General features: G+C 41.9%; 11 protein-coding genes and 5 long non-coding RNA genes across 45 annotated transcripts; 10 read left to right on the top strand and 6 right to left on the bottom strand.

Annotated features, from left to right (window-relative positions):
* The first annotated feature begins 26,919 nt into the window (after positions 1-26,919).
* Positions 26,920-58,684, top strand: LOC110355990 (uncharacterized). Of its 2 annotated transcripts, XR_010475703.1 has the most exons (3): positions 26,949-27,404; positions 35,981-36,075; positions 42,733-58,684. It is a non-coding gene; the product is annotated as an uncharacterized LOC110355990 (long non-coding RNA). The 2 variants fall into 2 exon arrangements; XR_010475702.1 differs by having other exon boundaries at positions 26,920-27,404; positions 35,981-58,684.
* Positions 58,685-92,397: 33,713 nt separating this feature from the next.
* Positions 92,398-95,250, top strand: POU3F4 (POU class 3 homeobox 4). The gene has a single exon (XM_065077900.1). The coding sequence runs from the start codon at positions 92,497-92,499 to the stop codon at positions 93,595-93,597; it is 1,101 nt and encodes a 366-aa protein (XP_064933972.1). The 5' UTR covers positions 92,398-92,496; the 3' UTR covers positions 93,598-95,250.
* Positions 95,251-96,042: 792 nt separating this feature from the next.
* LOC110355989 (uncharacterized) lies at positions 96,043-114,090 on the bottom strand. Of its 2 annotated transcripts, none has more exons than XR_010475699.1 (7): positions 110,254-114,090; positions 104,508-104,638; positions 103,770-103,843; positions 99,287-103,322; positions 98,393-98,482; positions 96,890-96,953; positions 96,043-96,511 (listed from the first exon to the last, which is right to left on the bottom strand). It is a non-coding gene; the product is annotated as an uncharacterized LOC110355989 (long non-coding RNA). The 2 variants fall into 2 exon arrangements; XR_010475700.1 differs by having other exon boundaries at positions 104,508-104,588; positions 110,290-114,090.
* A 13,498-nt stretch (positions 114,091-127,588) lies between these two features.
* On the top strand, positions 127,589-133,621 carry LOC135575241 (rho GTPase-activating protein 17-like). Its single transcript, XM_021282319.2, has 4 exons — positions 127,589-127,616; positions 131,735-131,859; positions 132,032-132,778; positions 133,167-133,621. The coding sequence occupies exons 2-4, from the start codon at positions 131,770-131,772 to the stop codon at positions 133,197-133,199; spliced, it is 870 nt and encodes a 289-aa protein (XP_021137994.2). The 5' UTR covers positions 127,589-127,616; positions 131,735-131,769; the 3' UTR covers positions 133,200-133,621.
* A 4,079-nt stretch (positions 133,622-137,700) lies between these two features.
* On the bottom strand, positions 137,701-177,094 carry RPS6KA6 (ribosomal protein S6 kinase A6). 4 transcript variants are annotated; one of them, XM_065077884.1, is made up of 22 exons: positions 176,856-177,094; positions 167,582-167,641; positions 163,919-164,035; positions 161,625-161,706; positions 160,734-160,814; positions 160,109-160,188; positions 157,208-157,314; positions 156,896-156,933; positions 155,296-155,438; positions 154,457-154,527; positions 153,074-153,162; positions 152,932-152,996; positions 150,752-150,854; positions 149,344-149,468; positions 148,938-149,063; positions 148,305-148,394; positions 147,481-147,639; positions 146,878-147,039; positions 146,405-146,481; positions 145,239-145,356; positions 144,154-144,294; positions 137,701-143,296 (listed from the first exon to the last, which is right to left on the bottom strand). In XM_065077884.1, the coding sequence occupies exons 1-22, from the start codon at positions 176,934-176,936 to the stop codon at positions 143,171-143,173; spliced, it is 2,241 nt and encodes a 746-aa protein (XP_064933956.1). In that variant the 5' UTR covers positions 176,937-177,094; the 3' UTR covers positions 137,701-143,170. The 4 variants fall into 4 exon arrangements, with proteins under 4 accessions (XP_064933956.1, XP_064933958.1, XP_064933959.1 ...); XM_065077886.1 differs by lacking the exon at positions 176,856-177,094 and adding an exon at positions 171,564-176,713; XM_065077887.1 differs by lacking the exon at positions 176,856-177,094 and adding an exon at positions 171,017-171,527.
* A 108-nt stretch (positions 177,095-177,202) lies between these two features.
* On the top strand, positions 177,203-196,508 carry LOC110355993 (uncharacterized). Its single transcript, XR_010475701.1, has 5 exons — positions 177,203-178,684; positions 187,451-187,678; positions 191,227-191,330; positions 192,564-192,675; positions 196,279-196,508. It is a non-coding gene; the product is annotated as an uncharacterized LOC110355993 (long non-coding RNA).
* LOC135580718 (uncharacterized) lies at positions 179,500-187,025 on the bottom strand. The gene is made up of 2 exons (XR_010475704.1): positions 186,889-187,025; positions 179,500-179,587 (listed from the first exon to the last, which is right to left on the bottom strand). It is a non-coding gene; the product is annotated as an uncharacterized LOC135580718 (long non-coding RNA).
* On the bottom strand, positions 193,970-240,113 carry HDX (highly divergent homeobox). Of its 17 annotated transcripts, none has more exons than XR_010475698.1 (12): positions 239,849-240,110; positions 236,178-236,323; positions 233,295-233,441; positions 228,026-229,153; positions 223,104-223,157; positions 213,852-213,998; positions 209,851-210,058; positions 207,179-207,258; positions 206,632-206,690; positions 204,367-204,450; positions 201,768-201,890; positions 193,970-200,767 (listed from the first exon to the last, which is right to left on the bottom strand). XR_010475698.1 is itself a non-coding variant. In XM_065077893.1 (12 exons), exons 4-12 carry the CDS (start codon positions 233,439-233,441, stop codon positions 200,642-200,644), a joined length of 1,980 nt encoding a protein of 659 aa, XP_064933965.1. In that variant the 5' UTR covers positions 233,587-233,750; positions 236,178-236,323; positions 239,849-240,110; the 3' UTR covers positions 193,970-200,641. The 17 variants fall into 17 exon arrangements, 16 of the variants coding, with proteins under 16 accessions (XP_064933965.1, XP_064933960.1, XP_021138005.1 ...); XM_065077893.1 differs by lacking the exons at positions 206,632-206,690; positions 209,851-210,058 and adding exons at positions 209,710-209,800; positions 233,587-233,750; XM_065077888.1 differs by lacking the exon at positions 206,632-206,690 and adding an exon at positions 233,587-233,750 and having other exon boundaries at positions 239,849-240,105.
* A 22,731-nt stretch (positions 240,114-262,844) lies between these two features.
* Positions 262,845-435,622, top strand: LOC102090085 (connector enhancer of kinase suppressor of ras 2). Of its 2 annotated transcripts, none has more exons than XM_021282310.2 (24): positions 262,845-263,132; positions 323,412-323,575; positions 343,201-343,403; positions 344,711-344,798; positions 351,443-351,484; positions 354,985-355,104; positions 362,836-362,895; positions 366,577-366,645; positions 377,217-377,363; positions 383,362-383,495; positions 383,593-383,798; positions 387,911-387,997; positions 389,109-389,362; positions 399,154-399,188; positions 403,822-403,870; positions 406,852-406,900; positions 408,174-408,349; positions 409,786-409,859; positions 415,114-415,185; positions 425,422-425,492; positions 426,162-426,265; positions 427,730-428,237; positions 428,572-428,771; positions 429,178-435,622. In XM_021282310.2, the coding sequence occupies exons 1-24, from the start codon at positions 263,066-263,068 to the stop codon at positions 429,391-429,393; spliced, it is 3,195 nt and encodes a 1,064-aa protein (XP_021137985.2). In that variant the 5' UTR covers positions 262,845-263,065; the 3' UTR covers positions 429,394-435,622. The 2 variants fall into 2 exon arrangements, with proteins under 2 accessions (XP_021137985.2, XP_064933945.1); XM_065077873.1 differs by having other exon boundaries at positions 262,846-263,132; positions 426,165-426,265.
* A 181-nt stretch (positions 435,623-435,803) lies between these two features.
* Positions 435,804-449,131, top strand: APOOL (apolipoprotein O like). Of its 2 annotated transcripts, none has more exons than XM_065077883.1 (9): positions 435,804-435,899; positions 437,723-437,824; positions 438,442-438,561; positions 440,065-440,119; positions 440,629-440,727; positions 441,385-441,476; positions 443,160-443,246; positions 444,105-444,261; positions 445,310-449,131. In XM_065077883.1, the coding sequence occupies exons 1-9, from the start codon at positions 435,888-435,890 to the stop codon at positions 445,405-445,407; spliced, it is 822 nt and encodes a 273-aa protein (XP_064933955.1). In that variant the 5' UTR covers positions 435,804-435,887; the 3' UTR covers positions 445,408-449,131. The 2 variants fall into 2 exon arrangements, with proteins under 2 accessions (XP_064933955.1, XP_064933954.1); XM_065077882.1 differs by lacking the exon at positions 435,804-435,899 and adding an exon at positions 436,283-437,365.
* Positions 449,132-452,384: 3,253 nt separating this feature from the next.
* Positions 452,385-460,393, top strand: SYTL4 (synaptotagmin like 4). 4 transcript variants are annotated; one of them, XM_065077875.1, is made up of 17 exons: positions 452,385-452,534; positions 453,298-453,459; positions 453,564-453,779; positions 454,288-454,397; positions 454,532-454,646; positions 454,811-454,918; positions 455,209-455,332; positions 455,440-455,530; positions 455,709-455,812; positions 455,921-456,007; positions 456,329-456,507; positions 456,701-456,803; positions 457,712-457,873; positions 458,643-458,748; positions 459,137-459,236; positions 459,719-459,927; positions 460,049-460,393. In XM_065077875.1, exons 2-17 carry the CDS (start codon positions 453,350-453,352, stop codon positions 460,189-460,191), a joined length of 2,067 nt encoding a protein of 688 aa, XP_064933947.1. In that variant the 5' UTR covers positions 452,385-452,534; positions 453,298-453,349; the 3' UTR covers positions 460,192-460,393. The 4 variants fall into 4 exon arrangements, with proteins under 4 accessions (XP_064933947.1, XP_064933950.1, XP_064933949.1 ...); XM_065077877.1 differs by lacking the exon at positions 452,385-452,534 and adding an exon at positions 452,564-452,898; XM_065077876.1 differs by lacking the exon at positions 452,385-452,534 and adding an exon at positions 452,564-452,955.
* A 330-nt stretch (positions 460,394-460,723) lies between these two features.
* Positions 460,724-467,285, bottom strand: SRPX2 (sushi repeat containing protein X-linked 2). Its single transcript, XM_021284438.2, has 10 exons — positions 465,863-467,285; positions 463,955-464,041; positions 463,670-463,861; positions 463,366-463,542; positions 462,883-463,009; positions 462,660-462,781; positions 462,364-462,543; positions 462,082-462,215; positions 461,884-462,005; positions 460,724-461,579 (listed from the first exon to the last, which is right to left on the bottom strand). Exons 1-10 carry the CDS (start codon positions 465,930-465,932, stop codon positions 461,399-461,401), a joined length of 1,392 nt encoding a protein of 463 aa, XP_021140113.2. The 5' UTR covers positions 465,933-467,285; the 3' UTR covers positions 460,724-461,398.
* A 15-nt stretch (positions 467,286-467,300) lies between these two features.
* On the top strand, positions 467,301-472,636 carry TSPAN6 (tetraspanin 6). Of its 3 annotated transcripts, XM_065077879.1 has the most exons (8): positions 467,301-467,463; positions 467,573-467,761; positions 467,957-468,031; positions 468,607-468,705; positions 468,951-469,106; positions 469,798-469,881; positions 471,621-471,699; positions 471,891-472,636. In XM_065077879.1, the coding sequence occupies exons 1-7, from the start codon at positions 467,377-467,379 to the stop codon at positions 471,687-471,689; spliced, it is 759 nt and encodes a 252-aa protein (XP_064933951.1). In that variant the 5' UTR covers positions 467,301-467,376; the 3' UTR covers positions 471,690-471,699; positions 471,891-472,636. The 3 variants fall into 3 exon arrangements, with proteins under 3 accessions (XP_064933951.1, XP_064933952.1, XP_021140115.2); XM_065077880.1 differs by lacking the exon at positions 467,957-468,031; XM_021284440.2 differs by lacking the exon at positions 469,798-469,881.
* Positions 472,637-473,710: 1,074 nt separating this feature from the next.
* On the bottom strand, positions 473,711-483,455 carry TNMD (tenomodulin). Its single transcript, XM_005500144.3, has 7 exons — positions 483,222-483,455; positions 482,960-483,094; positions 479,067-479,207; positions 478,163-478,264; positions 476,177-476,330; positions 474,493-474,665; positions 473,711-474,196 (listed from the first exon to the last, which is right to left on the bottom strand). The coding sequence occupies exons 1-7, from the start codon at positions 483,438-483,440 to the stop codon at positions 473,987-473,989; spliced, it is 1,134 nt and encodes a 377-aa protein (XP_005500201.2). The 5' UTR covers positions 483,441-483,455; the 3' UTR covers positions 473,711-473,986.
* Positions 483,456-507,676: 24,221 nt separating this feature from the next.
* Positions 507,677-566,852, top strand: PCDH19 (protocadherin 19). 2 transcript variants are annotated; one of them, XM_065077872.1, is made up of 5 exons: positions 507,677-510,182; positions 513,208-513,535; positions 535,251-535,309; positions 538,307-538,476; positions 561,991-566,852. In XM_065077872.1, the coding sequence occupies exons 1-5, from the start codon at positions 508,042-508,044 to the stop codon at positions 562,578-562,580; spliced, it is 3,288 nt and encodes a 1,095-aa protein (XP_064933944.1). In that variant the 5' UTR covers positions 507,677-508,041; the 3' UTR covers positions 562,581-566,852. The 2 variants fall into 2 exon arrangements, with proteins under 2 accessions (XP_064933944.1, XP_021140123.2); XM_021284448.2 differs by having other exon boundaries at positions 538,304-538,476.
* Positions 566,853-567,647: 795 nt separating this feature from the next.
* Positions 567,648-576,047, top strand: LOC110357200 (uncharacterized). Its single transcript, XR_002410718.2, has 2 exons — positions 567,648-567,954; positions 574,951-576,047. It is a non-coding gene; the product is annotated as an uncharacterized LOC110357200 (long non-coding RNA).
* The last annotated feature ends 669 nt before the right edge of the window (positions 576,048-576,716 follow it).

Raw genomic sequence — 576,716 nt, 5'->3', positions numbered from 1 at the left:
CTCTGGCCACATCATTTTTCCCATGACTTCACCCACTTAGATCTGGACACCAGCTCAGCGAAAGAGTACAGCTGGGGCCCAAAGGATGAGAATAACACTCCTAATGTAATAGATAGAGTTGTGACAATTGCTCAGTTGCTCAAAATTAGGCAGATGGTTAAATGTTCAGTTGAGACAATGTCAAAGTGAGAGGCTAAAATTTGGAGAGGGGAAGAAGTTTTAGAAACACTTGAGGATGTTGGGAAAAATATTTCCTTACTGTGCACAGTCCTACAGCAAGTCTGGCTGCAGGTATTATCTTCATCATCTGAAGTCCGGAAAGATGGTGGCTTTTTGTAAGGAGGAACTCTTTGAGAAAGGCTTCTGTAACAGCAGTTATGACTGGTGGTGCAGGTGTGGGGGAGAATCAGGACTGCAGTCTTTAAGGATTTCACTGCGATTAATGTTCAACCAAAACTTAGAGAACGAGTAGATTAGATTTTAGCAGAGTGAAGTTGGGAAACTAAGTGCAGGGTGAAATTCAACATGATAAAGCTGAGGAGACAAAGGACATGGAGGAAATAGAAAGTGTTCAAAGATAAATTAATGTATGCCCAAGGGTTATGCATACCACCTCGCAGTAATTGCACAGGGAATGTTCAAGTTGTTTTTTCTATTTTATTTTTAGTGCCAGTGTGAAGGAACAGAGAAATGTAAAAGTAATCAACAGTGGAAAAAAAGGCAGACACGAGTTATAAAACATCAAATACAGAGCAGGATTGGAACAATTGCATAATGAAGTTGAGAGCATAAAAAGCGATAAGAAAAGCAAAGGCAGCAAATGAAAGGAAACTTTACAGGGAGGTAAAGTAAAATTAGAACAGTTTTCAGGTACAGTGCAGAAAGAAGAGGCTGGAAAAGCAGTCCAGGCATCTGCCAGAGCAAAGGCAAGATATTATCCAAAGAAGTGACTGTGTTAAGAGACTGAGTTATTGCTTTATGATTTGAAAAGTGACTGAGACTTAAAACACCTCATGGAAGATGACAGCATGGAAGAAATAAATCCCAGTGTTTTCTGTACTGCTGTTAATTAGTGCCTCAATGAACCTTTCAGGCAGCATAATGATGGTTGCTGGGCAAGCATCTGCAATAAGCTGATCTGGTCTCAAGGACAAGGTGACACAAATACGACCCTTTGCCAAGAGATCTCCTAACCTCGGTGAGCTAGGGCAGCCACAACCATCCGGCAGATACACACGGACCTGCCAGAACCAAGACTTTCTACAGCAAGTCCTTTCCTCAGGAAGGCCTAACATGATGCAGGTGCCAAAGAAATAGCCTTCAGAGAAGGCAAAAGAGATCTTGAGAACGTTCACAGAAATTAGATTGCCTTGCTAATTCACAGCCCAGATGAGAAGGAATAGAGTCTGCATTTTACTTTGAAGTCATTAAGTCCATCCCTGATGGAAGACTTCCAAACTCATGGATGACTGCGCATAACCTTACAGGTCAGATAGATGTTTCCTGTGTCCCAGGGGACACCATGCATGTAATAAGGTGCACTACACAAACACTGGCTGTGTTGTTCTTCCCAAGCCAGAGCTCTTCAACACCAGAGCCCAGGTGGAGCTCACCAGCAGGGCAGGCAATCTGGCAGACATACTACATCCAAGGAAACCTCCACCTCCTGGTGTCTACCATCAGCTGCACCACAACCATTGGGGAATTCAGGATGTTGTGTTTTCTTTCGAAAACAGCTCACCTCTTTTAGTTGAGCAGTATTTTCTGCATGATAGAGCTTGAAGGACACATTCTCCCTGAATTTAAGATGCTGTTGCAACCTTTCCTTTCATTCACATAATCTCTTCTATTAAAGTAACTCTTCACTGAAGTAGATTCACAAGCAGCTAAGACTGAGTCATTGGGACTAAAATACTGACAGAGATTCAGAAGCCGACCAGGGATAAAGAGTTTCAAAAGCATCCCTCCCCAGACCAACCTTTCTGTCCAAGTCTAAAACAAGTATTAGTGCTTTTATGCTCTTCTCAGGTGGCAATGGCATCAACAGAAGATGGAAAGAATAACCGAGAAGTGTCAGGTTTGGTTCACTGCATTTATTATTTGACTTGCAGGTGGGCGTCAGGCTCTTTGGCCTATAGATAAAGTATGTTTTTTTCCCTTCCTGTAAAGGGCTAATTTAGTCATTGAGAACACGAGTTTACATTTTACTTATCAAACTACTACAACAGGCTCAAATATGATTTAAATGTTCACCAAAGCAAAGATCCCCATCCCTCCCACAGTGCCAGGCATCACTTGCAGGGATGGAGGATGCTGAGCCAACTCCAGGAGTTACTCCCAAGCACAGCATCTTCTCTGCAGTTCTCCCAGCAGCAGAGTAGGACACCAAACTCATTAGCATTTATATCAAGTCGCATCAGTTGTACTTTGAGGCTCAAGGTTATTTTAGAAATTAGAGAAACATCCTTGTTTCAGTATCTTGGTTTTAAAAATATTTCAAAGACAGGAGAATCATGAAGTTGCAGATATTTCGTGCTATATGTATCTTTCTTTGAAGCTGTAAACAAACAGCAGGTCTTTTACCTCATGTGCTTTTCTAAAAAATTGAAGCTACCTGCTCTGTGAGCTCTGGATCTTCCTTTCTGCTGCCACTAGAGGGAGAAACCTATTCCTGGGATCTCATGGCTTCTAAGCTATTCTTGGAATATAATAGAATCAGAAAAATTTCTGTTATATGGAAAAAACATTTGTCTGTTCATGATAAGCATACATAACACAAATGAAGAGGCTCTAAAAATAAAGTGGAATAAATATTTTCTCCCCTTCCCTCAAATAAACTCTAATTACAATCCTCAACCTTGCGAATTTAAACAGTGCTGCAATTGTTCCTCTTTGCTCATAATACAAATCCTTCTACTGTGTTTACTCCCATTGCATCCAGGGCAGGGGAGGCCAAACAGGAAGAGACGAGAATACTGGGTTTCTATGAATATAGGAACAAAGGATGTTTTCTAATGGCTTAAACTAATTCTGATTGGGAAAAAAAAATATATATATATATTAGCTGCAAGGAACACTGGAAATCCATTCTGGACTGAAAAAAATCATGAAGTAGCATCTACATAAAAGAAAAATTCTAGAAGTCTGGATTTGCAAACCCCTCCTTCCTTATCCTAATTCAACTGAGAGACTAAAACTGATGAACACTTCTTATGTCACTATATTTTAAACACTTGAACTAATAATGATTGCTTTTGATAAGTATTTATAGCAGTGCCAAGGTTATTCCACTGTTGTGGAAAATGCCTGTGCCAAACAGTTTCAAACATTGGTGCAAAAAATGTTAAATGAAATCCACCATCCCTCCCCAAGTACAAAATGCAATGAGCAACCAGACCTGGCTTTGTGACACAGAACAAGACAGTCTTAGAGGAGGGGAAAAAGGCCATTTTCCCAGACAATGGAGCAGTTTGCAGATTCGAGGCTTGACCACATTCTTTCAGGGATGCTCACCATCCTTTTTCTCTACAAAAAGGAGCAAGAGCATTTGCGAACATTGTCAATGTTCGCAAATCTTACACTTAATTGAACTGCAGGTGCAAACAATGCCACGTTCCTAGAGAAAATCTTATCCCCAAATTATTCCTTCCTATCCCTTCAAGGCAGTTGCAAAGGGGCTCTGTTAACTAATCATGGAATAATTTTGTTTGGAAGGGGTTTCCAAAGGTTCCCCAGTTGAACTACCTGTTGAAAACAGGGCCAATTTCAAAAGCAGAACCTCTTTCATTCAAGCTTTGAGTACTGACTTCTTCACTTGCAAGGACATGCTGGTGACTCACATTTAGCTTTTCCACCAGGACCTGATAACTTTGCCTGCAAAGCTGCTCCTCAACCAGTCTCCAGCTCTATGGTTGCACCAAGTTACTCCAAAGCAGGTCCAGGACTTTGCTTTGGCTGGAATGACCTTCATGAGGGTTGTTAGCTCATTGCTCCAGCCTGCCAAGACTGTGTCAGAAGGCAGTCCTGTCCTTCGACTTATTGACTGCTTCCCCCAGTTTGATGTCTCCCTCCCAGCCATTTCATTTCTCTGGAGCCACAGTTCCCTTAGGTATGGTGCCAGAAGACTGGCTAAGCCCACACAAATAGGAAAAGCTTTCCCTAGATCATCCATCACAACCTCCTTCTGCCACAGGCAAGTTTAGCAACTAATCTCTCCTATGTTCACAGAGTTTAATTCTACAGAAACCTGAATATCTTGCCTACACAGTTTTAACCGGAAAGCAACCCCTCACCATTTACTCTTTTGTCAGAGTGTCCTACAGTTGGGGCATTGTTAGCTTAGACAATATTTCCTATCAACATATTCAGCCTAAGCTCTGTCTCTCCTCACCATGCACTGGACTAGGAAAACCTTCTTATTCTAATTCTCATACAAATAATAAAAATAACCTGAGATGAGCAAGCCAACTGAAGATTTCCACCTGCAGAGGCTGGCACTGAGGCATGGAGAGGGACAGCACATCCTCCCCTATCAGCTGCACACCTGGGGAGCCAAAGCATCAAGTAAAACAAGCTTTTCTTTTCCTGCTGGTTTATTACTTTTTCAGACCAGCTGCAATACCTCCCTCACTGAATGTGAGGTCATTTTAGCACTGTTTCTGTAAAAGAGGCTGAAAACTAAAACTGATGTTAAAAGTTCTAACTCATCACCCATCATGTCTGCAGTATTTTGAGGTTGTTGTCACGAGGATGACAGGGTTTGGGATTTTAGGATTTAAAAACTTCAGCTATATTTGTCCCATTGGAAGGATTTTCTTCTCCTTCAACGATTTCATATCAGAAAGCACAAGACAACATTCCAGATTTTTTCCCCTTTTGTGTGTATGTGTCTATACACACACATATATAAAAGAGAAGACATTCCACAATGAAGTTTCCTTTCTGAAAGGATTTCCAGCAGCCTTACAAAGTAACAGCACATGCAGGAAGTCAGTCACTCAAACGTTGCCTTTAACTGTAAAGTTTGTGTCAAAATCTGTTCTGAAACAACTCTACAATGTGTACTTCATATAACCCTGAATTACAGGTTAGGCTACATTTTAAGTATGAAATATTAAGTGAGATCATAATAGTTAAATCATTCCATTGTCATTCCAACACTAACTCAGGTTGGCAGAGCTTGTGCTCAATGATGTCACATTTATACCTTGCTGCAGTTGCAAGCAGAGCCCAGTGCGCATAAATTAGCTTTGATTGATGAAAAGTATTAACATTTTTTATTTTTACCTTGGAGCGCACTTTGAATTATCAGTTGCTTTTCAGTGGTTTAAAAATGTGTATGGGTGAGTTAAATGTCAGGTTAAAATATACTGCAGTGACAAACTGCAGATGCATGGTCAACATACTGGAGGCTAAAGGGACCGGAGATGATCAGCTGCACTTTGACAACATCCAGAAAGCCCCATCCAATTTTCAGGTTGGAAAGACTATCAAAGTCCAGCCCTGAAACAACAAGGACAGTTGTAGGATGGATTTCACCGTCCTTCCACACATTAAACACCATCTTACTTTGCATCAACTCCGGCTGAAATAAATAACTCAAGAGCTACGCAACATAAATAACAGCAGAATGGTTAGGGGAAAAAAAAAAAAATCACCTCTCCATCTTCTAAAAACAGCTTCCTTTTGGCTAAGTTGTTCCTTTATATCTTTCCTTGAGAAAGTGGTGATGAACAGAATACTGATGCGGAATCACTAGCAGAGGCTGCCTCAGGAGCATCATTAAGATGCACATTTCTCCTACAACCTCCTGTTTTTCAAGCAGAGAGGAGGGTATTTTCCATCGCCTTTTTCTCAAGGTTGGAGCAGCAACTGCCTGCTCCCTGCTCCTCCTTGTCTATTCAGTTCTCCAGGCTTTCTTTACCCAAGATGTGTCTCTGCTGAGCGCTCCTCAGACTGGAAAACTGTCCGAGCCTTTGAGCTCCCATTGGAAATTTGGCACAACCCAGCACTTGCTCTGGTCTTGCATGTAACTGCCAATATGACCTACAGACACTCATGTGAGGGAAGCTGCATCTAACCAGCCTTCAACAGTCCTTCACTGGGCCACCTCTTAATTTTGGGCCATTAATTCTTACATTCACAAATGCAACTCTTACATCCTGACCAGAGTGAAGCTGAGGAGCACCCACCATCACTCTGCTCCATCTCCAAAACAGAGCTGTGTGGCTCCAGTGAAGCTCTCCTCACGTCACCATGTTTCACATCAGACACACTGAGTTCATGTACATAATGTCTACTACACTCTTTTGAGAGCTTTCTATGGTTTGCCTTCAAATCAGGAGAGACTTAAAGTCAGTTTATGTCCTAAAATTAAAAGACAAAAAAAAGTGAAAGCCAATTTCAAAGGCATTTAGAGGACGACATTACCATGCTCTCCTCCCATGGGCTAAAGCCACTGAGATCTGCAATGCTGTTGGGATTTCATCCAAAGGCTGTGAGAGGATGGGAGGTTTGCTTTTCCATACAAAATTCTGAGGTCCTCTGTAGGAAGAGCTTGAACAACCAAAATACCTTATTGTCCCACATTGCAATGTTTTCCAAATTCCCTGAAACATACAGAATGGAGAAAAAAAAAAGTCTGTTGCTGGTGTTGGAGAAGGGAGTGACAGGAGTCCAAGGCTGCACTAAGCATATACTTATACCAAATAAATGGACAAAAGGTCAAATCAAAGACTATCCACAGTCAAGGTTTATTTCAGGACCCCTTCTTCTATCATTACTAGGGGAGCCACAGCCCTTTCAGAAACAAGCTGTTCCTGCTATTGCTGGCTTTGGACAAAAAGCATACTGCTGCTAACCTCTTACATAAAGTGAGCAGACAAACAGCTGAATTGCTGACCCCTAATGGCCTTTTCCCTGGGATTTGTGGGTTTGCACAAAGAAGCCAACATTTTACATGCAGCCCTCAATGGAGTTTGGAATTGTGCAGAAAGTGTTTGGAGTGCACACTCTTAACCCAATTGTTTGTGTACAATGTTCCTGCTCTCTGATGCCAAACACTGTAGGTCTCCGGGTTATTTTTGATTTTTTTTAAAAAAAATTATTATTTTTTAAGCTGCTTGGCCATATGCAACTTTGAAACCCTATATATACATCCATTCCCATTAACATCACGATATAAATACAAGCCTGCAGGCAGGGACATTCCTCTTTGTTACAGTGCAGCCTTTTTTCAGCTGAGCACTCAGAGCTCCACAGATACGAGCTTCAAAATTATTAAATACTTCTTGGCTACAACTGTGCACATTTTCTGTGACTGAACGCAAGGAGCAGGCAGCAATATACATCAGGTTTATTTTATGAGTGGGAGACATTTAGCAAGAGCAGCTGACTCAGCCTGAGTTTTGAATAAACAACTCTTTTCATCATTACTTGATAATTGATTGATTTAACAGATTATTTGGTACTTCTGTCAACTGCAACATATATAAGATATCAGTAAGGAATTACCACTTCCATTTGAATGGAGAACCACATGCAAACCTCTGGCATAAGGTGCCACGGGGCAGCAAAACAGCATCTTTCCATTAAACCCCAGGCTATGCCCTGCCCAGCAGCCCCCATTTGTCCCCATTACAGCCAGTAAAAATACTCAAAGACCATGATAAAAATATACACTGCAGCAGAGCATTTCAAAGACCACACACTACCTGTTACCAATACACCTTTTTCAGGCATCACCAAGCAATCAAGCCTCGCACCTCAGAGAATGAGAAAGGCTAAGTGATCCAACAGCCCAACTGGTGCATTTACACAAGCCAAGGATGAAAGCACAAACTACTACAATACTCGAATTCAACAATAACAAAACAGCATTCAGGCATAACAGCAGGCACAAAAATGACCATTGTACATTTGGTTTCCAAACATTCAAGCTCTGAGCTACTAAAAACTACAATATAAACTATTCTGTGCTCTTCACCTATACTAAATCCTACCTACATGTTTTTGTGTTAATTCAAAGATATACTAATTGTTGTGAACACACAAAGTACTACCTGGAATAACACTTCAAATGCAAATTAAGAGCTCTGTAAAATTATTGTAACGCAAGAGTACCATGGTTTATTAACAGCAGATTTGCAAGGTTAATTTTCAATTATGTATTTCTTATTAGTTTCCTAGCTGTCTTGCTATTATTAAATTTAAAGAGGAAGGTACTTTCAATGTGTCCAGCTTCTGTGGCATTATTACTGATAATTATTCCTATTTTCCAATTTGTGTTACTCTCGTGTCTTGCAAAATTTGTAATTAATGAGCAAATAATTAGAGCAGCACTTACTAGAGCTGCTTCAGTTAAAGCTGTGTCAGCTTTTGCATTAGGATCCCTATTTTTCAAGGGTTTATAACTCAAGCATAAAAATTCACTCTGTGCAGAGCCCTGTCATAAGAGCTGTCTGTTGAGCATGAGTTTTTGGGTTTAAGTGTTTCTAAGCAGCACTATTTGGTTCCCTTTTTAAGTTATGGACATCTAAAAAAAAAATCTTAAACTTCCAAGGACATTAAGTTTACAGGTCTCCATTTATTTCAGCTCTGATGTCTCTGAAATAAAAAGATTTTATTTTAAGGTGAAGGCATTCACCTTTAAAAATGTGAAACAAGATGCCTCAGCATCTCCAAAGGCCAGAACCAGGTTCTTAATGCCTATGGTCATTAACTTTACAAAACAGACACAGAAGAGAGCTTGACACTCAGGGATGTTTGTGCTGATCCCAACCAGTTAAGTATTCATGCACATACTCAATTAAGGCACATGAGTGGTCCTTAGGAGTCAACAGGCTTGGCCACACTCTGAGATGCCCATGCATTCACCCCCCAATTCAGCAAAACAAAGTGTTGCTTTGGATCTAAGTTTTAGGCTGTCCCTATTCGCTGCAAACTGCTGTCCACACACTTGGGAAAACTGAGCATCACAGAATTCAGTTCTTCAGGATGCTCAGGACACAGTGGTCTGTAAGCCCACAGGGCTTAAAATGCTCAGCATCTTCTTGGGGATATGCCCAGCATCATGCAGTGTCCTGCTGGTGCCAATATAAAACTTGCCACAAAATTGTCCCAACCAATTGCCTGGAAAAAGAAATCCCAAGGGGAAAAGCAGCAGATTCCAAATCACAGAGTTCACTACACACCCCATACGCTTTGCCACAAAACAAAAATTGAAAGTGACAGCTCTAAAAGCAAAGAGATTCTGCAAAATTTAGGTACTATAGGAGAGGTCGTCACAGCTTCTTTCTCTAAACAACCTAGATGGCTGGTCACATATGAAACACTGGATGCACCACTTCACCATTGCCTGGTCCTCCTGCAAAGAGCCTTGGAGCTGTCACCTCGCTCCTGGGAAGCCACTCCTGGAGCCATTTGACCATATTTAATTAAAGCAAGACCACTGTAATTCAGCAAGCAGAGAGTACCAACAAGTCAGAAGCACTGTGCATATCAGATTTAGTCCATTCTACTTAAACTTTAGAGAGCAGGGTGGATTAAGACATTTCCAGCAGCAAAAACACTCACCAAAAAAATCCAGTATTATTGGGAAACATAGCCAGAGATGAGACAACAAAAGAGAATGACAAGACCTAACTTCATCAGACACAGCAAGCCATGGAAAGGAAGATTTGTCTTCTTGAAAATCCAGGTAATTCATCCCTTCATCCACCTCAACAGGAGAGGAGTGGGTACCCCAGTGCACCTTTTATTTACTCGCCTTTGACTACTGTCAGCTGAGGCTCATCACACCCTCATTTGGTATAATTATCTCCTCATGTTTGAGTTAATTTCTAATCAGCAGAACCCATTTCTTAATCTATTAGTCAATCCAGAGCCGCAGCACTGGAGCCCTTTGCCACAATGACTAAGAGGGTGCAAATATACCTTCTCACTGGTGCCATCCTCATGACCAAACCATATCTTATAATATAAGCCCATTCTATCATTAGCAAACCCACCAGTAATTTGTAAAACTCACCAAGTTACACAAAGGCTGCTGTCTTTATTTTTGCAAAGCACATATGCAGAGCCTGGCCCAACTACAGTCGATGTTTTTATTTTTAATAAACCCTCGCTATATAAACCAACTGTTCCTCCTCATTTTAGGTGTCTGTCTGTCTTTCAGGTAAATATTTCCTCTTGCTGACCTACTGTCATGAGCTTCCCCAGTTAAGATTAGTTTGCTAAATTTAGTCAGAGGAATCTATATGTGCTGATATTCCCCAGTTGCTGATGGCCTCACATTTTGACTGTAACCATGGTGCTGCTGGATTTATCATGGCTGCATGGCGCAATGTGTACCTCATTATTCTTTTCTGGCAGCTTTGTATAGCTTTTATTTAGCTGTAAAAATAATTTACATGTCTTGAACATCTGAATTAACGATAAAATAGAACTATGACATCAAGGGCAAGATTTTATGCAAATTTATTTATAAATATAAATCACATTTAGAATGCAAATAACACAAATGTCTTCTTATGAATCGCCCATCTCTTAAAGAAATTAATTCTTTAATTTTTTTTAAGAATAATGCCTTAGTATTATCTATGTAGTTGCAATGTGAATGGAAACTCGGTAGAAAATCCAAAGTGAAATCTGGGTACCCGACGTGTCCGATGAGATCAGTTATGTGATAAGGGTTTTTTTCACTTCTGTGTCACTGACTTGAAATTGGCCCAGGTCACCAGCCTGTGGCACTCCCTGTCAGCTGCTCCCATCAGCTGAATTCTGGCTCCACTGAAGTCACTGGCAAACCCTTGGTTGGCGTTACCAGGGCCATGATGCTCAGCTGTGCTGAGGGATGTACAGGAATCACAGCGACATCACGAGTCCACCTCATAGCGATCACGTACCCATGTCACACACACAACCCAAGAACCCAAGTGCCTGGTCCAAAAGTTGAGTTATTCAAGTATTCCAAAATAACCGTTCTGGGAAAGCCCAGCTACTTGCATCTAATTCCAATACACCCAAGCATCATAAATCCAGGTATTTTTATCATCTTTTTGGATTTCAGAATGCTATAGAAAATATTTTTCAAAGTGGGATACAAGCAATGGAAGTTTTCCTAACTATGAAGCTACTTAGAGTAAATAATTTAACAGTAATTATTTTGATTTCAAAATTATTTTACATTTTGAATATATATATAGCTTAATAAAATTTATTTTAAAGCTTTTGACAGTTCTCTGGTCTAACCTCAGGTTTTTCCTTTTAGACCCTTCATGTTCTTGGTTATTTTAACATTCTCTCCTCTTACACAAGGTCTCTGCTTCATGTTTGTGGGAAAAAAAGTCAATGGCTGGTTTTTTGACTTCCTAATAAAATAATCCATGTGAAGTCTCAGTTTTGACTGATTTTAGTATAACACCCCTTCAACTTGGTGGAAGCAGCATCCAAACCATCTCAGAAATCTCCATGCTTCCCATCCTCTGCCACGCTGAATTCTCCACTGTGTAGTCTTATTCCCATTGCACTTTATCCAAAAAGAGGATAGAGAATTGTTTCCTAAGGAAAAAAAGAAAAAAGGCATAAAAATATTAACTGCCCATAGCCTGCTCTTTCTGTAGCTCTGCTTCTGTGTTGAGGCCAAATACAATCCCATCATCCTAGAAACAAAAGCAAACAGCTGCATTTCGGTATGTCTTGCAGAAGGTTTGTAGACAAAGTCAGTTTTAATCCCAGACATATTTGAATAGTTATTTAAGCATTTCATAGGAACTGATGTGCAATTTCACTTTGCCTCTTGCCTGCCACACAACATTGCTCAGCTTTCTACACATACGGCCGGGGTGAACCACTGGACAAAACCCTTCTCCATTTGCATTTCTCCTGCCTGCAGATCCCAGGCAGCGAAAATCTGCCTACAGAGCACCTAAGGAGCCTTTTGAGTCTCAAAGACAATTTTTAATTATATATTTGGCGATTCGACAGCCAATAGGCTGATCTGGCCACCCACACCTCTAAGGACTTGGTAAGAGTGAAAAACTCAAGTTCACCCATGATTGTTATCGCATCTGCTACTGCTTGAGGAGCATCCCTACTTGCTTGTGAAAACTGTACCTCAGGCTTAGAACCATAGAATCATTTTGCTTGGAAAAGAACTTTAAGATCATTGAGTCCAAAAGTTAATCCAACACTTACCCTGACACTGCAGTCAGTGATTGAGTTGGAAGCACAAGGAATACGGGCTCCAGTAAATTTTGCCTTTCGAATTGCAATAAATAACACGAGTTTTATTTTTATTTTTTATTTTTTTTTGTGTTTCACCTTCCGAGAAACTGCACAGGAAAGAATCTCCAGGATTACAAAAGACAACATTCATAAAATGATCCTCTGGAATTTACCAGGTTGGAAACTTTCTGACAGTGGTTTTAACCATCTCACAAAACTCCTTAAATGAAACATCAATTTTGGTCAAAACACAAGTAAAATGGATATTCTGGTGGATTAATACTGAGGACATACTTCTAATTTTATACATTTAGCTTATCAGAAGTACGATACCTTTTCTAGCCAATTATTTCTTCATCATCATACTCAGAAGGTGTCGTGGTGTTGTGGGCACAATAGAGTCACATTCCGCCGAGCCACATTAATCCTGATATTTACAAGGTAGCAACATCTTCTGTGAAGGGTGGAAGAGCGATGGCTGTGGACGTTCAGCATCACATCCTGGCTGGCACAGGACCAAATGCATCCATCAGGGCATCAAAATGATGTAGAAGAAATGAAGAAATGAAAAAGAAAGAAAGAAAAAAAAAAAAAAGAAGGCAGGTGTATGAATGAGAAATGTCGTAATTAAGAAAAGCCAAGTTAACTGGAGACTGGTTTAACGAATATTTTACATCTCCAGAGGGAATAACACTGTTACAACCTCAGACAGGGCCCGAGGCTCCCGTCACCAGGAGTTCATGTGCTCCAGTCCCTTTGCAGACAATCGCATTTAAACACGTGTTTAAGTACATGGCTGAGCAGGGACAGTTTGTCAGATGTCTATAAAAGCACAACCTTCCATTCTCCCAAACCATATGGGTTTGACTTCCCATATGGAGTGACAAAATAAAAATATATTCTAAAAATAGCTCTCAAAAATGCACTGGCTGAAGGCTGCTTCCTGTGCTACAATTTGATTAGCCTTGTGTTTTATTTCTTCAGCAGTGATTTCAATTTATCTCTGATTTGGAGCATGAAAAGCTGCTTTTATAGTTGTAAGCAGAGGAGAAAAAGGCATCTGGGAAACAAATATAGAGAGCTCTTCTGGCTTTATAGGAGCTGCAGGAACAAGTAAAATGATTTTAGAGCAGCAGAAAACAAAGCGATGCTGGGAGATGATCTATCTTTGCAATCTGTATTTAAGTTCCCTGTCAGCCCCTCTGTGAGCGCAGAACATTACATATTCTGTGCAGCTCCAAAGTAACCTAAAGGAGCCAAAAATTGTCAGTGCAGAGATCCCCTCAGCGGAAGGCATCTCTGCCAGCACGGCTCCCGCCCGGCTCGGCGCGGTGGCCACACGTGGCTCCTGACAGCTCCTTCTGTCCACCACGATGAGAGGAGCCACTTCCTCGGTGTCATGGCGTTGATGGATAATATCGAACACAAACATTCCCATTTGGGCTCTGCTGTAAGCGGCTTCTTATAAATCATATTAAAAAAAAAAAAAGAAGATAAAAAACCCTGGAATTTTTAAATTCCTTCCCCCTTCAGCTGGTTCGGGGAGCAAACCACCAACCAAGCACCCATGGATTGCAGACACATGGTGTGAACTGTGGGGTTGTCCTATGCATGGACTGGAGTCGGACTTGATGATCCTTGTGGGTCCCTTCCAACTCAGGACATTCTATGATTCTATGATCTGCTGGTGGTATCCAAGACCTGAAGCTGCTGTCTTTGGAGGAGGGGAAAGATGGAAGATCACTTTCGGTGGGAGCCTCATACCATCAAGTTCTTACTTGAAGACTTAAGTCTCACAGCTGGGTTTAACAGAAATAACTTCCTCCCCTTGATGCTGGAGGATGCTGGGGAATGGTACGATGGCACAAGCACATCAGCATCCATCAACAACAGCTGGATCTCAACTAGACAAAGCTGATGAGCCCTATATGGGTCATGAGGGGTTTGTATGCTTGTTTTGAGACTGACACAACAAAGTGTCTCAACAAGGATCCTTCTTCCTTTGGAATCTGCTATGGAGCTCCTGTGACTCCAGAAGTTGCCCATGGATGCTTGGGCTTTGCTGCTCCCCGGTTTAGGTTGCTGTTTTAGGCTGAAGACAGGGATTTAACACTCACCCCTACTCCAGTAGCAATGTTTCATGGGAAGCTGACATTTATTTTTCTGGAATATACAGATCTGCCCAAACCATACCCATCCTTGCTGCTTCTGAGAACCCAAGGTGAAGTAGCTGCTCTGGTTAGAGATGTATTATACATTTCCCATTATCTGTATCTTTTGCCAAAATAAGTAAACAAATATATACACAGCAGATAGACAGATAAGTAAACACATTTGTGTTCAGCTTCCCAGGATGATGGAGTAAGTTATCTCTTGCTTTTCCAACATTTCAGTTTTCCCTCATCCATGAGTTTGCTTGGTTTTATGCAAATAATAAGCATGGATTTCCTGCAGGCCTTGACCACTGCTTAAATAATGCATACTCTGGGAGAGCTTTCTGTGTTGCTGTGGCTGAAAAAGTGAAATAAAAGCTACAAAACTTGTGCTTGCAAGAACACTCTGTCCCTCTCCTCAGTGCAGGAGGGGGTAGCAAGCACCGGTGGGGTGGGTTGGGGGGGCAGAGCAGCTCCCAGCTCCTGTCCAGCCCAGAAGATGTGAACAATCAGTGAAGGGCCAACCCCTACAACAGCAGTTTGCACCATCTGGGTACCTACAATGAGAAAAAACAGCCGGACCAGTGGCCAGGAAGCCCACTCTGGGCACCAGTCAGGCTCACAGCCCCAGCATCTGTGGCAATTTGAAATAAAGTTATTTTATTTTATTTTTCTCTCCCTTGCCTATTAAAGCATCAGGAATTAATTTTCCTATCTGAGCAAAAGCTCTACATTTACCCTTAAAAGAAATTTTTATACTATCTAAGAAATATTGAAACCCGAAAAGGGATAACAAAATACATCTAGAGTGGGAAGAAGCCAAGCTGTAACAGCTTTGGAAGAGAAAAAATTAGAAACCAGCTTTTCTCTAAAGAATTTATAGAGGGAAAAACAAACAAACAAACAAACAAAAAAAAAACAAACAAAAAAAACAAACCCACAACACATTGGAAACAATTGTTTACAAAGTTCAAAGTATTTGGCACCCTTTGTTTTGGCAAGATAAGGGGCAACAAATAACATCCACAGTCACAAGGACTTAGTCCAATTTAATTCTGTCAGCAAAACTAATTTTACAGAAAATACATTTATTCTAGGAGGAATCTTTTTCTTGCTACAAATTCATTTTTACATTGCTAATAAGTCTCTTAGCAGTAGATTATAAGTGGCTCTTAAGGCAGGAACAGGCGGGTCGCCCTGAGCGCAGCCAGCGGTCTCTTCTCCGGAAAAAACGTGATTGAAGCTGAGGAGAATTTCGCCTGAGGAGGTTCACTGCAGGTGTTTGTTGCCTTGTCTGTAACCTGCACTGTTACAGAAACTGTTAATAATTATTATATACCGCCAGTCTTCAGAAACATGTTCTAGGACTATTCTGACCTTTTTACCTTGCTTTACATCTAGAAATAATAGGGCATTTTCAGGGCTACATGCCCAGAGAGTAGAAAAGAGTCCACCTGCCCAACAAGCTGTGGAAGGCTCACCAACCTTAAAAATTTGTTCAAAATGATCCAAAAATTCTCTGAAACAACCTAAATGTGACACCTCTTGAGCCAGGTGAACCCTTTAAGGCAACATAAGTTCAGAAGAATTTAATTTCAATAAAAAAGTGACGGATGAGAGATGCAGACGATCAAACACAGCCCTCTCCGGCTGGTACTGATGGGTCCTGAGCTGCCCAGATGTGGCACTTTTCCAAGGAAATTCTGAAAAACACCTGGATTTGCTCTCTGGAGATGAGCAAAAGTTGGATGGAGACAGGAAGACAAGAAGTGGATATGGGAGACAGAGAACTAAAATACTGTCTCTTTGTGGATAAATGCAATTATATCAACTCTACTTGCCTTTGGCACCTCACCTGCACTGTGGTTCCCCGCCACACACTAGGACTGCGCTGGGAATTCATCACTTGTGCAAAGAAAATATTTAGATGATGAAGAAAGAGGATCAGCTTCCAGCTTTGGGTATTCTGGGCAATTCTCTGATTGATTTGTGCATAGAAATTTCACTGAAGGACAGAGATTAGAGGTGTCTGTGGCCAGTCCAGACACTATAAGAAAGCATCTGACCAAGTTACAATCTAAATCCTGCACCCAGAAAAAGGGCTAAATTCTTTAAACCAAGTTATTCTACCTACCTTTCCTCAATTTTTGTTCCAAAGGCTTTGTGGCAATTCGTATCAAAGAGCTAAGTAAATATTTTCTTGCGCTGTGTGGAGGATGATGTCAGGCAGTGATGGAAGTGAAATACTGACTTTGTATAACTGTTTGTACCTTGGATAGAATTGACTCATTTTGTGAGATTATAGAAAATGCATTCTGTGATTATATATTCCCCCAGAGGCCTCATGGAGGTGAGATTATGCATCTCGCAATGTTATTTTACCAGGAAAAAAAATGGACTAAGTAAATAAAAAATCTGCAGGATGTGACTTCATCATGCACTGTTGACATCTGCTTATATGATTTAAAGGATGTTGCTATGAATATCATAGTTGCTAATGTAAATGATGAAGAAATCATAGGTCAATCATATAATAATAAATATTAGCATAGGTTTCCCAAGGCCAGAAACAGCTGAAATGGTAATTGGGATTATGATTTTACTCTTGAATTATGTGATACTGAAAACACTTTGGTCGCTGCTGCTTTCCTGGAACTGCTCCATTAACGCCAAGCAGATGCACTCTCCAAGTTTTTTTTATTCCAAGAAATAATGTCACCTTCTCATAAGGATTATTTTTCTTGCAGGTAAGCACCCACCTCACCCCGTACGATGCTTTAGGTCGCGCTGTTAGAAGGCTGCATTGGGTCCCCATCGCTCTGGGTGCTGGTCTGAGCATGCAGCACCCCAGCTCTGTCACCCACGTCACATACCTTGGGGTAGGGGAGAAAAAGAGGAAAAAAGCCTCATAACTGTGTTGCGGCCACAAAGCATCTAACCTTGTCCTCAACCGCAAGCCACTTCCCTCTTAAACACCAGAATAAAGTGCTCTCAAAACACATTAACGCAATAGCCGATACATTAAATTTGATGAAAGACTGGTCCAAACAATATGGTTTAAATTGACAAAACACCTGAAGCTCATGGCACTATTTATGACAGCGCTGAATTACCCTGGACACAGAGAAGAAGCACCACAAAAAAAAATGTGGCTGCGGCTTCAGTGTAATTCATTTTGGGGTTATTTGGCAACACCTTATGCAGCAAAAACTCACGCCAGCCAGGCTGGTGCTGCAGCACAAACGCTTTCTTCCAGAGGATGAGAGGGTTTATAGTCACTTTAAAGCACTAAATGTCATTCTTCAGCTGCTTTCCCAGCTCCGCACAGCCCTCCCTGCCACGAAGGCTGCATGAATTTGTCCCAGACAGGTCTGAAAGTCAGAAGCTGCCACATGAAAATATTTTCAGTAATAGGAGTTGCTGGGTGATTACTGTATTACCTGGGGATTCCTCCAACCGCTGCACACGGAAGGCTTTGGGAATGCTCCTAGGTCTTATTTTTACAGGGAAAAAAAAACCCTGCAATATAATCCTTTAATGCTATCTGAATATTGTTGGGCTGTTTTCCTTTCATGCTCATACGTCCCCATAGCTGAGCAGTCATGTTCTAGCTGGTGTCGAACACTGAAACACTCCGTATGAAGAAATCTGGATAATGCCACGAGTATTTTAGTGCAGTTACACAAAAGTCTAAAATTAGGTCATAAATTATATAATCTTGCAAGGAAACAACAAATTTAATGACTATGCCAAACCAGAGATAAAAGCAGAGGAAGGAAATAGCATCTTTCTCATTAAATATTAAGGATCAGATCCTTCAAGCATTTCCCAGTGATGAACTCTGCAGGAGTTTGGCATCTGTATTTGTGTGTATTCTATAGAATATGCTTATACATCATATACAAGTGCTGAATGTGATTTATGGAGCACAGACACATAGTAAGTATATTTATAATGCATAAATATATTCCATCAAGAGCAGAGAAGGTGATTAGTGACAGTTTCCTAAGAGGTTTAATCAGATATCGTGATGGCTTATTTCCAGTGTTGCTCCAAAAGCGTTTTTCATTACAGCGCACTGAGAAAGAGCAGGTAAAGGCATCTTTTTTTCACACTTACAGCAGCAGCAGATATCACAGACTCAGACACCAGCCCTGTGCATCCTCGGTGGGATTCAAGAACCCTATAAAAGAAGAAAGATTACTAAGTTATAACAATGGACTTGAAAATTCCCTGCAACCTTTGAATCTCTCCTCCTAATGCTACGGTGCTGCATCCTTTCTTCTAACCTCACACAAGACAAATCTGATTTGATCTATTTAAAATAATGCAGGGGTGAGGTTTTGTGCATAGTCCCTTCAAGGCTTTAAGTGATTCCCTTGGGACCGATGGCCGGTGCTGATGTCCTGAGTATGTTAATGAGAGGGAATGAGAATCTCTGATGGAATAAGCCAGATAGCACTCCTGTCCTCGCTGTCGTCAAAGCTGCTCTGATAACCATGTCCCTTTTTTCAAAGATTTGAGTCATTTGTGGATTGACTATATAATCCTTGTGCTGAAGCCTGGGAAAACTGCTGTTGATGCCCTCGGCAAATTCGTATCCTAAAAAAAAAAGCATGAAAGAGTGTACAAAGTAATTTCAATTCCATAAAATATATTAAATGCAGCACACAGGTATGTAAATGGGAAACTCCATAACTGTAATTTGCCCATTTAGGGCCTGATCTAAAGGCTATAAAAGTTAATTTGAAATCTTTTCATTGATTTTAATGGCCTTTGAGTCGGACCCATACTCACTGCACATCAAGTTTGTTTCAGTGCAACAGTGTATTTATCTAAAACTTGAATTATGTGGATTACAACACATACAGATCCACTGCTTAATGGCCAAAGCCAAAGCTCGTGAAATTTATTGACTTTAGTAACACACGTAAAATCTAAAAATCAAAAGAAAGTCCCAAATAACTATTACACTTTTAAAAAGTGAGATGATAAAAAACAAGGAGGCCTTCTTTTCATTATATACTAATACAATCTAAATGTATTTTAAGCATCATGAAATTCAAATGGAATTTCTCACAATTCCTCATTTCTGACTGCAGCAGTTCAACAAAAAATTACATGTAAATGATTCAAAACCTCTTGAAGAAACGGCATTCTTTTCTAATTTGAGGAGAAGAAAAAAAATATTCCCACCCAAGCTCAGCAAGGGATAACAGTATTACAGTCGCTGCATGGAGAATTTAGCCACTCATAATTCTAAATCCTTCTCAAACGCTTTATTGCTATAAGGTGGCTAATACCAGCCTCTACACAACAGGACTCCCATAGCATTAACCATGAGAGATAGGCTTCCAGAAAGAAACTATAGCAAAGTAATTGTAAATCTCTAATGATGCATAAAACCAAGCTGAATTGGTCCTGAATTCTCAGCATAAAAGAAATGAACCATCAGAAGAACCAATTCTGGTGGCAGTATAACATACCCCGGTGTGGAAACTGTTTATGGTGTTTGCTGCAGTGGAAATATTACTACTAATATGCAAGCAATAAGAATTCATTAAAACAGCCCAAATGCTGCACGTTCTCATGACACCATGTGTGACATTAAAAACAAATCATTAGCCAAAAGAAAACCTCATCTGTACCAAAACGATTCACCATCTTTCTCAGTCATAGCCAGTTGTCTGTACAATTAATTCAGTGGGTTCTGCTTGGTTTTAAACCCATCTTACCTGTCTGAAGCCCTGTCCCCTCCCCTGTTTTGCTCAAGAGCTGTGCTGGGACCTCCAGTGGTGGCTTCAAGGGCACCAAGCCATGGCCAGGGCAGTCCCTGCTGCTGTGCCAACATAAACCCAATGTCTCCCATTTCCTTAGAAGGTTTTGTCAATTCCCAACTGGATAAGCATCCGAGAAAATATTTAAATCCATAATTAATTATACCATTGAATTAATTAATCATTCAATCCACAAACTCTAACAACGAACCCAGCTTATTCCAGAAACCTCAGTGCACAAACCTGGACCTTCACCCGTTAATCCATCACTGTCCAGAGGCAACTTGCTCCAGAAGCAGATTAGATTGATTATCTGAGAGCCCAGAAATCACTTACTCATGCACAAATGAGGCACCGCACATTTCCCCACCCAGGAGCTTCAGCATGGCCATAAACATGATTTTTTTTTGAGATGAGAAGCCAGTCTTTTGCATCTAGAAGATCTCTGGTTTTGTTTTTGTTTTTGGTTTTTGTTTTTGTTTTCTTTTTTCTTTTTTTTTTTTTCTTTTTTTGACACTGCCAAGAGGTATTGCATGGGATGATGCTTTTCTAGCACTGGGGCATCTGTCCACTGAGAACTAGATTGACAAGGCTGAAACGGTTGGGTTTATTTGTTTGATGGTTTCACAACTCTATGAGCCAGACATCTGAAAGCTCGGATACATCATTGCACAGTGTCAAAATCAATGAAGGCACAGATTTGAAATCTGCATACGCGGACAAAAATAGGGCGCATCTGAAATCAATTAAAATTTCTAGGCACTACCTAGAGAACAATATTTATCCATAATAAGCATGCATCGATGTATATCACATTTAGTGCACGGTTTTTAGTGAAGCTGCAGTTTTCAAGTCTTGAATGTAGGACTCTAAGGCTTAGGAATGACTTTTCATTTTGAAAAAGCATTTTAAAGAATGCTCTTACACTAAAAAAAAAAAGAAGTCACTGATTTAAAGTCAAACTAAAATGAAATTAAATGCAAGTGACCCACTGGGGCTTTCTATGCTTGCATTTGCAACCATCTGCATCACATACTACATACTCAGTATAAAACATACCATAACTATGTAGAGGTGTTACAGCCTTATTTATAATCCTTGTGGAAATTATGGGAAGAAAAGGTAAACAATTTTGAGGAGACAGAAAAAAGAAAAACATTGATATGACTCTGTTCCTACTGCAGTTAATGATATTTTCAACACTGAAAGTGGTAGAAAAAGTTAGGATAAGGATAAAAGGTGAAGAGATTAATTTTGCCTATTAAACATCCTCCTTGTTGTACATAAATATATGTATGTATATAACAATAAAGGAATGGCGGAAAGAAATTAACTAGTTCACAGTAACAAATGTCATTGGTGCGACACTGTGAGCATCTTTTTTACTTACTAGGGAGTGCGGGGTTTTACCCTGTAAGCAATTTTTATGGCTGTTCATTTTGGGAAAAAGTCTGAACTACTTGACCCATTGCCCTGAGGATCTCACAGCAGTAAGTGCTACCCAAGATACTCCATCTAACACCTCTATATTCAAAGGTATCTCCATTTTTTCCAATCAAATAAGAACAACCCTAATTAAATTTAAACAAGAAGCTAAAGTGAGATGAATGGTTTATAGGTGCTTCATGCTTCCCTACATCGATTAATAGATAAAGAATTCATACCTCCACCATATTAGTTGACAAACCCTGCTATAATTTATTCCTTGTACATGACGATCTGTAAGCACGGTGCACTCAAGTAGGCACTGAGCTCCAGCTCCCTCTAAATATATTTTGTGCTGGTTGGCTGCACCTACCAGGTATTTACATTCCACAGATCTTGTCCTCATATTCAAAGTTTCTCAATGTGGCTTTAATTTTAAATTAAAGTAGTAGTGGTTATTCTTGCATAGAATGCCGTTATTTGTGACTCAGGTTTGCAACATGGGCTGTTGCAACTGGACCGCGCTATTCCTTGGTGCTCAAAGGACAACTCTGCTGAGGTTTATTTTTCCTTTTGTTTTCCCTGACATTGTCCTGTATATTGCTCTGCTCTGTAAGTGAGCAGCAAATGCAATTTTCTTTCACACGTGGATGATATTTTGCTAGAGCTGTGCATTTACCGCTTCAAAATCAGGATCTTTAACCCAAAACCCTGACCACTTCTAAAGCAGAGCATGAGAAGAAGATATGCCAGGGGCTATGCCAGGGACTGTCATCCAGAGATGAGCTCCAACTTTTGGAGATGGCACTGACTGAACTTATTTTTAAGCTGTTTACTTTTTAGAATAACGCATTTCAGGTTCAGGTATGAATGAACCAGCAGCTGGCAAGAGATGTATACGAGGTTTAATCTGATTCACTGATTATTTTGCAGTTCAAATTTTGCAAGGGGCATCCAGCCCTTGAGACGGATATCCCTTTGTCAGAAAAATGAAAATCAATAAATCTATTCAGAAAAACATAATTTCATTTTGCTTCTTAACCAGAAATTGAGATACACACATTTCTCCCTCCCTACTCCTCCCTGACTTCAATATATCCTGTGTTATATAAGTAATTGTTTTGAACCCTCTCTAGGACACAGTCAGAGACATGACTCCAATAACACATTATCAGTAAAACAAAGCAAAACAGTTTCATGTCCCTGCTGGGTTTGTATATACACTCTTAAATGAGCAGATTCTCTGGTTATTCACCCTGATCTGGTCATTGTATGCTTAGTCACAGCTGTCACAACAGGTGCCCGAGCATCCTCCCCCTTCATGGCACTGTGTTTTCTCTCTAGTTTGTTGTCAAATTCCTCTGCTGCCTTTCCCTGGTGGCTTTGCTGGTCCCTCTCTGGCTCTTCCCAGATTAATCTTTATAATTACTTCTGAAATCATCCAGGGCTCACTGACTCTGGACACAACAACCCTTCATCTTCAGCACCAGTTCTTTACAAATTGACATTGTTCATTCCATCACATGAAAGCAGTTTATCCATCAACTTCGGCCATGCTTTTCTCACCTGGACCTTTCTCCATCTTTCTTGATATCTGCAGTGACCACTTCTCCTAACTGCAATGCACAACAATGTGTTGCAGAATATATTGTGGGACTATGTAGCATTTAGAGGTTTATTCCTCCACTAGAATAGATTATCTGCCCCTATGCAAAACCACATCAGGACCCTCCAGTGAGTTGAGGATTTCCAGATGAGGTCTTGCCCAATGTTATATTTAACAAGAAAATTCCTTGAAATTAATGTTTATGCCCCAAAATATCATCTCTTAACTTCTGTTTCTCCCTAATGTCCTTCAACAGTGGTTTGGGGTTCCCAAAACTGAGTGCAGAACTGCTTCCCTCCTGTTCCACTCCTTTTGCTCCAGATTTATGTACTGCGTTTTCCCACTGAGCTTAGCACTCATTGGGGATCTTTTACTGCTGAAAATCCTGCAAGTTCTTAAATTATCAGCAGTGTGCTACTGTTCACTAACAACGTTTATCTGATGCAACAGCATATCAAACATTTTTAGTCCTTTAACAAATGTTTTCTTAGCTGTAAGCAAGTCTTCTCTGATATTAAAGTACCTCCAAATAAAGAAACACTTTTACATGATTTTTTTTTTGCTATTGTCTTCAAGGAATACAGTGTAGGTTGAGGGCAAAATATACACAACTCAACCTTTTGTTTTGTAGACATCAGAATTTAGAGCCTGATTTCCAGAGTGCTATAACCCATCAGTCCCACCGAATTGCAAAGGCTGGTGAGGGAGAAACTAGACTGAACACCAGCTATGTAACCTGCATCGAAGTCCTGAAGCACTGAAAAGATTGGGCCAAAACATTAAGGCAAAAGCTTTCTACAATTTAACTTCTATAAAATTACACAGGAGAAAGGAATATACTCTGCTTTTGATTCATAGAACAAAGATTCAGTACAGTACTAATACCATTTAATTTGTTTTCTCCCTAAAAACCCATAGTTAGGGGTTAAGACATGCGTTTATATCTCAGGTTTCATCCATTTGGGATTGAAATGTTTTTTCCCTGATTTCCCCTTACAGTCCTGTTTTCCCTGTCCTACAGCACGGTGTAACACCCCTACCGCAATTACAACTGCTTGCAGTTGAGAACGAAGTATTACAAAAATCTTTAATGCATTGCTACCATTTTTAATGCAATTTATTAGCTGACAACCAGAAGTAGATACAGCGTTGTGTAATCATTCAGATTTCTGTTGGTCACCTACACTTTAAAGAATTCAACCTCGATATTGCTACACTTTTCAGCACTTTGGACATATCAATTAACACGCATAGCCAAATTGACTTAAATTCTTGCTGCCTTAAAGCTGAATAGAGAATTCATTCCTCTCTTTTTTATTCTCCCTCTTTTCCCAGATTGCTTTAAAAGTAAATTAATTATTGCTGGTGTGTGTCGCTTGACCCTTCCCGGAATGGGAAATCTCCCAGGCTTGTGTTTGATCACTTGTTAAACTAGAACGGGAGCAGCTCATCTACCCTGCTACGGTGCAAGTCTTCCTGAATGCAGGCACATACTACTCTTAAAGAAAACATAAGTCTACAGTTTTTTCTCCCCGCCTTGTTCTAATTATTTTAATTTTTTACCAAAAATCATTGAGCAGAATAAAAGAAAGCTGGGCTGCTGTCTGCTGCGCTGCTGCTGACCAGCAGGCATCAATTCTCCAAAGGTAAAAGGACGCAATCACTCCCATGGGGCAGGAATCAGGAGTTTCAAACCAGCTCCCCATTTTACATGGTATTTCTATATCTGTAAAACCTTTATGCTTTGCGTTATTAACCTCTTTCTATTCAAGGATCCAGAAAAGGTGGCTGTGTCAGCTACCCAACCTGAAGTTCAAGACCTTTATGGGTAAGGCAACATTTTAGAGCATAATAACTACATAAAATCCTTATCAAAGATTGTCAGAGTTGGAATTACCAGTGGTTATCAGTCAATAATTGTTAGAGTAACTGATGGGTAAGTGGTAACCCTTCACATGCAATTCTTCTGTGGGAATGAGAAAAGCAGCTGGAAGGAATTCATAACAAGACCCTCACAGAGCTCAGAGAAATGTGATGTATAAACAGATGATTATTTCCTGTGGATATTGATGACGAATGAACTGGATTTGGTATGTCTAGGAAGTATCACCACACTCAAAGCCATCTGAACTCCCTGTGGCTCAAGGTAAAAACCTCTTTTGTAACTTAGGAGAACTTGGCACAAAGAACTAAATATCTGGGTCACTAGAAACAAAAAAATTGAATATTCCTCTCACACACTTTTCATTTAATAAGCCTTTCCTGTGGGTTTTCAACATAAGTCATTGATCATTGCAAAGAGTGCTTTACAAGGTAAATTAATTCATAAAGGAGAAACAATAACAAGCGCTAAGTAGCCAGATAAATAAATAAAGTGCAAAGCCTGTTGGTCATCTGGTTGTGAGTCATCCCCAGGGGACTCCCATGTCGGTAAATCAGCTGCTCAGTGAACACTACCAATACCTGCACTCCTCTTGCCTCATCTTTACCTATCCCTACAGCTTTATAAAACATGAAAAATCTTCACAGAAAAAGCAAAGATAACCGATACTCCATTCCTCTGTTGGAAATGAGATAATATATAACAAGATGATAGCTAATTAAATGAGAAAAAATATGCAAAAAATGGCTTTTCCATTTAATTTAGAGAAAACTATTCAGTGCCTTGTCACTCAGTCCAGTGTAATAAACAGCATTCCTAAAAAGAAAGCAAAGCAGGGAGAGTAGAATACCCACGCTTATGGTTAAAGAGAGAAAAGGTTGATTTTGGATAAGCTGATTGTAGCTGTGAAATTGATCTTAAAATATTATTATGGGCATGGGCCAGGTCTAAATATATTACCTGGCTTTTCACAATGCTTCCAAAAAGATTAAATTCTAATGAAAGACATTTAAACAAGAAACACACTTGATGCAAACAAAGATGGAAAAAGAGCCACCTTCCTCCTTGGCACTTCTCTGGTTATTCTTCAGCTTCAGGTATGTCAGGTATATGTCAGTATATTTATGCAGAAAATAGTTTATCAAGCCAGTCAGCAAAACGGAAGTTTGCAGCTGGCTCTCAAGAATTAAAAACAGGGGAAAACTACACTAAAGAAACAATATAATTCCCCATGACCTCACCTTGAGACTAGTCACGTGAACTAGCTTGGATCACAAAAGATTTTGCACCATTAAAAATATTTAGGAGATGGCGAAATTATAGTTTATATCCCAAACTCCCTGCAGTGTTAAACTGTATAAATCCAAAACAAATGTTGCTTCATATTTTGACTGTACATGGAGCTACAACATACATGCATATCTTTGCTCCTTTGATGGTTTTTAACATCAAGAAGGGCTCCCATCACACTGTGAGGACATGCCCTTTGCTGTCCACAGCCTTGAAGTTTAGATGTTTGCCAGAAACATGCCATGAACATCCAAGTAAGGAAAGGTAACAGCCACGTCGGTTTGCAAATACATATTTCTCCCATTTCTACTACCAAAAGAAGAGGGAAAAAAAATAAAAATAAAAATAAAAATAAAAATAAATACATTTATGCAGGGAAATATTCATAGAAATCACAATCTAAGCAGGGGAAATGCTAAATTCAAGAAATAAATTAGTCATTTATACTATGGACTTAAATGTAACCTGAAACATGTTATTAACTCATTGCACACTGCACATGTCTAGGGGCAACAGCCACATCTCCCACTACAGGACTTGTACAGTCCAATTTAAGTACTCACCAAGCACTACCACTATAAGGTGGCCTTACTGAGCAAAGTTTGAGCACTGATGATCTTGGATAGAATAATTTCCATTTGTGTGAGAACATTCTTACAGTGATGTACATCTATGAGGCTACATAAAAGCTGAATTAGAAACCCCAATTTGAAATATGGTATTTCAAAAGTAACAAGGAGTCCTTCCCCTCTCTGGAAATCTCTGGTTTCCCAAGCAAGCGGATGGATTATAATGAGCCATTGTGTATTATTTTCTGTTTGTCAGTGACCCAGTTTCCATGCTGTCTGCGATACTGAAATGGGGAATTAAAGCTCGGGGTAGATCTCCAGCTGCAATAACGCAGCCCTGCTCACCACGTCGGTACCCGGCGAGCTGGGAGCATCGCCCCATCAGCACACAAAACTCACCAACTTTCATTTCTTGGCTTGGAAAACATGACAAATGCCTTTCCATCATCAACCATAATTTCCAACATCAACAAACAGGTGAGTAGGAACATATTAACAAACATGAATTTTGAGGTGACTTCAATAACAGAAATTTTCTCACTTGACAACTCACAAAGCTGGGATGGGTTTCTGAGAAGAATGTATATATTTCAGTTTGTGACCTGGGACTGATTACATGATGAAGTTCAAATGGCTGTTGACATAGAGATTTTTTTGCAGGATTGTTTGATTATTAAAATTAATATAAGCACCCAGTAAGAATATTCAAAAAGAGAGCTGCATTCTGCCTTATTATTAACTTCATAAAATATTTTTTGTTTTCTGAAAATTACGTATGTTGCACACCGATGATCCTTGCAATGTCTCACAAATAATACATTTACACATCATTTAAATCATACATTATAATTTATAGGTTAGTTATTTTATTTTCATGTCAATCAAAATCAGAAGCTGTATGAAAAAAGCTTAGATTAGGTGAAACACGTTTTTCATTGTAAGTTTTAATAAACTGATGACAATATTGTAAGACTTATCACAGAAAAACCTGCCATCTAATAATAAGCTTTTTCCTGTTTATTTACATGTTCCACCTTGTGTTTGTTTGCAAAAAGTTAATAAATACAGCAGAGTTAAACATGTGTAAATATGTGAGTCTACACTGGATAAAACCTGTGACACTGAGCTGCAGATTTACCTAACTAGCGAAGAGTGGATATTGAGATTTCAGCCTTTTTTATTGCAGCACTCAACATCTTTCTGAAGAGGGATTTGATGTTTAGTCCAAATAACTCCTGTAAGGTTGGCAGGGTGAAGACAGCCACCCAAGCCCCATCCCAGCACAGTTTTGAAATGGTTTTGCACTGGCACTGCCTTTGCAGACACTTCAGTTCTGGTGCTGTTGGGTCAGCACAGACAACGACACACGGAAGCCATGCTCAGAAGGCAGAAAATCATTGTCATTTCCTCCTGGGTCTGTCTTGCCCTTAATCCACCAGGCTGGAAGCTCCTAGATGGTGTCCCATGGCTTCCAGCGGTCCCCAGAGCACACGCCTAAGATAGTGGTGGTCCTGCTAGGCAAGCACCATCCAAAACTTTTTAATTCAACATTTTTATTTACATTTCCATTCCTGTATTTGTCACCCAGATCTAACCAAACCCCACCGTGTGAGAAATGAGCCATCTGACAACACAACCATGAACATGGTCATACCATCAACAAGGTTTTCCTCACACACATGGCTTGCAGCACACATCAGAGTTAGCCAGGTGCTAGCTGGCATTAGTTTGCCTTTGAATTCCTGTCAAGCAGCTACACCGTCCCCATAGAAAGGTTATTCTTGACGCATCCTGAAACCCAAAGTGTACCCACATGCTCCAAACCGAAGTGAGCGTGGTCATCCTGACTGCTCCTCTCAAAAGCCTCCCAGCACAGACCAGGACAAAACACAAGTCCCCGACTCCTGGAGGATGCACAAACACAACAGCTCCTCTCTGCTGGCTGCATATGCCATGGTAGTTAAATGCTGACACTACTTACTGCCTCCCTCGTATATGGCAGACCTCCAGCAGCTGTGGTTTCAGGACGGGCTCTGTTAGATCACAGATATTTGTAGTTGTGAAGCCACATCTTGCTGAGATTCAGCCAACCACGGCCATATGGATCGGCGGGAGCACCACTGGTGACACATGCAGGGGCCCTTTGGTCAGATTTGGCAGCATCGCTACCCAGCAGCCCTCCACATCACATAGAGTCACCTCCATAAATCACTCACTACCAGGCATCTCTTCAGCAACCTGGAGCCAGTCCAGCTGGACCACGAGCACAGACCTCCACCTCTTGGCGTTGCAGTGGTGGGCAACGGTAGCAGTGCAGTTTGGACATCATGTGATGCTAAACACTCTCCGTGGTAAAGGGATGCTCTCAGAGCAATACAGGGCACCAGCTCAAATAATCTCAAGCTCTAAATGAGCCCTTGGTCTTCCCACCACCCTTCAAGGAAGCGTAGGGGAACAAGTCCACCTCGACTGACATCAGCCTTTCTGCACAGAGAAACCCAGGTGCTTGGGAAGGAAATTTACCTCTGACAAAGAAGAGAACACCTCTCACACCTGCCCCTGCCAGCACTTTTGATGCCCAGAGCAAATTGTTGCTGTTGTTGTTGTTGCTTTCCTGTGGAAAGGAGCAGCTTAGCCTATATGATTTAAAAATATCATTTGCCTTCTTCCCCGCAGATGGCAAACTCTTTGGTTTCTGCCACCACTAAACATACAAATAAATCATCAAGATATGATCTGCTAACATATTCAAAATGATGTTTGGCCTGGGTATTTTTTTTTAGCTTCAAACATCAATTTAATTTTGTAATGAATACATGCTTCATCTCATAACATTTCATTTTTCATACATTTAGCAAAATTGCTTAACTGATATATTTTTTCCAAACCAGCTTTATTTCTACCCTAAAAAATGCAAATCAAAGACTCGTACTCTTATACAACGTGCAGAATTCCCTACTGTTGGTTCAATTGCTAGATTATAAAATATTCATAATATCCATATTTTTTCACAAAATGAACTGGGTATTCCAACTTTTTAATATAAATCGTGTTAAGATACACAGGCAAAATTTTACAGGCCCCTCTGTGCAGCAGTTTCTATGTGCATTTGCTCCCCTCGCTGAGGGAAACCTCCCCAGCACCCACCCACACGCTGCGCACGCCTTATCGGAAACACCGGTGAGGTACATCCAGCCCTCACTTCATGAGCTTAATGCCCTTTGCAATTCTTGTCTGAGCAGTTGCTCGCTGAAGACAAGAAGACTTATTTCTATTCATTCCCTGTATAATCCACCTTATGAATTTACACCTCACCTACCCGCACATTCAAGGACCCAGAAATACAAAATATTTCCTACTGTGTTTTAAACCCACATCCTCCTGGATACAAGATAAGAGCTGAATAGCTTTGACACTGCACTGGTTTCATATTCATGCGTAAGTTATGGATACAGCAACAGATCAGCACTTCTTTGTGCTTCTCATTGGCTCTGGTTCGCTGCCTTAAACTGCGCCTGAGTCAAGGCCACGCTTTAATGCCATAGACGCTCTATTCAAATACCAGTATGACCACATTTTAAAAGCCACCCTGTACCACTTCATTGCCGCAGATGTCCTTTACATCTGGCAAGGGCCGTTTCTCTGCATGTCAACAGTAATTCAGTTTAACAGCTGTCTCTTTTGACAAGCTTAGTGTCAGACTCTGAAATGACAGGGTGACAGTTTTCCTTTTCTTTAACAGAACATAGTGCAAATTAACTATTTGAATGCAGGATCACTGAACGCCTCCCGAATACAGTTTTCAGAGTCAACTAAATAGGATTTAGGAACCATCAGTATTAACACCCGAAGCTGAAAACCTGTAGGGTCTGACAAATCAAGGCACTTCGCTTGTAATTGAGATTCTTACCTGAAATCTAAGAGTTCGACACCCAGAAAACCTTAAATTGAGTTGAAATAGACACTGGAGGTAAACATTGGGAATTTGCAAACTGGAATGAGAAGTACTTTTCCTGCATTGCATTAATACATAAGAGAATTTTCTGTATATTTAAAATGTTTATTAATATAAACAGCTAATGGTATCACGTGACTCAGCTCAGCTTTCACATAGCACGCTGTGCACACACATTTCCCACAAATGTCAGACGTACAAAAGCCCCTCAGCACAATTTCTCTAGGACTAAAACTATGCCTGAGATAATACTGTACATCTTAATGATTGAAACCTTTAGCATAAAAACAAGCTTATGGACAGTAACAAAGTGCCACCGTGATTTATGAACAACCAGTAACTGCTACAAAGACACCGCTTAATTCTGGTGCAAGAGTCAGCTTTATGAGGCTGGCTGTATTAGGTTCACATAAAAGCAAATTAAAAATATATATGTAAACATTACACTACACATATTTAAACGGCACACTGATGTAAGTTGTATGGTGAGCCACATTGTTGTGTTAACGTGATGCCCTGGCTGCCACGATAGAAGGAGGAAGGATGTTTCCCTGATTTAGTTCTTGTTCTATTGAAGCCAATGGCAGACCTCAAAGCAACTGCAGTATGTCTGGACTCCAGCTCACACAGTTGATGTTCTTTTGAAGAACTATGAAAACCTTTCTGCTGTTTGTTCCTGGGTAAGCAGTGACATCTAAAGTACTCAAACAAACAAACAACAAGAACAAACAAAACAAACAACAACAAAAAATGCAAAACCCCACAAACAAACAAAAAAAACCCACAACCAAAAAAAACCCAGCAACAAAAAAAAAACAGCATAACATTTAAATGCCATTAGTAACTGCTTTTGTTTGCTTATTTATATGTTGCTCTAAGTATTTGTATATGCTACCCATTGCCGTAGCATCTGGGCACCTCATGATATTTAGAAAGATTCACACTCAAATGCCTATTACTATCTCTAAAAGGTAAGCCCACTTATACAAGCTGAAATGGAGATTTCTCCTTACACAGTCTCATAATGCAGCCAAGTTCTTCCTCTTTTATTCAGCTCTTTCTAATACACTATTGGTCATGACCTGCAGAACAAGTCACTTATTGCCAACCACTCTATGGCCAGGTCTCTCATACAGTAAAACTTGCACATCCCTGCTCTGCACAAAGCATATACAATCACTGAAAATACTTAACCTCCCTAAATCTATCATACGCCTGAACACTAATAATTCTATAACTTAAGCTAAACACAGTACTATTCAGCTGTAAATTTTATGGCTACCATCTCCACCTCTTATGAAGTGTGAAAAGAGGCTTCATATCTGTCAGTCTTTGCTCAGAAATGACTTTCGCTGATTACTTAAACTTTCGTTAAATAAGCTTTCCACAAGCTGTAAAAACAGAACACAGTAGGGAAAAAATTGGCTCTCTTTTAAAAGTGCTGTAAAGTCTCTTTTTGAATGAGTAATTAGAAATGTGTAAACTCTTTTATGGATATGTGAGAAGCACACACAAAAAATTTGACATCCCATGCAAGTATTTCTGTGTGCTATCAAATTTCATTGTATTTCACAGAGACCAAAACTATACAGACCCAAAATACACATACATTAGTGGACATGGGTTATTTGCCAAGAAGGAATTTACATACAGTACAAGTAAAATGTCCTAATTTAAATCTACGACAATGGATACTTACATTCTTAAAGAGAAATCAGAGTTGTTTGTCTTTCTGCTCATATTTATACAGATTGCAAAGCTGTTGACAGGGCATGATTTGAGCTGGGCCTTTCCCACTGCCTACTGTTATTTTTATTGCCATTGTCAGCTATCTTTTCCGTATCGAGAATCAAGACGAGATGAAGATGTCCTGATTTCCTGAACCCCTATATATGAAGACAAAGAGACACCATGCAACCCAGCCGTCAGGCAGTAGGGATGCTCTGTCCTCATCCCCTTGAAAATTCCCCCAAATCCTTAGTGAAACCAACACATTTTTCCATCTTAATTTCCCCCCAGCACACACAAGCTGTTCATCCCCAAGCCAAACTCTGCAGATGCTCTGCAACCCCCTTGTACATTCATAGCTTTGGGTCCCTCTCCCGGTCCTTAAAACTCATGCTATTTGTGCTGAAAACTTGCTTTGACTTTGAACCTCATGATCAGCTCCACAGCAGGGGGCCAAGTTACCTAAAAATAAATTAAAGAAACTTATAGACAAGAGGGAGATGGGTGCTACCTCTGCATGATCTCCCACCTCCCCGGGAGAGAGGACAGGGCATCTCAGGGACACCGAGCTGGAAAGCCTCCCCCCTCCAAACTAGTAGGATGTTTGCTTGAAAAGCCAGTGGATGTCACGCTGTGTACACGTACTGTGCACTATAAATAGTAATGTCTTCTATGCTCCTCTCCATGGAAAAAAACGGCAGGAGGGGAAATAGTCTCAAATCTGTGTAGTTTTCAAGCCAAGGAGAGCCAGCCTCATTCCCTGCTCGGCGGGGGAGCCATAGGTAGGGGGTCTGACCCTCCAACCCCACTGAGTCGGAGGAGCCAGAGGAAAAAGCAGGTTCCAGATAACGAGCCGGCGGGTCCTGCAGCCCCCCCGTGAGCAAACCCAGCCCCTCTCTGAGGAAGACACATCCTTACACATAGCTTCTGGCTCCCCAAAGCATCCCTGCTTGAGGGGAGCATGCCCCAAAAAGCAGCTGCTGCCCCTCTAAGTCCCGCAAATTTCCAGCACGGGAATGATGCCAAGGGGTCCCATGGAGAGCAAAGAGTACCGCACAGTGCCCTCCCTTCTCCCAGCAAAGATATTAGTGCCATTATTATTTATTATTATTATTATTTTTTCATCCCCGAGAGAGTGATTCAGACCTCACCTGCAAAGTTCAATAGCCCTGGGGATGGCAGAGCGATGCCACTGCTCCTGCTCCCTGCGATGCCACTCCAAGTGAGTTCTCTGGCAAAGCACTTTCAGGCAGCATTTGGTGCCAAGTCTGTTATAAAACCGAAAACGGTGCAAATGTTTTCGAGCAGAAGAGCAAAATCATGAGAACGCAAAAGCCTTCACATATCTTCAGTGGGGAGAATGTATTTAGTGCTCCCAGCAGCTATCAGATGGGGCAATATAGGCAATTTATTGTTTTGTCAATACCTTTTATTTTGATTTAATAACTTATAAAACCTATGGTCTATCTGCAGCACAAGCTCAACTTTCTTTACACAACCCCACTTAACTTTCAAACACTTTAACTTTCAGGTCAAATCTCTGTCATATTGATAAATGGGTCTATTTAAATTTTTATCACTGAAGAATTCTCTCTGGTGTCTCTTTCACTATCAGATTTCACGCACAAAATAACACGACACTTATTTTTTTGTTATCCACCACGCGCACACAAAAAAAAGAGTCACTACAGAAAGCACAGATGTGGTGGTGAAACATCTGTAATTTGTCTGCAATAGTATCACTCCTACAGACATTTCATACAGAGAGAAGTACAATATTTTCAGGAATAATGCATAAAAATACATAGAAAATCCTACTATAGGCTATATATGCTAACTGCAGACTCTCCTTGTGTTAACAAGTAAATAAGTCTAAGTATTTTGCCCTCATGAGGCATTACTATACACGATATAGAGGCCCCAAGTGAAGTTTAATCTTATTTGGCTATCTGACTATTACTTCATTGGGCAAACTAAGAAAAACAGCTGCAAAGTCAACAAATTTGTAGGTATTATTGTAAATAATCACCTGGTTTTCCTGCCAATAATCAGGACCAAAAATATAATCCTTATAGCCCCAACTGTGCTAGATATGTTTAACCTTTACTTTAAAATGGTATTAAAAGCTGAATACTGTGGCTACTGTAAAGATAGTAAAAACAGATACTGTAGGAATATAACAGTGTTTAATGACAAGCTATGGAGTTCTACTGGAAGAAAAGCAAGAGCATAAAAGGTTAAATAAACAGAAACCACAGTGTTCCCCATCTTTCTTACAGTAACTTTCCATAACTATAAAGCAAAATTTCTGCTATATATAAGTTGATTTCCCAGATCTGTGCATTGAATATTTACTTCTAACTTTAAACTTATGCGAGACCCAAACAAAAACTAATTTGCATTATTAATGATGCAAGTGTGATGCTTAGTCCCTTAAGATTCATAATAGAGAAGCAAATGCTAGAGATTTACTTTCTTTTCTATTTTAAAAGGCAAGTTGAAACGATAAAACTTATTTAATTAACAGAGACTCTATTTATGAATTAGTTGTTTCTGCCAGCAAGAATGTTTTTTAAAAAAAAAAAAACCTGTCTGAAATGAGGCTGAGACTACAAAGAGTCCATTTTCAGCTTGGGAGTCTCGAGGGAAAAATCAAAGAGTTTCTTTCTTTCAGCAGTTTGGGTGAGATGATATTTTGAGATGTTGACAGCTGCCAAACTGCAGGACCAGTGAAGAACCACCAAACCAAAATCTTTTTTATCTTTTTGAATTTTTCTCAATATCCAGCTCAATTTCCTTTTACAGCTCACAACTGAAATTTCTATTTTGTCGAAAGGTTTTTCCTCTCCTTCGATGATTATGTCTACTTCTTTGGGCCAAAAATGAACCTCGTCTCTCCTAAAATTAACCATAAATAACAGAGAACCATTATTACTACTTTTAGTAGTGTTTCTGTTATAATAATGTATTAATTGTCATCCTTTTCTTCCTTCTTATGTGCTCAGTGTGGAACCAAATTCTAATGGTTAATCATCTTAATTGCCTCTATCACACTGAATGCTCTCATTTTGTTTACTTACAATATATTAGTAAAACAGAACTAGACATCTTTGCTCTAATAAACAAATTAGAAGTAAAAGCCAACATTTACAACTTTTTTCTGTTTTTCTGACAGAGCTATTTATTAGATTCAAAACAAGACAGCCTTTAATAAATAATATTTGCAATAATAATAATGATAATAATAATGATGATAATAATAATAATAATAATAATAATAATAATAAACAGCAACAAGAATGCTTTCCATACAGCTCACACTATTCTTCATTTTTCATTTTCTTGCTGAATCCTGTTTCCACTGCTCAAGCCATCCCTTCATTAAATGCGGATCTAACCGGCCAACCCCCAGAAGCAAAGTGGGTGTCCAGATGGCAACACAGTCTTGCCCCCTCCACTCACCAGGTATTTTTCTTTTCTGTTTGAGCCTGAATTAAAAAAAAACCCAAAGCCCTGGGTGTCTGACATCAAAGTGTGGTAGAAGGGAACTATTGGGATGGTGTTCTGGCATTAAGGTGGCGCTAGAAAGGGAGAGTAGATGGGCAGTGAGGGAGCAAATCCTGTTGAAATATGATTAAGTGACACTGAAGATAAGGAAATTCCTCCTTTAAATGTTGATTAAACATAGATTTTTTTTTTTTTTTTTGTGTCTAAATTATAGTTACAGATCATTTTGTTTCTGTCTGCGGTCTCAGAGAAAGCTGATGGTGCTTGGCACTTTCATATCTACTGTAAGTTTATGTTTTATGCTCGCTCACTAAGTACATTTGTAACTAAAGATGAGAACAGGAGGCATAAAGAGATGAATGTGCTATAAAGTACCTCCAGCAGTCTGAGAGGAAAAGCCCACAATTTTCTGGAATATGGTGGTTTCATGCAACCATGCTCCAAATCAAGCTTTCTCAGTCACTATTTACAACTAGGCAAGCCTGGTTTCTGGTCATGTTGTTTGTTACACATCATTTGCCCAAGCAGAAAGTCTGCTGTGAGTATTATGGGATGGAGGAACTTCTTTTTTTTTTTTTTTTTTTTTTTTTGATTCTTTGTGCTAATACAATCAGTCACTTTTTTTTTCCATAAATTACCAATTGTGAGTGAATCATCATTCTTGGCATTACTAGAAACAGGTTTTATTCTCCCATTTCTGTACCAGCCCACCTCCATCAAGCCCAGCCTTTTTCTCTGAAGCTCATTTACAGACATAGAGAACAACCAGCCCTCCTGTTTCCCGGCAGGACAACCTGCGCAAGTGGTGGCCCTTCACAGTGCTATTATTTTCTCTGCCTCCCAAAGAAGATTTAATTCAGTCTTTAAATTCAACAGGATCCCTGGTGGAGGAGGAGGAGGGGAAGGGAGCAAGGGATGAATGAAGAGAGGGAGGAAATACCTTGCATCTCCTTTTGGGCCAATCCCGTGCATTTTACTGAATTTTTCCACAGTTATAAATCCAAGAGGCTCCTCAAACATGTCTCCAAGGTGTGCTGCTCACTCTGCTCCAGCACGAACCAGGAATGGAGGCAGAGAGGGAAAAGCAGGTTTGTGCAGACAAGGCTGGTTGTCTCCAGAAGAGGAGACCTCTGTACCAACCCAGCAAAACTAACTTTATACTCAGATAAATATGTACCATTCTCTGGACATCAAATCTAGATTTATTTTTCCTTTGTGTGGGGAATCCTGGTTCATGCCTGTTGCCGGGATTGGGCATGCGTGATGTGTGCCCATCTAGTATTGCTTGTGGCCAGTCAAAAAAAAAAAAAAAATCACATAATCCACTTCAGGTTTAAAATATAATTTAAACCTGTCAAGTCTCATAACTTCCAAGACGGCAAATTTGCTGTAAAGAGAATGGTTTCCACTTACTAGATTTTATATTCAGATCTCTGGCATGCAGGCTTGCCACCAAAGAAGTCTTTTATGCAAGCACATAATCAACGGAAGCCTTCATTTTCGCTGCGGTTAGATTTAATGTGATAATGAATATTCCAGTGTCAGCTCTGGGTAAACTCATGGAGTTTCACCTCAGATTCCCTCCTTTAAATATCTCACACAGCCACACGCTTGCTGAGTGGTAAATAATTCAGTGGCACCAGCAGAAGGACACCTGAGATGTGTTCGAAATGCAAACGTCCCCGTCTGGCTCATGTCCTGCCCCGCACTCCTTCTTGTAAACACCACAAGACGCGCAGCAAAGAGCACTAAGGCTTTATTACCTATTTATATTTGCTTTTTGCAATGGAGAGCAGACAGAAGAAACGCATGGTTGCAGCAAGGTGCCCGTGGAAAAATCACCTCTGGATGCAGCACAGTCACCCATGCAGGTCCCATTGGGCTCACTGGGTCGACTGGGACATGGAAAGTCGGAGCAGGGAACCTCAGTGGTTTTGTTCCAAACAAATGCCAGAGATGTGAGGAATCCATATTTCCTCACTGGCAACATTTATTTTTATTATAATTTGCAGAACTACTGATGATATTTTGCATTCACTTGAGAGTCTCTCTGCAGTTTGCAAACATTTATCCACCCTGTATGAGGCGAATTCTTTGATGCTCATTTTACAGATGTGGAATGCGGCTGAATTAATATTACTGTGAAAACCTTTGCTGCCAGATTTCCCTGCCTGTATCACTATATTTTACCCTTATTACCTAAATAGGGCTGCCTGGGGGAGCAGCTTTCCAACATAATCGCTAGGAATCTGCTGTTTCTTTGGGCTTTTCACCTATTTTGCAGTTATTGGCTGATGTTTTTCCTCTCCTTCTTTTTTGCCAGTTTCAAGTTTCCACTCCGACACCAAATGCTTTTCTCTTTTTCCACTGCTGTTAACACTAGGCAGATCAAACAAACACAAAAGTGTTTTCTCAAAAAATAATCATTAAGCATATCGTGCAGTTTAGTTCAAGTGACAGCTGAATATTTGTTTCATTAATAAGTAATTTGCAATTAATTCATGGAGTCATTTCTGAAAGAACATTGTGATGTTTCCATGGTTTTAAAGTAGCAAAACACTAGTCATTTTTTGACAAAATTTCAGTACAAATTGCTCATATGCATCCACTGGAAAAATCCAGCCTCTCGTGAGGAGCATCCCCTTGATGTGGGAACACAGCTCCCATTACTGTGAGTGGCGAGGCACCTATGTAAAATATGCAGTATGTAGGGTTTGAATTTCAGGTGCATGGGGGCTCCTGCTCCTTCATTCAAATTGTTAGCAACAAAATTGCTAAAGTTGTGGGATTTTTCCATTTAAGGCTCATATAAAACTCTTTTCGATGCTGAAAGAATAACAAAATCTCCAAGCCTACGAAGGTGAACTTCTGCCTGGGATGGAATAAGCACCGTTTGCATTGACATTTTATTAAGAATTAAATAGCAGTTTACCACCCTTCACAATGTTCTTTCTAACCTTGTGAACTGGCATGATTTGCAAATAAATAACACAGAAAAGTGTCTTTAATTCCAGACACCAGCACCACCTCCAGCCTAAAGCCCAGGACCTGATTGATACCTGGCCAGCAAACGCTAAGGACATTTCTAAGCTACAGAAACAATCGCAATTTTTGCCATATCACCTTCTCAATAACCTTCCCCCAAAATTAGAGGTTAGGGAGTTGTCTATAATCATTAACTGCCTGAAGGAGAGAGATGCATTACCAAAGCAACAAACCTCTAATCAACAGAGTGGGCTCAGTGCAGAAGAGAAAAATAACTCCTTAAGAAGCAAGTTGCAATAGTTTAAAAAAAACAAATCAGATTTGACATACATAGTTAGCACCCTGCAGGTGCAAAATTAAAATGTTGTGAAAAGTGAACATCATAAATTTGTGCCTATTTGGGAATGTAATTTGCTAGAATTATGCTTTTAGATGGAAGTGCTTACAGGTTTTCATATTCAGCAGCAACAGGATCAATTACATTAACAAACAGATACAGCTCTGAATGGACACAGGGAGCTGGTAAAAAAAAAAAATCAAATGTTTGTTTCTAAATTATAAATAAAGAAAAAAAACTAAAACAATGCCCAATTTCAAACTATCCTAAATGAGATTAATAGATTGCTAACTTGGTTGTCTGGAAAGCCAAGTCCTAGACCCTTTTATAAAAGTCTTTAACTGGAAGGGCTTTTTAATTTGCCAGAAAGATCAGCTTAAAATTTATATTTAAAAACTTGATGCAATGTCATAATCTGTGAGCTAAAAATTAATAAAAGTTGGATAAGAGAATCTATAATATGTGACAAGAAAATCTGAAATTGATCAGCTATTTCGTATCTTCCACCGATACACTGTGCTTTGCTATACAATGACTTCCATGAGAAGATGTGGCTTTGCATTGAATGCAATTTTCAACCTATTAGGTTGATCCAGTTTCCACTGAAGTAAAAGAAAAGATTACCATTGACTTCAGCGAAGGCTGGATTAGACTCTTCACATTCACAGTGGGGGAAATAAAATCTTAATGATTATTTATGCCAGAAATTCCAGTGTAGAAAGCAAAACTGGTGCAAAATTGGTGTTGAATTTGAAGAGAAAAATGAGCACAGTGGATATAAAATACGATTCCACTAAAAATTATAAGATTACTAGTTATTCTGAATAAGCTTATAGAAATGCTATAGATGTAATTAAATGGCACAAATAAACTTCTAAAACTAATTATAGCAATGGAGTGATGATTATACAGTTGCATTAAGAGTTAAAATAAAACATGATACCAGATAAATGGGTATATTAGAACGGCATTATTAGATTTTTTTGTATTTATCCACAATCAAGTGTCACCATCCCTTGAAGCTAAGGACAAATAGAAGAAAACAGATAGAGGAGAAAGACTGAGTTCACTTGCTAAATATAGCCAGTAACATCAGGTATTTCTACTAGAAAAAAGGAGAGGTACCAGCTACCAATACATGACTTGCACAACAAATTAAAATTCTTATTCAGAGTCCTACAGCTCCACCAGAATTGACAACTTGTGTAAGTACCAGACCATAAAAGAAGTAAAACTTGAAAAGGATTTACTGCAGAAAATTGAAACGTCCCAGACAAAGCACAATATACCAATAAAGAGCCAATTATTGCAACCATCAATATTCAGCAGAGGAAAAGATACGCAGATTCAATTAGGAAAAAATACAGTCATGCCTATCATTTGGCAGAAGAGCATTACTTACAGATAGGAAAAGGGACACTCGCTTTATTTGTATGTTTAAATAATAATTTGATACTTTATCCATTATGTCAATAAATTAGCATTTAGAAGAAACAAATATATGCACAGTGTCACAACAAGTCTCTTCCTGATTTAAAGTAAGTCATCCCTCGCTTTGCTTTCTCTTGTCTCTGAAATCCATATTGACTTTAAAACATATACGTATGAGGTGTGCCAACTTTTGAAACCCAAGGGAGACATTCACCAGTTGCCAGAAACTTGCTTAAATCACTTACAAACTTACCTGTTTTTACAATTCAAACATAAACCAGACACAGCTTGCATGGGGGGTTTTGTGAGAATTCATCCCTGGGGAACTGGTAAATGCTTCTTTGGGAGGTTCCCTGTTAATAAACACCTGCAGCTTATCCCTATTTTGCAGTCACAGGCTGGTGAGGGTTTCAGTTTATAAGGTCACACAGACTGTGTCTGCCACCCCAGGTACGAGTTGGGCCATTAGCATAATAGAAAGAGCAGGGGAAAAGAAGAAAGAAAGAAAAAAAAAAGAAAAAAAACCCACAAACTAAAAATAGCCTTTTATTCTGCTTTTGCTATAATACTATAAAGACCAACAGAAACATCCACATGCTCAGCTATGCCTTGGCTAAGCAAATCTCATAAATGTCTGAATTTCCCATTATGGCCATGATTTCTAGAGGGAGATGAAATCTTTACCTCTCTCTAAATTGATGGGAGTCTCCCTCCTCCCTTCAAATGCCAGAATATGGAAGTAGGAGACTATCCCTCTGAAGGCTGTATTTTATAATAATCTGATGAGATGCCTTTTGATTTAGGGTTTGCATGAAGGGAGAAAAAAAAAATCCATGTAGTCTGCCAGCTCATCTAACCCAACTTTAATCATTGACTGTGTAGACAGCTATATCTGAGCTAGTCATCTAAAATCCCTTTAAAGTCAATGGTGAGAAATAGATGTTTTTAGGATGCAACTAATTGATTGGAAGGAAGAAAGATCTATCATATATGGAAAAAGAATTGTGGCCCAGAGGGTTCTGCTTTTCCTCATTTACTTTACAGGGAGTTCACACATCTGCATTGTAGTAGTCATCCAAAAGAAGTGAGAAGAATATCACCAATCTCTCCTTTTTTAAAAAAAATCTCTTTTACTGTTCCTCTTCCCTTCTGTTTCTACACCTAGTCTCTCCTGGGACATTAGTTCAATTTTTTATATTATAAGCCCATTAACCCCTCAAGGAAATAGGCTCATTCATCTGATGGTAATGAAAATTTTAGGTCACAGGTGACCACTCACCTGGGCCAGAAGAACTGACCCATCAGGTTTAAAGAACACATTAACAGATAGTTTCATGCCAGTTATCACAGAAATATTCAGAAGAAAACTGCCTACCATTTCACCAGCCTCCCAAGGACCCCTGGGCTCTTCAGCCCACAGCACTCTTGGTCACATCCAAACTTATGATGTTTCACATAGCCTAATAAACTGGGCTGCGATGATTTTCATGAAGACAAAGAGAAATATTCTCCCTCAAGAGGACATGGTATATCTGTCAACTTGAAAATACAGCGAACGTCAGGGAGAAGAAAAATTAATAATAATAAATTTGTCCTCATCAAGTAAAAATCCAATGAAGTCAACTTGAAATAAGATTTGCTAGTCTTGAATATTGTGGAGACCGCCAAATGCCTTTCTTTCGCCAGATCTACCACCCAACGGACAGCCCTGTGTAACTTTGTTCTGCTTTTACAAGCTGGTGAACCAGCCTATTTCCTCTCACCCACCAAAGAGCTACCATTGTACTGAAGATTTTTGAGAAATCCGCCGCACACTCTGACATAAGGGAGTAAAGTTTTGTTTCATGTTTTCCTTATGCCAGGGCATTCATCTTCAAAGTGCCTCGCACGCAACCGGGGAGCCTTAGAAGTGGATCAGGGGCGATTCAAAGAGCTTTGCATGGAGCAGGAGGGGGTTCCTGTTCAAAGCTCTGGCTTCGCGTCTGCCAGAGAAGAGCAGATTCAAAAACCGAAGAGGTCACTTCACCTACCTGTAGTGGGATCTCATATTCAGAAGACTCCAACTAAAAATAAGGGATATTTGGACAGTGTGATAACTGAAAACCCTCTAGGCGATGTTCTTGCCTGTGTTCCCGCACACACAGACACATGCAGAGCAATGTCTCCTTTAGAAAAACAACCCCAAAACTGTAGGAGATATAATGGCCTCCAGAAAACTTACTCACAAATTTGCTCCATCTATAGCATCCTCCTGGTTTGAGCACAAATGTTTCCAATGAGCTGGACCACCACAGACCTCTGATCACACCATCTGAAACAAGGAAACTAGAATAAGCAGATATTTAATATATGATAGAGTGGCAGAAACACAGATTTCTTGCAATTACCCAAATTGATGCCATATAGAGGAAATATTCTACTTTGTTCAGAAATTGGAATTACCTGTTCTGTGGCTGGATCTGGAAGTCCCTGGATAACATAAGGGCTCTGCTAGGATGGGTATTGTCTAAACACAGAGTAATACACAGCTGCTTTGCTTAAATTTGTAATTTAAATGGGAAATAAAGTATGGAAGAAAGTATCGGTCTCACCTAATGGATAGACAACTGAGACAAGGAGAGATGCAGGTTCATTTCGGAACTTTCACAGGCTCCTTTGACTTATATTGTGGTCTCATTAAAATCTGTAAAGCCTTTGGGTTATTCTTTGTCTGAAAGGCACATAACATATACATTTACATTAATACCTGTAACATTTTTTTTGTTAGAGTACCTGGCTTCATTTTTCTTTTAAACTGATTTTAAACATTGCCTCCGCTACCACATGCTTAACTTTGCTGCAGTGCTGACTGCGGTATTTCATATTTAGGGTGCTCACTCCAAGTTTGGTTTATAACAGCAGGCCAATATAGATCAGAAACTTACTGTCTGATTCTACTTTTTATGTAACATTTGTGTCTTTTCCAGATTTTCCTACATAGTAAATGTATTATTCCTTTAAAGCACCTGATCAAATAAATTAGGATCTGGGACATAATCCCAAGATCTTAATTTATTTGTAGAATTATGCCTGTACTGCATGTACTCTGTAGTCACCTATAGTTTAATTTGCTACAAGGCTTTGCCCAAAAAGAGCTGACCATTTTCACACCCTTTCATCCCATAAGGCTGCTAGAACACACACTATGCTGTACAACCGCTTCCAGGCGGTTTCAAAGCCCATATTTGCAATGCGTTTCCTTTTTTCCACATTTTATGCTCACTTTCGTTACTCTTGCCGTGACCTCACCTGGAGCAACGAGGCCGCAAGCCTTCCAGAAGTCTTCACAGAAAGAGCAATTGGTTTATGCCCCATGTGTTTCCCAGGTTCTAAAACAGCATAAAAGTAGAAATGAAGAGCCTCATACTATTTTTTTCTTCCTGCTGTGTGCAATCAAGCCAGAAAGTATCCCTTACTCAGAAAGAACCTGCAAATTCCCTCGGCGTACCTGACCCACCAGCAGTGATCCACCATTAGGACCATTTTCCCCCTACCCGCGCACATCGTTGGTGCTGCGCTGGGTCTTCTCCTGCTGAGCTCCTCCAGCGGGGCTGGAACGCTGCCTGGCTCCACAATGCCTGGGCTGAAAGAAAAAATCCCGAATGTGAATGGAACACAAACCTTTGCCACCAAAATATGTGAATTATTTTTCAAGGACTTCACTTTATGTATTGCAGATTTGACCCCGTATATCTGGGAAGTCTGAAGCGGAAATAGGTTTAACACAGCTAAGAAATAATCACAGGAAAGCATTTTGGATTCAGCCAAGTATGAAGTAAGGCAGCCTGTTTTCTTCAAATAAAGCTGACTCTACCTTTCATTACATTCAACTACATCAATTAGATAGAGCTTTAATGGAAAAGGATTAAAAAGTACAAAGGTAAAACAAACAGCATTACTGCAATGTCCAGTAGGATGAAATGACTTCCTGATGTGCTAGGTATGATTACAGAATTACTGGGGAAAAAAAGGAAGAAAGGAGGAATAGAAGGATTTAATGTACCTTGCCCAGACTCACTGCAACAGTAATGTGAACACAGGACATGGCAGCACACATATTTTGGCAATTAGCCCCCATGTCCCCATGCTGAACCTCATTGCCAGAGCTCAGATCTGAACTCTTTATTTCTGTATTTACCTATTTACTCCTAGCCAGAAAAGCACATTTCATAAATGCAAATTTTTAGATGATGTTTGTTTGTTTACATTTCTTCAAATTGGACCCGTGCTGTTCCAGATCATTGCAAACTATTTACTTCACTCTACTTTTATCCACATTTTCATTTGCAGGATATGTAACATTCAGCTCTATATTCCTTGAAAGTTTGATATCAGGTTCTTCATATGCCTAATTTGGGCTTGATTCAAGGCTGGGATAAATTGTTACAACTCAGATGAAGTCAATAGGAGCACAGCGACTTACATCAGCTTTGTGTCAGTAAATACCGAGGAGATTGATCTCAAACTTTTTCAGAACAAAAGATTTTTGAAGATGGATTAAACAACATAAATGCTGAGCTGTTTTGCTAGACTGCAAATGGCATAACACATGCTTTGTGTGACATCTCTGAATTATCCCTTCGTGGTAATGTTGACATTACATGGTATTGACTCATGGAAGAAGCTTAAATACCCTTTTAAGTTTTCAGGACTCTTTGACAAAGCACTATTTCATTAACAAAATGTTAATGGAATCTAGGAAGCTTGAATATACAGTATAGCCTGATGGTTTCAAGCAGCTCTGTTCACTGACCAAGAGATGTGACTGCAACAGAACAGTGTGTTATTTTTAGGCCAATAGAAAAGGGAGCATCTTGAGCAGGACAGTCCTTGGTGGAGAAAAGAGGACCCAAGTCTGCTTCCACAGGTCTGTCTTCCAGGTACCACTGTTAGAGGGCACTCCTTCAGCTAGAAGATTTTCCTCAAAATCTTGATGCAACTAAATTAAAAATAAAAGAATGAGGCTCTTCAAGAATAAGCAAATACAGTCCTGAATGGTTGCTACCCTAATAATGGTCACACCAGAATCAGACAAGTTTAACCGCTGCACAAGATGAATACAGTCTATGACCAGAGGATCCAGGTGAGCTTCCAGGGCTCAATTTTCCTACTCATATGGAAATGCAATTACCTTAGAAAAGAGAAAGGAAGAACACACAGAACATTGCTCAAAGGTTTCTTGGAGAATACTGTAGGTTTTGGTATAAAATAATTTAAAGAAATTATAAACAGTTTGAATTCAGGGCAATTAAAGGAAGAAAGGCATTTCAATCGTGACTGCAAAGTATTGTGCTCAGCCAAGGACACTGAACTTTGTGATCTCGCTGGGGTCGTGAATTTTCCACATGAATTAACAGATGCTCATTGAGCTGCAACAACCATGCAGGATTTTTATCCTGGCTGAAGATCTGCCCCACGATGTTCACATCCCATTGCCAGAAAAGCATCTCCCACCCGCCAGATAGCATTGGTCAAAGCCCTCTGTGAATAATCACTTTATAATGCCAGACACTCACTATGCAGGGGGTCACTGGTAGCAGGGTTGAAAAAAGGACATTTGGATCTAAAATCACAAGCCTCTGTAGTCAACACTGGAAAAATTAGCTCTGTCTCAAAGGCTCTTATAGACCTAGGAGGATCAACATGTTCAAACAACAGACTGCCACACTATGTTAGCAAAGGTTAGGGAAAGCTGAAAACCTTAAGGCCTTGCAAATCAATCTGTGTACCGCACAAAAGTTTCTCCTCTTCCAAACCTGAGACAAATGCAGATTGTATTCATCATACTTTTAGAAAACCTCTAATCAAAACGTTCTCCCTCTTTTGAACAAGATTATAACACTCCAGAGATACCAAGACAACTGGAAGGCAGAAGTTTTGCAGAACGGGCATTTTGCTTCTAAAACTCCACTTCAACCCAGCTGTGATTACACAGATTTCTAGTACCCTGTCAACTCAATATATTCACACCCATTTTTTTCTTCAGCTGCCATATTTAGCCACAAATGCTGTGACCATAAATTTTAAAAAAAACCCACCTTTTTAAAAAACTCCTCAACTACATCTACAATTGCATTAACATAAAACTCACCAGATGCAATGGGCACTACTTGTTAGGATTTTGCTTTCCCATTCATAGGAAGCAGTTCAGTTGAGTTGAGCTGAGCTGACCTAAGCCAAGCTATAGCCCACCCCCACCTGCCTCCCACTCTGGCACCTGTCCCATCCGCTGTTCCTCAAGGAGGACATTCATTACTCCAGAAGAAAAACACCTGTGTAGTATCAGGCACTGCTGATTTTCTTGAGGTAAGAGAGTATTTACCATCTCTGTAGTACAACTATAAGTATCAGCACTTTTTTTCTTTTTCTTATCTCTGGAAGGGTCTTTAAGTCAAAAGATTAAAGAGCCAAGAAAAGGTATACAAAAACTGATAATCCCAACACAGAGACCTTCCAATCATAAATACTTGTCATTCTTAGCATAATATAAAACTTCCAATATACTGTTCTGTTTCAGGCACATTTAAGTACCCTATAGAAAGTACTTTATGCTGCTATTATTCCTAAAGAACTTCTCATGAGTTTGGATCCATCATCATTCATCATGTCAGCCACTCTATGGATAGTTACACACACTTTGTCTGCTCAGTTTTATCAAATAGCAAATTATTTGTATGGTGGATCTCTCCCTTTTTGGATGTTCAGCAGCCTGACTTGAAACCTTTTACTCTTCAAACACTTTTACATCTGTGGGATTCATAAGCATCCCTATGTAACCACAAAGAGAAAATCTGAACTTGTCTTGAGAGAAGGGGAGAAAACTGGTGGGCGGCATATTGCTGTCATCATCTAGTGTGCGGTTTAATTCCTTTTCCATAAATAACAAAATTTTTGGAAGACCCAACAGAACTGGCGGTTTCAGAAAGCAGCACGCTGGCAAATCCCATCAGCAGCAGAGTATCCCAAGCTGAGCTGTGGGGTTGTTGGTGAACAGAAAACACAATGAATTTCATTCCATAACTTCTCCTGAAGTGAGGTAGAGACAATTACAGTATTTCAACAGGGTAATGCAGCAGCTCAACAAAGCTTCAGCTGTTACCATGGACTGGATAGCCTTGTGCAGACAAACTGGTACTTGGTGGGAAGAGCAGCAAAGGTCTCAGCAGACACAACAGAGCTCACACATAGGAGGCTTCTGAGAGCAACAGGCTAAAATTTTAGTGAGAGGATGGAGCCGTGGGATGTTCAATGTCAGCAAAAGACTTCCCCACAGCAGGCAGCAAGCACACCCCAGTGTGTGTGCAGTGTAGCTACAAAACTGAGCAAGAATCCCCAAAATGGCTGTGGCTATATTCCTCTTCTCAACCAGGGAGAAGGGTGTTTGTCAGGGATGTCTTGGGGCTCTCCTGAGTGTACACAACAACCTCCTTGCATCATCATGACAACAGGCAGCACGAATTAACTGCAATCCACAAAAGTTTTCCAAAAAGCTCTCCTCTCTCATAAATTATGTTGTATACTATTTGTATACTTACAGATAGGAAGGTGTTCAAAATACCCACTCTTCTAGCTTGCATAAATCACATTTTAAATATACACATGTAAGCACATGTATGTGTTAAATCAACATGATTTTAGTTTTTGTACTTTCAGTGGAAATCCCCCCACATTATTGTCAAAACTACAGTTGTTAATTTAACAGGTCTACTGCAAATAAAGGAAAAGCAGAACAAATACTTAGCCTAGATTTATTCAAAACATTATATAGGTTTCCTCTAAAATGTCACATTATTAGATTTTATACAGCACTTCTCTCCCCCTCGATGACTTTTTGCTCTGTAAAAGCTGTGTCAGAGGCATGGTGTGAATCAGAGCAAGCCCTGCGTAGGGAGGAAAGGCTCCCACCACACCCAGAGCCCCAGTCATGCAGCACAGCCACCCCGAGGCCACGCCAGCCCCGTGGGGCATCCGCAGCATCAGCCCCACCAGCTCAGGCTTCAAAGAAACGGAAAAATGGGGAAGCACCTGCTCAGCACATGGACCCTGGTGGGTGGTTTGGGGTCTGCAGCTCCTGCGAGGATCCCTGGCACATGGCCACCCCCTTGGCCACCCTGCATGTCCCTGGAGCTGGAGGTCTCCTCCAACCTGGCACCTTCATGGGCACTGTGGGTCCCAGAGGTGCTTCCCATCTTCAAACATGTCCCTTTGGAGCACTTCAGCCACCTGTTCAGCATAGTAAAATATCCAAACCATTTAATGAGGTTTTCAGTAAAACAATTCCTTTGAAGTCCCTCAGACCATGACAGCAATTAACTCAAGACCTATCTTCACTTTTGTTGTTTTACTAACTCTTGTTCAAGATCAACAACATCACTGATGGTGCAAATTATTTCCCTGCATAAGCAGTAATGGAATGTGTCTCACATCCAGCCGTTACACTCAGCTGGCAAAGGGACCTGATTGCAATTACAGTCACAATGTGTAGTTTCATCAACGTCCCTGGGCTCATCCTGATTTTTTTAATAGCCTCCATTTTGCAGATGTAGGGCCATAAGGCAATTCATTGTGTTTACTACTGGCAGCATTTAGAAATGTAACCTGCTGGCACCTATAGATGGAACAGGTAAGGATGAGATCACAGAATGATGCATACAAAAGGGGTTGGGAACTGTGGCTCCTCTGAATAAAACTATTCCCAAGCACACTCCACTTCACTATTACTTATACACATATTCAAAAACTTTTACACAAATGCACGCAATGTGAATTGTTTGCATTGCAAGTTATTTGTAACAATACACACTGAAAAGCAAGTATGTTATCAGAGTATAAACAAATATAATTTGTAAAAAGACAAATCTGAAATATGAGTTTCTCCCAATTACAAAATGAGAGAAATATGAAATGAGGAAGGTAGCAAGCAATAGATACACAGCCAGAGATCATTAGTCTAACAACGCCCTTGATGAAGAAACTTTTTCAAGGTTTTCTGTTTGTTTTATTTCTGTTTCTCGTGGGGTTTATCATTTGTTTGGGGTTTTGTTTTTAAAGTGAGCAAGAATGAGGGTAAAAGGAAACTATTTCCCCACCAAAGGGCCTTCTATGGACCACGTGGGCCAGCCAGCTGGCTCCAGCCACCATCCTGCAACTTTCTGCCGTGGGGAAGGCCTGTGAGCACACACATCCCATTGAACAAGGTTCAAGACAACGATTCTCACCAGTGACAACACAAATGTCGTGTAGAAAACCAAAGAACACCCGAATCCTTCTCCTTGTGTCATCTGATGATGCCATCTGCATCCTATACCTTAATCTGTTGGCCAGGATTCCATCTCCAGACCTATAAGGTCACAACAACGCACTACTCCAAAGTAAAAAAGACAGGAGAAATAGTTGCAATCTGGAATTTTTATTCTGTGAGAAATTATAATATTTTCATGAGTGCAGAAAGGAAAGGAAATCTTAAAAGATTCGTGCAAAACTGAAGTCATGAAAACTTTTTATGGCAATGTTACATTTTAATAACATGCAGATGTAGTCTGAAAACGTTAAAATGATCCAAACGTAACAAAATATAAAATAAAGTGTATAGTAAACATGAGAACTACACTATAATAATAATAATAATAATTAAAAACCCCTAAAACTGGAACAAATTAAAACATTGCAGTATCATCAAAACAAAACACTTAACATCATACCAACAGAGATGAAAGTCAAATGATGCATTGGAACACCTTTTGTCTCAAAACTGAGTGTAATCAACAAAATTCCTATAGAAAATTTCATTTTTACTCAAACTGCACTTTGGATTCAGAGCTGTTTGAACATGCTTTGACTACCTATACCCAAGAAAATTGCTGCCATCCCGACCTCCTCTCCAAAGGTGATGCAGGCAAATGGAAAAGCGTCACTCGTTCTTACCGAAATAATGCCTAAGGCCTGTGTTTGCTATAAAATTGGTGGTCTCGGCTTATTTCTCAGCAAAGATGATTTAAGGAGAGGTAAAGCGAAGCTATTGTTAGTGAGACTTTCTTACTGTAAGAAACCATACAACAGTGCATTTACTGGTATGCTATGAAATACCATAAATCATTCTGACAACGTGATACTTGTCAAAATAAAGGCTTAAAATACATCTTGGAATAAAATATCCTCAATCTTATTTATTTGTTTGCTCACTCGTGCCATTTGGCTTTTCTCAGTGGGTTTCCCAATCGTTAGGGTGAATTAGTGAGATTCTGCTGTAAAAACATAACCATGTGCATATTCACAGGCTTATACACACTGAATATCTGCATATAGCACTGTACGGCCACTCAACAGAACTAAAAATAAAGCTTTCAAAGGCCACTTCAGTTTTCCTGCAATATTTTTTCCCTTTTCCGGCATTTTTTCCCCTCCCCCCTGCCAAATATTTCACTAATGCTCAATGGTGGCACGGTTTAAGGGAGTCCTGCATGGAAAGCTCCTTCAGCTGCTTAGCCCAACAGCATAAATTTGATCTCGTAATTAGTATTCAGCTCAGCATCTTGGATAGAAACCAATGTTACAGCCAAGAGGTGGTTTAAATCACATAAATCATAGATCAATGACAGAACTCTAAGCACTGGATAGATTACAAAAGTAAGCTTTAGTTAAAAATAGATTAACCATTTCCCTGCAGGAATTCCTTCAAAAAAAGCCCTGAATATAAAACAAATAAAATTAAATCTGATAATTTTTTTTTCTAATGTGTGTATAGACTAGATGAATTGTTCTTTCCCTTGACAGTTACACACTGATTAAAGAAATGTGTTAACATGCTATTTCAATGGAAAATATTGTAAATTGTGGAGACTTTAATTTTTTTTAATGAGCCTTTAATAGCCAGAAAGAACATACTAGCAATGTTGTGTACAGCAGGTTTATAGCAAATATCACAGCAACTAGCAGATACCTCTTTAGTTGCTGTTTTAATTAAAAGGGAAAAAATCTTCCCGAAGCCAAGAAAAATATTTTTGAGAAGGGTTTTTAAAGTATTTCATGTTTTAAATTTTAGCTAGTGAAGTGCCCATTTCTAAGAAGTATCACAACCCATCTGCTATTCTGATTTAAGCACCCATGGGGGTACTCAGCATCTTGAAGGATTGTGCCCAGGATCATCAAATTGTTAAAAGTTCAGTGGAAGAGGAAATACGGGGCTGCATCTCTTCCCCTTGACTAGGGAAGGAAAGAGGCTTTGGTTCCTGAAATCAAATTCTCTGCCGTTGTTAACCAGCATTACACCAAACAGGGGTGCACCGACAGATGCAGATTCTGCCAACCAGGAATCCACCCTGCAAACTGAGAACTGCAGAATACAAATCAAAAGTATGTGCTTGCGCCTGTATATTTGACTGTGTTTTCCTCCCATGAGGTCAGACATTATTGAAAAGGAAAAAAAAAAGAACACCACCACCACTTTTCAGCATGTGAAGGAAAATTTGCATGCCTGTTTTCTTAGTTGCAGCATTGAAAGTGAGAAATGCCTTAGCAGCACCTCAGCCATTCCTCCGGCCAGAGAATTGCACAGTTCCAAGCCATTGCAGCTGGAATAATGTGCTCGAATTCCTCTCCTTGACTGGCAGGCGCACGGGAGGAAAAAAAGCCTCTTAAACACATACAGTCCGAGGCAGTTCAAGCAACATCAAACAGATGAAAAACATCAGGCACCCAATCCTGCCACCTCATATGCCCTCTTTATAACCTCCAAATGCAGCTTAAAATTAGTTAGAAAATGATCAAACAAACTGAGAGAAACACCAAATTCCCTACCCCTGGACTAGCAAATTTTCAGCTCTCCATTTGATCAAAATATGGGAATTCACCCCAATAAAAAGTTGCACAGTTCTTGAACTGGTAAATAACTGTTATAGGCACCATATAATGAAACCAAACTTCCTGAACACCAATATCTGGTTGTATAATTGACTTCCCACAGATCACAAAAAAGTTACTATAATTCTTCTTATCATATGTAGACTTTTAAAAATATATAATACCATTTTATAGGCATTTACATTTGTTTTCAAATACTCCAGCTCCATCAAGAAAAACATTTTTAAACTTTTAGTGCTTCATGGAAATTACTACTAAGAAGAAATAAAAAAGCAAGCTGCTCGATGGCTATTTCAGGAAAAACATTCAGATTTCAAAACTGGCACTCCATGTGATAGAAGACTGCAATATATGCAATCAAGAGACAGATTCAAACAATAATAACTAGCACAGGCTCCAGGGCATAGCAGAATGTGTCATGTGCTTCAGACCCCATCCTTTAAACATCAGCCCTATGAGTAGTTCTGCGGAAAATAGATGGGACTGCTCATGCAAGTATAGAGTAGTCACAGAAGAAAGTTTTCAAAGGCTCTACATTTTCTAAGGTGTTGAGAAATGCATACCAAGTTTAGTAAAACTAAAAAAAAAAAAGAAAAGAAAAAAAAAAGAGAGAGAAAAAAATCTCCTGTAATAAGCCAAATTGTCAGAGAGATGTCAGGGTTAATTTTTAAAGGCACATTTCCCTCCAGCAACAATTCTCTTTAATTATTTCAATGTGAAACACATTATCAGACATGCTTGTTCCCTGTTCTCAGCTCGTAGTGCCTGACACCAGAGAGGTACAAGACGTTATGACTTCACTGATGCTCACACACACGGGTGCTGGGTACGTGCTCCGTGCCAGCCCAGAACACACACGACAGCCTTCCAGTGTGTTTGGGTGGGAATTTACCTTGTTTGTTTTTTTTTTACTTTAAGGTTTAATAGTTGTGTGGAATAGACACCACAGATCAGACAAAGTCCAGTGAGAAAGCCGCTGGCACACTGCAGCACATGGAGCTGCTGCAGGACACAATAACAAATAAGTTAATGAGAAACACTTTATGTTCCTCCCAGGTAGTAAGGGACACTGTTCAGAGACCAAAATAAAACATCATCTCAAAAATACGAGTGACAGTGGTTTAAAATTTCAATATGCAGAAGAAACTTTCATCTAATGAATCAGTTCAGCATATTTGATCAAGTATTTCAGATGGTGAAGGTGGGTTTTCTGTTTTCTAACACCATTTCAAACTTGAGAGGTGTGTATTTAAAGTTCTTAAATATGCAAGAACTCACACCCATCTATTCAACCCTCATTTTGGTGCAAGGGACTGATCCTTTTCTTGAGAAGGAAGGCTGGAAAGGAAGAGGCTTTGGACCACCTCTACCAGATCGGCTGTAATCTAACGGCCTTTTTTATACCACCTACAGTAAAACTCACTATATAGCTAGTCGTAAGATTAAAAGCTTTTCAAGTTGCTATCTTGGGAAATTTCTTCCAAGGAAATTACTACAAAGCCTTGTTTTAGTGTGTTCCCCTACTGTGCGTCCTACTGTGTTTTTTTAATAAGGAAAGTTATCCATCCATAGAGGTGTATCCTGTTCTCCATGCTTGAGTGTCTAACAGCAGGCACATACAGTAGACACTCTGATGTTTTGCCTCTTTAATTTTCACTCCATAATGTTGGTGCCTGGTTTTCCTGACTGCACCTTCAGAGCAGTTTAATTATGGGCGTGCACAGAATTTTGAGAGGGGATTTTCAGCAACAAAAAATTCAGATGTTATGAACAAGTTTAATACATGAAGATATTCAGAATTTTTTACCATGAAATAAAATCCCGCTATGCAGTTATCACAGGATGGAAAGTGTGATAATATCACCAAAAGAAAAAATACAAATACTTCATGACTAAAAGAGAAAAGGGTATAGAGATGCTTCATTTAGTCTTTAAAAGATGCTTCATAAAGATATAGAGATGTTTCATATAGATAAAGAGATGCTTCATATGGATATAGAGATGCTTCATTTCAGTCTTTGAAAAGACAACTGTATGCTAAATATGAAGGTATGGCAGATACATCACCATGCTTTCAAGCAAACAGGACAAAGTCACAGGTTTCTACACTCGAACTCCCAACCAGCCGAAAATAGCTCATGGCACTGAATTTATTGGCCCAAGGATCAAGTCAAGCAGCTCTCCAATAAAAGGTTACCTTACCACTCAAACATCAGACCTGAAATGTTGTGGGTTTTTTTTAATAATAACAGGCTAGGTACTGGGTTATAAATGAGCACTGCTCCATTGACTTCAGACAGGGTATGAAAATTGATTCAATGGAGCACCACCAGTTCTCACCAGCTGAGTATCTGTCCCTCTAATCACAACTAAAAAGATTTTCTTAGTCAATTAAAGGCTCAAAGCCTTTACTCACTCGCACAAAATCCCCGTTGAAGTCAGTGCTAACAATACATTCATTTAAATCTTAACAAACTGCAGCGCGCGCACTGCCTGGTGGCACCGTTAGTGCTGTATATTGAAATACGCGCTCCTGCCATCGATGGAGCAATACGTACTGTTCCATACTGTCTCACGTGGCCCAGGATAATACCTGACTCCCCTCCGATTCTGACACGTTTCTTTAGTAACTGACAAAAAAATTAGCACATTCATTATTTTTGCTAACAGGAGTATGAGCTCTATGAAGAAAACATGTACCTATGCTGACAGAATGGGAGTACTTTAATTTCCAAATTACATACATAAATAAATCAAGCCATATAACCTGATAAATGAAAGATTATGAAAATAGTAATATCCTGCAAAATCTTGAAAGGCATCATAATTCCTCAAACAATTATCTTCTGTCATATTTGCGAGTAGCCCATGTAGTTCAAGAACGGAAAATACAAATGTGCTCCTTTAAAATTCATGAAACCACTCATTCTGTCATAAAAGCAGGCATCTTTCATGGCTACTTATTTCACACAGTCTCATAACTAATACTGACAGATACTTGGAATGCAAAAAAAAAAAAATGAGCACTGGACAAAGAATACGAGCTGCTCAATTCTTACATTTTGATGCTTAAAACAGAAAATAAAATCATATTTTATATACCCTTACAGAATTTCTGGCATAATTAAATTAAAATTCGTAGATAAAAACGAGATTGTACAAGGACTGGTGCTATACTGCTCCCAGGATTGGGCTGTGCTGCATCCATGACAACAGGATGGAAGGTTGCTTTTAATACTATTATCTTACATACCCACAGCTGAATGCTAATGCAGCTATACTGAAGAAATCAAGTTTCAGATCTGTATCCACTGAACTTACATCCACTAGGCAGGGAGTTTAAAAGCCAGGCTAGCATACGAAGACTAATATTATAGCTCTGTCAACTCCCCAAAGGTCAGATATTTCAAAAGGTAAACACAAATATTAATTGTCAGGTAGTTCTGTACTGAAGACCAGAACTGAGGCAAAAATCAGGTTTTGTGACCATAATTTTCTTCCAATTTCATTTTATGAAATGGAGGCACAGAAGAAAACAAAGATTAACTCAGATCAGTTTATGTTCTGAACACTGACAGATGCTGACGCTATTCCTTACTAACATTGCCTCAGTAAGGGTTGTACCTGTTTCCTTCAATGAAGGAGAGAGAAAATGTGTGGGAAAGCAGCTGGGCAGCCTTATTTTCCAGGAGGTATCGATTGATCCATCTTTATCCTGGCTGGGGGATGCAGGTCCTGATCCTAGCTGGCCCTTTGCCTGCAGGAGGAACCTCTGCTCTACCCAGGGGAACAGCAAGTTCTCCCACAGGCACCTCTGGACCTGCCCAGCTCCTTCTACAGACATTGTCTCCAACTTCTCAGTTCCTCTTGTTATGGACTTAAAAACACAGATTGCTAGAAAATCATGAATAGGAAAAAAAAAAAAGGCAAGTTATGTTTTTGGGGGGCAACTGACTTAATATTTTGCAGGTGTCTCCTGTCATAGTCAAGTGTGTGGACATTCTCGCAGTTAAAAACGCCCCATTTTTCAGTGAATGCATTCTTAGAATTACTATACATGAAATAAACAATAAAATAATTAATATAGTAAAACAAATAAAGTAAAGATAATAAAATAATCTGGACCAACGGAACTAAAATAAGGAGAAGAGGCCCTTGTAGTGAAGGCTTCTCAAGTCCATCAGGTGGAGACCAAGCTAGCTATTGTGGAAATGAGAGTTCACTCATAAACCACAACAGAACTGCACTTCCCAAGGGATTTTTACCCCATGCAAAGTACTTTGTCTCTTCAAAAGCACAAATTCAGTGCAGCAGCGAAAAGATGCTTCATTTAAGGAAAAGTAAAAGGTGGCAACAATGGTCGCAACAATCAAAGTGTTGGCTTCTAAGTGGCAGAATGACAAAAAGTTCTAGCACTTCATGATATTGTAATAGAAAAAAGTATTAAGTTGTTAGTGGAAGTGTATTTAAGAAAAGCCCCACACGTGGATGTAATAGAAAATTAATCCTCAGAGCCCAGAAAGTCCCCGAGGATGTAGAATCCATCATGAAGTTACCTCCTGTCCTAGATTTTCTTGTTGCTTGCCTCTGCTGACAACAGTTGGCTTTTCATTAGAGTATTTGATATCAATTTACTCAGACACTGGGGGCAAAAAAGGATTTCACTTTCTTCATCTGAAAGACACTGATCCACAGAATTAGTACTTTGAACAGATGCCAGGGTAAAATAGTGACACATTTTCTAAACTAATAACCACAGGTGGCCACAGCAAATTGTCCAAAACCTCTCAGGGCTGCCCAGGCAGCCATGGGTCTCCTGAATTTCTGATCGTTCTGGTACAGACAACATTCCTGAATGCAAAGGTATCTCCTTCTAGCCAGTTCTTGCTCTGGCTCATATTTCTAAACTAGTCCCATAAAGAAACATCATCATTTTTAATGCCCTCTTTCAGATGATGCCCATCCTTCTGCAGAAGAGAATACAAGGCAGTAACTGCTCTAAGTGTATTTTCAGATTAAAATCTCTCAAAAGAGGTTAGACCCCACGTTAGTAGGTATTAAGAACTAAATTAACTTCAGGCAACACAACAAATAACCCCAGGAGGGGTGTCTACCTCACCTAACTTGACAAAAGAGTTGGCTACCTTCTGCTTCTTACCATCTACAGTGTTGGAAGGACCAACACTGCAAAGCACCTGGAGAAACCTCCATCCGACCAGCAATGACCCTGTTGGCACAAGGTTACCACACAGCTTGCTCCCAACTGACTTGGCATCTAGTAAAACCTCTGGTTCATCGCAAAGAGAGCACAAAACTTTGCCCACTTAGAAATGTTTTCATAGACCTTGGCTCATTCCTTTTTCAAACCTCTATTATATTAAGGGTTTATCACAGAAACCCTTACAAAAAATGAACTTCCCTGAAGTGACTGGTTCTGCACCCACAAGAGGTGTGATTTAGACGCTCAGGCCAGAGCCCAGTCACCTGGTAGGAGGGCTGGCAGGGGACCAGCCTTGGCTGAGACATTGCAGACCTGAGCTCTTCACCGAGCTTCTGCGCACCTAGAGTTCGGCTCAAGCAAGAAGATGACTTTGCAATTGAATAAATGCTTCTGGACTTGCAGCAAGCAGAGCTTGTGCTTTGCTACAGACAGAAGCAGCCTAAATTGGATGTCTAAAATCAGACAGCATCTCTGCATCTTGGTGGAAGAGTGGAAAATTAAGGTGGAAACCTGAAAGGACCAGAAACAAGCCCCCTGTTCATCAGCAAGACACCAATACCACGGGCACATGAGTCTCTGTAGTCAGCACATTTCTGACCTATGATGATTCCTCAAGTGCAGCAACGATCTGTCAGGAATTGGACTATAATAAGGTTAAAAAAAAAAAAAAAGATATTTTTATCAGAAGACTTGGGGATCAAACTGAGACAAGCAATTTATTCCAGCAGAAACCAACACATCACCTGAGAATACTTGCATAGAAGGTTTCTTTCCAAAAACAGAGAGCAAAAGGAAACATAAAAGCATCAGTTATTGCTGTTGCTCCACCTTTTTTAATCATACTACTTTGATGCTCAAATGAGCTTCCTCCCTCTGAAACCCCCTCTCAGGGCAGGTGCACTGTTCATTTGGTACAAGATGTGAAAAACAGTCTGCAAAACTGCAAGACGCGGAGCAGAGCTTCCCCTCTGATCTTCAGCTGCTTCCTGGCCTTCACTGCAGCTTCAGCAGAGACTGAACACAAAACCCCACTTTTTGCCCACAGGGAAAACTGTAAACACTCATCTTTTAACCCACAGTCATTTTGCAATATGGACAACACCCAGAAATGTGAATCCAGCTTCAATCACACGAAAAGCTTTTGTCCTCACATGTGACCCTGACCTGGGGTAGGATCCATGGGAGCGATGATCCCAGGGGTTCTCCCACCCCACGGCCACGGGATGCTCCCTGGGATGCTGAGACCCGACGTACGGGGCTGAATCAATTCCCAGCCCCCGTTATTTCAAGCACCAGTCCAGGCAGGAAAAACGCACAGCAATTAAATCTGCTCGGACACTGCAGCTGGGAGATTTCATTTCAGCCTCAGTTTCTTCCACTGAACATTAGATTTGGTACTTCCAGGCAAGTCTGCTTTTTTGGAAAATGAAAGAGTAAAGAAATTCAGCCTTTTTTTGTGTTTAAAATATACAATTATGTTCTGGAAGCCGGTCTGAATGGTTGGAATAAAAATTCTCAAACCAACTTAATACTTCCTGTATTTGAATAATTTGAGTAAGCAGGCATATAATAGTTTGAATATTTTTATTGGATGCTTTAAAAATAGATGTATGATTTGGCTACGATTCTTTAGTAGTTACTTCAGAAGAATTCTGAGGTCATATTGTTGCTTATGAAAAAAAACATATTCTCTCTGTCCAATAATTTTCCACTTGTCAGCAGTTAAAGCTGTCTTCAACTGTTTTCACTTAAAATGATCTCTCTCACATTTTATTCTTCCTTAAACAGGTATTTCTGTTTTACCCAAGACATACCAAAAATTATTTGTGTTTCTATTACTAATACAGAAGTTTTACAAGGCAGAGAAGTTATGGGTGACATAGTCAGCTGCTCAGGCTGATGCCAAGTACTTTTGAAAAATCCCCTCCATAAACATAACATTGACATTGTTGCAGCATCATAAAATCACAGAGTCAAATCCTGTAAATGTGAAAACACTCAGGTTACTCATCTATGCGTGTCTGCACAGTCAGTCACTTGTTGCTGTGCAGTTCTACCCTCCAACAACCCGAGCTCAGCCTTCCAGTCACATTTCTCTTCCCATCCCTGAAGAGTTTTGGGTTTTGAGAGGTAAACTCAACTCAACCTCCACCCAATGACTTCAGAGATGTTTTTCCCATTTTTTGACCAAATCTCTATTTATTTCTCATAATTGCCTGACAGGCTTTCTCTCAGCGGCATTTGCAGGGTGGAGCAAGGCTTTCCCTCCTCCTCCTCCTCTGGCTGCCTGGTAAACGGCCCATCTGGCACCCACGTGATGGTGTTTGCTACGTGGGATCTGGCAGAAAAGCGCCACACTACCAGTAGCAATCACAGCCATAAAGAGCCAATGACACACAAAGAAATGACTTCCAGATTAGTTTTGGTTTTGTTTTGGTGTCGTTTTTTTTTCTCTGAGATGCAGAGAAAACGTAGGTATAAAACATCTTTTTTTTTTTTTTTTTTTAACTGCAATTTGCAGTGGTAATATTACATGGTTTTGCAGTAATATCTTCAAGCCACCCATTCCTCTCCAGACGCTTTAACCTCACACTGTCTCACCTAAACTCAGCTCCCAGCCTAATGCTTTGTGGGATATGATCTAGAGAGCAGGGAGAATGCTGTAGCCAAGTTACCCCAGCTGAGAGCTGTTTGGGTTTAATACATCCCCTTTAGGATTCCCTGTGTTACTGGGGGAAGGGAGCTATATAAACAGACTTCGGGAAAAAAAATGCATTGCTCAGATTTTTTAAAAGCCGCCTTGGGCAGTTGTAAGTTACATAAAGTTGCTGCTGCTCCTGTTGTAGTTATGCCAAAGTTATCTTAGGTGACTGGCCTAAAGGACAACTCCACACTTGGAAAATCAAGGGGCCTTTTCATACACACTAAATCAGAATATAACTGACAGCCACAAACTAAGACATGACTTCAAAATTTCGTTGCAGTCATTAAGGTTATGCTAAGATTTTTTTTTTTTTAGTTATACAAACGATCTATACTTAAAATCAGAGTAATTACTTGTAGATTAGCAGAGACTAAAAGAAACTATTCTTGTTTCCAGTAGTTGCATTCATGGACTTCATTTGTGTAATAATGTGAATATTTAGCTTTCCTGAGTATTTATTCTGTATACCCATGACTGCTACAAATCCTTCAAAATCTATCAAATTAGCAAGAGAAGATAAAATGAGAGATATTCTGGGGAAAATTACTCCCTTTTCTTAACATTCTTCTTCCCCCCACACACATTCTCAATTTCCCACACACATTTTTAAGGCACTGCAATGCAAGTTTTCAGGAGCTGAATCTATGAGAGAAATCGAAAAGAAAGGATACTTAAAACAATCAAGACAAAAATAAAAATCATCCCTAACTAAATAAAGTGGTAAAAAGTTGAACATCTTTTGTGTCTTTTCTGAGAGAGGAATGATTAAAAATGTACCAAGAGCCATGAATGCCATTTTACTGTCATTTCCTTTGATTAACCTTCACCTGACCTCAATCCCTAAGGCAATTTCAGTTTCTTTTTGTTCTCCCATTTAAATTCTTCTGTACACCAGGTGAGTACATCTCCATCACTACAGAACATTCACGGAGAGCAGATTGGGAAGGATTTCATAGAAACTGTTTGCTCTAAAGAGTCATTTCCAAAACTTTAACAGGCACTGCAACAGGTCACATTTACTCCAAAACTGGGATTTTTACAATCCCCTTGGAATTACATAATGACTTTTCCCAGGTATTAGTTAAAACCACACCAGTTTACACCAGAGCGGGACCTTGGTGCTGCTGACTGGTCCAGACATACCAACCACATCATGTTGGCCATTCTTACCAACAGCTATGCATCTCTAACACTGTCCTTTTCCACATGAGTTATAAAACTGCATGGGAAAAAAGCCAGCATGAATAAAAGCTTAAAAAAATAGATTATAAACTCTTTGCAGAAGAAGCAGATACATCATTCAAAGTTTGCACAGGAATCTTATAGCACAATTCTTTGTTATTTGAAAACTCACTGCTTTTCAGTGAGTCTCAAAATCTTGCAGGTTGAGTAGAAACAAAGAAATGTTCATATACTTAGACTCTGTTTTTCAAACTTCAACCTGTATAATAAAAAAAAGGACAAACTGGGAAAGGGCAAAAAATATCTACAAAAAACATATACGATCTGTAAAATATTCCAGATAATGAAATATTAAGGAGTCTGACCTGTTTAGTTCATCAAAGACTGACTTAAGGGATGAGTCGATCCTCATCCATAAGAACTGATATGATGCTGAAGCTTCTGATAGCACATTTTTAATCAGGAAAGATATGAGACTCAACAATCAAATGAAGCCTAGAATCAAGGTGCATAGTTTTAGCTGTTAGGAACCACCATGAGCCACTGCATCAGCTTGCTTGGGATGAAAAGATACTTCATCACACAGGGCTTTTAGCATCAACCCAAAAACTATTATATAATGTAAGCAGAAGCTATGGATCCAAGGTAGGCTTTGCTCTTCATTGCTGCCAGCCAAATGTGTGATCTGATGGGATTCATAATATCTCGGTTTCGTGTTATTCACCCTAGATGAATTTTAGGGATTTAAAAAAAAAAAAAAATTCCCAAACTGTGACACAAAGCATCAACATTTCTTGCAAACTACCATCCAAAAAAAGTTCAGTTGGGATTGACTATCTTGATTGTAAGCAGGAATCATTTTTAAATGTTTATGTCTTCTGGCATTCTTAATTTTTTTTTCTTGCTGTCTGTAGATTAAAAAAATGAGAGTAAACACAAACCTGTTGGGTTTCAAAATGCTAAAATCATCTACCGTGGCCATGTCCAAACTCTACCATTGCAAAGGAGGTGATTCATTAACTCCGACCCTCTCCCACCTGCAATTAGACTCTGCACAAACCTGCACTTCCTGCCAACACGAAGGAGTTGCAACAAGAAAGTCCTGTTGATCTCAGTCATCTCCCTTTTCTGATCTTAAATACTTAATAATATTCATAAAACGATTAATAGACACTCTTAAAATTCAGCTATCTTCAACTGCGTTCATGCAAGCTCGGCCTCCTTTTCATTTCTAGATTCATCCAGCAAGTGCCACCAGCTCTGCATGTGAGACTGGTTTGTCTAATCTGTGACAGACTCTGCTGTTTTCCATTTTACAACATCTCCACTGAGTTCTCTGGTAAAATGGCCAGCTCTTGACTGACAGATGTACTCACCTGAGAGCGAGCAATACTTAAATGGAGGAACAAAAGGATCAGAAAATGCCTTAGGGAGGGAGGTCAGGTGAAGGTTAATCAAAGGAAATGACAGTTAGATGGTATGCACAGCCCTTGAGATGACATATGTGTATTTTGCTGGGAAATATTTAACCGTTTTACCTCTATTTAGGAAGAAACCAAAATAAAGTGCATATAAGACAAAATGCAGAAGCCATAGATGCCTCTTAGCCCAGCAGAGCTCGCACTGGTGGGATGCAACTTGCCAGCTACGAGGTGAAGAAAGCCAAAAGATGACAACTCTTCATGTGGTTTCATTATTATAAAATGTTTCACTGTTGTGAAATATAACACAGTAACTGGCGAGCTAGGGAAATTCAGTAAAGCTCTCATTTACCTTGCTCCCGTATTTACTCCCAATATTTAGTGGTCTTCTCTCAAAACGGGTGCTGGAGCTAAGGAGGGAAAACTACTGGGGAGCTCTACAGAAATTCATTTGTGTCTTATAATGAACTTGGTTTGGCCATGTTCCTGCTTCATTTGCATTTCCTTTCCAGCAATTTTCATATACTTGGATTTTTCCTTTCAATAGTGCTTTCAAACACTGATTTTAAGCTTGCACGCATGTAGAAAGGGATTTTTAAATACACTTGCCTCAAACATTTAATCATTAGATTTATTCCAATATTTGTTCTCAGTTACTTGGGGAATTAAGCCAATACCACATGACTTATCAATCACAAATAAGTAACACACCCTGATTTCCAATTTCTAGTTTTGATTTAAAAAAAAATGGCCAATAGAACTCATAAAAATTTGACAACAAGTTTTTTATTCTTCCCACAGAATAAAAGGCAAAATTCAGTGAATGAATTATTAACTATTAGTTATTCATCCAGCTCTACTAAAAACTAACCTGTTTCTTTTTTTAGGAATCAAAAAGGTCTTTCAAATATAAGTTGCAATAATGAAATATGGCAGCAGATCTTGAAATGTGCCCTTACCCAGTCTGCAGATATGTAAAAGGTTACAGTACCAGAGTTATTAATCCCCATCACTCTGACAATTGATTTTGAACACAGTCTGTGGCAGTCTTTATAATGCAAGATCATAAATGTTCAAAACTAATTTATTGCTCTTTGTTCCACCTGGCAAAAATATACTGTCAAATTGAGTTGTGTTGACTCAAAGATGCAGATGAGTATTTAAGTCTTATTTCTATCCACATTCATAAATTTGTTTGCAATACCTGTGTGTGGCTAGAAATACTTACAAAGGAGGAAAGAAGGTAGATTATGCTGTCTTTAATCAACAGGAAATATTTGCACAAATAGCAATAGGTTTTTATTTTAAAATTAATAAAGAGTTATTATTTTAATTTGTTACTACTGATATTCTTGGTTTGTGCTCTGTTCCCTGGTATCTGTCAGATTTTCAAATATACACATGTAAAAGCACTTGCTCCATGTGCATATTGACATATATACCAGGCAAGGATTTCCCACAAACCAATGAGGGATATTCAAAACCTTTCATCCTGAGGGCTGCTGGTTTGTTTGTTTGTTTGGTTTTTAATTAGTAATTTCTAGGCCTGAACCAATTCCATTCACACTGAAAATTCCTGAATTTGCCTTTTCTGCACACGGCAGTTGCCACCACCCCTGCCCCTGCCAGAGAGTATAAACCTCCAAAGAGGGACAAACCAGGAGGGGAGGAGGGGAAAAAAAGAAAAGGATCCACTTTACACTGAGTTAACACACTCATTTGTAATGGCGAAGGTTTGTTTTCTAAGGATCAAAAAGAATATATCACAGGAAGTTTATTTTAAGAATAAAATCGTGTCCCGTAGACCAAGCGTTCCAGAATGAATGAATTACAAGTTTTCTAAAGCCTACTACTGAAGCAGGGAACTGAAACAACAAAAATAGATGGGGAAGAAAAACAGAGGAGTTTTTCAACATCAAAAATTGGCTATCCAGAAGTCTCCATTTCTCATAGTCTCTAAACTATCTATTCTCAGTAGAAAGATTAACCTGTAAAATTAACATTCTTTTCAAAATAACCACATAATACTTCTTTAATAACACTTTGCAATGTTACATAGTTTACAGTCCAAGAATATAAACTTCCTCTTTCCATTATCTAGGGGCAGAATCACTTAATTGTCCTGTCAAGTTTACTCCTCTTGAATTATTATTTTTACCATGATATGAAGAAGGAGAGCTATCTGACTGCATGCTACAGCTGCTGCATTCATACTTGTAGACATCGGCATGATATTGAAATTAATTTCCAGTATAAAACAGTTAACAGAATAACCTTAGATAAAGGCAAGTGTAATATTAATTTAATTCTTTTTGTTGGCAATGTTGTAAAGTCCATTGCTCAAGTAAAGAGCACTTTTCCGAGCCTGAGACAAATTAATTTTACCATTCTTCTTCAAATACGGATTTTAAAAGTCAACTAAAGGCTACAACAGCTTTGAAACATTTCAGTGATTGTTTTAATTACCTATCATACAGCTGTGAGACACTGCAAAAGGGAGGGGTGGAGAGAGAAAGGAGAACAACACCTGGTGTATTAGCAATTGTTTTTCTGACATAAAAAAGAAAAAAGGTTTTCCAAGCACTCGGACCAACAAAAAGCTCAGCAAAGTCAACACAGATTATTTTTGTCAGTACATTAATGTGGTATTTTTATTCTGGACTACGTAGTTTCATTCTGTCAATAAGTACTTTCACCGCTAAATAAAACCACCAGATCTCTAAACATTAAATATATGAATTCTGGCAGCTTTTAAACCTTGCTTTTCAGCCCAAAGTTGACGCACACGCTACAATAAGTTGCTAAAGGCACACATGGGGCTTCTTTCTAGGGTCTCATTTTCTAGGAAACAGAAAGCTCTCTGCACTTTTTCATGCAAGGACACAAAAAGGCATATTTTTGGTCATTCCAAGCCTTAATAGAATTGGAATCTAGAGGCTCTGAGGAGTTCTGATGGCCTTTGACACCCTGGCTTCCAGCACCTCCGCCATGGCGGTGCTGGGGTAACAAAAGCCCACTCGCACGTACGGTTGTCATCCCCACGCTACATCTGTTGGCCATGCTGTTAGGAAGCGTTGACCCCATCATTTCACCGTCAACACTGCCGAAATCAACAACAACAAAAAAACAGAAATGAAAAAGGAAACTGGATGTCAAAAGTCAGGTCAGCACATTTTGCTTGCACATGTGTCAGTAAAGATAGAAGGAATCACTGAATTAAATTAAATCAAAGCAAACCTGCTAATTAAAACAGCTAAAATTATGTTTGTGAAGATGTGTGACTGGTTTCCTGCTTATCTGCAAATAAGCTCCCCCCTAATATAAACATGTTTCTATCTCCACTTCATTTATAATAAGTCTTTAGGCAGATTGTAATTAGTATTTTGAGTTTCTAATAGAAGATCTATTGTGTTACTGAAGAAATATTTTTCCTGACCATCGGGATACTTATTATTTCAGCTTCACTCTCAAGGGTTCTCACCTGTTCTTCTCATGCTGGTCAAAGTCTTGTAACCAATTTGTCTGAATCAAATTGTTTGGGTGTGTGTCTGAATACCCTCATCTTCAGAATGCATTGCTTGGAGTTAACCACAAACGCGGGCATTATATTCATCTCCACCTACAAGCCAAACCAGAAATTATTACCAGTTTTGCTTGGATTTATTCTGTAGTTTGCTCTTCATTCAGTGTTGAAAGAACAATCAAAATTACCAAGCTCGGGAGTAGAAGAACAGGGTCAAAACCAAAGTTTTGCACAAAAATTACGCTATTTACAAAAATCAATTTTTTGTTTCTGTTTTACTTATTCCCAAGTTCACAATGCATAATTTTATACAAACCCAATTACATAGCTCAGTGATTTACTGGCAAAGCTGGCCAGAGGAAATTATCTGGCTTTAGCTAATATGTATGCCTATTTACAATCAAAACAAATCCACAGAAAATTGCAAAATGGCCACAAAGAAAAAAAAACAGTCAAGTCGGAAATCCATCAGAATGGATATAGTATGCAAGCTGGAAAAAGTTCACCTTACATTATGTTTTCAGTGGATAACAGCTAAACCGTGGTTACGAGCACAGATCCAGTCTTTCAGATCATGCACTATTTATTTATTCCAGCGTTTAACTTCAAGCACGTACAGAGTTTCATTGACTTGGAAAGCATGATGTTTTCTTTTTGCCCTTTTCCTAATTTTTTTTAAGGCTTAGTTTGTACGGTAAACAGATGCATGGAGGGACTTCAACAGGATTACTCAGATGTTTACAGTTACCCATGGGTTTGAGCAGGATTTTTAGATTCCGGGCTCTAAGGCATTAGGCCAGAGCTGCATGTGTATCGCATCAACAAACGGCTACGTGAGTGTGATCTGATCCTGGTATCTTGAACACGAAAATTGTAACCAGTAACACTGCAATAATGTCTCTGTATTACTTATGCTGACAAATATATTTTTCAGTTGTTGTTGAGACATTTCTGAAACAATACAGAATGCCTTGGGAGGAGCACAAGCTCTTTTTAATATAGTTTGTATAAAGTAAAATTTCTAAGCCAAAAATCATAAATAAAACGTTTGTGATTTTTTAATTGCACAACAAATAATTTCAGATTACTTTATGTATTTTCCCTGCAATGACCACTGGGCACAGCTCACAGTCAGAGATTTTGTTGGATGTGGCCCAGAGTTCATTTACTCTCTTACCTCTAAGCAACTGCCTCCTAAAAATACATCAAATTGCAAATATGCTAAACCCCAAATTTTGCTGTAATTGCATGTGCCAGCACTAAGTCCTACATCAATAAGAAACCCCACTGATGTCAGCATGACTTGTGACAACACAAGATTTCCCTCCCCTCAGTACAGCTATAAAACTGGATCCTTGGTGAGTATATTTGAATTATGTGAATTATATATGATTAAACAGATTTGGATTAAATCACAGCAATAGGCTGTCTTATCAAGAACATACTGTGGGGACCACATTGATGTACAGTAATCAAGGTGACCTTATGGACTTATTACAACTCTGATCAACTTCAGTGGATGAGGATTTTTTTACTCTGCAAAGATCAGGCTGCAAGATGTAAGGAGTTAAAATGCTGCTTTCCTGATAAATAGTTTTCATGCCTTAAAATTATGATTCAGGCATCAAAGAGCAATCTTTCTTGCAGGGGAAGCCAGACTTAGCTAAACTCCTTGAGCTCAATTTCATTCATCATGATGGAGAATATGGCTGGCTGTGCCTTGTCCTAGCATGCAAAAAAAAATCTGAATAAAGGAGAACAATGTCTGAACAAAGAAATCCACCAAAATCCCACCCAATTCAAGTTTGCCCTTTATTACATCACTGTATTATCCCACCTCATTTTTTAAAAGTATTCTGAATATTCCATTTAACCAACAAATTTTTGTATAAATGTACAGTAGGGTGAACCACAGATGACAGAAACAAATTTGTTCCTTGCTGGAGTAGTGGGGGAGACAGCTGAGAAAAGAAGTTGGTGACACAAATTCTACAATAACCTCCAGCTAACCAGAGCTAAACTGTTAACTCCAAACACTTCAGATGATTCACAGGCTGCTGCTCGAGAGCGCGTTCCTTGTGGAAGCTGATACACATCCTCATATTTAATATGGGTAATACTGGCAACCATCGCTACAGGGGTCGTTCTGAGGGTAGGGAGGAAAAAGACCTAATGGCTTTAAAAAAAAAAACAACAACACACAAAAACCAAAAACACACAGGCTGCCAAAGTCTGGGAGTTTGGCAGAGTAACAGAGATAAACTAATCATCAGCACAGCTTTCCTGCACTGAGGCCTTCTGACTTCTGCGCAGAACCCTGTGCCTCTCTCCTGTGGATTAATCAGAAGCTCCTGGATCCATACATAATGTGGAAGAGAAAGAGGGAGAAAAAGGGAAATTAATGGTAACAGGAACACTTGCCTGAAGTTTACTGCAAGTTATATATCAGCTCAAAAAGCTATTTAGCCCGAGATACCATATAAAAATTTCAAAAGGCTTGCTGGGGGTGGAAGACTCTTACATAATCTATTAACACTTCAAACAGTTTGTGCTGCACTATCTCTCATATGGACATGTGTAGTAAACATTATGCTCTGAACCTCTAGGTTCGCATCTGCATTGAGGGACTTGTGTTATGCAGTCAAGCTGTGGTGAAGCCACAGGTCTGGAACCTTCCTCCCCTTTAACATCCACCCTCTAAATGAGTTCCCTACCCCGTCCTCTCCTCCACCAAGGACATTTTTAGTAAGATTGCTGTGCTGCTAATTACATTACCATGGCACCCAAGTACCACACAGTCATGAGACCTACTTCTTTTAGCAGCCCTTGGGTTTGTAGAGAGGAGTTACAAGGAAAACATTCTTAGGTTTGGAGAGCTGAGGCACAAGGTCAAGTCATTTGTCCATCACCACAGAAGATGCACGGGGCAGGAAACTTCTTGATGTGGAGTAGCTGCCAGAATGGATGACATGCCAAACCAGCTGAATGACCACCTACTTAACCAATCACCATGCCCTCAGAGATGGTGCTGGGATTCCAAGAGAAAACCTTGAGCAAATAGAGTGAAATACCTGCTAGTCACCTGCACTCTGCAGCCTCCAGCTATGCCACGAGCCCTCGCAGTGGCCTCACGCTGGACTCATGGCCCCAGGGCCCTGCCAGCTACCCACAGTCCTTCCTTTTGGAGTCTTGGTGTCTTCTTCTGCAAAGGCAGATGAGATGTTTGGGCAACCTGGGCAGGGCTCACCCTGCAGATGGGAGCAGTGCAGAAGCCCATGCCGAGCATCACAGACCATGTGTCCGCTTGCTCTGCAACAAATTTCTGTGGCAAATGTCAGGGAACTCCGAATTTTAACAGGGCCAACTTCAGCAGTCCTCTTGTCCAGCCTTGGGGCTGGAGTTGCCCTGTGTGTTATTCAGATGGCGTTCCCTCCCTATGAGCTTCCTATAGACGATGGTCTGAAATGAGCCACCATTTGCATGGATGTCTCGTGTGTTCTAACTCAGGTGACATTGCCTGAAAGTCAGCTTGTCTGAAACAGCTACTCTCATTCCTCGCAGCTCTTCAAGAGCAGAGCACTAACTTGAAGAGCTATTTTCTCCATGTTATTTCTCCACACAGAACAGAAATACTAATTTCCAATTCCTCTCATCAAGTTCTCCCATCGTTTTCCCTTTGCTTCCTCTAACAGTCTCTTTAGCCGCATGTGTTACTGTAAGAGTTTGGTCATGACTTACTGCAGCCTGTTGTGTGTTCGCCTATTACTGCTATTAGGTCAATTTAAACCTTAAAGATTTGGGGGTTGTTTTGGGTTTGTTTTTTTTGGTGTTGCTATCTCTCACTGTTTTGATGCTTAAACATTTCTTCCTACACAACTTCCACAGCATTTTCGCTAGATAATTATTAAAATATTAAAAAGCAACCACAACAAAACTTGGAGTGAAGGGCTTAAGCCCCACTTGCAGAAAGTACTCCCTGCCCAGTCCCACCTCCACCACCAGCACAATGAGCTTTATGATGGAAACAAGCTCAACTGCAGCAGTTTGACAAGCTCGTTAATTTATTCAATTAACATAAACTCACAGTACCGCTTCCTGAACCTGTCAGCCAGCTGAACTAAGACAGCCAGCTGAAGACTAAGATATATTCCACCACTGAACTATCTTACTGTGTAGAGCTGAGGTCTGTTAAAATTGAGAGTCAACCCCAAATAGCCAGGAGTGAAGGACCTGGGCCAAAGGTGTAATACACTGGAGAGCTCACTTCTGTGGTGAAACTTCTTCAGACCTTTGCACAAAAAGCATGGATGTCATGTTGTCAGTCTGCTCTACATTACTCAACATGCAATACTTACGGTAGCAGACAGATTAATTAATATAGATAACAGAAACTGTAGCACATAATCATAAAAGAGAGCACTGAAATCACAAAGGACTACAGCTTCCCCATGGCACAGTGTTCGGGTTTTTTAAGTGTCCAGTCCCTTTTCAACAGTATTTTTAGGTGAATTGCAGTTGGCCAGATACAGCCACAGATAGTCAGTGGTGGAGACAGAGAGAGAGTAAAGAAAACCTTAGTCCTGACAATCAGTATCTACACTTTAAACTACAGAAGAAACAGCTGCCGAGCTGTTCGTTAGAGAAGGGATTTGCCAAACACACTCCCTGATGCTCCGTTATGCAAGGTAGTACTATGTGTATTCTCTCCCTCCACAGAGATGTAGCCTAAAAGCATTTGTATTTAGTTCTCCCATCCCCCTAAATCTTCCCTACAAAGGACACTGTCACCACCAAAGCTCTGCAACAAGGATCATTTATATATCTGACAACCTTTAAACCCCCAAAGAAAGGGAAAGGGAAGTGGCAAAGCTCTCTGAAGAGCTCTTTGGTGGAACAAGCAGAATTATGAGCAGCAGGAGAAATATGAGTAATTAAGACAACAGTATATCTATATCTTACAGCTGACAGAGGGATGCTGCAAGTTAGCTCTGGGCAAGGTGTTAGCAAAGGAAAGAACTGAGCAGGCTGTTTCTAATGTTCTTGTTGAAAAGCCAGCCCAGGATAAAAAGGCTGAAGGGACAAGTTCATTAAAAAGAAGGAAGGAGGTTGGCTTAAGACAGCAGTTAGATGCAGACTTGTAAGATTAAAGGAACAGGTCAACAGCTATCTGTAACAAGACAAGCAATCGTTTGGGGAGTCAGCCAACGTGGCAGCCTTGCTATTCTTAAAAGAAAACACTCTTAAATTATCTATCCATGGGTTATACAGAAAATTAAAGCTGCAGAATTGCACCATGGCACAAAACAAAGCAGCAGGGTGGACTGAGGCTGCAGGGGATCAAAGGAGAGGAAGCCACAATGTTTTCCAACGAGCAGCCCGAATCAGTGGCTGGTTTTAGGCAGCCAACGTTCACCCAGAGCTGGTGTGGTGGCCAGGACACGACGTCTGCTCCTGCCCATGACCCAACAACCACATCCCCATGCAGGGACCCAAGGTGACGCAGCTGTGCCACCTGGAGCCATCAGGACTGTCACCACGGCACGAAGGGGCCGGATCTGCTCCCACGTCGCAGCTCTTCCGACAAGTGCATCAACTTGATTTCAGCCCCTCCTCCAGCCCCAGCACTCGCCATGCTCCAGCGACTCCCCAGCTGGCAGGACAGCCCATTGTGGCTACAGCAGCATGGTTTATAGCAGCCCCGAGGCTGTGTTTTCCACCTAGTATATGTAAGTGAATTAGTGGAAAATTTGAGCTTACACAAATCACAGAACCAGTGCACAGTTCATCATGGCCAGGCAGCCTTTTCTCAGGGCTGGACCAGAAGGAATGAGATGCAGTAAAGAAACCATGGGCTGCATCCATGGTTCCTGTATTACAACTTGGGTTTGGAGATGGGAAGTGCTGTTAGTCAAGAGGAAAAAAGAAAAAAGACCAACAGCAGTAAATTACCCATATCTACATAGATTGAATGTATGGCGGGCACAGTCACCTGGGGCTCGCAGCCGACAAGATCGATGCACAGATATTTGGCAAGAGCAGCCCTCCTCCCTCGCCTCCCAGGCTCCATCTGTGTGAAGGAGGAGATGGGAATTACACAAAGTGCAATATTTGCACTGGAGAGATGGCAGAGGGGTTGCTCCAAATTTACATTACTGTAAACAAGAGCAGCATTTGTCCAAGTGATAAGAGCTGTAGCAAAGGCAGAGCCAGAGGGCACCAAACGAGGGTCACCAGCTGCAACTGCTGTTGCCACCCAAGAAGAGGAGCTCCAGGTCTGCAGCAAGATGGGGGACAGGGGAGGCTGGGAGGTGCCAAAAATCTCTCATTACTGTTTTCAAGTGATTGCCCCAGTATGTCTCTCACAGCATCTCGTACAGCCAAGCTTCCAGCCATGCTCTGGCTGAGTGCCCCCAAAGCTCCTTGTTCCTGCTATGCCTTTCTTCATTTGCACCTACAAGTCCCAGCCCTTCTCAATCACTTGTGTGGCCCTGTCAACAGCAACAGCACTAAATTATCTAAGAAATACGCCTGGAATACATGCTTTACATCAAAGCACAGCACAGGTGTGTATCTTTTTCCTTTCCTACTTTCTCAGCCAGTTCCGCCATAAGTGATGTGTCTTGCCATTCCTGACCATCACTTATTTGGTGTAGAGTCTGAAGCAAAGGGTTTTCTTGCTAGAGGCTATTCTTTGCCATTTTCTCTGCTATAAAGAAGTGTATGTGCCTGTGTGAGGAGCATGTGTTGCCCTTTCCTACACAAGGCTGAGGGGAAGCTTGCTTTCTGTATATTTCAAATCACAAACCCTAACGACTCCTTCAAATATGCACTGATATTCAGCCCATAAATCAAAATCGATAGTCAAATCCTGCTTATAGATCTAAATCTTTCTTGCACTCTTGTGTAAGACTCTATTATGTACCTAAGGCATCACACTGCCTGTATATTTCTGCCTCCAGTTTTAGCCATATCCTAGCACTGATTGAGAGCACCAGAGTGTGCAGTCCTTAAAAACTCAAAAATTTCTCACTTTCCTGAGCACTAAAATGCATCTAAAATAAGGAAAAATGACCTCCTGTCACTTTGTTGACTTGCCAATGAGTTTATTTACTCACTCATCCTGCAGAAAAATTGTTTAAAGGAAATGCAAGAATGTTTAATATTCCCCAGAAAAGCCAGGCAGAGCTACCTGAGTCTCACCCCTGTGCCAAGCAAAGACAATCTCCAGGCTGAAACGGCTCATCAGCTGCTTTTCATATAAAGGTGAGCATCTTTACAATTCTTTGGGATATATCTTGTTAGAAAGTGAGCTCAGAATTTCATATTATTATCATATTATAGACAGCATTCTTTTGATAAAGGGTCAAAGATCAGGAAGACAAGAAAAATAAGGAAATAAAGCCCAGCAACGGTCAGATCTTTAGCTGGCATAATTGGACACCGAAGTCCACGGAATTGTGTCTATTAGCAGGAATGGGTGATCTGACCCATATGCTTACCACTTTCAAGTATAAAGATTAAAACAACACTCCTAACGGCAGAAATGGGTTATATTACATTTCAGAGAGGCCTGGGTTGCCTAAAATTCTGGAGAAATTTGCAGCCTGCCATCTTAAAGACTTCAAGGCTGTTTACCCAAACTTCTCAATAGCTCTTTCTAAAAAAGGCTGATGAGCAACCATGTTCAGCAACACAGATTTTTAATGTAATCTGTTTATAGTTTTAGAACAATTTCCAGAATAGAACATTTTTTACATGTCCTGAGCCTTTAGCATTTTCACTTTGATCATCTCCCATCATGTTATGGTTCAGAACAGAACGTGATGGAGCCAGGCTAACGAATCTGCCAGAAATGACATCAGAAAGCCAAGTGACCTGGAAAAAAAAGTGCTCTATTTGAGCACCACACTCTTCTTGAACATTTTTCATTATTTTTTTTAAGACATTTTAATTAATGCTTTAGTTTCACTCCTTTTATTTTGATTGCATGAAATCTCAGAGCTTGTTCTTAGAAAAAGCTCCTACTGAAAACAAAAGGAGCCTTATTTGACCAAGGGAAGACTGTAGGAGCCCCTCAAATAACAACAGCTAACAATTCTTTTTGGGGTTGAAGAGTTTAAATAACGAACAGTTTCTTAGGAGGTTAACTCTAAATAATAATTGCAGATTTTGTAGCCTGTGGAAGAGAGAGATTGGTCTTTGACAGAGTTTATATTACTAACCTGATGTGAGCAGACAGTTGCAAAACTGAAGTTATATCAGTGATAAAAATATTATTGTTACATTTAGGCAGGAGGAATTTCATAGTAGCACAGGGCGAATCCCGCTGCCCGCCTGCCCCCCCCATGCAAACGGTCGTTACATGTGAAGACAGGGACTAACATGGCATGACTGATCAGTGGACACACTGACATAGTATGTATTTACTTTAAATATTATTTAGCCCTTCACATTACATTTCACATATACAGCTTGTGTTTCTTTCAAACGCTTTATCTACACAATAGCATTTAGTGCCCTGTTAATTCAAGACATGTTAGAACTGGCAAATAAGTCGGTTAAAAAAATGTTGCAATGATAGCCGCCCCCCTTCTATCTGATGTAGAAATAGATAATTTCTAGTACTAAAAGTGATTAAATTTGGTGCATTTCCAACTTGTATTTTAACAATGCATTATCTTCTGAATTGCTGCATAAATATTAATAGACAGCCTGATATGGAACTTTTGCCCGTAATGCCCTTGGAGAACTATAATCACGGTGAGTGGAGCAAAAGAGATGAGAGAGTGCACTGAAGATGGTGGCTCTATCCTCCAGCTTCACAGGGCTACCCCGGGTCAGGCACTTGCCATGCAGCAGCACAGATGAGCAATATCTCAAAGCCTAGACTTCGTCTAGTAGGAGATGAAAATCCTATAGACATTAATCTGTCTGATATTCATCTGAAATACCACCACCAAAAAAAAAAGCACCATTGATACCAAGAAGAGTTACACTGATTTTTCTCCAATTTAGCCAGACTTAATTTTTGACATAGCGTCCTTTTAAATTTCGTCTGCACGTCTGCTATTCTTATCACCCCCAAAATGATTATATAACATTTATCTATCTGAATTTCATCCCTCTGATACAATCTCATTAAGAGTCACTGTCACTCTGACCACCATTTGAAAGAAGCCAAGTGCCTACAGACCCCCCCAAAGTCATGCTCAGCCTTCTTGAAAACTGGCCAGTTATTTAGGTCCCTATATATGGGCTTTGGGGGCTGAAATTCATGATACCCTTTTGGAAAACCTTTCCGGACAGCCTTTCAGGTCCACATAAACCACCTTTCTGCTTTCTGAGAAAACAACACTAGTGATCTTTGTCATTCTAATGCAAGAACCTCTCTTGAAACCCCAAAATACCAGCAGTAAAAAGCACAAGGAGAAAAGATTTCTGTTTGACAGCACCTATTGCACAGCTATATTTTGGACACCAGTGGACTATGCTAAGGGTTAAGTTAATTTAACTTTCACCAAGTTAGAAAGCTATGAATGTTTAATCACAAATGAACTTCAGTGGGCAGTTTGGTAGCTCATAGACAAATGTTCTCATTTTTATTCTTTATAGGCAGCACTCAAATCATCATAAACCATATTTTAAAGAGGGAGAAATTTCATGAGGGGAGGGAGCTGGTTTATACGACAGAATAAGAGAAAAAGGCAACTTACTGTTTTAAAATTTAAATCCAACAAAATTACCAGAAATCCTGCTGGAAACAGAACACTGTGAATTCATTATTTTGTTTCAAAGTTAGTTTATCATAAATCTGCCCTCTGACACGTAATAACTAGTAACGTTTCGAAGGTTATTTGATAGTAAGTTCAACAGTGTAGGTGACTGAACATGTGAGCTGCATGATAATGAGTCCCAGGGGAAATCAGGCTTTAAGATGCAGGGTGAAGCATCCCTAGGCTTGTATTCAAATGGAAAAAACATATTCAAAAGTTTATTGTTTATCTCCTAAGAACATCAAATAACACATAGTCCTTCGAATCAAATGTATAAAGCATGCTAGAGAACTATTTGCTGGGGGAAAAACGGCCTGATTTGATCCAAATTCAAAAAAACTAATACCTTGCACACTGAAATGCATAGAGTGATTTTGATATAAAAAGTGGAGGGGAGTATTTTGCCTTGTTCTTTTATGGAACTAAAAGGCACAGCAAGTCAGTTTGCTCTTGCATCAGACTCTAGAAAGAGAAGCTAGAAAGCATTAAAACTAGTTTTCAAATCCTCTGCATTTCAGTACAATAGAGTTCTTTAAGTGTGACAAATACAAATTGTGCTACTCATCCTACATTTCGTTTCCAAAGTACATTGGCTGTAATTGATTAATTCGTAGTGTACAAACTAATTTAAAGCCAATTATGAGAGCAAAAGATTCTATTTTTCAGCCAGGAGGTGTGTGACACACACCCCACTCCAGCAGGATAATACAGCCCCATCTCTCAGCTCCTTGTGCTCTTAAATAACAAATCTGATACCGCCCTTTCCAAAGTCAATGGTAGTTTCATTATTAGCTGTGCGGGACGGGACGGGACGGGACGGGATGGGATGGGATGGGATGGGATGGGATGGGATGGGATGGGATGGGAGCACCCACACCTCGCTCACTTGCTCCTGCCTTCCCTGGTCACAGCATATTTCTGTACATTGAACACCTTAAGAGAAACATCTCAGCTACTAAAAGTGATCAAATGTGGCTCCTGCTGTTTGAGTGCTACAACCCTAGCCGTCAAGCACACCAGTTGCCTTCTTTTAACGTGGTTACATGGTCCTCTCTGCAGCAAGAGGCTGTTATTTCATAATGCATTTTGGAAACTGAGAACAAAAGTAGACTTTACTTTCAAGATACCTTTCCATAACCAAAATCCATTTTCTGTACATATTTTAAAATTGTCCTCCTTTTTTAATTCATTACTTAAACTGTTATATACTCTATACTTCAGCAGTGGAAACTTCTGCAGCATATATCTTACTTAACATCACTCTAACAGTACTAACTCTTAATATTACGATGGCTTTTTTCCGAAATCTAACTGGGAGAGGTTTACTGACATGCCACAAATCTCAATTATCATTAAAACACTAAATTCTATATTGTCAAAAATCAGAGGTTGAAATGCTCTTATCCTGACAAGCTCTAAAATATCTAATGAATGTTTGTTTATTTGCTTACTATATTAGTATATATTTCTGACACGGCCATTTTCCATACCTTAACTTTGGGTAAACAACAGCATTTAAATATACACCAAAGGCAAAGATAAATAAAAACAAGCAAACAGGCAATAATGCTGTCTGAAATGCTTTTTACTATTCTTGATGAAGAATTACTGCACAGAAGATGACTGAACCCAAAAATCAGCATAATCTTGAAGGTTACAAAGGAAATATATTTAGAAGAGATGGCAAACTTTCTGGGTTCATTCCTTGAGATATTACGCTAGCCACAGTTCAAATTTTTAATGTTTACACAAGATGTACTGAGAAAATTTGGGCTATGTTAAAATAGAAAAGACATGAAAAATGGTTATTAATACAAATACATTACATAAGAATGATCTAGAACAGATTGCTCTTTAACTTTTTTTATTATTAATGTTAAAAGAAAAGAGTTAAAAATGTACATTGCTAGACTAAGTTAGTCCTGCCCGGTGCTGTTATATTAAAAGGTGCATAAATCAGTGTGCTCCTTTTCCTACGGAGCACAAAGCTCCTGGTTGTCGGAGGTATTTGCAGATCCGCACCGAGCAACTCTGCTCGGGGTCCTTCCTCTGTGTGGTCTTTCAGAACTGTCGTTATCAGCTTTCTGTTTATTATTGTGCTCAGTTTAAAGGGAATTTGCCAAGTGATCCCTGGACTCCAATCTTTAGGCCTGTTGTCAGGACAAATTAATTTCTGTGGAAACCCACTGTGCCTCAGATACCATCTAGGAAATGTAGGATTAATGGAGTCCCTGTACAACAAGCTTTGTAGTGCGGCTGCTGGGGGAGGGGAGAGACTCTTGGAAGGGAGAAATAACAAAAATAAAGCCCTTGCACTTTGGGTTACTTTGGGGGAACTTCACTTTTTTTTTTTTAATTACCTCAATTAGCATCAATAATATTTAAAATATAGTGTAGTAACTGAGTATGAACAGGCAACTTTTTAACAGAAAGAGCAGTGAAGGGAAACTCTATATTACCAACGATGAAGGACCTGAGGTCTAATTATCAATATTTTATATTTTACATGCTCAGGACAATCTCTTCAGTAGGTAAAAACAGGATATTAAAAGAAACAGTCTCCTGTGAATCTTAGTAGAAAATAATGAAACTCAATACATGATCCTTTGAAAAAGGAGTATTAAAGCTGGATTTCCTACAGGGCCATGTCATTACTTTGTTAGCTGACATTTGAGGCTCTTTTTTTCAAAATATATATTATTTCATTGTTAAAATACGTTAAACTGCCACTGTTCTCGCAATAAGTATACAATAAAAACTTACTTTCCTGCCTAGAAAAAACAAGTAATTATTTTTCTTAGTGATGGTAAATTAGAGCTGAATTCAGAGCTGTAACAGGTAAAGCAATGTTTTCCCCTTGTGTTTATTTGGAGAGAGAAGAAAAAAGAAGAGAGAAGAAGAGAGAAGAAAAGAGAAGAAGAGAGGAGGAGAGAAGAAGAGAGAAGAGAGAGAAGAGAGAAGAAGAGAGAGAGAAGTGAGAGAGGAGAGAGAAGAAAGAGAAGAGAGAAGAAGAGAGAAGAAGAAAGAGAAGAGAGAAGAAGAGAGAAGAAGAAAGAGAAGAGAGAAGAAGAGAGAAGAAGAGAGAAGAAGAGAGAAGAAGAGAGAAAAAGAGAGAAGAAGAGAGAAGAAGAGAGAAGAAGAGAGAAGAAGAGAGAAGAAGAGAGAAGAAGAGAGAAGAAGAAAGAAGAAGAGTTCTGTGTTGTATTATATCTTGTGACTCCCCTGTGGAATGGGTGAGCTGTAAATCAGCCCTGGAGTTTGCCTAAAGTGGCACTATAACACTTAATGGATCAAAAAATAAAAGAAAAAAGAAACAAACAAACAAAATTCCTTTAAGGTCAAATGCTATAAGCAAAATTTGATTTTCTAACATGGCATGTTACAATATTAAACTGTTAATAGCAGTGCTAATTTTGCCACAGTGCATTTCTAATGCACTTCTAATTCCTTAGAAACTTGGCAGCTGCAGATGCTGAAGCTGCAGCAGGAGGTTCCTTTAACATCTCTCCCTGGTTTTGCAAACACCTCAGTGCTCACTGCTTTTCCTTTGGAGGGCAAAAGAGGAGCATTGCAAGAAAATATGGGTTTTGTGTGATGCCTCATTTTGTTTAGAATAGCATTTATGGAGAAGGTTCATTTCAGGAGATTATTTTATTAATCTTGAACTCACCTGCATATGAGAACTACTTTCTTTTTATTAAATATTCCAAATGAGTGTATTCTTCGCTAACCAAAAAATTTAATCTTGAGAGACTTTTTGTAAGCCAGTTTTTACTATTACAGAAATTCAATTAACTCCATAATTATAAACACAATTACCATTGAGTGTTATATGTGATTTGGTGGTAGCAGCTACATGGCAAACACATACACTCTGTTGTATGATTGAAAACCTCTAGTGACAACAATCATAGGCAAAAATTCCCAAGGATCATTCTCGTTATTTGGGTTCCGTGCACTGTTTTATGTATACAAACAAATTTTAAATATGCTGTTCACATTTTGGGAATGAAGCACTTGACTCTAGCAAGCATATTATTTGCAACCAGTGAGCTGGATTCTCAGCTGATGGAAAGTTACCCAAACTGGGATAATTTACCTGAAGCATTAGCCTGGCCACATTAACCCAAGTCAAACCCACAGCAAGGGCAGTAAATGGAGACACAGTGATTTATGCATGGAGGGGAAAAAATAAACTAAAAAATTAAAAATAAATGTAATTTAAAACAAAACGAAACAAACACCACCACCACTACACATATTGTGGAGGAAGGGAAACTTTATAAAGTAAAGCAGTGACAATGTGCTGGGTTTTACACCACATGATGAAGCACCAAGTCAGCAAGAGGCCTAGGGATGTTATTTGTGGGTTTTTTTTAGGATTGAGATGGCTAAAAGCAAAGTTTAGGAGTACAGTCATCATAGGCTCTTGCAGGGAGTTGAAGGTGGACTTCAGCCCTCTCGGTACACGTGCAACACTTGCACAAATACCCCAGGTTATGGTCACCAGGCGAAAGTCACCGCTGACTCACTGTTGTCGCATTCTCTGAATATCTGTGACGTCTCCTTCTGATATCACTCGCACAATCTCTGCAATCCCTCATGCAAATCTCCTGTTCATAGAACTTGCCCTCGCTCCCCAAATGTCAATACTTCTATGCCCATTTATGTCAGCTGAAGGCTCTGGCCCCACATACTCCTCTTAATCTAATAAGAACCCATTTCTGCTGACACAGCAATATCTACAGTGATCTCCACCTTCACCTTTTCTTCTTTGTACAAGATTTTTCCACCTACAAGTGCACAGGTGGGCAACACTCCTTCAACACATCAATCAGGGCTTTATCAAGAGATGTCCACGGACTCTAAACACACAAGAAATCAGTGTTTTAGTATAATCACTCCTCGCGTAATTTAAAATCAGAATTACCCATGTGGTTTCTCTAAATAAAAAGCGATCTGCGACCTACAAATCTGAATTCAAAACACGTTCGGGTGAAACATTCAAAATACAAAATGCAGTTACAGCTCAGTCCTTGGTGGATGCTACTCACTACTGTTAAATTATTGTGTGCATTATTTTAAAAGAAGAAAGTGAAGGGTAGTATAAGAACAGGGGTCGAAGCATTGCTAAGGGTTAGGTCTTAACAACAGAGTAAAACATTCAATGTTTTTATCAGAAAACTATACATGCAAATATATATAAAATGAACCATAAAATAAGCTTCGTATGGAAGTCCACGTCTCATAACAAGAACGGTACAAATATTTCATAACATGTCAAACCCACTGCATATGTACATTCACGATTTCCTCACTCCTGGCACTATAACCACAAAAAAGGTAACTTAACAGCCCTGGTAAGAGTTTTCTAGTCTTGGGATATGGAACCTGTGCCTCAAGAACCTGGTTAAACCTGCGATCCTGGTCAGTAAATGAAAATAAGAGGAAAAATGAGAAGACGGCGTCAGAGGTTTCAAAGCAGCGAGACCCCAACCCAGCAGCGCTTGGTCTTCACCGTCCTTTAAAGACGCACCAGACACGTCACCGCAATCAAACCACCATGTGATTTGTTTTCTAAAACAACATCTCGTTCTGTGGAAGAAATTCAGTCTTTACTCCTCTTTAATATTCATAAGGTACGGAGCAACATTAACAGCTAAGTTTTAATTTCAGAAACATTCTGACATTTACAAAGAACAGACTCCTGCCCTGCTTTCACACTATTTTTTTTTCCATTATCACTGTTATTACTGGTATTAGTATCACTGTAGAAGTGAGTAAGAGGTCCTGGACATCTTATTAAAATAGTCTTGATCTACTTCCCTCTTCAGCATCAAGATACATTCTGTTATTTTATAAACAGGAACAATCTTTCTGGAAATTAAATTTGAAGTATTGCCTGTTCCTCTCTTCCTTCTGAAACAGAAGTACTTTTGCTGTTAAAATTGCATGTAAGAATTATTCTGAGTATTGGAAGCAGAGGCAAAAAATATTGACTGTTTAATGCCAAATGCTCCCCAGATCAGCTCGTAACATGGGAAATTATAAAAGAGCAGTAATGAGCCAAGTCTTCAGAATTCTCAGGGAAGTCAAGGAGAAGGATCCCTCACAGAAGCCAGCAGCATCACTCCCTACATCTGTTCACAGTGACCATTTGCTGAAGCACAGGCACACCAGGCTTATGATTTTAGAGAAAAGGGCTGGTTTAGCTGTGATTTTGAGAAAATACGTTGTTGTTTACTACAACAGTTTAAGTATGTATGTTTGTGCGTCAACCCCTTTTCCGTATTCAGCACTAAATAGAAATTCAAAAGAGTCTTAGGCCTAGATTAAATGCTTTCAAAAATCAGTTCTAGGCTGGCATAGGAGTTAACCAGTCTGACCTCATGATTACAGACTAAACTCTTTCTTAGAAAACTAAGTGGAGGAATATTTTATGTTTCAATGATTATTTGTGACAGTACCATCACATATAAAAATGAGAAACCATGGCAATATTTAAGGAAGTTTATCCACGGATATTTGCATGAGGCATTGAAATAGGACTCATTGAGGGGATGGGATATTGTGATATTAAGAAACATTAATGAAAGGTAGTATTCAGTATACAACTCATCCAAACTGTAACAATCACTTTGAATTTCATGTACTGTTGCTAAAAAGAGAATCGTACAACCTAGTTCCCACCTGATTACACCGATTTTTTTACCTCTGGAACCTTAATATCAAGACACAAGACAGCCAGTACTAATTCTAATGGCTAAAGAGCATCTTCCAAACTACCTTGGGAATGATGCAAAACAGTTACAAAATACACTTCTTCAGCTCCATATTCCTGAGGACGGAGTGCATATTTAATGCCCAAGTACTAATGTGCCTTGCAACAGCATTTTTTTCATTCTTACTAGTGTCAATAGCAGTGTAACCCCAGAGCTTTCAAATAAACGTTTGCATTAGTTTGATCATATAAATGTGCTAGCCAGTAATTAAATCCAGTTTGTATTTTTAAAGTGATATTCCACACAGAGCCAAACCGCATTGTATTTGTATCCACCACCTCTCAGTTCTGGGAAATCCATAAATTCATTTGTCAAAGGTAAAAATACTCACGCAAAATTCCTTCTAAATCTTTTAAAATGGTTTGTTCAAACTCTTGACATAGCGTTTTGCTCTAAACAAATTTCTAGACAACCCTGTGATTTTCCATCTCTGAAAACATGCTGTTTCCCCTCCATGAAACTAGAACAGAGGGTCTGAGAGAAAGGAAATTATTAAGCATTCTAGTGGGTTTTTTCCAACAAAAACTAAGATAGAGGTCAATGAATAAGTATGTGCAGGCTGGAACTTAAATCCTCTGGGGTGACTGTAGGCTAATTAATAATTAATGCCAGAGACATGGTGTTTGAAATGCAGATGTGATAACTGGAGGCCTGGCAAAGCTGTTCAGAGGAAGCAGATTTGGATGCTATGGGGAATAGGCACTCCCTTGCCGGCTGGCTCTGAAAGCAGACCTGGGTGCAAAGCAGGGCCTATGGTTTAGATTATATTCCCCTCAGCTGTTAATTACCTGAACCTACTTTGAAGTTTTTCTCTTTTTATCCTCTGCATGAAAAGAGATTGGTTCAGCCAAGGGACTTGAAAAAATGATCAAATACATGGAGTAGAGGAAGGGAATAGAACTTCAGATATAAAAAAAGATAAGGAAGAAAAACACTCAGGGAAACACACAGGAACATATTAGGAACTGCATGAGTGTGGCTCGATGTTTCAAGCGAGTTGTGCTGCTCTAAGTTATTTCAGCCATTAAGTAAACCCCTGCGTGTTTTATGAATAGGCTTGTTAAAGGAATCTCTTGCTATATGTATATAGTTTACATTAATTATTTGATGAAAGTACCATAGGTGATTTCCTCTGCTATTTTTAATTCAATAAAGTCATTTAAAGCTCCTTATGTTTGGGGCTATTTAATGAGGTGTGCAACATTAACAGAATCACCAATGAGCTGTTACTACAAGTGTTAGGATTTTTGCAAAAATCACTCATTTTCACGAAGGAGAGAGACAGGCACAGCTTGGGGTCCCCACTGTCACTGAAAGGAAAGGGGGGAGCAGGTGCCTTCCAGCATCTCAGCCCCTTGAGCCTCTGGGCGGGGGTCCAGAGGGCAAATGCACCATTTTCACAGCAAGTGGGGTGACACGCTGAGCCCGGGTGCGGGTGGGGATGGGGAGGAAGGGTTGGTGGGGAGGACGATTGATGATGGAGATGAAGGCAGGGAGGATGGGGATGCTCCCCGCACCCCGCCGGCATTTGGGGACCACACAAACACCCTCCGAGAGCAAGGAAACACCCCATTTATAAAAGCGGGGAGCTGAGGGGGGTGGTATCTCTTGCGACATCGCCGTCGGAGAGAAAGGCGTCCCCAGGGTGCGCGGGAACGGCCGGGCCGGGAGCCCCGGGGAGGGTGCGGGGTCCCCGGGCGCAGCCGCCCCGCTCGCCCGGAGCCGCCGGGTTCCCGCAGCAGGAAGGGGCCGCTGAAATCTCCCCACCCGTTTTCTTTGTGCAATAACAGATCGTTCCCTTTTCAAAGCGGCTCCAGAGACTCTTTTTTTGACGCTCTTCCCCACTCGTTAGAGTCCGTCCGTTCAAAGGCTTCCCCGGCCAAACTTCCCAGCAACTTCACTAAAACCCTTTGAAACGTGGGGATGGGGGGAAGATTTCTTTTTTTTTTTTTTTTTTTTTTTTTCCTGAAGTACAGTACAGTAAAGCAATCACTCATGAGCTCAGGGCTGGCTGTGTTTAAAAATTAATCTGAAAATGCCTGTCTTCAAGGCGCAGGCGTCTCGCATTTGAGCTTATCACCTTGGCATCTCGGCACAGCTTCTCCAGCTGATGCAGAGAGCCTCTGCATCCCACCTGGTCCGAAAACAAACCTTTTTTACCCAGTTTCTCAGCACTATATTTCACCGTGACGCAAGGGAAACACGGAGCCTAATGCGCAAATACACACCTGCATTATGTTCTCGCCCCTTTGAGGGGTTCATTCCCAAAACTGCCGGGTTATTCAGTCTTGCACTGTTTACCTACAGCTGAACAAAGCCTCGAGGTGAGGATGAGGAGCCTGTCCCGGGGCGGGACCGCCTTCATCTTCCCCAAAACGGGCGTGGGAAGTGCATCGGTGCTCGCGTCACGGGCGTGGGGTGGCCCAAGGAGAGCCACGCCTGGGAGGGAGAAGGGCTTTTAATGAAACCATAACATTCGAACAGTTTTCTATTAAATCCTGCTAATTTTCTAGGTGAAGGCTGTGAAGTGAATGTGAGGAAGCATTAAAAGGGAATTGAATTTGCATTCCTTATGCTACAGGCACATGTTTACATGACCTTTAAAACAGAATTAAAGCTGTATCATCAGCAGCTGTAGGCAATTCACATTACTAAGGCAATCAAATCAGAAGGCTAAACTAACTATAAAACATAAATTAAACTGATAGAGAATCATCCTAATTCACTAGGTTTACTTGCAATTTACTTATCCGCTACTAGTAATTTCTAAACAGTTTGGAGAAGAAGCAAATAGAAAAATACTCGAAGGTGGCACTTAAAAAACGCGGTGTCCTAGGGGGAGAGCCGGCTGTCCCGGGGCGGCAGTCACAGCCCGGGCACGGTCCCCCCGGCGAGGGCCCGTTCCCAGGGGTGCGCGGAGCGCCTACGCGCTGGTACCTGCAACTGCTGCATCGCGAAACCCCCAACTTGACTGGGTCGGCTCAAACCTCCCGGAGTGCCCTTGTTGTTTTGGAAGACCCTCACGCATAGCGTTTATTTTCTAAAACGTGAAATAACTCCATGTCCAACAGAGTTCGCATTGTACCGCTCCCTTCTGCCCTCCTCCCCCGTCCCTAAGAGGGACAATTTCTAATTTCTGAAATAAAATAAACCAAAAATCGATGCCGTCCGTGATTTCATTAAAAGTTTGCAGGGTGCATTGCCCTGGTTCTGCTCCAGCGCTCCCAGGTGGAGCGGGAACGGTGAGCGGCACCGGGCATTCTCCCCGCTGCCCCGGTAAGGCCCAGCCGCCTCCTTCCCCCTCACACCCCCGACTTTAATTTATTCCTATTTATTTCTTGCAGGCGGCGCAGCCGAGGGGCTGCCTCTCCCCCTTTGATGGCGACTCTCCCGTGTGCGCTTCTATTTCTCCTGGGGACCGCGCTGATTTATTGCCCACCCGCCTCCCGCTGAACTCCCCCCACCGTGCCCGGGACTCCCCGCGGCTCCTTCGCCCCGGGGAAGGCAAAGAAAGGAAGGTCCAGGGAAGGGGTGGTGCAGCCTCCAGCAGCTTTAACTGGGCTTCTGGAGGGAAGTAGTGGGGGGAGAAAAGGTGCCAGGAGATGCCAGGGGACCCTGCACGCTGGGGGAGAAGCGGCTGGAGATGGTTCGCCTTCCTTGTGCGGGGTTGCGGTTACTGCTGTGGGGGGGACACTGAAGCGGAGGCAGATGGAAGTGGGGGGAGCAGCGGGGTGTCCCCGCTCCGGCATCACCTGCCCGCCCGAGGTGCGCCGGGGCCGGCCAGCTCCGCGGCCCCCGGAGCCTCGTCCCGGCCGGGTGGAAGCGGGGGGCGGCGGGGGCACCTCCAGCCTGCGGGGCATCGCGGGGAGGGTCCAAGCTCACGCGTGGGTAAAGCCTTTGTCTGCTGGGCGGGCTCAGCAAAACCTGCGCTGCCTCATGTCCCTTTCACACTTCCCTGCATCGCCCAAGCGCGGCTCACGAAGGAAACATCTTTTAGCAACACAGCCTGGCCTGAAAGTTCAGACTTAGTAACAGCCTTGATTGGCGCGACCTGCTTGAAACGGGGAGTAAACTTTCCACCAAGCCGTAAACGTTTCGTCTGTGAGAAAACAAATAATTAGCAGTACTGTCTACGTATTTATACATGTAAATTTAGGAATTATGAGGCGCTTCGAAGTGCAGGAAACATTTAGATCCCCCTGCAGAATCAGCAGCATCACTGGATGCTTTGGACGCTGAATGGTAAAGCTGGAAAAAGGTATAGTTTAAAAATAATAATAAAACCACATTGAAATTGTTCAGAAAGATAACAAACAACAATGCAGGTATTTGTCACCCAAGGAACAGAGCTATTTGTCTTCAATGTCTCGTTAGCCAACAGAGGTTAAATAACATGCCATTTAGTGCTTTTTCAAATCCAACCCACTTTCCTTTGAATATGTCTGAGCAGAAATCTGTCCGTCCAGGAATTGTATTTGAATTATTGCTAGAATTTAGGCAGGGTGGCCTCCGATTTGGCAAGAGAGCTAGCTCCAGTCCCCCTCCCGCACAGGGGCTGCGGTTGTCCATCGCTGACCGCATCGCCCCTGTTTGCTGGGAGCGAACCCACTTCGCAAAAAAAAAAAAAAAAACAACCCAAGAATGAAAGAAGCGCATTCTTGTCATCACGCCTGTTTGCATGGCACGGTGAGGAAAGTGCCTACGTAAAAGGGAAGTGATCCGCATTGTTGTGCAGATCTATTAACTCCTAACGTGACCTCCGAGCCGGCACCCGGTGCAGGAGCCGCCCGGGAAGGCAGCGGCTGCAGCGAGGACCCTGCGCCAGAGCCCACCCGCCCTCTCGCCACCCGTATTTCTCGATTAAACACAGCAAAACCCGACATTTCAATACGTGGATTTAATAACCGGCAAGAGCGGTCCCACGCTAAAAATGTGCACTTTGCAGACACTTCCCGGAATTTTATTTTTTTTCGCGCTCTACTGCAAAACAACAAAATGTTGCAGACAATCCCTGCTACAAACCAACCCAGCTGAAAAATAACAGTGACCTGAACATGACGTGGTAATGCACAAATGAACGACATTTTTTTTGTTCCCCCAGCAAGTACATTTTTCAGATATTAACAACGTGGGAAAAAAAATCATCATCATAGCAGGCGATTCGAGCAAAGGAGCGAGGAGTCGCCCAAAACGCTTTGGAAACCGCAGCAGTTAGAATACAAATGCTATTTACCTTGTGATTTTCTTTGCCCGGGACTGGTTTATTGTCCCTCCCTAAGCCTGGCTCCGGGAGCAGGACCAGCCCAGCCGCAGCAACGCTCCCTCCGTGCCGGGCTTATTACTAACGGGCCGGTGCTCGGAGAGATTTGGGGGGGACTGCATTCATTCTTACATTAGGACTATTTTAATTTGCAATCTGTCAGTCCATCTCCTGGCTGTGGCTCTGAGACGGCAGTGTGGCTGTGGCTCTCCTCCTCTCTCCTTGCACAACGTTTACTCAACGCTCAAGAGCAGCCAACAGAGACCAAAAAAAAAAAAAAAAAAAAAAAAAGAAAGAACTAATTGAGCTTGTGTCGGTATTGGCTAATTTCTGCTAATACTCGGTAAATTCCTCTTTTCCTCTTAACCTTCCCCCACGCAGGTTAGGTTTTCACAAAGCATCTCCGGAGATCCAGGAGCTCTGCTGATGGGTGGCTGGGCTACAATGTTCGTCCCAGCTCCTCGATGTACACAATGAAAACCTTAACTCCTGGCTTCAGAAACGGTTAAATTGCCCTTTCCCAACCCCCACCCCCCGTTATGATTGACTCTGTTTTTAAATTTGCACTTGTTCCCACCAAGCGCAATCTAACTCGTCCTGTCTCTAAAGTGAACTTGTGCTGAAGGTGAAGTTTTCAATATAGAGGTCATGACACCGAGCCACAGCTTACCGCTCCGAGCTTCATGCTGTATTAAACACAATCAAAACGAACCCCTTTTAGACGTTTTTTTTTCCCCTCCCGCAGATGAACAATGAGAAACAAAAAAAATTTTCTCTAAAATATAATAATAAAACCAGCTCTGCCACCACAATATCCTCCAGCTTCTGGGCTTGCTCTCTCCGAGGTCCCCACGGAACCGCTCAGAAACACGCACCCCGCGATTTAGTCGAAGCTCCGAAAGAGGAGCCCGTGGGGTCTGTGCCGGGCAGAGCCGCCCCCGCCCCGCCGGCCCCACTCCCACCGCCCACCGCGGGGACGGGCCGCCCGAGCCACGCACCCGGGTGACCCCCCGAAACTGCGGGTCCCGCCTGTGCCTCCGCCGGGCGAGGGGGACTCGACACAATTACAGCTCCTTCACTTCAAAGAGGGTTTTTTTTACTCTCTATAGCGACTTCTAGCTGCCCCAAGACGGTAGGCTGCCTTCAGCTATTGTGTGATCTTTTTCATGCCAAAGATTTAGCAGAGGGGGAAAAAAAAAAACAGATATTAAAGCGAGTTATTTGTTGTGGAAACGCGGGTCCCTCCGGTGCGGAGGCACCCGGATCCAGCGGGCTGCAGCAAACGGACCAAACCCAGAAACTTTTTTTTTTTTTCCTTAAACTTTAATGGTTTTCAGTCTATGAAAAATAAGTTACAAATTCTTGCAACAGTAGCTTTGCATGTACTTATTTTTCTCCCATGTCCAGACGGGGTCGTCTATTGAATAAGGCTCTTTTATTCTGCATGGGGCAGGGGATTTGTGGCCATGGTCCCCCTTTTATTCCTCTCTCTATGGAAACCCAGATCATGGGGAGAAATATGCGAGGCTGAATAAAGAAAAGCAGCAGAAAGGACCGCTTGAGAGCGGCATCTGTTACACTTGGGAAGTTAGACTGACAGGAAAGAGCTAAAGAAACCCTCTCCAGCAGATTAGTTAGAACAGCAAGAAGATTTAACTATATGCAGATAAAAACACTTTAAAATACACCATCCTCTCCTATAGGCGAGATGAGAGTCCCTTCAGTCAGGAGCGGAGTGCCGCGGAGCCGGGCTCTGCCTTAGATACATTTGCAACAAATATTAAAATGGGACGTTCGGGGTTTTATTTCCCTGCTAGAGACTCTGCTTTAATTAAACGCCGCATCTGAACATCTATTTTCACGGGCAATGGGATTTGAAAAATTGTTTCGCAAGTTAAAGTGCAAATTAATTTTAAATAATTTAGTTACGTTTTTATACAGTGAGGATTTTTTTTTCCTTCCGCGGGCTGCGGTGATATTTATTTCGAGAAGGTTGTGAAGGCGGAGGTGGGGGGAATGGAAAGAAATAGGAGGGGGGGGGAAGAAAAAAGAAAGAGGGCTGCTAATATAACTCCTTCTCCGCCCTCCCCGCCTTTCCCCGCGCCTGCGGCGGGCTCGGCCGCGGTGCTGAGCGCGGCTGCTCCGCTCCAGAGCCCGCCGGTAGGAACGGGGCTCCCAGGGACATTTTTCATCGCGTGCCCTCCCCGCACCGCTCCCCCGCTACCTGAAAACTTTGTTGTTTTTTTAATTATTATTTATTTAATTTCTTTTCCAAGTTGCTCCCCCCCCGCCCCGCTCTCCCCGGGCGCTGCGGCAGGCGCGGAGTGGGCGCGGGTGCGCAGCGGCGGGGAAGCGCCCGGGGACCCGCAGCCTTGGCGACATATCGCGATTTGCCTCCAGCAACGCACCCGCGCTGCTCTTGAACGGGCAGCGCTGCCTCTGCCCCCCTCGCCCGCCGCACCCTGCCCGAGCCCCGGCGAGAAATTATTGTGATTATTATTATTATAATGAGGAAAGCGATGCTACCCGGCTATAAAGGAATCAGAGGAGCGCTCTCACCTTATTTATATCTATTTTCTCATTTTCTTGAATTTTCTTCGGATCTGTCTTCTCAGAGAAACTAATGCCTTAATGACTTTCTGGTAGCTGCAAGCCTTCTTTTATTTCTGCTAAATATATGAAAATGTATGCAAATTTAAATCAAGCTTAACCTAGGAGCTCTTGCAATATATTTAATGGAATTTCAAACCAATAAGGGAACTCTGATGCAGTCTTCTGTAAGTGCAAATATAATTACGCAGCTAGGTTACCTCCAAAATTATGCAGGGAAAGGTCATTTTTTAACTCGGGAGCGGTTCGGAGGTGCCGGGGGTTTGGCTCTCCCCGCCCGAGCCCCGGCCCCGCCGCCGAGGGGCCCCGCAGCCGCCCCGCCGGGGCTCCGGGGGTGCGGGGCTGTGCCCGCCGGGCCCGAAAGAGCCGGGGGGCGCAGCGTTCTCCCCCCGACCCCCCGGGGGGGCTGGGGACCGCACACGCCTCTTCCCCTTCATTTTCCTTCCCTTCCCCCCCGCTTTTTCTTTTTTTCCCCGCAGCCCGCGCTCCAGGCGCGCACCGGCGGCGATATTTCGCGTTGCAAACTTTGAGGAGGCACGACCGGGACGTACTGACGGGGAGGCGGGAAAGCGCCTTTTGGGGCTTTTTAAAAAAATGTTGGTTTTGTTTGTTTGTTTTTCTGGTTTTTTTTTTTCCTTGTTTGGGTTATTTTTTTCCGTTCTCAGCACGGCCCGCGGGAGCGCACCGCTCGGGGCAGGCGGGGGACGCGCGGCTCGGGGCCCCGCACAGCGGCTGCCGCCGGCACAGGGGAGCGCGGACACTGCGCACCGAGCGGCGGAGCCCGCACGGAGCGGCGGAGCGGGGGCGGCGAGGGGCCGGGGCTGGGCTGCGCCGGGGTGGTCCCGCAGAGCTGCCGCCGGGGCGCCGCCGTTTAACTTCTGCCGTGCGCTCGCCCGGCGCTAATCGCTCCCCATTTAAGCCGTGCCCCGCGTCCCGCCCCCCCCGCCCGGCGCGGAAGGAGTTAAGTGGCGGAGCCGCCTCGCGCCCGGCCCCGGTGTCGGCGGAGTGATTCACTTCCTGCCTCGGGCCCCGCGCGGCTCCCGGCGCCCTCGCCCCGCCCTCGCCGCCGCGGCCGGCCCCCTCCTCTCTCCCATTGGCCCGCGCGGCGCGGCCCCGCCAGCCGCCCGCCCCTATTGGGCGGCGCGGCTGCCAGTCGGCGGTCGGCCGCTGCCCGGGCCGCCGTGCCGGTGGATGTCAAAGGCTGAAGCGGCGGCGCCGCCACAGTATAACTCGTGGGGGCTGCGCGGCGGCCATGGCCACAGCCGCCTCCAACCCCTACAGCCTCCTCGGCTCCGGCTCGCTCGCCCATGCGGACGGCGCGGGCATGCAGCAGGGGAGCCCGTTCCGCAACCCGCAGAAGCTGCTGCAGAGCGAGTACCTGCAGGGCGTCCCCGGCAATGGGCACCCGCTGGGGCACCACTGGGTCACCAGCCTGAGCGACGGCGGGCCCTGGCCCTCGGCGCTGGCCGGCGGCCCGCTGGAGCAGCCCGACGTGAAGCCGGGCCGAGAGGACCTGCAGCTGGGCGCCATCATCCACCACCGCTCGCCCCACGTCTCCCACCACTCGCCCCACGCCAACCACCCCAGCGCCTGGGGGGCCAGCCCGGCCCACAGCGCCTCGCTGGCCCCCCCCGCCGCCGCCGCCGCCGGGCAGCCCCTCAACGTCTACTCGCAGGCGGGGTTCGCGGTGGGCGGCATGCTGGAGCACGGCGGGCTGACCCCGCCGCCCGCCGCCGCGCAGGGCTTGCACCCGGGGCTGCGGGGCGAGGGCGGCGGGGAGCACGGCGAGCTGGGCGGGCACCACTGCCAGGACCACTCGGACGAGGAGACGCCGACCTCGGACGAGCTGGAGCAGTTCGCCAAGCAGTTCAAGCAGCGGCGCATCAAGCTGGGCTTCACCCAGGCCGACGTGGGCTTGGCCCTGGGGACCCTCTACGGCAACGTCTTCTCGCAAACCACCATCTGCCGCTTCGAGGCCCTGCAGCTCAGCTTCAAGAACATGTGCAAGCTGAAGCCGCTGCTGAACAAGTGGCTGGAGGAGGCCGATTCCTCCACCGGCAGCCCCACCAGCATCGACAAGATCGCGGCGCAGGGGAGGAAGAGGAAGAAGCGAACGTCCATCGAGGTGAGTGTCAAGGGCGTGTTGGAAACGCACTTTCTCAAGTGTCCCAAGCCGGCCGCCCAGGAGATCTCCTCGCTGGCAGACAGCCTGCAGCTGGAGAAGGAGGTGGTGCGGGTCTGGTTCTGCAACCGGCGGCAGAAGGAGAAGCGAATGACCCCGCCGGGAGAGCAGCCGCAACACGAGGTGTATTCCCATGGCGTGAAAACGGACACGGCCTGCCACGACCTCTGACCGGGGGCCGACGGGGCAGGCAGGACTGCGGGCAGCGCGGATTTTCCGCCGGGGCTTTAACTGATGGTTTCCGAGAGGCGGGAGATGCGGAGCGGGGCGCTCCCCCGCTCGCCGCCTGGGCAATATTGTTTTTCCTCCTCCTCTCTCCGACCTTTCCGCTGATCAGTACACGGTGTTTACTCGCAGACAAGGTTTGTTTTCGGTCTCCGCTAGGACGAAGGAAAAAAAAAAAAAAAAAAAAAGAAAAAAAAGAAAAACCCACGGAAAAATGAAAAAAAAAAAATTAAAAAAACAAAAAACGACAGAAAAGGAAAGACAGACGTGTGCCTATGAATAACCTTCCAGCGCCTTGGTTATATCAGCTGTATTTCAGGTGAATCTGTTTTACAATAGACTAGTTTTGCATTTTTAAAGACTTATATAGCGTTTTTAAATGTCTGAGGTGTTTTACTACAAACTGTACACAATATTTGTGACCTAATTTGTACCGAATTGACCAGTCAAAACGTTTCTCCCTTCCCCGAGCACCGGCAATGTCACCCGGCGGGGCCGGGCGGCCCGTCCTCCCTCCGCTGCCCCCTCCGAGGACACGGGCATCCCCTCCGCGCCCGCGGAGCCCCGCGCAGCCCCGCGCACCCGGCTGCCGCACGCACGGTTGTGAAGAACAGGCTTATTTGTTGCAGCTTTTCCTTTTCAAGAACTTCCCAAGACCGTGAAACGGTCGGGTTACAATCCTGGCCTCCCCCCTGCTCTTTTCCCAAGGAGAAAAAAAATACATTATTTATAAGAGATTTATCCGAAATTAAGCTTCACAAACAAAACGGTGGCATTGGCCAGTCCTTTTCTTTCCGAAGACGAGTTGGGCTTTTTGATCAGCGCCAGACTGAGAGGTCTGTAGTAAAACACCTTTATACTTCTGCGCTTTGGCTTCGGAAATCAGTTTCTCTGTTATTTTGTTTCTATAGTGAAGAGGAATGAGGTGTTTCATGAATTTCTGGGGGAGGGAATGAAAGGAGGGGGGGACAGAAAACGCCCGCATTTGGTTCACGCTGAGTTTATTCCGCGTCACAGGGAGATGCTGGATTTGTTGAAAAGCTTTTCTGAGAGAGAAAAAAAAAAAAAAAAAAAAAAGAAAACAAAAACGAACAGGGAGAAAAACAAAACAAAGAAAAAGTCACTAAAATGCTAGAACCATAACCATTTTTTCGGCACAGGGAAGTGCTGAGCTGTAACCACCCCTCCCCTGGCCCGGCCGTGGATGTGCTGGACACGGGGGTGGTCGACACCCCCGCACCCACGCACGAAGGGGAATTGCTGCGTGTGCTCACGGTCAAGTTCACCCGCTGCACTCGGGGCCACCGGGCAGGACCGGGCCGGGCTCCCCCCGCACAGCCCCTCTCCCTCCCCGGCCTTCAGATTTTTTCCTTTCGACATTTATATTTTTCAAGTATTTTTCAGTAAGCGCTAAAAAAAGAAAAAAAAAAAAAAGAAAAAAAAAAAAGAACTCGACACTGAGGACCTGCCTATTTCTGCCAACTTTATAACTGTACAGTTTTGTATATTAAACGTTTTTTGGAAGTTATTAATTTAAAGAAAGATCATTTAGTTTATTCATTTAGTAACTGATGTATAATAAACGCTATTTTCATTAAAGGTTGCTTTTTTCAACTATTTTATCCAAAATTGCCTATTGCAGTTGCCAACAATTATTTATTTTCAATAAATTCCGCATTATGTTTAAAAAAAAAAAAAGAAAAAAGTTTCAGAAAGAAAAAAAAAGCCTAAATGGGTGTTGGAAATAGAAATGATAACGAAACACACGAGTCGCTGTAACGTTTGGTTGTCGACCAGTTTTAGTCAAGGGGTTTATATTGACGCAATATTTTATTGTTGTAAAAGGAAAAAAAATTAAAAAAAAAAAGGTTTAAATAAACATTTTTACAAAAAGAAAAAAAGGGAAAAAAAAAAAGATGACAGATCCCATTGCGTTGTTTGTGCACTGGCCGGGCCGGGGCTGCGGGCAGCGGGGGCTCCGCGGCGAGGGGCGGTGGGTCCCCCCGGCCTCACCGCCCCCTCCGGGCTCTCCCACCCGGGAAGGGCCGAGACCGGCCCGGGAAAAGGGGTTCTGGGGGGCCGAACCCGGCAGCGCCGTGCGGGCCGGTTACACCTGCCGCGCCGCGGCAGAAAAGGCACTTTTTGGGCTGCGAAAGGGGTTTTGCGGGGGTGGCGGGGCCGTGGGACTGTATCTATAGAGTGTATGTAAATATTTTTGTGTACATATCTATACAATGTGTATCAGTGTGTGATGCAGGCAGCAGCACCACGGCTCTCCGCGCCACCTCCCTCCCGGCTGGTGCCAACCGGGCTCCCCGCAGTCGATGGGGACCTGGCTGGGGTTCCTCCCTCCCCGAACAGCAGGAATCGGGGCACGGAGGGAGTTTCTTTTGTTCCGTCTTTCCCTCCGCACCCCCCGGCCGCCGCCACCGGGAGCGGCTCCTGCGCCCCGACCCCCCGGCTCAGCCCCGGGCCGCCCCCCGCTCCCCTGGGCGGGAAGTGGCGTGTTCGGGAGGAACAATAACAGTTAATCACATCTAATGGGGTGAAACGGGGAAGCTCCATCCCCGGCAGCAGGGTCGGGCCAGGGGAGGAGAGGGGGTGCTGTGGGGGAAGGCAGGAAAGCAGCAAACTTCACGGCATCGCCAGAGAAATGGCCTTTTATTTTTTTCTTTCCCCCCCTCCTGAAGCTGATCCTTGGAGAAAACAATAGCCAACCCTTCTGCGAACAGTTTAGGGGAGGGGAAAATTACCTTTAGGAGTCCTGAGAAGTGACCCGAGCGAGCAGGGAGCTCTCTTGTCTCTAATAACCCAGCAGGCACCTTCCCACACTGGTTACAACAAGCACACAATCCTGTACCTGTTAACGAGAGGGATTTGGGATGTAAACGGTGAGCGATGCTTTGTTTCTTAACCATAAAACTGATTTATTCTTTGTAAAGCTTTGCAAGCTGCAGCATAGGGCAGACACCACGGTGTTGGGGTCAACCGGCCTGTCCCTGTCCCTGTGCTGGAGCAGCAAAGCCTCTGCAGCAGGACAACAACATGCATCTGCTTCAGAAAGGGTCACAACAGAAAGAGAAGGAAATATAGCCCCAAAATCACATTTCTGAGCCTACTCCAGAAACAAAACAAACGTGCACTGAGTAGCACCGGTAGCAAACCAGGAGTAAATGGCTGTGGTTTGTAAACAGCTCCAACTAAGGACACGGAGGAATAGGTTCATGTTGGAACGTACCCTATGTGGTCACGCTGGCTCTTAACATGCAGGGTCCCGAGAGGTAAAGCTCTTCACAGCAGCCCTGGTTTGGTGAAAGGACAGAAGGTGTTTCAGAGCCCTTTGGCTGTTCTGTAAATACAACTACAGCGAGGGCTGGGTTATGTGTTATTTTAAACCAAATTATGATAAGAGAGAAAACGAGATGCAATGAAAGCCAAAATCAAGTACATTTATAAACAGAAGTACTTCAAAGGCAACTTGAAAGCTGGAAAAAATAGGGAAGGAGAATTTCGTTTAAATAAAATAAAATCCCTGCTCGCTATTGCCCATAGATTTCAGTATTCCTGTGAGCAAAAGGAAACTCTTTTGTGCCACCTAATGTTAAGCACAGATCACTGTTGTCTTCTTTGCTGCCCATCATAAACCATCTGCGTGGGGAGGCCGCGGGGTGCTGAGCGCAGCCAGGGATGCTCAGCACCCAAAAGTCCCACCAAACCAGGGGCAGGAAGGGAAAATTCAGCTTCACAGTCACAGATCAGGTTACCTTCTGCCTTTAGGAAATTATTAATAAAAGAACTCAAGAGGGGGCGGAAAGAAGCAAGATATGTACTCATAGGAATGAGAGACTCCAAATTTGGTCGTTGTAATAATAAATTAAACCCCGAATGAGCATATCCAGACTTTATATAAGCTGCCCACCATGAAGCATCTATCTCAGCAGCTTCTGCAAACCTCTGTGCACACAGCAGCTCCCTCAGCTCTCCTCGAGCACCCGTGTGGCCTCTGCTTTGCACACACGTGTCTCCCAGTAGGAAGAGTTTACCGTGTGTACTTAGCAGCCATTCGCACTAATGGAAGATACTAATTTAGTATGGAAATATCTCACACAATCCTTTAAAGAAGAAAGGGTTGAAAGAAAGCATTTCTCTGATAACAATGAATGACGCTGCTTTTGTGATTTTAATGGAGAGAGTTAAACATCTTCAACAATTTTTGAGGCTGAATCTCCTTTGCTTTTCATGTTATATGAAACCGGAGGCTTCCTTCATATTTAAATTTCAAATATTCTCAAGCTGTGCTCTCCTCCCCTCTGGAGGGGGCCAGAACCGTAGGAGGGGGTTCACTTGAAAGCAAAAATCACTACAAGCAAGCAGAGATGCTATTTAACTTCATAGTGGTCTTTACAGATCATTCAGAATATGGACCAGTCTATCCATACCCAGACTACATTTGATCAAGAGGCTTTTAAAAGCTCTCAAAATTAACTACTTTGAGTTTTTAGTAGTTTGTTTTTAAGTGGTGATTCCACAGGTTTGGGCAGAACAGAACTGGTCCTATTGGGCCTGGATCAACGCATAACAATTGTTACTGATTTTAAGGGCAGATCCACGTGTGGATGGAAGCACGTTTAAAATGTAAGTCCTTCCCCCAGGAGCTGGGGAGCATGCGGAGCTACAGGAGGATGCTCTTCAGGCAAGGGTCCAGTCCCAAAACCTGGACAAAATTTATCACTTTACTCACCCGAGCAGTTTCCACGCAACTCAGTGAGCTCCTCCATGCAAATGAAATTATTCATTTGTGTCCCTGCACGAGCTCCTTCAAGGCTCCATCCTAGAAGAAATGTATATACAAGATTTTAGGCAGGTGACCCATCCCACTGAGTATCCCCCCAAATATGCACAGAGATCAGGGCCTACATTTGTACTCACTTTCCTCTTTTTCTAGTGTCCTGTAACCAAGAGGCTGGAAAGGCTCCACAGCAATTACATATTTGGGATATGTGATAGCTGCAGTTAAGATCTTTACGACTGATTGCAGGATAAAATTTACTTCAAATGTGCAAGAGCCCATTTTTAAACCCTGGTCTTTCAGCTGCTTTCCATTATATATATTCTGAAGAATCAAAAGCAATTAGAGCATACAAAGTCTAAATGGTAAATAATTTCCAAATCAAAACCATTATTAAAGTGATAAGCATCTATTTTTGTTAGCACTGTGAGATACAGAAAGGGCCAAACTAAATAACTTTTGTTTTAATGTAACAAAAAGAAAGCCAGACCTCTGTGCCGAGGAGCTACATGAGAAATCTTGCCCAAATGTGTATTTGGTTGAGTCTTTAAGATTTGGGAAAGCAGAGTAAGCAAGAGGACTTAAAACCACCATTTTAAGTGGTGATGTTAATGGTGCCACAGTTTACACACGCTTGTGAAGGGATTTGTCTGTGGATCTGTGACTTGCCGATTCACAGCGAGCACTACGTGCTACACTGGCTTGCAAATATTTGTAAAATCATGTCCTTAGCTGAAGTGGTAAAACAATATTAAATCTTGGAAGGGGATAGAAAGAGGAGAGCAAGGAAGAGCTGTCATTGGTAAAAGCCTGTCAACAAGAAGTTAAAAAGCTAATGCTAAATACCGTCTCTGCAGGCTCTGGTTCTGCGGCGCTATCGATCGCTGGGTCCCGGCTCTGCAGCTCCGCGCAGCTCCAATCAATGTTCTGTGCTGAAACCACACCAAGGCATCTGCTGCTGCAGAAGTACTTTTTTAAATTATGGATATTTCAAGCCGTGACTGTGAGAAGCTGGGCAGCAGCCCCTCTCCTTCCTGCTGCTATTAAAGAACTGAAAACTCTGCTCCATTATTCTGCTGCTGGATTTTATTTTATATTTTTTAAAAATTACGCCAGTCTTTGACTTTTGCACTTCAAGTACAAATAATATCTACCCGATTTAGAATTGCCATTTCTGAACCAAAGTTGTTTTGCCTTTTGGCCATAGCATGAAGTTTTGTTTTGCACATTTTATCTTCAGACTTTGGGAAGGAAAAATAAAATACAAAACAAATGAAGTCAACCCACAGATCTTACTCACCAGAAAGTGGCTCAGGGTGGGGGGGAATGACGACGTCTGAACTCCTCCTGCCATGTCGGCTGGAGCGCAAATGCTGCTCCCTGTTCAGGGCTTGTACTTCTGTCTAGATTATGGGATTAGCCTCTGTTACATCTATCTACAGTTAGGAACTTGTGATCCAGCTAAAGCAGCTTGAAAGGTGCCCAGCAGGTGCTGGGGGTCCGACTCCGCAGCACAAATTCTGTTGCAGTTACTGGGGAAAAGCAGGGGCTGCCCTTGTGCGGGGCTTTCCAGGGCTCCATACTGGAGCCAGGGAAGGAAAAAATAAAAACCTGCCAGAAAACACTTGCACTTGGAAAATTACACACAGCTTTTTAAATTTTTTTTAATTTTCTTTTTCTCCTGAATCCTGAAAATGGAGTTGCTAACACATAAATACAAACGCTGTCAAACCTGGGGTTTGCGATACTTTGCTGCTCCTTGCTCCGTACAGACCATATGGACACAGTGGATCTCTTAAGAAACGCTAATTCAGTGCTGGAATTCTGAGTTTGCAGAAACTGTCCTGTAAACGTCATGGGAGATTACTAAATCTTCAGGAAGATTACAGCTCTGCATACATTTAGACTATTGATTGAAAACTTTGTTACCTTTGATGCAGCTTTCTCACGAAGGAAGCAATTCAGGCATGGGAATTCTGTCCACGTAAAGCTTTCGTAGGGTTGAATCCTTCTGCACAACCCTGCTTTTCAATAGAGTGGGTGAATCTCTCTATAGGTGATGCTACGTAAACCCAGCACGAGTGCAGGAACAATGTGGCATTTTATAAACATGAAATCCTGCCCTGCTCAGCCAAAACTTCTCATAACTGCAGCAGACAGAGGATGCAACACACTCAAAATTATATTGCCATGATAACTTTTTAAATGGAAGAAGTAATAGCATAGGTTTTACTATCTTATGTTCTTCATAGTAAAGCTGTAGTACAGCCTAAGGAAATCTGCCTTTGTAACAAGATCTACAGAGAAATGAATATATGGTAATGTGACTGGCAATGGTTTTCTCAGAAAAATATTCAGTTGCATAGTAAGACAGTTGTAATGGGATTAGATTTTGAGTACAAAGCTGAAGTTCAAAGATTTTTCAGGATGGTATACGAGCAAATTTAAAACTGTGATTTCTGAGGATTCGGTTCCCCGCAGAGGAGAACATTTGTGCCTGAGCATCGCTCGAGCCTGCCTGAGCTGGACCTGGGAAAACCGTGACCCCCGTGCTGCTGCGGACGCCCCAAGATGGGATTCAGACAAGTAGAAAACATGGTCAGGTATGGTCCTGGGCTCCCCCTGCTGCGATCTGTGCTCTTCTGCAGCTGACCCCACGGAGCTGGTCATTCGAGTCACAGAACTTCACTCCAGAACCTGCACATCTAATACTCGGTGCTGGCTCCCAACCCTCTATGCAGGGGCTTTTTGCTTCCTGGGAACAAGTGTTATTGAATATCTCCCAATACCACTGCTCAGACAAAAGTAGCGTGTGGAGAAATTCAAACCCAATTCAGTAAAAGAGAGCACCTGTTACATTATCTTCATCCTAAATCCAGATTAAAAACTAAAGTCTGCATTGGTTTATGTCCACTTCCTATGCTGCACACCAATTTCAGATGACCTCCAGCTACCCCACATCTGAAGCATCAAACTCACTGTGAACCTTTTCTGCTCAGTAAGATTCTTAATCCTTGACCATAAAAGACTTTTTGCTGTTTTATACAAAATAAAGCACATCAAATGAAAGAAAACCAAGCAACCACTTTAACAGGCAAGTCTTGAGAAGGGTTTTCCTAATCTAAAGAAAACACGAGCACAATTCATTCTGACTTGTTGCTACCTCTTGTGCGAATGGAAGGCAGGACAAGGTGGGAGATGTGGCAGGAGGCAGATGGACACCCAGTGTGGCCACAGGAGAGTTAAAAGGGATGAGGCCAGTGGGTGCCCGTTTCCACCCCCATTACAATGACTGTCTTCAGAAGAGATTTATCTCATGCCATTTCTTCCTCTTGCCCCAACCTAAGCCACAAAACCGCAGTATTGGAATTGTAACGCCTCATATATTCTAAGGAAGATAATAGTAAACTGCGCTGCTTTGACCTTTTCGGGATTTCTGCTGTTTGATTCCCTCGCTGTGGCCATCCCTTGTGTTCGCAGCGGTAACTGGTGGGGATGCGTTTGCAGCGGGGGCCAATCCAGCTACAGAATATTGAAAAGGTTAAAGTCTATGTTTATGAGTCTATTAAATGTTTACAGGCTTTCACAGGCTATACCAGGCATTAAAATTATGATACCTCATTCTCATAACAAACACTGTAACGAGAACAGAAAATGGCAAAGCACAAATTCCTTCTGAAGGCAACATTTGTAATGAGAGTACAAAACCAGCACAATATTAATTCACTCCTTTGAAATAGTTAAAAAGGAAGAGATGACACCATGAACCTAAACCACACGTAACACGACACAGTGACAGATCACTCAACCAGAAGGTACCAGTGACCCATCTCACCCATCATCCCACCTCCAACACTGATCAGCAGCAGATGCACCAGTGGAAATTAGGAAACTTAAACAGAGACTAGATGTTTCCAGCAATCCTGAGAGTTTTTAAGCTAAAATGCCAAAAATAAAGCTTTTTGAGACTACTGTCACAGAGCCATGCTGCTGGGAACACCACTCCTGTTCCCACCAGCTCCTTGAGGCCCGCTCAGACCACCACAAGCTCTCTGCTTTGATTTTACACATAACAGTGAGTTTTATAGGCCAATTAAACACTGCGCATATTTTTTCTTTGTAGCTATTCTAGATATATTGCATCTTAATTTCACTGTGTGTTGTAAGATGGCTAGAGTACATTAATGAGCACTGATGAACACGAACAACTTATACCTTCCTCAGTCAGGCTCTCAACACACCCCACACCCCCCAGATCTGTCTGTGTTATTAGTTGTTGTTAGTTAGTTATTAGTCCCCTAATAATAGTTGCTGTTATTACTCCCCAAGATTCAACCCTATGAATACATGGGAGCAGAGTCTTGGTAACACAACAAGGAACAGATGAACTGAGGGCTTCGTTATTCCTGAGCAATTTTACATGAGAAGTGATGAAGGATGACTTATTTATTAGTTTTCCATTCCCATATCCTACAGTTTTGACCAGGGTGATGCAACAGATACCAGTCGTACCATCTCAGCAGCTTAATCCCCAGCAATGTTCCTCCGGCACCACACTGGAGAAATTTAAAGGGAAATTTGAAGCCAAAAGCTGCTGCTAGTGATGGAGAATTTCTCCCCAGCGTGACGAGCAATGCAGGAGAAAGTAATGGAGAACCAGATTTCTTTGAACTGTGAGGGATGGTGATATCAAATAATAAATAGACAGCCAGGCACATGTGAACACACAGAGGATCAAAGGAGCCAGAGGAAGGGCAGGAGCCCGTCCAACAGGTGCTCACCGTACTTTGAAAGGTCCTCTGAAAAGTGGGACAGCAGCAGGCTTCAGTTCAATGCACCCCACAAATTAGCAGGTTTTGATGGCCAGGGAGTAGCCAGAAACCTCAATGGAGAGAAAAAAAAATATTAAATATATATCTATATCTTTCTGCCCTGTTAGCAGGGTCTATGCTTCAACGTTTCTCTCAGCAGCAGAGAGGTGAGAACGGTTGCTGAGAAATAGTGTGGAGTCCCTCAAATCAGTGAAAGTCACAAACTCTGTGGCTCACGGGGCTGCTGTGGATAGCCCTTTCTTCCCCAAACAGTCTGTATTGTAGTATGACCAGCTATGGACTCACAATACCCTTGTAGTATATCTACACATACCATAATGGCTTTAACCACCACCACAGTTCTGGGGAACTACCCTAGTTTTGCACACAAAGCTGTCTACAAAATGAATCCATTCTGATGACTCCGGGTCCCCTGCTACTTTCAACTTGCATTTGAAAAGAGATGCAAGACCAGGGTTAAAACACAGAGAGGAGAAGGCAACACGCATCAGCTTTACCTGGAAGATCCTGATGTGTGACTGATGTTGCACCAAGAAATAAGAGCTCTGGGTGACTGCAGAGCTCCTGGGACCTGGAAAGATGATGGAAACTGGGTGAAAAGGAACCAATGATGGGGATAGTCAAAAGAAAAAAACATTTGGCCAATAAGTTACAAGAAAACATCTTTAGGACGGGCCCTAAAAGGACTATTAGTAGTGTTCTGCTGACATACCCCTTCAGAAACAGCACGATATGCCTGGTGACTTAGAGAAAAAAATAAAGATTAGAACCCCCTACTGCCACTCCTCTTTCAGATAAGCTCACAAACATTGAACGTGTTATGGAACAAACAGGGACAATCCCAGTGGTGCCCCGCATCAATATATGGGATGAAGGGGAAAGAGCTTATGCACCAACTCAGGGGCTTGTAGAAGTAGTGTTTTTATTTGAGGAAGCCGTCAGTATGAAACAAATCCCAACAGCTCAGAACAACGCTCCACTAAGTCTCACCTTCACGAGTTACCAGCACTGCATTTTTTGGTAAGATGCAAGAAAATCCAAGTTGTTGTGGAATAACTTCTCTGATGATGCATCTTTCTCATAACTTGATTAATATTTGGTTTATACAATACAGTTTTAAAAAAATCCTACCCTAAATAATACCCAGAACTTGTTTCATAATGAACCACGAAGGTCTATTCCAGACTATGGACTGGCTGAAAGTTTCCTTTGTATTCTGCTCTGAGAGGTGATACCTGATTTGCAGCAATAACGTTGTGTCTGGGGCCTTCTGGAGCTGTTGTTCTTTGCAGACACTCTTGCGGCATCATGTCACACTGTAACACAAATGCCAAGAGTCACCAAGAACCCTGCAGCTGGCAGAGTCCTGTAAAATGAAACTTCATCAGTTTTGAAGACTTAGCAAGTTCCCCTTTATAACTGATTCAGTTTATAGGTATCAATAACTAAAATCTAATTTATCAACTCAGATTTATTGATTAAAGTATGAGTGAACTGACAGTTCCTATATCATGTATCAAAAGAACATATAGATGAATTCACAGAAATACAAGAGTAATTTCCTCTAAAATTCAACTTTCTCCTTGCCAGGCACTGGGCTCAATAGACCTTTGGCTAATGCCCAGCTTTGTAGTGGTGATACCGTTAAACTCTATAAAGAATGGGTCATGATTGTTGATGAACTTATAAGAAAAGTCTGGGGTACATCCAGGAAAAAGAAAAAAAGAAAAAAATAAACCCAAACTCAAACCCAACTACACACACACATGAAAAAAAGCACTTGAAAAAACAATATTTCACTCAGCAGGGACCCATCCCATCAACTTTGCACTAACGCTGAAGCTCTCATCACCGCAACAGAGCTGTTTCTTGGTCTTTAAGGACCTGGAGATCCAAATAGTCTCAAAGGTCTCAACCTACCCCCTGTAAAACTTCAGATTGTCACCACAAATCGCTGTATTTACACGTATATTGTGGCAGAAGAATAAAGATCATGCTCCTTTCTGTCAGTTGTAAACACATATCCAAAACCTCCCAAATAACAACCTCGTACTCTCGTGAGCTACTCAAAAGACTGAAGAAGAAACTTCTCTTTAAAAAGAGCCGTGAAAACAGAACATGCAAAATCAGTACGTGTTTGGGTTTTTTTTCCCTACTATTACCTCAAACAAATTACTTGAGAAAATTGCACTATTTTTTCATTTTAAAATCACTTCTGATCTGATGGTTGCTAATGAAAAGAGCAGGTCATTAAAATGGCAGTTATTACAAGTATACAAAAAGTAAAAACAAGACATCAAATATAATGATGTAATTGATATTTATCTTATGTTCTGCTATATCACTAACATGCCTTTTTATTTCTTTCGTAATAGGGTATTAAAAACTATATACATAAAGTATTATACGCTGCAAATGATTAAAAATGTAGTGTAGGCATCAAACCAAGATTACTATCACTTAAACGGAAATAAATGATAGAAAATTAACTAATAAGCAGTACCCAGCAGGGACTGAGACACCTTGACAGGAGGAATTGGGTGGGTGAGGAAAGGCGCGTGGTTAAATTCGTCATTGCAAACCTTACGTCCTGAATGCTTTATGAAAACCAGACTTAAAACAAAATCCAATCCCAAAGTAGGAGGTTTATTTCAAAACAACTACCACTCCTTCCCATGCCCTGAGCAGAAAATTTCCTCTCAGTTCTAGAGCACAAATATTTTTTTCCGTAACTTTTTTTGGGGTTTCTCTGAGCTCTTCCACTGAAGCGCGGAGAAGTGCAGCTTGACCATTGATTTTTGTCATCTTGCTTGAATGTGAAAGCACAAATGTAATGTATTCCCATAGCGAATCAGCAAATATACCTGTGTGAATCAAGGCGATGAGGAGAACACAGTGGGATACTGAAGACACAGGCCTTACGATTAGCCAAAAGTTGTACTTTCTTAACGGTGCTTAACACCGACGCGATGGATCTGAGCAATATATTGTGCAAACATCTGGTGCTCCAGCAGTGAGATGGATCATGTGCATGGAGCATCAAACCTGCGAGGCTCATTGCTCTTCCATAGGGGACGCAGGGACGCGCAGCCAAGGCGCGTATTGCTGCTGATCTATTGATTTCGAACCGCGCCAACCCCCCTGCGTCTGGCTGTGGATGTGGAAGAGATGAAGCAACTGGGAAATCAGCAAAGCAGAGAGCTCAGCAGTGCAAATTGCTAAAAATTATTTAATAGTGGGAAGCTGATCTAGCCACCCCCTGGTAATACTGTCAATTAAGTGTATGAAATTATTAATTATCAATAATGAATTGTTCGCATGTGTAAAAATGAATAGAGGAAATAAGAAGAATCACAGCACATTTACAATACGTAAATGTCGGCTGTCTCGGAATATTTCCTCTGAAATCCTTTTTGCTTTCATTAAGAAGTGCATTCATAAACCTATTTTCTTAGTATTTGAATTGCAAGTCAGCCTAGACAGATCAGAAAGTGCCATGAAGCAAACGTATACACTGAAATTCTGTCTCATCCAAGAAGTTACATTTCTTTAAAAAAAATGCAACAAAAAAAACCAGAAAACACACCAGAAAAAAAGCACGGATATGCTTAGCAAGGGCAGTCATCTTTGAAAAAGAGGAAACTAGCAGCACTTGGAAAACATTTTAACAAGAGAAGCACATACTGGAATATCCCTCTCAGCCCATGCTGATGTGCTGATGATTATCAACAGATTGCAATAACTTTCTTACACTGGAGGGGGGAAATAAAGCCAAAAGGAAATGGTAAAGCCACTCTATAAGCAAAGAAATCTTAATGTCTGATACATCATTTATAATTAGTTTTAACTAACATTTTTCAACTATTTCTGGATTAAAAGTGCACTTCTCTTTGCACCTGGAAGGAGGAGATGTCAGGGGAAAAAGCTGTTGGGAAAAGGCACAAAACAGGGTGTGAGAGGCCACTGAGCTCCCTGAACACATGGAGCTGGGGACAAATCCTGGTGTCGTTGTCCCTCCCTCTCCCGTGCGCTGCTTTGCCTTCATTCTATTACAGTAATTAACACTTTTTTCTCTAACTTTACCTTTAAAAGGATGGAAACTTTCAAATGCATGAAAAGCTTTTTTTTTTTTTTTTATTCCGCATGTAGATGAAATCTTGGAGAAAATGCTCAAATATTTTTTGGTGACAGTAAAATAGCGCAACTGTTTGAACACTAGTGCGATTTTTGTGGGTATCTATCAGCCTGGGGGAAACACCTTCCCCTTGGCACAGCATCTGCTGGGGGAATCGTCTCCTTCGCTGTTAACGCCAGTTATGGTCTCCGAGATGCAGGAGGGGCCTTGATTATAACACCACTAACAATGGCATCAGATTATATAGTGTATCACAGCATGATTTGATCAAAATAAATCTTTAGAGACACATTTCCCTCTACAACTACCTTCCTCCACCCCCAAAAGTTTTCAAAATACTCCCACCTGACATATGCTGCAAGCATAGTCAAGTCCACAGTAATTGTTCATCACCAATCACAATGGCATTTTTTTAAACTTATAAATAAAGGCCAGAAATTACGTTGTTTCTTTTTTCCAATTTGGGATAATTTTCCGGTGTTTACTTAGCTGGATTGAAAGGTGACACTAGTTTATAGGTTAGGAAAGCATTTGGAATGAGAATTGTAGCTAATGGGTATGGCTTTCCCAAGACTGGGCTCTAAGAGAGCCAGATCCAGCACAAGGGGAGAGGAGGGGACAGTGGTGGGGACAACTCTGGAACAAGGGATGCAAGCAACTGGTCTTCCCAGTTGGCCAAGTTTTCAAAGCTATGTGCAACAAGTGAAGAACAATGGAAAGCACCAGTTCTCCCAAGGTGTTTGCCATGAGCCAGGAGAAAAGGAAAGGTTTCATTTCTTCTGGAGCGTGGTCTCTGCTGGCACGGGAGGCCATGGGAAATCATAAAATCGTAATTCTAAATAATAAGGGCCCTTTCACGTTAACTTAAAAATATTCTTTAAATAAATTGAGTGTAGTTTTGTTTATAAGGCTGAGCCTTCTGCAGCTCACAGCACTGCTCAAGGGGAAGGAAAAACAATCTTCAGCTGGTGTGAACTGATGGAGCTGGAATTTAAAGGAATTAGGAGCATTTATGCTTTGTAAAGGTCTGCGCCGGAGTTCTGCTCAGGATCGTATGAATCCCTTCTCTTTCAGGAGAAGGGCTTTCTGAACGTCATTCACATTGCCCTTTATTTTTATCCATTAGACAAACAAAATGAATGATCACATTTATGCCGCGGACAGAAAGCAGACCCCACAGGCTATATGTTGTGAAAAGAACTCTTTCTACCCAGCAAGATAATGCTTGAAAAGGTGAATGAAAAGATTTTAGTAAAGAGGAAAATGTCCCTGTAGGACCCTTCCTCATTCTTAGCTCTTCAGTAACGTCAGCCTCACTAATCCATACCTAGCTGTGAGTTCAAATGAAAAATTCATTAACTTTGTGTCCTTTAATTTATTAGGTGTAGCAACACTCCTCATCAGGGGAAGGGCTGAAAGGAGGGGACAATCAGGGCTCTTTTATTCTTTTTGCAAATCTACAGGCTTACAAAGGGAGAGGACCAGTTTGGGAGAAATTACACTCGCCTAATTAGAAGAGCCGCTGTTTGCTCTCACAGGCACATTGAAGCTGACCAAAGGAAAAAAATGTAAAATCTACCAAAGACCTGAAATGGCCACGGCTACAACCACACCAGGACCAGACAACAGCAGAGGCACCTCGGTGACCATTTCATCCCACCGTGGTACATAAAAAGGGAACACGTTAGGAACAAGAACAACAGTGTCTTTTATAGAGTGAATTAAAAGCGAGGTCTGGAGTGCCTACACCACAGCAGGACTGGATGCTGCTTTATATCCGCTACACCAACTGCTGGATGCCTCCTGTACCCCTGTTATTGTAGAGTTTTTCCTAGCAAACTGCCCAGGAAAGCTGAGTTTGGGTGTAGGAACCCAGGGTAAGAAATATAAAGGATTTCTCTTTCTCTGGAGGCTGTTTCACTCCAGGGGCTCTGCTCAGCTGAACCTGGGGATAACAAACCACCCCGTCTTGTTCATCATGTTGATATAAGGATTCAGCTTGATTCACAATAACACAATATTTTGTCCTTACATGACCCTCCCCGGTGTCCCTTCCCTCCCTCTTTGGAAAGGAATAAATAATAATCCTTATTTTCTGCCAGGAAAGGCAGATAGTGAGTGGGGTGAAATGGACTGCAGCCAGGACAGAGCCGCGGCTCCAGCCTGCCAGTCCCAGGACCTATTAGCATTAATGCTTAATTAGTGTTTACATTTTCCGAGCAAAATGTAAACACGTATCTGCACCAGCCAATACCAGCTGTGATGGGAGAGTGATGTTATCCAAAAGTAATTTCCTCTCCTTTCAAAGGGGCATCTCCAGTAGGCAGGACCATAAAACAGCATCTGAATCGCGACACCTCGTATTGTGCATTTACAAAGCGCAGCAGTGAGGTTGTAACACCAGTTATGAGGTAAGATCAGCGACTATTTAGACTGACAAGAAAGGCAAAATAGTAGGAAAACAACAATGACAAAAACAAAAGCAGCCACAAAAAATTGCGACCCCTTTGAGTACACTGCAGCAGCCATATATGATTTCAATTATGGAAATTCAAACTGGCCATATGGATATACTCTTTGAAGCAGTAAATTATTGATACCAACAATTAATTGTTCTTTGGAATGGCAGAAAATTCTGAACAGCTGTAAAAAATGTTCAGAATGAAACCTGAGTCTAGCGGAAGTTAATCTGGGTTTAAATTTCTTTACAGATATTAAAATGAAGTTCAGCTGAGCCAGCAGTTCATAAAATCGTGTTGTTTCTTATGCCCGTATCTTGCTTGCAAAAACGATGCAGATGCTCTGGCTGTCGGCCCCTCTACCCTCAAAACCAATGCCCTATTTACCCAAACCCGTGCATGTCCCTCTGTCACCAGCGGTACCTTCCCAAGGCTGCCTGGCCAAATGTCGCCATCCTCGTACTCCAAGTTCTCCCACCCCGGGGATCACGTAGACAATCAGCTGGAAGGAGAAAGTCACACATCTGAGGATTTTCTGCTGCGATTACTGAAAAAATACATCCGCAAATATTCTCTCTGTCACCGATATTCCTAAAGCCTCTGTCCCATGGGTGTTTGGATGGCAGTTGGTCATGGTTTCATGGAGGATGGGTACGATATGTCGATCACTAAGTGCTTTTTCAAATACTGGGAGTTTGGGAAGTTCTACATCAACTCCTGTATGCCCTACAAGTCAAAGACAAAACCACTCGGTCTCCATTCTCCCCAGGACACTCCTAGAAGGAAGCCTCAGAATACGAGCAAGTTTCTTGAGCAGCAGAGCTGAAGCAAGATGATTTTTCTGGAGGGGGTGCATGGTCCCCCATTTCTCACTAGCCACGTGCCATACTGAAAATCAAACGTGACTGTTCATTTTTACAGCCATAAACTGAGTCCCTCTGGGGTGGTGGAAAATCATCATTGAGAACAAACAGAACTGATGCAAAAAAAATAACCAATATGTAAGTGGCCACCAGTGTTTACATACAACAGCTATACAAGGATAGGTGAGATTTATAAGGTGCTAATGCAGTTACTTAAAGGAGGGAGACTTGAAAAATCTGTACGACATGGAATCATCTCTAAGGTTGAAGACAACCATCCTACAGTGTTACCTAAATAGTGCATAACCTAAAACTATAGAAACTAATCTGGTTACCTGGCAAGAACAAGAGGCCATTCAGGTTCAAGTGAGCAGCAAGGGAAAAAAAGAGCTGGCAAAACCAAAACCAAACCAAAAGCTAAACTAAGTAAGAATAGTAAATAACACTAATATCTTTATCATTTCTTAACATAAGGTAAAATTCAAGTTTTGATACTGTGACAAGGAAAACTCTGAAAGCAAAGGGCACCTGGGAATACGGACATTGACACTGTGGCTTAGATAATCGGTTGTAGTGACTTTTCTTCCAATACAGTCATACATATATTTGCAATAGAGGAATTCCTCATGCAATTACACACATACTCATGACCCCAGGGCCCCCAAGCCAGCCTGTCACCACCACAAGTAGGACAGATAGGAGAAGGACGGTGCAGGACTGTCCCCACAGCGAGGTCAGTGTTATTGCAAACTCGTATGCGGGTACGTGCCACGGTTCCTGGTAAAGCATAAATCACAGGAATTACTATGCAAATATACAATGTATGATTTTTTTTTAAACTGTACTTGTATTCTTCTTTAAAAGTTTAAATTGGACTGAAGTTTTGTGATTGCCCCCCATGCAAGGACAACTTGAGCACGAAGTGGGGTGCAATCTGTCACTGAGGCACTAGAATAACCAGGATAACCACAAATCACAAATGGAAAACTGCAAAAACCTCCTTGGTGAAACGCAAAAAAAAAGTAACTTAACCTAGAAGAACAAAACTATGGGCAAATGCTGTCACCTCACACCAGGAGGAAAGCTTCTGAAAACATATATAACTGTAGCGATGCTTTTTGGAAGTTCATTGCTGTTTGCAGATCTCCCCAGGTGATTAGCGGTACGATGCCAGTCTTGCCTGCCTAGATAATTTTAATCTCCTGCCCGACTTTCTCTAATATAATTTATTTTGCAGGGTCCCGTGGCCCTGAAGTTAGGTGAAAAGTGCATTTCACAAAAGGAAGTCTGACCTGGAGAAGTTTTACAGCCCACAGTTTGCAGGTGACACCCACAGAAGCAGCTCAGTAACCTGGATATTGTCACTCCCATTAACTCTTAACCCTTTGGCAATAACAGCTTCAGGCCACAGCAGCATTTATTTCCACGCCACATCAAGACAGAAAGGTAGATTGTGTCTATGTGAGGGCACAAAGGTTGAAAATTATTTATTAGGAAACGTAACTTTTGCAAACGCTTCACGAGACACTTTTGATGTTTCTGAAGAGCACCATCTGAGCTCATTTTTGGAATAACGTAGCTGGCTCAATGATATCTTCATTTCTTGAAGACAGTTGTTCAGTCTCTTTTCTATACTGTATGTTCCACATTAAGTCATTATCTATGCTGTTCACTCCATTAATTCTGCTAGTTTTATTAGCAAAGTTCTGCTGCCTGGTCCTGTAGCAGTGACAAGCATTTCTAAAAGCTAATCTGACAGATAATGACTCCATTAAGTGTTGAATACTAATTGGTTTACATCAGGGGCCTGAAATTAATTGATGTAAATAAATTAGCACCTGAGCATGCATCACCCCAGCTTTGGATTTTCCTAAATACCAATGATTTTTAAAGCTTGTATCTTCAGCAAAACACATCGGAATATAAACAGACAGGATGAGTAATTAAAATGTGGCAACAAAATAAGACTATCAAGACGAGCTTAACAAAAGATTGTTTACCTATTGATGGAAAGGGTAGTGCCTGCCTGTACAGTCTGTTTACACTGCTCTGACTTGTACAAAAGATACTTTCCTGACAGCTTCCCAAAGATATAATTATCATTACTATTAATAACAGTGCCACTGACCCCCACACCATTACTAAGATTTAGTAAAGTTCTGTGATATGCAGGGAATGAGCGCTATTAATCACAACAAACACCTGCCCCCCCTCCAAAAGTCAAGCCTTCAATTATTAATGCAAGGAATTAATAAAAGTTATTTTGTTTTAAAAGGATAAAACCTCATTATAGTGGAGATCTGTCATTAGAATGACACAAAAAATGACTAATTTCTAAAGCCTGGGAGAGCGATAACATATGTGTGTGTAGTCTGGGCATGTTGAGAGCAGTCAACAGGGTAGAAGACACCAACAAATACAGTCTATTTTTACATACAGATTTACTACATTGACTTTCACCTTTATAAGGAGAATAAAATCTAATATAAAGCAATAAAAATCTGAGAAGAATCCGTATGTCTTGCGAAAGCAGATATCATTTGGAGCAAATTCAGCCCAGGACAATATATGGACAGCGTATGACAATGTATGGACACACAGCTCCATAGTCAGGGACTGCACCCGTGTTGCCGTGGGGATGGTGGGAAGCTTTGAGAAAGCCACTGAGCTTGATCAAAAGACAAAACTTTCTAATGACTCCCATCGATTTCAGATAGGATGCACAGATTATTTTTATATGCACTGAAGAACACTTTGTTTCGACAGAGTTATCACCACTGTGAAAATATTAAATGACTTAAAGTTATCCTGTAAAGGACATTAACAAAATTTCCAAAGGCTGACATGGATTTCATTTTAGTGAGCATTCTATAAATTTTTGTGAGCCCCCAATCAGGATAGTTTCAATGAGATGCTAGCATTTCCCAGTATTTGACTAACAATGCTACTCCGTGTGTGTATATATGTATATGACATTTGCTGGATGGTGTTATGGTCACAGGGAGAGCCGGGGTCCCTGTGTCCCCTCCTGCCCGGACACCTGCACCTTGTGAGGCCCCGACCCCGAAGCAGGAACCCGGCGCTCAGTGCCTGCATGTGTGAAATGCTCCTCTGCAACAGCCACTTTTCTCTTTCCCGCTGTGCTCCTTTAATTATCCTCTTTGATCTAACGCCAAAGAGGCAAGTCATGACAAACAAGGGGCCAGAGCTCCGCGCCACGGTCGTAAATAACAACACAAGTGTTCCTTATCTCACCCCTCACTCATTTTGGGCTGGGATCACGAGGGACGGTTCATCCTGCATTTCAGAGAAGCCGCAGCTCCTGGATGGTGCATTTTTCACCAGCCCAACTCCAAGTTTGAGTTTATCAGCTGCTTTTCAGCCCCTGAACCACCAGTGATTTACCTCAATCAGCACGGACCTGATTCCCACGTGGAAGAGCCTCTGCCTCATCCCTGAGCCCAGGTCCTCTCCTACAGCAGCGAGCCATTTCTGGCAGTTTCATCATCAAGACATCATGAGCCGGGGATTTCGCTGGGGCTGGCAACCCCCACAGAGCAGCTGACAGACAAAAGCCTCCTACACATTCCTCATGCACAACCAAAGCTGGACTGCAAGGAACACCAGAAAAAAAGGTCCTCTGGAAAGTAGCTGTAATAGAACCAGACATTTCTAGACTTGAACACCCCAAGAGATTCCTTATTTCAGAGCTATTAGCCATTTTTAGTAATAAAGGTAAAAGATGAAAGTATTAATAACTGTGAAGGGACATAGGAACGAATAACCTCCTTTGCCACTTACAATAATGCAACTTAAATATAGCTCTGAGTTATTAAGCAGCTGTTAAACATTGCCTTAAGCTAAATAATAAGTCAGAAGCATTTAGTAATATCATATTTTCTGGCACAGACTTCCCTTAAAAGCACGCACGCAAGAACAGCAGAAAACTGCAAAGTATTACCTCTTGGATAACAGTAGAAAAGTTCCATCGTCATTCAGACAAGGGGCCAAAACCAGTTGATACCATTTAAATGCAAAAAAAAAGCTTCTTCCTATGACAAAGCAGCAGAGCCCCTCGACTCCAAAGTGATATCCTCGAGTTAGGGAAAAAGCAGTTACTACCTGCACGCAGGGAGATTTTGTTGTGGTCCATCCTCTTCCCCATTTTCAAAATGTTTTTATAGCAGCTTGTCTCCAACCTCACCAGTGTGAAGATTTTGATCCAGCCACCACCAGTGCAACACTGGAAACTTGTCAAGAGTTAATCAGCAAAAATTAATTATAGGAATAAAACTTTCATGAGTTTCCCTTATCACCAGTATTTAAGAATAGTGGATATTTATTAGTCAGCGTAACAGACAGCAGAGCTTAAAGGATGTAGTTTTCTAGTAGTCACCATACATATGCTTAATGAGAATTCAAAAGACATAATGAATTAGGATTCCCCTTTTGGGCACTGAGTATTTCTTCATTAAATTCTAATGAACTGGGAAGAGTATCAAGTCCGCTCATGCAGTGTATTTTTACCCTTTTTTATTATTATGTTTAGATGCGTTTAGTTAATCCTCATCATCCTTATGACAAAGAAGTGCTGAAAAACAAGTTTGTTATGAATGGAAGGAATATAAAGAGAGAAAAATCAGTAGCACAAAGTACATTAACTTTTTGCTGTATCATACAGAACCCATATCACCCAAACCAGCTATTTACTTTTCTCTTCAAAAATTATGAGATGAAATCTCATCTAGCAATAGGTTACAGCAAACAATTATGTGATCTCCCTTGATTATCACCTTTAGAAAAGAAAGGACTAATTCCTGAAAACAGACTCAACATATAAGAGCAGCCTCTCCCCACCCCTAAATGAGGGGGGTTCATGCAGAGAAATCCAAACTGCTCATCAGAATCAACAGTGAGCGTGTGACACTGACAAAAATACCACAGGAAAAACACCCATCTCATTGAGTAACTATTTCAAGTATGACCATGATGCCACCTGGACAGTGTCCCGGGACAGGAGGTGGGCTGGGCCGTGCACACCTGTACCAGGCAGGTCCCACTCAATAAACCCCAGGAGTTATCAGGTATCTCCGTGTTTGGGGGCTTTTCTAAAAGGCATCAGGCAGTGGAGAGGAATGGGAGCTCCTGTGGCTTTTGGAACTGGTATCTCTACAGCCCAAGTTACTATAAGTAATTTCCTGTAAGTATGTAGTTACCACAAAGAGTAAGCAAGCATTAAAAAAACAAAACCAAAACTGGGTTGGCATTAAGTAAAAAAAATATTTTCAAAAGGGCAGTAAGAGGGTGAAGGCATTTGAAAGAGAGCATGAACACAGCTGCAATAAAAACATGACTTCTCCATACTTCTTCCAGAATTATAGCAAAGCAGAAATTAATTTACGAACCATTTGTTGTCACTATATCCGCACTTTGGGCAAAGCTGCTGCACCACTGGTTTCCCCTTGCATACACTGTGGAGAAGCCCCCGGCCACGCTCCTCTGTGGTGGCAGTCACTCAAATGACAGCAGGTCACCTCGTTGGGGAATGGGCCAGCTCCTGGCACGGTGACACCACTTGTGCAGACCCTGGCACCCCAGCGTGGCCCCTTAATCGCTGCCTCCCACATTGAAATCCAGGGGATTATAACACTTCATCTTCTCACTGACTGTTGGCAAGACAAGCAAAGCAATTAGGCTGTTATGGCAATTTTATGGTGCTTATAAAATTAATTAGCAGCCTATTAATTAAATTTTGTCATTAATAATAATATTATTATTATCTTCTAATTCCTTTTCTGCTCAGGCTCTATTTGCTGGTGGTTTTTTTTTTTGCTTTTTTTGTTCACTTCCAGAGACAGACACAGCCCAACTTTGCTCTCCAGCCCCACAGAGGGCCTGGAGGGGCAGAGCCGGCTTTCCTGGCTCGGCTCGGCTCTTCAGGATGAGCTTGAAGCAGCAAAGCCATGCTCCAGCAGAGCCTTGTGACAGCAGAAGAGCAGAGCTGGTCTGGAGAGCGGACACAGCCCCGGCAGAGCACGTGTGGGCTTTGCTGAGGGAAGCCTTCACATTAACTGCGGTTTTAGGTCAAGGGACAAGTTCTTTTGTTTTGGAGACCTGGGATGACTCTTTGGCTTTTTTGAAACAGATGATGCAGATAAAGCCTGGTGATGCGGAATCTTCCCGAGGAGGTGATTTTGGGAGGATATCATTGCTCAGAGGTTAGGAACTAGAGCACTTGTTCTTTGTGGACACCATCCAGAGTTTTCTTTTGTTTGCTTGTTTGGTTTTTAACTCCACATAGGGAATAATCTCGAAGAAAGAGTTTCATAATATTTTACATTAATCTAAGACCAAAGTGTATTTTATTTGTACACTTGCCAGGATTTTGAAGTTTCCCTCCCAGGCTCCTGTCCTCTTTTAAATTGTCTCCGGAGACTCCTTTGATGCTCCTAGCATGAGAGATCCCACCACCCCACAACACAAGAGATTGTCTGAATTGGAAACTTTCCCAGAACAAGTTTGCTGGTTAAAGGGCTCTATTTGTGATGAAATATAGCTCAATCCACAGGATCTTACCTTCAGGATTCTCAAATTGTTGTCTCAGGCAATGTTAACCAATGCTGCGCTTGACGTGCTCCTCTCTCCCGTAAGAGACACCAAAAGGCTTTGTTATTGTCAATAAAATTCCAGCTGGGGCTCAGCGTGGCTTTGCCTGCTTTGTCCTGGGTTTTCACCGAGTTTTACAGCCCCACGTTTAAGGTCAGCTGGTGCCACGGACGTATCCTGCATGAACATGAAGGGCACGCATGGTGAGGGTGTTCTGCAGGGTGTAGGGGTGCCCTGGCAGCGCTGGGGTGCAGGGTTTAGGGGTGCAGGGGCAGTGCTGGGTTTTGGCATCACGGCGCAGCGCTGGTGGAGCGTTGCCATCTACAGCACTGGCAGCAGCACTGCACATCAGCGAGCAGGACCCGCTCCCTCCATGCGATTCCGTTACTCCATCCCTGGCCACGGGGAAAAAAAAACCCAACAATTTAAAATTTGTTTAGTGCAGGTGTGGGGGCAGTGCACACAAACTCTGAGTCAGGTCCTCAGCTGCACCCAACGTTATTGCGGTTCGGTTTCGAGCTTTATAATTCACTCATTGCTCAGAGAAAACTTTCAACAACATTGAAAGTTTAACTTAGGTTTTATTTATTTAAAACTAAATAACGAAACGTGTTTGAATACCTCAGGCAGGCCTGTTGCCACCACATAGTCCCTCTTTCTATAAATTCAGACCATATCCCTTGGCATTGATTTTTGTTGAGTGATCAAATCCGTTTTGCTTGCTGCTCGCTGAAATGCTGCGTGGAGCAGTGCAGAAACTCGCTGGGGTTTTCCCCAGGCTATGGGAACCTTCAGACTAACCTTCCTGCAAGATCCTACCACCAAAAGAGCCAGTTGTACACTTGTTTTGGAAGCATATTTGCAGGATCTGAGATGCTACATGTCGCTTGTGCTGCAGCCATTATGTTGCTGAAGCCGATGAACTCAAAGCAGCCTCATATTGTGGCAGGGAAAAAGCAAAAAATCAAATGTTAAAACATACTAGTTGGCACAATCGTGGTGAAAAATAATATTTGGAACCTATTATAACTCAACATTGTTGGTGGTAACACTTGATAAATTGCTGTTATATGTCATTTTAAGGGCGAGTTAAAGCATAAGGCACCTATGTTGCTGCTTAACAGCAAAGCCATCCTTTCAACTGAAGTAATTTTAATATAGCGTGTTGTTAACTCCAAAAATCATTTGTCTTTGCAAGTGATGACCTTTCTTTTCTATTAAAGTCTTTATTTTTTTTCTATCTTTCTTTCTTCAAGATTAAAGCTTTGTCGTACTTAAATAACAGACAAAAAACTTCCCAAAGGTTATTGCTTTCACATTTGGCTTTGTTGGGCGACTGATAATATTTCTGTCTATTGCTTCAGACATCAGGACTTTACTGCACTACATTACTCGAAAAATGAGATTTTGGGAGCCCAAACCAAGCCACTGGTTGTGTTAGCTTTCTCCTGTGCTGGTGCAGTCGATAAGCAGCAGAACACAGCGGGATGTTCATCGAAGGGAACATCTGGCTGGCCACTGGCAGCACGTCCCAGGGACAGCCCAGGTATCACCTCCAGAGACAGCCTCACCTGAAGGAAATGCCACAGCCACAATCACCTTCATCCTTCATTTTGCAAAACTGAATTGCACCAAAGGTGGTAATACAATAAGCCTTCACTGGTATAGCAGAAAAATTAAATTTGCCATTATTATGTCTTTGCACAAATCCTCGTGGAAGACTTGGGTTCTATTTGCATTAAGCAACTGTATTTCATATTGCATCGGTTAATACCAATGTCTTTAGAGGTCATCAAACTCAACAGTTAAAAAAATTAATCTGAGAATTTACAGCAGTTAAATACAGCTAAATAATTAATGATGAGGAAATTGAACTTCCCATTGAGATTGGATTAGGAGCCAATGTGGGACACCACTGCTGTAGAGCCTATTTCCCCAGGGAACCTCCCAGCAAAAAATCAGCTTCTTTATTGCTTTCCATATCACTAATAAAATATGAAAGCAAAGAATACAATGAGATTTTCATATCATATTAATGACCTTCAGAATGCAATCAGACTAGCGGCTCTCACTGAGCAATTTGCTAACATAATATAAAATTGTTAATATGATATGAAGGTCACCAAGACAGTACAAAAATGAGTGTAATGACAGTGCCTAACCCAGACCTTGCAGCAAGAAGAACAATTAACTTGCGACTTCACTTTTGCAACTTGTACCTCGTATGCACGCACATCAGGCACAATGTCAACAAGAAGCCGCCCAGTGTCAAGAGGCTCAGGGGGCTTTGTGCTCCCTGGAGTTTTGCTGGCTCAAACCTGGCATAAGAAGAGGAATCTCACAGGCTTTTAGCTCATGTTTCCCCTTCTGCAGAACTGGAAAAATACTTGTGAGAGGTCCTGCCATGCTGACCAGGTGCCTTGAAGTCCCTGAAGGGCCAGGGCTGCAGTAATGTAAACCAGCTTTCTAAAGGAGGAGATGGACATCTCCAGAAAACTCACTGTTAAGGAAAGCTTTGATCCAAGGGGATTTATCGGAAATAAAAGAACAATATTTTTTAATGGAATCGTGCATTTTAAAATTAAAATATTTCAAACTTACATTAGTCATTTTCCTCCTGAATAGAACTGATATGTCTGGAGTCTAGTTTCAGTAGGCTAAACATAACATCCAACTGAAAAGTTCTGCACAACTTTAAAATCGAAGATTTTTTAATTTAAAAAACAAAACCTAAACAAAACCACAAAACTTCATTTTTAAGACATTCTTCTGAAGTAATACAAGAGCCTTCTCCCACATTGGGCTCCTCTTCCAAACCAACCAAAACTCCTCTCCTCCCCCGAACCCACCAAAATTTCAGCATACTCAATATCCTACGATAAAGCCATCTACAGTTTAACAACTTGTTTCACGACAAGTCATCTTGTTTTATTAACTTTGGACATTCTGGCTTCATTTGATGCCTCTCACAGCACTGACTCTACAAGGGACCTTGTCAAAAAATCTTTGGAAAAAATTAACCACGGAGTTATTCTTTCCTCATTAGAGTTTTGTCCAATTATCCCAATATAACCATAACAAAGTGAGGATCTGATTGAAATAAAGGGAAAAGTCTCTGTGAAATCTCTTCTGAACAGCAGGAACAGGCCAGATCAGGCTTTGTTTAAATACACAGAGCTTTTATACAGGTACTTCAGCATTTTGAATGGCAAATACAGTGGGGAAAAGCGTGTGGGAAGTGATTCTTCAGCTATACAGTGTGCACGAGGGTATCTCCTCTTGGAGACTCATTTTACTGTCTGAGTCAAAGCCCCTTTTTATGAATTTTATACTGGAATTGATTGGTATTTAATTAACCTACACTTTATGCCACAGTCAATCTTTAATTAAATGCATCTTTAAGCATAGAATTTAGAGCATTACCAGAATGACTTTAAGTGCAAGAAGCATTTTATGTTTTCCTCATAAACAAGAAACAAGGAATGAAGTGAATAGCTGCTTGAAAGGAGCCTCCTCAGCTGAACGCAAAACTGTTTGCAAGGAACCACCCACCTACAGAGGGAAACATCCCAACATCTCCCATTGGGTGCGCGGATTTACGGAGGGTGAACGTTGCAGTAGCAATGCTTTGAAGGAAGGAAGGAGAGACCCTTTTGCTCCCATGAGTTCTTTGAAGCCTCAAAGCCTCATGTAGCCTTTGAAAAACAAATTCCAGAATGGAAAAAAAAAAGTATTACAAAAATCTTTCTAATGTAAACTGCAGTGATTAATTTTAATATCTTAAGTAGCTAAGTACTGTTGAAATAAGGCTACCTACCAATGAAAAGAACATCTTACTTATATTATAATTTGCAACAAAAGCCTCTTTCCATGCAAGCCTGCATCTGTTTCCTCTGCAAAATTCTAAGCCTTCCTACCTAAAAAAAATGCTAAACATGACAAAGTTTAGAATCAACTTGTTTTCCATTGCCTTGTAATACTCAGCCTGCTCTGTTTACCTGAACTTTGCTCCATAAATACAGGCAAGCATTGTATTTGCTACAATGGTATCACAAATCTCCTGTGCCAGGTTCCCTGTCCCCTCATCTTCCTTCCCTGCCCAAAACCTGATCTCTCCCTGCCAAAATCCAGTTGACTCCCACAGATGGAGGTTCAGATGCTGATGGTGTTATTTGTGCACAGTCTTCCTACCTCTAACTGTTTTCAAACAACCAATTTGTCTATTCTCATTAAAAATAAATATACAAATCTGTGAGCAGGATCACTTCCTTTTCACCCCAAAACAGTGATTCTACAGTTATTATCAATGAATGCCCATGACTATTTTCACATTGATAAACTGCTGGCTATCAGTGAACAACAAATTGTGGCAGGTGGCTCCGAGGCCATGGACATGGCCAAACCCAGGGGGGTTGCAGGAGGCCCCATGCCTGGTTGGGGTCCCAACCCCAGCAGCTCCTGGAGCTGCTTCCCCAACCTCCAGAGACCACCAAGGTGTTTCCCTTGTGCTCAGTCCTTCGTGGCTGAGGGAGATGCTCATCCCAGAGCATCCCAGCACCTGACCAGGACAGGGCATGCATTGTCTGAGCATTGAAGTGAAGAAAATGATCTGGAAAATCCATTCTGTGTGTACAAAACAATGGTAATCAATTTTAATAAATTTTGAACAAGTGATCAAATTTCCAGATTTGGGCAAGCAGAAAAGGACACAAACAGGGTAAAAAAAACACAGGAAAAATCCATTCTTTAAATCTATGTTGTTAATAACATTTACAGTTATTCAGATGCAGTCATTTTCCAAATCTTGTTTACTTTTCAGCATGAATGTTGCTCATTGCACTATACAATGAAAATTAATGATCTAATCTGCTCTGTGATGCAGCGACGGGGTCCAAGGTTTCAAGGATTATCATTTAAATATTTCTTCCCTTACAGCTTTTGTTTTGTGAATAAAACCACCTCTTACAATAAATGATATGTAAAGAGAAACGCTTGCAACTGTATCCGGGCTACATTTGACCACCTGGTTTAGGGAGTTTGACACTAAATACAGGTTGCCACTAGTATGTGTCTATGTAAGTGTATTTTTTGTGTCTGACCTGCATCAGTTGGGCCAAGTCCATCCAAAGCTGATGCTGTGAAGGCTTTGGCAGTGCAGCTGGATGGGAGAGGAACAGGGTCAGGGTAGGAGGCAGCTGGGAGGTTTTGGTCGCATCCAGCTGCTCCCGAGCCCTTTGGGGAATGCAGCCAGGCTCTTCAGTCCCTGAGAGGCTCAGCAGTTCAATGCATCCCAGTGCTGTCACCAAAGAGAAATGTTAATTTTTTAAAACCAACCAGCAAACAAAACCACAACCCCTCCAAAAAACCCCCAACACAGAAAAAAACAACTCCACATCCAACAACCTGACTTGCAGACTCATGGCCTATAGGTACAATAAAACCCCACCAAACAGCTATTGAAGAGACCTGTTACAGTGTCACAACCATCACTGGATCGTCCTTGGTAACTAGATGTGTCCAGGCTCAAAACATCACTTCAAAATGATGTATCGCAATTTTTTTTTTCAGTTAAATAATGCGTCAAAGCAAGCATGTATTTTTTTCATTTTTTTCCCCACATTCTGGAGCATAAAATAATTTACAGCCTTTAATGCAAATAACTCACTCAAACCTAAAAGTTTTCCACTGCTCAGGAAAAGATGCAGTGAAACCCACACACGAGACACCTGCCGCTGAATGATGCAGGTGTCCCTGCTCAGCCGGTGCCCACGGGCTCTGCCATGGACTGCGGCTTGTACAGGTGCTAAAACCATAGTATGTTTAGAGAATAGGTAGGAATTTGCTACGGTAGATCTCTGAAAAGCCAGTAAAGTGAAGTACAGTGTCATACACCCAATAGTTCTTTCCATTTAGTGATGCAATAATGTTGCGTGTGCCAGTTACGCTGCTCTCGGGTTCAAGCCTGCTCACAGGGGTGAAGTCTGTTGGCCAAAAAGCAACATCCATGTGGGATGGAGGTTCCTAAAGTGTAAGTAATGGCAATAAATAACTTCCCTTTATCTCTTAGGAGTGCTTAGAGTTCCAAGATCTCACTCAGGAAATTAAAATTTGGTTTTTATACCAACTAAAGTGAGAAAATAGATATATTCACATGCTGTATTATACTTTCAATAAATCATCTATAATAGAAAGCAAACAATGCATACTTACATACAGCAATACCACTATACTTACCCCACCAAAGGAGGGGAATGGAAACTTCCCTCCCTAGCTCTTATTAAAGGCCAAGAGAATGCTAAAGGCTTTGGCCAAGTTCAAAAAAGATTTCCAATATGTTGTTAACTCATAGAAGGAAATGTGAAAAAGGTTCTGGAGAATTCAGATTTGTTTTCTTCCATTATTAAACAAACGAAAGCATTAGAAGGTTTTCAGCATAAACCTATGAAAAAACAAACAAACAAAACCCCCCAAAAAAACCAAAACAAAACACCCACCCCCTCCCCCAAACCAAAAACCAACAAAACAACACAAACCCCCCAACAAGACTTTTGATCCTGAGAGCTACGTTAAAGTCCACTTTTGTTTTCCCCCCTAGATATGTTGAAGAAATTTATGAAACTTTCCAAGAAGGTGAAATCCTAGGTGAAGAAGTAACGGAAGATGTAGATCAAAGCACAACGAAGGAACCAGACTTCTTAGACACGGGCAATAACTCCTCTCCCATGGCCACAAGTGGTTCTTCTGAAGAGCTAACCACACAACAGGGAACCACAGGAAATAAATCCTGTAATACATTAAACCCTTATTGTAGTCTGACAAAACACAGAAGAAAAAAAAGTTAACTTTCTTAGAGATAAGACCAATTCTGTTGCAAAGCTCCCTGCGTAATCAGTAATGGTCTGGACTGTGTAAGACAGAATACATTCCGAATTCATCATTTGTAAAATTACCTGTATAAAATACCACCTCTACTTCCCTGCTGCATTAAACCTCTGTTTTTTAAGAATAATCTGATATACAACAAATCCCAGCAACCTCTCCCACTGGGCTGTGGTACCTCGGGTAACTCAAAGCTCAGCACAGCTAAAAAAGAACCCATTGAGTTTACTTGGGCAGAAATGCTGATGGTTTATATAAACTGGGACTTTTTCCACAGTGATGACTTGAACTTTTAATTTTGGATCTCTCCAGAGCTTTTAGAATCTGTTCTCTGCAATGTTGTGTTAAAATTTCTCTAATGAATAACATTTAGAATATGTCTCTCAAATTGAGAAGTATTTTATACAACGACAGTCAAGATGTGACAGTAGAGGAAGCACAACATTCCTCTTTTGGAAATGTTGCTCTTTTCTAGCCCTGGATACAATTTTTGGGGAGTTACCACCAAAGTCACTGATCAAGACCAACCTTCTTTTCCCCAAACCTGCACCTCCCAAGACATTGGCAAGATACCGTCCACCTTTCCCTCATGAACAGGTGAGCAGCTGACACAGACTTTGTGTAGAGGAAGAATATTTTTGTTTGTTTTGTTTTCTTCTAAAGCTGATCACAACCTACATCGCACTAGAATCAGCCAACAAAAGGACTTTAAGTAAAACTTAAGCAAAGTTTTAATACTACAGGTCAAGCTTATCCTCCACTATGGAGAAGACAATCTCTTCAGAAAAGTCATCACCATTCACAGGTCTCAAATAACCACTGCAAACTTAGCCTGGAAAATCCCTCATGGAAATCCAGGTCTTCTGCTCCAGCCTAAGAAATACCAAAGATGCATTTGCAGATCTATAACACAAGTAATGGAACTTTGACGCTGTGTGCAAGACAACTTATTTCAAAGTAAATATATAGAAATAACTCTTTTCTTGTAATGTACTTGACATTAAACATACAAATTGTCCTAAACATAAATTATTCAACCGACCAAAAATTCTGATTGTATAAACAAACAAACAAACAAACAAATAAATAAATAAATAAATAAGAGAAAGGGGTGGACAAAATAGTACTGGAAATTCTGAAGATGTTTGTAAGGGTCACCAAAGGTGGTAAAGGAGCCAGAGGAAGAGGGATGACCCAGCTGGCTGCTTGTAGACCCGTATCCCACCCTGTTGACTTTGAGCTGTAGGATGGAGATTCTCACCACATCCAATGTACAAACTCATAGTGATGATGAAATTCTCTCCCCGCCAACAGCAGCTGTTGATCCATGACTCTCATCAGGCTCATCACAATCTCAGCCATATTTAGAGTTTGTGCTTTTGTCATTGTCATAAGCATTTTGCAGCTGTCAAATACCCGACCACTAAGGTGAAAAGAGACCCATTAAATTGTCTTGAAGCACGTTTCCCAGCAGTCACCGTCCTCTTTAAATGAGAACAGTGTACCAAGCACCTCTGGGATACCAGTGCACTAGAAGCACTCATTTCTGGGCATGCTTTGAAATTTTCTTTGTACTATAGAAGGAAAAGAATTGCTCAGGTTTTAAACCCACAGAAGCTCAGGTTTCAATACCTTATCATAGCCCGTAACAGACTTATTTTTTTTCTCTGAAATCCAAGATCTTTCTAGGTGACAAAATAGGAGACCAGAAGTGAACCTGGGAGTCCTGAAAAACGCCAATAACACCATTTCTGCATGAAAACATTTGGTGCATGTCAGTGGGATGTTCTTCACTGTATACAGGAATACAGCTTGCCAAGTGCAACAGGCTCACAGGCTGAGCAGCAACACCAAGAACATCAACTGTTTCACTGCTGCTCTCCCAAAAAAACACCTGCTGGGAAATTCCAATGAGACGCCATTTAATTCCAACATAACGAGTCTGAATAAACGAAATGACCTGCCTTTGTGAAGGATTTTGTCATGCTACAGGTGTCAAGTGCTAACCGTATGTGATTCTGAATGAGGTACACGAGATTTGGAGACAATGCCTGAGAAACAGTGCAGGTAACCAGCAGGTCATCTCATCCTGCTTGGTATTTGTTAGGAACAAGTCGTTCCTACCTCTGTGGATTATTTGATGAATAGAAGCTCTAATTTGTGCTCAGCATCTGGACACTATACATCCATACACAATACACACTTCAGGGTGTTCAGTATTCTGGTCTACTGATAACATTAGTCTTACTAAAAGTTTCCAAAAATATTATTTTCCTTTACTATGGTTTCCATACAAGGAAGCAAAACTGCTTATTTTTTTTCTGTCAACTATTAATTTCAACCTGCTAGCATATGCTAAGCAGAAAATTGCTTCTTTTCTCATAAAACACAGTCAAAACCTTGTTTTCCCATGCAGGGATATAGGGTCTTCTGTAGCTGCCTCTTCCAGGGACAAGCAAATCCAACCAGGATCAAAGACTCTTTGATTAAAAAACCCCACTCTGTTCACATCACATCCTATTTTCAAACGACATAAAGACGGCTCAACTCATTTTCCTCGGACTGCTGCATTAGGTTGAGGTTGAGACTGACTATGCGGGTTTTGAGTCATTATTTGCCGACTTACTAATATTGATGTGATGATTTAGAAGGAATTAACACTACGGATCGTTTACATGAGTAAGTGAAGTTCTTGCTTACAAACCCAAACAAGGCAGTTTCTAACCAGGCCTAGTACTTTGAGAAAAAAAACAAATAAATCACAGTATCTCACACAGAAAAGAGCCTCCTCTACGCAGCAGCGTATTTCTTCAATTTTCACACAGATTTTCTTAAAAAGACATTTCTCAGACATCCCATGGGCAACTGTTCAACGCTTTCCCTGGCTGCAGCTTGCATACAAATCAAATCAGTGCCAGTGCACAGGACAGCTGAGTGGCCCTGCTCAGTTTGCCCCAGAGCAGCGGGGTTTCGGCATCACACCAGCCCTACTGTGAACCCAACTAGCGCCCACCCCTCCTGCATTTCTATCAATAAACCACAAACATTGATTAATGAGTAGAAACTTAAAGGCTGGCATTAGGTCACAACAAAGCAAGACACCTGTTTTCTCAGGTTATCTGTACTGATGTAACAGGGATAAGTGAATTTTGTAGGTTAATCTTGCTGTATTAACAAAATACTATATTATGGACAAACTAATTTTAATCCAGTTTTGACTTTCAATTGTTCCACCGCTTGTGAAAGGTTTGTATCCCCTAATTTGCAGCATTTGAAGAGCTGTGATGCCCAAGCACCACGTGCAGCATTTGCACAGCAGATGCAGAAACTGGACAGGATTCCCTCTCTCCTTATGACATCATGTGTGACATCAGCAAAGCAGAAGATGCCCACGGGAGCAGAGTAAGTACTTGAGGACACTGAGCAAAGGGAAAAAACAGGTTTTGGACAAAACAGTAATTATTGAGTATTGTAAATGACAAGCAGGAATCTTATTTACTGGAAATATGTGCTACACACTAATGTTAGCCCACAGTTCAATCTATGGTAACATGATATTTTTTTCTGTGTGTGTCAAGAATGGGTGTAGGAAGGGAAAATAAAAAAGTGGTAATTCCCAGTTTGATTAGCTATGTGTACAGGAGGAAAAATCACCATTTTTTGCCCAGTCTAGGATAAGAGGTTATAAGAAATTACTAACCCCAGAGTTTCACCTGACAAAGAACAAGCGACAAAGCTCATCGGCCCAGATCCTGTCTCTGCTAGTGGAGAAATGCCTTTGGGGCCGTTGGCCACACGCTTTTGTTGAGTTGGAACCTGGGGATTTTCCTCTCCGGACTGGTGCACACCACTCCCTACACGGGAGGCCACCAAACCGAGTTCTCATATCAAGCATTTTTCACACTTTTTCTTCCAGTATCAAAAGTCTATTTGTGCAGCTTCTAGAAAAGTAATTATATGCAGAGCTCGCCTCACCCAAATTAAAAATTAAAAAGTTGCGCTGGTTATTTTCCTTAGAATATCCCAAAGCGTACATGCTCCAACTGACTTCCACATTTTATTTCAAAATGAAAAGAAAACCTATGTGTCCTGGCAGATCTGTGCTAAAATCTAGCCTCACTGTAGCTCCATATTGATGATTTTTTTCCTAGGAAAGCATCTCAAGCACAACAGCTTCCTTTCAAAACGTTGACAAACATTTCTATGGCTCCTGACTTACAGTGGTGGAAGGTCACCAGCTCAGTTCACACTATTTGAGTCTCTTTTCCACAGACGAAAGGTCTCACTGAGCACTCTGCTTGGAGACAATGATCCATGAAGAGACTCATGGCTTTCCTAGAAAATAAAGTCTGTCTAAATCATTTAAGCAGGAAAACGCCTTCTTCCTTCACGGAAAAAAGTGTCTTTCAAGGCCTGTCTTATCTTTGTTATGAAAAAAAATGCCTTTCATTCACATTGCAGTACAATGATCTGTTCCTACCAGTACCAGACATTCCCTCTCTCCAAGGCCATGTCTCCTAGCATTGGGTCTCCAGCATGAATAATTGCTCGGCGCGGGCCTGGCAATGGGCAGAGCGCAGGTTTTCTTGACATCTCCACAAAGTCACAGTTCACCCCGGCTGGCTCCGTTCCCTCCTGACAGGCGGGCGAGCTGGATTCGGGAAATGGTGCGTTGCAAGGGAAGGTGTCACACAAGGAGAGGTTTGCAATGCGGTAGCACAGGATCATACAGCGAGTGTTTCTGCCAGGATCCCATGATCCGTCAGTGGTGAAGCTCTGAGACTTCAAGATACCTCCAGCTGCCCCATGCCTGGGCATCCTCCAGCCAGCCTGGGGCCACCTCCACATGCTGGTGACAAAGCAGTGTACACGGACCAGAGCCGCTGGCTGTCACTCTCTGTGGCTGCAGCCATCTCTTCTTCTGTCCCTAAAATGATCTATCATGTGTTCAGCTTCACGTCCCTCTTCCAAGATCAGCTAGGAAAAAAAACAAAGCCATTTTTGGCAGAGCTAATAAAAGTAGGATCAAAATAGTTGGTTAGTTAAAGGTAAAATGTAATAATAACAACAACAAAAATTTACATCAGTTGGAATCGATTCACATAATAGCTGATATATTTACAATACAACCCAGACAGAAAGGTCCGCATTTATAAATCACCAGGTAACGTACCAACAAAGAGGGTGTGCAGGAACCCTGGTATTTCGATATTTGAAATCTTTAAACTGAAGAGAATTTATATGAAAATGACAGCTTTAGTTCAACCAGAAACTCGGCACTTGCCGGAGCAAACACGACTGAATTCAACACCACCTTCATGATCCATCATCCCTCTGGCCTTAAAGCACATCATCCACAACTACTACAGTGTCAGAACACTAAAGAAAAGGAGCTTTTTTCCAGTAAACCAGCAATCTCCATGTCCCTGCAGCCAGCTTCAGGAAAGGCCATTTTTTCAGGGCCAGATCGCAGCAAAACAAAAACTTTCCATCTGCCTAAAACAAACCTCCTGGGTGAGCATCTGTCTCTGCTCATGTTCTCAGTCTCTACAATATACTCAGTTATTTGCTTTGTTTTCCTGATATTTAGGATTAAGTTATTACATCTCCAGGTATTTCCCAATAGACATTTTCTTAAATAGCTTACGTTGAAATAGTAATAATCCTTTGGATGGTCCGGCTGATTGTTCCCCTTATTTCTTTTCACTAGGGTAGGTCTGTAAATTAGATCCCTCTTCTCCAAAGTTCTATTGGATGAATGGTTTCATTAATAAGAAAAGAAACAGAAATCGATTCAAGCACTCAAAAGGCTCCGGAGAAAAATAATTTCAAAGGAAAAAGAATTTTGGAAATTTCGAAGTCCAGAGAAAATAAAATGACTTTACCTCTTTTCCATAAAACCTAGCTTAAAAAATAAGGCAAAAAACATACAGCGGGTTAAAGAAACTTGCCAAGAAATGCAAAATTTCAGAGTTAGACACGCTGATTCTCTAGTGTGTCTTTCCTGACAATGTCTTTTTTGGATAACTTTCTCCTCTAAGCCATTAAAAATTTTGTTTGAGGTTTTACTTTCAATTTCCCTTTCCAGTTTCATGCAGCCACTACACTGCATATGGCTTTTTATCTTTGCATCTCAGATAATCTCTTCCTATGACACATCTTTGGAACACACTTGGCAGGGACACCTTTGTCACACCTCTAGCCTTGTTGAGCATCTACATTTCTGGTTCTCAAAGGTTTCGTGTCTTCTGCTGTGGAGGAATGGTGGCTGCAAGGTGTAGTAAATCCAGAGGTACCTCCTTGTAGAAGAGACGCTGGAAAGTACATGCACCGTCTGCATTTCTGCACACTCCAGAAAGGAAAATGCAGAAGAAATGTGTGTTTTATTGACCCCATTGATGAGCAGGACCTTCCCATAACAAGATCTGCAAGCAAACACTTTTGCTGAATAGTCTATAAAGTGTCAGCGGCAGCAAATCATCCTATTCTCAGCTCTGTATAATTTGTAAGGACATTTGAAGGCATGTGCTAGGGCATAAATCATTTACTGTACACAATTGATTCATGTGAAATTTAAGTGAGTTCACTCTGAACTCCAAACAATTACCACTGCGGTGATTTTGTAAAATGTCTCTTCCCTTGGGAAGAAAGCATCTAAATCAAGCTGGGTTTCAAGCCACAAAAATTAATGATAGGTATTCTCATCTCATTGTGCAGGAAGCTCTGCACATAAATCCCCACATCAAGATGAGGCCTATATAATTTACAGCATTATGCAAGCCCCAGATTCAAAATTTAAATTAAAAGCTCACCTAAACTAGGAAAACCTCGCTGTTCTTACAACTAGCTTTTTCACTTAAATAAAAGCAAATACATTAAAATGGCCTGAAAAAAGATGGGCTTATAAAATAACATATCCTTGATGTCATACTGTTCCAGGAAAAGTTTAGTTACAATTGTAAATAGAGCGAACTGTCATTCATGCACCTGGCTGTGGTTCAGAGCAAGGCTGGGTGAACGTGGGCACATGGACTGAGCCATCCTCAATCCGAGGACGAGGACTCAGGTGTCTTCTCCTGGGTTACAACTTCCTCCAGACCATAAATGACTTACACAAAGGTCAACTGCACAACACAAAGCTCCGCAGCTCTAGACTGAGCTCTGCTGGGGCATCGTTACCACAGATTAAACAGAATGGGGTTTGCAGCAGGAGAAGGTGACAGTTTAGCAGATATTTAGCCAAAAAGGTAATTTTAAATCAAAATACGTTTAAGGGTTGTTATATTTACTTACAAAAGTATGCATGTATTACTTTCATTTGCATCATGGTCATTAGTGGTACAGGACTTGTTGCATGCTTAGAGCACATTAAAAAAGTGTAGAATGAAGATTATTTTTTTTCCCTAATTGACTTAAAAATCTACAAGAAAATGTTCACCATTCAATATGTCTAGACTTGAGTATAACGTGCAAGTCAAAACTTCTTTTTTCTGTGCTTGTCTCTACCATCTAATTTTCAGATGTCGGAGGTTTTCACTTAACACGACAGCCAGGGATGAATTTTTCTCCGGCATTTCCAAAGCCGCACCGGCCAGGGACAAAGCCCCGATCTAAGCCCTCAGAGTTACACAGCTGTAAAGCTACAGTAAGTATTTAAAAGGTGCTTCCCTGATATAAAACCAAGCTCAGAACACATGGGTCTCCCAGGACGGCGGGGAAGAGAGCAGGTCTTCATGCCCAGCACTAGATCAAAAAGGCTGTTGGTCAATTCAAGAAGCCTGGAGATGCTTAGTGACAACAAATAAATTATCTTCCAGAACCAGAACCATCCCGAGACCCCAGATGGTCAAGCAGCCTCCACCATGCCAGCATTTCCACCCCAGGGGCTGCCTCGGCAGGGACACGTTGGTGAGAATCCCCCTCCCCAGGCGCCTGGGGGCAGCACGACGTGGCCATCGGCACCGAGCCTGTGGCCAGCCCAGCCCTGCCAACAGCACCCGCTGGTTTTCGTCTATGAGCAAAAAAAGTCACCTCCAGCTCCGGCCACCGAGACGGCTGCTGCTTCGGCCTCACATGCGACGGCTGCTGATGCCACGTCCCTGCCCACACCCACCCCGGTCACCACTCAGGCTGCTTCAAAGGCAAATCCTCAGGGATTTTTAGACAAAAGCAGCAAACCAGGGTGTGCAGCCACCCCATCTGACCACAGCACCTTCGCTCCAGCTGCACAGCAAAGCCCACGTGTGGAAAATTGTCAGCAACGCTCCAAAAACCCACCCCTCCTCCCCTTCCCTCCGGTCCCCTCCTGGCTCCCCGTGACGCCCGAGGAAAGCCAGGGAGCAACAGGAGCTGGTGTCCCACCTTCCTGCCTGGAAATCATCTCCCTGAAGGAAGGATTCACCATCACGACATTTCCGAAGTCAAACCAGAGTCACCCACCCAGAGTCGGCATCACCGTGAGAGCCCAGGCTCAGCGCCCACCAGTGGCTGTCAGGAGGGACCCCCCCAAAACACTGGGTGCCCATAGGGGCACAGAGGGCAGAGCACCCCGGTCTGCACCCTTGGTAAGGTGGCTTCTAACTATGGGTTTGATTGAAAGGGTGAATTAAAACTTGACTTTTTCTGTGGGTGACCTTCACTGATGATGGTGGCAGCCAGGGACCCAGTGGACAGTGCCTGAGGGAGCCCCAAATGTCAGGAGTGACCAAACCCTGCTCCTCCCCAGCACCATCCTGCAGCAAAACATCCCTTCTCACTTAGGCAGAGGATGGAGGAGCTGGTTTGCCATGCCCTGGGTGGGTACAGAGGGTGACCTGGCAGTGTGGGAGGGGGATCCCACCAGTGGCAAGGCTCAGTATTAAAATACAATATGTAAGGAAGAGCTTGAAATCATGGATATGTGCCCACCTCAGCATTAGAAATTAGAAAAGGTTGGCATCTCTTGTTTTACAGCCTGGAGCCAAATGGGTCCACAAAATCCTGTAGAGCAAAACCTTCCACAGCACCAGCAACTCAAGAGGACGGCAGCAGCTCTTCCCCAGTGCTCGGGAGAATTTTACCAAAAAGTACACTTCTGCTGCAAAGCAACCTTGTAAAGCTGCTTTTCAATATTAAAAAAAGTATCTTGTTGTCAGGAAAAAAAAGGTAACTGTCCCAGCTGGAAAGAAGCATCACAAGAAGGATATTTCACAGTTCAGTGGGAAGCTTGCTTGCTTGACTCAAGCCAAAATAAACTACAAAGTCAGCCCCAAAGTATGAGATATCCTATAGTGCAGCTTTCCCAATGGCACCGCGAGGAAACGATGCAAAGGGCACTGTTCATTAAAATCAAAACAGTGAGAATTATCTTGGTGTTTCAGGAAATGTTTTGCCAAATGCTAACAGGCTGAGGAGCATCCCAGACCCAAACCAACACTGGGAACTCTATCAGGTAACTGCTGCAGAGCGAGTGCTGCTCTTGACTTCCAGCCTCACCCCTCTCAGTCCCAACTCATCCCCTGTAGCAAGGTGACCTGCAAAAAGCAGAAGATCAGGCAGCAAATAGTGGTACGAGTCACCCAAAAGGCAGCTGAATATTTACAGGTTCTGTATTTTAAAGGTACATTCAGGTATCTGATACCCAATAACCTCCACCATAACCTCAGTTGCTTTTCTTATTCGCTTCTGTGCACTAAGCCACAGGTAATTTCCTTGTGTGTGTGAACACCCCCCTGTACAAACCTGCCCTATTTATTTATCACAGCCAGTCCTCAAATCGCCGTCTTCTACACAGCTACACCAGCAATCCAGCCAGATGCCTCATCTGGAGAAAATTTATTTTCCCATCTTTTACCAAAAAAGCATCATCTCAGCAGTTCTTTATGTGACAACACTGAACCGGGGCAGCGTGCAGGGATGCAGGAGATGCTCATGGTGAAGTTGAGCTTAACCCCACACAGCACCATGAGCTGGAGCCTCCATACCCTGAGCAAAGCGAAAACAATCTGTGGTTTAATCAAAACTTCAATTGATCCACTTTGTATTTGCTTTCTCTTTGCTTTCCAACAACTTAAGGCATTTTAAAAAAATTAAATACAAAGGCCTTTCCACACTTCAGAAAATTAATCACTTTTGGCATTTATTAGTTATACATTTCTGCTTAAAACATGTTTTATAATTCATTAAAGTACCTCAAAAATTAAACTCTTAACAGCCCTAGGCCCAAAATATGTTTAAGTAAGAAAATTAAGCACAGTAATAAATAGCAAAGAATTCTGAAATATTAATTTGGCCTGTAGCATTTCAAATGTTTATTCTCAATAATTAATTTGAAACCAAGTTTACATTGGCCTTCATCAGTAGTTTGCTGGGAACTTTCAGTTATGTTACTAATTTCCTCAAATTTGCCCTTCTGGTGGCATATTCCATCATTAACAACCATTGCCAGTGCATTTAAATCAATTCTTTCAGCTATTTTTGAGTTTGATCATTTTCCATGAGGAACAGAAAATTAGCAAGAGTGCTAAAGGACACACTCCTGGTTTGGTGCGGGGGGAATTCGTTAGCTGAAGCTGATTATTAACGCCGGGTACATTTTCTGCTCTCCCATCTGAGTCTGAGCAGCACGATGGAAACGCTTATTTTCAGACTGGCACAAGCGATGACATACTTAGCGTCAGAAGTAAACGCATGTGCCCCACACTGAGGCAGCCTCTGATAGAAATAAGTATAAATTAAGATTAAAAAAAGTCCCATACATCCAGGAGAAGTCTCCACTAACGAGTTACTACATTTCCCCCCCAGCCCTTACAGGACACGGTGACACGGGGCAGCGCTGCCTCTGCATCGCCCTTCAGCAAAACATAATGCAGTTTGTTTGCTGGTTTTGTTTTTGGTTTTTAACTTGGCAACGCAAGCTCTGAAATAATTTTCATTCCTAAAGCATTGTCTTAGTAGCCTGATTTAATGTGAACTTGTCTATTGTTGAATTTGTCCCAGATACTGAACCCTGGAGCATCGTAGCATACTACATTAGAATAAATTCCCTAATTAAAACTGCAAACATGTACAAAGTTGTATATACAAACATACACGTGTTTACGTCCCTTTTGTTAGAGTTCAATAGCTTTGAAAGATCACTAAAAATATACACCTGCTCTATTTTAATCTCAAAATATTTACCTCAAAGATCTGTGGCTGCCAGAGGGCAGGAACGCAGCCTTCCGAGCCCTTTTTTCTGAGGTACAAGCACCGAAGCGACCGCACAACGAGAACAGCAAATTAAAAATAGCACTAAACCACATCGGAACTCCAGTACGGTGCTCCTGCCTGCTCATCCCCCGGCCCTGACGGGGCTGTGGCGGTTTCGTACCGATACAACCCCCGCCGGCGTTCCCAGGAGGCGCCGCCGGGGCTGGGCCTGGGCCGGGCCGCGCGCCGCTGCCGCCATCTGCTGGAGAACCATCGTAGATTTGTCCCGGCTTGAAGAGACCCTGAAGGTCGTTAAAATCGTAGAATCACAGAACCATTTCAGTTGGAAGAGATCCTCAGGATCATCGAGTCTAATCATAACCTAACTCTGGCACTAACTCACGTCTCTAAGAACCTCGTCTAAACGCTTCCTAAATCCCTCCAGGCAGGGTGGCTCCACCACTGCCCTGGGCAGCCTGTTCCAATGCCTGACAACCCTTCCCGGGAAGAATTTTTTCCGAATATCCAATCTAAACCTCCCCTGGTGCAACTTCAGGCCATTTTCTCTCGTCCTAGCACTTGCTGCTTGGGAGAAGAGACCGACACCCTCCATGCTACAACCTCCTTAAAAGGTGTCCCCTCAGCTCCTGCTCTCCAGGTTAAACAGCCCCAGCTCCCTCAGCCGCTCCTCTTCGCACTTGTGCTCCAGCCCCTCAGCAGCTTTGTCGCCTCCTCTGCACTCTCCCTAGTGCCTCAGTGTCGTCCTTATGATGAGGGACCCAAAACTGAACAAAGGATTTGAGGTGCTGCCTCACCAGTGCCCAGTACAGTGGCACAATCACTGCCCTGGTCCTGCTGGTCACACTGTTCCTGACACAAGCCCGGATGCTGGTGGCCTTTTTGGCCACATAGGCACACTGCTGACTCATGTTCAGCCAGCTGTAAATTATTTTAAAGTAATCCTTTTTTGTACAATTTGGTTATTCTTTCCTACCTGCCTTCAACAAAATAGAAGAAATTACCACCAGCTCGGAAACTTTTTTGACATATTGCCTCCTACATAGCTTCAGTCACTGCTTTCTTCCCAGCTCAAGGCTCTCCCACCAGGAATCACCAGGACTGTGACCACCACCATTGCTCTCCAGAGCCCTGGGATTTAGAAGAACTGAATGTACTCACAGAAGGCCTGGGCAGGGGCAAGGGAACTACTCTCTGCCACAAAGAGCTTGGTCTTCATTTAGCTCCCTTTTCTTTCCTATTTCAGTTATCAATTTATTAACCAAAACATTTAAAGAAAAATAATCCCCCCCCAAGCCAAAACACAACCCAACTGAAACACCCAATCCTTCCCCGGTCACTGGGGTTTTGCTCACGGGCAGCTCCCTCCTCTGCACAAGCTGCCTGTGCCAGCCCACTCCTGGTGGCCTCAGCACCAGCCAGGCCTCAAAGTGCCTTATTGTGCTTTATGGTGTGAGCAAACATGGTCTGGGAGATGGGCTTTCTTCAGGCAGCTGTGGAAAAATCCTCACTGTGTATTTGGCCTGCGAGAGTAACTGAAAAACATGGTATCTGTAACAGATTTTGAAGACAAACAACAACATAAGTTACCAAATAACTTAAGACTCCAGATATTGCAATTAACTTCAACACTATTGTGGAATCATGGAGCAATTTGAGTTGGCAGGGACCTTCTCAGCTCATCCAGTCCACCCCTGCCATGAGCAGGGACATCTTCACCAGCTCAGGTTGCTCAGGGCCCCGTCCAGCCTGGCCTGGGATGTCTCCAGGGATGGTTCATCCACCACATCTCTGGGCAACCTGGGACAGGCTCTCACCACCCTCATCATCACAAATTTCTTCCTCCTGTCCAGCCCAAATCTCCCCTCTTTTAGTTCACACCAAAGTATCTCCCATTCTTGTCCAGGGATGGGGATCATTACCTGCACACTGAACTGTGTCACTTACCAGTCAGGAGATCAACCCCATTTGGCTTCGCAGTTACAGTTCACACAGAGGACAGAAGAGTTCAATAATCTGCAGCAATTTATCAGCTTAAATCCAAAAATGAAGCAGTGTCAGGACACAGCTCCTGAGGCCTCACAGGGCAAATGCTGACACACACAAGCAGCTCTGAGCAGGTTTGCATGTCACTGTTTTTAACCTGATTACTCTCACTTGTTACCTAAGTGCCTCATTTTCAAAGGACCAGACCTCCGCAGGAAAACTATTTCCTCCTTATATATAAAGTCAAAGCTAAACAGATACCTAAAAACATATAGAAGGCAGATCATCCCACCCTAAAGTAATACATCAATCCTAGCAGTGAATGTATGTTTTATTGAAAGTGTGGCATGAAACACTTGACTGTGAGTATAAATTTGTAAACAGCGCTTGACTGTGAGATTTTTTTGGCAAGGTTTACCAAATAATGCAATTGACAGTACATTTAATTTAGGAATGTTTGCTCATTGGTTTTTATATCTATTTTAAAAAAAGGAGTTGATGAACTTCCAAATCATAAATGATGGATTTTTTTGGTCAATTATAAAATATTATGAATTTGCAACCTTTTTATTCTAGTACTCAAGGAACTGCCAGCTATTTAAAACTGTACCTTTATCATTATTCACAAAGTTTAACAAAAATAAATACAATTTTGAGGTTGTCTTTGGCATGTCGCAATTCAAGGCAATAGTATCTTTCAGCAGCACAGTGCAAAGAAAAAACAACATACCATACAATGCACTACTAGATTCAGCCTTACAAGGAGAAGAGAACGTAGTACAATGCAAACTTTAATGTCAATATATACAGAGCTTTAAAGAAAACATTTTCTTTTTAAAATTAAATGAAATAAATACAATATGATACAAAATCCACAATATGCTTAGAGAAAGAAATGACAGTTACAATATCTGATAACGGGGACCTTTTGTATAGTTCCATCTTTGAAGTACCTCAGAGAGCATGTAATTCATTGCACACTTGTTTTCAATTAATGCCCGTTCATATATTGAGATTTATAGCCAGTCACGTGCCAGAAGAGTTTTAGCTCTAATCAGAGTATCAGTGCAAGATGCCAAAGTGCTTGGGATATCATGACAACACAATTAGCAACTACTGCTCATAAGCCTAATGGAAAACTCACAAAATAGGAACGCTTTGTCCTGCAAAGGAGATCCACCTCGAGCATCTTTTCAGTTTTCACATTAAAAACCCCCAAAACAGGATTCAATGTCATTCAAACTCACTATTAGTAATAATTAAGATTTGGGCAACAGCTTATTAAGAGATATAATCAATTAAATATCTTTTAAAGCTTTCAAAAAAGTTTGCTTTTGTTACATAGAAAAAAATCCCAAGAAAATCAGTCACTGATTATTTTTGGGGGAGACTTTTGATTACATAAGTTACTATAATATTCAAGTCAGTTTTAGCTACACATTAAGGGTGGTGTTTTTAAAAAAATTGTATTAATTCTGTTCCTCAAGGAAAATGTAGGCTTATCCACAACATAATCTGAGGGAGTAAATGTTTAAAAAAAAAATACACTGAAGTAGGGACAAAGAGTATTCAGAATGTACTGAACTAAAGGCGTGTTAATGCAGAAAGATACTATGGTATAAACGACAGTGGAGGCGTGTTACCAACACATATCAAGAAAGTTTTTGAATAAAGTTTTGAGATTTTTTTCTTTTAATCATATAGAGCTCCCATAGGATTACATAAAGACTCTATTATTGCAGCTCCAGAAGCCTTCTGAAAACTTGAAGAAAAACCTGCTTCTCCCTTTCCTCCCACAAGTATTTGCAAACTGGACAGGACTGAAAATTTGAGTGCTACAGAAATACATAAAACCCCATGTTTGCATTGATGCTTTAGCCTAATTTCATTGATACAAATCAGAATAATTACTGTAATATTGTGTAATTCATTTAACTCAATTCTTACAAGCTACCTCAACTGTAGCATTTGAGGGCAGAGAGCTGAGAACTGGACGCAGCAATCTGTCCCTGGAAATGACCGGTTTGTAAGCATATTGCAAGTAACTCCCAATTGCTGAAGTTTGCTAGAGGTAATTTTAACTATTGGATAGACAAAGATCAGCTTTGGACCACGAATTAAAACATGGAAGAATTCAAGCTTGATGTGACTAACTTGGGTGAGGTTTTGGATGCAAGGAGAACATTTAAACCGTACTACAACATAGGCCTAAGCCGGACAGTATGCTTAGACTACCTGCACATTAGGCCCTTCACATGGCCAAAGAGAATTTGCTAGTTTTCGGCATAATGGGAAGAACCACGCAACACGTTAAAACAGCATGTGAGGCCACACAAGCCACAAACCAGCAGCTTAACTGGATGTACCACGGTGATGCTCTGGTGTGCAGGCACCCTTCGTATGCACCACTGGCTGATACCGATGCCGTGGCATAGTTTTTGGATATACAACAGGAATACAACAGAATTCCTTGTTTTTTAATCAAAAGGATAGCTGAAGATGGAAACTGCAATATCCACAGGGTGATAAACAACCATGAGCTGGCTCCAGCTGCAGCCGATGTGCATCTACTTGCTAGCACTTAGCTGTAAATGCCATTACCAAATATCCCAGTAGAAGATATTTTGCTGGCAGGAACAGGAGCCTTATCTAAAATATTGTATTATTTAAGATATTAATTAGATGTCTGGAAATTCCTTCATAAATATTTCATTTTTTAAATTTTTTTTTTTTTAAATTTAAGTAAATCAGTGAGATAGTAAGATCCTAACTAGTTTGTAATCTTGAACCGTGCAGAGATGATATGAAACAATTGACACTAACCTTTCACTCCAGCCAAAAGCATGTTGAAAATAACTGTTCTTCCACTTCAAATATTTAACTGGTTACTCATGAGCAGACCGTGCTACTGTTATATAATTGCTTAACTGAACAAAACCTAAGTTTGAAACAAAGGGATGAGAAATAAGCAAGAAATTCCAAAAGATAACAATGAAATGCTATCTAGTAAGACTGAACTGCAAGTGAACTCTTTTGTATCCCTGCATATCCAAAAAGTTTCAAAGACTGATATGCTGAAATATTCATATTTTCCCCCAATTAAGGATTAAAATTGGCATACCAGGGTACACTGGCCTGTCAGATATAATCAACGTGTTTGTCCATATGTTTTCCTTGCGGTAAGACAACTTTGTAATGTTGCAGTCACCGAAATCTTGCTTTTACCCCACGAGTACCACTTGTGCTAAGGGCTAGTAATGATATAAAAACAGCCAGGATAACTTTGTTTAAAATTCTATGCTAAGAATTAGAAAACCCATCTTGTTTGTGTACTTCTCTTACCGCCTTTGTTTTGCGCACCAAGAACTTAAGTACCTTCAGCTGCTTTTGTGCAAAATGCTTTTAAGGTGCTTATAATGTGGTACTTCTAAGCAAGCTAAAATACCAATCTAAACACTGTTAAATGATTCATGAATAAAACCATTATAGACCAGCTGCTACCTTATGGGAAAGCTGAAGACAATTCAAGTTTGACATTTTCATTGCATTCATCCCTTGCATTTCCCTCTATTCCCACCACAGTTTTCTCTACCGCCTTTCAACCCACATTATACCTTGACCTTGGCTAAGGGGCCTTTATTTCAACCACTTTGAGTTTTTTCTTAGACTGAATTCAAATTCTTCTGGCAGTCATTTGTAAATTTACAAAAAAAAATTATACTGAGAGATTGTAGACAAGAGGTTTACAGGCATTCTTGCTGGCAAAGGTCTTCAGTAATAAAAACAAGGATGAACCAGCTGCATAAGGGGCAGATTTTGTACTGAACAAGAAACTTTACAGGAAGCAGTTGTGTTCTTTGATAAGCTTTCAAGCATTTCAAAGAGGCACCTCGAAACTAGGCACAAATGGCCCCTACAGCTTCCAATATCTACCAAACACTTGAGAAATTTAGTATGGCGTATGTTCTGCGCAATACAAATAGCACACTTACGTTTGCTATATTCATTAAGTCTCAAATCTACATATATTCATACCTAACTATTTGGCCAGATGATCTCCATCTTTCCCCACCACAACAAAAGAAAGCGGTTTATCTATAGTGCTTCTAATGCCACCAAGTTCTTCACCAGTATAAGCAAAAACCAGCTGGCACCCTTCACCTTTTGAGGTCTGAGTTACTACCACCACTCCTGGCAGCTGGGACAGAATTCTCCTGGAAGCATTTTCCCTGTCTCAAAGTGCCAAGTTCTGCCATCACAGGTGTCTTGTCTGAAACAGGAAATCCCACAACAGCAAATCAGTCTCAAATCCATCTGATTTTTGGTCATTTGGATTATCTAACTGCTCACTGTCTAACAGTTAGTCACTAATATACTTAGTATTTAAAATGCTTGCCATCCTATTGTGATAGCACAATTGCATGGTATGTCTAAGACCTTGAAAATACTTTTAAGCTCATCATCGCTGAATGCATTAGTTCCCAGTCTACTAGCAGTTAGCACTGGTTTTGAGTCAGAAAACCTCAAGATAATTCTGGCCCTGAAATTAATTTCCTCTTTGTCACAGCATTCAGAAATAGCTGAAGTCCCAACACCACGAGAGGGAGGGTGAGTGAACGCTGGAGACAGGACAGGACATTGTCAGCAACCTGTCCATAACCGTGAAATTTCTTGCTCAGAATTCCCTTATCTGGGCACACTGCAAGGCTTATTTATTTTCCCAAGCTACCCCTACACTTAGGCAAATAAATTTTGCATTTATGTTCTGTAATATTTGTACATGCGGCAAGAGATTCAGATAGAAGCAACGTTCTATAAAAATCAAATAAATATAAAATAAAATCCATGTACCAAGTTTGCTATAATAAAGTGTCAGTTTTTCTTATATGCCAAACAAACAATATTTGGTATATTCAGTGGAAATGACTGCTGAGAAAACAGCAACATAGTCATTGTACAAATGGATAGATGATGAAAATAATTTTTGGATTGCCTGATGTTTAAGCCTTAAAGTGGTACCAATGTTATTTAGATCCCTAATTTTGGCAGTTTATACACACACTTTCTCCAGCTCAGTGCAGGGCACAATACCATTTGTGGTAAAAACTGGAAATGCTCATTTCCCTGTAAAGGCCATTTGTTAACCAGCATTTCTTTCGGGTCACAAGCGATCAAATTAAGTTTCTTGGTAAAGCGCAAAATTTTACACATCCCTTTTGTTTGTATTTTCACATAAACTTATCAGTTACTGGCACCATGCAAACACAGCCCTTCCAAATTAACACTAATGCAGTTCACACTGGCACATTAGTCAGCTTTTCATATTAGTAATCAACAAATTCAATGAACTGAGTGAATTAAGTGCCCACTTACAAAATTAAGAATTTGTCCTTCACAACAGGACCTAAAGGTGTGAAGAAAACTTACACTGACACTTTATATACAACTTGGTCATTGGCAACGGTCCCCTAAACCATTTTTTAAATGAACCCAGCAAAACTATACAGAACATGAAATAATATTTGCAACAGATCTCTTAAAGGACAGTGTAGAGAAATTCATTATGGTGTACCTGATGTTTAAATTAATTTAACAGATACGGCCTGTAAAACAACACAGTATGAACCTGTGGATTTTTTTTTTTCTTTTTTAAAAAAGGACTTTTACAGAATTCAAGTAGTGTAGCAGGAAACCATAGATGCCTTTTGATCACAGGTCAGGCAAAATAGAGCCACTTATTGGATTTTCCCCTTGCTTCTGTTTGCTAAGGTGTCCCAGTGGATCTATAAGTCTGTTGATGTTAGTTTTTTCATGCTCCGTCGCTGAGCTAAACTTGAGGCTGCAACAGGCTCCAACACCGGCTGAAATGTCTTGTGATTCAGTGCAGAATATGTAGCAGCCATGGCTCCCTAGAGAACAACGAAATACAGAAAAGGCCGTAAAGGTCATTTTTATCAGAAAATACAGCAATTGAATAGTAAATTCTTAATTAACTCTACGAAAACAAACCCACGACTTGTGGCAGGTCATGCATATTCTCTAAAGCCTGTTCTGAAAAAAACCAACATTTATTGCTTAATCCTTCAGGTTTCTAAGCATGGGTATCTGACATTTCTTTTTCTTTCCTATGTATTTCTTTTACATACCTTAGGTGTAGGAGTAACCTTTAAATGTGAGTCAGAATGAGTATCTTCCAAGCAACACTAGCATCAATTTACCAACTGCAGACGCTTACATGGATATTCAGGTCCTGACTTACGAACACAATGTAACTTAAGACCAGCTATCACAGGTCCTTGGTTTTGAATCTAACAAAACTAATGAAGTCAACTTAAAAGCTGTCTGCATACAGCAGAATGTTTTTGTAGGTCAGAATTACAGAACAAACATAAAATACTGGTAGAAAAACTGTAACGCAGCTTATTAATTTGTGTTAGGAAAGCATAATGTGAGCCAGTCAGAAACAAATCCCAAAAGATTTCTTGAACCTGTGGAAGGCTTAGTCTCAGAAAACTGTCTTATCAGGTTGCTGTATGGCCAAAGCTTCCTTAATCTTTGAAAACAAAACATCAAGAAAAATCTTTTCCTTTACACATAGGTTAAAAGAAAAAAAAAAAAAGAGTTTACCAATAATTTGTCTGCTTACGTAACATCAATAAGTATGTACAAGGGAAAACAGAAGAAAGATACCTCTGATTCTAAAAAGTGACCTGATTCACTGCACATCCACCAGCTCAAGTAACATTCAGTCTTCAGGTGGTTTTACCTTTACTAGATGTGGTGCATCTTGCCTGTTGAGTTGATAATGCGGCAGCTGGTCCCTGCAGGCTATCCACGAATGCTTCAACACTTGCTCTGCTGTGTACCGCTGATGGGGATCTACATGAAGCATATGTGATAACAAGTCCTAGATAAAAATGAAAAATACACATATGATTCAGTTAAAATAATCTTATGCAGACTTTAAAGCATTAATTATGGCAGCAAGGAGAAAAGAAGCCTGTGCAGCAGGGATTAACACAATGCAAACACACATTAATCAGCAGATAAATTGGATCACTCTGTGCCTTGACACCACAGAAGTCTGAAAACAATGTGTTGCACTATTTAATCAGTTTAACAGAGCAAGCCTTTATTGTAAAGAAACTTACTGCTGCTTGTGTGTTTAATGTTTCAGTTTGTTTATTATTAATATAAGCTTTAAAAGACTAGAAATCCTACTAAAATTTAGCAGACTGATTTTATGGAAGGAAACTATCTGCGAACTTCTTTCCTCATTCATACTATATATTGGGGTCTGCTGACTACATATCACAATTGAATTTGTATATAGTGATATCCTATCAAAGATTTCCCCTTCAAGGAACTACATAAAGAGCAAAGCCAAGAGAAATGGGCACTTGTTTTTGCTTGTGCAGAAGTATTAGCAATAAGCTACTAATGACAAAGTTGGTGAAAAGAAAAGCTGGGTGGGACAGGCACATAACAGAGACAGGAATAGCTTGAAATAAAACAAAATATGAGTAAGCTGACAGAATGTTCCCTTTAAGAACAAAATGTTAAGCATTCTTAAATGTACAGAAGTGAATGACTTGTGCTAAGACAGCACCAGCCAATAAGTATTCTGTATTATTCCTACTGAAATGAACAATTAGTGCAGTTCAGGAAAAGATTTAATATTAATGCCAAACTTTATGAAAGGTAACACTGGTGACTAAGATGCCTTTATTGCAATAAAGTTTACGGTAATAATAGCAAACCACTGTGTTAAAATAGTCTATTTTATGAAGTCCAGTAGATGTTCATTTGAATACTAGAAAAATACAAGAGCAAAACAAAACACATTTACACCTTTGCTGCATCTGAAACAGTGTCCCAGTTGCCTCCACTTAAAGAGAATTTTCCGCTGCCTATCCGTACCAGGATCTCCTCTGGAGTATCGTTAGGACCATTGGCAAATGGAGTATAGCTGTCGGAAGGAAAAATAAAATGAAATGCCTCGTTATAGGTAAGAAGTTGCAAGAAATTGGTAAAGTCTCATGAATCACTCTGATATCCCACTGCTGACAGAAACACACTATGTGCTACTAAATACTTCTTAGATTAGCATTTCATCTTCTAAACTATATTATTTTATTTTCCCCCGTAACTGTGGTTAATCGAGTAGAATAAATGGGAAATGCAGACTAAAAAGATGTTAATATCTTAATAATGCATTCTAATCAGCACAGACTTCCAAGTTAAAGAGAAATGATTCATAAACACAAATTACACTGGATTACCAGAGCTTGTAAAATAATCCAAACCTGGAACCCAACAGAATGGCCCAATAAAGCTGAAGTAATACCATGTTTAGGGTATGTACAGTCAGAGAACGAGCACGATGTACACACATCTATTATTTGGGGAAAAGCTACAAGAAAATTTCCATGATAGTTTTTTTACTTAAGTGAGTTTGCGAGGCTCAAACCACAAGATCATTAGCTTTGGAGGCTCATAACAGTTTACAGGGTAGAAAGTAAACCCAGTTTACAGGGAACAAATCCTACTGCGAGAACTAGAAAGAAATAAAAAGGCAAATCTGAAAACTGATCTGAATCACTTAAACACACCTTTCAACAATGTCAAGAGTATTAGTATATCCTGGCATTTCCTAGGGAAAATAATCTGATATTTTTCTGTTAGAGCAGAATTCAGAAAATCTTTTATCACTCAGCCACTGAGCGCTCTGTAGCACTTAATGAAAGCTTAGAGGTTTAGGAAAGTTAAGAGGTTACAGGCCAGTGTGTTCTACAGCCCCCAGTCAGGCACTATAGATGAGAGAAGCCTTGAACCTACCTCTAAGCTAAGCCTAGTTTGGGTGAGCATTTACTTACAGCTTCCTGTTCCACTTCAGTATCTTTGTCATTCTGCATTCAAGCCAGTGAGGTAATATCTTACCTTTTTAAGGAAAGCACGGATTCATGCAGCATGCTGGAGTTTCAAGTAAACAAAAAAAGCTAAGAAATGTTTCTCACCCCGCCAGCATTGTGTAGAGAAGAACACCCAAGCTCCATATGTCACAGGCAGCATCATATCCCTGTCTCATAAGAACCTATGAAACAAAGAGTGTTAAAGACTTTTCATATATTAAAAAACCACCCCAAACCAATATCACTACACACAGCCTAAGGAAGGGTAAGTCAACCCCAGGACAATTTCAAAGGCTTGATTATTTATTTTTCAATATACAGGTTACAGTAACTATCCATGAGACTACTTGCTCCCAGAACATCTTTTCTCAATGTTCTCAGACTTACATCTTATTTTTTGAGGGTGGTTTCTGCTATTTTTAAAGCAGGTTTGTTATAAACATATGCATCAGTGTTTAGAAAGTATCCATAATTATACTTAAGGAAAACTAGAAGAATTTTTTTAAGCCCTGCTAAAAAGTGTAAGTATTTGACGCATCAAAAACAGTATAGAGGAAGCTCATGATGGTTTAAGATACCTCTGGTGCCACAAAGTTTGCAGTGTAGCACGGAGTTAGAAGAAGTCCATTTTCTCCTCGAAGTTGTTTTGCAAATCCAAAATCACAAATCCTGATAGAATCCGCATTATTTGAATCATCCGTATATAAAATATTACTAGGTTTAAGGTCTCGATGCACTACCTTTAAACAAAGAAATTTTAAAACCTATAATTTAGAAGTTGTGTGTACATTTTTGTAGGTAATTTATGATTCATAAAAATTATTCTCTATTTTAATAAACTTGTTAACAGTTCTACATGTTATATAAGTTTCAAATAACAAAAAATTCTAGTTCATGTAATAAAAACACCTACTGGCTCATAACGCAACCGAAACTGACATAACCACACGTCAACAAGCACAAGAACAAATATCTGCTGTTTCATAAACTGTAAAAGCAGAGTTGAAAAGGTTTGCCAGAATAACAGGATGAGTTATTTACATTATTCACCTTTGTCATAAAACGCTCACAGATCTTCTTCCCTTCTGCCACAAAAACAAGTCAACCAAAGCACGTAACAAGAGACATTTGTTATTTTTAAGAAGTGTGAATGAAGCTACGTCACAGAAGGAATTACTCACTCCTTGGCAGTGCAGGTAGTCCACAGTCTTCGCTATCGTGTACAGCACAGCGCTCGCCTCCCGCTCCGAGAAGAACTTCTGTCGGAGAATCCGATCGAGTAGCTCTCCTCCCTTCATCAGCTCCGTGACCAGGTATATGAATCTACCATCATCATACACCTGATGAGAAATTTAACAAGTGTATACAATGTAAATATACTCATACATATTAACAAAATATCATCTATAATTATACATCCTGATCTATGTGAAAAATTACAGACTAAATTCACATAGGAACATAAAGCACAAACAGCACAGACTAAAAAAATGTAATTCTGCAACTCAAGACCCTTAAAGCATGAAGTATAAGAAAGCTTATGCGTCATTCTGTGAGACGCTGAGGTAACCGATGGTTAATTTATGATGCGGAATTAAAGTTTTCAGTCTAGGAACTTCTGTAGTAAGAAGAGAGTAGCACTACTGCTCCCTATCGCTCTTCCCCTCCATGGGCAATTTTTAGCTGCTGACACTTTGCATATACAGGACAACTGCTTTTTCAGATTCAGATTACCAATACATTAGCTACTCATTTGAAATAAGAGGAATAGGACATTTCCAACCTTTACATCGTTTCTCACTTCAAGTTTACTAAACAGCATTTAAAAAAAACATAATATCAGGGCAGTGTCATATTTGGAAATACGACTTTACTATGTGTACTGCTCTCCCAAAAAAATTGCAAATGTAAAAGAACTTTAATAAAGCCCAATCAACCCCCCACATCTACATCTATCTACTGACTACTGTGTAATAAGAGGTAGCAGAGAAAAAGTAGTACATACATCCTTCAAAGTAATAATATTTGGATGTTGTCCATAGCGCATGAGAATCTCAATTTCTTCTGAGGGATCTCTCTTACTTTTATCAATTATCTGCAAAAGATAGCAAGGAAAAACAACTTGGCTAAACAACATCTATTTGATAAAGAAATTTTTTTTGTATTTATATTTTAACTTCAACAGAATAAAAAACGCTAGAGTTCATTACTACGTGAATTAATCATGATCAATTCATCTTCCAGCTTCACCCCTTACTCTTTATTCATTTCTTTCTCTATTTTTGCAACCAGTTAAAACTGTATCATGAATGCAGTCTTTTCTGCTCCAATAGCCAAGGAAAGGCAATGGACTGCCTGAAGTGCAGCCCTTCCCTGCAGCCCAGCTCCAGCCTCACAGATCTTATTTTATGTTGGGTGTTTTCATCACACAATATTTCCAGGCCTCAAGATTGTAATTGCAAAGCCAGTTCTTCAAGGTCATAACTTTACCCACCAAAAAAAAGAGCTAAAGAAGGCAATACTCAATTTAAAGAAGTGAAGAACACACTGTTTTTCATTACTAGAAAATTGATGCATTTAAATTGACAAACCTACTACACAATTTCCAAACTGCCACAGTAAAATTTATTCAAAGTACCTTTACAGCAAACTCCATATTTGTAGCTACGTGTATACACCGCTTGCAAACAGAGTAGGAACCAACACCAATATCTTCCTTCAGTTCATAGACATCAGTAAACTGTGCGCTGCTTCCATGAAGTTGCTTTAGAAACAAACACATACAAGCTGTCATCTACAGTAACAAGATGCTCTTCGCTATAATACTGTTTCCAACAGCAAAAGTTTCTTCTGCCTGCCCATACTGTCCCGTTTGAATTCTGCCTCCAGAAAAACAGCAACTCACCTTCTAAATTTCAAAAATATCCCATGCAAGGCATTTTAGTTATGCACATTTTATAATAGTGCATAGAACAGACAGTAAACTCTAAATGTTGGTCAACCTCTGACATGCCAAAAAAGTTTCCCCCAAAAGTAATCGTTACCTGTACTATAGGCAGTATGTTGGTGAGTGGTGATATTTTATGGTCTTCTACAGCAGTAGTTGCAACAAAACTAAATCCTTTGAAGAGCTGATGTGCGTTTGCACTCGGTGGGACCCCTGGAGAATCTGGTGGCACAGACATTTGATTAGCGTGGTGAAATCCTAGCAAGGCTATTTCTTAGAACTCGGGAGAGATATGTTGGAAAAAATATTTTGAGGGAAGGGAAGCAAACACGGGCAACACTAGATATCAAATAAGACTTCTAATCGGTTATCTGCCTTATTTCAACAACACACACAAACATATTCCCAAGGTTTATCTAAAACTGCAAAACACTGCAGAACTAATGTTTGCACACATATTTTTAGGAAGAAGGTTGTTGAAGCACAACGCTACTTATGATAAAGAAACAAAGATTGTAGCCTCATGTTCAAGGAGTGCATCACCAAGAAGAGTGCCCGCAGAGTTTGTGTTTCAGTGGTGTACGTGCTGCTGGCAAGGCAAAGTGAGGCAATACAAAAATATTCAATAACTAATACGACTGAATAATTAGAACCAATCTTTCCTCATATTATATCATGTGCACCCCTGAATTAGCTGTGTGAGATTTCCCAGTAAGCACAGCTTGATAATTCTGTGTAGAACCACAGACATGCTCCAAATAAACACGACAAGTGGCTTTAAAAATTGGATGCAGCAATAAAGAAAAAAATTCACAAAAGAAAACCTGAAGTGTAACTTGACGAATACTAAGCAATAAGTGTTTGCATAGGGCAATAATCTAAGGGATATTTTAAAGCCCAGTTTTCATAAGCTGCTTAAAACCTTTTGAGATGTCTTGGGAACAAACCCAGTACAGGCCCCAGCCCACCGCACATTCTCTCCACCCTCTTCTGCCATTGAAACACCATTTTCTCCAGAGTAAAGTCAAACCCAGCATGGATAAGTGAGGAGAACAGCTCAGTGAAAAAACAACTGTAACGCTACTTTTAAGATTTAATTTTAGTACTGATAGTAATGAACAGGTTCAAGGAGGTTACTTAAAGCACGTCATTGTCAGCAGAATACTGATCCTAAAAATAACCACTGCTGCAATCAAGTGTCGTTTACTTTTAGTATTAAATACTTCTTCCCCAAACACCGCATGTCTGACTATGAACCATGACTAAAAGCCATAATTCAGTTAATATTCTGGGGTGTTTTGTTGGTGAATCAAAGTTCAGTAGAGTATTTCAAAGAATAGGAACCCACCCAGGAGAACATACTACTCTGAGGTACTGGAACCCTGTTGCATCCTTTCCTTTTAATTCTGTGACTGGTTTTTTCTCTTAGTAAGCTTGTTACCGTAACGTGAATTTGACCCCTCTTGTCCCACAAACCTCGCCCATTTGTAACCATGCACAATTACCTTTTGGTGTTTTTGCTGTGAATTCTGGATCAAAACAAAAGGTATCTTCTGGTTTTCCAGAAGCAGGTTTAAATGGGGGTTGAATTTCTCTTCTGAACAGTTTCTAAAGTAGAAGGATAAGATCAGACAATTAAGAGTTAATTAAATTTGGGTGCTATAATTTTGCCAAGCTGAAGGGTAAGTAACTCAACTGTTACTGTTGCATTAAAATAGTTTTCTGAAAGAATGAATAATGTACAGCAAGTAGAAAACCACAAATATATATGGAAAGATTGATTTACTTTCATCTACCTTTGACTTGAAATGTTACCAAGAGTTAAAACACACAGAGGTCTTTTTCCTTATTCTTCTGAATCTACCATATCAGTACTTTTAAAACTACAACAGCAGGCTGCTGTTATACTTATCACTAGTTCATCTTTGGCTTATTCAGAAGAACATAGAGCAGCCATAGTGCAATGTCACCTTCTATCATCAGACCTGGCTCACTGCTGTTCTGTCAGAATCCTGAAAAACCCACCCCAAAGAGAAGACATGGAATAAAGTCTTCACATTTCTAATCTGGGTCCCAGACAAGAGTGCTCTCAAGTGCCAGGCACATCCCTCTTGGCAAGGAACTGCCAATTCTCAAAGCTCTACTCCAGGTTTTTCCTAATCTATGGAACTAAGTTAGGGGAGGGGAGGGAATGGAAAGCAGAATGATGGTTCCTCCTTTTTTAATCCTTTCCACAACATGCTTTAGAAAATTCATTGCCCGAGTGATCTCAAGTCAGCAACAAGTCCCACTTACAGTTAGGAAAAGAAAAAGAAAATTTCATGTCAAATACTGTTGCAGCCCCATGTAAAGTTCAGCAAGTTCTGAGAACATTTTCTTGGCATTTCTCTCATCCTTTCAGACTTCTTTTTGGTGGTTTGTTTCATTTAATCTTCCTACACGCAATGTGTTTTAATTAAAAAACAAACAAACAAAACCCCCAAAAACCCAAAAACAAACCAAAACCACGACCAACAACCAGGGAAGAGGGACCTGAATTATCCCAAAGAAATAATGAGATAAAATACAGATGTGGTCATCAATACCACCATAGTGAAATAACTACAAAGCACTGCCAAATATCTGAATTAAATTAAAAAAAATAAAAGAAAAAAGAAAAAACAAGAAAAAAAAGAAAAACTAAAGAGTTAGAACTGCAGATCTTTCAAAATTCCTTGCTGGTATTTATTTCAACATCAGTCCCTTACAAAAAAAAAAAAAGTAGATAATCAAGCAATAACAACACAGCCTTGTCTTATGAAGTGTACTCACATTAAAGAGTGAAGTTCTGCTGTTACTGAAAACTCTACTCGCTAATCAGGACTCTGTGGCAGATGCTGCATGAACACAGCTAGAAAACCACCTTCTCAGCAGTAAATAAAGAGAAGGATCATGCCAAGAGGCTTTAAAGAAGCAGTTGAGCCTGGTCTTGGCTGGCATTGCAGGTAGTCCCATCAGCACAGCAACATCTTTTTTATTGTGTCTATCCCTTTGTAGGCATTATAGCAAAGGAGTGTTTTCAGAGTGGATTTATTCAATATAGAGCATCTCGGTTTTATGAATGTTACAGGGAAAAAAAAATCTCAAAAGCTTAGAGAACTGCAGAGGAAAAGCACCATGGTGCTTGTTAAAAATTGAAGCAAGCAATCATGAACTCATAGGGACTTCTGATCATCTCAGAGCACCAGAGTCAATACTTTGACTGTGAAGGGAATATGACTGATAAAATAGGAATGTGCTGTGGTTAACCAGAGAGAAATCAAAGAGAATTACAGTGAAAGCGAGTTGCTGCACCCTGCATGGACGCACCAGACGGGCACTGACTGAAGAGCAGGATTCTGGCACACAGAGAACACCAGCATCCTCCTCCCACTACAAAGGCTCTGACAGGCAATTTAAGCTTTAGAATGCTGCAACTCTTAATTATTTAAAAAGTAAATGCTCAATTTATAATTAATACTCTCTATACCATAAATACTACAGCTCTAGGTGCCAAGTAAGATTACAGTAGAAGGCAGAATGTAACAGTCTGTAACAGAATGTAACAGTACTGCAGTGTTTACTGTGTCCTATTCAGATGCAAATACTTATAATGCTACAACAAAAACTAAAAACAGCTTTATCATTGAGATAATTTGTTACTTACATTCCAGTCAACAGTAGAAAAAAAAGGATGTCTCTTGATTTCTTCAACTCCATCTGAACCAGCTCCTGAACAAAGAAAATACCATATTTAACACACTTTGGGGTAAAGTCTTTGAAGAAGATTGCAATAAAAATGAACCCACCTAATCTATTTGATGGGTTCCTTTTAAACAACATCCTCAGAAGACTTTGTGCTTCAGGGCTGAGGAACTGAGGCATTCCAAGTTTTGCTCTAAAGGAAAACAGAAGACAAGTAAAAGGAAGAAATGTATCTTTCTAAAAATTGTCTACATAGACTTCATCACACAACTTGAGGCATCAAGCATCTACTTCCAAGTCTTGCAGAGTGTGCACATTTAACTCATCAGCTTTCAAGTTTCACATTATGAGCGGTTAAAGGAAAAAACAAAACAAACAAACACATAAAAAACCCCAAACAAACACCCCCCCCAACATAAAAAAACACAACAAAAACAAACAAAAACCCCAAAACACCCACTAACTAGAACCACACCAGACCAAAACCCTCAAGCCCCCAAAAACAAGCTTTATGCTAAAAGAGAGCAAACCAATTCTCTCAGGAATACATCTTTTCAGATATCTTCATGTCACCAGTAGGTTAGCACCAAAATACCTCTACCAGAATCAACACCAGAAGAGACTCGCCAAATCCCAAATTACTTGCCCCTGAAGTGATTGCTATTAAATAATAATATTCCTCTAGAAGCAAAAGCCTCAAACAGTAGCTCATTAAGCCATCATGTAAAGCTTACTGACTTTCCTAAGCTGATTTTTACGAAAACAATTACACTTGGGCAAGAAATTCTTCAGAAGTGTAGCATCCCTCAGAGCTCCAGGTGAGGCCAGTGATCTAATCCTTTAACAGGTAATATCACTATAAGTTCAAACCATCATACATTGGTAAGAACAGAGTTTCTCTCACCCCCTTTCCCTGACCATCACCCCACAAAAGGCACAAGGCTCTTGCACATGGTCTGAAGGAAATTATTTGCTAGCTAAGCACAAAGAAAGATGAGAACATGTTTGCCCAACAACTTCACTTACTAATCACCAGTTTACCCAGTTTGTCTTGTTAGATAGCTTCTGTTGCAACTCAGGCAATTGAATATGGAAAATGCGAGCATGTAAGGGCACTCTCCACATATACGTACACAAATAACATCAGATTAACTATTGCTTACAAAATAAGCTGTGCTGGAACAGCAGCAAGAGAGTGTAATAACAACATGAGTGGTAAATCATGCTGGTCTAATTCACTGTACTGATTTTATCTTAATTACACATCTACAATAAATACACAATTTCATCCCTATGACTTTAATTCCTGCAGATACTCAACAGCAGTTCCCTGTTCTGGGATCTGAACATTATTGGGATGATGGGACTTAGCTGTTTTGTTTCTCTTAGCTTAATGCTCTTCAAGTACAAGGAGTTATAACAAGTTGCTAAAACGTCTTTAAAAAGTACATTTACTGACTTTCCAAAAAGTAAGAAGATATACTTACTTCAGTATCATATTCATAGTTTCATTTCGATCTTTACCTTGAAATGGTAGTGTACCAGTAAGCATTTCAAACTGAAAAGAACAAATGTTAATTTAAATCAACACTTCTTGCCCCAGTTGCTCAAATACAGTGTTAAGTGTTGTCCTCTGCACTGGCACTACATTAGACATACTGGCTTGAGCTTGCATAAGTTATCAAAAAACTTCACAAATGTCAAATTTTGCTTTCATTGGCAGTTTACGTGATAACAACAGCGGCAAGTGCAATGTAACAATGATGTAGGAATATTTTACATCCATAAGCTAAGTCAATTAAATTAATAAAAATCCTCTCCATAACCTACTTTTAGATGTTGCTGTACTATGAAAATAGCAGTATCCCTAATACTCAAACAGTATTTTAATTTTAATGTCAATATGCAGCCTGATGCTCTGATACATCATGAAAAAGCCTAAGTGCTAGCGGTGAATGGCTTATTTCACCCATTAAGGGGCTTACTCTTACAAAAATGCAATTACTATTCCATCAAACGAAGTATTCAGTTTTAACTATAAAGTACCATTGAAATCAATATACGAACTGACTGCAACTGTTCTAAACTACTAATGGACTACACGTATGACCTTCGTGGTTCCTGATGTGTAATACTTACAGTGCTAAGCAGGTGAATAATAAAATTTAATCCCATTACTTGCTATTTCAGTAGCAATTCAGTTATTGATTTCTCTCTTACCCAACCATTCATAACTATATCTGGCCAAGCTTATTCTAAACACATTATTTGACAGTCCCGTTAGGCAAACACAGTGTATTTGTGTTGTTAAGCAAGGTGACAGTACCATGAGAACCCCAAAGGACCACCAGTCCGCACTCTGGTTGTGCCCGCGCCTGTTTACCACTTCGGGTGCCATGTACTCTACAGTACCACAGAAAGAATACGCCTTCTTCTCTTGATCTACTGATTCTTTGCTGAGTCCAAAGTCTACAACAACAGCATTACAAGAATATAGCCAGTAAAGAACTTTGGGAATAACAAACAAACCACAACACACACACCAATATTGCATATGGTATTTAAAAAAAATCAAAGCGTTGACAGCTTTTGTTTTCTTTCAGGAATACTGTGCTATCCTAGATCTTCATGAAATGAGAAGCTGGAGATATCTAGAGATACCTCAGATGTTTAGTTTACTATATATCACCAAAACCATTCTGTAAGTTGCATTAAATCAATGGTTAGGCATCAATAAGACTACTCAAAATAATAACAACTCCATATTTGAAATGTTACATATTTAGAGCCTTATGATAACCAAACGTTCTTGTTTTCTCCGTTTACTGCCTGCTTTATTCATGCAAAAAACTGGATACAAGTGAATTTCAAAGAGAACCCAGTCTGCATGGTCTAGCATTACTGAATGATGAATAAATAACATCAGACTAAAAATAATGTTGTTATATAAGACAACATGGTTCTGCATCCTGACTCAAGTTCTACAGTTTGGCACATCTGCTCACTTTACTCCCAGAACACTTTTTTCTAGTCTGAACGATGCCACTGAAGACACAAACCCTTGATCTCAGCCCGACTCGCAAGAAAAGCCTCTCACAGTTTCCTTTTCTCAAAGGGGAAAGGATCGCTTATCAACACCACCATCGATTATGCTTCCCACTTCCAGAAGGAAGGGGAAATTTTAGGATTGACTTGGATTTTAATGTATCACGCAGAATTTTAAAAATGACATTTTATGAACATGATTTCCATTGCTATTATTCTATCAATTCTTTGAAAATTAAAAAAACCAACCACCTTCTTTTTCCCTTAGAATCTAGTAGTAATATTTATCAATTAAAATATATAATTAAATTTATATTCCAAAGTATCACCTGAACTATAATTAAAGCATTCAGAAATTCATCGGAATTTGTGTTCTGAATAGTCAGTCTTTCCTATATATCATTTCCTACAATATATGCATTTCAGTTGTTTCTCACAGAACATTTTTCTGCAATTTTACATGCATCTAAAAATGATAATCCAGAAATGCAAAAAAAAAAAAGGTGATGTTTCATATGTCTTATCGTGCACTGAAATCTCTTTAAACCAAAAGCACTTCTGCTCCCTTTTAAAAGTCTCACAGTCAGCAGCTTCCAGCCTGGTCTATAACATCTTGATCTTCAGCTGGTAAATGGCCAAAACCATCACATACAGTCTCTGACTACCTGAAACACTTCAACAAAAGTACTTAATGCTATATAAAGAATCATTATATAAGGAAGGGATACAGATTTATTAGTAAAAGTCTGTCCAATAAAAAAATTCCTAAACAGCTAACTACTGGCTCACACATATTCCAGCCATCACTACATATCTTAAGCTTATAACTCAAATCTTATACAGAAATTTGTTCAGAAAATACGGTAATAAGTGTTACCCACCTGTTAACTTGATATGTCCTGCTTCATCAAGCAAAATGCTGAAAATTAAAATTCACATTCACCAACACACATAAAAAGGAATGTTTACATGTAACATTTAAAATATAATAGTCTGCAATTTTCATCTCAAGCTTGTTATTAATTTAACAAGCCAATATTATTTCAACTAATTTACAGGGTGGTTTTTTTTTTTACATTTTATGTTTACATAGTCTCACAAAAGTATTTTTAATTTTTTATATCACTATAAGTAGAAAATGCAAAGCAACAAGCAAAATACATGTAATAGTGGTAAAATACATTTTACTTTACTTTTCTGGCTTCAGGTCCCTGTATACAATTCCCAAGCTGTGCAGGTGATCCAAAGCAAGGGCCAGTTCTGCGAGGTAGAATTTCACATCTTCCTCTGTAAACATAACCTAATAAGAACTGTATAGATTTACCTTCTGATCTTGTCTTCAGTTTTAAAACTGCAATCTAAACAAAACAGTCCTGTCTGCCTACATTTCACAATAAGTTTCAGAAGCACCTTACGAACTCATAAGTCATGAATTCACCTAACAGAAGTTAAATACTAATAAAGGCTAATCATCACATTTACAAAAGCACTACCTGCAATACTTAAAGAAAAACATCAGCAGTTACTGGAAAGCATTAGCTAACTTTTAAGGTAATAAATTTAATTGTTATATTTGGTGTTACTGACCCCAGCACCCCTTCTGCCACAATCCTATACAGACTGTTTTCCGCTGCATTGTAAAATTTAGTATATGACTGCAGTATTGGGTGACTGTCTCTGCGAATTCACATTATTTAGAAGGAAAAAATAATAATAAAAGAAAATTTTGAAAAAAGCATGCAAATAAAACACTTCGGTGAAAATAACTATAATGTGAAAATCTGCAGTGGAAGTTGAAGAACCTCTTCTGCTCTTCTTTGGAAAAGAAATTTGAAGAACCCAGATAAGATACTGAAAAACTGACCGATGTTGCATATGGAGCATTTGAGAGACGCATTTCTAACCTAAACGCTTAACAGATTGCGCCTCATTTCATGTATAAGAACCTGCTTTGGCTCTTGTCACGTTCGACAAATTACTGCAGCAGCTAGTAATCTTTAAATTACTGGAACTGAATTTGCTGTTTAAGTGAACTATTCCTTTATTTGTTGAAAATACCAGGAACAAGGAGAACAGCCGTCTCAACTGCAGATTACAGCCTCCTAACAAGACTTAAATTAAAGCAACGGGGCTTATTGCTTTAGTAGTACACTGATCTGTACTTGTAATCTGTTCCACTGGCAACAGAAATATTCCTAATTTCCATAATGATGGGTATTAATGTTGTATGAACAATAACGCTGTTACACTACACAGTTTCACCTTGATTTTCCATAGATCAATGTTGATAGTGTTTTTCATCTATAACCAGAAGAGCAAGGGAAAACCTGTGATAGCATTTGGAGCTGCCAAAATGCACATCTCAGAATGATGCTAAAATGGTAATCTACAACCTCCCCACAACAATTTCATTTAAAACTGCTTTCTGTGTCAAATTAAACATGATGCAAGTCAACTTCATTAAACGTTACCAATGAAAACTTCATTACACACTCATTTCACTACTCAGCTGAAACTCTCATACCTGCATCAGAAGTGTTTAAATAACCTCATACTAAACCCAATTAATGTAAAATAATCCTTGTGTGGAAAGTATGAAATGCCATGGGGAGTTTACCCTCATGTGGATTGTCCACTGCCCTTGTTTTACCAGCTACCTTTGCAAATACATTTTCTTCCTACCAGAAAATAAAAGTCTGTTTTGTTTTTTCTCCTCTATAGACAAAATAAGTGTTTAAAAGCCATCACAGAAGATAAAAAAAAAAACATGTAGAAACTTAACAGTGAGCAAACCTGACAATTATTACTTCTTCATTCACAAAGGAATTGTACTATAGTATTAGGAATTGTATTATAGTAGTATTATGGACAGGCTTGCATCCCTTATTTAAGAATGTTGGCCACTCGGCAATCCCAGCTGTGTCAGTGCAAAGAATCGTTCTTCCTGCTATACCAGAATTTCCTCTATAATTAGACATCCTATATCAAAGCAGAGATTGACCTCTTTCCTGCCTACTGCTCCAATAACCCTTTACAAGTCAGTTTGTTTAAGCTTTTAACCTCCACTCTAGCCTCAAGGTTAATTAATTTTGGGCTCCGTTCTTAAACATGATTGCTGTTTTACCAAGATCAGCTTTTTATAAAAAAGGGAAACAAAGATCCCTTCTCTTTCGCCCATTCCTAAAGTAAAGCTTTATTTTTTACAAAAAGCATATGGGGAAAAAACCTAGCTCATGGCCTTACATACTGGGGATACAACAACGTCCTTCATGTCATGAAAAATCAAAACCAAAACCAAACCAGTCAGATATCCAGTTCTCTCACTGCTTTTCCTATGCATTAGCAATATAAATGTATTTACACTGCTGAAAACACTGAAAAACTCTTACTGTGAAGCTGTTGAGAAATTGCCATTAAAAATTTACATCTTTTATAAAAGGTTTGCAGAATGAAAATCCACGTCTTATAAGTGTGTTCATAATACTTAAGGTAACATATAATAAATATTTGATGACAAACGTTTTAAAAAAAAAATAACTGGCTGAATCATATTCCCTCCTCTGAAGCTCTCTCTCCAGAAAACAAAAATAGAAATGAAAAATTAAAGTTCCAGTAGCATGCCAATGTTAGATGAAGGGAAGTGGTCTCAAAAATACTCAGTGTTCATACTTTGTGAGATTAAGCATTCGGGTCTGTGTTACAGCACCATCCAATTTCACAATGCAGCAGAAATCTTGTAGGGATGTGGAATTCTAGGTGCACCTAAACTGACTATGAGCATCAGATCTATCCATCCGCTTCCTTTATTGCTAAATCTTCATTTACTTCAATCAGGTTTCCAAGCAACAAAACATTTTTAGACAAAAGAGCTGTACTTTGCAGATACCAAATTAAAACTTAGGCTACTAAACAATACACACTTATGGTTCTTAACGTTACAGAATATATTGTAGGATATGTAAAGGAAGTCCAGCTAATTTAGAGACTTGACTATGACAAGGAATATGAGGAAAATAGCTACAGAAGACAATCCTAGAGTGATAAAAAACCCCAACTGTCTAAAACTGAGTGGAAATAAAATTTTAGGTACTTACCTCTTTGGATAATCGCGTGAATACATCTCCTCCCCTGAGAAAATCCAATATTAAATATAGCTTCCCTTCAGTCTGAAAGGCTTTAAAAAGAAAATAAAAATAAAAATTAAAAAAATCAAGAGTCATATCACAAAGATGATCTACAAAACAGATCTGAATGCTTTTACAACCTGGAAATGTCAGTGAAAGGCAATACTTTCGTTATGGAACTGAGAAAATTCCAAAGCACATGAGGTAATTTATGGAATGATCACTTGCTTCTTCACAGAAGACAATCTTAGTCATAGGAGATCATTCAAATACTGTTCTTTTACTTCTCCTTTTGTCAAACAGCAAAACACCAAGTATGTGAATTACTGCCTTTTGGTTTTACTCAGTGAAAAGTAAAAAAAAATTTAAAAAAAATCTCTTCAGAACTTGCAAGAATTTTCCAAATCTTTTATTTCAAGAGAACCTATAACTTGTATACACATGTGTATTTACATTCCTTTTATAGCCCTGCAATTTGAAGTTGCTAGAACCTAATTTGGATACTAAAAACTGACCCTGTAAAACTGAGAACTGACAAGACCAGCTACACCTCCAAGAAACGAAAGAAACTGTACCAAAAAAAAGAAATACCAACCATAGTGCAGTTTGACGATAAATGGATGATTTACTTCTACTAATATATCTCTCTCCATTTTTGTACGAACTCTATCCCGAACTGAGGGGAAAAAGAAAAAAAGACTAGTATCAAACAAATGTATTTAGTGTAATACAAATGGAGCAGAAATTAGCATATAGAAAGCCTTTGCTGTCTAAGGAAATACTTTTCCTTGTTACCGTATTTGTCTGGAACTTTCAGGTGTCCCACGAAGCACAAGCCTTCAGACAGCAAGGCTTCCTTATTGTCTTCATTTTTTTCCAACACATTCCAGTATTTTGTGAAAATCCATATTATTACCAGAAAAGTGCTCATATCTCCCAGGCAGCTAACTTCAACCCCGGAATCAACTATCTGTACTGAATATATATTCTGTCTTTTAAGATTACTTTTTCCTCTTCCACTAGTAGAGTCCCTGTTTACACACAGTGGATTTGCACCCACTGAAGTGTCTTCTGAAAGCCAAACCAGCACGTTAGCTTGCTATGGCACCTATAACTAAAGGGAATGACTTCACATTTTTGACTAGAGTAGAGTTCTAACTTAATGAAAGGAAAAAGGAAAATGGTTTGTGAAATTAATTTGTTTTAATGGAATGAAAAGAGTAAACAGAACTAAATAATGCAGTTTGAAACTTTGAAAGAGTACTTTTTACCACATTACTAAAGTTATTTGGCCAGATTTAAAATGGTTCTTAGACATGAACTTACAAGTTACTCTTGAAAAAGCTACTGTCAGAGAAGACTTATGAACTCACTGAATAATATTTAAGATTAAAAAAAAAGCTTTTAAAAATAAGTATTTGCAAGACTCATTGAAGATACACAGGTGCACTGAAAACATTTGCTGAAGTTTCAATTAAAAAGGTACCTTTTAAAGAAGCTTTTTTCAATACTTTCATTGCATAAAGTTGCCCAGCATCAGGACCGATTATTTTCCGTACAAGGAAGACCTGGTAATATAAAGCCCATTTTGAAAATTACTGCTAAAACAACCTGAAAAAACAAGCATTACTACAACTTTACTTTTAGCTTCATTAACACAGACAAGGAAATAACATATCCCTGGGCCCATCCCACTCCTCAAAAACTCTGAGGAATAAAATACACCAAATATTCATAGCAAGTCTTTTTGCAAGAGTAAGCTTAGCAATCCTACATGCAACTATCACACGGCATTTGCAAACCTATGAATTTCAGACAGCTTTCAGTGCTCTTTCCTAAGAGCACACCTTGAAAGGAAGAGCAAAATTGCGTTTCCTTAATCAGATTAGATTACACGCACCACATTACACTGAAGCATTCAGATTGCTCATAAACTATACATTCTTTCCTACAGCAAACACTTTAAGTAAGTACTTATCAATTAAGTTCTTATATAAATGTGGAGGTTTTTCACATTACTTTCTCAGAGAATGACAAATCTGCCTGCTCTGCCACCTCCTAAGAGATTTTTGAGGTTTAAGACCCAAGTCTCAAATACATAACAGGCTATAGTAATGAATTCTGTGAGAAGGGCAGGACGAAAGCAAGGAAACATCAGCGTTTAAGATCAAAGCACCTTTCCTCTGGAATAGCAACTCCAACAGGTTTTTCTACTCTTTTCTTTCCAGAGGAGTTTTAAAGATAGATGGTATATAACTTGACACTAAGAAAAGCATAATATTAGAGTAACGCAGTACGAACACATGTACCTCTACTGACAAATATTCTAATTACTAGGCCTTTCAATTTACAATGTCTAATGTCTATTTTTCACCTGCTGTGATCATACAACTCTATGCAGGTTTGTTCCTGGCGTGAGATAGAAAAAAAACAACAGCAGAAGAACAGGAACATGGAAACATACGTAAAGCTGATTGTCTACTTTCTAGGTGTTTTGAAAGATCTAGCTTAGAAGTCTGGTTTTAAAAAAGAAATTAGTTTCTTATATACTAGGATTAATATTTTAACTAATGTGTTTCGAACTAGTGACTAAGACATTTGATTTTTAATTTCACTTCTGCAAAGTGACACCAAGTGGCACATTACCAAAAGAAATTACTGTAACAAAAAATTGCCATATTTCTTCTGCATGCTATTTGAATAATTGTTCGCTTTGTCTTCTTAGCTGTAGGCCACTTGACAAATAGAGCAAAATAAAAAACCTGAAATACATTTCTCAGGTTATTTACTTCATTGTTACTTTGGTTCCAGTTCCAAACCACCACAAGCATCCTTCTGTATCTATGTCAATACAGACTTTATATATTGAAAAAAGTCAAACATTCACAGCATGTCAAGTGCCATCATTAAAAGACAAATTGCCATCTCCTCCAGAAGTGTCTGTTGATGTCTGTACCACCCCGGTGCCTCCCAAGCATCAATCTGAGCTACCGAAGATGTGAGGCAACCCCTATGCCACAGATATATTGTCTATTGTGATTCCTCACTAGATGCTGCAAAAAAGTCTTGAGGCAGTTGAAAACACTATTATTTTATTTCAAACAGCCATAGCATTAGGTGAACAGAGCTTGTCAACACTAGAGCTGCTGCACAAAAACCCCCCTAGTTGTGCACCAGGTGAGATCCCTGGCTGTTGGCATCGCTGGTCTCACAGAGCTGCAGATGCCACTCCAGAGGAACCACAAATGTGTCTCTTCAGTTCAAACAAACCACAATTCTCCATGGCAGACCTCCGAAAATGTGCTGCTGACTCACCCCTCTGTCTCTGACACAAGCTGGTGTGCTGCTATAAACAGTGCTCTCTTGGCACCAGAGCAAGACTGGAAAAAAGATTCAATTAGCCAATAACTTCTCAAACGTTCCCGGGGACTCGACTACAGCACTGTCTCCCTTATCCAAAAATGTTCTTGAGCTAACCCCTCCCAGGCTGACTGTCTGGAAAGGTCTATGGCTAAAGACACCGCTTTTCCTCTAAAAAACCCAAAGTCAGAAATGCTGTCATAGTAAAAACAAGTAACACATACCCCAGACTAGCCAGCTGTAAAACAGGACAGATAACTTCCTCCACAACAACGTGATTTCCACAAACACACCTACCTGTACTCAGATTTGTTAGGTTTATACCTAACCTTGTATTACAGAAACAAGGGAAGCAAAACATCAATAAGACAACGCAGGTTCCAAGTGGACATCAGATAAAACCAGAGTTAGTTATCTTACCTTTCCAAATGATCCCTGCCCAAGAACTTTAAGTAGTTCAAACTGTGCTGGATCTGCTTTCTCGCATCCTTCTTTCACATGGTGTGTAATAGGAATTTCTTTTACACTTCCTTCATCCTATTGTTTCAAGGCAAACAAAAATACAACAAAGAACAAGCGTGAATTAAGCAGCTCTTGTTACAAGTACATGTAAATTCCCCCTCTTTTTGTTTGGTTGGGTTTTTTGTTTTATATATATAAAATATTTTAAATTCTAATAAGGCACAAAAGAAAGCTGTTTAAATTAAGAGTTTTCTCATCCATTCTCTCAAATAACTGCATCTAAGATTTCTAAACTTAACATACAATTCTCAAAGAATGCTCATTTCCTTTTGTCACAAATATTACAACTACAGCAAAGACCGATTTTCTTACATGAAAGGAATAAATACACATTTTTAAACCAAGTTCTAAAATGATCCTTCTGCGCTTCACCTCTGTTTTAGCAGCCTTTAGTTTTTCCAGTTATTACTTTTTTCATCTTTTTCTTCCCTGAAATAGCCTTAATGAAAGCTAAATTGGATTTCATCATTTTAGGTAACTGCTGCTTTCCACAGCAGCAAATAGCAAATATGGTCACCCAGTTGTAGCTAAAGGAATACACCTTATTTGAAGAGCATAAATAAGATATGAATAATCTTAAGAACTCTGCAAATTCTTGCATCCAAGAGAAGCACCACGGCTCTGGGGTGCAGAGCTCCTGGAAAGGCTCTCCTGTGCGGAGACCTTCAGAAAGCCGAGGGTAATACTGAGGCAGGTAAAAGATTTAGTGTCCTGTTGACATCTTCCCGTTAATGTCATCTTTATCAAAGCTGGGCACAGCAGCTGCAGTTGTGAAAAGACAAACATCCGTGGTGAAAACAAATCAGATGACGTATTGCAGCTTTTGTGGTGCAAGAGGAGTTTCTGCGAGCCAAAACAAATGAGGTGTCAAAATAAGCACCCTTGAAACTAAAAAAACTGCATGCCAAGGCCTACACCAGCAACCTTGGCTGGCATGGGAAAAGAAAGCAGCATCCCTTAGCCTGACTACAAATACCAATGAATTTCTTGTACACAGCAAACACAACCCAATCACAACAGAAAATCCCATTTGATTTGTGGTACTCTGCTTTTAAGGTATCCAAATGATTAACTGTCCTATCCTCTCTTTATGTCTTCATCTTGAAAGCTGCTCTTAGTAGAGACCAGAAAAATCTGCCTCCCGACCTACTGTGTCTTGCTGTCCCTCAATGGCAAGTACAAACACCACCAGAAAAGCACCCGGCCACCTGATAAACAGTTGGGTTGAGGGAAGAACATGAGTCTATAGTCAGGTTAACTACACACAGTCTTGCTGTCCACAACCACACATTAAAACTTACAATCAGCGTTATCAGACTTGATACAGAAGGATCTAGATGAAAGTCTCTTGCTGGGTTTATACAGAAAATAAGGGTAGAAATCTGGTCATCTAAATGTGTACGTACTTAATGCAATAATTTTTGAAAAAGGAGGCAAACATAAGGCATAGACAGCTAATGCACTGTTGATTGCTTTGTTTGTCCTAAGGGGGAAAGGAAGACCTCAAACTAACATCTTAGTATATTCACAAACTGCAGTCCAGCTGTTACTGCACAAGTCCTTCCCCCTTCCCTACATCTCTTATTTCACACTCTTTCTGGAAGAGTCCCGTTTGTTCCGCCTGTTTCCCACACAAAGGTAGGTATTAACGGATGACACTGCTGAATAACAGTTAATTCTCTAATTCACACTCTAAGCTACTTTATTTCCCTATTTGTTCACAAAAGAACAGCTGACATACACTGATGATACAGTGTATACACTCCAACTGCATTTCATCCATTTATCTTGTTGACTCTGCACATATGTATTCACAGGAAACATGCACAACTTCTCATTTTTTAAACTTTTTGAAAAAATATACCTGGAATTTGAAGAAGGTAAGAACACTAGAATGTCAAGTCATCTGACAACAGATGAAAGCAGCAAGTTGTCTAGTTTTACACAAAGTTGTACAACTGACTTGATGACTGGTTCTTTCTACGAAGTATGTAAATACTCCATTTAAAAGCCTTTTCACTTCATCGTCTTAATTTGTATTCCTTAACACTGTGAACCTTTGCATGAGAAAAGACCTTTAAGACTTCACCTGCTCCTCCTGTTTATCACCCAGCTCCAGTCATTAGCCTCTGACATCACATGTGGTTGCTGCGGAGACTGACACAGGATTTCTAAATGTGAACTGAGGAGAAAAAATGTTTTCCATGCAAATAAAGAGTAACTTGAGATGTACTAAACGAGCTATTTTTTTATGAAGTGTTTTACTTTCACAAAAGGTGTCTGTATAATTTCACCTACTTAACTATCATTAAAGTACTAAAAATCGGCATGACTGAAGTATAAAAAGACCTCTGCATCATCAACAAGAAATGAGCAGGTAAAGTTGAACAGATGTATAAGCCAGTTTAATTCTTGTTTCTCATTTGGCCTTCATGGGCTGCAGATCTGGTTATCTGATTTTGTGCTTGAGCAGCAAATCCATTGGAGGGCTCAGGTACCAGCTCCCAGCGAGTCACCTTGCACGAGAGGTAACAACTCCCAGCACGTTCGACAGAAGACAAAGCTCTGTAAGAAATCGGTGACGGATTCGTGCCACCCGACCTGGTGACAGCGGGACTGGTTTGCAGCTCTGAGCACCGAACAAACACGCTCAGCAACATCCTCTGGTTCAAGCACAGAGACTAAGACAACCTATTGCTCATCTTTGCTACACGGAAGATGACTTTGACTTTGACTGTTTATTTGCTTACGCCACACCAGGAGATGTCCAAGAACCACATTTCTACTCCCAAGAATTTATTCTCCAAATCACTTCCTTAAAAAAGTTATTATTGCAGTACAAAGCAGTGGTTACAGCTGGCAATAAGATCTACTTGATACCTTCTTCCATGATCCTGTTCAAAAACATATGGATATATGTGTGTGGGAAAACAATGGCCAATTTCGCCATGCCAAGTCAGGCATTTCACCACAAGCAGAATTAGCCCGGAGTTTAGTCCAAGATTTACCCAGCACACAGAACACCGATCTGCACATCACCAAGGCACTGGACAAAAAAAAAATAATCACACGCAGCAGGGTCTATCTAGGATATTTTTACACAAAAGTCAAACTAAAATACCGGTGTAAAAACTAATTCTGTTCTAAAATAGCGGGAATTATGTACTTCTAGGTGAATGTACAGCAACTACATTAAAAACTAAAAAGGAGGAAGCGTCAACAGTGTAGTAAAAGCAGCATTAAGCACTCTGTTTAAAAGGTTCAAGGTTGGACTGAACATTTTTGGAGGGCGAGGGATCTGCAAACGCACTCTCCAGAATGCAGGATCTGTTTTCCACGAAGCATCGCCTCATGTGGCAAACCCTCCCAACCAAGGCACTTGCAGGCCCTACCCAGCTACTCATTTTCAGAATCAGCTCTGAGACTTGGAGCCTTTTAAGAACTGGTCAAATAAAATCATCGGTTGAAAAGTTATTAAAGAGCAGGGAATGCATAGATTTTGCTTCAAAACGAACTCGCACTAGTGAGTGTCTAAAACTGACATTCATCAAATCTACTTACATGGTAGGAATATGGTTCACCTTCCTCCATGGGCTCATCTGCCATTTTAAGGCCATTTAGCTGGAGAGGGGAAGGAAGAGGAATTTGGGAGAAGAAAAAGAAAACAAAACATTAAGACCAACAATTTCAAACAAGCAGAGCTCATAATTGAACCAATTTACATTTCAGAGCACACAAATGAAAACTGGTGTTCTTGCTGCTCTAATTTAAAACTGTAGTTTCAGACAAGTACTTCTGCTTAGTAGTTACATTTACCATCTCCCTTGTGTATCATTCAACCTCTCCCTTTGCAAATGCCATTCCGCAGTGTTACTTAATTGGAATGAATTAAAAATTCTTTCTTTAAAAGCTACAGATACCATCCATACAAGATGACACTAATGTAAAATTCTTCTGTTATGCACAAAATTTATGTTACAAATGCTTTTCATAAACCTAAAATCTACTGCTGAAAATTAATTTGCAACTTAAGGATAAAACATTCAAAAGTGATTTCAACTATTTTTGGGCAAGAGGGACAAGTGCAAGGACCAGGAGAATGGAGAACACATACCACACAACTCTTATGCATGAATATAATTACCTATTTCTTTAAATAACTAGATTCTTCTAAAAATTTGCTTGCATCAGAAGTTATTTCAATATCCAACAAATGGAACACTTCAACTTTAATGAAGTACTTTAGAAACTGTAGGTCTGTGTACTAAAATATTTGTGGATCAATTTAAAAATTACACTTTTAAGAGGCAAAAAAGTAGGATATGCATCTGGCCAGAAATTACTAAGTGATTTGCTCTTCAACAAGCACAATACTTGCCAGCATTTGCCTACCCCCCTTCACACACTTCAAACAACAAAGATGTCAAGCCCACAGTAACAGTAAAAATAGCTAAATTTCTAGATAAAGTTATTTAGTTTCAGTTCTCCTTAAGTAACAAACAGTTCAATGCTTTTTAACAACTGAAACAGGAAAAAAATACAGAAATATAAAGGGCATGCTCTGTTTCAACAGGTAAAGCAATACTTAAAAACTGGAAATGCCTGACAAAATGGGTGAAGCCAATTATGGATTTTGCTAGTGATAACTGCTAATTTATTTATACGCTAATTGTTTGCTATCGCTACCTTCACATGGCACAGATCTCGCACAAAAGAATAGAAAAAACATAAGGAAACTCAAACTACTTTTTTCCTGCAAGCTGAAGTTGAAGCACTTAAGTTCTTAGGCTGGGTAATGACTTTTTTCCTTGTACTTCTGAATTTATCTAAAATACACGTCTGTGTGTATGTATACATACTGCAGTGTGGTACGATTATCAGTATGTGAACTGGTAAAACACAGGACCACAAAATCTTGAAATGCCACATAGACCATGCCCCTCTTTAAAAACAAAACCAAAAACTTGACAAACGAGTCAGGCTGAAGGGACAGGTTTGTACAACCCCGACTGTGTCACCTAAACAAATCCAACCACTTCCAAGCAGAGCTTTTAAGAGCTAAGTCCTAAATTGGTGATTTTGATAAAATTAAATCTCCAATTCTTCAATTCTCCATTTTTTTTTATCAAGATACTGGCACTTATTTTGGACTATATCCTCACTGGAAAAAAATATATACATAGATACACATATATAAAGAAAAGTATCATGAGGCTTTGGTTACTTTCACTCTAAGTTTCTATTTCTTTTAGCCACAATTGACACACATACTCTTCCCATTAATTATAACACAGTCTAACCCAGTGTCAGCATATCTAGCACATGTTCATCAGGAATATATATCACACATTGCCACCCTAATTTCTCAAGGCCAAAACCTATTACCCTATTACCTAATAACCTATTACCCTGGATTCCGAAAGCTCCACATACTTATAGAAATCAATGCTACTAATGTGCTACATAACATTTCTTTTTAAAGACATATTTTTTTTCCAAATTAGATCCCGGGAGGGACAGGACACCCACTATACTTGTTATTGGATTAATTAATTGAATAATAGCAAAGTTTGGATCAGAGATGAGCTCCAACATAATTTCAGACACACCACTGCCATGCAATTTCTTTCCACAGTATCACCAGATTACTTTCAAGCGTAAATCAACGTGAGACAAACCAAAGTTGTTCCAAAAACTTGTTTGGATCTAGTAAGAAAATGGGTTTCTACTCCAAGTGCTCAGAAATATGATCCAATTCTTCACTCATGAACTTGAATTTGGAGTGCATTTCACTTTTTCCTTCTTCAAATATGGACATTTTCCAAGGGTTTTTTTTCACTTAAATTTAAGTTCTGAAACCGATACTACCATCCAGAAGAACTGCAGATACGCTCAGAACAGTAGTTAAAGAGCAGGCAATTGGTCACAGAAAACTGGCTGCTAAGAGTGGGGTTTTGAACCCCAAATCAGTGTGTTATTTGATCTACGTAGCTCCTGAGCACGCCATGTAGGCACAGGTTCAGCTTTCTGGCAAATCAAATATAGTAAGTTACTGAATTTTTATAGCAGGTAATCAAATGTCATCTTAATTAACAATTTCCTATCGTACACTTTTCCCCTTCATTCTTGCTCATGGTTTGTTGTGTTGTTGTTTTTTTTCCTGTCCAGTCTCTCCGTAACTACAGAGACTGGGATGTCTGCCAAGTTTTAGTCCCAATAATTTTATGTTCAAGTGCATGAATCTACTTTTATCACCTGATATACACAACTACACTTTTGCTTTGTTTGTTTGTGGAGCCTGGTCACTGTCCATTAAAACAACAACAACCCTATTGGATTTCAACCCAAAGTCTAGTTTTAAAGAACTAGTAGTTTGTTAGTCATTCAGTACCAAAATTTAATGACAAATCAAATTATTCCTGTTCTGTACAGTTACTTATACTGGCCAAGTTTCAGCAACTAGAAGTTTCCACTATCTCTTGTATTAGGCAAAAAATGAACATCACAATTAATGCTTAATCCCCACCTTTATGGAAACCAAATACAAAATTTTGCTTCCACAGCCAACTGGGACCCCTTTTCATAATTTCATCACAAATATTTATGCACAAACATATATAGAACAGAACAATTCTGATGTCTAAGTCATTACTAAATATCTATGAAGGCACAAGTTGAATTCATTATTGAGAATTAGAAAGCATGTCTTTTTATAAAGGCAACAGGTGGAAGGAAGAAAGTATCATTATTCTGAGAGAGATTCTTTCATCCTTGAATCATTTCGCTGTTCAGTAATGCTAAACTACAATTAACTAAACGTCTTAAATATTAACATTAATTAAGACACAAACTAAATTCAGACATTTAGGCAAACGGTATCAATACTTTCCAAATTAAAAAAAAAGAAGTTAGAGAAAGCATTCTGCACTGTTGATCAGTCTAAAAATAACTAAACCCACTATATACATATATTAAATAAAGTTAAGGTCAGACAACCTGGCAGGTAAGAAACTTAGCTCTTCCAGAAGTGGGGGCTGAGCCCCGATCCTCTGATGCCAAACTGTCCCCAAGGTAACACAGCACAATGTGCCTTCTGATTTAAATACAATCGCTGTGTTGGATCCCAGACTGTACCCATCACCTTGGGAGAACATCCAAAGGCTTCTGTGGGCTGGTAAAAGGCTTAACTACTATTGCACATGTTTTCCTTCTGACAATTACAACAGAACAGAGTAATCCCAGCATTACCGAAGATTAGAACCATCTTCCCCCCTATTAAGGATGTTTTAAGAGTTTCCATGGTAAATGCGTTATGGTTTGGTGGATCTACAGGTTTTGGCCAAAAGCAGCTAGACAAATGGTCAGTAAAATCGTTTAACTCCATGGAAAAACAGAAGGAGATTTAAAGCTGGTTCATTCTGCCCTGTTTTCACGCATCTTCACTTAGGCATTCAAACAGAAATAAAAGTTTTACAGAAAAAACAGAACTGGCAATTTTACCATCATAGCATTACTAGAAGCAGAAAGAGTTATAACCACTCACGTATAATCCTGCTTGGCTTCAAACATGTAGAATTCTACATATAGATCAAGAAAAGCTCCTGCACCCTCCGTGGTTTCTCCTTCACTGTGCTTAATTTGCAAAGTTACTGCAGGTCCAGTCACCAGACCTACACCTCTCAATGCTTCCAAATGAACACCAGACAAACCAGTTTGCTTCCCCACATACAAAAGCATTACTTTAAATACTTCTTTCAAAAATCTTGGAGTGGAAGCTTACATTAGAAACCCCAATTGTTTCAAAAAGACTGTGTAAAAAAAAAAAATTTAAAAAATCCTTTAAAAAAAACAAAGCCTGTTAAGACCACATTTATTCCTCAGTTATTTTGAACTACATCTGCAGAGATTTTGCATCATTAATTTAATTAGCAATGCACTGGCCTATTGAATCTTTTTTCCTGAGATAGGTTTGAGAAATCTGGGGGTTCTGTGCACAGCTAAACAGGTGAGGGGGTTTACTTATTTATTTTTTAATGTCTGGAAGTCCCAGCAGGCACCCAGGGGAAGGATGCCCTGCTGATGGTAGCACCCATGTCAGACTCCGCAGGTCTATGCTGAATTTTCTGCTCACCGCCTGCACAAACCTCCATTCCTCAGCTCCTCGTACAAAAGGAAGATTCTTGGTAACTCAAGCTCTTTTTAAACATACCAAGTGAAGGAAGAAGATAAAGCTGTCTACCTTAAAAAACAAAAAAAAAAACCCCCAAACAAACAAAAAAACTTAAACCCATAATCAATTACTAGGGAAAGTTATAAAGCTCTTTTCCTGTGGCAAATAAATCACATATTCAGACAGGACACCAAACCTCCAGCAACATATAATTTTAAAAGAACATTTTGATCCTTCCCATTATCAGAGATCAGGGAGAATTACGTGTGTCTCAGACTCGTCATAGCTATGACAAGCCACAAACCTGACCTCAAGCACAGGGATCATTTAACTAGTGAAGGACTTGGGATCTTTCCACCACTGCCTGTCCAGGAGATGATTTTAACTCCATAATCAAAGGCATAAAGCAGCCACTCGGGTTTATTGGCAGATTAGAGAATACTGGAAAAGGGTCAGATTTAAACCTGGTAAAGATTTAACGTAGTAAGCATAGTAAAGAAGTGCATCTATATAAATATTTAAAATTCTACATATTGACTTAACAAATCATACCATTCTTCTGAATTAGGGTTATGGCAAAGTCTCTCCCAAGCTATCCTGTAGGAACCGAAATGAGCGACCTCGACCAGACCCCGGCTCCTTTTAGAGACTCAGAATACCAGAGCAGATTTCCAAAACAACCTTTAAAAGTGGTATACCAAACCAGAATTATTACTATTATTGTAATGCAGCGCTTTTCACTGCATAAAGACACTCATTGTTTTCTATTTAAGAGTATTAATGTGCTTACTTTTTTTTTTCTTTTAAAGGCACTTTGTTCTCCTGAATCTTTATAAAAACTGTACATTGCTGCAATGGCTGAGGGCACTTAGTATTGTGTGTAACTTGAACATTTTTTTTTCTTAGCATAACACCACCTAATTGTGGAGATTTTCAGAGATGCACAAAACTAGGTAGCTGAGTCATCCACGTCACTGCCAGTAATTACTCACAGAGGAGTTATGCAACTCCTAACGCTGACAAAATGCAGTGGCCTTTGATAGACCAGGCTCAGAACACGCTTAAGAGGATGGACTAATTGCCCAAATCAAAGATGTATTTATTGAAATTGGCATGGGCTACCAATTAGGTACAACAGCAGCACAGCTCAACTGATGAACATGCCCTCTGGAAGGCAGCAACTTCCAACACAGCCCACTTTCCTGGCAGAATAATTGGATTTTTAGTCACTTGGTTGTTTCAGCCTTTTCTTCCTCATCACTGTCAGCCCATTAAGCAATGGATTTCTGAAGTATTCATTTCGTAAATAAATATTTGCGTATGAGGTCAGGTTTATGCAACTCACAATATCCGTGTACTGCAAACAGGAGGCACTTCAGTCAATTACATTTCTTTTAAATGCAGGCAAAACTACTTCTATCAAACAGACAGAAAAATACAAAATGACTGTAATTCTGCCCAGTTCCAAGGATTTTTGAATTTCATTCAGCTTGGTCTATAAAATGTTAATGTTTACTTTAATGTTTCTTTGTAGACTGCAATATTTTAATAACCTGTAACAGTTGATTATAATCAATATCCTTGTACCTACTTCTATTACCATGAAAATACTTCTTAATCCTATATTTAGGAGGAAAGAAGCTCACTGAACATTTGAAGCTTAATCTGCATGACGCCGACCCTTCCTACCCATTCTTAAGGAATTCCCACAGTCGCAAAATTGCTTCCCCAGTGGCATTGCCCTAGGAATGCAAGACCAGACAGGAACAGGATAGCATACAGCCCCAAATGTAATTCTGGGCACTTCAGAGACAACCAATGTGGAAAAAGGGCAAAATAATTAATTCCTAAATTTCTTCCAGCAGTTCATTTTGGTTTTACGCCTTAAAGCATGAACGTGTGTCTCCTATCTTCAAGATTACATTTGTTTTTCACTGGAAACAAAGTTATTTCTAACAACATAATCCTAAACTTAGTCAAGGAACAGATTCCCCAGAGAACTGTTTCTCTGCTTTTTTCCTCCTATGCTGCAAATAAGCACTGTAAGTCAGTCTTCAAACTATACGACAGTTTCACTGGAATACTGCAGACTGTATTTCCAGCAAGTCCAAGGTCACTGACACCTATCAGATTGCCAATGTAAAGCTGTAGTAAGTACTATAGGCTATAATTAATTCTATAAAATTAAAGTGAAGAATCCAAACCGAATTTAACTTCAATGCAAAATAAACCTTTGTTAAACCTCCAAACAATGTGAATGGAGAATTCCAACAAGTGAAAAGTACTACACATTCCTGCCACGCACTTAATATAAAGCATTATGGCAACAACAAATATTTGTTAATTTAATTTGGGAACTTCATACACAACTTGAAGAAAATGGCTTTGGTACAATGAAGCCTCAAAATGCCGTGAGCCAAAGGTAACACAGATGTAACAAATGCGGTGTCTCATTTTAACGAGCGCACAACTGCAATAGTTTTATGCAGACCCTGTTAAGCAAGTAGTTCATGTATGGGCTTGAGGAAAATACAATTTAAAGAAGGCCTGTTGCAAACAGTTGCCTCCAGATTGTACAAACACTGTTTCACTGGGACCTCCATCATCCTCTGCTCTGTTGGTTTCAGGAGCGTGACTTCAGAACCAGCCTCCTACAACAAGCTCACGTCTCTTTATCAGCCCAAGCCCAGTCAAGTTTTCAAAAAAAAGTCACTGAAACGTAACCACCGTCAGCAGAACCACCTGGCTGAGCTTTGCCAGGCTGGTTCCTTCTAACCGCCAAGACAATATTTATGGCAAAATCTGTACACAAAAGCAGCGCTGAACACAACACTCTGAAAGTAGCATCAGCCTCAGTGGAGGGGTATCTGTCCAGTCAAAAAATACTGACAGATGCACAATAACCATAAGTGTTTACATTTCAACTGCAATACTCTTAAGTTGTATTATTTTTAACATTGATGTATCCCAATATTCTTCAAGAACAGATCAAGGGGGCCAAGAAAGTTCTCAGACCTTCAATAACCTTCATACCTTAACTATTTTTTATATTCATATCTATATTATTTTTACAAGCCACTAAATTAACAAATAAGCCATAATACTTCTGCTGACTTTTTAATCCTTACATGTAGTTTCACTAGCTTAATTAGGATTTCTCTAATATTACGGTACAGAGACTGCATTCAAGCATTATTAGATCATTAGAACATTTCAAAGTGTTAAAAAGTCTAGCAGCCACAGTGTAGAAATTCAAGTACTGTAATTACTAGACATGCAAGTGGAACTCTGTAGACACAGCTACAGAAAAGAGATTTCTTAAAAAACCCTAAGAAATGTAAAATCTCATGGTTGTATTCCTATTGCAAGTTACCGGGGTTTTCCTTTATATCTATCATTTTTTATCAGAAAATAAAATGTCAACAAAATTATTTACAGAATATTCTTTCACTCTTCCTAAAACTTTAACCTATGCCTGTTTTGTGTACTTTGTACTTAGAGATGAATTTGCTACAACCTTTTTTACTTAGGATAAGAAAATCCTACAGCATCCCGGAAAGCAAGTCTGACCAGTTTTAGGGAGCTTTATTTAGATAACATCTTCCGTGTGTCAAATACACCTAGGTGTAATCTTTTATTTGTCATACTTGACGATACCTGACACGCAATCTTACGCTTCTGATTGAAAAGTGCCAAAGTTTTAACATACATTATTACAGCATAGCCAGTTTTACCACTTGTTTTTTTAAAAATAGCATTTGTTACTTGCTTACAGGTGCACCTTGAGTGCTAAGTAATACCTCGAAGACACTTGAAGTCTTTCCTTGTTCTTTACAATGTTTAAGCATCCAAACCTCTGCCACACACTCCTGATTCTTTATTTTAGTTGTGTCTAGGAGAGTTATGATATGGTTATTCAAAGAAAAAGCAAAGAGACCTCTCCTAGTGACAACCTACCTGGACACGCATCCAGATCTGTACAATCAAATTTTCAGAAGTTTAAGTAACTTTCTACAGGAGCTACAGCCATAAAACTGAGTTTACAAAGAAATCTCCAGAGCTGTATGTTAACTGGGAACAGACAACTGACACTGACAGGGATAAGAAGGCGACACGAAGCTGGCCGGCCGCTGACACTCTCTCACACGCATCATCCCCACACACCGACTCGGTTCCCCCCGAAACTCCACACGTGTTCCCGCCGCCTCGCAGCCCGCACCGGGAGCGGACGGCGCTTTGTGGCCACCTCCCCAGCCCCGGAGCCGCGGCCGGGCTGCGAGGCGGCGGGGGAGGCCCGCGGGGACAGGCCCTCCGCAGCGGCGGACGCGGGGACGGGCCGCCCCGGACCGAGCTCGCAGGAAGGCCGGTGCCGGCGCGGCTGCTCCGGAGGTGTGAGCAGGCCAGGTGCCCGGGCGGGCGGGCATCCCGCGGGAGGCGGGGAAGCAGTGGCGGCGCCGGGATCCGGCGCGGGGCGGGGGGGTGGCGGACAGACCGCGGGCAGCAAGGCGAGGAGCGGGGGGACCCGCGGAGCCGGGGAGGGGCGGGGGCCGGCGCGGAGAGGCCGGAGGCGGGGGCGTTACGGTCCGGCCGCTCCCTGGCGGCGGCGGGGCCCGGGGAGCGGGAGGCAGGTGCCCGGAGCCCCGCCCGGCCCGGCCGCACACTGACCTCGCCGCCGCTCACGTACAGCTCCATTTTGTGGCAGGGCTCCGGCTCCTCCGCGTCCTCCAGCGGAGCGAACGGCACCATATCCCGGCTCTCCTCTCAGCCGGGCAGCCGCTGCACATCCCCCGGCCCGCGGGCCGGCTCAGAGGCGGCGGGCGGCCGCGGCGGGCCCCGTCCTGCTGCCCATGGAGCGTGGCGGCGGAGCTCCGGCTACTGCTGCTGCCGGCCGGCGGGGGCGGCTCCGCTCTGCGCTCCCCCGCGCACACCCCCCAACATGGCGGCCGGCGGGGGCGGGGCCTGCGCGGCATGGGGATGACGTCAGGGCGGGCCGGAGAATCCCCTGCATGGCGGGGGGGGCGGTGACGCGCGGTGACGCACAGAGCCGTTAACGGTCCCTCGGCCGCGCTGAGGGGACAGGGGTGGCGGAGGGGGACACACGCCGGTCTGCGGCACGGAGAAGGCTGTGGTTACCGGGCGCTGCCCCCTGCCTGAAGGCCGGCGGTGAGGAGCCGTGAGGGGGAGCGGCGCGAAGCTGCCGGGGCCAGTGGGGTGTTCCGCCTGAGGGGACACTGAGGGAGGGGCTCGGAGAGCGGCGCGGGGGCGCTTAAAACCAAGCGAAAGAGGGCAAAAAGAGCCATCGTGTTACGTCAGTGCGGTGCCTCCCAGCTGAGGGATCGCTGTCCCACAGAGAAGTGCCCGGAATTCCCCTGCCGAGCTCCCTCCAGGGATGGCGGAACCCGGGCAGCCCGGCCCTGAGGAGAGAGCTTCTCCTTCCCAGTGAAGGGACAGAGCCGGGGAGAAAACCAAAGAGTTTAGTTTTTCCAAATTCAGTGGTGGCAGGAGATGAAACACAGGCTGGGAAGGGGAAAGCCACAGCCTGGATCCCCCTGGGTTCTTGGTGAGGTGAAAAGCGTGGAGGGAGCGGAGCTGCTGCTTCACCCTGGTTACTGACACCGGGGGTGGATGCCTTTGTTTCCAAGCATGTGTTCAGAGAGAAACACTACAGTATTCCAAACCTGAGAGGGCAGGAAAAACAACATGGATGAAAAAATAATATTTCTCCATCAGTGTGTGATCGTAGGAGATGGGAAACACTAGATGATGCTATCAGAAATACAGCTTTTTAAGGCTACAAGTCATTCATCATACAAGTGTGTACTGTAAGATGCTGTGTGGCTGTAGCCCTTGATTAAATGGGAATGACCTGTTTCACCAAGCCAGCTGTTCCCTGCTGAAGAGTTGCCCATTGTGAATGTGTCGTTGCAGCACCCGCCAACGGGCGCCTCAGCTTCACCATCGCAAACCTGGCCTTAAAACCCTGCAACTCAACCATGGAAGACAAACGTTTTGACCTGAAAAGGAGAGTGTGCACCAGGAATGTTCATCCTTCAGAAAATAAAAAATTATGCAAGAAAATGTATTAATAGGACCAAAGTAACCAGTACTTAAGAGAGAATTTATGCTCTAAATATAGAGCTGTTTCGGCTAGGTCACTTGTAAACATTATTTTTGCAAACATGGAGCTTTTAGAGCAAGTAACTGAGGGAAGATGAAGGGTCAAGGCTCAGCTGCATGGGTCTTTGCTTCACCCGCGGCTCTGTTCATGTAACTGGCGAACGTCCACAGTGAGCCCAGTGGCCAAATCTTTTCTGTGAGATGAAATATGTATGTGCTTGAGCAGCGCCATGAGGCAGATCTCAATTTACATATAAAGGAAATCAAGTGAGAAGTGACTTTTTGAATGTGCTTGAGTGCTCAGCAAGAACTTGTGTCGACAACTGGTGTTGCAGATGGCATTTCCCTGCATCTGACTTTTCCCATTGCCTCAAACGGTAAGAGATTGCAAACCAGTTTTCTGCGTGCCCGGAGTTCAGAGAAAAGCAATAATCAAGTTAGGATTGTTATTCATGTCAAAGACTATAAAAAGGGAAATTAGGATATGTGTAGATATAATAAAGAATGAATAAGAAAAAGTAAATTCAGAATTTCTTTAGGTCTCACAGCCAAAAAAGCAAAAGGTATTCAACTAAAAGGCAACAATAGGTCACTGAAATTTAAAACTTAGCAAGATTCTACTCTCAAATACTCTTTTATAGAGAAATGAAACTTCAACAATATAATAGCAAGTCATTAATTTAGGAAGACCAAGGCCTTTTGTCTTTGGTTTCAAATGAATATTTGAATATTTAGATATTTTTTGTGTCAGATCTCATTTGGTGTGCAGTTTTCAGATGAGAATATCGGATCTCATTTGGTGCACAGCTTTCAGCTGAATATTTTTTATATTCCCCTACCTTAGTTTGTTCAGCAGGTTCTGCCCATTATGTTCCTCACCAGGTCGTATCATCAGTGTGACATTATAACCAATTTTTCCTCGGTCAGGTGCTTTTATTAGATAAAAGTTTCAAAGTAACCAGTTTCTGAATATTTATTCACTTTAACATTAATTCAATGACATGGCAAAGTTGCTGAGAATGGTCTTTTACTGAGCCTAATAGGGAAGGAATAATAATAATAAACAGGATCTGCAGCTTGTTCGGTGTCAGTAACACAGACTCCAACTATCAACTTTGTCCCAAACCAAGATTTCTTCAGAAGAATCCTGCAAACTTTGTGTTCATTCACCCAGAACGTTTTTCAAGAAAGGAAAAATAAGAATGTCATCATCCTCCCCCTAGTTAATGATACCGGAATCCGAACCGTGCTCCCCACAGCCAGGACAGTGCAGCTCCACCCTGGAAAGCAAAGCAGAAAAACCAGCGTGAATCAGGGGATACGTGAACAGTATCTGGTTCAGTGAGATCTCAGAAAGGAAACTACACAAAAAGCAAAGTTTGAGGAAACTGCCCAAGCCAAGACTGAAGGTTTTATTCTGTTTTACGACAATAGAAAAGCCCCTGAAAGAGAACGGGTACAAATTTAGCTTTTGTAGATTATGTTTGAGGCAGACTGTTAACTCTGGTATTTATTGTGAAGGTAGTTTGGGGGGGATACAGTTGATTTTTCAGGGCAGGTTTATTCCAGTTCACCATAATTTCACCTTTAATCTTTTGTACGGCGCGATTTAACAACACTTGCGCAGCTCGAGCAGTACAACTCTTTCCTATTGTGTGGATGAATTTACGTGGGTACAAAGCACACTTCTGTTAGCATGACTCCTTCCCAGACGAGGAAAAAGAACTGTCCTGATGCATCAAAAATGTATAGTTGTGTGCCTGTGTCTGTGCCAGAATTGTTCCAGAGGAGGAACTGGTCTGTATTTGCATTAAGTTTACTGTGGCAAAAACTCTAGTCAATACTGAGTTAGTTTGAATACAAAATAGAAACATTAGAGTCCATATCCCATCCTGTAGATACTGATATTTAAAAAATGCAAATAGAGCGAAGTTTGTTTGTATTTACAGAAATGTGATGTAAAATATAATATAAACAGTGTGATGTTGTTAAACAGTTTATTGTGTGCTTTGGCCCACCCTACAAGGGCAAGAGAAATCAGTTATGTGAAGAAACGTGAGGAATCACTTTTGTACTCAGCTATGGTTCTTCTGAGCGTATAAAGCACAAGTGAAGAGGCCCTTAGTGAACCCCCACTTTGACTTCATGTTTGTATTTTTCCATCTACGTATTTCATCCTCTTGTAGCAAGTTTTTAAAAGCTCACTTATGGATAAAAAAGGAAGCCAATTTGATATGATGGTCCTAGATTAACACCTTAAGAAAGATACTTGGTACTTGCTATTTCACTCTCGCCTTCAAAGCAACACTCTTCTCTCAGGCTATTTTAAGACCACAGGACAAATGTACCAGCAAATTTTGCCACATTTGCCCAAAATGAGCTAAACAAAGATCTCAGCCATATGGAAATACAATTCATTTATCTCTGCTGATCATATGCATTACATAGGGAATGAAAACCTCTGATAGGCACTAGATTTTTTGATGCTCACCTTCATTTTTTTTCATTTCAAACTTTCTAGTTTTCCTAAATTTCAAAATGCATTTTGAATTCAAATGTTCTACAGTTTAGTTTCCTCCTCCCCCTCAAACTGAGTGAAACAAACCACCCACTGACACATCTCAGAAGTTGTGTGGTCAAACCAAAAGCTACATCCAGTCAAATTAAAGATCCAGTATCCCGTCTCCAGCCCTGACCAAGAAAGCAGGTACCAGACAGAAAATCCAAATAAGGTATGCAATAGCTAAGGATACTTCTCCAAAATTTGTTTCCAGCCTCTAGCAGTTCAGGTTTCCTGAGCTAGAGGTGATATCTTGTACAGAATGGTCTCGACGGATATTTCTTCCATCAATTTGCCCAAACCTTCTTGAATGTTTGAATTTTCAGCAACCATAACATCTTAAAACAAGTTCCACAACTAAACCTTCTTGTAAAAATATCTCATTCTGAGCCTACTGCTTAGTTTCATCTGATGTTTGCAAGCCTTATATTGTAAGGGAGAGTGATTAATCGCCTTCTTCACATCACATATATCCCACGTCCACATCCTACCGTGCTCTGCTCTGCTTCCCAGGCTGAAGATTCCTGGGCTGTTTAGTCACTTGTAAATGAAGGGTGGGGATATTCTGGTTTCTCTGCACACATTTTCAGCAGTGATTTGGAAGTAAATATAAAATCACTATCAATAATGTGCACAAATGACATAGAGAAAGGAAAGTAATGAGCAGTCATTAGATATTGATGTTCTTTGGCAAGTGACTTGAAATAAACTATAGGCCTCCCGTGAGGACTGGGTGCGCAAGCAGCGATCGAGTAAGGAGGGAGTTTGGTTTACATCCATGAGCAACACCGTGGAGATGGACACTCAGGCTTTGCATACAGTTTTTAGAAAAGCCACCGCAGCTGTGCTCCAGCCTCTACATGATGACTTACCATGAAAAACCCAAAGGCCCAGCTTTACCAAACCTCATTCTAAGTACTCATCAACAAGAATTTCTTTGGTAATGCAGCTCTTTCCCAAAGACTACCAAAGAGAACTTCAGCAACTGTATTTCTCATATAAACTCCTAAGGCTAAGTGGGCCCAATACAGGTTAGAAAAAGTAATTAAATACTGAAATAAGTTACTGCAGCAGTGTGCATACACCAACAGATGGCAAATCTACCACAAACAATGGATTGTTTATTAATTTATTTTTTTAAATCCAAATCTCACATACTTCTGTATTTTTCAAAACTTGCTTTGCTATTTATCTTCAAACCTGTTTAATCCTTGAAACTGAAACCAAGCCTGAAAATTTCAACTGAAATTCACAGTGAATTTTGCCTCAGAGAACAGAATAAACCTTCATGATGTTCCAATATGCAAATGTATCAACAATAATGAACACTTAAGGAATCAATTGCATCCCAAATGATCGTGATCTCAATCTTCAAAGAAGTTTTTGTGACAGTAGAGGGTGTTGCTTCTGAAATGATACAGAGCCAAAGATGTTGCCAGTTCCTAACTTTAGCTAGGAGCCCACGTATCATGCCTCAAAACAGTATCCTAATCGTCTCAGGTGAAAACTCTTCCCATTTTTGGAAGATTATAATTAAATTCCTACTGAACCATGCTTAGAAAAATGTCTCAGCCTGGAAAATTATATAGGGACTTAGTATCTGTCAGAAATAATTCAGTGGTAGCTGTTTGTGTCTTGCAGCATAAAGGTACTGATTTGAACTAATATATTTAGAAATTGTTTACTCCTTATTGTGGAATGAAAGGACTTGACTGCATGACTAATAGGTACATTACTGGGAATAGCGAGTTGGCTGCTGAATACCACTTCAGTGATACTAGTTTAGGTCTTCAGATAATTGCTGCAGCAGTCGTACTTAAAGAATCCCTGCTCAGGAGGAAGAGAAATCAGCCTGCCTGCCCAACGCACCGCTGTTCTGCCTTCTGGGGTTCACCACAACTCGGATTGATTGCTGTCTCTTCTCCACTATGAGCAAGGTTATTTTCAAGCCATCTTGACTTTGCTTCTGTTCCAATTGGGGCACGACTTGACTCATCAGTTCTTTATTTGGAATGCACATCACATTTCTGCACTTCATCATTTCTCCTCCCAGTGAGGTCACTTGTCTGTGGCCATTCAATACTGCCTGTGAGTGCCCGTTTCTCAGCCAAACTCATTTTCGTACTGTCCTGTGCAAAGAGTCTTGCTTAAAGCCACCATTCAGCCACGCGTGCGTTTTGTGGCAGTGTGACTTTGAGTTCAGCAGGATATAAGCACATGGTGAAAGCTGAGGACGTTCTGAAATACATGTCAGAAGCACTAACCAAAGCCCAACTTCTTTTTTTCATTAAAAATGGTGAAAATATTCATAATAATTTCAATGGGAGCATGATCATTCTGTAAGTAATTGCTATCAGGAATTTAATTTAAACCTCATTTGACTGACATTTCTTGTTTGCAAGAGACCTATTTTAGGAACAATGTCTTGCTAGTGTATCTCTCTTCATCTTAGTCATGACTGATAACAGAATAATCATCTCAACTACTTTTCTTTTCCTGCCTAATGGCTTTACTGCATTTTTACCTACCAAACATACGAGAATAGAAACAATTAGACAAATAACAGTATTACATGCAAATGAGCAGGTAAGTAGCTAGAACTTATTTGAAACTTTGTGCTAGGCTGAGTGTCGGGCTGAGAAGCCTTTACAGTCACATTCTGCTTTGTTTAAAAGATTAAGGAAGGATGCAGTTTTGTCTCTGAACTGTCCCTCTGCGTCACGTTAATACACCTGTATTGAATACAGCATCTCTATGTACTGTAACTCCGAACTGCTCGTTACTTATCTTTCTAATTAACTCCTCCGCCAAGCTCAGTCTTGACCGTTCAATACCACAGCACCAGCAAAGGCAGAACTATTTCTCCCAGTCACATTGTACTTTCCCTGGACAAATCTGAAGCAGTGATTACAATGGCAATTTATCTTTAAACCGTATCTTTTATACCGGGAAATGCCACAAAATGCTTTTCAGTCACTTTGTTATCTTGTTTTTTCTACTGCTTTAATACAAGCCAGCGCTCATGGGGCAGCCGAATGCTAAGTTAAGAAAGGACACTACTTGTGACTGTTTCCACTTCTTTGTACAATTTTCTCATTTGCTGTAAATCTACGAGGACGAGTGATTATGAGTTTTCAACAAGCTACTTTGAAAGAGCTGCTTCTCCTTTTAATGATGAGCTGTCACAGGCATCGATCAGTAGCCATGGCAGAACAGATGAAAGCAGTAAAAAATGACAGATGAACAGACTTCTTACTGATAAGGAGAAAATACAGTCCAGTCATCTGAGAGGCAGATTCTCACCACCTTTAGTGGGAGGAGTTTTTTTAGTAAATGTTGTGTATTGGCTTCAGTGAGAAATGGGAGCACTCAACGGAGGAAGCATCTAATAGAATGAGGTCAGACTTTTAAAGAATGGCTGTTACAGAATCACAGAATCGACTGGGTTGGAAAAGACCTCAGAGATCATTGAGTCCAACCCTTGGTCCAACTCCAGTCCGTTTACTAGATCATGGCACTAAGTGCCATGTCCAATCTCAGTTTAAAAACCTCTAGGGACGGTGAGTCCAGCACCTCCCTGGGCAGCCATTCCAATGCCTGACCACTCTCTCTGTAAAGAATTTCTTTCTAATATCCAGCCTAAATTTCCCCTGGCAGAGTTTAAGCCCATGCCCCCTTGTCCTGTTGCTAACTGCCTGGGAGAAGAGACCAATCCCCACCTGGCTATAACTTCCCTTCAGGTAGTTCTAGAGAGTGATGAGCTCACCTCTAAGCCTCCTCTTCTCTAGACTAAACAACCCCAGCTCCCTCAGCCTCTCCTCATAGGTCTTATGTTCAAGTCCCTTCACCAGTCGTGTTGCTCTTCTCTGGACCCGCTCCAGCACTTCAATGTCTTTCCTGAACTGAGGGGCCCAGAACTGAACACAATACTCCAGGTGTGGCCTCCCCAATGCAGAGTACAGGGGAAGGATCACTTCCCTTGTCCTGCTGACCACGCTATTTTTGATACAGGACAGGATACCGTTGGCCTTCTTGGCCACCTGGCAAGAAGCAAACCAGCAAACCAGACCATTATAGAGTAAACAAATCATCTTCTGTTAACAGCAAAAATAATGCTGGGAGGGGGTACCTTGAAAACCCTAATGAAGTTACGAAAGCTCAGCTCCAGCCTGGTAGAAGTTTACGACATTTCACCGGTTAGTGGGGTTTCACCGACTTTAGAAATATCAGAACTGAGCCCTATAGCTGCCATAGAAGATTTCGAAGATGACGGCAGCAAGGAGCCAGGTCTGGATCCTCCTGCTGAAATGCTGCTGTCACCCAGGAAGGGGAAAAGGCAAAGGATGCATCAAAATGAAATTCTACAGCAATGACCTGGCTGTGCTGTTTCTTTTTAAAGCCTGGAGAACTTCATAAACAGACTTGCTCCTGCTTGAGCAGTGTGAAATGATTTTTTTACCCCAATAATCCCTCTGTCCAAGACTGTGCTGGACCCCTGGACCACGCTCTAGGGCTGGTTTTGCATCTTCCCTCTTTTGAGCTACAACTGTAGCTCAGCTGATCCCGACCCCATCATGTACACGGACAGATGCTGAATACCCAAGAGTTTAGAGCCATGAGTGTATCTTATAGCTGGGAACATAAAGCCCTACTTTTATGCAGTGCTGTTTTTTTTAAAGAATCTTGTAATTCTGAGCATCAACCTTTATCTAATAAAAGGAGGAGGAGGAGCCCTTGATAGTTTTTCCTGCAGCCAACACAATCTAGTACCATCTTGGGAAGGACAGCAAAAAGTAAGACTCTTAAAAAAAGAGGAAGATCTGATTTCTTAATATGAAAGAATAATAAGACTCACTTTTAAAATATGTTAACAGCAATAGAAAGAAAAAAAGAAATAATGTAGGGTTTGTGTGGGAAGGAAGCATATTTAAACCTAAAATGAATGACGTACCTTGTAATTATAGGAACCATTGAAAAAGATAGTCAGAATTAAAACACTTTAAATTATTCACATTGAAATATTAATTTAAAAATTTTAAAGTAACTATAAATGCACATAAACAGAGGCAGATGATAATGGGCTGAAGTTCAAATTGACTCAAAGAAGGAAGTTAAACGAAAGCTAAAATAGTCACTGAGCTCAGCCACGAGGGCTTTAGCCAGCACGTGGCTGGGTGAGCAGCTCCGCAACTTTACATTTAGTGCTAAATTGTGTGTTTTAGAGCACCACAACTGCCTTCCAGCCATGGTTTTCTAAAGAACATGAACTCTGAGAACTCTTAAAAATTTAAATCAAAACACCCTTCCACATTTTGAATCACCAAACAATGGGTGATTCAGCATAATTATTAAGCTTGCAGCAACAGAAGTAACATATTTCTTGTGTTATGACAAAGTCCCCGTTGCTTAATGTGTTTTTATTAGACAGTTATAAAGTATTTTATGGTTTTACAGATATTTTACATCCAGCTATTAATGTTGCTTATTTAGCTTAGTATATGGAAAATGTTTTACTCAGAGCTGATTCTGTCCATATTAACAGCTACGTATAAAACTGTGGACCCATTTAATAGTAAGAAATGTTATTTTTTTTGAGCAAGGTTGATGCTTACGTGAGCCCAGCCCCTTGTAGTGCCCAGGTCCCATTATCAAGTTAGGTGAGATTTCAATGGGGTAAACATGTTGTATCATTTTCCTATACAGGAGAATATTTTTCCTCAAATACTTTCCCTCAAATATTTTCTTCCTGAAAGATTTTTCCTCCATAAAACGTCGGATTGAGTGCTCAGTATTTCATTCTGACTCCCCTCATGTCACACTGATAGATCTGCGGAAAGCTCAGGGGAAATGAAAATTGTCGTTCCTGGTTTGTCTGCTTGTTTGTTTAACTTCAACCCCGCAGTTCTGGCTTCTCCTCAAGTTGTTTTGAGGCTCCGGGGGTGCTTTTTTAATGCTGTCGGCATGTCAAAGTGACACCTACATTTCATTATTGGAAAAAAAGTTGGAAAAAAGAGAGCTTACCTACAAAGCACCTTGGCTGCTGAATGTGACCAGGCGGCTCCTCGCCCAAGCGCAGCTCCAACGTGGGCGATTCATCTGCACAGGCTGGTGGTTCCTTTTGAAAAGCACCTGCCAAAACAACGGCTAATGCTTTGTCTTTTCAGCATATTGAAATATTCACATGGACTGAGTTATTTTCTATTGACACACACCCCAAGGACCTCAGTCCCTCCTACCTCAAAATGTTTCTGGGTAGGAAATTGTGGTTTGAGCTTTTCCCAGGGTCCTTAACCCCCCAAGTGACAAGGAGGTTGATCAGCCCTAGTGCAGCTCTCAGCCCTTCTTTGTTTCTATTCTCATCCCACCCTCTATCTAAAAACATCTTCCTTCCTTCTGTTTTCTCTCCATTAGAGTGCAGCGCTTCTCAATTTGTGTTTTAATTTCTTCTCAGTTCTATTGAAAATGATTAAGCACATCGAGTTCTACAGAAGCGGCTGTTTTGCCTCCAGACTGTCCGTCTTTCAGCTGGCAGCCCTTTCTTAGAGCTGCAAAAACCTTTTTGCTTTGTCCTTCGGATTTCCAGAGAGATTGAGACTCCTCGGGGAGCTCCATTAGTACACGTGGGTTATCGTAATCCTGGTGCAGCACGTGCAGAAACCTCTCAGCAGCCGAGGAAGGTCAATGTCAGCCAGAGAGTGAGCTGGAGATGCTCAGCTTTGCTTCCCACCCGTGCGGCACAGCATCTACTCCGCCAGCGCTGGATGGTCCTTGCAAGACACCCTTAGGGATACAATCCTTCCTTTTATTACAAGTAAGAAATACACATTTATAAGCCTTTGGTTATATTTTAGATGACTAATCAGTTGAAGGAGTCACCAAAAAAAAAAAAAAAGTAAAGTTATCAAGTCAGATCTTGGCTAGAAAATGCTGGAGTGAGTCGCATTCTTTCAGGGCATGAGCTGAACCAGTTCAGTATCTCTGTCCTTGAAATAAGAAACACCTTTAGAAAAATACTCATCAGTGTAAAATTTTGAGCATATGGAATATAATCTGTAAACCAACATTATTAATAAATGAAGGTAAAAAAAGCCTTTAGAATTCTTGAGCAGGAGATTTTCTAATGGATTGTATTTGAATTTTTGCTTATAATTATTATACTGCTTTTAAAAGTCAAATCCAAATCATGGTGGTCGCAAACCTTTGTTTTATCTCCGTTCTTAACATATTTACACCTTGTCTTGGCCTCAAGACAAGGCGAAACTGCATTGCTGCAGTGTGGCTCATGCCAGAGCTCAGGATTTAACTGAACAGTGCTCTTGCTCCAGCCGCCTGGAGCAGGGAGTTTGGGAGCTCTGCCTCTCCGAGCACGTCCCCTCACACCTGCAGGGCCAGGCCAAGATGAGGTGACCCATGTGTCCCCATCTGCCTGCCAGCGTGTCCCCTCCCCTCCTGCCTGCTTTAGAGCTTTCCCTCTTCCTCTACAAAAACAGCTCACAAAGATGTATGTGCAGCTCTGGGGTCTCATCATATTCAACCAAACCAACCAATATTTAAACGTCTTTTTTTTTTCTGGAATGCCAGACGGAGATCATGGTAATTTCCTCTCTTTTCTTGAGACATTTCCTTTATTTAGGAAGCCAAAGGCAGCGATCCCCATGTAGCACGTGGCAGCCGCTCAGTAACGTGGGGTCGGGAGGGGACGGTGAGGAACCGCAAAACCAGCAACAAACATGTACCTTGCTGAGCTGGAATCTGGTCACTGCCTTTTAATTTTTTTAAGAAAAATCAGAAGTTGTTCTTTAATAACTTGGCGTGGTCAGGGTGTTAATTAGACCTGTGGTGCAAAGCCCAGGGCAGCAGAGCCACCGAGGCCACGCTGAGACATGGAGTGTGTGGTGACTCAACCAGGGGCCACCCACGCTTCCCTGCTCATCTATCCCTTTTCAATTCACACAGAGACCTATGAGTGTGTGTATATAAATACACACACACATCATCCATCGACATTCAAATATAATATACTGCCAGGGTTCTGATTTTTTAAATATCTGAAGGATGTGGTATCTTGGAAACCAAATGCCTTGTGTTGCCCAAATCAATTACAGAGTGAATCAACACATCGCTGCAGCATGGGAGCAGCGAGCAGTCGGCGATGCCGGCTGTCCCTGTCCCCATCCCTGTCCCCAGGCTGGGACCTCATCAGGGAACAGCTCTGTCACCTCCCCACTATGGCAGGACGCCCAAGCCAGCGGCTACAGCAAATGATTTAATATCCATTATCTTAAATGGCTTCTTCAGCTGAAAGTTGATTCAAAGACCGGAAAAAAATCGAAACATAACATACAAAGGCGATAAGACACTTCATTGTGAATGTTTGCATGAAATCAGGGGGGTTTATTAGCTGATTGTTGAGCCAGGCTTATTTTATCACTGTTTTTTCAATGTGTCAGACAATAAGCAGCACATACTCTGAAAATTGTCATGTGTGTTCATCCTGTTTCTTGATGAAGAAACAGATCATAGCAGGTGTCGGTTGAGCTCATAGCAGCAATGGCAGCAATAAGTGACTTTTCTAAGCAAGTGCTCAGGGGTTTCTGAGAAGAAATTTTAGATAAATTAATATTTTAAAGAAATGAAACTCAGAAAGCATTAAAATTAAGAAGCCCACCCTGTGCCAAGCGCCTGTGCCAGCCAGGGCACGGAGCTCACCCAGGCTGACTTGGTGAGACCCAAATCCTGCCGCCTGGCAGCCCAGACTGAGCCGCGAATAACACAAACGAGAGCTGAACACGTTCATTTGTTTTAGTTCTCTCAGATCAGTTTTGCTTGTTTGGCCAGCTCTGGGAAAATGCCAAAATTTGAGAAAATGGTCCAAAAATGGGATTATGTAGCTAGGAGTGTGGGTTGCTGAGAGAAGAGATTGCTGAGCTAAATATTTGGCAGAATTAAGAAAACCAGGAAAGACATGTGGGCATAAAGAAATAATTCAATATTAAATTTCTGGCAGAATTCGTGAAATCTGTTTATAGTTCAGATCACAGTGAGCCATTCACTTCCTATTATTGGAAATAAGGTCTGAGGGATTTTGGTTGCAATGGTGTTGCAAGTATTACAGAGTGGAAGCATTAACAGAATACTGAACGCAGGCAGGTTTCCCTGCCGTCCCGTGGGGCACAGCCGTGGGGCGCGGTGCCGCAGCTGCTGTGCGCAGCACAGGACGGTGCATTTCTGCTCTCGGGTACCATGTCAAGGGCTCGGCTGTCCCCAGGTGTGGCCTCCTGGTGCAGTTGTGACTCTCCCACTATAGGCTCTGTTCATCTGTGATGAGGGTGTTTGTGCTCATTGTCTTTTTTTAATTCACTTTCAATTCCCCTCTGTTCCAAGAGCTTCCATGGGGTTTTTGTTCTTTACCACCACCCTTGATCTCCACCTCCTCTCACCTCCTTTCATACTTTGTTCTGTGCTGCCTTTCTTTCCCTCATTCGATCTATATTCTCTTTGCTTTTAGCCTTCACTCCCCTTTTACCCGCTGGCCTTGCTCTCGACCTCACACCAGCATTGCTTGTACAGTAACAAGGGGAAAGAAGCACCTGTGACACAGCTGTGGCCTTGGCTTCCTGAACCAAATGTCACCTGGGAAAACGAGACAAGTCCACATGAGCCTTCCCACCACCCGCTCCCATCTAGACTGCTCCGATGCATAAGCCTCAAACTGATAAGAAAGTTCTTAAATAGGGCTTTATTCAAAAGCAAACTTAGCTTAAGGAGAAAACATCCTCTGATTTGAAATTAAGCAGCTGTTTTGGGAGGGCGTCCCCCCGGACACGTCCCTGACCCGCGGAGCGGCTCAGCCCTGGCACAAGTAGCGACCTGACCACGCGTCCCTGCTGCAGGATTTTTGTTTGCGGTTTTGCAGGGTGCAGGATGGCTCTGCCCATGGATCGCTCTCTGCCTTAGAGCTGGAAAACATCTATTAATGCAACTGGGGAGGGGTGCTGAGGATGGCAAAGCCCGGCTGCTGTGGGGACAGCATGGAAACACAGCGACACCCAGTAAATAGCAAGCACACACTCTCTGCGTGGTGCGTATAGCGTGTCGCACAGTTTTCTGAGTAATTAATTGATATGGGAGAAACAAGGAACTAGCAGAGCCAGAGAGAAAGTTCACCTGGTTTTTGATTTGCGTGGACGTGACAGATGGAATCTGGTGCATCCCTCCAGCAAACAGGCGATGCTGCTGCTGGAGACGCGGCTTTTTGCCCGGCCCCTCCATCCCCCTGCGCGCTGGTTCCCCTCGGAGCGGGCAGATGATGCAGTTGGGCTCCTGCCCAAGTAATAACAGTGAGCTCTTGTTTTTCAGGCCTTCCAGACCAAACGGCAGTGCTGACTCAAGCAAGTGTCAGTGCTTCCCCTCACCATTGCCACAGCGTGAGGCCGGTACCCAAAATCCTGCTGAAGGAGAAGGTAACAGACCATCAGTTGAAAATTTGCATTAAACAGGAAAGAGGAGGAGGCTGTTGGGAGACTGGAGTTACTGAGAATTTTTCTTTTTAAAATAATGTCAAATGAGCTTTCTTTCACTGAAAAATTTTACACAGTCCAAGATTATTCCATATTTCCAGTGAAAAATGACCAAAACCCCAGCTAAAATAATAGATAAAGCCTGTTATTTTTCAAATCTCCCTGGCAGGAAGACAGAGCCTCCCCTTTCCTCCTCCTTTCTTCCCTAGTGAAATAACACAGACAACTGCAAGTGAATAACCAGAAAACCCCCTCTTTCCTGGTGAAAAAACCTCCTTCTGGCTGAAGCCAACAATTATGGAATTTTTCAGACCTTCATACACCACAGCAGGACTCCTCAGATGACTTCAGACAATATTTTATCTTCTTTTTGACATCATTTCTTTTACAGGCATTTCTTGCAGAAACATGATGTTCAGAAAGGGAAGAAAGCAAAAGGGCTGGGAGGCTCCACATCGGGCTGCAGGTCCCTGGGTGCTCCACTTGAATTTCTGCAAAAAGTTTCCTTTAGGTTTGAACAAATCCAGGAAATTCTGTGTTCCTGAAATGTACTTGCATGTTCTTCATTAGCTTGGCAGAAATACCAGATATTTAGTCATGACTTCTGCCCAGAGCTGAACTAACAAAACAACAAAACAAAACAAAACACCAAAACCCAACTTTACAACTGATCTGGTTACTTGAATGCTCTGGTTCAACTTCTGCAGATGATTTTGTTAAAACCAAAGTCAAATCTGAAAGCGTCGTTAAGCACAGAGAACTCCACGTCAAACCTTTCTAGTTTTATTCCTTTCTATGCACATTAGTGGAATTTTCATAACTCAAAGGGCAGAATTAAGGCTGCACTTTCAGTCTGATCTGTGTCCTGATTTCTAAGTGCCAGATTCTTTAATTTAAATATTAGATTTTTCATTTAAATGTAAATAGTTGCTTATTTTCAAACATGAAGCGTGGAGTCAGTTTAAGGCATTTTTCCCCCTTTACTGGGGTTCTTCACCACCAGATGGCAATACAGCTCCAGTCACCGTCCCTGCTCGTTCTTCAAAACACCCAAGTTCAGTGTCACCTATAAATTTGTCACTAAATGTTCATATTTATTTATTTGCATATTTATTTGTCTGTTTCCTACTTCTCTTTTTTTTTTTTTTTTTTTGTCCCCTACCTCCTCGTGTGCAGCCACCGTTGCAGAAATTGGATGTGGCCTCAGCTCCAAGTTTGGCGAGAATTCAGTTGACTTCAGAACACTGAGGATTTTGTTATTTATCAATCTCTGCAGCTGAAGAGCCAGGTGAGCGCAGGTGTGTCTGCACGATCCATGGAGACGCGGCCACAGTGCCAGCTGGCAGCGCCTGCAAACAAAACCAGCCTTGACTGAAGTCAGAATTAGGCTAAACCTCGTTTATCTATCCTTGTTCCAGGGAACCTGTCCTGGACACACGGCTGGTCTCAGGCCTAGCCTGGTAGGGCAGCACCCGCCCACCAACGCTGCTTCACCTGGGATTCCTTACAGTGATTTTCTGGCTGGTCCTGCTCTTGAAATCATGTTAAAGTCTTTCCCGTAGTTGTGGTACCGTGCTGTGGGCTCTTAGGACAGCTCTGGTTTTATTTTCACCACCTACATGTGCTCAAAAAGCAAATCGCAATCAGCACTAATGATTTTCGCCAGATTTCAATGAGTGTGTCAAACCAATGGTGTGGATTGTCGGCTGAGGCCAGAGGCAACAGGATTTAGCTCTGGAGATTTTCAAGGTAGTAAGTTCTCAGAAAGAGTATTGTGATTAACAGGAACTGAGGGCACACATTTATCTTTAAAATAACCAGAAAAACCCAACAGGGAACACTTAGGCATTGACAGTTCACCTGAATTAGTCTAAGCTGTTATTGTTGTATGTTGATTGTTTTCATTAGACATAAATTCATGTTTGGGAAAGGGAGAACACTTTAGAAGTACTTCCAAGGACAGAAGGCTACAAGTTAGAGAAAACTCTGAAAAGCCTCTCTGTAAACTCGTAACAAACCAGTTTAGGACATTCCTAGACTCCTCGCAATGAACAGTTGATCTCTCACAGCATCTGTGTTCCCCCAAAGGTCCCCGATGGCCCCAGCGCTGTGTCTCTCCCACATGGCCCAAACCAACAAAATCTCCGAACAAGGGCCAGCTGCACTCAGTACAGGGTCTCTCTTACAGGTTTGCTGCAAAATTCAGCTAGGATGTTTTGTCCCTATTTCCATTTTTATAAACACAGAAAACTCTGTGGGCTGCTGAGAACCGCAGGTTGGTTAAAATTCAATATTTTCTTCTTGTTAAGTCCATGTGCTGGGTGGCAAATGGCTCTGCGGCCCAGCACAAGGACCGTCCCACACCCGTTTAACCTGTGCGGAAATACAAACCATCTCTAAGTTCTACCTGGAAAATGATTTTATTTGCGTTTGCTGGAGATCCCGATCGTGGCGATAGAGTGAAACGTGCTGACCCGGGGACGCAGAAGGTGAAGGCGCCGGCTCGGACAGTAACCCAATTATTGACACTTTGACCAGGACTGAAATTTTACAAGACAATAATAAATCCAGAAACGGAGAACTTTGTATAGGAAAAGGAGTTAGTTAACCTTTATTTCATTTCTCCATAGTCCCAAACTTGACAGACGTAGAAAAATATCCTTGAGTCTAGTAGACAAATTTACCAACGCTAAATAGCCCTTTACTCTGACCGTTTGGGCCATTCTAGATACATTTGTACAAGCATTACTTCATTTTTTTCCTTCAGTTAAAGGTTTTTCTAAACTAGAAACAATAGACTACAGAGGAAAAACCTGATCTAGCAAAGCATGCATACGAAGGTATCTTCCAAAACTGAACAAAAAAAAATTAGGAAAGCAAACCAACCTTGAGACGCATTTGGAAGAGAAAACGATTTTGAACAATTTGAGGAAAAATTAATTAACTAAAGCCAAGTCAACGCAAATTCTGTAAACTATCTGCAGATAAGTTAAAATATCTATGGCACGACTTTTCACCAAAAAAAATTAAGGCGAAGACCAACATTTTATAGAAAAATAGCTGAGCAGGCTTCTAAAGAAGGAAATAAGCATTTCTCATGGTGACTCTGTTAATACAAGGTTATAAATATCCTTATATATACAGAAAAAAGAATCAATACAAACATATGGAATATTTCACTAGGCATTCATCTTTCAAATAAGCCAAGATCATAATCCTGGACCATAGTGGAGGTACTTCAGGTTAAGATTTATAGCAGTTTCTTTGCTACACATACTGACACAAATAATAGAAATGTAATTTAAATCCTGATTTTCACAGAGAAACTCAGTAATACACTCAGGTTAAAGAGCTTAATGAATTGGTCCAGAAATGATACAGGTTTTAAGCTAATGAATTACGTTTTGCAGGCTAAGGAAAACATCCAAGTGATACAATAACATTTAAACTTCCACAACTTCTTCTTTTTTTTTTTTTTAAAAAACCCCAAACTGATAATTTTAGTGAAACTAAAGCAGAAATTATCATAGCAGAAGATTCATTTCTCTTCATAAATACAGCAGTATATTTGCCAAGGTCAGTTAGAAATCCCCTCATTATGGGCATTTTATTAAATTTCCAAGCCTAAAAGTTACTAGTTTTGCAAGGAGTTAAACTAAAAACAGTATTTGTATGAATGCATTTGACTAAATTTGAAAACTATATAATCAATATATAGTAAGACATAAAACTGAGAGCCAATAAAATATATTTTAGAAGAATTACATTAATATTTTAAGTGAAAATACCTTTTAGATGCTAATCTGATGATCAAGTTCAGTGTATCTGTGCACATTATAAATATGCATTCACGTAGTCATATACGCTCAGTAATTCTAGAAATAATCATAAAAAGGCTAATTTCCCTTGGAGAACACAATTTTTCCCCAATGCAATCCAGCAGATTTGCCAGATCTTTGAACCGTATTTCACACCATTTGAAGCCAAAGCAGCAGCTCTTGTCTCCCAAGGCGCTGACATTTTTTATTGTCATTTTCTTGACTAAAACCCCAGGATCTTCATTTCTGCTACTCAAGGGAGACGCCCCCGTGTCCCCGTCCCTTCCTGCGCATTTCAGAGCGAGAAGTGAGGGGGAAATTACAGGGACCCTGCTCAGACGAACCTTCCCTCCAAAGCCCGGTCTGCATTTCCATGAAACCTTACCTTGCTGCCGATTCCTTTTCATTTAAATCACAACTGCTCCTACGAGGTCTTTCTACATATTGCTATGCAAAAAAAAAAAGCTGAAATAAAACTATAAGGACCTATTTCTGAACTGCAATAGCTCAGGAAATGATAAATACTATTTCTTCTCATTACATTGATGAGACTCATTATCTGACTCTCTGATAAATTAGTTTACGATGTATTATGTTCCAACAATCATTTAGTACCAGAAGAAAGGATAACAACCCTTCCTCACAGTACCTGTACCAAAAATCGCACAGCTGACCATTTACTCCAGCATCCTTCAGCTTTAACAGAAATATTTACTACCATTACTAAGCTTTTCTCCCCAATATCACATCTTTATTATGTCCTTGTCCATAGACAGTGTTTAAGACAAATATGTATGGTACTAAAACAAAAATCCAAGTGAATGTCTCACACTCAGCTAAAAAACAAGCACAAAATTAAAGGATGTGTGTTGCAAATAATTTATTGCCTAGAAAACATTAAAAAAATGTTTTAAGTTCACATTTTCCGTGTAGTTTTAAAGGTGGTGTCATGTTTCAGAGGTAGTGTGTGTAAAATGTAACACAGAATTTAAAATAATTCTTTCCTTAGTTCAGTAATACAGTAAAATGGTCACCAGAACCAAAGCGCTGACCTGAAACCATTTTCCGTACAGGAACATTCTGAAGCATCTCTGTTACAGAAGAGGATTGTTCATTCGTTTAAAAACAACAACCACCACAAGCCCAAGGTTCTGCCCCGTTTGTGTCTGTCGTCTTTTGACCAAAAACGTCAGCTGCTGCCTTTCCGAGACAAATAAATACTCTGTAGTCAGAAGAAAACCCTATTCTGCCACGGAAAAACCCCTATTTTGTAGTACTGCTGCTTATTTCCCATTTGGCCAACATGAAGGAGCTGGGCAGTGGGACTGGAGGTAGGAAATCAAGCATTTGCTTGTAACATTACAAGCTACAAATTCTTTGTGTTTCAGTTATTCTGTGCTATTCCATTTACGCCTATTATTGTCTTTCCTTATTCTGTCTGTATCCTGAGCCCAACAGTCTGTACCCCAGGACAGGTCAGTGCTGCTCACGGGCTGCTTGGAACCGTCATGCCTACGGGAGCGCAGCAGAGATCCCAAATCGGACAGCTGACCGATTGGAACCAGTCACTTCCGTTTCCACAAGAAAGGTTTTCATGATACTGTTGGTTTCTCCTGTCGTTTCAGCTGTACACCCACAGCAGCAGATACGGACTCAATAAGCTGCTTCCCAACCGAAGACAAAGATACACCCAGTACATTCCTTTTTGCACCCACAGGACTGCAAAACCCAGGATCTGCTTGTTGTGTTCAGACTTGTTATTGCCTTAGCGAAAAAGAAATACTTGGAAAGATTAAAGTGCAATGCTGCTTCACAAACCAAGCGCTCAAGAAAACTGACAGTTGTATGGTACCTCTGTTCGTGTACTTCTAAATCTGCCAAAAATGCACCTATTAGAATATTTACCATTACTCACTCCTATTAGACTTGACAGAAGCATCATCTGCAGGGAAACAAAAAGTGTCACAGCTCCAGGAAAAGGCTTTCGTAGCCATGGGAGAGCTCGCTGCCATCAAAGCCTTTCATTGCTCCCCCAGGAGAGCCAGCGCCCTGTCTTGCGTTTAAAGTGTCTCCTCCAAACTACCTTTTCCCACTCTGGTTTCCTCAGAAAGACACAAGTCATCATCCACGTTCTGACAGATGCATTAGGAATAAACAACACCAGGGAAACCATCTTCCACGGACAGAGCAAGTGAGGGCCATCGCAGAAAAATGATAAAAATATCAATATGTGGCACTTCCGCTGAAGCGGTTATTTGAACTACAGAGCCAAACGACCGAAATAGCTTGTTTCTGTCATCATAACACAATTTAGCTCTGTCATGGAAAATCTATGCAAATGATGAATTAGCACTTAATGTGGGCTTTCGTTAGTATCCTACAAACAGAGGAAGTGACCATAAATCAAATCCTAATGCCCCGGGCCCAGAGAGCCACCCCCAGCAGGTTCCTTCATCTGAAGAACTCTCAGAATTTCATCTGGAAATGAGCATCCTGGTGCCTGCGGGTCAGAACGCGATGCCCGGCAGTACAGTGCTCGCAAATTACCAGGATGAAGCTGGAAAGGAATCTGCCAAGTTCTCCCCTATTGTTCTGAACGTGCCAAGTTCTCTCCTATTGTTCCAAGGTCCAGCTGATGGGACCCAAGTGAGCGGGACTGGGATGTCACCTGCAAAGCTGATGAGCACATTATGCTGCCCTGGCAGGGACAGAAACAACCAAGCCCTAAGTGACAAAGGATGTGCTAGTCTGAAGTGCGACACTTGGATATGTATTTTCCTGCCTCTCAAGGATGGTTAAGTGTTGTGTTACATGACCTCACGAGCAAGTGTGTGGCTTTTCAGCCACTGCTGCTGCAACGATTTCAATAACCAGCAATGGTAATATAGCATTAAGCTTTTTGTTTTACACATGGCAGGAAATATATACTAATATATACTAACAAATAAAACACGGACCAGTTATACAGAATTATTCTATACAGGCCTTCGTTATGTAATTTATACTCTTCCTGAATATCCTGTAATATTGTCAAGTGTTTCAGGGTATGAAAGCACGACCACTTTGCTGTTCTGTCTTGTCACCTACAAGAGAAAAGGACCAAAGGACACCATGTCCCCGGGGATGAGGAGGGTGCTGGCTACAGCTGGAGCTTCAGCTGCACATCCTAAAGAGGGACCCAGCCTCCTTGAGAAAAGGGATCTCCAGAATTGCTTCAACTTGGTAGTAGTTCATTCAAAACTAATGCCTTCAATTTGTTCGGCATATAAAACAGAAGCAAGACATAGCAAAATATGAATCATCAATGAAAGTTTTTCTGTATAAGGGTAGATAACTCAGTTGACCATAAAAATCAAGAACTCTCATGAAGAGTATCCTGCCTTCTGTCATGGGAATTTAAGTGAAAGCAGCAGGAAAATAGGACCCAAAGAGTGGCAAACAGGGTCCAAACAGTGGCAAATCACAGTACTATATTTTTTTAATTTCAGAAAAGCTTCGAGGAAACAAGAGGTTTCATTGTCAGTGGCACAAATTTCCTATCTAGAGAGAGCGAAACAGAAAGCATTGTTAACCCAGTAGAGAAAAGCCTTTGTAAATGATGTTTTCAGGGGGAGCAGAATTACAGTTGAGCCCTATCTCACATTTGAGGGATAGTACTGTGATCTTTGCTCACAAACCTGGCAGTGAAAGGATGAGTAACCTGCCACTTACCTCCTGCTTACACACAGCGTCTGCCCTCTCTCTTGGGATTCTACTCCGAGTTTTAACGCCTAAGCTCAAATACAGGCCCAACAGTTTGCTTTTGTGGGGTTGCTCTGTGGAAGAGATGGTAAGAGGTCTTTTGGGAATTAACGGAATTGTAGAGCAGCCAGAACTGTGAAACGGTTTTGTTTTCTTTTTTAAAAACTGCTGCTCTCCGTTATGCAGTTGGCAGGTAACCATGTTATTTAAAGTTCCCCATGCCCAAGGACAACACAGAGACGGAAAAAACCCTGAAACAGAGCTCACTACTGATTCTAAAATAAAAGGTGGACAAGTGATTAGGGATGAACAGACCAGACTGAGAAAAACCTAAAATTGTGAGTTAATCCCAGTATTAAAGAAACATTCTGGATGTTCTGAGCTACACCTTGGGCTTCCCACTGAAATCACGTGGATTACTTACTGTACTACATGAGTAAGTATTCACCAGAGTAAATAATTATTTGGCATAAAATCGAAAGTTCAGGCTTTTCACCAGACTGTGAAGGTATCTGCTTCAAAAATGCTTGCAGAGGAATACTCGGATTAGAAGTTATAAAGCATCAATAATATGGGCATGCACCTACATGCCCTACTCAACTGATCTGCGTCTGCACATCCATTTAATCAGATGAGTAAAAGGGGTCAATGCCAATGACAGCTGGGAAAGAAGAAATTCATTTCATCCCCTGCCTGCAATTGAGCTCAGTGTGGAAATGGCTCCTGTAACCTGGCAGATGCCAAAAACTTCATCAGACGGAGCTTCTTCAGAAACAGGTCACATGGAGATCTCAAAGCTCAATTCCAAACACTCCAATACCTTTCAGAACACAACAACAGCTCTGGCTTTATGACAGTGTCTTGATAAAATGGAGCAAAGTTTGTGAAGAAACATATAACCAATACTGAAAACCATGAACAGAACTTTAGCATTTAGATTTGACAAATAAAAACTGTAACTACATTCATAAACCCCTAAAATAGTAGTGTAAACATCTAATGCCATTGATACTGTGAGAACACCAGAAAGTTGCATTCTGCAGCTATCAGGTTTCCCATATGCATCTAATTTGTTATAACACTTATAACTGTTTCTGTACATTAATAATTTATTGATGATAACTCAAATTTTTCAGTTAACCTTTCAAAGTTTTTTCAGCTATTTTAGTCGGAAAATGGAAGATTCAACAATCTGTAGTCACATAATGAAAGAGAGTTGAGTTTAATTTCAGATTTTCAAAAGGGTTCAAGCACAACTCATAAAAAGCCCATTATTCTATTTGGATCCCAAATTTTTAGTCCACCTACCTGAGTAAAAAAAAATAATAAACAGGACTGGTGAGCAAACGACTCTGAAAGAGAATGACCTGTCTGTTTCATGGGACACATTTTTCCCATTCTTGGATCCCTGCTCAAAAAGACTTTGCCACAGAGCAAGTTATTCTGGAAAGTCAGAAGTTATCCTAATCAAGGCCCAACTCACACAGTTCTTTCATTTACCCAGAACAACATTCGGAATCTCATGACACTGCAGAGTGCAGCCGCGGCGCACTAACTACAGCCACCCTTCAGCAAGGGCTGCTCCACCTTGGGCTTGCTTGTTTGGACTGAAGAACACCGGATAGCGAAACGTCATTCTCTCGAAACCTACACGTTACGTGGGGTTTCCTCTTTGTCAATTAAAAAAAAAATAAATCACAAACTGTCTGAGGCATTTTTCTCTGATAAAGACGACAAGCTGAATGAGGTATCATCAGGCTCTGGGGACGCGTGATTGAAATCCATTTCTTCTAGTTCAGGAGGTAAGTCTGAGAGCAGTGCCTGTGAGTAAAAAATATTACAACACAATATTAATATGTATTTTATGTCAGCATTAAACGTCTGTTAAACATGTAGTGAAAAAACTTTGTTGAGCTTTTCAGTGTTAGTATTGGATGGGCAAAAAAACCCCAAGTCAGTACTGATATATACTGAAAGGAAAAACATTGTCCAAGATGACATACCTTATAACAACAATTCCAGAAGTTACTTAAGTTACTTTAGAAACAGCTCAAAACAAATTTCCCCCTCTAAACTGGATGAAACCAAATGATCTATATTCATTCATTTTACTCAGATATTTTTAACGTGCAAAAGCTTTAAAACATATATACCCATGCTATACTGCAATCATGCAGGAGACAGAACTAGATGCTGCATACAAGATCATTCCAGTGGCTTATTTATTTATCTCAAAAATGTCAAGTTTACTTCTCTTTATATGCAGTTCACATGGTTTTATGAAAAAAATATGGAAAACAATCATAAGCCAAATTTATTTTGGATGTAGAAGTGTTCTAAGTTTCTTTCTTGCAAGTTAGCTTCTACTTTTACCCCCTGAAAAACTGCAGATCATAAAGGTAAAAGGGAAAAAATAAAAGCAACAAAATCTCTTCCTAAATGAAGCACAGAATATTACTGATCCAAGGCACGATCCACCCAAGCATTAAAAGAAGTGCTCCGCATTAAAAGCAGTGCGGTGACACCGCAGAAGCCTGGCTTTCTTCCTAGATCTCACATCTGAGATCTCCCGCCAGCCAAATCCCAGTCCCTCTGTGCACCCTGGTGCTCTGGTTGTCCTTTGATCAAAGTCACACTTCTCTGTCCCTGTCACCGCCTGTCTAGATTGCAAGACCTTCCTTTGCTTAAAGTTCAGCTTTTCTTTGTCTCTAAGGTGTTCTGCCCTGATCAGAATTTGAGCCTCTGGGCACTATGAACAAAATCAAGGGAGTAACTGCACAAAATGACAAACACCTTCCGTGACTAAAACTTCAAGATTTACCTGCTGCTGCTCTTTATCATCTGATTTAATAGCAAGTATCAAACTCCGAGTGAACGTCTGTAGTTCAAAATACTTCTGTTTGTGGTTCTCCAACTCATTCTCAATGAATCGGACTTCTTCATTCTGCGGGGGAAAATGCCATGAACTTCTGGAAATCATAAACAGTGCTGCATCACTTTAATGCCACCTGAACACACCTGTGTTAAGACTAAATGGTTTTAGTGAAAATGAGTAAAAAGGTGTTTATTATGATTCCTGCCAAAGCCAGTATTACGTAAAGCCAAAACATCTACAATTGCAGAATTACAGAACAGTTCACGTAGACTTTGGATAGGAATAGAGGTTTTTGATAAAAGTAGCATAACACTAAACCTGCAAATGTATTATATGACATTAATTTCTCATTATCCTCCACAAGAAACATGTAACAGCAAATTATGTTACATGCAGACAATGCATTTCAGAATGACTGACCATCATTAAAGCATTAAATACTTGAGCCAAAGTTTACACGAACCTTTTAAAAAAAGCCCTGCTTTTTATTTTACAAGGGTGACCTCTAATTCCACCTGAAAATAAAGAAAATCAAGGCCCAGGACTCTTCCTAGAAGTGATCTCGAACAGGCAGACAGCAACTAAATTCCTTTATTACAGCTGGACACTTAACAGAAAAAAGAGGGAAAACAAGCTGGTAATTCCTCAAAGCTGCCACAAATTACAATACAACCTCCTCTGGTGCAGCTGACACGTATCGTGAAGTGTCAGCTCACCAACCTTCCCAGCATCTTTCAGCTATGGAATAAATAGGAATGTATTTACAAAATGAAGAAATATCAATAACGTGCAAGCTGTGGCTAAGAAGGCATTTTTCCAACCTTTGCATAAATCCGTGTCACTTAAGACAAAAATAACAAACTTCTTAATTAAAAATTCAGATTTGATAAGTACTTCAGTTTATTCCGAATATCTCTTCTTCAAAATTACTGATTAGTATGCAAGATCAAAACGCCAAGTCTGTTGATCAGTGTAGAGCCAAGATTAACTTTCTCTGGTTATTTACCTTTGCAAAGATCACGTAACCTAAATAAACAGCTGGCTTTTCAAGATCAAAGTCATGGTGCATTTTTGCAAAAGGTGTCTGCATAGCAGCACCAAATGTGCATCCTTCATAAGACAATAATAATATATACATACAGAAATTGTTAGTAATGATGCACACAGAAAATGAGCATGTAGGTTCACAGGTATTTCACGTGAAGTGTTGCATTTACCAAGGGATATCACAGGCAAGAAAAGAACCACTCTTGTCTATGCAACCATAGGATTAAATAGGTGGGCAGTTATGCCTAAAAAACATTCCTTGATGGCTTGTTTTGGTGGCAGCAAATAATTACATAAGCAAATTTCAACAGTTCACTTATAAGATGGCATTTTGTTTTAATGATGAAAATATATTTGTTTAATAACATAGAACTATGCTCTGATATTCGTGCTAACATTTGCTAGACTGGCTGTAATTCAACTTTAGCTGAAAAAGTTAGACTACACGACAAACTGGAAGGTCTGCAACAAGACTTTAACAACTATTTCTTATTTCTTCCACAGAAAATCCACATTTCTTCAGCCAAAGCATTGCTCACCATATAGTTTTGGGCTATAACACCTCAGAGAATAAGAGAGAAATATTTGGGCTCTCACAAGAAAATTAACAATGCATTTCTTTCAGACAGAGACTTAAAAGTTGCCCATTTAGCAATGCATTGTGCCCATTCAAAGAAGAAATTAAGATTTACACAGAACACACATAGGCACCAAGACTAATCACTAATGTCAAACAACAAACCAACCACCAAGGCTCTGTAGGACATGCTGCCACAACAAGCCTTTCACTGTGGTGACAGGTGACATTAAGAAAAGGTCATTTCTTCTCCGTATTCATCCCCTGCTGTCCTTACCAGGAAAACAATGCTTGAAGGAGTATTTTTTGTTCTGAAAAGATGACCTATTTATTATTTTGGGAGCTGATTATCATTAGTGGAACATACCTGTTTTCTAAGTAAAAACTTCAGCTACATAGGTAAAAACATGCTCAATATATAACACAAACGGCGGCTGTCAGGTGTCCAACTTCCCTCCCTCCTACAACTCCTGCTTCCAGACACGACTTCTCAGATCCCTCATTTTATAATATTCAAGGATTCCAGCTGTTTTGTCGCTTCCCAGAGCTGGCAGCATCATGCTGCACACCCAAGCGTGCTGTAACGCTCCCACAAACAATTCTTGCACAAAAAGGATGTTTTGGTTTAGAGTTGAAATAAGTTGTTCTGGGACACGTGGTGGGAGCTGCAGATGGCGCCAGAGAGAGGAACGTCACTGCTCTATAAAAATGGGATTTTTCCTGCCTCCCTCTGGGTTGAAATACGGGTGCTGTGTCTGTAAAGGGGATGAGGAGACACGATGGACGGTGCGACGTGCCGTACCACAGGGGCAGCAGAGCTGCAGGCTCCCACAAGCCTTTGCTGAATTCCTTGCAGTTGCACCCATCCACGCTTTGTGGGAAGGATTATCTTGCCTAACATGATAAGGCCTAATTACTCACCTTATAATCCAAAAGAGAACTCATTTGATCCACTTCAGAATTACTTATCATATCACTTTCTTCATCATCTATAATTTCTATTTTCTGAAACAGAAGTAAACGGTTCATTCCAAATATTTAAACGCATAGATCAGACAAACAAAAACCAGCCTGTATCTCAAACTGGCATGAAAAGGATGAAGGTAACAGGACCTTTTCCTTGCTTATGAGAAATTCTGCCTCGTGGAGCCCCCGTTAGATGGCAATCACGCGCCTCAGCTGCGCGATGCAGGAGGAATCCACGGAAACCGTCCCTGCTCAGAGCTGCTGCCGTGCTGACCTGGGCTCTTTACAGAGGAGCAGCTCTATCTCACCCCACTTTCGGCATTATGTTGCACATTATTAAATCTCACTACAGCCTGCAAAAAAGCTGCATTTCATCCTGTAAGGCTTTTGTTGAAGATCTCCCGTGGGGCAAAGAAGGCTGGGGAAGTTTATTCCTCTGGAGCAAAACAGACATTATGGCAAATGCCAGTCAAGTCCTGACTGACCTGCTTCTTTCCTAAAAAACAAAGGAGGTTTCCTTTGGCCTTCTCTGGCCATAGAGCAAGTCAAATGCCCTAACGAGAAGAGGATGCTGATATAAAGAACAGATCCAAATGCATCCACAGGGACATTTTCACTCAATTCTCAAAAATTCAAGACCTTTTTATACTGGGTTTCTAAAGGTATCTCAAGCATGGTGTTAAAGGCCAAACTTAGTTGCTGTTTAGAACTTAGAACCTCATCTCGAGTTTTAAAACATTCAAGTATTTACAACTTGTGCGTTCTGTTTTTCTTCCCAACAGAAAACCTTCTTGTGTAAGAAAATGATCTTAAAATATTATTCTGATAGGAGAAAACAAAAGTTTACACATTTTCAGTGCACCTACAAGATTTTATTTGTTATTCATACCTAAGCTAGATCTCAAAGAGACGGAAAAAATTTGAAATAGATAGTGGTAAGAATAGCATTTTGTTTACCAAGAACTCAAAAAGATAACTGCACAGATGAAAGCAGAGATTTCATTGAGTTTTGAGAGGGAAGCAGTGGTTCTGTAAGAAGACAGGTGTTTTTTTTAATGATTTTTCTTTGTTTTGGCAGTTGTAAACATTTATGAGAGTGTATTTAATAAGTTAAAGCAATTTTATTCTGCTTTTTAGTATAATGTTTAACACAATGCAGGCAAGGCCCCACAATGACAAGACATTTTAATGGTTAGTTCTTGATGTGTTATTTTAGAGGCTTCTTCTCTGCAGCCTGTGTGTGTGTGTGTCCTGTCAGCCTGCAGACCAGTCATCACAAATTTCCTCCTGATCACAATGAGAAACCCTTCAGGAGAGGTTAAAGTCTCTCACTCGTAGTACCCACCAAAATCACAACTATGTGTCGAGGGTAGGGAGGGGAAACCACATTTTCTGTGTTTCAGTGCCTGACAAGCCCGCTGAAGTGATAATATTTCAAAGGCTTAACGTCATGAGGATCTGCTGCTGTATCGTACCCTGAGTAACACTGTGATTCAAATATTTTTGGTTTTGGACTCAGCTTGAGGAAAGAGTCTCTAAATAAATGCCAAGCATTCACACACTCTTTCTTATAATGATACATTTTAACATAGCAGGGAAGAGATTAGAATTTCAAATAAGAAAAGGGTATCTCTTATGCAAGTCCAATGTATATTAGCCCAATTTTAACTGCATACACTTAAAAAAATTTGTTACAGTGTTTTCAGAATAGAGTATGAAAAAACTACTCTGATTTCCCCCTCCTTTTATTATATCAAATTCTGCAATGCTGGAGTTTGGCAGACTGGAGAACTGAATCTCTTGGGCATCCTCTTTGCAAACCTTTTACCTTTTGTCATTTTCATTCTGCATCTCCACGGTATGTGCATCACCAGCCTGAGCCTCCGCCTGACGGTATCTAAGGTCACAGCAGGCCACGCAGGTAAACAAAGGAAAGAGGCAGCTACTTCTATTCAGGCAACCACAGAAAATGCGGCCACAGGATTCCAGTTTACGCAAAAGATGCTCATATATTACCAAAAGAAAGAAAACGTTCTCTCTATATCAAGAGAATCTCCTGTTCGCTTTCCCACTTCAGGTTGTGTGTGATTAATTAACACAAATGTTCTTGTTATGTTCTGAGCTATTGTTTAACCTCTGACTGCAAGAAGAGTGCAAGTGGGAACTGGAAGCATCACCTGTTCATTCTGTAGATAACTTTTAAGATAAAAATTACCCTACCACTTGGGGTCTTCTCTCCTCTTGCTCCTTTCCTTTCTTCTAATTTGAGAGAAGGCAGGCTAAACAAAGGGGATATATTGCATTATTTGCCGTGACTCCTCCCTCTGTCTTTCCTTCCTTGTCTCACCACAGGCAATTAAAAATAGCAAGAACAAGTAACTGTGTTTGACTCAATGCGAGTGAGAAAACAAGAAACACCTAAATAAGAAGATACCTGACTTTCTTACAGTACACAAAACCGTTTTATATTATTATTCTGGGGTTTTTATTCTTGCTGTTTTGCTGTACCAGGTACTTACAGAGCGCTACCCAAGCATTGTGCTTTGCGCTCCAGAAAAAGAACACTGGATTGCTGTAATACAGAAATCTGTATAATTCAGTTTCTACCAAATGTGCATAACTCCGTGGTTTAGTATTTTAGTACAGTCTCTTTTAGTGCTCAGCACACTCAGCCAAAGTTCTCAGCTAGTAAAAAACACCAGTGTCAGACAACAACCTCAACAGTAGCAACTAAGGAGGGTCACACAGGTGCAAAAGGTATACGTACCACATTATCAGTAGATACTGGATTCTGGTCATCATCTTTGTGACCAATTTCTTCATTTTGAAGAGATTCGTTTGTCTCTTCTGCAGAAATAAGTTAGTTTTTCAGATTTCATTCAAATTTTACGCTGAAGAAACATTAGTATTCTTTACCACTAAATATGTCACATCTACTAGATACAAAAGCAAAATCATATTATCAATGTCTATTCATAAAAAATACTGGATGTCTTATTCAAAAAGACATCATATCACAAGTACTTCACAGCAAAGTCATGCCAATTGCTACTTAAAACAACAGAAAAACTATCAGTTACTGTACTGCAAGGTAGCAAAACCTTCCTATTTTTAGGTTCAAGTCGGAATATTCAGAAGTGATGAGTTTCACATCCAGAAGTGTGCAGAACTTTTTTTTAAAATTAAAATAAATGACTACACAAAACATCCTGCATGCCCTGAAGTTATAGGGTACATATCAGAATCCCATCTCCTTGCAGACACCGATTAGTTTTAAACCAAAAGCTGATCAAGCAGATTATTTCATTCCTGTACAGCAAAATATTTATTTCTAGCAAACCTCAGCTGCTTCCTTATGTATTAACAAAGTACGCACTCGAAAGCAGAGTCAATCTGATCCTCAAGTTTAAACCACAAGCACTAAATGATTCCATCAGGCCTATGGGCACTGTGAAAAACCAAGAAAGAAAGGCCTATTTCTCCCTGTGTTTCTCAGGTTTCCTTCAATATTCCCCATTAATATACTGTTATGAAGAAAATTATTGACAGAAACAGCAAATCAGGAAATAAAACACAGAGGCAAGAAAATTTCCCTCCTCAGCGGATAAAAACTGGCACAGCCATAGCAGCCTACACAGAGCTGTGTTCTTTTACTCAAAGTATGCATTCAATTAACATATGTTTAAAATAGGTGAGGCATTACGACAACTTTAATGCTTAATTTTGTGGCAGAGTACAGATGTTTTAACATTTACACAATACATTGTAAAAGCAAGTGCCATCAACACTTTAATTAGGTGACTAAAAACATCCTTTCCTTGTCTTTGAGAGTGTGTGTTTTTCTGGTTGTTTTTTGTTTGTTTGTTTGTTTAATAAACTAGGACCAAAAGTTACAGTTCTCAAACACTAAAACAATCACGTATCTGTGGCCGAATAGTCCACGTGATTACTGGTGGAAGCATTTTCCAGGAAGTTCACAATGAGCTGAGCTGCAGCAGTGAAACCTACTCCTCTGAACAGGAGAAAAGAACAGAAATAATCCTTGTAGTAGAATAAAGGAGTGAAAGTGGGATTCCTGGACGCTGTAGAAATTCTGTAGTTTTCTTGTACTTTCTTAAGCTTTGACTCTAAAGTACTCACTCTTACAGCCTTATTTCATGAAAGCCTCGTTGAATAAATGAGGTGTTATTCCTCACTTGAAGCTACAGAGACTTCTGACTCTTCCCCTGTCACCATTTTCTTTCAAGCAGATGTGACTAAATCAGTTCCTTCCACACCTCAGGCAAATTGAGGACTCTTAGATTCTGCATCTCTCTTGGCTTTCCATCACTTGACCCATTTCTTTATCATCTTATTATCTTTGCAGTAGAATATGACAAAGCTATTACAAATTCGTACCCAGCAGTTCTCCATTTTCCTAGTTCTTTAAATTGTTCAGACAAAATGACAAAATCAAGTCTGGCATATTAAGCTGCAACAGCATGCACTAGATCAGACTTTCTTTTAGTTTTGAGAGCAAAGGCTTTATTGATCTTTTCTAATCAGAAGCACTGGGAGCAATTAGCTGAGCTTGCGAGGCTGGTGAACGTGCTGAACAGCAGCTCGTCAGCCCTGGGCCCCGAGCGCTAACGAACCAAAGGGAGAGGGAGAGATCGATTTAATGTGGTCATGCGGTTCTGGGAGGTGGAGTGAAAGGGAATTAAGTCTGAGACAATTATCACCCAAGAACATGCAATTGACTGAGAACACCCAGGCACCCTGGATGTGCAGTTCTGCGGCTTTGCATGCTCCCCTGCTACTGACTTTGATCTTTTCTGTTGGTTTGTTCTTGCTGGTCACAGGCCAGACATGCAGCGCAGGCAGCTGATGGCCGTTCTGCTGCACTGATGTACTGTGGAGCTCTTTTAGCTCACGTCTGAGCTAATACATCTTCTGAATGTCCCTCATCAGTTTAATATCAGGAAAACTAACTGCATAGCTCTGCTCAGCTCAAGGTGGGTTCACACACATTTAGACAGGAATTGTTGGTGTGATTCAGGCAAACGGTAATGGATATTCACGCTGGTTGTGTAGAACTGGCCAGTTAACAGAAAGCATTTTTTAAAACCTGGGAAGTGAGACTCTTACATTTGTACTGTCTGTCCATCTCTCAGTTGCACCAGCAAATTGTGAACTTGTCATTTAACTTTGGATGAATCTGGCAGAAACGGAGGTCTTATGATAAAAGGTTTCTGCAAACTTTGTTATAACAAAACCAAAAAGAATTAATACAGAGAGAAGAAAAAGACCAAACAGTACCTTCCGTGTGGCCAGGGTAGGTAATTGTGACTGGCAGACACTCTTTCAGACGTTTTTGAATGTGTACAACAGAGAATCCAAAGCATGCACACTGCACAAAATTAAAAATATACGCACAGTAGTAACTGCATTTTCAAATACCTTGTGAGCTTCCTTCAGATAAGCAGATTGATACTTCATCATTCCTATCATTATCATCCCCCACTTCAGTAGCAGTTTCCTCTCCTGGATTAAGTGCTGATTTAGAAACAAATTCAGATTGATCAGAGAAATCAGCAGGACCTCCTCTAGGGGGTGGGACCTCAATCCCCATTAAACGATATTTCCGTCTTCGATTCCCAATCCAAGTCTTGTAAGAGAAATAAACAGGAATGATATCAGAAACTATAACAAAAGCAACAGGCCCACAACCAAGTGACAGTAGCACATCTATACTACAGAGACAAGAGTGTAGGCAGCAGTTCAAGGGAGGTGTTTCAAGTCTCAGCAAGAGAAGTTCTGACTGGATTCAAGAAAAAAAGAAAAAAATAATGCTTTATAGTGAGGCACTGAGACAGTTTGTCCACAGAAGTCGTGGCATCTCCACCCTTGGAGGTACTCAGCATTTTACTGGACAACATACTGAGAAACCTGACCTAACTCTGAAGCCAATCTTGCTCTAAATAAAGAGTGGGACTAGGTGACTTTGTCAGGTCTCTCCACACCTAAATTATTCAAGGAATTTAAGATAAGATCCTGGATCCAGGTTCTGCCACTCTGCAGCTTCCACAAGAGGACTAAAGCATCCCATAACTCAAGGAGCCCACCTGTTCTAGGACTGCCTACAGCAGGGAGGACAACATCCAGGGTGGCAGCTCTACATCACTACACTTTGATGACACAACATAACTTGGCAGAACTAAGTTCAGAGCAATATTATCCTTCAGCCCTCTTTGCTTGGAAGACAAATCTTTAAGAAAGATTCCTTGTAGTGAGGTATATAAGAGCATTCTGTAAACAGTGGTGGGAGATCAAACAGGTCCAGGAAGGACCAAGGAACTTGGAAAGCTGTTCATGACCAGAAGGGTATGGATGCTTGAAGTTCATTTTACATCAATAAAACAGACAGTCTCAAAAAAGAAAACAAATTCATATTCAAAATTCTCCAAGTGGATCTGTATAACTGTTCATTAACTTGCCTTGTCTGATAAAGTCTGCACCAAAAATTATTAAAAACTCAAACCGGAGTTTTTGTAGTGAGAATGTAGTGAGAATTATCTGCAACTTTTCACCTCTTTCCTCCCTTTCTTCCCTTTGCATTCCTCAGACATTTCACTTCTCATCCAATTTCAGTTCTCCTGAACAGTTCTTGTACCCGGACACTTTGTTCCATCCAAGTCAGTTCCCTTCCATAAGGTCTGTGTTCCAACAGAGTTTAGCAAGCACGTTAAAATATTATAGCATTTTTTCTTTAAAGATACACTAAACAACATTACTCCGGCTTTATGTCAGAAATACCTGCATTGTTTCTCTTCCCTATCATACTTTCTTTAACTAAAGTTCAGACAGCATGAAAAAATTTAGTAGAAAGTGCTTTGCTTATAATACCTTGATTATCAAATAGAAAAATGAAGACATATTAACAGCAGTCCCAGCTATGAAAGACAGGTTCATGCTGTGTCAGCTTTGAAAAACAGAATATTTTTTAAGGCTGAATCTTTTTAACTAGCTAAAAGATGACATGGTTAACACTAGTTTTGGCACATCATTTTGGATGGGTGATATTTGCTTTTCCAGCTCGTTGACTCTCCTCTTTGAAGAATGCAAACCAGGTACACAGAGAGCTACCTAGATATTTTTGTATGTATTTTACACTTGGGGAAAAAAGAAGAAAAAAAGAAAAAAAACCCACACAAGCAGCCCCTTCCAGACCCTTCCTTTGTAGTTCTAGAAAAGTAGCGTTTATCTGCATAAATCATGAATTTCCATTAGGAAAGATAATAAAAGGGAAAAATGAGGACATCTCTTTAATTGAATTAAAAAAAGTGACATGATACATATATATAAATATTTTGCACAGTTATATAAGCTTATATATAGATATAAAATGCTATTCTTCATATATTATATTTGTTCAAGTGTATTATCTGATATATATACATTAATATATACTTATAACTATTTTGCATATGCTACTTTTTTTTTAATAGCACAAATGGAGAAAGAGTTGCTGGTTGCACACTACCCATAATTCAAGGCACAGTGAAACCAAAGGCAAGAAAGCACAAGAATCGCACGTGGAGAGCTGTTTGCAGAAGTGTCCGTCAGCCGAGCTGCCCCGGCTGCGCAGCGATGCTGCGGTTCACCGGAGCTCCGAGCCGCCTGCACCACTGCCGCGTCCGCACACTGACCTCCAGAGATCAGCGGTTCCTACTGAAGAAAATGCAGGTTGGCAGGTAAGGAGAGAGGCACGCTAAGCTGTGCCTATATGGAGTCCGAAACAAATTTAGGACAGATCCCCCAGAGCACGTGACAGAAAATCCCTGTCCTACAGCAGGGACACACACACTGTGCCTCAGAGAAAGGACACCAGAGCACTGATGGTCACACATGCCCTGTAGCATTAATTCACCTTTACAAAGCAGCAGCTGGTGCTGGACCAACCTGCGCTCAATTCTTGCTGCAATTCCCAAGTCTGCCATGTAGCAGAACCAGAGGCAAGAACAGATACTGGTAACACCACCAGCTACTATGAAGAAAATCATCCTTTTGTCCATTTGTGTGTGTATGTTCTAACACAAGTAATGCTAGAGAGTCTTCTGGAGTCGATCAGAGCCTGGTACACCTGCTCTGAAGACAAAAGTGTTTCAAGCAGATGCTACTGAAAGAGGTGTATGGAACTTCACACTGTCATCCTGCATGTGTCGATACGGGTGTTCTTAAGGGAACTAAGCAAGGGAGGTGAAGCACAAGTGTCAGTCTTACTGTCCTGTGAACAGAGTATTTCACATCCGGGAGTCCACTTTGAGATGCTGTCAGTGTCAGCTTCACCTTTCAGAAAGATACCTGAAGAACTTGGAACATGTGGAGAAGCTTTGTTCTCTACAGAGAAAAGAGCAATTCTTTTCAGCCTCCAAAACTACAGTTTCATTTTTTCATAATTCACATTTCTCAAGAAAACAAGCAAGTAAATAACCAGACTAGTGTTCAATACTGAAAGTAACTTGGGTCCCACTTACATATACTAACCCAAGAGAGACCTTCACAAAAGAAGAGTTCCAAATAAGGGCTTCTAGTTCCACTTTTGTAGCGATGTCAGAATGGAAAGAAAGAGGAGGAAAAAGGAGAACAAAGGCTGAAAGGACTAGTCACAATTGTCATGCCCATTTTGAGGGAAAGGAAGACTCCAATCATGTTTTTGTACTGACTGCAAAGACAGTCGGAGTGTTTTCCAAAGAATGGAAACACTCTGAGTGAATGAGACAGCCCCAGTTTGAGAGGGACACTGGATGTTCTGTAACTGGGGAGACAGTGTCAACAACCAATGCTGTACCCAACCTCCCAGTCTCTGGAAGAGTTCTCAGGAATCAGGTTATCTACACCAAACCTGTACTTTCTACAGCAATCCTTCCACAACACCACCTATACAGACTATGGAAGTGAGCCAGAATTCTTCACAGCACCCTTTGCCCTCCAGCACATCTCACCTTGGCTTCAAGACAGTCTTGTAAAATACTTTTTTCCTTTTTTTAAGCATATTCTTCCATAAGTTTACAATGGCTTTTTCCTATAAGCATTAATGAGAAATGTTTCCCATTGTATCTTTAGAAAGGCTTTTTTTTGTATCTTATTAGCAATATAAATAGCACTTTTGAGGATATCCCTAAAAAAATGTAACACTTTTACTTAAAATCTTATTCAAGTCCAAAGAGAATGTCAAACGACTCGTAGTGCTACTTCTGCTGCTGATCAACAAGACTCTTACCTGAGGGCTTTCTTCTATATTTAGATTGCAGAAAGAGCAAGAGAGCACTTCCCAACATGGTCATTCATTATGTAATACGTGAAATCTATTTCAAGCTTCCTCATGAAATTTTTAAAGGCTTTCATCTGTCCTATTTTTGCTTCTGCGACAAGACAGGGGAAGACTCTAGATTTCTTACCCGCACTATTTCACAGTCAACATTTAATTCTGCAGCCACAGCTTCAATTTTCTCTCTGCAGACTGAGCCCAGGCTGGTCATGCCATTGTCCCAGTATTTCTTTAGGGTAGCTAAGTCTCGGTCACTAAACTGTGTGCGGTCCTGTAACTGTAAGATAAAAAAAAAATACTGTTAGGTTTTTAAAAATTCTGCTTATGCTGTTCATTTGATTTTCAGAGGTCTTGTATACAGTAAGACACACGTTATTTTCTGTCTCTATGGCTTTTCTTCTCTTTTAACTCTCCCTTAAGAATTAATTTTTTTTAAGTTTTTTTTATTTTTTTTTTTATTTATTTTTTTAAAATTCAGGACATCACCGAGTTCCCTGGGATTTGCTTTAAAGGCAATGGCAGCGCTAACTCATGTTTAAAGCACTGCAGCTTTGTTTCTACTCCACCTGATTTTTGAATTCGCTTTATCTCAGTCTATAAGGCCTTCCTGAAAATGGCGTTTCTTCTTCTTGTGCTGTTTACTCTCTCCACCCAATTTATGCAAATTATTCCTTAAGGCTTTTCAAGTTTCTCACTCTCCCCCACCTAAAGTTCTTTTATCTTACTGCAAACTACAATACATGCATAATTCAAAGGATTCTGAGTTCCTAAAGGGAATACTTTAATGTTTATTTGGTGAGCTTCAGAGTTTAAATTGGTTCCACTGTTTATTTGAGAGCTGTCTAAACTCGGTGTGTATATTTCTCAAAATATGTGATAGTGGATTACAGCTCTAAGATGTAACACCGAAACAAATCCTAGACATCCTGCCACTCCTTGAGCTGTTGTGGGCACACAGCAGCGTTCGCCAGCAGAATTCACAAGTTTTATCAGAATTTTTTAGCCCAGAATTTTAACTAAAATCTAGTTTGTTTATACCAGCCCATGTCTGTCATCTCTCCTGCTATTAGGAGTACATAAATGCAACCATAAAGTCTGCTCTAGTAAGTTGTAGCCACGTGCTGAATTTGTCATTATTTCAACAGTTGAATCTTTTAAGACATAACAGTGATGTTAATATCTGAAATCTGGGTTTGCTTGTTTAAAAATTGTTAAAGGTTCGAATGAAATAACTTTAAAATGGAATAAAAAGACATTTTGCAGAACTAGAATAACTAGAAAATCTTATACAGTTACCAATTTCAATATTTGTTAATCTTCAGAATACTGTCAACCCTTGCAATCAGAATATTGTAATCCTTGCAATTTTCTTCTTTTAAAAATTACTAGTTCTGGAAATGTTAGATGCACTAGAGTGTTTCCTTAATATATTAATATAAAATAGGGTATCAAAACCTTGCCTGCTTAAAATAACCCCAGGTAAAAAACCAACCAAACAAATGGTTATATTCAAATATGGTCCACTCCTAACTGCTACCAGGCACTCAGATTTTTTTATTGGCTGTCATTTCACACATTCAAGTACAGAATTAGAGAGGCAGTTTCCCCTCCTGCCCATCAGCAGCTGATGGCTGATGCGGGGAGCCGGCCCCGCAGCGGCTCACACCAGATGCGCTCCCAGCCACGCTCCGGCTATTTGAACCTTAAACAAGTCCAGTTGGCACATTCCCAGGCTGCTCGCGGCTGAGCAGCAACGGGCACTAAGTGGCCTTCACCCTGGGGCACCCTGCTGAGCATTCACCCTTTGCCGATGCTGGTTTTCCCTGAGCTCCAACCTACAAGCCATTTTCTAAGAACAAAAGTACAGTTATCTACTGTATCGCCGTCACCTTTTATAGCTGTTGGTAATACAGACCATTAACTTTGGAAAGCGATGGGAAGAGCTCTTGCTCTGCACAGGGAGAGGCAGTGAAGCGCTGAGGGAAGTCAGAAAGGAATGTGACAACAATACTCAAACATCCAGAAGAAACAAGTCCTTCTGGCCTGGCCTGCCTTCCCGAACACAAAGCGAGCTCAGGGCAACTCCACCTTCTAAAGTATACCAAGCGTTTTTATAAATATCAATAAATAAGTAACATTTTCTGTTGGTTCTGAAGAGTTCATGCTGCCAACACTGCTGTGACAACCTGCCACTCACACAGCTTACTGCAGTCTGCACTTATCAGGATAATAAAACAGAAAATGTATTCATATTTAAAATGCACAGCTTAAAGAAATGCTCTGGAGTGAGGGGTGGAAATCGCCCTGCCCCAGCAAGGGGTGAAATGAGAGCCGCAAAATCCAATAGGTTTAATGTTACTTCAGTTGTAAGGATGTAAAGACCCCAGTTAGTGGTGTCTTCTCTCACCTAATTTGTTGCACTGGGCAAATTAGAACAATAACCAAATAAAGTACAGCTGGTGCTGGAGTAACTTCAGATTTCTGCTTGCTACATGATTTTCCAGTTAGGTAAGAAAATGCATCTCTACTGAAAGAATACAGTGCAAGAATACTCTAATTGAAAAGCTTTCTATTTGCGATATACAAAGGATCCCACGTTAGACAAAAGAGACACAATAACTGACTATAGACAGAGTTACCAAAGGGACAGTATCGCAGGAAGGGTGCGGCAGCTGCTCAGCTTTTACTTACTGAATAAAAGGATTTTAAGTGGAGAAAGCAATGTTTAGTAAAGCCACCTGGCCTTCAGAGATTTTACAGAAAGAAGCAGTGTGATGTCTTTTCCATTTTAGGTGGATATATATAATTCTGATGATCTACTACAAATGTTTCAATGTAATTCTTATTGGATAAAACACCATTCAATGGTTTTCACCTTGCAACTGCTATGTTATTTTGCTACAAGACCAGGGTTGCAGAGTCAGCCTCAACAGCTTAGATCAAAGATGATGTTTTAAAGTTAAGGGAACTCTCCTGTAGCTACATCCCCAAAGAAGTCTTTTGCAGCCACTTACTGTGGAAATGGAGGGGGTGGTGAAGAATTTCAAGTTTTTGTTCTACCTCCTTGTCAAATAACCCCTAGTGCTTCAGGTGACAATATGTATTTTTTACTTTTTTGTCGCTGTTAGTGCCACACCAGGTACTTTATCTTTGCACTTGTTCCTGAAGAGAATCATGCTGATATGGATTGCAGGTCACAGAAGGAAATGAACAAGTTTTTTCAGTCACCTGATATGAAAGAAAAAACAAAAAAACCCCACAACATGCACCACATGAAATAGTCCAAAAAAGCAGGAACAAAACCAAGGGGAAAATCAAGTGCACATAAACACAAGATGGTATGAAAAGCCAGGTGCCCAGCAGGGTTGAGGAGAGCAGCCTCACCGAGATGCCTGGCTCAATTTTTGATCAGCACCGAGTAACCCACTGAACACAGCCAAGCAAGTAGGAACTGAGCCTCTGAGAAGATGAAAGCACCATCTTCAGGAAGGTAAGTCTGGCAGCGAAGCAATGACTGTAATACAGCTGCACAGCCTCTCAGGGAGCGCAGAGGAACATCCACCATCACAGGCTCAGCCTCAGCCCTTCGCTCACTAGACGTGAATAAGACTTCAGCTTGTAAAAAGTCCTGATCCAGACTACCTGCCTGTGTGTAACTGGTAGTGCCATACGCCTTTTCTTGAATTTCTTAGGGAAATCACAGACTATATTAAACTACAGAATCATCCCCTTGACAAAGGTTACACGTAAATGTGACTCCTGCATTACAAGCTGCTCAAAAATTACATCCTGCTTTTACAAAAGCCCATGTCTTTTGTGAGAAAATAAAGCATAGAATTTTTACATTGAACGTGTAACTGCATTTCCATCAATTTAGCTAATAACTTCCTCCTGCTCAGTATCATCAGAGGAACAGAGAAAACAAAAGAAAATCTTACAGTCCTACAGATATCATGTTATGCATCAGTTAGCAGAGAAAAAAATATCAAAAGATAATAGTGAAGAGTGTCGTATTTAGCTCAATACTTCCCATAGCTCAAGATGAGCCAGTAATTCAGTTCATATTTTTACTTCATTATAACAATTATGATTAATACAATTCTCATTTCCTCTCTTCAGAGCCACTGCTTGCTGATTCGAGCTTCACCCTCACAAGTATTAACTGGTGAATTCTTTACATTTACCAGTTCTGTTGCCCACAGTTGGAAAAGCAGAGAAGCTGCTTCCAGCAGAAAACAGACTCACAACTGGCCATGGAGAGCAATCCTTGGGAGCAAATTGAATCAGCAGTTCTGCCAAGCGCAGGGTTAAACCCCGCTTATCCCCTGACCTCTCAAGTGTAATAACAACATTCTTGTAAGAGATGACCCAGTTTATTACAGACATTCCTGGCACTTTGCCGAGTCCCTCATAATATCCCCCGTGCATGCAATATTTGCGGTGCAAATCTAGTGTCTATAATTGGTATGAATAATTGCATTGCAGTGGAGTGTCCTCATCCTGCCTTTTATCAGAGCCTGCTTTTTTAGATCCGTTTTTATGCATCAGTTGAAAATGTTTCAGGCCTCATGCACAAAAGCTATACACAATGTTTAGATTACTAATAAAAGTGAAAAAATTAAAGAACTAGAGCCTTAATATAAATGTAATAACTATTGCATTTATCCATCAGCTTGGCACTGGACATTGTTAACAAAAGTTACATTTATTTAAACTGCAGTGAAATCATATTAAATCAACAGCTCAGTTCTGATGCTCTGTGATGAAATGTTCCAAGGTAATGACTATTTCTAGCAAACAAACCTCTCACAACAAATTTCAATCACTACCGCTCACATGGAGAAACAGCAAATCTCACAGAGTAAGACTTTTTTTTTGGTACATTTAAAACGTTCTTTAAAGTTTAGTAAAAAATAAAATAGAACAAGCAGTGAGACTTATCTCTGATACTCTCTAAAAATCCCAGTATGCCATAAGTTGGAAGAACTTCTTCCTTTAAGTTACTCCAAATAAACACATCCCATCTCCTTGTGAGCCTGTCTGAGGCCAGTTTCGTTAGATAACCACTCCTATACTGGAACTAATGAGTCCACATCTGCTTCTCCAGACTTTTCACATTTTTAATGCTCTCCATCACACTTCTCCACTCCCTCCCAGTCATGTCTTTTCAAGTAGGAAGAGATCTGGCCCTTGTGGCTGTTCTGTGCCTTTGATCACTGTCACTGTTGTATTTTGGGAGGAATGGGAAGATCAGAAGTGCACACAGCATTAAAGGTATGAACAAATCCTAGATCCTTTTAGACAAGCATTGTATTATTTTGCTTTGTTCGCCACTCCTAACGATGCCAGCATTCAGCTCTCTGAACAGACACTACTTAATGTCTAACTGATTTTTTCAGAGGGCTTCCAATTCATATCTCAAGATCTTCTTTGTATGTAATATTAGTTGTTTCTGAAGTAGACATTCTACATATGTTCTCCCTTTCCCATCTACACCATTTATTATTATTCTTCAGTTTATTTCTTTATTTCATTTCCCATACATGAACTTTGAAGGTTTGTATCATCCTTTAACACTACCAGGATTTTTAACTTCATTAAAGCTACACCAGATTACACATTCCTTCAGTCTGTGCTTTTGAGTTCAAGTTTCCCACCTGTCACAAAGCCAACCCCATTTCAGTGGTTCCCATCCTCCTGCTACAGACCTAACCCTGCTGCCTTGGGTAGACCCTGATGTGCATTCAGTGCTGTTCCCCGTGCAGGAATCAGAAGCACCTTTGAAAGCTTTGTTCTTTCTGCAAAAGACACACTGCACCCACTTCTACTCGGGAACACCCCAGAGACTCCCTGGCCAGACATGATTCTCCCCAGGGAAAAAAAAGAAATTAAAATAGAATGCAGCTGCTATCTGTAACTGGAGCAATTCAGAGAGCTGGTTTCTAGATGCTGCCTTTCCACAAATCTCAGCAGTTTTGATATCACATGAGCACGCGGGTACCCACCACAAGATACCTTCAACCTTCTTAGGACAAAGACGTATCAACCTGAAGGCCCCGAGCGAAGCAAACGGTTAGGAGGGAGTTGCTATTGCCAGCACAGGGCAGAAGCTCCAGCAACAAGCTGCAAAAATGGGTTTGGAAAACGACTGCAAACCAAATGGCATCCGAAGGCACCTTTAAACTATTACTGCTAATGCATTATTAGTGCAAAAACTCTCAGATTTCTGGAAGAGAGACTTTTTGTGCCTTTTCCCCACTGGTTAGGTAAGCATGGAATTTGCTCTGATGAAAGCAAGGCTGATAAATATTTCATAGTACCACAGCTTGCACAGAGCCAGAACTGCTTCAATACTCAGCCAAATTTACACCTATTCTGTTAATACATGTTTCTAAACCAAACACAGCTAAGAAAAATTAAAAAAAAAAAAAAACAAACAGGAAAAAAGAAAAGATATATCAGTGCAATAGAACAGTCTAGCCAAAAAAATTAAACTCTGAACTCCAGCCACTCCATAACTCCATGAACGCTCCACTCCATAATTTTCAAAACCAACCTCCAATCCAAACAAACTGGCAACTTGCTCATCTTCTTAAGCTTCTGAACTAGTTTGTGAAATAGTGAATGCTCAGCCTCAAAGTCAACTGTTTTTCAGACAGCAGTTATCATGATTTTTACATAATCTATTAATGTCTTCCTCACACTAGACTGGAAAGTCTGCTTTTTCAGTTCCTGGCCAGACAGGACATTCATTCCAGCCTGCAGGATCACAGTGTACAATCAGCCTAGGTGATTTGTGAAACTTAGGTAAAGCATGTTCTATATTAAAAAGATGCATTTTGTCCGAAATGATAAGACTTGAAGGACACTATTCAATAAGGTATCAAAGGCATCACTACAACACAGTGCTGCTCTAGATCTGGGAAAAATACAAGCCCAGCGTTCCATTGAAACCTTGCATGAACTAGCCCAGATGTTAACATGAAAGACAACTGAAGTTTCATTTAAAATCCCATCCAAAACACACACCGTACATTTAACGTGATTTACTATTCCTGCTTCTGAAGGGCGATAAGCAGAAATAATTGTAAGACCTTAACCTGCTATCTTGATGACTTCATGTTTCAGGCTTGATATCAAGGCCACTAGAACTGTTGCTAACTAGAAATTTAAAAAAGAAACAAAAAATAAGAAGAAGCAAAACCAAACTCCTGCTCTCCCCCCAAAATAAAACTTCACAGCTAAGCCAGGCAGAGCTTACCTGGAGCCAATGTTTTTCATAGTTAGATACCAAGTCGTATCTACTACAAACACCAACCACTGTGCTAAGACATCAGGTGACACACAACCTAAGCGTAGTTAGTACACTCAAGACTTAAATGCAAGGACAAAAGTGAAGATACTTTCCCCCTTTTAATTCTCTTTTAACCAGTATCTTCACTTCTGGTTTTGAATCCTTGTTATCCTTCCACCACCCTGTGAAAAACCAAAAATCAATGCAGTTGTAAAGGCCAATGCACTGCACACACGCCATGACAGAATACAGAACTCTGTAATTTCCAAAGACATTCTCATGAATAACTAAGAGGGTGATATTTCTAGACTAATACTCATGAACAGTCAGGATTACGTCATCTTACAGCATAGCTGAGCAGACTAGAAGAGTTTTTATTTCTCTCTTGATGCAGTTGAAGGACAGGGCAAGGAAAACAAAACATCAAGGCAAAAGATTAAAAATTCAGAGCATCTAAAAGATTATCTTCTCCATTTTAAACAAAATACAGATTAGCCTTTTTACTGTTTGAATGGCAGTAATTGCCATAATCGTAGTCCTACAACCCTATCCATTCTATTTCTGTTCCCTCATGCTCTTTCTTCAAAAGAATTTCACATTTGAAACTGAAGTTTCTGAAGAAGAGCTTTTTCTCTTTTTGTTGTCTTACACCTGTGTGTATACATCTCCTTAAGAAGGCTGATTGTGCATTCAAATCAGAGAAAGTACATCCACAAATCTGGAAACAAATGTTGCCAAACTGGACTCTATTAACCAGCAGCGTTTATGCATTTTATTGATTAAAATGACACAGGATTAAAGGTCAAGAAAAAAATAAATACATAATAATCATTCTCAATAAACAGGCACTTCCACATCCCCAAAGGTTTTGAACTTATTGTGGAAACTCGTTCTACAGCTTGTGTTAGCATGACCACGTGCCTCAACAACGGATCCAGTGCTAGATGGCAGGGGACAGCATCATATGGAATGATCAACAACAGGATTTGTATAAAACTACTGGTTCCTCTGGGAGATGCTCTTACAAAGTGTCCTCTATACAGTCAGAACTAAACAATACTAGAGGTGTGCAACAGTTGAGACCTGGCAAAAGTCCAAGAGAAAACATAATTAATATGATGGTCCTTTGATCCCTACTTATTCAGGAGATGCTACCAAACTCACAGCTTTTGAAGACTTAACAGAAAGACTAAAAATACCAAAAAAAAAGGAAAAAAATACTGGGTACAGCAGGGAGGAGAAGGCAAGGAAAGGTTCTTCCGTTACCAAAGCAGCACACGTGATGCTGCCAGCTCAGTGGTTTGGGGGATTTGCTGGGATGAGTTCTGTCATCACAACAGTCGTCTCCCTAGTTATTGCTTCTGATATAGCTGGACTAATACGTAACAGTCTCTTGAAAGCTTGGCTGTACCACCCACTTGGCAGGTTTAGGGTGTATTTTCAGGGTAAGCAAGCAGAATCGACCTGTTCTTCAGAGAGAAGCTTGCCGACTACCCGTGAATGGAAATGCTGAACAAATGAAAGAGTTGATAGAGGTATTTTCCTGAAAAAAGCTGTTTCATACCTCGTATTATGTTTTGGAGTAATTTGTGAACTGAGGACACCAACGTGGCTGATTCTGCCTAACGTAAAATGACATTTTTGCAGATAAAATAAGATTTGAGAAAGTTACTAGCAATAGCATGGACTGATTCTGTGCATGTGCACAGAGTAAACTGTAGAGGGAGTTACTCTCTCAAGCATTTGCTTGTGTCTCTCAATTAACAACAATTTCACTTTCATTATCAAAAACGTGTTTTGAGCTCTAAACTCTTCATCCTTATCAAATGAGATGTTATATTGCAGTTAATAGCACAATTCACATACCTGACTCAGAATCATGACCTTGACCTGCTTTTAAAGATACACATACATTTTATGGTAACTAAACCATTCTATCTGCAGATGTTTGTATTAGTTAAAGTATGAATGGAAAAATAACGAAACCCCATACCACATAAATAGAATGGACATTTTCAATAGTACAGTTAAATAAACTCTTCATTCTATCACTTGACGCATTAGATATGTAAGTGGAAATATACTTACTGCTCTTTTTCTGGAACAACCTGTAATCCAAGGCACAGTAAGGTTTCCTGAAATCTGCAGAGGAGAAGGGGGAAACAGAACAGAAAACAACAGCAGCTTAGGTTGCTATGATAGCTAAAGAGCAGCTTTCACAAAACTTCAATATTGTGCACTCAATTCTGATAAGAATGTCTTTAAAACAGGTGAAGATTTAAAACCAAAACAAAGTCACACTCAGACTTACTGTTGCAAGACTAAAACTCTAACGACTGTTTCTTTGGGTGAGGGTAAGATAACACAATGGTGACTTGGGTGTTTCTGTACTTTTGCTATCTCAAAACCTGTGTTTCAAAACACAAGTTTGCACTTTCAATTTGTCACAAGATCAAGCAGACTGGAGTTGGCCAGGGCCAAGTGTCTGACAGAACCGCCATTACATATTTTCCAATTACATCCATTAAACTTTCAGAAAAAATACTATCACATTAGTAACTAAGTTATTCAACATCAGATGTTAGGGATTCATGTATTAGCAGAAAAACTAGGGACTTAAGCTTGAGAAGGAAGAGGAAAGGGTATGAAGGGGAGGTCACCTGCCTTGATTCCCATTGCTTCTCCATCCCTCCCAGAGGTCAGACTTTAATAACATTCTTGGACTGTTTTCCATGGTCATCTGAAATGTGTCATAGCTTGGAATATTTTAGGCTTATTTAGGATTCCATACTCATCTTCCGCTGCAGACAAGCTATGCTTGGGAGACTAAACATGGTTCTTAAGAGATGAATCAATCTCAAATCATTACATGTCCTATATGTGTGAGGAAGAAAAATCTACATGCTTCTGCTGACTGTATCCATCTATGCTAAAAGTTTTTGTATTTGGGAAGTGCTCCACCAATGAATCCTGCAGCATGAGCACAGCCAAATATAGAATACCTGGTACAGTTTGTCTAGTGTACAAGTACTTAAGATACTTTTATTCTTCAAGCTTTTAGCTGGAAGTGCTTGGAGGTTACCTAAGGCTAGGTGCTTTCTTCACGGTGAGTTGAGGAGGGCTAGAAATGAACACCCTCCCCTCCTAAGGGCAAGTCTACATCAGCTTTCGTGTCTAAAATACTAATTTCTTAGTTGCACACACATATCTCAGAAACTCCACACAAATAAGTTATGCCTATTACAATTCTGTATCCCCCACAACAGCATCACCCACAGAATCTGCTGTAAATGTGTCCTCGGTACCCACCCAGATGGCTTCCCTTCACCAATTTCAAGTGGGACTACAGAAGAAAGTGTTTTTCTAGGTGAATAATGCAATCAGTCTGGCAGAGCATTAAAGGGTTACAAACATTACATTAAAGGAAGACAAACACACATAAGTTCTGACAGGTATGATGCCAAATACAATCTCCTTTATCTCAACAGAACTGCTTGAAAGACAACATGCACAGGAGTATTCTAAACTGGTTCTAATAAAAAGGCACCACAGTTAGGTTTTTTTGTTTGGGTTTATTTTATGAGATGGATAGTTGTCCTGCATCCACAAGTGTAACTCCAGTCCTAGAGCACCAGCAATGGCTACTGTGAGTTGCAAAATGACAACCTGAAACGCACATCTTCTAAAAACAGCAGCTCTGGCAGATGCTGGACAAAATTCAAGGTACTGGAACACTCACCTGTTGCCAGGTTCTCCCCACTCATGCAGCTGGAAGTATTTCATCCCAGAAATAAAGCGGAGGGAAACCTATGGCAACGGTAACTCTGCTTCTGTTACAAGAATGAGTGTCAGGAAAGATTTTGTCCAAGTCTCTCTAGAGAAGACCATGCGGCTTCCCCAAGCAAAAAACCGTGCTACTCAGACTTAGCAAGAAAGTCCTCCTCTTGTCTTCAAAAGTCTCCAGGGAAGAAAACAAATCACTTCGAAACATTAAAAAATAACCCAGTTTCTTTAAATAAAGCAAACTTGCAGCTCATTCATATAAAGCAGTATCCCTAAAGTGAATCTTAAAAAGAAATAAATATACATTATGTCTATATCCTATTTTGATGTACTGGCTGCAAGGCTTAGGATTTTCCCTTGAAGAAGACAGTTAGATAAATTAGATATCTGTGCTTCAGTGTGCATAACAAAATAACTAAAAATACACATAACTTTCAACAGTATTTTTGTTCCTTGGTGTTGGGGGGAGGAAACCAAGACTAAATCATGATTCAGCCTCAAGGACCATCAAGAATAGCCTCTCCAGTTCAATGTCCTTAAAGCCAAACTAAGAAAAGTAAGTAGGTTGAACAATTTGTTCACCGAAACTGCTCAGGCATTAAAATTGATCACTTTATTAAATTTACTCTTAAGTTACACTAACATTAATTTGATTAAATAAATGAGTAAGGAAGCTATAACTAATTGCTAATTAGATACCAATGTATGACAGTAATTACTTCATCAAAACACAAATCAGAGAGTCTTGACCTGGAAGAAGCATCTGCTTGGATGTTTAACTACTCCAATGATCATGTAGCTCAGGTTTAATCTATTTTTAAATTTAGGACAATTTCCCTAAATGTAAGGATTTCATTCCTATGCTGATGGACAAATTGGCTAAACATGGGCAAGAAAACTAACAGAAACTGGCTACATATGAAAGTGTCATCCTGCGTAAGTTTAAAAGAAGACAGACAGACCTGTTACAAAAATCTATGTCTCTGGAAGGTTAAGATACAAACATTATTAAGCTATAAGGGGAGTGTCTACATGAAATAGTAGTCATACTGGATGTAATTTTAAGGGGAGGACTTGGAGTGCGGTTAAAGTAGTGCAGAACTAATGGTTTCGATAACATTGGTTATCAGCCTAGCAGGGTACACTATTTGTTGTACTGACTTTGAAAGCAGCAGGTGAAATTTTGTCAACGTGATGAAATGAGCATTGGAAGTGCCACTGTCATGCAGCAATAAGGAAATTAATAGCAACCTGTCCAGTTTTTCCAAGGTTTAAAACTGTGGAAGGGCAAGGGATGACACAGGAAACAAGAGCTCTCTCAGTCCAAGGTGCATTCCCAAAGTCAAGGCACACGGGGTGTCTGAGAGACAGGTGTGGAAGTCAAACGAGGTACAGATTATTCCCCACTTATCAAAAAATAGGTACATTTTTATAACAGCGGAAGAAAAAAACAAACAAAAAAAGAAATCCCCCTGTTCTGATCCATATCACACCACAGAAAAAATATCACCTACCATGAAACGTTCTAGCTGCTTAGAAACACACTGTCCCTATGCCCCAAAAATCCCAAATGAAAGGTATTTAACTTTTCATTAAAAATTTGAAAAAGTGGTACGAAATTAATCTCATTGATATTTTTCCAAGAGTGAAATAAAATACCAAGGGCACACAGCTGGAGGTATAAATAATACATTTCACTTCATGAAACTTAAGAAAAATTTTCTTAACTTTTGCAGCTTTACAAGCCCTTTATTGAAGAGACATGCACATTTACAACTTTTCTTCTCCTACAAAACTGGGATGTTAAAAGTAAACAGCACTTAATGAATTTTATAACTCAAGAACAGTAATAGGGAGAACAGGATATGAAGAGCTCACCTGAAGTGCTCAGCTTACAAAAGGCCATAAATAAGAATTGCAGATGTCCCATTTATTACATAGAATATAATCGAGAGTATATATGCTCCTTGAACCTCGTGTTTACCAAGAAAAGCAATAATTCTGGTGAAAAGTGGCACTTCCTTGGACTCAAAAGCTTTCTTTCTTATCCTCACATGATATAGGTGCAAGTTAGAAAAACAAACAAAAAAAAAAACACTTTGCAAAGTATTGTTCCCCATACTAGTCAGGAATGCACAAGAAAAGAAGGTATGTTCTTTACGTGGTTCACTTCCAGGATAAAATAAAAAAGTAATTACAGCCAAATGCACAAAGGTAACACATGCAATATCACACCCTGGCGGTCTTTAGACTTTTAACTCGGTGTCTCTAGACTATGTTGTGCCAGATGGCATAAAAATCCATGAGCAAAAATCAATTTGGATGTGTCCTGCACAACTATCTTTTCTCTACTTATAACAAAAAGAACTTTAAAAACCTGTGTCAGTGTTGTAGCTTCTGAACATCTTTTAGTTCTCCAATTATCTGTGTTTTCCCCTCTCAGTATTAATGAAGAGGTTTTATTGCAGAATAAGGAAATTATGAAACTGAATTGTAAACTGATATTTGGATTAGATGCTGTGGGAGAGGAAGAATATTTGCTCACTTATCATCTCCCACCAACTTAACTACCTTGCACGAGATCCTAATCCCCAACACAAAACAGGCCCAAGACACTGGCAACTGCACAGGGGGTACAGGCAGCGCTGATGGAAGGGCTAATCCAAGGTGACATTAATCAGAACAAGCAACTGTACAGCTCACAAACGACAGCATAAGCCCATGTCCTCCCCTGTGCTGCATGTGAAGCGTATCTACAGAGGAACAACCAAGCATTAGAGAAGTTCTTTTTCTCCGTGATTCCCATGGCAGAGAATTGGGCATGGATTCAAGAAAGTCTTCTACACTTCTCTAGCACAAGGCTGTCGCTGTGACACGCACTGGTGAGCCACATCAGGACAGCACAGGCCTGAGAATGCATCAGCGATCATCAGGATGTTCCTCATGTGACCAGAGTTTACCTACTGAATCCATGAAGCCCACATGGGCCTTCAATATATGACTACTCACTGCAGGTGCATGCTCAGCTGCATCTTAAGTGGTGCCACACTATAGTCCCACCTGTACTTGTGTTTACACAGGGGTTATCTCTATGGAAAGATGTAAACAGAGCACAGCCCACAGAAAGATGAACCTATTGCCTATTAGTTGCAAACTTTCAAAGTAAACAGTACTTATCTACAACCTTGTCTTTAAGGTTTGAAGGCAGAGAGAAACTGACGGATTACCTGGTAATTATTTTGGTTTTGTGACAGCCTCAGTTGACTTGAAGATGTAAAATGAGGAGAAAAGGTACTTCTTGATGGGTTACCACTGTTATATAACGTACTGGATGTTGTATGTAAGGAGGTCCGTGCAGGTAAGTGGTAGTCTCTGTTATGATACAGAATACTGTCAGGCACGTCCCTGGTGTTCACCATCTGTGAACTACAGCTCATGTTTCTTCCTGGCCCAGACAAGGCCGCACTTTGGTTCTCTACTCGAACAGAACTGCTGCTTTCACAGTATCTTGAATAGCTTTGTATTTGTGCTCCCATGGACGCTAGCTCTTCTTCTCTAGCGTACTCATCATCCACGTCTCCAGTTTCCATCGCGATGGACAGACAGCTGCCCTCCACCGAGCAACGCTTCTGCATCGCGCTCCCTCCCACGATTCGCTGAGGTTGATCTGTAACCGCCAGAGAAAACACTTCACGGATTTCCAGGTTTTGTGTGCTACAAGCAGGGTCCCTGGAATTAGCCCTTTGGCCAGGGGGGACATGTGACACAAGAGGTGCGTGTTCCGTTTTTTGTAACCGTTGACATCCCACAGGTTCAGCTTTACAGGGTCTGTGGCAGATCATGGGTTTCTGAGGTAACACCAATTCTGCGGTCTGGACTGAGGAACCGCCGTAACTTTTTTTAGTGTGACTATATATGGAGTTCGCAGAATTCAGTACACTTGTCTGCCTAGATAAAATAATAGTCTTTTCCCCTACTAATAGGGAAGCATTTTTACAATGTGGTACTTGTCGTCCTATAGGGATGTGATGCTGCTGCTGAAACTCTGTATCACTTTTTCCTGGTAGCCGTGGAATAGAGGTTTTATGGATTTCTGCCATAGAAACGTTTGTCTGTTTGGTGGATCCTTGCCTACTGGATGAACTAGCAGGACTGTATATACCAGTAACTATCACATCGTTATTAGAAGAGGTCCAAGAAGACTGCTGGCTTTGGGATCGAGCAATATTTACCACATTTCTAACAGCTGCTTCTGGAGGTACTGAGGGAGTAGTAGGGACAGTCCCTGGGGGAGTGCCGCCAGATTCTACAGCACTCTTGCTGCTCATCTTCCTCCGCTTATTGCCAACCCACGTCTGCAAACAACAAACAATGACAACACACAAAACAAAGCATTAAATAAGCAGAAAAATCAGGCAATTCCATTTTTAGGCAGACCTGATGAAATATTAAGTGTTCAAGTTAACGACCTAAGTCTACAAATACGTAAATCATTTACTGATTATGCAGACTCTGAACAACACAGGGTGGAAATCCATGACTGTCATGCTTAGGATTCATACACTGATACACATGAGAACTCCAGTCTCAATTCCAAAGCCCCAGTTTCTCATAAATCCTGAAACTATATCATGCCTCCTGTCCTCAAGTTACTCTTAAGATTTATTTAATTGACATCCCTGTGACTAATTCCCCCCAATTTACGCTTTTAATATTTAGTACTTCGGGATGCAGAACCATCACTCAGGTATGTAACTGAACTTTTGCAACCAAGTAACTGAGAGATATGACCTTTAAAGCTGCCCTGAAGAGAAAGTGCCAATTCTTGAATTTAGATGAGAGGAAGAAAAAGAAGAACTCTGTCAGACAATTACAAAACAATTTTGTGAAGTATTTAGACCTACCGACTAAGTTCTCCTCTGTCAGCTGCACAAATCAAGATCTGATGTCAAAACCCACTTTTCAAAGACACGGATAGACCAGATTAGGACTACTGGGATTAGATTCCAACAGAAGTTTGTATTATGGATGTTTCCAGAAGTGACAATGACAGTATATGCTTTTGTGTAAAAGCAGAGGAAAAAAATGAAAAATGCCAGTACTACAGCAGTTGTGCACAGGTTAAAGCATACTGCTCTTTTAAACACACAGGAAAGTCTGTCCTGCAAGTAACACACTAAGATACAGCTAAAATAACTGAAGAAGAAGTATTAATTTCAGTATTTGAAGAAAAAGAGTTAATCTGGTGGAAGCATCAGCACTAACACTGGAAGCATAAGCACCACTCAACTGTTCCTGGCAGTTTTCGTGACAAGGCCTGCTCAGTTCTTTCGCCATGGTGTGTCTGTACTGAACATGAGGACCTAGGCGAGCAGGATGCACGTGCCAAAGAACAAAAAGTAAGCTTTTCATCTCTTAAGCTGGTTATGAAAAAGATCAGATACACATATAGAGATACAAAGATAGTGTTTTCTGCACCACTCCGGATATCATCTGCTGCACACCTAAAGCTAAACCAAAACAAGAGCTCAACATCCAGCAACCAAAATCAGTTGATATAATCAATAAACTTTCTGACCTCACAACAAGCAAACTGCACTGAGGACCTGTCCTGGGTTCCCACCTCATCACATGGAAGAAGGGAAGACCTGCTAAGGAAGTAAACACATTTCTCTACAGGAAAATACACATCCCTGCCATACAGAAGTATGCTTAAGTCTCCATTCCATTCTACCCATTTTTGTTGTCAAATTTTATAAAATGTCTACTTTGAGACATGATCTATTGCATGCAATTAAGTCTGTTACTAGTGATATTTTTTTTCTTCTCAAAAGCAAGTTTAAATACACAAATTATAGCCCCAGGTCTCAAGCTGCTTTCCTTTATTACACAAAACAAATTTGGACAACCAAATTTATTTTTTTCTAATTTCTGCTCAGTCAGTAAACTTTCAAGAAAGAAATTATAATTAGAGACACTGCAAATTTTGGGCCAGAAAAAGAGATTTCAGCCCCAACCTTTCTAACTGTGTAATACTAAAATCTGGAGTTTTTCTCATGGTTTTCCTGAAAAGATTTTCATTCAAAAAAAGTCAAATAACTTACTAGCAGTACTATTCACTTGGGATGAAAGCACAGTTTCATTAGACAGCCCAAACCAGATGTGCAACAGCTAAGGAGTCCCATCCTCCTGTGCACATCTCCAGTGTCTTGCTGCCACCATTCAAGCAAAAGCACACACCCGAATGATCAACGAGTGCAACTCTTCAAAAGGCATAAAACTGACTTGGGAAAAAAAAAAAAGGAAGAAAAGAACAAACATTTTGGTGAGGTTAGCAAATTTAACTGGGTTACTCTGAAACTGAATAAATGCAAGAGATGATCAGCACAAGAAGAAAGACGGAAAGAAGAGAGAAAGTAAGTGATACAAAACCTCCCATTTTTAGCACTGGGAGATATTACCCTAGAGAAGAATTATGTGAAACTATACTCTTGGACTAAAAAGGTAGCTCCACATTGTTACTAGCTTGATGGTCATGGTATTAATTTGGGATGTGACAGAGCAGCCATTAAATACAAAATATCCTAAGAAAAGCGACATGAATCTTTGTTTCAATCAAGTTCCCCAACTGGTAAGTTTGGGGAGCACTTTCACTAACACTGGAAGCATTACTGAAATTCTTAACTTCTATTTAGGATGAGAAGAAGTTCCCAGAAGAAAGCAAAAATCCAAATGCTAAGAACTTCACCTGGGATTTATGAGACCCTGATTTTACATTCCCAGTTTGAATCAGGCAGAGCTGGAACTTCAGACTGTCCTGCAATTCACATACACACCACAGTGGGGACTATGATTGGCCATTAGTGTTGACCGTAAGTTTCACCCTAAATCTGAATATCAAATCAAAAATAGGACTTCTATTTTTTCCAACCCAGCTCAAGACTGAAAAACTGGTTGTAGTTCTATGGCACAAGGCTATAGAAATCCTGATTTGGGGAAAGAATATATTAATAGACTTATGACATCTGAATTATAAATCACATTTAGGGTATTCATGTTCCTATTACAGTCATATCTGCAAGTGCCAGCTGCAACTCAAGTATCATTTTGCTAGACACTGTGCAAAGAAGTACTAATCTCTGCTCAAGAGTTTTATAGGAAAAAGAAAGGAAAAAAGAAGAAAGGAAAAAAGGGAGGGATTAAGAGAGGCAAAAAGAAGGAGTGTAAAGAAGAAAAAGGTAAGGTCTTAGAAAAATGTGACAAATGCTGGGTCTTCTTCCATTACACTTCTCAAGTCAGGAGAAAGTAAGTATTGCAAGTGAGTGCTCAGTAAGGAAACAAAACTAAAGGAAAAAGGTCATGATACATTATCGCAGTAAAGGAAAGGGAAATATGAAGATGGAGAGTGAATGAAGACTGCAAGTAGAGGAGAGACTGGCTGCCTCCTCTAGGGCCTTCAATCAGAATAAAAATAGAAACCCAGGCCCTGACTGCATCATCAGCATCCAGATTCCTGTTACATTTGTCTGTCTGTTCCAGGGAGTCTGAATTCCTGGCTGACTTTCAGGACTTCCCACCACCTAGAGCTGAGGAAGGAAGTTTTAATATTTCCAGAGTATTTTGAGGAAGGGGAATCCTGGTAAGATCCGGGAGCAGAAGGGGTCATTATTGTCAATATATCACTGGTATACCACTTAAAAAAAAAAAAAAAAAACAAAAACAAACTAGGCTAGTCTTACTTCTTCCTCTTCAGTGTCCAGTGTTGCAGCAACTCCTGGTAGCTACATTACCATTGTTATTTTTTCAGCTAATGCTTCATGATTTCTATTTCTGCTCTGAGACAACAGCCATTTTCTTGTCTAGTGTTTCACAAAGGGATTATTATTTCCCTTCCCATGGAATTCATAGACTTTGGAAGAGCTCCTGTTCACACTAGTGACATTCTTCTTTTATAAGAAAAGAATGTACTCACTGTAAATAACCATGAGGGAGCACAATATTTATGACTGTGATATGGAATATAAGTGAGACAGAGTGTCAAAAGAAATCTTTCCACCATTATTCCCCCAAATACATTAGGTGATAGCAATTTGTTTAACTTAAGAATAGCTTCCTAAAAACATGACCTTTCTTTGGTACAATACATTGCACAAGGTTTCTAATAGGCAATTTAATAAAAAACAAACAAATAAAAAACCCCAAAACAAAACACCATCAACAAAAGACAAACAAGCAAAAAACCCAAACCAAACAAACATCAGTCACTCCCTGTGCAATCCAGGCCCCTGCTAAAAACAGCAATCATGTGAAGACATTTCAGTGAAAACAAACTATAAACAGGCTCACTGGATAAAAATGAACAAGTCACACAAGTGTACTGAAGTCTGATTTAAGAAAAGTATGAAGTAAGAGGCTCCAGTCCTCTACACAGATTTTACACAGAGAAATGAATGTGTGCAAGTTTAACATACAAATTTGGAAGGCCTCAGTACTTACCCTGACTACACTGAAGTCCAGTTTAGTTTCTTGTGCACACTGTAATATGAGCTGAAAGCAATTTTTACTTTGATTTGTCATTCCATTTTCATAATAACGCTGTAATATCCTTTGTTGTTCTACAGTAAATACAGAACGCAGATTCATCTAAAAATAAAAGAAGATACTCTGAAAATTTGTATAAAAACTGTAATACTTGTAGAATGCACAGGCTCTCATTTATGTTTATTGTGATAAGGCTAAGTGTTGACTTGTTTTCTTTATGGAGTACTTTACCAACACTTTTACTTACTTTCCAAAAAACCCTGTTACAGTCAGCAATAGTGATTCCTTTGTGAGGGACTCAAGTTGAACAGGTGAACTACATGTTTGGAACAACACTGACAGCCTTTCATAAATAAATATCACATTGCGTTGCTAAGTCCAAGAGCCTCTAGTTTCAGACAAAGTTTCTCCCTTAAAAAAAAAAAAAGGCATTAGGCAAAACAGAATAACACCAGCGGCTCGAACAGTATGGGCAGGTTTGTTTCCCCTCCCCTGCCAAGAAAAGAGACAAAATTTGAGATAAAGCAAAGGTGACTGTTTGGCACGAGTAAAGTTTCCACAGTCTCTGAGTTCAGCAAATCCTGCACTCCCTTATGGCCGGTCATGCTACTCCTCCGCTGTGTCAGCACCAGCGCTTCCCAGCTGCAAAGTCAAAGATCAATGACCAGGACTGAAGGCAAACAAACAAAAAGAGAGAAGGGTTTGAGGCCATTCTGGTCATCCAGCCCACTGTGATGTTAGTGCACTAATATTAACATGGAGGGACCACCCAAATCCCAGCCTGTGTCTAGAAAGGTTCAAGCTACTGTGAAACTGTATCCTGAGGCTCTAAATCAGGCTGGCTTGGAACAGGCAAACAGCTGACTGTTACCAAGCACAGAACAGACTCCCTAATCACAAACTGAAGTTTTACGCTCTTGTTATTTGGTCTATGCAGGCAAATATAATCCTCTGGTTATATGTAAGAAAAGAGCCCCAGCACCACAGGATTCCAAGAACAGGGCCTTATTTTGTCCCAAACAGGAGGCTGCCAGCTGAGACAAGCCAAGTGCTGGCCAGAAAAAACCTACATCAAACTTTGTGTCTTGGAAAGAAGAAAAAGGTGACCAGCCACAAGCGATTTTTATCACTTTCAGCACATGTATCAAAATAACGCAGAACAAGCTAAAGAATGAGAAACCACACCATCACCTTGCAGGAAAATAAAAGGAACAGGGGAACCCTTTGTAGCTACAAAGCTTTTAGTTATTGTGTTTGGAAATTTCTGATGGAAAGAAGAGCAGCAATATATTTAACCTTTGCACAAGAACTGCTTTGAGTTCAGAGCAAATAAAATTAAGAGCTCAAAAGCATGAGCAGACACCCAACTCCTTTCACATTATTATAATCAAGATCATTATCCTACATAACGGTAACAGATATTAGACTTCAACAGGCCTCTATGAAGGAAAAGCACCATATACAACAGGACAACATCCAATTTCAGACTCCCTGCCCAAATCCACTCACTCACCACCTACTCATGTCACCAAACTCTCTCCTCTTCATCCCACTGTGATCAGAAAACTCACTGATGTAGAGTGAAGACGAATATCCAGAATTTGGAGTACAATGCTTGTAGGTCAGAGCTCTCACTTCGGAGTTTACTTTCCTCCATATGTCAATAGGCGGTAGAAAAAATCACTAACTACCCAGTTGTAAAAATTACAGTTTTCAATAATACTTAAAACAGAAGATGACTTTTCATCCGCATTTTAAACTCTGTTCCTAGTTCTTATTTACCCTCTCACTCCAGTGCATTTGTAAACGCAGCACTACCAGCTGCATTACAAATCAGGCTTTGCCCAAGTGGTGCCTCCCCCAGAACGTGTGTTCAGTCAAAGTCAGAGCTGGGCAAAGGAGACTCTTGCTCTGAATACTCTGCTGTTTAAAGAAATTTATAGCAAGCAACAGAAGAGATAATTATTAGCCCATTAACAAATCAATAAAGTTAATAAAAATCTACTTTATGAAATTAAGAACAGACTTCAGATCGCCCATGTGGATATGCATGACAATGCAGCCACCAGTTGATTTATGCTGTTCTTAGAAGAATCACAAAATCAACACGTGTTCTTTTCCTCCTGCACAACCGGCAGGACTCAGCTTACACTTTTGTGCCTACTGTTCTTTCAGTACCAGTGGTCCTGTGTTATTTAGTTGAGATCAGTGCCCACAAATGACCTCATCAGAAATAGTTATGAACCTTCTATCTTTCCAGATCCAGATGATGCCCATGATCCAATAGCTTCAGCAGTTCTATACATAGGCTCAGCAAAAAGCAGCATGCTCTCCAAACAGCTCATCAACTGCAATAAAGACTCCTCCAATCACAAGATAATATTCTTTTGATCTTCAGATAACCTCATATGCATTGCCTGAGAGACTTGGCCTAGCTAAGCTCAAGAGAGGTCATGGTCTGGTTTAATAAACATCTCATTTTTGCATTCTCTTTTAATCACTTGTAAACTATGCTTGCCAGGCAAAACACTTGTAAGATTCTTTAGTAGCTTCTACCTTGAAGTCCAGTCAAGTGCACTTCAGATATTCTTGCATTTTCTCTAATATGGGAGATCCCTGGTGCTCAGTGGAAATACATAGAAATGAGAGAGAACTTACAAAGTGCTGACATTACCAAGTGTTACTACTGCTATTAGTATCAAGTGAATCAGTAGGTCACACACTTTCATAGTGGACTCAGTATTATTTAGAACAATCGCAGTACCTTCAAAGGAAATAAACTCCTTTTCCCCAACTTGTGTACCTATGAAGCAGTCCAGTTTCTTCAGGATTTCTCACCTTTGTCTTGAATCTCAGATTCCAAGTTAGAAATGGACACGGATTTTTATCATAATTTCATTTTGATCTTGACTTGCCAAACTCAGAAAACATGCAGTTAAGCTTTTGGTAAGCCAGGTGTCCAGCTGGTTGGCAATACATTGGCACTGAAAAGAGAGTTTATTACAAAAACTAACTCTGTGAAATTTATTAAATTCAGGCAAAGCAATATGCAAACTGAAATTCCATGAACCAGTCTTTTTTTCACTTCAATAAAAGATACGGGTGGCAAAGCAGTATTTTTAAAGATTCAACACCTGCCTGTTCTGAAAATAAATAAGGTAGTTTTGGCCAAGTATCTTACTTTCTACGCAACAGTGCAGAGAACAATCTATGACAAATGAAAAAGCAGTACTTCCTACAACCCTGCTGTGTGTCCTTGGCTAACTAACATCATTCAACTTTCCACTTAGGCAGCCTCCTACTCCTCAGCCTTTTGTAAACCTATCAAGACAGATGTGTTGTTCCTCATTCCCTTTCTAAACTGAATATAAAGAAAAAAAAAAAAATTAAAAATCACAGTAGCAGAAGAACCCGTTTGCTGTGTGTAGTGGTCAAGGAGATGTAAATGTAGTCTAAGTGCAAAGTCAGGGGCTGGGGACACATGAGAGATGGAGTCTGGGAAGCGATGAGAATGAAGGCAGGAACTCCATGCCCTTCAGTTTCTGCGCATGAGCCTCATGAAAGACAATCGCACCAACACACTGTGACCCGTCACGCTGGCTTCTCCTCAGTCGAGATGAAGGTTCTTCTTACAGATCAGCTTCTTCAGACTTCTTTAGCTGGTTGACCAGCTTTTTCCACAGTATCCACCTTCCTTCCCCTGCTGTGGCAGGAGCGAGCACAAGTGGAGAGGGGAGAACAAGGAAGAACCAAAGCCAAGTTTGCTCCTCACATAGAATATTTGCTTCATGAAACAGGTACTTGATGTAAGACTTATCCCACGTGTTTGCCTGAAATGCCCAGTCCTTCCACTCCAGTTACTTTATTCAACTGCCAAAATTAACAATCTCTCCAGGGAGACCTGGTGAAGCCCAGAGATGTATTTTTAGAAACTAATGAAAATAACTTGGTGTCAAGGAGCACCACAAAAGAAAGAACAACAATAAGAAAATAGGAATAATGCTGTGTCAGTGAATTTATGTAAAACGAAAATAAATTCAAGAGTTAATTAGCTGTTCTGCATTGACTACTTGAAAGACCTGGAGGCAAAAAAAAAGACAAAAAAAGCAGCACAAGAAGGAAAAAAAAAAATTCTGTGGTCTAAATTCTGCCTGTAGTGTACAGCATTATAGCCTTAGTGTCAAAAAGTCTCTAAATATTAAGATCGCTGAACCAAGTAAACTTACTTGCAAGGTGATTCTTTATAGCATACTACATTAATACTAATTAATCTAAAAACAGGAAATAAAAATTATACTCTTCTCCATTCAAGCAGTAACAGAAAAGAGCCTTGTATGTGAAATTATAATTAATAAAAAAGAAAATTCACTCAGAGTACAAGCCACCGCAAAGTAACTAAGTGTAGAAATCTTTACAGGATAAACCACTATAAAACTGGCAGGGATTAACACACAGTGATAAAGGGAACAAGCAGTTCCTGAGAGGCGGGTTTTTTTAGACTCAGCACCAAACATGCACTTGTTTGGAAAAAAAGTTACTTTATAAAAGTCTGTAAGCCTATTACTGTTTTAGCCTGACCATCCACAACCGGTACAATATGAAAATCAGCACGCTCCTCAATTTATTTCATTTCCCTCCACAGACCTCCATTGGTACAAATTAAAAAAAACTCTGTGCCAACATAAACCTGAGACAAAACTGTAACTAAAATAAGATACTATATACATAAATAAAACCAGACTGCATCAGTGAGGCTACTACTAGAGCTTCAGAAACCTGAACTGTACCAGAGATCACCTAATTCACTCGCCATGTCCCAAATGCACATGATTTTTTGCACACCCCAAACAGCAAGAAAACAACCAACCAGCCCCCAAACTACACACCATGTGTGGAGACACTGGATGTATATAAAGCAACAACGTTCAATAATTTGAATTTGTAGGTTACTGCCTCCTTCCTACACAGGCCAAAATAGTTACAACTACACGACTGTAAGTGTAATACACAGACCAGCTTGTAAAACTACTTTTAAATATCTATGACTCACAGCGCAGTTGCTTCCTTCTCCACTGCATACAGCATTTGTAACATTGTATTACAGTTCTACCTACAAAATTCAGCCCTTTATTAGGGACAAATTAGACAGCTCTCAGTAACTTACTAATAACCTACAACCACAACCCTGCAGGCGTATGCAACCCATCCTGTTTTACTCATGCAACTGACACTTCTGACTTCAGCTGGATTAGCCACATGTTTTAACTTAAGCATGTACACAAGCATTTTTAAGACCTATGTCAGAAAAAAGGAAAGGAGTACTAAAATGCAGTTTTACTCTGAAAACGTAACCCGCTTCAACACTCCAGTTAGGAGGATAGAGAAGTACTTTTGGTTAGTTACATGTGATCTTACTTAGAATATCAGAAGCCCCATGCTAACCCAACGCAGGGGGACAGGGTTGGGGTTTCTTGCTATTCCCTGGAATGGGGCAACCTCATGTACAACACAAGATTGCCCAGAGGTGAGACATCTCCTGGCACCACCAACTCCCCACAAACTGCACAGCCAGCATGTTTCTTCCTCCTCGTTACCTTTCAAATACTTGAGAACTAAAATGTGACAGGAAAAGGACACCCCATTCAAGTGCCACCATGACTGGCTGTGTTTGGCACTGAAATAGGGCCAACACGACCTTTGAGAGGTGTAAGTCCTGAGGGGAAACAAGGCTTGAACCGTTGTGTAACAACCCCCTACTGCTGTCCCTGTGTGGGGCTCGCAGGCCTCACACCATGAGGCAGCGACGAGCTTTCCTCTCACCCCTCCCCAGCTGCCCCCTCAAAGCCTTCAACTCCACCAGCCCGGCCTCAAGCCCTACCCCTGCACTGACCCGGGGGCAAGGAGGGGCTCACAGCTCAAGGAAGCGGAAACTGGAGATAAAAGCCCCCTGGTGACGTGACCGGCCCGGCCCGGCCCCGCGGGGAACCCGCGGGGAAGCCCCAGCGCTCCCCCGGCGCTGCCGCCTCAGCCGCCGCGCGGGGCACGCGCAGCAGCGCGCACGCGCTCTCTCCAGCGGGCCCCCGCCCCAACCCGTTCACGCGGCGGCGACGCGCGCAGGCGCAGTGCAACCGAACCGGCGCAAGCGCTCGTAGCCCCGCTCCCCCTACCTCCTCAGCGGCGCGCCGTGCGCATGCGCACAGCGTCGGCAGCGGGCGCCCAGCGCCTGCCTGTGCGGGGGCCCCCCGGGGAGGCGCAGTGCGCATGCGCGCCCGAGGCGGCTCGGCAGCCGTGAGCCCGCGCGGCCGCCCTCCCCCACCGCCGGGCCGCCGGTCCTGTGGCATCATCACCATCATCATCATCATCATCACCACCATCATCATCATCATCATCATCATCCTCCTCCGCCCCGCCCGCCTTGTCCCCCGCGGCCGGGGACCCAGCCGCCCCCCCCGGGACCACTGATGCCCGCCCCCCGCCCCCGCGCGGCGCGCCGGGCTTGCCGGGCTTACCGTGCTGTGCGGGGCTGGCGCGGGGGGCTCGGGGCTCCGGATTCAGCCGGTTTCGGCTGGGTCGGTCCCGGCGTCACACAATGAAATCAGCGCCTCCGATCATTAATTCTCATCATGATCGTGACGTCAGCGCAGACAGCGGCCAATGGCAGCGTGAGATCAGCGCCGGCCGGGACAGCGCTCGCCCCCGCCCCCCAGCCCGGGGGGGCGCGCGCTGCGGGCAGCGCGGGCCGAGGGGCCGCGCCGGGGAGCGGCCGCTCAGCGCGGGGAGCGGCGGGCGGGGCCGGGGCCGGGGCCGGGGCCGGGCTGTCCCCCGGGCCCTCCGCGGCGGGGCCGCCTCCGCGCGCAGCCCCCGGCTCCCTCACGGCCCCGGCTGTGCCGCCCTTCCCGCTCACCTGCCCCGAGGCGCTGCCGAGGTCACCGGGCCGTCCCGCAGCCCCGCCGGTGGGCCGGGGGTGGTGGGCATGTGAGGAGACACCCGCCTTTTCAGAGGGAAATAAACTCAAAGAATGCCCTGAGTTGGAAGGGACCCACCAGGTTCATCGAGTCCGACTCCTGTCTCTGCTCAGGACAATCCCAAAATTCACACCATGTGTCTGAGGGCGTTGTCCAAATGCTTCTTGAATAGTAAACTAAATAAAATGTACCATGTTTTACAACCTTTTTATCCTGCTGCTCTCGGCAGGCAAGTAGGTGTTTCTGGTAAAATCTGAAAAGCTCCAGGAAGGGTCAGGATTTCAATTACGTGAAGCTCACAGCAGTCAAGAAATAAACTTTTTATTGCTTGGGGCGAATGCGTTTGGTCTCAGAAGAAAGGAAATGTCCATCTCTTCAGGTGGGCAGCACAGACTCGTCCCCTTGTGGAGGCCGGATGCCTCCTCGCCTGTGTCTTGTCCGCACGCTGTGGTTGTACAAGCACCACAACACAAACTACTACAGGCTCGTAACACTGTGTTACTACAGGAGTGCACAATACAACCAGGTGTATCGAAGCCAGCCCTCAGTCAGGCTGGGTTTCCCATCCAAAAAGAAACCCCGTTAATGAACAAGCGAGAAGTTCAATACTATTCATCCCTACTGATGGATTATGTGATAGAAATCATGTAAAATCATGATTTATTGGCTCAGCTGTAGGAGCACTAAGAAGTCTGAATCAGATTTGAGGCCTCATTGTGTTAATTACAAAGCCTCTAGATATGCCATGTCCCTATCCTGAATAGTTTACACTATAAATTGCAATGCTAAAATATTAAAACAGGCAATTAATTTTGTGTAATGACTTGAATCAGAACTACTGGTAAACATTTCTGCAGGACTGAAATAAAATAATTGCTACTGGTTATTTTTAGGCAGGGAGGAGAAAAGTGCACAATGTGTATTTTAACATTATGGTAAGTATATTGTTTAAAGATTTTAGCACAGACTTCTGACATTTAACTCTGTTTCTCACCACCTGAAGTTTTTTCTATGGTTTTCCACACAAGAAAGCAAGATGTGTTGAATGATGTAATCCACAAATAAAATACATCCTTCTAGAGCATCCTTTAGTAGTTGAATAGTAGTTCATGTTCTGTCGACATTGTAATTACATTTTCTTCACTACTCTGGAAAGTCAATCAGTCAATTAATAAAGCTTAATCTGAACTAAAGATCTTGGATTTCCTGAATTGTTGCCGTAAAGTGCCAGTCTGAATGCACAACTCTCCTGGTGTAGCTGATGTTGAGATCTCCACCTACTTCTGGCAAATTAGGATAATATACCAGGTATGTTGGTATGGTATTTCCTTTATGTCTCCTGCAGTGATCATGTGGTGCAGAAGGAACTGGATGAAGGAGCTGGGCCAGCTGAAAAGATGGTGTTTTTCTGGCTGGGACTGGTTATGTAATGGCTCAGCCCATTGGTGCAGCACAGTTGCTCAATCCAGCACAGAAAACCAGCGTGAGGAAGCAGCTGAGGATGAGGAGAGGGAATCCCTTTGGGTAGCAGCCCCAAGAGTATTGGGTTAGACATAGCAGTAAACACCTTGACTTTAATAACAGGAATTTATGGATGGTCCATGTGTTTTAAACCCTAAATCTTGTACTATGCGGCTTCTTTCCCTAAATATCTTCCCTTTCTCTGTGTGCCGTCCACACTCACCTTGTAAAAATTAAATAGAGCGACCATAAAAACCCTACACCACTTCTAGAGAAAACAGTGGTTTGGAATTCGTGATGGAATGACTCCAGAGAATTTTGGTACACTTTCTTCTTGCATTATCTGGGGGCTGGGAAACAAAAATGGTGAGACATTCTCTCTAAAATCCTTTGAAAAAGCTACAGTGATGTTTGATAAAATATAGCTTATTAAACTCTTTTAAAATGTTGAATAATAGAAATATTTCAAGGGCTCTTATCTGACTAACAATGGGCTCACAGGTTCTTTTTTATAGTTTATATCAAAAAAGTGATAGAATTGTTCTTAAAGGAGACATCAGGTGTGTATTTAAGTTATCAAAGAAAGCAGTGTGCAGACTTGTGACCACATAAAAGGTTTATAGATCACAGTAACAGGAATTTGTTTCAGTATAAAAGCCAAGACTAAGAGCTTAAGAAATATCTATATCCAGCAAGAAGAATATTGAAAGAAAAAAGAGGTAAAGGAACTGTGAAAAAATATATTCATGGTCATGATAGGTGCAGGTGGAAGAGCTGTGCTCAGTAATACATACTTTACAATACAGAAGAGTAAAATGAATGTATAGGTTAAAAACACTGCTGCTGTTCGCAGCAGTGGAACAAGCTCCAGAAAGAACTTCACATTATTTACTTCCTTCCCTGGTATTGCCTCTCAATGAGACAAACCTTGAAGGAAAAACCACAGCAGGATGAAATAAAACAAATATTCTTCTACTGCAACCAGATCCACATGTTTTCTCATTCATTAATAACAGATTTAAATTAACAGGGGCTGGCAAATTGGTCCAGTGGTTTAAACAGTAGCCCGGGACATAAAAGGACTCCTTACATGAGGGAATTAGCATCAAAGCGAGACTCTCTGATGTAGCTACTTTGTATTAGCTCATTAAACTAATTAGCTCAGCTTACTATTAGTTACTTAGCTCAGTATGGGTTACTGCTTCTGCGTGGTGGAGAAAGCCTTTCTCACAAATACCAGCACTGTGCGTGGGTATCCCCAGTTCACCATCCCCACAGGGGATGCGGAACAGGTCAAGAGCCCTGTTTCCTATTCCACAGTTGGGAACCCAACTATAAAATCACAGAATTCTTATCATGTACCAAGATCTTCACCTTTTTCCAGCAGTTCATCCCATTTTCAGGTTTTTAGCATATCGGGTAGGTAAGAGAGGTCTCTGTAACGACGCCCCAGAGCAGAGGAGCTGACGTGTGACCCCAGGCAATGAACCTGAACAATTTTGGCCATGCAGTTTAGAGCAATGGCTGCTACTTCCATTTCTAGGCTTTCTGTTCAATCTAGAAAACACTAAGAAAGGCAATGAGGCAAAACCAATCCACTAAACAGAAACTTCTCTTAGGACAGCTTCACTCAATTCATTATGCTGTTACTCTGGTGATGCCTTAGAGAAAAAGTCTCAAAGCTAGACCTGAGGGTGACCTGACAGGTCAGTGGTGTTTTGGGGAAGGGTGAAAGTGGGGTGGAAAGGAGCACAAGGACTTCTCACCAGCAATTTGTGTTGCAATTTCGTGTGATGTTGCCTGATTTCAAATGAGTAATTTGCCTGTGACGTTGCTGTAAGGCATTAAATCATGTAATTAAATAGCATCAGCCAAAAAGGGACCTCACCTCATTGGATCTGTCCATTCGTCCCCAAAAGAGAACAGCATTGAACTCATGCTTTGGTAACTGTATAGGAGAATCCAATCTTGAAAACCCTACAGTTAATCTAGTGCTTGAACATCCTCCCATTATGAAATTTTTGCTCATATTCCTTCTGAATCTTTAATAAGTTCAACCCTCAGAACAGATTTCCTAAACTTCAGGCTCAAGGCTGACCAAAGAAAAAGCCCCACTTGCTCCTTCGTCACAAAAGTATAAGAGTTTTCTGAGCAGAGTTCCTCAGCCAGTTCTTATGCTTTGTTTCCCCAGCTTCGCTACAAGAACGTTGCATCTGACCATGCCAAAAGCCTGGCTAAAGTCAAGATATATAATATTTACAGCTTCATGTCTCCACAAGGCTCACGAAGGAAAGTTAGATCAGTTTGACATTATTTATTCTTGTGAAATCCAAGTTGCCTGTTGTTAATTTACTTGTTTCCATCAAAGCGTGGATGCTGCTCTTTTTGGATTGCTGCTGTTGGCATTGCGCCGGTGTAGGTCGCTCCAAAAAACAAGTCCTTTGGTTTAGTTGCTGGCTCTTCCACAGATTTCTTGCTTGATGAACACTTGAAATGACAACGATGCAATTTGTCTGTTTTACAGAAAGGTTGTAAAGACACATTAAAGATTGGGAGCCACAGGGGTGTAGTTAAAGATCTGCTAAATCAGGAGGTTCCTTGTGAAAGAGTGATGGAGGAAGGATTACACTATGTAAAACTTAGTAAAAATGTTAAGATGGAAAATTCCACGCAGCACCTTTTCTGCACCTAAGAATGCAGACAGAATTAGTAGCCTTACGAGATTTACAAATTTTACGTCTTCTTTGAACTTGGTTTTGCCACATTAATTAAAATTAGTTGTTAATCCTCACTCAGTGTATAAACAAAGCTCCCATAAACTGCATCTGCAAGTATGTCCCTTCCGCTAGTGTGCAAAAAACAGCTGGTGCTTGTGGAAAAAAAAATTGCAAAAAGAGCCTGGTTGTGTATGTGTTTTAGGGATTTGCTCCACTTTTTTATTTCTTGGCATATTTTTATGAAAATCAGGAGTGCTGTTTCCTTTCATTTTTATTACCATTGATAATTTTTCATACAGTAAACCATGAGAATTATGAACTTGAGGAATGTATAAAAATGCTATACACCAAAAATGAAAAAAAAAGAGGGAGATAATTATTGAATATTTATCTTCCACTCATTAATATTCCTAGCATAGAGAGTTTTATAGTACAAAGAAAAAGTTAAAATAATTCAAAATATAAAAATGAAAACAAAGCCAGTAAAGAACCAGGACGCAAAGAACCAGGGAGGGAACCCACCATTTCTTTTCCTGCCTACGCAATTGACCTGTTCTTAGAAGCCTTTACAAATTAATCCCATATTCTCCTGGATTGTGATGCCTGTTGTACAGAATCCACCAGCCTACTGTTTCAGACTTCATTATCACAGACCTCCTGAAAGGAGGGGTATTTATTTTCTAAAGTAATAAAAACTTATACCACACAAGCAGTAAATCTTATTGGAGCCCTTCAGTTTCCTTTAGCTGACTTAGTTTCTTGGCTGTCCAGGCCAGGATGCAGCTGTATGTTTTTAGTTTAAGTGAACTCTTCAGAGTCTTATTGCTTTTCAGAACATTATAGAAACTTGCTCCATTCCTCCGGTTTTCCTATGGTATCATTCTCTCAATTTTCCTTCTACTGCTTGAAGTGTCCTAAGTCCAATCTGGAGATGCATGGAACAAAAGAAGATGGGTATGGTTCTCACCTTGCTCATGCAGACATCTGTTTGTGACAGCAAGTATCAGTACAGACGGCCTGGCAAATCCATACGGCCCTTCTTTCAGTAATTTAACACCCCGCTACAAGCCCAAATTCAATTGGTAAAATGATTCACCTAAAGGTGATGCACAAACAGTTCTTATTTCCCATGATTTTTTGGAAAAGCAACAGAGAAAATGTTGAGTTGGAATCTTCAGAGCATTTACTAGATTAGGCAGTGCGCTCCTTTCGATTGGTTTAATATTTTTCCAGAGATTCAGTTTTTCCCATTTGCTCAGGTCTCCCACAAGCACACATTCGTCTGCTCCTTCTTTTCTAACTTTTGTGGCACATCCACTAAAGCTCATGCCTATCCCCCTTGTCACCGGCTCCTCACCTTTATTCTGTACCCCTGACTGCCTTGAAAGGGCCTCAAAAGTGTTTTTTCCCCCTCTAAAAATAGGATAAGCACAATGGTTGTTCTTAGTCCTTGGGAATAAAGGAAATATCCATCATCCACCTGTTTCTTCACACGTTTCTCCCTAGTTCTGTTATCTTGTTTGAATTTAGTCAAGCTGACTTTTCTCCTCTGTCACAAGCCAAAGTAGGGGAAAGAAATGAAATGACAGAATGTAGATTAGATCTGATTCTAAAATATATTGTATCATGAAAAGAAAGATGAAGACAAAAGCCATGAGATCAAGAATACAACTAAAATAGTCGTACAAAGCATCTTGCATTCCTCAGTAGCTCCACATTCCTGTTGAAGAAGAAGGGTGAGAATCTGAGGGATTCAGAGGAGATTTTTTGAAGTGGGAGAGCAATGGTAAACCTGTTTACCACAATCAATTCCTGCAAGCAAATCTAAGAGCTGAGGAAATCCATGAGACCATTTCCATCCGTGCTCAGTTGATCCATCCGTCAGTTTGCAGTGAGGGTTCAAGAGAAGTCAAAGCATCGCAGCGTTCATTGCATCATCCTGTAATTCACAATGCAGTTGCCCCACAACTGTCCTACAAAGCACGTGTTCCACACTATGAAAGAACGCAATTTGTAGGCTGCAAAATCAGAGTGTTTAAATCCTTCCTGAACTGTCACTTCCTCAGTTTACTATTTTTTTTATTGTGAGAATAGCAGGAATTTGGGTTTTTCTTCTGGTCTATAGTAAAACACATTTTCAAACTTAACTATTTGACAAAAATTATTTTCTTGTGAATATTTCTGAAAGCACAGCATGATTGCTGAGGTTTTGTGTGACCAAGTATATCAGGTGAAGTGTCCTTCTGGGGAGAGAGCCATTGTGTTTTGTAGATAAAATATCCTGCTTCGTTTGATCCCATAGCATCACATATATTTTGCAAAAAGAGTATGTAAGATTAAATCTTGTCACAAACTGCTATCGCTCATTAGAAAATGATCCTATTAAGAAATATGTTTACAAAGTAACCTTCCATCTCTGTCTTTCAGATAACAACACAATTGAAGTATTGATGGTTTGATGCCAAATAATTTTCCCTCTATACTAACCCTGTCATTTTATTTTATCTACGTACAGAAGAATTTGTTTAAATGCAAATTACTTGTTTCATGAAAGAAGACAATCATTTCAAAGCTTTGCAGGCGCTTTTCTATTAATCGCTATTTGCTGAAACAACCTCTTTAAATGAAATCCTCCTTGTGGTAGGACTACATTATTGTTTCCAATCTGTTTTACTTCCTCCACACATATAATCTTGTTTAATCTCAATTCAGATAAAACAGAATGATGTAACATTAAAGGGAAGATTTTTTAAGAGGAGCGGAAGGTTATATACTTTTCCCAATCGCTGCATCCATCTAATGGCAATATAGTTTGTACTGTGGGGCTCCTAATAGATGCTGCTTCTTGAATAATGATATCCAGAAAATGCCTTTTTATCTCCCTGGAGTTAAGACAAGATGCCAAATCTTCTTGAGATAGAGGCACAGCCACTGCCACCCATGTTTGTTATCATCCATAGTGCTGCTGTGGTGATGCACCTGAAAGCAGCATTTGGTGCAGAAATAGAGTCGTGTCCTTTTTAAAACAAGATAATAATAGAAAAACACAGGATTAATGTGTTGGATCATATCAAAAGCATTTTTAGCCTAATATCCTCTCCCCAACAATGGCTGGCAATAGATGTTTTGTGTTAAAAAACAGGAGTAACTCACATATGGAGTGATCATTTGTAATTCAAGCGATCAGTATTTTAGATGACAGAAATACTGCATTTATTGTGGTTTAATGCACAAAAGATGAGCCATGGGAATTTGAGTTTCCTGACAGCATCAATGTATTGCTTACCAGGGAATTTCCAGCTACGAAACCTTAATTAATATTAATCATCAGTGTTTATCAGTATCAATAACTAATCTTAATCACTGTATTTTCTGATGACAAATATGTATTTCATTATGTATTTAATGCATTTCATAAGTTTGATTATAAAATAATAACATATTTTACACTCACATGGACATTTTGATCCATTATGTCTCCAAAGTCTTGTGCCTTAGGAATCCTGTCACTTCATCCAAAACTATTATTCATCACTCATTCTCATTCCACCTTATTTTTTTCCATATAGTAAATAGAATCAGGGGTCAGAAAAACACTGTTAAACTTGAGAAATAATTCCCTATTTAAAGGTTTCATGTTTCAATAATCTCATTAAGATACCTTTTTATTATCACATATATTTTAGGAGAATATTTTGTAGTACTTGGAATGACTGTAAGTAAAAATAAGCAGCATTACGTTGCTAGGTATGTCAATGTCAGCAACAATGAGTTGTGCTTTTTTATTCTGCAGTGAATAAAACCAGGGCAACTCTGCACCGTGTGAAAGGGAGTCTTATTTACCGTATATTTCGTTCTGCAAACTGGCTTTTCCTAAATGAATGCAGACCTTCAAAAAACACACTAGCACATGCAGATGGCAATATGTGGAGACTGATGTGTAAATTGCTTCCTTTCCGATGGCATATACAGTGACACGTGTAGTCAGGCCACTCTTAAATGCAACAGACACCTGTGGTTTGGAGTATTTTGCCCTTCCAGCATGTGCTCAAATGCAACAGTTTTGAGTCAGAGTAAGGTCAGCACCACCAATGCTCATGATCTCCTGCTGGTTAGTCAGCTTGTCCCTCTGTTTTTCTCAAAAAATATCAATAGAAAAGTCACACAAATGTGTATTTGTAATTAAGCATCCAGCAACTTGGGTTATTTGAGTACATGTGTGGATAGATGGATAGCACTGATTTATGACAGTGTCTTAGCTCACCTGGAATGACTAGAAAAAAATCATTTAAACTAACAATTTTAATCAGAAAAGGTTCAATGGCACCTGGAAAGAGCAGAAAGACTTACATCCTCTTGCCTTTCTGAAATCTTTCTTCTCCCAACCCTGTAGCCCAGGACCCTTTGCCATCACCCCCATGAGGCACCTCGGTCCTGGGTGTGAGACCCTGCCCTGCGGGGAGCACCCAGCCTCCTGGTCTCCGGGGAGCAGCCACCTCCACTCTGCCCTGACACATCATCTGAACAGTAAAACAAGCTTTTTGATATAATATGGCGAAAGAAATAGTAGCTGTTAGCAGTCTATTTCAATAAAGATCCAAGAGCAGAAGCAACCTGTCATGCTACGTAGCTGATGGATTTGCTTTGTGGGCCTAAATCACTGTGTTTATCTTGGATTCACAGCTAATGAAAGGGTGCAGCGTGCTGCAAGCCATGGAGCTTAAGCTCCATTAACTAATCAATTTCTAACTCTGGGAATTGAAAAAACGGAGAGCGAAGCAGTGGTCAGCACAATATCATACTTCTACAATTTCAGAGGAAACAGTTTTTTTAACAGCAACGTGCAAACTAGACCACAAAGGAGATGTCAAGTATCACTTTGTTTGTGGGGCCATGAATGTCTTGAAGAACTAACATGCTTTGGAAGCATAAAGCATGGAAATAAATAAATTAATAATGATTGTCATCAGTTGTAGGTACAGCCCAGCAAACGGTATGTCTCTGATGCTTTGCAGTAAGAGAGATATCCTTTGTATGTCTTAAAAAAGCAGGTAGAAAGGTGGCTTTGTGCTCTACTGCAAACATATTTTTCCCTGAGCTACTTGATATATCTACAGACATGGTTCGATATTGTGCAGGTATGTCATTGTAGTTTGTAAAAGCAGCAGCATAGCACCATTCCCAGGTTAATTAGCTGTGCCCTTCAGCAAGGCTTAGGAAAGATTTGAAAGCTTCTAAAGCCAGGGAGGATTCAAGAAAAGCAAATAGCCCAACTTCTGTGGCAGACTCTATTGCCAGGGATTCGACTTAATCGGGATCTGTGTCAGCTGCATTGATAGGCCTTCATGTAAGTCATTTTATTTTAGGTAAACATTTGCAAATGAACTTTTTGTATTTGTAGCGTCATTTGGGGAAAAAAAAAAAAAAAAAAGAAAGTAATATCTTACTGGCAATATTGTTATCCGAACTCTACAGAAACATTTAGACCTTTCAAACTAAATGTCAAGTTGTTCCTATTGAGTCAAATTCTTGCAAATTTAAGCTAATTACCATACCACTTTCCAAGTCAAACCAGGTCCTTATGCTTTGCTTAAGTGGTATTAATACGTGAATATATGCAGACTGACACAGCTCATCATTTTATGCCTGTAGGAAGAAAAGCAGAAGTTATGAGCCCAAAAGATTTTTTACTCCAGGCAATAAAATTCTTCATGGATAGAAACGTAGCTTTACTATGATAATTTTTCATACATAATTATATTATTTTCCTAAGCCAACAAGAAAACATGATCCAGCTGAAATGACTGTAAGAGAAGGGCCACAACTGACTAGGAAGGAAACCTCAAATAGTAGTTTCTGCTTTTTAACCACGAGGCTGGCACAACAGGCCCATAAAAGGTGAAGACTTGAGTTCTAGAAAAAGGAAATCTAATTCTGTATTGTTTTCTATTGCCCATCCTCTCCCTGTCGCACGTGTGTGCTGCAGAGACGGCTCCCTTGGGCTCTGGTTAAAACGGTTCTCTCGGTTCCTGAAACAGAGAACTCTGAGACTTACTGAGCTCAGGCAGTGGGTGGGCAGCTGTGGTGCCACGAACGCTTGCCCAGATTTTGCATCACTTTATAAGTGCTACACTGGCAGAGCTGCGCACAGAACACGAGGTTAAAATCAAGCCATATTTTAGAGCTATTAATTTGATACCGCTAAAACTGTGTAAAGGGGAATGCTTGTTTTTAGCATAAATATTTTATTTTCCTGGGGAAGATTTTGAAGACATCCATGTGTGGTAAGCTAAAGAATTTGAAAATGCTATCTCGACAAACAGGGTCACAGCCTAGGCTGGCAGTGACCCATCCTAAATCTCATCAAGGATAATAATCTGGATTTGGTATAAAGAGGTAAAATGCTTCTGTCAGCCAGCAATATGACTAGATTATTGCTGGTTGCCAAAAACCCCGTCAGTTTAGGAAGGATATCACAACACTGTTCTTATGAGACACACTGCTTGTGCAGACAAGTACTTAAAATCTCCTTTTGTACTTGTAAAATGTATTTATGTTGAAATAAATGTGTTGAAAAGTTTCAAATTATTCTTAAATGAAGGAGTTGAACCAAATGTCCTACTCATTTGAAATAAGAGGAGAAAGTAGCTTGTTTGCACTGGCATAATGAGAGAGGAGATGAGCAAGCCTTTGGAAAATAAGTCTGCTTTGATATTTTTAGAAAATGTCATTTAACCAGGAGACAGTACTCTATTTTTGAAATCTTGTCTCTGACAAATCCTGGCAAAACAGTAGATTAAAGTCAGATCTTGTGCCTGGAAAAACCAGGCAGCAGCTGGGTGACCAGCCAGTGGGCTGTTCGGATCCTTCTCGGCAGACGCTGCGTCCTCCAGCACTGCACCCGCTGGGGAAGTGTCCAGAACCTAAACATTCAGATATCTTTGCCCAGCTGTCAGCGTTGAACATGTCCTCAGTAGCCACTTAACTTATACCCATGGCTCACAATAAAAGCTTTAAAAAATTCACATAGAAAACCATGCTTCCAGCTCCCAAATGATCTGTTTAAAATACTTGGGCAGCATTTAGATAAAATACATAGATAACATACAGTGCAATTACAAAAATAATTGCACTGACATAATTAATTGCCATATAAAGTTTTCCTTTTCATTAGACGTCTCCAACTACTGGCTGTGAAAGATTGTTTTCTTTTTGTGAAAAGGTGACTTCAGCTATTGAGACTATGGGCTGAAGTATTGCCAAGGAGCCTCGCCAGTAAAACACCTGATTTGGCATGTGTACAGATTTGAAATTACATTTTTATTCTGAAGAGTTCTTTTTGGACATTTTAATTGTGTTTTATTTGGAGATTTGGAGTTGAAACGAAGGATTTGTCTTAGATTTCTAAAAACTGCCCCTGATAGCTCTTTCCACAACATTACTTTAAGCATTTGAATGAATGTGAAACAAGCCCCAGATAAATCTTCCCCAGTTAACTTGAATAAAGCAAAAATTGCAAAGAAACTCTGAGCCTATGGAGACAAAAGTACAGCAAATGGGAAACTAGGAAGTTATAAAATCACCAGAGGATCCTTTTTTTCTTGAGATCACAGCTGGAAAGATCACCAGAATGTGGTTTACAATTCCTGCAGAGTTTTGTTGCCGGTGGTATTTTGATGGCAAAAAACCCCACAACTTTTGCAGTTTAGTATTACACATTTAGAATCCTAGGGGAAAAAAGCTTTCAACGAAGCTTTCAGCCTATACTATTTTTAATGCTAGTGTTTTCTGTGAATAAGTAAAAATATGAAAATTAATTGTGCTGTGAAAAAAACACTAAAACAGCTTTTCCCCTAGGAGATTATAAATATCTGTATATATCGGCAGAATGTTCAATTAACATGAAAAATGTTATGCTAAGTTTCATGATGATGTAGTGTAAGAAAGCAGCGATACAACAAAATTGGTGAGCTATATAAAAGGTGTAAGAACTTTCTTAGAAAGATACATGATTGTAGAAATGTAGGCATTTATTAAAATGATATGATGCAAAAAAGTGGAGAATGTGGCACTTCATCAGTAAAACATGCAGGCAGCATTAAACATAAGCAATTATGTATGTTTTAGTTTAGAATGCAAAATGAACTTATAAATAATAGATGAAACTAGTATTAATAGTTTTAAGACAGAGGAGTGAAATCAATATTTTTTCTAACTCTTTCAAATTAATTTATGACAGCTGCACGGTTACTCCCCTTCACCAGAGAACTAAGAAAATGTTAAATGGGTACCTTATGTGATGAAAAGTTATTATCTCGAGATCAGCCTTGGAAGAACAAGGAAGAAAAGTGAGATAATATTGCAATATATGGCTTAAATTTTTAAACCTGAGCTTGGTGCTGCAGGTGTGAGGGATGACGCTGTCAGCCAGCACCTTTTGTTCCTCTCTGCTGCTGTGGGTGCTCTGTGCACGGCTCTGGATTCACATCACGCGTCCCAAATCAAAAAGGAAATTGGTACCAAGTTCGAAGTCAGTGGGAACTGGAGTGATGAGCTGAGTCAAGCAGCAGGAGCCGTGGACTTAGCTAAACCTAGGGAGAAGTTTTTGTGCTACAATCATGATATTTTATCTCCCTAATAATAAAAAGCAGACCCAAGAAGGCAGGAGGGCTGGAAGCTGAAACCAGTCTGAAAACAGAGTGAAATAATCGCCAAAACCATCGAGCTCTTCCAGACAGAAGGCACAGGGCCTTGTCTACAGGGGCCATGAAATAAGGGTCAAGTTCTTAACAGGTGTCTTGTCTGTCTCACCTTTTCACAGCCCTGTCTCGCAGTGCTAACCACCTACCGAGAGGTTTTGTAGCCAGAAATGTCTGCTGCTGCAACTGCGCTGAACTTAAAAATAAAGCCACAACAACTCGAGCTGCAGGAGATTTTTTCCTTCAGAGAAAACCTTTGCCCTGCAGCCAGTGGGCTGAATTCAACAGGGAAACGAACAGAAGCTTGAGGAACAAAAATAGTAAAACTCAGTGACATGGTGAATTGTTGATGGATGTGTAGCAGGGCTCCAAGGGCAAGGCTCAGTTATGGTCATATCTGGGTTAAAAGAGTCTCCTCTCCTTTTTTAGGCTTGGGTATTTTGATACTTGCAGCCATTAGGGAGCATTTCTAATTATTCTTATAGGCAAAACACAAGCCCCGTTAAGAGAAGAGCTAAAAATGCAGGTTCCTCTCACTCCGAAGAGCCTGTGAAAGAGAAGATGGATTCCTCATGGACACCTGAGAAAAAAAAGCTGTGCTGAGGACTTGAGGACAGGGGTCCTAAGGAAACACTCAATCACTTGGCTATCAGCAGAAACTAGAGAGCATTTGAAGAACTGCTATAACTGCTGAAGACCCCTGAAACAAGGAAAGATGAAAAGCCTATTCACAGATTTTAACAGCGGGGCTGGGGATAGTCTTTGTTGGCTGAATATGTTGTCGAGGCTGTCCTTCTCTGACATCTGGCTGCAGACCTGTCAAGACACTTGACAGAATGGGGGAGACACCACAGATTGGGAGGAGCTGCAGACGGCTGGGGGTTTCTGACACTTATTGGTACAAACAAGGCTTCTGGATGTCAGGTCTTTATTTTGGAGCTGAGCTCATGCAATTTGTCACTGCAGGAGAGTGAGACAGCAATGGAAGCTGACCCTGAAGCACAAGCTAGAGCTTTCCAGTTCTTGGTAATTAGTTTATACCTACCCCTCCTTGATCAGAGCACGTAGTGTCACCTTCTAAAATGGTTTCAGGTTGTCCAAGTGTGTTTTTAAGAGAAAAGGAAAACATGACACTGTTTGCTTCCCAAGCTCTTTAAAAATAAACCTCCTATTGCATGTAAGAGAGAGTGGAACTGTATGGAATGGAGAGAACGGAGGAAGAGTCTTGACAAGTGAATTACCGGAGGAGAACTGGTTGCTAATGTGAAGGCTCCTGGTTAAGAGCAAAGAGTGTGCTGCTGGGATGTACCCGAAAACACGACAGGACATATCACCATCCTCTTGGTCTCTTTAAACGCAAAAGCAAGTTAATTTGGGGAGACAGGCTGAAGGGAAGAGACCTTTTTACTCTGCATCCTCAGTGTTTTACTTATATCAGTGTATTACTACAGAGAGGATCAAAACCTCCCAGCTCTGCATTTAAACCCGATGTGTCATCCACCAGCCATTCACAGACTTATCAAGGGCAGTCTAGGAAGCTTCACGTATTAAATTCCCTGAGGTAAACATGGTGAAGGCTGCAGCAAATGTTTTGATGTTAGGTTAGTTTGGCAGGTATTACTGGCCTACATGAATTTTCTTTTTCCAGCTTTCAGGTTATTATATCTCTTTTTCTGTTCACAATATTAAGGCAACAGAAAATGTGGCTCTAGTCACGTGCGGGGAATATCTCTGTAGTCACTGCACAGCCAGTCCTCCAAGCAAATATTTAGTCTAACTAAACATCATGAATGAAGGAGCTGTTGGAGTATAAAGCAGGAGCATAATCTCTGAGGTTTTAACCAAGGCATTACAAAGACCTAATAATAGCAGGGCTTTGCAGAGATGTTAAGAAAAAGAAAAAGCCATCTTGAGAATGCCTTCAAGAAAAGCTTTGCCTGTCTCCAGCCACTTGGCAATATGAAAGACAAGCTTGGACTGAAAATCACACAGAAAAATGAAGGTGGCATAATAATCATTGTTATAATTTTATGAATCTGACATTCTCCTTGCCAGCACGTCCTGAGTGACCCCATCAGATATCTCTGCAAGGCAAAACGACTCTTTTAATATTTAAGCCCACTTTCAAATATTTCTGTAAGGCAAATTTTACCATGGGATGATGGAGAAGAAGATAACGATGAAGTGCAGAATCATAAAATGTCTTTTCTCAGTGGAGTACTTCTCCACATCATTGGCTGGATTCCACACCAGTGCTCTCCTGTATGAACTTGGCCTTGTCTCTCCTCTGCCACCGGAGTGAATGAGTGTCCCTCAAAGGCAAAATATTCCCATTTGCAATGTTGCTGGACTGCTTCCTTCAAACAATAAATGTTAAACCGAATATACAGACCAAGTTCTCTGAACGGATGAGGAAAATCAACGGGCAGTTTTGTTTCAAAGTCTGCTTTCCAGCCAGCAAATAATGAATAACAAGGGAACCTGGTATCAGTAGTTTGGAAGTTTTATTACTGTTGTCAAGTTTCCCATTATTATTGCTTTTTTCCAAAGTAATATGGTTTACCTAATGTAGTGAGAAGCAGATGGTTTATTGCTTCAAAGTGGTTATATGACTCTTGCAGAGGAAGTGTATTGAACATTTTTTCTGTTTTTATCAAACACATATTTGCCATTTATTTACTAGAAGAAGAAGAAAGCCAAGTATAATTTAAATTGTATACAAATAAATATGGATAGATTGGCAGGAAATGAAACATATCGTAGTAATAAATATTCTAGTATCTAGTTGTCCTGAGAGAAAAGATGCTAAACAGCCACTCAGATTTTTAAATTCATAAATGCAAATAGTTTAGGGCCAAAAAGAGGAGTTATGAAAATGTAGTCTGATCTATATAATACCTACTTAATACAGGCCATTGAGCCATGTGTAATAATTTTGGCATCACACTGACAATTTCTACTAAGATGGAACATATTTTGGAAAGAGATGGTCCAGTTTTGGCTTCAGAAATTCTCATGTTGACCCTGTGACTGTTGATACTATAAGCCCTATGATTTTGGAAAACCAGATTAAGATGGTGAGTTCATTCTGAGCATAGAATTGTCTGCCCAATGCAACAGGATCCCCTCTGAATGTAACAAGCTGCAGGTGAAACTCAAATAGACTTGCTGCAACATATTTTCCTGTTTCTCCTTAGTTTAGTTACCCTATCCAGTCAATTCTGAATTTAGCAGAACTTCATAGTTATTTTCAAAGGAATTCTGTGCAGAAAAATGATAACAAAGGATCTTTCTGCACTTTTTCCCTGTTTGCCACCCTGATGATGTCAAACTGAAGAGATAAATTGTGCAGGTGAGACACCTGTATTACCTATCTCTCTAAAAGTTACGCCTTACCCAAATATCTGTATCCTCATGACGTTTACTCTTCTGCAGGAGGAAGCTGTGACTGGTTCTGGTGGTACAAGTCTCTGTATCAAAGCATCCTGTTCCTTGAATGGCAGAAGCATATCTGACAGGCACTTTTTCAAGGTACTTTCTTCTTGTATCCATCCTTTGAAGACTGTCACAGCGATTCTCATGTTTGAGCGTGCCTCTTATTTGGAGCTGTTCGGAAGACTGCAAACATGTTGGAGATACTAGCAATCAGACTAAAACCAGACAATCTTGTTTCCCAGAAAAAACGCTCAGAAAAAAACATTTGCAGTCCTAGTGAAAGCAACACCTCGTTCATCTTCTGTGGAAAAAATGCATTCCTGTTGTGATTTTGCAGTGTCTTCACAGAAGTCAATGAATTTATATTAGAGAAGAAATATATTCTTTATGTTATTTTTTTTGGTATGGTTTTAGATACATTTGAAATTTACACACCTGAGGTACATTTCAAACTCCAAATATGGCTGCAAAAAGTGATCTTTTTTTTTCCGAGAGATATGTAATTCAGAGAACGCATCTTATAGAAATCACTGTTGATATCGAGGAATTGTAACATACCTGAAAAAAAAAAAGATATTATGATAAAACTGATGGTGAGATAAGATGAAATTAGTGCTGCCTCTGTCCATACTGTATGTGTTTTGTGGCTAAATAGAGGACATCGGTCTCAAGAGATGTCAGAACAGGAGCTTCTGTGAACACCAAAATACACTAAGAAAAAAGTGGTGCACAAAACCACTCAGCAATGTCAAGACATATTTCTCAGCAATTGATTATGAAATAATTTCTCCATAATCCTGAAAAACTGAATATTTATTGCATTTTTGCAATGTTAGCCCTGATTTCCAAACCATGTGTTAAGGGTGTTTTAATACCAAATTAATGTAAGATATTATATGTTATCACTAACACACATTAATAAAACAGTTGTATCACCTAATGGAGCATGAAAAAATGTATACATTTTTAATGAAGCTCCATGTAAAAGCCGGAACAGTAGTGCAACGCCTCTGAGTGAAAGGCAGAGAATGAGTGGATTTCTGTGGGGAAGAACAACAACAACAAGAGACTGACTACAAAATGTTTATTATTATTATTATTACTACTACTACTACTACTAATAATAATAATAACAAACATCAGCAGTAGAAATTAAGCGCGCACCTGCTGTTTTGTAAAGCAGAGGCGCGAAGGCGCGGAGCGCGGTCCCGCCTGAGGCGCTGCCCGTCCGAGGCGCTTCCCTCCTCGCAGCGCCCAGCGGCGCCGGCAGGTGGCGCCGCAGCACGGGGAACTCCCGGCCCGCGGGAAATGGCCGCCCCTGGGGCTCCGCAGCGCCCTGCCAGGGCCGAGGTGCGTGGAGGAAGGAGAATAAGGGCTAATGTGAACACACTTGCACGTGCTGGTGCATATAATATCATGGAATTGTTTTGGTTGGAAAAGACCATTAAGGTCATTGAGTTCAAATGTTAGCCAGTGCTGCCAAGTCCACCTCTAAACCTTGTCGCTAAGAACCCAAGCTACACATCTTTTGAACACCACCAGGGATGGTGACTCTGTCACTGCCTTAGGCAGCCTGTTCCAGTGCTCAACAATCCTTTCCAGGAAGAAATTTTTCCAAATATCCAATCTAAACCCCCTCTGGTGCAACTTGAGGCTGTTTCCTCTTGTTCTATCACTTGTTCCTCGGGAGCAGAGCCTGACCCCCCCTGGCTCCAAGCTCCTTTCAGGCAGTTCAGAGATCAGAAGGTCTCCCCTCAGCTCCTGTTCTCCAGCTGAACCCCCCAGGTCCCTCAGCCGCTCCATCACACTTGTGCTCCAGACCCTCACCAGCTCCGTTCCCTTCTCTCAGCTCGCTCCAGCACCTCAAGGCCTTTCTTGGCATGAGGGGCCCAAAACTGAACATGGTGTTCGAGGTGTATGTTGGAGAAGATACAAGATATGCTCACCAAGTATACTCAACCTGTCTAAAAAACGGAAGGATGGATCTATTATGTCACGCTAGCTGGGAGCTGGCAATGGTCTTCTCCTTCCCTCACAGCCCTCATGTGGGCTGCTCAAAGCACAGGAGGCCTCCAGCTCTCCTGACCCCATGTGAGGACAGCCAGAATCCAACCCTTCAGCTTGTAAACTCAGGTAACACGAAGGTTTATAATTAAATAGGGACGTCTGTTGGTGCCTATCACAAATGCAGGCTGGGAGTTTTGTTCCTCATCGCACAAGCTTTATTGCTCTCATACAAATTCACCACAGGCAGTTTTCTTGCCCTCCATCTTTGAAATGCAAGAGTCTCAAGAGTCAAGATGCAAAGAAGAGATTGTGTGAAAGCAGCATCAGGCAGAACCTAGCTTAGAATAGAACTGATCAAAACTAGTAATTGAGCTACATTCAAATTTTTCAAGAAGATTTTTTTCCACAAAAAGCAGCTGTTTAGGACATGAATATTGCATGATAAAGAACTTTAATGACAACCAAGAGTTCAACAGTAATTTCCTTAGAGATTTTGCTTATATTTTCATTAGTAATATAGATTATAAATGTCCTGAGTTAAAACATTAGATACCACTTTTTCAGGGGATTCATTACTTATTTAACCTGAAACTTCATGCTTATGTTTTCCATAATGCTCTCAAATGGCAATGTCAAGATTTTCTTCAACGAACCTACTTGTAAAGGACTTGGTCCACTGCATACACTTATTTTTTCATCAAAGAATGTGGGAGTACTTGTTACCAAATGCAAACTGCAAGAAATATATGATTGCTCTAAGTGTTAGTATACTATGTTACCAGGTTTGACCATAATCATTAATTGCAAAGTTATCGCTGTCCATGAAATACACAAGAACATTTAACTGCCTCCCATGGTGACCATGAAAATACAGAGAATGATGGTTTAATTAGTAATCCCAGAGATACCAGGCAGTGCTTAAAAGCTGAAGAACTAGCAGCATTATTGCTGTGAAGAAGGAGGGACTCAAAACCTTTCAACGAGTCTGTTCAGCCTTCAGCCTTTGCTGTCACAGATGATAGCAGTGATTATGCCCTGAAATCACCAGATTATTTTATATAGGCCTTTGAGAACAGCGTTGCATCATATAGTGAAAGGTCTGTTTCCTTTCTCTGTTTCTTTGCTCTGATGCCTATGTAGACTTGAGTCAGAAAGTATTTCTCATTTACATGACCTAGATAGAATAATAGTGAGAAAGATGTTCCTTGATCTTTTTTTTCTCTTGATTTGCTGTATTCAGCCTGGAAGAAAAACACAATCATGGGAATGTATTGTTTCTTTTATGTTGGTATTAGGAAGCAATGCCAGGTAGATTGGGGGATAGATCTAGGCAGGAGCCTTGCAATAAATGGGTAGAAAAACACATCGAATAGCTTTAGGGATTACACAGTTTTGCTTATTTTTTAAGAAAGTTCCTGGTTTAGTGACTTTTCAAACTTGATTTGACTAGAATGACCTAAAGCTGACAATAACTGCAAGTGAGGTGATATAAGTCTAGCACAGCTCTGTTCAGAACCGCATCAGTAATAAGGATGATAGCTCAGTGCAACGGGTGCCTTATTCCATGATTGCTCCTTTCAGAGTCGTTACCTCAGCTGGAATATTGGACAACCTATATTAAAAAGGGCTATGAACTGACTTCAGCTGTGGTTATAGAAATAGTCTGAACACATCTTGACTCTATTTGGCCTTATCTGTTACTCAGCTGTACCCATTACTGTGCTCCATCACAGGCTCCTTTTCTGATCTAGACAAGGCTTCCCATGTTGCTGTGACATGTGTGTATGAAATTAATCTTTCTTGAAAAAGAACAAAGCAAGAACTAGAGGAAATACCCAGGCACATCAACTGCAGCTCTACAAGGCACATACTCATGAGATAAGTTAAAGCTCTGGGTTTAGAATTATTTGTGACAAACTATGGCTACGAGCACCGATCTATGCGATGGATAATGAAGCTGAATAAATCATCTGCTCAAGAATGAGAGTTACCATTTTTAACAACTTTAAATATTTTATTCCAAGAAGAAGGAAAAAAAAAGTAGGCAGTTGTTCAGAAGGTTGTAGATTCCCCAAAAACAGACGAACTGTGACTAGTAATAATAAAGAAAAACACAGGAGATTATCTAACAATCAAGGTCTTTCAGCTAAATTATAGTTACTGCCTGTACTAGCACCATGGTGGTGAATAACTATGAATTAATGAAAATGTAAACCATCTTTCTGGTGAGGAGCCTCAGTAACAAGACATGATAAAATTTTTAAAAGTTCTCATTCTGAAAATGGAAGTACTGATTCCAAAATAATAGTTTTGGGCAGCTTTTGTCATGTAAGGACAATTAAAATGAATGGCAGTATGCCCACTGACATTGATGGGCTTTGAATTCAGGTTCATCCTCTTTCAAAAATATGTCAAAATATATTAAAAAAAGTCTGCCAGTCAAGCACGAGTAGGAAATGTGAGACAAAAGGACGTTCACAGAATGTCTGTCAAATTACACGAGTTAGGGAAATAGTCCAAACAATCAGGAATGAAGATTATGTCATGTAATTGTGTCCAAACACTAAATTAATCCACAGCATAACTTACCTCAAATTATTCCATGCCTACATTGAACTTAGAATAATTTAAGAGAGATGATAATTGTGTGAAAAAGAATTCTAAGAAAGCATAGCCCCAAAACAAACAGCTTGTGCAGGTTCCAATAGCTAATGGAAATATTTACTCTGCATATCTCAGTTCTCGTCCACTATTGCCTGAAAAGAGAAGTACTGTGCATTTGAAATCTTTGTCATTATTATGTCTCTTTTAAACAGCTATTTAGACAGAAGTAAAACTGCTGAAAGTCATCTCCCAAAACTCATAGAGGGAGCTGACATGCTGTTCAGCTGGAAACAACCCTCTTGAAGGAGAACTGATGTGAATCCTTTTGGAAAGGAGATCTGTGCACTGAGTACTCAACATACATCATAGAACACTAATCACACTGCTTCCCAAAGCAAAATAAAATGAGAAAAGGATAGAGTGCATGACTGAGCTGAGAATGGTACATCTCTTTGGAGATGTTTCAGGTAGGGCAGGGAAAGGATGCCTGTTGGCATCCTTATCTATATAGACTTAAAGAAGAGCCCTGAAATGGTATAGCATAAATATTCCATTTGTGTTTTATGTTCCCCCTATGAGAAAGAGGGGACTGATCTTAGCTTGGGTAAATGAACCCAGGCCTAGTGAGGCAGACCTGGTAACAATATCATCATCTGCTTACCCCAATGTGCTGGCGGAACTCGGAGCAGTGCGGAAGAAAAGGCACAGGTGAAAGATAACTGACAAGAAAGGTAGAACTGCTTTTTTCTGTCCTTTTTTTTTTTTTTTTTCTGGAATCAGTTTCTCCCCCTAAGACAGAATAGCGGGGCTGCACAATGGATCAAACAGAAAACACGCGCCTCTTCAACCCCATGATGCAGAACTAGTGCCGCATGAGGTGCGAAGAGTCACAAAAAGGTCCAAAAAACACTGTTTGGCATATCTCATAAAAATGTTTCACCTTCCTCTTACGGAAGAGTAGTAAACTTCAGTATTAGGAATATTTAGAACATTTTTGTTCTCCCTAATGAGAGGGAGAGATTGACTAATGGTCCCAGTGCTTTGAATCAAAAGACTTGCTATACTTTTCTATATTAAAGTGCTGTAGTAGTAAAAATTGACTCTTCGGCGCTGCCATTCTTTCGTTATAAAATAAACAGCCCATAGGAGGAAATATATTGACTCTGAATGTGGCCAGAAAAAAGAGTTTTCTTCCAACAGTTATTTTCTTGGGTAAGACTTTTTCTTCTGTGACATTCTGAATTACATGATTACATAGTATAAGACTCCAGCAACATTTTGTATTGTAAAGATGGAGATGCTCAGCATTTTGCCAGATGCCAAGTGTTATTCTGATATTTCTGTCTTCTCTTTGAACTGAGTGACAGTCAGCATATTCACACTGAAGCCAAGACAATCTGCTATCAACTTACAGTACCGATATTTTCCCTGATGAAGATCCCAGAGCTTGTCGGAATAAAGCTCCTTAAAACTCGGTGTCTGGAATAGCGCCAGATCGGATTGCTTTCTGTGTAATATAATTTATTCTTGTGCCAGTCTAATAAGTAGATCAGCGGGCAGAGGCTGTGGTAAGTCAGTCTGTCCGTACTGCACCATTTCCCGGTCTGTGCTCCAGGGTGTTGCAGGCTGTGTGCAGTGGGGGAGGTGCCAGCGCTGATCAAGCAGTGTAATTTTATACATTACTGAATCAGTGCGGGAGAAACCTGGAGGGACAAAGCATCATCTTCTCTTTGGACTGCACTGTAAAATCCTACAGCTCTCTTAGCCCAGCTATGCTCTGATACATTTTTTTTTTCCTCTCCTTTTTCTGATTTTGGTGTGAATGATAAAGTGATCCGATGATGGCTCTCGTTATGGAACCTATTAGCAAGTGGACGCCCAAGCAAGTAGTGGATTGGATGAAAGGTATGGTCATTTATTGGCATGTATTGTCTGTACTTTGGTTCCTTGCAATTTACATATCTGCTCCTGTATTCTTTGTTTTGGGAAGAGTTTATTCAGTTTTAATAATCTGTATGCTGTTTGCACAGTAGTTTTTAAAGACACAGCTGAGGAGAGAAGCTGTTTAAGCTGTGCAGCATGTTGCTGGGATTTTTGCCGAGAACTGAGTAGGGATCAAATGCATTTGTTGGTAAATGCAGGCATAAAGTGTTTGTGTCTCATGGCTCCTTTATGCATTAGACAGTGTAACGTTATTATGTTTGGTTGCTTTAAATTTGCCCTGATTAGCTGTGTTTTGCTCATATCAGGTGATCTGATGCAGTGGCTGTGCAGCACTTGTGTGTAGTTTAGGGTACCACAAGCAGCGTGAGGTGCCGGTGGCTGGACTGGGGGATTCTGCTCCTTTAGTGTCATGTCCTGATTTGTTCAGGCTTCCCAGCCGCTCTTGCTCGTGCCGCCGTTGTGTCCAGCGCATCTGTGTCCCTGAACCCGTCCCCGTCCCTCACTGGCACCGGGGCTGAGCACGGCTTTGCTGGGGAAACTCTTTTCCCGATAACTTGGCAGAATGATGATTTCCATGCACATTCGCAGTTTTACAACACAGCCATGAGCTGTGACATGTTTTGCCTTACGATGCTTGGCTGTGCTGCAAACAGACTGGGTTGGATGGGAGGGTGAAGAATTGTTCGTGATGATAAGTGATGACAAATCTCTCCGGAGTGGGGAAAAATGTATTTCCACAGTCGGATGCATTACTGTTGTTATACATTGCTACTGATGAGCTGTCTGTCTTACAGACAAATAATTTCTGCTAGAAGGGATCTCCATTATATAAGGAGAAGACATGCAAATTGTGTTTGTACCTTACTCATGGAAATGATTTTTGTAATGTGGTTACTGAACTTACTGGAGGGCTGAATTGGATGCCCACTATAATATCCTTAAAGCTTTCAAAGTATTATGATTAATAAGAGAACGGCTTAATTTCATTTTGCTGAAGTATGTCTTCATACTTAACTGAAATTGGGCTGGTGAGGTGCTCACCAGACACATTACAATTATGAGCAAACTGTTCTTTTACAAGCACACTCTATTATGAAGCTAATGGTATCTAAGGAAATGTGCGTAGTTTGTTTGTCAGGTGTTTGTGAACTCAGCTTAATTGGAAGGTCTTAAGCAGGTCATCAGGATGGATCCCAAAACCATTAGATACGGGATTGATTCCCACACTCCAATGTCATTACTTGAAATCAATTCCTAATTCATGTGCAGAGGAGAGTTTTCTGATTCACACCTTTATTTTCAGTATGTTAAGATTTAAAAAGTGGACAGATCATTATGCTATTTTAGCTTATGACTTGAATTATAATGTAAATTAAATGTCAAACTGTGTATAATACTTGTTGCTAAATTTAAAAATGCTTCCTGCTACTTTTTTATCCTTTTCGATGTAGACTAATTACATCTTGGTTAACATTAATCCATAACATGTGTATTGCATAGCATGGGAAGCAAGATGGTCATACAAATAAAAGGTTCAAACATGTGTAGTTGCCTGTCAGTTAAATTTCTGTACAAGGACTACAGGCTGCATCCATAGGGACGGCTCGGGGAGGGCGTTGCGAGCCGTGTGCCCCTGGGCTTCAGCAGAAATAGGGACAGTGCAATGGACACTGAAGTATTCACAAGATTGGTATTTTCCTTGGTAACAAGAGTGCTACAGATCCACAAACAGCAAAACTGCTTATTTGATGATCTTTACCATGCTAATATTACAAACCCCTTCTTTTTTATCCCAGTGTTTACCTTCCTAAAGGTATATTTCAGTTGTAGCCAAAGAAAAGACCTGATGTACACAAATAGAAGCATTGCAGAATTACTTTAAAACTACTTGTGAATCCCTTACTTTACAAAGAAATGCCCAGTTGTTCCCACTGTTTACCTGTCATTTACGTATATTCTCTATGTCAGCTCTGTTAGTTATAGTCATTCTGCTAAGTAGCTCTTAATGCATTAGAGGGGCTGAAGGTCTGCATGGCTGGTAATACTCCAGTGATAAGGTAGCTTTTATGTAGATCTGCTATACTGAAGGGTACACTACTTTGACAGCGTTAAAAGGTATAATAAAGACATTTTAGAAATATTGCTGTGCTATGAATGTGGAATATCACCTTTGCTATAGAAAGCAACATGTCAATAAATGATCCTCTCTCTTGGGAACACATTCAACCAGAATTCAGCTTGGGAAGTGCACCTAATGGCGTGGACAACCTGAAAAGGCCACGCAGGTCTTCAGAAATCGATTCTTGAGGCTTATAGAGGATCTAGAAGTTAAGACTCTAGATACCTGTGTATTAAAGAAATTGTCTTTATACAAAAATTTTTGGTAAAGTTTAGCAAACATGCACCAGAAGGCACTGTGGTTAAAAAAAAGTTTTCAGAGGAGCAAAAAACATCAATTGTGAAGATATTTCTAACAAGAGTTTTTAGTCACTATTCTTTTTTCTTTTTCTTTTTTTTTTTTTTTTTTTTTTCCCCCAATTGAAAATAAAGTAGATTTCTCTAAATGGTTTTCACTTCAGAAAATGAGTAAGCATTTCTCCTGGTATGTGCCCATTTCTTACATAACTTAGATGTTTTCCTGGGGATATGTGCTATGAACCCAAAAGGCACTTCAAGAGAAAGAACTTTGCCTTGCTCCAATTCCATTGTGGCACTGCTGGAAAACAAATGGTACTCATAAAGCTTGCAAGCACATCAATAATCAGAGTAGTTTTCAAACCTGCTCAGTTTTCCCCTTGATTCATTTTAACATACTAACACAAGTAAGTGACAAACTGCACTTCAATATTTCTGTGTGTAACACTTCCACCTGGAGACCTGGAATGTGTTTTGGCCCAGGAATCTCGAATTTACTGTGAAACTCGGTGACGCTTTGCAGTTGCAAACAACTCGTCAGAGGGAGCGCTCAGAAGCCAAAGGCCATCTATTCTAATATGCGTGCACTATGGAAGGTAATCCTGTAAAGAATTTGTGGAATTTTGGGTGGCAGAAGGGCAGTATGATGACTCCTGGCTCTTATTTGCACTTAGAATTGATAAAAGCATGATAGCTTATGTGTTCATTTTAAGTAGAATCTAAAAGGTGTTCTCTGTACTTTCACAAATAGCAGCATTTAAGATTTTGTACTTCCTAAGTGAAGCAGTTTGCAAGTAGGTCATTTAAAATGTAAACTCGTTTACAGTGGAGTGACACCTTGTTACAAATAAATACTAACTTTTCAAAACAATCCAAGGAAATGAAATGAAACACAATGAAATGGAACAGAGCTGTGACTTTCAGATAATGGGATGTTAATAAACAGCTGAAAATTCAAATAAGAAGGCAGTTATTTCTTAAGTACCTGTAAATAATAACTCCACATGGAGTCAGTTATTCAAAGTCTTGGGGACTGACGGTGAGGTTTGCTTGCCAAAACAGCCTGCAGTGGAGGTTTCCCTCGTAATAAATGCTCAGCTTCAGGTACTCATTTCACAACCGCAACTCGGTTTTTCCCCTTTAAATCTAGAATTTCGCCACTCTCAACAGGAGATGCAGACATGAAAAAATAATAATTAATTCAGTTGGTAAACTGATTAACTGTGCTGCACTGATCCTGTGCAGAATAATTATATATTTAGCTGAAGGGTTTTCCTTAGCATGTAATTCCCTGATTTCAAGCTGGCTCATAGAAGAGAAAGGAAAGGAGGGAGGGGGAGATGAGAGCGGGGAAGCTGATGACGTGAGTGGACTTGTTAGCATTCATGTCACGCAGGGCGCCGGCAAACCCCTTCTCCGGCTTCTTTTGCTTTTCATTAGATCACTACCTGTTCTGTAGCACTATGTCGTAACCAGGGAGTCTCCTCCATTTATGGAACATAATGTATAAAATCTTAGAGTATACTGGAGACACAGCTAAATGTTATGATCTACTGCAAAAGCAGCATTATAGGCACTGAGCTGGATGATACTTAGCTTTCTTGATCCCCCTTCGTGACCTTAGAATCCCATAATGCAGGAACTTGACTTCACAAGATACGATTTGAAGCCTGAGTAGATAAACCAGGTCATATCTTATTTAGAAAAATGCAGGTTTTATAACATCTTTTCAGTTCGTTCTGAAGACAAATAGGTTTTGAAGAGAACTGAGGGCCAGATGGCCTCAGAATTAACATTGAATTTTCAGGCAGTTCTAAAGTAAAGCTTTCAACGTTTTCCTTCTACTCTGACCAATTCCAAAACTGAAACAAACCATTTACTGCACATATATACCCATTCTGTCTTTACTAACGTTTTACAAAAGGCCCATTCTTTTCAACCCAAGAGGTTAAGATACCAGACAGAGCTCAGAAGACTGGCAGGGTAACTAAGACCTGGTACCTTCAAGGCTTTAACTATCATCACTTTTAAGTCAACCTGTGTACCACTGGCAGCCTGATAGACAACAAAACACTTTGCTGAGTCTATGACTCCATTTTCAGCCTTCCCAGTAAACACGCAGCCGTAGTTAGTGCCAAGACCAGCTGACCCACAAGCTGAGTAGGGTATTGTACAAAGACATCCATATCTCGAGTCCAGCTGTAGTATTCTATGGAAATTATTTGGCTGAGGTATTTCTGCATCCCCATCACTATTACCTCGTTGTTACTAGGACCTTTCTGAGGACCAGTTAGAAACTGGTCTATGTATCTTCCAAAAACCAACTGGATTAGCACTGTCTCCATAAAAGATTTCAGCAAAATTTAGAAATTTAATGGTCTATATTTATTATCTGGAGACTTAGGGATCTATTCTAAAATTTCCCTATCTATAAAGCAGATACATTCAAACCTTTTAAATAAATGTGATTCTGCTTGCAGAGAGAAATCTGAGCTGAATGAATGTCTCTCAAGTCACATTTATCCAGTGTAACTAATCTTCCAGGTCATTATGTAAAGAAATTTATTTTATTGTCTTGAACCTTAGTATAGGCAGCCAGACAAAATTGTCATGCATTGCTGTGTCTTGTAACCTTTCTATATGTTCTTAAGACACATTATGCAAAATCCCCAACTTTCTTCAGATTCTACCATTATGGGGAGAACAGTGTGGCTATGTAAATTCAGAAGAGATTTCTCCAAAGGAGAGAATTCTCCAAATCTCTGTTATTCCACAATGCATCATATTAGGCAGCAGAATTCAGAATAAATTGGATCCTGTGGGTGACACTTTCAGATCACATTAAATGAGTCACTGAATGTCAAGAAACTGCAAAGATAGTGGATCCTGCCTTGCAAAAATATAATTCCATGGTTTCTTCCTAGACATAATCCTGGCAATGCTTTCTTGCCCTACTAAATCTGGAGCCTAAATTTTTCCTTGCTTTGGCAGGAACGACACCAACACATGTACCATAACATTGGGTGTAACACTTCAGAATTGCTTTTACAAGTCTCTTAAATGTGCACTGTGGCTCAGACGCTTCATGTGCTTGAGTAAAGAAATATTCCTACCTAATGAAATTTCCATACATCTCTTTCTGACGGGTTTAATGTCTTGCATTTCTATTTGTAATGAAAGAAGAAAACGCAGGAGGCACAATAAATATTGCAATGCTTGCATATGCCAGGAAAGTAAAAAGTGTGTTACAGTTTGTCCTGAGGTGTTTTTCAAAATTATTTTAGCACCTACAAAGGTTTAAAAGCTAAAAAGGAAAGAACTTGTCCTTTTAATGCCATTGTCTCTGAGAACAGCTGTCCTGCCGTGCTTACAGCAATGGAGGTTGTGGTTCTGCTGGTGGAATTAGTGACACTAATTAAATGAAGCACTGTAATTAATAAACTATAGTAGTATAGAATATTGCTAAGCAATAACATACATTCATCCTCTCCTCCAGAACGATTTTGTAGATATCTTCTAAATGCTTCTTTTGTAGTTCAGGTTTTTTTTTTTACTAAACATGAAACTTTCCCCTGTTTCCTGATGCCATTGTAGGGATGACAGGAGTTGGAAAGATGGAGCTTCGTGAGTTATCATTATAGGATTCAGAGAAAAGAAAAAAATTATAAGGTTGTATTTTTGAAGAGCCCTAGTGATGAATCAAAATGGAATTATTTCTGATTACCTAATACTCAAGCAGCTCCCAACAAGTATCCTTGTTGACCTTCTATAGTGATGCACTCCGAAGAATTCAAGTCTAATGCAATGTTTGGTTTTTCCTACTTGAATTCTCCAGCAATTGTTTTCCAGTAAAAATGAATTATAAAAAGACTGAGGTGCATGTTAGTTATAATGTAGGTGATATGTTTAAAATAGAAATGTAGCAGTCAGTAGTTTTACAGAATACATTCAGCTTTACTCTCTACAAACACGCCCACCTTTTTCATTCATCCAAAGCCCAGAAAACCTCTATGGATCTCAGGAGTCCTTAAGCAGAAATTGTGTCTTCTGTAACTACACTGAAACTACTACAACTATAGAAAGGATTAGTTTGACACGTCTGATTTTTGCTTTACATGCAGAACTACCTCTCTTTGAGTTAAGACAGACAGTAGTGTCATCAGCTCAATAACTCAGAAACAGCAATTATCACTTGAATGAAGAGCATGTTAGAGCTCTATCTCTCCACCAGCTTCCACTGGTCTCTTTTTGTCCTTCTCCTCTTGTTTATTATTATTATTATTATTATTATTATTATTATTATTATTATTATTATCTAATAGTGTATTTCCTGCCCTTTTCATAATCAGATGGGAAGTAATCATCAGATTGTGAAGTAATTCATTCATTTAATGTTAAAAAATTTCTAACTCAACCCTTAAATATCTCAGAGAGAGTTGCAGTGATTTGGAAGTGAACTGCATTCAAAATCCAGAAGGCAATGAAGGGAGAGCGATAGGAGAAAAGAATGGAAGAAACAAAATAGGGATGATAAAATCTTTTTCTCCCCTCTCCCCAATATTCTCCAGATAGGGTCCAGTCCCTTGCAGGAGTTTTTCCTGTACTGTAGTACAGAGTTGGGGTGATATGCAAAATAACACAAAGCTCAGCTGCTATACTGTACTGTCTGTCCTGAAATGCAAATACTTCTACTTTTTCAAAAATTTATTTTCAAAATAACAAAAACATGTCCATACTAATCATTAGCAGACAACAAAAATGAAGTGAGGTATATCAGAAAGTTTTGATCTTAAGCTCGGCAAACTGGGGGTACTTCTGTATGTTGCGGATGCGTGCAATTCCATCAAGGTATTCTTTTATAAATAAACAGTCACCATTTCAACAGCATCAGATGAATCTGAGCAAGTTGAAAACCACTTGCCTAAAGAGCCTTAGCACAACTTGCGGTGGCTTTAAGGTGCAGCTGGAAGATGGTAAATATTGGTGTTTCACTGATTCTACTTTGAAATCTGCTGTAAATATCAAGGATGCTTCTAACTTCTCTTTCAGAGGGTGAAATGCTGTTTGTCTGGAAGACACAGGGGAGGTGGTTCAAGAATGGTATCTGTTTATGAAATTCTTTGCAATGAGGAGGAACATACAGTAGAGAGGGATGTGCTGCAGTGGGCACGTTCCTGAAACTAGGGAAGACATGTAGGCATCTGTTATTGATCACTCAGCATGAACAACGAGCTTGTGATGACAATGGCCTAAATTACAGAACAGTAAGGAGAGATTTTAATTGCTCATTGCCAAAAGAGTTTAATTTTTCATTGCCAAGCCATGCTGAGAATTTTCCTTAGTTATACAGAAAACAACTTGATGGCTTATAGAGGTAAAATACATCCAAAACAGAGAAAAAACACTTTGAACCTTGTATTTGAATCATATAGTTGAAGAGAACAGGCAATATAAGAGAAGTTCAGAACGAATAGAGAAGTTTAGAATATTCACTGCTTGAATGTCTTAAAAAGAAATGGATCCACTTAGTGCAGTAGCTCAAAGGTGCTGTATTTTCGAACATAAATTTTGGAAAATGAAGAGAATTAGCGAATAATTGATCAAAAATGAAAAAAATCTAAATCATAAACCAGGGAAATCATAACCATACATAGAAAGGCAAGAAATTTTCTCGTGGGAAATAGAAAGGTAGATAATAATTGTTGAAATAATTACAGTTTTCTTAGGAAAATGGAGGAAAACGTTTCTTGAGGCTTTCAAAAGTGGACCTAAAACCACTAGGAGATGTGCTAAGGAAACCGTCATGCACTGAAAGAAAGATGCACTGGGAGATCTTATGAGCTGTTTCTTGTTTTTTTGATCGTTCTCAGAACTAATTATCAGTAGCTTTTGTGGTAGCAGAAGAAATCATTATTTGCATATCAGCAAGTGAGGAAATACTTTAACTAGAAACCAAATTGCTCAAATGATCATTCAATGAAAGTGTTTTAATTCAATCTCTGAATCATTCAAGAAACCATCAATATCACTTAGTATGTGAAAAAAAAGCTTTCCTATTCCCTGTTTATTGTGGGCTGCTCTTTGCATCTTCTCTCCACTGTGAAGCTCCATAAATTTTACATGGCTAAAGGTAGTTTTGCAGTTATTTCAATGATAAGGTCACCTTTGTGAGGTCCTCCAATGTTAAAATAGCATGCTTTATTGTTAAAATCTTATTTTTTATTTCGTATTTTCTTTTATGAAAACCTTTTTCAGTAAAAGGATGTTGATATATAAGGAATCCTGGCATTTGGATTGAATTAATTCCATATAACCCTTGGCATTTTTTCAAAGGCTTTTGTTTTCAAAGGTATTTAAGTACCCCATTAATGTCTTTGATAGGTCTCCAGCTTCCATGTCATATGTCCAGGCAGAAATTCCATGTGAACCAAAGCTGTTTGGTTTTTCCATGTAATGTCAGACCGCCCTGCTGATTGTCTAATGTCACACTTGTTTTTAATAGCTGGAATTCCCATAAAATGATTGATGGACAATATTTCAATATTTGCTTGCAAACTGGTAAGCTGCCACGCCAAAGGGCAATGCCACCAGCAAAATTAAACAGTATGGTTTGTTCTCATAATGAAGCCAACGACAATGGTGAAAGAGCAGAGGGAAATAAGCTGCATCCATGGTTAACCCTGGTAGGCATCTGGGCAAGCCTGAGTTCATATTATCTGTGCAAGCCACACCTGGGACTACTGTCCTCAAGCTGATGAGAAAGTTTCATGAAGAAGATTAAGAAGGCCACAATTATATAGAAAATTCATAAATTACATAAAATACTAACACAATTATTGTAATTTTCCAGCAGTTCGAGATGTACCAGGATTAATTATGATGTGTCTATCAGACCATCGCTAATTCTTACGGAGCCAATAGCTTTTTCTAGTACACAGCTACCATCCCCAAAGCATGATAATGAAGCTCCATGACTAAGCATTCCCTAAATGATAACAGAATTTACATTTTTAGTTTTGGTGCAAAGAAAGAATACAGATATCCCAGAAAAAAAAAAAAAAAAAAGAAAAAGAAAAAGAGCCATTTAGTGAATATGTTAAAATATTGGCCAACTTCTTATTCTAACAAAGTACATTTTGAAGTGGGAACTGTGATTCTTTGGGGAGTTAAAAACAAACTCAGATTCTAGTTTGTGTCCAAGAAGTACAGAGGAGTTTGAAGGTAAGATTATTTCATGTTGTTTCAGTCTGAGGGTCATCCTACCGCTTTCTGTAGGCAGGATTATTCAGTAAACTTGACGTACATGTCTAGATGACCAGTTGTGCTCAGAGACAAATTCACGCGATGCCTCAGAATTATTGGAAATTACATATTTGAAGAAAACTTGTGGTCTTCCCTTAAGGTCCATCCCACCATCTCTTTATCTGTACTAATCTTAGGAAAGGGACATTATCTGAGGTTTGTACTGAAAATATAGAAATTCAGTAGTATTTATAGGTGATAGATGCATTATCATCTGTGTTGCTTTCAATCCGGATGGCTGTCAATACCACTTGTACACTAAACCAGAACAAGAAGTTCTGGTGTTTCTTTATTAATTTGAGCTCATATGAGTGAATCTGGCATACAGGTAAACCTGGACCACAAGTCAAACTAGTAAATGAGACACAACTATGTAAAAATAAATCCATTATTACAGTGTAGCATTCTCTATACAGAAGTGTCAGTATATCTTGTAGACTGGCTATTCTGGGTAAGGTAATAAAACTGATCAAGCACTATAATAAGGAAATATTCTTGAGGGACATTTTGGATCACAGTACATTTGTGCATCGCTATATTCTCTTTATTCTCTCTCTCTTTTTTTTTTTTAATTTAATATTTATAGTGATCTACCAAGAGTTGACACAACCAACTAGTAGCCAGCAAAGAAGCAAGGTTTATTAAAGCCACGCTTATTTCCAACGTTCATTAGTTTCTATTTTGCCTCTGTGCAATTTCTGTTTCCAGCGCCTGTGTTTTAACTCATCAGTTTGACTCAAAAAATAGATAAACACTCACAGACAAGGAGGAGTTGAAAAAAAAACCTACCTAGGGGACGGTTCAAAGAGGATCTAGTAGTCTAGTGCAGTTATAGGCAAATGCAGGTATGACTTCTGATCAAAACCACACAGGCAATCACACATCTGTTGTTGAAAAACACTGCTTATATACAGATGCACTGGCACTGGTTTGCAGATACATCAGATTAGAAGCGCTAATATAAAGTTAAATATTATGTTTATGATTCAGAAAATGATCATTTTTGTACGTCCGTTTTAAACCAAGTCATCATGGTGATGTTTCTACTTTTTTGCTGATGTGATCACATCATGTGATCTAAACTGGGTTTCCAAGAGACTTAGGTGATGGAAAGCTGTCAAAATGCTTTGAAAAACACTGTTAAAACTTGCACGCTCGTCTGCTCTTATTGAAAGCGGGTAGGTAGATTGCATTATCTGCTCTCCCTGTGCTGGGTTGTTCACTTCTGCTTTAAACAACAATCACAGTTCAGTCCACAGCTGGCAATTCAGTTAAGGATAACATTGTCCTTGTGCAGTTTTTACAACAGAGTTTAAAACATCCAACATGAGAGACACGATGTAAATGTAGGGTCGTTATTAACATTCTGCCACTTGTGAGGTTCTTTTTCAACTCAAGTAACCTGGGACAAAGCAATATTTACTGTGAAATAGCAATGGAGACCTGGTATACATTGTGGACTATTAACTTCTTTTAGGCTCTCGTGTGTCCGGTATAGCAGTATTTCAACACAAAACTCTGCTGTTGTGTGGTTCAGGGAATTTTTGGGTTGTTAAAGGGAATGCCCACAGTGACAGACAGAGTTGGTAGAGACTGAAAGAGATGCGAGAAGTTTGAGTATGATGCTGATAAAGGTTCTGAGCTTTACAGGCAATAAGTATTTTGAGAGCAACAACTCTTAGAAGTGACAGGCAGACACGGTGAAATGCAGAGAAATGGTGGTTATTACCAGGAGTGTCTGTAGCACATACAAGTTCTAGAATTCCATTTTGGGTGCTTGCACTTTAGAATCACAATCGTTGTTCCACCATGCAGGGAAACTGCTCCAGGATGGAAGGTCTGGCCAGCAATGGAGTCATTGGAGAAATCATGTCTTCAAGATGGAAGCGTTTTTTCTGCACATATATAACTCTGTTGTGGTTTAACCCATCAGGGAGATGATCAACATTATTCTCATCCCAAATCCTAAACACAGCACAGAAGAAGCCCATTAAACAAGGGGAAAAATCGAAGCCTCTTATAAATCATATTTTCTCTGTTTGGATTTGAAGTGATGAGAATTAAAATTGTGATCTTTATTATTATTAATATGAAATAGTTTATCTGAAGGAATAAATACAATTGGGCCTGTGAAAGTTCAGACGTCTGGTACAAGCATATGGGTTGGGAATCATCAGTCAATTGTTAAAAGAATACAAAAACGTCTTTTTAATGATAGAATTGAGGCCTTCAGGTGGACTGCTCTGTGTAATTCCCTCTTGAAGGAAAGCTCCTTACTATCCCTGCTGAGCCCCGCAGCTCTCCAAAAGCATATGCAGTGCTTGTCAAGTTACTGACTTATTCTGAAACATGTTAGAAGTAGAAAATAACTTACATAGCTTTTGTCAAAACTAATTTTCAGAAGATGTTTTATGGCACACATTTTTGTGTAGTAAATTGTCTTCTCTAAATGTGCGTATGTTGTGGGTCCATATTGTACTGCAATGTCAAGACTTGGTATGAATTTGCTTAGTACAAACATACTAATTGAAGTACAAAAGCTCAGGTGTATACCCAGGAGGGGTAGAAGCCCAGTGAACAGGGAATAAGGCAAACAAGGTGATGGTTATGCCGTGGTCCCTGAGTCTTCCCTGCTGACCCTGAGAATCACTCCTGTGGCCACCCTTTCCACTCCTCCTGCACTTGTGGAGCAACCTGTTTGGCCAAAGGGGCAACCTCTTATCATGAGCACGTGCAGCTTGAACATAATGAATCTTCATTCAGTAATACGTATATCTGATGGTTTTTCACCTAATGATACTGTGTTGCATTATCCCCAAGCCATGATGGAGAGAACCTTTTTGTTGTCTAGGGCCCAACAACCCTTACAGGTATCGTTGATAGGTCACACACTAATCAATGCCCAAGTATTAACCAGGAATCATTTATGGAAACAAAATCACATAGTCTGGTCGTCATAAGCCAAGTACTTTGTGAACCTGAGCCTATGGCAAAACGTTATTAATTCTTTGTTCCTTTTTTAGTGTATTTGGTTTCATCTTTGATTTGTTAAGCTAAAGCGTCTTCACAATTTATTCTACAAGTATGACTTGCTGCAATCTTCATTATACTAGTAATTTAAGAAAAAAAGCCTTAGGCTGCATAGTGTTGAGAATGCCTGCTGTTTCGCAGGTAGCTGTCAGTTCAGCATAAGGAAATAGCTAATTATTTTTAGCAGGTCAATCAGGAAGAAATCTGAAATTCTACAGAGCACCTACAAATCAGTGTCCATTGACTTTAGCTGCAATTTGCCACTGCAAAAATATGTGGCTGAAGAAGAATCTATTGGTAAAAAAGCGTACTGCCGATATTTAACGATATAATCTTATCAAGCCTGAAATTAAAGTAATGCATGCAAATTAACTTCTTGATTTGCATTAGGATGAGGCAGAGAAGGATGGTGAGGAAAACAAGAGGATGTGAAAATAAATCAAAAAAATGTTGTTATTTATATTCTTTCTTGATGTAATAAAGTTTTTCTACAAGAAAAGTGGATAAGAATTATAGAAAACTTCTCAGAAACAGGGCAAGAAAAGCTAAGTAATTATGCTGTGATTTATTCTGTAGTATATTTTTAGAAAATATTTATTAATTTAAAAAGCCTTAAATTACACTTGGGGATGTCAAATCCCTTGGAATTCAAAGGCACTTAAATACTACAGTCTATTTACTTATGGTAAAAAAGCCACTGCTAGATTAAAAAAATCAAAAAAGTCTATAAAAACGTTAGTTTCCTCTATCATGTGGTGCCAGAACAAATTTCAATAAAGTGAAGTATTTTACCATCCAGTCTACTTTTTCCAGTGTTAATTACTTGGATATTTCATTTATTTTCAAGGATGCGACAGGTTAGGTACTGTTACAATGGACTTTTTGGTAATGACAGTCTATACATAGAAACAACCCCCACTTAAATGGAATGATGCCTCATTCTCCTATGTGTCCCCACAATGTAAAGCACTGGTACACTTCCACTGCGAATCACTGTGTCCAACTGTGAATGGATTTGTGCCGCATTGCTTACAAAAACAGTCTGGTTTGGAAACAAAAGGAATTCTCCCTTATTAAATGTAAAGGAAAATCCACTTTAATTTTTCATATTGGATAATTAAAACTACTTTATTCACCCACAGGTGACCCTGAATGGCGCAGTCAGATCAGTGGGAATGCTTGTACAACATGGTGCTGTTTAGTGTTATACCGTGTCCTTGAAAGAACAAACTCAACAAATCAATAGCGTTTGGTGGAACTGAAGTGCCCCAATGGCAAAAGCACTTTTTAAATCTTTTTGAAAAAGAATTAAGGTAAAATTTGTAGACTTGCTGAGCCAAAAACTGTGTTGGCTCTGTGAACTCCAGCACCTATAGGTTTAGCTTGGCTGTAATCCCCAAACAATTTTGGGCAGAAATTCTTGACTCCAGCAAACTCTCATTTAATAGTGGCTTTACAGTTTTACTTTATTTTTTTTTCAGCTGCATTAGTTCACATTTTCAGTGCTTCAAGCGAAGATCAGATCCTCAGAGCTAAACTTACATGTTAAACTATGCATTAGGCACACTTTCGTTATTTAAATATATACTACCTGAACATTCCTCTTCGAAAGAAAAGCCTTTTTTTTTCTTTTGAGTGTAGAAATACAGTTTTCCAAAAGTAACTACATTCTAAATATGTCTTATGTTGCTCCAGTGTCAAAAGAGATGCAGACACAGCAAAAAAGAAGTTAATTTAGTTAAAAAAAATGATGAACTGTGCTGCATTGATTGTGGATAGACAGATGACACAGTTTAAGGTTTTCCTGAGCTCACAGTTCCCTTTATTCAGATTGGCTTGAAAAAGGAGGGAGAATGGGAGGTGCAGCAGGGATGCTGGTGACGTGAATGGGCTTCTTAACATTCACATCACACGGGGCTCTGGCAAACCCCTTTCAATCTTTGTGCTTTTCATTAAATCACTACCTGCTTTGTAGCAGCTTTTTCCTACCAGTGATTCTCTCCCATTTCCATAACACGAACGCGAGCGATGTGCAAAGTATCACCGTGGGATTGACATGCGTACAGGCTTCTTTGATGTTATCCTTAAAAAAAAAAAATCAGCATGAAATTCGTAAAGGAGGAGGAAGAGCAAGATGAGAAAACATCAAATAATGCAATTCTGGAACATTGTGTTTGAACAGCCAACTCTTCTGGAAAGATACAGCTGGGTCTTTGTGATATACGTCATTACCCTGTAGAAAGTGTTGGCCTAGAAGGTTGATCCTTTTCAAAAACAGAAGATGCAAAGATCAAACAAACATCAAAACAAACCAAAGCAATCTGTCCTCAACCAGCACGTACACTAAGCCAAGAAGTGTAGGCACCATCAAGGAGAATTATAGCAAAATGAAGAGTATTCTGCCATAGAACCATTCAAAAGCTCTGTCATCACCTTTGTCAAAACTCCTTAGTCTTCCTTTCTAATGTGCCCTTTTTGCAAGGAAATACGGAATTTTTAGGCAGAAAATTATTCTAACAGGACAGCACATCTCCTCAGCCAAACTTCCAGTATTTCTTTGTGTACTGAGAGTTTAACACTTTATCACAAATTCCAACCTTGAATTCTGAAATCTAAATAAGTATTTAATTACAGACTTTCATACATTTTGCCGGGGGTGCCAGCCTTGAGATGGCAGCAGTAGCTGAAGCCCTGGGGACTTGGGATGGGGAGAGGAGACACATTTGAGATCTTCCTGCCTCCTTTGAAGTGACACAATTATGCTGGTGGCAAAACAGAATCAGGGAATTTCATTCTCAGGGCAAGGATATCAGGTTGTCTTCATGTTTCCAGTGAACAATATTTTTTCTCACCGTCAAGAAGGTGAAAACAATGGTTTCTTTGGGCATTAATTATAGGTGTGGAACTTCCAGAACTAAAGCCATGAGCGATGTGCAAAAACCGAAATTATTTCAGCGGTATGTTGCTTAATGTTGCTCAGAAACTTCCCACTTTTCTCATTCTCTTATCTCCCATCTTACAATGTGGAAGCAGAGAACTATCTCTTCATAACCAGTCTTACACTCAAAAATATTTGTTTTGGCAATTTAATAGATTAAGAATACTATACTTACTTTCTTTTCACTTCTGCACTGCACAGACCTTTAAGACAAAAAAACCTGACACTAAGTGTTGGGCATTAACTGAATACATAGAATTTTCTCATTTCTCTCTTGGTACTCCCTGTGCTGTAGATTTTAATTAGTTCATGGATATGTAGAAAGCACTGGTTTTTTGTGTGTTTCAGTTCAAAACAGGCTACCCATCCTAGCTCTTTTTAATTGAAGAAATGCATGGAATATTTTTTTCCTTTTGCTGTAATAAGTTTATTGGAAAACATTGTCATTTCACACAGACTCCAGCTGTCTGTCCCACCGTGTGATGATGCCTCTGAGTCAGAAGAAAACTCCAGGCAATCCCCAGCATCTCTTCATAAGCTTTACGATACCTCTAATCACAGAACAGACTTTATAGGAATTTCCATCACATCTCTCCCTCTTGATTCTATTTTTTCCTCGCTGATGTCATCTCACATATTTCCTTCGCTCTTTGTGGGCAGCAGGGGAAAAGAAAGAGCGAAAAATTCTTCCGAAGCTTTTTTCCAGGTTTCTGCCATTTGTCAGCCCTTCCACTAATGCTTGTTACAAAATTAAAAGGCATAGTTAGAATGTGGAACACTAACATATTACATCTGAGTCAGAAAACTTCCACTTCAGTTCTGATTTTCTAACCAACTGCTCTATTTTAAGTGTTTCATCATAAGAAAATGAAAGCAAGACATTAAGGGGGGATAAAAAGGAATAAAATTATAAGAAATTTGATTCTGTAAGACATTCTTTTTGTTGATTTTACAGAGATAGACTTGCAAGGGCTCATTTCTCGGTACATTTTGTCCCAGAAGACTGAGTGTTTCGAACACGGGAAGCAGCGTCCCAGCATCCCTAAATGCGAACTGATGTTTGTGTTCTCTTCCTAAAACGTCTGATCTTGCTCATCCTGAATTCAGCAGCTGAATTCAGTCATCTTTGGAGATCAGCTGAAGCTGGATCCACTCTTGTCATCGCCGGTTCATGAACGTCTTCAGAAATACACAAAAGTCCAGCCAAAGTCGCACAATTTTTTCCATTTTCTTGGACCAAGGCAAGAATGTCATCAAAAGCAAAGTTGGAATGAGAACAGAACCTAATAAAAACGTGGTTGCTCTGATAGGCAAACACGTAAATTATAAATGGGATCTCCACTTTGCAAAAGAGGATTGCTATTATAAGCATCATAAAAGTGATACCGGGAAGCTCTAGGGAGCAAGCAGAGTAGAAATCAATACCTGCAGCAAGTGGGCTTTTATGAAGGGAGCTGCTAAAAGAAATGACAGGATGGTCACGAGGGGAGACCCAGTTAAACAGCTGCTGTACAAAATAACTTGGCTGTGCTGAGAGTCAGAAAAAAGTGGTTTTCATATATCAGAGAGAACAGCACCGCTCAGAATTAACACAGTACCTGGTGTATCGGAGTTGGACTGCTCTGGTGGTTCTTTGGGACTCTTGTGGTTGTCCCTTCTGATAGACGACAACTACGTGGAAGGTCAGATCAGAAAAAATGATAGAATGTACTTTTCTGTAGAGGTTTTACAGATACATCTTTTCCTAAATCTTACAGGCTTCCAACTGGCTATATCATTTATCAATTCCGGAAGAAAGCCAACAGATTTGAAGGTAACCTTCAGTAGAATTATAATCTGGCTGGGAAAACAGTCTTTTTCCTTCCGATACATCTGGTGCACTGCTGTGGTCAGTAGCTCATACTGTGTATCTACATCTTCACTGTGGTGTTAATCCCTGAATTAATTGGGTGCAATTATGAACATTTATTATACAATTCAAACAAGTACTCAAACAAGTACATTCGAGTGTCAAACCTTTGCAGACGGGCTCGTGAGCTTGAGTGTGGAGCATCTGGTTATCGCTGTATTTTCAGCAGTTGTGGAATGAGCATGGTTATTATTTAGTAATACATTTACTACAAAATACAGATGGTGAGATCCTCAACAGAGGTTAGGGTCATCCCAGGGAAATATGTTCTGGAAGCTTTTCTTACTGCAGTCTTAATGTGAACTGGATCTTTAATTGCCTCATGTTTTGATATTGTCAATTTTATGTAATGTATGTAGTCAAGAATGATATCAGAACTTGTATTTCTATGAAATTGTCCCATAACTCATAATAGTCACCAGAACCTTTTCTCCCTAACAGCTGACTTGAGCATTTTACAGCCTCCTGATATTCCTTGTTCACATTGAATTTCACAATTATGATTTGGCCAGTTTTCAGAATATAGACTGTATCTTTTTGCATGAGAAATTACCTTTCTCACCAAAAGAACTTCACTCCAAGAAAGTACCTGTGATTTAAGACTCTCCTGTGGCATTTGGCTCACCTGCCTGGAAAATGAAGGTTGGTTTTGCTTACAACTTAAATTCCCAGTAACCATGTTACCAGTTTGGCAGTTATGATAACTCTTCCTGAATTAATTTCCATCTCAAAAGAAGTCTTTTATCCTTTTTCATTTTTGTTTGTTTGCTGATTGGTTGGTTGCTTTGTTTGGTTGATTTTATTTGCTTGGTGGTTTTTGTGGTGTTTTGTTTTGGTTTTTAGCTCGTTCTGGCTGTTGGCAAGAATTCAGTAATGCTTCAGACATTACTGTTTATTTTTTAAATATGTTTGTGCTTTAGGAAAAATAAATTGAAGGTACATCTCATTCTCTAAACATTGTAGGTCTAAATGTTAAGTATGACAGCTGAAAGTCCTCTCCTTTTTAGTTTTATGCAGTTTAAATTTGAATTAGTTTAGATGGTTCCTGACCAGTTAATTTGTTTTGACAGCTCTCAGGGTCACATTTAGTTTATCCCCATAGGTGCCTTGTCTGTAGGAGAACAAACTGCATTTGTCTCATCCACTTGGCTTTGATTTCCGTATTTGTATGAATAACTACAAAATAATAAGAAATAGATTAAATAAAACGTAAAATAGATTACATTAAATGTTTGTACTTCCCTAAAGATCTCTTTATGGACAACAGGACCACTGAGTCTACCAAATGCTGAAAACTTCTGATGTTATTACACCCTTAAAGGGTGAATATATCTTCCTTTATTTTATAACTGCTCTCAGATATTTTCATATGGGGTGTCCAATTTGCCTAAAATAGTGGGACATCAAGTTACTGTGAAGAAAGAAAATGAGAAACCACATGGACTAATAACATAACATCTTCTAATATCACAGCTGTTTGTAAAGTAAAAGTAAATAATAAGCAGAGTTACATGAGCCCGGACATCTCATGAAGCTCATGGCAACAGAAAAAGGGTGACTAGAATGGACTGGGTCCACACAGTAACTTTGTAAAAATATATTCATATATTGATTAAAAACAAACCAAAATGGGCTGAAGTTGATTTACCATTCAAAGTGGTATTTTTGATACCTTGTATCCAGAGTAATTCAGCCACTGCACGCTGCAGCCTTTGCTGACACTTCGGCTGTGTTCTTCCATACAAAAAGAAGTATCTTTCCCTATGACAAACTGCACATCGGCACACGCTATGTAAATCACATCCACTTGAAAACCTCTTTCTACATGTAGGAATATTCAGCAAATTGTCTTAGTAATGGGTGTCTACAGGTGCCAAAGAGGTCTGTCACCGGTCAACGCTTAAAAGATTTCTCAGTGTCTGCAAAGAAGGACCCCACGGGTTTGAACATGAGTGTTGGTGACATTGGGAAATGCATACAGGGTAGAACATAAATTCGAATTACCTGACAAAATAGGCTTTAGCTCATAGCTCTTCCAGCAGTTTTCTCTAAAACACTTCAAGAACCCAGCCAACTAGATAGTGTTTCCATCTGTAGATAAGAAAAGCTGTAAATAGGTTTAAGAAGTGTGAGTCCCTGAAACTTGGTGGAGTTAAGGATCTTGCTTACACAGAAAACATGACCTTAAACTCAAGTTCCCCCCAGCCTGAATTACACACAAAGTGAACACCTTTCACTTGTAAGCTGGAAGCAAGAGTGTGTGGACTAAATGAAGGACAATCAGTTCATATCAAGATCACTGGGGCAAGCAAACCGGCCGGACTGCGCGCCTGCAACTTCCAAGGGGAGGAAAAAAAGACACTGCAGAGGATTGATGTATCTGGCAGTTTTCCAGAATAAAGAAGTTAGTAAAAGCAGTAACGTGCCAAAAAAAGAGACCATTAGGTAAGTATTAAGAATATTAAAAGCAAGAGAAGCAGATGCATAATGTGTGACAGTGGAGAGCGATAGGCTTCAACAGGGGAACAGTGATGGATAAGACTGAAAGCATTGGTTGCAAAGGACAAAAAAAGCAGGTTCTTCTAATGAATCTTTAGGCTTGAAGGCTCTTTACAGGCTTTCTGCTATTCATACTAACACTGACAATACTGGTGGAAGCTTGAAATCAGACAAGGATATTCCCTGGGAAATGGTACCATCCTTTGGCTCATTTGTCTCGTACGTTAGCGGAGATGGAGAATTATTGCAACCACTGACACAAAAGCGACAGCTATTACAGGTGACTGTAATATTTACATAAATTATCAAAGGGAGGAATGGAAACTCACAAAAGGAGGAAGAGAGGAGGTGGAGCTGACGGAGTCTACGCTGATCTTTTTTGTCAGCTTTCCAGGTCAAGTCAGTGAATGAATTCTGAGCAGCCTGGAGTTCAGCAGAGGAAAGACTCATTGTCTTCTCTTCAGACTACAGAAAGAAAAGCATGCAGGCTGGCTTCTCAAACATATTTCCATGAGAGATGCTGTGCACGAATTATAGGAACCAACACCTACTAAACTTCATTTGGATCCTTTGGTCTGACTTGTTAAAGTGTTCACAGGTTATTTAAATTCAGCCCAATGGTTTACATGTGAAAATTGCTTGCAACAGCCCAGTCACATCATAGCAGCCAGTCTCAACATGAGTGGCCGGCAGTCGGTAACCCGAGCAGGGCTGTGTGCCTGACTTGTGTTCCGCAGGTGGCACTGCCATTATGCGTTTATACCAACAGCTCTTCAGGATTTATACAATTATCAAGTTATTCAAATTAACTTTTAAAAATTAAGTCTACTGTAAATAATTGGGTTAATTATTTTATTTCTGTCGAGGTTTGATTGTGGGGTGACAATAAAACCACGGCAGATGTATTGTTAACCCCCTCTGCCCCCCTTTTCTCCCTTCAGCCCCTCCATCTCCCCCCTTCCCAGTAACGACAGGCGATTGGGAGGAAAAGAAGGACAGAGAGAAGAGAGTTGGAAGAATTAAGAATGTTTTACTAGTGCTACCAATAAAAATAGAGAAAATAATACAAAATATACAAAACCAATCTTGAAAGTCCCAGCAACTGCAGAGCCGGCACCCGAAGTCCTGGACTGGACTCTGCAGCCAACTGGAGCTGGATTCAGTCTGTCACTAGGCCTCAGTTCGCAGGGACGACTCGCAAGGTCCTCTCCTAATGTCGGCCATGAGGAAAACGGGCGAGATCCTCGTGATCTCCAACTTTTATATGAAGTATGACATGAATGGGATGCTATACTTCAGTTGGTCAGTTTTTTGGTCACCTGTTTCTCGTTGTTCCTCTCGTGAGATGTGCATCTATTCTCATCCATTTTTATCAATGACCTTGCATACCATTGCTATGTCTACAAAAACATGGATCTGTCGTTTCAGAAAAATGCAGCTAATATGAAGGCTTTAGCTGACAGGCAAATTCACTAAAAGAGAAACTTGTTTTTAACAAAACCAGGACAATTTCATACCTTGTTGGTTTCAACCGTGTTTCTGTTAGTTTCTAAGGCAGTTCATGAAGAGAGAGGTGTGGATGTTTCTGGTGACGGCACGAGCACACGGGGCAGGATGGCTTAGAGAAAGGGCAGTGGGATAGGAAAATGAGTAAAAATGAGACAACAGAGCCTGGGGTCAAGTGAGTCTGAGCTTCCCCGAGGCTTCCGCCTTGTGATTTGGGATTGAGTTTTCAGGGAGGAAATTCAGGCTTGTGTCTGAGGAGGAGGATGTATGTATGTATATGTGTGTATATATATGTGTGTGTGTGTATATATATATATATATATATATATACACATTAGCAGAAGGAATGCCACAAAGTGTAAGGGCCTGAACTGTTCTAAAAATGAGTGGGGAGAGCAATGGAACGTGTGGAGGAGCTTGGACGTGGGCTGGAGCGGTGGGATGAGCCGCTGCTGCCAGTAATGTATATGTATGTGTCTATCTATTTGTATACTGTGCTAAATAGATTTATGATGGAGTCTGCTAAGGAGGAAATAATTGCAGCAAGTGTTGATGCGGGATGAACGCTTGCTGACATGAGTGGGTGTGACAAACAGATGCAATGTGGTGAGACTGAACACATATTTGTGCAAATCTGCGTGAACGAGATGCTGCTGTTGTTTTCCAAATATTGATGAGGAGCTGCTGAAATCAGAGTAGTCAGTCACATCGCTTTGCCTGTTTAGTTTCTGAAATGGAGCACAGATTGAGTAAGTACTGGCTGTTAAACAAAAACAAACCCCACACTCTCTTGTAACCTCATCAGCACCTTGATTTCCTACCATAATCTTCTTCCCAACAGTTTTATATGCCTTCTGCCAAAGGAGCAGCTCACTGAAGTACTTGTAATTTCTCTCTTGGATATTATAGACTAAAAAAATACCTATACTCAGCCCTAGTATATTTGGTATGTGTCTGTTTTTTCATAAATCAAGTATGAATAACTCTATAATTATCTAACGTCCTAGAAGAGTGTAATGCAATAACATTCCAAATCACATTTTAAATTCCATCTTTGTTGTAAACTTTTGTGTATATAATTTTCTAGAAAATGATGATGTATATTCAAGTTAAAATCATGTTACTTTTAGCTGTTGAGGAAAGCACTGGCCCATTATTTTCCATTCCTTTTTCCCGTTCCTCACAATCTACATGCACTGCAGTTAGCCTTTTGTGATAAATAGCTCTGCAGAGAGTGAAAAGCTTGCTCATTTTCTTGGATTTCATCTGCAATCACCTCACAGTTGTTCGGGCTGCAGGTGCAGGAACGTGGAGCCGGTTCCCCCCGCGCTGCGTGGGCGGGAAAGCGGAGCCGCCGGACTCCCTGCGCTGTTGTCACTCAGGTCACCCCTCACCATGGGATCTGCCATCGCCGTCCGCCGCCTTCCTGGTTCCTCGGCGCTCTCTGCAGCTCAATGTCTGTGTGTTTGTGTAACTACTGATTTTTTGCTTTGTTTCTGTTATCAGAACTCCCAATTACTCGGGGTAATTGAAAGGTGATTTTGTTTGGTGTTCTGGCAACATGGTGTGATATTGGAACAGATTTTAAAGTCATTTTCCCTGGAAAAGTAATGACAGCTCTTGCAAATCCAGGAGCTGTTGCAGAAGGTTTGAGGGAATTGAGCTGGAACCTCTGTCAGAAATGGGTTGTCAGCTTTGTTTCAACCTATATTGCGATTTCACTGTTTAGCTCAGATAAATTCAAATCAAGTTCAGTCCATGCACGCTGCCATTTTTGTTGCACAAATAGGTATCTGCTTCCAATACAGGATTTTTTTCCTTAAAAATAAATGAAGCATACTTCAAACATGAGAGCTTAGGAAACAATCATGTAGAAAAGCAAGTATTTTTAAAGTGAGTTGGGTATTAATAGTCAGACGTAAATCTCTCTTAAACTGCAACACGTAGTATAAATGTTCCAGGACTGACTCATACTTTGTATGCTCGCCAAGAATGACGTGAGTAAATATATCCCAAGGCCAGCTCTTTCCCTCTAGCCTATTGTTAACTGGCATTTGATATATTAGCGCAGCATTCATCACAACACTTCAGATAAGGTGCCATCAGGAATCCGGTTATATTTATTTTTAATTCTTTTTCAGACTGTCTCTTTCAGCATTGTTTACAAACTGGAACATTTGACATGAAATAAACTAGTGCCTTGAAATTTCAGGAAGGTGTTGTTATTATAGACACTCACTCAAAGTGTCCATGTTTTAACATTTTTTCAGCTTATATATATTAATACCTCAGCAGTAGTGAGTTTTTGAAGCTGTGAACACCATCGAGATTGAAAACAAGTTTGCTTCATATTTAAGATCCAGAAGATAACCCAAGGGCACTTGTGCTAATGTTCTTAGATGTACTTGGGTTCCAGGAGCTAATCCTGGGCTGGGATTTAAAACAAGGTCTGAGAAACACGCAGCTACTTCACAGAGGCTTTTGGGGCAAAATGAGTGAAGTTGCGTGTTTTAAGTTCTGTTCATTATGTGGAAGTAAAACCAAAGCTGCATACCTGGAAGATTTTATTGTTAGAGAATTTGTAAAAGATTTTCTAAATTCAGAATTTCTAAAAGACTAGTTACAGCTTCAACATTCCTAGTATATTGTATGCAAGGCAATACTCTTGCAATTTGTAATTGGTACAACATCACTAAAAAGTACTATTTTGCCATAGGCCTTGGAATTTCAGAGGAACATGTTCCATTGGCCCAGTTTACATCCTGGTTAGAGCTGGAAGTTGTTCCTTTTTATACAGATAACTTTATCTGGATGTGATTTTTTTGTTATCTTGCTATAGAAAGGGGAATACGGAATTCAAGAGTGAATTTTGTAAGAAAATAACCTTCTCAGGCGCTTGTATCAGCAGAAGTGTTTCCAGCATAAAATCCTGCTCTTTGCTGAAATTGGTACATAAGTGAAAAAGCTGGATCTGTATCAGAGCACCTGCCAAGGGTCCTGCCGAGAATTTCTATTGGGGTATGTTTTTATTGGAGAAAGTGTATAACAAATAGCTGCTCAGGTCTTATCTGCAGATATTCACTGATATTAGGTCTGAATTAGGGTTATATAGGATTTAAATGTTGCTCATTTCCAGGTTTGACTATGCTGAAAATCTTCCACATGCAACACAAGGCAGTTTCTTTACTGAATCTCCAACCATGCTGCTCAGAGAAATAGCTCTTAGAAATCAATCTTAGATGGTGTACAGACTGGAAAGCTAAAATAGACAAATGTAACAGTTTAAAATGCTATAAAGAGTGTTGTTGACAATATCTACATCTGATCATTTCAGCTTGAACATACTGTTTTTCTAAGGCTAGCCTTGGCATTAGGGATTGCTTTTGGCTTTTTTTTTAGTTTTGTTTTTTTTTTGTTGTTGTCATTTTTTTGTTTTATGTTTTATTTTGTTTTTTTTTAGCATTCCATAAGGAATCAGTATAAAGTAAATAAATGAAATGCCTGCAGTGAAAACTGCAGCATAGTGCACACAAATCCAAAAATAATTTCAGATAGATCAGCAAAGTTAACTGACCCACAACAACTGGCTTGGTTCCATCATTCTAGACAGATTTTAAGCTCACTCATTTTATTTCTAGGCTATGTTGCAGACATCAGTGCTACAATTTCCAGAAATACATTGATTCTGAACATACAGATATAGGGAATTAAGACTGCAGCCTTGCTTTCCTTAGTCCTGAAGTGGAGTTCTCTACCACTTGAAGTAAAGTTTTATTAGCTTACGGTGGTATTAGTTTTAAATCTTTCCTATGCATTGATCTCTGGGAAGTAATTTCACTTTTTCTAATCAGAAAGTCATCCTATTCCTCCATGGCCATTTTTTAACTCAGCCCTAATGAATGACGACCAGCTCAGACAGTCCTGGTCGTGATGTTGTTCCAGTCCTGCCAGTGTGGAAAAAGAACCTCTATGGTCCCTCATGTGGAGTGAAAAATTAGATTGAACAGCACAGTGGTTACAAGTTTCTCTTTCTTATTTGCTTGGCATCTTACTCTTACATTTTTTGCATTCATATCTAACAGTACGAAAACACTTTAATTATTCAAGAGGTTCAGTGAACACCAAGAGACTCAATGAAATCCAGTTTTGGAAACCTAAAAGGTTTTTTTGTTTGCTTGTTTGTTTTGTTTTTTAATATTAAGAACAAAAAGCATCCAGTTATTAGCGTTTGGTGATTAGCACTTCACAAAACTTCCAGATTTTATAGTATAAGTGGTTATGCCCAATTTATTCCTTCATAGTGAACAAGGATCACCCCATTGCCTCAGAAATTCAATACATAAAGCTGAGCAAAACTCATTCCCAAACAGCAAACAATCTGTATTCCTGTTGATTTTTGTGTGTGTGTGTGTGTGTGAATATTTTGGGGGAAGGAAGAATGAGAATAATCTGCGAATCCCTCAGTGAAAGACAATTCAGCTGAATGTAAATATAAATATATACATTGTGCTGCTTGATAGACACAGCAACAGTCCCAGATGACAAACCTGATTTAAAACATTAACTTTGAAGCTTCATCAAGTAGGACCCTGAATGGCAGCTGCTGACCTATATATTTCCTGTAAGATCTCTCAAACTTGCTCCCGGTGAGGGGACGGCGGTGATGCCTTAATGGCTTTGTGATTCCGGGAGTTATTCATGCTCCAGTTTTCCCCTCTGTGTTCACGCCAGATGTGCAGCACCAGCATTCTCTGACCGGGCTTTTAAACAACAAAATTTGTATAAATGTAGGTGTATTTGAAACAGAGTTCTATTAAAAGTCCCTAAACAGGAGGAAACACATAATCTTTATCTTCTTTGGTGTTTTTTTTTTTTTTTTAGTTTCTCAATAGATATAAATCGAGTGAACACAAAATTTAACTAATTTCCATGGATTATGGTAGTTTCTCTATAAATATATTAAAGCAACAAGGGAAATGGTTGAGTTTTGAGTAGTTACGCAATTGTTCCAGTTGGTGCTTTTGCAGAGATAATTACAGAGAAATTCTAAATGAAATGTAAGTTTTTCCTGGTCTCTTTTTTCACTCTTAGCTTCTTATTTGAGCAAATGTTCAGGCTGTTAAAATAGCTTGAAACCAAACCAAAAATGTGAATTTTAGAACACACCACGAACTGTTTCAGATATGTGTTGGCTTGAGTCTGAAAGGCTTGGAAGAGGGTATTTGCTCATTTTAATGAATTTTCTGTGAGTGGACTTAGCCAGAACATAAAATATGAATTTAAAAATGTACTATGATATGCAGAATATCAAGTAGAATAGTTCTCCTTCTCCATGTTTTCTTAATTCAAGCCATTTCTGGCAAAGCTATAGAAAACTGCTGAGTTTTGTTAAGGAAAGCGCATTACTTGGGCAGTTGTTGAAGGGAAAATGCGTAAAAATGAATACTGTTTATAAGCAGTTTTTATAGTGTTAACTCTCAAAAATCACTCTTGCTGAAGTGTTATTAGCTGAATAAGACTTCCTTATTTTTTCAGTTAAGAGAGATTCATATATTTTCATTATTATCTGACTTCTCGAATAACGTGTGGGATCATAATAAAGGCAAATAAACCTTGCACGCATTTTATGGTTTTGCCCCCACCGGAGAAAATGTTCCTGAACCACATTGATTTGCTCCATTTTTTTCTACACACTCAGACCATATTTTAACCACTATGAACTGGTATTCATACCACACATTGTTTCTCCTGCCTGCTGATAGATTTTTTTCAGACTGTTTGGCTGTAAAACACATAGTGTGGCTCATATTTGTCAAGGGTGAATGCTGGATTATGTATTTATTGCTACTGGAAACAACCATGTATTTCTTTTGCTGATAAAATGTTTAATTGTAGCCATCAGGCAGCCTGTTGCCAATTTGGAAGTGTTTCTAGTTAAAAATGTATGTTTAAAGAAGCCTTGGCTGCTTCCACTTCAGAAGCTGGAATAGAAACTTTCCCGCTCTGTAAATACAACTGTCTTTGAGTTGCGTGTAGACTTGTTTACCTTACCCATTCATTTTTAAATAAGATTTTATGATATAAAGTTTATATTTGTGTATTTTTATTGTTGGCCTGATTAACTGAAATTTTTGAGTATGCCGTGGAAAGAGAAGAATTAATGTTTTAACTTTTTGATTGCGAATGATCTACTTTGACCTAAAAGCAGAAAAAAAATGGTCGTAAAAATGGATTACCTGAAGGAAAAATTATTTGAGTTTTTTTGGAGTGTGTAAATGACACGAAGCTATGATTTTACATAACAAAATAATTGAATTAATTCATTATGAATTAATACGTGCCAGTGCATGGCATTTATAGTCCATACATTCCCTTGTTTCTGGTCTAGATGTGAGAACTGAAAAGGTAGAACAATCTGGAAAAAAAGTATCATTCCTCACATATCAAAGGCAATGAAATATTTATATTTAATTCTACAGAAATACAGCAAATTGTGATCATTAATAGAGTAATTGCCAACCTAACATTCCTAGTTGCACCCCTCCTGAGGGGCACTCTGAACAGGACGCGCTCAGGCGGACCACAGGTCCTCCTTTTCTAAAACACATTCCCAAGCCTGTTGTCATTATGCTTAAAATTACCATGAAACCTTGGAATATTTGTAGAAGTCGGCATGTAGAACCATGTGAAGACTCTGGGAAATTTGATAATTTCAGAGGATTTGCGGGATCTGCAGGATGAATCAGGTGAGAGTGGTGGTGGGGAATTGGAGTCAGATGGAATGAAAGAATTTTGGAAGAACTAGCTTTATGGAAGGCTAGTGGGAAGTTATGAGTGAAAATAACAAATAGTGTGGGGAACTTTGCCTTCACTTCAAAACCAGAGAAAGACGGGGGTCCTGTATAATTGGTATTTCATGGCGGCATTAAATACCATTTTGGTTGTGACTCCCTGCCTGCCTGCATGGCCAGCAGACATCTGCAGGCAATTTTGGCAAATTCGACTGCCATTTGTGTCCCGTGTCTGAGGAATTCCGCTGGACATCAGCTTTAATGCACAAGCTGTAAAACATTATACTTTGGAGAATTCCATGATTGTGTTTATGCAACATTTCCCATCAAAATAAGGAGCACTATGTATAATTTACCAAGTGCCCCATTAGATATTACATTGCTCTTTTCTGTGCTTATTCAGACATGGAACTGAGCCTGGTTTTGTTTTGAATACAGTAAACTCTTTCATTTTCCTGCTGAGCTGTTGACTTTTTTTTTAAAACCGCATGAAGTCAGTGTTAGGGATGTGGCTGGATTTCAGATGGATGCCATAAGCCAGTTTTAGATCGCTCTTTTAACATGACAATGTATTCAGGAAGTGTAAATAATGAGCTTGCTAATAATATAACGGGAAGCTGATTCTCAGGCTGATATACCTACTTCCATTAAAAGTTTGAATTTAATTTTTGAAATCCTGTCTAATTAGAAAAGATGATTTGCTGATGATAAAATCCCCCTATGAGAGCAGCTGGAGGAATGTCAGGTGCAGTAGGATTGTTTGATTGTTTTTTTAAATATAATACTTTTAAAAGTACCTGTTTCATTTCCAGCAGAGCACTACATAGGTATGGCTATAAAGATGTATATATATATGTGTGTGTATATATATATATATATATATATCTATACACATAAATATATATATATATATATACACATAAAGATGTATATATATATGAATGACTGTATATGTGTATATGTATATATGACTGTAAAGATTGTGCTGGTGAGTTTGAGAGCACTGAGAAATGAAATTTGCTTTCGGTGCGTGCTCAGATCAGTTCACAAGCAGGAGCCCTGTTTTACATGTTCTCTGAGCAGAAGAATATTTAATTCTTGTGACGTTTAAAGAAGGAAACAGGTATGTTGTGTTAAGTCTTGGATGAGATGTTCACTAGACTTTTCCATTTTAAACGCTTTCAGTTACGTTTCATAGTCCTAGCTGATGAATAGCGTAAAGCAATTCCAGGAAATATTTTGGAAAAACTATGGAAATATCAGTTTGGTTTTGGTTAATTGCAGTATCAGAGTTGAGTGCTTTTGTAGGGTCTGGGTGGTTTTTGATCATTTTGTTGCATACAAATAATATGTAATTTGTTATTTACAGCTATTTTGTGTCTCTTTAGTTTTGAAAGTGCCTTTTTCAATATATGTACCTTCACGGGTTTATGCCATAACGCACGCTATTATAGAAAAATCTATTCTGAAATTTTTGAGATGTGAAATGGATAAATGTTCTTGATCACTGTGTTTTGGACTTGTATATGTTAGTTTCATACGCATTATCTAGTAGCATCCTTAAGTGAAAAACTAGCCTTAATAATACATTAAAATCATCAGGTATTTCAACTCAAAAATCCCTTAAACTTCCATTCTCTGTCTAAATAAAGTTCTCTGCTGCTTTGTACTTCAGTGACAGCATGCCATGGTAATTTTTCTTCTTTGCTACTAAGTGTGAGTTTGTAAGATCTGCTCTTTTGATCATAAATGATACCTCTTGATGTTACTGAAACTTCAGTATTTGTAGAGAAGACATTTTAAATAACAACTTAGAAATGTAAGTTCCATTGAAAACGCCAGTTTTCAAACCAGAGTGACTGTGGATTTAATTAGAAAGAGGAACTTCATTTTCCCCGGGGCTATAATGATTCACCATGCTCTCCCTCACACAATAACCTGTTCAACATCCAGTTCTAGGTAGGGACATTTCAGTTTGTTCATAGGTTTTGTTTTTCCTCTAAGAACAAGCGTGTTCCCTACAGTTAAAGTCATTTACTGTGGGAGTTTCCTGTCTTATATCACGATAGGAGCAAGAAAGGGGTCAGTAAATTTTGGTTGAAATATGAAACACCCAGCTACGGCCCTTCTCAGATATTTCCCGTTATTGATTTTGATTGTGTGGTGGAAGTTTTATTGTAACTTTGTTTTAAAGTTTTAGATTAAGCTTGGCTTTGTGTGTGTGTGGACAAAGGGGGATTAAAGCTCCGATTCATTACTGTGCTTGTTGGTGCTTATGGAAGGTCATCTGTAAATACCTCTCTAATGCTTGCAGTCTTCTGGCTGGTGTATGGTCTCCCTAGAACATCACAGCTCTTTGATGCATTTCTTTATTTGGGGAAATATCTTTTTAAGATCTTGGCCTCAATCGCAGCCTCCCTGTAGCATATGCTGAGCATCCTTGTCCATTGATTAGCACACCTTTTGCTGAAGCCGTGGACATCTGACTGAGATATTGTATGTAACTGGTCTTATTGGTTCTGTTGTTGTTCATAAACCTTTACTCTTTATTTACTTTTAGCCTCCTGAGAAAAATATCTCGAAGTCTCAGCTACTTTAGAACAGAAAACTGGCATTCCTGATTCAGTGGTTGGTTCCTATTCGTTATTGCATTTTTATCTTGGTAGCAAACGTGCACAGTTTGTGTTTTTAGCACCAAGGTTGTGCATTGGAGATTAAATGGGTGAACAAAGGCATAGCAATGAGACTTAGAGGATATTGGGCTTATAACTGGGGATACTCAAAGAATTCAGCTAAAGAGAATGAGCAAGTGCCCTTTCCAGCTTTTTCTCTTTTATTTAGAAAATTTGGATTTATTTTAAGTAATATCTGCTAATGAAGTTTGGCTTTGGACCTTTTATTTTTGGTATTACAGCCTATATAGTGCTAGCATTGCTGCTTTTTAGATGCTTTTCTGCATATTAGCTATGACACTGGTGTTTTTCACAGATATTTCAGGTGGAGATCATGATTATTGATGCTTTAATTAAGAAACTCAGATAGTAAACAATATTCTCACATACAAAAATTTAGTCACTCATGTTTTCACACAATATTAAAATTAATAGGTATTATGTAATTAAATTGAGTAATTAGTTACATAATTCAAAGCTCAAAATTTAATTGTTTAACAAAAAATCATTATCCCTCTCAGTAACAAAAGTGTAGCCATATTCCATTTTTTCATATTTAGTACTTAGTAATGCATAGATTTTTAGTATGTACCTTAACGAATCTCTGCTGAAGAGCAAAGATCATCATTTTACTGCTCAATGAACACATAAAATACAGGTTTATATATGTTTAGCTGAATCTCGTTTAATTTAGATTAATAAAATTCAGATTAATACAATTCAAGAAGTCCTCATCTCCCTGATTGTGCCAGGAACACTGTATGGAGGGTTTGCTGTGAAAGGAATTGCTGTGCAAAATATGCCTCTCTCCCCTCGTTTTCTTTCTAGAGGGTTAATTTTAAGCCAGATCATGTCATTAATCCTCTTTCCAACGTGGTTCTGTGCCCGCTCTTACCAGCTCAGCAGATGGGTCGTGGATGCTGCAAGGAGGGCAGGGACCTTTGGAGTGGTTTTGCTGACGGAGGAGAAAAAGTTGCGTAGATTCTCTTGGAGGAAAGATTCTTCAGAGCCTTTAAAGTCATAGCATGACCATATCATTTTGAAAGAAAAAAAAAAAGTGTGTTTTTTGTGATTTTTTTTTCCTATACTTGAGTTGTGGGACTATAGACAGTTGTACAGATCCCCAGATGTGGAGGCAAATTATTAGCGTAGCATAAACCTGTTAGAAAGCTGAGAGAACTGCCTCAATCAGATATCTAACAGCTTTTTTTTTAATACTGAACTTCTTGTGTGGACAGATTGGTGTGGTCTGTACCTCTCTCTGAAATGTTTAAAGTGCAGCAGAATTGCCTTTGATCACACCCCGCTGAAATGTTTGCTGCTTTTTGCCAAAGATGTGAATTGCCTCGCGCGGTTCGGCTTGTCAGCTTGATTTCCACAGGATACCTGTGGCCTCATTAGAGCCAAGTCAACGGATTTCTAAGAACTCTGAATTCTGTAAAATTTTGTGCTTTGGCAGCAAATGAAAGTTCAAGTTATAGTCTGTTTTTAAAGATCAAACTCCAGTCCTAACCCGATAGAAAGCTGCCTTTCAAAGTGCCCTAAAACTGCATCACTCTAAGAAAATACTGGATTTATAGTGATTTCTACTTGATCAAAACAAAACCAACCAACCCCAAAAAATCCCACAAAAAACCATACACACAAAACCTGCAAAGCAACCCGCTCCCCCCTCCCCCACCGCAAAATAACCTGATTCCCCATTCTGGATTCTTGAAACAGTTGAACAGTTGTTCATCATTTCTGCCTCAAGGGAGTCTTGTTGCAGTGGGTGGAAAAAGGGTTCCAAGGATCTTAAAATAAATCCAGATTATATTGGAAAGTGCTGAAGAGAGTGTTTATTACTGTAATATTAAGAGAGTCTTGATGCCATACACACACTTTAACACTAGGACAATTTATAAAACCTCTTTCTCTTATTGCCATCCTGCCATCCTGTCATCCCAGAGTATATTGAATAGAAGTCAGGTAGTTTGGATTATTTATCCATATAAACTTGAAATACGCTGAATGGGAGCAGATCTACATGGGCACTAAACCCCTGTACTCTACTTGCAAGTAAACAGCACAAACACTTTTCGGAGTCCAAATACTTATCCTGGCATTTGAAAAATCATCTGAATTGGTAGTGATAAATTTGGCGGAATAAACCAGTCCCTCTAAGATTCCCCTTTTCAAGGCCAAAAGCTGCTTTTTTGACACTTCAGGCTCCTGCAGGTTTCCCAAAGTGCCTGAGTGCAGGGGGTTTGCACAGCTCAGAGCCTGCGAGGTTTGGTTTCCACGGAATAGTGTTGCTGAAAGGGCAGCTTGGGATCTACAAAAGGGTTGAATGTTAAGTCAGGGAAGAAAATATGAAGATTCTTGGGTGAGCACGGTGATGTTCATAAAAATATAATCACAACCCCACAGAACCTTTGGAGCAGTAGTGAGAGCACAGCATTTGCTGTTCAGCTCTTTTCTTATGCACCTGGTATGTTCTTCAATTTCTTTTGGTTTTTCCTTGCTTTGCTTTCTAATTTTCCGAGGCTTGCAGCAGTTGGCTTTATCTTCTCGCAGGTCTGCAGTGAGAAAAACTGAAGTGGGTAACTACATACAGTATTTAAAAATAGTGATGATAAAATAATAAGTATGTGATCAATAAATTATGAAAAGTACAGCTGATGAGATAACAAATCCAGTTAACAGTATTCTGAGTTCACTGCACGGGTTTGTACGCTGTGTAAAATCTGGCACCCATCTGCAAAGTACTTTGCCTGGTAACTTGTTTCACTAATGCAGAATTTTCCAGAAGGGTACATTTGAAAATATTAAGAAATGGAGTATCCATCATGTCTCCAGGTGCTTTTTCTTCTGTTTAATAACATTCACTGATGCATTTTCAGTGTACAGTTTGTTTGTTTTTTAAAGCAGCTAATTTCCATCTTTTTGTCTGGCTTCAACTTCCAGCCAGTCTTTCACTTCTGAAATTTAAGTGCTTCAGTTCCTGATATTGTCTTTCTTTCAACAGGTACTAATGAATCGTAGCTGTATCACTTCAGTATTCTTTTTTGCTAAGTTAAATGAATTGAGATTATCTAATGATGTTCCTCTAAATCCTGTACCACTTTTATGCATCCTTTTTCTTTTTTTAGCATCCTAAATGCGTAGGCATCAGAGCTGGGTGCAGTATTGAAGTAGCACTTCACCCATGGTACATCATTCCCCTATTTCTGTCAGTATGTTCCTATGTATTTATCTAAGAATCACATTGTCTTTCACCATAAATTAATATCCTGGGGCTTATATTAAGTTACTGGACCATCTCAAGTCTTATTCAGTGTATCTGATTTCCCTGATGTGTGTCCCATTCTGAAGTTATGTCTTGCAGTTTGCATTCCCAAATACATTAAATGTATTTGGCCATTTAAAAAATTGACTTATTTGAACTGGTCCAATTTATTAAGTGATCCAGCTGGAGCTGTACAGTTGCCCTAACATCATCATTACTTACATTTTTACCAATTTCTCTGTCTTCTGTCCATTTTATTTGCAGTGATCTTATATTTAATACCAGCAGAATGTTTTAAGAAAGGATAGAAAGAAGTTGTGGTAATTGTGTGTCAAAAATTAGTCACCTGATAATGGACGTGAATAATCAAGATATATAAAAACATGGTTCCAAGGAAGCAGTGAAAACCTGAAGACTGATATTATTATAATAATACAAGAAAGCAATTAAATGGAGTTCAAAAATGGCTTGCAATGTGAAAATGAGGATTTTCACTCTGCCGCAGAAGCAGAAAAGGTGTAAATACAGGGTGTTGGAACTGGATATGAAAAGGAGAAGGGGCTACAGTGTCTCACGTTATTAAGAGAGCAAAAAATATATGACAGACAATAATAACTGAAATTAGACATCCCTTGGCCTACTTCTCTCTTTTAAAGATCCATTTCAACATCACCTTAGTACAATTCTTCTTTGTATAAACTTCAAATACATGGGAAGGAGGGGGGAAGTAAGAAAAAGAGAAGAATTAAACATGCTTCAGCCTCTTGGTGGTGGCAGCCTCAGCAACGCTGGGGCTCAGCAGTTTGGACTGTGGAGTCACTAACTTCCTATTTTGATAACTGGACGTCATATATTTTATAAGTTCAAAGTGTATAATATAGGATCCAGTTTTATCTATGGCATTTTCTCAATAATTTTTCTGGATACACTTTCATTTTAAAAGAAAAAAAAAAAAAGGTGATCACTCACTCTTGCTAACAGATTGATTATATTCCCTTCGTAACCAAATTAGAAAGCTTTCTGCATTGTTGCTGAGATGCAATCACGGTTAGACAAGATTGTTTCCTAGAGGTGAAGTTTTGCATAATGTCTCAACAGTGTTATTACTCGATCAGGAATCCCCTGGCTTTCCTTTAGAAGCTAATGAATCAGCTTGAATCGTGTGCCTGGGAGTGTGGCTGATTACAGAGCTGAAATCATTCTAATGGCTCCTCTTAGTCTGTTGGTAAAAGCAATTGCTGGCTGGTGTTTTTCAGCAAACTCAGAGCTGGGAAATGTCATTTTAAAGAAATATTTTGCTTAAAATAACATTATTAAAATAACATGCACAAAGAAATGGTGGCTTTAATGCTCTTCCACTTTTTTGGCAAGCCGTGTTTTGGAGACAACGTCTTCTGGACCTGTACTTGGGAGAGACTTTTGGTGAAGATTTAAAAATTACTTCCCTGAAGGGGAAAAGCTATGAAGCTGTAAATGCTTCCTAATATTGTAGATCACTGAAATGGGTTCAAAATATTTGTAAAAGACAAGGATGCACCTTTTAAATATATGCACATTAAGTTTTCTTTGTGGCTGCTCTTACTGAGGCAAGCGTTGCATTTTGACTCATGTATTTTGGGGTTATAGTGAACCAGGAATGTAAAGAAAGGGTTGGTTGGTTTTTGCTATTTCCTTTATTTCCACCTGAGAAAACCCAAGGAAAAGTATTTTTGAACTCCTGGATGGCTCTGACTTGCAGAAGTTATCAGGAGGAGATTGTGATGAGCACAGAGGACTTTGGAGCTTTTCTCACAGAATGCTGCATATTTTACAGGAAGCTGAAAAGAATCTTTCTATGAAGATTTCACTTACACTAATAATACTTCGAATAACAGTGTGGTGGCTGCAGGGCTCTCCCAGGTGGTACCAGAGGGCTTATTACCTGAATTTTATGCTCTGTGGTGATTCTCTCTCAATTAGTCAGTTCCCTTTTATTTATGAGTTATCAGCTGTTTATTAGTATACAGTATCAGGAGTTATTTTTATTGATGCATGTATTTTCAAAGAAAGGGAGCATTTCTAATCATGATAACATGAATTTGCATGTTACAAATTTTTTATACTAGCGATTCCTTGGCAAATTACAAGTTTCTGACAAAGCTGTATTTAGATGATTGTTAGACCATCATGGTTGCAGCAAAGTACTGTCCCCATCTCAGACACTATGTTGCTTTGAGTGCTAAATTTGCACCATGATGCAGACAATGACCCTTCTTTCCTACACAATATGTGACTTTTGCTTAATAATTTGATAAATCAGCATTAGATGATAACTCAGATTTAGCCTTTGGTTTAAAGGCAGCATAGCCAGCACAATGGTGTTGCCACCTTGACCAATGCCTCCTAATGCTAGGGCCCACAGGATGCTGATAAGTGTTAATTGCCCTGACCAACCTCACCTGGGGCTCCCACCTGCCCATTGCCCAGGAGCCTGGTGGGACCTGAGCCTTGGACCTTCAGTCCCTGCCCCAGCCATGGTGTACTGGTTGTGCTGGAGACCTGTGCTGTAAGTAGTTTTTCTCCTGGCTGGTCCCCTTGGATAACGTACACTGTAATTTTGTCTCTTATCCTGTCTCCTTTTGGTCTTTGCTGGCCTCTCAGGAGCTGTTCTACGACTTGACTGTGACTGTTTATGGACCTTGTTACCAAGACCCAGTTCTGCCCATTGTGTTCAGATGTTGGGTTCTGCATCTTGTTCGTGCTGGGATCCCCCTTGGTTCCCAGCTCTCACTGCTCCCTGACACCTGGGGGAAATAATAAAAGTCACCCTGAACTACAGCTCAGAATCAGGAAGAAGCTGTAGTTGTGTAGCACTTGTGTAGTTACACTTTAAAGGCTTGGAGATTACAGAATGACTTATTTGAGATCAGCCATTTAAAGTCATCACAACACAGCAGAAAAGTAATGAATATAAATGACAAATCTGTGTTTTCTTCACAGTGCTGTGATTCGTATAAATGCCAGTCAAGAAGCAAAAGGGTTTCTTAGGTGTTCTCTCCTTTTTAGCAAACGATTTTTTTTTATCCCAAGTTCCTATTGGCAGCAGACGGTTCCCTCTGGAGATTCACTTTGTGCTGCTCCCTGCAGTGGATGATGCTGCTTCTGTCTAATCTTCCCAGAGACTTGGAGGAAGAAAGGACTTTGGGCTGGGGATTTCTTTACCCTCTTCACATGCGCAGTGTGCTACAGTGTCTTAGCATCTGTAGTTCTTCCGTCATGCAATCTAGTGCATGTTATATACTTGTCATACCTGTGCCACCATTTCCTGGTTTGCTTGCCATATCATGCAGATATAGAATCTATCTCAAAGAAGTTGAGGAGCCTATACAGAAATTGTAGTATATAAATAAAATATCTAAAAAAGATTTAATTTTAGATCATATTCGTGATTCTGTGATGATCGCATCTTCATACATAGGCAGGGTTTTGGGGTATTTCCCCATCTTTATTTCTCGTGTGTTAACAGTAAAATCAAGTCACAAACCCCTGCATCCTGCATGCTGTGATTGTGGCCCACACTTCACCCTTTGACTCGCAGTTTTCACATTCTGTTACATTTCGTTTTACTTCAGGACGTTACCTGCAAAACCCCGGAGAGCTAGCGAGCAAAAAAAGGTCAACAACTTGGTTTGCAAAATCTCTGTTTAAAAGTAGGTTTCTCTCCTTGTTTGCTGGAAAACTCAAGTACCAAGAGGCTGCTGAAAAGCAGGACCCTTTTAGCAAGGTCATTACTGTATGTGTTACCTGGAGATTGACTTGCTCTCCATCAAGTGTTGGCATGAAGCATACATGTCTCTTGATATTTAAAGAGAAATTTAGAAACCTTTCAACAGCGGAGATTGGTAATACAGAGGAAATCAGTAATGCGGAGGAAATTGGTAGTATGGAGAACTCCTGTGCTATTGCTTTTGCCCCTCTGTCCCCTTCCTCTTAGTTGTGTCATTAGAACAAAGAATTACGAAATAATCTCAGCGTAGATGTGGGAGCTATTTGGCTGAATTTTAGGCTATCTTTTTTTCTTATCTTTCCATTTTCAAACCTTGAAAGTACTTATCCTGTGGTTTGCCAAGGAGGTTCCCAGCTTCCCTCTTCCCCCTTCTTCCTCAGCCTATTGCTCTGATAGCACATTCCCTGGGAACCACTAATTCAGAAATGAAGTTGTATAGCTGAACCCTGAAATTACTTTAGAGATACAGAAATAAATTCAGGTACAAAATAATTGGTGCTTATGTGGCAGGAGCTGACAGGTCACAGATGAGCTGTTATTAGATTTTCCTGCTGCAGTTATTTAATCCTCTCATTTTTCATCTGTTAACAATAGAGTTGCATTTTGATAACAAGTTTAATTTATCTGCTAATGATTCATTTCAGTGCTTGGATATCTACATCTATTTATGAAGCTGTGGCCTGTACACAGTACAGGAAAAATATTGAAAAAAGAGCATGATTGAGTTTAAGTGCAGCATTCATTATAACCATTTTACAAGTAATTGCCTAATTTGAGGATTATATGCTCCTCTGTTAAACTTTATTATACATAACACCATTTGCCTTTTGTCTGCTGAGTTGAAAATATAATATAAAATAAATAACTCTTTACTGGAGGAGATCGGGAGGATATTCTTTACAGGAATTGTGTCTGGAGCATTGTCTGAAATTGAAGTGTTAGCACACAGTTTATGCAACAAATTGGTGGACAATAAGAAATTGTTACAAGCTGTTTCACTAAAATAATCCTAAAAGTTCTAAAACCAAAGCAAACAAAACACAATAAAGCCTCAAATGTGAGATATCTGAATAAAAGATTATGTATCAGTTATGTCATCTTACGAGAGAGATGGCAATGGAGATAGGAATCTTTAAAAGGGATTATCAGTTGGCTGTGATATACTGGAGACATAAATCTGATTTTTCTGCTCTCCAAGTTTGGTAGAAAGTGCTGTTAAGAATTAAAGTTACATGAATAAATAAGACACATTGGGAGGAATCAATATGGCTTTTCTAAATGGACTCATGCCTCCAAATCTATGAGTTCCTTGTGGGAGATGCTGAGGATGCGGATAATGGTGTCTTTGGTTGATAGTATTACACCTACATTTTCAGAATGATTCTATAGAGAAGATATCAAAATATTGGAGGAGAGAGGCAGGGAAAAGTTTTTGTGGATGAGTACTCATTAAAAACAGCAAAGAAAAGCTAGGGATAAGTGACGAGGTTTCAGTTTAGTGCACTATAACCAATGTGATTACTTGAGTTTTGTGATATGTTGTTTAACATCTTGTGCTGGCTCCCAGAGGAGAGGGGGAGACTCCCCATCTAAGGTGGACTTCTATGTCTGATGTAATAGGTAATTCTTCCCTTGGCACTGTAAGATAGTCTTATTTTTTATAAACCAAGGTTTGTCACAGCTGAATGCTGTTAGAATTCGCTAAATAAGGACATAAATTTGTTTCCTTGTCTCATTCATGAGATATGCAAAAGGAGACTCTGTCCTTTGAAAACTAATGTCTCTACTTTGGTTCACTGGTACCGGATTGTTGCATGTTGTCCATTAATGACTAATTTTTAGAAGAAAATGAAAGAATTCAGGGTGTGTATAGTAAAAGGACATTTCAGACTCTTTGACACATCTGATAGGAGATTGCTACGAAGTCAAAATTACAGATGAAATTAATCTGACATGACTGCCATAATAACAGATGAGCATTAATGAACATTCCCTCTTTGTAGCAGCAGAACATCTTTGCACAATGGCTGGGTCTCTACAAGTAGCACTTCACAATCTTCTCAACAGTGCAGTCACTCTTTCCAAAATTCCTCTGGGCATTCTGTCTCAATGTTACAGTTATAAATATCAGCTCTGACTTTAATTTGTCATGTATAGGGGCCAAAAGAAACCCACAAGCAACCAAAGTGAAATAATCCACCAGCCAAATCTACAAGTGTTTGTGTACTGACTATTTTTTGTGTGTAAGACCTGAGGACCAACACACTTAAAAAAACAAACAACAACAAAAAAAACACAAACAAAAATCACAACAAACAACTAAATTTAAACAAAACTGCCCATCTAATTGTTGGTTACGTCCTGTAATTCTTTGCGCTCTGACACCTTGCTATGTTTTCCTTCCATAGCAAAGCTGAACACTTTCAGGTCTACTTTTGTTAATGCACTTATGGTGTTTATAGTCCTAATAGTTGTGTACAAAGTTTCCCAGGCCTTTAAAAAGAAGTGTATTATAGTTAACTAAAGTCTGAGCTAATAGCAGATCATTTTCTGTTATATAAGAAGCACTGCAAACTTGCTAGAAAAATGTGATAACTTGGGTAATCTGTTAAAATTGATAAATGTGACAATGCCCAATTTTACACTGTATTACCATAATGTGATCTGAAAAGTGCCTGGTTAACCCAGAAATTATGCTAGCAACAGAATTGGTAGCTGTGTATATGCTGAATTCAGTGGCAGTGAATTAAATATCTCCTAAGGCACTTGAAACTTGACAAGGCAAAGGATAATTCTTATGAAAGCTTGTATGAGCAGATGTAGCCAGAAAAGAGACCTGTCCCTATGGGACACCTCACTTGTTATATACAACTGCACTTGATTATTTTCTTGTGTGTAGGTCTGTCATGAAGAAAAACCTGTAGCACTTGAGATTCTGTCATTGTGCCCTCAGTGCTACTATTCCTCTTCTTCATTCTTCCAACAAAGTTTCTTCAGATGTAAAACCAGCAATTTCTAATAAATCTCAAATTGAAATCAGAATTGTAGTGAGTTAAGCAGAAAATGAGAGCACCCTCAATACAATAATATATACTTTTTTTATTCCTGAAAATGTGAAGGTGTAAAACTGCTGAATGCACTGCACTGAACACCTAGACGCAATACCTGTAATTTTTCTGAGTGGTGCTATGATAAAGTTGTTCTACTGATTTGCTTTTGAACTTTAAGATATATTTGTCAAATAAAGGATGAAATGTTGCATCCTTTTAGAAAAAAAAAGTTATGAAGCAACATGCTTGTATATTGAACTGTTCTGTCGATGGATGGGAAACTAAGATGCTTTTCTTTGTTTTTTCTGCTGTTCTAGTTGCTCGCGTTGGTGAGGGAAAGACATGCTAGAAAATGTGAACAAAACAGGGATGGGTAACATATCTTGTGCGTTCTGGGCTTAAAGAAAATCCAATATGGCATTCCAGACTTTGAAAATAAAAAGAGCAAATATAAAAATAATGAAGGCAATCAGCTTTTAGAGCGCACTTCAAGTCGTTTATATTTGTGGCAATATCTAAGCAGTGTGGTTTCGTCTGACAGGAATAAAGCTGATTATTAAGTAACCTTAGATGGTTTCCTTCTTTTCTATTGTAAATCTGTCAAACTGATGACCACACAGTAGCAGTAATCTGTTAATAGTTCCCAGACAGCATGACCTGTTAGTCGTTTGCTATATTTCATGCAATATCTACTGGTCTAGTTCTCAAAGTCACACAGTTCTGTTCAGACAATATTTCAGTCTTTTTATTGACACTGGCGTGTGTCATTGAAACATGTTTATTGTTAATTTTGTTCATGAGCTCGCTCTGCCTGCTATGACTATGAAAATGCAAAGGAGCAGTTTTGATGGAATGTGAAAGAAGCCAAATTTAAAAGAAAGCAGAAAAGAAATATGTGCAGGACGAAGAGGGAAATATGTCATGAGACTTGGAAGGTAAATTGGTAGAGGAGCTATGGAAGAGTTTGGAGGTGGATTTCCTGAGAGACTTGATGTTTTTTGAGACAGAGGGAAGCAAAGAGTGCTTGAGATCAAAAAGAACAGAGTAATTAAACAATAGTTAGAGTAAAAGGGAAAGAGAAAAGGTGTTTGTGTGTGAGAGAGAACTAGACCTTGTGAACTGGAACTGGGAGATAAAGGTAAATTTGAGGGAGATTTTAATCAGTTTTTACTTTTAAGTTCAATGTATAGGGGCAAATCCAGCAACATACAAATAAAATTGGTTTTAAATTTTATGCAGCCTTTGCCCACGTTTTTACCATTCAGTCTCTGTGGGGTCGTGGGGTGAAATCTCAAATCTTCGTGGAAGTCGAGCATGGAATGAAGAGCCTTTCAGCTGCAGCCTGATGCTCTTAAAGACGTCGCAGTGACCTTTCACATCAACGCTCAGGTTCTTGCAGCTCTGAAAGACAGTACTTGCCCTTGGGGAGGGTGTACAGCTGGAAAATGAGATTTCTCTCAGGGTGGTACACGCTTATGGAGACGCAGAAATGAAGAAGCAGCTTATATCTGTTCTGCATCCTGAAATAAGACAGAATCCGGAGTTTGCTCACTGTGTAGTCTGGTTTGGTTTTCAGTTCTAGAAACAATGCTGAAAGGCTTTGTATATTTTTTTGAGAAGTCATAGTTGTGTTGCTTCCTGAAATTTCTCAAAGATTTATTTTTTTTTTGCTGCCTTTGGATGCTGACTTTTCTGTTGACCCATCTATTGATCAGAGATTGAAACCGTGCTGAGATACAGAGTCCTGCAGATTTACTGCAGCAAGAGAACTGGCTTTAGGAGAAAAATGAGAATGCTTTGGGTTAAAATAATTGAAAACCAAGGACTGACAAAAGTTTTATGCCAGGGCATGACCGAATTTAAGAAAAATATAAACTAGAATTTATTATTTTTATCAACTTGTTAATAAAGTTTTTGAAGGGGGTGAACTTTGACATGGTATTGGCACGCTATTTTGCAGGGAGAAAAAATGGGAATGCAGCATACTTGCAGAGTGGAATTAAAACAATTTGGCTGGGAATAGAGTGGACTGCAAAAAGGGGCTGCAAATTGTACGTCTGCATCATTATCGTGCTCTCAGCAGCCACTCAGCTGCACATTAGTAGAAATGGGAACAGAAATTGCAGGTTAGGAAATAGGAGTTGGAGCTGATATTGCAGGATGCAAATGGAATAAACAGAGGATAGCCTAAAAACAGGTGCTGAGATAAAGAAATGGTAGTACAGAGGTCTAAAACAAAAAAAGACAAGGATGTTAAGATGGCATTTGCAAAATGAACAAGACATGTGTGGGAAAACAAGAAGAGTTAAAGAGCAAGTGACAGAATGTGTGAATACATAATACATAGTCATTTGAATTTGTTGGCATGAAGAATGTGATAAAGATGTGGTAGACTGAGTGGATGTAATTTTCCATGTCTCATTTGCAATACTTGGTTGAATTTATTTTGATTATGAACACTTGTGGACTAAAACGCATTAGTGGAACATGTGGCTTGAATGGTGATTATTGCAAATATTGAAAAATTATTTTCAAAAACCAAAGGGCAAAGTGTATGCCGCAAATTTTCCTTCAGTCTTTCGGAGACAATGAAGATCATGGTGCAGGATTAGGTTGTGTGTGTGTGTGTGTGTGTGTGTGCTCCCTTTCAGTCCTTGTTAGAGAAGGTTCAAATTTTTCCTAGTTAATTAAGCCCATGCATGAAAACTGTGAAAAGGCACAGGGCCTGTTTCTAGTCCTCACGCTGCTCTTCCATGTGGGTTCATGAAAAGCACTTTACATGTCCTTGGTTCAGTTTTCCTACCTGTGAAATAGGGAATTATAATGAAATCTGATCTTTGCTTAAAAAAAAGTGCTACATAAGGCTAAGGCATTATTGTTATTATTAATACATATAATAATATACATGTAATAATACATATACACAACACATACTACACCTTGTTCAGCAGGAAAGTGATTGTAAGACTGGAAATATATTCCAGTATAGAAATTTTTCCTTTTGTTTTTTAGGTGAATTTGGGCTCTCCCATTGCTTTTTGTCTGTTGGACAGGCTTCAAATAAGAGACTTGTCATTTTGCGTAGGTTTAAAAAGATGAACAAAAGAGCTCTCCACTCAGTGCTTCTGCCTGTCACTCACTTCTCAGAAGAGTTTTGTCAGAACTGTCTTGAAGAAATGATGCAGTATTGGGAATATTTTGATCAATATTAGACTTTGAGCAGAAACAGTTTTCTGAGAAGCTGCTGGAGTGATTGTTTAGTTGGCTGGAAGTTCACATCAATATATATTCATTTTGAGAAATGAGATCCTCAACAAGGAGCGAGCTCCGAATTCTGGCTGTTCCCCTACCTAGCTTGGTTCACCTTCATGCATTTTTAATTAAAATTTTAAGATTCTCTCAGAAATAAATTTCAATATTCTCAAAAGGAATTTACTTCAGCCTGAAAACACTCCTCAAACTGATGTCTCCATGCAGCAGCAACTGATGCTTTGGAGTAGCTTTGACACATGTGCATGACTATAGAAGCCAAGTAAACACAAGTAAATTAAAAGAAATAGAAGAGAGAATGGGGAGTATCATCATCCTGCTATCGCCTGTTTCTAGCCCTTGGAAATGGAATTACCTTCCCCAGCTGGCGTAGCTGTGCGCTGCCATTTCACACAGATCTCTCTCTGACACAGAACCGAATTCAGCCTTGTTAAGTACAAGAGGAGTTGCATTGACTGTCATCTTTTCTTCGGAAGCAACAGCTAAATTCAGCTCTTTGGGTTAAAAATGAGTAGTGTGAGAAGGCGGCAGATGGCCGTTTGCCTAAGAAGCTGTGGCTTGCGTTTGCTGAAAGAAATTGTAATGTGTTGGCATTCATCGTAATTCAGCTGAACTGGGAGCCTGCCAGAATCAAATCAAAATGTGTTCACAGTATATCCAAAATACAGCACAACCGCCAAGTTTGTAGTAGCAAAATGTAACAACCTGTTTCAGAATGGAACATGAACATTTCCGAATATGCAAAATAAACTCATATGTTGCTTTCAGCCTAGAGTTACCACACCCTTTTAGGGTTTGATTAGGCAAGTACAGCTGAAAAAAAGGGGGAAAAAAAGCCTTGTCCCTTGATAAGATATGCCACTGGATTGCTCGTTCAAACATGTGGTTGATCACTTCAATGGGTCTACCAGATCTGAAGGAGCTGTTGAGTGTGATCATCATCGTGGGACATCTTTTCTGCCAGCACAGTGAACAGAGAATCTATTTTTCTGTCTTTGAGTGAGTGGCATGAGTAAGAGTTCATGTCTGTTATCTTTTGGATACCTGTGTGTCACGGACAACCAGAAATGTATCATCTTCTTGTTCAGTCCTCATCTAAACCACCAGTATATAGCTCAGTACTTTGTATCTCAGCTTATATGCAAAATGCTGGTGACCTTGAGGTAATGATGTTTACTGATACCCCAAAACTGAAGTTAGAAGATGAGGTTTGTGCATTGTGTGTCTGTTTTTTTTGAGAGATTTTTGTGCTAGAACTTCATGTTCCAAACTGCTACAGTGCTACTTATCCAGCTCTTGGGTGGCAATGACCACTGATTCTTCTAAAATGGTGTCCTGGCTCTGAAAGGAGAGGTGGATGTACCTGAGCACCTGCTTTTTGAAGGTCTGAATGTGCTTAATAATAAAACTAATGAAGAGAACATTCATTTAACTACCACCAGTTATCAGTCTGGTCTCCAAGGATTTATTTTCCTTCAGTTCTTGAAAAGCAGCTTCTTGACCTCTTGTCTTTCCACATGTAGAGCAAAATCTCTTTGCTTTCAATTCAGACGCAGTGTACACACCAGCCTGACCTTGCAAAGAGAGACTTGTCTAGGGAAAATGGAAATAGTAATTTCTTTCAGCTCTGTATCTCACACTCACGTCCCTTGGTAGAGCGTTGACAAGTGTAAAACCGGCCACTTGCCCTTCTCTTGGCTCCTCACTGGCTGGAGTTCTTCCATACTGACCCAACTCATCAGTCACGGTCTGGGGGAATTTTTTCTTCTCCTGATCAGTACCTTCACTTTGTCAAATGTGACCAATGTTCTCATCTTCCCATCCCCTCACTTTTTTTTTTCCCCTCAGTCAAATGAAAACCTACAAGTTCAAGTCCCTCAAAAATTATAGAGCATTTTCTTGTTTAAACTAATATTTATCTGCAATTTTAAAGGATTTTATAATAACTTTCTGAAAATATTTTTAAAATATTATGACAGAGAAGATAACATAGAGGTGATGAGACAAAATGAGAAATATTTTTAGTGGTTATCTCGTTTTCTGGAACCAACAACCTACTAGTATTGAAAGGAATATAATCTCTTAACAAGCAGGTGGTGTTTAAATCATATCACTGCCTCTCCTAGAGCGGATGAGACATCAAGAGTGGTGCAATTGTCAGTACTGTAAAAATGTAAATATGCTACCAAAATGCATAATTATGGAGGAAATTATAATAGCACATGTGTATTGTATACCGGTATCATAGGAGACATGAATTCTTGTAGAGGATTTTTTGAATTGGAGGAAGCCTTAAGTGAGGTATAAATTTTCTGTGTGATGTCCTTCCAGAGAGACATGGATTTTAATCTGTGAGATGGATTGGGACCATCTCCAGCCCTTTGGCCATTGTGGGCTCAATCACGCAATGTTCAGTGCACTCTGGCTTGGCTCCAGCAATGCACTTAAGTTGGATTTGAAAATGTAAATATTCCCGTGCAAATCAATTGGAGGATTAGCAATGCACAGGGAAGTGAGGCAGGCACTTAAGTTCTTTGGATCAAGGCCATGCTCACACAAATCATTGCTATAGTCCTTTCTGTGATAAATAATGGCAGGTACCAAGAACAGGACCCTCCAAGAACAGGCCAGGATTGATTAAAAAAATGATTTTTCGAATAGCAGTGTGCTATAAGAAAAAGTGCTTGATTCAGTGAGTTATACAATCTGACTGCTGTTTCAGTTATGAAATTAAACATAAGATACGTCTTAAGGAGATTTTCTGTAATTGTCAAGGATTTAACTGATGATTTCTTAATTCCTAGTGCAACATATCAAAATCACCTTTCTATTACCTTCGAGTTCCATCGACCTACACTTCAATTTCCTTCTCTTCTCTATCATATTTATATAAAAAGGACCACCAGACCTATCAGAGACACTTGGGACTAAACCATTTTGCCCCTGTTCGAAAAAAGATCAATTTGCTTTGCTCTGTTTGTAATACATTTTAAAAAATGTTGCTACAGTAAATTGTAGCACTCTATTATTATCAGAGTAATCCTTCGTTTCCAAGCTTTTATATGTGGATGTAGTTGATCAAAGAGCTTTCTTTCTGGCAGTCCTGGTTTATATGGTTGTTTCTACCTCCACGCTTCTTGTGCCCCTGCAGCTCCTGCCTGCCCCGTCCCCTGGGAACGTGGGCTGTGGTTCCTGGATTGTAAACTGAACTGGAGAACATTCACCTGCCAGGCAATAACCTTTTCTTCTTTTATTTTTTTTCTGGGCTATTGTTCAGACGGATCAGTTCTGCAGTTCAGCTCAACGTGCAGCCACAAAGACATTTGGAGGTAGGAGCTAGAGGCAGAGGAGAGCAGAAAATTGTCTGCTTTAGCAGCTGAATTTTCAAAGCAAAGATGTTTCACACGCTGTTGCAAAAAAGGTTGAGCTTCCCTTCACCTCTGCATGCTTCACCTTCATTCTGCTGAAACAGGCTGATCCGATGCCCTGTGCTGCCATAAAATTACTAATGCAAATGTAAGAGGAGCAGGGAGGACAAGTCGTTGCCTCTTTTGGTAGCAGCATAGTCTGGAGTTGGCTTAAGCCCATTACGGAGATACACCTTTAGGGACATTTTACATTGGGAAAGATAAGAAATAATCATCTTTAGAAGTCTGGTTAACACATCAGATACTTGAAAACTACGAGCTGCTGAGAGGCAGTGAAAAATGTAGTGGCTCAGTAGTAAGGTACATGTATGAAATACAAGTTTTGCTAAAGAACAGAGAGAAACAAAGAGTGATTATAGTGCAAAAGTGTTTGTTGATCAGGGCAAGGATTTCTGGTGGCAAAAATGGAAACATTGAGAGAATGAGGTGATTAAATTTGAAGTCCCAAACTTTAGTTAAATTTTTTGGTAGAGTATAAATTCCTTGAATCAGAAACTCGATTAGCAAGAATATCACAATACAGACATGACAATACAGACTTATAACCACTCTCCATCTGATTTTTTGGGTTTTGTGTAGCCATATGGGAAAGGGGGATACAAGATCACCAGGTTGTTATCTCTGCACTTAATTAATTATAACTTTTGTTCTTTTTTTTTTTCCAAAGGAGGAGCAATCAGAATAGCAATGAGCCTTTCTGACCCTTAGTGGTGGAGTCACTTAGTGCAATATAACTTACATGACTTGTGAAATAATACAGACCCTGAAGCCCTCTAGAGGAAATACTAATTTTTCATCCTGTCTCTGAAAATGACTAAACTAAGTCAAGGACATTGAATTTTTGTAAGTCATTTTTAACACAGTCACAGGTCCTTCGTGTTTTTTAAGTTGGGATCTGCAAATTGATCATAGTTGAACTAATAGCATTGCTAGATGTGTCTTAAAGGATATCATAAATTGAATTTTTCCAGTCCCATTTATATGTTTTTAGGGAAGAGAAACACTCTGAATAGTACTGTCAATTAATCTACACTATAAAATTACTCAAGTTACATTCTCAAAAGTTGTTTATATGACAAAAGGATAATAAAGGGAAAATCCAAATTCAATCTTAGGCAGCTACTGTATTTGAGATCAAAATGACACTTTCTTGTTTCTGAAACTCTTTAAATTCTTAATTGGAGAGACCATGAACAAGGTTGGGGTGTGATGGCAGAGTTGTCTTATCTACAGCAGATATCTTTACTAAAAAAACAAGAATCATGATACACCTTATATGGAAAATATATGACATAATTACATGCACTTGCCAATTGAAAGTTATCAATAGTTTGTGCTTGCTTCAAGAAAATCATCCGCTTAGCATTTAATTTTTAGAAGCTTATAATTAAGTTTGTGGATTTTTTTCCTTAAGTTGCACAATGTGAATAGTGCAACTTGAAATGATTTCACACAACAGAATCAACTTCTGTAATTATTTTTGTGTACTTGTTTTGGTTTACTTTTTTTGGACTAGAATTAAGATTCAGCTTGTCAGAATGGTTCCTACTGGTGCTCGAGTTTTGAGGGAGTGGGGATGTGGGTGTGGGGAGGGCTGGTTGTTCTTGGATCCCTGCTGAGCCAAAGGTTTGTGTCCTCTGGAACAGCAAACAATTCCAGCACCACAGTGACTAAAACTACTCATCAGATTCTCTTACGCCATAAAAATGCATCTGTGCTTCTGGCTGAAGCAAGTTGCTGCCCTTTACCTGGCCAATCCTCTTAACACGGGTGCTGAGCACTCATGTGAAAGCTTTTTCAAGTGTTCTTTTTGCTTTTGCTAATGCATAAGAGTTGGAAAGAGGAAATCTCTTGGATCCAGCAATGCTTTTCCATGTTTGCTGAGAGAGGTTGGAGTGGCCAGATTTACCTGTTAATGTACCAAGTGATATCACAGGAAAAAACAATTGTAGCAATAGGTGATAACAGTGAATTTTCACTGAGAATTAGTAATATCCTAGGAAATGAAGTTGTCTTTGTTTCATATGGTGTTTCTAGAAGTCCAGAAAAATGGCAATTTAGAAAAAAGCTAATCAGACAATGATTTCAAGACAAAATGTTTTGTAGCTATGGAAGTTGCATCTAGTTCACTCTTCTGACCTTTTTTTTTTTTTTTGCGTTATTTTAGCCTTCCCTGCTTTCTTTCTTATCACAGCTATTTTTTTAATACAGAAACCTGTAATTCTTGGATTTCTTTGTATACTCACTTTCCCCAGTAATTTATTGTTTCTGCATTATGCTGCCCAAGGTTCCCAGCCCTGTTATCTTGGGTTATGCTCAAAGACCAGGAGCCTGCGGCTCTGGTGTCGAAGTGCGGTGATGGGAACAAACCACTTCTTAAGTGTGGCTTAAGGAGTTGACTAACCTCTGTCTTTCCATGTTGTGGTCTCTGGCATACATGAAAAATAAACCAGAGAAAACCAGGAGAGACTTTTCTTTTTTGAGACTTTATTGGCAATGGCTGGTGGGGAATGTAATCAGAAATGATATTTCATATTGTGCTGCTTTTGCTGACATAAATTAATTTATCTTGCTCGGTTAATAGAATGTATTGCTCTGGCTTGTTGGGTCTGAGTTGTTAGTGAGTTAATACATTTACCTTTTCACCAGCAGCTCTAAACAGAGGATTTATAGACAGCTTTTATTACTGGCACACGACTACTATGTATCTCTTACTCCTTCTCTGAAGTCTTGAGAAAACAGCTTCAGTTCTTTCTGTATGAAGAACAGAAAAATAACCAGGATTGGTTCAAGAACTGCGTTTTCTCTCATTTGTTCTCTGGCAGAAGTGGCCTCTAAAGCTGCACCAGTGTTCAGGTCTAGATGGAAACCGCAGCCCTTCAGTCTGATCCTTTCTCGTCAAACAGATTTAAATCTCAGGCGCTAGTCCTGACCTACAACACTTTTTTGCGTGCTGCTGCGTGAAAGATTTAATCATTTTAAGCATATTGAAAAGTAATATTCCAAACACCAGTGTGTGTGATATCGTGTGGGTTTGAAATGTTTTGTAATCACTAGATTTTACTTTTTTTGTTGTTGTTGTTTAGAATTACCAATAACCTTATTGCTTTGTTGGGCAGATTAATTTTTTTTTTTTATACATTGAGCTGTAATTGTATTTTATTCATGGACTTCTGGCTATACAAATCTTTAGATATATTAAAATTCTTACCAGTTTCATGTTACTTCATAGAAGTATTTAAGCTTGGATAAACTATGGCCAGATCAAATGGCAAAACATTTAGAATTCAGAATTAAAACACAAAATAATAGTGATTTAAGATGTAACAATATTTTTCATCATGTAGCTGTAGCCAGAGGCTTAATCTGTCTTAATCTGATGCTTCATGAAAGTGGTAGTGAATAAAAATTTCTAGCTCTCACTCTGTTCGATAACAACTATAATAAATTTGTCTGGCATCATCACGTAACATAAATACTTAGAATAAAAATGGGTAAACATAAGAAAAGAAAAGCTGCTTTCTTCAGTAGGATTGACAGTTTGATTTCTTTTTTCTGTGATTTCTTGCCATTTGTCTAGTTTTCTTGTTTCACACAGTTTGTATTGATAAAAATAAGAGTTCCTAGCATGGGACGGATTTTACAATTAATCACCAATTCCTGACTTATAGCCAAGCTAATCACAGATTGCTAGAGCTAATTCCTCCAAACTGCTCGAGTAACAAACCTAATTTGAGATCATCCAGATTTGTTGATTCAACAGGACGTGAGCAAGAGCTGCGCTCCTGATCCACAGGACTTTCCAAGTCGCCAACCAAGAGGTGCTCCCACCAAAGCTGCTAAATATCCCTGAAAAAAATCAAATCCTGGCCTTTTTTTTAACTTGAGGTGATCTGAAAGCAGATTCCCAATGATTTTTGGCAGCCCTGTAAGGAATGCTTAAGCCTACCTTGTACTCCTAGGATTTGTATCTTGTAGATGTTTAAACCGAATATCTTTGAATTTGGTCCTAGACTTGTAGCAGAAATTGTGTTGAGGAGGAATCTTATTTGTTTGAGCTTTTCAGTATAAATGTCCGCACTGGATTTGGCTGTTCTTTTGATAGGATTTTTAGTAAAATATGTCAATGAAGAAGAATGAAATATATTTTGGCACTGGAACACCTGTAGCACTTTTTGTTTGGTTCTTCTGTGTCAGCTCTGACCACCGCTCAGTTTTGCAAGCATGAGTGCTCATGGACAGAGAACACGCTCTGTGGGTTCTGGCCATCCTGTTACAGGTTAACTTTCTTTAGGATATTTTGCAGCCATATATATGCCTCAGAAAATGTTACTTTCTTTATACGTGTTTTGGCTAGGAAGTCACTGTTCCGAGGCATCTGTGACACTGGATGGTTTGCACTATGATTGTGAACTAAACTTAATGCAGAGCCCTAGTGCAAGCTTGTCAGAGATACTTTCAGGGTAGGATTCATTTAACTGAACTTTAAATGTCTGCTACATGATTATATGAATTCTGTCTGACAAATTACTTTTTCTCTCTATTGATTAGTTGAGACAGACTTGTTATCTCTTCAGTATTTTTTATCTTCATGTTTTAGATAGGGCCAAGTGGGGCATAGCTCTATTACTTGTACAAAAACGTGGTGTGATAGTTTTGTTTTGTGTGAGGCCTTTTTTTTTTTCTTTTCAATATATTTCGAACTGTAGATTTTTGAAGGTCAATCTGTGATTAAGACTTTCCTGTGGGGAGTGTAAGGTGGATAAGTCATCAGAAGCCAAAGGAGCTTTCCGTTATCTTTATTTGTTCTAGTACTTTTGCTTTTATGATCAGTCCCTCCATTCAAGAACATGGTTAATGCTGTTCCTTCTTTATTAGAATTTCTGACCTTTCTAAAATGGAGACAACAGGGGCCTGAAATAAACTCAGCTTGATGTGCTTAGGCTCTAGTGAAGGAAATAATACTTGATTTTCTAATATTTTTCTTTCCACCCAAGAAGAGTTCCCTTTTACTGGTGGTGTTTGGTGTGTCTCTTTTGGGGTTTGTTTTTTTGTGTGGTTTGGTTGTTTTTTGGTTCTTTTTTTTGTAGTTTTTATTTTCCCATCAGTTTTGGCAGCAGATTAATAATTACTGCAAAAACACCATCTTGGAAACAGAACTGGAACAGGCGCTCTGAATCACGTACACCACTGCCCTCCAATGCGGGGAGACAAGACGACAACCTTTGGCACTTATATTAAAAAGGAGGAATTTGAAACCTGATTGCATCAATTCTCCCCTTCTAAGCAACTCTACCCCTCATGCATGCAGGGCAGATGTTTTTTTTTTGACTGTTAACCTAGAGATGTTCACCAGAGTTGTTCTAATGCAGAGGTATTTGCTCTTTCATGACGGGGAAAGGAGATTTGAGAATTTGATTATGCTAGTTCTGCATTTTGATTTGAGTATAAATCAAGAAGATTCTTCTAAATATGGATATATTTTTTGCCTCATGAACTTATTTTATATTGTCTTTGTAGCTAATACTAAAAGTTATTTTTTAAACTTTGGTATATATTCCAGGATGTCCGGAGCAATGGCTGGGATGGTGATCACATTTGCTATCTCAGCAAATAAGAGAGAAAACTAAGGGAAGAATTGTCAAATGTGGCTTTCTTGTGGTGCAGCTTGAAAAGCGTGTATGTTGGCACTTGTGCCAGCTTAAGCATCTGCTCTTCCATCCAGTGCTGTGTTCCACCTCATCTGGAACAGTTCAAAACAGCCGGTAACAAAAGGCGGGAGGTGACCATGGGGCAGTTTCTGAGCCAGTTCACTACACAGCCGCATGTGTAAAATAAATGTAACGAGGCAGTTTCAGGGTCCAAGTATTCTCAGCTTAGTCACCCTGGGGTGTAGAAGCGTTTAATCAAATAAATGGGGGGTAAGAAGTTGCCAGCTTTTGGAGGTTTGCTGGGGCTTCCAGATCATTCTTCAGCCGTGCTGCTTCAGAAGTGACTGGAGGCTGTTGTTGTATCTTTATCAAGGAGAAAATTAATGAGGCTAAGGGAAGACTTAAATTTTTATTAGCATGGGGAGCTAATAAAGACACTTCCGTGTTTCATCACTTTTATGGGAAATTCATCCATAACAGCACCAGAGACATGCCTCGAGGTTAAGATTCCTGTGAAATGTGACAGCAAGGAGCGTGTTCTTCTGTCCGAAAATGTGAAACATTCTCTGAGCATGACGCTTTTCTTCCAGAAACCTCTTTAATGTCAGGTCTAGTTCCAGCAAGCTTCTTGAAAATGGTGTTTATTACTTCTGTGGTAATACCGCAGTTCAACAACACCTGTCAGTTTGTCAGGAAAAAGTTAGAATGTCTTTACTTCCTATCGTTCAGTCATAGGTAATGAAGGCAGAGCTATATAAAGTCATTTACTTCATGTATGTGAATGTCAATTTAAGAGTGGTGGCATATCATTAAATCGAATTTTATAGGTGCAGCAGTTTGTTCATTTGTTATTAACACTGCTTGACACATCCCCTTACAAAAACCTCCTCAGATGCGCTCAACTCTTAAAATATTAATAATTTCAGTACAGCTCTTTAATTGATAATATAGTTACATTGGAAAAATGCTGCTGAAAAGAGCTTGTAGTTATAGACCCTGAGGTTATGGGAAAGCCTGTTGCTTTGACCATGCTAAAAAAAATGTATATATAAGTGAAATAAACTTACAGGGAGGATATAGTACTCCCATTGGTTTTGCATATGGGATAGGATTTGGGAGGATGGTTTGTGTCCCAGCCATGCAGAGGTGACTGTGATGTTTGCCCTTACAGAGGAGGATGCTTTGGAGGTGGGGAAAATAAAGAATATTCGTATGTTTAGGCATGTGCAGCAGATTTTTAAATTTTTGAAGATTATGTCCTTTTTACCAAAGGCCCTGGTGGCCGAGGAGATCTGCTGTTGCAAGTGAAGCTCTGACCTGTTCTGGGGAGAGAAGAACCGAGGTCAGAAACTTCTGTCTCCCTCGGCTCCTGCTGTCGTGACTTCACTTCCCTGCGGGGACAGAGGGGACAAAGCTGCCGAATTCATGCAGAGAAAGTACAAGAATGGGGACAGCGTGGAAGGAGGAAAAAAATGTCACCCTGGAAATGGAAGCTGGCAGTCAATGAAGGGAGCTGGAGATACACAGGGTTTTGCTAAGGGAAAAAACAAGAGTTTTGTGGCAAGACTTGCACAGTCTTACCCAGAGCTCTGAGGCAAGTGGAAGAGTTTATGTCCAGTAAAGTTCAATCCACTTGGAAGTCAACGTTTTCAGTGTCAGTTGGTGTCTGGGAAACACTCATTCAAAGCACTGATCCTGCTCTGGCTGCTGTTCATTCAGATGATGGATCTGTAAAGTCAAGTAGCAGAAGTCTGCCTGTATTTGCATCTAGAACTTCCATCTGTGTCTAGGTGAATGTTACAGTGACGCAGAGAACTCATCTGGGAAGCAACATTTAAACACATTATACTTGCACAGTCAAGCGTTTAAAGGTCAGATAATGCCAGAATTGAGGGAATATTTTTTTCAGGATAATCTTAATTCTTTTCTTTTTGTGTGTTTGTGTATTCATACTATCACTTGTGATTTTTTATGTAGTTTTTGTATGGAATTTTGCCATCTAGCTACTATACTGTATGTATATATGCTATATATACATACAATACTGCTGTAGATCAGTTTTGTAACAAGCAGGCTTAAAGGTACAAAATCCTGCATATACTTTCTAGATTTGAGGCTGTAAACTTTAGGCAAGTTTCCTTCTGAAATGCTCCGAGCTTGGTGTTTTAGAGTATTTTCAAACATATTCCCTTTCTGAACTGTCACTGTATGAAGATCCTTTCCTCCAGGCACTCTAAACATTGTTCTTTCCTCCTGAAAGGGCCTAAGGACAAACAGCTGATATTTGAGAGTCACTTTATTGTGAACACAGGCCTGAGGATTACGCCTTTTCTTTATTTAGACCGAATGATTCTTAAAAAGCTTTTAACGTCATTGACAAAAATACCTGCCTGATGATTTTTGTTGTTACAAGTTATGCAAGAATTGGAGAATATCCACTGTGCCAAAGCCCAGTGCAATAAATCAAAGAAGTTTTCTGATCAAGAACACCCATGAATCCATGAGGTATTCAATAAAGTTGCATTTAAGAGAAGGCATGTGTTCTCCACCTACTTCTCTCTGTTAGCCGACCAAGCAGTTTCTTCCAGATCCTTCTAGCTTGCTGCTAAATAGCAGTTTATATAGAAAGTACCACTTGTAGCTTTTTTTAAAAACAAAACTAACCAAAAGCTTTTTCACTTTTTGTAACAACTACTTAGGCTGAGCCTGTAGATGCTGTTAAACACTGGATATATTTAAGCAGATCTGCATACATAAACTGAAGGTTGTGAGAGGAGCAGAAGTTTGTGCTGCCTTCCCCAATTAATCAGATAATTTTCAGCACAGAAATGAGAGTTTCCTTGTTTTTTCTAACAGCAAATACTTAATTTTCTGGACTTGCAAGTTGCTTTGCCTAGCAAGAGGAGCCACTGGTGGAATCATCAAAGTGTCTCAGTCCTGTTTATTTGGAAGGTCATGTGTTAGGTCCCTTGCGAAAACCAGCAGGAATCAAACATGTTTATTTTCTTACGTTCCAAACCTACTTTGGCAGGTTTCCTCTCTGTGCCTCTTCTCAAAGCACACACAGTTTCTGGTTGTCCTTTACCTTTTTTCTTCCCTTCTTTGCAGTGTACCTCTCTTTTTTTAAATTATTATTTTTTTTATCCTTGTCAGCCAGAGGCATGTTCAGTACAATCAGTTTTCTTTTGAATTATTAGATGACCCTGGTGGTTTACAGCTCGACTCACACTCCTGAGCCGTAGGTACCACTGACGGTGTGTTCCTGTTGGGCACTCTGGTCATATTATATAAAATATCTGCCCTCACAAACAAGCACAGTCACCATTTGCATCTGCCTTCTCTGAAGGACACAGCAGCTTTAGTGGTTTTCCTCCAACATCCAGCACAATGTTTGAAAATTGATTTTTGTCCCTGTTTTACTTTGATTTATTGGTTTTCACAAGCCACCATTCTGCAACCACAGAGATACGATTGTTGTACAGCTTTTATTAGTCAAATGAGATACATTAATAGGAATATTAATTTGCTTTTGGCAGACCAAAGCATGATCCTTCTGAACAAACTGAGATCATTCCATTGACTTTCAGGTTTTGTCCTTTAGACCCAGATTCCACAGACGCTTGTATCTGAACCCCAAATTTGCTGTTGTGTATGAACCTTTGTGCAGTTGTGATTTTTGGTATTCTATGTGCTTTTTATTTTTAAAATTATTTTAATTAGGAGAAACATTAAATATTTTATCAGATCCTTAATTAAAATGAGTTTGATTTCTTTCTATATTCTACTTTTTTGCCACCCAGCTGTGAGTGGACTCTCGCATGTCTCACTGCCAAACTACCAAAGTCTGGAGTGGTAAATGCATTTCCACTGAGCTGTTCTTCTGTTTCATCCTAGACCCTAAAAGCAGAATGAGCAAGATTGCATTTTTCATAAGGGAGTGGATCATTGCATGTACCCTCTTCTGTCAGAAGAGTCACCTCCCGAGAGCAGCTGTGTTTGTGACAACTGAACTGGCGGGGACCTTCCCTGTCTGCCCTCCCGTCACCCCCGGCCCTGCCAGCTGCCGCGCTTTCTCCTCTGGGAGCAATGATGGAGTACGGACAAAACCATCCTTTGGGCAGGAGTTTTTAGGATAGGTTACAAAACCAGCATAGTTTGTGATAAGTAACAAAATCCACTAAAATCTGTGAGAAAGGAGAAGCAAGTAGATGTAATTTATGGGGAGATTTATAAAAAATTTGACATGACAGACTTTTAAAGTTGGATCATGCTCGACAAAGTTATCATCACCAGATTGCTGCCCTGGCTGCATCATTTGTCCTCCTGCATGGAGAGCAACAACCTGTGCTTTTCCTTCTTTCAGCTTTATAGTAATTCTTTTCAATATCTTTGTCTAATGTCAGAGAGAAAGGGACAGATTGTTATGTAACGTGGCAATTACATTTGTGCTTTTTAATGTAAAACAAACATGATGTTTGTTGACATCAATGGAAAGATTCATTTTAATCTCAGTGGGCCTTATTGTCCACAATATGTACCATCTCTTTTGTGATGTTGGCTCTGAGTTAATACTTAAATCTGATTTTAGCTGGCTCTACAGAGAATTTTTTATAACCTGTTGGTTTGCTTTGTAGTTTTAATTATCCCTTTTTCTTGATTGTGCAGTTCTTTTCCTGCCTGTTCTCCCTATTTTTTTTTTCCCGCTTCCTTTCTTTTTCACATTTTCTTGATCTAGGCAATTCCTACATTCTTTATTTGCCAAATCGAAGTTTGCAGTCAACATAGCAAAGATGCCTGATTTTCCTTTGCTCTTTAAATAGAGAGAAACTCTTCCTTTCCATGCAGATGGGATCAGCTTGCTTTACTTAAAAATGGAAAAAGACAATATAGAAGATTTCTCATAATGGATGTTAAATCTCAGCTTTAAAATAAAGCACACCTATTTAAATACTTTTCCCTGAATTAATTTATTGCAAAATGACAGATTTATCAGTTAGTTACAAACTGTACCCAAAGAACAGTAAGAATTCACAGAAACAGAACTGTTAAGCCTCTGTGTTTGTTGCCTGACTCTGACACCGTGTAACTTGGGAATAGTGGTTTAATTTTATTTATTTACATTAAAAAAAACAAAGTTAATGCCCCTTACTTCTTTATAGTTATGACTGTTAACTAATTTAAGCCTTATCTGTAAACAGAAATTATATCAAAAATTGCATAAAGAGCACTAATGGGGCCTAAGTGGCTTGAGGAAATACATATTCCATTTGGCTTTGGTGAGTCAAAATGGTCTCATTCTGTACTACGTCTAATTGCATCTTTTGATATTTTCATGCTAAAAACAATTATAGTCATGAAAATAAAGAATGGAAATACTGCTGGCTAAATTCTTCATAACACCTCAGACTTATCAGACACAAAATTTTACATGGCAAGAAAAGGACAATGGCATGCAATACCTAGTGTCGAGGTGGAAATAGAATCAGAGATCAATGGACAAATATTTCCTTTCTTGTATTTTCCCTGTGTATTTATTGGATGCTGTCATGCTATGAGACAGGCTGGTCCTTTAATGATATATTTCTGTATTCTGTTGTCAACTGCTATACTGTTTGCACCACTAAGTAAACGCCTCCTAAAGGTGCCCTGGGGAGCTATTACAGAGCAGCATGAATAATACAAATTTCATATTTTGCTCTTCTGCCATACATTCTCTCTGCCACAAAGGCACACTTAATACTTCTGGCTACAGTTTTTATAGGATGTCACATTCATTTGGTGTTTTCTAAATATTTCTGAATACTACAAATGCTTATTTGTGGCCACTGCTATTAAAATTTTCAATTAATTTGACTCACATTTGATCAAAATTTCATTTCTTGTATCAGTTTCAGTGACTTTTCTGATTACTTTTAGGCAAATAGTCCCTGAAACAAATCTGGAAGGCAAGGGGTTTGGAATTTGATCTGAAATTGTTTCGAAGAATTATTCTTGAGCGAACAGGGAACAGAAATGTGTAACAGCTCTGATTCTCAAATGGTAAATAATAAATGCAGAACTCGCAGTGACCAGTTTTCAACCAATCCAAACTGAAACATACTTACATAAAATTATTTGAAATCATTTAAAACCACAAAAAAGTGTGGAGAAATAGTCTGCTGTTTGCAGACCAATCCAGAAAAGAGAAAAGGCTTAGATGTTAGTTACAAACTGCTGATTTGAGTTTAAAAGAAAAAAAATTTGGACTTGAAAGAATGTAAAAACTGGCGTTGGGTGCAGCAGAGTTCGTGTCGGTGGTTACTGAGCCTGAAAACACTTGCTAATCAGTGGTAGCCACACTGTATGACTTTGAAGAGTCCTACAAGAGGAACACCAGGAAGAATCTGTTCCTAATCATGAGCTAAACTTATATTTAGGTCTCTGTGACATCATAAGAAAAAGATTTTCTGTAATGTCACTCTCTGTGCTTCTTTGTCCTTCCCCCTGGCTCCCTAAGAAGTACCATGAAGGTTTAAAGTTAGTATGAAAATGCTTAAGAATGTAAAAACTAAATCTGTAATATAAACTTTTCTCTTTAGTGTTATGCGTTATTCTATGTAAGTTAAAGCATTTTTTGCACATTTTTCAGGATAGATCCAGACAAGTAACTATACTCGTATTCCCAAGAAACCTATATTTATGAATTACAGAATTATGATTGTCTTCATTCTGAATGTGCATTGTTTTGTTTGTTTCTTCTCAATAGGCCTCGATGACTGTCTCCAACAATACATAAAAAATTTTGAAAGAGAGAAGATCAATGGCGAGCAGCTGCTGCACATCACTCACCAGGAGCTGGAGGAGCTGGGAGTCACACGCATTGGCCACCAAGAACTGATCCTGGAAGCGGTTGATCTGCTTTGTGCATTGGTAAGGGATTTCTTGCATCACCCTCCTTAATAATTTGGGTGTATAAATTTCCAGCCCAAAACTGAAATAATGTAGACTGCATCCACAACGATATGCTTGTGCATACACGGTGGCTTTGCTTCATTAAAGGACAGACATCCAGAGACTTCTTTTTGCTGTAAAAATACTGTATATGTAGACATATCTCCATTTTATGATTACACATGATGATCTTTTATTGTTCTTCCTCTAAGTTTATTGGTCTTACATTCAAATACTGTTGACTAGCACTACTGATATCCATATGGTTCTGTAATTATATGCCATATGCCCTCGTATTTCACTGACATTTGCCACACTCTTCTAACCCAAGTAGACCTGAGTGTCTTAACCATGCCAGCATTCAAAAGGATGCTACTAAGGAGCCAGAAGGTAATGCTAATTAGACTGGAAGATCATTTAAAATGAGCTTTGAGACAAGACTGGAATGATAAAATTGACTTTAGATAAAGTGCAGATGTATGTCAATTTAGAGTGTTTTGATTTGTGTGTGTGTTGGGTTTTTGTGTGTGTGTGGTTGTTGTAGTTTGGTTTTCTTTGTTTGTTTGGGTTTCTTTAGTAACCCACAAGCATCTAAATGTGTAAGAATGCTGTTTTCCATGTAACGGGTTATTCATTCCATTAGCCTCCTAAAAGAGTCTTTGATGTCAGGAAATTATTTTTTCCTCTCTTATTTAATTCCTACTGACTAATAAAATGTAATGTATTAATTCTAATGAAAAAATAACTTATTGTAGGTGAGCAGGTGAAAGGATATTGAAAATAAAGTATAATAGTAAAATTATGAAGGACTCAGTATTTTACTTCTTTAGCAGGTATTCTGCTTTTGCACAAACTCGGTTATCCTGGGGGATTTGGATAAGATAAATTGTCTCCAACAGGGAAAGTGGCACTTAGCAGTATAATAGAAAACAAGTGGGAAAATGCACTTGATCTATGAAAAAACAAACAGTACAAAGTACTTTTTATTATGCATATGCTTCTTGGAAGTACCTATAATTAGAAAACATACTTCATGTAGCTTGCTATCTGTTCTTACAAACTAAATGTTAATATATGTCAAATCCAAGAAATGCTTTTGGCCTTGATGAAGCCGGACGTGTGAACTGCTGTGATCCGCACAGCCCAACAAACTGGGGTGACTGGAACCTCAGCAGCCCACCATGTTCCATCATCACAGCACCATGTCCTGACACAGGGCAGAAATAGTAGACCCGAGAAGTTTCCTCTGGACAAAGAATGCCCTCTGGTCAGCTGTGCCCATTAGGAGGACCCTTGCTGAATTTTGTTATCCTTGTTTTTTCTTTTTCTCCCTAAGAAGCTGCAGTTCTTCAGCGCTGCCCTGCTGGTCCGTGGTGCAGCTCTGCTCTCACTGTGTCTCATGATTCTTTCTTCTTTCATAGCAGGACGGGGATTTTCCAGCTCCTGGTATCATTTATTTAGCCTCCTGCCTTTCAGCCCTTACCCTTCCTTCCTCACTCTGTCTCTCAAATGCCTGCGTGGGTTTTTTTCTTTCTTTCTTCTTTTTTTTTCTTCCGCCCTGCTTCTAATTTTTTATCTTGGTGCCCTTTCCATGCGGTTTCTGCTGAGCGCAGTCCCTGCTGCCTGCGGCTCTGCTCTTGGGGTTATTCTCTCTTTCTGACATTTCTGCCCAACACATTCTTCAATTCTTGCAGCTTTTATCAAGCAAGGATCACAACTGAAAGTTTTACAAGAATATGCATAGCGTCTATTTTTATTCTGTAATAATTTATAAGATTTTTAATCTATGTAACCAAAAAGCATCATGAAGAATTCCTCTTAATTCTTTTAAATAATGTCAGAAAGCGAATGGTAGGAGATCTGGTGCTGCCTTTATTCACATCTGAAATACATTTCAAAATACTACCATTTTATTCTTGTTCTGTCCTAAATCTTGAAACATTAATAGATTATTGCACTAAAATCTGACTGCTGATTGAGTGATTGGTGAAAATTGCGATTTGGGGTTCATCACTCTAGTGGATTTTTAGACTAACTAGCCTAAAAAAATCTTAGGGAAGACTTTATTTAAAAGTAATTTTTAAAAAGAGTGGAGGGGAATCTGTGTTTTGCTTGAACCCATGAACAGGAACTAAGAGATAAGAAATTATTTGAATTTGAATGTCTTAAGGAGCATTCTGTCTTACCCTTGATTTCCTGAGTCACATTATAAGCGGACTTAATACGGTTATGGGCAGTGAGAATGCAGCCCCAGTCAGCAAGACGCTGTAATATGTTAATGCATTGTGTGTGTTTGTAAGTACGGACAGGGTTCATAGAGGACAACGTAAGTATATTTGTAGATTCATATATACATATACTGGGGAAAAAAAAAAATCAAAACTTGTAATGAAACAAATTCAGGGGAAACATCAATTGAAACAATCTGGTCTAAAATTCCGTGGTGTTCCCAGTCCTGTGCTGGCTGAGCACCCACATCCCATGCACACCCTGTGCTCTTCCTGTCTGGATCACAGAGCCGCATTCCTCTTGATATCAATAAATGCCAGCACAACTCTGTGCTCTGTGTATTATCCACTCACTGGCCCATGCCAATGAGCATTGATTTTTATTTTTTATTCCCCCCCCTCCCCAACCCGTACATGGGTTTCTTAATAGATTTCTGTTTGGCTATTGGCAGCATCCAAGTGATGTGACCTATTTCTTCCAGGCAGTATTAGCAGGATGTTCTGCTCCATCTTCGCTAGCTGGGTTGTGTAACGCTTCAACAGCAGCATCTCCAGCGTACTGTAGAAATCTCTCAGGTGATCTCAGGCTCGGTGATGCATCAGGAATTCGGCTGCACGTTGGTCCTGGGTTTAGCTACAGAAAAGCGATGTGGCTTTGGTAAACCATGAGAAATTGGTCTATCTGAGCTCAAGCTCTTGGACCACGCTGGAAGTGCTGGTTGTGACGCTGTATTTTCCATCTGTGCTCCCTGAGGCATGCTGACCCATACTGAGGGTTCTATGTGCCAGAAAAATCAAAATAAAGGAGGCACATCCTGTGGTTTTAATACCCTGTCCTAAACTGCATATTAGCTAGACTTTCAAATGCAAATTATCAAAGGCAGGGAAGGTTTACTTGTAGAATCTATCACACATTTGTCCTCAATATGTTTTTGTATCCACTTCTCACAAATAAACGTAAAAAAAAAAAAAGCTGATAATGTCCTGATTAAATGATTCAAACCATAATTTTATTTCTCAATAAAATCAGAAGAGATGTTACTAGTAAATACAATCACAGATCATAATTTTTCTTTTTAAAGCTCTGAATTCAGAGCTTTCTTTAACTTCGTATTACATATGAGAATCTTATCGTAAAAAGATTCTACACTGGACGAAGCCAACCTGCAGTTGGAAAGAGGTGGAAAAAAAGTAAACAGAGGAAAATAAAAGTACTAGCTACACCTGTGCATAACAGAAGTGGCAATATGGTGATATAGAAGTATATGTATTTGACCTTAAAAAGAAAATAATTTAAAATGTTAGAATAATCTAGGTTTTGAAAGGATAAAATTCAAGTCCAAAAGGTGAGAGTATCTTTCATTGTAGGAGAGAGAATACTGGCACTTTCTTGGGATTGCTCTGGGTTGAATTGAAGTGCTATGAAAGGAAAAGTCATAGGTGAGCCATACTTTCAGCTTCAATTCTTTGCCTATTCTAGAAAGACATTTTTGAGTAGTGTTTTAATTATGAAGAAAATTGGGAATGATGGCTATGGGGAAAAAAATTCTGTCAGCAGTCCATTCTTACTAGTGCAGTCAGAAGCTGCTCTGCAATTGTTTATTTGAAGTGACCTAAAAAACATCTATGGACTTAAAAAGTGCAGGCCATTTAGAATTTGGAGTGTAAATTTATTAAAGCTGAAATATGAATCTGGGTGTGTATTGGAGGACTAGTTGCACAAAGGCTGACTCTGAATAAGTAGTAGAGCCTGGGGAAAATAACTCTTTGATAGACAGTAAAATATATTGGAAAGAAGGAGTATTTTGAGGTCAACATGGGTTGCTGTTCAAACCTATGCAAGTAAATTTAATTTCATTAGGGCAGTATTGGAGTCGGTATGTTGTTAAGACCCTCACAAATTAAAATATAAACAGTCTAGTGGAAAGAAAGGCTTTGATAATGACTGGAAGAAAAATGAATGTAAAATGAAAAGCATGTTCAAATATAGATGGTATCTAAAGTAATTAAAAGCACTGTTAATTCATAGGCATTCAGCTAGTGAAATTAGGCGCTGTGCTGTGATAGCGTTCAAGGAGAAATAAAGATTAGAACATTTCTCTGTCTGCAGTTACTGCAGAATTTAGCAATCCAAGCATGAGAGATTTTCTGCTAGAAGGCAAAATAAAGTCACCTGTGGGTCAACATGTTTATAACAACTGCAGTGAGTGTCATTTGCTCACATTTTTACTACTTTAAGAAAAAAAACCAACAAAACCTGTGTGGGACATAGTTACCAAATATGCGCTTTTTTCCCCCTAACATTTTTCTAACATTTTCTTTATTAGGCATCTCCTAAGCAAAATTGCCACAGTAATAGTAATTTGTTGGTCAGATGGAAAGCAGTTTGCAATAATTCATTTTGCAGTATGCCATGCTGAAGATGAAGCAGCGAGTCTTCCATAGCTGCCTCTGTATTGACACTGTTGTTTCTTATGAATTAAAATTATTCAAGTTTTATTTAAATTAATACTATTTTTAATGGCCATACCTACAGTTATCTCTTTTGAGATCCTTTTCATCTTTCATTCTGCTGATGCACTTGTTGGTTTGTAAATATTGAGAGTATATTGGGAAGTATTTTTTCTTTCTTTACCTGACATGTAATCAAGTTTCATTTTTAACAAATAATTCAATGTGACAGATACTTATTTCCCCCCACATGTCAGAGGTTATTCAAAGGTAATTATTCTAGACTAAAATCTTCATTTTATATATATATTGATGCTTAAATAGCTGGAAATAAATCTTTCTTTGCCATGGAATGCCATCTCATGGAGAGATCAGGAGAGACTCCATCTCCTCAGTGTAATGAGGAACCGGGCACATACATTATTTTTGTCTATACAAACATACATGCATCCAGAGAGCTTTATTAATCATAATTGAAAAAGAATTTCAACTTTTGGCAGTCCAGCATTATTTATTATGCTGTGCCAAACCGCTGAATTAATAGTATAGAATGGGTTAGTTAATTATTCCACATATTAGAGAGGATGTATCATCTTTTGCTTAGTTTAATTAGCTGCTTAATTATTTTTTAGACTTTCAGATAATGCAATTTGGAAAAATAAACTATTCTAAGGACTGTCTGTTTTTTATCTTTTTGAAGTCTGTTGCCAACTTTTGCATTTTCAAAAATCTTTTAGGATCAGAACATTAAGGAAGATAATTAAGTTTGTACAAACGATTCGCAGTAGCCTCAAGTACTTTTGTTCACAGGTAATTTACATGTGCGTGTGTATAATTGTTTTGTCTTGTCAGGAAGGTGTATATACCAGAAACAGAATAGGAGTTGGCTGCGTTTTACTCAAACTTCAGCTGCCTGCATATTGTCCAAAAGGGAAAGAGTAGGAGCGAGTGGGCTGCAGGTCAGGTGAATTCCAGTAGGTCACATCTAATTCTTTTCCACAAATAATGCATCCAATCTTTATGGTATTAGGTTATCTATTAATAACTTCAGATCAATTATTTTAGGCTATAAGTATTTCTGTGTCCTTCCTACTTAAGGCTGGGTAAGAAAAATTGGGTAAGGTACAAATTTGCTGTATTGACTCCTATTTTGACTCCAGTTGCCTGTAGAGCAAGACAATGTTAACACATTAATGAGAGGAAAGAGGCTCTTGTTTCTCCTGTCTTTTTGACATAGTTGAGAGATTACCTCTTGTCACACAATAATTGTTTTTCAGAAAATAGAGAGAGACAGGGTCCATTCACAGTGTTAAATCTGTTCCAAAGGCTGTAACTTTCTTCTGAAAATGCATCTATTTCAGTAGCGCTGAGAATGAGGATCCTGACCCATTGCAGGCCAGGCTGGTGAATACACCACTACAGGAACTACCGCAGGCTAGTGAAAAGTCAATGTACTTATTTCCATTTATAAACTTATGAAATAATCCATTTTTAATAATCCATTACTACCTCCTATGACTGGTTATGTGTCTGGGTAAACTCAGTGGTATTCTGTCAATTAATGTTTTGTGCCTTTTCATAATATGAGTTACTGTCACTCACTGGCAGAGAACAGCACACTGCAATATGTGCAAATAAATTGTATCACTACTTATTAGGCCAATGCAGTGGCAGAAATATATGCAAATGAATAGGTAGGCTAATTATATGGTGTTGAAATACCACATGTGTCCGATGCTATAGACCAGGGCAGGAGGGAAAATACTGGCTGAAATGCAATCCAAATGGTGTTGGTACACAGTATAATTTGTGTATATTCCTCTGGTTTAGGGGATGATAATAGTACATTCATTTCTGACATCATTTGGATTTCTTTTGAGGTTTGGATCTGGAAGACAATGTTTTTGTCTGTAATTTCAGCCCTTCTGGATGTTCGGTTCCTTCAAGGCTGATGATAGTGATCACAATTACTGTTGGGTATAAGGAACGGGCGCTTTTCCTGTGTAGTGGCAGAAGGAAAACCTACATAATAACACCTGGTTTCACTTCATGGTTGTTTCTGCTGAAACCAGCTGCTGTAACATTGCGTGTTACAGCATGAAGTGGGTGTTTGTTGCTTCTTTTGCTTTGATTTCTTTGTGCTCCTGAGGCATCCTTCATTGCACAGTTGTCTAATTTGCTAAAACCAGTGCACAGCAATAAGCAAGAGGCCAGATTCTGGTTTTAATCTCATTCCCCTGCTGCCTTGCACCAATATTCTGAATTGCTCTGTGTCAGCTCTTGTGTCCCATGCCACGGACTAGCCAAGATTTGGACACTTGACCTGCTGCATTGTCTGCAGCAATGTGGAGATACCCCATGGTTTCCTAAGGATACTTACCTGGCCTTTGTGGGCTAATTAGAATTGATATATCCAATTAAGTGGATATGATTTATTACTTTCCCTAGAATTTTTTTGTGAAATGTGTGGAATAGCTGCTAGGGACACATGAATAAGTTGTGCAACAGAGGACTCGTGTTTTCTTTGTTATTGTTTTATTTCTAGACTAAAGGAATGAAAAAAAAAGATGCTTGTAATATTTGGGTCCTGTGTCATGTCTTACCTCATGATAAAATGTGTTGCTAGATTTCTACATTGCTTTTGAGAACACTAGAGTGTATTTGATTAAAGCTTGCCACAAGAGGAAATCTTGTGAGAAATTCTCATCAAAGCTATGCAAACATCATCTCTGAGATAAAATAGTACTTCACACCTTTATTTTTCTATTTCTGCATGATATTTGTGGGTGACTTTGAGCTGAGAATGGATTCGTGCTCTTTCAAATCCTTGAGGAAAGTGGACATTTAATTTTTTGCAAGACTGTTAAGTACAGGAATAAAAGCCAAGTGTAGGAGTTGGTGTGATCAGGTGAAACTGTTTAGGTCACTCTTTTATTATGTTATAATACCAGTAGTAATGCTGTCATACAAACCCACATGTACTAAACAGCTGTCATAGCCTTTTATTTTAAGAATCCCTGCTTTTATACAGAATGCCATAGGCTACAGAATATATTGTCTTCAGTAAATGTGATTTTCAATAACAGTGTTATGTCATATGGTGCTTAATACTAAGCAACTGTGTCTTTCTCTTGTGCAGAAGGGGATGTTAATTTGGCAATTTTAGAGCTTTATAGCCAAATCCATGCAAACATTTAAAACAAAGTACAGTGAAACTTTTATGAAAATTGACTTAGGTAACTGAATCTTGACAAGAGCATTTGGGTGAATACTCTGGGTTTTGAGAGTTATGGAAATAACACTGATTGTGGACAGTGCAGAAACACTGGACAAATTCATAAATCTAGTTGGACAAGTTGTTCTGGGATTTGTCTGTGGACTACCCTTAAGGTTTTGTTAATTGTTGACAGGTATGTTAAATTTTGGAACTGATTAAAACCTTTCTGTGGCTGAAAATATCTGTGGTTCTGGGCAGCTCTGACAAGCTAATTCATTGTTCGTTTGCTCTTTATTGGCTGACATAAAACATAATTACTGGTTGTTGATGCAAATCCACATTAATTTACTGTGCTCAGACGTCTGCGTGTGCACTGACTTGTAAAAACAACTCATGTCAGTGGCTTAGATGGTCTTTATCCTTCTTGTTTGAATTCCTCATGCACAAGAAGGGGGGAAAGCAAGAGGTGGCAAAAAACCAGCTGTTTAAATCCTGGGAACTTTTCAGTTCTATCTGGCGTTGTCTTGTGTGTTCTACACATTTAGAGCATTGCAGATATAGGCTTCATGTTAAATAGTTCTTACTGCTGACTTCAAATCACTGTGACAATAAATGTCTGGAAATTGTTGGCCTGCTCTCATCACGCAATTTTGAAAAGTTAGCGCTCAGTTCAGTAAAGTGTAAAAATACAGACTTCCAAAGTATGCTGTGATTTCATAAAAATGCCACTAAAACCCATGCTTTTGTACAAGAGTTAAACTCAGTAATTTTAAGTTCTGAATTCTGAAGGACTCAGTTGTATCTCTCCTGTTCTGATCTTTCGCTGCAAACACAGCAATGATGCATTAAGCGGGGTGTATTGAAGGAAAACGTACTGTTTTTCTATAATCATGACTTGCAGTACAGGGGACTTGCCCTTTCCATCAAACACTAGTGTGTGGCTTTGGTGTATTGCTACCTAACATTTAATTGTATACTATTGCATTAAACATTTAAATATATAATTTAAATCCATTAGCCAGCTGCAATGGATGGCTTAGCATGCTTTATTAAAAGTCATTACCAAAGCTGTTTGAAGTCTCATAATGTCTGGGAGTGAGAAACAACCAAATGGGAATAATTCTTAAAGCAGGTGATGTTTTTGTGATTGCGTTGCCTTTGTCTGCACCATCTCACCTCATAGCACCTGTGGTAACATTTGGCAGTTTTGCACAATCGCAACTAAACTTGACAGAACAGTAAATCCATGAGGATCCTGGGGTGGTCAGGAGGTCACCAGTGGGGTGGAGCCTAAACCAGTGACTTTTTGGGAGAAAATCCAGAAGATCCGTGGGGAGAGGCATCGGTACATGGGTGATGACAGGTCTGTGCCTCCCCTCACCCAGAACACATGGGCACTGATGGACAGTTCCTTGGCTGAATCCCACTAATTGATCCAGACCCGGTTAATTACATTAAATAGTAGCGGGAAGGTGTATCAGATTAAGGGGGTACAGGATTCTATTTTTGGAACGAAAAGGAAGATTAATGAGGACCATTGCAGAAAGATATTTACTTTCCCCATTATATATAAAAAATATCATTCCATTAACATAATATTCAAATTTCTTTAAAATAACCCAAAAGCTCAGTGATATACAGATATTTTATTGGTTTGTTCATGTGTTCAAAGTCTAAAACATCAAAGAAATTATTGTCTCTATAATGATTCACATAAAATACATTGGTAATTCTTAGTCTTTTAATGAAAAATAGTTGCACTTCTACTTATATGGTAGTTTAAATAATTAAGTGTAAACAATATTATGAATATTTAAAATTAGCTTTGAATTTTTTTCTGCGGCTGTAGATATTTCACTGGAAATTATTACATTTATTGCTTATGTGTCTCATTTGCAAAATCATCTTTCCCTTGCAGAAAGCAATAGATAATTTTTTCTTTAGTGATTCCTGATTTGAAATCTGGTATAATTTTAACATGGAACCACCAATTCTGCCAGAACTGAAGCTAAATGTCTGATCTAAGGGAACTGGTCAGTGTCATCATTTTATTTCCAAAAGAAAAGCCTATCATTTATTCTCTGAACTTTTAATAATTCACCATCATTTAAAGTTCTAATTTTGGCCTATGTACTGAATCTCTTACCCTCTAATCTTGCATTTCTACCTTATATTTCATTTTAAAAGCTATTTTAAAAATGAAAATATTAGAATTCCTATGATTGGATGGTTGGTTTTTTTTAATACAAAACTATGATTATTATAAAATAAATAACAAAATTTAATTGGTTGCGAGGTTTCAGTAACAAATAATACAGGTTTGATGTTGGACAGTGTGCTACACTTGTGCAACCTCATTAACTTCTGCTGAGCAGCACGTGAATGAAGATCAGAGAGTACTGGCAAGGTACAGTATAGACTTGAGATGTTTTGTCCATGACATAAAGCTGGTGGACTTTCCCTGGAATGGAAAAAGGAAATTTTGAGAAGAATTTGGGTGTAATTTAGGTACTTCTAAGAGGGACGTGACGTTTGGGTAGTTGTGGCGCACGCTGGGAACCAGCAGTTGCAGCCCGGTGAGCACTAATGTGGCCAATACTTGGTAGCACTTTTTAAAAGTCACCAGCCCATGGTCTAATACATTTTTGGAGGTAATATCTCCTAGGTCATCCTTTGGTCTTGTTTATTTATCACAGTATCCCCAATCAGCATAATCTGCATTGCTTGCTTTGTACACATATGGAAGAGGTCAAGCCATCGCAGATGTCTGGCTTACACAGGGTTTTTTAATTGAAGCCATATGCAGATCAGTCCTTACTTCGTACTGAGGGAAAGTAATTGGAAACAATTTATCTTGTGACGTGAAAAGAAGCCGCAAAATAGCCAAACTGCCTTATTCCTCTCTGCTCTGGCTTTTGTGCTTATCAGAAAAGCGACGCTGCCACAGCTTTATCTTCCTAGGGGCGTTTTTTCTGAGAGTTGCCATTGAAGCTGTTAAATATGCACAGATGTCAGCTTGACAAAGGACAAACAGTGTGTGGATGGTGCGGTACGTTCACCGTTTTATGTCAGTGTGCTTGCAAGAAGGTTTCGTTATTTCATGCTGATGTAATATTAAGGTTTTGCTCAAAAAAATGCGAGAAAACATTAAATACATTTTGAAAGGGAGAAGACTTTTAAAATGCAAATTCACTTCCAGGGAGTTTAGATCTAAACTTGCTGTGAAGATGGAGTTGAGCAGAAGCTGTGAATTTAGAAGTACAGCGGGAGAGGAGTTACGAACAGCTCAGGGTGATGCTCCTGGAGTTCAAAGCTGTAAAACATTCTCTTCCAGATAAAGTATTATTGTAAGCACAGGTTAGGATCAGGCTCTGCTGGTTCTGGAACTGAGGGTTTGTTGCTTCCACAGAAATAAATCTCCTGATGGTTCAGGGGTGGAGATGTCCGCACTACGCTTTGCGGCTGAAATGAGACATAAAATCTCCTTTCAGAGGGAATCTGTGCTTTTCAAAATTGCTGTTCTTAAAACTTTTGTGAGAACGAGTGTTAACTGAACAAATAGCTCTTTCAATGCTTTAGATGATTCCAAGCAAAAAGTAGAATATATAAACCAGCTGATCCCTGATATGTCTTTAGACAATTTCAATATAACAACTATCTTCCACATCTGGAGCACATATTTTGATCTAGAAAATACACAAGTTTGTTTTGACTGGATATTGCTTAATAAAATCTTTAAACTAGCATTCTGTAGTCCCTGCTATGCACCTCCAGTTTTAGTTACAGTTTTAAATAGATATATTTCTGTTCAATAAATGAGATAGATAGCAAGGTATACTTATTTAGACTATTTAAACCAGGAAAAAAAATCAAGTACTTGCTGAACGACTGATCTAAAGCTGCAAAGAGGAATATACGAAAGCCTTAGAAGTTATAAAATAAATAAATTAGGAAAAAAAAATGAAGAAAACAGAAAAAGTATATGGAAAAAATGAAATTAAGATATTCAGAACGTGGCCAGCAGACTCAGGGTGAGAGTGGCATGATCTTTATTTGGATGTATTACAAAGTGAACATTCTGTATGTTGAAAAAAGACCAGTGGCCCAAGTCATCTGGGACCAGATGTTGTGCCGTGATATTTTTATTTGCATAAAAGTACCTTCCTTTATACTTGACACTATTATGGCAACAAGCAGTCTACGTAATTGAATAGCAGATTTCATGTTTTTACACACCTTAAGCAAAAAATACATTGATGACGTGTCATGATGTGCTGGATCATATTGCGTGACCCCATTGTATGATGATATGATTTAAAAATGCATTTTAGGAAAGTATATACTTCTCACACTGATTAGCCTGACAGAGGTACTTACGTATTTGATTTGTTTAATGTTGTAGGACATTTTTGAATGCCTGTGCTGTGTATAATTAATTTAATTTTCTCATACTACTTTGTATTTTAGATACTTGTACCATAGTAAGATTTTCTCATCCTTGTACATAAACAAACATTAAGATGTTCCAGCTTATGCAGGCTTACCCAATTAGAGAGAATATTTGGATATTACAGGATTTAAATCCCATTGGCTTCCTTGGGATCAAGCAGGCCAAGGTGATTTTATGTAGCATATTCAGAGACCTGTAGCGAGAGCTTCAATGGAAAAGCTACTTAAAAAATGTTTAGGAGGGCGATAAGAATACCGGTTAATTCTTGATCATCCTAACGATTTCTTCATAGAAACCAGTCTCCTGTGCAGTTTTAGCCTGGCATCTATTAGGTCAAGTCTTGTCATAATGAGTGACCCTTCAGAGAAGCCTGAACAAGCAAATCTGCATCCCGTGTCTGTGTCTGCTCTTGATCATCTTTCTTCCACGATCATTTCAAGGCCCAGACCAGCCATATATTTTCCATGTTTTCAGAGGAGATACCTGCATGAATGTATCCTCATCTTCTGCTTTTCTCTAACTCTGTTCCTCTTACCAGGTGTCCAGTCATTTGACTCTCAACACTCAAACATGATTAAAAAAAATATATTTAAATACCATATTCTGCTTTGATAGCTGGACTGATGGTCTTTTTGAGTCTGATTTTTAAAGGAATGACTATCATCTCCTAGTACTTATCTGAAATCAGAAACACGTGGCTTTTTCAATAAAGTTGCTTTTCAAGGCACCTTAATGATGCTTGATTACATTTATACATATCAATTACAATGGAAATGCTAAAGCTTCTTCTACAAGCTAAAAATATAATGCAAATGACAAGTTTTAAAATAAAGTTAAAATATTTAATCTTAGCGCTATCTACTTAATGCATCTATTTACAAGATAATAGGAAGGTCGATCTTAGAAACACTGTGACAAGTTCCAAATTAGAGACTCGGGAGACAAGAAAGAATTGTGACACAATTTCCTCTGAAAGGCAGAATAATTACAATGGAGGGGAGCACAGAGGGAGGAAAGCTGCGCGTAGAAAAGTACTGAGGTGTTTCAGATAATGTACTCTAATTTGTTTTATGATCTTGCACATTTGCATAGTATTAACATAGTTATTAATAAATTCCATGCTTTTATTTTTATGAAATTTCATTGTGTTCTGTGCACATAAACTAGATTATAATACTGCAGTTTGACTGTCATAATAAACTGATAGGCAAATGCTATTAAAGATATTGAGAAGGGTTTGTTTTTTTTTTTTATTGCATAGTGTTGCTAATTTCCTGATTCAGAATGAGAAGAGTTTTTAAAGAAAAAGCCAAAACAAATTTGAACAATGTTGTACTTGAACTGCAGTCCCCAGCCATCAAGATGGAATGCATTTTCTTAATACATTTTGTAATTTGCAGAACAACAGTGGCTAGGATTTTATGTATTTTTACAATATATATATTTTTTTCCCTTCTCTAATGCACAGCAAAACAAATTTATTTAGTAAACCAGGCTCCTTTTGCAATTTTGGAAATTGGATCCTGGTAAATATCAAAATAGGTATAATTTTGTGTGTTAAGATATTTCGGTGTACAGTACAGCGTCTCCTTGCTGTACAGTAGCTGGAATGGCTATTTTAATAGTAATTCCACCAGACATTTACTGCAGACAGGTGAGTTAAACTGTGCAGAAGTGGGGTCTGTGGTCAGACATCCTGAGAATTAGGTCGTGTTCGTGATTATGATCGTTACCCAATTAAAACACTACTGTGCCATGACAAGGCTGACACTACACCCAACATGGAGTTTCCTTAATGAAACTTAGTGCTTCTTGGATTTATTTTAACTGTTCACTGAGTGTTGCCAAATTTTGCATTTTATTTTAATCATTGTCCTTTTTCTAGCATTCAGGAAATGTGCTCAGTTTTAGGTTCTAATCTCTAGACCTAAACTTTTGTACTGAGTCATATGGTCACTAATGGGTTTTTTAGATGGTTTTGGATGGGGCACTTTTCAGGCATCATGTGCAACTGCTTTTAAGTTAAGATTGGAGGTGGGTTTGATGGATGGGCTTATGTGATGGTGAAGGAACTGGCTGGATGGTCACGCCTGAAGTTACAGTCAGTGTCTTGATGTCCAAGTGGAAATCAGTGGTGGGTTTAAGGGTCTGTACTGGACCAGTACTGATTATAATAATGACATAGACAATGGGATTGAGTGCCAAAGGTGTAACTGTTACAGACTGCAAGCCAAATTTTGTTTTGTTTTCCTGTCTACATACCACTCAAGCAGAACTTTCACACTACTAAATATAACACACTAATTACAACATATAATTTATTCCTTCATTCAGCTGAATTTGTCACCTCTGCTCACATAGAATACCAATCTATGTCTTTTAGCACTCTATCTGAAATCTGTAATAAATACTCAAAGTTGGTCATATTCTGTGGAAGTGAGGTTTAATATGTAATTTTAATTTAGTATTTTAAATGTTGCAGCAAAATTTGTTTTCTTGTTAAGATAATTTCAAAAGAAGGACCTTTGTGATTTACATGAAAAATTTATTTTACCTCCTTTAGAAATAGCTATTCACATAAAGGCTATTTAGCTTGTAAATTCTTTTTAAAGAGGAAAACATGACTGAAAGACACCTGACTGAAACACAATGCCTTACATACTTTGTCTTCATGCTATTTTAATATCTTCTGTGTTAAAGTGTCATAAAAATAACACTACGAAATTTTAATACATCTACCTGATGAAGTCAAAGAACTATGTACAGAGGCAAGTATTTTAGAATTCGGTTTCTATTGTGTTTTCTGTTAGCCTCTTAAAAAATACCTTCAGAGAGGAAACTTTTTAAAGCTGTGTTTCAATGGTTTTCATTCCATTGAAGTGTCAGAACTATTTATGCTGAAATCATAGTGTGTGATTAATTTTGGATCGTTGCTTCTATCAAACACACAGTGTTGCTTGTTTTTATCCCTGAAGTGCTGAACAAACGTACACTATCACCAACCCTGTAGTTTCCGCTGCGAAGCCGTGGCCTTTGCAGGAGAATGGGTGCAGTGATGCAGACAGCAGGGAGATGTGGGATCCCATCTGCCACGTCGTGTTTTCCCAAAGCGGGTTACAAAAGCCCGGAGCTGCTTTGGGGAATTTTCTGTCTCGGGGGCCCCGGGAAGACGGGTGGGGAGGGACCTCGTGTGGTGTGGGATGCAGGTCCCTGGGGGTGACGGGGCTGGTGGGGACAAGCGGGCAGCCTGGAAGGGACCAGAACAGCTTTCCCAGCAGAGGGGCAGCTGAGCATCCCCCAAAGCTGCAGCACATGTCACAAGTCTGTGATAAATATAAGTCAATTTATGTGTAATCTGAGAATGACTCAAAAAACAGCCTGTAGTGGGGAAGATGCGCCTGAAGATTGAGCTTTCAAATTAATTTGCCGATCCTGCTCGCTGTACAATGGTGCTGGGACTTGGGAAGGTGGCATGGGAGCGGCTTTCTGTGGCACTTCACAAATCTGTCAGATCGAAGCAATAGGGAAGCTGAGCCCAGAGGAGTGGTGGTGGGTGCCCAGAGCCCACGGAGGGCTGGAGGGGAGCGGGGCAGGTTTGAGTGCTGGGACTTGGTGGCACCTGAGGGGACAAAGGCACGTTTGCTCTGGGGCTCATTTGGGCTCCTAAACCATTGTCTGAAACGGAGACTGCAGCTGTGGCACAGCTGGAACAAAATGGTACATTGTGGGCATTCTTCATGCATGTGTAGGGAAAAGGGACCCTGGGGGTCCTGGGGACAGCAGTCTGACCATGAGCCAGCACTGGGCCCTTGTGGCCAGGAAGGCCAATGGTACCTGGGGTGGATTAGAAGGGGGGTGGTCAGTAGGTCAGAGATGTTCTCCTGCCCCTCTGCTCTGCCCTGGGGAGACCACACCTGGAATATTGTGTCCAGTTGTGGCCCCTCAGTTCCAGAAGGACAGGGAACTGCTGGAGAGAGTCCAGCACAGGGCAACAAAGATGAAGGGAGTGGAGCATCTCCTGTGTGAGGAAAGGCTGAGGGAGTTGGGGCTCTTTAGCTTGGAGAAGAGGACACTGAGGGGTGACCTCGTTAATGTTTACAGATATATAAAGGAGTGTCAGGAGGATGGAGCCAGGCTCTCCTCGGTGACAACCAATGACAGGACAAGGGGCAATGGGTTCAAAATGGAACATAGGAGGTTTCACTTAAACATGAGAAGAAACTTCTTCACGGCGAGAGTGCCAGAGCCTGGCCCAAGCTGCCCAGGGGGGTTGTGGAGTCTCCTTCTCTGCAGACATTCCAACCTGCCTGGACACCTTCCTGTGTAACCTCATCTGGGTGTTCCTGCTCCGGTACCGGATGAGCTTTCCAGGTCCCTTCCAACCCCTGACATTCTGGGATTCTGTGAAACCTAAAAATGGGAGCATAGCATGATATTCAGATTGTGGTATTTTAAAAACCTTAATGTGGTGAATTTCATGTAAGATGCTTGAATTTCAGGCAGGGTCTTTTCTGTTCATCTCCTCATTCAGTCCTACTGCTCCGCACTTTTATTTCTCTGGAAATTGTAATGTTTTCAAAATATCACCTGCAGAAAAAGCTGTGTATGCATCCGTGTGTTTATACATATTTATACATACATTACACTGACTAATTACATGAATGGCAACATTAAGAAAACTACTATAATTAAAAATAAATCTGGTTTTAGGGTAAGTTATAGTAATTACTTATGCAATACGAACTATTTAGCTAAAATTATATCCTGTGTCAAACAAACTGCAATGAGCATACATTTTTCTCCTTCTGTACTCCACATTATAGCAAAACAATTTCATAATATTAGTATCTATAAGTATATAACTCTGGTGGGTGTTTTTCCACAAAAGAAATAAACTTTTCTTATATTGCAGATATTTAATGTTCAGCTTGTGATCTACAGGTATTAGTGTTTGCAAAAAAATGATTGGCACTTTTTTTTCCATTGTACTTGTTATTTCTTCCCTTACTGCGCACTACAATAATTTGGCCAATTTTTATCTTAGTAGCTAAAATTTTCGCAGATAGTAGTTTTATTAGCATAAAAAACTAATTTGTGATGTTATTGCATACAAGCAATAAGATATGAAAACACCCTAAGCCACAGCTGAAGATTTTTTTTCATTCCAGTTCTTTGAATATGTAAAAAACACAGGTATTATATTATCAGATGGATAAAAAATGTACTTAATTTTCCCAATGTCTTTTAAAAATGGAAGTTCAGAGCAAAATGTTTGCACAAAACCAGCAGAGTTTTAGCTGGGATTGTGATACAGACACAGAGCTGGAGGGTTCATTGTCACAGTGTATTTATCTATTTCTGCATCTTGGCTTTATGATATAAAGAGGAATGAATATCTGTTTGCATACAGATTTTGCTATTTTCCGATTTCCAGTATGCATTTTTAACTACATGGAATATTCATAATGGGTGTCTTGCATTATGTCTTCCACTCTGCAGCAATAAAAACAACAGTCTTTTTCAGGTTGTTAAAAAAATGGTATTCTCGCCTGTCTTCTGACTTCTAGTGCTTCTGACAACAGCCACCTGCTTTTTCTGTGCTTCAAAAAAATAAAGCTCAGCTGCCAAAGGCCTGGGGGTCACCTGTCCTGTCTCTTCCCTCTTGTCACTCCACAATAACCCTGACCTGCTGGAACACGGGAACAAGCATCTGAAACCGAAGAGCAGAGGGGAGCCAGGGGATGGCAGGAATCCTCGCTGACGGTTGGAAAACCAGAGAGTTAGAGAATGAAACTGTGAAAATTAAAACCTATGTTTTACATACAGCAAACAGATTTATCCTGAAGCCTAAGTCGGTTGTACACCTCACTAACAAGTGTCACTTTGAGCACAGCTTCATCTTGATGCTATTGCTAGTGATATCCTCCATAGTAAGTTTATATCCTCCATAGTAAGCTTTTCTGTCTCTGATCTCACATTTGTGTTGAATTTCTGCCTCTTGAATTCCTTCTTTCCAACTTCTGTCATTGAACTGGGCATCAGGAATTGCTGAGCTCTGACCTAAAATATACGACTGAATCAGTCTGTGGCTGAACAAATCAGATATTCTGTATGTAACTCTTTTTCTGTGAAGAAGTTCATGCTATTGTATGTTACACCCGGTGGATATACAGAATTTCTCTCTGTTTGAATGGGCTTTTATGTGAAGAAGCTTAAGTAAACATTTCATAATTTACCAGTCACATCTTCCTGTGTTGAAGATTTACTGTTACTTTGGCCCTTTCTTCCAGCAATTACCCTTTCTGCAATGTACCTATCAGGCCTGTTTTACTGAAATGGAGAGTAGTTTGCTTTAGTCTGCTTTCTGTTCTTGTTAAGTGGTTTCACAATCCAGATTTTGTGATAATTTGATTAACTATGTGGCTAGATGAACAGCATTTGGTGTTGCTTTAACAGTCAGTATTCATTCTCTAAACCCCTATTATCCATTTCCACCAGCAGAGTAATTTGGTAAAAATGACTATGCAGCAACTTTAAGCATCATGAAAGAAAAGCAAGGAAGGGCACAAACCTTCCTGAGTGTTTTTTTTTCCTACTGTTAGTATGTGGGAAATAATCCTGCATATGCAGATACGTGTTGCCTGGACCTGGATGATGTGTAACCTCATCTAGGTGTTCCTGCTCCAGCAGGGGGATTGGACTAGATGATCTTTTGAGGTTCCTTCCAATCCCAAACATACTGTGATACTGTGATACTGTGAGTGTGCAAAATCAAACTCTTTCTGAGGAGAAGCCCAGCAGGTCGCTGGCTGGGAAAGGCATCCAGTAAATCCACTTACTGTCATCCTGGCAGGAGCAGACATTGAGAGCAAAGTAGAGCAGTGTAGGGAATTCCTTCAGTGCTTTTATTAAAGAATGATTAGCCACAAAATATTATGTGAATTTGAGTGAATTATTTAATGTATTTGAGCTGAGATATCTTTGTGCTTGTTACCTGGGTCTAAGTGGGGAACTGGTGTAGTGATAAAAGGACAGAGACATGGCTGAAGGAATGTGGATAAAGGGAAACGGGACTTGTGTGTTGAAAACTTAGATTCAAACACACCCCTCCCTCAGAATTAGCAGAACGGAAGAAAATCCATAACTGTCCTGTTCTTTTGTCAGCCAATGCTATTCTGAATATTTAACCTCACAGTTTGTTCACGTAGCTGACAACACGGTGTTTCACTTAATTGTGTATCTTCTTCTTTCCCCGCAGAATTATGGTTTGGAGACTGAAAACCTGAGAACTCTTTCTCACAAGCTGAATGCCTCAGCCAAAAATCTTCAGAACTTCATAACGGGTAGAAGGAGGAGTGGCCATTACGATGGCAGGGCCTCCAGACGACTGCCAAATGATTTTCTTACCTCTGTAGTTGACCTGATTGGTGCTGCCAAGAACCTACTAGCCTGGCTGGACAGGTAATTTACAATTCTTTTATCCTTTATGGATGAGAATAATTCTTTGGGTTGTTTTTGTTCTTTCTTTTTCTCTTCTATTCTTTTATTCTAATATTAAAATGGCTGTTCTGGAATTCTAGCTCTAAATTTTGTTTTGATAATTTCTCAAATACTGCAGGCAAAATGTAGTACCCTTTTTGTCAGGGGGGTGTTGAAGTTTTCTCTAGTTATGTTTTCAGGTTGTTTTCAGTCTGATAGGATTTTGTGTGAAATAGACACTTTTGTGCTGTTCCAAGTTGACATCTCACTGCCACAAGTGGTAACATTGCTAATTTCAGAAAGAAAGGTAAGAATGTCAAGACTGTGGAGTTTGAACTGTAGTTCAGCAGTCAAAAGGACATGAAAAGCTGGAGTAGAGCAAATCAGTTCAGCAGCTTCAGAATAAATTATAGTACTTGTTTAGTCTGAAAATTAAATTTTCTCATTAGCTTTTTTATCAAGAGCAGCATTGATGTATTAAGTACAGTTGTGTTGGTGAATGCTCAACAATCAACCACTTTTATTTTTTCATTTATAAATTGAGAATTTGATTAAAAGTATCTATCTGAATAAATGCAGCTAAAATTTTGACTGTGGCAAGACAGAAACCAAAACATAAAATAGCATCAGCTCTTTTTCTCTATCCTTGGCGTTCTAGCAATAGATAGCTTTATCTTGGATCTGAATGCTCTCGAACGTATAAATGGCACATTAGAAATCACAGTGAGAGTGAATCACCCTCCTTTGCAGGATTTGTATAATCCTGGTGACATCTTCCTAACCTAATGCCAGCAGTCATCTTCTCTCAGGCTATGACCTTGTCAGTTCTCATAACTTCGGCTGGGGTCAGATTCAGCTAGAATTTGGAAAGCCTGAAGAAAATCCAAGTGGGCAGGAAGCTGTTAGTGACTGAGCAAGTGTTCCTTTGCTCTCTGAAGGTGTTAACTGCTGCTGAAGAGGGATGTCCTACTAGAAATGCTGTCTTTTTAATGAGCTGTACAAAGGAAATCTGGACAATTATTTGGAAGCTCCTATTTCCACTTTCCACAAGAACGATAACTTCTGATGTTCTGGCCAAAATCCAGTTTACGTCTTTCCTGCAGATGTTGTTTCTTGTTTCAAAGGCATATTTTACAAGAGCTGTCTGCCTTGCTGCTGGAGGTTGTCATGATTAGGAGTTTCTCATTTCTGTGTGTAGAACTGCTCTCTGTATCACACATATCTGCTTATACTGTAAACAGGAGTTTTAATCCTAAATGCTGTAAAAACTCATCTATCCTTTGTCACAGGTCCCCATTTGTCAGCGTGACAGAATACTCACTGCTGAAAAACAACATCGTTCAACTGTGCCTGGAACTAACAACCATTGTGCAACAGGTAGGACTGGTCGTCTTCCCCTCTGAGTCCTCTTCATGCTGTTGCTTAAAAATTGCAGTAGTAAAAATGTTGCTAAGCTTTTACTTTGCTGGAAAGATTGTTTTAGCATTACCTCTCTGTTCCTTGCTTATTTTCTTTCTCTGGGAGTGATGGGAAGATTTTTGGACTTCGGTTATCCTGATATGCCTGGAGAGATCGAAGGACAGTGTGAAGTTAAAAATAATACACTTTGCTTTGAGTGGAAAATTTCACGTCAGGGCATCTACCAACATGCAAATGTTAAATAAAAGAAAACAGCTATGGTGGGCTAGAGCTCAACTACTGCTGTTTATTACAGATTAAAATATGGATGGTCAAAAATCTTTTGGGAACAAGTTCTTACATTACATACAAGTATATCCAGAACCTGTACTGTGGCTCCTTCACTTGAAGGAAAGCCAGTTATATGAAAGCTGTTTAGTGATCAACATGAAATATTAATAACATTATAATTAATATTAATAACATTAAACAAACCAGATATGGAACAAATAAGGGTAGTAGTATTATCATCACTGAAATTCATTAACTAATATAGTACAGTCCACAGGTACATAAAATTAGTTTATCTGGTCTGTAGTGCTACATAATATACAAATAATAATAGTCTGACAGTGTCTGGCCCTGCAGTAAGGCAAGAGGTGACACAGGAGTGCAGAAAGACTGACTGGAAATCAGTTTTAGATTCTCCTCTTGTGAGTGGCTAAAAATACTGATGAGACAAAATAGTGTTGTTGGAACATGTGGAGAAGCCAGAGAACAGGTGGGGCTGTCTTGGAATGAAGCAAAGGAGAAAGATGAGAGTTTGGTAGGAGGGACAGCAAGAAGGAAGCTCAGCTGAAGCTTTGTTTATGAGCACCTGGGGCTGGAGTAGCAGCATTCTGCAAACTTTTTTTTCCCCCAATTTAATTTTAGTTCTTGGGGAAAAAAAAAAAAAAGAACTAAGGCTGATAAATATCAGTCTTTATATCTTTATATTTTACATGGTTATCTATAATATTCAGCTTCATTCCTTTTAGAAATTTTGTCCTTTATGCATTTTTGCAGTGCAAAACAAAGATCATTTTTCTCTTTTCTTGGTTTAAAAATTCTTGTGTAGGCATTTAATTATTTATGTATTGTTATTAAGCTTTCTCTTACAAAGTGTTTATAGCACTAAGCTATTTTTGATTTACAGACTAAGCAAAATGAACTCTACAGTATAAAAAGTTTGGATTCTGATTCCACCCTTCAGCTGATGTTGCACTTTGTGTGAGTTTGATTTTTCTTTTCCCTGTGGTCTTGGTGAAAATAGTATAATTTTGAATTGCTGTCTCCCTTTCTGTTGTTCATTTCACTGCTTTTGGCAGATGAAATTCATTTCTTCTCTGCCAGTTTAGTTCTTTTTTTCAATTCTTCACTCCCAAAGCTGTCCTCCTTTTGACAACTTAAAAACAATCTATCTTTTAGCATAAGCTCCAAGACATTCCAAGACAAAAAGTGTTTAGTTAGTTCTTCAGGTCAGTTACAAATCAATTTTTGCCTTTTCCTTATCTTAGCATCAGATCTGGGTTGTTTGATAGTCATCTATTAAGATCTTATTACAGTATATTAAACTTAGCACCAGAAAGAGGAGATAAACCGAAATTATTCATAGCGAGACAGTTTTGCTATTACTAAATCTGAGGAAAATTGATCTTAATGTGTGAAAGCAGAAATGTCTCACCTAAACCAGAATTGCAGTCTTAACTGTAGGCTAAAATATGAATTGAAAGGCATAACTAATAGAAACCTAAATCTCAGATCTTTTCATATACTCCTTATTAATGGTATAAATTTCAGATATCTAATTTAGTGCAAAAATAGCAGTCAAGGTGATGCATTTGGCACATTAAGCAAGGAACGTCTTCAACCTGCAGATTTGTTTTTTGCAAAATTCCCATGCTTTGTGTGCACAACTTACAGCTGCTGCCCAAGGGGAAATTCCTTCTAACTAGGGGGCATTACTCTGCAATCTTAGTTTAATATGCACACTGCTTATGGATCTTCTTGCTGGGAGGTACTGTATGTATAACATCCGAGTGACACACTCTTGTATATAACCAGGAAGGAGCTTTTTTAGCTTTTAGGTTATATACTTTCTCTGTATGTGTGAAGATGTGATCTTCATTTGAAATTTAAACCAAACAGATTAACTGAAATGTTGGGTATTATCGTTTATATACCATGGAAATGCAACGATAAATAAGCAGCCACTTGTTTACCTGTAAACAGTATCTTCTTGTACTGGTTTTAAGATCATTGATCTTTATTGTATTGTCCTAGAGGAGTTTTAGACTTGTCCACTTTGTGCTTGAGAATGTACTTTATTCTCAGTTTTCATATCCCTCACAATCCTACCTTCACTAAAATAAGTAGGGAAACTATAAAAGAATAGTATCATGCAGAAAGCTGCAATGTCCCTTAAGAATGTGTTGATGACAATGTGCAAAAAAGGTGTTAGAATAGAGCACTGAAATGTTTGAGCTCTCTGTTGACTTCATTTTGAAGTATAACTCCAGTTTCAAGGTAGGCTACCTCTCATTTTTGCTCTGAAAAGGAATCCACCAGGTTAACTTGACTGAATTTGGATTTGGCCATGGTCTAGTGCCAAGGCCAACCTGGGGAAAGGGTAACTGGAATAACTGGGGAAGAATAGGTTTGGAATTCTGTTCTTAAAATGTAGCCATTGGTTAGTTTTTCATTGAGTGGAAAGAGCTCACTAGTTCTAGTAGAAATTGATTTTCTGAATATGTCAAAGATGTTTAAACCTGTGATATTAATAGATGCCTTTGACACGTGCATTGAACTGCATGAACAAACATTCTCCAAAGAAGAAGTTTGTCTGAGTCTTACAGGGGAACGTTAGCACAACTCACACTAATTTTCTTCCAACAAAAGCGCAACAAAATTTTGCTTGTTCTCCCCTTCACTAATGTTTAACTGACATCTCTGAGATAAATTCAGAGACCCTATCACCGACTTTTGCCCCATTTTTAGACAAATACTTTGTGTTTAGGATGAAGCATATGTTTTTTAAAGCTCTCTAGTTCATACTGCAATTGTTAGAAATTGTTGTGTTGTAGTAGATTCCTGTAGTTGTTGTACTTTATAAATGAGCCCTCCTCTGAGCAGGTGACTGGACTAAATAACCTCCAGAGTCCCTTCCACCTGAATTAGTCTGTGATTCAGCAACTGCCTTTGAAAACCTGGGTGTTATTTTCAGTTTGAACTTTGCAGACTTCAGCTTTCAGCAACTCAATCTTATTTTGCTGGCGTTTGCTAAACGACATTTTGTGATCAAACAGCTGTTCACTGTTTTCTAAATATACATTTTGATCAAGTCTTTACCTTAATTAAAGCAAGTAAAATAAGTAACTTCACTGTACTTACCAGTGTATATTTGCCTAATTTCAGAGCAACCTCATTCTTTTAAATGTGTGAATTCCAGAAGAGAGTTTGATTTTATGTATGCAAGCAATATACTGTTAAATATCATTTTGTCATGTCCACCATGTCCGCTGGCAAACAACACAAGGTTTTAAGTTCTTTTCCAAGTTGCTTTTTCATAAGGTCTGTGTTTCTTTTCAGTACTAGACTTAACTCATGCTGTTTTATTGTACTAAGTTAATGAACTAAATATTTCACAAATATTAGTATTTTTATTTGTTAGTTAACTCTCCTCAGGACTTTCCATAAAACATTCTTTATGGTATCTGCAATCTTCAGTAGTACTTGCGTTTTTTTCCTTTCGGAATTATAAACTAAAATTATGAATACAGTGTGGGTGAGCACAAGTCCTACTGACCTTTTCTCTTTATGAATATTCAAAAGAATGCTGGTTTATTTGCTCGTGGTTAAGAAGGTGTACTGTGGCTTTGAAAGGTAGGATGTTCTGGTTGGCACAGAAACGGGCTTGTAAGTAATGCTGCTGCTGTGATTATTTTTGTAATTCTTGTCTTTTACCATTTTACAGAGGGAAACCAGAATGCAGCTACTAATTTTTTAAGGATTTTTAAACTCTAAGAAAAAATGTTTTTAACATGTCATCTTGTTAATGGAGGATGTAGAAAGACTATCACTATAACTATTATTTATTTTCTAAGAAAAATAGATCAACATTCTATAAATTTTAGTCCTGGAAGATTTTATGAGGTCCATAGTGCATTGCTATTTATCAGAGAAAAATAAATCACAATGATATTATGACCTACATATCTTAATATTTTAGTATAATATTGCAAGTGCTTTCAACATCTCAGTTAAACTAGTCTGATGTATTTAAAAAAAAAAAAAAAAAGTCAATATGCATCTATTTTGGAAAGAATCCCAAAGCCATTAACATTTTAAATGCTAATGTAATCTTCAATGTGCAACATAAGTATAGCTGACATTAATTCTGCTCTACAAAACAATAAAATTTCAGTCTTACTATATAAAAGTCCTGTATTTTTTGACCTGAAGTAATTAAGTTTGTTTAGAATGAAGCTCATATTGTATTTCTAGCACAGAAATTAAAGGAATAATTTAAAAAGGAGCATTAGCTCTGAAGTCAAGCTGTAAGCCCTGCTGTGATCATCTTGTTCTCTTGGTATATGGAGGGTTAAAGGAGACGGTGGATGTACTGTTAGATGTGTCTGAAACTTGTAGGAAAAAGTGCCTTGGGCATTGCCAACCAAACTAACTAATCCATTCTTTTTTTGTGCTGTAGAAAATAACAGTATGAATACAGAAGAAACATCAAAGGGATACTTGACCATGAAATACTGATATACATTCTTCTCTGTGTTCTTTGGCACTCACAATCTTCTGTTTTTTACTTACTTATTCTGTAACAATATCCTCTAAACAGCATGCACTTAGAAATTAATTTTTCTATCAAAGTGCCCACCCTCCAAAATAAACGTGACTCTTAGAGCTGTGGGTGGGAGAGTTGCGTGATGGGTCCCAGGGCTGAGGGATGAGGTTTCCCCAAGGCAGCACCCAAGGCAGAAGGTTGGGGAGCTGGAGGGGGCTCAGCTGAGGACTTGAGCTGCTGGATGAGGAACCATAAACAGAGTGCGACAGGCTGAGTTGGTCACACAGCTCAGCTGCTTCTGGAGCCAATGGCGTGAGAATGCTGGAATTATTTCCTGGGAAGTTTGAAGCAATTAGCTGTGGTTGCTGCCACGGTCGGGTCCAGGAAAGAGGAAATCTTGAGAACTGGAGGGAATCTTCAGTTACCTGAGGGGATCTTTTAGGTATATCAGTAAGCTAAATTTTACTTGAAAGCTTATTCAAGGAAAAAGGCAAATAAACAAGACTTTTTTTTTTTTTTTTCCTTAAAAATATCTTCTGAAATCCTTATCTTGCTTTGTAGAAAGCTTTTTTCCAACGTGAGATAGCATTTGGAGATATATTTATTAATTTCCCCTTTTTTTGTTGTTGTTATTAACCATTAATTCACTTAAATGTAAATACCCAGCACCAGTATGGCATGATAAACAAGATTCCTGTGACAAACAAGGCGAGGATCCCTCCCTGTCTGGTCCTCAGCAAGTTCGGTGGCGGCATCTCCATCCCCTCACTTGCGTGGCTCTGGGACTCTGGCAGCCACGGGCTGGGGGTCTCAGGCTCCCTGAACACAGGGAGATGCCATGATACCTAATATTATTATTTGGATTTTGTTGTAGAAAAGCACCCCTTTGCTGACAGGGAGGTGTCACGGGTGGGTGCTCACTGTGTAGGAGTTGGGTGTGACCAAGGTTTTTGGGTGGTCTCTTCTAATCTCTGTCTGGCAAACTTGAGGTTTCTGTATTTTCCTTTTCATTTTGTTGTAGTAAGCTGTAGCTTGAGAGCGGTGATTGGCGTGCTGGCTGGCGGGAGGAGCACTGGGGCCTCTCCGGCAGGAAAGGGTCCTGCCATGACCACGTCTTCCTTTACAGAGGATTGTACTGAGGAAATCTTCAAAGCATTAAATAGCAGTAGAGGCAGTAGGTCTCTTTTAGGAATTTGGATGCTTTGTTTTGTGAAAAGAAGCAAAAGACGGAGCAAACCAATCTACCAGTGTAGACACACAGTGTTTAACATCTTTAGTGTTGCATTTGTTTTCAAAATATTCTGTTTACTCTTCCCATGCTTCGTAATAGTACAGTCTACCTAGTCATAGGTCTGACTCAACTGTCTTCACCCCACAAGACTTGTAGAACAGCTGATGAACATTCTGCCTGATTTAAGGCTGGGCAATGTGTCTTTCTCTCTATGCATAATTGAATTTCTGACATGCCAGATTAATTATATTCAATTACTTTTTTCTCACTATCATGAATCTGTCCCCTCTGCCTTACATTTATATTGTTGTTAGTATTGAGTACATGAGTTTAATGACTTTGAAGGGAAGAATAGATCCTTGAGGTTAAACAACCACAAGAGGAGTCAAGTTTCCTACAACTGTAAAGTAACCTCTTGGACATGATGAAATTCAAGAGATCATTTGTCTTTACAGGTACCTCTGTAAGAGACAGTTATCAGCATAGAGCCTTCTTTTCTTTCTCCGTAGGAAATTTAGAACAATGTGCTATAATTATCTTTGTTTTATTTTACCACAGGATTGTACAGTGTACGAAACAGAAAATAAAATTCTTCACGTGGTAAGTAATCTAAATATTCTGCTTTGGTATTCTCTAATTCTAGCCATCCACTTAAATGATTAAAAAAAAAAAAATTAAAGCTACCTTAGGAAAATAAAGTTCCTTAATATTTGACACAACTTCTGATGAATTATATCAGTTGCTAAAACTTAAACTTTTCATACGTAAGATCAAATAGCTAAAAAGTTAAAAATTATTCTCAAGATGAGCAGAAGATAGATCAGTTTACACGTTTTGTGAGCCCCTGTAAACTGCTTGGTGCAAGTTCGTTGTGCCTCCTGCCAGCCAGATGAGTAGCTGCCCCAGTACTCTAGATTTAACACTCCGATATGTCTTTTTTTTGCATCAACATGAAGAAGTGGAGAGACACTGCCCACACAATATTAATAAAATATTTTTTCACCCAATATGTTGTTTATGGATTCTCTGAAGATTGGAGGCTTATTGAAGATGATGTAATTTACTTAAGAACCATTCCTACCAAGACTTTCTACTCTTTCCTACATTGGAAGTCTTTCAAATTTAAGGCTTAAGAATCAGCTTTCTTCTGCTATTTCCTAATTTATGCCTGTTTATTTTAGTAGACAAGGCCATATACTCCCGCTCACTCTCCCTTTTCCCATAGTTCCCTAGAGTAATGCTCTCTGTTATACCCACAGTTAATTACAAATATATAATTACTGTTCTTAGATTGTTTCAGAAGCTTCACAGCACTCTTACTATTGTAATACTCCTATTAGGATTGCTGACATGGAATTCTAGCAATGGAACCATCAGACGTGGTACATTACAAGCTGCACTGGTTGTCACTGAGAACTTTTTGCCTTTAGCTCTCAAAACAACTAATGACAAAGGGCAATAGAAGAATCGTATACAAAGCTGTTGATTAGATACTTACCTTAGAGTTCAATATTTTATATTTTCCTGGTACTGGCACTAAAACCTTTTATTGACACTGAGATAGAGTTGAAACCTATGGCAAAAGGAAATCTCAAAGGATTTACCGGTTCAGATGAGCTTTTGACAAGTCTAACCAAGTGCCTGACTTTTTGGTTTTTTTACAGCCTTTTACACATATTCTGCTTCCAGCAGGGATTAAAATTTGTCATAAAACATTGATGTGCTGTTAAATTCAGAAAGCATGCGATGACTTTTAGAAAAAAGCTTACTGTTGCAAACTTGATTCTGAAAGGAACTTCTAAAAGCACCTGAAATCTTCTGGGATGTGGAGGGAGAATAAATATATATATATATTGGCATGCACACAAATATATACATACCTTTTAACCCACTATTCTAACTGCATATGACTTCTAGAAATACGTATTTAGAAGGAATGTTACTTTTGACTTTTCTATCTGTTCTGGATGGAAACCTGAAAAGGGAAAAACAAAAAAGAGATAAAAGTTTCCATTTGTAAGTATTTCAGAAGATCAGCAGTGACAGTGTGATGAACCTGAAGGAGCCTGGATCCCAAGGCAGCAGAACTTGTTTTTGCCCAAGCAAAATCACCTGAAACAACCTTGATCCACTATCCATTCTAATATATTTTTATGCCCCAAATACTTCAGCATGTGTTAATGTATTGATAGTGCCATATCAGACATTACTTCCTGACTCGGTGCTGCTATTCATAAACTCTGCTCAGTTCCTCGTATTTATTACTATCTCAGCCTTTGAATTATTTACAACTGGTGTCAGGTCTGTCTGGTATCTGCTACTTTTAAAGCAAACTGATATTTTTAATTGGTCCAACATAATTTTCTCGAATATTTTTGTGGTGGTAAAATCCTATGTACTTTTTAACTAACTTTTTGAATCATGGGGAGATCTTAAAGGTTCACTCGATTGCAAACTTGTTTGCTGTTTGTTTTAGTCCAAGGTTTATTTACTGAAAACATTTTGCATGTGACAACTGTAAAGTTAAAATACTGCATCAGAAGGTAGATAGTCTGTGGGATTTGGTCTGCATCTGAATCGTACATATGATCTTAAATGTTGAGGCATAAGAGAGGGCCTCAGTTCCAAATCGTAGCATTTTGATACAAGAGTAATTCAAAGCTGAATGAAACAGACACTGACAGACCGGGTCAACTACCAGTTCACATATAGAATAGCTGCACAAAACATATTTTGAGCAAGACAGTTTCCATCTCTCTGGTGAGAGAAGACAGGACCTAAAGATTTGTTTGGGTGTTCTGGCCCAAAGCTGAAGCTGCCACTTGTATTTCTGCGGATTGGTGACCTCTCGATGCTGTCATGCACACCTGAATGGGATATTTTGCATCTCGCAGCTGATACAAAAACACAAATGCCACATCCAGTGCTCCAGAGCAGCGCTTGGATTTCCAAATGATTAACTATACAGTGAATGGAAATATAATCAATAAATTCAGCCAGTTAATTTATTCATAGTGACAACTTTATTTGTTTAGCTTATATGTATATTGTCAAATGAGATATTAGAAATCCTCGTGCTTTTGCAAATGCCTGAAATAAAACTTCCCTTAAGGGATTTGACTATCATTTGCTATAACTAGGGAAAAAGAGAGTATATTCCTCAAAGGAAACTAGATGCATACAGCACAGCTTTGACCAGATGGCCATCCTGAAATTCATCTAAATGAATGCTTTCAGATTAGGTTCAAATATTTTTGGGCATAGTCTTTTTGAAGGAATGCTTAGGAGACACTTGCAAATTTGGGAATAAATCCTCCCACGTGAAGGTTCCCAGAGAGTGCAGATCAGTTCCTCTCTGACCCATCTCCCCCCTCTTTGTCCTTGGCGGCAGGTTTAATCTGTCAGAGCTGCTGTTCCCACCCATGCAATGGATGTTCATGTGGATTGGCATTAAGATTTTGAGATCTTTAGCTGGAAGACAAGAGAACATAAAATTATCGCATAGTTGTAGTGATCTAGAATATCAGTCAAAGGCTGTGTTCAAAGATGCATGAGAATTTTACTTCAGGAAATGGATTAACTAAGGCATTTTTCTGCCACTGTAATTTTTAACAAAGGAAATATTTTCTAGGTTGTATAATGCAGAATTCACCTAATTATCACTGTTGGTAGGGCTGATCTTATTATTTGGTAACCAAAACAAGTTATTAAATTGGTGTATAAGTAGTTTGTTTGATATTTCCCTTGACTTCTGTTGCATTTATAATGATACGTTATAACAACACATAAGATGAAGTTCATCGGGTATATTTTTTCAAGTACATATAGTTGGAGTGGAGTAGTTTAGAGTACAGATGTTCTCAGTGCACTGTAACATCTTCTGATCAGAAGAACTGTACATTCATGTACATTTTCTTGACATTTATAGATATCTTCTGACCCTTTAACCCCTGGTTCTTGATTTTCATATACCTGCAGTTTTTACAATGCCAAGAAATAAAATTATCTATTTATTCTCAGGTAGTTCTCAGAATAGTAACTTCTTCACTAGTAGGTTGAGTTGAATATGAGGAATGATATTGACTTGTTTTTCTTCGTAGTGTAAAACCTTGTCTGGAATTTGTGACCACATCATCTCGCTCTCATCTGATTCTCTGGTGTCTCAATCAGCACATCTTGAGGTAGTTCATCTCACCAGCATTATGCCCAGTGAGGGTTTGGTAAGTAGCAAAGCAATTTAAAGTCTAGCTGTTAGAATACAGAATAAAAGCCTCAGTTCTTTAGGGCGATTTATTTTTGGTAAGCTGAATCAGATTTCTGAAAGTGGTTTAATTTTATCTAAATAAATGGATTGTATGTTTTTTTAATAAATCCATTTTAACTTGTGCTTCATGTGCAACTGGTAACTCTATGACCAGCTGAAGAGAAATTGTAGTCCTTTGATAGCCATATTACAGATTTTGGAATGTGCCAAAGTAATCCCCAAATGCATACACATACAAATAAAATTAACTAAATATCATTAATTAATGTGCTTTGAAAATTATTAGTGCAAGATATGCTTCTTGGGTTTGCATAAAAATATTTATACACCTCCCTAATGATTCAGTTCAACTAAAACTTTCAGAAGTACCATCCCAGAAACAAAATAAATCCCTTATACTGGTAAATTGTTGCTCCCTGAGCAGACTAGTTAGGTGTCTGCCGAACATCCCAGCTGCTCTGCAGTATTAATGGGTCTCACCATTAAAATTTTCTGTGGAAATTATAGTTTAATAACTATTTGGCTCACACTTTTAAGTGTTGAAGTACCGTTAAGTTTCTTGGACAAGGGACTTTTGTGCGGTTTTAGGGGTCAGTGGGTAAGATTTTTATCTCCCCTCCGTAGTCCCCTGTGTTACAACAATTCTGATGCTGGTGGGCTGGAGGGGGACATGGACTGAGGTCCTCAGAAAAGCCAGAGTGAAGGTATCACCGCAGGCACCGTGGTGTTCTTGCACGTTCTCCTCAACAGACAGGCTACCTTTCCCAGTGCCGTCTCTTATACTGTCTTCAGCTGCTTTCTGAGGATTCTTTTTATACTATATTTATTTCCCCTACAAGAGGAAGAATCCAGGAATGTTGTTCCTGGGCTTGGAGGAAGAACTTGGAGGAGGAAAATAGGGGGAAGTGGGCAGAGAAATGGGTAGCCATGAGGCTCATCTGCAGAAAATTCTGGAATTGCAAATTAAAATACATTTGAGTGTCATTATACATATTGTGGTACATTTCTTGTTTATAATTCAGTGCGATTTACAAATTTATTTTAATTTCTGTTAGTTTTGTATTATTTCAATATCTTACTCTTTGTTTTGACAATGAGTAGCAATGAACACCATCTGCAAATCCTGTCAAAGTTACAAAAGCGTATTTTGAGGTGTGCATATTAATTTGAGGATGAGGTATTTTAATAGCATGAGGGGTTTTGTATGACTATGTGAGGTTACTTTGTTCTTAGACTGATTTAGTCAACAGAGACCATTACAACAGCATAAAACACATTCAATTTGAATTACATGGCGTCACAGGTATTGAGCCCAGTATGTAATCATGAAGACAGGCACTATTTGCTTGCTGTGCTGCTGCATCCCAGTGGCCATATATGTTTTCCTGGTGGCTCGGTTTGGTCTGATTTCTGGGTCGCTGCAGGGATAGCCGGGAAATAACTGGTCAGTATCATTTACAGCTTACCCATAAGTTTATAGCCAACCAAACTGCAGAAAGCAGCACTGCTGACAGAGGACATGAGACAAATGCTGCCATCAGAATTGCCCATCAAGCTTTTCTTTTTATTTTAGATGAAGTGAAATGACTGAGTTTCTGCACCTGATTGTGAAGGCGCTATAACATGTTAGGTTGGAAAGTTCCTTGTAATCCATTTTGCTGAGACTGTGTTCTGTTTAGAAAAAAATGTGAAAAAGGACTATAAATGGGGATAAAAGACAAATCATGTGAAAAGGGAAAAAAAACGTTAATCAGAATCAAATATAGAACAGAGTAATGAATTACAAATGGCTTTCTCATGATTGTATAGCAGTTTTTTTCCACAGGATCTCTGCTCCATTCAAGAGAAAAATGAGTGCTATTCACTGAATGGAAAGTATTCAGTGTTCCATTTTTGTCCTTATCATTCAGTGTAGGGGTTGAGGTCTTATTTACCACACTTCAGCTAAGCTCTGCATTCCCTTGAGTTGCTAATTTCATCGTGAGGGGGTTTTTTATATGGCCTTACCGATTGCTTCACAGATGCCAACTAGTTCATCCGCACACTGTGAAAATGATATTGTAATTTTAGTTTTATAGATGAGAACCTAATGCACCGAGCAATTTGTGTCAAAATCACCCAAAATCTATTTTTCTGGAGAAGCTTATTGTCTAATTTTTCAGAACACTTGTTACTTTTATAGCCTAAGTTTAAAATACAGTCTCTCTTAGTTTTAACTGTAGCTCAGGTTTTCGGAGCTACTGAAAATTCTGGCTTCAGCTTTACTTAGGGTTGGCACCAGGAAAATGAACACGATTTGCCATTGGTGAAAAACATTTTGTAAATTACTCAAATTATAGACGAATTCAGTTATCTGGAATAATATTCAGTTGACTTAATCATGAGTCTTTCTTTAGTTCCAAAACTCCATTTGCAAACCTGCTTTTATTATATGCGTTCTAATTTCTTCACCAAATGAGCCAGAAATCCTATAGACGTTGCATAAGCTTACACACAGATGGAATTAATTTCCAGGTCCAAGTCCATACAGTTAGTCCATAGAGGCAGAACGCCTGCAGGGCTGTGTCCGTGTGTTCAATTGTTTAAATAAATTCTGGATCATAAAGCATTTTCACAGAGGGACTGTATGTCACTTGAATGAGTACCTTCAGTTCCAGTATTTTCTAACTTTCTGTCCATACTTTTATGAGCTTAACAGACTTTCCTCCTTTTTTTTTTCCCCCCTTTTCTAAAGTATCTTCTTTTTTCAGTCTCATTTATTAAAAATCATCTTATCTCACACATTCTCCAGAACACACACTCTGCTGGTAGTTTCATGGCGGTTTGCTGGACAAAAGAACTTACGTTGGGAAGCACATGTTTTGGGTTCCTCTCCAAGTTCTGATGACTGTGTTTGCATCCTGATCTCCACAGGCATTTGCTGGCCTCCAGAAACATGCTGCCTTTTTTCCTCTCTGTTTCCATTCCTTCCCAAGCTCTACCAGTCATGCACAAATCAAATTACTTCCTCCTTTTCCATGTATGGCCACTGAATTTTCAGTAGCAAAAACTAAAACACCCTCCACATATTTTCCATTTTTTAAAGTAACTTTAAAGATTGTAAACCACTTTTTTCTCCTGAATGGTAGTACTGGGTAGGACAATACCACTGGCATCTGAAGGGTACTGTGTGATCAGCCTGAATGAGGTGTCTGGAAGGCAGAACTTTGTTTCAAACTAACAGCTTGACAAACTTGAAATAAAGTCCTGAACTGAACCAGAATTAGACTGTGAGAGTCAGTTCAGTGTCAGTTCTGATTGTATTGACAGAACGAGAACACACATATGTAAGTTTTTATGGAATAGAATGACTTTAACTTCATGATATGAGAAAATTCCCTTCCCTGCCTTCTAGTTTTTCAATTCTTTGAGTTAGTTATGCTGTCAATTGTAGCATGACAAAGAAAATGGGATCATTTTTAGACTTAAAAATGTTTTTTACAAATAACTTTTCTTCCTGCTTAGAGAAAAATAGGTTTCCATTCCACTGCACTACAAGAATTGTGGTAAACGAAACTACAGCGTGATTGAAATTTTCAGCCACTGCACATGGCTGCTCAGTATAAGGCAAAATTAATGTCAAAAACGTGATATTTGATTTTTGAAGTTTGTTTTTTTCTTTGTTTCCTCCTCTGGGATGATCAGAGATTGTCAGTAGCGGAAGATTTGTTTCATATTAGAGTCAGTATTATTTCAGACTAAAATTTTTTTAATCTTCTGAATTTGTTGTGCTGTACCTATATTTAAAGATGCTTCTGCATAACATGCAACTTTAATCTTCTTTGAGATTAATGATTACTCTTAAGCAGGAGATTCTAAACAGGCAAGCTGTTGGGCTTTGATTTGATTTGGTGTTTTCTGATGTCTGAGGAATGTTTTGCTCCTGGAATGCAGTATCACTTGTCTTCTGCTTCCATTCCTTTTTTGTTGTTGTTTTGTCTTGTGACTGAGCTTCCTACTGCTGATATAAACAGTGCAAGCTGACACACTTAAGCTATGTGCTGCTTAAATCCACAGTTTTGTTCATTTTTCTGCAAAAGGAGCTTTTCTGTTTTCATTTAAGAATTTAAGGGAAGTTTGTGGGAACAAACATTTTTTGTAAGATCAGCTGTGTATCACTGCGGAGAAAAATAAAACACACACAGACAAGCTGTCAGATACAAAGACCCTTTTTTATTAAGGCTTATTCATCTATCTGCTGTACAGCTACCCTTTCAAATTGTACTTCTCTTGATGTGGAATCTGTAATTTATGGCAATGGAAGCCAATCTTCCATTTTTACAAGAAAGGAAGTGCAAAAGAATACAAGAAGAAAAAGTAGAATATGAAGGCAGTTTTTTTTTGTGGAAAAACACATGGCTGTCCTAAAACCGTTCATCTAATTAATTCAGATTATTTTTAAAGTCTTACAGCAACCTGACAAAGTTCCATCAAGCTTGACATACAAAGGTTCTAGTAGCTTAACTTTTTTGTGGTCCATGGGCTTCTACTTAGGTAGGATTTAGTAAAGGGACTATAAGAAAGAAGAATAAATGCTTTTCAGTGCAGTGGTTCAGATAAATACATAGAGCTGTGATTTTGCTCTGTAGTGGCAAAGAAATGCATGTGTTTCTGTCCAAATTTGATAGTTAAAACAAGCTTAAAGGACCATTTTACATTCAGGGGTATGATGGTTCCCTGGTAGTTTGTAGCATCACAAACCTGCATCTTGGCTATTGACAATTTTTTTGTGTTTTAAAAATAGAACCTAAGAAAGTTTAGTCTCTGCAAAATTTGAAGCTGTTCAAATATTGTCTGAAATATCCATGGATTAACCTGGGAATAGTTGTTGACAGTTAAAAATACACCGTTGTCATTATAACCTGGTTAATTAACCTGATGACTCTGCAAGAAATCTTTCACATTAATGCCGCTTAGAACTGGAAACACCATTTTCTGGGGAATACTCTCTTTAAACTGGATTTTAAATGGCTGGTTTCTTCCCATATGTTTTCAAAGGTCAGATTTTAATTAAACACCTTTAAGTCACTCTCTCATTAGGTGACAGTGACAGAGTTACTCAGGAATAGTCAGCTTCTTGATATGACTGCCTGTAAAACATTTCCTTGTTCCGTAGCAAGACTTTCTCCCAAGTGGAAAAATGCATTTGGAGCTATTGTTTTATATATGATAGATATGTAAAAAATATATAAGTAATATATATTATATAAAAGCCTTGCATTCTGGACTGTATAAGCTAAAAAATGAATCTAACAATTTTTATATTCTTTAGATAAAAAGTAATCTTTCAAGGTTTCTAGGTGACACAGATATGTCAAGGAGATACAGTGCTACTGTAATGGTCAGGAAGAAACAGTCTCTTTCATTATTTTTCTTTTGGGAATACAAGGCTGAAAACTCTGTCTAGGATAGGGAACTATCCAGGCTATGAATCATTCACTGAAATGGTTTATTTTTCTGTATTTTGTTCTTAAAGTTTAATAGCTAAGATGAAAGAGCAGACATCAAAATGTAGGGTAATTTTTAGTGATTTGTCAGATTCTCACATCTCTCAGATGGCATATGTTAAGAGATAGAATTGTATTTTGATTTTTTTCCAAAAATACCAATAGCCTAATAAGAGAATGAATAAATATGTGATCAAATTTAGTTAGAAGTTTAATGCTATGTTCCATTTTGGCCTTAAAAATCTTAGTGTATTGGTTTGTTGAGAGGGGAATGAATCTTTTCAAGACCAGTCGGGTGTCAGAGCTGTGATATTAAAAGTGTGGCTGAGATGTGTTACTGAAGTCTGTGATGTGTTAAAATCACAGACTTCTGTGATGGATGCACAATGTTGTGTAACGTTCTGGCTAAAAGTTCACTGGAAATCCAGCATAACACATACTAGATGGATTTAAATATCTATTTAAGAATTTTAGTGGAGATTCAACACCCCATTTCCAATGAGAATCTTCAGGGGTTTTCATGATCTAGTGCTCTGGTTTATGGTTTCTGGTTTGAGAAGGAGAATCAGATGTTTGTCAGTAACAGCCGAAAGTACAACAGACAACAGACCAGTGAACACTGATAAAATTAAGCCAATTAAGGAAATAGTGGAAGAGTCCCCAGAAATGTCTTTCTTCCAACTAATCACATTTTAGGACAGTGTTTTCAAGACTTCCAAGATCTAATTTGAACTTTTTTTTCCTTTTTTTTTTTTTTTTAACAGATGAAATAGCTTATAAAGCAGTCTCATTTAAGAGAACAGTGAGTAAAATCCAAAATAGAGTTCCCTGTGCAGCAGAATTAGGCAAACTTACCAATTTTAGCCAGTCTATACTTCTAGTATTTAAGTAAAGTTAAAACTTGCTGAAATTGAGGTAGTTTACATTAAGGTGGAAGTCATATTTTCTCATGATGGAAAATAAAACCAGGTTACTCAGGGCCTCATCCAGTCAAGTTTTCATCATCTCCAAGTCAAGATTCCACAGCTTTGCCAACCTGTGCAGTGTTTTACCGTGCCCATGGTAAAACTGGAAAAAAACAAACATACAAAACAACAACAAACAAACGTAAATATTCTTTTTTAATTGAATTCCAACTCATGTCCCTTGCTTCTCATCACCCCACTGTGTATTTCAAGAAGAGTTTGGCTCTGTGCTCTATACCCTTTCAATTTAGGTTGTTGTAGAGAGCAATATGATATCTTTGTAGTATTTTTACTTTTTTTTAAATTATAATTTTATTTTGGGGAGAGAGGGGGTGTTTGTGTAAAAACCCAGCCTGAAGATCTTCACTAGTGTTCAGTAATCTTCAAACTGGTTTGTCTGAACAGAATGTTCTTTTCTATTGCCGGAGCCTCTGAACTTCCACTTTGACGGCACAAGGTGATGCAGAGTTATTGGAAGAATTATGAATCAGCAGTACAATGTACCAATTAGATTAATTAGATTTCAAAATGTGATGGATAACCATGCTGTATGGAGAGATGTGAAGCTATGACCTTAGTCCTGAAAGGCAAGACCACAGGCAGCTGGGTCTCACTTGCCATGTCAGGCTCTTTGTGTGCATACCTAGGTAGGTAGGTAGGTACCTACTTTGGTGGTATCTCTGTCTTTCCAGTTGTCTCCTTGCAGCAGAATTCTTGCTGGACTAATTACAGAGCTCCTGTTAGTTCACCAAGCTCATTTTTCTCCATAAATTGGCAATGTGAGTGCAGGCTCATGCCTTTTCCAAGTTAGGCTCTGGTTTCATTTTTATTGAATCAGTAACTCTCTGAAGACGGGGCAGTTAAGTTTAAAGGCTGTTCGTGTTTTCAGTTTCAATACTTCTTTTAAGTCACAAGTAATAAAAAGAGGTCACGTGAAATGTTCAAATACTGAATAGGCACAAGCTTTTATGCTGATGCTCAGTGTTGAATTCTATCCATAAAGATTTGTTTGGAATACTAAAAAGCACTAAGTCAGAAAATTATGCTGTTTATAATGGATCTCGATACATATTTGTTTAACTGAGATTTGCAAATGTTAATTGACCATGGTTTCTTCCAGTCTGTTCAGATGTTATGGTCATTAAACTGAAATAAACATACTATTTTAATTATTGTGCAAACATCATTTATTTGTTTCCTACAAATATTAATTACCTTTTTTGCTCTTTTTTTCAGGGAATGTATATCAAATCAACGTATGATGGACTACATGTAATCACAGGAACAACTGAGAATGTAAGCTTCCCTGTTCTAAATGTCTTTTATCATGTATACTTGTACTTTCTGTATATCTGCAGTGCATTTTGTAATATGAAAACTTGCTTTAAATCAGATGACTTTTATTAATACTTTTTTCTTTATATTTTTTCTACATATATTATAATACCCTTGTAAAAACTTGGAACCCTTGAAAATAGACATATGCAGTGAGTAAATATTGTCATACAATAATGAGTACTTTTTTTTTCTAAGAGTTGCTCTCTTTCTTCTTAGAAGGGACAGTATTTTTTTGTTTTAATCACCAAATTAATTCTAAAAGCATGTTAGAAAAATTAGACTTTTGAAGATGATGCCTGCGCTAGGATTGACTCACATAAAACGAGTAACATTTCTATATATAAACAATTCAGTAAAATAGATTATAAAATAATAAATGTTTAAATAGTTACAATATCTTCAGTACGGGATGTAAAAAACACACGTAGCAGAGAAAGATAACTTAAGATATTATAGATATTATAGAATAATCTTTGATAAACCAGAAAGTTTGTAAAACTAGCAGTAGTTCCTGACAGGACTATCACTAACAAGGGAGAAATTGTGGAAAGGAGCAAACAGATTTTGGTACATAAACGGAAGAGGACAGATGATTTGATTATGTTAAAAACCTGAAGTTAGGTAACAATCCAAATGACTATTGTGTGAGGATATATAAAAAACTCTTTTATGAAAATAACCATTCCTGAAAGAACAATGTTAGTATGAGTTAAGCACCATTGTATTTTCATATTTTCCATTATCTGTTGTAAAAATACAGAAGAGACCAAGAAAAATATATTATTGCCATTTTCATTGTAGTCCTAGAAGTGTTAGGAAAATCTGAACCAAAAGCAACCAGAAATGTCACAGCACATAAATCAGTATGATCATAGAAAAACTAAACTGTGACAAGAATAATGAAGCAGCTTCTAAATATCTTACTTGTTACTTGACTTACAAATCATAATTATAAATTTGAAAAAAAAAATAAACTTCAACTGCTGCAAACTAATTATTGTCACAGACTTTGTATAGGACCATCCCTTCTGTTTTTCACATAGTGGTTTAGTCACACTGTTTTCATTCCATCTTGGTTCTGTTTAACGGCGTAGAGCTGGATAAATCAGAAGTTTAGATTTTATAAAGCTAATGCTGAAATGATGTAATGGTGATATCCAAGGGACATAAAAATAGCACTGTGCAGCTACACAAAGGTGTAAATACGGGCATACATCACTGGTATGCTAGCCCATACAGGTAGGCTTCACAGGTGAGAATTTGTTCTACTTGATTTATATATATTGAGAAGTATTGCATAATACAGTTTTTGTCACTCAGTGCAAACCCATGGAAAGCCTGATGATTTGTGTATCACAGCTTAAAATTTGTTTCCTTGTTTATATTAACACCACTGGCAGCATTTCGAAGTCTTAAAATAACTATATGTATATCTTGGGTCTTGAAACTTATGAACGACCCATCTTGATTTTGTTGGAACAGATTTTGTTCACAGATTGAATTACTCATGCTATAATTAATCCACATTTTTACTGTAATTCTATTTCATTTTAATAATATAATGCAGTTTGTAGGGAAAATATTTATGAATTTATAACTGAAATTCACAGCGAGATTTACTAAATTGCCAGTGACTTAAATTATTATTTTGTCTAAACTTCAGATGTCAAAACTTTTTGATAAGACACCACCATAAGAAGTTGCTTTTTTGTTTTTGCTGAAAGTGTAACCACATGTGCAGATAAACCAGCTTCAAAGACCTTTAATTTCTGGCTTTTCAGCAAATTGCTTTCTCACTCCTTTTGAAGGGATAATTGACCTCAGAGCCAGTGTTTAATTTTAAAAGATAATAATTAGCTCAGCCTCATCAAAGTCAGGAAAGGAGCTAAAAAGAGAAAGAACCAGGCCTTCACTTTTCCAGCTAACGTCAAGTGAAGTTAAATACTGAATAGTGGTGTTGGAGTTTCCTGCTTGCTTTTCATTCACCGTTTAAAGAAATCAAGTTTGTATTCACATTGAATTCTAGAAATACCTTTCTGTTACATGTTTAGTCCTGTGCAAAGGAGCAGTCTGCCAGAACTCCACAAGTTTCCAGCAAAAGCAGAAAGTTACTTTGGAGTCAGGTAGTTCATAGGTAAAATCCCATTTATTTGAGTGCAGAAGGATGCCAGTTGGTATCTGGCTGTAATGACTAGGTACTCGAGCACCAGGTCTGGGCTCTCCGTGACATGAGACATGGAGCCCTTAGGAAAGAATGAGTAGAGATGGAGCTGGAATGTAGATTGTATAGGGCAGGTTGGGCAGAGTAAGGGTGGGAATGAGCAAGCAGCTTGGAGCAGCACCTGGAGCACACTTGGAATCACGGTGGCAAACTGGCTCTTTGCCCTATTGGCTTGGTTTTCTTCCCAGTTCCATAATTAATGGTGTCCCCTTCTATTGTCCAGCAGCTGTGTAGACTGCAGACACTGTGGGCTGGTCAGCAGGTGCTGACTATTGGAGAGGAATTTGACCTCCTCACAGATGAATCTCTTTGACATTTTATTCAGAAGTAATTGCAGTCATTTTCTTCCCAGTGGTGATCTGGGTTTTGGTTGGATTGTTTCCTTTAGTCATTGTTTCCTTTAATTGTTTGTCTTCTATTTTTAAACTCCATCCCCAAAAGGGATGTAAATGATAGATGGGATTTCTGGTTGGTGAAGAATGTCCAGCTCTTGCCTGGTTCCTGGAAGTCTTGATTGGTTCACAGTGAGGTCATGCATAGAAACTTCTACAAGTAAACATTTGTTCGGATGAATCTTTTCTACCTCTGCATCTGTATCTGGCTGTTGTGCAATGGGTAGTTTATGTTATAGGCTGGCTCTAAAAGACATCCAGGGACTGAACTAAGTTTTGATTGACATAACTCCTTTTCTGTGAGCAAATTGTTCAGTGTTGGAGCTAGAAAAGTCTCTGTAGCTGCAAGTGGCTTTTTTGTCTCACTTTCTTAGCAGTCTGCTTACTTGGTCAGGGAACTTGAACAGTCACTCAAAGAGTATTTTTCTTTAAGCATTTCTGCATTGTTTGAGATTAGACAATCCATCCTCTCCTTTCTCTGACTCCATAATCTAACAACTAGAATAAACATTCAAGCTTGTCCAAGCTTGTCTCTGGGCTGGTTTACTTCCTTCATAGCTGACTTCCACTGTGATTTATTTCTCAAGGCGACCTCTCAGCTCTTTAATTCTTTTCTGGTTATTTTGTCTTGAATTTTGAGTTGGTGTACTCTGTGTCACTAGAAGACTCTTGTAAGCTAGTGCACAGCACCAGAAGTTGCCCTGAGTTCTCAGTTCTGTGCTCCTGACTGCTCGTCTCCTGCATTGCCTCACAGTTTTGTCTTACAGACTTAGGATCTGGTTTCATTGAAGCATTTAAAATGGTTTGCTAGATAGCAGTTGACTATGTTCAAGTGGGTTTTTCAATGGGTCTTAATCCATTTTAACATGTTCAGAAGCTTTATTTAGGATAAGGGAGTTCTTCAGTTCAGCCATCCCAAAGTTATGTGAATTCTTGCCTCCTCCAGCATTCACTGTTTTAATTCCTGCTCTTCCCTCCCTCCTCCACACCCCTCATGTAAAGTTTATTATTATCTCTTGTCTTTAGTCTCCTGCTGACCAGTGTAAGAAAATCCATGCTGGTGATGAGGTGATCCAGGTCAACCACCAAACTGTGGTAAGTATTTTGGAAATTCTGCTTTGCAGGCTTTGCCTATTTCCACTGCTAAAAAGGTAAAAATTCTTCTTAGAATGTAACTTTGCAAAACTAGATTTTATATTTGTCTTTTAAAACATCATAACCACCGCTCATTCTTAGTAAGAAAAGGCACAAGTTGAGTCAGTAACCAGCCCAAAAGGATTAAGCCAAATTTACATTTTGCACAGCTGCTGTTCAACATCATATTCATTCTATAAGGAGATCCCAGGATATTTCACTGAAGTTCTTGAACTTGTCATTATGGATGTGCCAGCTCGTTTATTTTTTCTCTCAAACAGTATTTTGCATTCTGTATAATACAGGATTCAGATTAAAAATGCAGAAGTGCTGCAACAGCCATATATTCTGAATCTCTTGGGGGAAAAAAAAATGTAAAGGCGATTAAAGTGTTGATGGAAAGCTGTCAGATTTTAGTTTTGTGCATTCTTGGACGCAAATTTATTTTTAAGCAGATGAGCAGTTTTATAAAGTTAGTGAAACTATTAACCTGTTTAAAAACACATAAGCATGTGCATGCAGAAGTGTATGCAGAGCCTAAGGTATTGTGGTACATGATTTGCATATGTTTAAATGTGCTTACCATGGCATTTCTGTCACAGCTGTGTTCTGTATTGTGTACTGAATCTATACAAACCCGCGTTTTGTTTTATGTAGAAATGCAGGAATAATATGTTTCTGCAGCATTCAGAGAATTGTATCCTGACTTAAAACACACGTGACCTCGCTGAAGAATCAAACATTTATTTCTTTATTGGATTGAATTATTTGTAATTGAGCTCTAAATGCCTATCAGAGTGCCTATCTAAAAGCCTATCAGAGCCTCATCCAAGGTTGAATGCTTATATTAATATTTTTCTTCCTGTTTGGTGATGACACAAGCTGCTGCCTCCTAACTGATGCTAATTCCAGTGTTGACAGTTACGGAAAAAAATACAGTCAAATTTTTTCTCATTAGTATCTTAAGTCATAGGGACTGTCTCTTTAAAAAAAATGTAAAATTGTATGTTACAGAAGAATGGAAGCAGTGTTGCTGGAACTACAGGTGAAATGAATACTTGTATTTATTACTTATGAGACATGAGTAGCATCGTGACAATGACAGTAACTTCCTAAAGCGCTTATAATTTCACCATTTAACTTTGTCTTGCTGAACCTCATCTCCAAACGCAGCAGCAGCAAAATTAAGAAATCTCTGTCTGTCATTTGTGTGAGGTGGAAATACGAAAGCCTCACTATTAAAATCTCATGATTAAAGAGCAAATATTTTCTCTTGAAAAGCAATATGACTTATTCATTTACACTTTAAATGTTAATGCAGCATGCAGCTCTTGTCTATATTAGAGAGGTTGTATGAGTTGTCATAGTTACAAGTTGAAATATGCATTAGACTGGCTTTCTCCATCAAACATGCTCTTCAAGAGACAGATCTGATTTAATCTTTACTCCCGTAGGTTAAATCCCCTCATTCAGCTCCTCAAGAACTGGCTTTCTGGATAGCAACTCTTTCCATCTGTGTTATGACAACAGGTCCAAAGTGTTTGATACTTGTAATCCCTTTCCAGCTAAGGCCACAGTACCAACAGCTGAGCCAAGCGGCATTAAAATATCTTTTCCCCAAAACAATCTGGTATTAATTATTCATTCTGAAGTTTATAACAAGATAAGAGAAGAGGTAAATGGCAAGCTGTTTCTTTTGGGAATGTATTCTTTTTTTGAAATGGCTGGAAAAGTCTCATTCCATCTTCACTGTGATTTTGGGAAGTCAGACAATAGAGTTTGCACGCCTCAGGGGTACATGTCCAACTCTCTTCTCCTCATAGATTGGAAGTTTTAATGTTTTAAGTATCTCTTCGATCTTCAAGTGCACCCTTTCAGTTACTTCTGGTACATCTTGCTGCATACTACACTTACCTATGTTCCTTGTTCACCCACATTATCGCAAGTCATGATGATAAAGATCGTGTGTATAATTACCATTATTTCCATTACTGGACTTGAATAATTCAACAGCTCATTCAATTTCCATGTAATTGATATTTTAATACTAGCAAGACCAACTCATAAAATGAGGTGTAACCCATTTGAAGTTAATGACGGGAGGTGGTTGAGCAACCTTGCAGAAGCAAGGCTTGTGCATCTATGGTGGCCTCGCAGGTTTTCCAGAGCTGTAAACTGTCTGGCTCACCGAGTGGGGAGCACAGATTTGCCCTCACTGGAACCCAGTGGTTCATCATACAGCCTTGGACAAAAGCTTAGCAAAAGCAAGAGCTAGTAGAAGTAAAATTGTCAAAGGGAAAAACACAAAGCAGTTTGAAATGACACCTGACAGAAGTGAGCTTGTTGAGTTGCTTCATACTTCTCGCTTCTCTCACGGTGTTCTCCAACCCTTTTTTCTTGCCTGGTAGTTGATAGGGCCATTTCTACCATTAGTTTGATTTCTGAACTGGAGATGAAATATATGTTTCTACCCTGTTTCCTCCTTTCTTTTCATCACATTTTCATTCCCTCTGAATCAAAATTGCAGCAATAGTTTGCATTGCTTTATAAGCAGTTATGGTAGCTTGCATTTTCCCTTTACCTTGTTCTGCAGCTGAAAAAAAGCGGAGTGTTTCTTTATTTTTCTAATGTATCATTCTGTTCAATTTATTTCATATCAAGCATTTAGCATTACCCTGCAACGACGTAAATTATTACATTTACTATACTAAATACTTCCTTGGTAGTAACAGAATTTTCAAGTAGATAGTTTAAAATGGATGGAATCCATGGCCTCGTGTTAGTTAAAGCATTAAAAGCATAAAAATACAGCTGTTAGTGTTACTTCTTATTCCTGCTTTTACCTGTTAATTGATAAGGGAGGCTCTGTGCTCTTGTAAAACATACATGCAGATGAAGTTATACAATGTAAAGGTGCAGAAATATACTTTCTTCAGATACTTGTGTGCTTCAGGGATACTGCATCCCACAGATACTATCTTTGTTGTCCTAACAAAGACATTTTGTTAAGATTGAAGGTTTTGCAGCATCTTGGTAGTCCATCAGGTATAAGTCCCATTCAACACAATGTGTTTTGAAAGAATCTGTTCTGAAGACAATTAGATTTAGTCATTTGATATTACCACTTGTAAAAATACTTTCCCAATTCAAGAAAGTATGGATCTTTTTAAAAAATATTCCAATCCTATAGCTACTTGCATCATTTAATCTGATTTTGACTGAATTAGGCCAATGTATTTTCTAGATAAATTCGTATTCACACACTTAATAAGATCATTTGAGTTTTAAAATTTTCACTGATATTCCCACAACCTGTTATAAATTGTTGTGGTTATTAATTATTCTCATTGCTGGGAGGAAAAAGAAAAAAAAGTAACTTGATTTGTAGTCTCAATTTGTCTGGCGCAGTCTTCCGTTCCTTGATGGTGATATATTTTTATCTGTTAGACTGGTGAACAGGTTTCTCATTTAGGTATTTTCAGGATGCAATCAAATTCACATCACTTTTTTTTTCTTTTTTTGTAAGCTAGATAATTTGAGCACTTTCAGTTTGTCATCCTAGTGCAGACCCTCCTCAGCAACCTCTTTGCATATTTAACACCGAGTTACACTGCTGTATGAGACTACATGAATGTAGCCATTGCCAACTCACTGTTCACTCTTTTTAACAGGTTTTTATTAATTTTTCACTCGTATATAGGCAAAAATGAAGCTAAGAGGACATCTTTATTTTATTTTTTTCCTTTAAAAACAAAACCTGTAATTTCAATTTAAGTTTGACACTTTCCATCAATAAGTCCATCTTAAGAGAAGAATCATTAGCTGTTTTGAAGCTAAGAGTTCAGAAAGTATCAAAGGAGAGCGGCTTACAAACTGTATATTGCAGCAATTGAAAAAGAAAAATAAAAGACTTACTACATTGAATTTGGTCCAACCAAGGCACACTCTGTAATAGAATTATAAAGATCAAAGAAAAATAATAGTACTGTAGGCAAGAAATTAATTAAATCAGGCGACTCTCCACTGGCTGTTAAAAATATTTTATTATTATCCAATTTCTTTATTTGCTTTTTTGCTTGTCCTTGCTTATTAGCTTTTAATAAAACAGCATAAGAAAATTTTAAAATAAGTTCTACATCCTAAATTACTGCCACACTAACTCTTTGTTTTCCCCTACAATAATACCAGGCACTAGTTCTACCACTGCCTTGTAGATTTTTACCTCCTCTCTTATAACATTATACCTAAGTGCTGAATGTGCCACTGTATATTTATTTGATTGCAAACCTAATAATTACACCTTAGGTTCCACAGATTGTATATTTTCTGCTGCTCATTTGAAACAGTCAATTTCACCTTGTCTTTTATGTTGAGATGTTTTATACGTGGGACATAATTCTTTGGTAAGAGAATTTGGACTGTCATACAGCGAAAACAGGGTAAAATTAAAGCTAAGACAGTAATTAGCCAAGAAACACTTGTTTCTTCCATTTTCCATAACAAGGATAGCATCAGACATAGAGCAAGTAGAATAAAACCACTCATGACAAATATCTAGGTGTATGCATATCCAGGCTGGAAGCAAAGTTGGATGATTTAGTGCCTAATCATCTACATCTCAGTTTACTGAAGAAACAAGATTTCAATTGCAAGTCCCTAAGCAAAGATTTTTAATTAGTTGTCTTATTTGGGATAACATTGTATGCTGGGGAAATGTAAGAGGGGGCAGAACTTCCTTGTCATTAATATGCAATATTTGAAATGCAGCATAAATTTATGAGAAGTAAATTGTGTTAATGTTCTTTTTTTTTTTGATAATTTTTCAGACAACAGAAAGATTGCAAATCCAAACAAATATTGATCCAGCTGCCTGACCATCTGTAAAGTATTTGATCTACTTATGTATAGAAAAGTGTTTGATAAACTAGGGAAAACTGACTTTTCAGAAAACTGAAGGTCATTTAATAGGACAGAGAGCAATAATAATGCTTTTAGTGATTCCTGTTGAAAGCTAGATGTTATTAAGGAGCAAGTGGCAAGACTCCAGAAGTCAGAATGTAGTAATTAATCCCAAATCAACTCAGCGTCGTAGAGGTGGTGTGACTGAAAATGGCAAAGATGAACTTGGAATTAATTTGGAACATGTTTCCAGGAGAAACAGAGTTTTAATGCCATTGTTTTGACCTTGGTAATATCTTGTCTGAGATGCTGTGTGATGTTCAGGTCATTTACAGTCGTTACACACAAAATTTTACAGAAGTTACACACAAAAATTAAAAAAGTGTAATGGGGGTAAAAAAGAAAATGTGTCATCTATCTGATATGAAGAGGATTGTTTTATGGATTTCAGTACTTTTAACCCATCTGGCTAGGTCTAAGACAGCATTCCTCTTTCATAAAATACAGAAGCTGTATAGACCAGACAGAGAAATAATTTTTTAAGGTAAAATCAGTGTTGTGTAAGAGCAAACGTCCATGCAAACACCTGTAAGTAAATCTGGGGTAGAATTTGAAAAAGGTCTGCCTGGGGTGGTGGCTGAAGAACTGATGGAAATGTTGCAGAAAAGTCAACAGGTGGATGCAGTCACCTAAAAGGGCTTTTGCAGTTCCAACACCTTTGCTTTGTTGTGTAAGGTGGTTTTTTATCTCTAAATCGCTGTGGTTTTTAACTAATGCAGTTGCATTTTCACACTTGATAAGGTTATTCTTTGGAATGATGGATACTATGTAAATACATAATCAACCTAATACCTTTTCAGCCTAATACCTTTTCATGCTCTTCCTTGTCAAATTCCATACTTAAGTGTGTCAAGTGCCTTGGCACAATGAAATAATTTCAGCACTAGTTTATTGCCGGTAAGATTTTTATTGAATTAATATCCTAGATGTATGTTTGTTGAATTGTAAATTTGAGTCTTAATGAGAGCTCATTTTAGATGGAGGTAAATCTGTCAATGTGGTGCCAGGTCATACCATCTGTTTTTCAGCACACTGTGTGTTGTGAAATACAAGGAGGAAAAGGAAAGACAAACACTAAAGGGGAGATGTCATGAGAATTACAGCTTCTTCTCCCAAAAGATGTCATTCTGTTTCCAAACATATTGCCACATGTTACTTATTCTCAGGATTCTGCTTTTCAAAAAGAGGCTTAGTAATGCGTGTCTTCCAGATCTTGTATCTTCTGGGAACCTTGCTGTGTTTCTCTGTTAGTTAATGAAAATAACTGTGTAAGATAATGGGAGAACATTTGGTTTTCCATCATCAGCTATTGTTAGTAACAGTTAGGATATTAATAAGAAGAGTGAATCAGCTACAGGTGTTAACGATGAGCTTCCCATTCCATGAAATAAAGTAGTCTTATGATCTTCCAACACATTTTCGTCTGATAATAATTTCTGATTTCCATGTTAATCAAACAAATTCCCTTGATTAATTCCCTAATGAGACAAAGTGAATTATAGACATAAAATATGAAAGGATGGTAGTCTGTTTCCTTTAAAAAAAAAGTTTGCACAAGCCTTATTTTTTTTTTTTAATGCAAATATGAAGAGAGGTCACGCACTTGAGGTTCCCGTAAGTAGCCAGATGGCTTTGCTTATGTATTTGAACAGCCTTGAGGGGAAACATCTGTCCTGGTTCACGTAAGGGTTACTGCAGTCACAGCAGAAATACTTGTTTTCAGGTGGTGTGCAATATAGTATGTACTAAATATTTAGAAAATACTATACTGTACAATTGATTTCCAGATCAAATGCCTAACAAGGAAGTTCTTAAATTCCTGTTTAGTTAATGCTCTGTCTGACTAAGAAGTCAAGAGTTTTAAGTTAGTAAGTATCGAAGTTTCTCTGATTCTATTCTTTTTACTGTGCGTATCACTGCGGTACCAATTCTCATTACTACCATCTGACTGTATTTTGGTTTTCCTTTGAGTTACGAAGTAAGACAACAGCAGGCACAGGGCTTTCCACGTTCTGGGTTTTGTAGGCCCAGTTTATAAAGAGATAAGAAATAGTCCACTGTATTTCAAGCAGAGAACAGTGCACCCTGACTAGAGTAGTAATGCTGTGCAAAGATAACATAATAATGTCCTTCTGAATTTGTTGATTTGAATGCAGTGGGTATCCTAATTGCCTCAATTTCATTTACTCAGGAAAATACAGAAACTATATACATTAGCGGTTGTTTGTAGTTTTTTTCCTTCATTAGTCTAATGTTAACTTTCATTACTGAGTAAAATACCTTAACCTATATTGTAGAATCTGGTTAACTGAATGTATATGCTAAAATTCTTAAAGGAACAAAATACTCTTTTGCTGAATACTTCTTACCATAGCCAGAAGCAAGTGATTGCTATTAAAGACTGATTCCTTAAGAATAAATGTCAAAACCTGTCTCATGGACTGGTTTTCAACTAAGATTCTTAATCCACTGTAATGACTTCTGTTTTTTTCACGGGTATTTTTAGTAATACAATTTATAATAACATGTCCAAATTCCTAAGAGCATTTTATCATAGCCTGGTAGTAATGACTGCAGACTGTTCTCTAATAGATCTTGGTATTTAATGGTTTTGTCATTAGGATTCTCATTGGAATAATTTATCATTAAATTAATTATTGATCCTTTTGTTCTAAAAGGAGCTCATGGAACTCTAAAGATTTCAACATTCTGAAATTACATTGATCTATAAAAATAAAAAATAGTTCATTTTTAATTCTGTAATTGAGTAAATATATATAAATATATATACATATATATATAGCCTCTGTCATTTTATAAACAAAGCACAAACTAGAAGAGTTCATTTGCAATGCAAGTTGACATATTTGCATTTGTTTGGCTCTGGCCTGCTTATAATTACTACCAATTTCTGGTTTCCTGTCCCAGGGTGTTTTTAGCAAGTTTTCAATAGAACAGCAACATTAAAAATAGAACTTTAAAAAAGCTATTACAATCTTTTTTAGAATTACCACACGTATTGCAGTTCTTTCTGAGCTGAATGTTCACACTTGGGACCCTGGTTTCAGCCCACTGTGGAGACAGGCTGGAACCTCAAGGGCTATATCTGAACTTCTCTTCAGCCCTTTAAGAGGATTTTAATTGAAAACTCTTCAAGGTTGTCTTAATTATTTTTCCTCCACCTTCACATGTAATCAGATATTATCTGTCTATAAGAAGAAGTAGTTATAAACCATACCTGATACAAAATGGTGATATATGTAGACTGCTCTGATTCTGAATTTTTTTTTCATGTTTTTCAAGAGAAGTGGGAATACACACTTTGGTTAGAAGAGCAGTGATGATTTAAATGTTATAGGGAACTCCGACAAGTCAAATGTAGTCAGAAAGCATAGCAAATATAACTGCATGTAATGCTTGCAAGTACGTGTTCAGTTGCTGCTCTTATATTGCTTAAGCTTTTCATTCTTAACTGTTGATATTCAGGCTGCTGCAATTTGGCCTCAGTACAGTTGTGTCTGGAGAGCTGTTGTGCCAACACTGCATTCTATTATTTATATTATTATTTAATAATTCCTGTACAGTACAGGTCTGCTTGACACTGGGGCTTAAGACTTGTGGTAGCTATAACATTTATAACAGGTCTTTACTGTGGTCATTTATTGCTTCTATAAAAATCTGCCATGTTTGGAACAGCAAATGGACGGAGGAGTCTAACAGAGGTGCAGGAGGCTCAGCTCTTCTGGGAAATAAAATGACTTGCGAAAAAATTTTCTGTGCAGGGTTGGATCCATACTTTGTTTAGCAGAAAGTAACCATCAGCGTTCAAATTAAAACCTGTCTCACTCAAATAATGTTTTAAATAGGACATGATATTTAAAAGGGTAAGTGGGAATCTGTCCTGCACCTATTCACTTTCCTTGGGTGGTGAATCTAGAAATCACGTGTGAAGAGAAGATGCAAATGAGTAAGGCTGGGAAAATCTTCCAAAGTGCTCCCTATAAATACGAATGCCTTGCTGTTCTCTGGAGCTCTGTGTGAACCAGTAACCTAATGGCCACTTGCAAGTGGTTACTCTCTCCAGTAATTCCTTTCCAGGTGGGCTTGTTCTTGTAATTTGAGTTATTTCAGCAAGATCGTTGGAGTATTTATTGAAAATAGCACGATGAGACTAACTGGAGGGAATAGGTCAGACCTTGGGACCAGGGCTGAGCTTGGGTGTGTGTCACTCAGAGTCTGCTTTAATCTCACCATTTTTCTATGGATGAGAGAGATCTCAAAATTTGTGGTATAAGCCTGGTTATCTAGATCAGGTCACAGGTATATTGGCAAAAATACAAGCTTTAGAAGTAAATGTTAGCAAAGCCTATAAGCTTTGCAATATATTTATGTCTATTGGTACTAATTCTATCAGTACTGTAATACTAAAGAAACTTCTTCAATAAAAGTGTTACCCAGAAAATAGGGCAAACTAACTTTAATGATAATTTGCTGTGAAGTACTAAGTAATAGGAATTTCTTATTTTATTCATAGTGAACAAGCAAATACGTCAGTTGTATACAGGAAGGGCAAAAGGATTGCTGAATTGAGCCAAATATATTCTCCTATTTAAACTAGTACAATTTCACTGATTCAGTGGTGTAATTTGGAAGAAAGATTAGTTTAGGTTTGGAAAAATTTGAATTTTCATGAATTTTATTTTCAGTTCTAAATTTACATATCTGATTTTTCTGATACCAGTTCTTGTTTTTTTCTTCCGTGCCTGTGGAAATACAGATAGAAATTCAGCAGCACTTAAATGTGTAAGAAATTACTTTTATCGTAAAAATCTTTATATTCTGTAATTTATATTATTATACAGTTTTAAAACCTCTTCAACAATTTAGGATGTTAGGATACTGTAAACATCCATTTTAAAAAAATACTATAAAAAATACATTTTCTGTTTTCATGTATAAACAGTGAATGGTGAATTAATATTTTAAAAAATCAAGAAGATTAAGAAGTGTCTCTAAGTAGCTTTTTGTGAGCTGCACACATAACATCCTTTCAGTGCTAGTTCGTGATGTTCTTTTTTATTACTAAGTTTATATTTTATAGTAACTTGGATTACTCAGCTCTGTCCTGGGGCTGTACGGATAAATCAAGTAAATTATCATTTGTCTTCCATTAGGTTCTTAAAGTTGTTACATATATGTTATGTATGTTGCCGTAGGATAGTCTGTCGTCCTCCTCAACAGTGAACACTTCAACTAAGGGTCCAGACTGAAATTATTTTATGACTCCTAGTCCTCATCATTTGATTTAAAATGTACAGTGATCTCACAAATTATTAAAAGGGAGAGACTGTTCACTTATGCCTTATTTTGTTGAGAAATGTAACTAAAAAAAAAAAATCCAGCTTCAGCAGCCTCATTTCAGTCCAACAGGAGCAATGTGACACAGTTTATAAAAACTGCTTGTATTTGCAAAGAGCAGGCTGTAACAGACCTATTCGGTTAATAGAAGATTTCCTTCACATTTAAAGTTAACTGGAAAGCTTTCGAAATTCAATTATGGAATTTTTCCTTAGGTTGGCTGGCAGTTAAAGAACCTAGTAAATGCCTTGCGAGAAGACCCAAACGGAGTGATTTTAACCTTGAAAAAACGGCCCCAGAATACCCTGGTTTCTGCTCCTGCCCTTCTGAAGAATGTGAGGTGGAAGCCTCTGGCGCTTCAGGTAAGAAGGCTCTTGCAACACTGCTGTCCTGGTGACCCCTTCATTCAAGGGAAAACACTGGCACTTTTCCTTCCAGTGAAAGGAACAAAGGCGTCTAAAAAGTCCCAAATTCCTTTGAAATAGTGTGCTAAGTTTTCTGGCAATACTAGATGTGTCACTAAGATGGTTTTCCTCCATTTTGTTGGTGAAGCTGGGAGCCAAAGGAATTTGCAGAGGGCAAGAACACTTACAGGTGCTGTTACTGAAGGGCAAGGTGGCCTCAGGTTCAGCCCTTCGCTTTGACCGGCAGAGACAACATTGTCTCCCTCTGCCCGTTATTTCACAGTCCGTCAAAACAATTTGTTTGTAATCAAGTGTGTCAGACCTTTTAAATTTTGGGAAAAGTCTGCTTCTGTTTCACATCTCTCATCAAGTTTGAGTTTTTGGTAGCAGCGCTAATAGAAGCTCTGGTATTTTCTGCATATTTGTTCCTTGAAAACCTGTTGATATAAAAAAATCAATTGTGAATGTCACAGCTGGTTCTTCCCACAACATCAACATTTGTAGTGGAAACTTAGTGACTGTAAAAAGGCTGAACTCTAAATGTCATTATTAAAGTTTTTTGAGCAAGTTAGTAACCATGCATGTTTAAATTTAATGCTATAGAACATTCTGTGATACGTTTATGCACTTTCATAGTGTGGAAGCTTCAGAGTTGTTTTGTTCGGATCACATGATACATGAACGTGTTGCTGAATAATTTTTAAATTAATGAAACAAAGCAAACCCTTCACACCTATCCAAGCAGATTTCCTCCCCGCAGGGCGCTGCTTGAATCTTTCATTCCTCAAATGCCCAACTCTTCCACAGCAGCTTCTCTTACAGGTTTGTGGGATCTCTGCAGCTCAGTTCTGACTCCCAGCTTTAGCGCCATCACTCCTTGCTCTCGCTCTGCTTCTTGGGGAGATGCAGAACTCTTCAGATTTCTCCCTCAGGGGTGTTCAGGAATAACATTCTTCTCTCTAGCAGATGATCGTGAACTTCATATGAAGCCTCCAGTGGCAGCAAAATGCATTTTCATTTGCAACAGGGCTTTCATAGAGATCCTCTCATTATATTAGTACATTAAAGAGTCATAATTCACAAGCAGCACTAGTTCTGGAAATTTTGTCAGTGTGAAAACCCTATGTACTGTATGGCACTTTGAACAAAATATGCCAGTCTTTGTCGTTGTAGATAAGTGAAAGTGCACTAAGCTATTTTTGTGGGATTATCAATAGTTTCTAATTTTGTGATGTGTCCTCTCCTGATGACCCAGCACATAAGAGCCTTTGATCATCAAAGGGTGCTGTTTCTTTCTCACTAGGGTGAGGAATCTACATAAAAATATAAATCACCTTGGAAAACAAACAAAAAAAAACCAAAACGTTGCCAGTGTTACTTCTTAACAGCAGATTTTGTAATAAGATGTTGAAAACCAACTTCAGGTCTTTTTTAGCATCTTTAGGTGGTCTTTAGTCTTCATGCGGAGGTACGCTTAAGTATTAGGACCTGGATATGTTTCAGGATGCAGTTTTTTGTTTTGCCTGTTTCCTGCAGTTCTCACCTGGACCTAGTATTATTTATTATTCTCATTAACGACTTGGAACTGGCATGATTAAATTTCAAGATGATACCAAAGCTTGTGTTTCCTGGACAGCTGACACAACAGCTTGGTGCTGCTCAAAGCAGTGATCTCACTTCCCTCTCCCCGCTCTTGGCTGTGGAATGTCCTCGCCTTTGACTTTGGCATTTTTTAGACTCTCTAGTTTAATTCACTGAATTGGTAGGAAGACTTCTGGTTTTATTTATTTTTGTTTGTTTGTTTTTCTGGAGTTTTCTACCGCTAAAGGATTCAATTGGCTCTCACGGAACAGAGGCCATCAGAGGCTATCGACAGATTATCAGAAATACACAGAATACAGTCAGAAGGTTTTGTAGTTAAGCAAAAGTAACCAGTTGTATGAATACAGGGTATAGAATGACCAGTTAAGCAACAACCTGTGGAAAAAATCTCAGTTAAAGAAGCTGAAAACTATTCAGCAAATGTCACAAAAAAAACGGAGAATGTATATAGATGTTACATTTCATGGTTTGTTACATATATGGATATGTATATATTGCTCCACGTGTTATTCCTCATGGTGCATATATATATATATATGGATATTTGTATGGATACATGTAACACATAATGAAAAATAACACATGCAGAGCAACTCTTCCATTCTGATTTAGTGTTGGTGAAAAAACACAACAAAAGCAGTACATAAACAGGGAAGGAACAAAGGAAGTAGGGCCTAAGAACTTGAAATTCAGAGGCCAGAAATATTATTTGTTAATTCAGGTTAGTGCACAGCAGGAACTTTTAAAATAAAGTTGTCATGTTTTCTATTCTTGCTTAAGACACTTATAGGTGTTATTAATATTTTCCCCACAATAATTATGTTTAAAATTATACCACATAGTTAATTTATGAATCATTAATTATATAGAATCTGTGAATCCTTATAAAATTTATTTTGTGGTCTTATTGTAGTATTCCTTTGCTGTAGTTTCCCTTGATGCTTAATTAACAACAGCAGAATGTTATTATAACATATGCCGAACATACAATTATCTTTCATTGAGGCATCACGTCAGTTGTACCATTTTCTCATTTTGTCTCTAGTTGGCATTATGTGATATTAGATGGTTATTTTCATTTTTAAACTCTATGATTATCTTCCCACTCAATATAAAATGGTTCTTTCATCTGCAATGGCAAATAGTGCTCTGTTTTTCATAAAAGTGAGCAGATCAGATAATTCATTCACACAAAATACAACATTTATTGTATTTTTTTTCTTTTTATTTGCAGAAATTTTCTAATCAAGATAATCCTTCCTGTTACAACTACTTGCTCCAGAACATTAAACTTTTTAAAATTCAGCTTGAGATATAGAATCTTTCAGGTGATATGACTAGTAAAGCTTATGTCAAGAGTGACAATTTTATAATAATTTTATGTAATAGAAAATACTTTTAAAGTTCTGCAAGTTTATAAGTATATTCAGAATAATTCTAGCTAAGTAGCTCATTTCAGATTTTGAAAACCATATGGATTTGGGGAGATGTTGCTTTGTACAGGAAGGAAATTCTGTAGCGTTATCAGAATGGATCCTTGTAGAGTGAAAAAAGGAAAATAACAAGTTGGCATATACCACTTCTCTTATGCCACTCAAGTTAGGTCATGGTTCATCGTTCAGGTACTGTACCCCCATAGAATTGCTCAGATGAACTCTGAAATTATGTGCTGCCGATTTACTTCACTATCTTGATGGAGAAAAATCTTGGGCAAGGAAAGACTTGTTACACCTCAGCCAAAGAAAATGCAGCAGTTGTGCGCTGTTCTCTGAAGTGTCTTGGAGGAGATGGTGAACAGTCCTTTCCTTTTTCTCTTCATGCCACTCATGCTTTCAGTGACTTCTGTCATATTCACACGTATTTCACTGTGTTCTCTTGTATTTACACATCAAAAAAGGTATAGGTGTCAAGTTTCCAAAAGCAAATGTACCTGCTGTTCCACAGCACAGCTATACCTATTTGTATTGTTGAACATTTAATTTTTCTGAACAGCTTGTCCAAGAAGCAATTAGTCAACTCTATCACCAGCATGAACGAAGCTATTCTGACAAAAAATACGCACTGTAGGAATTTATAGGGTGAAACGCAGTTACAAAGCCCTATTTTCCCTTACCGCAGGCAACCCATGTAGAAGAGTATCGCCTGTGTGTTTTCTGTGAATCCACCCATCAGGGGAATTCTGGAGGTTGAGTTTATTCCTTCAAGGGAGAAAGCAGAGACTCAGTTTCCCACCCTTAATCTTTATACCCTCCCCAAAGGTGAGGGATGTCCATGTTCAGGCTTCTCATTGCTGCACCATTGAGCTTCTCCAGCCTCCTGCACCCTGTCCTGCTGCTTTTTGTAGGATGCACGGCAGCCATATGTTTACAGTTTTGAGCAGCACTTTTAAAACAGATACAATATTTGATTATTCCGTATATTTGCCAAATGCACGCTCAGAATCGCAGCAATGTGTTTTGTTTCTGAAACAGTTTGAATGTTTATGTTTGGCAAACAACTGTTTCTGAGTGTTGAATGTTATCTCTCATTTTTATTCTGACATCTCAGCGTTGCTTAATCATTTTACTGATAATTAGGTATTCTCATTAAAAACTTTGGATAATGTATAGCAGGTGCCTGAAGTGTCACTTTTCAGAAGTCCTCTATCAACAAATGTGTTTTCCTTGAGATTTCTTTCAACTGTGCATGTATTTGCACAAACTTCAGCAAACATTTGTTTGTACACACACAAAGCATAATCAGTTTAAGTAATTTTAATGGATTTGAAATATACGATTTCCAGAACTGGCTACGGTTAATTGGTAGTCGTGGTTGGGATTATATTTACTGTTTATTAAAACTACATTTCTGGATTTTGTATGATATTTAAATAATGTTATTAAACTGATGTTTTAGTAATATGAAAAGACCCCTGTGCTATTTTGCAGATACCCAAACCCACTGAAATTCCATGTCTGATATCACAGACGTGTCTGGAGCTCAGAGTGAGGGAATACACCTGTGCTATATTCACTCTGAGCTCCAGAACATATAATTCCAGCAAATGTAACTCTTCTCTGCATGATGATTCGGATGGGGTGTGTCCATTGAGAAAGGGATAGAAACAGGTATTGTTCCAAAGACGTAATGGCCAGAAAATTCTCGGAAAGCACTGAAGATGGGTATTTTTCACAGAGAACGCAGAGAACATAAGTAAAGCTGAGAGGGAGAAGGCAGGAGATGGCTTATCCGAGAGCAGCCATGCAGTGCTATATTTTCTTAAAAGCTTGTAGCCCTTATACAGGGAAAGTGAACTTTGAGAGCACCCGTTTTGGTAAACTCAGCGGGTGAGCTCTCACAGTTGCCCTTTGAAAAGGTGAGAAGAAGAGCTGGTATTGCCTTGGGGAGGAAGGGAGGAGGAACTCTTGGGCCATTGCTTTTCAAATGTATTTATTGTGAAATAGTGGGAGATGGATGATACAGTAAGCTTAGAAAAACCCAAGTATAATGCTTGTCTTCAGAAAGCGGAAACGCAAGAGCCAGGGAATTACAAGTCAGTCACTTAGTATGCATAAACAGTTTGTGAGTACTTGGAAGATAAGAAGTGAGTGAAAACAACATGAATTTATTATGAGAAAATTATTAAACAGATTTAATGCTCTTATGTGAGCAGTTAAACTGTCCTGATAGATAGGAGAGAAGCTGTATATCTTACTCTGATATTAATACCTTTTCTCATGATGTTCTCAGAAATATGGCATAGAAAATTAAGGACATGGGGAAACTGAGATTGAACGGGTAGAGAATTACTGGATAATTTGCCTAACAAACAGCTCTTAATGATCCCCTATCAAATAAAGGATGTATTATTCAACAGATAGGTGATACATATGGTTTTGTTCCATGTTTTCCTGGCAACCTGAAGGATTTGCTTACTGAATTATAATAAATCTTCTACTGAAACCAACATTGTGGTCATGAGCACTTCGATTCAGTGCAAGTATTTCAGAGTTCTGTAATTAATTTTTGTATGAATGGTATTTAATAGTGGATGTCCTTTCTCCTTACACAAGTGATTTTCTGCATTGATTAAAAATCTTATTTTGATTCAGAGTCTCAGATCTTTCAATCAAATGGCTTTTAAATTAACTTCACTGCTGGTCTTTCATCAGTTCGTTTCATAGCTAGTTCTGAACTCTTTGGTAAAACAGAGTTTCAGTAGACATCTTTTTGGAAGGAACTTCAGTATTCTGAAAAAATGACTAATCCAAAAAAAAAAGGATCAAGATTCCCAAAACTATGGACATTAACTTTGTTGTTACTAGTAGCACAGAAAACGTTAGTTTATTCTTCATATGCCTTTTTTTTTCCCCAGCCTGTAATTCCAACCAGTCCAACAAGCAGTTCTACAACACCAACAAGCACGATGGGCATATCCTCAAAAATGGAGAACTCTGCGCTCCAGGATGTTTTCATTCTGTCTCCTATGTCAGGACTTTATGGCCCCAGGTATTTACATCCTAATGAACTTGAGGTTTTGAAAAACACTTTAGCTGGATCATAAAATGGTTCATTTCTCCATAATCTTCTGGCTCGCTGTTTTTAGGGATGAAATTGGAATAATGTCTTGTGATGACATCAGCAAATTTGGGAAGTCTGGAATGAAAGGCTCTGAGTCTCCAAGCTATTTTCTGGAGCATGAAAGTGGGAAATACTACACCTTAATTGAAGGTGAAGGCCACCCTGTGGGCTCTGAGTATGAGAGAAGCCGAGCTACAGGAGTGCGGAGAAGAGAAAAAACACCCACTCACGGTAGGCTTGCTTGTTTTAACATTTTTTAATTGATGGAATTTACAAATTGTGCTATCAATACTGCGAAATCCTCAAATATTCTTCATTTGACCATGGTCTGTTGGCTCTGAATACTAGATAAAATTTTTCTGTGAAGGAGTAATTAGTATAATAGCAAGCTAACGTTCAGGATCAGGAGTATGTAAGTTATTTATAGATTTATTCTGCAGTGCATACTTAAAATTTTGAATTATAATCAAGTTAATATTACTTGGATATCTAGCATCCTGATTTACTCAACTTCATTCACAAGCTCTTGGAAATTATCCTAGTTGCAATGATCTGGACTGTTAAACTTTAATGGGGGACCTGAAAAGACTTACAGGTGGTATGGAAGTACCTATAAAGATGTAAGACCCTCCAAAATTCAGTGCTGTACTAAACGGATATAACTACATGAGTAGTATCTTACTATGCATTTGTTAATACTAGAAATAAATTTCAAAATCTTAGAATGGGGGCTGCTGAAATATAAAAGATGCCATTAAAACAATAATAAACTCTTGTTTTATAGAGAAATTTCATGTGTATGTAAGTGTATATCAGTGTATAGATATACCAGCCTGTGTGCTTCCATATGAGTATATGTATCTAGAGTAAATTATGAAAGGTGTTACTGAAAATTATTTTTTTTTTCTTATGTGTTAAAACTGTTTTTTTGAATTTTAGAGGAATAGTACTGAAATACATCAGTGTATTCTCCATATATTTGTCATGGTCTTATTTTCAAAGTAGTAAGTTATTTTTTTTATAGTTTACAGGCTCAAGATCAAAAAATTATTTTTTAAAAAAAACAAAACAACAACTAATTATATCTGATTTTGAAAATGGCATTTTTCCTGAACCTCACAGAAATCAATGACTCTTCCTTCTGATCCCAACCTTTTGTATGTTTAGGCTTTATCTTTTGGGATGTATATGAATATGTGTGATGCCATCACTCAGTACGTCATTCACCTACTCTGAGACTAAGTGTGTTCTTTCCTTTCTCCCATTTTCATTAAAAAAATTCCTAAATTTTTTTGCCTTTTCTATCCAGGAAGGGGAAACCACAAGCTCAGAGCAGTAAAGAAAATTGTGCCTGTGAAGAGCACAGGTAATAAACACATGCTGCAGTTCGAAGGAGATAATAGCAAAGGCAGTTACAGTGGAAGATCCAATAACAGCTGAAATGGAACACGGCTGGGGAAAAAAAGATCTTTAAGCACTGCAGACACTGATTCTGTCTGTCTGCCAGGGAAGTCTCTGGTGCAGGATTTGATACCATGGATGTTATTAGATGTAGTTTCCCGTGACTCTTTCAGTCGTTAGTACTTCGAGCCGATGCGGCTTTCTCTTCTTTCTCTCAGACTGGGGAGTTCTCACCACCATAAATGTTAGGAGAGAGTAACCAATGGTCCCAGATAACAAAACAGCTTTTGACGATTAAGATATACAAGCATTTTCCTCTGTCAATAAACATTTGCTCAGGTTTTCTCATCATATGTGAGATATCTATGGTACAGTTCGCATAAGCTGCCTGAGTTAAGGTTTCGACTGAGATCAGCTGAGAAGTGGCAGTTCAGTGATTTCTTCTGCTGTTTCAAGCGCTGAGAGGGTAGAATTCAAGTCTGAAAACATGACGGCTGCAAGGGTATTTCAAATTATATTAAGCTGTAATGATAGAGAGTTATAACCTGTCCTAGCTGGGTTTTCCCAACAAAGGACATCCAACTCACCAAGGGTTGGTCTGGTGTTGTCCTCCTAGTAGTTTGAAAGAAATCTTTGCTTAAGTTCATCAAGTAAACACAACTTTTTTCCTGTCTTAGTATTTTGCTAACTACAGACGGATTTATGGTAAAAAAATGGCAAAACATCAATTGTAAGATGGGCAGGATCATTTAAATATAGACACTACCTTTTCAGAAGAGGGAAGTTTCAATAGAACTTTGTTATTTGTAGGATATTTTTAGTAGCTTGTACAGCCATATGCTTGAAAGACCTGTAACACTGGAGAGTAGGATTCCATCTTAAGACTAGTAATATTCAGTCTTTATCTCCCTGACATAATTTTATAATAAAATTAGAATGAAAGATAAATCTTAACTGTGATTAAAGTTTGAGCCAGATGGATGTATTTGGCTTGCTTTCATATATTTATGCTGCATGATGACTTAAAATGTTTGGCTCTGTGCCTGAGCCCAGTAATATGCAAGAGTTTCTCATGTTTGATAGACGGATCAGAATTTCTGTAACTGAAAATCTAGAAGGAATTAGATTTTAAAGTCTTGGGAAAATGCCTTTGTTTCAAAAACATTTGTTAAACTAGAATATTTTAAACTACAGAGTAAATTAATTTGTTCTAGAAAAATAAAATCTTCTGCACTTTTTGACTTAAAGACGTATATTCGAACCATCAAAGTGACAATATGTCTTTGGTGGAAACAGAGGATTTATGATCGATCCAATAAACTCGTATGTGATGCTGGAACCAGACAGCCAATGGCACAGTGAGGGAAAGAAAACTTTCGGAGTCTTTCATGACTGATCAGACGCTTTCATTATTGGTCGGACTCATGCAAACCACAGTTCAGAAATTCCTGCCATGGACTTACCAGAATTAAAGTGATTGTTAGAAACCAGATTCTGTTGCAGCTGGTAGGTAGATGGATACTCACGCAGATGAGACCCTCAGTATTAATAATATATGCAAAATGCAAAGAGGCAAATAAAAAGTCCATTTTTTCAAACCATTTGTCAAAATTAAGCTTGTATCATTGCTGCATTTCACCTCTTTGCAGAAATACTGCTAAGTTTTGTTGTTTATCTTCATCTCTTATGTGCATCCTTATTTTCATATTTTTCTGTTTTGTTTTTTTTTTTTTAATTTTTAATTTATAAACTTGTTTCTCATTCTTTTCCATATTACTGATTCTTCCTTTTGTTTGTTTTGTTGGGGTTTTTTTCTTAAGTAATATTGTGCTTCTAAGGCCAAATTTGAGATCAGGAGTTGAATAATACATTTATAGTACTTTCAGCTGTTAGGCAGAGTGGGAAACCTACAGATTTTTTCCAACCAATTAGTTATTCTTCCAGTTTTCAGAAAATCATGTTATCCAGAAGCACACTTGTCTTATATACCTGTTTGCTCTTAAATCTTCCTAACATTTTAGTAGCTAAAAAGCTTCTATTTTGGAAAAATGGTAATTTAAAAAACTATATTAGCATACAAATGATCCACAGATAATACTTTGTCACTCTAATCAACCTGGGGAAATGGATAATGAAAAAGAAACTCTTGTTCACATCTAAATTATATCATTATCCCAGAAATGGTATCGAACTACTTAAAAAAAAATGCTTGTATGCTGAAGAAATACACTAAATTTAGTCAGCTGGCACATGGAAAAAGGAATCTCTGGCTTTATGGGTCAGACAGAATTTAACCCACAATCCAGAGGGTGCGTTTCTGTGTTTTGTGACAATAATGCACGATGACAAGGCCAAAGTGCTGGTGCTTTGTAGTCATTTTTTTGTAGTATTTCTGATTTAATGGCCTACAACCATGTTCTCCTGACCCTGTAGTAGCAAATGAATACTGCACATTTGTATCTTGCAGCCAATAGTGCCATAAAATCATATTCATTAAAACTTTGGTGTCCGAATCTTCTTTTTGGTTGTTGTTACCAAACTACACTCCATGTTTTCTTTTTAAGGCATTTGAAATTAATGTTTCTTGAAACCATGAGATTCCCTCATTACTTTACCACATGATTTTCCAGGTCAGATAGGTCTTACTGTTTAACTGAGAGATATGTGATGTTTTATTTATATTAATAATATTTCTAGTTTTACTAAAGCATACTAGTCCATTTAAAAAGTGCATGTTAATCCCAAAACATGTGTTTAATGAGTGAGCAAGTTTTTACAGGACAGAGTTTAAAAATAAATCTATAATCTGCTATACAATAACAAGTAATTTCACCCAAGTCAGTGGTACTTTCCTTCAGATCGGTATAGTGAAGAGGAGAATCTGGCATACATGATGTTTAATTGATGCTGGATGATATTGTTTCATCTTGAATTGTTTCCAGGAGATTTAAGGCCTGTTTCTATGCCTACTGAGTACAGCTGGATAGGGGAGTCAAAGGAACAAAACATGTACAAGAGGGGAAGCAGAGGTGAGTATTTTTTTCTTCTCTGCTGTTCTCTAAGGTTTTTTTCATTTGTTACTTAAGCATGAAAAGATCATCACAGGAACCCAATCTATTTTTCTCGAGTGCCACGGAGAATATAAAAGAGCCCATTTACTTTCTGCTTTTTTGTGTTTCTATTTCTGAAAATTAAAAAGTTGATTATTATAAAGAAACATAAACTTCAAGGGAAGAGGGACTTAAAATGTTCAGAGATACCTTAATAGCAATCAGCTTTTAATCTTCACAGTTCTAGAAAACAATAAGTGATGTTGTAGATGTAAGATGATGTCGTTTGAGACACATTTTGATTGGTATGGATGAATATTTGAAGCCAGAGTCAGCAATTGTACTGTCACTGTTCAGACCAGCAGTCCTGATCATTTCTATTGATTCCAGTGGGAATTACGAACTTTGGAAGAAGCATGGTGATAGCAAAGTTCCTTCTCTCCTTTTTTCCCCTCTTCTAGAAAGTGATTATAAGAATATTCTTTGAATATGCAAATATGTTTATTATTATGCCAACTGTTAAAGATTCTTAAATACTATTTTTCAGAATCTTTCAGGCACATTGTAGGTAGCTGAGAGGAGTTCAACCTGACTTCTTATAATACAACAAAATTGAATGATACTCTTGAAAATTAATACAGGATTTTAAACTTTTTGAGTAATCTTCCCTTCCAAGAGAAAATTAATTTCATTTAAGGCACAAGTCTTTTCTGGTTTATTACAAATCTTTTGATTTTTCAGTGCAAGACCTCACAATTCACTTGACTATTTCCAGTTTAACTGTTCCAACTGATGATCTTTGACCTTTCACTTAAACTTTTGGCTGTGTTTCTATTTTCTTTGTTACATAAGCCATACAATGTGGACTAGTTTCACACTATCTGTCACACAAGGACCTGGGTATGCATCATTGTCTTTCCTGGGCCCTGGTTTTCTGCCGAATACTTGGTTTGTTCTTGTTTGTAGAGGAAAGAGCCTCAGATAAAGTGGGGAATGAACAAAACTGACAATAAAGATGTAGCCAAAATGGTTTTCTGTTTGTTTCCTTATACTAATATTTCTTTTTTCTTTCTTTTCCCTCCAACAACTGACTCTGAGAATTCACTCCTGCGGTATCTGAGTGATGACAAGATACTGGTTATCCAAGAAGAACCTTTGACACAAAAAGACAACAAAAGGGACACAGGTCGTAGGTCAAGAAAAAAGGGCAAAAACACAAGTAATCCAAACTACCCTATTAGTCCATCTGTGTTGACATCTACTATTAATGTTAGGCTTGAACCTGGACAGCAAGATGTCTTGAATTTCTCACTCGCAGAAAACAATACAGTTCCACTTTATCACGTAAGTACATAACAAAAAACCTTATCTATAAAGTACATGGGAAAACACTAAAGTGTTTTCCTTTTAGGATTGATACAAGTATAAAGGCACATTCTTGTACTTTGTGTTTTAATGTTCCATTTTATAGTCCAAGAAAGTTGCTTAATGTCAGTATCATGATTGGCTTTCACATAAAACCAGTCTAGACAGAACAGAAAAATGCAAACCAACCACCATTTGCTATGAGATGTTTTAAGCAAAATAGTGCTCTTAATTACTCATTCTCACTGAGTTTAGTTTAATTTTACCATTCTTCTTTCAAAGGTTCATAAGGATCTCATACTCATCCTTTGGTAATAATTAATTATAGATTAATTTATGTGCTTTAATATTTCCACTTCAATCACTATGTCTTATGAAAATAGACAAGCTTAATGGAGTTACTGTTTATTTCAATTGCAATACCAAGGCCACAAGCTAGTAATGTGAATTTGTTGATACATTTGGACTAATATTTTGGACTAATTTAACATCTGGAGTTCATTAAGAAATCACTGAATTGAATCAGATCTGCTGCCCTTCTAACCTACAATGACAAAAGTCATAACTTCAGAGGAAAGTATAAGGAGGCAGATGTTGGGTAACAATCTCATCAAAGAAGTCAGAAGTTGATAGTCCTGAAGTGGACATTCTTTCAAAAACAAAAAATGGCAGTTCTCTTGAAGATTATGCGCCACATTTTCACCATGATTGCAGAACTGAAGTTATATTACCTTGTATGATTTCCATTCTGTCACATGAGCTTTGTGTTCTGTATAGCAGTTTGCAAATCACTCTGTACAGAAAAACAAGTTGTTGCACATTGTAGAAATATTATTTGGTCTTAAAAGGCAATTTTAAGTTACTTTTGTCAACTGTTTTCTGATTGTAGGTTACAGTGACTAGGAGCAGTTCTTCATTCTGTGGCTTTCCTAGTATATTAAAAGAAATGCAACTATCTGAAACAGATATGATAAATATGAATTCTAATATGATATTGTATGATAATAAATATGAAAAAGAACCTAATGACATAATCTGCCAACTGTAAACAGCCTGAAGGAAATGCAGGAAACCCAAACAATGCGATATCATGGGAGGATGCTGCAACATGGGTAGACCAACATGCAGTGGTTGGTCAACCCCAAAAGTCAGTCCATTACCTGTTGCAGAAACTCTATTGTAATGTGCAGTAATTACAGAGGAGGACATGTGTAAAGTGATTATTCATGGACTGACAGAGTAGTATAAGTTCTTTATCACCACAAATTTTCTGAACAACATTAGAGACAGACCTTTGCCGTCCCTCAGGAGACAGTCATAGGAATCAGAATATCTCAGGCACTTAGTCAACTGCCTCTGAATATACAAGAGGAACTGAGTCGACAAATGTACAACAGTTGCTGACAGAGGTTTTGAGGGTTCTTGCCAGTACAGAATCATTCGTATTAACATCTTTCCACTTTGAATACTGAAAGAATTCTGTAAAGCAAAGCAAAAAATTGTTTGGCATATCTATCCTGAAAGATAGCTACTCAGAATGAAAATGTTAAATATCAAAGAATATTTAATGACACTTTGATATCCAAAAGGAAGAGCAAAATAACAGTTGTGTTCCTAGGTAGAAACTTAGGTTTTAAGTAGATAATTTCATTTCCCTAATACCTAAAGGCATTATCAGGACTTTCATGAGCATTCCAATACATTTAATTTGGATAATGTGATCTTATCCTATCAAGAATTCATTCTACAGCAAGACTAAGGTTAATCAAAAGAAGATCCTTCAAAACTTCACCTAGCCAAATTACCATAAACCAGCTTTTGCTACTTTTGTATTAAATATATATATATATATATATATTTGTCTGAGGGCAGCTAACCTTTCCTTGCTTTTCTAGCCTGTGTTTTGTTTTCTCAGCTGTCTGGAGGCAGTACTGTCAGATGATAAAACTGGGTTGGTTTTGTTGTTGTTTTCCATGGAAGACAAAACTGCAGAACTGTTATAATCAAATTTCCATTAATTCCTATATGCTTAACACATGCCCAGAACAACTTTTGGATATAGATCTAAATTTAAACCCAGGTAAATGCTTTAGAAAGTGGAGATCATGATGTTAAATTGCATCTTAATCAGCTTAACTAAAGGGAAAGCCATAGTGTCTTGTAAACACACAAGTACACACAAGTAGGGCATGATGGAAGGAGAAATTGAGAAACAGAGTGTCACTTAGCCATTGCTTTATTTTCTAAGTGTACTTACACAAATGCATACCAAAAAAAAGGTACTTACTTAACAGTAGTTTAAATTACCAGACACAGACATAAGAAGTTTTAGAAAATTGGTAATTGCATAGATTCACCACTAGATTAATGCTTTGGAAGGAATGTTAATTTGGAACCTAAAATTAAACCATTAGACTGATTTCATAAGTTGCTGTGAGGATGCAGATTTACTATATAAAATGGATATTGAGGTAATGCAATATTGGCAGCATGCCCAGGATATAAAATGATGCATCAAGCTATGTTGCAGTCAAGAAACACTGCCCCTTTTCAGGATATGTTTGTAACTCTAAGTTAATTGATATGCAGTTCTGTGATGTGTGTCCGAATCTGAGGAAGAATCAATTACAATTAACAAGGCTGTTACAATGAATTATTAATTAACAAAGTATTTCTTACAACATGACTTCCTATATTTAGCAATGCTTCACTTCTGAAGTGATATTGTTTACCAGATTAAGCCTAAAAATTGAGGTGTATGTAAATATCACAAAAGTTATATCCATTGTACATTGCTGAAATAGACTGTTGGAATAGGCTCTGGACTTACAGGAATGGAGTTAAAATCTGAATATGTTTTTATTTTGTATTACCAGAGCTCATTCTGAAAAAGTTAACTTGTCAAGTAGGACTCCTGCACAGTAGACCAGATTTACAGGAGGAATTTTTTATTCTGCATTTTTCCCTATAAAACAAAACACAAAATGCTTGAATACAAAACACTTTCCTTTAAACTGGTGCTCCAGATATTTAAAAACTCCAGCAAACTGTGTTTTCTGCTGCTCAGTTACAGTTTGTGCTATGGGAAGCAGCTTCTGTCTAAAAGAAATATTGGAGCTCTTATTCCAGACCCCGTCTGAAAATCCACAATGTTGAGCTTTGTGGTTTTACTGCCTCAGATTTGCATGAGTTTCTGAAGCTCTGAAATTTAATTTGCTGGCTACTACATTAAATTCTCAAATAAGATAATGATCTCTCATCTGGTTTTACTTGGCAATAAATGTTCTGGGCCTATTATCTATAAAGTAATTGGGTACCTTGTTTTGTAGTATCATATATTAAGAAATTGGATTATAAACTATTGAATCTTATTTTTTTTTGGTGTGAATTAGAATTCAGTGTGTAGAACAGACTTAATTTTTAATGAATTTTAAGATAGATTCACTTGGATAACTCCCTACATAGTAAAAAAGAAATAAATAATGGCTGCTTTAGGGTAGTCATAGAGAATGTTATGGCAGCAGTCACTTTATATTTTAAAGATTACTTGAAGCACTGTAGTAGTTTAGGTTTAGTCATCGCTTCACAACACTTGTTTAACTTGCTTTTTATTTTCTTCCTGCTGCTGCCAGGAAGTTGCTAATGGATGCCTTTTAGCCCAGAGTGATGGAAATGCTATTTAAATGTTCTTGGAGCTGCAGAAGGCAGCTTGATAAACGACATAAAGTTTAATGGTACATGCTGAGAACTAAAATGTGTGCAAAACCAATATAGGTCTGATTTTTCTGTAATACGTGCATGCTGGGATGTGCCAGATGTTCCAGACACTTTTTTGTGATGATAAGCAATCTGAGGACTACTGTGATAAGTAAAATAATTAAGATAGTCTGGGGCAATCATATGTATTCAGTTCCATAGAACTGAAGGAGTTGTCTTATTGCCAATTTTGTAGGAAAAGTGTTCGTATTTTATTTTCCTTCCTGGTTTTGCAGGAAGAAACAAAACTGTGCTGTCAAGGATGAGAATTACTTTCTTGAGAGTTTTATTTCCTTTCTCAGTTGCTGCATAAATTATATCTTTGCTTTTTATTTATGTACCTGTAATACAGCAAAGCTTCTTTCCCAACCTTGCAGGTATGTTGAAAAATCGCTCTGAGGATGATTATGTGGAATCTAGCTGCTCAGAAGAGCTAATAGAATCTTTCTAGCTTCTGTAGCTTCAAACTGATTCTGTTTGATTATATTGATTATAAGTTTATTTTGCATTTCTACTGTGCCATAAGTGTCTACATGTATCTAGCTAGGACTGTAAGACAGAATCCTCCGTAGCAATGTCCAGTAATATATTTCTTTACAGTTCTGTTCAGACATGATTCACAAAACTAAACTATTCATTAATCTCTAAATAATTCAACAGGGAAATGGCATTTTACAGTACAAGTGAAAATAAAGGGAAATAAACTATGGCTGTCATTGGTTTCTATGGATGACGCTTATTTGCAGTAAGGAGAAGCAAGAAGGCAATTGGATTTGTGTTGGGTTTTAGTCCTGAGCAATTCATTCCATAAAGTTCTGTCATATACTGAAAAGTTTTGCCTGTGAGTTCCACTGCACTAAGGAAGTGAAATTGCCATCAAATCTGAACTTTTGGTATCCTTTCTACTCAGCCTATTATGCAAAATGAAAACCGCATATAGGCTCTCTAAGTTAGACTCAGTTTAGCTCAAGTGTCTGCACAGCACAAACCAACGCTGGTTTCAGATGTACCTTTTCAGATCCAGAAGCACCCTAGAAATCAGTTGAGCTTAGTTCTGATATATTATAATACCATATTAATATACTATATATGTATTTAATACTGTGCTGCACCTGGATGCGGGTGCGGTGGATCCATCCGTCCCTGCAGAGCACTGTGCAGCTCAGCCCAGGTGCAGCATCTCCGTTACTTGTTGTGGACCTGTTTGGGCTGCAGTTGCACAGGATTTTGGGAGAGATCCTGGAATTTAGTGTTGAACAGCCTGCAGTGGTCAGGGCTGAGGTATTTGTACTGCCCTGTGACACCCGCTTCAGCAATTCAACCCTGACACAAGCTGCTTATTTCCAAAGGGTTGGGCTACCTTGTTTGTTTTGAATTCTTTAAACTAATAGTTATATTAGGATGCTTTACAGCAAAGCAAATAGGAGGCTTTTGGATGTAACATTTCTCCAAAAATGGAACTTCCATTTTTAAAAAATGTTGCTGCTTTCTCTGTCACCTGCTGTGTGCTGACATAATGTTCATAATGTACCACACAATTAAAAATTCTGCTTGGAGATTTTCCTTCTGTCATTAGCTAATTTTCTCACTTGTCATCTTGTTTTTTCAGCACAAAAACTGAGTACCTCTGAACTATACGTGGATGCAGCTTGCATGAGATTATTTCCTGTCTCTATTATCTCTCCCTTCAACGAGAGTGGAAGAAAAACCTCAAAGGCTGCTTTCGTTTTTAGCTGAGCACAATAATTTTGCAAGTGCACTTGATGGGTTAAACTTCAGCTCACTGAGCTAGGGAGAAAAGTAAAGCCCCTGGCAGCAAGGCGCCTGTTTCACTTTTGAACACACATAATGTAAGGAAATGCTCAGGATAATGAATATGTGAGTTAAGGAAGTAGGAGAAAAAATCACTTTTGTAGGGAATTCAACATCTGAGTATAAAAGAAGACAGTATTTTGTAACAAAGGTAAAAAAATCTTTGCATCTGAATTAAAGACATATCTCAATGAAATTAATAGATTGCATTTGACCATTGAGATTACAAAGTCTCAAAATCAAACTATTCTAGTCTCATTACCAACTATTTTAGTCTTTTCCACCAGTAAGCAACAAATCAACAATGAGTTTTGAATGTTTTCACACTATTTCTGCAGTTCAGCCTTCTTTTGTTTTCTGTGACTTATGTGCTTTCTCTACTCCTTTGGAGAAAATACTTCTTTTTATTAGGAAATCCTGACTCAAGGAAACAATATTTTGTTGTTAGAAATTTCAGTTAAATAGCAGTTTCTGCAGAATTTGCTTTGGGATGAGATCATCAGATCCGCTTGTTAGACCGCATAGGCCTTATTGTCCTTTCGTTTCTACTTGTGTAAGTCAGAAGTAGATCCACTAAAATCCCTAGAGCTACACAAATGTGAGGCTGACTCTAAAGAAGGCTGATAGGTGCCAGTGACCTGAATTTCACAGAATTTGTGCTTTATAGACTGTGACAGCATGACAAGACTTGTGCCTCCTGAGCCTCCCACATGTCTACTAGTCATGAAAGTGGCCTTTTAGTAAGATGAAGTAAAGTTTTATTCTGGGATCAAGGATACAGCGATTTCCCTTAATGGGAACATAACACTGTTGAGAAGCACCTGCTCAAATAAAACATTTATATGGTTGCTGAAATTGCAGATAATCTACTTCATATAAGTCATTGTCGGTGTTGTATCTGTGCATATAATTACAATTGCACAAGGGAATTAATTAGAGCTATATTGACACATGTATAGAAATGTCAGTGTTTGGGTTTTTTCCATATACACTATTACAAATCCTATCATAAGGTTGGTTTTTCAAGCCGGGAACTAGATTGTACTTCAATGATAGCTTCTTTGGGGATAAAAATTCAGTCAAGTATAAAGTCATACATATGTATGTGTACGTAAATCTGTAGTAATCCCTAGTGTCCATACTGGTAATAATATGTAAGTCGCTAATGAGTTGGTCAGGAGCAGAGATTCTGTCTTAATAAATTACATGTTGATAAAAAAAGATCATAAATATGTTTGGTTGCTAGCATTGTAATTATATTTAAAATCTTTCAAGTACTTATATCAGCTGTTTTCTCCATCTCTGTATTCATACAGGTATTCTTCTTTGCTCTCTTCTAAATGCAGTGAACTAATAATCAGTTACAATTTGCATAATTTATGACTAGGTAAAAACTCATACTTTTCCCCAGTATTGTAGAACCATTGTGAAATTTCCCTAGTACAGACTACTCTAGATTTGATTTTTCAATATCTTTGAAAACTAGTGCCCATCAATGCAAAAAAATTAGTGGTGTTGAAAGAAAGACCTCTAAAACAACCCCATATTTTGTGAACAGAAGCACATTTCACTCTGGTATGTCTTTTTCAGTCTAATATATGCGAGTTCACAATATCCAAACAGTTGTTTATAGTTGTACTAATGGAATATATCTGATCAAAAGGAATCTCAGAATCATGATCCAAGGTGACTGGCCCTGATATAGGGCTAGTTATGTAGTGGTATCAAAAATGTGCTACAGGTGATGAAAAGATGATGGCCAGCCCAGTGTGAGCAGCTTTGTCCCATTTTGGAGAGACAGTGAATAAATCCTGATGTGGAAAACACTTTGCTTTTACTTCAGGAGCAGAAAAGAAAGGCTTCTCCTAATTAAGAAATAGAATAGGAAACACTTGAACTGACTAAATTATTTTTTCCCACTTTTAGTTGCTAAAATTAGAAACACTAGAAGGCAGAGGGATAGGAACCGAAAACCTTTGAGCCCTCTAGTATGAATAAATGTTATTTTTATGACAGTGTCATGGGTAGTGCTGCTGTCAAAGTTCTTTTACTTGGTTGGCCACACAATATTTTCTAGGCTGTCCACAGAATTTTCAGGGATGATCAGATTGGTTCATTCATATCTCATAGTGCATTGACAGCAGCAGAAATTTGACATTTATGCAGCATTTTACTGAAGCTCTTCAAACGGATATTTTGCTGTAGGTGTATGCTGTTATCTCCTACAGTCTGCTTCAAGAAAACATGAATATTTCTACACGGTATATTTTCATTTTTGTAGGTTCTTTAGACTAGATTTCAGTGTATTCTAAGGTGGATTAAGTTGTTTATAGCTCTCAGGAAAGCCTGTTATAGTTTTGTGTACTCAAGTTACTCAAAGGGGAGCTCCTACCTTTGCCTGGTTTCATCAAAGTATGTAGGAGAACTCCCTGCTTTCATGTGTGGGGACAAAATTTCATTACTTTTCACCAGCTAAATTCTCTTATTTGAGCGGTGACAACCTTTGATACTCCTATTTGCTAGGATATTTTAGCTGAATTAATTCCCAGAACAAGTAAAAGTCTGTTTGTTTTTTTGTTTTAGTAGTAAATAGTATTTAATGCAGCAACAAGAGTTACTTGTAAAATATGTAGCACCCTAATTCTTATGGCAGGTAAGAGACAGGAAAGCCTATCAAAGTGAAAACTTTTAAGTGTGCTCCATTTATGTGGTGTTGTAGATGGTTTTGCCATGACGTGTTTTCTGCCCTGTGTGTGTCTGGCAACGTTTTATTCAGAACACAAGCATGTCACAGAATGTACCAGCTGCAAAATCAGGCAGAGCGCTCACTATTCTTCATTTGCAGCCCTAGGATCATTACAATAATCATTATGAAACCTCATGTACTGATTTTAGTGATCCACTTTTGACTAGGTGTAGACTGTCAGGACCTCCATGTGCTTGATGGTTTGGAAAGAAATCTTTGCCCTTAATAATCCTAGTGTGTGTTCAACATGTTCCAGTGGCAGGCTGATTCTTCTTTGGATATAAGGAACATTTTTGATAATGGGAAGGCTTAAGAGAAAAGAAGAAGAACAAGTAGTTGTGTAGAGCAACGTAGTCCTGCTCTGGGGGCAATATCTTTCTGATCTTAGGTTAGATAATTAGTCTAATCTTATTAGATGCAAGCAGGTAACAAACAAGGCTCCTCAGATGTTTTAATATTACTGTAGTATCATCAATCTCTTCCAAAGTTATTAGTTTTTACGAGGGTAACTTGATCATTAAGGGCTTGGGGTTTTTTGCCTGCTTCAAGTGGCAAATCATCTGCTATCTATAGTAGAAAGGGTATGGTAAAAGACGCTAAATGATTCTGTGTGCAGACACAACAGGGGATATGTGAAGGAAGGAGGTGGCAAATGGTGTATTTGTCCCCTGAATGTTTTACAGCTTTCTGAGAAACGCGTGGTGTTAGAACATCCCCGCGCTGCAGCCGTGTGGTTGTGCGGATCCAGCAGACTTCCTGCCTGCTACGCCTGCAACACGCAGTTTGTGCCCCGAGTCATGTGTGATTAGACATCCCACAGGACGGCTAAAGTTGTGAGATTAAAATACACACATTATGCTTCCAAAAAACAATTTGTCTCCTATCTGATTATTCAGAAAGCATGTAGTCAAAGACTTTTCAAGTGCAGGTTTCTGTGTTTATAAACAAATACACATGAAACCTCAGAAGAATAACCAGTGTAGCATCTCAAGTTAGGTAACGTTATTTAAGTATGGTATTAAAGAAAGTTTTGATAGCAGGTTCATCATTGCTCTTAAAATCCTCTGCAGTTCATTCTTCTGAAATTCTGTATTCTATATGGTAATATTTGTCCTTTACACTTCAACAAACTCCCTTTCAAATATTAACATTTTTGCAACCATTGACATTCTAACAAATTTTTAGCTCCCTTCTCATCTTAAACAGCTTTGATCACAATTATCCAGCAGCTGAAACCTTAAGTGCAGATGTAAGTTGCTTTAAATATGATTTTGATTGTGAAATAACATTTAGTTAGAAATTGAAACAAATTTTCCATTTCCTTTTCCTTAGAGGCACAGAATGATTGCTGTGGTTTACGCCTGTGACTTCTTTCGCTGCAGACACTGCTCCGTTGAGTGCACGAAGGAAGTATAGTCTTGAGTTGAGCTTAACACTATTTGTTTTTCTTCTACAGAGAGCAGGGGAAACAGTCAGTGGAGATACTGAAAGGTAATTATTTCTGTTATTCTGTATGTAAATATATACATTATCTATGAATTACATTCGCTTGTTTACTTTTAGAAATTTAGTTGCAATATTTGAGGAATAAATTTTCAGTGTTCAGTGATACTAGCTTTAATTACATTTAGTAAATGCCATATCTTTCATTCGCTAGCATAAAATATAAATAAAGATTACAAAGGTTGAAAAAATATTTCAGATATAACTTTATTAAAAATTACGGGGGAAGGGGAATTATACTACTACAAAGTAGATGATGTTTTCCCCCATTTATTTTTCTTTACTTTTAAAATTTAGTATTTCACGATCACTGAGTGTGAAAAGTATAATGCATGTCTAGCATGATCTTTTGGAAATGACAGGCACAATTTTTCAATGAACATCTATGTGCTAATTCAGTCTGTACAAAAGTTACTGTTTATTTGTGGCTGCTAATTGACAAATACTAAGAATGAGGGCTTCAGTTTGTCCCTTGCAGTTGAATTTAATCAACTAATTCTAATGAAGAAAATAGTGATTTTGCCTTTCTTTCCTTTGCAGTTTATCTGATGAAGTATGCTCCTATTCTAGTTGCATCCAATAAGTCATATTAAAAGAATAAGTTTGAAATAACAGATACTTGGGTATCATAGAACATCATAATTTAGCCTAATTTGAATCTGTTAATATGGCTAATTATTCTTTTTTACATCTTTTCATCCTCTATATGGCCTAAACCTATTTAAGAAGCTAAAGCATGCACTGAATGTAAAATAATTGATTACAGTTCGAGTGCTTCCACAAAAGTATTTACATTAGATAATGATTTTTTTCAATGGTATAAATACCACTCCATTACAGCTACAAGTCTTAGGTACAACAACATTAGCTGCTGATCACCAAGCACAAGTCAGTTTGTACCTCATTTTTCAGGATTCTCAGCATTTTGAGCTCTTACATCGCAGTTCATTTAAAAGGCAGTTGTAAGTCAGAATTTAGGGATGTTTCCACAAACGCAGGGTGCTGTGTGTGTTTAAAATGGCATTTGGCAGAACCAAGTAGCACTGCTATTGCAGGCCAAAGTGAGCTAAAGATAGAGTCAAAAATAGTTTTTCTAGGGCAAAATTCTACTTCATCTTATAAAAGACAGGCTTGTCTCCCTATTGCCATCATTGTAGTAGTTCACTACTTCATCCTCCACTAACTCAACTAAAAATTGATTCTTATTTTTGCAATGTAGTCCTGCTTGGCGTTGAGTTCCAATTCAGAGCCAAAGCAGCATCCACCTTGTATGGGGTAGGGGCTATGTGGGGGGAAAAAGTGTCTCATCGTCAGTCTCTTTTTTAAGCAAACAACTGGATTTCACCTTTTGGTCTTACCTCGTATATTGGAGTATTCAGCACTTTTTTGTGTAATCTTATGTCTTTGCTGTTTTCACTTAATCTCCCAGCTCTGTCATGCCAGGTCCTATTGCCCCGTTCTACTCTCACACTTGTTTCTCCTTAATTTTTATCACTCCCTCCCTCAGGTCTTCCTTACTTGACTTTCTGCTGCAGAAAGAAATCACAGACCCAAAAAAGTCATACTTCTCACCCTTTTTTGTCTCCCTTCTCCACACCCATGATTTCTTGCAGTCACAAAGAAGAATTGCAGAGGAATTTTACTCTTCCCAGAGCAAAGCACGAAAAATTATTCGGAATGGGTTGCACATGCTCAGTTTGGCAGGGACGTTACCATCCAGATGGAACATCCTTGGTGGACAGGACACAAGTCTCTACTGGACATCTGCCAAGAGATGTTTTCCAGGGACATAAGGATTGATGAAATTTTGGCAAACTTTCATAGCAAAAGGCTATTCTTTTATATCCTTGTTATAGAATGACTCTCCCTTTCTTAATCCTTCTCCCACACATTTTAAATTTCAGGTCCAAAAACATGACCATATTATACCTTTTCAATATGTTGAAAAATGTTTATAAAAGAGGCAGAATTGTTACCTCTTGCTCCTAATAACCTTATTTCAAGTGGCTTAAATGACCTAAAATCAAAATATTTCAGCGTGCAATCATCTGAGATGGGCATTGGTAGAAAGTTTTAATCACGTATAGTTAGGTTGTGGGGAGCTGGAGACAAACTCTTTAGATAGATTCACATATTTGGATGAAATTGCTTTGTCTGCATTAACTGTACAGTTGACTGTGCGATTTCCATGACATAATTTCATCCTTTTTTTTTTAGAGAAAAAAAAAGCCTAAAACCAGAAGAAAGTTGCTTCTTACACATAGTAGAATGTGACACAAGCTGCAGGGAATAGTTGCCAAAAACACTAGCAGCTGCGTGAGAAACTTGAGACTACAGAATGTTACTATGAATATCTAGCTCTCTAAACTCTTCAAACTAGTCAAATGTAAAGCAAGTCTAGCAGCTTTTTTTTTCAGCCTTGAACAGAACAAAAGCCGGGTATTTCTGCATCACAACACTTGTTTCTTCCGCACTCCTTTGGCACATCCACATCACGTGTTTGGCCCAGCGCTATGCACAGGGCTGGACTTTCACCATTCGTGCACCCTCTATATAAGATACTGTCCATTCACATGGTAAACTCTGCCTCTGTCTGCCGAACACAGAAAATCGGAGCTCTACTTTTCGGCACTCTTGTGGCTGGAAAAGTGGGGCAGCCACGGGCGGGTTGTGACTCTTCACTTCTGAGCGGGTGTCACAATTTTGGAAATTACACTCTGCAACTGGGAGTAGAATCACTAAATATATGTGTGTTCTGAAGTTCTAGGAAAGTAGACTAAATTAAACACTTCCTGAAGAAACAGCTGATTTATTTTCCTTTTTTTATCAGAAGCGGTTTACCCTCTTTGTTATTGTTTCACAAATGAGAAAGTGGTGATGGGCACTGGATATGTAGTTGTTACTGCAGCTTTTCTGCAAACAAACATCTGACTATATGTTTAGCTGTGTTCGCTGTGCTTTTTCATCTTCATTTTACTTTAGGAGAAGTTTTTTTTCTAGCATTAAGAAAGCTTGACACCTGCAGATTCCAGACACATGTGTAATGTAACCATGACACCATTCCGGAGACTGTGGGTTTGAAAATCTCCTCCGCTTAGACAACCACACAGGCCTGCAAGGGAAACAATGGGCAGAGAAGAATTGTATCATTCATGCATTGCACAACTGCTGGTTGAATAAACAGGTTTTGTGACTATTTGCACTTAGTTTCCACATGAAAATACTGCTCAGGTTCTTTTTCGTAACTCATTTTGTCTTTGTAACTGTTAATGCTTAAAATTTGTTTCAATCATGTCCACAGTGGCAGGTTTTGGAATTTATTTATTTTTTTTAGTTGTGGTGTAATGCTGGGAGCTAAGAGAGAAATATTTTGAAAATAATGTTAGTCTTGACATTGTTTTATCAGCTTTGCATGTATTGATACACCTGTACAGCAGCAACTGCAGAACCGTCCAGATGCATCTGATGCTGGGCGATGTTTGAAGTACCAACAGCCTGTAGCGCAGTGCTGAGCTGGCAGCTGAGCCAGCGTGGAACTGAGACGGGATTTCAGATCTCCCCACAAAATACTCAATAATTAATTTGCACTGAGCATTTACTTGTTGTGACAAGAATACGTTGCATAAGCTATGGAGGGTTTAATAACCTAAATATAGATCATGAATCCAGGCAAGGTGGTTAAAAATGCATTCCTGTGACCAGGTAGATAAATCCAAATTGCTATGTATGTGTTCTTATGAACCAGCCATAAGAAATTTCACATAAGGTACGATTCTTTTCCGCACAACTGTATTTTCTGAAGGTTTGGTCTAGGCCATTATAACCGTATTGCTGCGCATGCCTTTCCCCTCTCTTAACTTTTTTCCCTTTCACTTCTGTAACGACTGTTTTCCTTAGAAAAAAGGTGAGGAATAACTCAACCAAACGTGATACAGATTATTTGAACCAGAATAGACAGTGTACTAGGATTTCTCTGTGTCTGAACTAATTTGTTGTGTCAATTTCACACAGAGAGTTTTCTTGTCTAAAGAGAAGAAAAGGTCAGCGTTTCTTCTGTGATCTGTAGATCTGAATATTTGATGAATAACTAGATTTGGGGAGGAGTATTTGATAGGCACAAAATCTTAAAAACGAAGCAAAACTCTTCCCAAATAAAAGAAATTAAGCTCGTATGTTAGAGGACCTGTTCCTGACATTTTATTAGATATCAGCTTTTGAGCAGCTTTCAAAAGCCTGACTGCAGACTGCCAATGGTCTGTGTGTCCTAAGACTTTAGTCCCTAGAGGGGAGGAATAGTTTTGGTTGCTTTTGAATCTTAGCTGATCAGGGTCAAGTATTTGAATCAGGTTCAAGTGATTGAATCAGAACCAGATAGTTTCAGATTTATGTGTTCTTAAGAACAGTTTATGTTTCTTAATAATATTAGCACTGTTTATTGAAAAGACTAGTTAAATTTCCAAAGGGTCTCTTGTTTTAAGTGCTGTATTTTAAATAACTTTGGTATGTGATTATATCTGTAAGTATGGATTTGGAAATGCGTAGAGTGTGTGTGTATATGCACTACTTATTCAGATTATTTTGTTCTGTAGTTGTCTGACACCTTTCCTCCTCTCTGTCCTAGATATGCAAGTTCTGCCATTGACCGTCAAGGAAGCACATCCATGAGGAAGGTAATGAGTTATAAATGTACTTAAAAAGAAAAAAGTCCCCAACGGTTCAATTCATTGTCATATTCTTAAAAGGGACCTCTGGTGGTCCTAAAGGTAAAGAAAATTTTAAACACTTACAATATTTAAATAGTATGAATACTATGATAGGGAGATAGAGCATTAAGATTTTCTTCAAAAAATTTTCAAATATTTTTATGGTACCAACTTTGAAGGTCTTAAATGGAAAATATCTAGACATTATTTTATTACTTAGTATTTTGCAAATATTTCATATAAAGGACAAACAACAGAACCTTCATTTATATAATACTTGCTTCTTCATTGCGACTTAGTGCTTTTTTCACTAGGCAGGTGTTAAATAACTTTTGCAAGTTGCCGGATGTCATTCTGCCTCCTGAATATTTACAAAGTGAAGCTAAAGACCAGCGACAATAGTGGAAGATGTAGGGCTAAATTCCCTGCGGTTTGTGAAAACCTGCAGTTGTGTTTATTGATCTGCCAGTCCCTCCCTTGCCACAGACCTCGGGCTGCTCGCGGTATCCTGGTCCTGCAAATGATCCGATACACAGGGTTGGAGGAAATTAGCACGATGTGCCCTGTGATTAGTGTACTTCGCTACTGAATGCACCGATGGGTGTTTGGAACTTGTTAATGTTTTTCATTAAAAACTCCTAAGGCTCAAACAGCCGAGACACACAGCCAGGTTGGCACTAACAAGCCCGGTTCCATCATCCTGACAGGTCACTGAATCTCCAGTCTCCAGGGCATTTTTTAAATGCAGGGTAGATTTTCATTTGGTGATCCTGTGACAGCACTCTTACTACTACCCTGTGATTATGTTGAGGTCTCATTAATTTAGCTTCGTGTAGCACAGATTCAATTCTGTTACACTTTTTTTCTTCGCCGTGGTGTTCTGCTCGTTGGGCTGGGCTGGGAGGACGTGTGTTTGGTTTGACATTCGACTTGGTGGTGTTGTTCTGAGATGAGAGCTTCAACGCTGACAACCACAGTATGTTCTCTCTGTTTCCCATAGCAACTCTGAGTCATTTTGAAGTTAAAAGTTCCGACTGTTTTCTTAGTGTTTACCACAAAGTTAATTATATAATAGCTCCTTTATCTCTCAGAATATGAAGCTTGACTTTTCTAAGTTAGCAGTACTAATTAAGTACTGATTCCCAAGGTATTGCAAGCAGTTCACTTTTTCTAGTTTTCTTGCTTTGAAACGATTGCATGTGTGCAGAAACAAAACATATAAGACTAATTAACTTTTCATTTTAGAAGAGCTAATATTTTCAGCTCTACTTGATTTGTTGTGCTTGTATTTTCATTATTTTGGAAACTTTTATATTGAATGATGCATACCAGTTTCTGGTGAGTATCCTAACACATATATCCTCCAGTTCTTCCCATTTTCTTGCAGATTTTTAAATTTAATCACATGTGAAAACTGTAGCTTAATTATAGGGTTTTATTTTGTCACTATATTTTTTGGCCTAAATTGTGGACAAATGGGGAGATCTTTGTCTCAGAAACTGATACTTGCTCTGTCCTAATGCATTTTTATACAAAAAGTGGAACATCGAATCTACAGTCACCACAGAACTCCAGTTGGTACAGTGTAACTGACCAGTACTGCTGCTGTGGCTTACAGTACATCAATTAAAAAAAACAAACAAAAAACCCCAAAACAAACAACAACAAAAAAAACTAAACCAAAACAAAACCAAAAAACAATGTCGCTGTGCATCTTTAATACTTTCTCACAGGCTTACTTTTGGTTTTCATTTTCTGACTGTTTTTTACTATGTTTCCTATAGCACAGGAGCAAGCATTAATTTTTGTCTTCTTTAGTGCTCCGAAGAGATTTGCAGCTATCAAGTAAATGGAGAATACGTAGAGTCTTACAGCGATACAATGCATATACACTTACAGAGCTTGTCACCTGTTAGAATGACAATATTTTGGGGGAGGATTTGTACTGGGGAACAGGCTGAGATAAACCCAACACAGAAAGCTGGTGTTCTCTGAGCCGGCTCTCTCAGGATCTGCTGATTTCTGCAAGTCCCTACAAAATGTCCATGCTGCTCAACGCTGTAAACGGGTGGAATTGCAGAGGGTTACACGCAGGTCTGTGCGTGTGCAAAACACCTTTACCCTTTCTCCACTGGTATTTAAGAGAAAACTTTGCCTCTCCAATAGCTGAAGTCCTGTTTTCAGCTGTTGTTTTTCCATGGTGCTCAAGCTGTAATCCTTCGTTAGCCTAAATATTAATTTCAATTATTTTTATTTTAATTATAGCCCTCGGCTTTTTTAATATTGTGACATTTGAACACTTATTTAATACACTGTACCACGGTTGTTAATAAGGACTTCGTGGCATGTTTGCTTTTTGGTCTCTGTTTTCAAAAGATTTAAATAATGAGTTGTTTTCACATTGTTCTTAAGAACCTGTATCAATTTTATAATGTAGACACAAAATAATTTCTTTTTTTTTTTCCCACCAACCTAACAAACTTAATTGCTTCCCATGGTTGGAAATAATTAAAGAACATGACTTCAACATGTCATTGAGGATGACTTTAAACATTGACTATATAATGTTTGTGGTGGATATTTCTTCTTGAATGAATATTTTCATAACTATCTCGTTTATTTACAACAAACTTCAAGTATCATTGACTCTATTAGGTCATTCATGTGAGTTTATGTCCTTAGTTTTCAAACTATTCCATAACCTTTCATGCAAAGAATCCTTAATGACTTCATTGTAATTGTAATTAATAACTGAGAAAATGGGATTTTAATTGGCAGATTTAGCACTGTGGTGTTTTCATTATGAAGTTTATAACAGTAGTAAAAAAAAAATGAGATCCTATGATAAGTAACCCTAAGACAACCATGGATATGGTAGTTGATGCCAGCTGTTTCACGTTGCTACTATTACCTGCATTGGTTTTTCATAATTATTTTTTTCCTTACAGTCATTCCATTACGCTTCCCTCAGGGTAAAAAGCAGAAAATGGTCAAAAGGTAACTTATTTAAACTAACATTTGGAACTAGAAAATGAGACTTCTTTGCTAATAAATGGTCTGGATCAAATGCCAAAGTTCAACCTAATTCAAATGTTTATAAATTTGATAATAAACACCAAAGTAAAATACCAAACTAAAATACCAAATAAATGCATTATTAGGTATAATATCGCTAGACTTGGTGGTAAAATTTCCTCTGACTTAAGCAGAAGAAAGGTAGCATCTGTATATTCTGCCATTTCCTTCTGCTCTCTTTCTTTATCTATCCATGGCCTATTTGACTGTTAAAAGAATGAACATATGAAAAATAGTTACAGCATAATAAATTCACATGAAAGTATATGGCCAGAGAGCTCTTTTTATTCTGTTTGTTGATTTAGTCTCCTATCTATGAAAACTTTTATTTTCTTAGATAATAAGGTTTTAATACTTTCAAACCTGACCAGGACACAGCACAGGATCTTATTCTAAAAGGAACAAAGTATTAAGAATTTGGTTGTAGAATGATGTCAGAACAAAGGATGGTGTTCTGCAGTTATCTAAATTCCTTTACTATTTCACAGCTTTGGGACAAATATAATTCTTGTAACAATATGAAATTAATTTTTTCACAGAAAAATGTGTAATATTTTAAGGAAAAATGATACCATAATAAAGAGAGGGAAAAAAAAGTGTTCTTATTGATATTTACAAGGCACACTAAAATTTTAAGCCTTTCAATTAGGATGCATTGAAATAACAACAAAATCCTGGTGCTGTGCCTTTAAACCGGATGTGATTAAGTTAAAATGTTGTTCAGCTAAATTCAGAATAGAAGAAATCTAAACACGTATTTTTATGGAGGTGGATGATTTTTCTTTTTCATAAAAATCGAGTTGAAAATTTGCCAGAATTTGACAGGCCTTTTTTTGCTAAAAGTAGTAACAGAAGATATGCAGAAGTCGTGTTTACATCTGTGTACAGATTACATGATACTCTGAATTTCAGATTGAAGGCTCAATGAATACAGTTTTATTTGGAGTGATGATACCCATCTTAATCAGATAAAAATGAACCCTCTAGAGATTAAGTAAAACATTTCATAAAACAGGCCTTTTCATTTTGTGCTCATGTTGAAACTAAAATGGCAGAGCATTGTCCAATTTGGAAATTGTTCGTTCAAACTCCTCTCCCTGAAACGGGAGAGGATTTGGTTTGAAGGATTTTTGATTAAAAATCAGCAGTGTATTTATGTTGAGTGAGGTGTCTCACACTGTTGTCGTGTTCTCAGGGAGCTCTCTGACGAGTGGGAGCAGAAGACGGATTTCCTGCAAAGACTTGGGGCACGGAGACTGCGAAGGCTGGCTCTGGAAGAAAAAAGATGCCAAAGGTTATTTCACGCAGAAATGGAAAAAATACTGGTTTATTCTGAAGGATTCGTCCTTGTACTGGTACACAAACCAGAATGTAAGTATAGCCTGTGTTTGGAGAAAGCCAAAGCTAATAAGCTTTATAATTCTTTGGAATAAAGACTATTTTTACTACATGGTAGGATATGTTAGTGACTTGCCACTTTAATTGCCAGGCCTGAATCACTGAAGCTGGGAATATTTCAATTGAAATAATTTTTTAAAGTCTCTGAATTCCATGCCCAAATAGCAGATGTTCATGGCACTCTTCCAGAAATTAATGTCAGTGGTTAATACTTTTTCACAGGTACTACTCATTTGCACTAACACAGCGTTCACACACTGTGGGAAGATCTGTACACTGTAACCATTCCCATTAGTTCAGCATGATGGGAAGCGGATGTGAAAATCTGAATTCGGAGAAGTCTTTATCTGAAAGTTATACTTATGCAGATGTTCCTCTTGCTTTTTGCTGAATTAGTCTGAAGTTTGCAGTTTCTCATGTGTACAGCACTGCTCTTGGCAAAATGTTATTGAAAGTCACTGGGCCTACGCTTGTGCAATCTGTGTATCTGTAGGAAAAAACAGGGGGCGGGGAGAAGCCAAAAATCTTTAGACTGCTGTTCTTCCATTGGTATGCATTGAGCCTTAGTGCCTGATCTAAACTGCCTACAGCCTGCTTTGATTACTGATATTTTAGTATGTATTTTCCATTTTCTTCAAGAGGACAATTTACTAGTATAATTATTCTCAGTTTTAGTATTTCCCTGTCTGCCCTAAACAGTATCGTTTCAGGTTTTGTGCTGTACATTTTGTTTGTGGAACAGTTACATGCAAGGTGGTTATCACTGTGTGTCCCACTGATTTTCAGTCTGTTGTTTACAGCCAAGCCATAACTCATAGTACACTTGCTAATGCTTTTCAAAAATCTGACCGGTGTTAATATGTCTCCTTGCTTTTCCTGGTAAATTACTTCATAAGAAGCAAAAAGTGGCAAGCGATGCTTCCTAGTTATTACTTTTGCATTTAATCACTGGTGAGCTCGCTGTAGGAATCTCCTCAATTATTATCAGCAGAGCAGATGGTCTGCACAACCGTGACTTTAAGAGAAGGCATCCACAAAACGGTTTTAAAATGTAGAGTATATGATGAAGAAACTGAGAATTCTTCTCTGTAGTTGTGGATGTCATTAAATGCTATTTTAGCTGCTGTATTTGGTGCTGAAAGGTTGTCTGTAATCCTCAAGAAAGGGGAATCAGGATGACTGCAGTTCCTTTAAGGAACTGTCAGTTTAGTTACTTCATAAAAGTTATTGGTGTTGTATGGCAAAGTAAATACATTTTTATAAATAAAAACATTATGGGGAAAATATGTTCAGTATTTCAATTGATTAGATGGTTGTTCTTAGTATAAGACCCAAATGGCTACTGCTCACTTCCCTCTTCTTTAACTCCATGTTCTTCTACACCATCACTTTCTCTTCTCTTTTGATAGGATGAAAAAGCAGAAGGATTCATTAGTTTACCTGAGTTCAGAATAGATAGAGCAATTGAATGCAGAAGAAAACAGTAAGTAATGTGTCAATTATGTTTATAAATTAAGGGATTGCTCTTGGAAGTATACTATATAGAGTACTGAAAATGTGTAAAGCCCGGGGTAGGAAGTTACGCAGAAAACCTTGAAAGCTGTAAATAATAAATAATAGATCTTTTTAAGCTTTAGAGTTTGTCTTTATTGTAAAAGATACAACTTAATGTAAATTCCACAAAATATCTCACAAAGAATTGGATAATTCTTTGATCAGCTTTCCAGATAGCCCAGTTACAACTTCAGTTAGCAAAGTAAAGCAAAAAATAATACGTTAGCCAAGACATGAAACTTCCTTAGGTTCAGTATGGTCTAGTGTGCAACAAAAAAATTCCCACAGGAAGTACCATAAAAAAAATCATAGCAAAGGATAGGGAATATAATCTCCATTTTCTCCTTTACGGGGGAAGCTTTCTTCCCCAATATTGTGTTATTCTCAACTGCTAAAATATTTAGGTTCCATATACAAAATGAACATTGCATTATTGTTTACGTGCATGTTGCTACTACTGCATTATGCTCTCAGTAAAAAGCATATGCTGAGCTTTACCCCCCTTAAGGCATATTTAATAACGGAGACTCATTGGAAATGGCTTGGAAGCAGCGTGGGGATTGGAATTCATAGCTGTCCGACAGAAGGTTTAACAGAACAATCCTAATGCTTTGAGACCGGCACTTTGCCGCTATCTCTTTAGTTATTTGCATGTGTCTTCTGTATGCTGCATCAGGATTTTTGAAATTCACTGCTATGAGGAGCTGCACAGAATGGCATTAAAGATACTCTCTAACTAATTATAACTAAGTATCCTGATGTGGTTTTGTGTGCTTTTCCAATGACTAAACGCAGTTTTGGTCTCAGGAATACAAGTCTTACTACTATGAACACATGTGCAATAAAAATACTGAAGATATGAATTACAATAGAGACAACTCATCAGAAAATCAAACCTCTTCAATTGCGTGTTCTTTTCTGGAGGTATTATCACTGTCTGTCTGAGAATTAGATGATGTTGCATTTATACTTCTATTACTCCTTTCAGCTGAGCGTATCCCTGTAGAAATTAAACATGAACTGAGCACTATAAATTCCTCTGAGGAATGAGTAGATATTAATAATAATATTGAACAAAAATAGAGGAAAAATAATACTCTTTTGTTAAAATATAAAACACTTAGCAAATTTCAGTGAATTAAGCAAGATCAAACAGAAGGTCATTGTGCACAGCTAGAAATAGCTTCCAGAGCTTTGCTTGAAGTATTTGAACACATTTCCTCAGAACATTCTTGGAGAACAAGCTCTGTAGGGTATATGCACAGCAAAAAAGTCTGATTAACTAAAACTTTGCACACTACTGAAAAATTAGTACCTTCAGGCTTGGAATCCTTTCAAACAGAGGTAAACGTATAATGAAGACGTTAATAGTATTCCCTGTGTTCACTGAGATGAATTTCCCTTTGAGTTCTTCCTTCACGCACTTATTTATATACTTTCACCATCAGAAAAGCTACACCTTACATTTGCCACTATTTTACCTGCTCCTTTGAAAACTGTAGGGAAAGTAAATCCCATGTTACGCTCACATTTCAGTATATCTGTTTTGACCCAGCATATTCTGGAAAAGTTCTGTTCTCTCTGCTAAACTAAGGGAATAATTTCAGTTGGTATTTTCTTGCCTCCTTTTCAGAGAGGTAGTAAAAGACCAGTTATCACTTCTTTCTGGTTTAGGATATCTTGTTCATTTAATAGTGGGGTTTTAGTAGGTGCTGGAATGTAACCTGAAATTCATTGCAAGCTTGAAATCTGAGAACATAAATCTGGTTGTTTTCTTAGTCACTTCTATATGATTGAGTCCATTTTAACATTAATGTAAATGTAAGTAAAGCAGTTACCTTGAGAAATAATAAGGACAGGGGAAAAAAAACCTATTACTTTTGGTAGTTTCATTTGTTTTTAAATTAAAATGGCCTGAAACGTACACTTAGTATTTTAGTGCTTAAAGAAGTCCAGCTAAAATCACAGAGTTAATATTCTTTCAACTCTCTCAAAAGCAAAACCAAGAACATTTTGGGGCTCAACTTGGATTTCCCCTCAAATTTCTGTTACTTTCAGAGCCATCAATGTGAAATGTTCAAACCTGATTGAACAAAAGAATTTGAAGTCGTATTACAGCAATTAATAGATCTGTCTTTTCCACAGTTCTGTCAGATGGAAAACATTGTTTTATAGAATGACTGTCACTGATGCCCACAGTATACATGGAATGAAATAGCCTTAAGCAAGCTTTCACAAGAATATATAGTAACTGAATGCATTATTCTGTATGGTTTGATGATTTGCCTCACTAATGCATTTAATGAAGATACCCTGATTATTATACAAATCGTGGCATTATCTGAGACTGGTTTAGCTCTCCAGGCTATATTTGGATGTAGAATGACCTTGTCCTTGTGAAAGGCGGTTTCTTACCTTCACAAGGAAAAACTTGCCACTGCTTTTATGCAATACCTGCAACTTCACGATTAAAAATGATAATACTGTATCAGAAATTTTAGTTACTTATGTGATGTGGCATGACATCAATAGCATGTTATTTTTGAAGACAATTATAATGCACCATCATTAAGTTGATTCACAAGACTAAAGATTAATAGAACTATGTTTATAAGATCCCACTGGATCTGATGTTTGTAAATAGAGAAGGGCTCGTGGGCAACCTGTTGGTTGGAGGTTGCCTTGGGTATAGTGATCATGAAATGATTGAGTTTACTATCCTTGGAGAAGTTAGAAGGATGTTGGTCTCTTCTCCCAAGTAGCAAGTGATAGGACAAGAGGAAATGGCCTCAAGTTGCACCAGGGGAGGTTCAGATTGGATATGAGGAAGAAATTCTTCCCAGAAAGGGTTGTCAGGCATTGGAACAGGCTGCCCAGGGCAGTGGTGGAGTCACCATCCCTGGAGGGGTTTAAAAGGCATTTCAACGAGGTTCTTAGGGACATGGTTTAGTATTAGAGTTAGGTTTTGGTTGGACTCAATGATCCTGAGGATCTCTTCCAACTGAAATGGTTCTATGATTAATTATTGCTAACTAATGCTTTGCCTAAACTTTAAAAAAATCTCCACCTACTGAAAATGTGCATTGCACAAATCATGCAAATTTAGGTCTTAAACTTACAAGATCATATGCCATACCATTGGTGCTTCACATTGAAACTGTGCAGTCAGAATTCCATATAAAATGTAATTGATATAGTATAGGCGGACATGAAGTTACATCCTACAAGTTGCTACAGTTTCGGTAAATTTTATTACTTCTTCTGGGATGGACTCAAAGGTTTTGGTAGACAGCAAAGCCAACCTGAGGCACCGGCAGCCCCGCAGGGAAGCGGGTTGGCAGCTTCTGGCGCTGTGTTAGCTGCTGCGCAGCCAAAAGGTGAAAAAAGTGATTATTCCCTTTCACTTGGTGCTCATCACACCACAACTGGATTATTGCATCCAGTTTGTAGCCCTCCAGAACAAGCCAAAGGTAAAAACACATGTATCATTCTTCTGCATTATTCATGTTTGTCTATAGATCTAGAATTGTTTCCCTGGAGACTTTTCTGTAGTTCTTTATGCTCGTGTATCTAAATGATTCTGTAATAATAATCTTTGTGACAAACAGAACTGTCAAACATTTAAATCAAAAGTTTCCACAGAATTGGGATCTCTGTTTCATAAAATAAAGTTTTCTTTGGCATATGTAAATATATAAGAGTGCAAGACATTATTGCAGCTGTAAGTGCTCAGCACTGCAGTAAATTATCAGAATAACAGGCAAAAGATATATTAAGGCACATTCATGTAGTGACTAATTATTAAATGTGTCCGCTGTGACTTAGCAGCATCGGAGAACTCCTTTGCATAAGTAGGAAGACCTGCAGCATTTAACTGATTTACCCTTGAAAAGATTCTTGCTTTTTCTGCAATTTATGACACATTCAGGAATTCCATAACTGAGACAAAAGTCCTACAGAAAATAGTGTTATCTGTCACATAATCCTGATTCACCTCTCCAGCAAGTCCACTCTCTACCTTAATTGAGTTAGGGTTCCTGTGAGAAGGTAATACTCAAATATATAATCATATATTGTATCACATTACAAGAGCGTAGTGGAGCCAAATTTAAGTTGTTTATAACTCTGACTTATTTTAACTTCTAAAAGGTTGACTTTGAAACCCCAATATTGGCATTTTAATGCATTTATGTATGCAAATTTCCTGTCTAGGAAAATAATCCTATTTACAAGCAGAGACTCTATCATGTGATACTCTAACAGGATTAATCAAGAGGATTAGAATCTTTAGATCCGCCACATAATCCTCTCCAATTTGAGCTGATACTTAAATCTCAGAATTGGAAGATGGTTGGGCAAATAGAACGCTAGAAAATGGAGATGTGGCACAGAGCATGCTGATATCTCAGCAAAAAAATACATCTGTGAAGAGAGTGGACCATGCTTACATACTATAACAACGCAGGAATATTTGTTTAGTAATGACTTTCTATTTTGAGTATTAAAAATCAAGTTCTCTAAAGGACTTCTGTAAGGAGGTGTTGTATTTGTTAATTACTGTGTAATTAACAATGTGTCATGTACCACTCTAATATACGTGTGTGTGCATGAAGACATATACAAAACTATTTCACATTTCTTATCATCTGTTTTGCTGGAGCAGTTGGAGAGTGGCTGGTGCTCCACTGGCATAAGGGGTGTAAAAAGTTCTACATTAACAAGCAGGAGACTAAAAATATTTGACACTAAAATGATATTATACTAATTGGGTAAAAGAAATCATAAACTTAATCAGAGTATACTTAAAACTATAGTTACATAATGATCAAAAACCTCTTGCAATGACATCTTAAAATTCAGTAGGTATAATTAACAAGCCTATGCCATCTAGTGGGCATCAAAAAAGTTTCCTCCTATTCAGGATTTGCCATGTACTCTCTATTTCATTTGCAAAATACAAGTACCTAGGGAGATGAGGATCTGCAGTTGAAATCCCCAATGTCCAGATGCCAAAGGATACTTAAATACTTGATACTTAAATAAATTAAGAATCAGACTGAAAATACAAAATGTGTTTGAAACCTGTAGCATGCTAAAAAATCACAGAGCAGGTCAGTCTTGTGTATTTGCAGAGAAACTGAAATAAAAGTGTTTTTTTTCTATTCTTTGTGCTTATTTGATAGTGCCTTCAAAGCATGCCACCCCAAAATAAAGAGCTTCTACTTTGCAACAGACTGCCTTGAAGAAATGAATAGGTAAGCTATGTTTCTCCTTTACCATGGTACTCCAATAATTGAAAATAATAATTCATCTCACATAGAAATATACCGTTGGAGCTTGATATGATGCTGATTGATAGTGTTCTCAGTACTTAGTCCTCCATTAACTTCAATACATACATTATATTGTGTGGCTCACTTTGCTGAAATTTTCTGTCATGCCACATGTCACAACTCTGCAAAGGGGTGTTAGGGATATCAGTTGTGTTGGTCTCATCTACGTTTATTAGAATTTGTGTTTGTTAATGGGCATAAAGTATATCACACTTCTAATTTTTTTTGTTGATCAATAGATGTTAGAAATAACGTGGCACAAATGTTCTGGTATATAAAAACAACACATAGTACCAAAGGTGATACTTACGAGTACACCCAGATGTTAAGATACTGTAAAGTCAGCTCTGCTGACTATCCACAGTAACATGTCATGACCTAAAACCAGAGAAAAGCCATATGAAGCATTTTTTAATAGGAATTGAACTGATGAGATTTATTTATTTTCTGTGCCAGAATTAAAAAGTCTGCCCACCCTCCAAAAAAACCCCAAAACCCACCAGCAACACAAACCCCAGTAGTAATTAACTTTACTCGTCCCATCACTGTCCCAAGCAGAGGGTAGCACAGGTCAGCTGTTGGCATCGCTGCGTGTTCTCAGATGTGCTGGGAGGACATTCAGAACTCGGCTGGACACGGCCCTGGACACCCTGACCCAACATCAAGGCTGCTCCTGCTGCGGGTGGGCTGGGGGACTAGGTGACCTCCTGAGATCTCTTCTACCCCAAATTACCCTCTGCTTCTATTTTGTGATTGAGCGATGAAGGCAGAGGTTAGATAAAGGTGGGGAGGTACCTTTGATGCTCAAAGGCAGAGTCAAATGTTCTACCTCCTCCTGTTACTTTGGTAACTTGTTTATTCCCAGCTGAGATAAAAAGCAAGGGCACACGGGACAATGTTACCGTACTTCGAAGTCTCAAATCTTCCCTGGGGTAGACTGCTGCAGCTTTGAGATTTAGTTAGTTCTTTCTGTTCGCAGGCTTGGACACAACTATCTCAGGATACAGCTGAGAATATTCTTTGGAATAATAATGTCTAAAAATTATGTTTGAATTGAACATTTATATTCTGTGGCTTACACGGCCCTTCAAGAAAACCTGTATTGATGTAGAAGACTGGCTGCATGAGAACAGTTCAGGCTAGTTCATCATCCACTGATGACGATGATGAGGTTCAGTCCTCAGGAGTATCTTGCTGTGGCTAGCTGTCATTTACAGGAAATAAATTTGCTGAAAAATATTTTTCCAATGTTAATAGCGTTCCATTGTTCAGTTATGTAATGTGACTGAGATTTGGTTTGCCCCAAAACTGACGTGGGGATCTTCTGCTATTTTAAGCTAAGCCTGGTCTCTCCCTAGATTTTAGCCACTTGGATAGCTGTGATTTGCTGAAGTGCCATTGATCATATCTTTCTATTAAGCCATAAAATGTTCTGACTCAAGGAAAACCAGGAAGTCTTGACATACATTCAATAAACTGCTCTTACAATATTCATTGATTTTGGTACACCGGGGAGCGAGGAAGCTGCCTGCGTGACAGTTTACAGCCTCTGCGGAGAGTCGCAGCTGGAAAGGTGCCAGGATGGATTTTCATATCACGCTGCCATGTTAGTCTGGAATTTATGAGAGACATTTTCCTGACTTTTTGAGTCTGCTTCCCAGGGGAAAAGACAAAAGGTGAACTTCCTCTTGACGTAATTTTTTTTGCAGTACTTTTCATTCAGAAATGCTGTTCCTATAGAGTAATTGTAATTCACTCCCCAGCCCAAATGATGGATGACTGTGCTGCCTCTGTAAAAGTCCCTGGGCATCCCCTGCAGCATTTTACATGCTTCCTGGAGTTCCTTCTCACAGATACCCTGTGCAAAATTTGAAATGAGAAACAAGATTCATAGATGAAAAATGCACTTAAAATACTAATTTCAAAAATCTCCGTCTTCCCAGCAAATTACTAGCCATGTTATCTGAGGAAATAGGGCAAATGCTCTGCATGGTATCTCACATTCCTGCTGTCACCACAAAATTTAACTGGATTTTCCATGCTGACAGAAGGGTAGATCTTTCATGCTGAAAAGTAAAGGAGTTCTAATATGAAAAGGAACATGGCACTCAGGTATTCACTATGATGGGAAATTATACCCTTTCTTCAATTGCATTTACCACCAGTTTTTGTTTTTAACGGCTGTTTTTACAGTTTCTAACTTCAGATTCACTGTTTAATAATTTTTTCCACTCCAGAATATTTTAATCTGCCTTTAATACTGCATTGCCATTGAAAGAGTTGTACACCAATGGGTAGTAATTGATTCGTATGTGGCAGATAGAGCCACTCTGCAGCTGAATTTTGCCTGCTGTGTCGCATGGTGCAGACAGACTTTGGTTTGCAAAATTAATGCTCATGCTGTTTTGTCAAGTCTTACATGAGCATAGTTGTGTTCTTAGAAATGAATTAATAATGAAATAGATGAGCTCATCTTTCGCTTGCCATGGTCACGGGGCGCTCCAAGCTTGTTAAAGGCCTTATTTCCCAGAAGTGCTTCATCTATTACCATACCATGCATAACCTGTTTATGGCTTTAATACTCCTAAGGAAAGTAGCACTGAATTTAATATTCAGTTGTTTTACGATATCTACTTTATTTAAAACTTTCATGTGATTGAAGTGTGCAGTGCAGTGCATTTACAATCTCCTCATGGACTCCAAATATTAAATTAAAAAAAATAGTTTCTATTTCAGGCTGAATAATTTGATCACATTTGATTTGAATAACTGGGTTAACTTTGCAATTTTAATAACTCCCATAAATCTTTTGCATTAATTCAAAAAATTGAACCAATATCTGCTACTCACTGAAACAGAATGATGATTGATTTTGTAGGGATCACTTCCAATATTTTCCAAGTAAAGACCTGAAAGTTTCAAACATAATATTTCCCTTTACTTCAGTTTTCAGTTTGCATTAATATGAATTAAATCTCTATTGATTATAAGCAAATTTCAGGGTGTGTATCCTGTGTATTTTTACATAGGGAATATAACCAAGTCACTCAAGGGTTTCCCTAAACCATCCTGTTTATCGCTGAAGCCCATTCAGCTGTCTTCCTTAAATTTGTCGCATGTTAGTCCCCTTGCCAGATCTTGGCCAACTCAGATGGTGGGCCAGTATTAAGGTATCTTTCACAGTTTTAATTTACTTTATAACTAAAAATTTCAGACATACACCCCTGTTAGATATTGCCCCACTTAGACAAGAGTTCTTGGAGAAGTGAGCAGGAGGGTAATCATGTTAGATCTTTCTGTCCTAATTTAACTGTTCTTTAATAAATAGAGCTGAGTAAATTATCGAAGAGCTCTTACTCCCCAGTCCCTTACCTGATAAAAAGCAAGGAGAGAATTATGCAGGACATGAAAGGCACTTTTCAAACAGAAATCCCTGAAATGGAGCTTCCCAGTGGTGGTGTAAGTGTAAGTAAATATCAACAGCAGGTTTTCCCCTTCTTCCTTCAGGTTCCTAGAAACTTGTTTCAAATCCAGGAAAAATAGTCCATGCCCAAGGCCACTTCACTCCTCTAATTTATTTTTCTCACATAAAAGCTCACAGGTTGCAGCACAGGTAAAACAATTTTCTGATCAGAATGAGCTGCAGCTCCGGAGACTGGATGAAACCATGATGTGAATGGTGGGGAAAATACTACACCAGAAAGTCCTGGTACAGAGCTGCAAGTCTTCAAAGTCTGCTTTTCTTGCCTAGCCACCTAACTCCTCCTTTCTCCAGTTTATGGACCACTTACTATAGACTTGTGAACTACCATATCCCCCTCAATACCCTTAGTTTATAGCATTACACTGAAGCAGTTCAAAGGAGTTTGCAATATACAACTGCAATTATCCACCATGCAGTCCAAATGAGCATTCAGGTGTGAAATCATCCCTAACACACTGGAGTTATGAGTTGTGGTGGCTTTCTGTACTAGTTTACATTACAAAATTCACTTAATCAAATTCTGCTGTAAATAATTCCATTGTGCATGGGTATGGTCTTCTGGGAGTCAAACAGTTCAACTGCATTCAATACAGCAGATTTTGTAATTACAGTGCTGTACCTCTCAGTAGTAAGTGCACATGCATTACAGTCACATATCATGATGTTATAGTGGAGATACTATGTCAACACTGCAAAATCTGAAGTTTTTAGTCATAGAAATAAGTAATGGATGTAATTAAATAAGTCAGGTATTTAACAGTATTTTTATTATAGTTATTGTATGTATATTCTCTGTAATAAACAGTTACATTTATACAAGAAGATGCTATTTCACTTATTACCAGAAGGGCAATTTATTTCAGAAATAGTGAACTCTTTTTGCCTATCATCGACTAGCAGAGAGAAGGGAAAAAAAAAAACCAAAATCAAACCAAACAACAACAAAAAATGCATTTGGTTGACAGAATGAAGTTAAAAATCAACAACAAAAGACTAATGAAAAAAACCCCTCCTGTGAATTACATGAAGTAGATGCACATGCAAAGAGGGTATAAATTGTCACGGTTCACTTGTCAACTCTTAAGCTCTCTAGGGCTTTTTTCGTATTTTGCCAGCCTGACAAATCCAAGAAGACAATGCATGAAACAAGATCAAGAGAGTCAGGTCAAATTATCAAATCAGAGTGCTTATGGTTTATCCCATGAATGATTTTACTTAACAAATTCCAGCAACTGTGACAAATAAAATAGCAGAAATACAGGCTGCTGAGAGCTGATATATTCGGAGAGATGAACCCATTGAGGAGACTGCTCAGTGTCGTATTTCACCGTGACACATCAGTTACGTTTTTGGGCTTCTCTTGTTTGGAGAAAAATAAAGGCATCATTTTTGCTTTAACTATTACAGGAACCTTTATTCTGTTAAATTAATATATTACCTCTACAACTGTAGAAAATAGTGAAAATAATGTATGTTAGGAGCTAAAACAGGAAGCATATTGATTTTTCAGGTGTCCACTAAAAAAGACTGGTCAGAAAGAAGCCAGCTTAACAAACACAAAATCAATTCTAAATATAACTCTGTATTGCAAAAATATTTACAGGAAATTCTGGAATCCAGCTATCCCACTAATGGAAAAAAATATAACACAAAGGTTTTAATCAGAAATTAAATACAAATTGAACTGAATAAATTTGATGGTTCAAGGGAATCTATATTTTTATAGACTTAAAGATAACTTGATTAAGTCAAATTTGACTTCCACTTTCATTCCTTTTTATTCCTTTTAACTGGGTGTAGATACAATCTCAAAAGCAAAGAAAGATGTATGCCTGCTCTAAAACATTTTTAATACAAACCTGAGATGATGTACAAGTGCAATGATTAATTGATAAAAAGATGCAAGAAATATAGGAAATATATAACTATTCATTTATTTTATCCTTTAATACCTTGATATTTCAATGGTTTCATTTTAAGGGAAGATTTAACAGAAAGAAATAGTGAAAGCAGATAGACCCTTTCTTGGATTTGTATCTTTTTCAGTAAATACCCATGATTTACTTTTTCACCTGAATTAAGGTTTCTTCTGTCTTCCAGCCATCTGGTATATGCAAAAAGTGTACCCAGCACTGAGGATATTAGCAAGTAAAACTGATTTGACCCACAGAAACTCACTACTTGCTGACCTGCTGTCTATGGATTTATAGAACAGTTTTAATTATAATCCTAAAAATAAGTCTTTGACCTATTTTTTTAAATTGTTATCTTCTTGACTTTGCTTTTTATTCTCCTGCACTGAATGTAATAGTTCTCTCAAATGCATTATAACTGAGATTGTCCAAATTGGTTTGGTTTCCTCACTTGTGCTGTTTCACTCCTGACTGTAGAAAGGAGCAGCCAAGGGGGTGAAGGCTGATCCTGCTATGAAAACTCCTGTTGCCTTCAATCCCAGAACCTCACACAGACCTTGGACTTGGCTCATCACCGTACTCGGCAGGACTCAATTATAACAGTCAGCAAACAGAAATTTACTGCATTTGTACCATGAGTGGTGACATATTCTAGTTTGTCATGCAGTGTGTTAGGACAGTGAAGCTAGAAGAAATTGTTTCCCTGCTGTTTGATCCACTTTAACGTTGCTCCAGTGTTTCTATTAAACGATCGGTAAGAGACTGTGCTCCTGACTCCGGACAATTCAGGGCATTTCAAGCATGTCTCACTCTTCAGTATCAAGTTTTGATTATTGTCACAGCTGCTTAGTTCATCACTGCCCTCGGTGCCTTTGCAACCATCACTTGCCAGGCCCGGGGACAGAATCTGACTCTTGGAAGAGGCTCTGGGCTGTAATCCCTGGTACGAGCCAGAATTATCTCAGTAAATTTAACTGAACTTCCTACCATGCAGCTCTATTTCATCCCGAAGCAATGGCAACAGTGCCTATTTGTTGTAAACACAATTAACTAAAGCCAAGTCTGATTTTTTTTTTAGGAGTTAAGCCATTGAGACAAAGTATAAAACTTACTAATGTATTAAGGTTACTTTACTTGAGGATTACCTATCCCTGCATTTGGTTCACTGAGGTATAGGCAATAAAAAAATAAAGAATACACTTCTTGGTCCCTTCTAAGTTGTTATATCTTATGGAGATGTTGTACAATATTGAAGGTTCGATGTTGTAACAGGAATCCTTGGGGTATTTAGCACAGTTCTGTGTGTATCACAGTTAATTTCTACCTCAGATGCAAACCCTGTGGTTCCTTGAGTGACTTCCTCAAACTTAGTGAGATGTGCTGTTTAAGTTGTCTAATTATCAGAAGAAAAGAGATGTTGAAACTATCAAATAATCTGGGGAGATGTCTCCAAATTGTGCCTCAGGGGGCCAAGATACATAGAGATGTACATGTAAGTTTGCTATACATGTAACTGCCAGAATATCTCATGTCTTTTTGTGATCACAGGAAATTCAAAGAGCTATTAGGAGGAACAGCTCTATAAACCAAATCAGAGAAACGATCTCCTGGGTTTTTTTCACTATTGCTGCTTGTCAGGTGTCACACAGTCTTGCACTGCCTGATCTCCAATGAAACACGCACTCGTCGATCCCTCGGGGAGTCCCATTCTGACACAGATTCTCATTGCCTTCCTGAAGCCTTGACATTTGCCTATGAGGCATTAATGCAGCATTCAGAACCAAATGGCTGAGTTTCCAAGCTTTCCACAGAGAACTTTTTATAACCTTCACTGCCTGTTTTCTTAAAAAGGAAAGTGGTTTGCTCATCAAGTAAATTCATCGAGTTTACAGAGTGTTCCTTTTGAACAGAGTTTGCATTTCCTTGAAAAGAAGACCTGTGAACTGTATCAAAAGGATCAGTAACCTCAGCACTTCTATAACTCCTGATTAACCTCAAAAACATTCACCCATGCTTTTTTAAAAAACACAAAACCTAAAATTGAGATTCTTTTTCTTTTATCAGAAGAGGTTTTATCATTATAAGCCACTGAATGTCATCAGATAACCCTTTTTGTTATCTTCACAAAGAGCTAAGTCTCAATTGAGGTAAATGAGGTAACAAAGTACTTGTAACTGTAGCGGGCAATCTTCGCGCCCTTTGCAAGAGAAAAACCTGAGCAGGCTTAGGAAGATTCTTTCTGCTAATTCCAGATTTAGACATCGAAGCTATATGAGTAAAGCTGATACTCTGTCTATGCTAAGAATATCTGTGTTCTCTTGAAGGTTAATATTAATATTTTGACTATTATCTATATACACTTCCAAGATTTAAAACCTTCAAATTAACAATGAGCAACAAGACAAATTTGGCAATAAACTTAAGACAATATAAATTTTCAAGTGCCAACCACCGAAACGGCTGACTCTGTTTTAGCTTTGAAAATGGTAATGAGTCCTAATTTATCATTGGTGCTTAAGCAGAACCTTCGTTCAAGTCGCTGAGACATTCTGCTTAATTGCCAAAGGCATATGGGAAAGTATGACTAAAACTATTTTGCTCCAATACTAATGAGTTTAGAAATTCAGGAACAACTCTCGAAAAAACAGTGAATACAAATGCCTAATAATGAGCGAGGGGATGATGTCATTTCAATTACGGCAATAAAGAATATGCCTTTCAAGAGCAGCAAATGTCAAGTGATCAGCCGTTTGAACGAAATTACACTGGTGCACACTGTAGAAAAGCTTTTCAGTGAACCTGTTAACGCATTTTAAATTGACTCCATGATAAAGATGAGTTATTGACGTGCTTGTACAAATAGTGTCTCCAGAAGCAGCCTGAACCCTGCAGCTGATCTTTGTGAAAACTAATCATTTCCACTGTTATTTCTAATTTGCTGACTTCTTTTTTACTACTGAAAGGCAAAGCAATATTATTGTATAATTCTTTATATTCTCAGTTTTGCAAGTAAATTAAACCCTATAACAATTCCCTGTAAGAAGTAAATGTTGTTGTCCCCTTTGGACACTTAGTGAAGTCGTAAGATATGTAGAACGATTTGCCGAAGGCCACATGATGAGTCAGTGTTATATCCAATATTCCAGATTAAGATCGTGGCTCTGAACAGCTGCAGAGCATTGTGTGGAGCAGATCAATACATCCTGAACTCTATGCTATTTTTAGTGGAGAGTTCTCTCTTCATTTTCTGCCTCCTTGCTGTCTATAGCATCTTCCATATATCATGCCATTAGACCAATAATACATGCACCTGTGTCCCTAGAAGCTTTTATTCAGTTCTATTACAAGTGAGGAAAGAATTACACTGAATAGTTTTCTTGTTTTAATCTGCAAAAAACTTGTCCTTATGACATGCTATGCATTGTTTACTAACATCTGTCTTGAAATCCTTGAAAGGTGTTTTTGTCAGCATACAATTAATCAGTCAAACCCGTCATTATGAACATATGTTATGTTGAAATGTTAAAAAAAGAAAAGAGCTGCTTCTGGAAAACACTGACATGCAATACACTAGCAAATTAATGACCGTAAATAATCTAGTCACTGAGTAAGGTGATACTTAAGAATGCATCGCAATCATTACAGATGTCTATTAATGGGGCTTTTTTCTGTGGTTATATTTGTTGACGAAAATAAGCTGATACTTGATTTTCCGTTTGCTGAATATTAAGTGACTTTCCTCTCTATGTGTTAGTTTCCTTTTTTCCTGTCTTTCAACTATATATTGTATAAACATCCAGTAATCTTACATAAAGATATCTCTAAAGGCATTTTCCCCAAAATAAACTATTTTCCTAATGAATAAAAAAAAATTATTTTTGATCAAACAAATTAATTTGGGGACAAGGAAAGAAACCAAATCGTCTGATAAAAAATGCAAATATTGAAGTACTTTCAATATATCAAGTCTTGTTTTTTCTGAAGGTTTCTAACTTAAGATTCTGTATTTTAAAAAATCAAAGGAAAATAATGTTGACATCACAGCTAAACAAACCAAACATTTATACCACCCATATCATGAATCTAGCAGAGCAGCACATAACCAGTGGAACACTGTCATAGCCTGTTTCAGCCTTTTGAGTATACAAACATAATACAACTTGCTTCCTAATACAGGCTTTCATACGATAATTACCATAACGTTATTTTATAGTATTTTGGCAATTCAGGCAAGTTCTTGAAATTAATAGAAGTAGCCATCAGAATAAATGCAATCTGCTCCTTTACATAACGTCTCCGGAAACCATTCCACACAAATAGGTTCAGGTGCAGCTTAGAGAGGGATTTGATTCTGCTACAGTGGAGACAGAGCTGGATGTTCTCTGTTCTACACAGACTACTCTAAAAACTGTGTTTAGCATCTCAGTAGGTACGCTTCTCTCTTTCTTGATGACATAAGGAAGACTGATGTCATGATTCTTCAGATTTCTGGGCAGCAGAATAAAATGCAATGAGTCTGGTATTCCAGCATCAAACACACTCCAGCAGATGTGAACAGAAGACCAGAACTACCTCTGCATTGTATGATATATGAACTGGAGCACCCTCACATAAAACTATTAACCACTGAACACATCTGAATCTTTTTAAACTGGGTGTCATCTCTGACTTTTCCAGATGTTAAGAATGTGTATGCCCTCACATTAACACTACAAGTGCCTTTAAAATATCTCTCCTCCTCATTTTTCCTTGTTCTATTAGATGGATGAATCGTTTGGGTCTTGCAGCGATTGGTTACACCCCCGATGACAAGGACATTCATCCAGATGAAGGTAACGCTTCAGAGATTGTCATTAGAAGAGAGCAGAGTGCACATATGGTCATTATTTGAACAAAGAGATGTCATAACTAACAAATTTGTTAACATATGTGCCATATATTTTAAAATATCAGTTTTCATAAGAATACATATCCTTTAAGAACTCTTAACATATCAATATTTATTTGTGCCACAACCAAAGAAAATATTTTCAAACCAGCAATGAAGATAACGCCAGGTTGAGGGTGAGAAATGTCCCAGGTCAGAGCCATCGGGTGCGATTGTCACCCCAGAGCGAGTGAAGACACTGCGAGCACAGGTCAACTTGCGCTTCAGAACCATTTCTGCACCTCCTGAGCTCCGGTGCCAGCCTTGCTTTTTCACCATCACCCATGGCGGAACCTGTTCTGCTAACACAGTTAATTTAAGAATTGAGGCTCGGCTCTACTTCAGCATCTAGAATGAAGTTGCACTTTGAAAGCATGTGACCCGAAGCCATTTTTAGGCACAGCAGGAGCTGGGTGCCCAACCTGCTTAAAAGTTCTTCCATGTATCTGTGTATCTTAGGTGCCAGACATATTCACAAGTGTGTTCTTACCTTTGCATGCTAAAGATATTTTTTAAATGTGGGACTTGCTTTCTCGTGGAAAAGCTCATGAGTGACCCCGGGATGTTTTGCCAGCAGATTACTGGAGCGAAAGCGACCAGGACGACACCGAGGGCTCCCTAACCCTGAAGCAGGAAGGCTCTTCCACTCTGGGTGACACCTACCACCGAACGCCCTCAGTGAGTTAAAGATATTGCATTTGGCAGTAGGTTACCAAAAAATATCTGTGTGCCTCGATTTGCATTTCCCTTGTTTTGGAATATTTGATTACCATAACGGCAGAACAAAAGCTTCGTTGTAAGAATGAAATTACTGCTGATCCTCAGGAGCTGAATGTTTCCACAACAAGCCAATGACAAAGGCAGGAGAGGTAAATGTCTCCTTACACAGATATGTCATATGACATGGTTTGTGGGACTTGGGAGACCACACCTAATAATACAAACAGAATATTCAAATGTTGACTTTACTGCAGAATATGGAAAGAATATGGTGGATGGGACAGTTTGTATTAACTGAGACTGTTTCTCAAGTACAAATATTGGATACTGGATGCTATAGATTAAGACCAGATCACATTCATGCAATAATCGTATTTTAGTACAAACATTTTTTTAAGAACACATCTTTTTTTAAGAACATATCTTTAGAGGCAGGGTTGTTGTTTTTTTTTTGTACGGCATAAGGCATTGTGTACAATACCATAGTAGCGACAATATTTTCTGTTAGTGTCATACGATGTTCAATAGCTGACAAAAGTGCTTCTATTATATTGTGTACAGACAGGTTTGGGAAACTGAGGGGAAAAAAAACCCCAAACATCTTGTATATGAAGAGGCTCTAGTAGCAAATAAGAACATTTCTATTATACAGAACATAGACAGGCTGTGATAATTATTTTGTTTCTAAGCGCAGATAGGACTGTTCTCTATTTTTCTTTCAGATTTTTCTTCAACGTGAATGACATGATCCTCACACAGCCAGAACCAAAGAGAGAGTGACTGAGACAACAGCATCACATGGGTGAAGTTCAGACTGATTTTCACCCATGTGATGCTGTTTTATCAACTGGGACACAGGTTAAGCCCCTCCCTTTCTGTTTTTCCACTTTTTTGCCTTTCTCTTTGTTTTTGAATGAAAATTATTTACAGACCCAGCAGAATAACTTAAATAATTTGAGAAGTTCAGCACTTTCCCCAAAATTCAAAAATCTTCCTGGGTGCTGAAGTTGGTTTGCTTTCTGTTTTTTTGGTTTTGTTTTTTTTTTTTCTGTTTGGCTGGATTTGGAAACCCAAAGATGGTTTCTTTCGGGGCCTTTCATGTCTTCAGAGCAAACTGCTGGACTGAGTGTAAACTGAACAGGGCTTCAGGAAACCTGTACCAGTATTACACTGTTCTTTCCAGCAGGAGCTGCTCATGGGCAGAGAATGTGCAAAACAAGAATAGGGAGTGGTTAAAACATAGCACTTGCATAAAAGTTCTCAATGCTAATTATGTTCTGTTTGCAGAGGTTCATATTGTGACATATCAAAACACACACATCAGTCCATTTTATTAGTATGTATCATATAATGTTCTATAGCCATTTTCTTGGGTCTGTTCAAAACATCGTCTTACGGCCAGATGGTTTTGTATCTTTTCAGGTGAATTCTTCCAGCCCATTCCCTGAATCCCAACACGGTCGACACTTTTCAAGTGAATCAACATATTCTCATTCTTCTGCTGAGGATTCTCGACAAGACGTAGCGGGCAGCACGCACTCGTCGGGGTGCAGACCTCCCTACCGAGAACGGCGCTCGTGGCAGGACCTGATCGAGACGCCGTTAACCAGTTCAGGGCTCCATTTCCTTCAGACTGTTCCTCCCGAGGCGGAGTACATGGGTGGCCGGCCTGGAATGTCACCGGACAGACGAAGACAAGCAACGCTACCAGTACAAAGGTGTCATAATTATGAGCAGGACGGGCCTTTCCCTTTGGTGGAATGTCCAAGGGGACACAGCACTCACAGCCGGCCACAGAAGCAACGTAGTCAAAGTCTTCCCCGAAACAGAGACGTCAGGGGTAAGGGACGTGTAAGGTCCATAGAAGGAACAGATGACAAGCTAGAAGAGAAAGTTCCCCTTAGAAGGCATAATAGTTTCTGTGCAGAAGGTAAGATTTTGGAGACATTCTGGTCCTCTTTACTGCCATTGAAAGCCAGGGCAATATTGCCATTATTGTCAGCAATGTTTTTGTGGTTGAACTGTTATATGTTGGCAAATTCATCAGTCACTGCACAGGAGTTTGCACTTCAAATGCTTGGATGCAGTGCTGAGAATGTAGCTTTGGGGCTGATTAAAATGTTCTTGTTTTATCAAAACAAAAATTGGAAGAACGCGTTACAGAGTGACTTTATACATTAATTTTCATTACTGCTTGCTGGTTTTAGAGACTTCATCTGAATGATTAGATTTGTTCTTAGGTTTCTTTACCTATTTTCTTCCAGAAAACATAAAAGAAATTGGAGAAAATACAGATGGTCTGCAAGAGCTGTATAAATCTCTGGAGCAAGCTAGTTTGTCAGCTTTCGGAGAGCAGCGTCCTTCCACCAAGCAGGAGTTCCGCAAGTCTTTTGTAAAGCGATGTAATGATCCAGTTATCAATGAAAAGCTTCACCACATCAGAGTTCTCAAGAGCACTTTAAAAGTAAGGCTTTATCATTAATTTTGTGCATAAGCAATAAAAACTAGTCAAAGTATAACCTCTTAGTGTTTGCCATGGATGAGGCTTTCTTTGTAGCTCTAGAATTAAGTTCCAAAGAAACTAAAAATACTTGAAAGTAAATACGTTCCAGTTTAAGGAAAAACAAACAAACAACAACAACACACAATAATTATTTGTCCTTTATAGACATCTGGTAGAAAGTGCCAAGGACTGAGTTGCCAAACAGTTTAAGCCGTAATAGTTCTTGAATATGGGTAAAAGATTCCAGTGTCCGTAGTTGTTTCCTTAGCACTTTGCATGAAAATGAAAGAAGAAATAAAGTGCCGAAATGCAAAATGTAGCATAAACTTCATTTTGACATGTACTGTGTCTTTCTGGAATTTGATAGGCGAAGGAAGGGGACCTCACAGTTATCAACAGCCTTCTGGATGATCCCAACTTAACATCAAAGAAGTTTAATGATTGGAAAGTAAAGAACTATGAGTTTTTCCTGGACATTTGTGAGTACAGTGCTGCTGTGAAATCTCAAAATGGAGCCTCTGAACTTGCAACCTCAGCACCAATGCTGACACACACACACTCGTTCATTGAAACTCACGTCTGACGGGACTCGTATCCTGAAAAATTGCTGGGTGCCGTGAAAAATTGAATAAGACAAACACTGTAATATTTATTGATAAAGTACTCAGCAGTACTGTAAATAAGTTGGGTAAGAGAATAGTGCCGCAGGATGCCTACTACATTGCATGATAAGACAATATTATTCTTCATGAATTTTGTTTTGTTTGCTATTATCAACTGATGTCCGTATCAAGCTCTGCATTAGAAAGAAGCAGTGCAGAAGTGTGACTGAAAATAAATACCAGTATATTTAAAGTACTGTACTAAAACTAAGCTTATAGTATGAGCTCCTACAATCATTTTATATATTTAGATATATAGTAAGACGTATCTATGTATATAAAATGTAACACGGTAGTTGACATTTACTTTTTAAAATGCCCTAAAGTTCACATTTTCACACATTTTTTTCTTGAGAAAAAATATAAAATGAAAACAAAAATACATTGGCCACTCTTAGAGATGAACATTTATTTTTGCAACATTTCCAGGTAGTGACCATCTTTGCAAATAAAAGGACAGAGTTATCAAAATGTAAACTCAATCCCTATGGTGTGCCTTAAAATGTACACTGTACATCTAGCAAATAGATCCCAATCTGGCCCTATGGGCATACTGTACATGCCATTTAGGTACTGTGTTTGTAACATACTGTGCCTGCCTTTAAAATGAATGCATAGAAGCAAGCAGGTATGGCACAGAGGTTAAGATATGAGTAGAACAATGTTGGTTGTTCACTAATGCTGCAATTTAAACTGATTTTAGTATAATTTGAGGTATTTCATGGTGAAAGAAAAACTTCTGCGCTGAATATGGTACGTACTGCAGGTTTTCATAGTTTCTTCACTGTGAATTTAAGTCACACAGGACTGTGAGTCACAAAATTCAAAAAAGCTCTGATGCTTCAAGGATAGGAATTAAGTTCAAAAAAAAATCCTGAAGTAATCAATTAAATTCTCCAATAGACTGACACCTAGAGCTGAGTAAATTATTCAAAATTAGATGATGTCTGGCAATAATTTTTAACTGTTAGTAGTACATTAGCAAGTAGGTGAAGTTACTCAATACATCATTTGAAAACCAACCTGTATTGATTGGTTTGGGAAGAGACACAAGTCACATAGTGTATTTCACTTCCTTGCCTGGATGCGAATGATTTCTGAGAATCAGATTTTGGAGAAAATGCTTGTATTCTTGGGAAAAAAAAAAATGCTCTGAATGCTACTGAACGTAAATTTCAAACACCTGTTCACAATTTCCTTTGACTGTGCTTGCTTGTCTATTTCTAGAAAGCAGAACAAAGGGGATGTGGATACACTTGAAGACAATTCACTTAAACACAGACATTCACCCATCATTTTTTCACAAGATAAGCCTAGTTATCTCTCATACATCAAGAACTGTAAAATTCATACAGTTCACTATAATATAGGAAATAAACGTTATTTCAACGAGGTCCTAGTATCCAGGAAGAGAGGTAATTATTCCCAAAGCCAGAACTGGGTGACGTTCTCCTGTTCAGCCTTCACAAAGCGGCTGTGGTGGGCTGGCCCACCACAACACACTCACTCCCCCTCCTCAACAGGACAAGGGGAGAAAATATATTAAAATATTTATGTGAATTAAAAACAGCTTTCAGAAAGAATTTCAAATGTCACTGTATTATAACTCAAGACAGAAATTACAATTGTCCTCCAAGCATATTCAATGAAGTCCCTGGTGAACAAAGAAATAAGATATTTCTCTTCTAAAATGCTACTTATAGATACAGCAGAAAATGACAAACATCATTAGGAAGATATAACTCTCAAAAATAACACAAATAGTAAGGAAAATAGACAATCTCAATTTTCATTTCTGAAAGTTAAAAAAATACATTCTGAAATATGAGATAAAAAGTTGAGAGATCGTACTTTTGCTCAGTTTATTTTTCAAATCTTGCAATGTCACGAATGCATATTCTCTGAAATTCTCAGAGTCATGACTCTGTATTCTGCTCTTGAGAGCAGATGTGTAAATGTGATTTACACTGAGTAGTGAAGATAAATTATCCAAGAGTTTCATATGGTGAACTGAGATACACTGGAAAAATTTCCTATAAGAAAGGAAGATGAACGGGGAGAAAAATCTGCAAGATTTGTCTAGCATTGCTTATGCCTTAGAGCAAGCAAAATCTGATTGTTAAATTAAGCAATACAAATACTCTATTCTTCCAGAAACACCAGCTGGCATTTTAAAGTAATTTCACAAGACTTCTGTCATACTTCTTACATGTCTACTCAACCCCGTACGACAGCCCTTCTCCCCCAGCCACTAGTTTCTTCTTTCTGGATTGGGGTACTAATCGCGCTGTACTACACAGAATAATGCACCAAGTCACCATGGCACAATTATTTGGTATTTCATGACCTTTGAAATAGCTGGAATGCAAAGTGCAATACAGATATTGTATTCACCCAATCCTGCTCACATATTAAAATATGTCAAATTCTCCTAAACCAAAATGTACTTAAACACACTGCACAACGCAGCTGAAAGTATTATGGTGGTTTTGATCAAATGCTTTTAAATGAGGAGAAAAAAAAGAAAAAAGATTGCTGTTGAATTAATCAAGGGTACTATACAGCACCAGTACAATAGTCTTATTAACTTACTAGACTTCCTGCCTGAATGTTTAGATAAAACTTGGTTCTTAACATACAGAACTACACAAAGAGATTTTTGGGATGCGCTTTATTTATCCATATCATATTAACGAAGAGAACAAAGAAAATTCTTGTATCTCTTATCTTTTTCTCAAGTAACACAAATCAGACCTAAGACCATCACATAGCATATTCCCCATATTCTTTCATCAGGTAGTCTTGTCCTCCAAAGTAATAAAAGCATTCTTTTTTTGCAAAAAAAATGGTGGTACTTATGACCATGGTGATATATCCAGGGGCTGTTTATATCCCGGTAAACCACGGCTGTTGGCCTCTTGGGGTGGGACAGCTCCGCCAGGCAGAGCTTTTTCTGGATATTTCTCCAAGGGTTTGGAAAAACTCTTCATGCAATTGGGGCCAAAGTGCTTCCAAAGAGGATTGCCTGAAACAATCCTTGGCCTTGCCAGAACGCTGGCCTAAGGCAAGGTCCAGCATAACTGATCAGCAGAACTTAAGCCCCACCTGCAACACCTGTCAGCTGACCCCAAAACTGTAATACAAAGGTGCCTATCACACAAATTTATTTACTGTTTAAACACTAATTCTGTTAGCATAAGCAAATCTTGTGTCTCTACAGCGATCCTGACTCCCGTCTCTGGACTCAGTCCTATAGAGATTCTGCTTAAGAGAGCACGGGCTTGTTGGTATTACTGGGCCTCAGCCCTGAAAATACTGGTTATAGTACAGCCGAGTTCCTGTAGCGTCACGTTAGAGAAATAAGTGGTAACTTGGTCTCATAAAGGACTTTTAATTTTTTCTTTAGTTTTCACCATAGGGAAATAGTGAATTTCTAGTGAATGCAGAAGGGCGCACGTTGTAACAAATGCCTTTTTGCTCAGAGGGTAGGTTTGTAGATTTTCACATATCACATGCCTTAGACTGCTGATCTTAAAATCACCATCTTCTCTGTTGCCAAATTATGTTTATTTACCGCTAGTACAAAAAATGGGTAATAATGGGAAAGACTGAAGAAACCATATTATCTGATTAATTTACATCCATTATAAAAAGTTCTTTTTCTTCTCGAATGTTTCCCCCATTAAAGCTGAGGCTCAGAGGAGCTTTTTCAGACAAGCTACTCTTGTCCCAGATGATTCCCCACTGTGTGGCTGAGGCTCTCAATGGGCATTAACTGGGCATGTGTCTGCAAATCAAATGGAAATGGAAAATACATTATTATTTCAACTGACACTAGTAAATTGTATTTTCTTAGTTGATTTTTAAAATTATTTTCTTTACTCCTGTTACATGTGAGCATAATGTTGTACTTCTGATCAGATCCATTCGCGAATGTGTAGGCAGGCAACTCTATTCTTGGTATAACTAATAGATGGGGAAGCTTTTTTTTTAAAGCTTAGTTTCTGCGTTTTACAGTTTATACCATACTTCAGCATTCAGAAGGAGGATTACAAATAATATAATTTAAGCTTTTACCAGTTTTTGAGATAGCTGATATACTACTGGGACCTACTCTTAATAAAAGTACTAAAAAATTCAGACAGAAACTGCCTGTCGTTATCTTCAGGAAAAGAACCATATTCATTCTTAATGCAGGTCGGACAGCTTAATTCTATCACACGCATACAAGTGTTATAAGTGACAATTAGGGACTTTGCTGTATGCATTAATGCCACTGTATAAGCAGTATTTGAAAGAAAGGAATGTTGTAAAAATTATAAAAAAGTCGACAAACTGTTGTTTGACCAGCTAGGCCCTCCAGTTTCTGTCCTCACATTTCTAGAAAAGTGTTCATTCTCAGGCGTTGGTGAGGGTATCAATACAGATCTTTCTACTAACTGAAAATGAATCTGTCCGAATGCTGCAGATTAAATAAGGATGCCATAATATACATATTAACTCTATTGCATCTTTTTCACTATCAACCATGAAACAAATATGTCTTAGCCAATCTTGTTTGCTGGCCAAAATATCAGTAAGACCCTGTTACCAGTTAAGACTTCTGTTTTACTGAGAAACAAGGATTTCAGCTTAAAAATCTGAAAAGAAAACAGGTTAGGATATAAGAGAAATGCACTAGTATTAATAAACTTTTTACATTTGACACATACTGTATTACAAAGAAAATATCCTTGTAAGACCATTACTTGCTGGGCCATAGGTGACTTCTGTCTAGTTTACTAAAGTAGCTAATAAAACTTGTATAGAGAGCCTTTTTTAGATAATGCTTAATGTATGAAAATGTATGACACCCTTGTACTATGGCTTGCACTTTACTTGCATTAAACTGTGAAGTAGGCTGTAGTCATGTCTTTGTATATTCAGGGGTTGAAATACCAAAGCGCTAGAGTATCGTCCTGCTGGTGTTCAACCTGTACTGTCCATTAAATCAGAACACGCTGACACAACGTGTATTTTGAAAACCCCACTAACTTAAAATCTTTAGCAAATAACGCTGTGGGGTCTCCATGGTCTTTGTTTCTTTGTAAATATAAACATTCTTACTGTTTCGGTAGCAATAGGAGGTTATAAACCAAACTTTCACTAGGACTGTTTTCAACAACAAAGAAATCTGTAGCGCCTTGTATAAAAATCATGGAGACTCCATGACCTGTGGGCATTTTTTGTTTACAAGCAGTCTGTATATATGTATTAGAGGCAGAACTGTTATTTATCACAAAGTTATGTTGTGGTTGACTCTTTCTTAAATAAATACATGTTTTCTGTCATTATGAAAAATAAGTATTTTACAGCCATCTTGAAAAGTTTGGAGTGTCAAAGCTTCAAATATTAGTAACCTTCCATGTTTCAGCCTTGTTTATTCTAATCAGCTGTGAGATGAACTGAGAGGCAATGGCAAAAAGAAATGTCAGAGTTATATCACCGTTTCAGAGCGTTCTGCAGCTTTTCTATAATCCCCATTTGCTCAAGCGCTTTAATGAGCAGATGCTCTACCGGTACCGTAGCAAAGCCCCTCAGTTCATTGATGCTACAGAGAGGGAAAATTAACTGCTCTAGACCAATACAGGTAAAACGAGCTTTCAACCCCTGGATAATACAGTATTTCTTCAGTTTCACAACAGTATTTTTAATTTTATACTTGTCTATGTTGAGAGATGACCCAATAGTTTCTATAGGCAGTGAACGTTAGGTTTCTTTTTCCCCTCTTTTCAGATGAGTTCTGTGTGAATTACTGTAACCGGCTGCGTTTTTTCTATCACAGATTAACTTGTTAACTTTTTGTGTGTCTACAACGAAAATTTATGAATGGAAAACTTCACTGTGTGTTGCTCACTGGGCATATACCTCATGGTACATTGCACAGACGTGTAAGTTGTAAGTTGCACTGCAACATTAAAAAAGGAACATATTGCTCTTTTTTCAAAGATATTAACTTATTTAAGAGATATAGTCTGTACATTATTAAAAAAAAAAAAAAGAACATTTATTCTTCCTAAATTCAAACAAAACTTTTGTTTTGGGGAAAAAAAAAATTGTAAACTTTAGTTGTAAATTTGGACTTCAATAAACGAATTATCTGCACTTAAATGTTGTGCCTCTCTGTGTGTGTGTGCGCTAGCGACTGTTAATTAGGGGAGATCAGGGAACGGCAGCGCTTGCCGCTCTCTCTCCCCTCAAGGGGCAGCCCCGGGCGGAGAGGGCCTGCCCGGGTACTGAGGCCCCGGGCTCGGTTCCACCCGCCCGCCCCGGTTGGTGCCCGCCCCGCGGAGGGGCCGGTCAGTCCGTCAGGGACGCAGCGCCCGCCCCTTCCCGCGCTCGGCCCTTCCCGCTTGCCGTACGGGGCTGTCCCAACATGGCGGCCAAGGTGAGTGCCGCCTGGCGGGGGGGAGGCCGCTGCTGCGGCGGCTGCCGTGGCTGGGGCTCCCCTTTCCGCTCTGGGGGAGCCGGAGGGAGCCCCGTGGGGTCTCTTGCGGCTCTCCCGCCCCTCGGGAGCTCCGGGCAGCGCTGAAACGGCTGCTCCGGTCGGGGGAGCCCTGGAGGCAGCGGGCGGGCCCGTGTGCTGAGCACCGCGCTGGGGGTGTTACTTCCCGGCGCTGAACAAGCGCCCTGCGCCAGCACGGGATGAGGGGATCAGGGTCTCTCCGGCCTGGAGGGCTGAGGTGGAGCAGGATGGGAAAGTAAGAGGTGTCGGTGTTGCTTTCTCCGTTGCAGAATTTGAGGTAGAACAAGCTGGTTAAGGAAAGCAGTTAAATTGTACGGCAGCGAATAAGTATTTATCTTCTGGTTGTTCTCACAGCTTCTGAAACACTTTCCCTTCCTTACTCGAGAGATGAAATATCAAGATACCGGTTTGGTACCGCCATTGTGAAGTGTAGTAGCGTTACACCACTACTAAAAACAGGGATGTTAAAATCACACTGTTACAATCCAACAGGGTCAGGAGTATTTAAAATATCTTTAATTGTAGAGATGTGCCTTTAAACAGGGGAAAATGTGCCTTTAAAGAGCCAGGCTTTCACTCAAATGTTTTGTCAGGTTTTCCGTTTTTTGTAGTCAAATTGGTGGATATGTTGCTCTTCATGTTTACTTTTGCGAAGCATTTTAAATGTGTATATATCTGCAAAGAAAAAGGATTATGCAAGTGAGGACAGCCGAAAGGATGAAAGTGAAGCATTTTACCATAGTTTGTTATGACACAACCACCTGAAAGAAGAAACTGTATTTGTATTTGCTATATGCCTGGATGGTCCTGATGTAGTGTTGTTTAGTACATAAATAGGAGTGATTCAGTGCCTTTGGTGAAGTGGTGAGACTTTGTGTTCTTTATTATTTACTATGGAAAATTAATAGAGTTTTATTCTTTTCACTCTCTGTGCGTTACCATCTGGCAGACAAATTTACAAAACAAATCCATGGAGTATCAGTAAGTTGAAGTAGAAGGATGCTCCGTTGCACTCGTGTGTGTTTTTTTGTGGGATTTTTTTTTTGTAGTTGTCATTAGAGACTTAGAAATAAATACATACCCAAATTAAAATACTGGATTCAGCCTAGAAGCTTCTAACAACCGTCATGTCTCATATAGCTTCTGGGAAAAATAAAATACTTCTAAGTAGACATCAAACTCATGACCAAACCTATGTTTCTTTAATTCACTTGCAACCATACAGGATTCAAAAGGTTAAGCAGGTGGTTAATTCCAGTAATTGTTATGTATCTCTGTGTGTTGTTGACATGCGATTATTCCAAACAGACAGGAGTTGAACCATTCTCTGAATTGGAAAGATGACATTTCGTCTGATGTCGTGGAGAATTCCTGTAAATAAAACTGAGGTGCTTTTTTTTCTGAAACAAGGGTCATTCATTGACTTGGAGTACCCACATTTTGAATCAATTACGGCTTAATTTACCTTAAGAGATGATGGAAACATCACCATGGCTTTGGACACAAAATTCTTCCTGATATTTTAGGCACAACCGTTGTCAGTGATTTCTAGCTTTTTCTATACCATTGTAATTTGAGAAAATCTTTGTATAAGACAGAAGTTGTTTCTAAACCATATGGTATTTTAAAAGTGACTTGTTTAATCTCATATTTGACCAAGCACAGCAGAATAGTAAAATCCAGGCTTTACTGGAGTGAGATTTGTATTTCTGCATTAAGAGTCCCTTTTTCGTTGTCTGTCCCAGGTGGCAAAGCTGGCAGCTGCTTCTGCTCTGCCCTTTGCCTGGATCACTGTATATGCAGCTGCAGAAAAGGAATCAAAAGTTCAGCTGGTGAACCCACATCAGGTAAGAATCTTAGTGTTTGTCAGTCTTCAAAGTAATAGTAGAAGAATCTGCACAATACCATCTCTTTCCATTGAATTTTATCACCCAGTAAATAAAATACGTAGCTAAGTAACGTATGATGATAAGAATTCCCTCCTAAATAACTGACCGCTGTAGCACAGATAAAACACAAAGTGTTACAGTAGGAAGTTAGTCAAGTTTTATCTAATTTTCATTATTATGTTATTTCCATACTGAAGCCAGAAAAGGTAGAAAGTGTGTAATACTTACTGATAATGGTAGTCTTTTTCTGTTGTACACTTTATAATAATACATTGCATCTTTTAACTATTCTTGCTCATGCTTTTTCCAAATAAAAAATATTTTTATCATACTCAGTAATTCTGCTTCTTAGAACCTATGCAATGCTTTCAGTTTTCATTTCTAAAGAATTAATCTGTAGTCACACTTATGTAAAGTAAGTTTGTCAATGTGAAAGAGCAGAATTTGCGATAGGGGTTTTGTTTGCTGTGATGGGAATTCTAAGGATTTGTAGTCTTGAACAAAGCTGTTCAGTGTAAACACTAGCCAGTGTACAAAACCACCTCCCTGCACTACAGTTACGCTTTTCTTTCCAGCTTCCTATTTATTGTCCACCACCTCTGAAATCAAAATACATTGAAGAACAGCCCGGTCACTTACAGAAGCAGCTTTCTTCAGTAAGACAGACAACCGGCCGCTATATTGGATGGTGCAAGGTAAGAAATATTAATAACTGCCTGCAAAGTTTCCTACAATTCCTGTCAGCGCTAAACCAAAACACTAAAAAGCCAGCATACTTCACTCTGGAGTATTATTGCAGTTCCTTATAATTTGGGATGCAAAACTGAACCCTTCTCTCATTTTTCTTACTGTGCTTAGAACGGGGAACACGTGTGTTCTCCCTGTTTTCCAAATCAAAAAGGCAGCGAGATAATTAGGTCCCTTTCAGTGGATGGTAAACTGGATCTAGGCCAACACATAGTGTCAGGTTCAGAAACATGTCTTGGTTCACTTTACAGCAGGAGTTATGTAGGTAAGTTGTTTCTAGCAGAACCTGATGGCGTTGAGGAGTCTGAAATTCCAAGTAGAGACCATGGAGAGGCAGAGCTGCTTCTGAAGGGCAAGCTGAAAGACCCGATTTAGGTACTTTAACTTAGTGTATCCAAAGTAACTGTTAAAGCAGACAATTGCTAAGTAGTCATGAAAATACTTCACATCTCTGTTATGGAATATTGTTGGCATAGAAGAGAATGTCATACCTGTCACCATTCTCTCAACTGCTGGTAAATGACAACTTTGCCCTGGCTCTTGTTAGTAAAAAAATTTGATGCTTGTATTTTTCTTCTACAAATGAAGTAGACCTTATTATTTGAAAAAGGCAAAGAAATCAAAATGTGTTCCTGTATTTTCTGTAAATTTCAGTTCTGTTGATCTGTGAAAATGTTGGCAGTGACTGTGTAACTGAAATAAATTAGTTAAAGTCTGTATCAAACCTTTCCATGCCCTTGATCATCGAGTGTTTCTGAGATTGGCTGGCAGTGACCTCTGCTGGTAAATTTCTGTGTTACTGCAAACAAATGATTTTGGTGAAATAACTCAAGATGACATTGTTTTTCATTAATCTCCTAAAGAATGTGTATTTACTCAATTTGTTTAGCAATATGAGGACAATGATACTAATTATAGGCTAGAAGAAGCTTATTTTCTGGATAAAGAAAACCTTGTAATTAAATAATCTGCCCAATTTGAAGGGAGTAATGCAAACTAGTTGAGCAGAGATCTTAGACCAAATCAATATTGCTTATCTTCAGCAAAACTGAGCACTGTTTTTACAAACTAAAAGAAATAGCCAGTTTTACTGGGTAGGTCTCTCTAGGGAAGAAGAGATTGGATTTGATAATTGAGTTTTCATATGTTGTAGAGTTGGGGTCCAAATGTTTTGCTACCCTAGAGTTTTGTTCCTGAGATGTCAATTTTGAAAGTGATCTTACTATATTAAAGAGACTTTTTAAAATGAAATACAGAGGAAAGGCCTAAAAATATAAATATGGTAGTGAAAAGGGGGATAGATCTTAGCACGGCCAATGCAGAAAGTAGAAAGTCACAGATCTGACTTGTTTGTCTCATTGTGCTGAGCCATATGTATCGACTGAGTAGTTTTGTACTGAAAACATTTACTTTCTAACGTTTTATTTCTTCTTTTTTTTTTTTTTTTTTAGGATGCTTTTGTCTTTGTTAGAAATGGAATAATGGATACAATTCAGTTTGGAAAAGGTAGGCAAGTTGCATATTCCTGAGTTGAGCACATTCTGGTTTTTTTCTTCACGACTTAGAAAGATGGTTGAAACAGCAAATTCTGGTTCCAGGAGAGAGCCGGAGGGAGGGTGGAAGGGGAATAGTATACTGGCAGATTACAAACGGTGCATTGTCGTATTTAATCTACATTAACTTACAGTAAACTTAAAACTATGTTTTCCTTTTCCTTTATTAAGGACTGACACTTTACAAAACACAAAAAAAGTATCTAAGGAAAAAAATGGTTAATTTTGCTGTGTTTTGAGGACCATGATTGTTGTTCTGTCTGGCACAGGCTGCAGGGTGCGCACCTGGAAAATAAAGCATCTTCATTCATTAACAAAAAATCCAGTCTTAGACTGTTTCTGGGTTTGGATATTCATAATTTTACTTCCATCTTTATTTCTTAAGTGGGAAATAAAATAAAAGTATTAATATTGAATTGCTATGCTTCTTTTTATGTCTTCTTTTTTTTTTTTAATTCTAAGATGCTTATGTTTACCTGAAGAATCCACCACCAGAATTTCTTCCCAAAGTTGGTGTGATTACAATATCAGGCTTAGCTGGCATCGTGCTGGCAAGAAAAGGTAGGTTTTTTTTGCTTATTTTCATTATTGCTGTGTTGACTATGTAGCAGCTAGTAGTTTTAATGTTTAAAAGACTGCTGAAAAATAGGCAAAACTTATGTAACTAGTATTAAAAAACAATCCTTCCTGACAAATTGAAGTGACATTATTAGATACTTCTAGAAGCTAGCTAAGGCCTAATAGACAGAGCAGGATTATATCGTCATTTTTAATGGTGGAATCAACAGAAATTGAAAGTGGGACATTTGTTTTGAGTTTGTTCATTATGGGTTTTCAAAAACAATGCATTTATGAGAGGAAATTGAAGACAAATTAACAGGTAAGGTTACTGGATATAGTGGAAATTAAGGGAATTTAGAGGGAAGATGCTGAAGAATGTTGGTATTTGCTTAAGAGGTACAAAAGAAGGCAGTTTGGAAGGCAATTTTTCACAATAGTGGGAAATCGAATTTGGGATTATTTCTGATTCAAGAAACAAGTGTTCAGAATATCAGTATCTCCTGCAAACCTGACTGTACTAAACTATAATCACACTCTGTTCTCTGCTCCAGCTGTTACGGGGATAAGTTTGATGTAAACAATGCATTTAATTCATACAGCTGCTTAGTTTTACTTTTCAATAGTGTCTAATTATTTAAAATATTTGGCTTTATACAGGCTCTAGATTCAAGAAAATTGTGTATCCGTTGGGACTTACAACTTTAGGAATTTCTGTTTGTTACCCAGCTCAGTCAGTGGTCGTTGCTAAGGTAAGTTTACTTGCATTTTAATATTGAATTAACAGTTTATTTAGTCATAGCATTCCCATTTCACTTGAGTTAAGTGTAATGGCTCCAGGAGTCAGAATTCACCTGCATCTTCATTAAAACATGTAATGCATCACAGGTGTTAATTGCTTAGCTATAAGTATGAAGAGAATGACTGAATTTAAAAATGCAGTTGCATAGCCTCTCAAGTTTTAATCCTCATTTCTAAAATAAATGAAGATTTTTTTAATTTACTTTTATTTCAGCAGATAAAATAAAAGCCTTTCTGAACTTGATAGATAAGCGATTTGAGATACTGTACAGTTGCATCTCTTGTTAGAATTCCTTGTTTCCCAATTATGTCACCTTGCAGTTGTCTACCTCAGCAAAGTAAGTCCTGGCTGTTTATCTTGAAAAGCAGATCTATACTTAGTATTTTGTATGCAAGAACTGTTTGCACACAGTAATTTTCTACACAAAAAATCAATTGAAAAACAGGATATGAAGTTTATACATCTTTTCCTTCTCTATAGTTTTACAGTGTTTCCCTATTTAGAAAAGCACATACTGCTTCATAAGAGTTCTTCATAGTTCCTTGATGAACTTTGTATTTATTGTTTCAAAATTGCACTTTTGTGTGAAATTAGTGAGATAGGAAAATGTAGGGGTTTTAGGCGTGTTTGGTTCTGGGACTTTCTGTCTTTTCGTGAAATGATCTGATTTAAGTTTTGACAGAAAGATTTATGGAACATTATCCTGAAATCTGATTGGAAGAAAGACCCACTGTACTATTGAATCTCTAACTTTCCATCATGATGAATCGGTTGTTATTGTTACTAATTTTAGTGGGATGTTTTTCTTTGGGATTTTTGTTCTTCCAGAGTACTTCGGAAGATATCTCAAAGACCTGCACTGTGGTTAAAATATTGGGGTGATCTTGTATCACTGAACTAATCTGTTGTTTTTGTCTTACATGCGCATCAGTGAGGTTATGGTTCCTCCAGAGCCAGCGCGACTTCTTAGCTCATTTATCGTAAGATGTAATGTCAGGGTTGAGAGATGGAAAGGAACGCTATGCCATCCCTTACGACCTGTCTCAGGCAGCTAAATCCTTGGTTTTAATCCGCTTACATTATGTTTCACCTTTTGCACAGTTGTTTGTAGTTGCAGCTGTGAAGTGTTCTGTTTCTACAGAGTATTTGTGAAGGGACTCCATAGTTATTGCCATGTTATAAAGTTACTTTTTGAAAATGGAAGGATTTGGCAGTTGGGAAAGCAAAGCACTGCTCGCTGACATGGGCCAGGGCATCTCTCAGGGCTTTTTCCTTTTGTGTTACTGTCTGATCATTTCCAAGAGACTCAGACAAATTTGGAACCTTTAAAGCTGCTGTTCCAGTCTATGGTGCAAATATTGCCAAAACACTGTTTGCTGATCAGGCTTTGGTTTCATTTTGAGTAGGTAGATGTAGCATGTGGATGCTACCTGTGGATTTCTCATACCAATTTAAACATTATTTAGGATTTGCTTGATGTAATAGAAATATGCGCTAGATCTTGAAAAGCAGATGATTAAAATGTCCTAGTATGGGGTCAAGCATGTCCTCATGCGAAGAACATGCTTTTCATTTGAAGGGTATCTTAGTACTTTAAAAGCTGTTATTTAATTACGCTTTTCTAAAAAAACAGGTGACGGGGAAAAAGTTATTTTCTGCAAGCCATCAGACCTTTGAAGCTGTGCGATCACTATGGGCAAAAAAGGAAGATGTCACCAAGGTAGGCTTCCTGAAGTAATGACTAACTCAGAAATTCAAAGGGGGGAAAAAGTAAGTGAGAAGGTCAAGTACTATTCTGGTGGTACTGTTTAAGATTACTGATTGCATTAAATGAGGCACAAAAAACCCTCTGATATTTTGTAAATTCAGTGTTTAATGTCATATTTGTAATATCTTTCAGACACCAATTTTTTTTTCCCTTTTAAAAGAAAATGAAAGTTTCTCAGTTATATTAACATTTAGAAGTCTATGGTCGTTTGTATGCAGTCCTCACCTTGTACACTGAGGAGTACAAATCTCATTCTGAATTTTGAAAGTGAGATTCAGATAAATGTAATAAAAATGAAAGCGAAACAAGAATTGTGGTAAAGACAGCTTCTATTATATTTTTTTCCCGGAGTGAAGCCTGTTCCCAAACCAATATATTATTTTTGATTACTAAGATGTTACCATGATTTATCTTTCCGTCTTCTGTTAACTAAGGGTGGCAAGTGTTCTGTGAATACTAAATGCTGTTTCAGTCTTGTGCAAGACTGTAGGTTCCTCATCTGTAAATGAACAGAGACTTCCTTGTGAAGGGTCTCAGGTAAAAGCACAGTGTCAGACTGAAGCAAGCTTCTTTCCATGTGTTTTTGAAGTTACTGTGTCTGAACTGTGGGGTTCTTTCATGCTTTTTTTTTCCAGCCGTGTACCTTGCATGCAGCTGACTTCAACATTGCCAGTTGAATATCCTTGTATGATGTCATATCTGAAATTAATTTAATGAAAGAGAAGCTTTCAGACTTGAAATCTTTATTTTGCAATGATGTTTTAAACATATAGCCATGTGCATTTTTTTTAATTAATGTTTGGTTCACAGCTGCCACAGGAGTCAAAATCAGTTGCCCAAGAAGATAAGAAAAACAAAGACATTTCTAGTACAAAACCCGAGTCTGCTATTGAGTCAAGATCATTCAACAGAACAGAATTTTCTCCAGTAGAGTCTTGGAGTAATAAAGATCCAGTGCCTTCATCAGGTGAAGTAAAAATTTCAAGTGTTATCTCAGGGTAACACACAAATCCAATGCAAATTCTGATTTACATGACTTAATTTTGTAGTTACCCTTGCTTTAACATGGAGCTGTCACAGCACAAACTGTCAATATATGCCTCAGAGCCTCAGGGAGGTGATAATTTTATCACTGTGAACCCTGTCACAGTATCAGAATTCTTATATATTCGTTGTTCATTCTCAGTAATGTTTTCTTTCATTCTGGATGGTGTGGACTGCATATTGTTACCAATGAGATGCGATCATCAAGTATTTCTGTTAAATACCTACTTTAAATTATCTGTCTGTTATCAGAATACCAGAAGTCCAATTTAAAGGATTACTGCTGGATTTTTGTGAAAACAGCTGATTGGAATTACAGTTCATTTTGCTGTATGGGTTCTTTATCTTCAGATATTGCTGAAAGAGGAATGTGTAATTTTATTTTGCTAGGTTTTCTGCAGTGGTGTTCTTTGTGCATCTAAAGTGCTTGAGATAATCGACTAGATCATGTAACAGCATACATAACATACAAATACTTTGATAGGCCAATTGCTAAGATAAATAGTGGAATTACCTGTTAAAGGATAACTGAATTTGTTTTTCAATATTGTTATATTTTGTAGGGAAAAATTCTGAATTTTACTCAGAACACATTTGGATAGGGTTTCAATATTTTTTTTTTCTTTCACTGTAATATACCGTTGCACCTGTATTTTTCCTGATTTGGTTCATGGAATACTTTAATCTGTTTTTATTATACATTCGCTTCAGGCCACATTATCTTTAATGCTTCTATGTGTTAGAGAGTAGGAGGAAGACCTGCTCTCCATCCACTGCTCTATGCTAATAATTACAACATGCCTTCATCATCCTGTATCACTTACATAGTTTTAATGAGAATATATGTATTTTGGTCATTTGTGTTTGGTAATACAATAATAATCAAAATGTGTTAATAAGCTTTTTTTCCCCACAGCTCAAATATATATATATATGTTTTTTCAATTACATCTCTTTAATATCTCTAACAGGAAGAGTGAAGACACCAAAGTTTAAGCCTGATCCAAAGCTTATGGACCATGGTCAGTCCAGCCCAGAAGATGTGGACATGTACAGTACTAGAAGTTAAGACAAATCTGCTTACAAGTCTTTGCAAAGTGTTACAGATAAGGGAGAGGGAAGAAGGGAAGGAGTAATCCTTACAATACATACTCTGCAGTATAATTTAATCAGGTATTTTCTTATATCCCAATTTGTAGTATTGAACATCATAATTCTGTTTAGTGAATAGTTTGTTTCTCATTACTTTTAAACAGTGAGGATTCACTTGTTGTTGGTGTCATTGGTGAGACACTGAGAAAATGAAATTTGTCAATGTCTTCTCACAATGAGGTTTCTCTGTGCCAAGCTTGTTAATGTCACTTCAAAAGGATATTTGAAAATGTAAACATAGCTCCATAGGGCTCAGATGTTCATTGATCTAAAAGAAGAATGTGATGGGTGGGGTTTGCAGAGCCTTCTTTGTCTTTTTTCTTTCAGATCTGGACTGAAGTGTAACATCTTGTTAGTCTGAGTACCCTTAAAAGTTGGTTGTTGTATGTTACAAATAACATTATCTTTAACACTTGTATAAACAAGTCACCTTTTTTTTCATTGCAAAATCCTTTGTTGTTGTTTGCCTCTTTCACAAAGGTGAATGGAAACAACTTCTTGTCCTGCGTGCTTCTTGTGAATTTAAATTTCACTTAAGTTGGGAAAAACACACAATCAATCTCTAAAACATCCTTTATAGCCTGTGCATTAGTTTTCACATACTTCTACTACTTTGAGGAGTTGTATGCAAATTGCTTAATCCAGGAAACGGATACTGTTTCACTTTATATAGAATGCATTAGCAGTGTTGAGGAAGTTGGAAACCTCCCGTAGTTTTGAGGTTTAAAGTGCTGACAAATATTAAAAATGCAGAAGTAATAGGCAGCCAACTTTTTTTCCCAGAAGTTTGTATGCAATACCCATTGATCTTGGTAGGATTTCTGTGAAATTCTGTCTCTTTCCATATGAATGACATGAGAAATTCATTAAGTTTTGTAGGATGAAACTTTCAAACTGTTTTTATCATTGTGTATTTCTCTCCACTTCTGTTCATCCTCTGTTTCTCTTCAAAAAACACTCTTATAAGGGTTGGAATAGATCTGGTAGTCTTCCTTGAACACAGTGCGACTCGTTATCAGTATACGATGATAATCACCCTGCTGCTTAGAGGTAAATTCCATCTGTTTACTATGGCACTTCCCTAGTACATAAACTGCAGAAGGACACTGTGCTGGTAGTTTGTCCTTCGATCTGTTGAATTCTATTATCTTTCAGTTAATGGAAACATGTGCTTTGTTGTGAAGTTGGGGGTGGGGGGAACAAGAACAAACTGTGCAAATAGATAGTTTGGTTGGAACTTAAACCTGAAAAGAAATGCTGCTTCATGTGGATGTGTTCTCAGCACTGGGATGCAAAGGGATATTTCCTCCTGTTCTGCATAAGAAGAGGTTTCACAACCTGGTTCCACCCTCTAAGGCCACTAACGCAAAGCAGGTGCCTCTGCCTTGTGGGCAAAGAGTATTCCTGGTGTCACGGTGGGACTAGCAGAAGCTGTGAGGAGGTTCTGCACAATGACATTAATCGTGAATGAGCAAAGAGTAAGTAAGGCTTTTATGACAAGTCAGAAATAGTGAAGTATTGACATTTTGGAGTCCAAATTTCAGGCAAAGTGGTGGGCTTTGTTATACAGAGTCCAACAGAAGGTGAAGTCAGTAAATGTGAATTTTAAAGAAGAATTCTGTTAGTTAAACTTGCTTGGGACAGATGACTTAGAATTTAATGTGTTTTGTTTCTGTAATCATCTCTTAAGGCCCAGGAAACTGTCAGAATTCAGACAGCGATATTAACTTGATCTTCACAGAGCTCTTGGACAAGACACGTTTAGTGTTCCATCACAGAGGGAGGAGTAGAAAAATTAGATGGCTGGGCTTCATGTACCATTTCCAGGGAAGCAGAAGAACACATAAGGCAGGAAGTGAAAATAATGAATAAATGATCATTTTCAAACACAAGAGTGAATGGCAGAAATTGTATTATCTGTCTCCCTCTGATCAGATTCTGGGTAAAAAACCTGAAAGAAAAAACATCTGCTCTACTCCTAAATTCTATTTAAGTTCTAATTCATGTCCTTAGAATGATAAACTACCACAACAAATCAACAAGAAAGGTAAGATGGTGCGGGTTTGCGTGGATGTTGTAGGGGTTTACTCTGGTGTCATTTTTAGGTGCATAGTGTGAAACAATGCACAGGAATTAGTCTGGGAGCAGGGCAAGAAGCTGCCTTGGACACTTGTGAGGGAACAAGAGATGGTCTGGTCTGGTCCTTTCCATACATTAAGGGCATTACCACTCAAATCTCGTGCGACATATGAGAGTGTCTGGTCTGCAGAAAGTACACTGGACACCTCGGTGGTTAGACAGTCCATTAGATGTTTCATACAAGCAGTTTGTGTTACAAGCCCTGATTTTACAGGAAGTTCATGCTGTAACTGGATATGATACACAAAACTGCCCTTTCTCATTCTCAGGATAAGGTAATGATTTGTTTGTTTCTTTGTCAGCAGTTTTTGTTTAATATTCCTACACAGTTGAAAAGCTGGGACTAATATTAGAGACTTGGGTTTTGGCACTGAAACAGATATAGCTAAATATCAACTGTTTCCCTGTCTGCAGCCAAAGAAAACAGGGCAAAAGAAGTATGAAAAGTTTTGTATCCTGTCTAGATGTGTTCTCTGCTTTCAGAAAGACAATAATCACTCTGAGTAGATATTTCTCTGTCCTAGATCATAGATGTATTAGTAGTGGGAAAGAATTTTTTAGTAAAACCTGGAATCTGATCTATTATAATAGTTCTTTGCTGGTATAAACTTCTGTGTGAGTCAGTCATGTGAGACACGCGATGAGAGAAATTTCCAAAGGTGCCAAAAAAGATGCAGGTTATTATAGAGAAGTTTGGGGTGTATTTGCTGAAGTGAAGGCAGCACAAATCACCTTACTCATCTGCTCTTGCGCAAGTATTAGAATGGTGACTGTGAATCTTTATTACTCCACTGCCGTTTTGTGAAGTGTTTCTTTGTCAGGTTTAACAAAGTACCCGCCCTCTGCACTTCACACACCTAAACCTCCATGTTTCATACAATACTCTGCAGATGGCTTGTTCCAGATCACTCCAAGGAACCGTAGCCACATCTGTGTTCATAATTTATCATAAAGGTGCTATGCAATGGCTTTAAAAAAGCAAATCCAAACCTACTTTATGCCCTGCTTGTGAGTCCTCACTTTAATTATATGTGCCTGACTTGATCTCTTTAAGATTTCAGATCCAGTATGCTAGCCTGTTAAGCAATGGAGAATTAACATAAGTACATGGGAAAAAGGTGCATTGAAAGACATAGATTTATTACTTTATAGTGAAATACTTTGAAATGCCTCTCAAATGTATCATTAACAGTCACTTAAAGTTTCTTTCATAATGCAATAATACAGTAACATAATAAAAGAAAGTATACTGTAATTTTTATATAAGTTATATATTTGTGAAAAATCCAATGTCTTAAAGAAATAGGTCACATGATATTTTGTAATATATAAATAGTTTTAATGCATGTTTTTTATTTATGGTCGATCGTATTAATATATAGAAATTTGGAACTTGTTGATTTTTTTATTATTTACATAAACCTGATTGTGATACTTTATTTTGTCATATTATTGTGAAGCACCTGAAAATAAAGGGTGATAAGATACTTTTTTAAAATTAACTTTTGTATGTTGTCTCATCTGTAGGGCAAATGGTCAATTCCTTTTCTCTAAAGCAGGTTGAAGAAGTTAATTGGCAAACATGACTAAGTCACACCTGTTTCACTAATGGGGAAAAAACTTCACCCCCGAAGGACTGAAAAGTGCATTCCTGGAAGAAATCAACAAAGTAACATCCAGGACATGTTAATGCTCAGCATTCAGTTGTTTTTGTGTCTTAAATGTTGACAAGCGCTTCCATTTTCTTTTCTTGGTAATTTCCTCTGAAGATTGCTGTAGCTCTGAACTTGGAATAAAGGCGGCTTTTATCCACACTGGAGGAATGACATACATTGTTAAAAGAACGAGGCAGATAGCAAATCTATTTCCCTCAGTATGGCTCCATGATAATCTTCCAGGTAAAGTAATTTGCCAATCCAAGAGTCATAAATAATGTAATACGTGGTGTAACTCATAGCGTAACGCCTTAAAAGAAGAAAAATTGTGTGAGTAAGTACTGTGGCTGTTTTAATGGCAGATTATCATTGTGATGCTTGAATAACTTAGGAAACCTTGTGAGGATTTTTTTAATGCATCTGTATAGTTACCTTGTGGTGAAAGTTTGGAGTGTTTCTGAATTGCATTCAGAAACAGAAAATGTATTTTAAATATAAAAAGAAAGTGGGCTCTTACAAAGTCTATGCTTTTTTAAAAGTAGCATTGTGTGTAGTTTTTGTTTTAAATTGCAGGATTCTAAGAGGCAAAGCTCAGTAAGTGCTGATGGTAAGCTGCAGTCAAGAAAGACCGTAATTGAAAACATCCTGGAAGTTATCACATTATTTATATTACAACGGTATTGATGGGCTCTTCTTTTAGACCTGAGCAACAGTTACAAACCAAACTGAAACGCTAAGGAGAAGGAAATCTGAAAGTTGGAAAATCCTGGTTTTACACTTATTTTTTTTTATTTAAAGAAACTTCTTTATGTTTTAAAGTCTCGTGGGCAAATCTATTTTGTGTTGTAAAAAAATGAGAGTATCAGTACATACTAATAAGGTGGAAGTTCCATCACTGCCTCGAAAGCGGTGAAAGGAAGGTGCATTTGCGGGTTCTGAGTCGGAACACCGTTAATCCAGGTCGTAAAATCATAGAAGGTGCAATAAGTTCTGTGCCCTTTCGTTGATGGGCTGTAGGATGTTGTTTTTACTAAAACAACTGAAGGAAATTCCTTGCTGGGATCAGGTTAAAGGTCTAAACTGAGGCTATCACGGGTCTAAGTGCTGGTAACATTTTAGGCTTTATTTGTAGCAGTCCTAACATCAATGTTTCTGGTATGTCTGGTAAAGCAGTCTGCTGGCAGCACTGAGAATCTGGTTTATTGTCTGCTGTAAAATTACGTACTGTTGGGTTTTCAGCCAAAGCAGAATTATTTCAGGGATTTGCCAGGCATTGATTTTTACAGATCATTATTTATCCTTTGAAAGGTAAAGGTTAAAGTTTACCTTTTGCTGTTAATATAAGTGCATTTGGCATGTTTTCATAAGCACTCAGCTCCTGCCAAATGAAGAAGTCCATCTCAGGTTAACAGGACGTATTGGATCAGATTGTCGTGGGCAGCGGGGAGGAAGGAGGTTTCCATCTTTTGTTGAGATAGAGGCTGCTCATAGCATCGTTTCTCTAGCTAATAATGCAGTGGTCATGAGTTTGCTAATCCACCAGTTCATGGTGTAAAACCCCTCTTAAAAGAGCAAAACAATAACAGCACCGCTGCTCTGACACTGCTTTCTTCCTCTCAGCTGCTGGGTGGGCTCAGTGGATCTGCTCCGAGAGCTCTGCTACTTCTTTTTGGGTTTATTCTAAATGTGAAAAGTTATGCAAAATTCTACTCAGCTGTGTTGGCTGGTTTAGGTTTTTCTGAGTACCATAGCAGTGCTTGACCTTGCAACGCACGGTCCGGGTCTTGATTTTGTCTCTCCACGTCTCCAGTTGTGTCTTGCCATTGCTTGTCTGCTTGTACACCACAGGTCAAGATTTCAGGTTCATCTCCATAAATCACAGACTTCAGCGGCTTTGCACCAGAATCTGGGCCAGCTGGTGGCTCACTGTGTGGATGATGAGTACAGCATTCAGTCTGAGTCCCATACAGGAGAGAAACAGCAAAGAATGTCAGGCTTGAATGCCAACCATGATGCCTTTTGCTGTCTAATTATGGCTGCTGATGAGGAGGTAATTTTTAGACAGCTGTATGCCTGTGAAATGCTGTAAGCGCTTGACTTCTGCCATGTAATTTACAGCTCAGTTCACACAGTAAAAGGGATGGAGGAGAGCTGACATTAACGCAAAACAAATCCTATTGTAGACCAAAATAACGAACAATCCCAATGCAAAACACACAAAAAGGTTTTCTTAGAGGGTTTGAATCTCGAATGGGTTTCATGATTTTTAGCCTTTGCCAGCAACCCAGAGGTGACACCTAGTGGAATTCACATACAATCACACTTAAATGGTGTGATAGAAATCATAATAATACAAGCTGTACAATTTACTGGCTAACTGGAAGATGGGCATGAAATCTCAGTAATTTAACCAGGTAAACCTTCATGTCTTAAATAATTTCAGAATTTTGAAGGTACAAGTCAGTGGAATTGAAGATCTACTACTGTCAACAAAGTATGTCATATGAAACTTGAATTTCTGATGGAATTGCATCAAATAAATATTTGCTTTCTTTTCATTTACAGCCAACTGCACTGGAGTTGAAGACTTCATGGCCTGCCAGTGTAACACAGACAACTGAGCTTTCTTGTCAATGTAAAAACGAAAAGCCTTTTTGCATGTAGGTTCTGGGATTGGTTAGTGGGTTCCCAGAGGGGCCCCAGGGTTGACCCCACTATCACGCCAGGGGGGTCTTTGCCTGACCTCGGGCTCATGCTGGCTCTACCTCTGCCCACGAAGGACAAGGGCAGAGGCTGGAGCCTTGTGGGGAGGACGTTATGTTCATGACGTTTTTCCCTCAACCCCCACCGTCCTGGGGACCCCGGGAGGACGCCGCAGCGGTTCGAGTGGCTGTAGACTTTGTGCCGGCTTGTGTGTGCTCTTTGGGAGGAGCTGCCTTCCCAGACAGGGCTGTGGGGGAGCAGCCGGGGCAGGACGCCCAGCTCCGAGTACCCAGCCGGGCTGTGCCCAGCCGTGCCGAGGGGAGAGCAGCCCGCGGGGCTGGGGCCACAGCTCTGGAGGTGCGGAACCGTCCCCACGGTGCCGGGAGCTCCGGACACGGGGCTGGACGGGGCGGGCACCGCCTCCCGCCGGGACCGCCCCGTCGGTGCCGCAGGTGCAGCGGGCGCGGCCTCTTTAAGAAGGCGGCACCGCCCCCGCTCTGTCCCTCCCGCCGCCGCTGCCGGGAGGCGCCGGCCGGAGCCGCTGCAGGTACCGGACGGCCCGAGACGGGGGGGTCGGGGAGTCTTGGGGCCGGCGCTGGACCCCGCCGGTACTGAAGAACCTGGGGTCCGGCCCGCTCCCCCCTCGTCCCTGGGCGGCGCCGGGGAGCGGCGCGGCTGCGGGGACGGGAAAGTCCCTCCCGCCGCAGTCGGCAGCGGCCGCTTCCAGCCGCCATCCGTTTCCCGGCTCGCCGGTGCCGCCACCTCGGGCAGGGAGCGGGGGGCGCCGGGCGGGCTCCGGAGCTCCGGGAGCGCGGCTCTGCCCTCCTCCGCCGGGGCTGGAGCTGCCGCGGCCGCCCGGGGTCGGGTTGTCAGCGCCTCCGGGACGGATCCTGCTCCCGCCGCTGCTCCGGGTGCGCGTCCCCACCTCGGCTGCTCTGCGTGGGGAAGAGCAACTTTCCGAGCCCGGGGTGCGTTTGTGGGTGCAGCAGCCTGGGGCGGCTCCTTCTGCCCCGGGGGTGCTGGGCGCCAGCCGCGGTCCCACGGAGGCGGTGAGGTCAGCGGGGCTGGCAGGCGGCCGGCAGCCCAGCCCGCAGCAGCGCCGTGCCCAGGGCAGGGCCGCGGAGGCGGCGGGGCGGGCTGGGTGCGGGCGCCCGGGGCACCGGCTGCGCCCAGAGTGTGTTGGGCGCAGTGATGCGGGCTGGGGGGTGGCAGCGTGTCCTGCCTCGGGGTGCGGGCATGGGACACCCAGCTGAGGTGGGGCTGCGAGCCCGCGATGTGGCTGCTGTGCTGAGCGGCTGGTTTGTTCTCAGCACGGACACGTCCCACTACTTCTGGCGAGGGTGAGCAATCCCAGGCAGAGCGATGTCAGAGGCTGTGGATCTGTCCTTCTTGTCGGACGCAGAGAGGGATTTGATCCTACAGGTTCTGCAGCGTGATGAGGAGCTCCGCAAAGCAGAAGAAAGGCGAATCAGGTGAGGATGTGGCTGGGCCAGGCAGGGTGCTTGCTGGTTTCCCTGCTTGGCTCCAGAAGCGGCTGGGGCGGTTCTGACGGCTCCTGGTTTTGGGGTCCGAGCAGGCGCCTGAAGAATGAACTGCTGGAGATCCGGCGCAAGGGAGCCAAGCGAGGCAGCCAGCGCTACAGTGAGCGGACGTGTGCCCGCTGCCAGCAGAGTCTGGGTCGTGTCAGCCCCAAGGCCAACACCTGCCGGGGCTGCAACCACTTGGTGTGTCGGGACTGCCGTTCCTACAGCCCCAACGGCTCCTGGCGCTGCAAAGTCTGCACCAAGGAGGCGTGAGTACCCAGGGACAAGTGGCAGGGACTCTGCACACCCTTCCTGTTCTCTTCCTCCTCCTGGTCACCCCAGCTTAATGCTTCATGGCCAACCTTTCTTGGCCCAGCTGGTCTTCAGCACAGGGCAGCTGTCTCTGCTGTCAGTTCCCAGGGTGGGTACTCATGGCTGGGTAATGGAGAACTGGCTTGTGTTGCACACTTGGTCTCCTTCATGCCCTCCCTGCTCTTTTTCCTCTTTGACTCTGGCATACCCCCTTGGCCCACACGCAGCCTGTGTTTCAAGCACCCCAGGTTTCCTCCCTCTCGACCTTCCCTGCTCCACAAAGCCCATCTTGCTCTTGTGCTTGGGGATGTAGCTGGGCCTGTCTTCTACCTAGTGCGTCGTCCCTGCTGAGCCACTTGCCAAGCTTCCCCATGGAGCCTGTGCTCTCCTTGGCTGTGGCAGTAGGGCACAGTGAGCAGCTCCCTGCTGCCCCTCACTGTCCCCCACTGCCCCCCTGCCCTGCAGCGAGCTGAAGAAGACAACGGGTGACTGGTTCTATGACCAGAGGGTCAACCGCTTTGCCAACCGCCTGGGCAGCGACATGGTGCGGCTGTCCCTGCGGCACAGGTCGGCAGGTAAGGATGCCACAGCAACACCTTCTCCCGCAGCCCAGTCCCCTGGGATGCTCCAGCTTTCCCTGGTGCTCCTCTGCCCAGTGTGGAGCTGGCTGGGACCACACGTGGTCCTCCTGGTGCCTCTCTCCTTCCAGCCAGCAAAAGGGAGACTGTGGGACAAACTCTCCTCCAGAAAGCCCAGGTCGGTGAGCCCAAAAGCTCCTCCGCAGCCCAGCAGCAGAGCCCCCCAGCACCCCAGGAGGGGCGCAGGTGAGGGTCCCTGCTACCACTCCAGCTCTGGGCACCAGCCCCCATCTACCGCAGGGACAGGAAGGACGCTGCAGCCCTGTTTGGATCATCAGTGGTGCAGCAGATTTCTCTCAGACTGGCCTTCTCGCCAAACAGGACATACCTGTGGTTTTGTTTGTCTGCAGTTTGTTTCCGGATGTCTCAGACCCTCCAGATGGCAAAAGCGACACAGAGTCCATGGAAAACATGAGCCTGGATGGCTACAGACCTAGTCCTGGTGGTGTGGGGGGCAGGTGAGGGGCTCCTTTTGGGGGGACCTGGGCAGGTTGTACGTGGCAAGGCTGGCCTGGCAGAGGATGAGGACCTTTGTGTGAAGTGTGTTTTGCTCTGTTCAGCTTCCTTGCCTAGTGAGGGGGAGCTGGCTCCTCTGGCTGGGCTGAAACTTGGCTGTGCACAGGCAGGTCCTCTGCCCCCCAGGCTGGGGTGCTCTGCAGACATTGTGTGTTTCCGAGGAGCATGTGGGGAGATGGTGCTTCCCAGCTGTGCTCTTGGCCTGGGACAGACCTTTCTGTGTCCTCTACAGGAGAAACTCCCTGGAGAGAGCTGCCCCTCCCAGAGATGGAAAACAGGTTGCTGCACCAGCAGGGCCTGCTGCCTCCAGCCTGACCCTCCCTCTCCGCTCCAAAACCGCGCTCTCCGCTGGACGAGTGCGTGCTGCTGCTCCGGCAGGCTCAGCCCTGTCCTGGGGCATGGGGCTGGGAGTTGTGTGGGGTGCCCAGCCCTGTGCTGCTCTGAAGGGACCCTTCCTCCCCAGGATGCTGCCGTGGGGACCTGCAGCAGCACCTTGGTGGATGAGCATGGAACCATATTCAAGAAGAATCCCCGGCGGGTGGTGAGGCCTGCAGGTGAGAGCAGCTTGGGTGCAGGAGGGACTTGGGTGCCAGCCTGGTGGAGGGGAGCGCAGCTGCTTGTCCCTGGGTTTTCGGTGGGAGAGGCTGGGGCAGCCTCTTGCTTGAGGGAGCAGTAGGGCTCTGCCAGTCCTGCACCACACTGCTGCCTCCTGCCTCACCACCTCTCGTGCAGACTACACCAAGTCAGTGATCGACCTGCGCCTGGAGGACTTTGTAGGGGAAGGTGGCTCTTTGGGGGACCGGAGCAAGTCAGTCCCTGGCCTCAACATGGAGCTGGTGAGACCCTCGGTGTGCCGTGGAGCCAGCTGCAAGGTGGAGGAGTTGCCTGGCTGGCCATGCCCTGGTACTCCCCACACAGGCAGTTGATGAGTCTCTTCTTGTTAGGAGGAGGAGGAGGAGGACATCGATAACTTGGTCGAGATCCATCGCCAGAGGGTGGCCCGGGGCAGCATGCGCAGCGGCACCTCCTCGGTGGGTCCCTGCAGTGTGGCCGTGCTCTGCTCTGCTGTGGGAAGACATGGTGGAGAAGGGCAGTGCCGACAGGTTGGGTGGGAGGGAGGCAGAGTGGGCAGCTCCTGGGGCATGGGGGCAAGATTTTGTGGTGAGGGGGCTTCCTTGTCTTGAAAAGCATTGAAATGTGGAGACCCAGCTGTCTTTCAGGGAGCTTGGCAGTCATCCCCAGCCATGGAGGGGTGAGAGAGGGGCTGGGGAGGTAGCAGAGGAGGCGTGGGGCAGATGAAGAGGGACCCACCAAGCGATGCTGCCGTGGATCAGTCCTGCTGTGTCTTCCAGGGCACACTGGGGAGCATGGTCAGCATCTACAGTGAGGCCGGCGACTTCGGCAACGTTGCGGTCACCGGGGGAATCTCCTTCTCCCTGAGCTACGAGCAGAAGACACAGACCTTATTCATTCATGTGAAGGAGTGTCGCCAGCTGGCCTACGGGGACGAGGGCAAGAAGCGCTCCAACCCGTGAGAACTGGGGTTGGGTGGCCAGTGGCATCGCTGGTGGTGGTGCTCAGCTGGGTTGTGGGGTGCACACCAGAGATGGGAGCTGTGAGTAGGGATGGGTCTTGGCGAGGCAGGAGGTCTGGGGTTGTCCTGGGGATGAGGGGGTTGATGGGGAGTTAGTTGTGGGGAGGCCCTGGTGAAATGCTCCCTGCAGGTATGTGAAGACCTACCTCCTGCCCGACAAATCCCGACAAGGGAAACGCAAGACGACCATCAAACGCAACACCATCAACCCCCAGTACAATGAGCTGCTGAAGGTGAGTGAGGACGGTCTGGGGCCTGGCATGCACTTGGCCCAGGGGATGCTGCTGCAACAAAGCAGGGGATGGATGGGCTCCAAGCCCCGGGGTGGGGGCTCTGCAGAGGCTCCATGTCCAGACACAGCACGCTGAAAGCTGGAAAAAGCCACTGCCAGGCTGGGTCACTGCTCAGATGGGGCTGTGGTGTCAAACCCCAGGTGCCATGGTAGAGGCACAGCTGCAGATGTGAATCTGTGTGTCTCAGCCTACATTCCTGTGGCACCCAGAGCAGGGGCCTTCTGCTTCCTCTGGGCATTGTTTTCCACGGAAGGGGCTCCTGGGCTGTTGCAGACGGGTTACAGTAGTGGGAGGGAGGGCAGCAGGGCTGCAGAGGCTCAGATAAGGCAGTTCTGGGCTCCAGGGCAGAAGCACTTGGCGCTGCCTGTCACAGTCCCTGCTGTGGCCACCACTGGCTGGTGGGAAGGGCTGGCTCTGTCCCCCAGCCTGGCAGTGCGTTGCTGAGGCCACGTGCTCTCTGGACAGGAGGGAACTGGGAGCTGTGGTTTGGTTTCCGGGCTCCCTCAGCCCTGGGTTTGCTGAGGTCTTGTGCTCTGACCACCTGAGGCTTGGTGGGCTGGCAGAACTTCACTTGAGGTGGGATGGCTGGGTGCCATGAGTCCTGGTCCTGGCTCTACATGGGCTCTGAGGACCGCTTGCCCAGAGAGCCTGGGCTCCTGTACCACTGCCCCAGGGCTCTGAGGTTTCAGCAGGGTTTGGAAGGAGGACAAACAGCCTCCTGTGTGCATCCCTCACTCCTCAAACCTGTCCCCTCTCCTGTCTGAGAGCTGTGGCTGATGGTGTATACAAAGCCTGTCCCCTGCCTGGTGCTGCTTGCTCACCGCTGGTTTTCTTGTCTCTCTTCCCAGTACGAGATTAACAAGTCCCTCCTGCTTGCGAGGACGCTGCAATTCTCGGTCTGGCACCATGATCGCTTTGGCCGAAACACGTTCCTGGGGGAGGTAGAGGTCCCGCTGGACGCCTGGAACTTCGAGAGCCAGCTGGAGGAGTTTCTGCCCCTGCATGGCAAGGTGCTGGCCTGGCCACCCCAGTCCTCCCTTACCCAGCCCTGCCGGGGGGTGGCCCTCTGTGGGCAGAGGGGTACAGAGACCTGGTCAGAGAGCTGCCAAAAGGCTTGTGCTAAATCAAGTCTTTGGAGAAATGAAGAACCTGGAAGCAGACAGCAGTACTGCTCTAGTTAAAAAGGGCAGATCTTCTGCCTTGAGCCTAGCTTCTCTCCTCCTCCTCAGTAAGTCCACTACGTGATGCTGCAGGACTTGTCTCTGCCTCGTCAGGGATTTTCATTCTGCTTGCTTGATTGCTCCGAGAGCACAGCTCTTCCCAGCTCCCTGCCCTGGCCAGGAGGAATTGGAGAAACAGGGCAACAAGTGAGGGAAATTGGCTGTGACATCGTGCTGTGGGCTGCAGGAATGGGCAGTCAGGCCCTTCATGCAGCTCGATGGCAGCAGCAGTTGCTGCTGCTGGGATTAAGTCTGGTTCTTTAGATTAACTTGTACTGTGGGCTCAGCCCTCTATGTTGCTGGGGTTCGAGCAGCTTGTGGAAAGTCCTCAATAGAGTTTCCTAAGGGGAGTGATTGAGCCAAAGTAGTAGTAGCCAAAGGAACTGGTCTGAGTTTGAGCTGGTAATGCTGGGGAGGGTCTGCAGGCATTTGTGCCAGCTAAACCACCTCTAGGAGAAGCCTTTGGCCCAGCCTGGGGAGGTGATGCATGCAGAAGAGCCCATCACCATGTCTGCTTTGGCTTCTCCAGCACTTTTTGAGAGGTCTTGCCCCTTTGCAGATCGGGACAGATGCTGCTGGTCTCCACCAGTACAAGGGAGAGCTGGTTGTCTCCATGAAGTACATCCCATCTTCCAAGCATCCTGGGGCTGGGAATGACAGAAAGGGTGAGTAATGAAGCTCCAGAATCTCTGTATAGGCTGCAGGACCTGCTCGTGACCAGGCGAGATGAGTCTGGGGGTGCCACTGCAGCCTTCTTCTCTGCAGCACCTGCAAGGCTGCTGTGGCTCAGGGCAGACCTGGCTGTCCTCAGCTGGCCCAGTAGTCCCAGTGCTATTCTGGGGCTGCACAATGCCAGACCATTGGGCCTTGCATGAAGCAATTGTCTGCCTTCACCTCAGCAGGCAGGGCCAGGAGAGGAGGAGGCAGGAGGCGATACAATCTGCAGATCTGTGCCTGCCTCTGCCATGAAGGCTGTTCAGCAGGACTTTTCTAGAAATCAGTGGTGGTGAAAATTAAGGTTGATTAATTCTTGCTGTGTTGGGTTTTTCCCAGGCAAAACAGGGGAAGGCGGTGAGCTCCAGGTCTGGATTAAAGAAGCCAAGAACCTCACAGCTGCTAAATCTGGGGGGACATCAGACAGCTTTGTCAAAGGGTGAGTGTGGGTTCTGGTGTGGGGGGCAGTGAAGGCACTGTACTCCCTGGCTGCATCCCAGGGCACTTCCCAGAGCTGCCACAAGGGACAGGGAAGGGTCTCTCTGCTATCTGCCACAAGCTGCCTGCTTTGGTACCCTGAAAGTCTCCATCTGCCTGGAGCCGAGATGCTCCTGGTAGCAAACGGGCTCCTGGGCTTTGCTTTGTTGAGCAGTCGTGTTGGGAAGCTGTGTGCATGGCAGGGATCCAGCTGCTGTCAGATCATCTTCCCAGAGGTCACTAAGCCCCCGGGCAGCCAGTCCTTGTCCTCTCCCCTCCTTAGACTGCTTGCAGTCTGCTGAGTGGCTTTTCAGGAGCTGGGGAAGAGCTCTTCTTGGGCCATGTTAGAGAAGATGGGCTCCAGACCAGGTCCTGGGGTGCCCCAGTCCCTGGGCCAGAAGGCAGTTGCACATTTGCTGCTAACCAAAGGGGATGCCTCCCCAGCTACCTCCTGCCACACAAAACCAAAGCCTCCAAGAGGAAGACGCCCGTGGTGAAGAAGACCCTGAACCCTCATTACAACCACACTTTTGTTTACAATGGCATCAACCCCGAGGATCTGCAGCACATCTGCCTGGAGCTGACGGTTTGGGATCGGGAGCCACTGTCCAGCAACGACTTCCTCGGGGGTGTCCGTCTGGGGGTGGGCAATGGTGAGCAGCCCTGGGGTCCTATAAAACCCTGGGGACAAGCAGCCTTGCTCAGGGCTGCCTCACTCGTGGGCAGGAGGCTGCTCCGGCACTGACTTGCGCCCACATCCATCTTTTCTCCTAGGCATGAGCAATGGGCAGGCTGTGGACTGGATGGACTCCACGGGCGAAGAGCTGAACCTGTGGCAGAAGATGCGCCAGTACCCAGGCTCCTGGGCCGAGGGGACGCTCCAGCTGCGCTCCACCATGGCCAAGATGAGGCCATAGGCTGCAGCACTGGCACCGGGATTCAGATGAGGGCTGGCACCGCTGCTCGAGAGCTGCACAGCCTGGCAGGGCTGCCAAACATGGTTATTTTTTTTGCTTATACGTTAATAAACATAACCTCCTCTAAACAGGCTTGGGCAGAAAGCCTTCTTGCCCTTGCTTTGTTTAAAGGTTTTCCTTTTGTCTTTGCCTTTGCACCAAATTTCAGGCTGAACTAGAGTTCTTGTGGACCCTCCCTTTTTTCCCTCTAGGCAAAACGCTGTGAAATGTGTTGTTTTCTTTTTTTTTTTTCTTCTTTCTTTTTTTCTTCTTTCCATTCTTCTTCTTCCCACCCCCTCTGTTTCACAGTCTGCTCCCTCCTCGCCTTTTCCACCCTCCTCCCCCAGGATGCTGCCAGCTCCAGGATGGGGCACCCCTGCACAGCCCAGCCCCAGGCCTGGCTGCGGGGCCGGGATGGAGCACTGTGGGGTCAGACGGGGGGGGCTGGGGGTAATGGCCCCCAGGAAGGATTGGTTTCCCAGGGCTCGCTCTCTGTGATGACTTCTGTACAAATTTATTTATTTCAAGTTATTCTACTGTCAAAATAGTTCCCAGGAAGGGTTGCCCTGTGGCTGGTGGAAGGGGAAGCAAGGGGTGGGGAGGATGGATGCTACTGACTTTGCTAAGCGTGGGGCAATTCGCTTTTAGTAAAGGTTTCCTGGCAGCTCCAGCAGGACCCTGGCAGCAGTGCTGGCCCGGCAGAGCTGACCCCAGGTCACGGGGATCAAGTTCAGGTTGTGCACAGGGTGTGGATGGTCACAGGGAGGGTGAAGCTACTGCATGAGAGGCTGTTGTGCTGTTCTCTGCCTGTCCTGCCTGCTCTCCCCTGCTCTGGCAGCCCAGTATTGGGGTCTCTTCTCTCCCCCTGCTCTGGGGTTTGAGCACAGGGGCTCTGACATCTCCTGCCATGGTACCAGCTGGGCTTGAGCCATCCCACGCAACAGCTGGAGGCTGCTCCTGGCTGCTGGGCAGTGGGGATGTTGCTGGCACCTGGTCCCTGTCCCTGTTCACATTTCTGTGCCAGAGCAGCTGGAGAGGGGTTCCCCTTCCCCTGGAGGTCCTCAGCACCCTGGTCTTCCTCTACAGTGGGCGACTAGATAAGCAGAAAGGAAGGTGTCTGTCCCCCGAGGCTGGTGGCGGTGGAGGGGGGGTTCTCCCTGGCGCTGCCTCACTCGCAGGGGTCCCCGCTCTTCGCCTGCCGTTCTGCCTCCCGCTCACTCAGCAGGTAGGTGTCGATGAAGACGAAGAGCTCGTCAGGGCTGACGGGGGAGATGTAGCGCTCACGATCGATGCCCGCCTTGTCCAGCAGCACCGCGTTGAAGTGGGAGCGGGTAAGGTGCAGGAACTGCCTGGGGGTGCAGGGGAGAGCTGCTGGTCAGTGCTGGGGCAGCTGAGCCTGCCCACCCCACGCAACCGTGCTCGGGTCCTCCGGGATGGTGGCTCCCATCTCTTCCGCAGCTGTGAGCTCTTCCTCAGGTTCTGGTGGTGCTCTATTTGGGGGTGTCCCCACATGGCACAATGCACCTCTGATGCAGCAGGAAGGGGCTGTCCATGAACCCAGCTGCAGCCTCCTGCTTTGCTAGAGGTGTCCTCATCCCCTTGTCCCCTCACACAGGCACTTGGCTCTTCAGGACAGCCCCCCATCCACCCTACCTGAGTTCCTCGATGATGCTGAGAGACAGCTGGTGCTCTCGGATGCGTCCCACCTCATGCGGGGGCTGCCCCACCAGCTCCACGGTGGTGACGTGACGTAAGTCCAGCCCACAGGCAGCTTGCTGTGGAGAGGGGGCATGGTGAGAGGGTGCTGGGGGTGGTGATGTGGGAAGGGGGGCAGTGGGACTGTTTCCTCACCTGCAACATGGAGATCTGCATCTTGTAGTAGCGGTTAGAGGCGTCGGGAGCTGAGATGACGAGGAGGCGGCGTTTCTCGTTGAACTGGTCCAGCAAGCTGGCGGCTGAGTTCACAGCTGTGTTGATCTGCATGGCTGGGGCGAGAGGCCAGCGTGTGGGGAGATGCCATTCCGCCCCCCGCCCCTATCACCACTTCTCCACCCCTTTGCCATACTGGGCAGCATCCACTCTGAGCACTGGACATCCCTGTGAGCAGGTCCCCCACTGCCCCACGCCACTTACGTGCACAGAGGGGCTGGGAGCCCGTCCACTGCTGGGTGGACTGGCAGACGCGCAGGGAGGTGCCCTGGCGCTCGTAGCCCCCATCGCACAGGTACTCGCAGGTTGCACCGTAGTTGTTGCCGTCGGAGGTGCAGGAGATGTAGCCGTTCTGTGGAGGCTTCAGGACGGGGCAGCGCCTCACTGCAAAAGGGGAGGCAGGGTGAGGGCTGGGGGTGATGGGGCACAGCCCCAGATGTGGGGTGCAGAGCCTGGAGCTGGGAGGGGGCACCCAGCAGCTCCAAGGGATCCTGCTTCACCTTGGACACGGACGCTGAACTTGCAGCTGGCTCGGTTGTACGCCTGGTCGTAGGCAGTGTAGCGGATCACATGCTCTCCTTCGGGCAATTCGGAGCCGGGCTCTGGGCCCCGCAGCATCACCCTGCACCCAGAACACAGGTTTCTCCATCAGGGCCCTGGGAGGGAGCACCCAGCCTGGCCTCCTGCCATTGCCAGCCATGCCAGCAGTGCCTCCATCCTCACCTCTTGATGATGCCATCGGCAGAGTCCTTGACGCGGGGGGCGTCCCAGTAGACGGTGGCGGTCAGCTTGCCAGGCTCAGCTATCCGCTCCCGGGACTCCGGGCAGCGGATCTTGGGAGGCTCCAAATCTGCGCACAGGGAGGAGAGGGAGTGGGGGAACCCGTGGGGGCTGGGGCTGGGCTACCAGAGCTGGGCACCATCCCTTGTGCTCAGTGACCCCAGGGATGCTGTGCACAGCCTGGGCACCCTGGAATGCCAGCACAGAGTGACCCAATCCCAGATGAGCGTGGCCTGTGCCAGCCCCTGCTTTGGGACTAACAGCATCTCGGGGAGCAGCAGGGACAGGGGGTGCAGGAGCTGGCACCTGGCAATGGTCAGGTCAGATGTAGGGGTGATACCTGTAGGCACCCCAGGGATGGAGCGTGGCCCGCCCTTGCGTGCCCCAGCAGTGTGGGGCTGGGAGAACAGTAGGGTGAGAATTTACCTACACAGATTGGCTCGCTCCCACTCCACCGCCCGTCCTCCATGCAGATGCGGCTCCGGTCACCCTCCAGCTGGTAGCCAGGCAGGCAGGTGTAGTCACAGCGGGAATCCATCTGCACGCCGGCCGAGCACACGTAGGTGCCCCGCAGCACTGCAGGCAGCACGTGGCACCGTATTTCTGGGATGGAGAGAGCAAAGAGGGGAGGGAAGCGTCTTCCCAACCATGCTAGTGGGCAGAGTGCCCAGGCCCGGCTGCCGCAGGTGCCCATGGGGATGCTGGTGAGCTGATGGCAGGGCACACTCACGTCGGCAGTACGCCATCCCGGACCAGTGGCGGCTGGGCAGGCACTGGACAGTGCTGGGACCCACCAGCCGGTACCCGCGGGTGCAGCTCAGCTCGCAGCGCGTCCCCAGACTGCTGCGGTAGGAGCCCCCCCGGGGTGAGTAGCAGGTGGCCTCTCCGCGGTGGATGTTGAGCGTGGCACACCACTGGGGCACTGGGGAAGAGAAGGAAGGCAAGGGGGTTGCCTAGCTCTGCCATGCCTCAGTTTCCCCACAAGGACCTGAGGGATAGGCTCAGGTGCTGTTACCTCGGCGATAGTCCAGGGCAGGATCGGGAGGGCCTTCTTCCACGTACACTTCATTGGCATGGCTTTCGGCTGTGTAATAGCCAGACCCTAGGGAGGAAGAGGTAGACAAGGGGGCTGTGTGATGGATCATGGCAGCAGCAGCATCCAGATGACCATGTCTTCCTGGGCAGCTGCATCCTCCAACCTCAAAACATCCCATGACTCCCCAGTGAGCATTCATACCCCCCAGCAGACTCTGTCCTGCTGGTCTTGGGGCTGCCCTCAAGGGTTAAGCTGGGAAGACAGTGAACCCAGTCCCCTGCGACAAGATGTGTGCTGGCACCAGCCCGCAGACTAAACAGTGGCAGGAGCAGCTGCCGCTACGGAAGGAAATGAGGGCTGGCGCAGTGGGCTGGCACTGACCCCTGGCTTCGTGCTGCTGAGAAGTTCTTCCACTGTCCCCATGGCACCAACCCTGCCATTGGCTGTTCCGAGGGAAGGAAGAAGCTGCTTTCTCCTGCCCATCCCAGTGGAGCCCCCTGGCCAAGCGGGGCTGGGGGGGATGCAGCCCCTCGTACACCAGGGAAGGATGAAGCTGCTGGAGGGACTTGGCTGGAGCCGCTGGCCCCATGCCATTTATACTGTGCAGAGGGGCCCTTGACCCCACGGACAGGGGAGGGCATAACTGCACCATTCTTGCAGGGTCCTTCTGCCCCGCACCATGTCCCCATGGGAGCAGCAGGCAGGAAGGGAGCCGAGCAGGGGGAGAGGGCTGGCATCCTTCTCTTCGGCCCCTCGGCACAGCGGCGTCTCAGCCGGCCGCGACATTCCCCAGCACTGAGCTCATGTTTCCGCCGTGTTTCCGCCAGCCCCCGCCAGCGCTGCCCCCTCCTCTCTTCCAGCCCACCCCACCACGGTCCCCACTCCGGTATGGCGGGGAGGCTCAGCCCAAGAGGGGACCTCGGGTGAAGCAGCAGACCCACCATGGCTGCACTCATCTCACTTCCCCCTGCTACCCATTTTGGGAAGGGGATATCCACCGAGGCTGACCCAAACAGCAGCCCTGCCGTCATGGGAGGAAACTGCATTACAAATCTTTCCAACATGAACTTTACTACAGAGCGGCTCCCGAACTCTTCCCACAAGCTCTGTTAAGTCACCCACTCATTTCCACAAAGCTTTTCATTCTGATGCCCTTCCCATGCTGCCATGGATGCCTTGAGGAGCAGAGGGGCCTGGGCTGGCACACATGCGGCTGGCAGTGGAGATGTGCCAGAGAGCAAGGAATGCTTCTCAGAGTGGCTGCTGAGCCCCTGCTGGGACAGTAGGGATGGGGTATGCTCTGTCCCCACAGGTAGATGTGCCATTTAATTGCAATGTTCCCTTTTTGTGCAGGCACTGCCCTTTCTTCTCACCTGGGGCTAGCTTGCAGCTTTGCCTGTGCCGGGTAGGAGCATCCCCAGCCAGCTGTGCTGGCAGTGGGACCAGGGGCCAGGGACAGGAGAACAGACTGGGAAACCACCCCCAAACAGGGTAAAGGCTTTTGATCCTTGACCTGGCTGCTCAGCTGCAAGGGGATTTGGATCTTAGCGTTCTGTCCAGGCAAACATCTGCCAGCTGATGGCCCCTGCGAGAGCAGGGAATCAGCAGGAAAGCTGTGCTCCCGCAGGCAGGGGTGTGATGGAGAGGCTGGTTTCCTGCTTCTCTCTGGATGCCTCCCAGCACCCCCCTCCACTCTTCCCCGTACCCCACAGTGCAACCCCACAGGCACCCCATACCCCATAGGCACTGATGCTCTCCCCAGCACTGCTGTACCAGGGCACCGCCCCCTTCCCTCTCTCCCTGCAGTGAGCCCCCTGTTTGGAGCAGGACCCTGCCGGCTGCCATCCCTGGGGAGCCCCGCTGTGCCCATACAACCCCAGCTCTCACCTTCATGCCACGTGGATGACACCAGCCTGGTGAGGACAACCAGCAGGACGGGGGCCGCCTCCTGCGCCATGCTGGGGGCTGGAGGGGCTGGGGGCCGGCCAGCCCGCCTGCCGTACCGGGTCCCGGGGCAGCCGCGAACCCCAGTGACGATGGAGAGGGGGCTGGAAACAGGACAGCAACCCCCTCCGTTGCCTGACCGTCCTGCCTGTCCTTGCTGCCTGTGCTGAGCAAATCTACTCTTCCCTTCTGCTGCCCGTCCCCAACATTCAAAAGCCGTGAGTCAGGCCCAAAGTGATGAGATTGTCAAAAATAACAAATCCAAGGATCACCCGTTTTCCAATGCACCTCCTGCTTCTCCGAGGCTTTAAAAGGTTGTGAGATTTTTTTCTTTGCAAGCAGAAGATCCAGGAGCTGGTTTCGACACAGGAGAGAGCTGAGCCAAGCCTTTGCCAGCCCTGCCGGGCTCCAGGAACGGGGGTCCTGAGGGGCCGAGGACAAAACCGCAGGAACCAGGACCCTTTTTCCACCTCCCGCCAGGAGGGAGGGAGAGACCTCGCTGCAGACGGCGGGCTCCGAAACTCATCCAGAGGCAAGTGCTTCCAGCTGTTTTCCAGCTGAACTTCAGTCCCTACGAGGCTGAGGTAATAAAGTACATTCGTTAGGACTCGCCACCCCACATCCCACGGGGTCGGGTGGGAGTGGACACAGGAGCTGGAGCCACCCGGGATTTTGGCTCTGGAGCACAGGACTGCATGGGTGAGGAGAGACAAGGGATGAACCTGGCATGGACAGGTAGGAGAGTTGGCTCGGGGTGGGGGTGGAGGGGAAACATGCTGCCTGAATACACTAATTATGTGGCAGCCAGGCCGGTAAGCACACTAATTAATAACACAGCTGTCCTGAGCAGGAGAGGGCTGCTGGGAGGCCACTGCGGGGCTGATGCTGCCTGGGCTGATGGAGGAAGGGTGTGGGGAATGCTGGCCGGCAAACCTGCAGCCCCTCGCAGCCTGCAGATGTCCCTAAGGAGAGCACAGGGTGCTCGCCCCATGGTGGGCAGGATGCCCATCGCTTGCTGGCATGGCGGCTGTGCCATGTGCCAGGGCACAGGGTGATTGCCCCCACCGGTCCCTGTTCTGCAGGGGGACACTTCCTGGACAGGTACTGGGGGGCCACAACGGGGTGGAGCTGCTGGGGCAGTAGGGCAGCGACTGGGTGGCATGGGGCAGGGAGAGGGTGGCACAGGGCAGTCAGGAGATGGCAAGAAGCAGGCAGGCGGTGGCACTGGGCAGGTAGAAGGTGACACGGAACAGGCACACGATGGCACCGGGCAGGTAGAAAGTGACACGGAACAGGCAGGGGGCGCCTTCGCTGGGCGGAGCGATGCGCCTTCGGGCTCACTCGGCCATTTCCGTGAGCACTCGGCAAACACCGCCTCCTCTCGGGCTCCTCCGGCCGGGCGGGGCGGGGCGGGGGCGCGGCGGGGCCCGTCCCGGCAGGATCGGCCCGTGTCGGCCATGGCGTCCCCGTCGCGGCGGCTGCAGACGAAGCCGGTGATCACCTGTCTCAAGAGCGTCCTGCTCACCTACACCTTCGTCTTCTGGGTGAGCGCTGGGCCGCGACCGCCCCGCCCTGTCCTGGCCCCACGACGTGTCGCGGGCGCGCCGCCCTGTCGCGACAGTCACGAACCACAGCGGCTTTTCTCTCTCCCAGGTGTCGGGGATCGTGCTGCTGGCCGTGGGCGTCTGGGGCAGGGTCAGCCTGGCCGTCTACTTCTCCCTGCTGGACGAGAAGGCCACCAATGTCCCCTTCGTCCTGGTGGGCGCTGGCACTGTCGTTGTCCTTCTGGGCACCTTTGGCTGCTTCGCCACCTGCCGCGGCAGCACCTGGATGCTCAAGCTGGTAAATGGCACCGGATGGGGTGGGATGGGGTCCCATCCCCTCCTGACCTGTCCCAACCTGTCCTGATCCATCCGGACATGTCCCAGCCCAACCCCATCCCGTCCCGTCCATCCCAACGCCATCCATCCCATCCCACCCCATCTCATCCCATCCTACCCAATCCCATCTACCCTATCCCACCCTTTCTGCCCACAGTACGCCATGCTCCTGTCCCTCATCTTCCTCATCGTCCTGGTGGCTGCCGTCGTGGGGTTCGTCTTCAGGCACGAGGTGAGTCTGGGCGACCACTGCTGTCTCCCAGTGTTGCAGAGCAAGTTTTCTGCTGGTTTTAACCCAAGCAGATGTTGCTGGAGGCACAGAGGTGATGCTGGCAGTGGTGCTTAGTTTAGCTAAAATGAGGTTAAAACAGCCTGAAGAGCAGCTTGGTCCCCATAAGGACCCATAAGGTCCCCATAAGGACAAGGCTGGGCACAGCGTACACCCAGCAGAGCACGCTGCCTCTCCACCAGAACAGGCAAAGTAAACCTGGACTTTAATTTCTGGCTTTGATCTATCTTTTGCACTATTTCCTGTAACTAAAGCTACTCCAAGGGCTCCTGGAGCAGCCTGCTTGGAGGGGAGCTGGCACTGTGTAAGATCCTTGTTATTACACACAGCACCCCTGCCGCCACAGCACAGCCCAGCCTGCCCTTTAATACAGCATTTAATTGCCTGGGTGGCCAGGGGAACGTCTGGTGGCCACGGCCGGAGTCATTCCTACTGTTGCTGAGACGTGACTAATGTGGGACCATGGGTCCCAAAGTGCGGGAGGGAGCAGCACTGCTGCAGAGACCTCTCTCTTGCAGATTAAGACCAACTTTGAGAGTAATCTCAACCTGGCCTTGAGGGACTACAATGTGACTGCGGATCGGCACAGCGAGGCCGTCGACACCATCCAGAGAACTGTGAGTGCCGCAGGCTGGCAAGTGGTTGGGGGGACGTCCCTTGGGACCCCTCTGTGCTATCAGCGTCCCTGTCATGGTGCTGGGGGTCCTTTTGCACCATAGGCTTTTGAGTTTGGGAGGAGATGCTGGTGAGATGGGGGCAGTTCCTAGAGAGGTGAGGGCGGGGGGCTGTGGGAGCAGTGGTAGGACTGAGGCGGTCAGTACCCTGGTGTGACTGTGCTCCCCACACATGCTTCCCCCTCCAGCTGCACTGCTGCGGGGTGCAGAACTACTCGGACTGGGAGAAGACTGAGTACTTCACCCAGAGGGGCATCCCCCGGAGCTGCTGCAAGAGCCAGGACGACTGCTCGGAGGAGGATCTGAAGGACGTGAGAAAAGCCAAGTTGAAAGTGTTTGTGGATGTAAGTTAAGCTCAGAAAACCCCCCTGCCAGTCCTGGAGGTGGGGAGCACAGAGCTGGTGGGTGGAGAAGGGCTTGCCCTTCCCTGGGAGGCTTGGAAGGAGAACTGCTCTCTCCTTGCAGACACCCTGTGGTCCTGGCATCCCCCGGGGTTGGAAGATGTGGAGGAATGAGCCTTCCCTCATGTCTGAGGTCCGCCCCACCTCTTTCTTGGAGGTTCAGGACCAGTTGGACACACAAGTATTTGCGCTCAGGGCTGTGTGTTCAGGGCAAAGGGTGAATAAGGAGGTAATTCCTCAGTAAAGTTAGTTTCGGCAGCGCTGACGTCTCTTGTCAGCCGTGCAGAGTCCTGACCTGTTGGTAAGCACAGGTGACCTCATCCGGCAGAGATGGCTGAGTGATGCAAGGAACGTTCCTCTGATGAGTCACCTTGCTCAACCCAAGGCTCCTGTTGGGAGCAGCCCAAGGGCAGCACTGCCCTTGATAACGCTGCTGTGCTGGGAGGCTGGTTGGCAGCGCTGACAGGGAAATGACTTTGCCAAGGCCAGGCAGGACGGTGGCAGCCAGAAACTCTCGGCTGCCTGCACAGGAGCATCTTTCCCTGCAGCTGCTGGCACTCTGGAGAGGTGCTGGGTTGTGCTTAGGGAGTGTGAAAAGCACTGGACCCATGTGCTTGCTTTTCCTCCTCTGCAGGGTTGTTTTTTCCTGGTAACGTCAACAATGGAGTCAAAAATGAGTGTTGTGGCTGGCATCTCCTTTGGCATTGCGTGCTTCCAGGTAACTCTCCCTTGCTGGCTGGCACAGGAGTGCAGAGTGAAGCTAGTGTGTCTCCAGAGGAATTTAATTTCTGTGAGTCTAGTGTGTGTACAAAAGGCACGGCCTGTTTCAGCCAGGGAGAAACAGCTATTCTGCGCATTCCCCTGGGGTTTAATCTCACCCCTGTACAGTCTCCAGTCTCTTAAACCCAGGGCTGAAGCACCAGCTCTGTTTCCTTGAGCCCAGGTTATTTGAGAAGAGCTCCTGTCTGAAACAACTGATTTCCAGAAAACCCAGGTTGTGCTGCGCTGGGCAAGCTCCCTGCATTTGCTGTTGGCCACGATCAAATCGTGCCTTTCCTTTTCCTACCCACTGACCTTCCTTTTTATCAGGGAGGTATTTTGGCATCTCTTCTGTGTGGCTGGGACACTGTGAGTGCCTGCGGGTCACAGCTTATGCTGGCAGCTCACACCCCACGTGCTGCCTTACCCTGCAATTGCTTCCTCCCCCTCTTGCTCCCCAACCTCTCCTTTCCTTTATCCTGCAGGACATTTCCTGCAGGAGCCGCAGCAGCAGCTTTATCCCAGCAGGAACCGAGAGGCCCCTGCCCCCAGCTCTGCTGTGCTGGGCACGCTGACGCCACGGTGGGGTTTCCCAATGCACTGTAGTGGGACCTGCAGGATGCACAGCCAACCCTTTTTTAGCTGGTTTGTGAGAGCTTGCTGGGTGCTGAGCAGCTGTGGAGCAAGCTCAATTGGCCTTGACTTTGGAGGGGCTTGAATTCACCCTCCCCTTTGTCCTGCGTGCTGGTGGCCAGGACCACCGGCTGACCACATCAGCATGTGGAGAAATAACCCTGCCAAGATATTTCTCCTGTAATGAGTGTGTCGCCATGTGTTTACGGTACCGGATGCACTGCACTGGGGGAGAGGCGGGAGCTGACAGCCCCTGGCTGCAGTTTGTGCTACAAAGTGCTCTCGGTTGCGGCTGGGAGAGCCTGAGAGCCAGAGCCACTCCACTGCACCCAGCTGCTCGGCCCTATCCCCTCCTCAGTCCGGCTGTGCTCACCATGAGGTCACCAAGATGTGACCGACACACAAACTGTGAGCTGCGCACTCCTAGCTGCGAAATTATCTTGGCTGATGCCAGGTTTGGGAATTGTAACCTGTTCCTGGCTTTTATTGCCTTTAAAGCAAGCCTTGCTATGTCATGTGGCTGTCCGGGACCCATCATACAAATGTACTTCTAACTTAACTGGTGTAGGTCAAACTTGTTCAGTATCTGCCCCTAAATGTCTGTAAGGGGCCAGGAGGCCACGTTGTGATAGCAATAGCGTGTCCTTCAGATGCTGACGTGAAAACAGCAGCCTTGCTTCCCAGCCATCTTTGCAACAGGGAGAGATGTCTACTGTTCTCTAGTGGCTGCTTAATTGGCTGTGACGCTCCTGATATCTGTGTGATCTCCAAAATTACCATGAAACACTAAATGCTTCATGAAGCAAAATGTAACAGGATAGGATGTGAAACATTTCTTGTGAGGAGCTTGTTTGGCTGGTGCCTGCCAGGATCCTCTGCTTCAGCCACTCTCGGTTACACTGAGGCAGAGCATGGCTGCCCATGTTGTGGTTTATAAATCCCACTGTTCATCTTTGGCATTTATGAAACTGATGTTCTGGAGCAATTTGTCAGGCATGTCCCCTAAATCACTGCAACCTGTTTTTGGCTACCTCTGATGTGTTTTTCTTGTTTTCTCTTTTTCAGTTGGTTGGCATCATTCTCGCCTGCTGCCTGTCCCAGTACATCACGAACAACCAGTATGAGATGGTGTAGCTGTGATCAGGTATGTCTGCCCAGCGATGTGAGCTTGGTGCGCTGCATCTGCATCCCGGGCTGCTGCCTGGTAGGCACAGCAGCGGGTACCACTTTTGGGGCTGTGTGGGGATAGAGGGGACCTGCAAAACTGTGTCTGCTCCATCATTTTAAGCTGTCTGTAAATCCAGCCCTCTCAACACTTTGCCTTGTGCATTCCAGGATGTGCTCTCTGCAGCCAGGGAGGATGCCACCACCTCCAGTTTTCCTCTGGATGCTGCTTCCTGAAATCTTCCTTTGAACTGACTGATCTTCTCAACTAGCTCATAGAAACAAGCGCAGCAGCTGTCCTGGTGCGCTCAGGGACTTGTCCTAACACTACTCTGCTGTGCCACCGCGTGGGATAATTAGTGTAGCTGCGGTGGTTACAGCAAACGTGCTCCGCCGGGCGCTGCAGCCCCCGGCTCTTTCCTCGGTGCTGCGCTTGAGTGCCGTGCCGAAGCCAACCACGCTGGCAGCCCCATGGGACTCCCAGTGCTCATCTCCAGTGCCTTCATTCAGAAAGTGATGCTTTCCCTCAGCTCAGGCAACCCCTCAATATCCCCTCGCTCTCCAGACACAGTTGCTCTCGAGATGGGGCTATTGCCCCATTAAAACACAGCCCTGTCTGCCTGAAGCCCTTGGCTCAGCAAGGTCTCGGCTTGTTGCCAAGCTTTCTCTCATCCCTGGGTTTTATATACTTTTTTATAGTTGTACTTTTAAAAGTACAGGCTGTAGTGATTCTTTGTAAGCTGTAGTGAGGTTTGGTGATGTAGCTCCTGGTGCCTTTACCTTGGTAGGTGTCCTTGCACCGAGTCAGCTGTGACTTGATTGTCAGTATTATATGCTGCTTTAACTCGTTTTCTGTATCGAGTAGAACTCTTTTGTCCTGAGACACAATAAATATTAAGATATTTTACTCTATTAAACTGCTTTGGCTTTTCATCTCCTGGAAATTTCTCTGCTTAGGTCACTCTAAACAGCAGCAAAACCCCGTGAGGCAATCTGCTCACCCCAGGCCAGCCAGTAACCTCTGGACCATTACAGTTCGCAGTTCTCCGGTGTTCACTGGTGCACTTGTGCTTACAAATACCTTCTGTAATTGAATTTGCTTCATAACAGCGGTTGTGTAACAGGGCTGAAGCAGAAGACCAGCAGCCAGGTGGGTTTCTTCAGCCCCATGCAAACGTGTGCATCCTCTGCTGACCACCGCTCACTCAAAGCAAAGAACAGCGGTGCTAGAGCTGCTGACATCTCCAGCCTCTCCCCGGGGCAAGAAACATGGATTTAAACTTTTGTGTTTGCTGTTTGACCGGCAAGCCTTTGCCTTACCAAATGTAATGCAGCAGCGGCACAGTGAGGCTCCTCTCCTACCCGCTGTGTCAAAGCTGCTGGGCAGCAGCTGGGTCTCAGGGACAGGAGCTGGAACCTGGGTCTGGCCTTAGCACCATGGCCACAAGCAGAGGTAGTCTGTCAGGGGGTGCACAGGGTTTAAGCAGGGGTTAACATGCTCTTAACCCTCAGCACACAGGCAGTGTCCTGCTCAGGGCAGCTGCAATGTCAAGGATTTTCTTTTTCCCTCCCACAGCTCAGGTTTTGCCCATTTGTTGATCACAGCTGGGGACAGCTGATGGCATGGGGGGTTCTCGGTGCCTCCGCTCCCTCTGGCTTTGGCCGCTTCCCCAGGAGATCTTGTGCCTGTTCCTGCCTCTGCCTTGCCTGCATGATGTCACGCTGCACATTGCTCCTGAGGGGCCTGGTGGCACCCCTGAGCTGTCACCAATAACTACTGAACACATGGGAACATGCTGGAACGGAGACATGGGACGTGCTGAACAACGACCAGTGCCATCAGGGAGCAAATTAGAGACCTCCGCACGTTCCCAGAGAGGCGAGCGCCGGCGGTCCCAGTACCTGAGTTATGGATGCTCGTGACGAGGCAGCCAAGCAATTAGATCACTTCTCAAGACCCATTAAGCATCACAGACTGAGACTAAAACGACTTTCCATTTTCTTTGCAATTGCTCATACAAGACATTTATTGTTCGCCTCTTGCTGCTCAGCGTGGCAACGATGCGCTTGAGCACGGCCTCCCCCAGCCCCGTGGGGGATGCGGGGAGGGGGACAGACAGTGAAGGTGCCACAGCCAGGGGGCTTGCACACTCGCCAGCAATGAATCAGGTAACGACCTGCACATCAGCTGTGTCAGGATGCATCTGGACGGGGGGTGGTGTGGCAGGTGGGTGCAGGGCAGCATCCAAGCACCGGGCGGGTGGGTGCTACACCCTGCCCAGCATCCGCGCGATCCACCAGTTGCAGGGCATGATGATGCGGCAGATGACCCTCCCACCCTGGTAGCAGTAGGGGTAGGGGTAGTAGCCCAGGAGGGGCTCGCAGACCCGCCGGCAGTAGCGGTTGGCACGGCGGCACTGGGCACAGCAGTAGCCTTGCTCATCCCACAGCGGGTGGAACTCCAGCCCGTTCTCTGACTGTGGGAAAAGCCAGTGTCAGCAAAGGGGGACACGTGGAGAGAGAGGGGGACATGTGGCCGGGGTACCCTGGGAAGACAGCCAAGACACTCCAGAAGCATGGACAAGACATCCTTAAGGACCACAGCTAGGGCGTCTGAGGGACATAACCAGGACACCCCAGGAGCATGGCCAGACCACCCTGGGAACATGACCAGGACACCCCAGAAGCATGAACAAGACATTCCAAGGAGTAAAGCCAGGACACCCCAGGACTATGTCCAGGACACCCCCAGGATGTGATTCCCCACACTCACATAGTCGTTGACGGGCAGGTCCTCCTCGGTAAGCTGCCGTGCCTGACGCTTGGGCCCTGGCTGTGCATCCTTCTCCACCTCGCGTTCACTCTCCCCGTCTAACCAGCTCTGGTTGTTCACAAGCAGCTCGGGGTCCTCTTCTTCCGTCCCTTCAAGGTCAGCCAGCTCAGGAGCTACAGGAAGAGCCCAAACATCAACAGTGAGGGAGCAGGGGGACAAATGTAGCAACAGGCATTGATGTCTCTACCAAAATTTAATTCTGTGGTACAGGAAGAGGAAACCACTGCAACCTCAGTAACTGCACCAGTGAACCAGCTGTGCTCCATTGCCTCCTACTTTTACCAAGCTCAAGTGAAGGGCTGTAGGAGATACTATGCAGGAGGAGAGGGCAGAGAAGACATGGCTTATACCTTCCCTATGCTCATGGGTTTTGGGTACCCATGGGTGGTATTGGCACCCCCTGCACAGGGCTGCAGGTGCAGAGAAGCATGTCTTCATAGAATCATAGGACAGTTTGGGTTGGAAGGGACCTTCACAGCTCATCCAGTCCACCCCTGCCATGAGCATGCAGATCAGGTTGCTCCGAGCCCCGTCCAGCCTGGTCTGGGATGTCTCCAGGGACGGGGCACCTACCACCTGTCTAGGCAACCTGGGCCAATGTTTTACCACCCTCATTGTAAAAAATTTCTTCTTCATGTCTGACCTGAATCTCCTCTCCTTTAGTTTAAAACCATCACCCCTTGTCCTATCATAAGAGGCCCTGCTAAAAAGTCTATCCTCATCTTTCCTATAGTCCCCTTTTTTATAGGCCCTTGTGGTGGGTTCTGCTGCTGCAGGGCAGGATTTGTAGACCATCAGCAAGTCAATGTGATTGGGAGCAGATTATACTCAGCTATAGCACCTGTTGGTGACTCAGGTAAGACCCACAGTGACACTAATTTTCTTTGCGGCAAGGTTGAACAGCAGTGACCAAGGAAGCAGAAAGGGGACAGCAGGCAAAGCCAGTAGAAAGAGGACAGCAGCCTCTCTCCACATCGGGGATCTCTGATACCCACTTGCTCCCAGGACCATTGATGGCCATGAGCTGCCTGTCACCCTGGGGGGGCAGCAGAGCAGAGGAAGTTTTCTCAGTAGGAGTTTTTAAACTAGCTCATTCAGAGAGAAGTGGGTTAGAGAGAGCAGGTAATTACACTGGCAGATCTCCGAGGCCACAACCTCTGCGAGGGCTGTGCAGCGAGCAGCTGGAGGTGGCAACCCCGTTGTGTGATTTAGATGCAGATGTCTGCTCAAGCTCTGATGTTCATGCAGTGACGAGAATTTAGGCGTCCCAGTTTCCAGCAGTGCTGGTTTCTTTGCAGGTACAAAGGGTTTGGGTTGGTGGTTCTTTTTTTTTTTTTTTGCCTTGTTATGAGGAGGGTGGCTACTCTGCAAAGTGCAGGGCAGTGGGAAGCCAGCAGAGATGAGCACTCTGCAGAGAGAAACTTTAGCCCCTGCTATTACATTGGCCAGGTTCTCTTGTGGTCATGGCCAACATTGTGTTTGTGTTTGAGACATACAATGAGGCAGGAACAGTTTTCCACCATGTTGTATTGGGGCAAATGGCAGTGGGGACATGGGCAGGTGGCAGGGCTGGTCCCGGCAAAGGGATTAATGAGCACTTCGGGGAGGAAGTGGCTCCTTGTACCTGCTATTGGCGTTGGATGGATCCAGTAGATGGTCACGTTTCTGCAGATGTCAAAAATTTTGGAGCTTTTCAGGAACTCCTTGTTCTGAATGGGCTTTTCCCCAGGCACCCAGACCACGGACTGCTCAAAGTAGGTGCTCGTGATTTCTTCTCCCTGAAAGAAGAGTGAGATTTCACCCCGACGTGGTGAGACACCCTCTCCCCACTGCTGGCTGCTTCTCTTCTTCTTGGCTAACCCAGAGGCACCTCTCCCCTCCCAGAGAGCAGCTGGACTTCATCTGCCTTCGATGGTGGTGCTTGCTTGGGTACACATGCAACAACCCACTGGTCCTCATGGAGGGAGACCCATCAGGAGCCTTCTCTGTCCTGTCCACTCTAAGCCAACACCACCCAGCTTTCTCCTCCCTCTGTTCATCATGCTCCAAGAGCCTTCTCCTGTGCAGTCCCTACCATATGGAAGAGCCTTCTGGAGTGCCCCAGCTCATTTAAAACCCAAGATTAAAACATCTCCCCTCTGCTTTGCTCTTACTACTTAATTTGTCTCTCCTTCTGCTACTGATTTTGTGATCGAACACTTTAATTTATTCCTCACAGAAATTCTTTGCACGGCCGTATTCTGTAATTTATACCACATGTCTCTGCTGTTGCATTAGTCCATGGTGTGTTTTGGCAGGCACTTAGGGAGAGAGATATATAAAGATTATTGGATGTGTCTGTGCTAAGCTATCTTGCCAAGGAGACGCTGTGTACGTTGGTGGTGGTAGCCCATAGAGCAAGCCGGCAAATGGCATTTTTCTCTCCAGAAAGTGTCTAGAGCTGTATTTCTCTTTTATAGAGTTTTTCCGTATGGCTTTGGGAAGTCTTAGGAAAGCGCCAACACAACCTGACCAGCCTGAGTTGGTTTTGGGGTGTCTGGTGAACGCTGGGGGGTTGGGCAGGTGCTGCCTGAAGAACCTGGCAGCGCTGGGAAGAGATGACTAAAGCTTAAATCTATGTTTATCTCATTGCGTTTTACATTTCAGCTCTCTACCCGGGGCAATGTTCTGTTAAAGCCTGGGAAGTCATATCCCTTTTATGATGGCAGCCGAAAAGATCTATTAGCTTCTTATGGCATAATCAAAGAATTGGTGTCTGGGAATTTGGGTCATGATTCAGGGAAATGTTTCTGCCCACGCTTCGTTTCAAACATGTGTCCTGCTGGTGTTTTATCTGCAATGGCTTCCTTGAGGGGGGGTTCAGTCTGCTATCACCCTTTGTCTTGCAAACGTGGAAGCGAGAGGGCTGTGCCAAGGGGAAGGGGACAGGGAAAGGGGACGATTGCTTTCAAGGGACAGAGGCATTACCCCGGGTTACGTAGTCAGAGAGGGGTTAAAATATGGGTTTAAACAATATTTCCATGCATCGTGCAAAGCGTGAGACTCCCAGCAGCAGGATGTGGTGGGCAGAAGTTCAATTGGTGTAAGAAGCCATGGGGCACATCGGTGGGAGAAGGTCAGGACGGGGAGGCGGCCCCAGCTCCACACTTCCCACCTCCCAGGGCTGTTTGCCAAGTGCTTTTTCAAATCACATTTCTTTAACACGGCTGCTCTTTTAAATTCATTACTCCTGCCTCATCCGGCTTGAGAACATGAGGCTCAATTCTTGGAGAAAACAATTTGATGGACTTTTTAGTGCCTGCTAATCCTGAGCTGCCTTGTGACCTTTTGACTACAACAGGATTATTGTTCTTGATCTCCGGTATTGTGCAGAGAGGTTTTTGTCTGTTGGCTGCCTAATCCTGTCTCTTTCCACTTGCTGTTTTTACAAGCAGGCCTCTGAAATAAGATCATTTCATGAAGTGATCATAACTCATTATTTCTTTATTGAGGAGTCTCTGGGAAGGCTGGAGCAGATAGGAGGGCAGTGGGAACAGCGATCATGCTCCCAACACCCAGGAAAGGGGGTATTTCATGGGGGGAAGAAAGGTGTCCTGTTTTATTCACCTACCTCAAGCTCGGGAATCTTGGCCTCTGTGGTCTCAGGTAGGACTTTAGTCTGAGCTTTGATGAAACATTTTTGAAGTCCGACAAAGAAGATGCCAGTTATTCCCTATAGCACCAAAACAAACACAAAAAACAGCAGTCAGGGCAAAGTAGGAGGATAAATAACTCCATTGCACGGAAGGTACAGCTGGATGAGGGTTTAGTTGTATTTTTCCTGCTGATGTTTTTCTGCAAACTCTGTTCAGCAAGAGTGCTAAGATGTACTAACAGATTTTCCTAAGGGATATTGCATTTTATGGTTTGGGAGAATTGGGCTTTTTACAAATATTTTAAGGCAGATAGTGATAAAATTTTTACTTTGCTCCTCTTCTCCATATAACTATCATGAGCTATGGTTATCATAAATAAAAATATGCAGAATAGCACCTGACCATTATGGTTATATGAACATTCAGCACCCAGTTTCTGCTAGGCTATTAGCTGAAAATTTTGCCATATGTCTCTGCACAAGGTATTTCCCTACAAATTTTAATTAGGTTTCAGAGAGAGCCTACAACCTACAACATTGTCATGAGGTTTTAGTTCTCTCCAGACAGACAAATGTACTTGGCTCGGATAGATTTATGGTGATTGCATTCCTTTGCAAGGGTAAATCCAATAACTAGGTCTTGCTTTGAAGATATATTTCATTGGAACTGAACCACACCACTATTAAATACCGGTGGAAGCTTTTGTAGGCACACATCTCCTTTCCTTTGAGAGCATCCCCAGAGAGGCTGCATATGGACGTGATTCCCCCTGACCATTCCAGGTCTTGCTCCAGCAACCCCACGGCATCCTAAGGGATCCCATTTGTCCTGCTGCAAGACCACAGGCAGAGTCCCAGGGACAAATCCTGCTGCACTCACATTTTTGAAGTCATGGATCTCCAGGATTTCCTCGCTGCCATTCCCGCTCCTGAAAGTCTCTGTCCTGGCCAGTGGGTCGATCTCCATCACAATCTTCTTCTTCTCACCGTGGCTGAAGAACGTGTGCTCCATGTTGTAAACCTGTGAGGGCCAAAACAGCACAGGGGTTGCCTCTGTCCCCACCCAATTTAACAGGGTGGCCAGTGGGCAGGTGGGCTGCTGCTGGGTGCCTGACCCTGGTGCTGAGCACCCTGCCATGGGGCTGCTTGGTTCCTTGCTCTGAGATAGGGCAATCATTTGGGTTGTGCAAGGAGAGGCAGCTCCCAGGCACCCAGGGTGGGGAGTGGGGCAGGATGAGGCCAGGCTGTGTGGAGACAAGTGTGTCAAGCCTGGAAGAAGATGCTCATCCACAGTTGCACCAGGAGCTTTGCCGTGTCTCAGCCTTTGACACTGCTGTTTGTGCCACGAGCCCATTATACGTCCCAGGCTGGACTCAAGTCCTGAGCCCAAGGGACCTTGCTTTCCCTTCTGCCTGGCTTTCTTGCTCTGTCATTCCAACCTTGGATTGCTTGCTTCATCACTGTGTCTTTGTCTTTCTTGCTCTACCACTGCATCCCCAGCTCACTGGCTCCATCACTGTGTCCCTGGCTCACTTGCTCCATAGTATCATCCTCAGCTCACTTGCTCCATCTCCGCGCCTTCTGTTTTTCCTGGAAAGGCAGAGGTAAAAGCCTCTCTATGCCTGGAGGATATCAGGGATTGCCTGCCGATCAAAGACCTCCTCGAGGGCTGCTGAAGAACTTCAGGGCGTAGCAGCCGGCTTCCCGCCGGCACTCATCACCACGGGGAGCCAGCGGGGAGCAGCTCCGGGGGGAGCAGCCTCTCCTCCTCGCAGGTGCTCGCTGCACTCAGCCAGCCCGGCAGCCCTCCAGTCCCTGTGGATGTCTGACCTTACAGGATGAGCAGTGGCAGATGCTATTTGAAGCACAAAAATGATCCCGCTGGCATGGTGAGACCTGACGAGCCTTGGGGAGTCTCATTTCCTGAATCAAACGGTGTCATGCTGAAGCAAAGGGCTTGTGAAAAACTCCTCAAGCCTGCAAGGCAGGAGGGAGTGATGGAGGCATGGGGATGGAAAACCCCTGTTTGTCCTCTGGTATGGTCTTGGAGCTGGGGAAGGAGCGCCCTGGTCCCACAGCAGTGCCTCAGCAAGGGGCAGGGGCTCTGCCTGCAACCCAACCCAAACCCCCTTTCACAGGCCCCTGCTTCTTGCATGTCACTCCCTGTCAGGGGGTTCAAAGCCTCTGAACAATATTTTCATAGAATCATAGAATCATTTTGGTTGGAAGAGACCCTTAAGATCATTGAGTCCAACAATAACCTAACTCTGGCACTAAACCATGTCCCTAAGAGCCTCATCTCTACATCTTTTAAATCCCTTCAGGGACGGTGACTCCACCACTGCCCTGGGCAGCCTGTTCCAGTGCTTCACAACCCTTTCCAGGAAGAAATGTTTCCTAATATCCAGTCTGAACATTCCCTGGTGCAACTCGAGGCCATTTCTTCTCTTCCCATCACTTGTTACTTTGGAGAAGAGACTAACACCCTCCATGCTACAACCTCCTTTCAGGTAGTTGTAGGCAGTGATAAGGTCTCTCCTCAGCCTCTTTTTCCTCCTCACCAGTGCCCAGTACAGGGGGACGACCACTTCGCTACTCCTGCTGGTCACACTATTTCTGATACAAGCCAAGATGTTGTTGGCTTTTTTGGCCACCTGGGCACACTGCTGGCTCATGTTCAGCCGATTGTCCATCAACACCCTCAGATGCATCATCATCCCCCATTCTGCAACTGCAGAACCGGCTGTGCAGGCAGTAACCCTAGCTTAAGAGTTCGTAGAGCGATGTGCGCCTTGGCAGCCATGAGCATCTCCTGTTAGTCAGCAGGAGGCTTTTATCAAGATATATAGCTGTCAATGGATTTTATGTTATGGTAAAGACAGTCTGAAGCCTAAAATGGCTGGAAGGCCGCCGGTTTTGACTGACAAAAAGTGCACGGGGCCATAAATCATTTCTAGGAGGGTAGGATCCCGGATGGCACCTTAGCTTTGAGTATCTTGCCATTTAGGAAGAATTACTTTGGCCAGCACAGTGGCTAGCAAACCCATTTGGGCTTGGCTGGCTCTGTGCTGCTCATAGAGCTGTGAGATGTTTTATAGGGCTAAAAATGCACTTGCTTGCGAATTGCTGAAATATGTCCCCCTGTGAGGCCTCGACGAGCCCCTTGTTAGCTGACTCATCGCCTTCGCTCACCCGTGGTGCCGGCCGGCGCGGATGCTGCTTGTGCAGAGGGCAGCGCCGTGTCCAAGGCCACCCCTCAGAGGAACAAGTCTTCTTTAAAGATTTTTCTCCACTCTCCAGTTGCATGAAGGGAACTCAAAGGGTTTTTTTGTTCTTTAAAGAGTTTAATCCCACTTGGTTTATATTTTCAAGCATTAGGAACTCCCAGCCTCCCCCATCATCCTCTTCCCAGAGGACTCCTAGACCAGCTGGAGAAGTGATGGCAGACACGGCGATGTTGGACACCAGGAGCGTCATGACACCTGTGGCTCCACCGCAGGAACATCTTTGCTCTCCTGTGACCCTGTGCTTCACTCACCCATCCATCAGGTGTTGTGAAGGGCTTTCAGAAATACCAGATTCCATCCTCCATCAGGCCATGGGAGCCGAGGACCAGCGCCATGTATAACCCTTCCAAGGCTGTGGTGATGGCTCTGTGCCTCTGGCTCAGAGAAAACTTCCCCTCCGGGGGTTAACAGCCTCTTCCTCCCATGGCTGGCACACACCCTGTTTTTCGAGGAACAGTAGAGACTTTATAACCGTCTTGGCAGGAGCTTGGAAGCACATATGGCTTTTATTGCTTTTTCTTTTATTTTTTGGGGGGGATTTATTTCTACTTGATGATAAGAAGACAAAGTTTCCTGCGAGCGGGTGCTTCCTCTGCCCCGCGGGAGAGCAGCCCTGGCGCGGCTCCAGTGTGGGACAGGGAGGACAGAGGAGGTGCCACCATGGGAAAAAGGCCACTTTGGCCGTACTTGGGTGTTTTAGGGATGCTCTTAAGAGTTGGCAAAACCCACCAGCACCAGGCTGCAGAACGGAGCCTCCTGAAAGACCATGGAAAGTCAAAGAGGAGCAATGAGGAGCATTGGGCAGGCTGTTGGCTTCAAGGTTAAGATATTTTCTTTGGGTATGGGACAAAAAAAAAGAGGAGGTTGGCAGAATTGCCAAGTTCTTGGCCAGAATAGGCAGAGATGCCACCCCCGGCATGCTCGGCACTTACAGCAGCATCTGTCTGGGGACCTGGGAATAAATGAGCACAATCCAGTTAGCAGGAGCTCCTCCAAAAGCTAATCTGTCTCACCGTCCCCTCACATTGCAGACACATTAAAGTAAGAAATATAATCCATGACAATCAATCACCACTGCGTCCTGGCTTTCTCTCCTCTTTATGCGGTGGCATAATGACTTTTCCACCAGTTTCTGGCAAGATAATTGAAATGAAATGGAAAATATTTTCTTACTTGTCATAAAATTTGCTGCCGGTGAAATAAGACTAACTTTAACTCTTCGTGGTGCAGCTCCCATCCCCTATAATTGTCAGTTAGGGAAAGAATGCAGCAACAGAGGAAAAAAAAACAGCGCGTATAAAGTCAAAGCTAGTTATGAATAATATGAAGATTTTTAAGTCACATGAACACTTGTGGTCTGAGAAAATGCATTTTGTAAAGTTGCCTGGGTGTAGGGGTGTAATTAAAAGTTGCAGTGAGTCAGGGGGGACAGCTCTGTCTGGGGAAGCGGCACTCAGAAATGCCAGATCAAAGAGTTTTTACTTACTTTTCTGGGTATTGGGTTCCAGAGATATTTGACACCAAAAAATATCAGAATAAGAGAAATGAGCAGCACACTGAGGAGCAGTCCGCAGACCTGGTATCTGGTGCAGGTCTTCTTTTGCCTCTTGGATGCTTCTGCCTAATTAATGATAAAACAGCCATAGCCAGAGGTTGGATGATGATTCAAGGAGAGATGAGCACACAGGCATATCAGAGATTTATCATGCTGACAAGCTGCACGGTAGCAAAGCAAGCCACAAACTTACGTCCAGAAAGCGACAATCCTCCAGGCTCTCCCGAGCCGTCCCTCCCATGGTCTCCTCCGTGTGCGAGGGTGCAGTCCCGCTCTGAGGTGGAGTTACAGAGGAGTTACAGAGGCTCTGGGCTGCACGTTCGGCTGGGAAGGCTGGGTCACGGCCGCCCCGATGACGGCAGCCGCCAGCTTTCCCCATAGCCTGCCAGGCCACGGGTGTTCCCGCAGCCATTCCCACGCTTTTGGAGATGAGCCTGCACCAAGCTCTGCTGTGCGCTGTCCATCGGCCACATCTGGCATCCCAAATTTTCCTTTATCTCTGCTCCTGTCACCCGTGGAGCTCTGGGGACAAGGGCACGGTTGCTTTTTGGGGGTAGTGCCTGTGTGTGGGGGGACATGGCATGGTGGGTGGTACAGGGATGTGCATGGACATGGGTGTGCACATGTGGGTGTGCACACACATGTGCGTCGGTGCAAATGCATGGGTGTGCACATGTGTGTGTGTGCATGTGCATAGGTGTGCGGCACATGTGTATGCATGCATGAACATGCACATTTACATAGGTGTGCATGCATATATGCATGTGTGTGCACATACACATACTCACTGTCAGCCCTCAGCAGCACAGTGTGAAGCACCAGCTCTCCCCACGGGGTCCCTGGCATCCCACACCCGCTTTGTGCAGAGCCTTGCCCCAAAGTCAGCCTAGCTAGGAATTTCCTGGTTTCTTTTTTGACATTCAAAAATTTCCATGTGTTGAAATTGTACCATTTCTTCGTGGAAGTGAACCCATCTTAAGAAAGGCTTTCAGAAATCCAGCGTGAGGTTTCTAGTCTGAACAGGATGAGGCTCCCTGGTGTAGAGGAGCTGGCATAAACTGTTTTTCCAAGCTGTTTAGTCTCATAAAAACCCAGAGTGCATCATGTACTAATTAAAATTGCACTGAAAAAAAAAAAAAGAAGAAAATCCACATCGAGTTTTGCTCGGGGTGAGAAATGGGGGAAGAAATTGCTTTTAGTGAGCCCAGTGCTGGCTTCGCAAGTGTGTCGAGGCATCACTGCCTGCAGCCTGGGGGCAAATCCAAGCGGGACAGAAGTAGAAGCGGAGCTGCTGAATAGCTTGAGAAAGGTGTTGTGCATGTGTGTGTGCAAGGGGCGTGTGTGCATGGATGTGTATCGGATCCCTGCAAAGGGCTTTGGGCTCCTTACGTCACAGCCCTGCAGCAGCTCCCCCCCTGCTTAACTCGGTAGCAATCGCTCAGTGATGTAAAACACACTGAGGGTTTTTAATATTGGAGAGACCAATAACAGAAGGGAATTATATTGATGAGTGAAAGACAGCAGGTTATTTGGAGGAGAAAAATCACTTTTTTAATGGAAAGCAATCACAGGCAGCCTTTGAAAACATCTGAAAGATTTGGGGAATCTAAATGCAGTAAATCCGTGCAGACACCAGGTTTGTCTTTCTCCACTTTTCACCAGAAAGTTTCGACTTTGAAGCTTTTGTTATTCACTGGAAACTGAAGTATCTGAAAGCATTTTCTTTTCCTGTCAAAATTATAGTTTCAAAGGAAAAGTTTGGAGCAGCTCTACTGAAAGATGGTGATGATTACAGGAAAGAATTACAACAGTGCCGTTAAGCAGACATAATTGATCAGCATAGCAACAATCTTCACAATATCCCCCACTCCAGGCACAGGAAACACTGCAAATACCACTCGTAAACCAAATTAGGCATTATTATTTTATTGCTGTTGTAAGGTAAATGTCAAGCTTTTTAATGGCAATCACTGTAACTCCTGCAGGAGTCGGGCATCTGAATTAGCTGCAAGAGGTGAGAACGTCCCAGGGCTGAGAGTTAATAAAACTCAATAAATATCATCATCCCATCCAGCGCTTGGCGAGCGTGCACCCTGGTCCCTCTGCAGGGCAGGGAGCAGGATGAGACCCTTGATCACCACTGCTCTTCACAGAGCGTTATAAATATCCAGCCTAGAACTGGGGGGAATTTGATGGCAGCAACCCCCTGCTGGCCAGCAATGTTTGTTTTTTTCCCCATTCCCCAGTGCTCAGGCTCCATTTCAGAGGAAGAAAAAAAAATGAATTTTCCATGAAAAAACAAAAATGTTTTGGGAAAAACCCTCTCATACTCTTTAAGATGACGATCAGGTTTTCTGTATAAAAAGCAGTTCCAGTGGAAATCTTCCATCAGTGCCAATGAAGAGGGAACAATCACTAATTTTACTTGAAGCTAATGAGCACAAGTCTATATGACAGGGGAGAACTTAATCTGATGTGAACTGAGGATGAGAAGCAATACTGATATTAATGTGTGACTAATTGATACCCAGAAGAACATTTGAAATGATTAAAAGGCATTTGATTTTTATACAGGACAATAAGAAGCTCGTTGGCTACAACTGGTGCATCCTTTCAGTTTTGTACTTCTTGCTCCAATTTGCCCAGAAAAATCTACCACATCCACAGCGTGGCTTGAGTGCCGCATAAAATCTGTGTTTCTGGAAATGTTATACCAAAAAATTCCTCCCAGACAGCATGAAGGTTCACACATGGTGTGAGGGGGGGCAAGGAACCTGCCAAAAATAAAATAGGTCCCCAAAGCACTAAAAAGCAGCTCCCCAAAGCAGTGGGGTTTGGGCAGAAACCTCCAGCTGAAACCTCGTTGTGATTAATACGGTGTTCTTCGTTATAATGAAAAACCCGTTAAGATCAGTGGCAGCATCTCTGAGCAGCACTAAATTGGAACGATGGAGACAGTAAAGTTAAAAATGAGCCATAATATTAACGTGGATAGTGAATTAATTGGGCAATTCCATAGGTAGTAAGTAGATCATACCGTTTACCATGGGACGTGGCATCTCGCAGCTCTCGCTGCAGGGTGGCAGTGGTGGCAGTGGTGACAGTGGTGGCACTGACTCCCAGACAGAGTCGGGATAGCAACAAGGAGCTTCAGCACCTGAGGGGACCCCAGTGTGTGTCCCTCCACAAGCCTTTGCCTGTTCTCCTTGGGTGCTGCTAGGGGGTCCCTTAGTAGGGGAAATGCCCCTCCCTTTGCTCTTTTAGGCCATCCAGCCCCAAAGTATGCACAGAGCCCTGGAGCTTACAGCTTGTCAAGGGTGCTGCATCCACAGTCTGAAGTGTCTGTCCCCTGATCCTGCAGCCGTGGTTCAAGATATCTGTCCCTTAGTCCTACGTCTGTGGTCAGAGGTGTTTGTGCCCAGGTTCTGCAGCCATAGTCCATGGTGTCTGTCCCTTGGTCCTCAGCCACAGTCCAAGGAGTCTGTCCTTTGGTCCTCAGCTGTGGTCGCAGGTGTCAGTCCCCTGGTCCTGCAGCCATGGTACAGGGTGTCTGTTCCCTTTGCTGTGGCACACACGAAGCTTTGAGCAGGCTGCTGGTAAGTTTACAGATGGTGTCTTCTCCTAGTTTGTGTGGGTCTCTGGAAAGGCTTCCTCACCCCTGGGAGACATGTGCGGTGCCTTCACTCAGGCCTCAGCCATCTCCTGATGCTTTTGTGTCTCAGATTGGGACCCGCTGTGGTGCAGAGGGTGGTGCTGGCTCTGCAGGGGCATTTTCAGGTACCACTGCCCCGGGGGGGCTTCAGGAGAAGGGGGAAGCCCAAGTGAGGGGTGTGAGATGCAGCTCTCGCCCTGGATCCACATCCCACCTGTAGGAACACCACTGTCCTTCAGACCCAGTGCCATCTGGGTGATTTATCCCAGAGCAAAGCACTTGCGTGTGTGTTGGTCACATTGCCGGCTCTCTCCCCACTTCCAACATCCTGAACAGCAAACTGAGAAAAGGAAAAATCACATATGAAAGGAAATTGCTCATTACCCAAGTGGCTGATTACACAGAACCATCTCTGCTTCAAACTGTCCCATTTTCTGTCACACTTGCCAGATGAGAGGACGCGTACCTCCTCTTATCAACTAGTCGCATATGGCTTCAGCTGAAGGGAGGTTTCAGTAATTGGCCTATTCATCATTCATTGTTTATCTTAAGTTCACATTGTCGTAGAGAACTCCAGAGACTTCCTTGATTTAAGTTAAGAAACGTAATCATGATAAAACTGCTTGGGGAGTTGGACTTCATGCTGGAGCTGCACGTGGCCATGTGGCACTCCTGCAGCCTGTAGCCACAGCAGATTATTCAAAGCTGACAAAGCTTTGGAGAGAATAGAAAGAGATAAATTTGTGGTGGCCGTTCTGATGGAGCCGCTCAGAAAGTTATTACTGAAGACACACTCTTCTCCTTGCTCACAACCCATGAAAAATTCTGCTCCTCTGGGCTCAGGGGGATGTCTACCTTATTGCTCCTGTTGTAACTCCCTCGTCAACTGAAGTTATTAACAGCGCCAGAGAATTTTATCCAAATGCCAGTTTCATCTTGACAAATAACAATTTCACGTCTCTGTTCTACTAGATGACTACACAGTTTTATTTCAAACACTTCTTCAGAAATGCTTCCCCATGCACAAGGCTTAGCTCATCTCTAGAATATGTGCTGAGCAGTTTTTATTTTCACCAGGCTTTGAATATCTGTAATGCAAAGACCAAACCCATAATCCTGCATGATCATAAGTCACTTCTCCCAGTAAAGAGCTACTTCCCACTGGGAGTGCTAAAATGTAATTGAAAGCTACATGTGCATCAGTGTCACACCGAAAAGCATTTTATTAAAAAATAGTTTAAGGGTTGTTAAGATCTGAAGGAATAGTCCACAGTTCCTCTTGGATGTGCAAGAAAGGAAACCAAGAAAGGTCCCTTCGGGGGACTGCAGGGCCTGAATTTCTCCATGTCTGTGAACCCAACAGTGGGAAACCCAGAGGGAGAAGACAATTTTTGGCAAAAATTGCTGCATTGTGCTGGGATTGTGAGAAGAGAATAACCATTTGATTATCACTGCTTAGTAAACCTGAAATGTTTAGTATTAACATATTAAAAATTTCCCACTAAATTAGTTCAGTATGACATAGGCTCCTGTGTTATCTTACTCTGTCACCTGATATGAGTATTAATGTTGTTTACTTACTAAAGCAAGTAAAGAGAGAACTGAGATTACTCCTGAATGCAACTAATCAAGGAAGAATCCATTAAACTGAAGAATTTCAACACAGTTAATTTTTCTCTGATTGTCATTAAATCTTCTATTGATGGCCTTTGTAATTAATTGCTCTGTGATGCTGCAAGCATAATTTTTCTTTGTCCTCTGAGACCATGTACAGCTGTAACATCCCAGTGGTGGGAGGATGAATACTCTGGAATCTTGGGTGTGCTGGGGTTTCTGGGGAGACCCCGAGTCTCAGAAGATGGGGGGTCTGCCTCGTCCTCTCAGTGATGTCCCCATGCAGCCCTTCCCCTGCTCCTCGAGCTCAGCCACTGCCTCTTTCTCAGCTCTCATGTGTACAGTCAAACTGTTCACAGCCCCAGGGTTCTTTTGGAAGAAAAAAAGCAGCTATTTTAAAAATCAATAAAATAAATAAAATGAACCAAATTCAGTGTGATTGCCCATCTCTGCCTCAAATAGAAAGAAGCAGTGGAAGGCTCTGCAGCTCTATGAATTTTGGGGTTCATCAGCTGGTGTTGCTGTGGGCTGGCTCCCCTTCGGATGCTCCTGGGCAACCGGGGGAGGGGCTGGGAGTGTCCAGGTTGGGCCACCCCAGGCAGCTGCTCTTCCAGCTGGGACACCAGGTGCTCCCCAAGAGCAAAAGTGATGGAGCCAGTGCTGCTCAGCTGCCCCTGCTTGGGAGGTATATAGGGGGCAGGATGGGTGCAGGGGGGGTTTGGGCTGTGCTGCTGCTGGCCCTGAGCTGGCAGAGGAGGCTGAGAGCAGAGGACTGGTAAGAGGAAATTGGGATGAGTATTGATGAAAATGGTGGGAAACAGAGCAGGGAGGAGGCTCTGGGGCATGCAGGTGAGGTGGGAGCTGCATGGTCATGGTAGTTCTGGGCACGTTAACCAGCACCATTCCTGAATGGAACTGACACCTGTGATGGGCTGTGTGCTTATGCTGTGACTGTGGTGGGGTTCTCCTCCTCCTCTTCCTCCTTCTCCTCCTCCTCTGCAGCTTCCTCTCTGCCTCAGCCATGTGTGATGGCAGATGGGCTGCAAAGGGGGTGTGGGGGGGAGACAATAAGCATATTGATGCTGATGTACCGTGGCACAGGCTCCTTGCCTGTGGGCTGGCTGCTGGGGCCATGGGCACAGAGCTGCTGCCAGGCTGCCTCCTGCTCAGGGACTGTGTCCTGAGGCTGTTGCCTGACCCCTGGCAAGCTCCAGGGCTGTGTCTGGTGGCACTGGGAGCTGCTGTCCCACTGTGATTGGGTTGCTGCCAAAAACTGGGTGACACAGTCATTGGAAGATGCCGCAGTCCCAGTGTACTGATCTCTGTACAGAGCTGCCCCAAATCCTACCCCAGGGTCTGCAGGAGGGCCAGCTCACATCCCATGTGGTGCTGGGCCACCCATGTCATGGCTGGCCCCATGCTGTGCCCTGCTGTCTCCCTGCCCCACAGCTGGGCTGGCTGCAGCTCACCTCTGTCCTCAACTTGGTGAGTCTTTGCCTTTGGGGTCATGACTGCACACTTCTGCTGTGTGTGGTGTGTCTGCCCTCACGTTTCATCTGATGTACCCACCAGGGTTTGTTGCAGAGGGGCTGAGCCCACCCTGTGCCCCCCAAAGCACATCTGCAGTGGGCTGAGCCCAGCCCCATATACCTTTGGAGCAGTTCAGGCATGCGGAAAACATCTGCTTTGCCTCCTCTCAGGTGATCTTCCCCTCTCCTTTCTTCCTGCTGAGGCTCTTTTTTTTTTTCCTAACATTAAGGCTTGAAGCTCCCTCTTGACCTCTTTCTCTCTTATAACTCTGCTCTCCCCTTGCTATACTGGCAGAGATTTTTTTTTTCCTCTCTCCCTGCCAAGGTGCTTCTCTTCTATTGGATTTTTCTCTCCTCCTTTGCTTTGTTCCTGCTCTCCCTCCTGGTTCCTCCTGCCCCCTCCTTGCTCTTTCCTTCTCTGTGCCACTTGGCACAATCCTCTCCTCCCATTGCACCTCCAGCATCTTCCCTGCTCCCTGGCTGTCTCAGTGCTGTACCCCTGGGAAGGTAGATGCACCGCAGCAGTGCAGCCCCTGCCCCAAGCTGGGCTGCTTGGCCATGGGGTCTTCACCCTGGGTCGGTCCCTGGCGAGGTCTTGGCTGGCAAGTGGAAATTCCCAGGACAATCTGCTTAACTTTACCATCAGCTACAGTGATTGGTTTCTGCCTTTTTACATTTTTTTGTCCTGTGAGAAACTGCTTGCTAAAGAAAGCACATTTTTCTTGCTTACTGGGAGTTCCTGTTTGTCATTTTTATAAATCAGTGTTTATTGGCCTAATTATTGTAAATGCAGAGCCCAATAAAGGTGACTGTGATTGCAATATCTGATAATGAATTTTATAACAAACCTGCTGAGCCTGAAAGCTGCCAGTAGGAAAGACATTATGTCAGGTTAATGACAGAGAGGAGAAATCCTCCTCACTAAGCTTTTCTTCCAAAGCATGAAGGATCTCTGGTGGAGGCTGCTGGGGGTCCTGCTGGGCTGGAGAACCTCAGGCTGGTTGGGGTCTGGCCCTCAGATGCTGCACTCCAAGCTTTTGGGGCTTCTTCACTGCTTCCACTGCCTTGCCCAGGTGGGGGGAAGCTTTGGGGATGCTGGATGCAGGGCTGTGAGGAGGTGGGGGTGCAGACACTGCCCAGCAGCACCCAGAGGTGCTTGTGCCTCTGCTCCCCCATCTCACTTAATCCCACCATGCAAATGCTGAATTTGAGGCAGAGGGAAAGAAGCTTAAATAACATCTAAAGCTAGCTCAACCCTGACTGCTGTTAATAGATTAATTAAAAAAAAAAAAAAAAATCAATTGAGCTCTGCAGGGGGAAGTTTCCCAATAGAGATGCTGGCACCTGCTCTAACCTCATGTCCTAATATGTGCCCTGAGGGGGGCAGAACCCCCTTCCTGCCTTCAACTCAGCCTGCTGAGGGGGAAGCAGCTCCCCTGCCTGTCCTTGGGGAGGGGGTGCAGGTGGGGAGTCATTTTGCTGAGGAAATTGATGCTGCTCCTGCAAGGCCCTGAGATTGTGAGGGTGTGGGGGATTTACGAGCTCCTCCTGGGGTCTTTAGACAGGCTGGTGTGACACTTATTACATGGAGCTGCAATGCCACAGACCTGTCTGATGCTTGAGTGAGGGTAGGGGACCTGGGGTTTTTGTTGCCTGGCCTTGGCTCCAGATGTTGCCTGACCATGGTGGTCTCAGGCTCTTGCTTTGTCCTGGTCCTTCTTGATGCTTGTGATGATCTTGGTCAGAGTCAGCAGCCTGTGTGTCTTGCTGCCTGGGCACGGCTCTTCCCCAGGGTTTGACCTGGATCTGCATTTCAAAGCTACAAGTGTTGGATTCTGGGCTTCCAGTCAATGTGTGGTAGCCCTTGACTCTGCTGAGCCCAGGTCTGTCTGATCCCAGAGCCAGCTCTGTCCTGCTGCAGGAACTGGGACACCTTTCTAGACCCAGATGGTGGCTTCATGCTGCTTCGAAGTCTGGGTTTGGAGGGTTTGATTTAGTTCACTCAGCAGCAGCAGGAATTGAGTGCAAAAGAATAAAGACTAGAAGAGAACATGTTTTCTCTTAAATAATGCAGAGAAACACGGGGGAGGATGTTGTACGAATGTGATTTAGTCCTTTGCCCCTATGTTATTTGCTGCTGGTCACCAGCGTACCCCAGCTGTGTCTCGCGGGGCCAAGGGAATTGCTTGCCCTCAGCAATGTGTGGATGCCTGCCCTGAGCCTTCCTTCCCAAATCACCAGCAAGGGTCTGGAGCTGCCTTTTATTTTTTTGTATCTTTAATATTTGGTTGGCAGCTGCTGTGCTTGATGCTACTCAATGTGAGAGCAAATTGGATTAACTGAAACATATTTACCGGGAAAAGCAGGCAAAAAAAAAAGTGTGCATGTGTTGTTTGCAGAAACTGGTGTCTGCAGATGGTGGCTGAGCCCCTCGAGGGGCTTCTTGTGCATGGGGCAAGGCAAACCCTGGTCTTGCTCCGAGGCTGGGCTGGGAAGTGGCAACTGGGGAGCTCAGAGAGGGATCCCAAACCAAGCACCAGGTGTCCCCACAGCCCTTCCTCAGCAGGGTCTCCCTGGCAGCAGCACAACCCAGTGATTTATTTGTGTTATCTGCCACTCACGTGAGAATGCTTGTCTTCAACAGAATGCTTTCAAGAGTGCAATCAATAGGAAAGGGACATGGATACCTAGGGAAAATTTGAAGAGGAATTTTGGGGATGACTTCTGTTTGGATGAGTCCCAAGCACTGCGTATTCATCACACTGCAAACACAGCAAGCTGTGGCTTGGTGTTCTTGCATCAGCTGTAACTGAGCAATGTGTTGTCTCTGTGCCTGGAAATGACCCTCTCTTGCTCAGGAGGGGATGAGGACATGGGAGAGATGCAGACAGTAGTCCTTGCTGCATGAAGGCAGAGGGTTGAAGGCAGAGGGTGATTTCCCCTGCCTGCTGCTCAGTGAGCTGTTAAGAGCATTGCCAGGGTGACATCCTGCCCTGCTCAGCCCTCAGAGCACTATTATTTCATTAATCTCATGTCATCTCCTCCTCAGCTGATCCAGTTGCAATATTGCAGAAATAACTTTCTGCAGCTCCCCGAGGAGGAGCGAACTTCAGAGGCCAGGAGAGCTCTTCCCTCTCCTCCCTGCTCGCAGAGGGCTGCGATCCCTAAGGCTGCCAGAAGGTTTGCAAAGTCTTTGATTCCTTCTAACTCTTCCAGTCAGGGATGCATAAAAAGCAGCTCACATGAAAAAAACCACAACCAGTTATTATTATCATCAAACCCTTCAAAATCCCAGGGCAACCAAGCAAGGTCTAGATAAAGTAGTCACGTCCCCATACCAGACATGGAAATGTCACATCGCATTGGCCAATGCCGGCGGATGCTGTCAAGCGAGTGGTGTTGCGGATCATTCCCCATTCTCTTTGTGTACCCGGCTTCCTTGGATGCTGGGCTTGCTTCTCCCCCGAGTTACTACTTGTACCGCATGCTGCTCCCTCTGTTTGTGCCATCCCAGCATCGTGGTCCCTCCGGCTCTCGTCCAGGAGGGAGCCTTCATGGGGTGCTGATTTGCAGAGCCTCATTAGCCACAGATAAATGAGGAGTCAGGTGAATTCTTACTCCAATTCCTAAAATACTGTTTTAATGCATAATATGTGTCCGGGGGTAAATCTGTGTTTCTATTTAAATGTGGGGAAGACTGTGCTGCTGAATTTTAAGTATGTTATCACAGAAAACAATGCCTGTGCTGAGTGAATGACAAGTCTAATGAATATAGTGAGGGGAGCAAGGCTGGCATCTCCACTCCCTCGTGCTGGTACAGCTTCCATTAGCTGCACAGGGGATTTTTCTTTTCCCCAAGTATAGTAGTGACAAATGGTATGATCAATATGGAAGCTGATCTGTGGTCTAATCTTGCTTAGCCCTGGTAAGCTTGGGATTGATCCAGATCTAATCTTGCTTATCCTGGAAAAACCCAGGAACAGATCCAGATCCAAAGGTAACGCACCCTGTGCAAATCCAGAATCAGTCTATTGATTTGCTGCCTTCATCGCTCTGGTTTTGCCTTGTTGTGAGGGGGTTTATTGTTGTTATCTACCCCTTGACGTGTAACATGATCAAAGCGGTCATCTTGATTAATTGGTGGCAGTGAGTGCATGGCATCTCTGGCTGCAGGACTGTGGAGTGATGAGGTTTCCTACGTCAGACTGGCACAATAGAGGGAGGAGGTTAAAGGCTGGCTGGGAATCAAGGCACCCTCTGTTTGGATTTCACCTGAGCTGCAAGAGCTGCTTTTTGCTGTTGAATGGGGTCATGGAGCCAGGGATGCCTGGAGAAGGTGCTGAAGGCCTCTATTCCCACCTAGGGTATTCTTTGGTCTCCTCTCGAGCCCTGGAGGTCTCCTGACTCTCTACTTGTCACTTTAGTGAGCAGAAGGGCTGTGACATTTGATGGTACCCTTACTTTGCTGCATTGCACTGCAAAAGCTGGTTCCCCCAGTCCCAGGTGCAGCAGACATGGGTCTGCTGCTCCTGCGAGTCAAGGGGTTTCTGCTTCAGGGTCTTCCTGCAACTCTAATAACTTCAGGAAGGGAAATGAAAAAGCAATTACCTTCTGGGGTGGAATTTCTCCAGCCTTTACTCAGCCCACTAGGGAATTTGTCAGGAACATGGACTGTAGTTATTCAGCTGTTCCTGAGTTATATGTGCACAGGGAAAATGGCATGTCTAGCAGCTTGTTTTTCTGATGTCTTTCTTTGCTCTCACGTTTAAAAAAAAAAAAAAACAAAAAAAACAAAAAAACAAAAAAAAAAAAAAAAAAAAAAAAAAAAAAACAAACAAAACATAAAACTTGTCCCTTAGCTTAATTCAGTGGAGAGTTGAACAGCTGCTCCTGCATCTTGGAGAAAAGAGGCCTCATGCTATTAACATGTCTAAAGAAATTGGATGTAAAAATATGAAGGTCCCCTGTCTTTTAAGAGCTGCACTCTGTGCCTCCGGCTCTGGGCTGTTGCATGCACGGTGCAGCACTGAGGGATGCAAATATGTTACAGGAGCTGACTCCACTGGGCTTAAAGTGGGGGCTTGTGCTCCAGCCCCACGAGGACAAGGTCCCGGAGTGCAAAGAGGTGATGAGGGGGTGTCTCCCACTTTTTTACAGCCCTTTGCAGGTGTGTTGTCAGAGTCTGGGCTGAAGAGCTGGGGGACCATATCCTACAGATGTGATGCCAGAGCTGAGCTACAGCTGCATCTGCAGCCTGGACCCATATTTTGCAGAGTGCTTTGAGCTGGAAAGTGCTTTAGAGGTGTAAATATAACCTAGAAGGTTCTCAAACACTCCAGCAATGTTCTCTGTGAAAATATGCTGCTTTCCCCCTGCCCTTCCTTGAACGGGAAATAATTCCAAATTCATCCAAATGTGCTTTTCTAATCAAAGGGGCCACTTTGTACTTCTGAATCCAAGGGGAGGGGATTGGAGCACGACTAAAACAAAAGTCCTTCTCAGTGCTGTGTTTGCGAGATGGATCTCCTGTGGCTAAATCCATCTGTATTTCTCCTTTGGCGTGAGCAGGAGGATCTTCCCACTGCAGCTGGGCACTTCACAGGCTTAGCTGCTGCACGGGAAGGAGGAGGATGAATTGCTGGAGTAGCCCAGGTTTCTATGGCAGTGTGTGCAGCAGCCGCTCTCCTTATCTTTCCAACTTGATCGGGAGAAATTGCTTTTGTCAATTTTAATTTCAGCTGAGCCGAGCAGGATAAACAAAAGGAGGTGCAGGCAAAGCAGATGGTTTGTCACAGAGCACGGAGCAGGCAGGAAGACTGTGTAGCTTTTTATAGCGTATAATGGCCTTTCCTTGCATCTAGCTATCCATCACCATATAATTCCCGAACTAAACTGGGTTTGTGCGATCTGTGTGAAATACCAGAATGCTACAGCAGGTCTGGAATATTCAGTCTGCAGAAGTTTTGGCAGTGGCTGAAGAATCCACAGAAAAGCTTTCTGCTGGTTGGTGTTGGCTTCTTGTTTGGAAACCCCTGTGCTGGCTGTTTGTCCCACAGCTGGGGCAGGGAACCTCCACTATGCCTGAGGTGAGACTTTCTTCTGCGGTCCGGCAGATGTGGCAGCATCACAGATGCTCCTTCTTGGTGTAACCAGGATTAATGGGGAGTATATGTCTTACCCCACAGATCTCCCTTCTGATTACATCAGCCAGGGTTGCCTCAGACCTCCTGGCCTGGGTCAGGCAGGTGGCTGAAGAAGCAGAAAAAGACATCTGCATTTCCTTGTCTGCATGGTGGTCTCGTGTACATGGAGCTTTGTTCTCCATGCAGGTGTTGATGGGAGCACAGAGAAGCTGTGCTTGGTGCCCACAACGACCTCCCAACAAATTGTCTGCCCTGGCTTGGGTGCTTCTACCACAGGGGACATTTTGGCGGTGGGGTGTCCCCTCATGCTCTCCAGCTGCACTCACCTCCTCCCTTCTCCAGCACCATGGTCCGGTTGGGGCTGTGTGCTGGCTGGGAGGGCGGTTGGGACTCGTGCCTCATGGCACAGGTAGGGCTGGCAGGCGGCTGCCTGTGCCCAAGCAGTTCTGACACCACTGCCGTGACACCGTGTCTGAACCAGCTGGGGAGACGTGATCTTTCCCAGAGCTGGTGCTCTCGAAGCATGGCGCAGATTGGTGGATATTTGTTTCAATAAGAACCATGCTGATGTTTGCAAACCCTTTTAAATTGCTCTCAGCAAGAGCTCCTGTGTCTGGAGCAAAGTCTGCTTGCAGAAAAGCCTGCAGAAAGAGGAGGTCTGGGGGGCAGCAGTAGGAGCCTGAATCCCTGCCAGGTTTCCATCCTGCAGAGCATGTCGGGGCTGGAGCAGGATTGTGCTGTGGCTGCTGCTTGCCTGTGAACAGTGGGCAGGCAGTGCCCACTCTGGAACATCCCCATTAAAGCATCCCTGTGCTATTTCAAATAATGAGCAAATATGAAGAAAATGAAAGTACATTTGAACTTCATTAATGAACAGAAAGAGAACTAAATTTTTCCAATAAACACTTCGCTGCAAATATACAGAATATAATAACCAAACCAGGTCTGCCCATTCCTGCTCAGGTTCTGCAGGTGCCCGAAGCTGTGAAGACTTCAGTGTGTGAGTGATGGTGTCAGCCAGAGCCCGGTGGGCAGAGCCACTGGGGGTGGCTGTGATTCTTGCAGATAGGCGACTTATTCAAAACCTGAGCGAGTGTAGTTGCATTTCCATATGCAGGCAGGAACGTCCCCTTGGGGACAGCAGCAGGGGACAGCCTGCCTGTGCTGCTGGCCTTGATAGCGGCGAGGAAAAAGATACTGTCCTGGGCTTGGAAAAAACAGAGCTCTAAGAGGGTCCTGGGGGAAAATCGGCTCATCTTAGAGGATGATCCCTGTGGCATTTGTGTGCTTTGTGAGAGACCTTTTTAGTATTTTTATGATTATTTATTGTTTACAGGAAGCTGAGCAGCAGCCTTGATGGCTATGTGGGGTCCCCTATCTGGCTGTGGGGTAAGCCTGAATTCCCAGCTGTGCAGGCAGGACGGGGGTGCCCAGCCCAGCCATGGGCTTTGTTTGTGAAGGGCAGGCAGAATTTCAAGGAGCTGCGTTTTTTATTCTTCAGGGCTGGGAACTTGATCTGGGCCATGGGCTGGTTGCTCAGGCCTTCCTCATGGACGGATAGGACAGATGTTTGACTTATGCTCTGTGGTGCTGAGTCCCCCACCTGCACCCCTCCCAGGTTTAGGGGTGCCCTGTGTAGGGTGCAGAGGGGCTGTGTGGGCAGTAGTTCATACTGGTGGCTTTCTCCAGCAGGAACCTCAGCTGTCACCCAGTGCCATCCCTGGCTCCACAGCACTGTCAGCTGATCAGCTTACTAATTAAAGTAAATCATGGTGATAGGGTTGGGGTATATGTTAAGTGTCTACCAAGAAGTGTGTGTTTTCATGTAGCTTATCACGTAACTCTGCCACATGCTCTAGGCTGTAATTGCTGCTTTTTCCTTTGAACATGGTACTTGCCCTGACTTTAATGATTATTTATTCCCTGGCTGCAGGAGAGCTTGGTGCCCTGAATCACAGCCTTGGCTCGTCTGTGTGAGCGTCTGGGGCACAGGGTGGAGAATAAGGGGGTGGATGTTTCAGGAGGATGTGTGTGAAAAGCTATGCTCTAGCTGACCGCTTTCTCTGGGATCCAAATGAGTTCCAGATCAGTCCTCCCAGTATGGGTGTCTGGTCCCAGCTCTGCACAGTGTCTGTGTGTCTGTCTCCACGCTGCTGCCACCTGCTGCACCCTGCTGCTCTTTAACCAGAGCTGGGTTGATGGCAGCGGTGTGTCTTGGCGTTGCAGAAACAGGCTGGCAGTCTCAATGTGGCAGGATTTGCTGCTACTGAGCATGTAACACTCTTGCTTGAAAGGCAGCTCCTCTGTCAGGTAGGATGCCATCCCTTCCCAAGTGCCCCCCTCACTTTCAGAGGTCACTCATAATTGTAGAAATACAGAATTTCAAAAAATGCCCTCAAATAGAAGACCAGTGCCTCAGGATCACATAACCTGTAAACAAGACAAACCTAGAGAACAGATGCATCTTCTACTGTTAATAGATTAAAATTATAGATGATCACAAAATAACAGTGTACAGAAGAAATGCTTAGCTGATGTAAATTACTTTTTCCTCTATTTCCTTCCATTAGCCACTGACCATTTACTCCAGGCAGAGCTCTGTCCCCAAGAAAAAACCTGAGCTGGATGTGGAGCAGCAGGCTGGGTGAGTGAGATAGTGTTCTGCATGGACTAAGGTGACATGAAGTGTGAAAATCAGAGGCACTGTGAGATGTAGGATGCTACCTGTTATATTATCTCAAATTCTTAAGAAAAAAAAAAGAAAAAGGCAGAAAGCTGCTTCTGTCTGATTTGTTCTCTTTTGTTCTGGGCATTGCTTGCTCCAGGAAGGGATTTGGCCTGCAGATCAGTGAGAAAAGTTTGCGGCATTGGCAGCAACAGTGTGTGATTCAGGAGCGATCCCTTAAACGAGATTATTACTCATTTTACCAGGCACAGCTATCCATTATGGTTAATAAAACACTGCATAAGTGATTCTCAGCCTGATCCAAACAATATATCTTGTGGCCCAGCTGCACTCACTTTTATCCTTAGCCTGATGTTGAAGGATACGTTGCCATCAGCAGACACTGAGATGTTGGTCTCTGATCTCATGGATAGCCAAGATCTACCTCTTACTTTCCAAGGGGATGAGTGATGTGAGCTGTTGGATGGGCATGGTTGCCACCTCTCAGCTGTGTCCTCCTCTGAAGGACAGGGTCCATGTTGGCCGTGGCTGTGGTGAAACATTGGCCTGAGGTCCTGGGGGGAGGCAGCTCCATCCTGGGCTGGGTGCTCTGTCCACCCGGCAGGTGGGTGGTCTCTCAGAGGACCACATTTCATGATTTTGGACTGCTGGAGCTGTGGCTACTGTTTTGGCTGCCTGGAGGGTGATGTCTCATCCACCCAAAGCAAATGAAGTCTGAGGGCTGGGGAAGGGGAGGAGGAGCAGCCTGGGCTGCAGGAGGAAAGCTTCATCCTGGAAGTGAGCTCCAGAAATTTGTTGCAGAGATACACCTGATGCAAGAGTGGCGACAAAGCTGCCTTCACATACTTGTCTTCCCACAGCACCAGCAGAGGCTGCTGAGCAGCACAGGAGCCAGCGATCCTGCCTGCATGCTGGTCTTTGCATCCAGTGTTATGCCTGTTCTGCATGGTGCTGGGAACAGCTCGAGGAGCTCCAGGGCCTGGGACAGCAGCAGGAGCCAGTCTCTGACAGGATGCCGTTACCCCACAAATAAGGAGCAAGCACCATGCAGCGCAGGGTCACCAACTGCACCAGCATTGCCAGCACCTGCACTGCGGTGTGCTGGTGGCTGGCTGGGGTCTCTGCTCCGAGCTGTCCATCCTGCATCCTTCTGAGACACTGCGCTGGGTTCTTTGGTGTGCCAAACCAAATCCTAGCAGGCTATTAATCCCTGGTTTGGGACAGCATCCACCCTTGGTTCAGTTATGATAAGCTGTGCCAACCCTTTCCCCTGCACCGTGTCTGACATCATGTAGGCATTTGAAGAGGCCGTAACTACAGAAATTGTGAGGCATTTTCCTAGCCTTTTCTCCCTTCTTTTGTAAGTAGTTACGTGACAAATTGCTTTCTCTGACATTCACATCTCTGAAACAGCACTGGTGGCCGGGCTGTGCTGTGGTGCGGGAACATCAGGCTCACCCCAGACAGCACAGGTGGGTGCTGCAATGTGCAAATCTCAGTTTGGTGGATGAAAACAATCCATGCAGAGATGCTGGGGGGAGAGCTGGGGTTTTGATGGGTGTATTCTGCCATTTCCCTACATGTGCAGTTGCAGAAGTGGGAAGGGAGGAGGGAAGCGTGCCGGGATCAGTGCCTGGACTGCTAATTGCTGGGTGTAAGATACAGGCAGGCAGTGTTTGAAATGGCAAACCGTGGGATGCTGCTAAGTCAATACCAGTGAGGAGCCACAGCCAGATTGCCTGATGTCTGCACCTTGGTGGGATGGAGCTGGAGCCTGGCCTGCAGACAGGGGCTGCTCCTCAGCTGGTGCTACACATCTCCATCAGTGGCTCCAGAGCTGGGGCAAATCACGCCAGCTGAGGAATGCTGCCGAAATCTCCCAGCTGGTGTTCAGCACTGGGGCAGGAGGCTGTATACATCCCAGAAATGTGCTCTCCTGCCTGTTGTGTTCTGGGCAGCAGGCTTGTGGCTCTGTAAAGGCAAACAAGTGTTTGGGAACTGTCACCTCTCTGCCAGTGCCAGCTATGTAATTTCTGCTGGAAGAAGGAAGCATCGCAGTCTCTTTCCCATCCCATGGAGTCAGCAGCAAAATAAGCAGTGTGTCTGGAATGAAGAGGGGAGAAAAGAAGAAGAAGAAAAAAATTGTAGAGTAAGTGGTTTAGTTGTATTTGTGCTTGTTTTGACGTTGCTGGAGTGGCTGTGCAGAGTTTGCCAACCCTGTGTTTTACCTGTGTAGCCATTCAGACCAGAGATACTGCGCTGTTCTGTTTCTCTAAATCACTGTCCTTCCCCAGGTGTCTCTGTTCCCCCAACCTTCACAATCTGTTTGTCCATGCAAGGACCTGGACACTGAATTAAGACATCCTGTTTGTAAGCAGGGTAGAAAGAGCAGCTATTCTCCCATCACCTAGGATAACTTTCACCAGCAGGCAGGTCTCCCACACAGAGGAGTTCGGTTGCCTCTTAATTCATCCATGGCATCGCTGTCTTGTAAACCCTAAGGCTGTCTGTTGTTCACCTGTGTGGGTAACAGCATGCGTTGTTTGTAAATCCAGGCAGGCGTCCAACATGCCATCCTGAAGGTCCACCATGCAACTGTGTGCTGAGCTGCATTGCAGCACTCCCCCGGCTCTGCTCCTGCACACGCTGACTGCACAGATTGCAATTTCCTTGTGTTTAATTTTCTACCCTTCCCCTTTTCTCCTCCTCGCTTTTAATCTTTGCTTAACTTGTTGTGCAGGCAATTGCACGACATTTAGTGCATGGTGATGTGTGTTTGGGGCCTGTGCTACAAATACAGCTCATTATCTGGAGTGGATAATATTAAGCACTTTTCTCTGTTGGCCATTTGATCACAAGGTTATCCCGTTTGATGGTTTTATACACTGGAATTGATTGCATGGGAAATATTTAGCCAGCAGGGCTGAAGCTTGTGTCTCCCTGCAGGCTGCCAGCTGCAGGCGTGCTGCTGCACCTGGGGGCCAGGGGGATGTCTCAGAGGGTGATGAGCCTTTTTCAGACCCCCAGGTCAGCTTTTCCTGTAAAACATGGGATAAAATTAATCAAGCTGCATAGTTTTTTTTGGTCTGATCCTGCAGAAGACAGCGGGTCGGCTGTCGGTGTGCTGTGAGGATGCTGTTTGGTGCTTGATGCTGACCTGGGTGCAGTGGGGATGTGCTGGAAGTGGGACTGACTTACTGGTCCTGGTTCTTGCTGTGAGTCCCCTGCCTGGGTGGGGGCATGTCCCCAACCTGCTCAGTCCCAGCCCCTCAGCTGACACAGCCAGCAGAGATGGTTACAGCAGTGGCTTTTCATAACGTGCCTCCTGAAAAGCAGCCTGAGAATGAGTGTGCTCGTTTGGCACAGGCTGTTGGGTAGCTGCTGGGTAATGAATGCTGGCAGCAGCCAGGATGTGGGCCAGCGAGGTGGGGGGAAAGGCTGCGTCCCCTGTAATGGCCCCCTGAATCATGCAGCATTTTTTGCTTTGCATCTGAGTAGATCACATTGAAAAGAAGGGGGCTGGTGATGTTGACTGCCCTTCGCCTTCGTGTTGCCCGGTGCACGCTGCCCAGAGCCAGGCACCACACACAGTGATGCTGTTCCCTGTGCTGCCTTTACCTACTTCGTTCCTTAGGTACCTCCACAAAACACCATCCCTTTATTTCACCCTGCTCCCCACATTTTGCTGCTGGGCGGGTTGTATAAATCAAGAGCGTCTCCAGCGGATTTCCTTTGGACTGGCACCAGTGCGGGAGCGGAGCCTTAGCCCCGCACCTGCCACTTTTTTAATATAGGCTTTAAATCTGATTATAACTGCCTGTCTGGCTCTGCATTATGTGCTTCATGATTATTCAGCATTATGTAATCTTTGATAAAAGATGCTGCATCAGGAAAAGTGAATTAAACTATTGAGTGATAGGAGTTTATCGAATTCCTCAGAGCGATGCTGTCCTCTGTTTGGCACTTTAACCTCTCCTGTGGAAGGAGTGTGCCAGACACTGCCCTTGCTAACAGCCAGGAAACCCTGCTGACTTGGATGGAATTGCAGGAGTACAAATAAAGTTAGATTTCAGCTTAGAAAGACAGTTTTTTATAGTCCAAAGACTCAATATTTTACAGCAGTGGTCCCTTATCTGCATTCTGTGCGAACTGCTAACAGAGTTACATGGACAGATGTCTGCAAGTCCTGCGGATGCTCGATAAAGTTTGGCTCTTAGAGGGCTGGTGGGCAGACCTGGCCAGGCTGTTCTCTCTCCAAACCCTCTTGAGAGTGGACACGTGCTGAATTCCCACATGGTGGGGGGGGAGAAAAGAAGTGTGTTTAATTCTAAGATGAATGTTTTGTCTTATTTTCCAAACACCCTTCCAAATACAAAATATTTTATTTTTATCCTTTTTAGGTCTTCCCTTTCTCTTCACACAGCAGATGTCTGATAGGGATTTTGCTCTGAGTTTTCCTATTTCTTCATTTCCTTTTTCTATGCTACAAGTTTTTTTTCCTACTTTGGTGTGATATTAGAAACATTGCTAGGGGAAAAAAAAAAAGTACAAACCTAAACTGTAACTGCCAACACCCAGATGCTTTGAAAAGCTTTCAAGTTTTGCAGAACTGGATAAGCAAAGAAAGGAAAAAATAAACCTACATCATTTATTTTACTTCACCTAGTAGCTAAAAGGAAAAGGTGCTGGAAAGGGGAAAAACAACACTTCAGAAATGTGAAATTAAAAGAAAGGTTCTGAAAAATTAAAAAGATAAAGTTCCTCTTTGGGGTTGAAAACAAATTTCAAAATCTGAAACTATTTTGTTCATGTTTTATCCAGTTCTGTGCTGCACCCAGAGAAATGAGGTGGTGGGGGAGCTGGGTCTGAGTGAGCTTTGTACTCCCTTTGTTGTAGCAGAGGATGCGAGTGGTGGCTCGGGTACCGGCATCGGGACAGGGTACCAGTATCTGGGTTGGGTATCAGCCTTTGCTATAGGGGGAGGCAGAGTGTGCGTTGAGCCCCCAAAGCCCACCAGCCTCCACAGCAGTGTGCCCTGGGAGAGGCAGGGCTGAGTCCATCCTGCTGCCCTGTCTGTGGGTGATAGTGGAGGCCAGTTTGCCCATGAAGCCTCTGCCTGTGTAGTCCAGTCATGTGCTGGGAGGCAGGTACCGGCACTGCTGCTTTGCTGGCCTTACCCCATGCTCATCCTTTGCTTTCACGCCCTGCACAAGGAATGTTTAATAAAAAACCCCAAGCTTGACAGCCTGCTGATACCATAGTTTTAAATATACATGTTTTAGATCCTGAGATTTACTTTTTGACAGGTACAAGAGAGACAGCTATAAACGCTGGGTTGGAAAGGAAAGTCATTCACACTAGCGCTCAAACAAAGGGCTGCAGGCTGCACCACTTGCTTTTAATTAAAAGCTTGCCTTATTTTACAGCGTGGGCAGAACCAGAACCAATATCTTTGTTGCATACTGCCTGTACCCATCAATGAGCTGGTGAGTGACAGGCCGTGCACAGAGAGCTCTTGCATGGGGTTTGGCCAAGGAGGGCATAAGGACCACTGTGTCACCCACCCCTTCCCTCCTTGTCAGGCCACCATGCACTAGCGCTGGGGACATTGGCAGGTGCATCATGATGGGAGTGTTGGGCTTTGGATAAACTAATTGTGTTGCAAGGAGTGGAGCGAAGCTTTTAGATTTCAGAGCCAACGTGTGGCATCTTTATTAATGTGCCTACTTGAGTTCCCTGGGACGCGATGTTTTCTCCTCACCCTGGCCATCCATCTGAACTGATAATAGGACTATTAATCCATTTTGTTGACAGCACTCACAGACCTCCAGTGAGGCAGGAGATGGGAAGGGGTGGGGCTGCAATCGATGCCTGTTTTCTTCTGAAGGGATTCTGTCACAGCCTCTGGCAAACTGAGCATTAACTCAGGGTGAAGGAATGGACCATTGACCATGGTTATGGGTGCCTTGCAGCTGGCCAGCTGTGGCCTGGCTTCTCCTTGGTCACCTGGAGAGTGTCCTGCAGAAAGCCATTGAGATACAAGATGCTCTGCAGAAGCTGAATGTGCAGGAGACATTGTGGTTCAGGGTATGTCACACTGTGGATCTGCTCAGCAACCTCCTGCCAGTCACTTAACCCCCTTCTAGTCCCCCTTTGTGACTATACAGAGGTGAAGTTTCTCCAGTTTCAGGGTCTGTTCAGCCTTGGCACAGCATTAATCATGTCAATGATTTCCTTTACAGCTGCAAAAATACATATATGCAATAAATAAAAAACGCAGAACTTTTATATATGTGATGCATAATGAAATATTTCAGTGGAAAAAGAACTAGAGAACGAGGTGTGTTCCTGCCCAGCTTTTGCTCCTCCACGCATCCCCTGCCAGTGGCTCATTGCAGGCGCCTTTATATTCAGACTGATCCTGTCTGGTTTTAAATATCTCAAGCCACAGAACTTTCTCCCTCCAGGGAACCACGTCACAGCCTCATAATTTTCGCTGTCAGCAGAGGGAATTTTTTCCCCTGTGACATTCAACCTAAATGCTCCATTTCTTCATTTCCTGTCATCCCTTCTGGTGATGCCCCTTGTACTCTATTAAATAATTCCTTCCCTCCCTCTCTATTTACACCAGCCAGATCTGTAAGGCTCTTAGTTTGTCTCCCCATGGACAGCTCTTAGCCAAGCAATATATATATTTAAGCCTTTTAATCTTCCTTCAGAAATCAGTCTCTCTGTGCCTTTGATCACTTGTGTGGCTTCCCTCTGAACCACCGCGAACATATCTGCACGGAGGGAGCCCTGTGCTCCGGCTGTGGCCACACCTGAGCCCCCCGGCACCTCCACGCCATCCTTGGACACCAGAAGCTCATCTCTTCCCTGCTGCCCTTATGCTCAGCAGCCTCCTGGGTCCCGCTCGCTGTCTCCCTTGCCCCAGGCCCTTTGCTGGGGTGTTGCGCTGGTGCTGCTGGCTTGGTTCAGCCATGGTTGCCCCTTCTGCTGTTGGTTGGTACTTGCATTTGCCTCCCAGCTGCACTCACTCACATTTGTCCAAGGCACAGCTCCTTTTACTGCTTCCTGCCCATGTTTCTAATCTCACTAGGCCCTTTTTGTGTTAATTTTCTATGCTTGCTGGAGCTCACAGCACCTCCCAATATAGCATCATCTGCCAAATTCATTAATGTGTAGTTTACTCCCTCTTTCCAGGTCATTAATGAGGGTATTAAATGAGAGCAGACCTAACCTAGATCCCTGCAGTACCCCATAAACACCTCCCCCTGTTTCTAATTACCCTTTGTTTATGATCCTTCAGCCAGGTTTTCAATCCACATGGCACAGTTCAAGTCATCAGAATTAATTTTTCCAAGGAAGACTTCGTGAAGGCGGGAGCAGAAGGTTTGCCCACTCGCACCGTCCCCACCTGTCGCCTCCCCGCGTCCCACCCCTACTCCCACGCGGGTCGCGGTGACCCATGCCACTGTTTCCCGAGAAGGGGAAGAAATGCCGAGCAAAGGCTCTTCTCTCCGCTGCCTTGTGCTCCCGCTCCTCCGGAACACGACGATCAGGAGGGAAGGGACCCCGCGTCCCACCCAGGTCTCCCGGGGAGAAGGGAGTGATCTCCTCGGGTGTCCTGGGGCATGACATCCCTGGAGGGAGTGGTGTCCCTGGACAGATGTCACAGGGGATTGTGTCCCGACGGGTTGTGTCCAGGGGGACGGTGTCGGTGGATGGATGCGGTCCCGGGGGGTGGTGTCTCTAGATGGGGTGGTGTCCCGGGCCCAACCAGCCGGCTGCCGTGCCGCTCCAGAGCCGCCCAGGCAGGGGGCCCTCCCAGGGCCGGGCGGGTTCCCGGCTGCGCCGTGCGCGGTTCGACCGGTCCCCGCCGCTCCGCGCCGCCCGCGGCGGCCACTAGATGGCGCCGTTGTGCCTGGGAAGCCGCGGGGCCAGACGGCGCGGCCGGGGCCGGGCGGGGAGCCGGAGCCGCCGCCGCGGGGGTGCTCGGGCTGTGCCCGCGGGACGGCTGCAGCGCCGAGGCGTCAGCTGGGGGCCTGTGCCGCGGCAGCTCCGGCCTGGTAGCTCGTCCCGCTGCGTTCCTCGCCGCGGCGCCGGCTCGCCGCTATCGATCGGCGGGCTCCCGGGGCGGTTTGCCGCAGGGACGCGCCGGCACCCGGCCCCTTTTTTAATCTGGGAGTTTGTAGCTGAAAGGCTCCAAACTGAGCACCGCATGCCGGAACCCGCCGAGGGCAGCACCGCCCACGTGCCCCAGGCATGCTGACATCTTCCCAGTGGCCCCTGTCATTAGACCACGGAAACGTGAGTGCCGTTCGCTGGAGAGCCGAGATAAGGCACTGGCACACGGACAATGGAAGTTTTGTTTCATTTTACAAGAGAATACGGTATTACGGTCCTTTCCCCAATAACTAGTAGTGAGCAGTCTGCGCTGCTGCGGCTGGAACCGCCCGGGCGAGTCTGCGGTCCCGGGTCCCACGCCGGATCTCGGAAGACCCTGCCCGGCGGGGTGGGGTGCGGTAAAGCCGGAACGGGGCAAGCTGACTCCTGCCCCAGAAGGAAACCGACTGAGCGGGCCTGAGCCCCGTACCCGGCCCCGCCGGCACCCACCCCGGTGTCCGTAGGGACCCGCCGCCGCTCTTTGCGCGCCCGCGGCGCTGAAGAAGGAACCGCCGGTGACCGCGGCCACACAGCGGCTGCCGCGGCGGCCCGAAGCGCCGGTGAGCCCACAGCTCCCGGACACCGAGCCGGGCTCGGCGCTGCAAGGCAACGGGCTCCCGGCACGCAGCAGCCACCCCGCGCGGCTCCGCTCCCCGCTCGGGCTCCCGGCCGCGCCGCTCCGCGGGCCCCACCCCGGCCCCGCCCCGCCGGCCGGGAGCACGTCTCAGCGCGACCCCATTGGCAGCGGCGCTGCGCGCCGGCCCCGCCCCCGAGCGCCTATTGGCCGTTACTCACGGTCGCCCGCCCCCGCACCGTCCGCCGCCGCGCCGCCCGCCGGCGCTCCGGACTGCGGGCAGTGGCGTGCGGCCGCCGCAGCGAGCGCCGGCGGGAGCGGGCTCGGCTCGGCACGGCTCGGCTCGGCTCGGCTCGGCTCGGCTCGGCACGGCTCGGCTCGGCTCGGCTCGGCACGGCACCTCTTGGCTCAGCATCCCGCTTCAGCTCCTGGTCCCGCACGCCATGCCCGGCCCATGCGCAGCGCCGCCGGCTCGGAGCACCTGAGCGGGCGGCGTGGGCACGGGGGACCGCGGCTCCGGTGCCCGCACCCGCCCGCCGTCGCCGGGGCAGCCTGGCGGGCGCTGCCCGCATGAGGGCGGCGGGCCGCTGAGACGGGCGGCCGGCGGCCGTCGGGGCGCGGCTGGTGGCCGGTGGGGGCAGTGGCGGCGATGGGGGCTCTCCCGGCGCTGCTGGGGGCCGCCTTGCTGTGGGCCGGCGCCGGGGCCCTCGTCAACCTCAAGTACTCGGTGGAGGAGGAGCAGCGGGCCGGCACGGTGATCGCCAACGTCGCCAAGGACGCCCGGGACGCCGGTTTTGTGCTGGACCCCCGGCAGCCCACTGCCTTCCGGGTGGTCTCCAACTCGGCCCCCCACCTGGTGGACATCAGCCCCGGGTCTGGGCTGCTAGTGACCAAACAGAAGATCGACCGGGACCTGCTGTGCCGGCAGAGCCCCAAGTGTGTCATCTCACTGGAGGTGATGTCCAGCTCCATGGAGATCTGCGTGATCAAGTTGGAGATTAAGGACCTCAACGACAATGCACCCAGCTTCCCCACTGACCAGATTGAGCTGGAAATCTCAGAGACGGCCAGCCCTGGCACCCGGGTGCCACTGGAGAGTGCCTATGACCCGGACTCGGGCAGCTTTGGTGTACAGAGCTATGAGATCACCCCCAACGACCTCTTCGGACTGGAGACCAAGACTCGAGGTGATGGGTCACGCTTTGCCGAGTTGGTGGTGGAGAAGAGCCTGGACCGTGAGACCCAGTCTCACTACAGCTACGTGATCACGGCGCTGGATGGTGGCGACCCGCCCAACTTTGGCACGGTGGAGCTCAGCATCCGCGTCATCGACTCCAATGACAACAACCCGCTCTTCGAGGAGCCGGCCTACACTGTCAGTGTGCCTGAAAACGCTCCACCGGGAACGCCAGTGATCCGCCTCAATGCCTCTGACCCAGACGAGGGCACCAATGGCCAGGTCCTCTACTCCTTCCACAGCTACGTCTCCGAGCGGGCCCGGGAGCTCTTCCAGATTGACCCCCAGAGTGGCCTCATCACAGTGAGCGGTGCCATTGACTATGAGGAGGGTCACGTCTATGAGCTGGACGTGCAGGCCAAGGACTTGGGGCCTAACTCCATCCCTGCCCATTGCAAAGTGACCATCAGTGTCCAGGATGCCAACGACAACCCACCCCTCATCAACCTCCTCTCTGTCAACAGTGAGCTGGTGGAGGTGAGCGAGAACGCCCCGCCGGGCTATGTCATCGCCCTGGTGAGGGTCTCAGACCGTGACTCTGGGGCCAACGGGCGGGTGCAGTGCAAGCTCCTGGGCAACGTGCCTTTCCGGCTCCAGGAGTATGAGAGCTTCTCCACCATCCTGGTGGATGGGAGGCTGGACCGGGAGCAGAGGGACCAGTACAACCTCACCATCCAGGCCAGGGACAATGGTGTCCCCTCCCTACAGGCCACTAAGTCTTTCACTGTCAAGATCACTGATGAGAATGACAACCATCCTCACTTCTCTAAGCCTTATTACCAGGTCATCGTGCAGGAGAACAACACTCCAGGGGCCTATCTCCTCTCAGTCTCAGCCAGGGACCCTGACCTGGGCCTCAATGGCAGCGTCTCCTACCAGATTGTGCCCTCTCAAGTCAGGGACATGCCTGTCTTCACCTACGTCTCCATCAACCCCAACTCTGGAGATATCTATGCTTTGAGGTCCTTCAATCATGAACAGACGAAGGCCTTTGAGTTTAAGGTCTTGGCAAAAGATGGGGGTAATCCCTCACTGCAGAGCAATGCCACTGTCAGGGTGATCGTCCTGGATGTCAATGACAACACTCCTGTGATCACAGCCCCACCACTGGTCAACGGGACTGCAGAGGTGTACATCCCCAGGAACGCGGGGGTCGGCTACTTGGTGACGGTGGTCAAGGCAGATGACTATGATGAGGGTGAAAATGGCAGACTTTCCTATGAAATGGTGGAAGGAGACAGAGGATTTTTTGAGATAGACCAGGTCAATGGAGAGATAAGGACCACCAGAGCCTTTGGGGAGAACGCAAAGACAGCCTACGAGCTGATTGTGGTGGCTCATGACCATGGAAAAACATCTCTCTCAGCTTCTGCCTTGATTTTGATATACCTGTCTCCAGCCCTGGATGCCCAAGAGTCCATAGGATCTGTTAACCTCTCGCTGATTTTCATTATTGCCCTGGGGTCTATCGCAGCCATTCTTTTTGTCACCATGATCTTCGTGGCAGTCAAGTGCAAAAGGGATAACAAGGAAATCAGGACCTACAACTGCAGGTAAAGACATCTTTGTTTCTGTGCACCTGCTGGGTCTGCTTTGATTTTTGCAGTCACAGTAACTTTTCAATTTGCTGCTGTATACTTGTCGGGGGAAGGGTGGTGGGGTGGTGTTAAATTTGCTTTCGGAACAGAAGTGAGGTTTGCATCCCTCTGAGGAAATTTCCTGCAAAGCTTTAAAAAAATTATTCGCTGGGAGAAGCACAGAAATCTGTGCCGAGTAGCGAATTGACTTAATTGTGTAGCTTGACAATCTGTTGCAGCAGCATCCCCGTTTTTACGCGCTCAGTCGCAGGAAGGGGGGGAGAACAGTTTTACAGCGGCGTGGCTGGTTCCCCTGGGCAGCCCCCCCATCCCCAGCACGGCTCCCCAGCCTTGCGAGGGGGGAAAAGCCCCCCCAGCCCACCGCAGCAGACGGGGCGAGCGGCCGCGGTGGCATCCGTAAGCCCTCACTCACCGTTCAAAAGAACCATTGTGCACCCGATGCGGCTCCTCGCCATGGCTGGTGATGGGGCCAAGCGGATAAAATAGTGGTTGAAAATCACCCGGTTTCCCCCCGATGCGCCGCTCCAGCAGCCGCTTGGGCTGGGAGCGATGGGGCGAGGGAGGATTTTTGCGGCGCTGCGTTATTTTTTGCCCTGGCGTGGATGCGTGTTCCCGGGTCCGAAATGCCGGAGGGGAGGTCAGCCCCGCGCCCGGAGCCGCTGAAAGGCTGGTAGGGGAAATCCAGTCCCCTGAATATGTAACAGCCCGGCGATTATTGTCTCTCTTTTACTATTCTCTGTGTTACACAAGTTAGGAGACAAATGCTAACCACACATGAATATCAATCAGATGCCATAAAAGAGCAGCTGCAATGCCTCATAAATGGTTTAATCCTGTTACTAGTGAAATAGCCATGACTTCTCCATTCCTTCAGCACCGAGTCGTTTCAGAGGGGAAGGATGGAAATTAATTTCGCTCTACCTTGGAAACGCACGCTGGCCCCCGGCGATTCTGCGGCGCAGGGGGATGTGCGGTCTTTAAAGTTTTATTTACGTAGAAATAATGCCGGATGGTTTGGTTTTTACAGTGCGTTTTCACAGCGTAAACTCCATTTATAAGCCTTTTTGCTCGATGGGGGGAAAAATCTGCAAATAAAGGTTGGTCTGTGTTGTATTATGGGATGTCTAGCTTCAAGTGAAAGCTAATATACCAGATTTCTTGCCAGCTCGGCCCATTAAATGAGAATAAGACATGAATGGATAAAAATCACATTGTGGTGGTGCCCCTAACAGCTTCTCACATATGTATAAGTCCTGGGTTTACTGTGATGGCTTAGGGATTAATGAAGTGCAGTTTAATTAAATAATTGGTCAATAGAGAAAGGACAGCAAAATGAATGCCTGCAGGAAATAATTGGGCTCTTGCATTGCCAAACTTAAACATTTAGGTAAACAAAATAATTAAAGCTTCATCAAGCATTGTTAGACGAGTCAGCAGCATATAGATTGTTGGCACAACAGAAATCCCTGCCTTCCCCTGATTTATTTGCATGCTCAGGGGGATGCTTGGGCCGTTATCAGGGTGTCTCTGAGCAGGAGAAATCAGCTGCGGAGGTGGAGGAGCACCAGGTAGGCTCAGCCGTAGACGTGGCCCTGGGGTACCCTCTCCCCGTTCTGGGTACGTGCCCTTAGCCTTTGCCACTGCCTTATTTTAGAGGTTCTTCACAACAGCTGCTGGAGAGTCTTCATAAAATGTGTTAATTTATGAGGCACATAAGGTTATATGAGAGCTGTTCGGCTTGGTGGCATTTTCATGCTCAGGCAATTAGCTTTCTGGAACAAGAATATTTGTCCAATATTTGCCTTTCTAGATAAACTGTATTATTTATTCATCCCATTATTTCTGTTGCAGCTATTGGATTTTCTTTCTTTTTTTTAATGCTGTTATCATAACAAGAAGAGCAGCAAAGTCCTGACTTTCAATTGTGTATTTCTGACTGTGGGCAGCATTTGATGTGCTTTCCTGGGAGCTGCCCAGCACTGAGCACACACAGATTTGTCTGTGGGGCATTGGCTGGGGCTGTGTTGCTCCCCATGGAAAGAGGAGTCACAGTCACTCTGAGCAGAGCACACCCAGTGAATGCAAGGTGCAGTCATATTTGTTATTATTTGCTTGGGTGGTGTTTTACCATAACTTTTTTCCTCCGGTGTTTTTGCACAAGACAAACGAGGCACTTCGTCAGTTGATTCTTTTGACAGGTGGGAAGCAAAGAGGAAAAGAAAAGCAGAGAAAAACAAGCTTGCAGTAGAAAAAAGAAAAAAAAAGGTCAAAAAGGATCATTTCTCTTTGCAAAACACAGTTGTTGTTCTCCAGTTTCTAGAAGGCAAATGCATTTCCCAGCAGAAGGGGATGTGCATGTCAAGGGGTGAGGGAGGAATAGGATGCGGTTGGAGAAAAGATTTTGTGTTATCAGGTATTATCAGGAGATAGTCAAAACACCAGCAACTTGGATAAAGCATTAATAAACAAACAGCCTTTGGAATGTGAGAGAATAGAGCTTGCCAGCTCGGACTGCTTCTGGGTCTGCTTTATTTACTGCTGTGGAAAATGAACTGGGAAAAGAATCTGCTCTTCATTCTGAATTTTCATTAGGGGACCAAATTAAACCACATTTAAAATCCTTATTATGCATGGAAATGAATGCAGGTACCCTTTTCAGTTAATGTATTTTAACATCTTAATTTTTCTCTTCTGCAGGCTGGACTTTACTCCTAGTAACTAATATCAGCAATTATAAACACTAGAAAATAACAGAGACGTTCTCTCTTCCTATTATTTTTCATATTTGACTTGAAAACTTAATACATATGAAAACAGGCTAAAGACGGTGTTGTGCCACCAGACCCAAATCATGACGTAATGTGCATGACTAAGAAGCCCACATGGAGATGGAGGCCAAGCCCTCGGGGTTTCTGCATGTGTGTTTAGCGGGGCAGGGTTCGAAATGCTCTCAGCTATTCATTTTCCTTCTATCCCCCAGAATTGCAGAATACTCCTACGGGCATCAAAAGAAATCAAGCAAGAAAAAGAAAATCAGCAAGAATGATATCCGCCTGGTACCGCGGGACGTGGAAGAGACGGATAAAATGAACGTTGTGAGCTGCTCCTCTCTGACTTCATCCCTCAACTACTTCGACTACCACCAGCAGACCCTGCCGCTGGGCTGCCGCCGCTCCGAAAGCACCTTCCTCAACGTGGAGAGCCAGAACAACAGGAACGCCGGCTCCAACCACATCTACCATCACACCTTTACGGGGCAGAGCCCCCAGCAGCCCGACCTCATCATCAACGGGATGCCGCTGCCGGAGGTGAGTGCGGGCGGGCAGCCCGCGCCCCCGGGGCATTCCTAACGGGTTGGCTTGTGGACCACGGCGTGTAGGTCTGTTGGTGTTATTGGTGCCGACACGGGACGCCGAGCGAACACGCAGCGGTGGTTTCCGTGTGTGCGACACCCCGGGGCGAGGGAGCAATGGAGGAGCTTGTGGGTCCTGGGGCAGCCCCGATGTGGTCATGGGTGGATGTTTCACCCCCAGACACCGCAGAGACCCCCAGAAGTGCCCAGGCAGGGATGCTGCCGCTACCGGGCCAGGCCAGGCTCTCTCCGTACTGCTGGGAGGTTGAATGTGGCTGTTTTGCAAGTGGATTTTGAGCGTGGTGATGCTCGAGGGAAGAGACACTTGTTGCCTTCATCAGAGTTTTGCTAAAAGGTTGTTGAAAGTGGTGCTGGTGGCTGTTGCTCTGGAGGCAGCGGGTTGTGCGGGGGACACAGGCAGCACAGGGTGCCGTGGTGTGACCGCCTGTCCCGGTGCTGTCCCCTCGCCATGCAGGGCTGGGACACCCGCCCGTGTGGGAGGGATGCGCGGAAGCTGCCAAAGGCAGGGAAAGGGGCCGCTCCAATCCACGCCATCCTCATCAGGTTCTTCTAATTCATCGGCTTTCCTGTACATCACAGGCATCATTTAATGTTGCTTGTTTGTCTTGCTTTGAATTATTGTTTGGTATTAAGCAAAACAATCAAAGGTTTGTCATGTTTCCTGCTTTGAAGAGAATAACAAAGCTGAAAAAGCAGCTGAAATATTTATGGCTTGCTCTGTTTTGTGTTCAGTGTGCTGGTGTAAATGCAAAATGATGCTGCTGAAGACAGTGGAGCTGCTTCAGATTTATACTTGCGCTGTGAAGAGCAGAGCCTGGTCTGCGAGAGTCTGCAGGGCTGCTGGAGAGGGCTGGTGCCGGCGGGCCTGATCCTGCCGCATTTGTATTGGCAAAACACTCACTGAACCCTGGTGTTTAACCTCCGCTAAGGCTATAGACCCAGCTCCCGAGAGATCATATACTGGCGTTAGCCCAGTTTTGGGGTGCTCCCAGCCCAAATGCTGGTCACTCAAAGCAGAGGCGCAGCTTTTAGTGACCTAACGGTTGGGAAGGGATTGTTGGGATCTCTGTGGCAGGTTGCAGGCACATGGCTGCTTTCTTCTCCCCAACCTGCGTTCCAAGCCTCTCCTGCCCTGGGGCGTGCTGATTCCTCTCTGTACAGCGTTGCCTTTTCCAGCAGGGGTGACCCAGTGCTGGTCCAGAGTATTGAAGCTAAATTTAACTTCTGGTGTTGGTATAAAAGCTGTAATAGAGTTTCTTAGCAATAACTGAATGGGAATGGCATGAACATATGAACTCATATATTCTACTCACGTGTATCCAGCCATAGAGCTGAGTGGGCTCTGCTACTCTCAAATGTCATGATGGCGAGAGTCTGGGAGTTTGCATCTGAGCAGTTTGGGTTAAACCTGTTTCTGGTCAAATAAAGCAGAAGAGCTGCTGCATAAGCCACCTGCTCCTTGTGCTATGGCCAAGCAGGCTGAGGGTGGGAAACACCACCCATCCCATACTGACAGATCCCCATCGATGCTCAGGTTTGCCTGAGCTCTTTGCTGAGTACCAGCTGGGGCTCAGGCTGCCCAGTTGCCTAGGGGGTGCATCCCAAGGCTGTGGGTGACCAAAGCTGTTGGGATGCAGGGGACAGTGGTCCTTGAAGAATTCTCAGCCTTCCTGGAGCTTTGTCCTTTGGAGAAGGGTCTTGAGTGCATCTCTGGCTGGTGCCTTGCTGAGGGCACAGAGCAGTGGAGCACGCTGTCAGCCTGTGATTCACCGACACAAGCAAAGTTCAGTCATAAAACCCATCACACATCGGCGTTAACCAGAAGTGCGTGCTGGCAGCGGGAGGTCTGTGGTGCCGGAGGGGAGGGAAGGACCGTGGGGAGCATCATATCTCAGCTGATTGAAGTTAACAGGCAGCTGCAGGCGGAAGGCAGCGCTGCCTGCTTTCCTCCCTGACACAGCAGTTAGCCTGGGGTCCAGTGGAATGGGCTCCCCAAAGACCCCACCGCCTTGTGCATCTTACTGTGAGGGAGCTGGGACGCTTGTTGCTTCTCCCCATACCTCCAGCTTGCCCCGTTTCCCCATCGCCTGTGCAGGTGGGATGCACTATGAAGAGCTGGTGCCTTGTCTGAAGAAATATGTCTCTTGGAACGAGTGCCATGAACTGTCAGCTTAAAATGTGTCCCCCAGCAGCCCTGTGAGCACGCAGGAGGGCAGCCGAGGGCTCTCCAGCCCTGCTCAGGGACCAGCATCTCTCGGGTGGGTGCTCAGGGAGACAGCAGCATGTCCTGGCAGGGGTCTGCTTGCTCCCTAAGGATGCTTTAGGACAAAAGGGCAGGGCCAGGGCACAGGGAGGAGAAATCCCAAGGGGAAGTGTCTTGGAAGTTTGGTTTAGGGTGGGAACTTTTTTTTTTTGGCAGAGAGCATCTTTGTAATGCTTCCAGCTGTTGCAAGGGAAGTTGTCCCACTGGTGGTGTGGGCTCAACTGGCTCCTAAAAATCTTGAGGGTTAGGAGGCTAAGCAGTGACCGGAGTGACAGCCCTGGGTGACACAGAAACTCCACAGAGGAGCATCACAGCCTTGTACCCACTGTAGCTGTCGCTACCTTAGCAGGTGCTGTTGGTGTGATGATAAGCTTATAAAGTGTGCTATTGGTACAGCTCCAGGTGATGAGGATTTAATAAATTACATTCCTGCCCAAGTCTGGAGTTTCCAGAGCCAAACCGTTCCCTGCAGTGCATCCAGCAGGACTTTGTCTGGGCTGGTTTGAATTGCCTCCAGTGACAAGGCTGGTGTTTCCCCTGGGAGCCTTTATGAGGTGTCAGCATTGGGGACATATCACTGCTGCTCCACCTAGGAGTGACTTTTCCTGATGGGAAGGCAAAGCATCGGCTGATAAAAGATAAAATCTGGAGGTAAACATGTCGCTGGCGGTGTCACGTAGCATATGATGGTTGTGGCTGGGAGTAAGCGATTGTCTCTGCAGACACGCGCTGTCCTAGCAGCGGTGGGTTTGCATTGGCTTGATGTGTAGCTGGTCTTTAATGTGAGGCTCATTTACTTTAACAGTCAGGAACGCTGAAATAAAAGTCCCTGAGGATGGGTTGTTTGCGGAGCTTCAGGAGCCGTTTCCTCAGCGGCAGGTCAGCAGTGCTGGCGGTAATTGGGTTCGTCAGTAATTGGGTTCGTTGGTGCTCCCCACCTTTCCCTGCTGATCCAGAAAGGATTAAACAGTGGCATCTGCCGGGGCTGCAACCCCACTGTGAGGATGCAAAAAAAAGTTTGAGACAATCCTTGGAAAGCTTTTCCCTTCCAGCGGGGGCTGGGCTCTGCTGCCGGCTCTGCCTGTGCCAGGGCACGGCTGCCAAGAGAGCATCAGGAGGTGACAGGGGACATCCTGGGGGGGTTCCTGGCCCCGCTGGGGTTCAGTGGTCCCTTGGGTGCTGGGGTACCTCTCCAGGATCCCTGCCTTTGGCCTTTTAGCATCCTCATGTCTGTAGGCAGAGATAGCAAAAAGTGCTTGCGAGTGGCTCTGGTGAACGTGGCTGACAGCGGGAGGCTTGGCCCCCGTTAGCGTTTCAACTTGTTTTGCAGGAGGGAGAGTGGGACATGTTGGAGCTGCGAGGGCATTGCCGGTCAGAGGCTTTGCTTCTGCCCAGGGCTTTTTATTTCTTCCTGCTGAGCTGGAGGAGAAGTCAGCTTTGAAACTGAAAGGGCTTGCTGTCAGTTTTTGCATGTGTATTACTGGAAGTTGCACCAGGAGATTAAAAATCAAAATTAATAGGAGCCATTAGGCAGCTTCCTTGATAAGAATGCACATTGCATTGGGGTGGTGTGGAAACCGGTCTGAATGCTGAGCCTTTTAGGATCCCTGGGACACGACTTGCATGTAGAGCAGCCACCCTTGGATAACACCTGCCTGAATTTTTACTTTGTGGTTTAAAAAGACAGCAATTTGCATGTAATGGCTGCATCCGTGTTTTCAGAGGTGGTTTTACATCCAAAATCTGCAGTGCTTTTGGAAACGGTGCTGCAGCATCACGTGCTGCCCCAGGACAGGGAGCATCCCCCGGGGCATGGCGGCTTCTTCTGCCCCATGGTCTCACCCGGGGCCGTGGTGGTGGCCGGTCCCTGGCAGGACCCAGCGCGGAAGGGGTGAGGAGATGTGAAATGGGAGCGGGCAAGCCTTGTTTGAGAGGCTGGACGTCCAAAGCTGGAATTAACGTGGTGACTCAGGAGAGCCTGACGGCTCCCAGACCTGGGTCTGGCCGTGGCGGGGATCGTGGCTGTGATGATCAGCTGCCTCCTGAGCTGGTGGGCACCATCAGTAAGATGGGGAATTACTGGTTTTAGCGATAATCCTGGTCTAATCCCCCAACCTTGATACACTCCTGCGTAATCCTCACTCACACTGATTTCGTTTGGGCTCCTTGTGGCAGCGGGGATTATTTGAGTGAGCAACAGTTGCAGGATAGGGCCCCGGTGGTTTCAGATATGCTTTTTACTACCTGGAAAGCCTTCTTCTTGCTGTAGGAAATGGTTTTCTAAGCACAATAGAGCAATTTTCGTTTCAGGCAGCTCCGGCAGTTTCTGCTCTGGCTATCTGGCGGTGTTAACTAAAGCACATTTCTACAACACACAAAGATTTTTGTTTTGTAAGAAATGAAATCAGCATGGCTGTTCCTCTTTCTCTGTCATTTCTCTACTTGTCAATTCTTTCTTCCCCTCCAGCTTATCCTCCTCTACTCCACTAGCCTTAAAAAGCCCCCAAAGTGTCTGTTATAATCACATTTTGTGTGTTACAACCAGAATGAATGTATTCACTTTAATATGCTGGGTTTGAGGAAATCAGTTTCTGTCTGGTATAACAGACAATTCGTTATAAACCATGCCATTTAGAAGTGAAGGGCCTTGCTTTAGTGTAACGCTAGGGAAACGTCAGGATACATAATTGGAAGGGATTTGGCTTGCTTCTGAGTAATACTGTGTATAAAGCAGGGAAAAAAAAAGGAGAAAAGGAGATAATTTCCAACCCAGAGAAAGTTTGTGGTGCTGAGGCATGCCAGGCTGTTGAAATAAGGCTTATTTTCAGCAGAGATAATAATTAAAGCATTATCAGCGATGATGTTCGACTAGTCGGAAGGCTGATTTTGCAGCGAGCGTTGCCAGTCTTGTTTTCTCCTTGGGAGGTCACTGTAACTCAGCACTTTTTGTGCCTGCGATGCGCAGTGATGGGTAAGCACAGGTCAGGGCTCCCATCGGTGCCCTGCATCTCCCTGCCCCTGCATCCCTCTCCGGGAGCTACCCGCAGCTTTTATTCTCTGTGAGGCAGCCAAAGAGGAGCGATGCTTCCAGCTTTAAGTAGCGACTGGAACCCCAAACCTCCCTAGATGTTCTCCCTACTCACTCCAAAATCTGTCCTGAAATCACAAGTCCCATCCAGCAAATCCCTCGGCTTAACTCCTCCCAAAGCGTTTTGTGTATCGCTGCACATTCCCTGACCTCTCTGAGTGTCAGAGGCTGACACGATGGAAATCAGCAGCTTTTTATTTCATTCCAAGGTCAGCTGGACCACATTACGCATCTCCTGACGTGACTCCTCCAAGCTCTCCGTTTGGAAAAATTCTTTTGAATACCTTGCAACAGAGATAAATGTGTCACCTCCTGTTCACATTTAACCGCGTCTCTCACCGATGGCCATGCTCGCTGGGCTGGTTCTTAGATGAGCCCGTAGTTCAACACTGTTTGGCTTTTGGATGGGTGATACCGGGTTGTGACACCATCCCAGCACATCTTTGGGTTTTCCAAGGGTTTTCTAGCCCCTAGTGGGATCCTGGCAGGGTGGGACCAAGGGGGTTTGCTGCAAGGGTCCATGGAGGAATTAGGGCTGTTGTTAGATGTGGTGGCAGTAGCCACGCTGTATTTACAGTAAAACCCCTCTCCTTTGATGGCAAGACCTGTATATAATGACACAATGATTATATAGTTATATATTACATACTGTATATTACATGTTATATACTATATGTGATAATATACACAATATTTTTATAAGCATATAAAAAGTGTATATAGAATGTTACCTGTTGTACCCAGTTATGTAAATAAATATACAATATGGCATATAACTATATAACTAGATATATATAATTGGTTTTTATGCAATTAGTTTGGGTTTTATGTCTCACTTTTACTGAAAGTAGAGAGGCTTGTCTTGTTTTCCTTTTAGTAAATTTGAATTTCTGATGCATATTTTATTTCTGATGCCCGTCTTACTTGTCAAGTCTATAGAAACAGCAAACAGCTCCTGCAACTATATTTACATGGCAGACAAGAATTTTTCCTTAAATTAGGAAGGATTTTTAGGACTTTTTTTTTTTTTTTAATCACATCAAAAGGGTTGTCTCACACACTATTTATGGCCTTCCTTGTAGTAGTTTCCAAATTAGCTCCTGTTGTATTGAGCGATTTGAACTCTGTGGTTTCTCCCTATCTTTTACTTTGCATAAAGCACACAGTGGATGCAAAGGCATCGTTAAGGCCAAGTGCAGGTCACCTTTGAACAACCTCATGCACATCTGCTCGGAAGAGCCGTATCTTCCAGCTGCCACCTCCTGAAGTCCCTCCTGCGGGCTCCTCCCAGGTCCCTGGGCTCCTGCCCTCACTGAGGGTGCCCTGCTTGGATCTTTCCTAAATTCCCATTACGGCAAGGGCAGAGCCCTGCCTGCCCTTCCTCCCCTGCCCACCTCCATCTGCAGGGGCTTTTCCCCAGCACAGGTTGTGGGTTCTCCAGTGATGAACCCTCCATCTCTCCTGGGGACCTCTCACCCCTCTGACGGTGGCTTCTGCCCCCATGTGAGGGCTCAGATTTGGGGACACCCTGCCCGCTCCACCATCCCTGCCAGGCTGCCTGCAGGGCTGGGCATGGCCTCGCTTCAATAAGTGATTAGGTATTGCTCCCCATAGAGGCTAGAAGTTGAGTTCCAATCATTCTCTGTTAATTAAAATACAGGATGGTCTTATTTGTAGCATAAATAGTTGTAATCTGTGTACTTATAAGTGTAATTATAATGTAAATTAGAGCGTGCTCTGAATTGGCAATGGATGGGGTGCTCTGCAGGCAGTGCTACCCTTGCAAGATTGTCTACTGGGGTGCTCCATGGTCCTGGTCCCCACTGTCCCCAGGAGATTATCACCCAGGGCTCAGCAAAGGGACATAGGGGCTGTAGGTGGCTCCCGATTTCCCTGTCCCTGCTGAGGCAGAGCTTGCCCCTGGCACCCCTTGGAGGTTTTGCCAGAGAAGAGACCACAGCTTCGTTGCTTCAGTGTCTCCCTCTAGTTTCTAGACTAAATTTGGAGTGAAGTAATGGCTTCTGTCAGCTGGACAAGTGATTAGTACTTAGCCTCGACGTGACTCCCTGTTTAACACGGAATTGCGGAGAGCTTTCATTAGGTTGGCGAAGGTGTGTGTAGTGGCTGCGGATGCCGCAGTGGACAGATGTGCATGGCAGGTATCGAACTTCGTGCATCCTCTGATAGAAACCTCAGCACCCTGCAGGTACCCCGTGCCACTTCTCCTGACACCCAGTAAATAAGGTAGGTTTGGCATAAGTAGTGTAGGTTTCTGTGCATGGGAGCCGTGTAGATGGGGTCCTCGTCTTGACACCCTGTTGGCCACTGGAGATCTGGATGTGAATCCTTCCTGGTTCTCACGGGGATCTGGAGCTTGTTGGATTATCCTGTTGTTTGTAACGGCAGGTGTATGCCACAGGGCAGGTTTTAAAATTCCCGTGTTGGTGGATTGCATTAACCCATCCTAAGTCAGGTATGTAAAATTCCATTAAGCGAAAACCCTCTGGCATTTTCTCACCCGTGCTTGAGCTCTGCAGGCTACGCTAATGCAGTGCGTTTGCTCATCTATTAGGAGGATGATGGCTTTAAAATAATAACATTTATCTTTGGCAGCGGACTTACAATAGTGCATGCCGAGTACAATTTTGTGAAAGGCTCTGCAGATGTTGCTTCATTCAATCTGGGTCAAAAAGAGTGCTTAGAATCATAAAGGTTAGAAAGAGATCAAATAATTTGGTGGTTTTATTGCTGAATAATGTACTTGGAAAATATCATTCACCATTATTAGACTAAGTGAGTACAGAAAACACAGGACTCAATAGTCATTTCTCAGTATTGGCTGATTTTACTGTTTTTATAATGTAGCTAAATTCCCTGTTATTGATTCTAGCATTGATTATAGATCTGGAAATCTAAATGTATGTGCTGGTGGGAGCACATGGGAGTTGGACAATTAGGGAATTAGGCTTCCACACCTCCCCGCAGCGCCTGGCAGTGGGCAGATTGATACTGCTTTTGGGGAGCTGTTGGGGTTTTGGGGAGCTGTTTTTACAAGCAAAGACTGTAGAAACAAAAACAAAACGCAGGAAAACCACCCATTTTATGTGTGTTCTTTTCCATGCCTGCGAGCTTATGTAAACTCGGTCACGCGAACCCAGATGGGCTGGGATGCCAGCACCGGGATGGGGCTCAGTGCCCAGGCCTGCGACTCCTGTCACCTGCTCCCTCCCGGACTTTTCATATTCAGATTCACATCTGGATGCTCTGGCAGGGACCCAGCCTCGGTGACATTTAGTAATCAAATCCACACGGCTGTTGGCTTAGAAACAGCATCCAAACCTGTGTGCCCGGTGAAATGTTTTTCCAGGCATTTGCGAGCAGTTCCTCTGCTTTCTTGTTCAGCCTCCCCGCGCATGTGTCCACTCTCTGTGGTGAAATAACGTGCTTGGGCTGAGATCCTACCCCAGATGTGGATTTGTTGTAGGGGCTGGGTTAGTGAGAGACCAAAGCCATGGTCCTATATGGGCTCAGCATCCTGTGGTGAGCTTGTGGACCAGAGCTGGCAGCATTGCGGTGGGAGCCATGGGCTCCTGCCGGACTGGGGCTCACTTAGCCGCACGATGGATTCCTTTGTTTGGGGGGAAAATAAAAACGAGACAAATTTTGGAATATATTAATCTCTTGTTCTCTGCACTTAGTTGTTGTCAGCATTAGTATGCCATTAACACATGCTCATTAGGAGGAGAATGATTATACCCTGCAGAATATGGGGGAAACCTTCATTAGGCACTAACATATTGAACCGAGCTGCAAACTTCACTTGGGAAAACTGGAGAAGGTTCTGCCCAGCATCAGGTTTCCCTAATTTCTCCTTGTTGGTCTGATAAAAGCACCTCGTCTTCTACCACGTGCTTTGGGCCAGGGTTGCGGGTGATGTGCAGGTGAGCCTGGGCTCAGGCTTCAGCACTGAAATCCTTCTCAGGACCTCAAATCCATCTTCTCCCAGGTCGAAGATGTCCTCACAGGAGCTTATTTTGGCAAATGAAGAAGATGCGAGCCCTTGTCCACCCTCTGTGGGCTGTACTGCCTCCTTAGCCTTAACAAGATGAAATCTTCGCAGAGCTGGGAGATGCTCCGGGAGCAGATTTGTTGAGAAAGGAGGTGTCATTTCTACATCCTCGCTTTTCACACTGTAACGACATTTTAAGCGTTCATCTGGCCTTGCTGCCTCCAGTCTGAAGCCATAACCTGCCATGTGTGACAGGGCAATTGCTCGCCCCGGTGATGATTACAGCAGAGCCCGGCATTGCTCCCTTGTTTGCTCGGCTTGAGGCATGTGCGTGGTGCTCTCTTAAAGTCAATCAATAAGAATAATTGCAAGTTCAGGTGGGGGTGAGGGAGCAGAGTGCTGTAGCAGACAAATATTTGCAGATTAAGATCCTGCTTACATGCAGATGCCTCTTGTGATAGGTAACAAGAGATGGACAATAAGGACCATATGTGGTATTTAATCAGAATTTATTCTAAATGGGGTGATTTCATAGATTTCCATGGAGCTGACAGCTGTCCCCTGTATTAAACGTGAGTGTGCTGCCTTTGCCCCACTGCCCTTTCTGCCTGGGGTTTTGCAGGATTTTACAGTGTTGACGGCAGGGTGTTGTGGTCCTGTCACCCCTCACCTCTGCCTAGGTACAGCCAGAGGGAATCCTACAGATCAGCAAAGGAAAAATGGTATTCGATGGGCCTGTTTTTCCCATTGTGGAGGTGAATTGGAAGCGTACCCAGTTCCGGAGCACAGGAAGCCTCTGGGTGACCTAGCCCTTTCTTTTTTGTGCCTGAGCAGGCTCGGGAGCTGGGTAAAGCTGGACTGGGGAATGCTGTGCTGGGTAAAGCTGGACTGGGTAAAGCTGGGATGGGTGATGCTGGGCTGGGCGATGCCACTGCATGCAGGATGACCAGCACCCATGGGATGTGCTGGACCTGCAGCTGGTTGTGTGGAGACCCAAATGGAGGGTTGGAAGGTTTCTGCCTGCAGAGATGGAGACAGAGAGGGCTGAAGCTGCCCGCCCTGGCTCACGTTGCCTTCAACCCTTTTGACATTGATTTTGAAACCTGGTAATGGGGAATTACACCACAACCAGAGAGGTGAACTGTGGTTATCTGACATTGATGGAGATGGAAATGAGGTGGCGAAGTGAGGCAGCAACACATGACAAGTCAGACTTGGAAGCTTTTGGTGTCTACCAGTGCCTTCTTTAGAAGCACAGTACCATCTCCAGGCTTGTGGTGACTGGACAGACAGACAGATGGACACCCTAACTGTCAAGGAAGAGGGTCAGTGACCATCCCAGCTTCACCCAACTTCTTCGTGGTTATTTCTTCTCCGATGTTAATGAGTTCTCCCTCTCAGCCCGCTGTACTGTCCGCAGGCAGAGCAGCCACAGGCTCCATCTAATCACATCTCGCCACATTGGAAATGTGGCTGCGTCCATTTGCTGGATGCTGCGTGACTCATGTAATCACCATGCGAAATGCATCATTCATAAACTGTTTAGCGCGACCTTTTGTCCAGTAGCACTAATTATTATTATCACAGAAGCCCAGTAAACTAGACTAGTAATTATCAGGGATTTATTTGAATGGACAGCTAAGCTATTCTTGGCAAGTTAGTCAAAGCAGTTGTCATGACAGCCACACAAATGTGTCTTATGAATTGGGTTAATTAGGGTAATTAATAACTGTTGTTTTGCCCTTTTTAACAAGGTATTGCCTAGACACTATCAAAAAATAGCAATTGTACCTAACAGAAATAGTCATCTTCTAGCAGCAACCTTCAAATCACAAAACCAAAGTAGTAAATACCCGTTGGGTTGTTGTTTCACAAAGCAACGTGTCATCCTTCTCCTTGCACAAAAGCAAGGAGCAAAAGGCTCTGTTGTAATATTTCTGCTGAGCTTCCCCTGCTGCGCAGTGTTATCTAGAGACTGGTCGTCATCATTATTGATATTATTGTTATTTATTTTAATGCTGTGCTGCTCCGAGCTGTAGTCACAGAGGGGTCACAGCCGTGCCCGGCTCTGTGGAGGTGTCGAGGGCAGCCCGAAGGTGCTCCCATCGCTCGAACTCTGCAAGTGGCAAGACTTAAAGACAATTTTAAAGTCACGACCATAAATTATTATTGATTTCTTGGTGCAACGTCACCATCCTCATCAGTCTGGCTGGTGCCAAGGTGCCGAGTCCTCGCTTGGCAGAGCGTCTGCTTCTTTCAAAGGAAGGGTTTTGCTGAATAAATGGTTTTGGTTTTGTCATGGTTGTTGCTGATATTGAGTAATTGTGGTGACTAAAGCTCTTATTAACCAAGTAGCACCAAAAAGCCTCAAAAAGAAAAAAACAAAACAAAACCATGTTTCCCATCCCAGGGAGCTGCCTTGTGGGGGGTTTGCGGCTCGTGGTGGTGACGGTCACCGTCCCACACCGGTGGGCTGGATGGATGCTTGTTGGCACAGAGCACTGTCTCCCCAAGGGCTGCAAGGTTTGGCGCTGATTATTATAAATGGCCCAAGATTACAGATATGACTGAGGAATATTATGTAAGTTTTGTAGAAAAATGACCTGAATAGTTGAGTGAAGGCTCTGGCTGGTTCTCCAGCTGCACCGAACCCTGTCTATTTATATCACCTCTGGGCTTTCGAAGCCTTCTTTTAACTAAAGCTTATTTGATAACACACATCTTTTAAAAAAGAAAAGACTAAAAAAGAAATGAAGGAGAAAAAGGGGGGAAAAAACCCTAAAGAAAAACACCTCTATGGAGAAGGTAGGGTTTTAATGAAGAAATATTTTACACCATTCTCGTACAACCTTAGGGCTAATAGCCTGGAACTGGTACTTTGGCTCCTTAAAAAGCCCAACAAGACAAGCCAATTACGGCCTCTGAAACATTTTTATTTTTAGTTCCTTGTAATAGCAATTCATCCTCGGCTATGGTACATTAACTGGAAGGAACAAGAAGTAGTAAGGTTTTGGCATCTTTGTAATAACCAAGGGGCTGTGTTTACCAGGCTGTTCATAACGCGGGTGGCTGGCGGGCAGGGGGAGCGGGTAGCATGGGGATGGAGAGGAGACCCAGTTAGCGCCAGAACAGAGATCCACTGTCCTGGTGAGTGCTTTATTGTCATCTATTTCTCTACAGTTTATTCTGGGAGAAAACAGGCTCTTGTTGGGCTAAATTCCTGTTTCCCAGCACCTTGGAGTTTGTGGAGAGGCTCAGAGGGGAGGAAGGGCTCTTCAGAGGGTGCTGGTGTGTCCCCAAGGGTGCTGGAGCCAGAGTGGCTGTTTTGGGGACAGCAGGTTTTGAAGGGGAGCTGAACCGATCTGGGCTTTGCATCCCATTCCCCACCCGGGCTCTGCACACAATGCTGCGGCCGTCGCGGGTGGCAATGGCAGCAAGGCCAGTCCTGCTCAGTTTTTCTGTCAGTCTCACGGCTGCAGGGGAATTTTGTGGGCTGGGGAGCTGCATTTTCCTGCCCAAGTATGGAAAAATATTAAAATAGGGGAAAGCTGGTTTTGATAAATAATTTAGTTGTGGAGCAAAATCCCCTTGAGTCTTGGAGCGGGAGCTGGCTGAGGCTATCCTGATTGCAAGCCTTCCCGTGCAATTACAGCCAAACAATGTAAATGATAACAGAGTGCGCACACGGGGCAGTGTTTGCCTCAGTTTTATTATCTGCCGTTGCAGGGAGTTTTAGCTGAAGCTGGGCGGGAGCTGCTGGTGCAGAGGTTCCACTGCGGAGCTGGGCAAGGGTGCGTGCGGCCACGTGCTGGGGTGAAACACTTGTGTCAACAAGTCTGTAGGTGATATGGAGAGCACTCGCTGCTTGCTCAAAATTGAGAAAAAATGGGGCTTGCACTAAGACACGGGGCAGGGATGAGGTCCCCCTGCACTCGTCCTACACCCCCTTGCCAAATTTCTCCCCACTAAGCCATGAAGCGTGGAAATCCTCCGACGACTGCTGCGAGCTCCCTTGCACGCCACTCTTGGGTGCCTTGGGGTGTCCCTGTCTCCTCCGGGATGCCAAGCGGAGTGAGGCACCCCTGTGGCAGCTGGCACCACCTGAGCCCGGCTGCCCCATTCGGTGCCCAGCCCCATTTCAGCGAGACCGTGTCCCCCCGCCCGCCCTGGGGCCTGTGCACCCTCAGGGATGCAGCAGTGGGGTGGCTGCCTGGGCATCCCGTCACTCTGATGTGCCGAGCTGGCGGCAGCATCTCACGCCTTCTCTATTTATAGCTCATCTGCAAGGATTTTTTGGGTTTTCTTTTCTTTTTTTCTTGTTTGTTTGTTTTTTTTTTTTTTTTTTCAGTAACAAATCTGTGATTTCTCCTGTTCCCTACAAAACACATCAGTCTGACCTGCTGCTCCAGAAGGTGAATGACAAGGAGTTTTATTTAGCCCCAGCGATGGGAACACTTAAAAAAAGGTTCCTCTGTTATATTTGTTTTCATCCCTAATGGCAGGAGGCAGGGAAAGGACAGTTCTGAAAGGTTTTTTAACAAATCTGTAAGTCATGCCCCATTACCCTGGGGCTGCTGATTAGATCCAGATTGTTTCTCGCACTACTTAGGGAGGGGTGTAGTCCACGCTGGGAGCTGCATGCACAGATCCATTATATATCTCAAAGTCCCAGGCATAGGCAATGGGGAAAAAAAAACCCCTTTTATTAGGTTTATTGCCTATTGTATCCCCATATGGATTTTTCCTCAACATATCAAGGCAGCCTCCCCGTGCAGAAAGCTGTGCCCCAGGGGTCTGGCAAGCTCAGCCCCGTGCCCATCATTTGGCACCCAAGAGGGAGGTATCACCCCCAGTGCCCCAAAATCCCTCCTGTCCCATCCCTGGGGGGCCACTGGGCAGCTGCCGGGGCATTGCCAGCCTCCTGGCTGCTCACGGTCCAGGGAAGGTGTCTGTACACTCTTGCCTAGGAAGCACGCCCCCCTTTTGGGTCAGTATTTTGCTTTTTGATCGATTTTGGGGTGATGGTGCCAAGTGGGTGCCCAGCTAAAGGTGCCTGCCCCGGTGGTGCTGCTGGAGGGACCCCTGTGCCACGGCCACCAAAAAGCTTTGGGTTATAGGTGCTGTCTGAATGTAAGTAAGGCAGGTTTTTTTATTATTGCATTTTTGCTCTTCATAACCATACTGTAGATTTTCTGATATGTTGACAAATTCAACCGGGTGACACTATTTGTGGCTTTGAGGAGCGTAATTATGGCTTCATTGTGTGTTGCCGTTCTCAGGATTCAATCTGGGTTTCTAATCCTATACCCTTTTTCAAAATCACATCACAGCAGCTCCTTTCCTCCTGCCTCTGATCCATTTTCAGGAAAAAAAAATGAGAAAGCCTGTATTTATTTGAGGAGGGGACAGGAGTTCAGTGTGGATTAGTGGGCATGCCTGTGCCATAATACAATCTAGTTTCATACTGCTCATTCTGATGAGTGAGGTGATGCTAAAGGATGAACTCTCACAGCGATTTCTCTGCGATGCTTTTTATTTCATCAAGAGAAAATGGAGGCTGGACTCAGTTCCTTTCGGTGTTTAATAATGTCCATCAGAACCAAATGCCTTTTATTTAAGCCGCAGTAATAATTAGAGGGTCGGTGGTGTTAAGCAGCCATGGAGTCTGGCTCTGAGGAATGTTCATTGTGCCTCATTAAATTTGGAATTAGTGCTTAAAAGGTCAGAAATAAATATTCTGTTTATATTTCGGGGATAGTAAATCTAAATGGATGCTGTGTTTGCACATCCTCGTCTCTGCTTGTTCCTGCTGAACTGCGCGAGGCACTGCTCTATTTGGTTTAGGCAGCAATCAGAGCATTTGCAAAAAAGCTCAACCCCAAAACCAACCCTGGTTTCATTGATCAAGGGCAGGAAAATGATCTGCTGTATTACATCTAATTATAAAACATCAATATCAGATGCTAAATGCACTTACTTTTTCATAGGCACTATGCTGCTGGTTTACAGTTTGCAATCTCCTGTATTATGGGCTTTAGCAGTGAGCTGGGGTGTAGGGAAATAGCTGCAAAGGGAGATGCCAGAGGTCAGATCCTTTTAGCCTTTATTGAACCCCTCCAGGTGACTGCCTTCATAAGAGCCAAGTTGCTTCACGTTTTCTTTCCGTCTTGCCTGGGGCTGTTGAAGCAGCAGAAGTGCATCCCGCTGCCCCACGGCTTGTGCTCCAGAGCCCATGGAATGCTGGAGCTGCTGATGGGGACTGGTGGCCAACTGGGTCCTTTCTAAAGACCCTGACCCCACAGGGTTCTCTGAGCCACAGCTCAGCCGATGGAGGGTGCTGGGCTCCTTGGGAAGCCCCATTATGTCCATCAGCATCTGCTGATTTTCCCCAGGGTTGGAGCACCTGTGGTTATTTGGGTAGAGTTTGCACAAACGTTTAATCCAAAGCTTTGGGCTGGTGCTGAAATCTCTGCCCTCCACTGTGCTGATGCTGGAAAATGGGAAATATGTGTCTGTCTCCTGCTACCTCTTACCAGGCTGTGGCCAGGAGGCTCAGGACCCTCACCTATGGGTGCGGGCATTGCAGATGCCATCGGCAGCCAAATGGAGCTGGTGGCATCGTGGGGATGGAGGAGCAGAGGTCCCCAAGTGGGTCAGGCACCGGGCAGGTCTCCAGCCACTGGTCCTTGCCCCTGCCTGATGCTCCGAGGCAGCCGTGTCCTCGTCAGCAGCCGGTAGCGCAGGGGCTAATTACACGGCATCACATGCAATGGAGGAAAATCTCTCCTGACATCCTTTGTGATGCTCTCCAGCCCGGAGCTGGATCCAATGAGTCTCCTGCTGGTGTGCAGGAGAGACACCAGCCTTGCTGGGCATGAGAGCACCAGCATGAGCCTGGATATTCCTCTCGAGGCCACAGGTCTGGATTTTGGGGCTGTTTGGTGGGGTTTTGTACCGCACCTGCTCCCAGTGGAAAGCAGTCTCAGACTGCTTATTTATTTCCCACGGGGTGAAAGCAGCTTGCTAAAAGATAATGACTTTCCCTCATTGCTGATCTAGACTTCATTTGACCTGGTCCCTATTTTGAAATTTTCTCTGTTTCCCAAGTGCAGCTGGAGTGTTTTTATTTAATTTGCATGAGTTCTATATCACCTGCAATATAGTTCAAACCATAAGAACTAAGTGCTGGTGAGGTCTCCTAACAGGCAGCAACAGTTTTATTGCAGATGCTGGAGCCTCTGATTGAGTGGCCCATGGAGAACAAGACCCAGGACACAGGAGGACCAGGAGAAGCAGTTTTACAAGCCCTGCCCTTCCCACCAGGGAATGCCAGTGGATTTTTGGGGAATGATTTGCTATTTCTGTGGTCCCTGCTGATGCCTGCAGCATGGAGGGAAGGTCAGGAGACTGGTGCTCCTGGTGAACATGTGCAGCTCAATGCAGAGAATGAGAAGTCATTGAGTGTTTTGGGAAGATTTTCTGAAACCCAAAAGGAGATGTGCACATTGCAGCCTTGGAGAAAGGTCCACTTTATTTTTTAATAATAAAAGGTGACATGCAAGCTTTATTAACAAGGCACGTAGGGGAAAAAGAAAAGGCTCAAGGGATAACCCTGAAAAAGTGACGCTAAATGTGTCATTTTTATGAAGCTGATTTTGTGAAGGGTCCCTACATGCTTTGGCAGGAGGTTGCAGCAGGTTTACAATAATTTGTAGAAAGATAGAAATGTTTTCACCCTGAAGTGAGAAGAAGGGCAAAAATCCTGCGCTAAGATGCTTTAGAGTCGTCTGCCGAGGTGGAGGCTGGCGGTGGGACCGATACCTGTCACTTTGGATCGCGAGAGATGGGACCAGCTTTGAACAACCAAGAACCTTGCCGGGGGGCTGATGTGTGGACCAGGGAGCCAAACACTCCATCAAGAGCCTGGGTCCAGACACAGCGGGCAAAGCTGAATTTTCACCTCCACAGAGTTTGATTTGAAAGACGACACGTTTGAAATTGCTGAAAAGTGGGAAGAGTGAGAAAGAGCCAGATCTGAGCATCCTCCCTGATGGGCAGGGACACGGCTCGGGACACGTCCCCAAACCCTGGGGACTGACTCCAGCCTGCATCCTCTGTTTCTCCATCAGTCCACAGCCGTGGTTGTGCCCGGAGTCACTGCAGCTCGCTGACCTTTCCACTGGCACTTGCGTTAATTCCCCTTAAATCACCTTTGGATCCTTTGGGGTTTATTTCTGTTTTTAAGGCAGAGAGTGAGCAGCCGTTAGAGCAGCGCCCTGTTGCTAACGGGCTGTTTGGTAATGGGGAAGTCACCCCCCTGGATATCCAGGTCGAGCAGAGTTGTACTGACGTTTGTACATATTTATTTATTTATTTTTTTAATTTAATGGAATTGGCAATCCTCAACCAAAAGTAACCATTGGGGGAAAAAAATGTTTAAAATTTCCCTGCTGATTGCTCAATTCTGAGTGTGTCTGTTGTTATATTTATGTTTATGTTGCTAAGGCAGCAGTTAAAAGCATTTTTCAAATTAGGCACTGGTAAGCTGGATGCCGAGCCAGGGCTCTCTCTCTGATGGCATCGACACCAACATGCCTGCAGCTGGAAAGCAAATCCTGAGCCCGGAGGACAACAGGGACTTCTTTCCTCAAAGAGAAATTCAGGGTGAGACCACAGACTTTATGTCGGGTGTTATTTGGCGCTTCCTGATGTCTCGGATGTGTTGCTTCTTTGTAGCACAGAAGGTCTGGTCCTGACAATCATGAGCACGTTTTATTCGTGTTACGATGGGCAGGAGATAAGAATTGACAGCGCTGTTCGGGAGGTTCTTGCCATGCCCGGCTCTGGACATGGAAAGGGGAGGCTGGGCTCAAGGCTGGGCTCCCTTTGATTTTTACAGGAGTGATACTGATCAATGAGAAAGGAACAGTTTGTTTGCTTTTGCCAAAATAACGAAGAAGATGAGGGCTGGCCTCTCGATGATGCCCTTTCATCCGTGCCAGCCAGCCTTACCTTTTCCCTCTTTTTTGTGCTTTGACTTTGTTCTTTGGGCCTCATTAAGAGAGGGAGCGGATCCTTTCCCAATTAAAATGTTGACATGTTGGAGACGTTCTCCTTCCCTGTCGTTTTGCCTCTGTTTGTAAGTGATCGTGCTTCGCAGGATGAACTAGAATTAAATCAAGTGAACTTCACTTGAATAATGCAAGCTATAAAGCAGCCCTTCTCCATGAAAAATCTCATTTCTTTTTTATTTTTCTGTTCTGATCCCCTAGCCTGCATGGAGATAACCTTGATGGATAATCCCATAGCTGAGGAGAGGTCTCGTAAACTGCTGGGATGACTTGTGCACCCGCAGGAACGTGCTGGTGCAGCAGGACAGGCAGCCCTTGCCAAGGGTGCAAACCCCCAGCCCAGGGAAACACATTTCCCATCCTTGTGGCCACATCACTCATTGTCGTGTCCAGAATCTGGAAGTAATTAGCATCAGTCGTGCTGCCTTCGGTGGCAAAGGGGATTCACAGCCTGGGAACGGATGCTGTGACTGACCCCGTGGGAGCCCAGGGCCTTACAGATGGACTTGGGGGTTGTGTCTGCATTAGTGACGTGGTACAGAGCATCCCAAGCTGGGGGACATGTGGACCAGGGAGTCAAAACAGGTAATTTGCTCGTCGGTGAATGATTTCAGCTGGGCTGGGATCTGGACTTTTCTTTTGGTCAGGAATCAATAGCAAAGCTCCCAGTGGTGTTGGTCAGAGGGGAATTCAGCATGAGGTCTGTGTCTGGGCTGTGGCAGGAGATGTGATGGTAGCACGTGTGGTATTTCCTCAGCCTGCGGTGGGGTTTTGGTGACACCAGTTGAGCATTCTCTGCAGGTGGCCCCGGGTGTCCCTTGGCTCCTGAAGCCTGGGCTATGCGGTGTCAGTTCTCTGAGTAATTGAAGCTCTATGGTGTACCTGTATATAACGAAATTTGCTCTCCGCATCCTCCCACCCACTCGTTCTGCTCCTGGATTTTCCAGGGCTGAGAAGCACGTGCATGGGGTTGAAGCTGATGGGGGTGGTGGGTACAAAGGGGTCTCATGGTGCTGCTGGGCATGGTTATGGGGCTGGGGACATGTGGACATTGCCAGCTGAGGCTCAGGGCTTGCTGGAGCTGTTCTCATATCCATCAGTGCAGGGCGATGGAGGGGGCTCCCCACCGAGCAGGGATTGCTCTGAAACTGGCTCCGATCCCTCCTGCCCTCCAACACTTGGCTGCCCTCAGAGCCTGTTTGTGGGGCTGGGGTCTCCTGTGGGGCTTCTGGGGGGGATGCCATGGGTGGCATCCCTCCACATGTGATGACAGCACCAGGATTGATGGATAAACACAGGATCAGGCTTTTTCTGTGGTGTTTAAGCTCTTGGGCGTCACGTATTTTAAAAATACATGTGTCCGTTTGCTCCTGAGCTCTAACCATCAAAGTCGTCCTGCAGGACCGAGGATGCAGGAACTGCAGGGACCAGTAGTTTGTGCAGTAAATCTCCTGCGTGACTCTCCAGCAGTAATTACTATGTGAAAGTAATAACCGAGCTGTGCTGAGTGCTTGGCCAACTCCCCCAGCTCACAGCTCCTTGCATGTTTCTCTCTGGGAGGCTCCTGTTTGCTAAATTAGATATTGTGCTGTATTTCAGAAAAGGTCACACTTAACCAACGCTGCCTTTGCTTTATTATCTTGGCAGAGCAGTGTAACCTCTGCCGGGGTACGATTGGATTTCACATTCGGCTCTACTGCAGCAGCCCCGCTCCCTGCATCCTGCCGTTGTGATTACGTTAGCAGCAGACTCTGCTTTCCTTTATTTATTGAGGCATTAAAGTTGCATGCATTTATTTTTACCATGTTCATAATTGCCATAAAAACAGGCCATAGTATCCCAGCGCGGCTCTTTGGGAAGGAGAGCGGCTGCGGGGCCAGGTCGAGGAGGAGCCGTGGTGGAGGAGGCAGGACAGGGCTGACTGTCCCCGCTCCTGGCCTGGGGGGATGCTGCTGTCAGCCCAGAGGAAGCGGGGCAGGGCAGAGTCTGTCCCTTCTGCTGCCCAGGGTGCCTGGTGGGGACAAGGAGCAACCACCAGGCCAGGTGAATGGTGAGCCCGGGTGGGATCTCTGCAGATCTGGGAGGGCTTTAGGTGGATGGATAGGTAGATGGATGGGTGGATGGACGGATGGATGGATGGATGGACGGACTGGGGTGCTTGACTCAGGCAGAGAGACCTGCATCCTCCTCTGTCCCTGAAGCTCAGGAAAGATTCTGGCCAGGTCATGCAGATCCCACCATGTTTCAGCACATGGCTTCTACCGTGGCTCACCATGCATCACCCACCACATCTCACCATGAAACGGCCACTGCATCCCACTATGCAGCTCCCACCATGTCCCACTGCTCAGCTCCCACACCTCCTGCCATGCAACAGCCACTGCATCCCACCATATGGGTCCCACCTTATGGGTCCCACCACATACCACCGTCAATCTCCCACCATGTCCCACCAAGCAGCTCCCTCCTGGGTGGTAACACCCTGCTCTCTTATGTTAGAGAACAGAACTTGTCTAACACTTCCCTGCCTTCTGGTTGCCTCTTTTGGTCCCTTTCGTGCTGCAAGCACCAGAAATCCAGGGCTATGTAATCTGAGGTTAAAAGACAGTGTTTCAAGTGCAGAGTGAGTTAGTGGGTTTTGCTTGCAAATGACAGATCCATTGACTTTTCTCCCCGGCTTTCACTCCCCTATAACTTTTAAGCATGTCACCCATTGTTTGCTTTTTTATTAATAACAGAGCCCACTGTCTCTGCAAATGAAATGATGTAAAACAAAGAAAAGTGCCCGCATTAAATTCTCTGACAGGGGATTACCTTGCTGACATTTACATATCTATGCAATAAATATTTTAACATGTTAATTATACACTAATAAGAAAAATACCTTTTGAACTTTCAGTCAAATTGACACACACGGAACTGAGTCCATCAGGGAATTAAAAGCAATTAGTTTTGTAACAGAGCATGGTCGCATTGTTTCTTCTCTGCAAATTGTTCTGTGGTCACCAGACAGCCTTTTTTTTTAGTGAAAGCTGGTGGAAAGACTGACAGGGACTGGAGTTTTGTGTGCCAGGCTCTGTCCTGCTCGCTGGGGTCTGTCCCATGCCAGGATGCTCCTTCCCTCCCATGGGCTTTTGTCCTGGCCCTGCAAACACGCCTGTTCCCAGTCATGGGGAATTCAGACTTGTAACCATCTCCCTTTTCTTTCCCTCATTCCAGACTGAAAACTACTCCTTCGATTCCAACTACGTGAACAGCAGAGCTCATTTAATAAAAAGGTACGTAGGCTCACTTGAAATAACTTGGGTTTGCCCAGCCAAATACTGATTATTTAATGTTCTTCCTTACTGCGTTATATACTACTTGCTTTTTTAAATATGCAAAATGTTTCAAGAGTAATCATTTGATTTTAAAAACAGTATTTACTTCCTATTAAGCCCCATTGCTCTTGGTTTGCAATAAAAGCAAGTCTTTTTTCCTTCTCTTTGGCTCCTTCGCACTGGGAAGTTGCAGTGAGTTAGGTGGAGTGCTGTTACCCTGACGACTTTCAGATTCATAGAGTTTATTCTATTTGAATGCACAAGAATAAAATGATAGATTTGGATGGTGAAATCTCCCTGCTGTGTGAGGCGGGGGAAAAGAAAAAAAAATCTCATTTGGGAGCAGGTAATTGGGTTGGATACACACTCACTGTTTTAGTTTGAATACTGAGGCAAAACAGCACTTTGCTCGGTTTTTCTCTTCCAGGGCTAAAAAGGAAATCATCAGTTCAGTTGCAACCTGGCAATTACCCTTGAGGGAATGTAACCCTTTAGATAAAGTACTGGTACCTTCAGAGCTTAGCAGTGGTGAAGAAATGTGTCGGGGAGGTTAATGCCGGGGTTACACGGTTGAACCCCCTTGGTTGTGTTAGCTAGAGGTGAGCATCGCCCCGTGGGGTTGGCGGCCAGGGTTGTCCCTGTCTCCCCGGTTGTCCCAACCGACACAGCACGATAAATGCTCATCAGGAGGCAGGAGGGCTGCAGGGCAGGATGGGGATGCGGGAGATGACCATCAGCTCGTCACCCACCTCTGTCCCCGCTTCTCCCCCAGGACCGGCCAAGGTGTGCAGGGACAAGCCATGCCCGACTCTGTGCTGACGGCTCTGCAGAAGCCATCGTGGTAGCAGGGGTGTAACAGAGAGCAGGAACTGGCCCTGAACTATAGAGATCTGATCTGAGCAGTAAAAAAATCCAATTATCTGCCTGGCTGAGATCCCAGTTGTTTACATCTTAAAAATATAAGGAGGAAGGGAGCTGTGAGCGCATTGTTTAAGCAGCTCGGGTTCAGCTGGCGAAGGGCAGGTGTATTTGGCTGCATGGCTCACGATGTTTAACGATGCCCAGGCGATGGCTTGCCTGCGCCATGCCGCTCCTCGCCAGAGAGTCTGCAGGCATACTGAAAAAAAACCCAAATCTATTAATCTTTCCTCATTCACACCTAAGATAAAGGCAAGCGGCGTTCCCGCCTGCCGCAGCAGGGCTTACTTCGAGGCTGTATTGTTTGGGAAATGCTGCTGCTGCCGATTCCCCGAGACCTGCCCATCCTTTAGAGAAGTGTCAGCCGCGGAAACGTGTCTTGTGGCTGCTGCATTATGGTCTGGTTCACTGCAGGGGAGATAAATGCGTTTTAACAGGGGTTGCCTGCGTATTGTGAACGGCAGCTCTGTGTAGGACAGCATTTCCCCTCTCTTTCTGCCTTTGTCTTATACCTTAAGTACAACGGGTGCCGGGAATGCTGTGCAGACATGTAAGAACAAAAAATATTTTCTGTAACATACTGTGGCATCATTTTCATCCTTTGCCTTTATGAACATGTTGTAGCTCTTCTATCTTTGGTGAGTGAATCTCCTCAAATCCAGCACTTTAATTAATCTATTTGTACTTTTCCTGTGTTGTCTGCCTGCCTCTCCCGCTCGTCTACGTGCACACAAATGAATTGTAGATTTGTAGTGCTTTCTTAACTTAAAATTCTTTGATGTTGCCTGGAATCAAAGTCAGTGGCTTCAACAGGGACATCTTTATTTAAAAGGTAATGTTTGAAGGTTTACCAATTTATATGTATTTCGAGCTCCCCCCTTGTGTGCTTTTGCAAAGCATCAGATGGTAGGTGGTCTGCTTGGTTTCCGTGGAGACGCAAAAGGGCTTTTCAAAGTAATGAAAATCTCCAGCTCTTTGGGGCTTTGAAGCACAGGCTGCTTCTTCCACCAGCGTTTCACACCAAATCAGCCAGCAAGAAAGTTTGGGGTTGTGGGTGCAGGTGGATCCCCATTGATGGGCACAGATTTCCCATGCCAAGGCTGGTGTGGAAGGAGGTGCGGGGTGGGTGACTCCAGGACATCCTGATGACTGTGTGACCTGGGGCAGGTGCATCTGGAGATGTCCCTGTGGTTCACAGCTGGGTGTCCTGGGACATCACCCCTCACAGGACAGTGGGAGAAGCAAAAGGACCTGAATGCAGCCAGAAATGAAACTCTTCCATCCCTCCAGCCTGGGACCTGGGTGCCATGGGGTGATGGAGCTGCTCAGCCCTTGGAGGAAATTTGGGGGGCAGTTCAGCTCTCAGGTCTCCCCAGCAGTGGCTGTGCTTGCTGGGCATGTCAAAGCGTTCAACTGTGTATCAGCTCTCCTTAAAGCTGTTTGAACTCGGACCTGGAATCACTGGATTATTTTTAAAAATAAGAACGGCATCATCATCATAAAAAGCAATTCCCATTTCTAGGAAGGTGTTTGTTTTCAAACTTTAAGCAATTACGATTTGGCCTATAACCTAAAAAAAATGGGTTTACTGTGTAACTTCAATATGAGGTAATATGACTTGAGGGAGCCTAGTTATACAAACAGATTGTTTAATGTATATGTTTAATTTTTTTTTTTATATCCTGCTTCACTTCCAGCTTCCATCATCCCCACAGCAGCTTGGTCCCCAGGCTCACACTGTACCCATGGGCAGAAGCAGCATGTGAGGTGGTGCAGGCTGGATGTTGTGTTTTGGGGTGCGAGGGTGCTGAGCAAGCAGTGCCTCTTTGTGTTCCCTGCCCCAGTTCTCCATGCTGGGGGAGCAGTCCCAGCCCTGCAGCTGTGTGCTGGGGATGGCAGGGGACCTCTCTGTCTCTGCAGGACATGGGGCTGAGCGGTGATAGTCATGCCATCACCGCAAGTCTCGCTGCAGTGCTGTGGGGTGGTGAGGACCACCTTGTCATACCCAGTAAGTCATGTCTGTGTCTCCCCCAGCAGCTCCACGTTCAAGGACTTGGAGGGGAACAGCCTGAAGGACAGCGGCCACGAGGAAAGCGACCAGACGGACAGTGAGCACGACGTGCAGAGGGGCCTCTACTGTGACACGGCCGTCAACGATGTGCTGAACAGCAGCGTCCCCTCTGTGGGGTCCCAGGGCCCCGAGCAAGGTGAGCCACCACTGTGTGTCCTGGGGGGCTGCCCACCACCCATCTGACCTCTGTGTGGTGGCTCCGGTGCTGCCTCGGTGGATGCACAATAAGGATGCTTAGCACTTGCTGGGGATAACGATGTACATTGTCAGAGCTCTGGGTAGATATAAATTAATCTTCATGCCACGCCTTTCAGGTAAGCGAGCAGTTAGGATTATCCCCTGTTTGACAGGCAGAAAACCCAAGGCCCTGAGCATCTGTCAGACAGCGAGTGAGCGGTGGAGCTGGGATTAGGGCTGGAATTACGGGTGTTGTGCCCAGGACTGGTCCCTGCCGGGCTCCTCCCTGGAGCACAGACCATGCGCCCATCCCAGTGTGCTCCGCTTCCCGTCTCCAGAGCTTGTGTGCTGTCCAGGCAACTTTTCCAAAAGGTCAGAGAAGTGTGCAGGCAATTAGTCAGGCATCCCATGAGGGATTAACTCAGGCCAGCGGGCAAGGGTTTTGTATCTTTTCCCCTGAAAAGGCGGTGGGGTTTCAGCTCTTACGCATCCCCACATGCAGCGATGAAGTCTGCTCTGAAACCAGACTGGTATTAGCTAGAGGAAAGAAGTCAGAGGAGTTCAGCTGAGCCCAACCCGTCGTTTGTACTTGGGCATGAATGTCGCTTTTAATGTCTGACGGATGCAAACATCCTATGCAAACATCCTGTCTTTTTCAATTAAGAAGCCTGAATTCGGTTTGGTGCTCTGGCTCAGGGGAGCCTCGGGGCTCTTGGCTATATCTTGAGATAAGCTGTAGCTGAGGCTCAACTGGAAGCCCCACTGCTAAAAGACTTAAGGATATGAAAACAAAATGCTGTGATTATGAACTGGTCTTCAGCTGTTTAATTCAATTCATGGTAAACATCATTAAAAGCCTTTGTTTTGCTGTCATAAAAGAGTCAAACCGGGGAGAGAGAGTTCTTGCCATCTGCGCTGCTGAATGTGAGGTTTTTTCTGGGGAGAAGCTGATCGCTGTATTAATTCTCGATAGAGTCTGTTAAATGGCTGTAGTTAACCCTGTAAGACTCCGCAAGGAGGGAAACACAGAGGTCACCTACCCATTCCACGCTGCCAGCCACGCTAATTGGAGAGGGATGGCATCCGCAGCGATAATGTATTTCCAGACAACCCTACTGTGGCCAAAGATGAAAAAAATTAAACATTTATATAACTGTACGGTGGCAGTTTAATTCTCCGCGGACCGGCGCCGTGTCAGAGAATGCAGGCTGATAGCTATCATTTATTATTCTTCTATTACAAAGAAATGCTTTTTCATTTTGATCAGGAGAGGGTTTCCTAAGGATGTGTTTGCAGTAAGGGATGACTGTGGGAGCAAAAATATTCATAATTGATTCCTGTCCTGTTGAATGGTCTGAGCAACATCTGTTAATTTTTTGTCACATTTCTTCGGCAAAAAAGGCCAATCTCAGTGGACGGCAGATAGGGTTTTACAGAGATTACATTTCTGATAAGTCTGCGTGCTGGCTCTGTTGTGCACCAGATAACAATGCAAATAAGTTTGAGAGAATGAGTTGGAGGCAGAGCTCGTTGGAGGAGTCAGATGGAAATAAATATGGCCCAAACCACTGGAACACGAACTCACTGAGTATAAAATACTCCCCCAGGCAGATATGCTGGGGGGGGAGCTCTCTTGTCCTGGGACCCACGCTGTCTCATGCGGAGGAGTAGGGAGGACTTGCCTGAGAGGTTGTTGGGGTGTTCATGGAGCAAAGAGAGGAGCAGCGCAGGCGGGAAGGTTAGCAGTTACTGTCACAGAAGCTGAGAAAAAGGTTAAAGAGAATATTTTCTGAGCTGATTTGTTGAGCAGGGACTGCAGAAAATAATCAGGAAAATCAAGACACTGAGATGATGGTGATAACAACAGTTCCTGCATGATTAAAGCGATGGTTTTGGCATGGTAATTTTTACTCAGTTTTGGGTCAGAGCGGTGAGGCAGAGAGGAAACACAAGTTCAATGCCAAGGATGTGTGGGACCAGGGGGCTGACCACTGCCCTGAGGACACAGTCCACGACTGAAGGGCAGCTCATGGCCAATTTTCAGATAATTTGGGAGTCTTTATCTGCTTGGTGGGTAATCCTGGATCTCCCAAGGCAATACGCTGGTTGGCAGAAACCTTTTCAGCTCGGTGGTAGAGGACGATCCCTCTGTGGTGGCACCAGGGGTTTAGCATAGACCTATCTGACCAGCCTTTGCCTACTGAGATGCTGGATTCCTGCAGTAGGAGGTAGGCATGGGGTAGGCATGGATGGGTCCAATCTCCTTTAGTGTTCTTAAACCAGTACCTGAGCCCAGCATTGGTGGTAAGTACGTGGCCATGGGAGCCTCAGGGACCTGCTGCAGATGCTTAGTGGCCTCAGGGCCATCTACCCCTTCGCTGCCCTGGTGCCGCTCTTGAGTGGGAGTGACACCAGCTGCCAGTCCCACTGGCAGGAGCCCTTTGGAAATGACCTAGATTTCCAGAAAAATTGCAAACTAATGTGGAGGGTGTTGAACTTCAGTGGGCAGCAGCAGGTCATCAGAAATACCACCTGGAGCTCAGCCACATTGCTTATTTTGGGAGCAGGACTTCTGCCCAGTCCCTCTTTACCTCAGGATCTTAATTATTGATTATAAATTCTTCAGCTGAAAATATTGCTCTAATTGCTCTAATATATACCCAATTTGGAGTTCATTGTTGCCCAGAATTGTTTTCCTTCCCCTGCTAATTGATACCAAAAGGGATGCTAAGGAAGGTGGGTGCCGGTGCTGCTCCACCTTTTGCGATTGCCTCACTGCCGTTTAGTTGTTTGTTTATTTGTGGAGGTGTTAAGCACTGCTAGAAGTTTATATGTGCTCCTTTCCCAACTGCGTCCTCAGCTGAAATTCCAAACAGATTTGTTTGAGAACCGGGGGATTTGAAGTGTCTGTTGGATCTCGGCGATGTTTTGGATTGGCTGGAGAAGTCTGTTGGAAGATAGGGTTAAGTTCTGGCGTCTCCCTTTGTATCTCGGCCTATTTCATCCCAGGTCAAGAGAGTCGAGGGAGGTTCTCCTGTCCCTCTACTCTGCCCTGGTGAGACCGCATCTGGAATATTGTGTCCAGTTCTGGGCCCCTCAGTTCCAGAAGGACAGGGAACTGCTGGAGAGAGTCCAGTGGAGGGCAACAAAGATGATCAAGGGAGTGGAGCACCTCCCGTGTGAGGAAAGGCTGAGGGAGATGGGGCTCTTTAGTTTGGAGGAGACTGAGGGGCGACCTCATTCTTGGTTATAAATATATAAAGGGTGAGTGTCAGGAGGATGGAGCCAGGCTCTTCTCGGTGACAACCAATGGTAAGACAAGGGGTAATGGTTGCAAACTGGAACACAGAGTTCCACTTAAATATGAGAAGAAACTTCTCAGTGAGGGTGGCAGAGCCTGGCCCAGGCTGCTCAGGGAGGTTGTGGAGTCTCCTTCTGTGCAGACATTCCAACCTGCCTGGACACCTTCCTGTGTAACCTCATCTGTGTGTTCCTGCTCTGGCGGGGGGATTGCACTGGATGAGCTTTCCAGGTCCCTTCCAACCCCTGACATTCTGTGATTCTGTGATGGGGCAGATTTTCTCCAGGTCCTGATGTAACCTTGACTCAAAGTCCAGCACTGGAGGCAAACGTGATTTCCAGCGGGGGGGTGATGTGCAGGGGGGTGCTGGGCAGGAGACCCACCAGCAGCATCGCCTCCGTGGGACAACGGTGGGTGATACAGGCGGCCGCGGGGGCTTTGCTGTCGGCTTGGAAGCTCCTCACGCCGGTTCGTCCCGGCAATAAGGGGAGATCTCAGCATGAAATGTTTTACAACACTGTAGAGCGTGGCGGTGCTTTTCCCGGGAAATGGCAGTGCAGACCAGATGTTTCGCAGGGTAATTGAAAATTCCATTTTATCAGAAAGCATTTGCTGTCAAAAAGTTTCATCTTTACTTCAACAAAGAGGTTGATTAGATCCCTCAGGACCTGAATTAGCATCTTTGAGGCTGGATACTCTGTTTTGTGATTCAGGTAGTTATTCCTCCCTTGGTTTTGCTCATTCTGGGACTTTTTTTTTAAATCCCTTTGCCCTGTTCCAAACAGCATTTGTGCAGGTTTGGCTTGTTTTCTTTGTGTGGATGGATACGGACACCTGGATCTGCTTAAATCCTTTCTATTATAATACCTTTTCACCTTGCCTTGAGCCAGAGCCATTCTTGTACTCTCTAAGTCGTAGAAGCTCTTGCCAGCATAGAAATCAGAAAAGAACTATTTCAAATATGTGATTTTAATGTTAGAAGCAACAGATTTCAAACTTTTCTTAATCCCCAGTGCTGACCAGTACTTTTACCATCAGTTGTAGAAAGAAAATCATTGTCCCAAGGAAGCAGTGACTTGCTGTTTAAGATAAAAATAGAATCCAAAAGAAAATATAAAAATAATAAACACACACTAATAATAAAAAAAGCCAGTGTTAGAAATAGTCACCACAGCCATAAAAATAGTGAAAAAGCTTTAAAATCAAAGTGAGAGGGTTTTTAAGCAATGTCAGTAATGTGTCTCTTCAGAGAATTGCTTCTAATAGCATCACTTCCATTTTTCTGGTGCCAGATCAGCAGTAAAGGTTGGCGTGAAATGTCATCTGGAAAGACCTGATCCTGCATACATTTCCACATTTGAGTAACTTTGCTCACATAGGTGGTTTAATTGTGTCTGACTCTCATAAACTCCAGCAAGACGAAGGGTTCTTTGAATAAAAATGGGCTATATTTAAATGCTTATGTTAAATCTTCTTTATACCATCACACAGTATAGAAATAGGCTTGGGTGTAAAGGAGAGCCAGGCACATGATATTCACTGAAACTTTTCTTGCTGGTTGCATCCTGAATTATGCAGATACATTGTCATTTAGGGGATCAGGTTTTATCTAGAATATTCCAATTGGTTCTTATGCTCATCTCCATAGTATCTGGGTGCATTTCAGGCATGAACTGAGAACATGACTAATGGTATTAACTGGAGGCAAACACAGGTATTAGAACTGTTGATTTTTTAAGCTGATTTCCAGCAGTTGTTCCACCTGCAACTCCCTTTTACTCTGCAGAAAGGCTGTACACAGAGCTGTATGAAAATGAAGACCTAAGTGACATATTCAAGGGCTTTGGAAGCTGGAAATACAGCTACATTTCTCTCTAAGTTTATACAAATTAATAAAAATACCTACTTCCTTGTATTCATATATGCAGCACAAGACATACAGTATAACATTCATCTGTGAGTGACAGCACATCCCTTAAGATGGATAAAGGCTGTAAGCTTTCTTTACAGGGCAATGTCAATTATTACAGCTCTTTTGATTTGTGTATTATTGCACGAATTGCTCAGTAAAGCAGCCTCAGAGCTCAGTGGTGCTCCTGCAGTGACCAGCCTGGAGGGAGCAGTCAGCTTCTCACAGTGCTTTGAAACCCCAGAGAAGGATTTTTATAATGAGTGGGTAAGCTGGGCTTTGGGAAGAGGAGTTGGTTGTCTTATGATTCCTACACTTTGAAATTATTACCTACTGAGCATCTCTGTCAGCTCACGGATGGCTGTGTGGTGGTTACTGATGCTGTTGTACACACAGGCTTTTTAGCAGGGTCTGTAGCAAGAGGACAAGGGGTGATGGTTTTAAACCAAGAGAGGGGAGATTCAGGCTGGACATGCAGAAGAAATTTGTGATGATGAGGGTGGTGAGAGGCTGTCCCAGGTTGGCCAGAGCGTTGGTGGATGCCCCGTCCCTGGAGACATCCCAGGCCAGGCTGGATGGGGCTCTGAGCAACCTGAGCTGGTGAAGATGTCCCTGCTCATGGCAGGGGTGGCACTGGGGGAGCCGGGAAGGTCCCTGCCAACCCAAACTATTCTATGATTCTTCCTTAGGTTGGTAGCTCTGTAGCACTGAACTTGCCTAAGCACAGCTTGTTGAAGTTCTCACTGGAAACTGGTGGTGGGGCAGGGTTGTCACTGATGTGACACTGAAGTCACATCCAGAGCAATAAATGGACACCAGTCACTTTCTGCAACAGCAGAACTAAGTAACAGATGTGTAACCTCCTTTGTTTGCATAAGGAGCATTATCATATATCCCACATTCCTGGCACTCTTTCTTCAGTTTTTAGGTTCCTTCCATCAAAGATAGTTCTTGCTGTGTCTCCACCACTCAGTTTCTCAGTCCAGGATCACAGGAGTTATAACCTTTAGATCCTCATTCCTTCCCATCTAAGCACAGAAAACTCTCACCAGATGTGAACATTTTGGCAACTTTGAGAGGAAAATGAAAACTTGGATCTGTGCCCCGTTGTATAGGTTATGAATGATCAACCCAGAAAGTTGGAGGATTTTATTGTACTTTTAAATGAGATTTTGTCAAATTTAGTTGTTGCTTACCCATATTTTTTATGGGTGACTGGACAGCAATTTATGGGGGATATGGAGAAGTTATATTTCTGATTAGGTAGTTTCAGCTTCTATTTGTGCTTAGTTTTGTTAACTGCTCCTAAACCCCAGTTGAAGCGGAAGGTTCACAGAGAAGCTCTTTGTCAGGGTTCAGCTGAAGGACGGGGCAGTGCTAACCCTGGCTCTCCCCAAGCATCCTTTTCCAAAACCACCACACAATACTTGGATTTTCAAGTATTTCTAAGATAAATAAACAATTCAGTCAAGCTTGCAGCTTCCTCTTCCCTTATAAACAAGCCAAAAAAAGGCTCGTGTGGACTTTTTTTTTCCTGTCCTTTGCCAGTATCCTCTAAGGAAGCCATTAACACTTTCTGTCTCACAGCAGTTAAGACTAGCAAAATGGTCAAGGTAATGGCCAGCATATTTAACAGTAGGGAAGGTATATGAATAAAACCTAACCTTCTGCTAACGCAGCAAGCCAGCACTTCCCGATCTCCTCCTGTAATCAATCTACATCGTTAATGACTCTGAAAACAGACTGAACTGCTGGGGCTGGCACCGGGAAACTTGCATTACAAACTAACCATCTCTTATTAACCTTTCGGTGTTTCCTTCACAACACTAATTAGAGCCAAATAAAACTGCTGTTTGTGAAACTCTTAAGTTAAAATACAATTTTCAGAGGAAATATGGTAAACTCCAAAGCTCCTGTTTGCTTGGCCTTTCTTTTTAATTATGATGGAGGATGGCTGTTACTTGTTTAACAGAGGCTTACATGATTAATGCTGCAATGTTACTGTAATTAAAACTGCAAAAAAAGATGTGATTGGAGCCCGTATAATTTACAGACATCTCCGCATTCTGGTGGCAGAGCAGCTCTAAGTGTTGCAAAGAGGAATCATAAAAATTTATTCTAATTAAAATTGCCAGATTGACTAAACAACAGGTGACTTATGTAACTTGAGCGACTTGCTCTTGGGGTGAGAAATCATCTGAAATCAGTGAATTATATAAAGCTGTCTATTATTCTGCTAAATGGGAAAAGTGTGTGCTTACCATAGCAACCTGCATCAATTTTGCAGCCGCTGGAAAATACAGGGCCCTTTATTAGAGGCGTAATCACCACAAACAGCGTGCTGACCCTCGGCTCCGTGGACACGGGATATATGGCGAGTTTCGGAGCAGCTTTTTGGGCACAGGCATTGCCATTGGGTTAAATCGCGTCCCGCTGTATTGAAACATGCGCCTGGCAGCTCAGGGGTGATTGGGGTACAGAGCTGGACCGGCACCTCTGGAGGGGCTGGTGCAAGTTGGGTGTCTGTTTTCTTCTCCCCAAAAAAAGTGGTGCAAATAACTTTGTCTGTGCAATGAAGATAAATAATTTGGGTCTCTCTTAATTATGTTTGCATGCTGCAGAGAGCTGTAGGGCAGGGGGCTGCGTCTGCCCTGGGTGCAGGGGAGGGAGCCCACACTTTCTAAAATAAGGTGCATATGGGTGAGTGTCTAAACTGCTCTGCTTCCAGCACGTAACTGCTGAAGGGAAGACATACCACTGGGTTTGTATGTAGGTTGTTTTACTAAATGATCTATGTAATAATATATAAGTCAAAACTCTAATAATTGGCACCAAACAGCCGAGAGAACTTGAAGCTTTTATCTCTCTTAAGGGAAGTGCTGCCACTCAAAACTCGTGAGCGCTATATTTTATTTCTCATACAGCATATATGAATGTAAGAGAGTAGATATTTTTAAATGGGTCACAGAATTATTAAGAAGTTTGGCAGCCTTTCCTGACGGTAGACACGCAGGTGTGCGGTGGAGCGGGCTGCGATGGGAAGCAGGAGCGCGGGGCTGTGCCAGGCTCCGGCTGGGGTTGGGTTGCCCTTGCTCGGTGATTTCCCTTTCCATCCAGTGTTGAACCCCGGTGTCTCTTTGGAAAATAAGTTGTTTAGAGGAAGTGTATTACAGATATATGCTAGCCACAATGTGTATAATCACATAAGAATAATGTGGCCTCATTTTTGCCGAGTATCTGTAATAGTAATGATCAGCTTCCCCACTCTCAGCTCTCTCAGTGTTTTTATTTTTCAGCAGAAACCCTTATTTTTTTTCTTCCATTTTCCTTATCATATTTTCACCCTTTTTCAAGTGTGGAGAATGACTTGCTTTGTAACCAGCTTCATTAGCTACTCGCACGTTGTGTTTCATTACAGGTACCCAGAGCTGGCTGCGGGTGAAGCACGTGGCAGCAGGTGACCGACGGTCACCGCTGTGTCACTTCACCTTCGGGCAGTGACAGTCACACTTGGGGCAGGGCAGGCAAGTCAGGTTGACATGGGTTGGGCTTGAGGTCTGGGTGTAGTAAATTAGAGGACATCTGGGTATGTGGAATGACTAGCTTTAGTGAAAGCAGAGCTCTACCCTGAAGAAATCCTGGGTTAACGTCAGTCCCTGTAGGAAAAGGAGAAAATTGAACCACAAAAAAAAACCCCAACAAAAATCCTTCTCTGAATTGAAGCAATAGGAAATGAAAATTGCTGAGATATACTGTCATGTGGGTAGTGGTGCTACCAACCTTGTGCTGCAGTAATTACCTCTATGCATGCAATTTGTGCTCGGCTACGACTGATTTCCCACATCATCCGGTGCCCAGGCGATATTCAATCAGTCCCAGCTGGAGAAAACGATCTTGGATTGTTTGGTGAGATTTCACCACAGATTCTACCACGCGTTTTAGGGAAGCACTCGGGAGCTGTACCCCCAAAACCTCCCTGGCAGAGGGAAGAGAGGTTGGATGGTCACAGGAGGGTCCCTGCAGTTAGGGGAGCCTAGCTGTGAGGCAGTGGGTGCTACATCCTGTGGCTGATGAAGATGAGGAGCTTCTGGCCTTTTCTAGGGAGAAGACTTAGCTCTGCTGGGTGTGTGCTGAAGAGAGCAGGGTTTGTGGTGGTTCTTGTGCTGTTTTATGTGGAAAAGGAAAGATTGAAGAGAATTGGTTGGAACTTTATGAGAAGTCTGAGGAAGGCAGGTGTCTGCATCACTTGCAAACCAAAATAGCTTGGGTACTTGATTTCCTCTGACTGCATTGGCTTCATTAACGATACGAGGCTGGTGCGAGTACAGCAGACGGTGCTGCCTTGTCTGCTCGTTAGCTGGTTTAATAGCCGAACTGCTCCCGATCCAAGTGAGGAGCAGGATTTGCTCTGTGAGAGGAGTGACTTTTGCAATTTAACTATCCGCGCTTGTGGATTTGATACAGCTCAGTGGGAAGTTACTAAGGGGCTGCTCCGGTTTGCGAAGAGGAATTTGGCTAGAAACCTGGAGCCAAAACCATACACAATAGTAATTCAGGAAGAGTCAGCCAGAAGGATTTTGGGGAGTAGTAGGTGCGTTGGTGTAGGATGTCAATACCTTTGGGGAGGGTCTGGCACACCTAGGTGGTTCCCTGTGTGGGCACTAGGTATGTACCGGACTTTATTCCTTGTTTTCCCTCTCTGTGTTTACCAGCTGAGTTGTCTGGGCCGGTGACATTGCTGCTCAGCAGCACGTTTCAATGGGAGCCGTGTCTTCCCGATGCCCCGCTCTGCCTGTCCTGTATGCGTGTCCCGAGGAGCCATCCCCAGGAGTGCAGGGCTGCCGGCTGCTCACCGCTTGACTTCCATGTCCTGCATCTGTTCTGACAGGCGATGCTTTTGCAGCCACTCTCTGATTAGTTTTGGTCCCTCAGATGCATTGATTTACAGACCTTTCCTCTGCAATACAGCTTTTCTCGATGACAGTCCATGAGGCACATGATAACTCAGCAGCCTAAATTATTCAGGCAAATTGAACGTGTTTGGCTTGTTCCGAACTTTTGTTTCCTTTCAGTGCTGTCAGGAGAACAGGTAGCCGTGATGCTTGTATCCACCTCATTCAAGTGCCGGGGAGACACAAATGACTCAAGTATAACCCATGTTTTACCTTATTTGTCACTTATTTCCACCTTCAGCCGAGATTTTTCTGGGCACTTTTGTGCCTCACAGAAATGTTTATTTTGCAGATAGGGTTGCTCCCCTCTGGTATGTTGCTGGGCTCTGGGAAATAACTTCATCTTGTACTAGAAACGCCCTTGTAAAATCCAAAGAAAATTCTGTATCTGTTCCACCCTTTAGCCACGTGTCCTTTTGTAGAAGTATATTCTCTCATGCAAATATTTTGCCCCATTAGTCATCACTGTAGGATCCAGGAACCTCACATTAATGAAGACAAGTAATTAAAATGAACAATTCCACCTGCAGTTCCCTCATTGCCTCACCTCTGCTTTGTCAGTCTTCCTTCATTGTTATTGGGTAGATAAATTCAATTAATTAACTATAAAATCCATGCAAGCCTTTCACTGGGCAGACGTGCCTTGCAGGGACCACCAAGCTCTGTCCTGTCAGGTGGAGAAGAGATACTTTGTCAGGGCAAAATTGTCCCCTTGCTTTCTGGAGACTGTTCTGCATCAGGAGCTTCTGGGTATAGCTGAAGGCATTTGCTTTCATTCTCCAAACAAGTGTCTGGAGATTTAGGACCTGACTCCAAGCCCGTTGAATCCAGCAGGACTCTATCAGCTGAGACCACTGGGCTTGAAATAGGACCCGAGAGAGACGGCGTCCTCGGGGGACGTGCTCTGGACTTTGCTTGAGACATCGGTCATCTCAGCCTGTGTTCAGAAGTGAACTCGGGGAACATCATATACCTGCTACTGAGCATCTCTCTGATTCAGCGAACAAGGCACAGCTGCTGCTGGAGGATGGAGCCTTGCCTCGGAAAATTCTAGCTGCAAATGAGACGCGTGATTTTAGGAATTAGAATAATTACCCCCTGGAACAGGTTCCCAAGGGATGTGATATATTCTGTATCACTTAGAGTCTTTAAATCACATTTGCATGTTTTCCCTAAAAGCGTGCCTAGTCACTCAAAGTGAAGGGCTGTGCTCAAGAAGCGCGGTGTGACAGAGCTGAGCGTCCCCTGGCTTGCAAGGGAGCGGAGCAGGGAGTTGCTGCAGTCCCGCATGGATTAAGCTCTGCAGATCCCTCGAGGAGTGGGTTTTGGCACATCCTCGAGGAGAAGTGCTCATGATCATCCCCTCGGCCCGCACTGACTGCCATACAGGAATGTGCAGAATTGAGCGATTGGGGATGATTCAGGAGTGAACTCCCCCAGTCAAAATCTGCCTTCCCTTTCCCAACACACACACAGAGCCTTCCTCGCTGAATCAGACATCCCTAGGGCTGAGCAATCCTGGCTGTATCAGTGTTTCCAAGATCTTCCCTCCCACCGCTCCCTAAATGATGAGAATGTTTTTGAAGACCTCATTTCCTGGACTTTCCCTTTTATCTCTCCAAACAGCAAGTAAACGAGCAGCCCTTTAGTTTTTAGTTACTGCTCTGCACCCGGTGAGCTATCAGAGGCTGTTGACGACGACTTTTTTCTGTGCTCCTGCCTGCAGGATTTGGGGAGATAATTCATTTGGTCCTGGTGCTTTGTCAACTTTCAGCAGTTGTAATTGCCTAATGATCAGTGCCGATGCTGTTGTTAAGCCTGTTAAAACTTTTGTCCTGCTGAACAGCCAGACTGCGGCTGTCTCGTCATGCTGTGCCTGCTGTGTCGGCTGGGGCCGCCTTTGATGCTCCCTCCCCATCTCCGGCTTGGTTGCTGCTTCCCACCCACCCTCAGCTGCTGCTGGTGCCTGCTGAGTGGGGGGATGGATGCAGCATGGTGCTCCCCATGCTACAGTGTACAAATAATGGAAGAATAACCCCATGGAAAGGCAGATGCTTTGCAGGATGAATCTCCTCTTGCCTGCCCTGGTGCCTGTGCGGGTCCTGAGGAGCCCGGTGCTGGGTGCTCCATCACCCTGAGCCCATGCAGAGCATCGAGAGATGCTCTTTGGAGGAGGCTGTCACTGGTAGGGCATTGCTATTTAGCAACCTTACCGCCATTTTTGTTCTTCCATCTCTTTTCCACTTTCATTGTATTTTTTTAGAGCCCTAATTGGCCACGTTTCATGCTATCACCTTCTTAGCTATGCATCCGAGGTGCCCAACTGGCTGGTGCCATCTCTCAAAGCTCCCGTCGCTCATCCTTGCCTCTTCCAAGGCTGTTTCTTACTTAATGGCACACACTGAACATGAATGCATTACCATCCCTTTTCCAAGAACAGTCTCCATCCACTCTTCTCTCGTCCCCCAGTGCCTCATCCAATTTAATTAATTATACTTAGTATATTACGCATCCTGTCAAAGTTTTTCCTTTCCGAGGTTTAATGGTTTTTTAATTCTAATGCATGCTGCATGTGTAAGTGTTTTAGAAAGGAGGCGAGCGTGCAGTGGCAAGGAGGCAGCATTACAGCTGTGTGCCACAGACAGCCAGGGTGGATGGATCCCTGTAGAGAGGCTCCAGCAGAGTTACTGCAGGACCGCATTGCCTGCCTTCCCCTTGCATCCCCCTTCTTGTGCTCGGGCTGGAAAACCAGGCTGATTCCCACTGCAGAGGGACACGTTTGGGTTAAACCTACCCACTTATGGTCCATCCCGTGCTCCTGCCGCAGAAGCAGGCGCCTGGTTGGCGGCTCAGCCTCGGCACCGGCTGTGTCTTCACGGCTGCTGCAGCCCTGTGGTGAACTCCAGTGTAATGAACTTGACTCTTCTCCGTGCTCTAACTGTGCCTGAAAGCACCAAATTACATCAGTCATTTTGGCGTTGCTTTATCCCTTTGAAGAAAGGCTGTGTTAAGGATGTGGTGGGGACTAGACTCATCAGGTAATGCCGGCTGGGGCTGGTACCTATCGCTCTTTATTTCCCAGTGACAGTTAAAAGGTTTGGTCAGAAAAGTGGTTCAGGAGGAATAACTTTGTGGAGTCTTATACTTACTAGCATTGGATGTTTCCAGATAAAACCTGCTCAGACTAAGAGGGCTGTGGGTTTGTGTGTTTTAGGTTGTTTGTTTTTTTTTCGCCTGTCAGCATTGCAAAGTGCTTAGGTTTTGAAAATCCAGCTGGGCTCTGTCTGTCTGTCACACCATCACCAGCAGTAATGATGCCGTGGTGCAATTTAACTGACAGCCCTGTGAACCGGGGCCAGGAGCCAACACAACCCAGCCTGACCTCGGGGCAGCGCTGCAGAAACGCGCTGTGGAGAAATGGGAAATCACGGGACGCTGCACGGGCAGAGGTTGAGGCAGAGGTTGGGGCAGAGGCCAACGTGCTCCAGCTGCACCGGAGCTGCCCGACTTGGGGAACAGGAGCCTCCTGCCCCCTGTGTTGGAGACATGGGATGGGAACACGTGGCAGGACCCCAGGGCAGCGTGAGACCCCCCCCATGTAGGACTCAGCACCAGTGCCCAGGTGCCCATGGTTGGCATCAGCTTGGCCAGGATGGCTGGAGCCATGGAGCTGCCTGCTTTCCCTGCAGCACTTACACAGGGCATGAAAATCGGGTTATTTTCCATTCCCGTTGCTCAGCTCTCTCCCTGTGGCTCTTCAGTTTGCAGCTCCAGACAAACACAAGGGCTTGTTCTCCATCTCTCCCCCATGGCTGTGGAGCGAACAGGATGGGATGGGATGGGTTGGGGTAGGGTGGGATGGGATGGGACCCCACCTGCCTTGCTGGAAGTTAAACTTACTCATGACTTGCAGGTAGTGTAGTCTCCCTACACTTATAATGAGATTTTAGATTTGACTCTTGACCTTATAGTAATTTTATGTGTATATTTACACACTATGTACACTCCCTTAATTAAAGAAGGTAAACTTAATTGCCAGAACAAAGCTTCTGCTGAGTTAAACAGGCCAGATTCCCAGGCTTTGCCAATGCTATGATCTCTTCTAGGGCTGGTCTAATCTATGGCTGCTGCTTCCCTAGCATCGCTCTTACCCCTCCTCGACGTGGAGATGTAGCCCCATTTGAGCCCTCCATGTAGATCTGTGGCCAGGGCAGAGCCACAGAAGTGTCCTTGTCCGGCAGTGGTCACAGTGCCGGGTTAGGCTGTGAGTGCTGTTGGGTGCTGGACAATGTAGAGCAGTTTTTGCAGACCTGTCCCCATGGCTGTCCTGGTTCTCTGTGGGATTTTCTGATGCACTTGCCACCCAATGCCAGCATCTTTGTCATGGGACATCCCCGTGCTTCAGAGAAGAGGATCCAACAGTGTGGAAAAGCCCTGTGTTCATCCAAAAAAGAGTTAAAGTACAACACCAGGGAGGGGATAATGCTGGACTCCAGAGTGGAGGAGTGAGAGGTCAATGTCCTGATGAGAAATGGCCAGCAACAAATGTTTTTGGTTTTTAAAAAAAAGGGGGAGGGGGAAAAATTCCCTAGTTATTTCCCAAGGGTGGGGAACGCCCCATCGTGCTGGGAAGCCTTCCAGCTCCCTCCGCTCTTCAGAGCTGCGCACTTTTCAAAAGTACAAAGAGCTTCTCATAATGTTTTGCCTTGTGGGTACGTCTATGATTAATTCCGTGCAAGCATTACTGGTGCAATAACAATACTGGAGGTCCTAAAACTGAAAAAAGGAAACACATTTGGCTCATACTTCATACACAATCACTTGCACTTAAGCTATTGATAGTTGATTGGGATCTGTAGACTGCTGGGCTGGTGCCACTGGGTTTCTGAGCGCGTTCAATGGCTGGAACAGACAGCAAGGCTGTAGGTTTTGGCAAGCTGGAGGTCTCATTAGTCAGGCTGACTGTATCTGACACGAGAGATTCCCATCCACCAAGATGAAGCTCACTTCCCTAGGCTTTGGCTGACGTCCCAACAATATTTACATGAAGGACAACAGAGGATCAGTGTTAGATTAAGGCTGTGAGTTTCCAGTAGGCAGACAGTTAAATATTCTATTGAAATACTCTTTTGATTATTTAGATAATAATGAAGTTTATGCATGTCCTTGAGAAATCTGGGAAAGGCAGTTGTTTTATGCTAAGCATGCAAAGATGTGTTTAATCTTGATAATAGGAGTAAATTATGTATCAGCGTTTATAACCTCCGCTCCTTTATTTCTCACTTGTTGTGTGGAAGCACCACAAACCCTGCAGCAAAGGGAGAGGAAGAGGAGGAGGGGGCAGGTAGGGGTCTCACCTGCATCCCCACTCCTGCCGACACCCTAGTCCTCCACATCCCACGGCCAGAGGATGAGGATGGGTTGTTCTGCTTCCTCCTGGCCAAGAGAAGTGCTGCAGAAGGCTGTGGTAAAACGTGTGCTGTGAGGCCCCCAAGGGCTGTACGGTGGTGCCGAGGGCAGGGATGCTGCTCTGACAAGCGCTGAGCCAGGAGTTGGCCCGGTACAGGCAGCTGGGAATTGCTTCTTATCTCCCCCAACTGTAATTTCTGTTTTGTTGGATTTTTATCAGAATTGTCGTTATTTTCCGAGCAACGCCTAGTTTTGAATGGGAAAGGGTAATAATTCGATTTAGTGCTGCCATTGGAATGTGGATGCCTGGCTGGTACTGCGTTACCCTGACAGAACGCCTGAATTTGTCTGTTTTGGATTTGACAACAGTGGAGAAAAGTAACCTTTGGATTAATTTGCTTTAGCAACTAAAGTCCCATTAAATGGAAGGCAGCTGGTGTCAAAGGCATAAACAGAGACAAAGTTTTGCTCCCAATTGTGGGAAATGTGTTTAAACAGACTAGAAATGTTTCCATCTCTGCAGGGTATAATATACTCAAATGGTTACATTAACATGAAAAAAATATAAGAAAGAGTGTATTTAGGACAATCCCTCTGTATCCAGCGTTAATGAAATTGAATTCCAGTAATGAAGTCAAAGGGTTGTATTCTGCGCTCGTGCAGGCAACACAGTAACTGCCATTAGCGTTAATGGGAGCCGTGCCTATGAATTACAGAGCTGTAATGGCTGGAGATGGAAAAGGTCTATTGAATCCTGGAGTGCAGGACCAAATCCTGTGTCCTCACATCAGCTGAGATGCTGGTGAGCCCTATATCGAGGCGTGAGTAGAGGAGTTTCAGAGGTGAAATCCCCACCATTCAGGGGCCAGCAAGAGCTCTACAGACCACTTAAGGAAAGGATTAATTGGAGTTTAAATGGTGTGTTCCGCTGGCCCTCTGAAAGGGCATTGATTTTGCCATGTGAATGAGGTGGGGATTGGCCCGTGGTCCCAGATAAAGGGGTGCAGCCGGCATTAAATTGCATTCCAGCCCAAGAAACCTCCTGGGTCTTGCTCTGCTGTAGTGCTCAGTGTGCCCATGCACCAGCTCCTCTTTGCTTTGGGTGATCGCCTTCCTTCCCACAGCTGCCTTCTCATCCCAGAGGCTTTGGTGTGAGAAGCACTGGGGAAGGTGTTTTTCCAGAGAAAATCTTTTGCATCAAATAATTCCGTAGCCCTCCAGTGCGTAGTTCACCAGTCACCCCGATGTGTTGGTGTGTCGGTCTTTATTCGCGATCCAGGGACCATTCTGCAGAAGGAAGGGTGTTATTAATGGCAATATAGAGCAGGAGAAGAGGTGAATGGGCCAAACGCCAGCCTGGTGTAAATCAGCATGGGTCCTCAGTGCTTTTTGGGAGCTGTGTTGTAGCTACAGTGGCTGGAGCGAGCCCATTGCATCCCTGCATTGACCATGAGCTGCGTTCTGCCATGGGTCCTTAGCAGCAGTTGCCTGATAAATTAATCTAATTCACATCCCTTATTTTGTTAAAATAATTCCTTGCAGGCATTTGCTTTGTCCAAGCACTGTTGACCTTCTGTGTCGGGATAGACAATCCAGGATTAAAAATACAGCATTTCTTAGTTTGCATAAATCCTGAACAATGGCGAAAGAGAGGAAAAGAAAGGCTCCTCGTTGCGGTAAAGAGCATTTGTCACTGTCCCTGCTTATTAGTATCCTCCGAGCATTGTGCAAGGGAAGCCATGCCAGGATTACATTTCTGCATAGACTGGAGATTTCTTATTAGGAAAGGCGAAGAAGACTCTGTAAAAGCCGATAGGTCAAAAATATAATACACTATTCCCCACCTCTTGTTTCCTGATATTATGCTATTACGGGAGATAAAGGAGAGGTGCAGAGTCTTAATTTACAAGCAGATGATGAACCATGGCTGGGGACTGTTTGTATTTTGCTCGAGCTTATTATTTTATCTGGAGCGTGATGCGGTGGATCACTGCTCCGGAGCCGGGAACAGCCGCTGCTGGGGGATGGAGGGGAGTTGGGGTCCTTGGTGTGCCCGGGGTGCTGGGTGCTGGCTCAGGGACATGCCTCGCACCTCGTGGTGTACGTTCCCAAGAAAATGAAGGTGCTGGAGTTTGAAAAGAAACCCCGAAGTAGCTGGAAGAGGAGCGTTAAATAATGCAGTTGCGCATTGTCCATGAAAGATGGCTAACCATGAGTAAACATCAACAACTGTGTTTGATCCCTTCATGTTTGCTATTTATTCATATTTATTATTCATAAATTCCGTCACAAATGTTAGGCCCGCACCCCAGTGAGACATTTGCATTTTATTTTAAGTTTGATTTTTTTCCCCCCCGCCCTTAGTTTCGTGAACTGAGATTTAATGACTTGCTTTTCCACATCATTCCCGTGCTGGTTCTCCCTGGCTCTCCTCTTGTTTCAGGAAGAGATTTCTAACATGGAAAAGTGATATTTGAATAGATTCCCCTAAGGCAATCAATTTACTTTTAATTTGTCTGGAACTAAGCTTTTCTTTGTTGCAATGAGAAAGGATTGAAACTGCTGTAAAATTTATTAGCTTCCAGGAAGATTTTGAAATGAATTTTTTAATGATCGTGCTGTTTGCTGTACCCAGGAGCAGTGTCATCGTGATTACAGTATAATCATACAGTTGCTGAAGAAACACCGAAATGTGGAGATAAAGCCTGGCTCCCACACCAGGGTCCACGTGGTACCAGCCCAGGCAGGGGCTGGGGGCTCTGGGCTAGGGATGCTCGATATGATGCTCCCCCCTGCATCCCCTGTCCCAGGCACGTCTCAGCCGTGCTGCTATTCTTCTAGTCGCTCTTCTCCTTCTTATTTTTCATTTTCAAGCAACTCCTCCGCTCCTTTTCCTTGCTCCCCATGTAATAGCACAAATGAGCTCTACTTACTCACCTCGGCAAAGCTGCTTTGACATGGATTGGATTGAACTGAGCGGCTGTTTGAAAATGGAAACTCCAGGGACTATTGTCATCGCCCAAATTGCACCTTAGATTGTATAACAGCACATGTCATCTGGCCGTTTATCAGGAATATTACATTCCCAGGCACTTGCACCTTGCTACGATTTAACTTTGTCTCTTTGGCCAGTGCTGCGATTCCACTGGAGATAATTCAATTGCTCTGAGAGCTGAATGGGCACCTTGTGCACTGGCTTCATGTTACTCTGCCGCAGGTACGCAGGCTTTGAATAGGAAGCTAAAAGCATTTGTACACCCTGGATGTTCGTTAATCCTTCCTTTTAATGAGAGAAGGCCCTGTGCAGGGAGGAGCTGGAGGCTCTGTTGCTTCAGCATTCACCCCATGTCCTCTGCCAGCTCCTTCTGGGCTCCTCTTGGCTCCTGGCTCTTGGGCATCCATCCCACCTCCCTGCTCTTCTGGCCACAAGCTTTCATGGTAAGACTGGGAGGTGTTGAGGTTGCTCAGACCCCTTGGATGGGTGCTGTGCTGGGCTCAGCCCCAGGAATTGGGGCAGCCCCAGGGTTTCACGTCACCTCCCTGCTTCTTGTGTCACTGTGCTGTTGCCACCAGCTCCCATTTCCCAACCAGTGACGTGGGCTGTTGGATGTGCTGCGGAGGTCGTTGTCTCTCCCACCAGGTCTTTCTGCAGATGCTGGTTCTTGGCAGGGTGCTGCCTGGCTCAGACCCCCCAGGCAGCACAGGCAGTACAGGCAGCGTGTGGGGCTGGATGGCACCTCTTATTAGTTGCCTTTGTGCTGGTCCCTCAAGGTGCAAGTAGAGCAGGTTAGAAATCTGGAGCTCAACATGGGTTTTGATGTACTTGTTGAGGACTGTGTTTATTCCAGAGGTGGCTGTTTGTTTTGTTTTATTTCACATTTGCTGTGTGAGAGCCTGCATTTAGCAATGTCATTTAGCAGTGACATATTTTTTCTGCCAAGCCTGACTTCAGGATAACCGCTCACCTCTTGATGGTGAGGCTTCTCCTGGGACATTTTGTGCCTAGGGAACATTGTAAAAACCACCGTGCCCTAAGGTGCTCTGAAACGGGATTCTGGATTTATGATGGGTGAAGAAAGAGTGGCTGAAAAATGGGCATTGCTGCTGTGGGACCCACGCAGCTCACGTGCCAGACTGCAGGGAAGTCACCCGTATGTGGCATCTGCACTTGGATGAGCTGTTCAGCATCTCTCTGCACAGCTTGCGTGCAACACGGGTATCCCCGCACCCTGATTTGTGATGGGACCTTCCCCTCAGCATGCACATGATGTGCTCAGCTTGTTAGAAAGCCCAGGGTGGCCATGGTGTTCCCCTTCCCCCGGGTCCTTGACAGCCTAGTGCCTTGGGCTCCTTGGGGACTTCTCCCAAGTAGCAAGTGATAGGATGAGAGGAAACGGCCTGAAGTTGCACCAGGGCAGGATTATATTGGATATTAGGAAAAAAATCTTAACGGAAAGGGTTGTCAGGCACTGGAACAGGCTGCCCGGGGAAGAGGTGGAGTCACCATCCCTGGAAGGGTTTAAAAGACATGTGGATGAGGCTCTTAGGGACATGGTTTAGTGCTGAAGTTAGGCTGATGTTTGGACTCTATGATCTTGAGGGTCTCTTCCAACCAAAATGATTATACGATTCTGTACAGGATGAGGAGTTTTCTCGGTGGCCCGTGCAGAGCAGCACCAAAGCCACAGGGTTCCTCACCCCGCGCTGCCCCTCTGTTGTTTCTTCCTCCCTTGCCTCCCACCAGGCCCCAGCAGGCAGTAGTTTCACGGCATTTTGCTCAAGCCCATGCCAGCGTGGAGGTGGGAAGCCGCCTGTTTTGGCTGCCTGCCACTCATCATGTTGTGCGTGGTGCGGTGGTTATTACCTGGGCTTTGCTCTTTGCATTAAGAGCCGTTTTTAGTGCAGACAGTGACATTCGTATTGACTAGGGCAGGTCTAGGGCTGTAAAAGAATTTCCTGTTGTCCTATTTCCGATTGTTAAAGCAGTAAAAAACAAAGACAGAGCAGTGCAATAAAGAGCCTGTGGATGTGAATGACCATCCTGGGTGCTGTTAGGGCTGGTGAGTCAGACCCAGCTGCAAAGGGCAGTGCCAGGATCGTGCCCGGCAGCTCCCTGCCCGCCTCTGCGGAGGAGGATGCAAAGTGACATCCCTGGACTCAGCATGCCAGAGGGGCCCACACTCCTCTGAGCTTCCCTTCTTGGGACCTGGGATAGCTGGGCTGCTTGTGTGTATCAACAGGCCATGCTTGCAGCGTAAAAAATAGTATTTTATATCAACTACAGGGACAAGACAGTGATGGGTGGGTAGCTGAAGATGCTCATTCTGCTGTGGGGAAGCGGCTGCTGCTCAGGGCTATGTGCTGGTCCCTGGGTGTCCTGCTGGGCAGCCTGGACACATGTTGTCCCCGAGAGCAGGATGGTTTCTGGCTGCGGGACATGGTCTTTGCAGACCAAAGCTGAGATGTGTGGTGGGGACAGGAGCAGGAATGCACAATGTGAGGTGGAGTTGCCTGATGTCTTCAGCTCTGTGGATGGCTGCTGACTCCTGCCCCTCTGCCTGTCAGCCTGGCGTCTTTTGTACTTGTTACAGTCCCTTCATAAAATAAAAGATTGAAACAGTATAATTTAATGTGATGCTTTTCATATCTTCTCCTGCCTTCATTTCAGCTGGCGCGACTTGCAGACAAGCGTCTTGGTGTCCAAAGCAGATCATCTCCCCAGCAGATAGGCACCATGCTGGCAGTCTTTAATAAAACTGCTCTTAAAGCACAGGTTCCTTTCTAGGGTTTGAGGAATATCCACTTACAGTGCAGTAATCAGTGAAGTCCTTGATTGGTTTTTAACTGTAAAATGTGCTTGGAATGAGTCAAGGCAAAACAAACATACCTGTGCTCCATCCAGACTGAGGTTTGCCTCGGCTGCGGTGGTCCCATGGATTTGGGGCTGAGCTGATGCTGGGAGGGAAGGTGAGGAGCAGTGACTCCCCCCATGCTGGACCAGCCAGCCCAGCTCACACCCAGATCTGGCCTTTCATGTTTGCGGAGAGACTGAAGTGATGTGTGCTCCAGCAACGTGCCCAAGGTCACACAGCACAATAAATCAGTGTCTCATCGGGGATGAGAACTCAAGATATTTCTGTAGCCCCTCCAGCCATCACCAAGTCTTCTGCTATCACAGCCAGACTACACAACCTTGTATGCCTGTAGCACCCTTTTGAAGTTAAGCTGTGGATAAATAGACAGACAGCAACACTTTCTGGGCAATTTTTCTTTTTTTTTTTTTCTGCTCAAGTACTTGAAAGTAACAGAATCAAAGTATAAGAGCATGGGCTTTTAGATCGCGGTGCAGGTTGTTCTGCATGTAAGGCTCAGAGCATCCTTCTCTCCAACTGCTGTAAAGGCAGCTGCCGAAACCCAGACCTCCTACACAGCCACCCAGCGCCGCGTTCCGCACCACCAGGGAGCTGCTCTGATGTGGAGAAAAAGCTAATGTTTTACCCATGGATTTTTTAATTAATTGGCTTCTTCTCCTTTAAAAAAAAAAAATCCTCTTTTTTTTTTTTTTTGAGGTCTGCCTTTTACTCATTTATTCTCTGTAAGTGTTAAGCTGCTCATATTTTGGCGCATTGTGTTATGTGCTGAGAATTTTTATCAGCCACCCTAGTGCTCGAATGTGGTGGAAATACCAATGTGGCTGAGGAGCGGAGGTTATGCACACAGATGTACAAAGCATCAAAATGAACGGTTTGCAGACGGATGGGAAGCAAACCCAGGCTGAGTCTGCACCTTCGCAGGCTTCGATCCATCAAACCGGCACTGACTGAGCGCGGTCTTGTATGGATAATGGCATTAATGCTTAATGCTGCTTTGTGTGTATATAGGTGACAATAGGACGGAGCTGTGTCTTTGTGTAGGGAAAGGTTGTGCTTTATGATGGCTAGCTGCAATGACACATTCTTATCAAATGAAGGAAAATTCGTAAGCTGAGACTGAGAAGCAGCCAGGAGCCTGCAGTTTTCGGCAGGAGCTGCGGTCGGATGCTCAGCAAAGGCTGGGGAAGCTGAGACTCCTGGATTTTCTTTCCAGTTTTCACTTGGCTGAGCCTGGCTGCTTCCCTGGGCCCCGGCTCGTGTTTGCAATGCAGTCCTGAGCACAGGGCATGAGGGTTTGCACCCAGCTGGGAACGCTCAGACCTGGGCACAGAAGGGCCTTGGGAAGGATTAAACCACCACTCCGTATTTCAGCCCTGTGAAGTGGTGTCGGGAGAGCCCTAAGTCGGGAGAAGGGATCTTTATTGCTCTTGTATGAATAAGCCCCAGTGCTGGGGAATGGCACATTTAATCTTCAGTGAAGTGGGCAGCCTTGGAGATTTACAAAGCCTCTGTTGTATGGGAGGCTGGTGCGGATTAAGCAAAAAGTTAAAACATACATATACCCCAAGAAAACAAAAAAAAAAAAGAGGAAACCCCCTCCTTCCTCTGCTTTCTCCTGCCCTGCAAAAAGCCAAGCTTAAATGTCACATCAAACCAAGCTTAAAACATGGTGGCTTTTAGTGCTGGTTACTAAACCGAGCAAGTGCTGACTTGGAGTGGCTCGGCACGTGGGACAGACCCACTGGGGTGGGTTTGCAGCCATAACCTCTTTCCCCAGGTCTAGTGGTGGCAGGTGACACACACCCTATTGAACACTGCTTTAGAGCAGCAGAGAAATGGCTGTAATAAAATCCTTCTTCTGAGCCTTGCCTTAAAAGTGATTGCTGTTTGGGGTAGGATAATACTGCTCGGGTGGGAGTGATGCGCAGCATGATGGATGGGGGCTCCCCGACCCGGGCAGGCTGGGAGGCAGTGGGTACCCCGCATTGGGGCTCCCCGCTTCACCGTCCCTTGTGTTTTCTCCATGCAGATCAGAGCGAAGGATTCCATTGCAGGGAGGAGTGCCGCATCCTGGGCCACTCGGACAGGTGCTGGATGCCCCGTGGCGCCGTCCCCAGCCGCGCCAAGTCCCCCGAGCACGGGAGGAATGTCATCTCCCTCTCCATCGAGGCAACAGCGGTGGACACGGAGCCTTATGCAGACTGCAGCACAAAAAGGACCTTCGCCACCTTTGGCAAGGAGGGCGGCGAGCCCCCTGCCGACGAGCGGCTCGCCAACCCCAAAGGCAAAAGAACGGTGGACCCGGCCGCCGGCAGCCCCAAGGTGAGCGGTGCCGTCCGTGAGGCGGGCAATGGCTGTGAGGCTGTCAGCCCCGTCACCTCTCCCCTCCACCTGAAGAGCCCTTTGTCCGGCAAACCGGCGGCACCCTACGGTGCCGGGCACTGCGCCGGTAACCGGGAACGGGAGCCCTTTGGGAACAGTGGCCCTTCCCGGCCGATGGAGGCAGAGCCCCGGGGGGCGGACAGCGAGGGCGGTGGGCAGGAGGGCAACCCGCTCCTGCAGGAACGCCGGGACAAGGACTCACCCGGCGCCCGGAGACTCAAAGACATCGTCCTCTGAGCATCACCTGGCAAGAGGATGAGGAGGAAGAGGAGGATGAGGGACCGCACGACTCCCAGCGCAGATTGTTTTTATCGCTTACCAATGGTTCACAGATTGCTGTATTTAAAAAGCTTTCCCTAAATGTATTGTTTATAAATGAAGCTATCATTAATGTGACAATCCCACGTGTCTCGACAGGCGGCAGGGGTGTGCAGCCAGAGCAAAGTAACTGGGGTTTTGCTTTTGCCGGGAGGCGGTGGGTGGCGGGGGTAGAGGCGAGACCCCCCGGTCCTCAGGAGCGCTGGGTATCCCCTCCTCGGAGTTTACATATTTTTATATCTCAAAACGAAGATAAATTTCCACTCCTGGAAAGAATGGAATAGCAAATTCCTGATTCGGATGTCTTCAGTGATCACCCTGGCCGTTTTGCAGTCTAGACAAAATCGCGGCCATTTCTTGTGTGCGACTGTTCCAAATGACAGTCTGGTGAGTTTTAATATTCGCCCAACACGAAGCTGTTTGTATTTCAAGATGTTGCTATTTTGCTATGGACACCCCTGCATTTATGAATCCTTTTGCTGTCACATGCTTATCTGTACTATTATTGTATTTGATATTGCAAATTACTGTATGTCTAGTGATGGCAAAAGGCTTTCAAGCTTAAAAAAAGAAAAATCACAATCATCTTACTTAAAACTTGGGGAACCTGCAGTTTTCAGACCTGGTGGAGCAAGCTCTTCTTCCAGCCGCCCCCATCGCCTGCAGCCTCCCCGGCTCTTGCAGGGCAGCAACAGGGCATTACGGGAAGATGTTTTGGGGAAAATTCTGCCTGGATTGCAACTGTCAGATGCACTGTGCTGGATTTTTTCCCTTGCCTGTTTCATTTGCATAATTTCAAGGCAATGCATGGAAAGTTTTTCCGGAAGTTGGTGTTTTGTTGTTTTTGTTTTGTTTTGTTTTTTTCCAGTTCCCAAATTTAGATATCCCCCATCTCCAATCATATCCAAGTCAAAGCGATGGAATTATTTAAGAGATCTAAATTATCTTCTCAATTAGACACACACTTCCACATCAGCATTCCCCAGTTGTGATTATGCCAAGTATGTGTGTGTTTGTATTCTAATTTCTTTCTATCCCTGCATCATACATAAGTATGGAATGAGCAATAGTGATGTTAATTTAGGGGCAGACAGGTGATATGTAACAACGCTACTAATTCAATTAATGTGCCTTCTTAATGGAGAAAAAATTAAAGCAATTCATTATTTTTTCTCATAATTAAGGACTTTTTTGTGTGGGTACAAATTTACTCATATAAAATTGATTTTAAAATTGAGCTACTTTAATAGCCATCTTGTAGAAAGGAGAGAGGGAAGGGGTTTCACAGCTTTCTGCTCTCTTGCAGTGATAATTCCTCAGTGAGGTATGAGTAAGGTAGGTGGATTTCATTTAGTGTATTATTACTATTAACCCTTCACCAGACAGATTTTCCTACCCTAAATAATGTTTCTTAGAATTTAAAAGTGATTATGGAAGGGAAAATATATAGCTCTTGCCAATGTTTGCTGTACCAGCAAGTTGAAATTAGTGGTTTCTAGAGAAATAGTCTTTCTAGGTCTACATATCATGATAAAATATTTGTTACTTGGATTTATTTAAATTAAAAACGTCAACAAGAAAACAAGCTCCAGTCATTATTAACCTCAAAATAAAATTAAGCTCCAGCCATTTGTTTCTTTGGGGCAAATGGATCCTGCCTGAAGTTGTAGCCGTTCCGAGACAGGTCCACAGTCAGTCTGTTCCCCCTGCCACTTGCTAGGGCCAGAAATTGGGAAAGAACCAACAAAAACCAGTTGTCTAATGAAATTTGTGACACTTCCCTTGCTGGTGTTGATGACTACCTCATTCAGCTCCCATCCCACACGCTAACGTGATGTCCTGCATCCCTCTGGAAAGCAAACCGGGGATTTTCCCCTCCCTTCTGGAGTTTGTGCCCATTTTTCAGGGATATGTTATTTCTGTTCTTGCCGTGTTTCCTGCCTGTATACTGTTACTGCTGTCATTTATTTCTGGTGTTGTTTTTGTGGGTTTTTTCTTTTTTTTTTTCCTCCCCCAAAATGTGTGTACTATTATAACATAAGCAAAGAAGAAAGGGGTTGGCTTGGAGCTGTTGGAGTAACTGGATTTTCTGTAACTGTTAGGCTGGGTTTATTCTGATGTTACCTGGTTTTGCCAGCTCGGGGTTTTAGCTTTTTTTGTTCTGGGGGGGAAGCTTCTCATGTGTGTTTGCTGAGTGACAGAGCCTGCGATGCCCCGTCTGTCAGATCATCTTGACTTTGCAGGGCAACAGCCCCACGTCACCCCATCATCTGCCCCAACTTGTGGCAGGATGGGACCCAGCTGCCCCCCTTCCCCATCACAAGGATGGGGGGTGCGGGTCCTCCCCAGCCCTGGGCACCCCATCATCATCCTCAGCCACACAAAAGCACCAGCCATTAATTTCTGCTGAGTGTTGCCCTCTGCCCGCAGAGCTGCCACCACCAGCCCGACGTTTTGGATGAAAAATAGATGCTAACTGAAAAGGAAAAAAGAAACCAAAAAAACAACAAAAAAAGAGAAACATTTCTCTAATTTACCCAGAGGAAACATTCCTTGCCACTCTGAATAAAAGCGCAGCCGAGAAGGAATGTGAAATAATTCTGTATTAAAAGGGGGCATTAAAGAGGTCAGCAAACCCTTATGCCTGCAAGAAAATCGTTTAAACACCAGTTTTCTGGGCTGACCCGGGCTGCAACCAGGGATGCTGAGTGAGGGGCCCGTCCTCGCTGTGCGAGCCGAGGGGAGAGCGGCCCCTGCTCCGCCACCTCCTCCCGCTCCGGAATATTCTGCTCCTCCTGTCACTGTCCCTCTGTGTCACTTGAGATGAGTTCAGGGCTTTTGGGCAAATTGCAGTCTCTCTTGTTTTTTTTCCTAGTTGCATCAGAGCAGGCCATGCAAAAACATTCAAGGCTGCAGGGTGGGTTGTGGGGAGTTGGAACTAGGGGTTGTTCCAGATGTCATTATTGTGTTTTTTAGTAACTTAAACCTGTCCTCAGATTTGGTTTAGGAAAAATCGCTGGGAACTGTTGGTTTCCTCCAGGCAATTTTGCTCTGCTCCCCTGTTTATCTGTTTTATCTAGGGCACAGCAATCGCCTACGATTCTCCCCGGAGCATGACAGGGACCCCTCTGGAGCAGCCCCGAGGCTGGGGACCGGGGTGACGAACCCGTCCGCGCTCCCTGGGGAGCCCCTGGCTTTTCCCACTTTGGGGCCTGCTGGGTTGGGATGATGGAGGGGTGATGGAGGGCTGGGGACAGTGACTGACAGCTGGAAAAATACCCCCTCAAGCACCATCCTGCTGAGGCTGTTGCTGTTCCTTGTTTGTTGTGAAGCTGGAGGTGGCCTGTGGATCACACGTTGTGCAGAAGTGAATTCCTTTTTTATTTTTTTCAAGTAGGAAACAATTTGCTTTTGTAAAGAACACTGTCTGATGAATATGTTGAAATTATTCTTGGGGCGGGGGGAATCTAATTATGAACGGAAACACATTTGTCTGTCATTGGGGAAAATTGATGATCTTGTTAGTACAGCTGCTTTTGCAGCTCTGGGTAATCTCTGGTCCAACCTGTGAGTTGCGGTTCCCATCGAGGAGAAGCCCAGCTGACCCTGCTGCTGAGATGGATCCTCTATCGGCATCGGCTGATGTTCAGCTGATCTAAACTGGGATATAACCTTCAAACGCGCCTAACGCAAACTGATTTCCAGCAGCATGCACCTCCTTGCAGGGCGACAGGTACAGTCTCGCACCGAACACCGGCACCTTCCCACTGCGGGGAGAGCCGGTGGTGGTGGCACCGTCACGGCTGCCGCGGGCGGGACTGAGCGCGGTACGTCTCGTCATGGTGTCTCCGTTGCAGAGTATATGAAGAATAAATTGTTGTATATGCTGATATGTATGTTATGTACATTTTTCACAGTGATTGAATCATTGTAAACAATGAAATGGAAAAAGGAAAAAAAAAAGAATCACCATTCTGTCTATTTTATGAAGATGATAAAGCAGCTTTATTAAATTATTACAATTCTGTTTCAAAATGGTGTACCTGGGACATAGGGTTTTTTTTCATCTGATGAAAACTTTGTTTTCCACCTAAATGTGATTTTTTTTTTCTTTTCTCTGCTTTGAGCATCTAATGCATTTTAGTATTAAAGCAATTATTGAATAAAATGGAAAGTAAGTGTTTGGTTAAACATGCCTAAGTGGGTTTGCTTTGAGGTGCTCCAGGTGCTGGTCCTGCAGAAGTCCTGTGTGGTCTTCTGGGTGCCAGCCCAATCCTTTCCCCATCTGCTTCTGCCACAGCTGATCCGCTTTGGCACTGAAGAGGCTGCAAACCTCATTCAGAGCCTTCCTGGCCTTGAGGAAGGGCTGTTGCTGTCCCTATGGGTGACCCACTGGAGGGGGCAGGCTCTGACCCCCATAACAGCTCTGGCCATGGCAAAGTCCTTCTCCTCGTCCCTGTGAAACTGGGAATGGTGCTGGTTCTTTCTGAAAACAGAGTTCTGAGAAAGACAGGTGTGGGTAGGAAACACTTCCAGCACACATTACTTCTCTACCGAGGCATGCACTGTCCCAAATTTTTTGGAGGGCATGCTGGAGGCTGTGGGGAGATGGTGAGGAGCATCTCCTGCCTCTGAATTCGTGGTCTGCTCATTGACCATTCACATGGATGGAGGATCTGAGTGCTTTGCAGCTAGCAAGGGTACATGTCCTTCCCTAATGGCCTCTGCTCATTCAGTGGCTCAGCTGAGGTCATGCCAAGGTAGAACTGCAACAAGAGCAATGTCATGGGAAGCCCCTTTCCTGGGGTGGGAAGATGCATCACCCCACATGACAGGGGCACACAGGGAGCAGCCGTGGTTAAGCACACCTGGGTGGGTCCTCCACCACAGTAACCACCCCACCCCCAATAAAGGGTCCAGTAGCACAGCAGGGTCTGGATGACTCTATGGGGTCAGCTCCAGCACAGGTGTATGTTGTCACAGGGACCCCTGGCAATGGTTTGCAGCCAGCCCAGCAGCAGGACCCAGGCCTGGTTGCACCCTCGTTAGCAGGTCATTTGGCAGTTGGGTGAAAGGAGATAAAACCCAGCTGTGGAAAGGAGACTGGTGGTTTGATTGGGTGTTTCTGGTCTTTGTTCTGTCTGGGTTGGTTTGTAGTCTGTTTGGGGTCCAGTAGTGCTGCTGCAGATGGATGCCTGTGCCTGAGGAGGTGGTGGGCTGTGTTGCAGCATCCTTAAGCTGTGCCACCTGCTTGCACCCAGAGCTGTGACAGCACCATGGGCTCATCTCTCAGGTAGGAACTGAGCCTGTTTTGGGGGAATGGCCTTGGTGAGCTGGCCCTTGAGCAGCAGTGGTGGGAGGCAGAGAAAGGAAGGCAGTGGCTGTGGGGCTGCACAGGCTGCAGTGTGGCTCACAGGGGGGTGATACAGAGCCCCAGCCCAGGGTCAGGCTGAGAGCTGAAACTGGGCTGCTAACTCCCTAGAGGGAGGACTCCCCTTGTGGCATCTCAGACCAGCTCTCACTCAGAACCTGCTGGGTCCCTCTGGGCACTGGGCTTGCTCCTGATTCAATAAATGCCCTCCAAGGCAAGTCAGCTGGCTGTGGGCTCTTGCTTGCAGGGAGCTGGCGGCTTGGAGATGTCAGGTTGGTGACATGTCCCTGCCATGCTCCCCAGCCAGCTGTCGCTGTCCTCTGTCCCTGCCGGCACACCCCAAAGAGCTGCAGAGTCTCCTCTGCTGAGACAGCAGTGAGCGGCGGCATTGAAGTTTGCATAAATAACTGTGCCAGGAAGGGCTGAGGTGGGCGGTGGGAGGGAGGGCGATGGAGAGTCTGCTGCAGATATAAAAGGGATTCTTCTTTCACGCGTGCCTGTCTGGAATGGCTGCTGGCCCGTGGGGGTGTGCTAAATCTTGCTGCTTAGCAGGTGGCCGTGCTCAGGGGCCACATCCTGAGCTGATGCAAGCCCTGGTAAGGTCCCTGGGGCTGAGCTGGCTTTGGTTGGGCAAGCCTCTACCCGGCACTGCTGGGCTGGAGGCTTTGGTCTGTGCCATGTGCGGCTGATAAACATAAGTGGTGCTGGGTGCAGTGGGTGGACTGGGCTTCCCAGGGAGTTGTTGCCCCGGCAGGACTGACCTCAGAGCCAGGAGCATGCAACCTGTGGTCTCCTGAGCTCTCCAGCATCCCTAGGAGAGGCTCTCTTGTCTGGCTGTCCCTGCTTTCTCATGGGAGAGAGCTCATGGGGGTGCTGTGCTGCACCCTGAGGTGCAGAGCCCCCGCGCCCTGCTGTGCCCCCAGCTGCGGTGAGGGGCTTGGACACAAGGACTGGCTCACTGAAGCCGGAGAGAGAATGAATTAGCTAAGAAAGCAGCCAGCCCTAACTGGGCAAGACTCAGAGCTGGTTCATGGACACAGATCTCATTTCTGTTTCTTCTGGACGTTCTTTTATATTATATTTGATGTTAAACTGGAATATCTAAATAGAGCCAAATTGGATTAACAAGCAATGAATTATCATATGCTTTGACTGTTAAGCCCACAAAGACAAGAACAAATAAATTGGAAGGATCAAAGGCCTGAAAGCACAGTGCAAAAATATGTATAATATATTTCTGTATAAAACATGGCTCTGCAAACACAGTATTGTGGGTGGGGAAGGGGAAAGGCAAGGGACCAGCTGCTTGCAGCCACTCGCCTTGGGCAGAACCTAGAGTTCAACCTCATTGGCAGCCCCAGCAGACCTTCCACTTGTTTAACTTGCATCTGTTTTTTTGTTTTGTGGTGTTGTCCTTTTCTTTTGATCGTGATGTAACTGACTGTCCCCAAAGAGCCATCTGAGAACAAACACGGGCAGGTGCGCAATTATAGAGCTCACCTCTGCTGCTGTGCTCAACCCTGCACAGCTCCGTGATAGGAACGGGCTGTGGCAGGAAGGATAGCTCTCTGGGGACAAATTCTGGTTTTAGGGTAGATATCATGCCATTGGCAGGGGCATCTGGACATTTTCTCTGGGGGCATGGTTGGTAGCTGCTGTGCTGCAGTGTGATCAGTCATTGCAACCCAATGCTACAACCCAATGTTGATTTTTGTTGTTGTTGTTTTTTTTTTTTTTTTTTTTTTTGTGCAAAACACTACTGTAGTCCTGCTGTAGCAAACCTTGCTGTGGCACTTTCCATTAATACAGATAAAAAATCGAGACACGTGGCAAACAATATTAACCCCATCACTGATCAAGCTTAAAAGCTTTTCCCAAGAAAAATTGTCTCTGGATTGCAGTTAAATAATGGGCATGGGTCCCATGCCTCTTCCTTGCAGGTGCTTCTGCCCAGGATAAGAGAAGGTACCTGAGATGGCAGCAGAGGGTCAAAGACAAACATGAGGCTGATCCCTTGCAAAACTTTAGGACAGAAGAAACTCAAATTTGGCTTGGTGCTTTATGGGGGGTCGGTTCAGGAATGTACTGGCAGTCTTGGCGGGGACCAGTCTGTGCTGCCTGAGAGTGATGAATTGTCTTCCAAGGCCAAAATAAAAAGGAATTACGATAATAAAACCTCCAAGAGAGGGGAAAGTCAGTGTGAGGGTTTACAGCTTCTCGGACAGGAGGGGTGAGGGTTGCTTGGTGGGAGCCAATGTCTCCAAACAGAGAGGTTGCAGGGGGACAGGAGGGCAGGAGGCTCCAGTGTGGCCCCACTCCACAGCATGGCAGATCTGCCCCAAAATCCAGCCCCAAATCTCTGCCCTCCCCACCTTGCCCTCCCTCCGTGGCCCCTTTCATAGGCACATCTGCTGCCCATGCAGGTGGATGCTGTGTCACCAGCATATTTTGTCATCTCCCATCACTTGTGGCATGCTTTGCAGACCTGACCCCCGCACGCTGGGGCAGGCCCCCCAGGAAGGGCCAGGTGTGGGGTGGGGGAGCCGGGCAGGGGACTGCAGGGGTGGGGACAGCAGCAGCTCCATCCCATCCCTGCTATGAGAAACCTGCTGCTCTGCAGGTGCCCATTCAGAAAGCAGACAGAGGTGGGGTTGTTTTGACTGGAAAAGGAAAAATGAGCAAACAACATTCTCCAAATTCCTTTCTTTTTTTTTTTTTTTTTTAAACTTACCTGATAAGGAAAGAACATTTTTTTTTTAACTCCCCTCTCTGGCTTTGCTGCAGACCAGCTCAAAGGCTGTTCTTTATCTATTTGATTCTCTGTAAAATTGATCTTATTCTCTTTGGAGGAGTTAGGTTTAAATCGCAGGATGAAATCCTGGCCCCACTGAATCAATATCAAATCTCCCATCAACCTCAGCCTGGGGTGGAGATTTTGGCCATGGGGCTTTGGTTCCTCTGTTCCCAGTGGGAAATGTCATCTGTTGGTGGAGGATGTTTTCATCCTCAGCCAGCAAGCTGTTCCCAAGGGTCTCTATTAAACCACGTTGCTTCTGCTGTCATCCTGCTCCAGTCTCACCTGCCCATGACTGAGATGAGGCTGAAGTCCCCTGCTCTGAATTTCAGTGGAAAACCTCCAATCCACCTGCCAGTCGCCTCCCCAGCCCTCCTCTCGCTTGCCACCTTGGTTGGGAAGGTGCTCGCAGGTGGGCAGGTATAGCATGGTGATGGGCAGCCTGGCTGGTTGAAGCAGATGTGCCTGGGAAGGAGTGAGTTCTGGCTGGCTGCACCATCCTTCCTCCATCGTTTGTCCTGACCTTCCAGCCCTGGCATGGCTGTGCAGCCTCTGGTGTCCCTTTCCTAGTCCAAGGCTCAGGGAAGGTGCCCAGTGCTGGAACCCATGGCCATGCTGGGTGCTCCAGTGCTGTGCCCACTTGGGAGGAAAGCCTAATTTTAAAATATTTTTATATATTTATTTTCCTGTTGCCATAGCAACCACATCCCACCTCCTCAGTGGGCAGCCTGAGAGCCTGAGCACCCACCAGGGCCATGGGCAGGATGCAGCCCTTGGCAGGGGAAGGGTCCTGCTGGATCCACCGCACCTGCAACGGGTCCAGGGGCCACAGTGCTGGGGCAGGGTGGTGGCAGGGTCGCTACGGTGGCAGGTTCCCTGAGGAAGCCAAGTCTCCTCTTCCCGCTGCCGGTGGTGCCAGGTTCTCCAGAGGCAGACGGTAAAGCAAAGCTGTGTCTTTATTGGAGTACACTGGTAGCATTCAGCTCTTTTGAAGTCTCCAAAGAGAGCTGGGATATTTCTTGATCTGCTCTTAAATAAGTCATCGCCACTGCTGTTAGCTCACATTAAGCATGGGAAGATGCTGGGTGTGTGGGGAAAGTTGTGCACAGCAGGGTGTGCAGCTGTGGGGTGTAGCCTAGGGAAGAGACTTCGGGGTATTTAAATATTTGATATGCAAAGTTTATTTTAGCCTGAGCCAGACCAGAATTGCTGTGCCCCCAGAATGCCGTTGGTCAGAGGAACAACCTTGGCTGGTTTCGTGGTGGTTTTGCACCTTGATTTCTCTTGGTGTTTCTGCAATTTCATTTCCACGTCACTCCCAGCCCTAGCGTGTCCTGGCTGCAGTGGCTGCCTGAGCCATTCCTGTACCCACATCTGCACGTACATGTTGGGGCATCTCATCTCTTTCAAAGGCACAGAAAATGGCATGACTTGCTGGTTTCATTTGAATGTGCAATGGTTTACACCCAGATATGCTCTTTTTCTGGTTCTTTGCTTACGCTTAACTGCAGGAGGATGGGGGTTTTGCAGGAGGCTGGAGCGGTGCCTGGTGTCTGGAAGGTATTTGGTGTTAACAGAAATGTTGACAGGTCAGACTGTGTTTTCCAAATGCTACTTTTTTGCTTTTACCCATTCCCCTTGGACTCTCTTCCCACCAGCAGAACCTTTCGCATTTATCTCATTCAAGCCATCTAAGCAAATCTTACCTCTACATTTATTGTATCTTTGGGAATAGTAATTTTCAAGTCAGCTTTCACATTACTCCATATTTGTTACTACTCCTCTGTCAAGGGAAAACCTGGCTCCTTATTAGTTCTCTGCCTGATACAAAACATTTAATTTGAACAGAAACCACCAAGAGAGAGATACATACTGCTTTTCATAACCAAAGTGTCAACATCTTGACCAGACTGTAGCTGAAGCAATCTTTACCATATGGTGGATTTTTATACTTTAACATCACATCTGCATCCCCGCTGCCTCTCCTTTCATTCCAGAGATGCCGTGCTGGTGATAAAAGGCGCTTTCTGCATGTCCTTCCTCAACACAATCACAAAAGGACCCCTCAGCAGATAAGGAACTAAACCAGAGATACAATAGCTGTGGCTTCCCACTGGCTTGCCGCTCAATAGCGTTCTGCTATGCAGTAAAAAAAAAAAAAAGAACCCAAAAAATAGGAATGAGAGAGCATGTGCGGGGAAAATCAGCCCCTGTAAATCCCAGGGAGGGCACGGCTGCAGAACATGCTGGGAATGGTGACTAGAATGGGGCTGAAACAAGATTAAGCTGTGTTTTTTTTTTTTCCAGATTCCTGGTAAATGGAATGCTAGAGAGCTTCACCAAAGATCAGGGGCTTTCAAAGAACCCAGACTTCTTCTTTAGGAAGAAAATGGGGCTGTGTTTGTGTTGGCAAACATGTATTAGACTTGGTTTAATTGTAGTAGGGATGGGTTAATTGTTAGTTTAAATGCTTGTTTGAAGCCAAGGTGCAGCCAGAAAGCACCTGTACCTGCCAGCAAGCAGCAGGTGAAGGTTTTGAACCGTGAGCTGGGGTCAGGCTGTGCTGATGGTGGTTGAGAGCGCTCAGAGCATCTGCTCTCTGCCTGCTCAGGTACCTGTTCCAGCTCCTGGAAAAGGCACTGTTCGGTGCTGGTCCCAAAACCCTCTACCACCTCTTTGCATCCCTACTGATGGGTATCAGGAGCTTTGTTCCATGAAGTTTGCTGTGAGCATCAGTTCTCCTGGCAGCTGAATTTTGTGGTGTGCCCTCATTTGGCCACACACGCCCACTTTGTCTGTATCCAAGTTGCAGAGTTTTTGCCACCAGCTCTTTCTTCTTCTCCTCTACTGGGCTGTCTCAGAAGCCTGGCCTGTGAACAGGAGAAAAAGGGGTCCCATCCTGCCCCACTGCCCCCACTGTGCTTCCATGATGGACATTAAGTCTTTTTCCTTGACTCTTGCCTGTCTTGTGGAAAAATACTGTCCTGGGTTGCCCAGAGAGGTGGTGAATGCCCCATCCCTGGAGACATTCAGGGCCAGGCTGGATGGGGCTCTGAGCAACCTGAGCTGGTGAAGATGTCCCTGTTTAGGGCAGGGGTTGGACTATATGAGATTTGAAGGTCCCTTGAACCCCAACTGTTCTTGATTCTACCCCTGGGGCCTCGAGTCTTGCCCACTTGCCTTTCCCCTCTATTCTCACATCCCTGACAGCTTTGCCAAGCCTGTGGATTTTGCTTGGATACAAGGAAGAATGGGGTTGGGCTCCATCCTTGGTACATGCCCTAAACTCCTGCCTCAGCATTTTGCATGCTGCATAGGATTTTATTGTATTGCTTTAATGGGAAGTCATGCAGCTCTGAACCCCAAATACACAGATTTGTAAGAGTAGTGGTTGGAAGAATCCACAGATAATTCAGTCCTGCCTCTCTTAAGTGAAATAGGATGTTAATACAATACAGCGGAGAATCACTAATACAATCCTATTTTTATACTAGCACTTTCATGTCATATTAGAAGAAGATTCGACTTTTAGATCTTTTTTAGCAATTTAGCACAGTGAGGATTTCATTATACTGACAGAACTATTGACAAAAAGAAACACATTAGAATTGGGAGGATAATGGTCCTTGGGAAGAGGAAATTTTGCAAGGCTTTTCATTTAAAACTGGACTGGACAACGTAACAGGCACTGTGCTGTGGGGAATAATCCTGCATTAGCAAAGGGGTGGACTAGATGACCTTTCAAGTCTTGTCACAGACTAATAGAAGTCGGAGATGGAAGAGACTTTTAGGTCACATCAAATGCTTCTTCCAACCCAGTGCAAGATTATTTCTTGATCTATTTGATGGTGTTTTTTTCCACTTCTAAAAGTTCCAAGTCACGAAGCTTTTTCTCCTAAGGAGCCTTTTTCACACTATTTCACCCAGTAAGTGTGCGCTTAACTTTGCGCACTATCATTAATTCCCCTGAATTTAAGTCTCTGCGGGATTTAACAACTTTAATTGGATTACTCACAGCCTGCAAAGTTAAGCACCTGCATAAGGCTTTGCAAGGGGGAGGTTTAACAGATCTTAGCGTTAAGTTCTTCTCACTTTTCCACCTTAATCTTTATTTTGCTTCACAGTCCTCTCACCTTTCCCTTCCCTGGTTCAGCTCAACCTTTCCTCCTGACGTGCAGACAGTTCTCACCTCCTTGACGTGGGTGATGAAGACCACGCCAACCTCTCCTTGCTGCGACTCCGCAGAGATGGAGAACCGCATCATTCCCAGCGGCACGGCTTCTGGCACCAGATCTAAATCGGGTTTGCTCTTGCTGCTCAGAACAATTAAAGCACTTCTTCCCCCCATCTCCACGCCTGCTTTGGAGCAAGAAGAGAAGCAAGTATGGAGATGCAGCCCGGGACGGCAGCACCCCCCAGCAGACAATCTGGTGAGGTGGTGAACCTCACTCCCCGCAGCTCCGCGACGAGAAGGGGAGAAACTTTTCCATTCCATCTGCTCCCAGCCTTCTCGACTAGGTACCCGCTTTCCACGCCGAGAGCAGATGTTCCTGCTGGAAATAGGCTTCTCTTCTGAAGTTGGAGCCATCACTTTGCATTAGAGCCTGCAAGCCTGCTTTCTGCCGTATAGTGCTTTCCCTGCTGACAGGGTGTGAGGCACAAAACATTTTAAATTAAGATCTTTACAATTGTGAACATGCTGCAATAAATATTAATGTTAACTTGTTAAATGGCGAATCAGCAATTTATATAATGGCTGGGGATGCCTCTCCTTAAGTGACACGGGGTGGCTGGGTGTTGCTCTGTGTTTCCCAGGCTCGGCTCACCACTGCCTGGGTGTCACCTGCTCCCCCCCTGCCTCGAGGACGTGGTCCCTGGTGATGCCACACCACATTTGCCACCCTGGGGACTGCAGCACAAGTGGTTTGCAGTGAGGCTTTGAAGCCCAAACTACTCCAGCCGCTCCAGCAGGATGCCAGGCATGCTGGGCATTTCTCTGTATGAACTATCTGTGCATGTTTGACACCCCTGCAAAGCCCATTTCAGTCCAGCGCTCCAGGTGTGTTTGCAGCCTAGATTACTTCTTCCTTTGTTCAATTGTCTAGAAGGGAGAGACAAGACCCTTGTATACCTCACTGCTGGGAGTGGTGGATGAGCATTGGTAGAGTTGTCTTGATTGTTGAATAAAAGGCACCTCACAAGTGCAACCTGTTGTTATCAATTGACATATTGCATTAATATGATGGAGATCTGAATAGGCCGATCAAAGCAAATGCTCACATTCCATTGTTTCCCTGGTGATCTGGGGGGTTGGAAACAGAGCTTGACCAGGCTCCAGTCCAGCTCTCTGGGTGCCTCTTGTCTCACAGATCGTTGTGGATTTTCAGAGAGACAAAGGCAAGACAAGTTCCACTTTCAGATTTTAAGCTTGAGTTCATCTGGAGTAGGCAATTTACTTCTCTTTGTTGTTTCCAGCATCATTCATCCCTCCTTTTTGTGCTCTGTAGAGTCTGAGCCAGGGATAATATCTGAAAGAAGTTTCTCTTTCAGGATCTTTGATGTTAGGTTTGTTATATGTATATTTGAAAAGTACTTCTGCGATGACAAAGCTTGGTACTACTCCTGCTGGGCTGATGTGTGTGTGAACCATGCCAGTGAGTGGCAGTGATTAATCCAACAGCACCATGTGCTTTTGCTGCTGAATGGCTTGCAGTGTGGACAAAGCAGCAGCACGTTGGATTTAAGTTAGTGACAAAAGGGACGGAGTAGTTTTCCTTGTCCTCAGGTGTGGAGGAGGTTGTGGGGGACGCTGGTGTGAACCCCATGCCCCAACCAGGCTGTCAGGGATGGGGTCCTGCTCTGTCTTGCTTGAGATCTTCCAGCCTTCAGT

The sequence above is a fragment of the Columba livia genome, chromosome 12, assembly GCF_036013475.1.
Source record: "Columba livia isolate bColLiv1 breed racing homer chromosome 12, bColLiv1.pat.W.v2, whole genome shotgun sequence".
NCBI lineage: Eukaryota > Metazoa > Chordata > Aves > Columbiformes > Columbidae > Columba > Columba livia.
This window is presented reverse-complemented; position numbering and strand designations above follow the sequence as displayed.

What these genes read in the sequence shown, in the direction of transcription:
- APOOL (XM_065077882.1), top strand. Translation starts at nt 437,318, where the DNA reads ATGACATTTCGTCTGATGTCGTGGAGAATTCCTGTAAATAAAACTGAG. An exon ending in GCTATATTGGATGGTGCAAG is followed by an intron (nt 438,562 to 440,064) that starts GTAAGAAATATT and finishes TTTTTTTTTTAG; the next exon opens with GATGCTTTTGTCTTTGTTAG. An exon ending in AAAAGGAAGATGTCACCAAG is followed by an intron (nt 443,247 to 444,104) that starts GTAGGCTTCCTG and finishes TTTGGTTCACAG; the next exon opens with CTGCCACAGGAGTCAAAATC.
- LOC135575241 (XM_021282319.2), top strand. Translation starts at nt 131,770, where the DNA reads ATGAATTTTTCTCCGGCATTTCCAAAGCCGCACCGGCCAGGGACAAAG. An exon ending in TACACAGCTGTAAAGCTACA is followed by an intron (nt 131,860 to 132,031) that starts GTAAGTATTTAA and finishes ATTATCTTCCAG; the next exon opens with AACCAGAACCATCCCGAGAC. An exon ending in CACCCCGGTCTGCACCCTTG is followed by an intron (nt 132,779 to 133,166) that starts GTAAGGTGGCTT and finishes CTTGTTTTACAG; the next exon opens with CCTGGAGCCAAATGGGTCCA.
- SRPX2 (XM_021284438.2), bottom strand. Translation starts at nt 465,932, where the DNA reads ATGGCGCAGGAGGCGGCCCCCGTCCTGCTGGTTGTCCTCACCAGGCTG. An exon ending in GCCGATGGCATCATCAAGAG is followed by an intron (nt 462,782 to 462,882) that starts GTGAGGATGGAG and finishes TTCTGGGTGCAG; the next exon opens with GGTGATGCTGCGGGGCCCAG. An exon ending in TGCAGATCTCCATGTTGCAG is followed by an intron (nt 462,006 to 462,081) that starts GTGAGGAAACAG and finishes CCCTCTCCACAG; the next exon opens with CAAGCTGCCTGTGGGCTGGA.
- SYTL4 (XM_065077875.1), top strand. Translation starts at nt 453,350, where the DNA reads ATGTCAGAGGCTGTGGATCTGTCCTTCTTGTCGGACGCAGAGAGGGAT. An exon ending in GCAGAAGAAAGGCGAATCAG is followed by an intron (nt 453,460 to 453,563) that starts GTGAGGATGTGG and finishes GGGTCCGAGCAG; the next exon opens with GCGCCTGAAGAATGAACTGC. An exon ending in AAAGTCTGCACCAAGGAGGC is followed by an intron (nt 453,780 to 454,287) that starts GTGAGTACCCAG and finishes CCTGCCCTGCAG; the next exon opens with CGAGCTGAAGAAGACAACGG.
- HDX (XM_065077892.1), bottom strand. Translation starts at nt 233,441, where the DNA reads ATGAATCTGCGTTCTGTATTTACTGTAGAACAACAAAGGATATTACAG. An exon ending in CAGTATCTACTGATAATGTG is followed by an intron (nt 204,451 to 207,178) that starts GTACGTATACCT and finishes CTTCTGTTTCAG; the next exon opens with AAAATAGAAATTATAGATGA. An exon ending in ATGATAAAGAGCAGCAGCAG is followed by an intron (nt 200,768 to 201,767) that starts GTAAATCTTGAA and finishes TTTTACTCACAG; the next exon opens with GCACTGCTCTCAGACTTACC.
- TNMD (XM_005500144.3), bottom strand. Translation starts at nt 483,440, where the DNA reads ATGGCTGCGGGAACACCCGTGGCCTGGCAGGCTATGGGGAAAGCTGGC. An exon ending in AGGATTGTCGCTTTCTGGAC is followed by an intron (nt 483,095 to 483,221) that starts GTAAGTTTGTGG and finishes ATCATTAATTAG; the next exon opens with GCAGAAGCATCCAAGAGGCA. An exon ending in ACCTGCCCGTCAACGACTAT is followed by an intron (nt 474,197 to 474,492) that starts GTGAGTGTGGGG and finishes CTTTTCCCACAG; the next exon opens with TCAGAGAACGGGCTGGAGTT.
- PCDH19 (XM_021284448.2), top strand. Translation starts at nt 508,042, where the DNA reads ATGGGGGCTCTCCCGGCGCTGCTGGGGGCCGCCTTGCTGTGGGCCGGC. An exon ending in ATCAGGACCTACAACTGCAG is followed by an intron (nt 510,183 to 513,207) that starts GTAAAGACATCT and finishes TCTATCCCCCAG; the next exon opens with AATTGCAGAATACTCCTACG. An exon ending in GTCCCAGGGCCCCGAGCAAG is followed by an intron (nt 538,477 to 561,990) that starts GTGAGCCACCAC and finishes TTCTCCATGCAG; the next exon opens with ATCAGAGCGAAGGATTCCAT.
- LOC102090085 (XM_021282310.2), top strand. Translation starts at nt 263,066, where the DNA reads ATGATGGCTCTCGTTATGGAACCTATTAGCAAGTGGACGCCCAAGCAA. An exon ending in AGTAGTGGATTGGATGAAAG is followed by an intron (nt 263,133 to 323,411) that starts GTATGGTCATTT and finishes TCTTCTCAATAG; the next exon opens with GCCTCGATGACTGTCTCCAA. An exon ending in TGCCTTGAAGAAATGAATAG is followed by an intron (nt 415,186 to 425,421) that starts GTAAGCTATGTT and finishes TTGTTCTATTAG; the next exon opens with ATGGATGAATCGTTTGGGTC.
- RPS6KA6 (XM_065077884.1), bottom strand. Translation starts at nt 176,936, where the DNA reads ATGGTGCCGTTCGCTCCGCTGGAGGACGCGGAGGAGCCGGAGCCCTGC. An exon ending in GGCAGGGATCATTTGGAAAG is followed by an intron (nt 161,707 to 163,918) that starts GTAAGATAACTA and finishes TTATATTACCAG; the next exon opens with GTCTTCCTTGTACGGAAAAT. An exon ending in AGGGACCTGAAGCCAGAAAA is followed by an intron (nt 156,934 to 157,207) that starts GTAAAGTAAAAT and finishes TTTAATTTTCAG; the next exon opens with CATTTTGCTTGATGAAGCAG.
- TSPAN6 (XM_065077879.1), top strand. Translation starts at nt 467,377, where the DNA reads ATGGCGTCCCCGTCGCGGCGGCTGCAGACGAAGCCGGTGATCACCTGT. An exon ending in GCACCTGGATGCTCAAGCTG is followed by an intron (nt 467,762 to 467,956) that starts GTAAATGGCACC and finishes TTCTGCCCACAG; the next exon opens with TACGCCATGCTCCTGTCCCT. An exon ending in TCGACACCATCCAGAGAACT is followed by an intron (nt 468,706 to 468,950) that starts GTGAGTGCCGCA and finishes TTCCCCCTCCAG; the next exon opens with CTGCACTGCTGCGGGGTGCA.
- POU3F4 (XM_065077900.1), top strand. Translation starts at nt 92,497, where the DNA reads ATGGCCACAGCCGCCTCCAACCCCTACAGCCTCCTCGGCTCCGGCTCG.